We start from the raw sequence: 567,227 nt of genomic DNA on the forward strand, positions 1-567,227 counted from the left end.
CTAAGAGGTAACTGTAAATATAAAATGGTTTATTTCTGGGAAGTTTGGATGCTGCTAGAGGACAGGATGTGTTTTTTATGGCCTTTTAAAGAGGTTTTTATTTCTTTGTAAATCTGTTTCGTTGAGGTTGGGATGAAAAGCTTACCTTTGTAAAATAAAGTTTAGGATGTCAATAATGTAAGACTTGTCTTTTTAATATGGAGTTTGTGTTGGATTTCTTTAATTTTGCAATATACAGCAGGGAAAAATAAATAAATTGCAAAATAAATTTGTTATATATGCATAGTTAAGATTGCAAAATAATTTGGATCATCATATTTTGCTTTTTTTTTTTTGTAGTCCAATCAAATTGCAGTTCAAGAAAATTTTACTTGTTTAAAATAATATTATTTAATTAAAATGAATGCATTTTGATGTTTAATTTTAGGAACGCTGTCAGATTTGGGTCAATGTCCAGTGTAAAATCTGCCAGTCAAATTGCAGTTCATAATAATGTTAATTATTTAAATATTATATAAATATTAGTTAAAGTGAGCACATTTCGCTGTTTAATTTTAGGAACACTTTTATAAATTTTTTTATCACAGTGTTGGGTTGATTTCAAATGCAAAATCTGCTAATTGCAGTTCATGGTGATATTAATTGTTTAAAATATTATATGATTATTAATTTGTTAAGATGACACTTGTCAATGTTTTGGGTCGTTGTCAGTGTAAAAACTGGGTTATGAACCAGTTTAGAATCCATTGATCTAAAGGAATGAATGTTGAAGAACTTGTGAACTCTCAGCTTCTTTTTTAAAAGCCAGTGTTTGATCGATACTGGCTTTTGTTATTGATCAGACACTTTGGAAGCTGGATGCATGAGTAGTACCTCTGCATGACAGAAGTGTGACCATCCATGAACTTCTCTACAACGTTACTAGCAAGAAATATGACCTAGAACCAAGCTATTCAACCCACTTCAGAGATGTCTGTGACATATTTAACATTTTTGGCTGTAGTGTTGTTTTTGCTGGATTAAGATAAATAAAAAGCTGAGAAGGTGGAGGAACACGCACAGGGAGCTGAAATGTGCAATAGTCAGTAACCCATTTCAGGAGTCTGTGTTATTTGTGAAAACGCAGAGAAAAATCAATACATTTCTCCTTTTGCTGGTTATGATTGAGAACAGAAATGGTAGCACTGCCCTACATCCATGAAAAACCAGTGGAAAATGTCAATTTTTCTTAGGTGACCTGTGATGGATGGCATGGACCAAGGTGTCTCTGCTCCTGTGGGAACTGACAAGGTGAAACAGTGGTGTATGATTGACGGTCATTCCAAGATCCTCTGGCCAAAATTGGTCACTGTATCTTTGTTTGAGCACAAACTAGTAACTAAGGGTTAATCTGGGATTTCAGATTCAAAGAAACAGTTTTTGTTTGTTTTATTTATTTATTTTTATTATTATTAAATCAAAGGTGCTAGAAGGTCAAATTTAACCCCTGCTGAAAACAGACATGTAATGCCCCATTTATTTATTTGTTTATTTGAAAATAATAGTTAAGGTACATAAGAAAAATATGAGACATGCTTTGGTAAATTAAGTCATAAAAGTTGCAATTACAGTAAGTTAAAATTGTGAAATAAAAAGTTTAAAATATGTAATAAAAAGTCAGTTATGACAAAAAGTAACAAGCATGACAACAATTTTACAAAACATCCACTTTTATATCATAATTTTGACTTTGTAACATAATTATGACTTTTATCTGAATTGATATGTCAATTTTGACAGTTTACTTTTTATTTCTTGACTTTTTTCATAATTTCTACATTTTTAATCTAATAAGTATAACTTTTTATATCATGATTATGGCATTTTACATCATAACTGACTTTTTATTGCATAATTATAACAAAGTATGTCTTAATTTAGACTTTCATCTCATAAATATGACTTAGCTTGTCATAATCTTGCCTTTTATACCATAATTATGATTTACCAAAGCATGATTATTTTCTTATGTGGCAGAAATACGTTTCCATTTTAAGGGGCCATCAAGAGATGAGTAAAGTTACAGAGGGAAGTTATATTTTCTTTTTTTATGTATCTTTTTTTTTAAAATATTTTTCCATTGCAGTTCCGAAAAGAGGTAGACGTTTTTATTGGAGTTTGATTGGAGATAGAAGTCTGAATCTATTTTATTGCTTTTGCCTTTATGGATCTGAACTCTTTCCTTATGCATCTGAAGTCCTGTTTATTTGTGTGCAGTTGTGCATGCATGCATGTTACATTATTAACATCATTAAAAAGCAATGGTTCATGTCTTGCCGCAGGGTTCAAGTGGAGGTCAGTGAATGTCCGCTGATGCCCACCACTCATATGTGATCTTTTGTAGTTACAGTATTAACAATGAAAGGCAAACCACGATGTTCCTGTTGTGAAGATCTGGGAAACATTTGGGTTGCAATTTTTAATTAAGCCTGCAAATCATAGATAACTGCACAAATTAAAAAGATAAAAGCACAACAATTACACATTATTCTCAGACCACAAACATGTGGTTTGACTCACAATCAGTTTGTTTTACACTGATTGTTTTGTACTATGGAGCTTTATAGTCCAGTACTTCTGTGGTATATTCCACCAAGGAGGCTCAGCAAAAATGTTCAGGTCCAACCACAACTTTGAGGAAAAACTGCTGAGTGAGTCAATCTCACTGCCTCTGGGAAAGAAATCAAACGCTCCTGTGATTAGAAAGCTTCACTGCTTGGCATCAAGATAAATGATGGATATGAATTCACAGATTGCAGTTATCCACATGTACCATAAGAAATGTATGCTTTCTTAGCAATAAATCTGAGCAAATAGCAAAGCCACACCTTGTGTTACGTCATAGAACCACCACAACACTGATTAGAGACTTAAAAACCACATTAAGCTACAGAATAAGTGACAAGCCTAATCGTATGCTGAATTGAATCCTTTGTATGTTTGGTTCTGTAACCATAACTTAAGTGCCATAAATGGGTGGATGTGCCTCGTCAGCCTACTTGATGCTTGTTATTTCTCCTTTAGATCCAGCATGATGTACACAGACTGTCAAATGTAACAAGTATATGAAGATAAGCTATGCAGGCACACTTTACCTGAATCTGGAGTGCCTCTGGGCTCTGTTTTGGGTCCGCCCTGCATTTGTTGCTAACAAGTAGAAATAATGAACTCTAGGGCATCAAAGGATACTTGTAAGCCCAGCCTAATACATTCTTTTGATCTTTCTCTACTTGCTGTTCAATAATGAATACATGCTTTTTAAGGTCTTCATACACTGCCCGTCCAAAAAAAAAGTCACACACTCTAATATTTCGTTGGTCTGCCTTTAGCTTTGATTATAGCACGCATTCGCCGTGGCATTATTTTGATAAGTTTCTGCAATGTCACAACATTTATTCCCGTCAACAGTTGCATACATTTTTTTGGCAGGATCTTGTATTGATGATGGGAGAGTCAGACCGCTGCGCAAAGTCTTCTCCAGCACATCCCAAAGATTCTCACTGGGGTAAAGGTCTGACTCTGGACTCTGTGGTGGCCAATCCATGTGTGAAAATGATGTTGCATGCTCACTGAACCACTCTTTCACAATTTGAGCCTGATGAATCCTGGCATTGTCATCTTGGAATATGCCTGTGCCATCAGGAAAGAAAAAATTAATTGATGGAATAACCTGGTCATTCAGTATATTTAGGTAGTCAGCTGACCTCATACTTTGGGCACATAACATAATCATCCATGCAGTAATTATCCAATGGGAGGATCTTACCTATTTGCTTAGTTAAATCCAGGTGTTGACTTTTTTTTTTTTTTTTTTTTTGGATGGGCAGTGTGGTTGTAGGGTGAGCCAATGGGGCTAAAATTGTAAAATAGGAAATAACTTGACATATACTGCATGTCCAAAAGTGTGAACACCCTCTCCTACTTAACAGGTTTGGCTATTGATGTTACACACATTCCTAACAGGTGCATAAAATAAAGTCATGCTATCTTCTTACATAAAATTTTAATAAATGCGATCCCCGGTGTCAGAACCTGTCCTTACTGATGCCCTTGTGTCTGAATGGGAGCAAATATGCACAGTCATGTTTCAACATCTAGCAGAAAGAAGAAGAGTGAAAGCTGTTTTAGAATCAAAGGTATAGCTACATTTATAATAAAATAAGGTATCATTTAACTGAAAATGATCATCCAACCTTCATGTCATCCAAACCTGGATAACTTTCTTCTACTCTTTTATAAATATGGTTCTTTATTGGCATTTATGAATCCATGAAGCACCTATAACATCCATGGAACCTTTCCATTCCAAAAAAAATCATGGTAGTGGAAAAATTTTGTTTATTTATTAAAAGTTTTCGGACTAAGAAAAATAGTTCCTTTAAAGGGGTCACATGATGCGATTTCAATTTTTCCTTTCTCTTTGGAGTGTTACAAGCTCTTGCTGCATAAAGAAGATCCAAATCTTCTATAACGTTTATGTAATGTATTGATAAATATAAAAAAGGACAAACACTAACACTAATCTCAGCAAATCACTATCTGAATTGCCCCATGAAAAGGGGAACAGGAGCACATAGGGATAATTCAAATCTTGCCCAAGGAAGCTGAAGGAAACTTTGTTTGTCGCCTCCTGAGGGTGACCTGGTTGCCTTGCCAACAAAGCATGTAATTGGAAATGAAGCGTCCGCACTGCCAATCCGTCTTTGCTGATCAACAATTGTGTGATGCCTCACACGCACACACACACACACTTCAAAGCACGGTGACTGCTGTGCAAAAGCTGGCTGTTTGTAACGTGCCAATGCTCCTCTTGCTTCCTCCAACTTAACATCATAAATGTTTAAACTCTTCCCAAAAGTACTTTATTTTGTATGTGGCTTAAGTGCAGACCTGTCTGTTGAGTGGAGGATGAAACATGTCTGACAGGAAGTACAACACTGATTTCAGTTTTTTGGAGTACAAAAGTGTGTTAAGGGTTACTCTATGAAAGAAGCTGATTCAGTCACTTTTTCCCCATGAGGCAGCGCTTGAGAAGCACTGATGCTCACAAATTTGGTACTTCTAGAACTCCGAGATGGCACTAAAAAACCAGACCCATCAGTTCCAATCATTTTTCTACTCCTTTATAGCTCATGTTATAAATCATAAAAATCCATTCGCTACAAGAAAATCTTTTTTATACTTTTCATTCTACTTGGTTAATGCTACTCAAACTCAAAAGTCAGAATAATGTACTGTGCTTTAGTGCAGAGTCATGATACCTGCCTCATTCTTCAAGAGTTTGTTCTGCAGCATTGTTGACTCTGAACTTTATGTCAGTTTGAATATATCATCAAATCAGAGCACACAGCAGCAAAGGTCATGGATGAACTATAGATGAATCTTCCTCTAAGCTGTCTCGCCTTATGGCATCAATCTATTCCAAGTCTCCCCTGCTGAAAATGCATACTGAAAATGAATCTTTTTGAAACAGACCATAGTCTTATTGAAGCAAATATCCCCAATTGCATATCCCTGTCTTCAATGCATGCCAAAAGGCCAAAAAAGAAAGAAAGAAAAGAAAAAAAAGAAAAATAAAAGGAAAAAATAAGTATTTTTCATCTAAGGCATTGCTTTCTTTTTTCCCCCCGAGGTTCTGAATGAGTGAGTCTTTGTTTGGGGCAAGGTGATCTTCAGTATAGAGGAAAAGATTTGAATGAAAGATACATGAGCGCTTTTTTAACCAAGGTTGCTCAAGGAAAACAGCTTGTCCTACCTGGGGATATTGGATTCAGTTGTGTGTGTGAGGCTTTAGGGAATATAAGTGCAGTTATTTTTTTTTATTTTGTGGATGAGATATACAAATCCTGTAGTTGAAGAAAGCCTGATGAAATGACTGACATTGATGTCAGGATGTTGCTATCAGGACTCTTGAGTCTTGAGTGGTGCTGCATCAGAAATTGAATACGTCCCCACTATACAGTATGCAAAAAACAGCACACTAAAAAGTAGTATGTCCAAATTCATAATATTCGAAAACAGTAGGAGAAAACTACACAGATGATCTACTTCCACCAAGATTCTGAAGTGTGCATAGGCTGGACACTTTACTTTCCCATGAAGCCACAGGAAGGAGGATTAAAATGTAGCGTAGGTGATCTTGGAGAATCTAGCAATAGCAAGCTAGCTTTGTTTGAAAGCATAAGATCCCACCCTCACAGTATAATTACCTTCCAAAGCCATGCCTCCTCCAAAACACATGAACTCGCACATGCAGACCAGAGGCTAATGCAGAGTTCACACTGTACAATTTTAAAAGCATTTAGTTGCTGCTATGTTCACACTGCATGATGGTACGGCAACAGGAGGTTACACACTGCATGACTTTACAATAGGAAGAATTGCCAACAACTCTGTCTGGTCCGCAAACTGCGTTTTACAACCAAATGCACACAAGAATAACTCCTCCCTGAAGGTCCCGCTGCCTTTCATTCTCTATCTTGCTCTTTTTATTGGCTGTAGGTCATCACCGATATTTTTCAGTCAGAAGAAATCATTTCACACAGCAGAATTTAAACCGCCAACAGGTCCAGATATTTAAAATGCCAAATGTGTCTGGTACGTGTCAGTGATTCTCTCAGGGAGCATCTTTGATAATTCACACTGTGTGATTGTCACTCGCATGAACGAGCACCGATATGCCTCCGATTTTGGGCATTTGTTGGGGATTTCACAAAAACTGTCAGCAAGTGAATATCGGGGCTAAAATCATGCAGTGTGAACTATGCATAACCTTAACCAGCAACACGATGAGAGACAGTGCTGGTGGGGGGTTGAATGCAACGCTGTCACATTACCTCATGTCTTATTCCCCGGTGAGAAAACATTACAGTACAAATCGCATAATATTACAATAATAACGCCTTCCATTCTCACTCTGTCTACAATAGGAACATGCTGATGATGTATCATGTGACATATCTGGGCGAACATGGTGCGCAGGCAGAGGTATGCAAATACACAGACTTGTTCGAGATGCATCGACGCTGCAGAGACTGATCTGCGTATGACATCAAAGTACCGCGAGAGTGATAGGAGAGCAGTGATTGGTTCTCACAGTACTATGATGTCATTCGCCGATCGGTCTGCGCAGAGCCGATGCATCTCGAACAGGCCTCACATGTTGACAGGCAGGTAGGACAGTCTATCATAGTCCTTGAACCAAGGAATCTGATTGGACGAACATTTGATGGTTCTACACCTTCCACAGACAATATTCGTGATGTGAAGAGACTTTCAACATTGGAACGACTTTAACAAATATTCATACAATACTTTTTTTTAACAATCTGTAAGTAAGTTCAAATTCGAATGTAGTACCTACTCAGACAGAATGCGATTTCCGATTTTAAATTTCACTTCAAAATTACAGGGAACTATGACTAGACATATACAGTGGTTTGTTAAAGGTGGGGTATGTATTTTTTCAAAAACGCTTTAGAAAACTGAGTCGGGTGAGTACCAAAACAAACTTGTAGCCAATCAGCCTTAAGGGGCGTGTCTACTCATGATGTGGAGGAGAGAGTGCTCAGTGCACAGGACGGACATTAGCCGACCCGAGCAACGACAGAAAGATAGAGATGGTGGATATAAAACAAAAGAGGAAAACGACGTCTATGGAACAAAAGAAGGCTTACGATAAGGCAAGTAGGACCCGTGTAAATTTTGGATCAGTTTTCCAGCACTGGAGAGAACTCAAGGAGGGTGAAGGCCTGCGATCAGACGCTGAAGTTGATTTGTTGCTTCTCAATAGGTGAGTAACATTGGTTTTGCTTTGTTTTTACAGAACTAATATATGCTGGCTTTTGCGTGAATATGCTTGTGTGTCATGTTCGCTTGTTTGTTCATTTGCAATCGTATTGTCGTTCCCTTCAGCTATGATAAAGAGACATTCATTTCCAGACCCTATAAGTCTGGAGCATCTAAACCTCCTCCACTGTCTGTTTCAAGCATCAGCTCCCAAAGTGTGTCCGAAAAGTAAGATAATATATATAATACACCAGATAATAATATAACAGATTCCGCCATAATCGTTGCCTGGGTTGCGTACGTGTGTTTGGGGTGGAGCTATCAATATAGGGGCGTGTTTGTTTTGGTGATTTGAAATATCAACATTGGCTACCAGAAATCACTTACCCCACCTTTAACTTGAGACTCACTCTGACTGGATCATTGAATCATTGAGTTGCCGGCTGCTGCAACGAATCAATGGAATTCACAAATGAACAAATTAATCATTCGATGCAAACTCTAAACATGTTCACTTAAAAGAACGACTCATTCGGATCAGAAATCATCATTTCTTGCCTTCCTTAATTTCTTCACTTCAGTATAAGGAGAAACAGCCTTTTTTTTCTTAAATAGTGGAGTAAAAAGTCTGAGATTATTATTTAGAATGAAATTTAGTAAAAGTTTCCCCAAATATAAATATTTTGGTAAAGTATACGCATAAGTACAGTAATGGAGTTAAAAACTTTGTTGTTGTCAATATGGCCAGATTAGAAAATTCAAATTGAATATTTACAGATCTCAGACTGCCATCCATCCATTTGGGGAAACATTGTGTAGCGGCTGCTTGAGGTTGCCATGGCATTTACATTTAGTGGTATCTTCACTCTTCATTCCCTGTCTCTTTATTGTAAAGGGCGACTTTCCATCCACCCAGCAGGACACAGGATTTAATTGCTTCCTTCTTGGATGCTCCCGTCCTGTATTCAGTTTTGTGTGGTTGTCACAGGCCGGTTTCGCCAGTGGTGAGAACATTTATCAAGAGCATTTATTTATATTGTTTACACAAGGCGGCCCACTGTGCACATTCTGAGGCACATTTGGACTCTCCAGCTGAGACCCATGAAAAATTTGCATGTGTGGTTTGTTAATGCCTCGCAGAGAGTAATGTGAAAAGCTTTAGGCAGTTCCTCCCCCTTCAATAGGGAGCTCTCCCATGGCCAGCTTTGAGATAAGGCAAACGGCAGAATTTGCATAAATGGGAATTTACATAGGCAAACTCACTATACTGTCTGACTACCAGAACCTTAACCAACGCTGGTACAATATTACTCTTCTTCATGTGAATAGAGCAGCACACTGTAGTCTGTTCTCATCTCACAACAACAGGAAAAATAAAAGGGACGTGCCACTAAAAGAAAACCGTTAACAGCACTAGGGAGCCACTGTAGCTGAGGGGTATCCAAGCATAAATATCTCAGATAAGAGGCAAATACAACTGCGTTAAGGTGAACAGAGACATATGGAGCCGGCCTGCAGACGTTGCCGTTACTGATGTCATGTTGGCACGCAGCAGCAGTGACTAGGTTCCCACTGACTTACAGGTTGAGGCACAAACAGAAGCCACAGGTTTACATGAGAGCGAAGACACTGACAGGTGCTAACACAGACACAGGGTGGTGTTGCTGGAGGGTGAAATAAGAGTCGCTTATTATAAGGTCTCAGTATGGGAACAAAATGCAGCAGAGGAGCATTACAGATAGAGATGTTGACAGGCTCGAAGACACGTCTTATCAAAACTGGCCTGTGCGAAATCTATATCCCACAGGTACGGAAAACCCTATAGCGTTCATTCAGCATTGCTTTCCATGACCACTAGAACATTTGTCACCATCAGTACAGTGAATAAAATAGTAGAATCACAATGTTTAAAGATGGAAATTCTAAGATTATTTTAAGAAATTTAAACAAAATATTTTTAGTATAGCCTATATTATTTTCATTTATTACAAGTGAACGGTTTTAAATAATTTCAATTTGAGAATTGTTGCCATTCTAGCCACATTTCTTCACCTAACATGAAAATAAATATTTCAGGATTTTCTTATTTTTCCCCCTTTCTCTAAGAAAAATTTGTTTGATTGTTTGTTTTGTAAATTTTGTAGTTTTTCCTGTGTTCTCAATTTCACTTATCTTCTGCAAAATCCCTTTAACTAGTCCACCTAATGCACTTTTGTAAGCTGTTTCCAGTGAATGTGCGAGACTACCGAAATATTAGCCGCTATCCACCTTATTATTTTTCCCGTAAGAGTGGGCGTGGCAATTTGTAATTTTTATGGGTCAAGCGAACCTTAGAACCGCTCAAAACACCACATGCTGGTGACGCCTGCTGGTCAAATCTGTGTAAATACAACAAAAACTTAAGCCAAAACATGCATAAAACATTTGACAAATAACATTTTACAAAGCCATTGCAAATGTTTTATTAAAAGTATAATGCATTAAATAATAAAATACCATTAAATGTGAAGTGTCTGTATAATATGTGTTTTTAAAATAATTAGGCTATTATTAAATTGCAGGGCTTGTTTTGTTGGTTTTATGGAAAGCTAGTCTAAACAGGGCAATAAGAGACTATTAACTGCTACTCATCATTTTAATTACACAAATGTCTCATTAAAAATACAAATTCTACAAATTGATCAAACTAATCGGAGATCGTATAAAACCCAGAGTCGGCAACCCACTGAAATTTCAACACGAAAGCCTCGATTAATGAAATCACGTGACTTTTGCAGTTTGACACGCGCTCAGAACCATTGTTTCGAAACAAATGATTCGCAAAGCTTCACGAAGCAGTGTGCTTCAAAAGTGCCCATCACTCATTTTTAGATGTACAAAACAGCTGGTTTTTCGGTTTGATATTGCAAATTGGTGTATCTTTACCATATTATTTTAATGTAATGTAAAGTGGATAAAATATTAAAATTACCTTCAAATATCACTATAATGCTAGCTAACTCTCAGTACTTCACTGAGAGATGACTTTAGCTCTTATTTACATCCTTTACAAATTTCTTATTGGTCATTTAAAAATAAATGATTGCGCAGAGCATATTTCTTGTGATCTGGTAAAGTCCTTTACGGAAATACTTAAATCATAACATATTAAGGCATATTAAAAAAAACAACAACAAAAAAAAAAACAGCTAATGCATTACAGTATCTGTATGTAACAAAATAACGCCAAAGTTGATCTATTTTCTTGGGTCATCAGTTAGTTCACAAAGAATCTGCATACTTTTTCCATATTTTTTCACTCTGATTATGAAGGGAAATATTTAATAAACTGTGATGTGTAGTACTTTGTAGGTGATAGTATTTTGCATTCAGTTTGAAATCTGCTGAGCTTTCTGCAGGCTCTGATTTTGTGCACGCCTGCTCATCAGTCCATGGTTTCCCAGCATATAGAAATCAGGTCATGAAGTACATCTCAAGATGGCACAATGCATTTTTCTCTCCTGAATGCAGGTGCTCAGATATATAGGTATGCTGAATTCAAAGTAAAGCAACACTCCCCTAATGAAGTGAGTCAGGAGAGGCAGGTGGTGAATCTACATACTGACATTAATGTTTCATGAACAGGCCCGGGGAAAGGGCAAAGATATATTACCATAAGGTTTCCCGAACTATCATCTCAGCGTGTTGTTCCTCTGAGACTGTTTTCTTTTTTTAGAAGTCGCTATTACTCATCTGCTGAGACAAACTCTTTTGAGATTCAGTTCATTTCATTTAAGTTTCATTCAGTTCCAGTTTAATACACAAGCATAGAATTCCATCTGCAGTATCGCCTGCATGTCGTCTTATTACAGAAGAGGGGCAGACATTTTTTATTTTTTTTTTGGAGATTGATACGGGCGAACATTTGGTTACCCGAAGCGAAGTATCAAGTATTCAGAATGCAAATTGACATCCGGCAGTTTCCACAGGCACTAGCTGCTTTAAACAGCAAATTCAGAATAAAGAGAGAGAAATGGAGTAACAATTTGGCTAGTAAAGACATCTTAGAAGAGGTTATTGATAGTGTCAGAGTGACCCCTTCTGGCAGGGAGGCTATTACTTGAACATGAAATCCCGAGGGTAAACTTTCCACCTGGGGAGCTGAGCTCAGCATGAGGCTGGACATACACAAACATGCATCATATGTGCTTTTACTCCTCTAATCCATTTTACTGTACGTTACAGAATGGGAACCAAAGGTTGCTGATCATTAGCAGATGGTGCTAATTCAGCTCTCTCGGGCATGTGGGTCATACATGGAGGCACTTGGGTGTTCTTGCAACGCAGGCTTTTCCGAAAGGTATATCCATTATCCGGGACAGTTTTTTTTTATTACACTTTTTAAACAGGATACATGGGGCAACAAGAACAGATAAAAATGGTATTTATCAGATCTACAACATAATTAAAACAAGTATCTAAACATTTTATACATTTTATATTCTAGATAAAGGTTTTATATTCATATATTTTGTATAAAAAAATTTAATTTTACAATATGCTGAGATTATAGTTCTGGAAAGCTTATTTTATATACAATATAAAATGTAGTATATAAAATCTAATAATGTATAAAAAAAAAAAAAAAGTATTCAAATATACATTTTATACATACATTTTAAAGGGTGATTATTTTCTATACCACTGTATATGTGTGTGTGTGTGTGTGTGTGTGTATATATATATACATATATATATATATATATATATACAGTGGTATAGATATTATTCACCCTTTAAAATAATCACATTTTGTTGCTTTGCAAAATGAAGACAGTTTTTTTTTTAATCCAGCTATGTTTACTAGAAATCTTTTTTAACAATATACACTACCATTCAAAAGTTTGGGGGTCAGAAATTTTTTATTATTTCTTTTTTTGAAAGAAATTAAAACTTTCATTCAGCAAGGATGTGTTAAATTGATAAGAAGTGATATAAAAGATTTATATTGTTAGAAAAGATTTCTATTTTGAATAAATGCTGATGAATAACTTTTTATTCATCAAAAAATCCTGAAAAAAGTATTGCAGTTTCCAAAAAAAATATTTGGCAGTACAACTGTTGCCAACATTGATAATTCTAATAATAAATCAGCATATTGGAATGATTTGTGAAGGATCATGTGACACTTTTATACTGGAGTCATGATGCTGGAAATTCAGCTTTGCATCACAGATATAAATTATATTTTAAAGGATATTTAAATAGAAACCATTATTTTATATTCTAATAACATTTTGCAAGATTACAGTTATTTCATTTTTTTCATTTTTTTTTTTTTTTTTTTTTTTGCATTTTTGATGATCAAATAAATGCAGCCTTGATGAGCAGGAGAGACTTCTTTAAAAAACATTACAAGTCTTACTGATCCCAAACTTTTGAACGGTAGTGTGTATATATGTATGTATATTTAGATACTTTTTAATTTGTATACCACATTAGAACATTTATATACTACATTTTATATTGTATTTAAAATAAGCTTTCCAGAACTATCTCAGCATATTGTAAAATTTAAATTTTTATAAAAAATATATGAATATAAACTTTTATCAATGCATAATGTTTAGATACTTGTTTTGATTATATTGTATTATAAATATATTATATTATATACACCTTCAAATTCATACATGCATTTCATGCCCAATTAATTAAAACATTTTTTAAATAAATAAATTCTTAGCTCTTCTTCATAATCATCTTCCATATCAGTGATGCTGACCACAGATTCTCATGTAACAGTAGAAGGGAAAGAGCAGTCTCTCTGTATGTGCACACATTTCTTCCATCCTTCTCTGTAAGTAGGTCAGGAGCATTTCTACAGTTCTCAGACAGCCTCTGACACACTTTTCTTGGGCATTTGGTTCATATCTTTTCTTAAGTGCTTTTGTGTGATGATGGTCCCCGGAGATTTGCTCTCCCTGTTTCCTGCACATGCAGCCACAGACTGCTGTAGATTGCCCTCAGTCTTCTTGTTTAACGCCCACATCTGTGTCCATTAAGGCATGTTACATCACCACAATGGCACTATATTCATTGACTTTTCTTAGCAGACAGCCACTATGTAATGATATTTTCAGTTAGAGGTAATCTTATATTACCTGTAATTCGATCTATGTCGAAATCAATGTTTCATAGAGCTATGAAACCATTTGTAAGTAATTGATCATTAGTGTGACAGCAAAATCACATACATTTTATTTGTTAAGCTTTTTTTATAACAGTTAAAGCTGCTATTCATAACAAAAGGCCTGTTTGGCTAAACTAAATCACCAGTGCTCTCCAAAATAGTTTTACATGGAGTATAGTATGTCACTTTGTAGGACGTCATCTTCCCAAGAGTATTTCATGTCCCATAAACACCATATGGCAAGAGAAAATGTCATGGGATTCAGAATGCATTTATACTGTGTGAATTTGTAGGTCTTTTGGGGTTTGTATTACACTGTATTATAAATTTATGAATCTATTTGAAATAAGATCCACAGAAATCAAAACTCAGTTTTGCTGACTCCCACCTTTATTACATAATGCAGTCAGGTCAGAGAAACACGGTTTATGTTTCATATAACATATAAAATAGACAGCATAACCACAAAAAGACTCTGAAAAAACAGACTCTGAACATCCTCCGAAATTATGATTATTTGATGTATTTAAATTAACTGCACATATTTTAAATTTAGATCTATAAACAATGTGCCTAATCAACTGCCTTGTATGAGCCTGCCAGCAAAATCATCTGGTCAGACAGAAGCTTCTAATCCTGATCTGTGCTTGTAATGACTATACAATCATGAGAGCGGCACAAGCCACTGTTGCCCTTGTTGATATTCACAAAGCCTGCCATGCGTGTGACTCACTTCTATTTCTGAAAAGTGTTTTCTGAAGTGTTGGAAAACTACTCATCTTAAATTCCTCATCTCGGCGGGCCTCACAACCATCTGTGATTTCAGCCTCTTCCTCTCCTCCTTTCTTCTCCTCCCTCTCTCCCACTCATTTACTCTGTCCGTATCTCTGTCCTACGAGAGCATGAGACATCTGGAGTTGTGCTCCTGTCTTGTTGTGCTCTAATAGAACAGGCTGTTTAGGACTCTGTTCTCCTTCCTGAATTTTATTCTCATGAATGCGATTAATAGATCTCAGTGAAGAGCCATGTCTCCAGGTAACCTCTCTAGATGACCCAAACATCAACCAAAAAGCTATTTACAAGGTCCTTCTGATTTCATCTCTTCTTCATAATAACATCATAACAACATCCACAATTTTCACAAATTTCATAAATATCTGCCAACTGATGCTTGATGAAAAATTCAATGCATCGATTTTAAAAGTATCCTATGTTATGTCTGAAAACTGATAAATCGTAATTATAAAAATTCTACAATTTTGCCTAAATAAATGTAAGTAAATAAAAATAAATAAACATTAAACAATAAAAAAAAAAAATAATAGTAAATACACTCAGTAAATTAAAACATCAAAAAATAATAATAATAATAATTAATAAAATAGATTTGCTAAAAATTACATTCAACCGTTATTTTAAGTCAGCATTGTTGTGGGAAAGATACAATTAAAGATCCAACACTGACTGATATCAGTAAATTAAATTATGTCTATCAGCCATTAACAAACATAGAACCAGTAATGTGTCCCTAAATGTAATGTAATAAATCAGTACCTACATTAAAATGCATTTCCTGAGAGAACCCTTTAAATACATGAAATTTTTGTGGCAGACAAAATCATTGAATAAGCATTACTTTAGAAGACAGTATATTGTTTGTTTTATTGTTTATTGTCCATATGAATTCATTTTGTAGTGCATTATCAAGAAACAAAAATCTTCCATCTTGACTGGCTCAATCTCAAGTGCTACTTATCACATTACACATTAATGTGTTAGTATTTGACATAAATGGCCTTCAGCATTTCACAATGATGGACTTTTAACTGTCTTCTTAAATCCCTAAATCCCTCAATCTCAACTACATGCATAAACTGACATGTGAAGCTGTTTTGGATTATATTTCATCTTTGTGTTTCTCTGTATTGGCAGACTTTAAAATTTAAATATTTAAAGTGTCATTAACCATCATCTGTTAGTTTGAGCCGGGGATAAAGGCCATCTGGTAATTTCCCTCTCGGTTCAAGGGTCATCTTCAATTGTTTCCTTTGAATATTCTGTGATCTTAATGAACTCTCTTTCTCATTTTTCACCACCTCTGCTGTTTTCTTTGAGTTCGAAAAATTGGTTGTGCAGAAATCAGTGAAGTGCACTATGGTAATGATCTCCCTTTGAAAATCACATCTGCATGTGTATGTGTGCATGCTTGAGCCGAGGCTGTTCCAGATATTCATTTATCCCCATCACCATGTGAGTGCGGATAAGGTGATGGTGGCTAGTTTGAAGAAGACTCCCTTGAAAATCTTTAAGCCCCTTTTCAAAGGATTACCCACAGCGGCATTGAACACTCGACAATGCGTGTGGAGGTACTGAGGGACTAGCCGTAAGTTTAATTAGAAACATGGAGGGAGGTCGCTGGGCTATCTGCTGAAAAAATGAACACATTTTAGTCCTGGTCCTCACACAGGCACTCTACTGTCAGGATGCAAGGACTTCAAAGCGAAAAGCTGTGTGCATATCAGGATTTCAGCTCTGTTTGGTTTGCTTGGAGAGCTTTTTACAGACAGAACATGCTGGAAGCTTGGGCCGACATTTCTGTAGGTCCTGTTTCAAACTACTCAGCTGTGCACTGAATATAAATCAGAGTGAACATGTACACACTGCAAAATTTCGGATATGACAACCACACTTAAATGTTGGAGTGAATCCTCTAAATCAGGGTTTCCCTTACTGGGTGTTCCCTTACTAGGTCTGTGATGAAAAGCTAATACTGTAATTGAATTAATGAAATGTAGAATTACAATTTTAAAAGAAAACAAAACACTTACCAATATTATGAAATATTTTATATGTTTACCTGCATGTCATGTGACCATGAACTGACAGAGAACCGTCAGCATGCGAATGTGTTGTTGAATTATTGAAATATTAATTTAAAATCTCAGGGGGTATAAATAAATATTTTAGGTCTGACAAAAAAAAGTTTGGTAATCCTTGCCCTAAATCATTAATGTGTGTATGGGTATGTAGGTTTTGATGATTGACAGTGGTTACCATAGCAATGTCTGGTGTCTCATTGTTATGAACAAGAAAACGAATGCTGGTAACCCTTTTGGTGTGTACTAATTTTTGGCCACGGCCACCCCTGTATAAACTCTGGCCACCCCTGTGGCCACCCCTAGGATGATTTGCAGTAGCAAATTACTATTACCAAATCTATTTTAAATCTATTATTTTAGATCTATATAATTTATATATCATTTAATATAGTTACTATCACACGAAGAGTGACGTTTTTCTCAGAAGAAGTCTGCATAATTGCAAATGTGACATTGATTTCATTTGCAATTGCATTGAACAGTTTCAATAAACAAGAAGTTAATATCAAGAGTTTTACGTTTTAGACAACATATTCACTTTTTGCGCTCTATTTCTAAAAACAAAAATCATTTAAACACAGCCACTGTTTTGCGTCTCTGAGCAACATGATAGTGTTTCGTTCCTGAATTTCAACCGTTTAAATGATTCGGTTCAATCGCAATGACTCATTAACAGTGACTCGCTGCCAAACTGGCTGTTTTAATTTCACATTTAAGGTACCATTTACATTTTTTAAACAATTTCAAACATCAGTTTTTTTTTTTATTTTTAAATATCAAAACATTATTTATTAATTTGTAACTCCAGGTTAAAGTATTCCATGTCCCACAGAGCTCCATTCAACAGTGTGTAAAAACATCTAAATGGCACTTCAGATGCAGTTTCTGTTTTCTGCATTGCAAAGATCAATTTTGTTTACTGATTGCATTTTGCTTGTTACAGCCCAATGCAAGTGTCTGACTTAAAAGAAGGTGCACACTTTTAGAAAAAAATGGCGTAAAGGTAAAAAAAAAAAAAAAAAGCCTCAGCTGTCAGCACACTTAGAAATAAGATACAGCACAATAACACACACAAGCAAAATATTGTCTAATTTTTCTTTATCGATAAAATCCCAGAAATCACAGAGATATCATTGTTTTGTCAATATTTCAGGCTTGTTTTGTCAGACCCAATTACAGGTTTTAATAGTAAGATATGGCAACACTGTCCTTATGTAAAGGCTTATAGTGTATAAATGACCAATGATTCTTGGCTTTAGTCTAGTGTATAAATGACCAATGATTCTTGGCTTTAGTCTTATTAATCTAATTAGCAGATAATCACAGTAATGTACAAGGAACAATTTGGTGGTTTTAAATAATTTTGCTTGTGGCAAACACACAAAGTTGAAGTCCTTCTTATTTGGAATAAAGTGAGCAAGCTTTGTGGTAATAACGTTTGATCAAGTTCCTGAAATTTCTCCTTAAGGGGTTTATTCAAATTTTCTAGTCGCTGCAATCTCGCTTCTTTTATAACACAAGAAGCTTGGCTTTGGAAATGGCATCATTTACAGTGGGTTGATCTCCTGAGGTGCCAAGCAGAATGTTTAATAATTACCTATGAAATCTTGTCCCTGGTGCTCAAGGAGAAATAGACTGATTGTTTTTTGGAGGAAAAAAAAAAACCCGGGGCATCAACATCAACAGGAAGCAGAAATTGGTTATTATGTTCTAAGCTCTCATAATTTGGATGTCAGGCAGTCTTGTATAAACAAACACATACACACACAAACTACATCAACAACAACTTTTTATAAACTTGTCACTATTGATTCCTCTCCTATGAAACCATTAATGTCAGAGAGAAAATAGACCTTGCAGACTCACATCTATTCATCCCAGTGATTGCCGGTGTGAATACTATTTGGATTGCTTGGAAATTGACATTTATTATTCTTGATGACAAAATGCACAGACGGCGGACTCTATCATCATCATCTTCCATTCCCGCTGACAGTAACAGGCAATTCAGACTCTGAGGAATCTCGGCTTCATTCATCAGGGTTTATTATTGAGCGCTTTTCTGTGAATTTCAGTCCACCGTGTCTCAGGATGGATGTGCTTAAGTAAAGTGCTGGAGTAATTTGTAGATGTGCTGAATTCAAGGTCATGTTTTTGATACCAGAAACGCTGAACAATCACAGATTTTGCACTGCTAGTGAAACGGGAGCCTGGGGCCTCTGTCGCTACACTATAAGAAAAAACATTCCTCTACTAAATAATACTCAAACAACAACAACAAAACAAAGATTTAATTTATTAATGTAGGTTTTTTTACTCACTATTCTGAAGTTCTAACAACTTACAACTTTAAGGAACACACTCTAATTTTCAGCATTCTTTGCGTGGACCTGGATTTTGGGGAAAGTATGGCTACATTCACACTGTCCGTTTTTGGGATTGACAACTGAATTTACTTACAGATGTGAGTCTCAAAATGTATTGTTCACACAGCAACTTATAGTAGTGTGTCGAATACTATCTGTATGAACGTGCAACGGGAGTCAAGCCTGATTTCATTACCAGTTACCATAGTGATAGTGACCAAAGTAACACCAAAGATGACGACGTCCATAAAACAGATAGTCCTGTTCCGTTCAAACAGCGTCTGTTTTCAGAAAATGCGGTTGTGAGTCCTGAAAATTTACAGGTGTGTTTGTTACTCTTGTTGTGTTTCATGTATACACATGTGACATGTCAGGCATCATATATGCATTCAAAAAGCAAGGGTCTATTTCTATTTTTGCAGAAGACTAAGCAACTATTCAAGTGGTAACTAGATTTTAATTAAGTATATTTTAAATATGTTTTACTCAAATACATTAATCAGCTGATGAGTCAAGAAAATTCTTTAAGTAAACTTTAATGAAATGGTACAAGAGACATTTTAACAGAGTAACTCAATGAGATCATGTGAGGATAATATGCGTTTTATTTTTAAAAAAGGTTTAAAAGCAACACATTGTTTAATGTGTAAGAATTTTTAAATGTAGTTTTACATTGAAACATGTTAGTTTTCTAACAGAAAAGTATATCAACACTGACAAACAAGGTGCTTACACTGGGCCATGTGGCTCAGGGGCAATTGTAGCACATTGTTACAATTGCCCTCAATGTTGCAGCCATGATAAAATATCGTATATTGTATCGTATTACATATGTAAGTTTTATTTCACAGTTATCAAAACTTTAGACAGCAGAAGAAAAATATTCTACATCCAAAAATAACTTTCATACCTCAAAATAAGTATTTATATAAACTTCTGCTGAGGTGAAATGATTGTGCTCTTTTTTCACATGCAGAGAGAGAATCCTACTGAGCATGTGCAGATTTATGTCATCACTCAGATTGTTTTATTGGAGGAACTGTGTGTGTTACAGTTGTTTTCCCTTATATGTGTAAAACATATGTAAGTTTAAGACATCATATTAAATTCATCAAAAAAATCAACAAAATAATTAATATAAAATAAGACATCATATTAATTGCTTTAAAGTGAGCTACAAAATGAACAATATAATTATTTTTAAATCATTGAGTTTAAAACTAGTGCTGGGCAACGATTAAATGATGATCCATCGCATAATCATTAATCTCATCCAAAATAAAAGTTTTTGTTTACATAATATATGTGTGTGTATTGTGTATATTTATTATGTATATATAAATACACACATACGGTATATACAGTATTTCGAAAATATTTACATGTATTTATGTATATATTCACATAATTGATATTATATATAATTATATTTAATATATAAAAAATATTTTTCTTAAATATATACATGCATGTGTGTGTATTTATATATACATAATAAATATACACAGTACACACACATTTACTATGTAAACTAAAACTTTTATTTTGGATGCGATTAATCGCCATTAAAAACATGTTCTTGAAATTACTTAATCTGAACTGAATCTGTTGTAATGATGACAGGATATAAGTCATGACAACTACTACTGTCTGTCTCTTTCCAAGTCTAAACATTTAATTTATTGTCCTCCAGGTTAATACAGAAGTCAGTGTTGTGGAACCATGACTCAAACCAGTTTCTATCAAATCAAAAAATTTTAATTAAATATATAAATGATTTTTTTAAAAATCCCCCTCCCCTGTGTCTCACCTCTTCTCTTGTAGATTTAGCTACCTGTCACTCACATGAGATCACAGCCTTTAGCAATCTGCAACGATCCAGCGATCCAATCAATTCCTGATGGTCAAAATCAAGTCACACCTTTTTTTTTTTTTTTTTTGCATTCAAGAAACCACTTCACTTGTATAAATGTCACAGTTGGAAAGAAAATACTATTGCATGCCAACTTTACTAACCCACTCCTTCACCTCCACTCCTTTCAAAACTTTTAAACTCCAACCTGCTAAAAATACCCAACCTCTTTACCAGAAATGCTAAAAGTGTACTTTGTAAATGGCTCTCCATTGGACATCATAAATGATGCAGGCTGTGGATTTAAAGCTTGTAATCGGTATCTTCCATGGGAAATGTAAAACACAGTCATTTAAGTACTGGGTTATGAGATGGTGGGAAACCATTTTTATAAGCAATCTGCCAAGAAGAAATTTATTTTAAGTTCCTGGGAGCTTGACACAATTTTTTAACATTACATATTCAGTACACCTCAGCAACCACCCAGAACACCACAGCAGTGAGTTTTTAACAGACAAGCATATTTTGTTCAGAAAATCTAGTTCATGTTATTGCAATTAATTTACCTCGATCTCATGAGGATAGACGTGACTATGCATAAGTTTTCCCAAAATACGGACCTGCAGGTACAAATCCACATTTTCTCATGAGATCAGACAGAATTTATTATACCAATCCATGCTGTGGCAGGGCATTTTAGACTTTAAAACAAATTTACAGCAAGCGCATGTCAACGTTTTAACTTGAAACATGATGTCTTCTGCATATGTCACAAATTGTTCAGTAATATGTGTAATGGACACTAATAACTCCTCACTGACCCTGGTCCAGTCACACACTAAAGACATCAGGCACAGTTAAACAAAGTAAACAAATTCATGAGTAAATATGATTCATGCAGCCCAACTGTCAAACAGAGAAGGACACAATTCCCTCTGGGAGTTTAACTAACCTTAGCTGTTTGCCAGGTCATTCCTGCAAGGGCTTGGGAGGCCTGAGTAAAGTTAATCCAAAATACTGTGTTTTCCACAGTCTGTTCCCATGCAGCTCATTCTAGATGTGACAGAATTAGACCTTTTATCTCCAACACTTCAGATCAAGACCAGCCAGCGTTGGAAAATTAGCCATATAAAAAGGAACTAGGCTCAGAGGATGTGCGGTTAACTTTGGGGGATGTCAGGGTTGGGAGTGCAATAACAGCTCTGGGCGACTCTGTTTGGATGTCTTTGAGACATTGTTGATGATTCAGATGTTCGTCTGCCGAAAATATTCAGATCTCCCCTGCTGTGTCACAGTCCTGGCAGCAAACCAAGAGAAGCAATTCACAAGAGTGTGAACTGACCACACATGGATTGATGCATTAAATCTGTTAATCTGTTAAAGAAAGATTGAAATGAAATATGTTAGCAGCTAAAACAAATCCTAGACTATTTGTGTGAAACAAAATAATCAAATGGCACTGTAAATAAAAGATAAACACTGTCACATACTACAGAAGCAGTGCTGTAGTGTTTGTGGTCTGCATGTGTAATGATTAGAGATGATTCCCAGCACTGTACAACACTGACTAATAGATCTGACTGATCTGATAAGAGGTACTGTTATCTGTTACTGTCCCATAGACTGCCAAGCAAATAACAGTGTCAAGGTCCATAAAAGGTATGAAAGTCGTCATCAGAATACTCCATTATTAGTGTCCTCTGTGTCTCTCCATATCATCTTATGCTGTGTATGCTCTTCTGTATCATCTATGTGTTTCTATGTGTATTTAGCTTTGATTTGAAAGAAAACATCACATCCTTGTAGCGCGGATGATACAGAAGAGCATGCGCAGCATACAGTGATATGGAGAGACACAGAGGAGACTGGTGGCAAAGGAATTGTTGAATAAAGTCATTATTTTTGTTTTCTTCGCTTACAAAAAGTGTTCCCGTCGCTTCATATAACCCAGATTGCACATCTGATGGCAGATGGACTATTCATTCCGACGACTTTCAATAGGAGTAAGTGATTAAACTGTTATTTACTTGGCAGTCTATGGGACAGTCACAAGCCTCCCGGTTTTCATCCAAAATATCTTAAATTGTGTTCCGAAGATGAACAAAGCTTTTACAGGTTTGGAACAACATAGGAGTAAGTGATTAATGACAACATTTTTATTTTGGGGTGGAGTATCCCTTTAAGATTAGTGAAACTAGTGTCTAGTGGGCCAGAACTAATGGGATTGCACTTAAATATCTCAGATTAAAAATTAAAAGTTAATCTTTTGGATGTTAATCTACAAATTGACTCCAGCACTATTGCAGAGATTGAATAAAAGCTACTTTACCAGTAAATGTAAAGCGAGGTTACATTTTCAGTGCCATTGCAGTGAAAATGTCATTTATTCAGACAATGTTAGAGCGAGGATATTATGTATAATACAGTCAGAGAGAGCTTTGAAAAAGTTATTAAAGCCACAGTATGAGGTGTGGCTGTTAACATTCCTTAATTTAATGCAAAACACTCTCTGTCTCTCTGTTCATCTTTTTTATAAGCAAACTGCTAATGAAGTGGAAAAATTTGCGCAGTGCTTGCAATATCACAACCATGAAGTCATATTTCACCTCGGACAGATTTCAAAGTAAGTTATTTCATGTTTGGATTAATATGTACTCAAGGATATATCTATCCATCTAATACCATATGAAATGTAATCCTTCTCCCAGGAGTGGATGAAAAGACAATTAGTACTTTTCTCACTCACTACTGCTGTCTTTCCATCCATAGACGAATGCTCTGTGTGTTTCTCTCTCTCTTTTTTTTATTACTACACTTATTGAGAAATGAAATCTTATATCTGATTCGGTTTCCATGGCAGCTCCTGCTGGGGTGTCAATACAGCAAGAGAGTGATATGAGCGAACATCATGTTTACGTGTGAACGGAGAGTGTGTCAGTGTGTATGCGAGTGAGAGAGACAGGCAGACAGCGTGCTTGTGGGGATAGACGGATAGGTGTTAGCATGATCAAATTAGCACACTGGCACCTCCTCCAGTCCTCTAGAGAAAGAAGAGAACAGGTGTAGCTAAAAATCTAGCTTTCCCTCTTCTTACTTTTGCAGTAACAAAAGAAAGAGCGAATTAAAACAGATCTGATCAGTTAAGATTGAGAGGCTGTTCTATTTTGTGAATAGATCTAATAAAAGTGTCTGGGTGCTATTTCATTGCAAAATCAAAAGAAAATATATGTACTTATTATTTAAAAAAATGAGGCCTATTTTAGGGCTGTAAGATCTATATTGTGTCAAGTAAAGCACATTTATCCCCATAAAATCTCCTTATCCTTACTCTAATACAAAATAATAATAATAAAAATATATTTAAATAGTAAAATTGCCTCTGCAGAATAGTATTATGTGTTGTGTGTTTAGTAATTAGTGATTAGAATAATATTTTTGTACATGTGCAGCAGATGGGCGATTGGGTCAAAGAGCAACTCATGGATTTTCATTGAATTTAAAAGACTAAAGCATGAAATCTACAGTACTTTTGACTCAGGAGCTGACAAAGTGTGATGTTTCTCTTCATATTACATTAACAACCATCTCCATTAGATTTTACACTACTGAATGACTTTGCACAAAAGTCTTCATCTTAAAAGATAAAGACCATATATGATTCAAAATGCAAGTATCATATAAAAAATTCTCTGTACATGTGAGAATACTTTCAGGGAAGTAAGGTATACAGTCTGTGTGCTCAGGCCACATTGCTGGACAAATATGCACCAGAAATTGTATAAAATGAGAGGTTGAAATATGCAGAATGAGAGAGCATCATTGAATATTATGTTCAGAATCTAGTTCACTGTTTGTGCATCTGGATGGTACTGACTTGCAGTGCAGCTATGAACAATGCAGCATTTACGCCTCTTTTAAGGAAAAATCAAACAACATTCCATGAACGTACTGAAACTTTTCTCACTCCACCCTGTAGGAGATCCCTGACCCACGCCAGTCAGGCTTTAAGTATCTCTACCTCCACTCCACTAGATGGCACCATCCCATGAGTAATAGTTTGGTGTCAGCTTGCTGTCTTTTTCTCTATATATATATATATATATATATATATATATATATACAGTGGGTACGGCAAGTATTCAAACCCCCTTTAAATTTTTCACTCTTTGTTATATTGCAGCCATTTGCTAAAATCCATTTAAGTTCATTTTTTTCCTCATTAATGTACACACAGCACCCCATATTGACAGAAAAACACAGAAATGTTGACATTTTTGCAGACTTATTAAAAAAGAAAAACTGAAATATCACATGGTCCTAAGTATTAAGACCCTTTCCTGTGACACTCATATTTAACTCAGGTGCTGTCCATTTCTTTTGATCATCCTTGAGATGGTTCTAGAACCTTCATTTGACTCCAGCTGTGTTTGATTATGCTGATTGGACTTGATTAGGAAAGCCACACACCTGTCTATATAAGACCTTACAGCTCACAGTGCATGTCAGAGCAAATGAAAATCATGAGGTCAAAGGAAACTGCCTGAAGAGCTCAGAGACAGAATTGTGGCAAGGCACAAATCTGGCCAAGGTTACAAAAAAATGTCTGGTGCACTTAAGGTTCCTAAGAGCACAGTGACCTCCATAATCCTTAAATGGAAGAGGTTTGGGATGACCAAACCCTTCCTAAGAGCTGGCCGTCCATCGGGGGAGAAGAGCCTTGGTGAGAGAGGTTAAGAAGAACCCAAAGATCACTGTGGCTGAGCTCCAGAGATGCAGTCGGGAGACTGGGAGAAAGTTGTAGAAAGTCAACCATCACTGCAGCCCTCCACCAGTCGGGGCTTTATGGCAGAGTGGCCCGACGGAAGCCTCTACGCAGTGCAAGACACATGAAAGCACGGATGGAGTTTGCTAAAAAACAGAAAAATAAGATTCTCTGGTCTGATGAGACCAAGATAGAACCTTTTGGCCTTAATTCTAAGCGGTATGTGTGGAGTAAACCAGGCACTGCTCATCACCTGTCCAATACAGTCCCCAACAGTGAAGCATGGTGGTGGCAGCATCATGCTGTGGGGTGTTTTTTCAGCTGCAGGGACAGGATGACTGGTTGCAATCGAGGGAAAGATGAATGCGGCCAAGTACAGGGATATCCTGGACGCAAAACCTTCTCCAGAGTGCTCAGGACCTCAGACTGGGCTGAAGGTTGACCTTCCAACAAGACAATGACCCTAAGCACACAGCTAAAATAACGAAGGAGTGGCTTCACAACAACTCCGTGACTGTTCTTGAATGGCCCAGCCAGAGCCCTGACTTAAACCCAATCGAGCATGTCTGGAGAGACCTGAAAATGGCTGTCCACCAACGTTTACCATCCAACCTGACAGAACTGGAGAGGATCTGCAAGAAGGAATGGCAGAGGATCCCCAAATTCAGGTGTGAAAAACTTGTTGCATCTTTCCCCACAAAAGACTCATGGCTGTATTAGATCAAAAGGGTGTTTCTACTAAATATGAGCAAAGGGTCCTGAATACTTAGGACCATGTGATATTTCAGTTTTTCTTTTTTAATAAATCTGCAAAAATTTCAACAATTCTGTGTTTTTCTGTCAATATGGTGTGCTGTGTGTACATTAATGAGGAAAAAAAAATTAACTTAAATGATTTTAGCAAATGGCTGCAATATAACAAAGAGTGACAAAATTTTAGGGGGTCTGAATACTTTTTTTCCGTACCCACTGTGTATATATATTACAATTTAATGCAACATCAATGTATCAAAGACACAATTTAAATATATATATATATATATGTCTTTGTTTAATTCATATCCCAACAATCCCACTTCATTACAATTTAATGCAACCTCAGTGTATCATAGTCAGGGATTGAGGATTTCATTTAAAACCCATTATGGCAGAAAGTGAGCCAGAGTGAGTCTTTGTTCTCTTGACACCACATAATGGAGAGTTTCTGTTCAGTGATTGCCAGGTGTTTTCATTCCGCTGAAGCAAAGACTGTTTTTGATATAATATACATACACTATAGATATAATCAAGAAACGGGTCTGATTATACAACTATTCCAATAGATAAACAGGAACAATGGAGGATTTGGACCTGTGTGTGTTCTTATGATGCCATCAGCCAATCAGAGTTGTCATGATGTCACCCAAGAGCAAAAATGGCAGATTCAAACTATATACTTCCAACTAGCCAAACAAGTGCTTTTGAGATGAATAGGAATGCTAACGGATAGCGCTCTCTTCCAGGTATTATAGAACATCTTGTCTTGTCTCACAGGGATATATGATGTGTCTGTGATTTTATTTTATTCATTGTGAAGTTCAAAGATGTCTCCCTTTCTCTCTCACACCCTCACTGCTACTTTCTAATTCAGAAAGCCTAAACTGCAGCTCGAGGAAGGAAAGCTAATGACTAGCCTTAACAGAGAAGCACATGGTGGGGGAGCTGTCAGTCAAAATGTGTCATCAACCGTATGTGGCAACAATTAACGCCTACAAGATAAGGTAAACACGTCTTAGACTTCTCCTTCTGGCTCATTTAATAGACAATGGCTGTGTTTATTCCATCTGGGTGCACAAAGTGATGTGAAATGAGGAAATGTAGAAAAGGACTAAAAGTGTTGGTCTGGGGAATGAAAGTTTACTGCATTCTTTGTAGGAAGTGCTTGAATAAGAGTCTGGTGTTTGAATAAGACAAAGTACAGGGATGCCTGGTTGCTCTGTTTAAAGGGTTATGACAGTGGCATTTATACTGACAAAAATCTTGTATTCAAGGCAGAAGACCCAAATGTTGTTCAAAGCTGCCCTGCTCATATTTTAGCATTCTAGGTCATTCTAGACCATTGCATCTCCATGTAGGAAAGACCAGGGTTGGTTGGCATAATATATATAGTATTTATTTTCATAATATTTAATATATTATATATATTATATATTATATTTTATATTATATATTTGTGTAATTTATTCATAATATTATATATTTGTGTAATTTATTCATAATTTTTTTTTTTTCTCAATATTGCCTATAAATATAATGTACAAGTAGACCAACCAAACAAAATATGTATTGTTGTCACAGTGTTCAAAACAGAAGCAACAAACAGAAATGGGACAGAAACAATCAAATGCAAAAAAAATTAAAAAATAAATAATTTAGAAAAATAAAATATTTTATCTGATAAATATATTTTTATGATCAATGTAATTTATTTATACATTAGGACATTTAAGAAGTCTCTTATGTTTACCAAGGCTGCATTTATTTGATTTAAAAACAATTAAACAGTAAAATATACTAAAATAGAAAAGTTATTTGAAATTGCAATGCATTTTACAATATAATTAATTCTTGTGATGGCAAAGCTGAATTTTCAGCAGCCATTACTCCAGTCTTCAGCGTCACATGATACTTCTGAATTCATTCTAATATGCTGATTTCATTATCAAGAAACATTTATTATGATTATCAATGTTTAAAAATGTTCATATTTTTGTAGATTTTTTTTTTCAGGATTCTTGTATTATGTAAATAAATACAAGTCTTTAAATCTGCTTCAAATGATTCATTGCTCTTACATTATATCCCATGTGCCAACCAGCCTTAAAGCCAATGTGCCGATGGACCATCTACACTCTTTTCTTAAACAATATTAGCCAAGTGACATGATTTATTTTAGGCTTGTAAGTATTATTCCACTGTCTCTGCCAATTCACAGCTCCTCTGTCATACTATACACATATAGTATGCTGTCATACAAGAAGCAATGAGACCTTACGTGCGAAGGACACATGTTATATGCATTTGACCATCTGTCTGCCGAGTTACTGCATTAACAAGGCTGCATTAGCCATGCATGGCACACATGCATACACACACAAAATAATAAACATATGTCGCTTAACAAACTACCTGATGATTAAGGAACTTCTCACTGTTCCCGCAGAAGCTGGCCAACAAATTCCATGCTGACAAGCGATTCACACATGCAAGTTTGCCAAGCCAAGTTCTGACAGGTGTTAAAATGCAGACGTGGATGTAAACACTCACATAGAACCATCTAGGCTGCTGGCAGAGAAGAAGACTGATCGCATATGTGTATGCTTTGCACTTTCTAGCTGCAAGAGAATTCAGCGCCAATGCCATCTTCTGCCCAATGACTTTGTGCTTTCCATTTAAGGGATATATTTAAGACTCATGTTCACAACCGCTTTCTGTCATTCAATCAGGGGATAGAGAAATCATATATAATCTGCAATCACAGATTTTTTTTTTCAAACAGTGTAACAACCAAGTAAACACTTACTCTCTGTCATGGATCTGTCAAAGGATGTGCGAATGTCAGAGATGAGAAACATAAGGAGACGATCAATGTTTATGGGTGATCTCAACACAAAATGAAAAAATTAATTAAAGCAAAAATTTTGTACTTCATTTGCTAAAATAGATAGTGGCATATTATTTATAAATATTCAAACCTTAAAATACAAATTACTTTAAATATATATTATATAATATCTTATATATATATATATATTATATACATACATACAAACAGCTTTGTGATAACACAATGATTAACAAACCTAAAAATATTAATATTCACAATTTTTGTGTAAATCACTTATCACTTTTGTGAGAATGTCAGCTTTGTGATAACACAATGATTAGCATTTTGCTTCATCTTAAGAGGCACAAACCTAAAAATATAACCATTAAATAAATAAATAACTAATCTAGCTTGAAGATCAACTTAACCCATAAACCTTAACTCACAGATGCCTTACAGGCAGTGGAAGTGCTGGAAATGTGTCATGCTGTAAGTCCTGAGGTACAGAGTGCTTCTTTAACAGGAACAGACATGAATATTCACAACTGCCACCAAAAATCTTACCCAGCCACTTTAAGCACTCACAAAACAACACATTGTGCTAATACATTTGACTCTAGAGAGCAGAATTTCTTAGAAAAAAAACATTCATACAAATGATTACAATATAAGCCTCTTTGTCTTTGTCAGTGTGCAGTATACAGGGCAATACTTTTGTAGATAAAAATAACTTTTAAAAGCAATGTGTAGAAGTGGTGAATAAATATAAAAAGCTTTTGCCAAGAAATCTGTGCATTCAGGGCAGAGCCATCAAAAATGGGGTCAATGTGAGGGAAATTAAAATAAAATTCTGGCATTTTATTTGTCAGCGCTGTTGTGCAACAAGGACAGTTTAAATCCCAGATGACGTGAAAAGATCTCATCTAGTATAAAAACGAACTACCAAGGCCAAATGTACAAGTGCAACCAGGCAAAAAGTGATACATCATGAATCAGTTGATGGGTGATAATCTACCCAAACATTACAGGAGAGGAAAACATCCAAAAGCTATTAAAGAGGGAGGGGTGGTTCTTACAGGGCCTCGTGGCCCGGGGAGGTACAATATGTTTGGGATGGAGGGTGACATCTGATGATGACATGCTGTTCTATGTACTGAGTAGTGACAGATGTAGGCTATATTGCTGAGCCTCAGGACCAGTGCTGGCACAGTCAACAAGCAAGAGGTTAACACTTCGAATTATTAAGAGAATGGCCAGCAGGGGGCAGTACAAGTACATTCTGTCACAATTTATTCACCTTCATGTTGTTCAAAATCCATTTTCTTTCTATCATAGAACACAAAAAGAGATATTTTGGGCATTTACATACTTAAAAAAAAAGTATAATAATAAAATAAAAATCAAATAAATGCTGTTATTTGAACTTACTATTTATCAAAGAATCCTGAAAATTTGTAATTGTTTCTACAAAAATATAAAAAAATAATAAATGTTTCTTGAGCAGCAATTAGCTTAGAAAACACTTTAAACTGCAATAATATTTCTTAATATTACTGTTTTTCTTGTTATCAAATAAATGCAGCCTTGGTGAGCATATTATAAATATTTTTCAAAAGATATTCTGTTCTATTATCTGTTATTTGGGAAGCAGTCATTACTTTTGCAGTCCCATTCTGAGCTTTCTTGTAATTATATGCATCACCTTTAAGCGAAAGGTTAATGAAAAATGCTGTATATGACAATGCTGTTTCAGATCTAGTAACAAGAAAGAAAAATAAATATTGAGGATGGGGATGGATGGGGATTTTAGCACATATTCATCTCTAATGGGACTTCAGCCTGCAACATTTGCATTGCTAACCAAGCTCCACCATCAACCCTGTACTCTCTACTAAATGGAGCTGTTAGCAGCCAGGATCCATTGGTGAGCAACTGATGTAATGCTACATTTCTCCATATCTGCTCTGATGAAGAAATAAATCTATCTGCATCTTTGATGGCCTGAGAGTGAATACATTTTCAGCAAATTTTCATTTTTGGGTGAACCATTCCTTTAAAGACACATGGACATTAGTCAGGATAGATGTTTTAATTGTTCTGTGGATCCATCCCTCACAACCTCAATTTCATTCACAAAAAATTAAACATAGCGTCTAACACATAGACTGTATAAAAACTGGTCTAACATGACTAAAGTCTGCTGCTGTAAGACCGAGCAATGTGCAGAGTTCAGAATAATACTGAAAGAACATGCCACTCTTGTAGTAAAGAGACACAGACACTGCTTAGCTGAACATTTGATTTTTCTGCTTGTACTTATTTTGTTTGTCAAAGGTGCTGCTGAAAAAAAAAAAAAAAAGAAATAGTGCATACACCTGTAAAGATGATGGAAGGCTTTATGATAGTTTGGTGTGCAGTGACCTCTAGTGGAGAAAGACACAAGTCAAGTCTGTCCTGCAAGAGTCATTCATGAACGAGCTTGCTTCTCATTCCATTCAATCCAAAGGGACAAAGAATCAGTTTCTTTTACTGCTTGCCATGTGCAATAATTAAGTGTATGGTTTTGCGATATTTAATTTAGTTAATTTTAAAAATGATTTCTTGATTCCTATGCGCTGATGTCATATTAGTAATTTTATTTTACTTAAGCCAAAAAAGAAATTAGCACTTTCATTCAGCAAGGCATTAAATTAATCAAAACTGGTGTTGTTAAAATATTTTTCAATTAAATGCTGTTTTTTGAGTTTTATATTCACCAAAGAAAAAATTTATCTTTTTTTTTAATTAACAGCATAACTGTTTTCAGCTGATAATATAAATAATAATAATATAGCATATTACATTGAATTCTGAAGGATCATGTGACACTGAAGACTAGAGTAATGTATGATAAAAATTCAGTTTTACCATGACAGAAATAAATTACATTTTAAAATGTAAATTTAAATATAAAACATTTATTTTTAAATAGTAATAATATTTCACAGTATTACTGCTTTTATTGTATTTTAGATCATAAAAATGCAGTGAGCATAAGAGACTTATTTCAAAAACATTTAAAAATCGAATTAACCCGAAAATTTTAAATATAGCCACGGTTAAGGCAACAATACATCTCTCAGTGTCAGTTCTTGTGTCAAATAATAATAATAATAATAACAATAATAATAATAAAAACCTATTCAGTTTTGTGTGGTGCCTACAACAGTACACAGTACAAGTATTTTAAAAAATAATGTTTGATTTTCAAGTACATTTTTGTTCCTTTGGTATGACAAAGAATTTTTAATGCATTTGGAGATGCATTAACAGCCAAACAAATACACCAAGAAAAACAGGCCTAGTTCTCATCAAACATAATGCATCCAACTCAGGACTAACAAATAAAACTAAACACGGAAGTCAGAGAAAATTTAATAAAAAGTCTGCCACACCAAATAACCTTGGACATGCAGAACAGGAAATATAAGTGTGTGTGTGTGTGTGTGTGTGTGTGTGTGTGTGTGTGTGTGTGTGTGTGTGTGTGTGTGTGTGTGTGTGTGTGTGTGTGAATATCAACACCAACGGCACACCTGGCCTCTCCTTCCCTAAACGCATTGTTTTATGAGACAGCCAAGAATATCAACACTTTGTCTTGGGGAAGAATGACTTTGGTCCTGTTTCTCGCCAGCTGCTGATCCTTGACTAATGGAACTGGGAAGGTGGTCCAAACTTCAAAAAACAAGTCACTCTGAAGCAGAAAAACATCCCGCATTGCAGTTGAGTCAAAACTGGTAAAAGAGACAATGTGAATATAGGGGCAGGAATATATGCGGCTTGAGGAGGAAAGACACAGCCTGTGTGTGTGTGCGTGTGTGTGTGTTTCAAAGTCAGGTCAACACAACTATTGTTTTCAAGACAATAGATCAAGGGTGCTGGTGCTTCTTTTATGGGTCAAGGTGTGCAGTGGTTAACGTGTTTACTAAAGGCTAAACTGCTCCACCTCATTGAGATGTGCAGTAAAAAGCTTAAATGTGACACACAGCAAAAAAGATAATAATATAAAACAAAATATAATTAACCCACCTAAAAAAATAATTTAATCAAAAATTAAACATAAAAGTTTTTAATATTTTATAAGAGAGGCTTAATTCGCCTAATAAAATAATCATGTACACTACTATTCAATCATTTGGATAATAATGCATTTATTCACCAAGGTTGCATTAATTTAATCAAAAATTACAGATAGCACATGTATAATGTTTATAAATGACCTCAAGTCAAGTACAAAGGGCATTAAAAGTTTCTCTGTAGCAAATTAATAGCACAATTAATAGCAAATTAATTGTCTTCCATGTTTCTTGTAAGTAGCACAACCATTTGGAACTGTTATGAGAGGAAGACAATTAAATCAGCTGCTAAAAATTGTAGACTAAAAAAAAAAACATTTAACTTAAATAATAAAAATCTTGGAAGACAATTAAATCAGCTGCTAAAAATTGTAGACTGAATTATGAAACAGTTATTTTAAATAGTAATAATATTTTGTAACTTAAATCATATATTTCAAATAAAATATTCTTATGCTCACCAATGTTGCATTTATTTGATCAAAATACAGTCAAAACCTCAGATGTACAATACAGTCAAAAAAGTAATAAAAAAAAAAAATATTATATGTTTTTTATGCTCACCAATGTTGCATTTATTTGATCAAAATACAGTCAAAACAGTAATATTGTGAAATATTATTACAATTTAAAAGAACTGTTTTCTATTGTAATATATTTTAAAATTACTCCAGTCTTTGGTGTCACATGATCCTTCAGAAATCATTCTAATATATAAATGTTGAAAACAGCTGTGATGCTTAATATTTTTGTGAAAAGAAATAGAAGGTTCTTTGATGAAAAATCAAGTTATTTATCATTAATGTTTTTTTTTCCAGGGTTCTTTGATGAAAAATCAAGTTATTTATCATTTATTTGAAATATTTTATTTAATGTATATAATCTTACTAACCTCAAATTTTTGAACAGTGCTGAAAAAATAGTAGAATCAGTTGATGAGAATAAAGGCAACATATTGAAGCATAATTCATCTGATTTATAATATGCTTTTACACAGGCATTGGTGGTGGTATGTAGCTGTAAACAGGCACAGATTACTGTACATTTATGTTTAGGCACAGTTATACTATATGAAATTATGATAAAAAAAAAAAAAATCTGCTTTTTGCAAATCAACACCTAGTCAGGACTTCTTCTCTCTCTTACCCCATCCTCCTGAGGTAGAGCAAGAGAGAGGAAGGAGGGGGCAATGGCCTCAGGCTTGGGATAGCCCTCCATAGGGACAGCGATGAGGACCAGACCTGGATGTGGGCCCACCCTGAGCTCTGTATTACTGAAGTATTCAGGGTCTGAGATGCAGTCTGTGTAACTACCCAGACACAGAGAGAGATAAACACAAAACACGCACACTGAGACTGTAAATAAACACGTCCTGTGTGTGTATCAGAGCTCAGAGGGCCAGTTAGGCCAACAAAGCCCTCTGTGATCAAATATACTCCAAACGCCAGCCATGCCGAAACTAGACAGACAAAGTCATGGCCATGACTTCACCCTCGAAACCAATGAGGACAAGAGATTCTCAAACATAAAAGACTTGAGCGTCATCCAAATGCTATCATAAAATTCTGATGACACTAAAAGTGTTTTTCCGCCTGTAATTGAGGTAAGGGAACTGTCATCATCACATCCACAAGTTTCCCACTACAGCATATTGTGGCATATGCATTATGTAACTTGTAAATGCTACATAAAATCAAAAGCAAAATAGACTTTTGTGCACTAAATGAAAGAGTCTGCATAAACCAATCTAAGATCTGAAGGAAGAAAACATTTTTTAATAAAAATAATACTGTCATTTGAGTACATTAACACGGCGTCAAGGAAGCTGAGTATCATTTTGGCTTTATCTATTACAGTGGAAAGCTAAACTTTATTGCTCCCATAAGAACAAGGTTAACTGGGTAATGGAAATAGCTCTGCATACTTACATGATTGGGATGCAAACCAAGATTTAAATTGGACTTTGCTTGGCAATATGACATCAAACAGTAAAAAAACAGAGTGATATAATATTTATGGACGTATGTGTAGAGATTTTACTTAGAAGGAAACCAATCATTTTTTTTTTCTAATTATTTTTTATATGAAACTTAAGTTACTTTTCATTTATCTTGAATTTTTATGTTATTACATAAAAAGTAGACTTAGACTATATATATATATATATATATATGTATATTCATTTAAATAATTTATTTATATTTCCATAATGAATAAAATATATACTATTTGCTCGCTTGTTTGGTTATTTATTTATTTATTTGTCTGTTTTCTTGTCTTACTACTGAGCTAATTCTGCTCATAATACAATCATGATTTTATTATGTTAAGCGTTGATAGTTTATTTGTTTTCATTTACTTTTTGGCTTTTCTACTATGTATATTGGAATTTTATTCTGTTGTGTGAGTTTTTTCTAATACGTAGAGGCAATATTTCTGCCCATTATGTTTTTTGGACGATCTTTTTATTATTATTTATATCTATTTTAACTCCTCCCACACAAAGTTGTAAGAAGCACATGTGAATCATGCCCACTGTCTAGCCTGCCTCTAGTGCGCATGCGCACATGGTTGACGTGCGCTGAGCGCTGAAGAAAAGGCACGGCCGGCGCCATGCGCTGAGACTTCACAAGTGTCAAAACATAGATGTCGCGGGAATGTTGTGAGAGCAGCACGTTGCCCTCCGTCAACTGGAATGAAAACGGCAGCGGAGGCCCAGGGGCAGTGTTTCTTTCAGTTTGTCTTGTGGATACTTGTAGTGAAGTTGCAGGCTGATACATTAATATAGCGCTGAAACATGGAGGGAAAATAAAACCAAAGACACCACCTGGAGCGAGAGCGCCAGTACTGTGAGCTGTGCGGGAAAATGGAGAACCTGATGAAGTGCGGACGGTGCCGCAACTCGTTCTACTGCAGCAAAGAGCACCAGAGACAGGACTGGAAGAAGCACAAGCGGGTGTGCAAGGAGGCCGACAAGCAGCAGCAGCCGCCGGCTGAAGAGCGCAGCACTTCAGAGCAGTCCAACACTTCTCAGAGTAACTCTACCGCTACGTCACCCTGCGAAAGAATGCCAGATTTTATCAAGTCCGCCACGGGCTCGGACACCAAACCGACCGCAGACAGTTTGAAACCCAACGGACAGACGCGGTCACCTCCTCAGAAGCTGGCCACGGACTATATTGTGCCCTGCATGAACAAGCACGGCATCTGTGTGATCGACAACTTTCTAGGTGAGGAAATCGGACGCAGTATTCTGGAGGACGTGCGGGCGCTTTACCTGACCGGCGGCTTTACGGACGGGCAGCTGGTCAGTCAGAGGAGCGACTCGTCTAAGGACATTCGAGGGGATAAGATCACCTGGGTGGAGGGGAAGGAGCCCGGCTGTGAGAGGATAGCGTTTCTCATGAGTCGCATGGACGAGCTGATCCGACACTGTAATGGAAACCTGGGCGACTACAGGATCAATGGAAGGACGAAAGTAAGTAGAGCTGTCATATGATGACTGGTGCAATCGGTGATTACTGATTATGTACTGTTAAAAAAAAAAACATAAATTAAAAAACAAAAACAAAATTATGCTTGCTTAAGTGAGCAATTTTGAGAAATGGCATGAAAATGTAGAGGATTTATCAATCAGGTAACGTTAGAGTTTTCATTATAAATATTAAAGGGGTCATTTGATGCGATTTCATGTTTTCCTTTGTGTTAAAAGCTGATCTTGCAATACAGAATATCCATACAGTCTCAAACCCAAAGAGATATTCTTTATAAAAGTAAACTCTCAGCCACGCCCTCCTGAAACTCCTTGTTAAAACACGCCCCCACATATCTAAGTCACTGTGTGAGAAGAATAGCATAACACCTCCCAAATGTATAGGCAAAGAAAGAAGGCATAACTTTTAGTACTGTTGCCACCTCCACCATGATGTGGAGATGCCGAGTGTTTCATTGCGAAATCCAAACTACTTTGTTTGGTCTTCCAAAAGAGGACACAACTAGAAATCAGTGGTTAAGTTTTATTTACAGAACAGTACAACCCAAATATACGAGTGTGTGCAGTGCATTTTACGGAGGACTGTTTCCTGAACCTGGTAAGGGGGACATAACATTTCCATCACATACTCCCTAGATCGCTGGTCAATCAGAGCACACCACGCTTTTCAGAATGATGAGCTTTGTAAAAATCAACGTGTTTCACAAAGGCATGGCATTAGGGCTGGGCGATGTATCGCATGCAATTGTCACGCGCATTTCGTCAGTAAAGCCGGTTCCCTGATTATATCTAAAACTCCATCACCTGCTTTCAAATGGAGCGGCATTTAATATACAGAGCCGTAGATCACTGAAAAGATACGCAATATCGCATTCATTATCGAAGGCGATCCATCTGCGATAATGAACCCGATATTGCGTAGCTTTTCAGTGATCTACGGCTCTGTATATTAAATGCCGCTCTATTTGAAAGCAGGTGATGGCGATTTAGCGGTAATCAGGGAACCGACTTTACTGACGAAATGCGCGTGACAATTGCATGCGATACATCGCCCAGCCCTACATGGCATGTGTTTTTTATCCTTAAACCAAGTAAACACATTGCATTACACCAAATACACAAAATTATGTTCTTTTTAGCAACGTCATATGACCCCTTTAATATGACGCCTACAAACGTCCTACTGGAAATTTTGCATGTGGGTCACCCCTGCATGGGTGCCGCCATGTTGATGTCACATGACCAGTCACACAGTCACACCTGCTGCACACCAGTAACATACAAAAAAATCATTTAAAACTAAGCATCTTAAGCCCAAGACACACTGCATGATTTTCGACTGTCCCAGACGAAAGAATGGCATTGTGAATCAATTGTGCCGATTTCTGTGATCGTGGCTCCTAAATGGTGGTCCTATGTTGTTCAGTGAGAGAGGTTCAAAGCAACACGACATCACATTAAAGCTACCAAAGATATAGCCTACGATCATTTTCTGACAGTGTCAGAAATTCAGCATGATCATCGCACAGTGTGTTTGCTGCTACGACCCATGTTTACTGGCCAACCAATAAAAATGTGACATGAAATTGCACGGCACTAAAACATAGAACTGCTTACCTTAAGCTCTTATCCCTTCCTCTTTCACCACTTCCACTTTTTTTCAGCACATATAAAAACTACAACACCCAAAGCGTGATTCATCATGCTCTTTTTGTTTACCGCTAAAGCATGCTGATTTATTCTTCTATAGTAACGTGTGTTGTAGCCTACGAGTCAATAGGTTTCATCATTGTACAGTCTGCATACACGTCATACCCAAGTTGATCAGATCCATGTTGCACAGTGTGATTTGCAGTGATCTTATAGGATTGCTAAAATCATGCGATGTGTATAAGGCTTTACGAATATGTTTAGGATGAGGCAGATGAAAAGCAACAATACAAAAAGTTGTGAATTGTTGTTGTGAATTTGCAGTAGTTAGTAAACAAACATGATGTTTATAGGTGTCAGTATAGAGTCCAAAAACTACTAGTACTTGTGAAGCCAAGTTCACACTACATGACTTTGACAGATAAGGCTGGGCAAATAATCGAATGTGATTTTCATGCGCATCTCATCAGTAAAGCTGGTTCTGTGATTAGTAGTAAATCTTACAAGCTATGCAATATTGCATTCATAATCTGCAATGAATTGCTTGTGATTATGAACGCGATATTGCATAGCTTGTCAGTGAACTACGGCTCTGTGTATTAATATGGATTTCCATATTTTCCGACCTCTGAGGGACGACCCATGTCATTCGCGTGATGACTATTACCTAAATAAACTGCGAAAAGATACATCATGGACAGAATGGTCCTGAGAGTGCTGCACGAGCTCACGGCGCCAACTGCAGGACAGTTCAGATCGTTCAAATGATTCAAAGCACCAAACGCGAGCATAATCAGAGCTGAAAGGTGTTACTCTACCCGGTGACTTTTTATGAATGGCGGCGAGAATTTGAGATTGGTAGTGCTGTCATAAAATTCACAACGGTTGTGCTGTAAATATGTAATAGTATATTATATATATGTTTGGTTTCGATTCGCTGTTAGTGCTGCTCTTGGTTTGAGCCGCTTTAATTTGCATTTGGGAACACAATATTCATCATTGGAAATGTTTATAAATCTGTTGATGTTTATAAAGAAGTTTCAGTGTCACATAATCCTTCAGAAATCATTCTAATATGCTGATTTGCTGCTCAAGAAACATTTCTCAGTTTTGCTGCTTAATATTTTTGTGGAAACTGATACCACTCAAACATTTGTATAAGATTTTAAAAAAGAGAGAGAAATTAATAATTTTATTCATGCATGAAAGTGACAAAAAGTGAATGAAGACATTTAAAATTATTTCTATATTAATAAATGCATTAACAAACTTTTATTAATATATTTGATAAATGCAAATAAATGCTGTTCATTTAAACTTATATTTATCAAAAATCCTGAAAAATAAAGTGCATCATCATTTCCACACAAAATATGAAAAAGCAAAATTGTTTTCAACATTGATAATAATCAGAAATGTTTCTTGAGTCAAATAAATTGTAAAGATTTCTAAAAGATCATGTGACACTGAAAACTGGAGTAATGATGAAGAAGATTCTGCTTTGCATCGCAGGAATAACATTTTATTTTATAATGTATTAAAATTTAAAACTTTTTTTGTATTTGTAATAATATTTCACAATAATTGGTTTTTATTTATTTATTTATTTTGATCAAATAAATTCAGCCTTGATGAGCAGAAAATAGTTATATAGTTATTTCAAAATCATTAATAATTGTAATGTTTCCAAACTTTTGGCAGGTACTTTAATAATTCTATATACTTTTCTGTAATATATTATAGTACTTTATTATAATATATTTTTATATTGTTGTCATGATTATTAAATACTGCTTTTTTGTTTTTTACAGGACAGTATGTATTTTTACAATATAAGATATATCTTTTAATGTGCTAAAATATATATTTTTAATAATGAGTGCTGGGGGCATGACTTGTGGGCGTGGCTCCATCTGAAAGCACATGCTGAAGATTTACTACTAATCACAGATCCGGCTTTACTGACGAGATGTGCATGAAAATCGCATTCTATTATTTGCACAGCCCTATCGACAGATCACTGTGCTGTTCAGACATGACTTGCTGGCTGTCTTGAAGTCGTGTTCACACTACGCAAATGATCCGCAACAGGAGGGTCACACACTACACGAGCTGACAAGTCCTCTGTCACCCAACGACTCCATCCCATCCCCAAACCAAGAAGTTGAATGGGAATGACACGAAACAATTAGGGAAACAGGAGTTGTTTATTTGAAAATGGACGTCGGGAAGAAATAAGGGCTGCAAGCTGTTTGCGTGATGATCTGTTCTGAAAAATTTCACTCCATTTCTTGCGTTCAAATTAAATTAAAGCCATACTGCTGCTGCTGTTTTCTTCCGCTGACCTCAACCCATGCCTTGCTCTCTCATTGGCTGTAGCTCGTCGTGACACCTGACACCCCGTGATGTCGAGTTCGGCCGACCAGTCCAGATATTTAGCATGCTAGATATTTATTTGGTTTCAACGAGGCATCGGCGATGCATCAGTGAGCCTCTTTGATGCTTCGTTGAGTAGTTCACACATAAAGATTGCCGAGCGCTTATCACCCGCCGTTTTCCCCTCAATCACAGCCCGACTTGTCATCGAGCTCATTGACTTGCAAATCGGGCTTACAATCCTGTAGTGTGAACTTGGCTTGAGACAAATGAGGTAGCTGAATATGTACATGACCCCCCCTTGATTTATAAAAACATTATCTACGTAATTTTCTTATAGTTAAGCTCATCTCTGAAATATTTAATCTGCTAGAAACTGCTTTTTGAGAGTGCAATGGCTATGAAATTATTATTTTCTTATCCAGTAATCTTATGGAAAATCATTGGTTAACATGCATGGAAACATATGGTTGGGGAAACAAGGGTGAAAGAAACTAAACTAGATTAAAGACCTTGGAAATATGCACCATTAGGACTCTCCCTCAGTTTCAATTGTTCTTGAACATTCTACATCCACAAATAATGTCAGATTGACCATTTTTTTTAAACAGGATCTTCCTGTGGAGCCACAGACTATGTTACTGATAGTGCCTTAGTGAGTTATCCTCAACCAGCATGGCTCTCATATTTCCCCAGGTCAGGGAAACGCCTGCGACCACCAGCTGCCATCAGGCGTACCCAACGCATGCAGAATGTTTGGACAAACCTCTCACCTTTTAAGGTTTAGGAAAACCATCACTTTTTTCCTCTTAGTGTAAACAAGCATGCTTAATTTGACCTACAGGAAATTTGCAAGGATTATGCAAGAGTTGGTGGGATTACCTTGTTGAAAAAAAACAGTATATGCTGGTTAGGTTTGTTTTGAAGCATTGCTGCTGGTCATGAGCGGGTTTAAGCTGGTCATGTGCTAGTCCTAAACTGGTCCTGAGCAGGAGCTAGTTGCTCAAACCAGCAGCCATGCTTCAAAACATACCTAACCAGCATGTGTGTTTTTTTCCAACAGGATATGCAAGATTATTCGTAAATTGTAGGCCTATGTCTCGTTTTAGACCACGCACTTTTGTAGATCCTTTGGATTTTACTGTCTTTTGGCTCATTAGAGTTTAAAGCATCTCTTATTTAAAGACAAAAACCTCAGTACTTCATTGTCTGACTGTGCCTGGGGGAGTATGTGTTCCTCTTTCTTTTTTTTTTAGATTCACTCCCTGTACACCACAGCATGCCATCACAGGTCAGGCATGCTTTCCGATCAGTCACGTACACCGTGATCAGACTGTCAATAAAACATTAATGCTTAAAACATTTATTCTTTAAGCATAAATGTTTCCATGGCTAAAGATAACTACCATTAAGTGAAATAAGTTGTAAAGAGTAGTTTATACATTTGTGCTTGAATTGTCCCTATTATGCCATTTTTAAGGTTCTTAATATTGTTTTGGGAGTCTCCTACAATAGGTTTTCATGCATGCAAGGTCAAAAAAACACTATAGTTACCTCAAAATATGCATTTAATATCACCTAATTTTCCAATGATTCTCAAACAGTTCATTCAAAGCAGTTCTAAGATTCAGTCTCTCTAAACCCCTCCTTTCCGTGAGCCTACTCTACTCTAATCTGTCATAATACCCATTCTTTCTTAATAGAAAATGTACTGCTGTGATACAGTGCTTAATAGAAAATATAAACATTAATTATTAATCATACTTGCAGGTTGTGATTTAGTGGAGCCAGCTGGTCCAAATAAACTTTGACGGGAACACAAACAGAAGATTGGGGTTGTACTGCTGTGATACAGTGGGTAAAAAGTAAAAAAATTTAATTTTAACCACTGATTCTTTGCATTCTCCTTTTTCAAAAGTGAAAATGAAATTAATTTATATTCACAGCGCAGGACACATCTACATGAACAAACTACAGTGTTTGAGGGCAGGTCAAGTTATTTGTGGCCAGCCAATGTAGAATAAAGGCAGGCATTATGCAAATGTGTTAACCCCTGACGTGTAGCCATCACAGAAGTGGGATTCAAATTACTGATGACTCAATTAGGCTGTTCAAAGTCGATTCTTTCTTTTGGTAGACAATAATTTTATTTATGCACTTTCGGATTTACAACTTTGCGGATTGTTTACGTTTACGTACAGCTACATTACACACTGCATGAAAGGCAATATAACAGGGGCACTTTAAAGCATATGTTGTGCTCAGGATGTTGTAGTGTGAATAGCAGAAGGCTTGATGGGAGATGATAGCACTTCCTGTGACAGCATATTATTTTAATGTTATTGTGATGGTCGCAGATGTACAGCAGAGAAATTCAGGATGCTCAGCAGGCGTATGACATCGAATCGGCCAAAGGGGAAGAGTCTGTTACATAAAACACAATGAACGGACAATATGTTTATGTTTTGTATTGATATTAAACTATAAACAAGCTTTGTGGTTGTTAAATGTTGAAGGATCAGAGGCAGAGTGCATATATCTGGATTTCAGTGAGGCCGGAGGTGGTGGAAGGGAAGGAGATGAGTAGAGAAAGAAGTGAGAACAGGAACAAAAGAAAATGTTTCAGTAGTTTTCATAGATTTCAATGCATAATGTTTTGGTTCATTAAAATTGCATAGAATGTAATTATTCTGATTCCTCTTAGGGATAGTTGCCCAAAATTATTTTACAAAAAAACATCTTTAGAAATCCACATTCCTCTTAGGGATAGTTTTTCTGTGGAACACACACAAAAAAAGATATTTTGAGAAATGTTTCAGTGTGTTTGTTCACCATTATTTTACAAAATATCTTCTTTTGTGCTCCACAGAAGAAAGTAGGCTAAGTCATAGAGGTTTGGAACTACATGGTGGTGAGTCATTTTAAATGTTCACTTTTTTGGTGAACTATCTGATGATTACTTATTTCCGTTAAGGATTCTTATTTCTTTACAGTGAGTTCTTTCCCTTTACAATATGGTATTGGTGTCAATTAACACTTTTAGATTTTTGATCAAGAATCAATTTGTAAATGTTTTTAAATGCGTTTTGATACTGCGTTTTTGTGTTTTTTCTTCTGATAATATAGTGCTGCATCTTAGCCAGGTCACTTCTGTAAGATTTTTAATCTCATTGTTTTTAGCTGGTTAAATAAAGGACAATAATAATAATAAATAATAATTATAGTCCTTTTGAGGAATCCTCTCACAGTAATTAATCACATAGTTTAGGCTCTGTTGGTATAATAATATTTAAAAATAAATAAATGAGAACTAAAATAATTGCATAGTTAAGACCCTGTAATTTTTTTTTGATGAATATTTTCATAATGTACTATGTTAGGTGGTTCATGGTTGTCTGTGGTTCTTACACGATTTTCAGCAGCAGCGTTCTTCTCTTAACCAAAAATTTAATATCAAACCTAAGTCTTTATTGATGCAATACAAAAGACTATTTACCACAAAATAATGGCAAGAGTTGTCTTCTCACAAAAACAAACATACAATGCAACCAGTGTAGTCACGATTTGGGGGGGACAATGCAACCTGTGTAGTAAGTCAAAAACATAAAGATGTCCGTGGGGGATTCTTATGGTTCTTTTTCTAGTAAGTCAAAAAATAATGAAGCATGTCCGAACATTATTTTGTGTAGCTCGATATATTTCCTTCAAATTGGTGCCCACTGTATAATAAAATGAAAATATAAATCTAAAAATTAGCTTAAAAGAATCAAAATCATAATTGAAAGAAATGATTTTACTGAATCAAAATCGAATCAAAGAAGAGTGTTTCAAATTTTTTTTTTTTTTTTTTTTTTATTTATTCAATCTGCAGATTTTTGTCTATCATTGGTCCAGGGCCCCGCTACCACTTGCTCGGCCACCTTCTGGGTGTCAGTGTGAAGAATGTGTGGCGTAATACAACACAATGAATTGCTAAGTGCATGTTTACATTACTTGACCAGAGATCTGCTGGCACTGGATCAGAATAGGCTGTTTTGAGCGTATTCGTTACTGCAGTTCATTCCCTTTGGAAAGTCCCACCTCACTGGGAAGGATGTATAATATTTCTTTGCGTCTGCATTGACATTTAGTAATGCGCATTTTTGTTTTTGTTCCCTTATGTCAGGAAACCTTGCGTGCCACAAACAGGGATCTTATGAGGTTGTTACTTGAAGGCGGAAAGCTGATGTGTAAAACACATGTGGACTTCATAATTAACTATAATGAAGCCTGTTTTTATATTGTTGGTGCAAATGAGGGTTGGTTTATAGGGTTGGTATGCATTTGTTTGTGTGTGTGTGTGTGTGTGTGTGGTGTTAGTTGGGCCTGTTTTCATCAGCAAAATAAGCTTATGCGATTGACTTATCTTTTGGACATACAGTAAGTCTTGGTTTCTCCTTGACATGTTTGGTAATGGTGCAGTGTGGTTTCTGTCTGCCAGGGTCTCAGTGCTGGAACAACAGTGCAGCTGCACGCTCTGCACGTACTCCAGGGGTACTAGAACTGTCTACCTGGCTAAAGTCCAGCAGCTGACTTCTATATCAGCTCTGCATTGCTTTTTGGAATAGACGTCAGTGGGTCAAGACTAGGGCTGGAAATATGACTGAAAAAAAAAAAATCGTATTTCGGTATTTTTTGGCTGAATTGCATTATACGATATATATCTTGGTATTTTCAACATTTTTCAATTTGGAATAAAATATTTATTTACTTATTTATTTATTTAATCCTGCCCAGTGTTGACTAGTGAAACAATGTTTATATTAAAGACAATGAAAACAACCATGTAGTAACCATATGGGCTATTATGTGCGAAAAAGGGGCTAAAATCACATTACATTGTAACATTACAGTCTGAAAACAAAAGCAGTGCTTTTTGAAGTGGAAGTGAAATTCACTAAACTAAAAATGGAAAAAAAAAAAGAAAAATATTAATTGTATTGTATTTTGATTATCCCATTACAATAGTCACTTTACAGTTACTGCTATCATAAAATAGCACATAAAATGCACTTTCCCCACAGCAGCTCACTCTGTGTCCTCCACTATTTTTGCAGATGCGCTCGTATTAAATTACTGTATATCGATATAGGTGCTATTGCCTCATACCATATTGTTTATAAAAAATATATATATATATCGATATATCATACAAACTCGATATACTGCCCAGCCCTAGTCAAGAACATATGCAGCTCACATAAAGGAGAAAAAACATGTTTTAAATCCGAAACAGCCTCTTTCAGAAAAACAAATCACTGTTATGGAGATGTGTTTGAGTAAAATATGATCCTGGGCACGATAAACATATTGAGGGTATGTGGTTCAAGCCATCGCTAGTTCCCCCAATTAGGACGTACTCTTTTGTTTTATAGCAAAGTTTTTGTGTAGAATGATAGATTAGAAAATAATATTTACACACAGTGCCTTGTAAAGGAAATGAGCATGACTTAAGGCTTTAAAAACAGAAATATCCCCCAAGAAGATGAAAATGAAAAGAGCTGATAAAGAAAATGTTTAAGCAACTTAGTTAACACAGCATTGTTTGGATTCAGTAGTTTAGATTTATTTAGGTCGAAATAATACGTGCATATGGTTTTTCCTGGACATGGTGTAGTGTCTGTGTAGAATAATATGCAATGTCAAGGACAGACATGGAGGCTGATTGTGCAGTGATTGATTGATTGATTTTAGACCAATGTAAGGCATTTTTAATAAATTTTCCAGTTCTTATTGTCTGTATTAACCGCCTTTTGTCTATTAGACTTGATGTTAAGGGATAATTCACCCCCAAAATTAAAAAATTTAAAATGTGTTCACCCTCATTTGTTGATAACTTTCTATCTCTCATGAAAAGGAGAAGAAGAAAAATGGTGAAGTGAAAATGTGATTTTAAAGCTAATGTGAAGCGCAAGATTTTCATTGAATAACCTTCTGAAATATCTATCAAAAGGTAATATAGTGCACATTAAGTGATTCAGAGTACTTTTATTGTGCTTTTATGGTGCATTAATCTGTTCTGTCATTATATTGCTTTTTAAAAGTTTGAGGACAAAGAATCTCTTATGATCTTTGATCACCAAGGCTACATGTATTCACTCAAAAAACATTAAAGAATTGCATTACTGTAACATTATTTACAACATTACTCCAGTCTTCAGTGTCACATGATTCTTCAGAAATCATTCTAATATACTGATTTGCTGCTTAAGAAACATTTCTTATTATCACTTCTGAAAACAACCGTACTGCTTAATATTGATATTTTTTCTGGATCCTTTGATGAATAATAAAGTTAAAAAAAACTTTTTTTGCACTGTTCCCAAACTTTTGTATGTAAAGGAGCAGCATGAATATACCGCCTAACATCATTTCTACAAAAGAAAGAAAGACTTACATGTTTGGAAGTGTGTAAATGATCACAGAATGCTAATTTTTGGGTGTCTGTCATGTGATCTTTTATATGTTTTGCAAGGCAGCTTCTGCAGGCGCTGTTTTGTGTCTGATCCTGCTGGAGAGAGAGGACGTTAAATCAACCAACTCTGAATTTTTGCAAAGCACTTGCCAAATTACTGAACAAAATACCTTCTGCTTTTGCCATGAATATTGAGAATCTAATAAAAAGCTAGATAGTGGGTGCAGCTGTTTGCGCACACACAGTCACATCCAGGTGTGAAATTGGACGACACGCACATTAAAGCTTTGACTGAAATGTTCTTTGTTTTGTGAGGCATCCCCTCAATCTCCTTCACCCTCCTCCTCCTTCATGGATCTTTGCAGGTGATGATAGGACAGTGGCGGCATGGCATCCTGACGCAAAACCCGCTGTGTGATGTTGATGGGTCTCGTCTGCATCCACCCTTCTGTGCCTGGTTGTTTTGTGAGCCCAGCATGCCCCGCGCGCCGCTAACTCAATGACGCAGTTGGCTCTCACACTCACCCCCACCTGAATGATTGAAGCACTGTTGAGCGATTTCACCCTTATCTGCTCCGGCCCATTCAGGTGGGGGGCTCGCGAATTGCGTCAATGCCCTCAGCTCTCTTTTTTGTTCTGGCTTGTCTGTCTTTCCCTCTCCCCTATATCTCCCTCTCCCACTGGCTAAAGCACACGCTCGCTCTCTCCATTCGTTTTTGTTTATGTTGCCTGTCGCTTTTGCACCTGCTGCCAGGGAAAACAGTCAAGTTGAAATGTCGTCACATGTATTGTGATCTGTCGTGCGTTGCGTGCCATTGCAGGCTGCAGGATTTGACTGGAAACACGTTCATCATAAACGCCTCTTTTAAAGAAGTCGAGGTGTAAACGGGACAGTGAATTCCTGATGAACTAAACAGAAAATAAATAACATTAGTCATCTTCTTACTAACTGACCCTAGTCTGGACTTTCTGTGACTCCTGCATTCCTCATCTTCCACTTGAGATGATCGATTTACAGTCGGCCACACCTCAGCACTGATTACAGTTATGCTGCTCGGAAAAAGGTCCTCATGTGTAGTCGCTTTCAGATTTGTTCTCAGCATGTGTTTGCTTTGCTCAGCTGTCGTCTGTTCTCCTGGAATGATGATGCTGTTTAACTGGAAATCTAATATCGAGTTATAGGCCTCAGGAAGCTGTGGGAGAGATGTTAAGGGAGGATGTGTACTGTTGTGTTCAGCTCTGTGTGCTTGAGTGAAAGGGTGTGTGTGTAAAAAGGCTTTCTCATAGTTCGGTTTGTATCATGGTTCTGTAGTCACCGTTTCAGTAAATACTTCACTAAGGCAACAATCTGTATAGCAGTATTTTACAAATCAAGAACATATGCTGCAGAATAATACACTGTAAATCACTGTCAAGAAATTAGATATTTATTGATTGATTTATTATTGGCCAATATATTTGCCATTGCCATCATCAAGCACTGAGAGATGACTATCTAACCAGTATCCCAGAGGGCTCTCATCTCTTATTTTGAGAACTTATTTTTTGAATTTTAAACAGATTTAAAAAGGAATATTTATCCATGTTTTATACTGTATCATAATGTTGCGAAGCCTAAATTTACTTGTAGCATACGAATTAATAATTTAAGTAATATTGATTGATATATCAGCAATTTATCGATTACTGGGAATAATATGAAAATAATTATTGGCTTATCGTTAACGATATTCAATAATTTCAATATTAGTCTGCTGCAAATCTAATGTAATTTTTTTGTTTTTTTTTTAGAAAATATATGCTGATTAGCAGTATAACATGTTAATTAATCAGATTTTTCACTCTATTTTAGTACTTCAACAACAATATAGAAAATTGTGTTCATTTCAAAATAAAAACACTTTATAATTCTAAAACATTTTAGATTATATATAGATTTTATATTTCGCTGTTAATTTGTATTAAGTAAATGTAACTTATTTTAATAAATGTATTTATCCTGTTTATCTCTTCTCTTCTCACGCTGATGTTGTTTCCCTGGGGAAGACGTCTCCGTCCCTGTGACATTATTCTGTAGGGTTAGGGTTAGAGGGTTAAGTTAAGGTCTAAAAATTCCCTGCTGGGCTAGTGCTGCTTAAAAATAGAGTGTTAGGTCATGAACTGTCAGTGAACTGATCAGATTCAGGAGCCTACGTGCAGAAGTTGGTGAAAAAGAAGGCGAAAGGCAAGTTCCTGGAGGCGGTCGATATCAGAGAGCTGGTCTGACTGTGCCTTTTTTTTCCTTTTTGCAGAAACACGGCTCACAGTATTGGCCCAGAGGTTTCTGATAATTAAGTGTTTGTTACGTGGTAATGCTTGTTTGAAATGTTTTGTTCATGATTTAAAGGTGAACACTGGTATTAATCACAGTCTTGTTCAAAGTTTGACTTGTTTTCATGAATATTCTCCAACTGAGTTATTTTTAAACTTTTAATTATAAGGAAGTACATGTTGTTTGCTTCAGAAATGTAGTTTAACAGAGTCACATGCAGGTCACATGTCATGGGCTGATGGACTATCTCATATTTTTTTTATGAGTTTTGACTCTTTTGTAACACTGTCCTGATAACAGATGTGTCTGTGTGCAGAAATAGATTTACACTGCTATTTTTTCCTTTGTGATTAATTAACACTTTCCATGTAAACCCGGAGACCAAAATAAAAGGGGCAGAGGAAGAGCAGGAAAGGAAAAACCTCGGCAAAGGAAAGACTTCAGCAATGGCTTCATTGTTCCCTCAGCCTCATAACCCAGATTCAACAAGATTAAAAGATACAATCATCACAGGGCTGAGAATATCACAGTTATCACCTTATTTTTTTCACTTCATGTAGTTGTGCGCTGTGGTATCGTACAGAATCTGAGTGGAATTCCAATGATCTGAACTGCATTACACAAACACGGAGTAACAATGAAGCTCATTATTTCACTCTAAAATAATATTTTGCATAAGCTGTGTGGTACACAGTTCTCTTTAATGCATCTCAATGTTTCAGTTTAGTTTATAGTTCAGTAATTTTCATTATTCTCATTGTAAATGAAAAACAACCTGAGCATGAAGATTTGTATGCCAAATACTGATATGGTGAATAAATATATTTAAAGTTTTTTCTGATTTACATCTAAACAAATGTATATTATTTGGACATTTTCTTCACGAATGTAAACGTGTGTTTGTGTGTGTAATGAAAAAATGTGAACAGTACTATGAATATGCTTTAATGAAATATGATCCAATGAAGGGAAAGAATGGAAAGTTGAATTTCTTCTTCTAGAGAGCATTCTGCATCCAAACCACTGCGAATGGTCTGTCATTGTATGTTTTGGCCCATTACTAAAACAACCACCCTTTTTCCTTCCAGGCAATGGTGGCGTGTTACCCTGGCGATGGGACAGGATACGTACGGCATGTGGATAACCCAAACGGTGATGGGAGATGTGTCACATGCATATATTACCTGAATAAAAACTGGGATGCCAAGGTAGGAGTTTTTTTTTCTGTCCAGCCAGTGAACTTGTATACGTTCTGTAGCGTGTAAAGCTTCATGAGATTTGTTTAAGCTCTTCTCAGTTTGTTTAGGTTTCTTATCTGATGTAGACTGCTCAAACTCACATCTGAGCTTACATTCAATACAATGAAAGTTCAAAACCATCCTTGTGCAGGGAGTTTGCTGTTGGTACTTTACATCAATAGGCCACACGAGAGACTGTTTATGTGCTGCTGTTAGAAGGCTGCTAGAACAGTGAAACTTTGGGTTGTGTTGGATTTGTAATTAATGGGGAAATTCATTTAATTGTTTTTTTTTTTTGATTTATGTATCTGTATGTCATCTTTATACATGTAATTATAATTGTATTGTAAAATAATGTCAGTGCAATAAAACAAACACCACAACTACTGTAGTCAGACTGACAAACGACTAGTGTTGTTCCAAACCTGTATGAATTTCTTTCTTCTGCTGAGCACAAAAGAAGATATTTTGAAGAATGTAAGTAAGCAAACAGTTTCTGGTCTCCATTGGCCTCCATACAGTTTTTGCCATACTATGGACGTCATCGGAGACCAACAACTCTTTGGTTACCCACATTCTTCAAAACATCTTCTTTTGTGTTCAGCAGAAGGAGAACGAAATTCATACAGGTTTGGAACAACTTGAGGATGAGTAAATGATGACAGAATTTTCATTTTGGGGTTAACTGTTCCATTAAATGTTTAATGAGTGCTCTCACGGGAACTGTGCTCTACCACCTCTGTCACCTGCCAGCTCTACGGCCAGTTCTGCATCAGTTCTGCTCTAGAACATTCTGACAGGTCATAGAAAACCATTCCGAGTGTTGATCAGATGCTCTTTATATGAAGTAGAAAATAGAAATAGAGTTGGCCAGCAGCACAGGGTAGGGATACAGAGATAGGGTTGGTAGAAGGATGTAGTTTGGTTTGTGGTTTTTAGTCTACAGGCTGAACGTACACTTTGCTCGAGGCTCTGTGGATGTTGGTTTTTCTTTTCAGTCATGTTTATTTATCAGAGAGGTGATTTAAGGATGGATCACATCTCACATACATTCAACCCTAATATTTTCCATCTTTCTCAAGCTGCCCAGGATGCCAGTTATACATGGTATAACCTCTAGCACTCTCCCTCTCATATCACACCCCCTCCACTGAATGGAGAGGAAAAGTCACAGTGTGTCAGTCTGTGTCTTTTTATTTACCTTGAACACTACCAAACATAAAAACTTAATTTTTTTAAAAAATACAAAACATAAAAATTACATAAATTTAGCATCAGGTTGTCCTGAGGCAGGAAAGAGACATTCCCTCCCGGAGTTTTCCCATCCACAGCATTGTTTTGTATGAATGAAAGAGTTGTTTTTTGAATTTCTAATTGAATTTTAATGTTTTTGAAAGACCAAGTTGAATTTACAGTTAATTTGATAGAATTTGCAACTACAGTTTAAAGTAACTTTTCTATTGTCATGGATTTTTTTAAAAAGCTGAATTTTCAGCATCATCACTTCAGTCTTCAGTGTCACATGATCCTTCAGAAATCATTCTAATATGCTGATATGCTGCTCAAGAACCATTTCTTCTTATTAGCAATGTTTCTTCATATTTTTGTGAAAACTCACAGCATTTATTTATGTTGTCTTTACTAGTATCACCTTTGATCAAGTTAATGCACCCTTGATGAATAAGTATGAATTTCTTTCAATGATATAAACTCTTACTGACTATTTAATTACTGACTGATAATTGTTGTTTACTATTAATGTGTTACTCTTAAATATTAATTGTGTTTGTGTGTATAATTATATTTTATAATCATTTAGTATTTTGTATGCATTGTTTTTTTTATAGAAGTGAACTGATTTTGATGTAGTTCATTGATATGGCAACAGTTTTTACTGCAAGTGTACATGATTTTGATCATTTTTCAATATATATATTTCATATATATAAAAGTTTTATTTATTTATAAGTTGTATTTTTTTAATGGGGGCAGATTGCTAAAATGTTTAGATCACCTGTTTAGTCGAAAACTCTTCTCTTTTGTGTTAAACACTTGTGTATACATATTGACTTTAATTCTCTGAACTATTTCATTGTTTGTTTTTCTCATGTAATTGCCTGCTGTCTTCACACTGAGTTTAGTACATTCAGTATCAGTTATCTGTCCCAATTCTCATCATTTTAACCACTTACATACCTAAGAAGTTTTCAGATTTAGTGATATGAAGGTGCCCATCCATTCTCATCTGCTCACTCCATAGAAAGATGGTGGCCTTTTGCGGATCTTTCCAGAGGGAACTGCTCAGTTTGCAGATATTGAGCCCAAGTTTGACAGACTTTTGCTCTTCTGGTCAGACAGACGGAACCCACATGAGGTCCAGCCGGCTCATGCCACAAGGTCAGTGATAGTGACCGTTCATTTTGTAAGTCCTTTAAGCTGCTTGTGCTTTTATACAATTATGTGTGTATTTATGTGCAGGTATGCTATAACGGTGTGGTATTTTGACGCTGATGAACGAGCTCGAGCTAAAGAGAAATATCTAACAGGTGAGCTCTGCTTAAACATGACCAGGCACTTCCATTGACTGTTTCTTTCTTAATTGACAGTTGTGCTCTGTCTGTAGATTTCTGTTCTGTGTATTTTGACCCTCTTACTCTAGCACTTTCTATTCTATTTTAATTCTACTTTATCTATTTATCTTCTTTTTTTATATAAAAAACTAACACTAGCTTTCTATTTTTTCTATTCTATCTTTCTAATTGTTTTTCTTTGTGTACGTATGTGTGTGTGTATATATATATATATATATATATATAAAATACCTTGCTACGTGTACTGCATTAGGCTAACCGAGTCTTGTCATTTGCACTTACATATTGTTGCTCTTTTGTTAGTTTTGATTGCTTCTATTGTCCTCATATGAAAGTCACTTTGGATAAAAGCATCTGCTGTATGACTAAATGTAAATGTAAATGTGTCTATGGGAATATGAACAGAGTGCTTTGTTGGAACACTATTTAAAGGAACAGTGCAGCCAAAAATTTACTTTTTGTCATCATTTACTCACCTTCATGCTGTTCCAAACCTTTTATGACTTTCTCTCTCTCTCTTTTTTTTTTTTTGGTGGTGCACAAAAGGTGATGTTTATGCCACGCTTTTCAATTCGGTGGAAGTAAATGGTTTCTGGGATTGACAAGCTCCTAAAATAATAAGAGGAGCACTATAAAATAAACTATAATGTATTTTTTTAGGATGAAGGATTAATAGAAATTTCTAAAGAACAACATGTATTTGAAATAGAAAATTTACGTTTGTAACATATATAAATGTCATTACTGTCACTTTTTATGAATTTAATGCATCTTTGCTGCACAAAAGGAAGACATCAAACCTGTGAATGTGTATACACACACACACACACACACACACACACACACATATATATGTGTGTGTGTGTGTATAAGTATATATGTGTATGTATGCATGCATAAATATTTAAAAGTGTAATGTAAATGTAAATTTTACTGATAAAAAAGTGATTTTGGAGTGTTTTTATAAACATACACAACAAGCAGATTTATTTACTTTTATTTTTTTTTAAATGAGTCTCACCAAGGCTGCATTTATTTGATCAAACAGTAAATTATATATATATATTTATATATATACAACTTAAAATATTTTTTTCTGTTTTAATATATTTTAAATTGTCATTTATTTCTCTGATGGAAAAGCTGAATTTTCAGCATTCAATACTCCAATCTTTAGTGCCATATGATCTTTCATAAATCATTCTAATATGCTAATTTGGTGCACACATTTATTTTTAAATATTAAAAAGAATATTAATAATAATATATGTTTTTTAATGTTATTGTTTTTATGGAAACTGATGCTTTTTTATTTTAGAAATTATTTCATGAATAGAAAGTTCAAAAGAACAGCATTTCTTTCAAATATATATATTTTTTAACATAATAAATGTCTACAAAATTGAATTGCTAAAAAGAACATAAATTTCATTTGAAAAAAAAAAAAAAAATCTTACTGACCCCAAATGTTTGAATGTGGTAACCAGTAACCGCTCACTTTCATTCTACAAACTTGTGCGTATGTCATGAGGGTGAGTAAATGACAGCATTTTCAGTATTTTGGGATGAAGTGTCCTTCAAGTAGTTAAATATGGATTATCATAGAGCGCAAAGAGCAGCGTTTTTTGTCTTTCTCTGTCTCTTAGGTGCAGGTGAAAGGGGCGTAAAAGTGGAGCTAAACAAGCCGTCTGAGCCCAGCTAGTGAACGAGGGATGAATGAAGAGTAGTGTGCAGGGTTGGACCTCTGGAGTAATGCTGCCTGCTGCTGAGAGATGATGAGCAGAGAGGAAGTGACTACTTCTCTTGCTCACCTCTCCATCTGTCATCTATAAGGGGCTTCTCATAGGGACTCTGGATGTGATGGAGCTGTGAAGACAGATGTGCATTAACATGCTTTGTGTTTCCTTAATGAAGAATGCTGGCTTACATGAGCATAGAATGAACATCAAGCTAAACTTATGAGTGTGTGTGTGTGTGTGTGTGTGTGTGTGTGTGTGTGTGTGTGTGTGTGTGTGTTTCTGTGTGCGCACTTCTGTTCAATTTGTGTTTATTTTGAGCTATAACCCTTACATTTCCCTGCCGTCAGCTTTGTACGTGTTAATAAAGGTACAATTTTGTTTGGCAATGCTGCAAAGTGCATACACAGAAAAACCATTTTCAAGGTTATAAGCTCGGTGTGATGTGTTATTCTGCTTGTAAGCCACTGTAATTATTTGATTTGTGTTTTTGTATGGCTCGTAATACCGTTTCCCAGGAACTCCTAATTGGAGCATGCTTCTTTATCACGGCTTGCACCTGTTGCTTAGTAACCAGGTGCATTGCCGGATCGTCTTTGCCAGTAATCAGCGATATGTCTGTTGTTGCAGACCTTGCGTCTCTTATGCCAAACTTGACACCTCATGTCTGTCTAACAGCTCTGGGTTTTAAATAAAAAAGCAGGTTTCCTAAATACAGCTTGTTTGGAAGTGTGCGTGTGTGTGTTATTGGCACCATCTTATGTCTCCTAATGGTATTACCATTGTCGTCACTGAAAGTCATGTGACCTTCACAAACTGTTTCTGTCTCTTTTGAGTTCTGCAGCTCCCCCTAGACAGTTGTAGCTGCAAATGCAAATCTTGCAAGAGTTAAATCATTTTTATCCAAGTGGGAGAGAAGGGATTAGTGTTGATGACTACATGCCTTAATTAGCCACTTGGTTAACTGGCTTTGAAACAATCCACTTTAATGAGTAACAAAAAGTTAATCAGGGACATTAGATTAGACATACTGTAAACTACACATTCAGCCAAACCTGTTCTGCAAATGCAAAATGCTATTTTGAAAGCTCTATCGCCTGCATCATCCTGGGACTGAATGTGGGATGAAGGTTTTGTCGACTGTTTGAAGTGTTCACACAGCCACTCCAGCATTATTGTATAACATGGCAAAGAATGCTGTATATTTAACATCCAATCTTCAGCATATACAGCAATACAGTCTGAGCTTCACTGCCACTGAACTTTGAACTGGAATGTGACAACAAGAACAGTTCAAAAGATTTGAGCAGATTCCAGTTAACATTGATTCAGAGCATTTGAGATTCAGACTGAATTTGACTCCTCCATATTCATACACGATATATGCAAAAAAATTAATAAAAAAAAAATCTATTCCAAACTGACTTGTTTCCCCTTTTCTAAGTATCAGTGATATATGATATAATAGCTTGTACTGTCTAGCTTGTACTAATCTGAACAATGCTTAAAACTTTGTATTATGAACACTTTCTGTGTTTATTTGCCTCTTTATGATGAATTGCTTGCTGTATTCCTCATTTGTAAGTCGCTTTGTATAAAAGCGTCTGCTAAATGAATAAATGTAAATAATATAATATGATACATTTTGACAATGTTTGCCTGAAATCTTATTACATATTTTATAATACATTTTCAAGGGATTAATTTGTGCAACAAAGACAATACAAACTATTATGAATACAGAGGTTAAAGTAAACCTACCAAATATTCCTTGCTTATACACCTAAAAGTCTACACAGTATTAAAAATATAATAATTCTTTTTAGATTATTATAGTTTTTTTGTTGTTGTTGTTGGTTTACATTTAAAATTGAAATGTCGGTCTTGGACAAAAAAAATAGATCTATTTTTAAAATAGTACAAAAATAAATAAATGAATAATAAAAGTCACTTTGAGAAAAAAAAAATCAATCTTTTTCCCTAAATACTGTCAGGAGCTTTGAGTTTGAAAAATCGGGTCTTATGTCGCTGTGTTGTTTCTGGCTTCACACACACGCACACACACTCTCTCTCTCTCTCTCTCTCTCTCATTTATTGATCAGAGTTTGAGCCGCTGTTTTATGGTAAGGGAAAGAAAAGCTGCGATTTAAAGTTTTTCATAACTATTTGACAAGCTATTATAACAAACTATTATATAAATCAAGCTCATGTTTACTCGATCTTTTTTCAAATGTATTTACAACTGCAATTAGATGCTTTTAGGCATTTTAGATTAAATGATTTTAAAGTTATTTTAATGCTATACAAATTATTTTACCTGCACAATCTGCATCTTTTTACATGTCTGCAGGTTTCTATTTCGCTGAAATGCTTAAATTGTATTTTATTTCTTTCAGTTTTTGGATGATGGCGACTGTTGAATTCGTCGAGGACCTTTGTACTCCAGCGCTGATCGTTGACCTGGATAAAGTGAGAAGAAACGCAGAAGGCATGCTGGAGCGCTTCCACAAACTAGGGGTCCAGCTCCGACCTCACATGAAAACACACAAAACACTGTAAGGTTCTCACCGCAACAACTCCAACCTCTTGAAAATGCTTAGAAAATACTCTTATTATATGCCCTTATCAGTTTGGTTATGTTCATTAGTAATTTTGACTGGCGTCTCCCAAATAGTATTGGATACTTAGTGCGTTAAAAGTTTTACTATATAACAAACAAAAAAAGTAAATATCAAACCAAGTGTCATTTATTTGAATTTTTTTTTTTTTTTGTGGAAAAAAACAAACAGCACAAACACATTTAAAGCAAACCTATTAAACTATCTATCTATCTATCTATATATCTATCTATATCTATATATATATATAGATATATATATATATATATATATATATATATTGTTAAGAATCAAAACAAAGTTCCAACATAGGAGCATTTCACAACAAAATAATTATAATAAATTATGTTTTTACCTTTTTTTTTTTTTTAAGTACTAGTAATTTTAATCATTATCTGCCAAATAAATAATTTGGACTCATTTAATTGGTCACTTAAGACACTTAAAATATTTCAAGTGTTTTATTTCATAATATGTACATGTGTTTTATTACATAAAATATCAAGTGGCTTTAATTTAAAAGAAAAATATGTAAAACACCCTTTTGAAGCAAAACATTTCATAAAAAGAAGTTTTAAATGATTAAACAATAGATGCACTGTTAAAAATGAAAACAAAATATTTGGACAAAGGAGCATTTCACCCCCAAACAATTTTTTTTTAATAATCATAAACTATTAATGTTTTTACCATTGTCTACCAAGTAAAGAAGTTTTTGGACACTTAATGCATTTAAAACATTAAAATATTGTTATTATATAACAGAATATCAAACCAAGTGCCATTTATATACTGTAAAAAAGTAAAACAAAGTATTTGGATAAAGGAACATTTAATTTAACCCCAAAATAAAAATTGTGTCATCATTAACTATTAATGTTATAATGCTTGTTTCTTTCTTCATTAATGTTACTTGTATTCAGGGAATGTGCGGACATCATGACGGGAGGCTCTCGTCGGTGTATCGTTGTGTCTACTCTAGCAGAAGCGTCATTCTATGCTGATAACGGCTATGATGACATACTGTATGCATACCCTCTGCCATTTGATAAAGTGGAGCGCTGTGCTGAGCTGTCCGAGAGACTTTCTCTATTCCATGTCCTGGTGGACAACCGCCTCGCCCTACAGGAACTGAAGAAGAGACCTCTAAAGCAGGGAAAAGTCTGGAAGGTGTGGATGAAGCTGGATTGTGACAATGGGAGAGGTAACACTTGAAGATGGTTCACCAAATGTACGTCCAAATGTTTGAAGCGTGGTGCAGTAAGATAAATTGGTTTGTTTTTTGTTTTGAAAGCGGGTGTTCCTCATTATGACCCAGATGCGCTACAGCTTGCCCAGGAGATCTCAGATACTTCAGGGGTGGAGCTGACGGGAATTTACGCCCACTGCGGGAACACCTACGCCTGTCAGGGGGAGGAACAAATCAAAGCCGTTGCTCAGGAAACCACTATGATTACACTGCAGTTCATGGAGAAGTATGGTGACATCATCTAACGCTCACTTAAAGTTCATCTTTAAAAACATAACATAATTTAACAACATTAATAAATGGAATCTTTTACAAAACAAAATAAAAATAAATAATAAAAAATAAATAAATATATGTATGTGTGTGTGTATATATGTATGTGTGTGTGTGTGTGTATATATATATATATATATATATATATATAAATATATAAGTTTACTAACATTTAAAATTATTGATTTTAATTTTTAGTATTTTTCATTTCTTTAGACAACAGAACATAATTTTGAACACTGATAATTTACAATCTTTAGCAAAAATAATTGCGAATATATTTTTTTTTATTGTACATTAAAATTTTGTGCCATCATTATTCACTTATAGTCTTAAAATTAAATGATTTTATTTTTAGATGTTTAATTTTTTATTTATTTAGACAACAAAACAATAGTTTTAAACACAAATCATTTAACAATACTAATAAATGTAATCTTTAGCAAAACATACATTTTCTTTTTTAGATTGTACAATATAATATTGTGATGTCTATATTAAATTGTATTACGATGACTATATACACATTTAAAATAATTTTAAAGATAATGTTTTTATTTAGAACACAAAATATTTTAAAATCTGATAATTCAACAACACCAATAAATGAAATCTTTAAATATTATTTTTTTTATTTTGTACAACATATTCATGTGTTGCATGTAAAATAATTTAATCCCTTTTTAGTATTTTTAATATAGTCAACAAAGCATATAATTTTAAACACTGACAATTTAATAACACTAATAAATATAATCTTTAGCAAAAAATATATGTATGTTATTTTTATTGTATATTATTTGGTGATGTCTAAATTCACTTGTAGCATTTTAAATAATTGATTTTAGTGTTTTATTTGAAATTTATTTTGACAATGAAGCGTGTAACTTTAATATAGACAGTTGGGCATAATATGAATATTATCATTAGCTTATTGTAATTTTGAAAATTTTAATATCAGTGCACCCCTACTTAATATGCTTTGTATTGTTTCTACTATCCGTAGGTTGAAGGCTGCTGGAATACATGGTACCAAATCCAGCATTGGCTCCACCCCTTCCTGTAGCCACCCAGTCCCCGACATGGCCATGTTGAGTGAGGTGCATCCTGGGAACTACATATTTTATGGTCTGTGTTGCCATGTTCTGTTGTTGAATCCGTTGTAAGCAGTGATGTTATCAGTTTGTTTTGAATCATAATATTATCTGTTGCATATCCAGACGTGCAGCAGTCCCTCATTGGGTCGTGTAGACTTGAGGATGTTGCAGTACGGGTGCTGGCGCGGGTCATAGGTCACTACCCACACAGGAACCAGTTACTTGTGGACTGTGGGTGGGCAGCACTGAGTCATGATGGTGGGGGGCGCTTACCTACAGGATACGCCATCATTGAAGGGCATCCAGAACTCAAGTAAGAGGTCATGTGGATGGATATGAGGATGGTATTTTTTTCCAGGGATGCACAAGTGATACCATATCAGTTACTGGTGGATAATAGAAATTATTTATTTATTTATTTTTTAAATGAAATTTTGAAAATAGAGGACATTTTTAATAATTGCTATTATTAAATTATTATTAATTCCCATTATTTTTACATTTACACTATTGTTCAAAGGTTTGGGGTCAGTAAGATTTTTTATTTTATTTAAATTAATACTTTTTAAAAAACAAAAATGCATAAAGTTGTTTGAAAGTGACTGTAAAGAAATAAAAAAAATCAAAGAATTGTGAAAGAATGCATCACATTATTCACAAAAAGCTTTATTAAGCTGACAACTGTTTTCAACATATAATAAGAAAAAAAGTTTATTAAGCAACAACACTGATATTATTAGGCATTCCAATCATCCTCTTTATGCTGTTCTTACTCCAAGCTGTATAGAAAGCCTCAAATTAAGAATTAGGTGTGAAAGAAAGGGGTGTGGTTTAATGATTCACAAAGGTGTGCAAATTATTAGGCTTTATTAAGGTGACACACTCCGTTTGAGATATCAACATATAAATTGCCAAGCTTCTGAAAAAACAATCAAGTTTCATTCAAAATAGCCAACAGGGTCGCAAGAAGCGTGTGGAGGCATATTTGAACTGAGAAAGATCAAGCGTACAGCTGAAATGACTTGCCACCAGTTTTGCCATATTTCAGTGCAACACACTGGAGTGCCCAAAAGCACAAGGTGTGCAATACTCGCATGGCCAAGGTAATGAAGGCTGAACAAGACACACATGCTGAAACGTCAAGACTGGGCAAAGAAATATCTCAAGACTGATTTTTCTAAGGTTTTATGGACTGAAAATCTTGATGGGCCAGATGGATAGAATGGGGCCCCGTGGCTGGATCGGTAAAGGGGCAGAGAAGTTAAATGGAGGTGGTTGTACTGGTTTGGGCTGCTGCTAATCAAAGATAGCTTGTGGGGCAGGATAGAAAGCTCAACTCCCAGTCAGTTATTCTTCAAGCAGTGGTAAATTTCAAGAAAAACATGATTTTCATGCATAATAGTACTCCACAGCGTGGCTGGCAAGAAAGGGTCTAAAAGAAGAAAAACTAATGTTGGCCTTTTTCACCTGATCTGAACCCCCATAGAGAACCTGTGTATTTGTGAGATTACAAGGAGGGAAAACAGTAAAACAGTGCAGCAATTTGGGTGAACAGCATCAAAGGAGTTCAAAAAAGGGGCTATATTGGTCACTGATTTGTTTTTGTTTTGTTTTTGAAGTCAGAATGTGTTAAATGTTATATCTTTCACTGCAAAATAATAATTGAAATGGGTATATATTGTTTAAGTTGCCTAATACTGCATAATAGTCATCTGCACACACAGATATCCTCCTAAAATAGCTTTTTCTTTCAGCTTTGATATGAGTTTTGGAAAACATGATTGTTGTTCAATAATAAAATTATTCCTCAAAAATTTTAATAATTCTGCAGTGTTTTAAGCAACAAATCAGCATATTTGAAGGTATTTAGACAGTGTTAAATGTATTCTTTAGCAAAAATGAATTTAAATTTTCTATTATTAAAATAATTTATTAAAACATTAAATAATTTATAAAAACAAAAATTAATCAACAAAAACAAAAATATAACTAACAATTAAGGTATTTAGACAGTATAGCCAATGCTGTAGATTTACATTAAGCCCCCTGTTTGCATAGCTTTCAAATAATATAAACCAAGTGCATCTGTAGATTTACATTAAGCCCCCTGTTTGCATAGCTTTTGAATGATTTGAATTGACATTCAAAATGTGATTCATATGAGAAGAAATATTTAAGCATTAAATCCATTCTCAAATATTAAAAACGCCATGACATTGCAAAAACCTTTTTTGTTTTTTTTTTGTACTTGTTTAGATGTTTATTTTACATCACAACAGTGCAAGAAGGAGGTTTTTTGAGTCAGATGATATAAATAGCATGAAGGGTGTCGTCTGTTTTGCAGACTGCTGTCTATGACTCAGGAACACGGCAGGGTGGAGCCCATCTCTGGAAAACTGGACTTCAAGCAGTTCCCACTGGGGTCACTCCTCACACTCATGCCTTACCATGTGAGTTACTAACCATCACACTCAAACAAAGCACACAGAAACACACTGTATTCAACATTATGAAAGGACATTCTCCATTTGACTAAGCCATTGCTTGTACTTTAGAAGTTATTGACTGTTTTCCTTCAGCACACACATTTGGTCATCAACACTGTACCAAAATTTTTGTTTTACAAGAGTAAATAATGATATTGACTGATGTTGCCATAAAGTGCATAATTCCAATACTATACAACTTTATTAACTTGAGCTGGGCTGAATGAGAAAATATATCCAATTATCCACTGCACTAAAAAACGTATTCAGCTTTGTTTATCCTCAATGCAATGAGCCCGTATTTAACACGTCATCTATCAGTGTTGGCTTTTACATTTCCCATAGTTTTTTTTTCTCTTCTGTTTTTAATAACTTAACAAGACACATGTTAATATAATAAAGTTGTATGTTTTGTTGACAGGCTTGTGCTTCAGCTATGATGCATCCGGTTTATTTCGTCCATTCTAAAGGGAAGATTATAGACACCTGGAAACCCACTCGTGGCTGGTAGCAACCTCTATATGATGGGGGACTGGGGTTGGAAATGTTCTAGAATTGAAACAACTGTGAGTTTGCGGTTGAGGGCAGGTGTCTATTAGAAACCCACTTCAAGAGCTTCTTTATCCGGATTCAAGTGCATCATGGGTTGGTTCTTTCCTTGAGGAACACTCGTTTTGTAGTATTCCAGTGAAACAAACTAAGAACAATAATATTTTGTCAGATTAATGAAGGACTATTGAAAGACTGTGATTTTTTGTATCTGTGTGTATTATGTGCTTAAAGAATTTTGGAATTTCTGCTTATACAAAAAAACAAAGACTGTGATTTTTTGTATCTGAATGAGCTTGCATGCAGTGTGTATTATGTGCTTAAAGAATTTTGGAATTTCTGCTTTTACAAAAAGCTAAAAACATGTACCTCAGCTTGTAATAAAATCATTTACAGTGGTATTATTTAAAAATCTGAAGCTTTTTTTTTTTTTAATTAGTGGATGATTCAACTATGGACACTTTTTGCCCTCTGGATTTTATAATAATAATTTTTTTAAATGTTTTCCGACAGCAAATATACATCAGTTACAGGAAAATGTGGTCATTTCTGTCTTTATGTAGCCCAAATCCAATCTATAATATTTTCTAAATTTTTGCATAATAAAAAAAATAAAATAAAATAAAATAAAAAAAAACCACACATCTTGATTGGAAATGAAATTGGAAAAATTCACAGTTGATATTAACCACAGTTTATTATTATTATTTTTTTAAGTAACCGTTAGATTAGATTACAGCTCTACATATACAGTAATTCATTTTTTATGATGGATTTTCTTAGAGATACCTGGGATGACAGTAAAACAATAAAATATATGCATAAAATCCTTTTAATGCAAAACGAGATGTTGATATGACCTTCATAACAAAAAGTATTAAAACATAAATACAATCTGGCATATAAAACTGCCTAACGATGACGATACTAATCCCATCATTTCGTGCACAGTTAGTAAAAGATTTCCATCCATTATGGAAAATGCAGTGCAACAGCCCCAGACTATTTGCTATAGTTGCACGACCACACCACAAGAGAATTGCAAACATAGGCTCGAAGTCCAGTACACTTCCCTGAGTGCATTTTAACTGAGATCGATGACGCGTGTCATCTGTCTTAACCCAAGCACGGGTCACCTATTCACCTGACCAATTGAGTCGCTCTGATCGAGCCCACGACACGACTGGCCAATAGCAGCGCAGAGCGGTGAACACCGCTCAGCTCACCACTCACCGCACTGCGCAGCTATTGGCCAGCCGCGACTAGGGCTCGATCAGAGCGACTCAATTGGTCAGGTGAATAGCTGCAAGTTGGCAGGAAGAGCTACAGAGCGGGGATACATGATGATGTCAACACGACAGTGATCTTTTCGGTCTGGCAAACACAAGGCCCTTTTTAACCCATCGATTCCTTGTTAGAAATAGTAATGGTCCGGTGGGATTGTACAAGTAATGTTCTGCCTGATCTCAGAAGTGGTCGTTGTGTCGGGTCTGTCCTTTAAGGCGCATTGCAGCTTTGCTCAAGGACTCTAGCGATCATCTGCAGCATCCGGAGGAGTCCAGATCCTACTGGTATGTGATTCAGAACCATTCCATTAGAATCCGTGTGTATAAACGTAAACGAGCCTGTTTAAATACATTTGAACCACATCTGGCGGAAGATGACGCCGATTCTGTTAAATTTAGGCCGAGTGATTATGAAATATATTTATTAAATCACATTTATGGTCACTAAAAAGTTAACAACATTGTCATATATATTGCACGGATGATTTGAATAACACGTTCAGACTTGAATTATGTTACAAGGACACGAAAATATGAACATGCTTTATTTCTCTTCTAAATACAATCGTAAATTATTGTAAATAAAAATCCCTATATATTATTAATATTATTACAATGGACATTAGAGCTGAGCAGATAATTGTACATATGGATTGGATATAGATTATTCCTGGAGGACTTAAACTAGAAGCTACTGCAAAATGATTAGGTTGTTATTATGTAATGTGCTGTTTTTATAATATTAATTGATTAATACCAATTACAAACAATAAAAAACAAATTTTATTGTTGTTAACTAAAATATTATTACTATAAACACATGAAACACTGTTAGATCGTTAAAAAACGTAATGGCAAACAATAATAAACATCTCTTGCTAAGCATTTACATTAATTGTACTCTTACTCTCATTGACTGTGGTGTATTTTGAAGCTTTAATAGTTAAAATTATGCAAAAATTATGTTTTTCATCATTTGGTCACAGGCCATCATGCTTTTCATTTTAAATGATGATGATGATGATTATTATTATTATTGTGTGTTTGTGTGTGTGTTTGTGTGTGTGTGTTTTGACAAAAAAATAAAAAATAAATAAATAAATAAATAAGGCACACACTGTGTTCACTGAAAAACCACAGTCAAATGACACGGGAAGGACGGCAGCAATCACTGGGGCTTGATTCCCTGGAGTTACCCTGGAGTAACACTTTAATCAAACTAGACTGGGAGTTGTTTTTATCTCAGAGGAGCTGGGCTGTGACCCTTGCCAAGGACTTGTATTCTGTGCATCACAGAGATTTGCCCGGGCGAGATTAGACACCATCTGGCTAATTTGACAGGATTGAGAATGATGAGATGTATCTCGCACTGTCAAAACAAAATAATTCTTGGTATGTTTGAATGCATGCATCTAGGAATGTGTGTTTGAATGTGAGTCCATATGTTTAGTCAAATGTTTGTCCTCACTATGGTAACAGCGTGAGCTGCACGTATCTGGTGAGATTTTGAGCGTCACTGCAGGTGGATTGTGTGTCTGTGACAGTTTGGAGTGCGTTTCAAACAGAGCACTTGGAGTATGTTACACAGCCTATTTAACAATGACCTTTCTATTGTGTCCCGCTGCGGTCGACAGGCTGATCATAGTAAACTGCTTGTTGAATGCTTACTACTTTGATCTCCGTTTAGTGAAATCCCCTCTCATTTTCCCTCTTCCTGCCTCTTTGCACTAAGCTCTTTTCACAATGGCTATTTTAGGCCTCGCTGTGCGTCTCTCTTCAGGGGGACTGTATACACTTAATTATCTGGCACTGAATCTTGTAAGCTTCTTACCCGTTGGCAAAGGTTGGAGAGCAGGCGTCCTAACCGTGTTGCGTTCACGCAGCAGAGGAATGTTTTGGTCAGTCAGATTGCCCCTGTCTTGAGGTAAGGCTTTGAAACAGAAGGTCTGCGGAGGGGAATATCTCTTGAGGAGAGTGTCGACTGCTATTTTGTTGCAGTCATGCTGCATTTTTGAAATGTTTTAGTCATGGTTGAATCTGTTGCAGAGCCTCAGGATAAACTTAAATTTTTGACTTGGGAGGGACCAAACTGAATGGTTGACATAACATGTTGATGAAGTTTTGTTCCAGCATCAAGATTTTAGGTTAAATTCATATAAAAGTGTATTTATGGATTTTAGATTAATTTTTATTTTACTGTCCAGTCCAGCTCCTGCATATTTAATAAATAAATAATACAAACACAATCTATTTGTCTATTAGTTTTGTTAAGCATTTAGGCATAATAAGACTTTTGATTTAATATAGGTCTATACAGTATGTTTAAAATTACACTGCATATATGCGGTAAGTGCTTATTTTAGGAGGAACCAGACTCTTTGATGCAGGACAATATTAACTATTACTGAATTCAGCAAGGACACATTAATCACAGTAAAGACATTTATAATGTTAATAAATATTTTTGCTTTAAGACTGGACTGGAGAATGGCTGCTGAAAGTTCAGCTTTTTCATCACAGGAAAAAATAAAATAAAGCAGCTATTTTAAATGGTAATAATGTCACATTATTAGCTTGTGTCTAATAATATTAGCTGTCTTGCTGATATAGAGAAGTAAATATAGCAAATGTATGTATCAAAAGTTGATGAAATCATAAAAACTGTGGTAATAATTTTTGTTATTATTGTTAAATATTTATATATAGTGTATATAGTTGTATATATATATATATATATATATATAATATATATATATATATATATATATATATATATATATATATAAATATAATATATAATATACAGTATCAGCATGGGGGAAATTAATTCATTTAACAAAACTAAAAAAAAAACTGTAGACCTGTCTTAAAATAAATGCATTCATAATTAATTTTCTTAAGGATAAAACTAATCTTAGCTAATACTGTAAACTATGTAGGGAGCCCTATTACTTGCACATTACTATAATATTAAAACAAAATTATAAAAAAAAAAATACACATCAAACACAACTAACAGTTAAAATAAAAAAAAAAAAACATACACATTAAAAACCACTAACAGTTTAATAAAAAAAAAATAATTAAGACACAAGGTTAAGTAATATATGAATATATAGGCTAATATATATTTTGCAAAATGCTCATTAATTTAATTTCTCTAGCAAATTAACGAGCTGTGGATCCTGATTGACTTGGTAAATGACTACATGACATTGTTTACAAGCCGTTTTAGTATTGTCTTTCCGTGGTTGAAACACCGGGCTATTGCATGAGAGGTGAGATGTTCATTCATAGTTATTTTGTGTTATAACTAGTAGTAAAGAGGAAGGGATGATGGCTTTCACTAGTGCTCCGCGCTGCTGTCTGAACTTTGAACTTATTTCAACTTTGTTTCTTATTGAAAGTATAAAAACACAAAGTTTATTGCAATTATCGGATGTGAGGCACACTTTATATATATGTGTGTATATGCAGTTTTAGGTGAAGTAAAGCATGTTACACCAGAGGTCATTGCTGTCACTGCTTAAACATTCATGTCAACTACCCAACAAAAAACTATATACTGAACACACAACAAATGTGCTACGGTTAGACTAAAAATACTGAAATACATGACCAAAACCACTAGCTTGTTGCATATGTTTATGAGCTAACTCTCAGACGTCTCAGACGTGACCTATGCATGTAAATAGAAATAAAAAACAGTCTGTAACACTAGCTGTAAGTGCAGTTAGCTCTGCTTCCTCTAGGCTATATTAGGGCATGTCTCGACAGCACAAGTAGTATTTGGGATGTTGTCAGATTTTGTTTAGCATGTAAAGCACCTGTTCTGTTCACCTCAGATTCACTCCCAAACCCCAAACACACAGCACATTTCTAATCACAAAACAGAACACATCACCCTCGCCCCGCACCAGCACACTGCCATTTTAAGAGCTGCACACAAACATGCATAAACACAGACGTCTTCTGTTAGGACTGAATGGGACAACACCTGTGTGTGTTTGCAATATTAAATGCTCAGTTTGAAACACGAGCCAAGAGTCACCGTAGTAACCGTGATGCATATGTGTCAGGCAGGTGTGTGAGATTTAATGGAGTTTTTTTGAGTGGGATGTGTGTCGTCTTTTTATCTGCAGGCTGTTTGACCAGAGATCAAGAGACATGGAGAATCTGAGCCTCATCTCTCCTTATCTACACTTCTGAGCTGGGTTTGAGCCAGGTGAGCCAAAATGAGCACTAAAAACAGTTTAGGAGTTTAAATAAAATTCCTTGGGAGTTTGCACATTTTTAACAATACAAAATCGAAACACAACTGAAAGAATGAGAATTTTGGGGAGTTCGTGACTTAAAAATGTTGCAAACCAAATATTATATTTTCAGGGATTCTTTGAAGAAGTTTAACCTCGCTGAAATAATACACCTAAACCAGATGGTTTTCTGGTCTTTGATGGTTTATGCTGATCTATATGCCGATTCCATATAAATGATTTTCTTTCCAAAACTCAATAAATCAAAAACCATTCAAAAAAACAAAAACATGGTTCCCACAACAAATGAAGAGTTTGGTTCCAAAACGCAATAAATCCATTTTGATTAATTTGAGTAAAAATGTGTTTTCTTTACCAAGAATGTGGCAAGACGAAAAACACTATTTTCTGTTTTAATCCTTCACATAGCATCTTTAGGGTTATACAGTAATAACATTAAAAATTCAAATCCAGATTTTGATTTTCAAAATTTTATTATAAAATTGTATAATAATTTTTTCCCCAAACTGCAGTAAATTCATTGAGCGTTTACAAAACAAAGTAATTCAACCAACAAACGACAAACACAACATAGTAAGTTGATCCACATATGACAAGATACGCAATATCGCGTTTATAATCGAATGTGATTCATCTAATGAACGCGATATAGCGTAGCTTGTCAGTGATCTACAGCTCTGTGTATTAAATGCATCTGAATAATTTCCATCTGAAAGCAAGTGATGGAGATTTACCGATACTAATGGCTTTACTGATGAGATGCACATGACAATCACATGCGATTTATCGTGCAGCCCTTGTTTGTTGATCACAAAGTACAAAGTAGATGAGGAAAACTAGGATGCGGGGTGTATTCAAAGTGCTGCCATTACTGTCTAGCGTGTGTGGAATGGTGCGCTTTGATTGGTTGAGCAGATACATCGCATTCTGCAAAAAAAGGGAGACTGGCGTTTGTCGCAGTTTGGAAAAAAAAGGGAGAAAACATGACCAAATAACTCGCCTTTTTGCATAAAATTAAAAATTGACTTTTCAATACCGACCAGATACAATACTGATTTTGGTGGAAACTCAAATTTAAAAAAACAAAAATGGTGTTTATCGTGTTTTGGAACCAAACTCTTGTCAACTTTTAACATTGATTATTAATCAAAAAATACTTTACAGCCATTATTCCTGTCTTCAGTGTCACATGATCCTTCAACAATCATTCTAATAAATAATTTCTTTTTATTATCAGTGTTGAAAACAATTGTGCTGCATAATATTTTTGTAAAAACCATGATACAGTTTTTTCAGGATTTCTGATGAATATAAAATTGCAATAAATAACAATAATTCACAATACAAAAATAAAAGCATTGATTTCTTTAATGTGCCCCTATGCAAGGTCAATGGAAGGTCAAAAAGTGCTTCCGATTCTTCTTCAATTATGACTTCTTCAAAATCTGCATTAATAATCATCACCTCACTTTCCAACAATTCTCAAACGATTCGTTCAAAGCAGTAATTCAATTCAGTCTCTTTAAACCCCTCCTTTCCTTGAGCCTACTCTGCTCTGATTGGTCAGATGGCCCAGTCTGTTGTGATTGGTCTGTCACGTACAGCATGTGTCCGAAACAATAAGCCCATTGCCATAGTTCTATATTTTGAATGCTCTTTAGAAAATATAAACATCTGTTATTTATCATACTTACTGGTTGGTCAGCTGGTCCAAATAAACTGTACTGAGCCATCTTTCAAGAGCTAGTGTTTTGTGAATCCCGCGTTGAACTTCCCGAGATTAGAGAAGTAGTCGTCACTAAAATGATGGGAACACAAAAACGTTTTACTGCTGTGACTTTTAACTACTGATTCTATGCAGCCTTATCTTTCGGAAGTGAAAATAAAACCAATTTACTTCCACAGCGCAGGACACAGCTACAAACTACAGTGTTTGAGTGCGGGACAAAATCTTTGCGTCTGACCAAGGTAGAACGCGGGCATTATGCAAATGTGTTACCCCATGATGTGTAGCCATCACAGAACTGATGCCTTATTTAGGCTGTTCAGAGTCGATTCTTTCTTTTTGGATACTTAAGTAAATAATAGGGGTGCATGATAAATATCGGCCGATAATTAATGCGCATCAGCTTGTTAGTTAACAACGGTTCTGTGTAGTAACAGCTGCTCTATGTGAAATCACACACCTGATGGAATTTACTGCTGATTAGAGAACCGGCTTTACTGACGAGATGCGCATTAATTATCGGCCGATATTTATCGTGCACCCTAGTAAATAACTAACTTTATTTATCATGCACTGGCTTTACAAGTTTGCAGATTTTTACAGCTACATTACACACTGTATGAAAGGCATTATTGAAATGGCAGAATAGGGGCACTTTAAGATCACGAAAAATATAAATTTAGTCCAATGACTTAATTTACAAATAGTATACATAACCTGCGCCAGAGAAAATGACATGCAAACTAGCCATAAAACTGTTTTGCATCACTTAATGTAATAATACAAAATATATTCTCATGGTCAATGAGAAAAGATCTTTTTCTGGCAAATTTTCTCAATTCAGTGACATTGTGGTAAAAGAGTTAATTTTGGTCCTTGATTTTGGTGCAAGAGTGGTAATAATCTTTATTTAATACATTTCTTGTGTACATATTTTCTTACTCCCTTCACCTTCTCCATATTTTCTCTCTCAGGAGGACCATGCTCTGTTCAGAGCGTGGCGTGGTGGAGGAATGGCTCTCAGAGTTTAAGGTGCGAGGTTTGACATCCTTGCAGGATTTAATATGACGTTTTTTATATAGCTCACTCAAATTAAGCCCTCCCTTCCCAAGTGATCTGAGCGCAATGTCCCATTAACCACATTTGGTTTCGTAATCTCAGAACGTAATGGAGGAATATTTTCAGCCTCCAAGTTAATTCAATTCCAGGCCGAGGCTGCTTAGTCATGCCAACCACCATTTCTCCTTCTTAGACGTTACCTGACGATCAAATCCGCAGCTATTCTGGCAGCCTGCGTCTGAAGAAAGCTCTGGTACCTGCTCTCTACGCTGTTATTCAGGAGCAGCCCAGCAGTGAGGTATGATGAAGGGTTTTGAAATGCTTCAGGCCAGATTCATGTTTAATCTAAGAATGTTAGGGGTATTTTCTTGCCAAAAGGGTTTTTTGTTGGGTAACGGTTCATTCTGAAGACACACGTATTGATATGCACATTCAGAGGTGATTTTTAGTGGCATGATGTGAGTTAGGACTTGATTTTATTTATTCTGATTATTTAGTGTTGTTATCATTAACTAAAACTAAAACTGTGTCATTAATTGAAATAAAGCTGAAATTAAATAAACTACAAATATAAGATTTTTTTTAAAAACTAAGAAAAAATGAGAAAATTAGAAAATTGGAAATGTTGCATTGGAAACTAACTGGAATAAAATTAAGCTAAATAGAAATGTAAAAAAATACAAATAAATAACAAGCATATAACAAAATGACTAAAATTGAATCTGAAATAAAAATGGAAATTGTTAAAGTGCAAGCAAATTCAAAATATTAATAAATACTGTAATAGTATATACACAATACTAAAAAAAACTGATATTATTATTGGTTAATATATTCAATGACTGCATGAGATAAGTTATGTCAGCATGTTCAAGTTGTTTAAATTAAAATAATAATAATAATAATATTAATAATTTTTTCCCTTAAAAAGACCAATTTAACATCAATATTTGCAAGGAAATAAATTTGATTTGATTCTGATTGATTCAGTTTTAATTTCATATTTAAGATTATTTCTTATATTTTCTTATCATATTGTAATTTACAGTTTAATTTTTAGAGTTTGTCTTAAATATGCTGCTTCCTAATGCTGGTGTTTTTTTTTTTTTTATCATTTATTAATGTTGTAAAGGAGTGTTCCTCTCAGTCCTTGTGTCCCATTCTGTCTGTTTTACTTTATATCATTGTCTTCCTCTCTTCCTCTCTAGCTGCTGGCTCCGGTGTGTCATCAGTTGTTTGAGTTGTACCGGAGCTCAGAGGAGGGTTTGCGTCGGTTTACTCTGCAGTTCCTGCCTGAGCTCATCTTGGTGTACTTGTATCATTCAGCCAGCAGAGAGCGCTACCGCAATGGCTGTGTGGAAGCCCTGCTACTGGGGATCTATAACCTGGTGAGAGATTGGTGGTTGTGCATTACCTCCAATTTCCTGAAATTCAATATCTAAACTTGACATATGCTATATGTATATGTTGTTTTGCAGGAGATTGTGGACAGTAAAGGAAATGGAAACCTGCTGTCATTCACCATACCGTCTCTCTCCAAGCCTTCAATATACCATGAGGTAAGAGGGGATTTTATTGGGTGTCTAAGCTATATGAGTATCAGTGTCAGATCAGTGAAGATGATATCTCCTGTTATTACGCACACAAAACCCAAAGTGGATTCAGAACAATGAACAAAAAACAACATTATTAAAAAAACCATCTGTAAAAACATTTTTTTTTAAACAAAGGAAGTGTGGGAAAGCACTTCTTTCATGTGGTTTCCTGAGGCTCAAGCAGTGGTGCATGGCGCTAGCAACGGCAAGTTCATTGATTCAGTTTTCAGCTGAACATGCATAAACTTACAAAAATGTATTCCTTCAATGCAGTGTAAGTTTCTTCTGATTAAAAAAGCATCTGCCAAATGCATAAATGTAAATATTCTCAGAGGGTAGTTGAGAAACTGACATAACTTTTTTTTTTGGCCTGTAAGCGGAAAATATGCAGGCCAAATTGACCTGAATCATCATAATCAAAATAGAAATTTTGTACACACTTTACATGTGCGTTTATGAGAAAAATCAAAAGTAAACCAATAAAAACACCACACAAAAACCAAAATTTCCAAACACTAAAAAAAACACAAAATAAAACGAAACATAAAATAAAAGCTAATCTAAACTAATCTGGTTTAAGATTGTCTCCCAGCCTTGTCCATCTAAAAAGTACCCACAACCTTTCTAAGACTAGACAGTAGACCAGGAACTTTATTGCCAAGTGTGTTTGTTTACTCACACAAAGAATTCGTCTTAATGTCAGGAGATTCCAGTACAGAAAGTACAGACATAGTCCAGACATACATATAATTAAGCATTAATCATAATAAGAATAGACAATAAATTAAAATAATAATAATAATAATGTAATAATAAAATATAGAGAAAAAGAAAATATCAGTAGACAGGTTAAAGATCATTTAAGAAGATTTTTTTTCAGCAGGATAAACTCCATCTTATGCTTGTTTACATGCTTTGCCAATAAAAATAAGGCCCATTCCTCAAGTAATCTAATTTAAAATGGTTTCTATTGAACTTAATAAGGCTGTAAAAGCATTGAGGTTATTTTACTGACATGAATATTCAGTAACAATTATTTTTGAACATTACATGAATGAATAACTAATGCTGAATGCTTTTACGTTTAACGCAGCCGTCCAGCCTGGGCTCCATGGCGCTAACTGAGGGAGCCCTGAACCAGCACGACCTCATCCGGGTGGTGTACAGCGGTCTGCTATCTCAGAGAGAGACATTTACCTCCCAGAACAGGTGATTTTTTGTTTTTTTTTCATTTAATTTAAATTTTTTGGTCAAACTGAGGTTTTGTACTCATTCCTTCTTGTGTAGAAAGTAGGTTTGATGTGTGGAATATTTTTGGGCATTTGATTAATCACACCGTCGCCCGCTGGACTGTTTTATTGCCGTGACTCAGCGGTTACTTTTTCCTGCAGGTCGAAATGGGTTGTAATGATTTCTCAGCATTTTTATTTCATTAAACCGCTGCTGGAGCTTCATGACAGCGAAATCTGTGCAGATGTAGTGTGATTTGTTATTACCCGTTCCAGCGGATAGATACACAGCGACAGTCGCTGACTCATAATGTACTGCTGTCTGATGTATCGTTGTTAAATTATGCAGATGTCAGAGGGGGGTTGTGTAACAGCAGCGTGTGTGTGTCTCCTGCAGGTTTGAGGTGCTGTCTTTTCTAATGCTCTGCTACAACTCAGCCGTGGTCTTTATGCCTGCGTCCTCCCACCAATCGGTTTGCAGAATGAGCACACGGTAAGTCTTTTCGTTAACGATCCGGGAGCATCTCGCACTCTCGCTCTGAAATTTCTTGCTGGTACAGGCAGAGATGGAATGATTAAACTGATTAAAAGAAAGAGACAGAGAGCAATGGATTTCTGTGGTGGGTCACAGCATTAGCATAAAGACCTAATAAACATGTCATTAAATACTTTCCTCGTTTATACAGGCTGTGTGTGAGCGGTTACCCGCGGCAGCAGCAAAAGTCGTGGAAGGAGCCGTGTAACCGGGTGCGATTGGAGCCAGAGTTTATGGTGCAGATGCTGACTGCTGTTTACCACGCCATGTAAGTTTAATAACTGACCATGACACTGTTTATCTCTAATAATAGGGGAATTGTTGAATAATTACTGCTGAATGTTGAAGATGAACACCTAAATAATAACATTTAGAGTGTAATTCGAGGAGAGGTGCTATTACTTTTGCTAACATTTTTTACTCTTAATAAAGCAAAAAGATTAATAGCTTTGATTGTTTCTTAGAAATATGATGTATAAAAACTCCACTAGTTTGTGAAAAACCAAGTTTTGATATGTCATGCACAACTGTTTAAAAGCTTGGGGTCAGTAAGATTTTTTTAATATATAAATTATTCAGCAAGGATGCATTTTATTGATCATAAGTGACAATAAAGACATTTATAATGTTACAAAAGTAAATGATTTAAAATTTCTACTCATTAAAGAATCCTGAGAAAAATATATCACATTTTCCACAAAAGTTTTAGGCAGCACTTCTGAAGGATCATGTGACACTGAAGACTGGAGGAATGGTTTTTGAGCACCGAATCAGCATATTAGAATGATTTCTGAAGGATCATGTGACACTGAAGACTGGAGGAATGGCTGATGAAATTTCAGGTTTACCATCACTGGAATGCTTTACTTTTTAAAATATGTTCAAATAGAAAACACATGTAATGATATTTCACAATATTACTGTGTAAAAAAAAGTCTTATTTCAAAAATATTAAAAAAAAAATACTAATTTAATTCCTGAAAAATATTAAAAAAAAAGTCTTATCGACCCCAAATTTTAAATGGTAGTGTATTTCTGAGAGCATTCAAAGATATTTTCTTTTTACATAAGAGAAGGAAATGTATTATATATTTAATTCCTGTTAATTTTCAATTAACGGTTTAAGTGGTGTGCTAATGTTCTCATCTGCATGATGATGCTCTCTCCCATCAACAGTTATAATGGGCAGTGGGAATTGGGGAGGGAAGCTTTGGATGACATCCTCTACCGAGCACAGCTAGACCTCCATGCACAGCCATTACTGGTAAAAGGCATTTGTTACAGTACACTTGGGGAAAATACAGTGGGGTCCGAAAGCCTGAGACACTAAAAAAAAAAAAAAATATATATATATATATTGTTTTAATTTAAATATACATAAATCTATGTTTTTGAATAATTTAAAGCAAAGAAATACTACGACAAGAAATATGAAAGATTCTGCTCTATTTCTTGATCAGCAATCAAATGAGTAAATATCAGTTCCAAATCAAGCAATCCGAATCTGAACATGTGAACTACTTTAAAAAAAAATGCAAAATGGAATCATTTTCACTGGTGGTCTCAGATTTTCGGACTCAAATGAACTGTACTAGTAAAGTTGGAGTTGCTGTGTTCATATAGCAACTTCCAACATCACTAGTACTCTAGCACATACAGTATTATTACACATGTTTTCTATTTTATTATATTTTAAAATGTAATGTATTCCTGTGAATTTTTGCAGTCATTCTAAAGTTGAAATTTACTTAATTCATCGCTGATCAAGAAATTGTGCAGAATCTTTAATGTTTTTTCATCATTTTATGTTGTAGTATTTCTTTCCTTTAAATTTGTCAAAAACATTGCTTTTTGAACATTTAAATGAAAGCAAACAAACAAACAAAAAGATGAACATGTTCTCCGTGTTTCATGAAGTCTTTCAAGAACAACATTTAAATTACAATTCTTCACGGAAATGTGTTATTTCACTGCATTTCGTTGACCTCTGATCCTCAGGTGGCAAATGCAATTAGTCGCTCACTTCCGTCCCGTCCTCCAGAGGGCTCGCATAACCTTCTGGAGGTGGAAGTAACACCTGCCGGGAGATGTGTCTCACAAGCAGCGGTCACTACCGCCTCCATTCGCCGCCTCCGTTGGAAACAAGAGGGTATGCAAAATATGCACACACACACACACACACACACACACACACACACACACACACACACGCACACACACACACACACACACACACACACACACACACACACACACACACACACACACACACACACACACACACACACACACACACACACACACAGTTAGACCAAAACCTTGGTAACACTTTAGTTTAAGGACAAATTCCCTCTATTAACTAGTTGCTTATCAGCATGCACATTGGCTGTTTATTAGTAATAAATAAGCATATATTAATAGATTATTAAGCATAGATCCCTTAATCCTACAGCGCACCTAAAATTAACAATTACCTTACCTACTATTAATAAGCAGCAAAATGATCAGTTTTTTGAGGCAAAATTCATAGTTACTAGTTAGTTAATAGTGAGAATTGGTCCCAAACTAAAGTGTGACCAAAACATCTTCATTTTATATCCATTTTTTTTTTTCTTATTTTTTCCCCTTCATGATCATTAAAACCATAATGAGAACATTAACATCTTCATCAGTCCCTCCAATGCATCTATTCAAGCATCAGGAAAAGGATACCATTTTTGTGTGTGAAATGTTCCCTCTGTCAGCGTCATTTTCAGTACACTCACTGTCTTCACCTCAGATTGTTTTGATTTCTCAACCACGGCCGAATTCTACGCCTCCATCACCCCCAGCCGAAACACCCCACTGGAGAGACCAGACAATCCTGTGGCACACGGGCGGATAAAGTGCACCATTCACCTAACCTTACAAGGGGGTAGGCAGGGCTCAGGAACATCTCACCATTAGACAGTCCATGCACAAGCCCTGCCCTAATTGACCATAAAGTGTCCATTGGCCTACAGATTAAACTGACCCCAATGCATGGAAAACTCCTTCTGTCTGTTACTAGTGTCTCCACATACCTTTGTGTTGTATTATGATAATCTGTGTTTAACCCTTTTTTTGTGTTCAGTTTTGTTTTACAGTGCTTGCAAGGCAAGATATACTGATGTTCCTCTTCTTTTTCCTTCTTTACAAATTTCTGCAGTTAATTCAGCTCAAAACATTTAATGTTCACATTTCTTTAGATATTAATATTTGCATACTGAATTGTAATTGGTCTTGTTTTGGTGTCTTCAAGTCATGTTGGAATGATTACAGTATTTGCAAATTGAGTTCACATGAAGACCACCATCATGCCATAATTACCAGTTACTAACAGTAAATAACAGATTAAAGCTTTATTATTGTTTTCACTTAAAATAATGAGATGGGCTTGAACACAGCATTTCTTACATCTACAGTACTGTGCAAAATTTTGTGGTCTGTAAGATTTTTTTTAAAAAATGTTTTTTAAAGAAGTTTCTCATGTTCACAATTATGTTTTTATTATATCAAAAATACAGGAAAAGGCAGTAATATTGTGAAATGTGTTTTACAGTTTAAAAAAGAAAAGTATTATAAAAATGAAATATTTTATGAAATAGAAAAAAAAAAAAACGTTTCTATTTGAATATATTTTAAAATCAGATTTATTCCTGTAATGCAAAGCTGGATTTTCAACAGCCATTACTTCGGCCTTCAGTGTCCCATGATTCTTCAGAAATCAATCTAATATGCTGATTTGCTTAAGAAACATTTCTTGTTATTATCATTGTTGAAAACTGATGTACTGCTTTTTTTTAAAGATTCTTTAATAAATAGAATGTTCAAAATAACAGCATTTATTTGAAAAGTTTTTACTGTGATCAACTTGATCAATTTACAGCAGCATCTCAATAAATTAGAATGTTATGGAAAAGTTAATTTATTTCAGTAATTTAACTCAAATTGTGAAACTCGTATATTAAATAAATTCAGTGCACACAAACTCAAGAATCAAAATCCTCCTTTTCTATCAAAACAAATTATAATAACAAAAAACCACAAACACAGTATCTCAACAAATTAGAATATGGTGACATGCCAATCAGCTAATCAACTCGAAAAAGCCCAAGTTGCTTGAAGTCCAGTGTAAAGTTTCCACAGTCTGTGATGATTTGGAGTGCAGTGTCATCTGCTGGTGTTGGTCCATTGTGTTTTTTGAAAACCAAAGTCACTGCACCCGTTTACCAAGAAATTTTGTAGCACTTCATGCTTCCTTCTGCTGACCAGCTTTTTGAAGATGCTGATTTCATTTTCCAGCAGGATTTGGCACCTGTTCACACTACCAAAAGCACCAAAAGTTGGTTAAATGACCATGGTGTTGGTGTGCTTGAGTGGCCAGCAACCTGAACCCCATAAAGAATCTATGGAGTATTGTCAATAGGAAAATGAGAAACAAGAGACCAAAAAATGCAGATGAGCTGAAGGCCTCTGTCAAAGAAACCTGGGCTTCCATATCACCTCAGCAGTGCCCACAAACTGATCACCTCGCCACGCCGAATTGAGGCAGTAATTAAGGCAAAAGGAGCACCTAGCAAGTATTGAGTACATGTACAGTAGATGAACATACTTTCCAGAAGGCCAACAATTTGAGCTGAATTACTGAAATAAATGAACTTTTCCACGACATTCTAATTTATTGAGATGCACCTGTAATGCATCCTTACTGAATAAATGTATTAAAAAAAGAAATACAACTTTGAAACTGTAGTGTATTTACAATCTTGGATCATCTCATTGGGGTTCACTAACAAAATTTCCCCCCTGAGCTTGAGTTTCTCTCACGTTCACATGTGTATGAATAAAAGTGAATGGAGCGAATGAAGTCTAGTGTAACTGCAGCTTTACACTTCAAAGACGGTGTCATGTTGTGTTCTATCGGCTGTGCAGGAGAATCAACACAAGAGTGTCAAAGCAGCTGTGATGCAACATTTCACTGAGACACATCCAAAAGCCTGAGCTTACTTCTAAGCTCACCTAACACTATTCTTTTGCTGCCTTGCAAGCGCTGGAATTTCCTCTAGGACATGCAAATCTAGTTAATCCGGCTTTCTGTTTTCTCTGCCTCATTTTCCCCTTGCTGTGTTTCAGATGCTGACGGCATGAGCTGTGGAGAGGACTCTTTTGACCCAGATGAAGGGTTTTCCTCTGGGGCTTCCAGCAGCAGCCAGCCCAGCAGCGTGAAACGTGACTGGGTGATAACGGGCATTCGACCTTCCCGAGATCCGGGAGCCAGGCAGAGGGAAAGCACGTCGGCCGACACCAGAGCCGCCCTCCGAAGCCTTCACCAACGGCACCAGTCCCCTCCCCCTGCTGTCAGCCTCCATACCACAGGACCCAGTCCCAGTGCTCCCAGACGCTTTCTGGATCCGCATTACATTCCTCCCTTTGCTGGTGTGCCGCCTAAAACCAGCAGCACGTCTTCTAGCAAGTCTCTTGACTGTACCGGCCTAAACGGCTCATCGGGACCTACAGATAGCCTATCGCTGGGAAGCCTCAGTGCAGACAGGGCACACTATCTGTCAGCAAGCAGCTTACAAGAGGAACGTATAGGGCGAACGACTCGGAGCCAGGATCTCCTCTCCCCCGGGAGTCCGTTCTCCTCTGGAAGCCCATTGTCCAAACAGTCACGATCACCCAGTTTTAATATGCAGATTATATCACAGGTGTAGAACAATTGTGTGTGCATGAGAATACGAAAGCTTATTTCTGCCGTGGAATAATAAAATTAAAAAAGGTAATTGCGACCTTTTTATCTCACAAGTCTAAGTCTCACAATTCAGACTTTTAAAAAAACATATATATATATATATATATATATATATATGTATATATATGTATGTATGTATGTATGTATGTATGTATAAACTCATTTATAAGAGATAATTTATAACCTCACAATTCTAAGGAAATAATGTAAGAATTGCAAGATGTTAACTTTATTCTTTTTATTTCATAATGGAAACAAACCAAAAAAAATAAAAAATAAAAAAATAGAATTGCAAGATATAAACTCAGGATTTTGAAAAAAAAAAAATAAATAATAATTTTTATGATATAAAGAAGGTAAGTCAAAATTGTGAGATAAACTGCAAGAAACTGCAACTGCAAGAAAAAGGTTTCAATTGTGAGTTGCAATTAACTTTTTTTTTTAAATAAAATTGCAATTGTAAGAAAGTCTTAATTATTTTATTTTTTATTACATGGAAGAAAAAAAATCGCAAGACGTAAACTCAGAATTATTAGTAAAAGTCAGAAATGTGTGATATTTGAGATAAAAAGATGCAATTACTTTTTTTTTTAATTTGTGGCAGAAACCAACTTCCATATGAGTAAGTGAAAGTGAGAGAGAGAAGCAAAAGCTTATACACTTTTATTTGATCACTTCATTATGCACTTGGGTTCGGTGTGGAGGAAAAACTTTTTTTTGCACAATGGACACATTCAAGTGCACATGATTTGGACTGTTTTAAATGTGCCATACAATCATACAATAACAACATGGTGTTACTTAAGAGGAACATACATTACTGTAACAAAGCAATGAACTTCAAAAACTGACAATCATGGTCAATGCATCAAGAAAGGCCTGATAGTGCATGATCCAAAGAGTTTTATCCAGCCCAGCTGTACTGTAGGTCATCCTCAAGAAATCCTCTTCTACGTCTTCGTTTCGGTTTGTGCTGATTGAGCCCACTTACTGTTGCCTGTGCTCTTCACCCACTTTAGAAAGTAAATTGTGTGGACTGCCTCAATGAAACGCTATGTCGTGAAAAAAAAGAAAAAGAAAAAAAACATGTATGTTGTACTTTGGAATAAGTTTATATTTTAAATTGTGTATATTTGTGTAAATGATTATTGTACTATAGAAAGAGTATATGCTAACAGAATCTATATTGCTTGTACAGAGATAGGAAGCTATCTGCTGAATGGTGAATAAATGTGCTGTTCATGGGAGCACTGTCTTTTTTTTTTCTTTTTTTTTTCTTTCATTAGGTATCTTGACCTAAAGGGGATCAATGTAATAGACTGCATGTTACATATTATTTATCATCATTTATACTTTTTTTCTGTCATTTAAAAAATTCACAAAATTCTAACCTATCATTGAAGTAAAACAATGGAGAATCTCATTATGAAATAAATGTTTTTCTCTAGTTCACATTGGCACCCAATTATTGTAATGTCCTTTTTCCAAGTTAAAAGCTCTGAGTTTTCTCCTATAATGCCTGATGAGTTTGGAGAAGCACCTGACTAGAGATCAGAGACCCTTCCTTCATACAGTGTCTCTCCAGATCCTCCATGTTGGTGCTTCTTCTCTTCAGTTCACCACACTCATTTTCTAGGGTTCAGGTCAGGGAACTGGGACAGCCTTGGCAGAAGCTTAATTTTGTGCTCAGTGACACATTTTTGTGTTGATTTGATGTTTGTTTTGGATCATTGTCCTGATGGAAGATCCAACCACAGCCCATTATAAGATTTCTAACAGAGGCAGTCAGGTTAGATTTTTTATCTGTTAGTATATGATAGAATCCATGATGCCATGTATCTGAATAAGATGTCCAATAGGCCCACAACATTAAAGATCCAGCAGTATATTTAACTGTGGGCATGGGGTACTTTTTATCCCTCTTTGCACCAAACACATCTGGTGGGTTTCCTGCCAAAAAATCTCTTTTTTTTTTTTTTTTTAGTTTCATCTGACCATAGAAGCCAGTCCCATTTGAAGTTCAGTCATGTCTGACAGCTGAATATGCTGGAGATTGTTTTTGAATGAGCGAGAAGGATTTTTCTTGAAACCCTCCTTAACAACATTTGGTGATGTAGGGGCTGTTTGATCTTGTTTTTTTTTTAAGGGTTCCTGACCCAAGCCGTGATCCTTGGAGAGTCTTTGGCCATTTAAACTCTCCTCCTCACCGTGCAATAGGACCATAACCACTGTTTAGTTGGTTGGAACGTCTTAATTGTTGCCCTGATGGTGGAAATGGGAACTTTCAACGCTTTTTTAGCTATTTTCTTTCAGCCACTTTCTATTTCGTGAGTCTCAAAAATCTTGCTCTGCACATCATGACGATATTCTTTGGTTTTACTTCTTGTGATGGATGATTAAGGGATATTTGGCCTTTGTGTTCCTCATATTTATAATCCTGTGGAACAGGGTGTCATGGCTGGACAGGTTCAAGCTCCTGGGGTGCCCCACTTTTTTTTTCATTTTACTTCAATGAAAGGTTAGAATTTTGTTAATTTTTTGAATGAAAGATAAAAAACAATGCAGAATAGAAAAGAAAAGTTAAGATTAATTAGTAAAAACATAATAAAATAATTAATTATTAAATAAATTAATTTCTAATTATTCAAATATATCACCACTCCTAGTTTCTGGAATAAAAAAATTATTTTTTCTTTTAAAAAGTGAAAACGGTTGGTAACCACTGATGTAATGGGAACTGGAAAGGAAGTGTCTTTTTTTAATCTACTGCAGAGTTTTTAAGAGGTGTGGTTGGATACAAAGCCTTATGAATAGCATTTTTCTTCTCTCATTAGAAAGTCCTGCCAACTGCATTTCAAGAATGCAGTGAAAGCTGTTTTATATTAGCTAAAAGCTAGACAGTCCACTTTCACTGACACCTACTGCAAATTCATTGTCACACCTTGAGTGGGAAACTTGTTTACATTTTGACACATTTTTCTTATATTTTTTAAATGTTAATGCATTTTAGTGTTCATTTAGGTCTGTGGAATTTCAGGAAAAAAATATATTAAATTATAATATAAAAATCATACATACAGAAGAAACTAAATTTCTTGGGTGAAAAATTATAGATTTATTACAAATAATATTTTAAATGTAAAAGTATTTAATACTTATTTATTTATAAAGTATTTAATTTAGTAAACAACCTCGTTATAATATACATCACATAAAAAAAAATTATATATGGACAAGTAAGGACGTTAACCATGTGACCAAATGCGGAAGCTTAAACATCACGTGTTGCTCAATCCAACGCATTTCATTGGCTGTTTCCAAGGCGGGAGTTTCAGATTGTTTCACATTCGGCTCTCCTCTTTTACTAACCTGGACAAGCTATAAACATTAGGAAACTGTCTATTTCGTCGCACCGGAGTGCATTTTAAACATTTTCGTCAGTCTAGGGGTTTGAAAAGGGGTGTTAGTGAAATTTAAAGAACTGGCAATTGGATTACCGCCTTATTAGACAACTTATTTACTGTCAACTCTCAACCAGCACGTCTCGTGCGTGTTAGCTCGCGAACGTCAACTTAATCCGAGCACGTCTCTTTCAGCGGTCCCCTTTAAGGATAACATGAGCCCTTAGATCCGCGTTAAACCCGGAAACTTTGTAGAAATAGTTTTATATCTTCACCTGGACATGGATCACTACCGCCATCCTCGATATGAAACCTCGACTCAAGGGAGGGAGAATAAAATACATCGAAAGAAAGGATTTGGAGTCGGAGTGTCATCTCAGGGCAGCTCAGGCGCTGAGGACGGAGAAAAGAAACCTAAATTTGTAAGTTACACTTTTTAAAATAATCATATAAGGTGTCTCTGTTGTCATAAATGGTTATTGTTCATAAATTGTTATGTGTCCCCGCCCTGCTGTCAGGCCTCCAGCACTGAATCACTAACGTTAGTTCTTGAGTAACTTGGGAGGGAAAATGTGAAATGAGTGTGTCTTTGTATTCATCTCATCTATGTTTTGGTGCAATGTCCTGCTTTTATGTTCTCACCATATGTATTTTTCTTGCCATACTCTCTCTATATGGGCCACAGCACTGCCAGATACAAAATAATATAACGTTATATTGGTAATCAGTATCGACAAATCTAACACTGAATCAACGACTGAAGAATAAAAGCAAAAAAAGGATTACTTACGCATAAAATATGCATATGCATAAAATATAATATCATAATTTTAATGCAAAGAGAAAATAGGATGGATTAATGTCTGAGTAGAAATGTTGCTGTTGTAAAAAGTAATTTGTGGCATATTTTATGTCTTATGTTTTTAAGAAGCAGTGGAACATAGATGATTGTTTAGTGAGGCTTCATTGTGTAATTTTCTTTTAGAGGGACAAAACTGGTCTATTATTCGACAGCATAAAATGTCAATGAAATGCAAAGTATGTCCACATAGGATTGATGTGTGTAATAAGAGCTTTGTCAAGTTACTCTGTATTTGCTTTGTCGTCTTGGTTTCATCAGTTGTCAGATGTCTTATTTCATGCAAATAAGACATGACATGTTTTTAGACTTTTTAGATAGATTTTAAGCAACAGCAGCAATTATGTTTTTTGTTGCATTTAAACAGACAGCGGAGAAATCGATGTATTAAAAACTCACCCACGCCCATTGAACCCCTCTTTTTTTAAATGCCATTAACTTACAGTAGTAGTTGACTGCCAGCGCTAAATCAAAGGATAAAATTAGCTCAGGGATAAAACAGAATAATCCAGTATTGCTTTAGTGCTGGTGCAGTAACAGTGTTGTTTCTGAATGCCCACCCACCGCGATGAGTTACACTTTGTCAATATCAGATGTTGGGCTTTGGCTTCTGTAAATATCATTTTATAATAGTTTAGGGCAGGGGTTTTAAAGCCTTTAATGCCAAGGACCCCAGAATAGCTTCCTAAAATATCAAGGCAGCTATATACCATTTAAAGTTTTGGGGTCAGTAGGATTTTAAAAATATTTTAGAAAGAACTTGATGAATAGACAGCTCAGAAGTTTAATTTTGAAAGCCTATTGCCTTTATTTTATCACACTATATTTATATAGGCTATATATTTTATATAAAATGTAAAAAGTGTAGTGTAAAACGACAAAGACAACATGTTTTTGAAATAAACTAATTGGCTTTTATTGCACAGGAGGCAAAAAAAAAGAGAAAAAAAAAGAGAAATATTAAAAGATTAAGAAATGTTTGTTAAAACACATTGTAGATTAGGCTTACTTCCTGTGAAGCAGATAACACATATGTGCTTTCCAAATAAACAGCTCGAAAATAGGGGCTTTGTTTTCCTCTTAACAGATGTGAGGTATTTGCTTAACAGTTCTGAGATGTTAACATCAACACACCCTCTCTGAGTCACAGAGTGAAATGCAGTGTACTTTTATCAGAATGATGTCTAGACAGCACCTTAAAAAAAACAACAACAAATTCCTTGTGTGTTTGCGCACACCTGGCGAATAAAGCTAATTCTGATTCCGATTCTACTGGCCAAATGTGTGGAATGCAGTGACCGTTAAGAGGCCATTCTTTAGTTTTCCCCACTGTGGCTTGTTACAGCTATTAGCAGCATTACAAGCTGAACTTGTAACAAACAGTTCAGACTACAGGTGATTTGCAGGCTGACTTCAGTTGTGGATTGTCTTGAAACACAATTGGTCTTTGACTGCAGGCTGCACTTGGTCTGCTCCTGTCATCTCTTCATGTGTTCTGCATTCTAAGAAGAGACTGTACTGTCCTCCTCCTGTGGTTTCTGATCCTTCTATGTAATTAGTGGAATTTAGCCGGCTGAACTCCAGTTTTAGAATAACCAAAAACACAAATCAACATCATAAACTTCATAAACTTATATTATCATGCATAGGCTGGACTTCAAATCAAAAACATGCATATTCTTGAACTCAAATCAAACACCTGCAGAATTCCAATTACAGCTCATTTCTCTGCAGAAGGCCAATTACAGTTCATACAAGTGCTTTGTTAAAGAGCTTCATCTTTAGAGTTCTTGCAAAAGTGTTTGTAAGAGCATCAGTTTGGTTTGTCATCTTCCCCCACTGTAGCGTTGGATGAAATGACATATGTCTCCAGAAACCATGGTGAGGGCATTATTTATGCATTTATGTTGTTAAAGAGGATAATGCATGTTAAAGTAAAATAATTCAGCGTAGCATTTATTAATCAGAACCAGCTTGATTGAGATTAAGACTTAATTACAGTGTTTTTACTTGTTTAAATAAATACTTTCGTAGGGTGCATTTAAGTTATTTTTCTGTTACAAAATTACTATTCCTTTATCTTTTCTCAAGTACCTTGGTAGGTATTATATGTTTTGGAAAAAAGTGATAACTTACAATTAAGATAGTAATTTGTTTTGACTTAATTATCTACTTATGTAGGAAAAAATACTTTGTAAAGTGAAGTATCTGTATTAGCCAGTAGGTGTCACAATCACACCATCTTTAATTCAATGTTTTTTAAGATGAGCTGCATGTACCTGATAAAAAGCTGAGGTGGTAGGAAAAAATGAATGTGCAGGTTATACTTTCAAATTAACCAATGACTTTACCATTTTTTTTTCTTGTGTATACTCCACAATTTCCCTGTAGTTAAACAGAAACAATTACATGGCTTTGGGTGCTTCATTAACAGATGGAAATTAAACCGTGTTTGTTTTATTATTACTTTCTCTGAACGTGTATTGTAACCTGTTGTTAAAAATTTATGTTTTAAGTTGTTAGAAGGTTGGTGTTTAGAAACAATGTCTCTTTGCGTTTTCAATGCTCTGACAAATGGTTAGCCTTTTCCATGTCATTATGGCAAAATGGAGGTGAAAGTGTTGGCGTTAAACCTCAGTTTGGCTTTGTAGACCTCCTAGATTTTATTAATATAAAGTTTAATAAGCCAGCTCAGGAAGTGACTAGTTAACTTTGCTGGGTAAGTGATAGAATATGTTGAATAGAGTACATAGAATAGATGAGTCCATGAAAGAAACCTGCATGAAACTCCAATGAGGAATGAAAAATAGCATTTCAACCCTTTATGTTCACTCTTTAAAAAAAAAAAAAAAAAAAAAAAAAAGGTTCCAAAAGATTTTTTTTCCTTCTTGAAATGCCATAGAAAAAAGCATTTTTGAGTTCTGAAAAGAAAATTTCAGTGAGCAGTTCTTAGTATGAAGAACATTAATAATCTAAGAAATATTTTTCCACATTAAAGAAACTTATGTACAAAGGAAAGGTTCAGTGGATGTTAAAGGATCTTTATGATTCCATCAATGCCAATAAAGAACCTTAAGAGTTTTCTTATTCGTTTCTTTCGGCTGCCATAAATGTGACTTACATCTTAAAGTTTGTGTTACATTTTGCTTCTCATACCAGATTAATTTATCTTATTGAATGCTTACCAGTCCTGGAGGGACAAATGAATCATTGCATTTTTAGTATGCCATGTGTAAGTGCATGCCAAGCTCAAAATCTTTAATGTTACAAATTTATTTTATTATTATTTTTTTGTAATGCAGCTAATGCAAGTCGCTCTGGTTGAGTCATAGACTGTTCTATTTAGCAGAGTAGGTGCAGTTGCCAGAGGAGGTACTCTAATTTATCGGGTGATATTCTGGACTACCTCATAATAAACCAAAAAGGGATCATAACGTGGGGAGGGTCAACCAAACTGTTCTTATTATTACCGCCAATTATGAAGCCAGATTAATTTCTCTGTTGTAGACTTGCAAGAATTCAGTAGAGAAGACGAAAAATCGAGGAGATTTGGTCTGGGAAGAGGGAGTATAAGCCCAAACAAGTCCAAATAAATTCAGCTTTTGTAGTTGCTGTTATACATCCAGAGCCAAAACAACTATGGATTTTACAGGGAGCTTTAATTCTCATGCTGTTCTGACAGCCCCCTGCCTTCTCTCTTCCTCCTTTCATTTGGACTAGAGTAGTCTGAGCAGCTTAATGTGAAATGTTCCCACAGTGATGGGTAGACAGTACTGCAGCACTTGTTGATTGAGATTTGGAAGATTTAGTTGGAATCCTGTCACAGGATGACTTCTGCTGCTGGCAAGACATCGTCACATACAGTAAGTGTCTCTAAAATTAGTAACATTAGTAAAAGGAACAAGGACAAAAGTCAGAAACTAAGTGGTTGTATGGTGAGAGGGGCTGAAATGGAGGCTGCTCTTGCCTCACTGAAAGGCCAAATGGCAGCATTGGGTTTACTGAATAGAACAATGTGGAAGAAGCAATTACAGAAGCTGCCAGTGATGCTTTTCTTTATCGCCACATGTTCTGCTGCCTTAATGGTGCAGTTAACTTTTGACTGACCTAAATGAAAAGGATGTGACTCTTCAAATGCAGGAAACAACAATGCCAGGGAAGTAGGTGCAACTATCATGGCATGGCTGGAGGAATTATATTCAATTTTCCTCATCCTTTTTCCCCTGTTACTGATTTTTTTTCTGTTAATTTGTAATGAAAGGTAATTTTCTTTTTCAGCTTCTGTCACTCAGGTCTCAAACATACTACAGCTAGATTTTTCTAAGTAAGTCACGATAACTTGTTCCCCTTGGTGACTGCACTTATTACCTGGTGTGATGAAGCTCACTGGAAACTAAGATGTTGTTAAGGCCAGCAGGACGTTGTTTCTTCCAACTATAGCCTGAAATGTAGGCTGTATGCTTTTCCTTGCATTCTACAAAGGATATCTTGATATGTTTTTAACAATTTGTGGCTTTTTTATTTTAAACTAACAAACTTTAAAACGCTAGATATGAGTCAAACATAATCTTTCACCATGTTTTTTGAAGCCATTTGAGATTGGAGAATTTAAAAACGTTAATGGATAATTTCAAATTCTATACAGGTATGTCATTTTGACAGAGAAAGTCATTTAAAAAAACATTTAAACCATTTACACTGTAAAAATATCCCATTTTTTTGGGTAAATAAAAATGGCTGTTGTAGTTGCCAGAAACTCACTGCAAAATATACTTTGACTGTGTTTCTGATATTAAAGAGAGTGGTGAATATATTTTATATATTATAAACTTATAATTATATATTTAATTATGTGATGTAATGTTAATATACCACCTAAGCTTCTTGAAGTACCAAAATCTGTTTTTTACATTCAAATGTACGGATGAGCACCATAATAATACAGATGGCATAGTAGGAAGTCATATGATGAATCAGTTCATATTTCGAACAGTGCACTGGGGCATACACCCAAGACACAAAAATAATGAAAAAGCCAACACAGATTAGTTGTGTGAAAAAGCAAAATCAACATAACTCGCCTATCAAGAAGAAACAAAGCAACCTCGGTGTCCAATTCCAGGCCTTGCTGCTCCTTGAGTTCTCTCCACTGCTGGGAAGCTGCTCCAATATTTATGTGGGTTCTACCTCTTGCTGATCACAACCCTTCTTTTTAATGGTTTGTTCCTTCGAAATGTTTCTCTTTTTTCTTTTTCTTTTTTTCTGCCATCTCTTGCTCAAAATATCCAAAAATCTAACACAAAACAGAACTGAGTGTTGGTGATGTGTACTTTGCACACTTGGCATCATGCTTGTTTTGCTGTGTAGCATAAAAGGCAATGTTTTGAAATTAATATTTGCAAAATAGGGAGGTGAATTTAAGTCATTGTGAAAATAAGGACCCTTACTGGAGAGCAGAACACAGTTTATTCCAATAAGCAAGAAGCAGAGTATTGCAAGAACAGATTAAATTATTTTAGGCTTCTCTGTAGGACAGAAAGTCCATTAATATTGGAAGGCAAAAATGGCCCCTGTAGATCTAGACAGTGATATTCTGTAGAGGTGACAGTGCTCAGTGTCTGAGAACACTCTTAAGCCACTGCAGTAGGAGTGTCTGTATTGAACAGAGAGAGAGAGCATAGACTCTAGCAGCTACCGCATGAGCATTCATGACTGGCATGATGAAAACCGCTCTCTCTGACACACACACACTCACACTCAGAGATTGTTTCTTGCATCTATGGCAACAGTGTGTGCCATAGAAGCAGAACCAGAGTGGTACAGTTGAACCTGAATCTGCTGAGATTTTTGTGGTGATGGTAGTGGGACACTGACGCTTGTGATGTTCTTTGGTGAGGCCTTCAAGTTGGGCTAGTTGACAGTGCTCCTGTTTAAGGCGCTTTCCAAAAGTAATGTTGCATCCAAATGCCACCACGACTGCAAAATTATCATCCTGATGTCACTGATGCTGTTTGGGGATGAGGCCTGAAGAAAGTGTGATGGTTTTGGGATGGTGTCTTTCTCCCTCCTTCCTAACCTCTTGGCCCTCTGTCTGTCTCTCCCCGATGCGCTGATTGCTATGCAGCTCTGAACTTGCCTTTGGCTCTTTATCCCGACCCCAGCTGTATCCGTGGAGACCAGCTGTCAGCCCAGTCAATTCCCCTCTTCCTCCTGACAGACCGCATCGCCCTTCGGACACAAACCTGGAGATTGGAGGAAGGCCAGAGATCTGCACACAGACTGAGGCAGAGATGGATACAAATGAAGACAGATGGATAAGCAGACATGCACATGCAGATGGATGTGTACTGGCGGTGGTGATATGTTACCCAAACAGAACCGACGTAAACTCGCTTTGGCTCAGTCGACTTATTTTTGCTTGATTTTGATATCTCTGTCATGCCTGACAGAGTAATGTTCAATTTCAAGAACTTTTTGTATGGTCTTTAAAGCAAACTTTAAACTTCTCGAATATAAAAAAAAGTCAACCACTGCTGTGTAACTATGGTAATAGATCTATTTTTGGTTTTATTTTTGAATTTTATTTTTGTTCTCTTCAGTTTAGGTTTTTTGTCTTGTTTTATGCTTTTCTTTTTTTTTTCCCCTTGAGGTTTGTAATTTTGTTTTGCCAGCAAACAGTTTTCTGCATTTGTTCCAATACATATGCTTTTAATATAACAATTGGTGTATACCATAATGTTTAGCAGTATGTTTTGCTCACCATAATTCCAACATTTAAAGCCTCAAACTGTGAAAGAATGATTGAAACAGGTTATCACAACGCAATAAATTGTGACGTACAGTATCAATGTGTATCTTAGGCCTTGTTTACACTGCAGGTCTTGATGCCCAATTCTGATTTGTTGCCTATATCTGATTTTTTTTTTTGGCTGTCTGTTTACACGGTCTTTCAATTGTGACCCATATCTGATTCATGTGTTTACACTTGCCATCCCATCTGAAACAAAAAGAGGCACAATGAGCAATAAAAAAAAAAAAAAATAGCTATAAAAAATGGGGGAAAATGAAATTCTCCATTAAAAGACCTTCAAAATGATTCAAATGAGTCACACCCATTTGAAGTCGATAGTGAAGTCCTCAGTCTTTTCTTATTATTAATTACTATATTAATAATCACAATACAGCTATTTATTACTTTTATCTTTGCTATTATAAATAAGAACAGATGCAAAAAAAAAAAACAAAGCAAAACAGTACAACAAATAGCCTAGAAAGAAACAAATAATGCATTACCTTTAATTTTATAACTAAACTAAAGCATTCATGTATGAAAATCATTACAAATAAATTGATTACTAAAACTACAAAAGCAGTTCAGTGAAGTGCAGCAAGTGATTCCCTCTTTTCTTTTATTGTTAGATTAACATTATGATAATGATACAGACGTCCTATACTGTAATGCATGGATCTAATATAATGTTACACATCAGGTGTTTTCCCCCAACAGTTCCCTAAGCGTTCACTTAAGACAGAGCAGATTATGTCTGCGTGTATTCTGTAATTCTGTATATGTGTGTATTTATCAGGATCATGTCAGTAGCGCTGTATACTGTATGCACGCACTTCGGATGACAGTCAGCGCGTAAAGCGAGCGGAGAAAATGTACAAATAAAGAGAAGATATTTTTCAAAAATAGCAAAAATAGGTCAAAATAGCCTGTGCGAATTTACACTCATTTTGCCAGCACGGGTCACATATGACGGCGTTAAACCGTGGAGAAGTACCAAATTGTCTCAGTTTTGATGACGTACAGAATGCAATGCCTCAGAAAATCTGATCTGCCTGTTTACACAACAGTCGCATTGGCACATATCTGATTTATATCCAATTTATTTCCATATGTGAATGAGGCCTGAAACCGATCTCGGAATATCCGAATATTCACATTTTAGGGGCTAAATATCAAGTTATTGGTATTGGGGTCGCTTCAACCCGCGGACATGAAAAACAGCCGCAGACTTGGCAACACTGGTTCAGGTGGAGCGGCATTTACTACACAGAGCCGTAGTCCACCGACAAGCTACACAAAATCGCTTTCAAAATCGATTTTGTGTAGACTGTCAGTGAATTACGGCTCTGTGTAGTAAATGCCAACCAGTGTTGCCAAGTCTGCGGTTGTTTTTCATGTTCGCGGGTTGAAGCGACCCCAATACCAATAATGTGATATTTAGCCCCTAAAATGTGAATATTACCAGGGCAACCCTGACAAAAAAACTTATATTTTAACCCCGGGGATGCAATTTTTTATCGGGGAACCTCCTGAAAACGCGATTGGGCTAGTTTTGGACTAGTTTTGAGAAGCAACTGGGCAGGATTTGTTGTGAAAACCTGGCAACCCTGATCTGAACGCACGTGCTGGAGATATACTACTAATTACAGGAGCGTCTTTACTGAAGAGATGCGCATGAAAATCGTATTCGATTTTTTGCACAGCCCTACCGAATACATGTAGCCTGGGTGCCAGCCCGAACCCCGCCCACAACATTTTTTGGACGGGAAGTTCGGTCTGGACTCGATCCATTGAGGAGTAATTATGCTCGGCTCCCAGAAGGCAGAGCCAATCAAATTGCCAGGGCGGGCTTTAATCGATGATGGACAGGCTATCTGCGGTTATGTAAGGTAGGGCGTCTTGGAAGGGATAGGCTCACGATCTCTTTTCTCTGAAGCCTCAGATGAACACGCTTCTTCAGCCTTGTCGATTTTTTAAAAGTTAGTCAAGTCGCGTTGCAACTGTGTAATAAAGTTGAGACAGGGCCGACAAATGCGATAAGATTTATTTTCATTATTGTCGAGATCTAATCCTAAACAGAGAACTTGTTCGTATATACATGCAACCTTTTGTGTTTCTCTCAAAAATGTTTTGATGTAACGTACTCCGCGAATTCTTAAATTCTAATTACAACAGCGGCAAAGATCGTTTACACTCATTACTTTCCTACTTCTTCCAGTTCCAGCGTGCATGCGTGCAGTTGAACTCTGTTGACAACTATGCGTCGCTCAACATACGTCACTTACTGCGTTGCTCTGATTGGTTGTAGGTCTATCCAATTGAGTGCAGAAGTTTTTTTTTTTACTGGTTCGGTTAAGACGCCCCATAATTCAAGTGCAATGGAGCAGTATCAGACTCACATTCTGCCTAGTATATGAGTATGACGAAGTCAGGCTAGAATACATGCGTTTTTTTCCTGTTTACACTGTCATAGAACAGATCCGATCTGTGTCACATATGAGCAAAAAATCGGAATTGGGTCACATTTACCTGGCAGTGTAAACGAGGCCTTATTGTGAGGCAGTTGGCGAAATTCAACCCTAACTCAGGCATTGATATTTAATTAATTATAGCCCTTTTAAAGTTTGTAACCAGAACTTCTAGTAGTCCACCATGACAAAAACTTTTGCTTAAACTTAGGAGTGGAATTACAAATGAACTGAAATTTCACAGATTATTTTTTTGTATTGATCGTAGCTTGTTAACAAACATGATTTTTATGCTTATATCTGCAAGCAAAAAAACATATTTGGATTTTAACTAGAATTATGTAATCAGCTTTGAAGTCTTTCAGAAGCTTAATAAATTCAGATGGATGCCACACGTTGGATGATTTATTTTCCAAATTATGTGAAATTTTGACTGCTTGAAATACCCATGAAAAAATAAAACTTCATCTTTGCATTGAACTGTTGCATGATGATAATATTTTTCCATTTTCCTCCCTTTTTTCCCCTCCTAGACAATAGCTCTTGTCACAGTCTCTCAGCAAACCATATCCCTTTTATCCTTGAAATACAGCATATTGGCACTCATCTTAAATAACCACTTCGGTCTATCACATGCACATGCAACTTGTATTCCTGTCACTCCACTCCTGTGACATGTCGAGACTGGTGTAGTGATCTGACATTTGTCGATGGCATCTGTGTACTGAGCCCGTTTCTGCGCTGCCTCTCTAGTCTTGACGTCCAAGGTTAAGATAATCACCGGCAGGTGGGTGTGATTGAGCCAAATGGACTGCAATTGACATGATTAGCATCTCTCACCTCTACCGAGGTGCTACTGGATTGATTTTAATAGCCTCTCCTGGCAAAGTGTCGATGGAGAAATCTGTTTGGCATTCATGCATGTTCCGTTAAAGCTTCGGCTTGACCTTCGTGCTGTTAGACCCCCTGTCGTCTATTCACTCATTATTCCTTCTCGCTTTTCTTTGACATCCAGAAATATATTGGACTAGAGTATTGACTTGCTAATAAGTTAATAAAAAATAGTTTAATTCAAACATGTAAATGAATGTCTTCTATGTGCCGTTTTATTTGTTAAAGGGTGTGTTCACACTTGTAGTTTAGTTCTCTTGGTTCGTTTGGTCCAGACCAAAAAAAGAAAACCATACATTTGGTACTGGTCTGCTTAGTGTTCACACTGGCATTTTTGACATCGAACCTAAAAATACAGAACCTAAAGGACGAGACCCATCTTTTTAGCAGTCTCTGTGGTGCTGCACAATTAATCGAATTCCTAATCGTGATTACAATTATGGATGCCACAATTACATAATCATTTAAAGCGGCAATTAATCGTTCAAAGTCCACTTAGTTTATTCTGTGTGCTTAAGATGCGTTTTTTTTCTTTCTACATGTTATCTTAAGGGTTTTTCCCATTATTTTAATTTTAGTTTTAGTATAACATTATAATACCATTCATATTTACTATATTTTTTGAAGAAACCAATATAGTATTGGTGACATTTGAGGCTTAATACAATAGAAAAGCACTAAAAGTTTTCCAGTTAGAGTGTTTTCAGCTTGTTTATTTTCATATAAAAATTTGGCATGCAGTTGCATCAAACAGTGGTATAAGCATCATTCAATGTAAATTGTGATAATTGTAATTAATAATCGCAATTACAATTTCAAGGTAATAATCGACTATTATGATTTTTGTCATAATCGTGCAGTCCTAGGTCTTGGCCCACTTGTTTGGTGTGCAACAGGGTTTGAATTGGCAGCGTTCACACTTACTCAAATGAACCGCACTAACAAAGCAATTGCATTTCAGAATGCATTTTCAAAATGATTTATGTCATTAATAAGGATATTTATGCGTCCAGCTTGTTTTCCAGTCAGAAGGCTTGGCGGTTCCGTTTTGTGGAACCTGTTTTGTATTAATGGAAATTTTCTGCACCAAAGGTGATTCAGAGGCAACTCGAATGACAATCCAGTCTTAAGGTTCTCTTGCTTTCTCTGACAATTGTTGCTCTAGCCTTGTTTGGAATAGTAACAGAGGACTTTTCAATAACTTTGTTGCTCATGCAAATGATGCTATTCATTCCAAGGGGAGCATGATTACTAATGCTTAAAGAATAGGATTAGTCATGTCAAACAGTGGTTGCAAAACAGCTATATATTGCTTTTCTCTTTTATAATAATTCTCTAGACACATACAGACGGTTTCACTGTTTCTCTGCTCTGTGATAGCTATTATCTTTTATGTCTTCCCCATATGAGAACACACTCAGGGCATGTATGCATTTACTGTTATGTATGAGTAAACTAATTAACCTAGTTTCAATTAGAGCCAAGTTTTTGTAAAGTTTCTGTCTGTTTGACTGCAAATTTTATTAGGGGGCTGTGTGTTTGTGCTTGCACTTGGCTCAAAAACTCAGTCCCCTGCCAGTTCTTGAATCGGTGACATCTCTCATGCTGTTTGGCTTCATGTAGTATGGAATGTCTGCCAGCACATCTTTGTTTTTTATTTATTGGTAGAACTAGGATGGATAGATTATCTGCGTTTCAAAGATAATCTGTGAATCTGTAGGCTTGTCTCTCATATTGAATGTACTTAGAAGAAGCAAATAACAGAAATAATAGATTGAAGAAGAATTGCACTGGTTACACCAAATAGTCAGTTATTATAAAATCATTTTTGCTTATAGTCTCCCACTCTTTGGTATCTTTCTTAACCATTCACTGTTCTTCTATAAACTTAACCATTTGTAGTCCATGATTTTTGGTTAGAAGTTTGGTTCTTTGTTGGTTCACCATTTGATGTTAAATGCAAAACCAGTTGAGAACCTAAATAACGTTTTGCACATTGTTTTTGAAAGAAAATGCTCACCAAGGCTGCATTTATTTTATATAATTTCTAAATTATGAATGTATTTTCTGTCACTTTTGATCCATGGGTAAATTAATAAAAGTATTAATATCTTTTTTGAATCACGTTCCACGTTTTTAAGTTGTTCATTTCTAATGAGATGTCTGCTGAATGAAAGTGCTTTTAATAGGTTTTAATTTATTCAGGGGCCATTGCATTGAAGCACTGATGCTACATCAGATGCTGCTGCCATGGTTATTTTAATGAGCCCAGCCATTTGTGTGAGTTTGAGAGTGTGAAAGAAACCTCAGTGCCCATATCCATCTGCCAATGTACACAAAGTTATAAAGGCAATATCTCCCTCAAATAGAAGTCAAAAATGCAGAAATTCTAGACTAGGCCTGTCAAAATACTTTTTGTCGAGCGATATATTGCCCCAGGAATAATTGCGATAAACAATATTATTGTCATTTAAAGATATTATTTGATAATATTATAATATAATTGTAATTTTATGGCACTGACTATATAGTAATAATAATAATAACAGCATAATAATGTAAGTAAAACCCTTTCAAAGAACAAAGACATTTAATTCTTAATAATATTTAGTAGGGCTGTCACTAACGATTATTTTGGTAATTGAGTAGAAGCAGCAAATAACAGAAATAATAAATTAAGAAATTAAAAAAATAAATTAATACAAACAAAAAAATATAAATAATTAAATATCTCTGATCATTGAAAATTCTGATGATTAACCAATCAAATACCAAAATATATCACTAGTCAGACGTCCCTGGCCTATTTTGTTTTCCAGTCGGCTACCAAAATATCAGTGCTCTGTCCGACAGGCTGTCTTATATACAGGGTTCCTGCGGGTCCTTAAAATCTTAAGTCTTAAATTTTCATTTCATATTACCTATGATGCTTGATGAATTACCTTTCATGAGTGCAGTGCTGCTTTGTGTATTCTTTACCAAGGAAACCGCTATATTCTGCCGGTCCAGAAGCATTAATTTGCATTTTTCAATAAGTCTGTCTGCTGTTCTTTCAGCCAATGTGAAAATCAATGTTTTTATGGAGCAAACACTGGTGTATTCTTGAGTAAAAGCAGCCATACTGTCTTTCTTACAAAATAAAATTACTGCCAAGCAACCATGTTTATTTACTCAAAGACAGTTTTTATTTGCACTTTTTGGACCCTGTCTTGAGATCTTTTAATTTTTTTTTCGTATAATGTCTGGCATAAAACATTTGTTTACATTTATATACAGTCCCTCACAAACATATACAGATTGACCTCCATAGCTCATAATCATCTTTCTCCTGGTCTTCATCTTGACTGTAGGTGGGCAGCCCACCATCGGTAGGCTGGGGTTCAGCAGACCTTTGGCTGGCGTGGCTGTGGTTGGGTGTGTTGATCTCATTAGTAGTCCTGAACTCAATCCTTGCAGTTCACTTCAGCTCTAATGAGGCTCTCCCACTGCTTGCCCTTCTTGACACACAGACTCTTTTTGTTTGGGTTTGTCTAGTCTCCAGTCAGAATGGCCCTTCCCTATATCAAATCTACCAACCCAAACACATTAAAAAAATAAAACTAAATTACATTATTTTTTTTTTCATTTTTTTTTTTTTTTTTTCAGTTTACTCCAGGTTTACCACTTTACTCGAGGGTTTGAGCTGATCTGGTTGTACCACTTCCTATGAATGAGTTGTGGGAAGTTTTGCTCCACTATCTGCTTAGATAATTTAGCTCAAAGACAGACTGTTAGTAGTGAGAGAATTCGGTGTGATTTTATATTTGTCTGTGCATAACGAATCGAATGCATATGTGCTTAGAGGACATGATCATTATTTTACTGCTTGTTCTTTCAAATGGGTCTGTATTGGGGCAGGGTTACATTTGAATATGAGATTGCAGATGGTAGGATGACTGAAGGCTGTGAGAACGACGGTGGGGAGTTGAATAACGAAACGGCAGTAGTCTAGACACGCCCCGGTGGTTCTGAGAGTCTTCCTCCATTGTGTGAAGTTAATTAATTTCTGAAACATGAACCTGCTGTTTCCTCTCAGCCATTTGTGGAGGAAGATTTTGTTTCAGGGTTTTTCCTACATTGAAAATTTTTTTGGCGGCCGCCAAAGCGATTTTTTGTCCCGCCAAAGCCTTATTTGATGTGTAATTGTGTTTTGTGAGTGAAGCAGGCTACAGACGGAGTGACGGAGAGAACAAGCACAGCGCTCCTCCCCCGTGCGCGCACTCTCCGTCTTCAGTTCTGTCTTTGCTCTCTCCCTCGCATCAAAATCAACTGATCCTAAAGGTCGGGAGACCGAATCCATGTTTTACGTAGTGCATTCGGATAATATTTAAGCAAAAAAAAAAGTTGCCTTATCTTCTCTTACAACTTGTGACAATCATTCCGCACATGCAGCTGACATAACCTTAAATAAACGATAGAAAAATCTATCCAGTTATGAAGTGTTTGTGTGTGTGGGTTTGACAAATCTTTCGCGATGTCCTAACAGTCAGGATTCCCACACAAACACGTCCGCTAAAGTCCGATTCACGACCAAATGACTCCTTTGAGTCGATTCATTATAATGAATGGTTTAAAGCAGTTGGTCTGCCCGTCAGTGTCTGAATCGGTGTATAACAGATCATTACTTCTTAGAAGAACATACACATCTGAAATGAGAAAGTAAGTGTGCTTACCCCAATTTAGCGTTTAGAGTGTTTAGTAAAATTTAGCCTTAATAATCCACAGTATGTATAGGCCTATGACAATGTGTAGTAAATTATCTATAAAATCATTTAGTTTAAAGTTAGACTGGAGTGAGATGAAACTAGATCAAAGCACAAAGCAAGCTGTTGCTACCTAGCTGCTAATTTTATTAAATTTTATATGGTAAAAATTACACTATTACACCTTTTAACGCTACGTTTTTAATGCTACTTTTTAACTGATATGATTATACTAAAATAATTATCAGGTCTATCAAAAAAGGATTTTATCATTCAAAACTATGAAAGCCAGTCGTGGAAAAATCACAGCTTTTTTTGCAAAGAGGGCAAGAAAGGATGAGAGTGAGAGTGACAGGTAATATCTGTGTCTGATAATTGCATAATTTGTAAATAGATAAATTGTGATACCTTTGACATTTCAAATATACTTTTGGTATCGATGATGTCTACATGTAAAATAAGTTGTAATCGCTTTCTTTTACTATCTAGCCTGACAGTGATCATTTTTTCATGAATAAATAGGATAAGAAAAAAAATCACAAACTGTTTTTTTTTTATTTATTTTAAATGTAACATTTATTGTCAATATTGGGCTTGCGGATCATGTGGGTACTAGGATATTCTTTGCTGTGTGTGGATGACCGTGTCGGTCAGCGACCACCGAAGACCAATTTTATGAAGGAGAAGATATATACTGCTGTTTCCTCTCAGCCATTTGTGGAGGAAGATTTTGTTTTCACCCAAAGGAAGTGATTTACCATACTTTCCTGTGAGAACTGATGTTTTGTGATTACATTAACTTGTATGAAGGAGCTGATGGAGAGACAGTTTAGACTCAGGGCAGGTTCGAGCCCCACGATTCATAATTGCTGTGCCCTGGCATCCAGGTTGCTCCAGGGTTATTTTTACTCTGGCAATGTCATATGTGACCTGCTTCATAATTTCGAGTCATTTGGAAACAAATTTGGAAAAGATTTTGCTTTTTAATAATGTAATTATCTTCATGTTCCTTTTTCAAGATATATTCACTTACATAGTGTCTGTCATAACTTGTTTCTGGGGAAGAATTAGGAAATATATGCATATGCTCACCAAGGCTCAAAATACAAAAAATACAGTAAAAACTGTAATATTGTGAAATATTCTAACAATTAGTTTTAATGTAGAAATCGTATATAAAAATGAATGAAGTTGTTTTAATGACACTGACAGAGATGTAATAAATATTGCTTACCTCTGACATGCTGCGACATCTGTGTGGTACTGAGAGATCCCATATCAACTCCATTTTTGCGGTACTTGCTTGTTCCAACAAAAATGGCTCCTGACTTGTCTGCTTTTCCTGGAAACTGATGTAAATGTCTGCTTCCAAGATGTTAGAAACAAATGTTTTCTTGATTTGATGCTGCCGCCATGTTGCCATCGCTTCGCTGTACTGGTTGTTTTTCCAGGTTACGTTAAAAAACAGTGCTTGCAACATCCAATCACAATTATGCAACATCCAAAAGCAATTATGATGTTCACAACATCACAGAGAAGTTAACATTTAAAATGCTTAAAAATACAAGTCGTTTCTCGATTCTAAGGTCACATTTTAACGCTGTATCGCTGCTGTTCCATAAGCGCCACCTGCTGTCTGAAAGAGAATTTGCATCTTATTCAAAGCTTCTGCTGTTTTTTTTCATGCGGATGTTTTATGTAGCATAATTCCACAAAGCTAAAGTCAGACCATTCTGTTTTACCTTTAAATCTTGAAATTGTCTGATTCTAATCAAATTTAAATCTAACCCAAATCAAAAACAACTGCTCATGCTACATGTGTGCAGCAACTTTGGTTGGATCATGAGTAAAATGCAGTGGTTACTTATAATTTCAAATAGCTTTATATATATATTTTTATTGTTTAAGGCCAGTTTGCTTGTTATAGAGCAGATAACCAATAAATAAGTTTGCTTAATCAACAATAACAACCAAAACCGAACATGAAAAAAAAAACTCATTCCATTACCAATAATAATAATATACTAAATAAATGGCCTCAAAGTAGAAGGACAATCTTTTTCTATCGATTCTTCAATAGGTAGGCTAGATTTTCTTTTTTATAAAGTGAGAGATCAAGGATCTTGGGCTTGAAAAGGTTGGTGACCACTGCTTTAGAATTTAGTGTTTAGTGTAACATTTTAAAAGGGTCATATGACGTTGCTAAAAAGAATATTATTTTGTGTATTTGGTGTAATGCAATGTTGCACGGTTTAAAGTAAAAAAACAACAACATTATTTTCCACATAATGTACATTATTGTTGCTTCTCTATGCCTCACCTTTCTGAAACGCGTCAATCTTTACAAAGCTCATTGCTCTGAAAAGCACGGTGTGCTCTGATTTTAATTCACGGTAGTACATGAAATATTTAAAGTGTCAAATCAAAGTAAAAATAATAGATTAAAAATATAAAGTATTTATTTAACAGCATACAGTACGATTTAAGTACTGTGTTCTACAGTATCTGTTACACCATGATACAGAGTGCCATTAATCTTTTGAAATTAGTAATTAAAGTTGACATGATGATTCGAATGCAGAGACTTCTAACGTCTTTTGGTGGGAAGGTTACAAACTACATGTTTGTGGCAGGATTTAGCATAATTGTTTAGACTTCCATGCTCTTCATTAGAGGTTGACCGATGTATCGGTTTTGCCGATTTAATCAGCACCGATAGCTGATTGCTAGAACAATCGGTTATCGGCAAAAATCCATGCCGATAGTTTTCCGGGTCGCGTCCATTGCTGGAGCGGCTGAAATCACTGAGAGCATGTGCTATTTTATTTAGACACGTGATGTATGGGATCAGAATCCCGCCAAATGTATTGCAGTCATAGACACAAAAATCTGCACGCTGAACAGAGCAAGAAACTTGAGACGCGAATTTAAATGCAGCTGACAGAAAATCCTGCCACGCCATTCACATAGTTTTCCATTAAATTACATTATATTCACCCTGAATATAACCACTGTAATGTACATAATGAATTGTATATTGAGCATTTTCATCCAAGCGTTTGTCTTTCTGTGGCTCTAATAAAGTCTGTATGCTTCATTTATAGATCTATATTATAGATCGCTCTTTCCGTTTGCTCCGTTTTTTTAAACAATGAACTTCAAACTTATCTATGCCTCATTGTTCATTCTTGAAGTAAACTTGTGTCCATTTGATGAATAAATAAACTGTTTTAAACCGCTGCTCGAGCTGACCGCAACACAGCCAGAGTGTGTGTGATACCGGTGAGTTCTCCTGGACTCAGCTACTCTTTTATTTTGATAAGATAATCATTGTGTTCAAGAATAGAAGCAGTTAAAGTGTGTGAGTATACATTGTTCTGGTATAATTGTAGTGCCCTGTGATTTCCGTGATGCGGAAAACATGTTAAAAAAAAACAGAAAGTCATAAAAACAGAATTCACAGTTTAACGCAGAATGCCATGGAATTGGTCAAATTTTGAATAAATGAATCAAAAGTAGGTCATTACACTTAAATCAAATCATGATATGTACTAGTATCTGTACTAGTAATATGAATCCTGCATGTTCTGTGTGACTCTAATGAATGGCGCAGACGCAAGGTTTCATTTATACTGAAGCGCACGTGACGCTCGCGATGATTTCAGCTTCTGTTGTCTCTCTAAATGAGGATGTAAACTAGGGCTGTGCGATATGGACAAAAAAAAACCTATCACGATTTTTTTGATCAATTTTGCGATTTCGATTTTAATCACGATTTTGACACACACAGACATACTTTACAGTCATAAATGGATTCAGTATTAATTCTGAAACATATTTCCAAAAGAAAACCAATTAGAGCTTTATCAAAAAGTTGTAACATGTCTCTAGAACAGACATCAATGAAAATAGTCACTAAGTAAAGATGTCAAACAAAATGTCTAGAAATATGGCATAAAAAAAATAAAATAAAAATAAAACCCGTGTCCAGGGATTTTTTTTCTTTCTTTTTTGCCATGCATTGGTCATAGAGCTCACTGTAGCAGTGCCTCAGGTGTTGAAATACTGTAAATTTATTGCCCGAGGTTCACACGTACTCCGTCTGCAGTGCGTATACAGTATGTGTATGCGTGCAGAAGCAGCAGAGAGAGTGCATTATTGTAATGCGAAAGAACATTAAAATAAGGCACGAGCGCAAATCTCTCCGCTCGCACACAAATTTCCTTTGCTCTGTTACCAAACCAGATGCGCACGCTCAGATACACACTGCTTTCACGCGGAGAGTGTGCGTGCACTTAAAACGTGTTTTCAGTTGAACTGAAGCTAATCCTGTTGGCTGAGTTGCCTTATGCTGGTCCCCAGCAGAGATCAGGAGGCTGAGTTTGGTGTACAGTATGAACTGCAATTAGCTCCCTGCTTTCAATGTTAAATGACAACAAAATACTCTAAAAATACTTAAAAAAAAAAAAAAAAAAAAAAAAAAGTTTGGAGGCACTTCATAAACACCCTGTATTCAGGCCCTGGGATTTACCTATATTTTTAAATCAGTAGCAAGATCTTGATCTTGCAAATGAATTAACTATGAAATGTGATTACACACATTTGTTTTAAGCCAGTTTGAATCACTTCAAGAGTTTTTAAAAAATTTAGTTGCCAAACAAACTGAGTACAGGGGAGGGAGGTCTGCCTGATATTTAGGTAATTATAAAGCAAATATAATTACAGCCAAGTAGTACAAGATGCATTTGCGGTCTCCACTAAATTAAGTATGACAGCAGCAGCTTTTAATTGCATGTTTGGGGTATGTTTTAAAATAAATAATTAGTTTTTTCTCTCAGGCAGATTGAGAAAACAAACACCGTCCGTGTGACTGACAAGTAGAGGGAAGGTTCTACAATTAGCCTCATAAATATTTTTCTTTTTCATGCTCATGGTTTTATCTCATCCACTTGCTTTTTCACATTTTTAAAGTGTTTATCTTGTAAAGTCTTAATGCCTACAGGTTCATTATTTTCAAATAATTTATTAAATTTTTTTTTTTTCTGGAAAAGTGACCTTTGGGGTGTAATAAATGTCATTTTTTTTTTTTAACTTAAGAAGTGCTGAATTTAAAAGTAATTTTGATGGTTTACTGAGTGCATTGTGAAGATGAAGGTACTTCTGATGCTTTAAACTTTGACCAAATAAGGTTTTGTATACCTATATGACGATAATTTAGGTTATTTTATAAATGTAGAAAAGCAAAAATAAAAGAAACTTGCATATTGCCATTTGATCCAAACTGACATGGTTCTTCATTATTTGTTGGCATAAAGCTTCGCAAAAGTCTTTCAGAAAGTCACTTGTCTTGTTCCTGGTATTTCATGCTACTCCAGTAATTGAGAGGTTTTGTGTTTTTGGAGGTCTGTGTTTCTTTAATGAAGGTCATTTCCCATGCACAGACTTTCTGATTGATCACCAGCAAAATATGTTTACACCAAAGCATGCGAATTTGTTTTGACTCCATTAATGAAGTAAGACTGATGGCTGTGATGCTTGGCCGAGCCACCAATAACTGCACTATGTTTGTGTGTTTGGTTATTGTGTGAATGGCTTGCTGAATTAATAGCGCATGTAAATGTTTAGAGGGAGGTTGTGAAAATGTAGATTTGTATTTTGACTGATTATAATGCCTGCCATCTGGGATAGAGTCGAACCGATTGCATGAGCTGTGCTGGGTTACTGCTAAATAACCCAATTCTCCCTCCTCTAATGGATGACTGGCAAGAACCTAGAATACAGGCAAAAATGTGCGCCGTTTGTTTGTTTTGTTCCTCCTTATGAGATTTGGCAAACCATTGCTCTAAGGAATTTCCAAAATGGAATACTGCAACAGCATTAGGAAACATGCTTTTCCTGAGCACTGCAAAAGCAGTTTTTCCTCAACACGGGAGCACAATCCAAAGCAACAGATGGGTCTAATTTTGTCCTTAATCCAACATGCAGACATTCCAATTGCATATTAGCATGTTCATATGTCACAGAGGAACATTTTCTCATTTATAATCACCTATGAAACTTTTGTCTTTTACGCAGATGGCAGCATGCAATGGTGAGCTTGTAACCACAGAAAGAAGTTACAAAATTACACCACATGCAGTTCAGTGTCTTGATATTTTAGGTCTCATTCTTATGTCAGTCTTACTCTGAATTGGTCTTTAATGTGCACAGAGAACTGTGCCCAGGTCCCTTAGTAAGTAAATTAAAAGGCTTTTTCCCTCTTGCTCAATAGTTGCTTTTCTAGTTATTTCTTCATACATATATACAGGCATTTCTTCCTCACTTGGACTAATCAACAAATTTGATCTGAGAAAGATTTTACAGTTGAGAAATTCAGTAAATAGGCTTTAAACTTTAGAAATCTTAATTATGACTATACAGGATAGGTTCTTTGTAGTGTTGTCAAAATACCGGGTTCTTGGTGCGCTATCAGAAAAGTGAAATATTTGGTGTAATATAACACCTTCTGTTATGCATCTGTTATGAATACTATGAAATCTTTTAATTTGAATGTCGGATTGAAATGAACGATGTTATTAGAGTAGTTAATCGTTAGCATAAGCGCGGCTAATGCTAATATAATGAGCATTAGAATTAAGTTTCTTTATTAACTATTTAATGCTCCTATAACTTTTATTCAAAATTCAAAATACCTTTAAAATTAAATATGTACACAGTTTGGATTAAATGAAAGTATAGTCAAATTTTTTAATTAGCATGTTTTTGTGTTTTGCTTTGGTACCGAAATTGGTACTGAGAACCGTGGATTTTCACTGGTATTGGTACCGAATACTGAAATTTTGGTACCGTGACAACACTAGTTCTTTGTATAGCAGTGGTGCAATAACACCTCAACCACCCCAAAGAACTGCTGAAGAATCTATTTTTTTGTGTGGGTATTTAATATTTTAGCTTCTATGTGACGGCACACTGTCACCTGACATGAGGACTGCAATGTCATTTTCAATGCCACTGTGAATTAATTCTACTTATCTCTCTCTCTCTCACCGTTTATAGCACTTAAACATCAGAACACTTACTGATGATGTGGTAAGAGTCCTTTATTCAGGTTTTTCTTGATCGCTCTGTCAGATATTCACTCTTTTTAATTCTGTGCCTTGTTCTTCATTAACAAGTTTACATCTTCGAAATGATTCCTTCTCTCTGATATTTTACATTATTAAACCCATATCAAAGACTATTAGAAGACCCATGTCTAACACAGTGCTTTGAGTCTCATAACCACAGCATTTTATTCGCAGTCTGTATGATACAAGGCTGATTATGTGCAATATCAGTTTGCTCAGGTTTTTTGAGCAAACTGAATATACTAAGCTACTACTACAAATGTACTATGATTTTTTTCTTTTAATTTATTTAAGCTTTCCTTAGGGTGAGTGGTTTCTTTCTTACGTGCCTAACACTTGAGGACTTACCTCTATTAAGCATGTGGCATGCATCATATTTACATCACTAATAAGGCTGCATGCGTGCAACTGTAAACCTTAAACAATTGATTGTGAAGCTGTTTAGCTCATGGTAAGTAATAAGTATACATTTGTCTGCACAAATAATTTCAACATTAATTTTTTATTATTATATTTAATTGACTTATTTATTTTATTTATTTATTTATTTCGACAGGTAATACAGTAAAGTAATTCCTCTCTTTTATATAACTTGATGATTTTGACAGACCAAACAATAACAAAATCAGAAATTAGACCAGAAATTAAAGGGAAACTACAAGTCAGAAAACCTATTAATGATTGCAAAATCAGGCTAATTAATTGTTTAATTTTTGATTTCTAATTAGCAAAGCTTTGGAGTTGTTTGTTTGGTTTTCCTAATTTGTTTGTTAGAGTGATGAAACAAAGATGGTGTTGAGCTGAATATTGCATGTTAGAATTTCATGTGCTGGTCTGAATTTCATTAAACATTGGTGGTATCAAGCCTGTGCAGCTGCACCCATTTCCTCTAGCAGCAATAATGAAATAGTTTGGTTGGAGAACTTTAGGTCATGGAGTAGAGCAGTCAGTTAATTTAAACAGCACCTAGACCATCTTATCGATGGAACTCAGTGGCCGGTTTTCACCCTCATGGTGAATAGCACCAACTTTGGCATTTAGCACTGCAATACTCTCCATCCTACCTTCGATCCCATATCATCCTTCTCACGTCTGCCCTGCTTACTCACTATTCATGTCTTTACCAGGTTTCTTCTTTCTTCACTACGTTTCAATCTTCTCCTCTTTAATTATTCACCTCGTGGGTCCTCCATCTCTCTTTCTCACAGTCCTCCTTAATTGTAAGATCACTTGTGTGGTCTTAAAATGTGTTTTGTTTCTTTTGCATTATCGATTAGCATCAAAATGTGTTTTTGTTTGTGTTGGTTTGTTATCGATTGTCAGTCTCTAGTCGCCAGAGGGAAGGTAGACCTAGAAACAGGAAAATCAGGATTATGATGAGGTAGATGCTGCTGGGAAACTTTTTCTGTCTCTCTATCTATCATGCACCCCAAAGGTGTGGTCTTGAATAAACACATGAATGAATGGATTGAGAAGCAGATTTAAAGACTGGATGGATAAATGCAATGAAGAAAAACGAATTTAAAGGAACAGATCACCCAAAAATTAAAACTTGCTGAAGATGAAATCACCCTCAGGCCATCGAAGATGTAGATGCCTTTTTTTTTCTTCATTGGAACAGATTTGTGGAAATTGAGCATTACATCACTTGTCAGAATGAGAGTTCATACAATTAATAAAAATATCACAATAATTCACAAATAATCCACACGACTCTGGTCCACCAATTAACATCTTGCAAAGTGAAAAGCTGTTTTAATAAGATTACCTCAAAAAAAAAAAAAAAAAAAATCATCATATTGACCGTTTTTACAGACTCGAAGACTCATCTCCTGAACCACTGCACCAAGGAACAAAAAAGCACAAAGGAGCAAAATGTAACCAACACAATAAATCCGTGCAAACAGATTTAATAAAGTTCAAATAGTTTTCAGTTTTCACAGCTTTTAGGTTACGTTTATACTAGTGCATTTTTGTTTTAAAATGTATAGCTTAGACAGAATCATAATTTCTATTAATTTTTCACTGATTCACTGATGAGCATTAGCCGCTTCCAACACTGTCGCTTCAAAAGACGTTAATTGATAGACTCATGTTTTTGTATATTATTGTGTTGTTTTATCAACTGTTTGAACTCTCATTCTGACTGCATCTACAGGTCCTTCTCAAAAAATTTGCATATTGTGATAAGTTCATTATTTTCCATAATGTAATGATAAAAATTAAACTTTCATGTATTTTAGATTCATTGCACACCAACTGAAATATTTCAGGTCTTTTGCACATCATTGTTTTTAATACTGATGATTTTGGCCATACAGCTCATGAAAACCCAAAAAGAATCCTATCTCAAAAATTCAGCATATTTCATCCGAATTATAATAACTAATAAAACCAATAAAAGAAAAAGTGTTTAATACAATTTAAAAGTCAAATAAATAATCAGTTATGCACCCATCAATATTGGTCGGGAATACCTTTTTGCAGAAATTCACCAGGACCCGCAATAAGCAATAAGGTAGTACCTATTACCCTACTGATATTTAACTATATTATTACACACATTTTCCTGTTAGTCTGTACTGCTTTGAAACAATCTGTAAAAAAGAAGAAAAAAATAGCGCTTGGTTTCAGCTCACATTTATTTACTTTAATCAGTTCTGACGCACCTACGTAGTTACTGTTAACTACAATGCGGTTAGCCTACTGTGGTGTTAATAGCAATGCGTTAAGGGGCCTGCTAAAAAGGAAGCTATGCGTTAGAATAACGTAACATTGTTGTTTTTTTCGATCAGCTAGACGTGCCCCCCTGCCACAGTTACGCGGTCAATTATGTGGGAAACACTGCAGATATATTTAGAATAAGTTTAAACGCAACGTTATAGGTTTGACCTCTTATGACTGCTTTCAATGATAAACGGTATTCGCTTTGGGCTAAGGCAGGCTGTAAGTCAGCCTATTTAAAGGCAGTGTATGAAAACTAAATCTACAATCATGGGGGACGAACGACAGACTCAACGTCAAAAGAGTAATGGGCTTGGCGGTAGTGGATTTTGGCGCTGTTGTTCAACTAGGGAGCTGCAGAGCTCCCTCTGGTGGGCAAAAAAAACTATGCTCATTTGAAGCAGAGTGTTGGGTCTTCGCGTCTCTCAAATGCTTTCTCATATCGGCGAATAATACAATATCCCACAGATTTCTCTTCACAATATCCCACAGATTCTCTATGGGGTTCAGGTCAGGAGAGTTGGCAGGCCAATTGAGCACAGTAATACCATGGTCAGTAAACCATTTACCAGTGGTTTTGGCACTGTGAGCAGGTGCCAGGTCGTGCTGAAAAACGAAATCTTCATCTCCATAAAGCTTTTCAGCAGATGGAAGCATGAAGTGCTCCAAAATCTCCTGATAGCTAGCTGCATTGACCCTGCCCTTGATAAAACACAGTGGACCAACACCAGCAGCTGACATGGCACCCCAGACCATAACTGACTGTGGGTACTTGACACTGGACTTCAGGCATTTTGGCATTTCCTTCTCCCCAGTCTTCCTCCAGACTCTGGCACCTTGATTTCCCGAATGACATGCAAAATTTGCTTTCATCCGAAAAAAGTACTTTGGACCACTGAGCAACAGTCCAGTGCTGCTTCTCTGTAGCCCAGGTCAGGCGCTTCTGCCGCTGTTTCTGGTTCAAAAGTGGCTTGACCTGGGGAATGCGACACCTGTAGCCCATTTCCTGCACACGCCTGTGCACGGTGGCTCTGGATGTTTCTACTCCAGACTCAGTCCACTGCTTCCGCAGGTCCCCCAAGGTCTGGAATCGGTCCTTCTCCACAATCTTCCTCCTCCACTTTTTCCTTCCCACAGACTTCCCACTGAGGTGCCTTGATACAGCACTCTGGGAACAGCCTACTTCGTTCAGAAATTTCTTTCTGTGTCTTACCCTCTCGCTTGAGGGTGTCAATGATGGCCTTCTGGACAGCAGTCAGGTCGGCAGTCTTACCCATGATTGCCGTTTTGAGTAATGAACCAGGCTGGGAGTTTTTAAAAGCCTCAGGAATCTTTTGCAGGTGTTTAGAGTTAATTAGTTAATTCAGATGATTAGGTTAATAGCTCGTTTAGAGAACCTTTTCATGATATGCTAATTTTTTGAGAAGGACCTGTATTTACTGCATATGATCTATTGGTGATCAAGTAATGTAATGCAAAATTTCTCCAAATCTTTCTGATGCACAAACCAGCTCATCTACTTTAAATCCTGTGTGTCTTGAGGGCAAGTATGTTTTCACCAAATTTTTATTTTTGAGTTAACTATTCTTTTAATGACAAATGTTGTATAAGTTAAATTAACAGATGTATTCTTTGGATTTTGTGGGGTTGCATAATGGTGTAGGACATGTTTTCCATGAGTGAATCATGTCCTTAGATAATGGAAGGTTTTTTTCCAAGTGAAGGCTGATGTTTGGTCATGGTAGAAATGCATTTTGGTGTTGAGGGGCTGAATTACTGAAGAGGGGTCTGGTGGAGTGATCAGAAGAGGAATGGAGGGGAATGGAGCCATTAGTAACATCAAAGTGTCTGTTGGCGAGAAAGGGAGAGAGAGAGATTGCATGAAAGTAAGGTGTAGACTCACTCATAAACACCTAAACAGCTCTGAAAAGCACTTCATCATCTAGATCAGTTCGCGTCGGCTGCAGTATGATGCCTGTTGTTGTTGTTATCGAGGTAGCGGCTGAACACATTTATTTATCTATTCACTGCTAACGAGTGTAGAATAGCAAACCGCTTCTTCCCTCCACTGGGGATGAATCTCTGTGATTAAACTGATCAGTGCCATCACTCAATGTAGCGAAGAGACGCTTTAGGGCAGCAGCAAACCAAATTAGACAGATGATGGTGTCGTTTGGTATCAGACACCACACATTTGCTCCCTGCATTGGCTCCGTGAACTGTAGTCGCTAGCTACACTCTGATCTACTGCTTGTGTTTAATTAATTTTACATCAGTGTCATTGCTGATTATCTCAGCATGTAGCTCTCCTTCTCACTGAGATAATGTGCAATGGGTGGCGTTGGTGAAAAATATTCTCGAAGATAACTGCTGCTAATTCGCACGCCCCTCGAAAGAAAGGGGGCAAGGCCCCTAAAAATAAACCACCCACCTTTTCAGCTAACACTGACATCTCAATCGCCCGTCTTCTCCCCATTGCGCCCACAGGCTGAGGGAGAGAAAACAGCTTTCTGATAAATCTAATCTAATTAGGAGATCATTATCTGTGTGATGCGGGGGCCCACCACCTCAATATAAATCGACGGCAAGTTACACTGTCTCCCCGGACACTCTGTTCGTTAGGCATGGTGAATGTGAAGCATTCTAATGAAAGTCTGCTTACAATAAGGAATCTATAACTGATCATAAACAAAGTTAACAGGGTTAAGGTGGGTGTTTGATGAAGATCTGAAAGCTTTTGAACTTCTGTCAGTTCAGGCTGGTCTTTTGAGGCCATTAGAAGGTATGTACAAGACTGCTGTGCTTTATAGATTTGTTGCCTTGTTGCGAAGTTTGTGCAGTGCCGTCTTTTAATATAATCTTCACAACTGCAGAACTATAATGGTGATGAAAAACTTTTGGGTATGTAGTAGTAATAATAATAATAATACGATGTTCTTAATTGTAATAATTAATTAATTAATTAATAATATATAATAATATTATGAAAAAAATTAATAATGCCAATATGAGGAGGGAATGTGTGTTTTTGCCAGTTAACACAGACTGTGCTTTGTGCTTTTGTTTAATTTATAATTCAGAGATTAAAGCTTTTATTGTGTGAAACATTTATTTCTGTAATGTAATATTTATAATTTTTATATATTTTCACTTTTTATACATTTTTAGCAAAATGCAAAAAATACAAATACAGTAATATTTTTTTCTTTTTTAGTTTTAATAAATTTTAAAATGTTGAATTTCAGCAGTCATTAATGCAGTCTTTAGTGTCACATGAGCCTACAGATATCTTCATAATATGGTGGTTTAGTTCTCATGGAAACATTTATTATTATTTATTACAACTTATTATTATTATCGTTACAGTTGTGATGCTTAATGTTTTTGTGAAAACTGTGATACATTTTTCAAGATTTCAGGAGCAGCATTCTTTTGTAACATTGTAAATGACTTACCCCAGAGTTTTGAATGGTAGTGTATGTTTTGTATGTTTACTTAAATGGAGACAAAATCAACAGACTAATCATCACTTAGCAAATCTCACTCATAATCTCACAAATGTCTCATCTTTCTTTTAGCTGGACCGATTTTCCAGTATCCGGATCCCTGGCAGTAAAAAGGAACGGCCACCCCTCTCCCACATGTCAAAGCATTCCTCTTCTGGTGACTGGTCCACTTCCTCTGAATTTGAGGAGCTTTCTTCAAAGATTACTTCAGAGAAAGAAATCCTTGCCCTCTTTGAGAAAATGATGGTAAGATGTGTAATTGTAGACAAAGTACTTCAGTTCTGTTGTGAAACACAAAGGCATAAGTCGAAACTTAAAGAGTTATTGAATATTTAGGGATCTGCAGATCTGAATTCTACTTACTGTGGACATGTATAAAACCAGCTAATTATTATTCCCACTCAATGACCTTTATCAACCTTTCAGCCACAATAATCACTAGAGGTTTATTTGCAATTATGTTTTGAGGAAACGCAACCTTTTCATTGTTATGGTAGGGAACCGCAACCTTTTGACCTTTCTCAATCTTTCAGGTTTCTGAAATCAATCAGCTTGTATTCATAGTAGGACGAGGCCCTCATGCCTATAAATACACATTTTAATTTACAAACTTTTTTGACCTTTCTCAATCTTTCAGGTTTCTGAAAAAAAAAAAAACTTTTCATATATACTTTTCAATATCAAAACAATTCTGCAGCTGTTGAAAGTTAACTGAATTCCATTGCACTTTTGTCACACATTCATCTCAAGCACATCCCTTTCATCAAATTTCTCACAAGTATCGTTTTAAAACATTGCACAATCCTCCGATGCGTTAGTGCTATCGTATGGAGGTCCCCATTGATGCCCTTTCTAAGAGTGGAGGTGGTGTTGGCAGTTGAGCAGCATCTCGGAGCACAGGATTGAGTGACAGGAGCAGCCACTGCTTGTTAATCTTTCTAAACAGGAGCAGCCACTTTGCTGGGTAGAGAAGAAGAGTGTGGCATAATAATCTCACAAATGTGGGCAGATTTTCCAGTAGACGCAGTCGGCCATTAGTCACGGCAAGTACGAATTTTGAGGAGCTAGATTACTTCATGAGAATGTCAGCAGAGGTGACAGGGCCAACAGTGGTAATGGATGCCTTTCCGCTCTGCGTCTCTCATCCTCCTCTCTCTATGACATCCCTCCTCTAATCAACTAGAGGTTATTTGTGAAATCCTATTCTCTCTCTGACACACGAGGACTGCATCATGCCTACAACCCCATCAGTAAAATCAAATAAGACTGAAGGATACTAGGACTGTTGCACAAAACATCCGTTATCGTTTTAAAAATTGGGGAGTGCGTATGGAGGTCCCCATTGGATGCCCTTTCTAAGCGCAGTTGAGCAGCAATAACACTTAATGATACTATTAAATTTCAATATAAAAGACTGAAGGATACTAGGACTGTTGCACAAAACATCCGTTGTTGCTGTTATTGTCTTTCTCTCTCATTTCTCTCTCTCTTTTCTTTCCTCTCTTATCAATTTTATTGTTCTGTTTGCCTCGAGATTTCCATGCCCTTTCTATCTGTTGATGGTAGTTGTAAACCGTCCACGGATGCACCCTAGTTCTTTTCTCTGTCTCCGTCTTTGTCAGAGATAGTGAGTTTGAGAAGTGCAGAGCGCTAGTTTGTTTTGGCACAGGAAGTGTTGCTTCAGTAATCTGGGAAGTAAAATTGCCAAATATATCTGCCAATGTCTGTTTTAGCAGTACAACAGGTTCAGGTTTATGAACATGCTCATTTCTGTTTCACTGTTAATTACTAATCTTTTCAGAAATTGGCCCATTAGATTTTCTAATACATAATTCTCGACTTCATCAGTCAGGCTTGTATTAGGTAGGTAATTTCTCCCAAAACTGCATACAAAAATGTGTCCACATAGACAACACATTTATAATAGCCAATCATATAACAATTTAGCAAAAACTGCCCTTTATTCATTAACTATCAAAATTTTTAAAGTGTTTCATCGAAAACATTTAATGAATCCCAACGCAAACTAGGGGATATTTTTAGATTCAGCTTAAACCCTCAGAGACCCAGCATAGCACCAGAATTGCAACATTTGTTTAAAACAAATAAAAAAAAAAAATACCCAAACTTTGCTAAATGTATGTAAAAACTACACAACAGTAGCTGATACTGAAATATATTACAATAATTTTGGTGGTAAAAAAATTCTGTATTATCTGCCACAGCTACCTAGTCACACATAAAGGGGGTCCTTTTGGAAAACCTTTGAGACATATTAATTAATTAAAGCGTTAAAAATATTAGACGGGGTGTGTAATGATGGTAAAAGGCTTACATGCCCTTAAATTTTGAATATGACTACATTTGAGACCATTTTTAAGTGCAATAAAAATGCAATGATGAGCATTAGGTGGTCAAATTTTGCAACCCTAAAAGCCCAGCGTTTTTTTTTTTTTTTTTTTTTTTTTTTAAATTAAACCCTGATACAACATGGTTTTTATTACTAATGGCTTTCTAAAGACATGTTAAAGAATAAAAGCAAAATACATGATGCAAATCAGTGCTTCGGTCTGTAAGGGTTAAATATGCTTAAAATATGCTTTTATTTTTTCCTTTGAGATATTTAACATATATTGTTTTTGTCATTTTCATCTCCTTTCCTTTTTCTTAATGTTATAAGATGTGGGGAAGACGTATCTGCGTGATGGATTTGCAAGCAGAGGTTGACTTCCTGTGGTTTCATTTATTTGCAGTTCCAAAAAGAACAGGTGTTAGGCATGATTTGATTCATGTGAGCATTGAAATGAAAAGATGCAAAAGCGCTTTGCTCTTCTCTGCTAAGTTTACAACCAGCATCTTCATTGCTATTTTCTTTTGAGCAAATACAGTATGTTGAATCAGTATTTGATTTGTTATACCCTTGTGTTTGGGTCAAAGGTCTTGCCATTATGATGGAGATCCTCATAAAGTAGGTCACAATATTGAAGAACTTCAATCAGTCTTGTAACAAGACTTTTTCCTTCTTTTACATGTGTGTTTTCAGGAGGATATGAATCTTAATGAAGAGAAGAAAGCACCTCTCAGAGAGAAGGACCTGAGCACAAAAAGGGAGATGGTCCTTCGGTACATCATCACAGCTGCAAAAACTGTAAGTCAAAGAATGACTGCATCCACACAGACTAACATATAAACCTGAAAGGATGAGCAGTAAATACTTTGATTACTTTTCGGTCCCTTTGAGCTTTCTTTTGCTGGATTTCCATTACTAACCCTGATAATTGAATAAGAAGATGGACTCTTTTGACCTAAAGGCCATAGGAGGTCACATCTCGGACTGCTCCAATCATTTACTCGGATCCTGTGTCAGTTGTGTCAGCGTCTTTATTAAACAATAAAATAATAAGTGGAGGTGCAGAATCACCACAGAGACACTGTGCATGTGTGTCCATGTTCATTTGTTGTGTATCCTTGTGCTGACTATGTATAAGCCGGTTATCGTACTGGTGGGTTTGCCCAGATAAAAATATCTGTAACTGCAGGCCTCTTATGAAGACATTGACAGGCTAAAGCCCTCATTTTAGTTTGTCTCTTTTGTTCTCTTGTCCTGAGGTGAGAGGGAGGCGTTGAACCTCCTCATGTATACTTATGAACTCATAATGCTGTGGTAAAGGATTGCAATATGTGATTTTTACATCATCTCCCAATGTGTAGTTTGCCATTTCGCTTTTCTGCAAATGGTCTTGCAAATAGTATAGTCTGCAAATAGTTATGCTAGAATACAGGAGGCAAAAGAAATTCTGTTTGTAGAATGTAGGAACAACAAAAAAAATAGCATCAGGTCCTGTCAAAAAAAAAAAAAAAATACAGATGGGAGTCTTCGCCCCAAGCAGTCTTACTTATACATGATGGTTGGAGCTGCATTAGATTGATTTCTGAGATTTTTGAGATCCATACTCGGGGCTTAAAGTTTTCCATCGCTACAACGGATTTCATTCATTTGGAAAAAATGAGGGGAAAAGAAACATATAGCGCATTATTGTTGCTGTTCTGCCGGCTCAGCTATTAATTTCAATTAAATGCAGTCATTCCACCGAAACAGCTGGCTCTTAACCATACAATCACATCTAATTGGTCAGAAGTGCTCTTGTGTGGTGGCGGTAGAGGGGTGTATTAATTAGCCTTGTTAAAAAACAAGAGTTTACGTATTAAGTTAGCATGTCAGTTATGGACGCGCTGCTTTTGGGAGGAAGGTTTGGAATGGATGTCACTCATTGACAAGTCCGTTAAAAACAAATCAAGATGATCTTGGCTTGAAGAAATGGGGGAGGATGGCCGGTTGCTCCGATCCTGTTGTAAAAAAATAAAACTGCAAGATGTGTGTATGTGTGTAGTATGCCATAAAAAACTTAAGAATGGCAGTAATGGCAAAAAAGCGCTTCTGCGCCATCAATCAGAAGATGCACAAAAAGCTGCCGTTCGTTCTCTTAAGTATACCCCCCCCGCCTGGTGCATCTACCACAATCGAGGTACAGGCATCTATGGCTGACCTTGTATATGGCCACAAAATGCGTATATGCGCATTCTTAGCTGAAAAAGACCTGCCGCTCACTCTGTCGCAGCCAGTAGTGGAGCTAATCAAGTCATTTGCTAATGATTAGGGGTGGGAATCTTTAGTCAACTCACGATCCGATTCCGATTCTGGGAGTCATGATCCGATTCCAGAACGATTCTTGATCTACTTTTTTCCCCCTTATTAATTAATTAATTAGTTTACCGATTTGAGAATCTTAAAGGGATACTCCACCCCAAAATGAAAATTTTGTCATTAATCACTTACCCCCATGTGGTTCCAAACCCGTAAAAGCTTTGTTCGTCTTTAGAAAACAATTTAAGATATTTTGGATGAAAACCGGGAGGCCTGTGACTGTCCCATAGACTGCCAAGTAAATACCATGTCAAGGGCCATAAAAGGTATGAAAGTCATCGTCAGAATACTCCATCTGCCATCAGACGTGCAATCTGGGTTATATGAAGTGACGGGAACACTTTTTGTAATCCTTGTGGCGCGGATGATACAGAAGGGCATATGCATCATATGGTGATATGGAGAGACACAGAGGAGACTGTTGACAAAGAAATTGTTGAATAAAGTCATTATTTTTGTTTTCTTCGCTTACAAGAAGTGTTCCCGTCACTTCATATAACCCAGATTGCACGTCTGATGGCAGATGGAGTATTCTGACGATGACTTTCATACCTTTTATGTTCGCCAGCTTAAGTGAAAGTTGATGTGCCTAGCATTTTCGACTCGTACATTACATGTCACACCCTGATATCACGTGTCTTCACGGGACCTTTACGGATTGTGTGTGAACGCACGCACATATTCCGGGTAAGCACTGGCAGTGTGAAAGTGGGCAAAATCTAGCGACCCGGGAACAATTGCCGGGACACATTACCGGTGTATTTTTCGGAATCGCAGTATGAAAGGGGCTCTAAACAGCTGATGGTTGTAACTTCCATAGTAAGGTAAAAAAAAAGAGTCATTGGGGACCAGAAACTGTTTTGTTACCCACATTTTTTTAATGTTCAACAGAAGAATGAAATTATTATAGGTTTAGAACAACTTGTGGGTGTGTAAACGATGACAAAATTTTCATTTTTGGGTGAACTGTCCCTTTAAGTCACACAGTCCACCGTGAACAACTGAAATGCCTCTCTGCCAACTGCGCGTTCATCATTAGTTACTGGACAGACACACTGATAACTTTCCCATTCAACGCTACATCTGGAGAGTCTTGTGTTCAAAGGGCAGATGTGAGCTCCTAGATATTTTAAACCACGCAGGTTTGTTTACTGCATGCTACGCTCGTGTGAAAGGGCTTTAACAGCGTGCGTTCTGGAGACTTCGTCGCTATGGAAAAAAAGACGCCAAATTCACGCCCAAATGAGCTTCTCTAAAAGACTACTTATAATTTATCTTATTATAATTGCTAGTAGTATTATAAACAGTGCAAAATACTGCACAAATCATTTTAGCTTAAATGTGGGATGATTCCGTATTTTAAGGGATGGGTGGCAACCCAGGGCTCTAGACTAACTTTTTGCACTGGTGCACCCAAATTTTCGACCGCATCGCATTTAACACCGCATTTCACTTTTTTTTTTTTTTTTTTAAATCACTGTCCATATAGGCATTATATTGACTTGTAGCCTAAATGATCAACTAACAATCTGTTCAACATAAAGTTCCTTATTTGAAGCAGTTCTTCAATTCTACAAGAAAGGTAACTTACTGAAAAAGTTTTGGTGCTTAAAGTGCTTCACTGAGCTGAAATTTAAACTTAAAACATCTCCAGATAAATGAAATAAAAAGAATCTAAATTAAGTGTTTTAAGGGCTTCAAACTGAACATCTAATGGCTCAATGTCTTATGGACTATCCTCCATTGCAGTCACATGCACCATGGATGGCCAACTCCTGTAGTTAGGCCTTATTGATCTTTGGCCTTGGCTAAACCAGCTGGCCACACTCTCTCTAGCATCAAAATCTTCCAGACTTGGTCCCTCAACACTGATTCTTATCAGATCTTCCACTGTGTCTGAATGGAGGAATGCTCTAGTGTCTGATTTGACCTGCCTCAAATAAAATCTATAGATATAAAACAGCTCAAGCATTTAACAATGTTTAAACTTTAGACCCAGATAAATGTGCACTATATCCAATAGTTTGTGTGGAGACGCTTCAGGACATGGAGACGGCAGCGTGATCACTTGCATTTTTTCAGTGGATACGCAGTCATTTTTGCTCATAAAGGTAAGAGTAATACATCATTCGTAACTGTAAAGGGTCTACTTTTATTTGTGAGCACTGACAATATCAACAAAACGTTGCGCTGTGTTGCGTGTGGTCTTTAACAGGAGTACAAAAATGAACCGACACTCAGTGAAAACATGCCTAAATTATAAATATATCTATAGAAACTTTAAATGACTACTTAATGAAATAAAACAAATTGAAAACAAAAACTCTTTCATTATAATCATAATCCGTAAAGATGCGCTTCTCTCTAAAGGCGTGTCTGAGGAAATGGCGAGTCAGGCTCGGCAACTTCATCCTTGCGACACAGACTCAGAAAACACTAGTTTATTAGTAAATAATTCAAAAATCTCCTTACTATTTGCCCGTATCATTTATGGTAATTACTTTTTGCCGGCAAGCTTAAGCCTATTGCGTGTATTTGAACGCAGAACTGTTCAGCTGCGCTGACAGCACACACCATACTGCTGCACGCCATACATACACCGTCCAACCGCTCTTCTACAGTCACGGTAGCACGGTCTCGTGTTGTTTCCACCAGCGCGGCAGTTTTGTTTCATTACTAATTGATGGATGTCTTAAATATGAAAGAAAGTTGAAGTCTAAAACAGACGGGAGGCCCGGCCCGCGTCTGAACTTTGACGTGAAAATTGGCCCGAAGCCCAGCTCGAGGGGTGTAAAAAAGTTGGGGCCTGTCGGGCTTGGGCTGAAATGCAGGGCTCTAGTGTCTGTTGTTTAACCACAGGGAGACTTTCAGAGTCGCGGAGACTTTTTTTTTTTCCTCGAATGGCTGGTTGCACAGGTCACACTCTAGAGCCCTGCAACCCTAATAACTGGCTGTGTTTACATTAATTTTGCATCATAAAAAAAAAAACATTTTGAAACGCAAGTGCATTAAACCACTTACACCTGAGTCACACACAGCCGCATGCGTGAGCAGTCTTCACAAACAAAGTGCACATCAGCATTTGAAATTAAAAGCAGCCTTCTGTTAGTGAGGTTCATATTTTAAATATATACGTCCACTGCATTCTAAACCACATAAATTATGACTTCGTAGAGCATTTGTAAGGAAAATACCGACGGGCGAGACCGCACACTTCAAGTGTAAAGCACGCATCTCTCATAGCATCCTGTGCAATGAAGCCCACATATGTCCTTGTAATTCGCTTCAACCTTTCTGAACTTTATGAAAGATTATTTTACGGAAGGTTCAAGTGGTTTATGTGTGTGAGGAATTGGAAGCATGCCAGGTACGGGTGAAATTCTCAGAATCGATCCAGAATCGTTGGAGAGAGAATATCGATGCATGGATTTTTCTTCCTTTTTTTTCTTCACCCCCACTAATGATCGGAGCGCACTTTACAAATTATCAATATCTTCTGCAAACATGGCATTGCTGTGCTGTATAAAACAGAACTGTCAGTCAAGCTGCAAGGAAAGACTTTCTTAATAAATGTAGATGAATCAACAAATGCAAACATGTACAGGATCCTTAATGCTCTCATAAGCGTCAAAAGCATTCTTTATTGGCTTTTATTATTTGAGAAATGAAAACTTGTGTTGCAAAGTTACGCAAATGGTTAATTATTTGTATAACTACATCACAAAGAGTCAAGTCTTGTAAATGCATTACATAAAAAAAAAAAATTAATTTCATAAAAGTGTGTAAATAGAAAATGCAAAAATAGAAATGCAGTTCAAAATTGTCTTTCTTTAAATGCAAATGTTGTTTGAGTATTTAATTTGTGTAGGTAAAGCATGTACTCACTATACTCCTAATTACAAGAAGGAAAAAAAAACTGCTCTTAAACTGGGTATGTGACAGGTATGGCTGTGGAATGGGGTTTGGCCAATGAAAAATTTTCAGTCAAAAGATAATTTTTTTGCTTTAACCTCTGCATACTGCTTAGAGGATTTGTTGTCTGTATATAAGCCCCGTTGTGTTGGCGTACAGGCGTACACGTCTTAGAATTGCGTGTGTTCAACACATCCTCCAGTTCTTTTATTGCACTACATGGCTCCACAAGTGGAAAAACTATATGCAGGATTGAGGCAAGGTGGACAAAAACATGCAAAATGCAACCAAAATTAAATCCCCAATCTAATCCTCCTGTTGTTTAGCTTTGCGTTCATTTACAGGGCATGCGAAAGATGGAAGAGAAACAAGAGCAAGGGAGTTTAATTATAATGCTATTTCTCTTTCCACTGAGAATTTAATTATTTTGGAGTGCTTGGAGATTTCAGGATGATTCCATTTGGATTGTATTTGCTATCTGGAGTGGCTGGTCATGAGTTGTGGTTTTTCTCCAGTCAACTTTAGTCTCTTTCTGCATTTGGAGTGCTGAAACTCATAGACCTTGGACAATCATGATAAACCTCCCAATGTATTGGAATCTAGGTAATTTTCTCAGAAAACCTACCTCAAAATAGATGACCCAACATTTTTCTTCCAGCAAATAAATAAAAATCACTCTCCTCCTTGTTGATTTGAGCTATGCTAGTGGACTAAAACCTTTTGAAGGCAATAAAGGTTTTTGAAAATGAATACTATTAAACATTAATGGGAAATGCTTCTTAGCCTGCATTCCCAGACGTATAATAAATCTACTCTTCATCTACAAGGTTGAAAAATCAAATCAGTTCAACAAATAATAGTTTGTGTTTTTTTTTCTTCAATTTGTTGTGTGTGACATTTAACTTGTGAACTGTTGGATTTTAGTTGAGGTTTATTATTGTCACCAGCCTTTTCCTGGGTTTCGTTTTAGACTGCCTGTTAGAGTGGTGACCTGCGCGGGACAGGTTTTTCAGTCCCGCTCCCGCAAGATTCTGTCCCACGCTCCCGCAGAAAAATCTCTTATCTGGTCCCTCTCCCGCCTGCGACATCCAAAAATCCACCATAAAAGTAATCTACAAGCCAGCATAAAAGTAATCTAATTAGATTTTTTTTTTTTTTTTTTATCAGCACATCAAAGAAATTTACATTAAATGGTTCTGTATCATCTCCTAAGATCCACAACATCCCAGCATAAATGCTCCTGATAAAATATTTGTTATTTAGACTAAGCATCAACATTCACAAACCACTGTTATTTTTAACAGAAAAGCAAGCATGGACTGCTGGGTGCATGGTTTGGCACGGCAGAATGCGAGCAGCACTTCCTTTATTATCACTAAAAGCTGACATCTTATAATGCTCTTTTATAACACAATGAACATATGCACAATGAATCTTTCACAATGTCTACACTTCATGTGTTAAAATGAGACTATTATTGAGCACGCAATTTCAGCACTGCGGTGAGTACTTTCTTAATTACCTCTGGTTGGCCATTGCGTTCCAGAAATCAACAGCTGAGTCTGTGATTGGCTATATTGCGCAACCCTTAAAACACTTGTTATAAATAGAAACCTAGCTTGCTCCTGTTAATCATTTTTAATGTTATTAGTTGTTCTTTTTGCTTTTGTGCAACACATTAATAACAATTTATATGTTTTAGACATTTTATGTTTAGATAATTTCTATTTTGGAGAGTTGTCACATGCCGCACCCTGTTGTGTTGGGTCCCGCGGTACTCCTGCGTAAGTGCAGGTCTCTACTTTCAATTTCGTCCAACTGCTCAACTTACTCAAAATATGTAGTATTGCACATCCTTTCTTGTTAGGTTATATACAGTTTATTGCAAACCCCTTTTTTAAAAATTGAATCTGTTGGACAGAACAGACGGTGATGTATTGGTGTTTTCAAAATTTCCCTTTTCATACTCAAATAAGCTTCTTCTCATTCTACTTTGACTAGTTTGATGGATGAACATTACTTTAAATGTGGAAAACTTCCTGGAGTTTCTCTCTCTTCTGCACTCGCCTGCTCCTTCACTCCTTCATCTCTCACTCTCTCCATCTCTTGTCTTTTGACATCCTGGCCCTGTTGTTTACCCCCTGTCTGTGTTCTTGACGAATAATTGCTTCTCAGTGAATCCTTTCCTTTTGGCTCTGCTCCTTCATCTTGCCTGGTAATTGAAACTATAGATTCTGGCATAGGCTTCTCTCCATCCCTCTTTTAATAACATTCACCTTTTAAAACATTCACCTTGCCAGTGCCAGGATAGAGTCTGGGTATAATTATCATTCGCTATACCTGGAATAGATGGTCATAGTCAAAGCTTTTGGTCTTTTGGCAATTTATGTGTCATCATTAGGTCTTGTTTAGTACTTAAGTGATATTAAAAGAGCTGGAAGCAACAAATCCCTAACAATCAAATACAAGTGGCATCAGTGTAATGGCCAGAATTATATGGCATTCAGAACGGAATTGAGTGTCTTTTAAATTCTTTCTCAATTCCTGATTTTATGGTAGCAAACAGGTTGCTGAATTGAAATTTAATACAAGGAAGTAGGCTACAATGAATTCAGATTAATCATAGATTGATAGATGGATAGATACAGTAGTTGGAAAGATGGATGGATAGAACTGTGGATAGATCGACAGACAAATGGATGGTTTTTATTGCGTAACAGTATGTTTATTGCACACTTACTCTTTGCAAACACAACACAGTTCACAATAGACGTAGACACCGTGAATACAATAGAACAAAAAAAAGACACAATTCCTTGGTTTTTCAATTTACGTGTACCTTATTTAGTTCTAGGACAGCCTGATGTACAAATGAGTGTTTTAATTTCACTCGATTAAACTTTTCTCTTTGAACAAATTTTAATTTGGTTTCTCAACTTTGTTTTAAGCCTAACAGACAAACACATGTACCGAACAGAATTGCAATACTGTAAGACACTCATAATTGCTGACTTCAAGAATAATAAAATAATCTGTTTTCTTGCTCCAAATGACCTGAGATGATGAAGAAAATAAATTCTCTGTCTTTTTACACAAACTGTCAATATGCTCTTTCCATGATGCCTTATTGTCTGTCGTTACACCTAAATACTTATACTTTTCTGCCTGTCTAATGTTTTCATTATAACTACAGGCTGTTTTATATACAGTACATCAGATGTTGACCCAAATACAATTTCCTCAGTTTTTTTTAATATTAATCACAAGAGCATTGTTGTCACACCACTCCTCTAATTTATTCACCCCTGCTGGTGCATTCCAGGGCTTTCTAAGTCACTTAACACCGATGTTAACAGTGCGATCAGTAGGGTTGTAACCGTATGAAATTTTCATGGTATGATAATCGTCTGAGAAAATATCACGGTTTCACAGTATCATGGTATATATCAAACAATAATTCTTATCAGTAATAATGACTCTTAAAAGAATAAGAACAAGTTATTTGAGAGGACAAATCCTTTATTACAACAAACTTAAAACCAATTTAATGAAAGTATTGAAGTCTCCATTCTGAAAAAAAATAAAAATAAAACATTCATTTCATTTAAAAAAAAACAATAAAAAAATAAAGCTATACACCTTATGTATATCTATATCACACTTTAACATTTTAATCTTTTAAAATGTTATTAAATGAAAAGAACTTATTTTTGGCAAAGTTCTGCACAACAGAGGTAGGCTATACTAAGTTAAAACATCGACAAACATGATATTCCTTCAAAATAATGTTTAAATAAATTATTATAAAGAATATTATTATTGTTGTTATAATTTTGATGTTTATTTAAGTTTTCTTTCAGAGCAGCTCTGGTGATGTTTGTTATGTTATGTTATGTTTATTTGAATAGGGACAAGTATGTCACATAAACACGTTACATACTACAACATTTTAGCCAAAGCTAATTCTCAATGTCCGTCCCGTTATGTAACTTAGAAGCTGAAAACACGATTAGAGTCGTGCCACGATTAGACAGCTTAACATCGTGATGTCTGTCAGCCATCGCCTATGGACTATGGCATCGTCTATCACCCCAACCCTAACTCACATCCATCCTCCAACTCCCATGTGTGATTGTGGTTCGTGTCTCCAAACATAATTTGGACAGGCCAGTAGTCCACAGAACCAAAACCAGGAATAAATCTTTCCAAAGAGTCATTCTTCCACTTTACTAATACCATAGACAAACACTTAACAATAAACCAAACACACGAACGTACCATACTGAAACGCAGTGTGCAGCTGGGCAGTGCACCTAAACACATTTCTATGGTCATGGCAGGAAACTTCCCTGCCCTTATATTTACTAATTTTTATTATTCATATTTTTTTATTTTATATACATATTTATAAAATATCTAAATGTTAAAATCTTTTTATAATATAATTGGAAATGAACTCTGAAGTAGAAAAACAATTTATTTCCCAGAATCCATTGCCTGTGAATTTCTTTGAAATTCAAATTAAAACGATAAGCATACCAGCCTCTACTTATGCAGTGAGGATGGTAGGCACTGATTATAGAAATGATGGATGGTCAGGACACTGTCAGTGTGAGCTAATGGAGGATGTTGACTCATCGTGTTCTGATAGCTAATGAATAAAGACAGACTGCATATATACCCGTGACACACTCAGACCAACACTTATCCCTTAATTAGTCACAGTATACTTCCATTAGTGACACAGACCAACCGCATTTGAGATGTAAATGGGAAAGCTGTAAGACACAGCAGGAGGGTGAACTCAAAACCTGTTTTCATCACCATCATAATAATTCTTACCTCCATCATTTATGATCCCTGGTTCATGTAAGTGTCAAATATTTAGAGAAATGCTACTGAAATTAATGAATCAACAGAATCAATGCTATTCTTACGTCCTCATCTGCTTCGTGGGATAATACTTTGCTTTGTAATTACAAAGATTAGCCTATTGCTAATCATTCCATTCTACTTTTATGTCCTGTTCAAAATATCACAAAATTGTTGGTCATGAAATAATTATTGGGTTTTAAATACTTGGATGATAATGGGAATGATAAATTTATCCGGCATTCACAATGTGGGTCTTTTGTTCTGCTCTAGATATGTGCTCTGCAATTCAATCACTTCATTGTAAAAAGGAACAATAGAGTTGGCAAACATTACATGCATAAAAACAGGCCACCATCCAAACTGTAGGTCCGGATGAGCCTGATTATTAAGCATGGTATCGGGGAACCTGCTATCCATCAGTTTATAGACAAATGAATCAAAATCCTTGGTTTGTCATACAGGATCAAACGTGGAGGAGGAAGCATGAATTTGGAAAGTGGTAATTTTATTTTCTTGATGAAATTATGTAAGGCTGATGTAAGGCTGATGCTTTTGAAAAGATTGCAGACTGCATTAATTTTTTTTTTTTTAAGCAAAGATATATTTAAAAAAAAAAAATTCTAGAGATAATTTGTAAACATCTTTTATTTATCTGTTTTTTGCCATTTAAAATAGCCATAAAAGCTGGCATGGCATTAAATCACAACTGTCTCCTAGCTCCAGAAATATTTTTGTGTGTATATGTGTGTGCTTGCAAATAAGGCTTTAATGATTGACATTGCTAATAAACCACATCGAGAGCCATGTATCTATCTGTACCATTGTTTGTGTTTTCTGAAAGTCAAGAGTAATTGGGAGACATAGTTACTGAATAATAATGAAGCCAACACAGAAGTGACTTGAACTGTAATTCGTCAACTGGCCGCTAGAGGCTGGCTGCAAAATGGAGTCAATCTTTACAAACTTTACAGCAGAACAAAACATGCTTACAGCCTGGTTCAAAAAATTATTTTGGTCTATATAGTTAATTTTGCCCTTCATGACAACTGTGTCGGGGGGTTCAATACACCGATTCAGACACACTGACGGCAGACCACTCTTTACAAACCTTCTTTAATTACATGGGGTATTTTTCCTGATTTTTTATTTTTATAAGTCATCTGTTTAAATTATATTTATTCTTAGTTCTTCGGAAACCTTCGGGTGATGTCACGGACACTACGTCCATGTTTTTATACAGTCTATGGTCATTACCTGAACTCTACCACCATCTGACCCAGTGCATGCAGAATAAACTCAGATTGAACTTCTACCAACCTGTCAGTAGCAGTTCAGGCATTTTCCCCGTCCAGCACCCTAGGTCTGTAGAATGTATAGAATGTATATTAGTGTAAGTTGGGTAGTTATTGTATAGACTTCAAAAACAAAGTTTTACTGCCGCCACAGAAAATCCTGTCTCAGGAGCTAAAACCAATGATCTGTGGTATTAAAGGCACAGCTACCGAGGAAAATAGAAGTCTTCTTAAAGTACATCACTTCCTTTCAGCTGAAGATACCAAGAATAAGAGGCTGAAAACAAACCCCAAACCTTTGAGTTAACATTGTCGCAGTACTACTGAAGTAGTTTTTGTGGTTATTGCAGGATGATTCGGCAGCCGAGTATTTCAAAGACAACCATGGCTGAAGGTCAGATTTTTAATGTTTTATTTTCCGTCCATTTTGAAGATCTGAAGGTGAACATAAGACATTGGTCAGAATTTGATTTTTTTTTTTAAATGTGCCTCTAAAAAGATGGTGGTTATTGAAAAAAGACCATTGTGCTTTTGACCTTATCTCACCATCCAATGCATAACTGTGGGCAGACTTTTATAGAGAATTTTGCAAAAAAATAAAAAAAACGTTGTGTCAAACACAGTTTGTTAGTTGAAATTTTCCTGTAAAGAACGCAACTTTTCACCCTGTCGGTTTTGTAGAAGCTGTACAATGTTGTCTTTTGTATGCTGAGAGTAAGACAGACTAATCAGTCAATCAAAAGCTTTGTTTATTTACATGCACAACTCAATGACACCTTGATAGCATGAAATCTGTGTCAAAACAGACTTGAAATGCCAAAGGTACTAGGGCTGTGTATAAGAGGTCGACCGATAGTGGATTTTGCTGATACCGATAGCTAGGTTGGACCACACAGTTTTTAAAATGGATACTGAACAAAAACTAAAATAGTGCTTTATTTTTTTTTTAAAAACACAGTACTGAACCATACTAGTAGTAGTAATAATAATAAAAGTATTAATAATAGTAATAGTAAATGTTTAAATTACCACAAAATCAGTTTTATTTTTTCCTAAATTCTGTTGTTTTTTTTTTCCCCGTTATTCCAAATTCAGTTATTTCCGTTTGAATTTTTCTGGATTCTGTTTTTTTTTTTTCGTTTGAATTTTTCTCCACTCCATTTTAATAGTTAAAGTTTATTAATCAAATAGCAAGTCTAATTAATTAAAACCATGAAACTTATACATTTTCACATAAATTTAATAAAAGTTTAACAAAAATTACATGTTTAGGGCCCTATGAAATGTTTTATTTTTTCTCACCATATTTTTTTATTATTACCAAATTCTGTGTTTCGGCATGTCTAATTATTTGAATCCATAAAACAACTTAATTTATTCATTTTTTTTTCTTAAAGAAGCCTTATGATTTTTTTCCCCCCTCAAAAATTCTGTGTTGAGTATTAAAATTTTTCTGGTTAACAAATGATGGCATGAAACATTAATTTAATTTCCCTTTTAATTGCTGAAAATTAAGTAAACTTTTATTGGCAAACAAAGGGGATTTACTATTCAAATTAAAACAAATAAACAAATATTCCGTGCTGTCAGTAATTTCAACCACTAGAGGCCGCTCTCATACTGTATAATGAAAACAGACCCTTCTCAGCCGCTTCAGCGACGGATGCATCTCTGAAAACTATCGGCATGGATTTTTAGCAATCCACTATCGGTGCCGATTAATCGGCAAAACCGATACATCGGTCGACCTCTACTGTGTATCGACAAGTGACTATACGATACATATCGTAATACAAGACAGCATTAAGTTTCATCTCAGCAAAATTGACCGCAAAATTGACTTTAATAGCTGCTTATTAAACACTGCATAGGGCCATTGCTAACCACTGGCAGAGCAGGCAATTGATCTCTGTATTATGAAGGGCCTCCATAACTGTACCACTCTATAACAATATAGGTAATGGTGTAGGTTTGCATCTTGTTTTTAAGCCCATAAATTATAATGTACTCATTCTAATACATTTATATTGTAACGTGTTCATTCTGATATACTAATTAAATAATCTATATGTTGCTGGTAGGTTGTTATTATTGCACAAATTACAAATTACTCCCTACAAATAAGGAAAAAATAAAATAAAATAGAAGCGTCCTGAATTAATATGCTGTCTTCACTGTAGCTCACGCGCACATTCAGACAGTCACACAGATTGCGCTTCATGTGTATGCAGACATTCTGTGTTGGAGATCGCTAAACTTCAAGATTACTGTTGTTTTCAGAAAGCCAGTGCTTTTATCCAGAGTGGAGACAGAGCATGCGCACAGTTAACAGGTTGAGAAAAATAAGTAACACTCTTAGCAGATATTTCCATATTGCCCAAGTGTAGAGCTCTAATTGAGGGATTATTTTTCTTGATATCAGGCAACCCCAGTTATGTTCCTCTGCGGGTCAGATTAAACCTTGTTTTAGCCTATGTATTATATTCTATTCATTAATTTTAGAAACCTCTCATTTTTCTGCTTTAAACGCTGTTCTTGTTTTCAAATTAAACACAGACGGAATTGATATAGAAGCAGCTGTATCGATAAGTAGTATGTGACAAACACGGCCCTAAAATGTACTTTGAACTAAATCATGCAGTCTTTCTAACACGTTGACTGTTCTTTCTAGATGTTTATGTGATCTTGCTTTAGGTGATGTTCAGCATATATAAAGTGAAAAAATAAGAAAATAAAAAAACAATTAAGGCTTGAGGTAATGAATAGGGTTAGTTTTAAGATGCACACAGTTTGGGTATGTGTGTTATAGTCTGCATGTTTTCCCAAATTCATTAAAATACAGGGACAGGTATGCAGAGCTTATCTCTGTTCCAAGGACAACGCTACCATTAGACAGTCACAACATTCATCAGTCAAATTAGAAATGTTTTATTCAGCATAGAGAGAAAATAGAAATTCACATACTCCTCTAAAGGTTATGTAAATAGCCAACAGTGTGCTCTCAGCACTGACAGAAATGCCCAGTCATTTATTAACTGGTTAATTATTTAATTTAATTTTTCCTATTTTGCTTCTAACGGTCTGACAGCTGTGTATCCCTGGAAGATCTGTTAAAGAAAGACAGTGTACCTTTTGCTTAAGGCTGCAGCTTTTGTTTACAGATTTCAGCCAAGGAAACAAGTCGAGATGCTGTTCTAGGCCAGGCTTTTATGAAGTAAACAAAAAGGAGGGTGTTTAAAGGACGAGCTCACCAAAAAGCAAAACTTGTAAGTTTCTCATCCTTGTTTTAAAACGGTATGTATGTCTTTCTACCGGAGGACAGTTCTGGCTGTTCTTTGTCCACATAATAATGAAGGTATCACAAAATGTATGGATGCACAATACATCAGTATCATACTGGTTTTTGGCCATTTATTAGACATTTTCTGTCTTTTAAATTCATCGTCATCCAACCTTCACTTTAAGAGATAGTGTTAAAAACATAATTTAATACTGGTCAAGTATGTAACATTTTATTTCACTTCAGCACCGCATTTCACACATGAGGATTAGAGCCCGTAGCTTGTTAAGGAGTCTTCAAACACAGACGTAAATCGTCTGCTTGGATAAGGTATTTCATTGCACTTTAACAAGTAATCTGAACGGCATGTATATATAGCTGTGGCCTAATGGTTAGAGATTTGGACTTGTAACCAGAAGGTCGCAGGTTCGAGTCTCTGTGCTGGCAGGAGTTGTAGGTGGGAGGGAGTGAATGAACAGCCTTCTCTTCCACCCTCAATACCCATAGCTGAAGTGCCCTTGAGCAAGGCACTGAACCCCCAGTTGCTCCCCGGGCGCTGGATATAGCTGCCCACTGCTCCGGGTGTGTGTTCAATACCTCACTGCTGTGTGTGTGCACTTGGATGGGTTAAATGCACAGCACCAATTTCGAGTATGGGTTACCATACTTGACAAATGTCACGACTTTCACTTTCATGTGCAATATTTTAAATGAGCCCTCACTAACTGAGTTTAATGCCACAGTTATGTTAGAAAGCATCTCATTCTTGTCTCTGTGGCAGTGCATTGGGCTCGTAATGGGGCACGAGGTCCGGAGCACTGTATTACCAGGGCTCCAAACAAAAAAATCGAGTAAGGAGCCATTGGCGAGCCAAAACTTAGGAGCCAAATAATTTTTTTAGGTGCCACAGAATAAACGTGTTTTATTTATTTTACGATTATTATTATATATTTATTTATATTTTAACATTTCAATCATACTGTCATGTGTTTATGTCTCATCTTTTCTTGACTTTATCAGCATTTTAATCCATCTTGTAGATGACCTGGGAACTAAGGTTCACTTAAAGTGGGAACTAAATGTCTTTCCCCAGCTTGAAATCTACAGTCACAAAGAATTGTTCATTACACAGAGTCTGTACCAGTATCATGGAGCATAAGCATCACTTGGCCACTGAGTGTAGCTTGGGCTCCTCCTACATGAGACATTTCAGTAAGTTGTACTGTAGGCTATCTTATAAAATAGCCTACCTTTTGATGTTAATTCATGTTCACTATGTACTATATTAGTAAAGAGAAAGATTAAATGGGTTCAATTGCCCTTGAACTGAGGCGCTAAAGCGACCGCGCCTGCCTCATTAAGGAGCGCCAAAACTGTATTGTTTGAATTTCGTTATGAATTCGGAATAATTTTAAAGCTGGTACGTTTTTTTTATTAAAAAGTTACAAAGCACAGAGCTTTTTGCGATTACTGGACGGCAGTTGCACTTCAAATAATGAAGTTCACGCATTAAAAGAACACAGACCGAGATCTTGTTTAGAAGAAGCCATATTAATAATTATTATAAATGAGAATTGTTAACAATATTGCCAATATCCACACAGCTGACAGCTTTACCTGTTCTAGTTTGTTCAAGTTGTGCACGAAATAGACGCTGTATGTTCTGCACTTTCCCTTCTTACATCTGTCATTTCTCTCTCGCTGCACAGCGGAGCTGCGTTTATCAGACTGTGTGCGTCAGCACTGATGTGCGGCAGACTGTCTGGAACTCTCTTTTTCCACTAAAACTTTGATGCGCATCGTCTCAGTTTAATACGTGAACATAACAAAAGATTTGATCGCAAAACAATTAGGAAAAAAGGCATTACATTCAAAATTTTTAAGTTATAACATGTAAATATATTCCCAGATAGCAATAACACTCGGGCTGATTCTGGCTGAAATGCGTCTCTGTCGGTTCAGTCTCGGCATCGGTGAGAAGATAATGTGCCAGAGCCGCGCCGACTCTACAAAACACTTCTGGCTGACAGACGGCTTTTTCTCTATGGGCCGATCTTGGCTGAAAGCTGTTGTACACGCGGCAGGTCCACACTCGGTGTAGTTGTGTGTATTAACCTTCGGCCCGAATTCATTTGATCACAGACGGGGCGCTGCTAGAATGAAGCAAATCATCCGCCTGAGAAAACTTTTAAATCCTGAGGAGCTTTCGGCGGGTAGTCGCCAGTGGCGACCTCAGCAAAAACGTCACTCACAAATTAATATTTATGGTCGCAAATGCGACATGTTTTTAGTCGCAGTTTGGAGCCCTGATTACTGATATCTGTTCAATTTAACTTTACTCCAAATATAATGTTTAAATACTTTTTATATTTAACGTGTTTATGTCCAGTATTTAGTGATAAACTTGGTTTTTAAAAAAAAAATCTACTTTTGATTTTCACCGTTGACTGATTTTGCAGCCCTTTTATACTGATAACTTCCGTGCTTGGCTTGTCACAGTGACAGGATGCGTGGTCCTAATAGCGATGTATGACTGTTGTATCCAAATATATATGAACTAGCTTTTTAAAATATTTTTATATTTAACATGTTAGTTTATCAGTATGTTTATTTTGATTATTGGTGCTTGCAAGGGCAACTGGCAGCGCGGTTCAAAACGCAAAATAGCCTATGACAAGTACAGAGAGTCTCTTTCTTGCCACCAACCACCCATGCACAACATTATCATGTATTTTCTATCTCATGGGCTCGCAATATGAGGATTTGAAAAATGTCCATATCTCCAACACTAATTCACTGAAAATGTTCTCTGCATGCTTGTGTATAAAACCACCACTTCCAGTGAAGCAAATCTCTCTGATGCAGGGTGAGGGACCTTGCATCCTTGTTTTTTTTTCTTGTAAAATGTGGTTGAGTTGCTCCATATTTTAGATATCACATAGTATGTATGTACAATATGTTGATGATAATTAATAAAAACAACTCAAATTAGAATGGTTTAGCCTAGGGCCAATGTGTTGAGTATTTACAATGAAATTTGCTGGCAATTTTTAAAATTCTCCCACATGTGAATAACACATTCATTTTAATGGGCTTTTTTAATTTATTAATATGTATATACACTCACTGGCCACTTTATTAGGTACACCTTGCTAGTACCTGGTTGGACCCCCTTTTGCCTTCAGAACTGCCTTAATTTTTCGAGGCATAGATTCAACAAGGTGTTGGAAACATTCTTCAGAGATTTTGGTCCATATTGACATGATAGCATCACGCAGTTGCTGCAGATGGCTGCACATCCATGATGCGAATCTTTCGTTCCACCACATCCCAACGCTGCTCTATTGGATTGAGATCTGGTGACTGTGGAGGCCATTTGAGTAAAGTGAACTCATTGTCATGTTCAAGAAACCAGTCTGAAATGATTTAAGCTTTGTGACATGGTGCATTATCCTGCTGGAAGTAGCCATCAGAAGATGGGTACACTGTGGTCATAAAGGGATGGACATAGTCAGAAACAATACTCAGGTAGGCTGTGGTGTTTAAACGATGCTCAATTGGTACTAAGGGGCCCAAAGAAAATAGTCCCCACACCATTACACCATCCCCACCAGCCTGAACCGTTGAGACAAGGCAGGATGGATCCATGCTTTCATGTTCTTTACACCAAATTCTGTCCCTACCATCTGAATGTCGCAGCAGAAATCGAGAGTCCCATACATTTGCAGAAAAATGGTTGCTATGTTCAGAATACTGAATGTGTGCAGAACATATCTCTGACATGCTGATACTTATTGTGTGCGTTCATTTTCTGTTTCTATTTGTGTCCTGCTGCTAATTTAATTTAATTCCTTAATTTAATCAGAATTTTTGTCTGTGCTTTTCTTACTATTTTTCTTTCACCTTTAACCCATTTCTTCTTGAAAACACCCAATTAGCTTCCTTACTGCAAAATCCTACAAAAGCGTTCAACTCTCTAACAATGATGGGAATTAATTGGCAGTGATTTTAATGTGCTAGCTAACAAAGCACATTGCCTGCTCATCGACTCTGACCCCTTCTTCATTTGACTTTGACTCAGTTACTCTCTTTGCTCAATGTTTACTTAGCATTTCTCTTGGAAGTGTGACTGTACAAACCTGAGCCAATAGCTGTGCTTGTTTGGTTTTGGTCTCATTGTACATCTAATAACTACATGGTTCTTTTAATTTTTTTTTTTTTTTTTTTTTACCTCACCCTGTGTACTGCTGAAGAGTCAATTTTTTTCTGAAATATCCAAACCCAAAATTTTCCAGACCATCAGCTCCCTCCTTAATACTTTGAGATGCATCTAATGGCATCAGATAGTCAGCTGCATATGTTTTATATTCACATCTCTGTCAAGGTTTTTAGGCAAGTACTTTAATAGAACATCAGAAATGACTTTAAAGTCTTGTAAAAAGCAGCTCCTAAAGTAGGTGTTACAAGCCAGCCATGAATGCATTTACACAAACAGCCTTTAATGTGCATACACAAGTTCTTATTACCATGCAGCTGCCTTGTCATTGTAGACACAACACCATCCTCTCTTCTGGAGTAAATGTCACTGGAGTCTTGGGGTCTTAAGCAGTGGTCACAGCAAGTGTTTCTCATTGCTGAGGCTAGAGAAATGAAAAGCTCAGCGGTTGCCAGATTGGCAAGCTTTATTAGTCCAGTCTTGGGACTTTTTCTGTGGGTTTTTTGGGAGAAGCAGTGGCATTCTGTTCACCTCTTAATTCTCTTGACCAGCGGGATGCTGAGAGGTCACTGCTGGACGTCGCCAAGCAATCAAAACCGCATTTACTTGTCTAAACCCTGAAACACATCAACACAGGAGGGTGTCCCTAAAACTAATTTGCTTCGGGAGGAAAAGGGTAAGCTCAGGCGACTGGTGATGTGAAGTGACCAGTGAAGAACATTCTAGAGTTCAGCAGGGCTAAACTCAGCTATGTTATTGAGACTTTGTGAGCTGATCCGTCTCTGCCTTCTTGTCTGTAACTCGGTAGACTTGTTGTTCGTTTGCCCACTGGATGTGGAAATTTGTGTCCTTTGCTGGCATCTTTACTTTCAGTCTCTGAGCATTTACTATTTGATAATATTTGCCAACTGCCACCCACAATGACTTAATGAGTTTTTAAATAAAATAAATAATACTTTGAGTTATTTTATTGGTTATGTACACTCATTTCAACAGTTTAGATCTCAAAATACATATTAATTTTTCATACTGTACACTGTACTTAGATTTTTTTTAGTTTTTAATTTTTTCCTCCTTTATTTAGACAAATTATTATAAATTTAAATATTGGCCATTTACGTATTGGTTATCTGCCGTAGCATGAAAATAATAATTATCTGCTAATTGGAAAGAATTTTTGATTTATATTTTTATTTTTAGTTATATAATTAACAATTGATCAAATTGTTTTAACTAATGCCATTGTCATTTAGAAAGCCTTTTATGCTTTATCCTTTTACTCTGCACTTTATTCTTTTAGTTATTTATCTATAGCAGGTAATGAATCAAAAATCATGCAAATAGAAAATAGCTTGCTTCTGCATTGCAAAAGAAGGTGGATACAAGATAATTCATAGTTTTTATAGTCTTTATAGTCTGCTGTAGTCTGTCTTGATCAGGCTCTTTTAGGCTAAAGTAGTTCAGTATCAACTGTTTTCATGCCTTTTTATTTAATTAAATTACATGAGCAGGCCTACAGCTGAACTGATTTGAAATACTGGATTTGAATTACCTTTCATTTCATTTCATTTCATTTCAACTCATCCTAGAGGTCCGTACAATTTTAAGTTTTATTTTATTTATTTGTTTTGGTCAGCAGTGGATTTATGTATTTATATGTGCTTTTTATACCTTCAATCACATCCCAGTGAGAAGTAAATAATGCCATGTATTTTACAACCCAAAAAGCCTACTTCATTTATTTTTTCCTGCAAAATGTTTGCTGTCCCCTTGGCAACTGCTATAGAGGTACACATTCATTATTTGTGGGAAGCTGCTTTGCATTATTTTTTACTATTTCGTTTTTCTACCTCACTTGCCTTCTAGAATTTGTTTTTCTGCACAGAGAAGAATGAAAGTAATGGATGCCCGAATGGTGTTTTTATTTTTTGTACCTTCCTCGTTTTCTCCCACACAACCTTGTAATCTGCATGTTGAAACTTGCAACATGCATACATATTATTCTGTTATTAAAGGATCTTTTTTTCATACTTATAATCTTTGACTTCCTTTAAATCTTCAACCCAATATTACTCATATAGCTGAATAGTATTTTAAAATGTTTTTTTTTTTTTTCGTACATCAAAACTCTGCACAGTGCTATTTTTAATGTGGTGGCAAATGTCTGTGTTGCTGTAAAATTCTAAAAGATGAGTCAAATCCCTATTACTGCCTTTTCTCAGGCTTCGAGAGCACCTTCTTCAAGTGCATGTCTGTGCTGAAACACCTTTCCATGCCCTCGGGATAGTACATTTTTATAATGTCTTTATGCAGCTAATCATACGTAACTTTGAAAGGGTTGCAAATGGGACACGTGCAGCACTCATAGGAGCATAAGGAGAGGTTGAAGGGGAGCCATCCACTTCAAAATTCGTCCTACCTCAAGTTAATTCCTGTGCTTGACTGATCCTCACTTATGAACTTCTGGTTTATCGTATAAGGTGTTCTGGACATCTTTCCTTTTTGTGTTTCACAGAGAAATGGTCATTATTGTCAGGGAGAGGCTGATGGTAAATGTCAGCCCGATTATAGATCCTCTGCCAATAACCTGCAAATTCCACTTCTCCATTTGTCGATGGTTGACCCCAGCAGATTCCAAACAGGAATTAGGTGCTATCTGCTGTGAGCCTGCTGTAAAAGTGATGGTGAGATTTTGCTATAATCTCTTAATTCCTGCAGACAGACACGTTTGTGCCGTGGCTATATGTGACAAGATTCATATTCTTTATTTTATCTCTTTTATTTATGGCTGTTTTAAAGCACTTGACATTTACACACCTTTTAAGTGTAGCTCACACCTTGCCTCTAAAGTTATGGCTTAATCTAAATTTCTTCAAGTTCACAGAGCTTGCACAGAGCTTTTCTTAGAAAGGAGAGGAAACTGAGAGGGTATATTGAGTTAAACAGATAGGATTCTTTATTTTGGATTAAATCTCAGGCATAAGAACATTTGTAAGAGATTTGTTCCGTGTTAATTTTCCCCTTGTGTGTTATAGAAAGTACTTTGAGAGCCTCAATTACTCAGCCTGAAACAGATAAAATGAATACTACTAATGGTAAAAGTTTAACAAGTTAAATAGAACACAGATGTTTTTACAGTTATACACAAATTTTTTTGTAATACAGTGATATACTTATGGAAATCTGTGAAAGATTGAATCTAATGTTTAAAGGTTATGAAAGATGTGTGAGCTCATTTTAGACTAGCACTGATTGAAAGGCAGATAATTAGTGCAGCAACTTTAGTTTGTTGTGGTTTATAATGAATCAGGAAAAAGTGTGAAGTTGAGAGGCATTTATTTATTTTATTATTGATATTTTTAATAGAATTTTTAATATAAACATCTGACTCATGGGTCTCACTGAGGGAGTTTACATTGTTTAAAAACACAAAAACATCAGCACACCTGTTTTAATGCCTGTGTTAATGTGAACTGCATATTATGCACCCTTCTTTTCTTTCTCCCCTCTTCAGGGTTTCTTCATAGTTATTTTAATACTTCAGTAAGCACTGTTGATCTGTCTGTGAACAACAGGAAAATAAGAAAGCAATACATAATTATGACTCTAATTTTTAATCTTGAGAGGCTGCACCTGATTGTTTTACATATGAGTGTTTTACAGTTTCTTTAGTAAATAATAGCTCCTTTCACACATACTGGTAAATTACCTTAGATTAGAGATCATGTGTGAACAGGACCTTTTCAAAAATGCCAGTAATTTGTTCTGGTGACTCACCAGTATGAGAAGTTGTAACATTACCATTGAATTAGTGGTAATGCGCTCTGTGTGAACGCAGCACAAGATTACCAGTATGTGCATGTACGAGTTCAGAATGAGCTGAGTAAGATAATCTGGGCAAATCCAGGGCCACTGAAAAAAAGTTGCGACACTTTTTGATAATTTTTTTTGATAATATTTGACAATATTAAATATGTTCTCATACTTTTTGGCAGTCAAATGTGACCAAACACCTTAAGTGTTCCTTTTTATCGATTAAATAAATGTACTATATTTTAGTTCAGTAATATTTAGTTAATATTTTGAGGACATTTTTGGTACCAAGTAACGTGTGCAATATGTGCAATAATTATTATGATCCATGAGTGACCACTTGAAATATAAAATTTTCTAATGTATTTATTAATTTTATTGCAATTAGTATAGTATTTAAGTTAAAATAGAGAAACGCATTTTTAAATTCCAATACAAAGAGGCAATTTAGAGGGATTTGGTGACCGGAAAAAAAATATTCGTAATGCCATGGTTTAACCACTAGATGCCTGTATGGCTGTTTAATAAATATGCATGTATACAGCTCTAGTCTAGTTGCTGACAAGAGTATTGCCGGTCATAGATTGCTTCTACTTTTTTAAAATTTATTATTATTATTTATTTATTTTTATTTTTTTAAACCTTTTTTTAGGTTTTGCATTTGAATATACATATTTGGCCATGACAAACACTCGATTTTGCTAAGTTTAGATTTTTTAAAATGGTAAGTTTAAAAAGGTTAATTGCTCACATACTTGCTATTTTATGATTGAATACGCAACACGTGAATATAGTAATGAATGCAAGCAAATATGGAATTTAACCCAAGAAAGAAGTTTATAATAGTGTTTAAAAAAAACATTGCAACCAATAGCATTCAGCGAAACTCTTTATTATATAATACATCCATTGAGGTGCTAGGTAAGTAATTCCTAATGGGCAGGCTTCAAGAAAACTCATTTTAGCTCCTACATGGAGAGAAAGATTGCAGAAAGACTAAAAACGTAAAATATGACAACTAGAATCTGGTTATGGTTGCTATTAAAGTGTTGCTCATGTTATCTAACTGCTATTATAGTCTAACTATCTGTTATCTATAAACAATAACTATAATGCGCTTCATAAAATACCACTATTGGTTAGACTTCCGAGAGATTAACAAATGGGTTAAAATGTCAAACAATGCAGTAATTTCTTAAATTTACCAGTGAGTGTGTTTGAGAAACACTGAAATGAATGGGCTTTAATGCTGGAACTATTGGTTGTTTGGAACTATTGGCTGCTCCATGACATGCTTTACTTCCGCATTCCTCAGTTCCTGTGAAAGTCCATGCAGTGTCGCAACTCAGGAATTCAATGACTCTGGGTCAATCGTAACATTCTGATGATGCACTTACTCCATGCTGTTTATAGAAGTCAAAGAATGTCTAAAGTCATCTAATACAATATCTCTGGGCAAAGAGCAGCTGCATGAATGTAAATGTTTGGCACAAAAGCGAAAAAATCAACAAAAACACTGACCTCATACCCCTCCTTGTTTACAAACACAACACCGGGAGGCACAGCAGTTTAAAGATCATTTCCAGTTAATGTCGACACATAAACCACCATTATTAAAAAAATGATTTAATAATGCTTCACTGCAAAAAAAAAAGTAACGAACTTTTCTTTCTGTTTTTTTAAGAATTTACCAGGAAAGTCTTTCTGGTTATTTTACTGCAATTTCCTGGTATTACTATGTGAAAGGGGCTAATGTAAGCCAAGTCAGTTAATTTCACTTGTGATGGTGATGCAAAAAGTGCCGTTTTTAGCTTTGAACACTTCCAGCTATTTTGGTTCTGAAAAACAGCTAAACCAGTTTTGATTGTGCACCTGTTTACCGCATCATGCTGCTGAAAAATCATTTCCAGTCTTACTGACTAATTGCCGGATAAATGTGAATTCTATTGTCGAAAAAAGCTTTTTTAAAATTGCAGGCGCACAATGAAATAAGACATGATATTAACTCTGACCCTTTCCCCCCCATCTTCACCTTAACTCTTCTGAAATGTAGTGTGCTGCTCTTCAACTCCAACCAAAGAGAAAATAATGGCCAAGTTTTTTTTTTCAGTTGTTTAGTTTGCAGTCGTATCTTTGGCTTTCTTCCTCTCCAATCCCCTGACGCTGTAACTCCCATAAGCACAGTTCTGTAATTCCCTCCAAGGTTTTACAAGGCCATGATAGCCTTTCCACAATCTACTCTCAATAGTGTTTTTGCTGAAAGGCTGTGTTTTCAAACCAATTACTTTAATGGAGAAAGAAAGAACACCTTTTTGATTTGCATTTCAGTGCATGTGATAAATTCTTTATCTCGTAATTACACTGTAGGTTTGGTAATGGAGTGTATTTTAATGAATCAGTCTTTTGCATGACAATGAGCTGTGATGTTGACAGTGGAGGCATGGCCATCAAATCGAGAGAGAGGACATAAGCAATTAAAGGCACAATCGCAAGGCCCATTTTAACTGACCACACTTGTGTGTAGCTCTGTGACAAGATAATTTTTTTATTAATTATTTCTATTGTGTGCTGCAATGAGAATGTTCTGTCATCACCACTTTTGTTTTTGATTAGTTGTTATTTTCCTACAGTCAATACACAATGATAATCAAACAAAACCATCATAAAGGACATTATATTTAGGGTTTGGAATGAAGAACCATTTGTCATATCAATTCTCATGTTGATTGTCATTTGGTTCTATAAACGGTTTTCAAATAGTTACTAATAAGTCTGTGTAAATAAACCTTTAGTAATGTGCTCATTACCAAAATCAAAATTAGTTTCATTTAACTACCAAAACCAAAAAGTTTTCATTTAACCAAAAAACAAAATCGAAAATAAATTTTAAGTAATTCAGTTTCACAGATTCATCTCATTATGCTATTCAGGGTGTTGTGTACTAGAGTTATAAATTTTGTCTTACGATTTCATGCAAACAAAATTTTAATTATTGCCACTCTTGCATCATGTTGTTTTCATGAAATAGACAGTGACACAGTCAACATGTATCATCAGAAAAGTGATAATTAAACACTGTTTCGGTCAATAATTTTGGCCCTCCAAAACTATTTTGGGTGAAGCTGAAAATTATATATTTTTTGTTTCCTTTCATTTGGGTGCCAAATTGTGTTATTGTTTGTCAATGGACTTGAATTTCTTTTTTCCAGATATTTTTAAAATATCCTAAAACAATTGTTAATGGACCCATTAAGGACCCAGAATTGTTCAGTTCTTTAAGATGTCCATTTGTAGTTTTGCTGTGTGATTCGAAGTCTACAGGTTCTGCAGTGTGTCTCTATTTCATACCTCAAAACCAGCAGAGGCCTCTCACAATACACAGAGGGTCAGGTTTGGTTGACATGGATGTCACGTTTCCATTTCGTTGTTTCCTCCTCGTGCTTCTTTCTAGAGTGAGCATAAAGAGAGGCAGAATTATCTCTCAGTGTGTTTCAGAGATGCTCCCCATTCCCACTTGTGTGCTATAATGAGAGGTAATAGGTTGAAAAACACCGCGCTGTAGGGCATTGTGAGATGAGAGGTACATGTGGTTCTGGCACTGGGGCGTGATACAATGCCCACAATTTTCCTCTCTCGATGCCGGTGAGGTGGCCTACAGATTTATTGAGGCAGAGGGCTCTTGTCAGCACAGTGGTGGAAGATGAGCTAGGGCTTTCCACATGTCTGAGAAGATCTCAACCTGTCAGCCTTGAAAAGTGTACATCTGTGTATGTACTGGCAATCTGTCAGGCTTTTTTGAGGAGTGGGGGAGTGTTTTTTGTTAGTTAGTTTTGATGCTCTGTATGGATGTACTGCGGATTCTGAGAAGCATCAAGCCTGACTTTCCTGTGTTCACTTTCTAAATTGGATTTTGAAGGATGTAGGCGTCAATTGGAAAGTAGTGCGTTCGTCTGGTGTGCTAGTTTGGATATTCAAGCACACGTACTGCATTTTTGAGTGCTGTGTAATTATCAGCATCTGGATAAGACAAAATCAACATCTATTTTTAGTAACAGAAGGAATGTTTCTGTGGAAATGGGTGTGTGCTATATTTTGTCCTCAGTTTCAGGTTGTCAGTTTCATTGGTGGGGTTTGGTGCCGTGTCTGCAACCTTCCATCGATCAAACCTTTTTTCCAATGACGCCTCAATGGTTTTCAGGTTCCAGGCACTGCTGAAACCATAATTAAAATGATTGATTGATTGTTAAACAGATTGATTATTAGCAAAGTAAAACAAATGCCTGCCTTTAAATGATTGTGCACAGCAAACAAAGAATGCTAAATGCCTCCTAATTGCTCTCGACTGTAGACTGTGTTCTCTGTTTACAATATAGGCTATAAAACATCACGCTGGTCTCAGCATCACGTCGGTAAATAGATGGAGTTGAAACAGTTTCTTTTTGTTAAAGTAATAGTGCACCTTAAAATGAAAATTGCTATGGTTTATTCACACTCATGCCATTCCAAATGAGTTTGACTTAATTTTTTTCTGTGAAAGACAAAGAGATATTTTGAAGATTTGTACTGGGCACTCTTTTCCATGTAATTACAATGAGGCAGTTAAGGGCAAAGTAGCATCATAAAAGTAGTCCTTTGGAAGTATGACTTTCCATGTGGTCTGAAATTAGGTTAGGGTTAGTACCTATGTATAAGAAAAATCAAGTTTGAGATTTATTTGTCAATATTATTTACTTTTTCATAGAATTTCGATATATGCAATTAAACATTAAATCTTACTTTTTAAGAGTTCTTGTGATGTATCAAATGACTTTTTATCTCGCTTTGTTTGAATGACCACTGAGGGGCAGTGCAGATTATCATTTAGATAATTTACTTGCAAAACCTCTGAAAGAAACCTTAACTGGTTAATATCATTGTCTGAACTGTTTCAGACAGCAGTGAATGTGGATGTTTAGGGACAGATTCCATTTATTTGAATATTAGTCAGGCTAAATGGAAATCAGCATGACCTCTCTTGGGATGATCTTAGAAACCTGTTTCCATGAAAGTGTTGCATAAGCCAAATATCTCTTTTTTTGGGCTGCATTAAAGCTGTGAGAGCTGAAGATGACAATGCTACTTATATTCTAGTGTGCCACTTCATATATAGCATAATTTCTCAATACATTTTCCTTGAGAATTTTCAGACATTGAAGTACTCTTAAAACCACTTTTAAATCAATCTGTGATATGAATATTTTTTTTTCATTAAGCGAATGTGCCTGATGTAGTAACTTTGCTACAGTCTGCTAACCATCTCCTTTCAGTTTTAATATCCTACTCATCTCCCTCTGCCCCTTTTTTTATAACCCCTAGATGGCACTGGAGAGCTGCAAAACAAGCCCAGCCTGAGTGTTTGCCGTTTGTTCTGTCAGAAAACGGATTCACAGTCTCTACGTTGCACGTTGCAGGCTTTCTGCTGCTGTCACTGTGTTTAACTATGTTTTACCAACTTTGGATGGAGGCGAGCTTCTCTCCCATAGTGTGCTTTGAGTCAGGGCTGATGCGAGGCTCCCCCACATCCACCAACAGACCCCAGGCCATGTCATGCTTCTCCATGCATCTTCCCTCACATTCTGCATGCTGTGTCAGTTGTCTGTGAGCTAAGGAAACTCATGTTGTGGAAGAGAATCTGATAGCTGTTAGAGTTTGTTGTTGTTTTTCTTTTTGTTGGTCAAATCTGCAGACTCACTTTCTAGTTCTACACAGATTTTTGGGGGGGTAAAATTTATTGAATTCATTTATTTAATTATTATTTAAATGAATTTATGAAATTGCACTTTTATTTGTAATTGACATCATGATTATATAAAACTTTTTATAAAAAACGAATAAATCTGCACACATGCAACTGTCATATGTGGCCATTTGTGTGGCCTGGACCCTTCATATATAGCTAGGCAAGTGAAGTGCACTGCTGTAGTCTTTGTGTTTTGAAAAATTGTCTTTTGATAGAGTTGCTTGAGGACATAATGGGAGACGAGCTTTATGGGCTGTATCTTGTCAATTCGTCTCTGTTTTTGGCACCATGCAATTGCAGACTTTGACTGAAGTCTCCACTGGGCTCAGACTCTTTCTCATAATAAAACATGCTCCCTCTAGTCCGTCACCTCAGCTAGATGACAGCGCCATATTGTTTTTCAGTCAAAGAAGCTGATGCACAATTATATTTAATGTTCTTTTTGAAACTTGAAAGGTTGAAGTTTAAATTGATTCTTTAAGTTCGTGTAGTGTAGTGTTTTTTTTTTTTTTTTTTTTTTTTGGTCATTACCATGATCTTTTTTTTGGCAATGACATTAGAATTACAGGAAGATCAAAGTTGGCACACCACAGCTCCAAAAGTACAACAATATTTATTTTTGTTTTCATCACGTGACATTTTGAGCTTAAAAGCATTTCATAAAGACAGTGAACAATCACACTGCTCAGCCCTTATACACAGCACAAACCTAAACCACATGATCACCCACATGACTAAAAAAGATAAAGACTTTAGAATTGCTATCAGTTTATCTTATGAAAAACAAAGGTCTCTCAAATGTTGTTACAAATATTCATCTGTGTTCTTGTTTAGTGTCTCTTTTCTTTCTTCTTCCGCCTGAACAGATCAGCGGCATCTGATACTATTTTGGAATGGAAATTTGGAGACTAATGGGAGAGTTGTTCCGTTCACAAAGAGTCAGCGTGTCTAATTGAATATAAATCACAGATTAATTCTCTGATTTGACATGATAAAAGCTACTCTAACTCTGTTGGGGCAGACATAAGTACCTTTTCAAGATGGTTGTTTAATACAAATGTTCAGGACTGTAGAAAGTGGGATGGAGAATGATAAGGAAAGAGAACAAGGGAAGAAAAAAGTCCTCTCTCGGGCCCAAATAGTCAGTCTCCAGAGCTTTTAATTATATCAAAGCACTGAAAGGAGAGCTGAGCCAATGCTGCCATGCTCATTTGCATTATGCATTAAGGGTAGCCTTTGTGTTGATGAAGAGCTGTATCGGTGCTCCTCTCCTTCCGCTCTTTCACTTAATGCCATCTCTAAAGGCACTAAATGAAGAAGTTCCTGTGTGGTTCGTATCTCAATAATGTCAGATGCTGTTTAGACAGTATGGACCGCCCACTCACACCAGGAAATATGATGAATCATTAGGATAGAGGGAAGGCGAAAGGATGAATTGAACAGGGATTGGACAATGGGGCCGGAGTACATTGTGTCTCAGTTAAACCACACACTGAAATCCTTAGTCATTAAAGGCTCTATGCGCACATTCTCTTCCAAGCTCTGAGATCTTGTTTTCTCCCCAACCAAAGTGGCCCTCTGCGTTTGATATCAGGATGTGGACATCCATTCCCTCTGTGGAGTCTGTAATTGGGAGTCAGTGTTGAAGTGCTCCCTGGTGGCTAGTCCACTAGCAGACCATCTGATGCCCAGGGCAAACATTTTCCTTAGCAATTTATCTGGGAGACTAATACCGTGCAGAATAACCCAAGGAAGTTGAAGTTTATTTTGAAAGAGACACACATTAAACTCCACAGATGAAAGGGGTGGGGGTTGTTTTTTTAGAGTTTGGGCTGAGGTTTGTGCTTTAGCCTGGGGCTAAACATTTTATTTTAAAATCAAGGAAACCTGTGAACTGCCAGGCTTTGCAACCAGTTTGGGAAGTGGAATTGTGAAGTCAATTTGAAATTATTCCAAAATAAATGTCATCAAAATCCACATTGCAGCTTTAAAACCCTTAAAGGTCTCAAAGATGTGCAATCCCCTCGAGTCAGTAAACTACTTTGACATTTTTCATTGTAATGATTTGTAATCGCATGGCAGTAGAGAGAAATAGAGTGTCTACACCTTTAGATAAAATGTAGCCTAGACTTCTTGACTAAAGGGATAGTTGCCAAAAAAATTCTGCCATAATTTACTCAACCTAATATTAATATTGTATTTGCTTGTTGCATTTCTTTTTTCTGTGGAGCACACAGAAAATATATGTTATAAAAATGTATTTTTGTCCATGCAGTAAAAATCTGTAGGTCTAATATTTTTTTTGGACTTCATTTGCTTCCATTTTATGGACAAAAAAGTTCAAATATTCTTTAAAATATCTTTTGTTAGTCGTGGCTAATGCTTCCAGAGTTAGACTGTGTTGAGGCCAAAGTCTGCGCTCCTCTGGTGTAAGATTAGTACATAATCACTAAAAGGGGTTTTGCTGGACCCCTTTCAGTGAGTGTCCATGTGCGCTTTATGGATCTCAGGGTTCAGTGGGTAATGATGATTTGGCTCATTATGAATCATAACGCGAACCAGGGGAAAAACTTGCCTAGAAACGACACATAGGAGTAGACCTGGGCAGACATCCATGTTTCCCAGGGACTGACCGCCTTGGCACGTGCTTGCCACACGCATATACACTAGATTTAGTTTTATTATCTGCTCTTAGGAGTACTTGGGAGATATACTGAATTATTAAATTTTTGTAATTTATTAGAGATCTTGTCACTTACAGACATAATTTATCTTATTTATTTATTTTTTTGGGACATCCAGTTAAAGAATATAGCAGTAAGGAAGGGGGGCATGTCCCATATATTTGTTCCACAAAAAGCTCAACACCTGATGCATTAAATGAGCTCCCATAGGACTCAAGTAGTGGAATCAGATGTGCAGCAAAAACTCATGCACATACTGACATTCTTGAGGACTGGCCCTTTCCTTCAAGTTCTGGTTACCTGTACATTCTCTTGTTGTGGAAAAACTCAGACTTCTCACATGTAGGGATTGCTATTACATATAGTACAGGGGTCTGAGTTTGTTCTATTGTTTTTTTTCCAATAATGTATGAAACCAACATGATTACAGAGATTTTTTTTTAGAAGAAGGCACTATTTAGTTATTTTAAGTTTTCTCATTTTTATCATCTTGGATATCCTTCATCATAATGATATCTGTGGATCAATGGCAGGTAAAGCATCATAATTTCAGAGACTTTTCTTGGCTCTGAAACTCCAACATGTTGTGACATTCGGCCAGAACACAGTGTTAATTATAACAACCACAGGAAGCTGAACAGGTTGATGGAACATTTTGATGATGTTCTTCAGTTGCTCTCCACCCTGATTGGATACGAGAGGTTCTGGCATTTTAGAGGCATGTGTGACCTGTCCTTTAAATAAATGATCAATTCCCTAAGCATGTCTGATATTTGCTTAAGCGCTGCTGTTTTCTGCTTGCATGTAATTATAGACAATATTGGAGAGGACAGAGCAGACGGGAAAAGCGGAGGATGGGCTGAGCTTGCCAAAATCATTATTAGAACAAACAAATCATCTAACGGAGTTTTTAAGTTCAGTCTGATGATGCTCAAAAGGCTTTAATATAAAATTTAATATCTTCTATTTAACTGTTCTGGTTAATGATATATCTCATGCAAGCCAAGCCAGTGCACATACAGAGTTAAGTCAGAGAATAGACCCTGGGTTTTCAACCCATATTTCTTTCACTCTTTTTGTTCTTTCTTTTGTTTGTTCATTCTTTCGTTCTTTCTGTCATTTGTTCATTGGTTCTTTCTTTTGTTCTTATGTGCTTTTTTTATTCTTTCATTCTTTTGATCATTCATTAATTTGTTCACCAATTAATTTTTGTTCTGTCTTTCTTTAGTTCTTTTGCTCTCTTAGTTCCATTTCATTTGTTGCATTTATTTAAAATATTTGTTTTTCTCTTTATATAGGTATTTATTTATCTTAAATATTTATGTGATTTTGTTTATTTAAAAAAATGGAGGTTTCTGGGTTGACTGTGAGTCTGGGTGGGGTGCATCCTAGTTCTGTAATGGTTGAAAACCCCTGGTCTAGACCACTAAACTTCTTTGAGAGTTGAGAGGGTTAGTTCATTGAGAGGGTTAGTTCACCCAACAATGAAAATGAGGCTATGTTTTACTCACCCCCGAGGCACCCTAGCTGTATATGACTTTCTTCTTTCAGACGAATCCAGTCAGAGTTATATTAAAAATTGTCCTGGCTATTCCAAGCTCTGTCATTGCAGTCAGTGAGTGTTGCAGTGCTTCAGTCCAAAAGAAGTTAAATAAAAAAGTGTCTTACATGGCTCCGGGGGGCAAACAAAGGCTTCCTGTAGCGAATCGATGCGTTTTAGTAAGAAAAATATCCATATTCCAAACGTAATAATCACTTTAATCTAGCTTGTGCTCACATGTTGTAAACGGAACCAGTTCTGGGCGGATGACATATGGGTTCGGCTTTGCACATGTGCCGCTCAGAAGTGACGCACGTGGAAATGCAGCGGAGACATCAAAACAAAACAACGATCACTAATTAGAAGTACAAAATGAGGATTTGTAAAGAAGAATGTTAAAGGCATTCGATATGAGCTAAGATGAGACTGGTTTTCCTTTGCTAAAGTAAGGAAAATATGCTTCCTTTGATCCTGTAAACAAACATTGGTTTTCACGAGACTCACCGGCGCATGCGCAAAGCTGACTCCAAACGTCATCCTCCCAGAGCTGCTTCTGTGTACAACTGTTGGCAGTGCAAGCTACATTAAAGCGAATATTACGTTTTGAATATGGATATTTTCCCCCCAGTGCCGTGTGATTTTTATTATTTTTTTCACTTCTTTTGGACTGTAGCACTGTAGCACCCCCCGACTGCAATGATAGAGCTTGGAATAGCCAGGACAATTTTTAATATAACTCCGACTGGATTCGTCTGAAAGAAGAAAGTCACCTAGGATGCCTCTGGGGTGAGTAAAACACAGCCTAATTTTCATTTTTGGGTGAACTAACCCTTTAATAGTTACTGGTTTGGTCCCACTAGGGATCTAGAAGAACTTTGCTGATGTTGCATCGATTACTATTTTGCCCTTGAGCATGGCACTTAGCCCTGGTTGTTTCAGTGGGACTGTCTCGTCAATTAGTGTAAGGTAAATCACGTTGTATGAAACTGTCTGCTAAATGACACCACTAACTTATGAGAATCAGGTTTGCAGTACCTTAAGGGGATTGATAGCTACAATTACCTAAGGAAATTTAGCTTCATGGTTTATTAATGTCATAACCTGCACAGAGTTGATGTAATTGGCCTGTTGTCAGGCTCAGAGGGCTCAGCAATAAGCAGACAGGTCGATCTGTGACCCAGGGCAAGCTCCAGGATGTTTACCATCGTTCCTGTGATTCCTGACAGAAGACGCCACCAGGTGATTGGAGCTTCTGCTGTAAGATCATGACTTGGCTTCTTAATGTGAGACTCTTGTTGTTTGATGTTGCCGCTGCGAGCAATATTCATGTGTAACAATTTGTTTGGATAATGCGGGTTTCAAAGAGCAGGCTTGTTCTTAAGCAAGCATCCACCTTATCCTATACTTTTGTCTTTTGTTGTCCACAGGATTTTTAGTGCTATTTTTAATTAACATTTAACAGGAGTAATGGGATAAACTACTCAGAACACAATCCACAATCCTGTTTTTAAAGGAAACACTCATGTATGAAGTATCCCAAACAAGGTGGTTCTGTAGTGATAAACGAAAACTTGAAAAATAATGATTTTCTTCCTTTGGCTCTCATTATTTTTTAAAACAGCATCTAAACATCAGAATCTCTTCTGAAACCCCAAATATGGTTGTGGGGTTGATATTTTGCCTTGGATTTGCTGAAGGTTTAGCTATCAAGTGGAAGTAAAGCAAAAAAGCCAATGTTTGCTTCCCTCAAGTCAAAAAAAGCAGTCACCATGGTGATAAAGGGATAACTATAAAGGAAGGACAGGATAGTAAAGAGAGAGAACAAGGGATAGGCGGAGAGTCTTTCAGTAGAAGCAGCTGTATCTCTTGTATGTGATGATTAAGATCTCCGTCTCCTGTGGAGGGGACAGGCAGGGCAGCAGCCCACAGGCCCAGTACACCATGGGTAGGATAAGGAGGGCTGATCCTGTGGTGTAATGACCTGCTGCTGCTGACCATGTCAGTCTCCCGCTGGTCATGTTTGTGTCCTACCTGCAAGAATCAACAATTCCTGGTTAGAAAATAAAAAATGTATATGTAGAGAACAGAGTGTATGATATGACGCACAAGAAAAATTGACAGCTGAATGCACATAGATCACTTACTTGTCTGATTAGAGTGAGTTGTCTGACGCTGGTCAGCATGCTGCAGGTCTCAATTAAAAACAGCAAAAACAAGCCATTTTTCTCTGCCCTTCCTCTCTTTTTGACTAGTCTGAGTTCCTCTCATCCTCTCTGTGTGTATGTCTGTCGGACATCTGTTGGTTGTACATTCAAGGCGGCCAACACATTCCCTTAGGTCTTAAATATATTTTTATTCCCCCTCTGTGGAAAAACACAGCACAGATGCTGCAGTTTGTACATAATACAATCACACACAACCACAAAAACCACACTGCCCAACATGCACTAGAGGTGAAACGGTTAACACTTTTGTAATGTAAGAATTAGATTGTGAGGAGTATGAATGTATATGAATTATATGTTCCCTCAAAGGTCATTACATATATTATCTTGTATGGCTAAATGGCAGTACAGAACCTAAAGAAAGAGAAAGTTTTTCTTAAGGACTTAAAGAAAAATGCAAATGTAACTCTTGACTGTACTTGATTTACTGTAACATCACAGTTTATCCTGCACTAAGGGCTCTTTGTGATTGATCTTGATTTTGAAACTACAGTATTGTATTTGCCTTAAATTATTTTAACTGTGCACCACTACTAACCGTGACCTTGCACACATATATTCAATACCTGTATATCGCCCTGCACAGTGTGCAAGATAACTTGAAATGTGTAAAAATGTGTGGAAGCAAGCAAAAGCAATTTTTACCCTCCGCATCTTCAGAGAGAGGAAATCAGAAAGATAAATCACACATAATCAATTTCCTCATTAACATGCAGTGGCTTTGAGAACCTCGAACAATGAGAAATTGGAAGGGCGTAATTTTTTTTTTATTTTTTATTTTTTTGATTTTGGTCATATCTGTCATCTCACACACTCTCATTATAAACGGCCCACTGGCTCAAAAATAGAAGAAAAAAATATCAGTCTCCGTTAGATATTTATGTTAGAGGATATTAAATGTCATTGGGAGGTATGGAGGTTTCCTGACTTTTCTTGTTTACTGTTTTTTTGGTTGTTGCTCTTCTATCATTGTGTTCTACCTTGACGTAGAATAAGTAGAACAAATCTATTATTATAATAAGGGTGCTGACTAACTTTGTTCATTTTGTAATGTGAAATAGTTATTTTTTCATTTATTTTTTGTTTTTGTCTTATTTATTGTTTTAGTACAAGTTTTGCCAACTCATTTCTAATAATTGCAGCTTTGTTAAGTCAGTAATTAAACAGGCAGTTGTGGAGTTAGTCAATTGTAGGAGCTCTTAATCTTTAATTTTGGCAGACGGAAGCCACTCTTTTTGTCATGTTTATTTGCTGGCTTCTCCGAATCTGAAAGCCTTTCAGAGTAATAAAAGAAGTTTGAAGAAGATGATCAATATTCAGTAGTTTGAAAATGAGGGTAATAATTGCTTGTAAGTCACAAAAATATTTTCATTTCAAAGAATAATTAAAAAGGCATTTGTTGCTCATTCATTGTGAATTTTTGTAGAAGTTGTTGCTTTAAAGTTTTAAAAACAATGTCTCAATCTTGTAAATGTGTAGTTGAGTCTCTTTTAAGGCATATTTGCTCTGCAGCCATCTTAGTACTGCCCCTGCGCAGCTGCTTCTAATCATGCAGTTAAAGCTCCACTGTCCTTGAATGGGGGAAAACGAAATCTACAAAAGGATTTGACAATGTTAGTAACCATCTAATATGTTTTTCTGTTTTTCTCTGACAGGGTAGTTTGAGGAGCAGCAGTCAGATCTCTCCTCAGGAGTTTCTGAGTGAACTGAAATGTGGTGCCACCGATGAGAGACTGTTTGCCTGTTTGGACTCCCTCAGAGTTTCACTTACTAGCAACCCAGTCAGGTACTTAAAGGAACTTTTATTCATTTATTTTTTAGGTTTACAGCATTAAATTTCATATATAATGTTAGTCAAGTTTTCTTGCTTCAGAGTTTTCCTGTTTCTCTCAGACTCGTGTAATCTAGCAGGATATTTTTGCAGTTTTTTTTCTTCTGTAGAAACCTGCTCAGGTTACACAAACACACTTTTCCTCTGGAAGGCATCCTCTAACTCTTACTCTCATCTCAAACTTGATAAGTCAGCTTAATAACTCGCTGAACACTCAAACACACACTGAACTATCCAGCCTAGCCACCTGCCACATCTGACCTCTGACTCTTGCCTGTTGGTGTGTAGCTCAGCGGCATGTCCTGTGACTTCAAGCTAGAGCAGCATTGCATGCTGGCATTCATTAATATGTATTACTGATTGCCACGTCGCCCCAGGTTTTCTCTCCTACCTCTTAATTGTTTGATGCCGTTTGTGACGAGCTCTCCTGCTGTTTGTCTGCATTTGTACCGCAAACATGACAGAGAGGCCTCTCCAGGAGGGTGAAGATGATAAACAAATTTTTAATAGTTTTTTTTGAATAGGCTTTACTTTTTTCCTTTTTTTAGTGACCACTAAACTACTCTATTTTAACAGCATAGTTTTAAATGCAGATCACAGAGAGACGCAATGCTGCAGGCAATGGTAGGAAGTGTGCAATGACAGGAGAAAAAGTTGATATGAGAGGAAATGCATATTTTATTCTGATGGAGTTGCGACTGTTGATGTCATTCTGTTGTCCTTGGAAATATTTTATTTTGTTTTATTGTGGCTTTTATAGTTTTCACAGACTGAGATTTTTATTGATCTTTCAAAAAAGTGTAAGAATATATTGAAGCCTGCACATTTTAAATAAGTGACTAAACAAAGTTTTTTTTTTTTTTTTTTGCTATTCAATAGTCGGGGGTCCAAAATGATTTGCTTTGTAATCTGGGCACTAACCCTTAACAAGAAGACATTGTCTAATTCATCTGAGAATGTGACCCTAGAAGCACCATGAGTGCGTTGCTTTAGAACACTCATTTTGTCCAGTGTCCTTTTCATCTAAAACATTCTCCCAATTCCAATCACAAAAAATCCAATAGATAAGTGGGTTAGAGAGCCCAGTGTTTGCGTGCAGATAAAGTTATTACAGGTGGTTAAAGTTAATTTGACAGACCACACTAAGCAGTGTGTCCAATTTCAAAGACTGTGAACGGAAAAAAATAAGCCTCATCTGTGATGATGGATGGGAGAGAGGGAAAGACAAGAGCATGTTTGAGCAGGAGAGTCGGTGTTAAACTGTTTTTATCAGCGCTGCATTCTTTATTGCCACAACTCATGAAATGTCATGATTTCTATTAGCACCCAAACGTCGTTCTGGCACATGCAGCTGTTCGTTATGGCCGTGAATGTCACAGGCGGAATGATGCACAATCGGAGAGCAATGGCTGACCTTGTGTGGAGAGTGTAGCCTGAACATTTCTCACACCTGGCTCCTTATCATTTGTTCCTGTGCAAGGTTAAAACTTCTCCAAACAATTCAGTCTTTTTTTTAATTTGCGTTTTGGCCATTTTCTGGGTATAGTATAACACAAAGTTGTTTTATTTGTGTATGCTGATGAAAACCTGCAGTGTCGTATTTTTATAGGTCACATTGTGGGATGAATAAAGCCGAGATAAGGATAGGTAACAAAGACTTAAATGTTGATTAATTGCTAAAAAAGTTCATAGAGTGCAAATCCTCAGTCAAGTGAAAATTTAAAACAACATTTAGACACTCACAATGTTTTTTTCATTAAGGCTAGATTAGCCTGTATTTTAGGTTGTGAGGGCCTTGATGAGTGTTATACAGTGGGAAGGGAATATAGAGTAACTTCTATTTTCCATGCTTTGCAATAAGAAACAAGAGAGAAGGCCGTGACAGTTCCCTAATGAAAATGGACATATGGTATTTTATCATTACTAGGATCCCTACAGGTCTCAGTGATTCCCTGTTGGAACGTCTGGATGTTGATATTCACATGGAGTCAAGGCTGATATTGCAGGGCTCCAAACAAAAAAATTGAGTAAGGAGCCATTGGCTCCTATAAGAAAAAAACTTAGGCGCCGCAGAATAAATGTGTTCTCATATATATATATATATATATATATATATATATATATATATATATATATATATATATATATATATATATATATATATATATATATATATATATATATACACTGTCATGTGTTTGTCTCATCTTTTTTTGACTTTATCAGCATTTTAATCCATCTTGTAGATGACCTGGGAACTAAGGTACACTTAAAGTGGGAATTAAATGTCTTTTCCAACTTGAAACATACAATCACAAAGAATTGTTGATTATCTGTACCAATATCATGGACCATAAGCATCACTTGGCCACTGAGTGCAGTTTGGGCTCCTCCTCAATGCATCTTGTAAATGTTGTCATTAACTCTTAAAAATAAAGGTGCTTCACAATGCCATAGAAGAACCTTTTTTGTCTAAATGGTTTCATAAAGAACCTTAAACCTCTGAAGAACCCTTACATTTCACAAAAGTTCTTTGTGGCAAAAGAAGGTTCTTAAGATTATAAAAAGTTGAGAGAGAGATGGTTCTTTGAATAATTCTTTTTGGAACCAAAAATGGTTCTGTGAAGAACCTTTTAAGCACCTTTATTTTTAAGAGTCTGTGTCTGTTTTTCTTAACTAGTAAAATGCAATTTTATAGGAGGGGTTGAATCATGTAGACAACAGGTTAAGTAAAAATATTAAAATGCAAGCGCATAAATATAGAAAAATGCTCCTCTTTATAGTTATTTTTCTAACTGACTGATGAGCTTATGGACACCGAATGGTTATTCTGAGGTAACATTTCAGTAAGTTGTACTGTAGGCTCTGTTATAAAATGGCCTGCCTTTTGATGTTAATTCATGTTCATTATGTAATATAGTAGTAAAGAGAAAGATTAAATGGGTTACTTGCTGCTTGAAATGAGGTGCTAAAGCGACCGTGCCTGCTACATTAAAGAGTGCCAAAAAAACCCCCCAAAACAGTATTAATGTTTTTTTTTTCGTTATGAATTTTGAATAATTTTAAGGCTGATACCTTGTTTATTAAAAAGTAGGGCTAGACAAGAATATTTGATTATTCGAATATTCGTTCGGTCGGTTGGCATTCGATTTTCAATTTTGAGATTCGAATATTCAGAATTTTGAAATGGTTTTCATTCGCCCTTGAATATGAATCGCCCATGAGTGGACGTCATGATTCAGTTTATCTGAAAGAGAAGACAAAAATGCCAAGACCTCAGCTGTGTGGGAGCACTTTAAATTGAGTGAGGACAAGACAAAGGCAGTGTGCCAAATATGCGATTTGAAACTGGCCTAGCACAACAGCATATCAAGTTTGAAAAATCTGTAAGTAGTACGCCTATAGTGTATTGTTGGAGAAAAAAAAAAAGCTGCTTTTATCCGCAATGTTAATCAGTAAATTTTACATATGATAAAAACGTGCACTTAATTTGCTTGGAAAATACTTGAGTATATGGCAGTCATAAAAAAAACGTACAGTAGCCCAGCCTAATAATAATTTGTCTATATTAAAAGTATTGCTCTTAACAAACCTGTGTGTTTTGGTTCACTAGTGCATTGTCTGTTCTAGGAGCATATAAGCCCTGCCTGCATGAGGCGTGCCGCTTCTGGCTCACGCTGTTCTGTAGTTTATTAAAAGTTTATTCATTCTGAACGTGTCGCGTGTCCATATTGCACCAAAATGCGACACTGCACTCCCTTGGGTCCGCAGCAACACACCCGCCACGTGTGAAGTCGATTGGATAATAATAATAATCGACATAAAAATGCAAACAGACTAACAAACAGAGATTCCTGCCTTTATTACACCGTGTCTACATCAGACGCGCCGCAACAGCTAAAGTTGTGCCAGTGATGACCTCAGCAAAAACTTCACTCACAATTTAATATTTTTGATCGCAAATGGGACCGTTTTAGTCACAATTTGGAGCTCTGTATTTGCCCACACTGAAAGTTTTTTACTTTTTAATATATATATATATATATTTACTATATTATATATATATATATATATATATACATATATATATATATATATATATATATATATATGATATACACACACACACACACACACACATATATATACACATATATATATACACATATATATATATATATATATATATATATATATATATATATATATATATATATATATATATATATATATATATATATATATACATACATACACATATATACACACACACTATAGAGGCTAAGAAAATGGGCTCATTCTAAAATTGTTGCGTCTTATTGTTTGTTTTGGCCAAGAGATAAACAGTAAATTGACGACCATATTGGCATTAGCCAATATTATTATTGTTAAAATTGTTGGCATCAGTCTTTATAATGAGATTCATTTCCTAAATTGTAGTTAATGCATTAGTGTGTGCACACACAGATACTGTGTGTGTGTGTATATATATGTGTATGTGTGTATTCTTGTTACCTAATGGCGTAACTAATATTATCGTTATTGTAAAGAATATATCTGTTTACATACAGTATATAATATCAAACATAATAATAATGTTAAAAAAAAAATTTTAAACTTTCTTTTAGGTCCTATCAACTGCTTTACGTTTTATAAACCAAAAATTGGACTGATGTGATTGAGGGAAGGTAGCTTTTCATCCCATCAGAGTCAAATTGAGCATTTAACCTGCACCCACAAAGGTGACGATTGTACCTGCCAATGTTTGATTCTGTTAGCTGATGTATGAGGTCTCTTTATGTCAAGAGAATGAGGAGATGTACTCTGGGGAATCCACTCAGACTTCACAAAAGATTTAAAAAAAAAAACATCACACGCAGTCTTTTTAATAAATAAATTCTACTATTGTTTTATTTTTCAGAGTTCAGCTTGATATCTGGGATTCTTTGTAGTGATGGATTAAACACATCAATCATAGTGATTTAAGCTGAATGCTGATGACATTTTTATAAACGCTCTTTGTTTAATGTATCATCCTGTTTGCTGTTTTACTTGTTGAGTTGAGACGGTCTTATCCAGTTAGACAGTTCTAAGTTTAGTTTTAATTTTATATAGATATTCAGTTGTCAGTAGGTTGATATGATCACAGGTTTGTAGCAGCAGATATGTGTGTTTTCTGTCTGTGTGTGTGGTTGGTAATGATGAGCTTGATGAGTTTTGTGATCGTGTGGGTGAGGCTGCTCATCCTTTGCTTGGCTGGCATTTGATTTGTACTGTCATTCTCTCTCTTCCTCCTCACCATGGAAGAGAGATGAGGGAGCGTTTGTACGGGGCATGAACACTAAGGATATGTAGGGGGCGTAATTTATACCCATAATTCCTCTTCTGCTCAGGCGAGGTGTCTGATTGGACGAGTGAATGATGTTTCCATTACCTGTGTGAGCCATTGTGAGTGACATTGATTTTCACTCCTCCTTCACTCCTTTTTTGTGTCAGTTCAGAAGTTCATCCTCCCATCACAGCAGAATGCAAAATGATTTTGAAAAGACACCTGTTCTGATGTAGCAGGCCTACTGACTGTGACTGGTTAAATATTGAACGGGATGACCTAATCGAGGGGGAATAGTGGATGGATAGAAATCTTTTCCTTTCTTACGGCTACTCTCTTAACAGGATTATAATCTTGCCACACAGTACCTGCCGTTCTTAAGTAAAATCATGAAATAATTTAATTTTTGACACGAATGAAAACAAAGCTGTGATGGTTAGAAGTGTACGTGTTCAATGGATTGTACTGTTGTTTAACAACTTAGTGATTGTTCAGTTGATGAAACGTCTTTCTGAAAAAAAAAAGTAGACAAAAACTCTACTTATATAAGTAATGTTTAGTATTTACATTGCTCTGTTGTTCTAATTTCATGAATTTTTCAACTGCATCTGTCTTAGCATTTTGAGGCATCACAGGCACATTCCTGTGTATGTACGTTCACTAGGTTTTGAAACAGCTGTTGATATCACATAAAAATCAGTCTTTCCGTGTGTAACCATCAGCACTTTTCATCCCCCTCCCCTCTCTTTCTTGCTCTCATTCTCTCTCTGTCTCTCACCTCTTTCGCTCTTTTTCCACTCTTATTTATCCCAGTGTCAACTCTGGACAGATGTGCTCTTGTCCTGACATGTGTGGGGAGATGGAATATAAAGCATGTGATTTCCCTTGGGTCCAATAAAATGGGCTACGAGTTCTCTCCAGGAACCAGGATGAAAAAAAAGTTTCTGCACAAGTTATTTCAGAAAGAGAGAGAGAGAAGTGTTTTTGTTACTGGCCCACTATGTCACTTCTTTTTCTGTTTCCTCTTTCCCTCTGCCATGTTTCTGAAAGACCCGTTAGTTTTTCTCTCTGTGATGGCTGAAAATGTGCAAGACACTTTGATGTAATGGAATGATACAAGAGAGAAACAGACTTGAGAAGAGTGACAGTGAGCGAAATGCAAAAATTTTGGTAAACTTTTGTTGATTAATAAATCGAAAGTAATAAATAAATATGCAAGGGTCAGTAGAATTTTTAAAATGATGAGCATTTAAATACTGTAGAATTCTGCAGTTGCAAATATCCTTGCAGGTCTGCTGATGAGAAAAACCAGTTGATTCAGCTTCATAATCAGAGTTTAAAGTTTCTTCAAAACATTGGGTTTGCTGAGCAACTAATGGCCCTTCAAACTATTGTAGGCTCATGATGTCAGGAACCCTTCCAGTCCTAAATATGTACATTCACATTATTAGGTCCTGTTAGCACTGTGCATGACTGCGTCTTACTCCTCTTACTCTGCCATCCTGCATTTTATCTAGTAAAAGAAAATGTCACACACAGCCATACAGTTTAAACAAAGCTTTACATGTTTTTTGTAGTAATAATTTGTAATAATTTTTCTAATAGCCTGTTATTGAGTCTCACTTGGTTGTGTGCAGATCGCCCTCCTTTATTTTTGTTCCATTGCCGCCTCTCTCTGCATACAGCAGCTATGTTATGGATGTAGACTGTACTGGTCAGAGCACTTGCTGGAAACATTGGTTATATCTCCAATGAGCGTGTTTAGCTGTGCTGTTGCAGCAGCAGGCAGTGTGTTGGCTCAGTGACTGTCACTCTCCACAGAGCTCACCATGCCTGTGGTTTCTCCCCAGAGACACACTACCTGTGCTTTTCCCTCCAGCGTTGGCCTGTGGTTCAGCCAGTCATGCCCCATCAGACTGTCCTCTATAGAGGAGACAGCATCATTGTGTGGGCAGAACTTTTAACTATAAATCAAGACTGAAGCCTCTAGTTTATGCATTTATGTGAAATTTTCTTAATAAATGCTCTTGTTCAAAATATTATTCTGAAAGTAAAGAATACATATCAGGGCCCCAGACTAACATCTGGGAGCAGTGGCACCAACGCCACTAAGTTCTACAGATGGTGGCGCCAGAAGCAGGTTTGGTAGAGCTGGGGGGTGGTGTGTGGGGTATTAAAAAGAAAGATAATTTAATCCTAAAATTATTATTGTTTCACATTAATAAGTTCAGTTCCTAATAATATTTAGGGTTGGGGAATCGAAAAACGGTTCCATTTTAGAACCGGTTCCAATTTCCAAGAACCGGGTATTCGATAAGCCGCGTGCATTTCGATTCTGCTTAATGATTCCTGCGTTCGCATTTCAATTTGATTAAAAATGATTAAGTGCAGGAACAGAAAGAATTTGCGCCCTGTTTGTGTGCAGCGCACATGAAGCGCAATCGCCTAAACAGACACCATCAATCTGTGTCGACCAATACACAGGGTTCCCGGTTTTGTGTCCATTCTCGGACCGTATTTCAACTGTAGAAAAGTTTGTTCCGAGCCGAAACTGACTTCTTTCATATTTGTCGACCAATATACAGAAAACTGCATCAGTATATCATCATAAACAGAGCCGTTTTTGTCTTACATGAACGTAAACAGATGAGAAAGAAAACTCACATGTACAGTATTTTTGCTTAACGAGACAACAGCCTAATTAACGCGCTGCCTGTCATTAATGTTAATCAAAGAACAAAAGAAAATCATTCACTGATCTTGACTGAATATATTTAAAAACTTTAATTGATTAATCTTTATTTTATTTATAAAAAGAAAACTATGCAGTGTTTTTAAACTTAATTACAGTTTCTGTACCTGAAATTGTTTAGTTGCATTTATTTATGATATTGCTAATTGATTTGTTTGTTCCTATCTTATTATTGACTGTTTACTTGTCTTTAACACTTTAATATTTGAAATTTATATTAATCTAGTTGTTTTTGCTATGTTTTTTTTTTTTTTTTAAAGCACAGGCAAAATTCCTCTTGCAGTGTTTCGTAGGCTGCTGATTTTTGCTCATGTTATTCAGCTGCAACAGAATGCTTTGTAAAAAGACATGTTTGACATCTAAATGTTTGACTTTTTTTTTATATTGGATTTTTTATCTTATTGGAATCGAAACTAGGAATCGATAAGAATCGGAATCGATAAGCAGAATAGGAATTGATAAAATTCAAACGATACCCAGCCCTAATAATTTATGTTTATTTCTTGGTAATGCACATTTGACAGTAAAGAACTGAGCTTGAGTTGGAAAACATACAATTTTTTTTTTATTTACAACAGTAACGTGCAACATCGAAGTCGTGGCCTAGTGGTTAGAGAGTTTGACTCCTAACCCTAAGGTTGTGGGTTTGAGTCTCGGGCCGGCAATACAAGGACTGAGGTGCCCCTGAGCAAGGCACCGAACCCCCAGCTGCTCCCCGGGCGCCGCGGCATAAATGGCTGCCCACTGCTCTGAGTGTGTGTTCACAGTGTGTGTGTGTGTTCACTACTGTGTGTGTGCACTTTGGATGGGTTAAATGCAGAGCACGAATTCTGAGTATGGGTCACCATACTTGGCTGTATGTCATGTCATGATAATTTTGTGTTTTTTAATTTTAATAAGTTTCATCCAATTAAAAATAACATTTAAACTGGATAATTTTTAGAGCTTTAAAGTGCTTGAAATAGTTAGAAAATAGTTGAATAGTTTCAAATAGTTGAAATATTTAAAAGTAACTGCAAAGAGATTGAATTTCACTTTCCAAAGGTAAAACCTAAAGTCAATAATGTAATAACATTTGACTATTTCTGCCACAACACCATGCAAGGTTATAATTAGCGTTATTATTTTCTGAAGTACGTCAGAGCTGTGCTGTAACAGTGTCGCGAGATCAACACTAACTCCCAAATAAACCTGTTTTGAGCTCAGGCCAGTTTGCTGCCTTTGCAGCACGAATAGCGCAGTTTTGTTACACTTTTGTTTCATTAGATGTTTCTCATGTGCAACAGAATTTGCAGCGCTTATGAGTGGGTTGTGTGCGGTGGTTGTGCCAGTGCGAGCGCTCTCAAAATTTAGTTGCACAGGCAGAAAAATGGTCACAGTCTGGAGCCCTGCATATGAAGCAAGGATGCATTAAATTAAAAAATAAATTAAATTTAATTAAAAAAATCTTACTCGCCCAAAACTTTTCTGTGTTGGTTTCACTGAAGTTTCTTCATTTAGATGAAGTGTGTAATTTCAGAAAATGTATCTAGCTCTGTGGTTCTTTCTGTTTGTTGATGCCAACACTCACCATGCAAACGCCTTCCTCATAAAACTGATACCAAATATTAGTTCATCCATAAATTGTCCTTAAATAAACAGTTTATCCACATGAATGTTCTTTCATCATTTACTCAACATCACCTTTTTTTCCAAACATTTATACTTTTTTTTTTTAATCTTCTTTGGAATATAGCACATATTTGGAATACTTGGAATATAGCTCGCAAGTCACATGGACTTCATTTGTGATGTTTTTTTTTTGGAGCTTGAGCAGCCTCATTTTCATCTTTTTGCGATCAGCGCAAGAAAAAATTTAAAGTCATATGGGTTTGAACGTCATGAGGGTGAGCAAATGATGACAGGATTTTTCATTTTCCTTCACATTACTTTTCTTTGTATTAAATTGAGATAATGCCTAATTTAATTCTCTGAGTGACAAGCAATTATCAAGGCAGAATTTCCTTTGCTTCAAGAAAATATATTTGTCTGTGCTGTTCATTTTTCTTCAGCTTATCAGTTGTTTCTTTCCATTTTCTCAATTTTCTCGCCCCTCGCGACCCATTTCTGCTTGTGAATGCAGATCCCACACCTCCTCCTCTTAGGGGTCAGCCAATCTCTCACTCCTGATTTCAGCTAGCAGCTTTTGTTTTGACTTGTGTGCAGGTTTTTTTGCATCTATTATCAGGTTTTTCCTTTTCTATCTCTGTCTCATCCTCACCCTCACACTTTCTCTTGTTGCACGAGTTGCCTAAAGTAATTCCCACTTCTCTAGAATGAGGACTCACACCCACAACCCTCACCTGCTCCCCTCAGGAACCCAAACCCGTGGACACACGTAGTCATGCACACACCCTTGTCCTCTTTCTTTCTCTTGCTGAGCCGAGGCGTTTGTGTAGGGGACATAATTGTATTAAATGAAGGTGATAAATGGCGCTGACAAACAGGTGGAAATTGGTTTTAGATATTGTATTAAAACTGACCTTCAGGTTTAAGGCTTTAGATTTGTTATTTTGTCAGACACACAATAGCAAGTGACTTCGTGAGCCAAGTGGAGAGGTTCTGAGCCTTGGCTTTGTGACATCTTTTGGAGAGCGCAGCCAATAAAACAGCATCGGTTGAACATATCTCTGCACTCTGATAATTCTTCTCTCTGCAGATCCTTCTTCCTATTTATCATCAGTGACAAGGGCTTCATTCCATCTCTTTTGCACAGCTCCTGACACGTTTCCTTCGTCTTTGTTGCTTGAATCAAATTGTGTGCTTTCGAAGTTGAGGTCTGCATCAACGTGCGTGAATGGCTTTTACCTACCTTTTAATTGCGCCCCATAAGTTTGCTGTTTGTTGACCTGATCAGAAGCAGCAAGATGTTTAAGCTGAAATGATTAATGATTTTAATTAAACAACTGATTGACAGATAGGGATGAGCAAAGATGAAAGAAATGAGAAGAGAGGGTCTCATCCAGATAGTCCTAGACAAATTAATATAAAATTCCAGGCATAATTATCATAAAGCTGTCTAGGTTGGATTTAGATATGACTGTCTGAGCTGTGGAGATCACTCTTTAGCATCAAGACCTAAAAGAAGACTAGAGACTGGATAAAAATATAGATTTTCTGAGTAATTGCAAACTTTGTTTGGACGACTTCATAACAAAAGATTCTTATGAACTTGTTAATTTAATAAATAGTAAAAAAAAAAAAAAAAAAAAGGACAAGTTATGGGTTTGAATCAGAAACGCTGCCCTATATAATTTACATCATTAGTGTGCAGTCACATCTTTATGGTGAAATTCCGTGGGTAAAATGCAGTCATCTCAATAGTAAACTGTGCAATCTAGAGTTGTGCATGAGGTGAAATGTGACAAGAATTTTGCATCGGATTCAAGTTTGTTATACATTGAATATGCAAATGTAACACTTACCAATAAAAAGCTAAAATAAATCCTGAGTAAGCAGCGTTTCAGACCTTCTGTCTGTGTCTTAAATTTCAAAAAGATGTAATGTGCCTTTCACAAAGAGAAATTCTTCCACATGTCAGCAAAATGGTAGGGTCAAATAGAGCAAAGGTCAAGAGGAAGCACCTGCATTTCTTAGCATGCTTTAGCATCACTCAGTGTATTTATTTAAAACGATAGTGGAGAACTGACAGGAAAGTACCAGGAGACGATGAGAAGGACCCAATCCAGAGCACATCCAGAGCTGTTTTGTAAGTCAGGAGCAACACATTACCCTCTGAGGCACAGCTTCCACTACTGTATTTGTGTGAATAAAAGCATGGTGCTTTTGTGCCCGCAGGCTTTTTTTTTTTTTTTTTTTTTTACAACTTAAAAACATTTTCTGTACCCCACTACTCCAAACCACAGGCACATTTTCGTAGCCTTGGGACAGTTATGCAGGGATGAGAGTTTGTTTGTGTATGAGGGTACATACATTAACCCATAGTCTTCCTCTTCCTCTTCCTGCATCTTCTTATAATGCAGACATGAAATGGTACAGAATCTCAGTGTTTCCCACATGATTTTGTGAGATTGTGGTGGGTGGACCTCGGTGCCTCTAGTGAAGTCTGTGGACATGACCCCAACCCCACCCCCAAATTTAGTGGTTAGAGAGTTTGACTCCTAACCCTAAGGTTGTGGGTTCGAGTCTCGGGCCAGCAATACCACGACCAAGGCACCCAACACCAAACTTCTTCCCGGGCACCGCAGCATAAATGGCTGCCCACTGCTACAGCTGCCCACTCACCCACTTTTTTTATCAAGGTGTGTGTGTGTACACTGCTGTGTGTGTGCACTTTGGATGGGTTAAATGCAGAGCACGAATTCTGAGTATGGGTCACCATACTTGGCTGTATGTCACATTACTTTCAATTTCACTATGAGAGTTTAAAATTAAGAGCTCCAACCCATGTTTAGTGTGGAAACTAAAAGCAAAAAAGCTGGTAAATTGACTTGTACTTTAAATTTTAAGGGGACTTAACCGTGATATAGACCACTATACCAGTAGCCTCAACCTGACTGCATATAAATTAATATGGATCCATTCAGAATTATTAAACGGCGCAAAACTCAAGTTAAAAAAAGCAAATAAAAAAATTCTGAATCATTCAATTTTTAAATCTAAATTAAAACACCACCAACCATGTACTAAAATGTCCATTTGTGAAAAGCTATCGGTGCAAACTCAAAAATGCTAAAAACATGTTCTAATAACAATGGACTTGCATGTGTCTAATAATTAGGGCTACCATACTGAAATGTGCATGTGTGAAAAGCTATCGGAGAGCGGACATGCACGGTTTGTTTGTTTGCACACTAATAACAATGGACTTGCATGTGTCTAATAATTAGGGCTGCACAATTAATCGAAATTTAAATCACAAAGTCAATAAATCACGATTAGGCAGAAGATTCGATTGTCATGCCTATCTTTCAGTGAAGCACGGTTCTGTGATCAGCAGTAAATCTCCATCCAAAGGCCAGAGGGCGATCTTGTGCTGAAAATCCAAATATGCCCCGAAGAAGAAATCCAGGAAATGGCCATTGCTGCAGCTGAATAAACAAGATTTAACTTCTTTCATTGATTCAACGTGACTAATAAACACATGACTATGGCAATATACGGTTTATCTGAGTTCTTATTATAATTTCCATCATAATAAAGTATATCTATAATGAAATGCTAATTGACATAGCCTTTATCACTGCTTAGAATACAATAAAATATTGTGTGCCTTAATTATTCTGTTTAAGAAGCCACATCATCTCACAGAGTGATTTATTTTAAACACTCGACTGACGTTATGAAGTGAATTTGTAGTTAAAATGTTATAAAATTTTTCATAATCTTACAATTATATTGTCTATATTACGAACTCAATTTTGCATAGCTTGTCAGAGAACTATGGCTCTGCATAGTAAATGCTGCTCCACGTGAAAGCAGGTGATGGAGATTTACTGCTAATCACAGAACAGGCTTTACTGACTAAATGTGCATGACGATCACAATTAATCATGTCCGATTAATCGTGCAGCGCTTCTAATAATGTACGACTACTGCACGTCATTGTAATTGTCTTTACCTCCATTGCAATCGTCATCCATCAAAACTTTACTGGTGAGATACTGGTTTGCTTTATTCTGGCCATGCAGACTAGTCCTGACTTCAGTTTAAAGATTATTAATAGAGAGGTTTGTTCCCACCAATCATTGCACAAGTTAAGTTTACATTTGATGATGAAAGCACGTTAGTGGTACCCCTCCCGGAACACACAGAGATTGCATTGCAGTCCCTGCAATTTTTCTTTAAGTCTATGAGAACACTTGGCCAGGATGAAATTGCCCAAAAAGGGCCGGTACTCCACATAATGAGACTTGACGCTGATTGGACTATATATCCAGAGCCAGAACAAACAGTCTAGAACAGTGAGAACTAGCGTAACACTGTGGTTGAATGTGATGGAAAAAAATCCCTCCCTTTCACACTTTGGTGGTGCGTTGTAGTGGTTGACGATATTGGTTTTTTAACAGCCGATGCCGATATCTTGGAAAGCAGGGTGGCCGATATAATTTTATTTAATGTTACTGAAAAAAATTATACTAAATTTTTTAAAGGTAATTGGTTGCAAACAATTTATTTTAGCTACATTTAATACTAAACAATTTTTGTAAGTTAGTCAGCTTAATTTGTTTATTTAAATGCTGCTAAAATAAATCGATTGCAACCACTTACCTTAAAAAAATAGTAAATTCAATGAATAATTTTTATTCTTTCTATTTAAGAAATTTGAGAAAATTTGAAATGGGTAAAAAATAAACATGCTTATACTTTGTGACAAAGTATTTTTCACAAATAAACTATAAAAATATAAATAAAAAGGAAGTAAATACTGTAACCAAAAGGGCACTTAGTATTCTGAGAAGTTTCTGTGCATTGGGAATCACATTTTTTTTTTTTTTTCAAATTAAGCCAAGGTAACACTCATTTTACATACAGCACACAGTGAAAATGACATGAATATGACATTGGGCAATAATTTGAAATCACGAGTTTAAAGTTTGATGATTGCACATGTCAGTGAAGCTGAACTCTCTTCATGTAAGCATTTAATTCGTACGGACCGACCATCACACAGAGAACACGCGATCGTGCAGGGCACACATCCACACTTCATAAAATCTCACAGCTGGAATCGACTAAGTTTGCAAGGTTTTTGAAATTAGATGTTCATTAGTCATTCAAAGATTTGTTTAAATAATGTAAAAGCATATTTGCTGAATGCTGACGGCAAACGAGAAAGTATTATAATGTTTGCCTTTCTATTACGAACAATATAAAACCAATCATTATAATACTTTTTTTGTATACATTTTAATTCCTTTGTTTAAACATTCTATCTGATTATTAGACAGATGTCTATCCGTATTAGACAGAACAACGACAGCGAACAAGAGGGAGAATGTGAGCACTGTGTGTTCAGCACCGTCAAAATAAAAGTCCTGCCTCGAACACATCGACCAAACAGAAAAATGCCAAATATCGGCAGATATCGGTCGACCACTAGTGCGTTGCCCTATCACCATAATGAAGAACTCGCCCCAGGATAAAGCCATATTTCTCTGTTTTAGTTTGTTTGACAGATACTTTGCCAAAGCAATGACACAAAACTCAAAGTTATGTTATAATGAGAAGAATAAAAATATATAATAATAAATATATTTTCATTTTATTATAAAACTCTGGGGGCCCACCACAGTCTGGAATGAACTGGAAATACTGGAATCTGATATTTCGTTTTCTATTATGTACAGGTCACAAACCACATCCATCTAGTTCTAAATTAGTATAAATTTCACAAGAGCCATAAATAATTAGTGCAGTCTCATTGTCTTATAACTCTTGAGACCTTTTAGCTTACTGTAAATAATCATTTCATCATTCGGGCAAACTCTATTGCTTATCTGATATGTTGTGGGTGTGCTGGCACTTGATCGTTCTCATTAAACGTGGTGGAATTTTTAATCAGCATAATGCATTAAAATTATATTTTGATTGGCTGTCATGCCAAGGTCAGAAAATATTTCAGAGTGCCTTCGTTATTTAGATACCAGCAATTTGGTTCCTCTCAACACTGCTTGTGTTTTATTGACGAGAGGTTGGTGTTCAGAGACAGTGCTATTGATCGAGCCAAACTTAAATTACCGCCCCAAGTTTAACTGATTAAGGCAGCTTCATGTTTGTCTTCCAGCCTCAACTCACCAGGGAGTTTTTCTTTCCTCCCCTTCTCTCGCTTTGATGGAATGACCATTCATGCTGCTTAGTGCCATGCTGAATACATTTAAGAACTAATTAGTTTTCATTTTTCACCAATTAATTTTTCACAGCTAGTTTTACTTGGAAATGGCTGGTAAGATCAGACTTGTCTTTTAAAATGTGACTCTCTAAAGGTCAACAGGTTTCTTTCATGTCTTATAGTGCAGCTGCTTGAACATAGCACATACCCTTATTATATAGTCTTGTTTTTTCTCTGTGATACCTGTGATTTTGTCCTTTGCTTTCAAGTCTTGTTTCCAATCGGAAGTAGTTTCTGTGATCGATTTTATATATGCTGAGGCTCTATAAAATTTCAGACCAATATACTCTCACCCACATTCGTTTTGGTTTTTGTGCATTTGGATAGAGAGGCAGTCTGTGAATAGACTACTGAATGTGAATGCTCAAAACCAAATATGACTTTAGGTGAGCACAGGCTTACATTTCCGCTGCTCATTTGCCATGGTGATTCTTTCTCCCTCAGTGTGCTCACTCTGATGCAAATCTTTTCTCTGCTCGCTCGTGTACGGACTTTGCTAAATTGGCTCTTCTAAAAAAAAAAAAAAAATTGCCTTCCTATGGAAAGTACAGACTTCCCAGGGTGCACTGGGGGAGGCCCTCTGAACGGCTCCAGACAGGCCTATCAATCTGAATTTCTAATCCAGCCATTTCAGCCTTGTTTAGGGCCTCATTTGCCTGCAATTCAAATGTCAGCTTATTGAGTTTCTGGCCGCAGCTCTCTCTCCCTCTCTCACTTTCTCCTCTAGCCCACTGGCCTCCTGTATACTTCCATAACTCAGCGCTAAAGCATTTAGCATGACTCACACTCCGGCGTGAAATCTTAACAGAGAAGTTTGCTTGCTGCTTTGATGGAGAGCGTTCCGTTGTTTGTGCGAGTGCACGTATGGCTGAAATCAGTCACCGTCACCTGGAAAAACTGTATCACAGTTTAAACAAAATATTCAGCAGCACAACTGTTTTCAACACCAAATTAGCCCATACAAATTATTTCTGAAGGATAATTTGACACTGAAGACTGGAGTAATGGCTGCTGAAAATTCAGCTTTGCCATCTCAGGAATAAATTACATTTTACAATATATTAATATAGAAAACAGTTAATTAAAAATTTTAATATTTCACAATATTACTGTTTTTATTTTATTTCTTGTTTATTTATTTATTTTTATTTTTATTTATAAAAGTTGAGATAACCATGCCTACCTAAAATGGCTCATTCTAATACGCCCCACGTCTACGTCACAATGTGGGAAGATTTGCATATCGCCGCCCAAATGTTCACGCAAAAAGTAGGCGTAATTTTTATTCTCACTGTAGTATTGTTGTTGCTGCGCCTCTATGTTGTGGAGATGCTGTACGTTTCATTTTGAAAGTGAAGCTACTTTGTTTGGCCTTTCAAAAGAGGATGATATCCGCTTTGTTATACCTAGAACTGATCTGTACTGGTTGCTGAGGAAATACATCAAATACATTGGTTGCCGCAAGCCGGCCTCCGCTCACTCAAGCCGGCCTCCGCTCACTCAAGCCGGCCTCCGCTCGCTCACTCAAGCCAGCCTCCGCTCACTCAAGCCGGCCTCCGTTCCCTCTAGCCGGCTGCCGCTCACTATAGCCGGCCGCTGCTCACTCTAGCCTGCCGCCGCTCACTCAAGCCTCTCTAGCCAGCCGCCACTCACTCTAGCCCACCGCCGCTCACTCAAGCCGGCCTCCGCTCACTCAAGCTGGTTAAGTTGTATTTACAACACTGTTCAATAGCAGTACCATAACAGTTCAACCCAAATATGTTTATTGTTAATAAACAGCACTCTCTTCCACCCTCAATAACCAGTATTGCAGTATTGCTTTTTTCCCAACATTTTTAACTTGTATGTTCAAAAATATTTAAAACATTTATCTTATAAAATTATTTATGCATTTGAAATGTTGTGGTGTAAATCCATTCATGGTACCTTCATTAAACAGTCTGTGTAAATACATCTACTGCCACTTCAGCCCCCCAGACCCCCCCTACAAGGGTCATATTACAAACCAAAAATGTTTACCTTTTTGACCTCTTGTGAGTTTGCACACGAGAAGTAACAAGCTGTGGCATGGAGAGTCTACACAATTCACACCAGAGCTTTACATAAAATGCCAAGTTAGTTTTGATGCTTGTCTGTGTATCGTGTGTACTGAAAGGTATGTGCATGGACGTGTATTGAATTTGCTTCATTTATACACCCAGCTCTCCCCGTGCAGCCATCATATTCACATCCACTGCAGAGAACTATCATGTCACTCACTTCTTCTCTGCCTGTCTCTTGCTTTCTCTTGCTCTCTTTTTGGAATTGTTTGAAGTCTTTTTGCTCAAGTTCAGCAATCCTTAGATTATTCATCTAATGTGGATTAAGAGGATGTTTGCAAAATCCTACATAACACTGTAGCCCACATCAGATGTTGGATTTAAGATGTGCTGGGTAAGAAACAAAGAAACAATTGTCTTTCTGCCACAGGTAGCTGGCACCTGTGAATAATGGCCCATGTTTAAGATGGCAGACAGACAATAATTTCATCAAAAGTGTGCATTGCTTGGGAGACAAACAGGAAATTGAGCTGGGAGTTTGTAATATGGGTTTGGTAGTGGTGTTCTGTGGGCCTGTGCACCATGAGTTATGACTCTGTTTTTCTTTAATACTTCTGTCAGATTCCTAATGCAGCAGGAAACACAGAGACATGCACACTCACTCAAATATCCTCGACAGAAGTATAGAAGAAGAATATGAGTACGCTTCAGCTTGAGATCATTTGCTCGATAAGACTTTGATTTAATGCCATCTTGTTGAGTAATTTGTTAAATTTTTCAATGGTTTCAGGTTATTAGCACTAATTTTGCATTAGCATTAATTAGATTTTTTTCCGTTCCTTTAATCTCCCTCCGGGCTTCACAAACCAGCGATCTCTCTCTCACACACACTGGCATACACACACACCTGATCACACAAGTACCAAAATAGTCTGCTGGTGTCATTCTGGAGTGTCAAAGATACTCACACCAGATCTGTCCTCAAATGTTATTTCAGTTGTTGTTACAGTACTTTTGAGGAAAGTATATACTAGGGCTGAACGATTTTGGAAAATAATCTAATTGCATTTTTTTTTTAACCAATATTGCGATTGCAATTTAATATGCATTTTTTTAAACACTCTTTATTTATGTATTATTCAACAAAGACAAGCTAAAAAATCATTGTATAGTATGACCAACACAATATTAGATTAAACAGAAATGTTCTTTTCTGTAGGCCAGGCCTATGTTACGATGAAATTAGGTGATGCATGAACTGTTTTTAAAGACATTTTTATTAAACAACTACAATCACAGTAGTATATTGACTGATTTGTTGAACTACCAACCTTGAAAGCATGTAATAATAATGACAACATAAAGCACTGACAAATAAGCCTGGTATAAACATTAATATACAAATCACACAAACTAAAGTAGATTGCAGAAGTATAGAAGGTTTCAACGGCAACAGCATAAACAGACATTACTGTGCATGCACGCTTTTGTGGCCCTAACTTAACTTCTGGTAGACTTCCAAATAAAATCAATAACAACTGCTAAGTAGTTCCTCTAGAGTAGATTATTTTTGATAACAAGCAAAATATGTTTGCTGTGTAAATTAGACTTACTGGAAATGCAAATTCATTCTCTGCCAGCAGGAGGTGCTTTAAAGCGGGAGAAACAGAGGTTTCCCCAGTAACTGCTGTAACTTAAACAAAGCAGCGTTGAGCTCACACACGCTGCTTTATCAGGCGTATAACAAGCAAGATTAAATGAAAATGACATCGAAAATTTAATAGACTAATTAAAGATAGTCTGCCTTCAGAAATACAGTGATATATAAACACCCACGCCTTGTTTTGATTTTTAAAGGTGCAGTTCGTGCTCATGTTTATTCAACGAAGCCTTTTGGAAAATCGGTCAGTTTTGATATTGTGAGCACCATAAATAAATTAATGTATGGGAAACACATCCCACAGCACAACCACCTGAGCCCAACTTCATTTTGTAGACTGCGCCATAGCCAGACTGATAAACAAACACAGACTGGAAGTTAACTTAGGATCAGGCGCATGCGCCTGATGAAACAGTCTATAAAAACAAATCTGTTGCTTTACCACACTACTTTAGGTAATTCAAAGTCACTGTGATAAACATATGTAAACATATGGACTGTACTTTTTAAACACTGTCTGTTAAATTTAGACCAATTGTCTCTAACTTTTTTGGTCGCGCCAACTAATTTCACAAAACATTATGGAAAATGTATGCTCTTTTTAATTAAAAAAAACCTACAAGGAAAAAACACCTGCATCACTTGAAACTTGAAAATGGATGCGGCACGGAGTGATGCGACTTGTCAAACCCCAACATTTAAACTGATGCCTTGTTCTACTTATGACGTACTGACACAAATTTAAAATGATTTGTAATGGCTGCTTTGTCGTGTCCAGTGTACAGTAGAGCTGTTGCAACGCAACAACTGTAGCGTCTGGTGTAGACACAATAAGTGAAGCCGAGAGCAAGATATGCCTCATCGTATTTTCTGCATTTAGCTTTTGAATGACCAGCATTTGCCTGGTTCTGTACGACATCATCTATGGCTTTTCTCTTCACTTTCACAAACCGATCAATCTCCTATTTTAAGTTACGTCCTTTGGCAGTTTACGGTTTTATTTATTTATTTATTTTTCTGCTGATGGCCCGCGTGCCCCCTGCAATACTTGTGTGCCCCCACACTTTGAAAACCACTGCCTTAGAAAGACTTTAAATAAATATAAATATATATATATATATATATATATATATATATATATAATTTTAAGTTTGAAGTCTTCAGTAATGAAATGCACCGTAACACTGTTACTGCTTGAGTAATTTCAATGTGCTGTTTTGAAGTACGTTCATATTATATATACGCTTTCAAACATTTCCGCGTGTAGTGTGCCAGTTCCCAGGTTTTCACAACAAAACTGCCCAATCACGTTTCGAGGGGCTCCATCAGTTTTCCATTATGTAAAATACACATTTTATGGATGGGTTCCCCAAAGCGCGGACTTGGCAACACTGAAGCGTGCTAACTTGATGCTTCCTCTGAATACTGCGATTAGATGTGTTCAACTTCAAGCAGCGCTGATTAGACTGATGGGTGTGTCATCAAAGTACTGAGAGAGCTATAAGAGAGTGTCATATGACCAAGCATAATCGCAGCCTCTACAATTGAAAAATCACGGTTTTTAATATCGCGATATTATCGCAAATGCAATTAATCATTCAGCCCTAGTATATACGGTAGATGATGTCATCTAGATGTAAGATGAAAACCTTGAACTGGAAGTAACTCCCCCTCACACAATGGAACAAATTTAGGTCAGTTAGATTAATCTGTTCATGTACAGTCAAAAAAAAGGCCACAGAGAATGAGAACAGGAAAGACTAAAGTGTGGTTATCGAAAAAAGAATGATCATAATAAGATATAATGGTCTGCTTGCATCTACTCATTCAGTGGTTCCAAGAGTATGTTAATATACTTACATAATTTGCCCATTTGAATGATTTTAGTAATGTATATTTGAATGACATCCATGGTAAAGATGCATTAAGACTTGAGTTTTATGTTGTGATGGAGACATGGCTTTTGGCTAATTCAGAAGTGCTTTTTGTTCATGTTAACAAGTGTATCAGTATTTGTTCTAGTATTTGTACAAACATCAATATAAGCTGCTCTTATGATCTCTATTTTGTGCTGGGTTAGATATTTTTGTTTGAAAAAAAAAAAAAACGATTTAATTTTCTCAAAACATTTATCATCACCTCAATTTTCCAACAATTCTCAAACGGTTAATTCAAATCAGTAATTAGATTCAGTCTCTCTAAATCTTTCTTTTCCGTGTGCCTACTCTGCTCTGATTGGTCAGATGGCCCAGTCTGTTGTGATTGGTCTACTGTGTACAGCGAGTATCCAAAACGATATGCCCATTGCCATAGTTCAGTATTTTGAACACTTTATAGAAATATAATAATCTATTATTTATCATACTTACAGGTTATTATTCAGACAAAAACTAAAATTTGAAATATAGTCTACAAAAACATACAGATATATTACACACACAAACAAATATATTACACAAAATGGCATATAATAGGGGCACTTTAAAGGGTTAGTTCATTTTCATTTTTGGGTGAATTACCCAAAAATTAAAATTAACCATAAATTACTCAAAAGAAGAAAGCATTTTCATTTTATAATTAATTAACCCACAAAGAATTCAAAATTATTTTTTCATTTTTGGGTGAATTAACCCATTAAGATTGCATAATTTGTTGAGCTTCATAGGATTGTAGTTTATTTGCTCAAAAAAAAAAAAAAGATGGGAAATATTTTCTTGTGTCCTTCATCTTGGAGCTTGTTTGTTTGGTTCAAAGCTTTGATTTTTTATTTTTTTTTTATTCCTTTAATTCATCTGAAAAATACTTCCAAGTCAAGATTATTAATAAAGTGGGTGGTTAATATGGCACTTTATATCAGGGGTCTTCAACTAAAATTGCTTGAGGTCCAGTAATGGACCCTGCTCACCAGCCAAGGTCTGGACAATTATATACCTATAAACATGAAATGATAGTTTTTGCCTGACCAGGGTATCTGCAGGATACTTAAGCTCAAATGTAAGACTTTAAGACCTGCACAAATAAAATTAAAATGACTGTAAAAAGCATTTTTACTGATTTACAGTTCAGATACAGGTTTACACAAAAACAAAAAGTTTTATAAAATGACAAAAAAGGAGTCAAAAAGTATCAGATATATTAATTTAAACCATTTATATCAATCAATTATAATATGATTGAAATAACATATGTAAATATATTTTGTCTTAATTGTTTACATTTTTATAATACATTATCATCTTGTCGATCCACCAGTTCATATCTGCTTGTTTGGTGCGTAAAAAAAGGGGTTGATTTTTCACATTCGTCTGAACAAAAACAGCAGACAGGCTTATTGGAAATGCACATTCATTCTCTGCCAGCATGTGGCACTTTCAGAATGGCAGAAATATAGTGATTTCCTCTGTAGCGGCAGTACAAAGCAGTGCAGCAGCTGACTTTGAAACATGCAGTGCTCATGAATATTTAACGAAATCCTAGCCTTTTTAGTTTAATGGTCACATTAAGCCGTATCGCGATTCTTGTTTTTCAGTTCCCAAATTTAAGACCTCCTGAAATCATAATAAGACTTTCTTGTACCAATTAAGACTTTTTATTACCTTTTGAATTTAAGACAAGATTTGAACTTAAGACCATGCCGCTCTTTGCTGTCTTCACTGCACGCAGAACTGAATGGCGGCTCAAAACACCTGACTGCTGCATGAACATATGATAGCGTGAACATATGAAAACGCAAACACATGTTCCCTGTGTGCGTGCACAACTACGACCGTGCAGAAGAAATAATATGACGCGCACAAAACGCACGCAAAAATTAGTTGGAAAAATCTGCTTGATTTAATTCTCGCAAATGTGAAATAATTGCAATGCTCGGGCAAACTGCTATAGAGTTGTTGCTATAGAGTTAGAACTGGTGAATGCAGTTTACAGGTTTCATAGAAAGAGAATGTTGTGTGCCAAATTAGTCACTGTAGAAACTGAATACTTAAATGGTTGTGAATGAAATAATTGCAATTGCAATTGCGCTAGTAAAGTTTCAATGGATGACTATTGTAATCAAGGTAAAGACGATTACAGTGACATACAGTAGTCGTACGTTAGGTGCGTGTGTCTTATTATCGATGTGTAAATAAACATCATATTTCTGCATGAACACAGTTCTGTAAATTCATGTAGTTGTCAAAATTCATGTAAAATGAATGTTTTTTATTATTTTTTTTAACCTGCAAATGTCTTTAATATTTTGTTTTCCAGGAGCTCATCCGTCAATTTTTTTGTACTTCTGGGATATATTTACAATGACTAACCTTATAAACAGTGTAGTCCCAATGATTTTCTTTTTGATTGTCTGTCATAGGCTGTGCCTGAGGAGCTATTCAAAAGAGTTTGCCCAATCCTCAACCAACTTATTTATTCAGTCTCAATCCAACTAATTTCAGCTGTGCAGTGGAGCAATTGTGAATTATGCACTTTCATACATGCCTTTATACATATATTCCTGCTTATCTCTTCCACCTACTTTACAATGTAGGTTCTGGAGTCTCCTCTTTGCAGAGGAGACTCTCTCCCTTGTGGAGGGTGAGGGAAAAATAGGCCGAGACGGATGTGTAAGACCTGGGGGTGCTGCAGGACTTTGGAGTTAATGTTTTATTTTCGGCTCAGTGCGGCTCCGACCCAGTGCAGTGCTAACATGGGTAATGCAGCCTTGGGGTAGAGACTCCAGAGGGAGAAGTGAAGTCAAGCTACCTTTGCCGTGAATTTAGCCAGATAAGGAGCCTCATTTTTCTCTGTGATTTATGACTGTTTTTGTTTCCTGGGAATGGGATGATGAATTTGTTTTCCAGTGTTTTTAATGCTCAACTACGAGAGAGAGAGAGACAGCCTGCCCACTCCTCTCTTATGCTGCTTATGGCTCAAACAAGTGGGTGATCTTACATGTAGTACTCCATGTATTCCCTTCGCAAGCATAACTCTAAAACTTGTTTATATTTAACACTGGCTAACTACTGATCTTCGTTCACTCAGTGCTGTTAAATTTCTGCGATGTCTGTGTTCAGGTATTCTGCATATTGCCTTGCATTTGAAGGTCAGTTTGAATACATCAACCTTGCTTTGTGATTGCATCAGATATTTTAAAAGAAATGATTTGCGTGAAAGGCATTCTCCCTTGTAAGGAGTAGATGGTGAGTTTGTCTCTCACTTTATAGGCATAAAAAAGAGGGGGATAAAGAGGGATAAGATAAGATAGGATAAGGATAAGATAAAAAGGATATAAGAAATAAAATAGAGATATAAGAGAGAAAGTGAAGGTGTTTGAAGAGGCTGGTTGTACAGGGCGTGGGAGGATGCTAATGAAAGTGAAGGGTTGCTTATGGGGGTCAAACAGACCAAGCTCTCACATTTTCACATCAATCACATTTTCTCTCTTCCCTTCTCTATGTTGTTATGAATGCTAAGATTTGTACCAGTCTTCTGCGCTGGCTCTTCCTCAGGAGGCTTACTGGTTTCTGCTCACTGGTCCTGCCCAGGTTTAGTTATAGAAATGCAACATTAAGTGTAAGACAGGGGTTTTTAAATTTATTTCTTTATTTCTTTATTTTTTTTAATTCCAAGGACTCTCAAATTTGATCCGCTACCTAAATGATAGCATTTCTAAAAACTGTGCTAAAAATTCATGTTCACTGTGTTTCTATAAATAAATAATGGCCTTTTATATCGTTAATGTACTACTAAAATGGTTAAATAATTAATTTATTATGTACTAAAAATAGTTAAAGTATTGTTAAAATATCTTATTAATATCTCAATATCTCAGACAATTGTGACTGTTTGTTATAATTAATAACATTTTTACTTTTTGACTTTGCCACAATGTCACTGGAAATGATTCTGTCATTTTTGACTTTATCTTAACCTTGTATTCGCTTTAAATTTTACCTTTTTATTTTATTTTTACTCTGGTGCAGAAACTGCTTCCATAGAGCCTTCAAATACATTTTGTAAATTTAATTCCATTTCTTTTCACTGACCTCCCCCCTGCACCTTGTGGCCCCTTTTAAGTCACTTCTCCCCCAGTTTGAAAATGTCTGCAATTTCTTTGTCTGGAACAAACATACAAATCGCATGCAGAACGTGAAAGTATAAAGACAGATGAGTGAAAAAAAAAGAAGAGCAAACCATCTCGTGCTTATTTTCGGCATGTTTTCCGCCGGAACAAATGTGCCACTTTATGTGATTATGAGCAGTGGGGCACAGCTCTCAATGCTGCCTCTCTTGATTAGAGCCTCCTGTGGTGGTAAAGTGTTCTGCCTTTGTTTAAGACCGCCGTTTCTGCCGGCACTTGTGGGATTGATTAATATCGTTATTCTGACACGAGCGTCCATCTCCAGATGTTCCCCCTTTGTAATCGAATGCTTCTTTGAAGGAGGGGGCAGGAAAGATGGAGAACATAGGAGAAAAGAAAATGCGAGCTGCTGTTTGATGTCAGGCTTACTGATACCAAAAAGGCCTGGTAATGATTGCCTTTGCTCGGGCTGATCATACCAGCTGCATCTCTTACTTCTGAGAAGAGAGAGGGAAAGAAATGAAATGATTCTGTAGTCAGTCGGGCAGACTTGGATGCTAATTTCATACGAGGAAGTCTCAAAAGAGATTTAGCTTCTGATAACTTCACATGGTGGTAGATAACAGTTGTTTGGGAGAAATTGTTTTGCTTGATTTGCTGCCTGTGAGAATGTGTGAAATTTCAGCAGGGCGTGTAGGAGGGTGCCGCGTCTAACCTCTTTGCTTTTCCGCCTGCCTTATTCTCGTCGCGCTCACTAGCCTCTCTCCACCACATTGTGTTGACGGGAACTGGCACCCTGTTGGTTTGAAGGGAGTCACCGTTGCTTTTACAGCTGCCATGCTTTGACTGATTATTCCTGTCTTCTGCTCTGGGTTTCACCTGCTGATGATGGGAGAATATGGTTTCTCACGTTTAAGTTATGCATTTCAATGTAGCTCTTGTCAGGACCCTAGGCCCAGCCTGCTCGTTTTCATCCATTGGCTGCTTCCAGAAAGCAAGACAATAAATTGAATTTTACTGCAGCCTCATTCTTTAGCTGTCAACACCGGGCAACCCACCTTCTTTAGCACTTGTCAGAGTCAGGCACTCCTTTTAATGTCAACATATACAGTGTTACTGAATAAGAGGGATGAGATGATAAATTTATTTTTTAATGTAACCACGGGGCGTTTAAATTGTAGCTTTGTTGCTGGTGAGAAGATTCATTTATTCATTTATTGTGTTGTAGCCTAATTGGTTGTCATTTTTTTGTTTCTTCACTTTGTTGTCCTTGCCTCACTTTTAGATGTCTTTCTCCACCATATTTTAGCTATGAAGTTGCCTTAAATATTTTATAATTTCTTAATTAATTTTTAACTGGAAATGGCTTTCACAATGCATTTTACTTCCATAGTCTGTATTTCCAAGTGAAATGGGGTGATCAGTGCTAGGGCTGTGCGATTAATCGAAATCGAATCGCAATCGTGGTTTGAGGCTAATCGCAAAGCCTGCAATGTGGACACGATATTTCCCTGTTCCAGAGCATATGCATGACTGCCAGCCTTGAGTGGCAGCCTTACTAACCAATAGAGTGAGTGCACCTCCGTTCTCCCAAATCAGCACTGCTCTAGGCAACTGCATAAACGCCCTCCGTAAAAAAAAAAAAAAAAAAAAAACTAAAAAAACAGGAACCGGGAAAGAGAGAAAGTGTGTGTGATTATGGCATCTACAGGGTCAGATCGATAGTTGGTAATTTAATACTAAAGAAAAACTTATGTAATATGAGATTACTTCGGCTTCGAAATGACAGACACCAGACAAAAAAGGTAACGTTAATTTGCAAGAGCTGCGTCACAACACATATCAAGAGTTCCCTTATCGGTTCTGCTTTCAGGCCTGGAGAATAAAAAATACATTATTTTTATTAGTGCATGAACGTTGTCTTGCACATTTTATCTCCCCAACAGATTCTAATTTGAAAGAAGTTTATAATGCATGTTCGCTATGCCCAATTCAGAAGACCGCACACACAGTATGTGTCTCTGAATGCTCCTTATACTCGCTCCTCTTTGCTGCATCTCACGGAGGAGCGTTTAAACTTGCCGCACATGCAGCCTGTCTCGTAATGCTCTGTATACTCATGCGCGGCTCCAGAACGCACGTCTCCGATCGCATCTGGCAGTAAGGACGAGGTTGATGCACGCGCGCAACCTGTGGCAACTTGCACCTGGCTCTGTGTTTAAAACAAGTGTAAATTCAGTCTAACTGCTTTGCTAATTTCACTTGGATGAAATGAAACATTCAGCACACTTGTTCTTAAAATCCCAAATGCTTAAAAATGAATAAATCAGCCTATGTAACCTATGTAATACTATGTAATAATTGACTCAAGTAATACAATTCTTTATTTGCACAAAATAAACTAACCTTTTCTGTGAAATTTAGTAATTAAGTAAATTCTGTAAAAGTAGTAATACCATTATAATATTCCCTGCTGGGAAAAAAAACAAAACAAAACAATAGAACCCCTCCCAAAACATAATAGAAAATGTAATGGATTTAAGGCTTATATATACTGGGAATTATATTGGCTTTAATGTAAACTATAATGGTGTCTACTGGTATTTCATTCTATTGGTGGGATGTAATCTGGCAGATGGGAAACACAACAGTAATTCCTATTGGAATAATGCCCAAAACAAAAAAAAAAAATTAAGTAATTGTTTTAATGGAAACCATATGAATTTAATTTATGTTATCTATTCTATTTTTTTTTTTTTTATGCATTATAATCAGACCAATAAGACCAATATCTGCAAACTATTGACAAATTAAGCTGAAGCTTGACTTTGCAAAATTAATGACTTGACTTTCGCAATATCTGTCAAAAAAATCGCAATTAGATATTTTCCCCAAATCGCACAGCCCTAATCAGTGCTTATCTACCCAACCTTTCAAAAGTTTGGTGTCAGTAACTTTTTTTTTTTTTTTTTTTATGAAATAAGTTTATTCAAAAAGGACACATTACAACACAAAGTGACAGTAAAGCTATTTATAATGCTGCAATAAGATTATAAAAAAATAAATGCTGTTCTTTTAAACTTTCTCAAAGTTCTGTTTTCAACTGATTATAATAAGAAACGTTTCTTGAGCACCAAATTAGCATATTAGAATGATTTCTGATCATGGATTATGTGACAAGACTGAAAATTCAGCTTTGCCATCACAGAAATAAATTGTTTGAAAATACCTTAAAATGGTTTAAATTGTAGTAGATTTTAATAATATTTAACAATATTACTAGGCAGAAGAGACTCTTTTTAAATATAATAATCTTAAAAAAATAAAAATCTTACTGACCCTAGACTTTAGTGCAGTGGTTCTCAACCACATTCCTGGAGGACCACCAACACTGCACATTTTGCATGTCTCCTTAATCAAACACACCTGATTCAGGTCACCTTCTCATTAGTAGTCAGCTTTTGTCTTTATGGCTTTTTTCAGACAAAGGAGACATGCAAAATGTGCAGTGTTGGTGGTCCTCCAGGAATGTGGTTGAGAACCACTGCTTTAGTGTACTGTATACTTTCCTTCATTTTTCAGCTTTTGTCTTTATGGCTTTTTTCCTTTCCCTTAAGTGATTTTCTCATTTAGTCTTTTTATTTAACTTACATCAGCAGCATAGTTGTGAATGAGACATGGAGCAAAGTAAAATAACAAATACTGTAGCCCCCACAAAAAAACCCAAGTAATATTTACAAATAAAATGGAATAGCAGTAGTGCAAAATGTGAATTAGAAAGATTAAAGTGACAGTGTAGTGAAGTGCAGAATAAAGGGGTCTTTCTCTCTCCTGTTTCACTTTTATTGGCTATTGCACTCCTTCTGTTGATCCTGTTTGCATTTTATTGCACATCACTATTTCCTCATTCCTCAGAAACTACTTGATTATGCCATTTTGCATAAATTGCAGAAATTTGCTCCGGTTGACTATCCTCCCATCCTGATTTTTCAATTACTGACACTTTCCCAATCCTATTCCATCCATAAAAAATAAATAAATAAAATAAACCTACAAATGAGATGAATTTGGCATGAGGGCGTCACAGCTTCAAAATGTACGCTTTTCTTGGAAACCGACATTGTTTTTAATTTACCGCTCATTTGAGTGTCGTGACACGTCCATGCCTCTTTATTCGACTAAACTAACAGTTCATTTCATCCATAATAACCATCATCATTGTCGTCATTTTGATTTAGACATGAGCTGGAATCCCATCAGCGAATGAGTTTTGTTGATGGACTACTACACTCCCCTTCTCTGTTTTCTCCGCTCCAGTCCGATTTGACAAATTCAATTCAGGGTGAGCCCCCCTTTTGCTTCACCTTGAAAATTCATACAGGCATACATGCTAGAATTTGATTAGTGGATGCTTGGAGGCAAGCGGCTTGTTGATTAGAATTGGACGAGGACTGCATTTTGATGGGAACAGACATTACACTGACTCTTGTTCTCTCTCTCACTTCATAAACACTCTCTTACTCTGTATTGCCCTCATAGCTTCTCAGCGAACCCGCTTTGATTCTCTGCGTAACTCAACCTTCTTGCAGTCTTTCACCGTACTCTGTCACTCCTTCATCAGCTCCATCTTTCTTTCTCCTTCTCTTCTCCCTCTCTCATAATCATTGGTTTCCTTCCCCTCTCCTCCCAGTGAAAAGCCCCGTTCCTCAACATTGGCAGGTTCTCTAATCAATAGGATCAGGGAAAAAGCTGGCAAATGAAAAAAAACTGATGGCTTTTTTGTATGCAGCTACACATTACTCTGCTCTCTGCTGATTATTTTGTTACTATGGTACATTTACCTCTGTGGTGAGATGTGATTAACCAGCTCTTAGGGGGCCTGAGCCCTCAACTCCCATCTCAATCAGCCGCAATACCTAGAAGACTGGCCAAGATTTCATCTTCCCCTCACACCTCTCTACGACTACAAGTTAAATATGTTCAGAGAGCCTTATTCTGTCTACGTACACCCAAGAGACCCCATGTACTGGAAATCATTATGATCCCTTTGGAGTAGCTGAAGCAAGGGGAAGTTACTGAACGGAAAGATATAAAAGAAGGTGTGAGGGAGTGGGGAAGAAAAATAATAATATGAAATAATAATAATCAAATAATATGAAGTTGACACATTAATAGAACATCATATAGACTAAAGATCTTGATAACAAGAAGCCATTTTAGTATCGATTATAAACGAGAATTGTTAATGATATTGTTAGTCCATACAGCTGTCAGCTTTACCTGTTGTATATTGTTCAAGCTGTGTACGAAATAGACACTGTTTTTCTCCACTTTTGCTTTGTACGTCTCTGTCATTTTTGACCTCTCATACTGCAATAACTGGAGGTGCTTTTAAGGGGTTTGAAAGTGACATGATGTGGGGCCTAGAATGGTTTTCCATATTCAAAATTTGTGCTCTGCATTTATCCCATCTAATTGCACACACACAGCAGTGAGTAGTGAACACACACACACACACACACACACACACACACACTGTGAACACACACCTGGAGCAGTGGGCAGCCATTTTTTGCTGCGGCACCAGGGGAGCAGTTGGTTGTTTGGTGCCTTGCTCAAGGGTCTCACCTCAGTCGTGGTATTGTGGAATGTGAAAGAGATTGCTGGTCATTCACTCCCCCCACCTACAATCCCTGCAGGTACCAAGACTCAAACCTGCAACCTTTGGATTACAAGTCAATGCTGGTGTTCGGCAGTTTGAAAGTTTTTTTTCCCATTAAAACTTTGATGCGCATCATCTCATTTTATTACGTCAACATAAAACATGTGATTGCAAAACAAGCAGGAAAAAAGGCATTACATGCAAATTTTTAAGTCATAACTTGCATCTATATAGTCGTTAGTGACGATTTCAGTAAAAATATCCCTCGCAAATTAATATTTTTTTAGGTGCAGTCTGGAACCCTGCTTTTGCTATTTTGTAATGAAACTGGCACAAGAACTCTTTTGGTTGCAAACTTTGTGTCTGTGAAAGTGCGGTGACATCAATCCTGCCACAGCTCAGCTAGGACAGCGCTGCCTCTCAGTCTCAGTTAGCATTATCTTTCTCTCTTTTCTCCGTTCTCTTCTCCAATCCTCCTTAGTTTCCAGTTTCCGGGTTGTGGTCAATTTCGTCTGTAATTTAGCCTTGGAAGCACACCCACGCCTCTTGACACTAGCTCTCTGAAAATTGGCTATTGATGCTCACTGCTCTTCTACACTTACACTGAGGCAATTTCACACAGTTCTGTGAGACTGCACTCAACCCAGCCCACCATGACTGACATGATCAACAGTTCATAGCACTGATCTTTTTTTTTTTTTTTTCTTGTGACCATAGCGATCACAGACAAAGGCAAATGAGGTTTTCTCTTGCTCATACCTGCCTGACTTTAGTGGGCTTAACCACCAATTTACCAGTGTTTGTTTGAACATTATGGACTTGAGGACACAATGAATCACAACCTGAAAATTTAGTCAAATTGCAGTTTCTTGAGTGCAAGTTTGTTTTTTAGGTGTTTGCGGAAAAGAGAGGGAGCTTGAACTTCTTTCAATTACCTTTATATGAGTCTAGATGGGTCTTAAATGACAAATTGGTGCATAGATGCTTACATGCATGCATATATTGTTATTCGAGTAGAAATTTTATTCAAAATGGCTAGTTTTAGAAACTAGAAATTAGTTTTTAGTTTTTATATTTAAGACACAATAGATTAGAAATTTAATATTGCCCCTTTATCAATTATCAGCCATAACATGAAAACCTACTGGTATTTTCTGGAATTTTAATAGCATTGATTCTGTAAAAGATATGTCAGGTCTGAACAAGGTTTTTCACCCTAAAAATGGTTTTAATGTCATGCAAAATATTTTTATTAGAATGTATGCTTTCTCGGCCCGTTTCATTAGTTACATCCAAATAAAATCTTATTTTTGCAGAAACATCTGTTATAGGCTGCAGTTATAATTGAACGAGAACTCTAACCTGCTTCCAAGTTCCTGTACACAATGGGTTAATCGATTTGTTTATGCTTATTGAATTTCCTCATTATTAATCATTGCCTCACTCGACATGCTTCCCCTCTCGTTTCTTGGAGAGTTCAATTTCCGCCACGGCAATTCCCACAGACAATAGAGGCCGAATCAGTGGAGATGTAGAGTGCGAGATTGTGTCTGAATGGAATTAAAATAAACGTCTTTGCTCCATTAGCAATGCCTTTCACTTTTAGCTCCAGGGGAGAGCTTAATTTGTTGAAGAAGGTGGAACCTACTGATGTTATATGGGCTCAGGCAAACTTCGCTCTGATGAAGCTTATTGACTCTTATGGTTCGGTCCTGGACAGAGTATGTGAGCGGAGATGCGTGATTTTGCCTGGAGCTAGGAGCGGATTTTTTGAAAGTCGGAGCGTTGAGGTTTTTACTCGCTCCGAGAACGCTCCGCTACTGCTCCGTCAAGAGCACAAATTATGCCAACTCGCCCAGCATATTCTTTCTGTTTCTGAATTAACTACCCTCAGCTTCGCCATAGTATAGAGAGACGTTGCACAGACAAGTAAGCTAAGCAAGTTAAGCAGTCATTTAATATGGACTTATGGGCTAATTGTAGTGTTCCAATAAACCATGTTAAAACTATTCTTTTAGTATTATGCATTTATTTGTCATTTAATGTAATTTCTGAACAGAACTTTGATTTTTCAAGCATAGTGAAATAATTAAGCAGCGGAGCTGTGTTTTTGATCAGTGGAGCGAAGAGCGGGAGATGGTAAAGCTGGAGCGGAGTGATTATTAGCCGCTTTTCCACTGTCGGGCCAGTGAAAGCCAGGGCTTAAAACGGGCCGGGCGGGGCTAATAGCTTCGGACCTGTAGCACCGAATTTATTTGAAGTCACAATAGCCTATATACATCACATTTTGAAAGAATGATCATTTCTATATTTTTATAAAAGCTCCCGAACAAAAACCGTTAGGCTATTATATTTTTATGACAGGCTACGTGGAGCAAAACTCTCGAGACGAGACTTATGACATAATAAATACACGATTGTGATAGAGAATAAGAAGCTGACGTCTGAATTCTCCAGTGGTCATATTTACCATGTTTGCTATGGTAATGTTAATGCCTAGCGTGCATAGACTTTTGCATTTCTTGTATGGTGATTATAATCCACATCGGATCAAGTTATTTCAAACACTCGCTGCTGACTGAAAGTGAGTTTGAGCTCAACTTATTTTGAAAAGTTTTTAAAAAGCAATTGTAGCCCCTCCACTCTGCTCACATACTCTGGTCCTTGCATGTTATACAATGTGGTTTATTTAGATAATATAAAGTATGCACTTCTAGGGCCAATAGTGTAAACTGCTGGACCTGACTCAATGGATAGTTTACCCACAAAGGAAAGTTTTGTCCTAATTTACTCACCCTCAATTTGATCCAAGCCTGTGTGAATTACTTTCTTCTTCTGAACACAAAATATATTTTGTAGAATGTTGGTAACCAAACAGTTGATGGTAGCAGTTGACTTCCATAGTATTAAAAAATGTTTTTTTGCATGTTGTCAAAATTACTAACATGTTTTTTTTTTTTCTTGTTCTCAGCTGGGTGCAGAGTTTTGGCCATGAGGGTCTGGGCCTCCTGTTGGATACGCTGGAGAAGCTCCTCCTCAAAAAACAGTAAAACAAATTTCATTACCCACATTTCTTAAGCAAAGGCTTAGGTTTCAAACTAATTGTATGTTCTACCCTCAGCATGCATCCTGAGGTCATAAAAGTTTGTTAACTAAACTCTTTGACTCGGTTTTTGTCTTCTTGTAACCCACTGAGCTCTGCTTCACTCGTTCTTCTTTTTTCCCCCAGCCAAGAAATGGTGGATAAGAAGAGTCAACACAAAGTCATTCAGTGCCTCAAGGCCTTTATGAACAACAAGGTAATAATGCAACTGAGAAGCAGGATCACTTTATAACTACCTTCCACTTGAGATAACTCTCATCTCATATTGGACAATTATCAGTTTTCAAAGGCCACATACAAACTGCACCTAAATATGGTTGTGATAACTCTTCTAAATGTCAATTCCACGGTCTTCACTCCTGTTGGAGGTTGTTGCGTCACTGCTCATTTGCATAAAGTTAAACTATTTGCAGCTGTGAAAATGTTTCTTTTTTCACTTGCCTGTTTTCACCAACCTCTCAAAAGAATTATATATATATTTTTTAATATATAGTTATAGATTTTTGTTTGCTAAAATAATGTTACAATTATTCTCTTTATAAAAATATACAAATATTTTTTCTTTACACAAAGAAAAGATACATCATTATATGGCTACAACGTAACACAACCCCACCCAACCCAATAAATTCATTATGATGGAAAATAAATAATTTTTGCTATTTTGACAACCTCATCTGTCATCCAGCTAGATAGTATTATTTTACTGACCAGTCAGCAGAATTTTTCACAAAAATGCCGAATACATTACATATAAAAATGTATGTAAAGGATATACAAATGCAAGAATTTTAGTGACAATATAGTGCTGGAATGGAAAGCCCAAAATTCTGCTGTTTGCATGTGGCCAAAGAAAAAATCATTTGTTAAATTTTCCTGCTTATATTCTTTTTTCATAGTAGAAGAATAAATATTGTGGGCTGTCATTCGGTTTCAAACCTAAACAATCTCTTGTTCATATATTAAGCGGAGATGATTGTTGTTCATCTAATGCAATCACATTTAATCAACTCTGAATCCATTTCGGAGTTTTTATCTCTAGCTCATTTTTAAAAACCATACGATATAGGGGTTTTAATTTGATCTTTTGTACTATTTCAACTTATTACTCACCATGAAAATAGCCAAGGAAGATGGCATGGCATTAAAACAAGAACCAGCCAACCATCACATTTAATCAAATTTTTACAAGTAACATAGAATATGTAGAAGAAAGAAACAAAAATAGAAAAAAATGTGGTGTATTTATCTGCTGTGAATTTATTTCATGAGTTTCAGATGTACTTTTTTGAAATTGAAATCTCATCATTACCCTAAAGCACCACCTTCAAACAAGACTCATTCCAGTTGCTGTAGCGTCTCAGCCGACCCCTTCATTAGCTTCCGCGTTACATCTCCGCTAACTCACCATGCTCCCGCTCCTCCCTGCTGGACACACGTACCTGCGGCAGCTTTCAAATGGTCAGGAGCGATAAGAGGAGAGCTTTAGATGAGGGGGGCTGCCGAAAGCCACCACTCTGAACTCGGGAGGGGGTTACTCTGCACGGCCGAGGTGGAGAGGTCTGAAGGGGCTTTTGATGATTTGCACACTCCTGTTAGAGAGATTCTTTAGAAGTGGATCTCCAGTGGTGTCTCTGATGTTGTTGAGATAGCCCGGGGTTTGAGGAGTTACCCCCGCCTCGTGCAAACATACATACACTCGTAGTAGAGATAGAGATTAGTGGTGTTTTGATCCATGTTCATTCACTGGGTAGGTGGCAGATGTCAGGTGTCAACATATCACATGGTGTTTGAGTGAAGTTAAACTGATCTTATCTGAGAAGCTGTTAGCCGTCATCTATCAGCCTCGCTGAAAGGTCTGATTCATTGTTAGAATGGTGATCATCAATGGTATTTTTAAGTAAGCAAGCATCGGTACGGTACATTGCTCTTCGAGATTTGAAAAAGTATAAAGTAGGTATGCACAATGCGTAATTATTATTTCTGATTTTTATTTTTTATTTTTTGCATTTTATATCAGTTAATATTGAATCACTATCCTGGATATTAGATATTTAATTGTGCATCCTCATGTACTCTACATTTATATTTAGATTTTTAGATTTACATTTTTTTCTTTGACAATTTAATGCCTTTGTTACAGTGAACAACTTTTTTTAGTTTTTTATTTTTAGTTTATTTAGACAACATAGTATAGAATATCAGCTATTTATTACCAATTATTTGCTTAAAATTTAATTATTAGTATTGGCCAGAATATTAGAATTGTGGATCTCCCCTAAAAGCACCCTATGCATTAAACTTTGGCATGCAATTTAGGTCAAAAATGCAGTAGAAAGTTATATTGTAAAATATTACTAGTTTAATAAAATAACTGTTTTCTAGTTTAATGTTTTAAAATGTAATTTATTCTTGTGATGCAAAGCTGAATTTCCAGCAATCATTACTCCAGTCTTCAGTGTCACATGATCCTTCAGAAATCATTCTAATACACTGATTTGCTGCTCAAGAAATATTTCTTGTCGTTGCCACTGTTGCATATATATATTGTTGCAATGTAAAACTTTTTGCTCTCATTTTTGACAATTTTTAATGCGTCCTTGCTGGGGAAAAAACCCTAACAGGGAGCTAAAAACACTCCCTGTTATTTTTTTTGAACACTCATATTATTTTAGAACATATTTGTAGCCGCAAAGCAAAACCTTGGCAACCACCCACAATGCCCTAGCAACATGGTTAAGAGTTCAAAAAAAGTAACAAAAAAGTTAAAATCTAGTCATTATCTACAGTATGTAATGAGTTTTCTTTTCCTCAGGAGCTTCAGAAGTTGACTTCATTTTTTTTTCTGTGACTGTATTGAGTTGTCTCGTCATTGACTCATAATTGACATGCCATTTGTTTAAAATGGAAACAAAGCAATTAAGCGCATCAGTGCATTTTTTAGTTGGAAATCTGTCATGGTCATCCACAGAGGAATTATAAATGGGTTGAGACCATTGTTGTTTTTCCTGAGGCCTGTTTCTGTAGGATCAAAGAAAAAAAAAAAAAACACTCACTGGTTCTATTTCTGTGTAGTCATTGTGTGAATTAATTTGCTGGAGATCCCAGTTGTGTTTTCTGCAAGTTTCAAAATCTACTCCACACACCCCTCAGCCCTAGAGGTCTGGTGAAATCCCAAGCACCCGACAGGTGCAGAGAGCCTTATCTACCCAGAGGCCTGTCACAGCTCCAGACCTCTCACTTCAGCCCCACACCATCATGGGACGTAGTCCACCCATGTTGCCGGTCCGCCAGGTGCTCCCGTCTAGCTGTCACCAACTCTCTCGGAATGAAGACAGAAAATGACTCAAATATGTTTACATCCATTACTGCGCATAAACACTGTGATAACATGTTATCTCCCCTGTGTCTCTGAGGTGGGAAGGATGTTTTCATAATATAAGTTTGCATTAAAAAAAAAAAAACTGCAGAAACATCTGTTCTGAATGACAAGTCTGAGATATGGCAGTTGGAGCCATTAATTGGCATGAGTTATGAAGCAATTAACACAACTTTGCTGTCCTAAAGCTTTTTAGTCAGAAATTAATTCAGTCAGGATGATTCATGTCTTGAAAATTGCTAAACTTGTGTCAAGTTATTTTGTGCTGTTGCAAGATGGCAGCCGATTTGGGTCTTCCAAATTTAGTCACATGATGACCTGTATTTTGTTAATTTCTAACTAATCGGATCATGTAAATTTAGACTGAGAGTCTAATCCATTTTTCAATAATTATGCACCAAAAAAAAAAAAAACAACTTTTTGTGAATAATTTCATGCCAAGTGAATCTCTTACATGTAAAGATTGACAGAGTAGAGAGATATCATCTTTTAAGTTACATCAGAGTGTTTTGAATTAATGAGAAATTTGTCCTGTGGTGTTGGCACAGCGTCCCCTCTTTGACTCCTCGCTTCTCTCTGTGTGTCTTGATCTGCTTTTGTCGTTTCAGACCCCCAAGGATTTTCTGTCCTGTGTCTGTGTTCTTCATTCACCTTTATGCTTTCTTTCTTTCCTTTTTTTCACCCTCCCTCTCTCTTTCACACTACTATTAACATATCCCTGATTGCAGTTTTGTCATTATTTCAAGGACAGAGCAACAGGCAGCTATGTCATGTCCTTCTTTGGTTCCTCCACTTTTTGAAAGAGTCACCTCTAATTTACAACTAAAACTCCTCTCAATATTTACTACTTTGAATTTAATGTGTCTCTCAATATTTGTAATCCCTTGGAATGTATTTCCCAGTGTTAATTTCATTAACGAAAGACGGCGACGAAAAATATTCGTTAACGAAAAAATTTTCTGTGACTAAGATGAGACGTTGACAAGCTAAAAATGGTATCTGATGACGAAATTGATGAAATTTATGCCGCGTTTTCGTTAACTAGACGAGACTGGACTATAATGTTATTTGAGGACTACCGGAAATTCAAAATGCATCCTAAAGGCTATTGTCCTTCAAAATGTGTGTCCCTGTCTTTGGATTGTGATAAGGGGCGTTTGCATATCTAGTCAGTATAGCAGCCGCAGTGGATGGATAGGCTAAAAAAAAAAAAAAATATATATATATATATATATATATATATATATATATATATATATATATATATATATATATATATATATATATATATATATATATATATATATATATATATATATATATATATATATATATATATTTTTTTAGCCTATATATATATATATATATATATATATAGGGGATAGTTCACCCAAAAATTAAAATTGTCATAATTTATTCAAGTTTTCCAAATTCGGTCCTTGATTCAAATATCTCATAAGCTGATAATTGATTAGGTCTAAAGAGAGAAGAATTAATGATTATTTTAGTTTAAAGACTACATATAAAATAGCTACCAAAATAAATTTTGGTAACTACAGTTTGGCTGAAACTATTGACTAAAAGTAATGACTAAAAGTTGACAAAAATGCAATGACTTTTCGTTGACTAAAACTAGACTAAAACTATGAAAGACTTAAATGACTAAAATGTGACTAAGACTATTAAACATTTTTGTCTCAAGATAAAGACTAAGACTAAATCAAAAATGCCTGCCAAAATTAACACTGGTATTTCCAATAATGTACCCTTAGGATTATTGTTTCATTTCTATATATTTAAAAAAAAAAAATATATATATATATATATATATCAGTAATAATTATTTGATTTTTAATTTATTGTTGAATATAGCTGTATACTGTATAATTTTTTTTGTTGTTGTTGAATTTTTGTTGAATATTGTGCAATGAGTAATTTTATTAGTGTTAAATATTGTTAAAGTTTTTTTTTGTGCATTCATTCTATATACTGTAGGTCATTATGTTCAAAGCAGATACAATGAATCAATCTTTAGCTGAGATGCTGTAGTTTTAGCAGTGGTGCAGTGTCACCATGGAATGGCATCACAGGAAACACTGGGTTCTGTATTACTTAACTTTTTTTTCCTGTCTGTCTGCAGTATGGACTGGAGCGGATCATTGGAGAGGAGAAGAGTCTGGCACTGTTGGCCCAAGCCATTGACCCTGGTCAGCCGGCCATGATGACAGATGTGGTCAAACTTCTGTCTGCAATCTGCATTGTGGGAGAAGAAAATACGTAAGCCTCCCATCTCACTTTTTCCATCCTTTCAGGTGAAATCAATTTGGTTATGATGCAATTATTGTTCTTTCTTATTTCAGCCTGATTTTATTATTTAAGTCCCCTCAGTTATATACTTTCTGTTGGGAGTTTTATGCCTCTATTGTGATTTTTAACATCGACATCTTCAAATAGGGTATCAAATATGTATTTCATATATATATATGAACATGTTCAAATGCTGTTTGGGCCACAGTTTGTTGACTTTTCATATAATGGAATCATAGTTCTGGCATTTTCTCTTTGATGCAAACTTAATTTAATTTAATGTAATTTCTTTAGCTGTTGTCTCCTGCCAACAGAATTTGTATGATAGCATTGCCTTGTAACAGTCTAACTGATGCTTTTTCCTCTTACATTTTTTGTTTGGTCTTTTTTCATTCAAGTTATAAGCATATAATTTATCTCAGATGCATAAAGCATTTATGACTACTTCATCAAAACACACTCTTTTAAATATCAGCTCCATGTAAACACTGAAAAGTTGCAATTGTTTCCATGAAAAGTATGTTTGAAGCAGTAAGTGCACGCAGAGTCCTCCATACCAGAGAGAATTTCAATCCCAGCATAACCCTCTATGAAAAATTTAAAGCCAAATCAAAGCCATGACCCTTACTTTTACTTTTACTTATTTCCTGCATGAAGTTTGGAGAAGGTCCTTGAGGCCATCACCACGGCAACTGAGGGAAGAGGGGTGGCCCGCTTTAACCCTATTGTTCAAGGTCTTAGTGTTCGCTCGGTCCAATTACAGGTAAGCGTTTACTGCTCCTCATCTGCCTTCTTGTTTACTCGTCTTCTGCTGATACAGCCCTACCAATGCCCTCATGACCTCAATACACACTCAGCCACGTATACATATTTATACCTACGATAGCTGCAAAAGAAAGAAACTTATAGATAGATAGTGCCACTGGTGCCACTCTGAAGAAATTAAAAATATGAGTACTGTGATGCGGAAGGTTTTTTTTTTTTTGATAAAAAAAAATAATGGTATGCCAGAAAAACTTTATTAAATTTATTTTACTCTTGTAAAATAATGGTATGCCAGAAATACTTTGCTGAATTTCAGTCACATATGAATGCATTTATATTTTTATGTGTATTTTTGTGTTCTTGTGTATTTATTTATTTACTGAAACATTTTTACAGTATTTTTTATTTTCTTTTTTTTTTTCAGTGATTGCACAAATATCTTTTCAAAATCCCTAGTTGTCTATTAATTAGCACTTCAGTAATAAAGTAACACTACCCATTTTCACAGTGCTGTTCACACTATTGTGACAGACTGGTGTTGTGTGCATTGCTCAGATGGAGAAATACATTTCCTTTATATACTATTCCATTTTAATAGTTTCCCTCAGAGATTTGAGGGCCTGTAAATGGCCATGCTGAGATGAAGCATCAGCAATTTGCTTGATAGTGACTTCAATATAATGATGAAGTCACATGCTCTGAATCACCTCTAAAATGCAATTTACACATTAAAATCCCCCAGCGACAGTGTATAGATGCCTTCATGAAAAGAATCAGAAAACAAATGAGCATGTCTGCTTTTTAACGACCAGTCCTTTGTACAAGAATGCATTTCAAAAGCTTATATAAGTAAAGATGCTTAATGCTGCTTTAAGCCGTTCGGTGCTTATGCAGGTATGATTTTTATTTTTTTTATTTATTTTTTTATTAAACCTAAAACTAACTTTATTTCCTGTCCCTTTCTGACAGGTTAGTGCTGCCAGTTGTTTAGGGTCTCAGGACACTTGTACAGCACATAGGTTAGTGCTGCCAGTTACAGCTCTTCATTTGCATTGGAAAGCATAAACTGGTATTAGTCAAACATCGCTGATGAGATTTACCATAATCATTCCATAAATTATTAATAATTTGATTATTGGTATTTAGTCCTGTGCCCTCAAATAAGACAGAAGTGCACCATGAGTCAGGGTCTGTAAACCACAAATCTTGTAAAAGACAGTTTTCTTAAGTACTCCAGCAATAGAAAATTAACTTCAGTTTCATTTAATATTCTACATTCATAAACCATGATTGACTCTAATAACGGAACAGATCATGACTAAATCAGAGCACTAAAAGATGTATAAAATAAATAAGTTATATAAAATTTTTCATTGAATATTAAAAGGGTTTATATCTATTTATCTATCTATCTATCATTCTTTCTGTCTGTCTGTATCTCTGTTCATCCATCCTACTATCCATCCTATTCATTCATTGTTCAATTTTCTATTCATTCATTGTTCAATTTATCCATTGTTCTGTCTATCGATTAATCTCTCTTTCGTTCTGTCGTTCCATCATTCTCTGCCATTTCTTTTATCAGTTCTTTTGTTCTCTCTGTCTGTCTTTTATTCTATCTGTTGTGTTATCATATATCTGTTGGTCTATGTAACTTTCTGTCTCTCTGTAAAGTATTAATTTTGTGTAAAAAAAAAAAAAAGTTTACTCAAGACCTGCCCTGCTCCTCTGCAGAGTGCTGGCCCTACAGAATGAAATGCACTGCTTCGTCTGCCTTAGCTGCGTGGCTTCATTGTTGAGGCTGATCAAAGCAGCCATGTTTTAGTTTAATTGGTAGCAGAGGGAGGTGAAAGAGAGGAACTGAGCTTTCCCTTCGAACATGCATAGAGAGCGCATGTTCACATGCTTTCTCATATCCTGCATTCAGGATAAACCACTAACTCAGCATTTAATGTTGCATCTAAAAATATATTCTTTTGACATAATGACATAATTGAATGCTTTGCTGTCACCTGCAGAGTGCAAAATCTTTAGTAGTGCTGCGGCTCTAGAGCGCTGACTGCAAAATATTATGTTTAGCATGAATTTATGCACAGATAATTCCTCTTCCAGTCCAAAAGCTTTTAATAGTGTTTCATAGTTAATACAAAGCTACTGCATGCGCTACAATAGCAGGTCACACAGGAAACGGCCCCTTATTGGCCGGTTTTTCACCATTAGACAGGAATTGTGGAAATGAAAGGAGAAAAGTAACCAAAAAATATCCAAGGCATGCTGATTTATATTCATGAAGGCCAACTGGTGTGTTTAGAGGTCTCTAGTAATGTTTTTTTGATTGACTGGTTAGTGTTCCTGTTTGTTAATAGTCAGCTGTGATCTTTTAACCGTATGAATCATTTATCAAAGACTGTTATCGCTGGGAACAGTTTGAAGTTTCTCTTTCTCTCTCCACTCTTCTGTTCTTGCTGGAGATATTTAGGGGCTGTATCTTCAAATAGATGCTCTTAGACATACACACCCAGACTGCATAAAGTTCAGTTTGTTTATGTAGGAGTGAGAGGCAGGGAGTGCTCAGGGTCAACCGTAGACAGCACTGGAGAGGTTTATTTTGAGGAATATTTCAAGAGAGCTTGAGGATATCAAGTATTTTGGTTTTGCATGTGTCTGTGTGCTCATCCATGGGAGTTAGTAAATGATTCAGCATGTTTTTTATCACTACATAATTTGTGTTTTCATGTCTGTGTCTAGTGGATATTTCTTTTTGCACTGTATTACTCTGAGCTAATGGAGAGTGAGTGATTCTCACAGGAATAGATTTTCTCTTTCTCTCCGCATCTTACCACTCCCATCTCTCGCCAGGCATGTGAAGTAAGCAGATTAAGAAGACGGTACAGTTATAAATGGCAGATATGTTTTTCTTTTCCCTCATGAAAGCTGTCAGCAAGTGTCTCTTATAGGCTCATAGGCTTTCCTCACTGAGATTCCTCCCACAGTTCAACCGCTGAGCCACACAAATATAAATAATACAGTGTCATCGGCTCTTAAATCAAAGGGTTTTGCCTGTGAAAGACTTTTTTTAATTTGCTTTTTGCTGTAAAAATATCATAAACATACAGCCCATCATTACAGACTCATTTTTATTCAGTATCATCTTCTTTTGTGCCTTGAGTAAAAATATTGAATTTTCGATTAATCAACCGGTGATTTTTATGAACCAGTTCTTTTTAATGAATCATAATAATACAGCAGTCCAGTGAGTCTGTCCATTTAGTGCATCTTTCAAAAAACTCAGGAGTTACTGTTTAAATATCATAAAAACCCTAAAAAAAATATAAAAAAACATGTGTAGCATCCTGATTGTTATTAAAATGTATTATACTTATGAATTTAGTGAATCCAAATCATATAGCACAATGACTCTTACAACAGGCCTGTCCTTTTAATGAATTAAAAAAAAAAATACCTTGACTGTTACTGCATGAATCTATTTAACACATCCTTACCAGAATGGTAACCAGCCTTGTGCCATCACAGCCTGTTAAGTTGAGACTCACCACTATAAATAGTTTAGATTTGGTGTGGTTTGTTGTGTAATAATCAATTATTGCATCATCAGACTTGATGTGAACAGGAGGTACAGACACACAGAGCTATACAGACAGTTCACTGTCTATTCAATATGGCTCAGTTCCCTGAATGCACCAGTGCCTTTTAACTAAACCTTCCCTCACACACATGTGATTTAGAGTGTCATGAAGAAGGCTGATCAATAATTGGTGATCTTTGTTGCTTGAGGAGATGAATAGTTGTTCGTGACTGAGGTGATGGTCTCCTGTATGTTGGTTGAGAGCTCTGTGAGAGTCATAAATTACAGTGATGCTCTTCAACAGGTTCAAACTGCAGTCTCATATACATTCCCTCAAAACAAGCTTCAGTGAGACACTCAAGGCCATGAACTTTTGCTTTCGAGCTTTGTTAAAAAAAAATTGTCTAGGCTAATTAAAAATCACTGACATCAATTGCTGATCATTCCTGTGGTGGCAAAGCTGAATTTCAACAAGCCATTACTCCAGTCTTCAGTGTCAAATGATCCTTCAGAAATAATTCTAATATGCTGTTTTGGTGCTCAAGAAACATTTCTAATTATCAGTGTTCAAAACTGTTGTGTTGCTTAATATTATTTGGATTATTATGGAAGCCGTGATACATTTTTTCCCCAGGATTCTTTGAGCAGAAAGTTCAAAAGAACAGCTTTTATTTAAATTATAATTTTTCTAACAATGTAAAATATTTTCACTGTCACTTTTGATAAATTTAATGCATCCCTGCTGAAAAGAAAGTACCATTCCTAAACTTTTGATTAGTACTTTGGTAGTGTATTATGTATAAGGGACCTTGTATATTTAAAATTCTTCAACTGGTAACCATTACTTTTACATTATTTATTTAATTTTTTAATTTACCTTTTTTTTTCACTTAAAAGGTTCTTCAACAAATTCAATTTAATCAATCCTAATCCAAATAATGTATTTAGTATTTCAACACGGTTACACATAATTCAAATGCATACCCTCAGACCTGCATATGTATAAACACAACATTCTCTTACTGAATGTTATCTTCTTCCTTTAGGTGGCTTGCATGCAGCTCATCAATGCCCTTGTAACGTCTCCTGATGAGTTGGACTTCAGGCTGCACATCCGAAATGAATTTATGCGCTGCGGCCTGCGAGAGATCCTGCCGGTAAGCGGCTCGACCACTGCCTGTGTATTAATATTTAAATGAGTTGTCCACTTGAGTGAAAAATTGTAAAATGGGTCTTCGAATAATTTATGAGGCCTGAAGGAGAGGTCGCTCTGCTGAATCAATACCAACAGCCAGGATTGGATTGGTTTCTTTCTCTCGGTCTGTCTCCTCTTGGCATTCTGAATGTGGTTATGTTCTATCAGCAAACGACTGAAAACTGCCTGAACAAAACAGAAGTGTGTGAAATGAAAGCCAGAGAGTGAGCAAGTGAGATAGATTAATGCTTTACACATGTCTTATTTATTATTCAAAACAGAAGCTGCCTCAGAAACAACAAGGGAATACAGAGAGATGGAATGTTAAAAGTTAAATAATTTTTTTCTCTTTCTAAATCCACATTTTTGAAAATAGTGTTACTTAGGGCTGGGATGATAAATTGATGCAGAATCGATTCGTGGATCGATTCTTAGAATTTCAGAAACCATCGCGATTCCTCTGGAAATGATTCTGAGCTTAGATTTTAACAGCAGATGGCGCTCTAATCTAGTTTTTATCTGCACACTCAAATGCTCATGAAGAAGAGTGCTAGCGCTTGTGCGTTCAGCTGAGTCATGTAATTTCACCTCAGCTTAGAATGCTTTTATGACACGAGATTAATGTAAACACAGCCCACTGTGAACACCTTTGTAATTCGCTTCAACCTTTTCAAATTTTATTAACTATTATTTTAGGTTTAGGTTTTAGTGTGTGTAAGGATTTGGAAACAAGCAGAGTATGGCTGTTTCTAAAGCATGCAGTGTCATCTGCTGTTCAAAACTAAGCTCAGCATCGATTCAAGAAAGAATCGCGATGTATTCGGAAAATCTCAGAATCATTTCTCGATTTGCGATGCATCGATTTATTTTCCCAGCCCTAGTGTTACTATTTTCTCTCTCATAAAGTGCCTTATATTCCACATATCTGTCTTATTTTGCCCTCAAAGTCCACTTAAAATGTTAGTCATGCTTTCTTGCAACAAAAGCAGTTGTATATAATTTTTCCCTCAATTTTTTTTTCTAGCTGCTCCTTAGAATTATACCTGCTGTTTTTGCTACTATATCTGTACGACTTCTATAAGAAGTTGACCTCTATTTTAATTGGCTAAATTCTTTGCTTATGAATTAAGCAAAACTCCCACCAGTTTTCTTAATACTGACTAGTTGTTTGTGGAAATGTGTTAATGAGATTGTGATTCTGACATCAGAACAGGTTTTTTTTTTTTCTTCACTTTTTTTTTTTTTTTTGCAGCTTTGGCCAAGTGTACATAAGAAAAGTAAAACATTTGCAGTTTATTGATTTCTGTTGTGTTGGTGCATACTGTACACAGCTAATTCCAGACTGTGTCCTTCAGTTATGAAGTCTGTCGCGCCTCATTTTTGTAGTGTGCGCTTGCCTTTAGTTTCCAGCAATAGTTTAAGTGGACTAACAGGGAACTTTGAGTTGTGTGTCTACATAGTACTGTATACATCAAAGTCTTCATTTCAAAAGACCAAGGAATATCGTGTTTTCTGTGGCATGGTCCATTTAATTTGTTCTTTTCTTCTCTTTGTTTCCCCTTGCCCTTCACACTGTGTAGAGTCTGAACGCTGTAAAAAATGATGCTCTGGATATCCAGCTGAAGGTCTTCGAGGAGCACAAGGAGGAGGACATGATTGAGTTCTCCCATCGCCTGGAGGACATCAGGAGTGAACTAGAATATCCTTCTGACGCTGAGATGCATGCAATTTCATTTGATATTCTGTCCACACTTAAATGCTCCTCAGAGAACTCTCCCTCCCTTGTGTCGTCTTCTCTTTCTTTCTCCCACTCATTCTTTGATCCTTAGAGGACCTCCAACAATATGTTGGTCATATGCAGACTGTAGTAATATCTTCAAAAACCATGCACTGACTGGATTGATGCTGTTTTCTTAGATTTAATCATAATTGTAAATCATCCTGAATCATTTGCTTTCATTAGCAATGTTTTACAAATCTCCTGCTGTGACAAGGCTAGTTAATAGTTCTTTGCTGTCTTTGTGTCTACACTGCATATATAAAGAGTGTGTACGCTCTTCTTCTGTATGTTTCCAGTTGTTGCTTTTATTTTGCCAGTTTCAGTGTTTGCTCCTTAACACAGTGCGTACTGATATTGGAGATGTCTTTAATGTGTTATACTCCTCTGTGAAGGACACAAGTGCTGAGAACCATTTTCTTTCCATACTACAGCACCTGCTTCTGGTCAGGAATGACTATTTCGCACAGTAAGGGTTATTTTATTTTATTTTAAAGTTGACCAAAGAGTGAATAAAAAAAAACAAAAAAAGTGCACACAACAAGTAATCAAGAAATATAGACACATCTTCCCTAAAATAAAAAAAATTTAATTGCTACAGCATTCCCATGCTTCTGTTTCTTTCAGTTTGTTCGTTTTGCATTTATTATTATTAATGTATGCATTTTCAAATGATTTTAAAGAATGAGTTGGTGTGTTTGAACTTTTGAATGGTATTATACACAAAAGGACCTTTCATAAACCTAAGGGAAAAGAAAATGTCTTTCAAAACCTACTCAGGCCTTTACAAGTCACGTTACATTCATTTTGTATTCATGAATTTTCATGAAAATGCCGCCTCTCCTCCCTTTCAAACCTAGTCTAAGGTTTTTATTAATTTCGGACTAATTTAGTGCCAGTGATGCAATGGCATACATCTCCCGGCATTAAGGTCTCTCTAATGACTCAGTGTGTTGTGTGTTGGAGAACAGCTTTTCAGGCTCTTTAGCCAGTGAGCTGTATTGTGTTAAGAATAACAGCTTTGACAGAAGAGGGAAGTGCAAAGGGAAATAGAGGTGTAAAGATAGAGACCATCTGCTGAGTGCCGGTACAGGAGAAAAGAAGCGTCCATTCTGCTTAGAGAGATATGTCTATATCTATCTCTATATCTACCGCTATATCTTCTGTCTATCTGTCATTCTATTGATTGTTCATTCACTCTGTCGTTCCCTCTACCGATCGTTTAATTGTTCTGCCGCTATATCAATCTTTCAATTGTTTCATCTGTCTGTGTTCTTCGTAATGTCTTTTATCTGTCCTTTGTTCTTTCTATCTATTTATCTGAATGTCTGTCTGTCATATATGTATGCATATAAAATGTTAGGCAATATTTCTAAATTAAAATAGAATTTTGTTAATTTGTATAAATATACAGTTTTATGTATTTTGCAATAATTCAGGTAGAATTGTATTCATCAGCGTGAAAAAATTATTAAAATTGTAGTTTATTATATAGGCTAGAGATCTGGAGGGAAGACCTGGCTGCAGTTAATTCTGAAAATATAAGTATCCCAAAGTGTTCTTTAGTTGTTTTTAAAGTGACTAAATAAATTCTGTTCTGACTAAATAAATATAACTTGGCTATGTCTACTCCTCGAGTCCTGCTGGTAAATTGGTCAGTTTTTATTAAACGGTCCCAGTAAGCTCTTCTAACCTCATGAACATTTCTCTCTAAACTCTGTCCATGAATGCTATTTATTCTACACAGGCAGTCCAAACGCGCTGTTGGTCTGTTCCCCCCCAAACCATCCAATGACAGTGTCTGACAAAGAGAATGGACCTGCTTTCATCTTCCTCTCATCTCACATGCCCACATTACTCTTCCCGTTCCCTATATACCCTCTCTCTTCCTTGCTCTCTCTATTTATCTGTGGCGTCTGCTCAAAGAGAGTTTTCATATCTCTGAGCTCACAGCTGGGGGTGTGTTAAACCTGGTCTTGATCAAAAGGCAGGCTCCTAATATGTAGAACACAGGATCTATTACTCAGTTTTTAAAAACCACTGCAGATAGGCAGTGTACTGTATACCTACTTCATTAATATACACATTCACATGCCAGTATATATAGTGGCACACCAACTATAGTATATATAGTTGGTGTGCTATTCAAGTCAAAGAGTGATCATTTAGCTCTTTCGGAGAAGTTATGGAAAAGAGTGTACCATGACTACACACTACACACTCATTTTCTTTTTATGGTCCGGGAATGTTGATTCACGTGCCTTTTAATGCTGGCTCACTCTAAAATGGTAAATATAGTCATTTGATTTTTATAATCTTAATTTATGTAAAGCATATTTGATATTTCCCTATGGGTACTTTATTTGTGCCGTAGTCAAATATATCAATTAGTGAATATGATTATTACCACTAGAATACTGAGACTGATTTTGATTATAATTGAATTTTAGACATTATTATGGTATATTTTGGGCATCAGCTTCACAGTGCCTCGAGAAATGATGCCTGTAAAAGGTCAGAGTGATCACCTCAGCCTGATTAATTTAAATTATTTCCACTTTCCCCTCCGAAGCTCTGCTAATTTAACTCTTTTAAAGAAAAGCCTCTTAAATTTTCTCTGTATTCAGTCACAGAGGCTAGAGCTATTAAACATGTCAACCCAGTTTATAATATACAAACAAATATAACTTCTGTTTTTTAATTCAAACACATAACTATGAAAGTGATGAGCTTACAATATCATAACAGGGATAGGGACGGAAAACTCTGGGTGTGGAGTTGGGCACATCTATTGCCTGACTGCAGTTTTAATGAGCTCACTCTACCATATCTCATACGTCATCCCTTCTCACTTTTGTTATGTCTCTCTCCAAATCTCTTTCCATTTTATATCTCTCTTTCGGTTTTATGTGAGTGTCGAGCAGCATCACAGATTTAAAGGACTCAGTCATTTTCATTACACCAGTTAATAGCTTGTATAAGCCAGTATTGCTACTGTCAGAGGATTTAGAGTTAATTTAACAATTTTTCTCATTTTGTGCCTGAGTCAGTGGTACCGTATTCCCAAAAAGATAATACAATGCATTGATTTTTCTTCCCTCATCACTCTCTCGTATTCTCTCTTGTTATCTGTCCTCTAGGCCTCAGTATTTTAAGATCATAGAGGAGTGTGTGTCTCAAATTGTCCTTCATCGTAGCGGCACAGATCCTGACTTTGCCTACCGCAAACGTTTGGATGTGGACTTCAGCCACCTGTTAGGTGTGTATGCTTTCATCTTTGAATTGGTTGGTTTGTTTACTTTGAATTTAAATGGTTAATCTCTCCATGGTTTCTCCGCAGAGGTGTGTGTGGATAAAGCCAGGGCTGAGGAGTTTGAACAGAGGGCCTCAGAGTTGGCTCAAAAGGCAAGTGCCCTTTCTTTTCCTCCTCTTTATCTTCCACCCCTCCCTTGTTTTGTGTTTCTTTTTTCTCACTCTGGCTCCTCTAATGAAGTATGCAGACTTTGAAGACCATTCACGACCACACCATTTAGCTTTCTTTAATTAAGGCAAAATCATTCAAACAGCCATTTTTAATTAACAGTATTCTGAGATTAAAAAGGCCCCTGTATTGATTGTTGGGAGCGTTCCTTTATAATTGTGGGCTGAAATGTGCGTTGTTGAGGGCAACGGATCTATAGATGCCATACCACAGCTCTTTAACTACATCCTCTCCAGATGGCTTGTTAATTTTTATAACTAGCAAAAAACACTTTTTATGGTTTTACATCTAGGAAATGAACTTGATGTGCAAACAATTTTTTGCAGTGTATGTTGGGTTAGGATGGTCGATTAGTCTATACCAACGTTGACTTTTTTTTTCTTACTTTGACAAATATTCTCAGAGGGGATGTTAGCAAACAGTGCATTATGATGCAAACAATTTTTTGCAGTGTAGACATTGTGTGATTTAGTAAATTTGCGTTTCAGTCATACATTTTTAAAGAAATGCTTCTGATCATTATGCAATTAATCCGTAGAGCACTATTTTTTTGTGAAGCATAGTTTTGTGCAATACAAGTTTATGTAAAAGTATACTACTGTTCAAAGGTTCAGGGTCAGTAAGATGTGATTTAGGAAATGTGTCCTGCTTTTCAAATTCAAATTTTCTTCTGTAACTTTTTTCATAGATCCTTAATCAGGGTTCCCGCAGGCTCTTAAAAAGTCTTAAAATTTCTTAAATTTAGTTGTATCAAATTTAAGGCCATAAAAAGTCTTAAATTGTACAAGAATGTCTTAAATATGATTTCAGGAGGTCTTAAATTTGCTCTTAAATGTGATGATGTGATAAAGACTCAGATAAACCATTTATTGTCATAGTCGTGTGTTTATTAGTCACATTGAATCAATGAAAGCAGTCTGTTTCTTCTGTTTATTCAGCAACCGCTATAGGCATTTCCTGGGGTTCTACTGGGAGGTGTATTTGTAGTTTCAGCGCGAGAGAGCCCTCTGGCCTTCAGATGGAGATTTACTGCTGATCACAGAAAGATACGCATGACAATCGCAGCTTCTGCCTATATATATATATATATATATATATATATATATATATATATATATATATATATATATATATTATATATATATATATATATATATATATATATATATAAAATATGTGTGTATATGTAGTTTTTAGGTTTTTAACTCTGTTTTCTTAGAAAGACTTGTTCATTAGCCTCAGCGCAGTACTTCACCTCTGATGTGTGATCGACTTAACAAAATGCAGTAAACTGTAAAAAAAAAAAAATTGCAGTACAAATTAGTGTTTATTAGTGCATTAATATGAAAATAATTTGAATACAAATAATTGTTTACAACATCCAACAGCACACCTGTTTTGCACACCTAAATAGGCTTAATGGAGGTTGCTGACATCATAAAGTGTGACAATAAGCACATCACTGCCTCTTTTTGTTAAATGTCCATTTTAATGAAAAATAACCATAATAAAAGTATAAGTACAAAGTATAACAGGCTTATATAAGAAGAAATAAAGACAAAAGCAAACAATTCAGTCAGACGTATGCTACAAAGTCATCACTGTACTACGGTAAAGTTCAAAATAAATAAAGTTAAACACAACTTTGTGCTCAGCCAAAACGATATGACCAGGAACAAATAATAGATTGATGAGACCACGAATGCCAGTTAGATATACCTAAAACGAATTGTATCTCATATTTAATCACTCAGAGTCACAAGACATCAGAGCCAGCGGCAAATGTCGGAAGAACTAGCCGAGCTTAGGCTGCTCTAGGCGGATACATTAGCACTGAGCGCCCGGTGATTGCCTGGAGCTCTGAAATCGGCATAGCAAAGTTTCAAATAGGCTTTATCTTTATAAATAAACCACAGATTTGAGTTTTAAACAATTACATTCTCGCCTGACAAACTCTTAAAACTACATTTCATGACACAAAAACAGTAATATTTTGAAAATTATGCGGGCTTTTAGGCAATAACATTTCACAGGTCCACAAGAACAGAAAAGAACCCATATTGAGAACAGCTATTGTCTGTGTGAAAATATAAAATGCACTTTTTTTTTGTGTATGTGTGTGTTTGTGTGTTTGTACACACTGATGTAAATAAGCCCAACGCTCATGGACAGCAGAGTGAAACTGCAGCCTCCGGTATTGCAGGAACACAGTATTGGGTTTGTTTTTGTTCAGACCAATGTGAAAATCGACCCATGTTTTTACCCTGCGAACACGCAGAGCTGTAAATGTAAACTGGTGGATCGATAAGAAGATAATACATTATAAAAATCCTAAACAGTAAAATGTTTGTATATGTTGTTTAATAATATAATAATTTATTGATAATAATTGTTTAAATTAATATAATAATTAATATTTTTGACTTATTGGTTTTATTAAAAATGGTTTAAAGGCTGAAATGTGTAGTGTAATGTTTTATAAAACTTTTTGTTTTTGTGAAAACTTGTATCTGAACTGTAAATAATGCTTTTTACAGTCATTTTAGAGTTTAATATGTTACTATAGTATAGACATTGCCCTACCTCACTCATATGGTAATAATTTTATTTGTGCAGGTCTTAGAAAAGGTCTTAAAGTCATAAATTTGAGCTTAAATTTGTTTCATACTAGTGCAATTGTCTTTTTATTTCAGTAATTAGTGCTCAGCCTTAGTACATAATACTAACAGAAAAACACATTGGAGCAGTGTTGAAACATCAGTAAAAAAAAATTAGGATGCGTTTTTGTATGCATTTTTTTTGGTCATCTCTGTTGATATGGTTTTGCTCTCCAGCTTGATGAGGAGTTCCTGGGCAGACAGGAAGCTCAAGCCCAGTTGTTGAAGAAAGAAGAGAAGATCAATGAGCTGGAAGCTGAACTTCAGTCCTATAGAAACCAGGTACCTATGCTTTTTTTCTTCTTCGTTTTTGCCACTTCTGTCGCTGGTTTTGATGGAATTTCTGCTTAGATTCCTTTCTTTTTATCCTCACTGTTTTATTTCTGTCTCCCCTTCTGGATTCTCTGTGTTTAATTCTTTTTCTTTCTGATATTGCTTTGTTTCTGTGTTTGAGACTGACTGTTTCGAGACACCAAAGAAGGCTGACCAGTAGAAGTAATCAGTGCCCCATGTTTCAATGAAATTGGGAGCTTTGTCCTGCGTCCTGCTAGAAGTTATCAGTGGCCCACGTTTCGATTGTCTGTATTTTTTTTCTTCCCTGAAATTACAATACCACAATAATAATAATAATAAAAAAAAAATGATAAAAATGTGATTTAGCATTTAAAAATCCATTTGCGCCACCATCATGTTCTAGCTAGAGCCGGGAAATAACCAACCAACAAACAAGGGGTCAGTGTGGACCTCAAAAGTCATTAAATACAGCTATACCAGCCAGGATGACTTCTAGACACTTACTGGATGATAACATTCTGTTCAAACCTGACAGATCCTACAAGTCCAAGATGCATTGAATTTAGTCTAAAATGTTTTTACCTACTAGCCTGTTATTCAGTTCATTATATTTAGTAGAATGAATAGGTCCCGTAGAGTAAATGACATCACTCGAATGCCTCTGCACAGTTAAAATAAATTACTGTTGTTGTAAAGAAATTGAAAATGAAATGAAAAGTGTTGTTTGTGGCATTAAATTTAGATCTTCTCATCTTGCTTCATATTTATTTTTATGCGTTTGTGCAGCGTTGTGTTTTATAGCCAATCACACATGATTCTGTTGAGCTTATGGATGCAGTGACCAATCAGAGAAACGCTGCAGTTTTGTTCAGTGCATGCTCGCTGACTGAATTCTGCACTCTTGCAAATTCTCTCATCATAAATTGGCAACAAGAGCTTCCAGTGCAGAAGAAAGTACAAACATAGTGCAAATATACATGATAGTGCAGACATAATATTCACAGTAAAGATGAAATAACACTATTATAAGAAGAACTGAAAAATAATGCACTATATATACAGTAGAAATAGAAATAAAGAGAAAAACATATAATTGTTTAAAGGAATGTACATGTATGTTATGTACCACAGACGTGAAAGAGACAGGTCTGTAGTTAAGTCCAGTGATTTGGGTTTTTTTGGGGACCAGAATGATAGTGGAGCATTTGAAGCAGCAGGGAACTTCACACAGCTCCGGTGATCTGTTGAAGATCTGTGTAAAGATGGGGGCCAGTTGATCAGAACAGACTTTTAGACAGGCATGTGAAACTCCATCTGGTCCTGAAGCTTTCTTAGTCTTCTGTTTTCTGAAGACCCGCTTCACATCCTCTACACAGACCTTAAGCGCAGGTTGAATGGTGGGGGAGGCAGCAAGGGGGAAGTGCAGATCATAGCGTGTGTGGGGTGTGAGACTGGGCGTGAATGTGTGAAGTGCAGATCAGAGCGGGTGTGGGGTGTGAGACTGGGCTTTTCGAATCTGCAGTAAAACACATTCAGATCGCCTACCAGTTGTTGATTCTCCACAGACTGTGGGGGTGGTGTCTTGTACTTAATGATGTTCCTCACACTAGTCCATACTGATGCCCGGTCATTGGCTGAAAACAGTTTTTCAGCTTTTCAAAGTAGTTTTCTTTTTTTAGCCATTTTGATCTCCTTTTTCAGTCTGTTTCTGGCCTGCTTGTACAAGATTTTATCCCCACTTCTGTAAGTATCCTCTTTGGCATGACAAAGCTGTTTGAGTTTCCCAGGAAACCACGGTTTATCATTATTGAATGATAAGAATGACCTGGTGGGGGATGAACATATCCTCACAGAAACTGATATATGAAGTTACAGTCTCTGTGAGCTTGTCCAGATCTGTGGCTGCAGCTTCAAAAACACTCCAGTCAATGCAGTTGAAGCAGGCTTGAGAATCACATCACATGACCTCTTTAACCAGTGTGTCTGAGTGGGTGTTTGAACAACACCGCTGTACCACCGACTAGAATGTCCAACAAAACATCTGAATAATCAAAACCCAGAAAAATATTAGGGATGTGTTGATAAATTTTATTGTCTCTGGTGAAACTTATAGAAGAAGAAGGACTAAACACAGAACAAACAAACAAAAACAGCAGAAGAATTGTGGAGCTCAGCACCGTGACAGCCATTTGCGGTGCCATCTTTACTTTTTGTTCCCCCAGTCCCTAATACACAATTCTCCCTCTATACCATCATAATAATGAATGTAATTACCTCATGTCCTCACAATATTCCATTTTTAAAGAGATTACTTGTGTGCCAAGTATACTCATCACGTCCCTTCTCTACACAAAGATTTTGGATCTTTAGGAGCTGACATCAAACTTGTTTACAGCTTTTGTGCTTCTCTCTAATAGAGATTGGCACAATCTGCCTTAATGTTGTCTCTATTTCACTGTGAACAGCTGCTATAAGAGCAGTATACTGCTCTAAAGCCCTGATCATAGCTACTCCATATTTAATTAAAAATAGTTTGTTTATATATATATATATATATATAAAATATATATAATTTTACTTTTTATAGTAGGGATGCATAGTGTATTGGCACGATATTAGTAAAATATTATTATAATTATTATTTTTGCATAATGATTTTTGTTGCAAAATACAAAGTAGGGATGCATAGTGTATTGGCACGATATTAGTAAAATATCGGCTATTTGGCATATTTTAAGATTATTAGATCAGCATCTTTTTAACACTGTAGCATTGATTTATAATATCAGTTTCACACAAATGTAAAAGGATAACTTAACACTGTAGCATTGATTTATAATATCAGTCATGTACACTTAATAATTGAATAACAATATAATTAAATAATCTTTTTAACACTGTAGCATTGATTTATAATATCAGTCATGTATTGGTAATAGTTGTATACCATTGGACTTATATATACATTAAATTAACCTGCTGTATTACAATGAAAGCTGTGACACTACTGCACAATGAAGTTTCTCTTTGTTTTCCTTACTTTCTGGCTCACCTTTATTTATGTACCCACCCCCCCCAACCAATCCTCACACACAATAAACACTCTATTTATTTGTGGTTTTTTTATTTTTATTTTTTTTTTTAAGGGATCCCAAAACCCTTACACACTGACATGACAAATAGGGCATCAACTGAACAGTTTGTTTGATCAATTGCTTTTTGGCTCACCAGGCTATCGTCAATAGAGCAGATCAATTCTTAAATAATGGTGGCCAATGAGCGAAGTGAAAGTTTGGAGTGCAGGCAGTTAAGCTGATCCATCATTTTGGGGTGCGATCGTTTGCAGCAACGCAAAACGTAATCACCCAGTCAATTCTCCACAATTCTCAATCATGCTGACTCTTAGCCTGGAATTATCTAGAGGCCGGCATGCACGCAGTGTGAATTAGAGCACACCTACTTGTTCAATAAATCCTCCATGCCCCCACCCCCACACACTCTTGTAGCTGTTTGCCAGTCAGGATGAATGGTGTGAATACACCAGAGTAATGTATCGTACTTGTTTTCTCTGAATGTTTGATGGAGGTTTGAGGTGGAGGTGTTTTGAGTAAAGAAAGGGTTATGGTCTTATTAATCTTTTATATTTACTTACCTGCCTGAGTAAATCTGGAAGGACGGGTACTGTATGTCTCTGTTGTACACAAATGTAACCTTACACCTCATAGGGTCTTTTATTTTTATTTTGATATTTTGATATTGCCATGAGAGTGCCATGAGCTTTTTGCAGGGATGATTCCTTTGAAGTTACATAGGGTTTAAGGACTTTGCTCAATGATGCAACTGGTTATGGATTCTTACAGCGGTCAGACCTGGAAACTTTCTTTTTACTTACCCTGAACCTTCACCACTACATCTTGCCATCACGCAGAAGTGCACTGCTACTGGGCCAGCAGGATTCAAATTGATTTTTAGAAGCATAAATAGATTTATGCCGTATTTTATAGGTCCGTATGTTAGCACAGGGGCTAAAATATTAGCACAAATCCACTCCCAAGTCCCTTTTGTTTTCATTCGTTGTCATCTTGACATTTTTTGTCAATATATATAATATTACTTTTTATATGCTTGCCTTCTTTTTAATATGTTTAAAATATATATTTTTAATTATTATAATTATTATTTTTGCATAATGATTTTTGTTGTAAAATACAAAGTAGGGATCGTCTATTCGGTTTTTATGAGGCCAATTCTGAATATTTAATTTCTTCTGCATATTTTAAGATTATTAGATCAGCATTTCACACAAATGTAAAAGGATAACAAAATATTAGCACAAATCCACTCCCAAGTCCCTTTTGTTTTCATTTGTTGTCATCTTGACCTTTTTTTGTTAGTTTTTTTTTCTTACTGCTTTCCTTTCATTTTCTTCTTTCAATTTCTTACAGTATGGTTAATTTTTATTTTATTTTATTTTTCATTATATTTATTGCAAATGGTTAGCTGTTCGTGGTTACGGTTTCATTTATTAATTAATTTCAGGTATCATGAATTAACAATGAACAATGTTTTTTTATTGTATTTATCAGTATGTTAATGTTAATTTAAAACTAAAATGTGCATTAATTCATATGTTAATAAAATTATTGGGGAAGTCGGTCAATAAATTATTGTTAATAAAATTGCATTGTCCATTGTTAGTTTATAATACTTACTGCATTAATGTCTTAAACTGAACTGAACCTTATTGTGAAGTGTTACTTAAATACTGTTCAAAGTGTGGGGTCAGTAAAAAAAAAAAAACTTTTATTCAGCAAAGATGCATGAGGTTGATTAAAAGTGATACATATTTATAATGTTACAAAATATTTTAAATTTTATTTAACTTTCTATTTATCCTGTAAAACAGTGGTTGCCAACCCATTGATCACGATCGACTGGTAGATCTTTATCACTGTTGCAGTAGCTCCAAAAAATAACAGAAAAATAAGTACAAAAATACATTACATTTCTCCATTCTTTATTCTGTATTTTTGTACTTATTTTTCTGTTATTTTTGGGAGCTACTGAGACAGTGATAAAGAAAAATACATCATGCCTGAGTCTGTAAACAGGACGTTAACATGGGCCAAAGTCGCTGAAGAGGAGAAAATGCTGTAACCGGCATAGCAGCTCACTGTTCACGAAATACAGCAAGAAAGTGTAAATACTGAATCTGGGGTGAGGGGTTATATTATCACTGAGGGGAACTGACTGTCTTCAGAAAAGTTTTGAATAGGAATGGCATTTTCTTCTCCTCTTACCTCTATATAAAGTGGTATTTATAAGTGCAGCGCTGCTTTGTTTACAGCGGTAACCAAGGAAATGCTGAATCACTGCTGTTCTTTATTTTTATTTTTTTTAAAGGCCAGTTTGCTTGTTATAGAGCAACTAACCAATAAATAAATTTGCTAAAAAAAAAAAAAACACTGATTCGACCATGAAAAATCATGATCGGTGCATCACTAATTAAAATACTAAATGAAAGGCCTCTAATTGGAAGTAGAATCTTTTTCTATCAATTCATTAAAAGGTAAATCTTGTCTTTCATAAAGGCAGAGGTCAGGGATTTTGGGCTTGAAAAGGTTGGTGACCACTGCTGTAAAACAATCATGGTTTTCACAAAAATATTATGTGAAAATGTTTTGGATAAAGTGACACTGAAGACTGAAATAACGGGTGCCTAAAATTTAGCTTTGCCATCACAGGAATAAATTACATTTTAAAATATATAAAAATAGAAAATGGTTATTTTAAGTCGTAACAGTATTTAAAAAAAAAATAATAATAAAAAATCTTGCTAGCCCAAGTTTTCTCAACAGTTGTGTTTGTTTTAAAGTAATTTTAGGAACTTAATTAATATGGAGCATGTATCTGCTGTTTGTTTCTTTTTGTCTTGTTTTCATAGTTCGGAGCAGTTCCAGTGGTGTTAACTTCAGTGCAGTCTGTACCAGCCTTGTCTTCAACTGCCTCTTCCTTATGTCCCCATGCCCCACCTCTTCTTCCACCTGTTCCTGGAGCTCCAGCTCCGCCACCCCCTCCACCTCCACCACTTCCACCAGGCTGTGCCTCCATGCCCGGGATGCCTCCACCTCCTCCTCTGGGGCTGGATGCGCTGACATCCTCTACACTCCAACTCATATTGCCTTTCGGCCTCAAACCCAAAAAGGAATTCAAGCCAGAGACTTCCATTAAGCGCCTCAATTGGTCCAAGGTAACATTTTCTGTACCATAAATAACTTTTCTTTAGTCTTTAACTTCACTTAAACCCTTACGGGACAGAATCCTCCTTTAGTGCTCAAATGTGGTGGCGACAGCAGCATAAAAGGACAGATGTTTGTGAAGTAACCGAAGAAAACTTCCTGCCAAGCATGATTTGAGCAAATGTTGCTCTGTTGTGAAGGATCACCCTTTACTGTACGACTGCCTGCTATGATTTCTCGGCAGATGTTGCAGCACGATGTCTTTCGAGTTGTGTTTATAACATTACGATTAATATTTAATCTCTGTCCTTTTTGCCACCATCATACAGATGTTTTTAAAGAACCCACCATATGCTTCATTTCATCCAAAACCTGTTTGTAATTAGCCATTAGGAGGACACAAATAAGTTTTTTTTTTGAACAGCTGCTTGAAAAACTGACGCCATACAATATTATAGCTCTTGACCTAAGACTTTTATCACTCATTAACAAGAGCTTTGCCGCTCAAGAAGCCAAAGACAAGACAACTGGTGCACCATGGGAAACATGTCACCCTGTGCCCGTCAGAGGGGAAGAATGTAGCAGCACATGTTCGCTTAATCAGACACGTGGTTGGACACATGGGTTAATCACTTCCACTAAGAGGCTACTCTTCAGGCTTATGTTCAGTCAGTTACTGAGCGTTTGATTTCTTTGTACATGTCCTCATGGAGCAGATTTGAAGAGCTGTTATTGGCTCAGGTATTTGGCAGGAGTGTGAGGTCTGTTCATTAGCACAGCCGGTCTCATTGATTACCCTTTCAGTCTTTATCTCAACAAGAAGACTCCATTAAACTGATCATCCCACAATGCTCTGCAATCCCCCAATGTAACCATGGCTTCCTTTCTAACTTCCAGATTAGATCTTAGAACAGCACTAAGACACTGGTTGTAGTCTTTACTTTGTCTTATGAATGAAACAAAAATTTAAATAGTCATTTACTCATCTTCATGTCATGCTAAACCTGTGAGTTTCTTCTGTTGAGCATGAAAGAATATATTTTTTTGAAGAATCTGGGTAACCGACCAAACAGTTGAATGTAGCCATTGACTTCCATAGTATGGGAAAATGTACTATGGAAGTCAATGGTTATCCATGTTCTTCTTTTGTGTCAAGCAGAAGAGAGAAACAGGAACAACATGAGGGTGAGTAAATGATGACAAAATGTTCATTTTTGGATGTAGTATCAGTATAATTTTTATTTTTGTTTCCTTTAGTTTACATCTTTTGTTTCCTCTTTTATACTACACACGTGTGTGTGGTGATGTGCGACCTGAGATCTCGGCCCTGTGTTTTCATGTACTGAGACGACTGAGAATGAGCCTCTCCAGGGCTGCATTCAGATGTCACACACACTGACATGTAGGAGAACAAAATAAAGAGCAGCGATAGAACACAGTATGAATATTTGAATAGGTTTCCTCTTTACTTTTTCATAAACCACCTCACTGTTTGGATGCCTCACGTTGCCTAGCAACTCCAGCATCCTGACCTCCCATGATGTGTCATTAATATCACACCACAATAATAATATTATTTTTTTATTTTTTTGTTTTCTGTTTCTGTGCAGATCTCACCCCAGGAGATGTCTGAGAACTGTTTTTGGGTCATCGCCAAAGAGGACCGTTACGAGAATGAGGACCTGCTGACCAGGCTCGCCATCACCTTCAGCACACAGAGAGCTGGTCAGTCAATGTTAACGCTTCTGTGTAGTCACTGCATAAATACTGTACTGCAGTAGCATAATCAACATTTCTTAGAGGGTCAGCACTTTTGTTTTTTAGAACCTTGGGCTTCCTAGCCATTGTAAAGTAATAAGGAGGACAGATACTATTGCTTCTAAACATAAGAGAAGCTAACCTTGAATTTTTCCTGGCGATGTGTAGCACCTGTTGCTCTGCATATCTTTCTAAACAATTGCACTGTTAGAAACAAATTGCTGACACTTTCAACTCATATTGTTTAGTTAATGTTTCATAATATAAAACCGCTCTACAAAGAGGCTGATATTGAAGAATGGGGCAGCACAAAACTATATTAGAACCTTACTGCAGAACTCCATAGATATCATCATAAAGACCAATTCATGATGTTTTCAGTTTTAAGCTTAACTTTTTGAATGTTTTACATTGGCAGTTTTATTTTCTTGAGGTATTCAGATAGATGTATTTGAGGAAATTTCTGTGTCATTGTTTGTGTTGTATATGCATTTTTTTCTCCATCATGTGGTTTTCTGTCCTTTTTTGGGCTATTGAGGCTGTGTGGAAAGTACAGGCATATAATGAACACCCTTCGATTTAGAAAAATTCAGTTTTTGCCCAAGAATCAGCTTTCAAAATGTTCTACCTTCATCAGTCAGACTTGTAACCGTCCTTGACTGAACTATGTGGGCTTTGGACACTGACTCGCAAACTGATGTCAGAAACAATTTTATTTTTGATATTCCCTCTTCGACAGGACCGTTGCCTGCTGCTGTTACTATTGGGTTTCTGTACCGCTACCCACACACAGACACTAAATAAAGGGAACAGAGTTAGGCACACCAGAAATTAGTTTTGCACCTATAACAAGGTTTTTGGATAAGATAATGAAGATCCCTCTCTCTCTCTCTCTCTCTCTCTCTCTCTCTCTCTCTCTCTGTTCCCCTACTGATGATTTATTCACATTTAGCTTGTTTTGAACTGCTCCGGCATGTTGCTTTGCTTGTTTTTTTTTTTCTTCTTTCAATTATTCATATCAGCATTGTCTACCTGTCACTACCTAGCTCTGTATGCAGATATCTCATTCTGTCCTCCGCCTGTCTCAGAACCCACAGGGACGATGTTATGCGACCGAACCTTGAATTATGCACACAGTTTAAGACGTCTAGCTTCAATAGGGCAAATGGTGAAAGTGTGTTTTACAATGTTGTCAGATTATTTAAATTATAATGTGTGTGTGAGGCAGATATTTTAAATGCTGGCAAATGATTCTTTAATTATGCGAGCATGCATCATCCTCTACTCCATCAGGTAAACAAAGTTCCTCTTCCTCATTGTGATTTTCCACCTCCTCACTTTCTTCTAAGCTTTTTTTATATCTGTCCATTTACTTTTCTTTCTTGTGAACTTGAGTGAGAAGCTTTTTAATGAGTTTCCCTCAAACTCACTACTGGATACTTTGGAGTGTTTTTTGTTGTAAGAGAAGACTTTGAACTAAGCATGTTTCTTTTTATTCTGTGTAATGTCATTCTAGATCACTTCAACTGAGACGACCAAAGTAGAACAATGTGTCAGAGAGACTCTACAGTACACATAGATAGTAAATACGATAAATTCAGTGTGACTTTACAGTACAACAACTGGTTATTAAGGCAGCAGTGGCAGCCAGAAAACTGTATGGATAAAAACTAAAGCTTGAGATATTCAACTATTCAGCCAACATCTGACTAATTAGATAGTGACATTAAATAGTGATTTTTTTTTTTTTTATATATACTTACAAAATATATTAAGTACTTTTTCGATATTCTTATTTTTTATTTTAGTATTAGTTTAACATTTTTACATCAACAGTTGTTATAATAATAATTTTATATTCGGAAGGTGGTCCCTTGTTGGCATATCATTATATTTTAATCCTTGGTATCAAAATGCTTGAAAAAATCTGCTTTTGTAGGCATTGATTAGAGTAAGTGTTATTTATGCCAAGTGGTTAGTAGCTATGTGTTAATTGCAGTACGTATGTCCAGTGTCTGCTTTGCACAAGATTGACCTGCTTTGCTTTTACTAATAGCTCTGTCTAGGTTAGAGTTCTTGGGTGTTATAGACTGGCTCTGCCTCTTAACCTGAAGCAGGATTTGATGCTGTCAGTCATATGCTCTCCAGTCCTTGAGAAATGAAGACAACCTGTCAGATTCCACTTCACTTTATTTAAGGCCCGAGAACGCTGTGTTCCCTGATGTAGTTACAGAACTCATGACAGCCGGAATCCAGATTTCCTCTCAACAAACCAATCGCACAGCATCTCTGGTCACCCAGGGGCCCATCAGAGTTCTTTCACATCTCACTCGCAGATGGACTTCTCTCCTCTGTCTCCTTTCACTCCTCATCAAGTGTCTTTGGGAGCTGCATCGAGTACTTTTGTTTCAGTTTTATTTATTCATTGCATTTCTTTAAGGAACAGAAGCTAACGTTTTCAATCCTCATGTCAGGATAGCATCCGAAAGGACGGTGTACTGCTCGCTGCTCTTCATCCTGTCTCTCAAACTCTTAATTTCCCTTAAGTGCACCGACATCTGGAGCCCAATTAAACATTAACCAGAAGAATCAAGACTTCTACTTACTATAAAATATTTATTTTCATCACTGCTGTTCGCTGTTCTCTGCTGTTGCTGTGCTCGCCATTGTTATTTTACAGTGTGAAATCTGATAAAGTCCTGTTATTTCGCCTCATACTCTTCCCGTCAAAGCGGCGCATGCAGGAAACAATCACCAGCAGCGGCTTATTAGAGCAAGCTTGCCCTGCCTCTGACTTTCATCAGCCCTCTATCACAATGATCCAGGCCTTTGTTGGACCATTGAGTGATTGCTGGAATAGAGCCCACACACATAAACATGCCCTGCAATCTGCCGACCTGATACTACCGTATGCAGTTTCTCACAACTTGCTAAAATTATCCATCAGTCAGAAAGCTCCTTGTCTTTCTCATTGCCATAGGCAGTTTGAGTACAGGGTGTCCAAGGAACCATATTAGAGGAGTGCAGGAAGAATCTTTATAAGGAGAAGGATTGTGGAAGCTGTTTTATTTGGTCACTCACTTCACCTACTCCATTTTTTAATAGTTTATTTAATGTTATAAATCTTTTTTTTTTTTTCTCTCTCAATGTTGGACACATTTTCCCTCTTTAAAAGGATCATATAATTTGTTCTTTCTTTTTTTTTTTTTTGTTCCAGTTTTGTACTTGTGATTTATTAGTGACTAGACAATATCCAGCCCACTATCGACCAGTTTGATATTTCATTCCAACCATTCATTGAGTTCAGCTAGAACCAGAAAACAATTCCACTTTCTGAAAGAACTGTTGAAATAGGTACTCTATTTAGTGCCAGATTAAATATCCTAAAAATGCTTGAAAATGTAATTTAAGTGAACATTAATAAATTAAATTGTTATATAAGTGTATAATAGTTTACACTACTGTTCCAAAGTATGGAGTCAGTTTTTTTTAAAGCAATGAATGCATCAATCAATCCTTTAATCAATAAATTAATCAAAAAATACATTAAAAACTACAATAAAAATCACACAAAATAATCTTAAAGTGTTTCAGACAAAAAAAAATCAAAAAAAATAATAATAAAGAAAGAAATGTTTCTTAAAAACAAAATCAAAATATAAAAAATAACCAACACTATTGAACATTTCAATTTGGTCAACATAAGAGACTTCTTTAAAAACACTTTGGAAGGGTAATGTATAACCAACACTATTGAACATTTCAAGTTTTCCAAGCTATCCAATCAGCATACTAGCTTAGCACGCCATTAGCCGATTAGCTTGCTAGCTTAGCCTATGTTTAATAATGATTTCTTTCTGATTGGGCAGTTTTTTTTTTTGATCAGGCATTATAAACCACATGTAGTCGACTCAACTTGACAGGCAAATCAAATTGCTAGACACTGGTAATTTATAGAAAATGTTGTCTTTTGAAATATAAGAATTAATTATGAATACATTGTAAGCTTCAGCACAGTGGAAAAAGACAATGTGGACCAATGGGTTATTTTGAAAAATTTTGATTGCTCATTTGAATCCATGTTGGTATATACTACTGCCAACATCTGTACAATAACAGTGTCAGTTCAACTGTTCAGTGTTCAAAGATTTCTCAGTCACTGTGAGTTAACAAGTAGGATAGATACAATTATTCCCAAACACCAGAATAACTAATAATAAGAATACAATACAAGAAAGTTTGCCAGACCAAGACATTAAAAAAGCTAAAGAAATTTACAAACCCGATTCCAAAAAAGTTGGGACACTGTACAAATTGAGTAAAAAAGGAATGGAATTATTTACAAATCTCATGAACTTATATTTTATTCACAATAGAATATAGATAACATATCAAATGTTGAAAGTGAGACATTTTGAAATGTCATGCCAAATATTGGCCCATTTTGGATTTCATGAGAGCTACACATTCCAAAAAAGTTGGGACAGGTAGCAATAAGAGGCCGGAAAAGTTAAATGTACATATAAGGAACAGCTGGAGGACCAATTTGCAACTTATTAGGTCAATTGGCAACATGATTGGGTATAAAAAGAGCCTCTCAGAGTGGCAGTGTCTCTCAGAAGTCAAGATGGGCAGAGGATCACCAATTCCCCCCATGCTGTGGCGAAAAAATAGTGAAGCAATATCAGAAAGGAGTTTCTCAGAGAAAAATTGCAAAGAGTTTGAAGTTATCATCATCTTCAGTGCATAATATCATCCAGAGATTCAGAGAATCTGGAACAATCTCTGTGCGTAAGCGTCAAGGCCGAAAAACCATACTGGATGCCCGTGATCTTAATGCAAATAAAAACAACTGCAACACAAACAGGAATGCTACTGTAATGGAAATCACAACATGGGCATAGGAATACTTCCAGAAAACATTGTCGGTGAACACAATCCACCGTGCGATTCGCCATTGCCGGCTAAAACTCTATAGGTCAAAAAAGAAGCCATATCTAAACATGATCCAGAAGCGCAGCCGTTCTCATTTAAAATGGACTGTGGCAAAGTGGAAAACTGTTCTGTGGTCAGACGAATCAAAATTTGAAGTTCTTTTTGGAAAACTGGGATGCCATGTCATCGGGCTAAAGAGGACAAGGACAACCCAAGTTGTTATACAGCGCTCAGTTCAGAAGCCTGCATCTCTGATGGTATGGGGTTGCATGAGTGCGTGTGGCATGGGCAGCTTACACATCTGGAAAGGCACCATCAATGCAGAAAGGTGTATATCCAAGTTCTAGAACAAATGCTCCCGTCCAGACGTCGTCTCTTTCAGGGAAGACCTTGCATTTTCCAACATGACAATGCCAGACCACATGCTGCATCAATTACAACATCATGGCTGAGTAGAAGAAGGGTCCGGGTACTGAAATGGCCAGCCTGCAGTCCAGATCTTTCACCCATAGAAAACATTTGGCGCATCATAAAGAGGAAGATGCAACAAAGAAGACCTAAGACAGTTGAGCAACTAGAAGCCTGTATTAGACAAGAATGGGACAAAATTCCTATTCCTAAACTTGAGCAACTTGTCTCCTCAGCCCCCAGATTTTTGCAGACTGTTATAAAAAGAAGAGGGGATGCCACACAGTGGTAAACATGGCCTTGTCCCAACTTTTTTGAGATGTGTTGATGCCATGAAATTTAAAATCAACTTATTTTTCCCTTAAAATTATTAATTTTCTCAGTTTAAACATTTGATATGTCATCTATGTTGCATTCTGAATAAAATATTGAAATTTTAAACTTCCACATCACTGCATTCTGTTTTTATTCACAATTTGCACAGTGTCCCAACTTTTTTGGAATCGGGTTTGTATTATATGGTCCTCTTATAGGGCTTTTATTGGTTGAACCTCCTCTTGCTTCATTTGTATTAAATGTACACCATGCTATAACAGCTTTTCAGGATTGTAAAGTATTATATTTTAGTATTGCATTGTACCATACTGCTGTGTCATACAATAGAAAAGAACAACATTGATCCCACACACAAAAAGGAAACAAACCATTTGATGTGAAAATAAATAAATAAATGCAAGATCCAGCACTATTATGAAGCTGAAAATGCTGTTATTCAAGCAGGCAAGCAAGCGTTGTGGTGAACTTTTCCATTATAAATCTGACACTTTTCTCTATTTGTTTTTTCTTTGTGTTTGAAGTTTCAGTTCTCTTTTTTTTTTTTTTTACCTGAAATAATAGAAACAAGAAGAGAGTACAAGTGTTTTTAACAATGTGATTATCCCTCTTGTCAGATGACTCTGCTGCCTCCCAATTGACTTGAATGAGCGAGGGAGCAGGTGTGAGCGTGTTCTCTATGTGAGACTTTGTATGTATGTCATCTGTCACGCTTGCTTTGTGTGTGAGAGAGTGTGAGTGCAGGTGTTGTAGCCTCTATGAGTAGGTACCATCTGCAGGGGCCAAATCTCTCCTCCGCCTACCCCTCCAGATGTGGCCCGTCCCGTGGGAGCAGGTGCCCAGGCGGTGTTGCTGAGCTGAACGGCTGGTGGGACATCCCAGGGGAGTGCTTCTCTGGTGGTACTGTTGTCCTAATAACAACCTACGAAAACTGTCAGATTGTAACCTGAAACAAAACCTCACCAGAAGGTGGAAAATCACATTCGGTGTTGTGTAATATGACCCTTGGTTCACAAGTTGCCAAATTATAGTTGGATGAAATGGTGTGAAATAAATCTAGCTTGTGAGTTAGTAGTATTGGTCCAGTAACTTCTCCGGGTCGTATGGTATAAACATAATTGAGTTTGTTGAGACTGTAATCTAATCCCCAGTCCTTTGTCGTGTTCTTAAATGTGATTTCTTGTAGGATGGATGCATTTGATTCGGCACATATTTTGTTTTTCTTCTGGGAGGAGTTGTGTAGGTGTGTGTATCTGTGTCATCAAGGCCTTATTTTGTTGGTTATATAGGTTGTCACATATAAACTGAAAACTTATAAACCTTATTTAGTTGGTTATAAAGGTTGTCACTTGGCTCTGGTTTTTCTATAAGACAGACTGTGTAAAAAAAATACTTGCAGTTGGTCCAAACTGAATTTTCACCCATAGAAAGGTCTGTACAATTGGAGTTCCTCATTCATAAAATTCTACCCATTCCTTGTCCTTGCATTTTTGTTTAATAAATATTTTGGTATGCTTACAGCTACCAATAACAGTTCAGTGCTCAATGTTTTGCCATATTTAAATAAATTCCACAGATTTTCCTTTAAAAGGAATTAAATCAGTATCAGAATTAGCTTTATTCGCCAGGTGTGCGCAAACACACAAGTAATTTGATGTGGTTTTTTAAGGTGCTCTTGGTATATACATATATGCATACGTTTACATATGACATGCGAACAGAAAAAAAATTAAATGGTAAGACTTGGCAATAAATAATGTGTATGAATATGGAACAGTAGATTGATTTATGTACAGATTTGTGCATTTGTACTCTATATAAAACTGTGTAAATAAAAAGATATGCATATGTATTTACATAATACTTGAGAAAGGCAACAATTAAAGATGTAGAATGATTTGGAGTTGTACAAGTCCTGAAGACTGGTCAGGTGCACACCAGTGATCCTTTATGCTGTCCTAACAGTCCGTTGCAGTCTTCTTAAATCTGTTTTGCTGGCTGACCCAAACCAGACAGTTATAGAAGAGCACAGAACCGACTCAATAATAGCTGAGTAAAACTGTCATCTGTGGCAGGTTGAACTTTTTCAGCTGACAAAGAAAGTACAACCTCTGCTGGGCCTTTTTCACAATAGAGTCAAAGTGAATGTCCCACTTCAGGTCCTGAGAGATGGTGGTGCCCAGGAACCTGAATGTCTCCACTGCAGTCACAGTGCTGTCCATGATGGTGAGTGGGGGGGAGCGGGGGGTTTCTCCTGAAATCCAAGATCATCTCCACAGTTTTGAGTGTGTTCAGCTCCAGGTTATTGTGACTGCACCAGACAACTTCTTGTCTATAAGCAGACTTGTCTCCGTCCTGGATGAGGCCGATGACTGTGGTGTCATCTGCAAACTTCAAGAGCTTGACAGAGGGGTCTTTAGAGGTGCAGTCATTTGTGTAGAGGGAGAAGAGCAGTGGAGAGAGAACGCAGCCCTGAGGAGCTCCGGTGCTGATGGTGCAGGTGTTGGATGTGAGTTTTCCCAGCCTCACTAGCTGCTGCCTGTCTGTCAGGAAGCTGGTGATCCACTGACAGATGGAGGTGGGTATAGAGAGCTGTGTGAGTTATTCTTAAGGGTGTCTGAGTGCAATATAAGGCACTGGTTTGTCCAGATGTTGGAGGATGTAGTGCAATCAGATACTGACTGCATCATCCACAGACCTGTTTGCTCAGTAAGCAAACTGCAGGGGGTCCAGTAATGTCCTTCAAGTAGGCCTACACCAGTCTCCCTAATGACTTCAGGACCACAGATGTTAAAGCAACAGGTCTATAGTCATTAAGTCCTGCGATTTTTGGTTTCTTGGGTAAAGGGATGATGGTGGAGCGTTTGAAGCAGGAGAAGACTTCACACATCTCCAGGAATCTGTTGAAGACCAATGTGAAGATGGATGATAGCTGAGGCAGGGTGGAGGGAGAGACACAGTCTGGGGCCTTTGGCTTTCCATATCTTCTGACTTTTAGACTTTGCATACATCCTCTTCACAGATCTTGAGTACAGACTGAGAAACAATGGGAGGAGGGAGGGTGAGGGTGTTAATGGCTGGGCTGTGAGATGGTCGGAGTTGTCATACCAATCTCATACCAATCCAAACCTCCACAAAAACTCATTAAAACCTTCACACATCTTCAGACAGTGGCTCAGTGACTTCAGTGCTGGGGGATGGGGTCTTGTAGCTGGTGATGCCTTTTAGGGCTTTCCACACTGATGTAGACTCATTACTAGAAAGGTTTTTTTTTTTTTTTTTTTTTTTTTTTTTTTTTGCTTTTCAGAGTAGTTTAACTTTGCCACTCTTATCTCCCTATTCACTGTGTATTTGGCCTCTTTGTACAAGTCTTTGTCCCCACTCCTGTAGGCGTCCTCTTTGGCCTGGCGAAGCTGGCCTTTTGTTGGCCATTTGCAGAGGTGTGTTGAGAGTGACATCCACATTTCAAATGTTGTGAATCCCTTAAGTTATTGTTCAGACTGTACAGGATAGTGTAGAATAGTGATACATGGCAACGTTTTGGTGTAGTTGAAAAAATTATGCATGAAAGACAGCAGTCTAACCAATTTAATATTAAAACGTTGTAGTAGTTTGTGTTAAGGCCTCATTTATTTTTTTGTTTTAGTATTATTACCGTTTATCAGCAACTTGATATTAGTTTCTCCGATTACACTGATTTAATGCCATTGTCACTGCTTGAATAACTAAAACTCTGTTTTTACAAAATGGGATTAAGCAATCAGAAGAGAAGCCACAGCTGTGTTTAGCTGAAGTGTTTATGTGGCCATAGATATTGTAGGTAGATATATACACACCGCAGATATAACAGTAATAGATAAAAACCTTGATTTTATCAACCTGCTTCAGATAGAGATGAAGCCTGCAGTCATTTGTTTCGTTAACCACACACTTATCCCTTCATTTCAAATAAACATGTGCTTTAGGGTTATTCTCGTCTCCCTAATGTGTCTTAGAATCTGCCCACCATGTCATTTCCTGTTCAGATATAAAGCTTGGCATGGCAAAGCTGGCGTTCACGGCACACTTCACACTTTTGCATTCTTCCCCCGTTTGCAGAATGTGTTACTGTGTGAGGATGAGATAAACGTGGAGTTAGCACACAAAAACACACCTCCGCTTACACTGCTCACACCCTGGATTCTCAATAATCGCTAAAACCAGACCGAAATGAATGATCGTAACTGGGCGGTTAGGGTGAACAAAGAGCTCAAAGCTTGTGCTGAGTTTGCATGGCTTTTTCTGAGCTCAGGTTCCCCCGGAGATGGCCCTCTCACAACAGTCCTGATAGAGATTATGGGATGTGGAGGGGGATAAGGAGGAGAGAACCTGCAGATTTGTACGCTAAGTCATGCACATCTACACTGAAAGGATTTTTGTAGCCTATGTTCATAGAAAAGGAATATTTTCTGTTTGGTTTTATGACGTCAGGATTTATGCCAGTTTTCACATGGGAAAGCACACACAGTCAAAAAACATGAGAATTTGTGTGCGAATTGCAGGTTTGCATTAATAGAAGAGAGAAAAGTTCCTTTCAAGATCAATCAGGATCAGGAATACACATCATATAGTGCTCATGTGACACTCACTAAATGGTTCCAGATTCTAGAACGATAGTATAGGCATATTTGCTTCTTGATGTCCTAATGTGTGTATGTGTGTAGTTGCTGTTGTTGGGCACAGAGCTCGGTTCCCAAGATCAGAGAGATGACGCATGTCGTTCTCTTTCATCATCCCTTTATTCTTAGCCTATTTCAGCATCTTTTCTTTCATCTGTACTGAGCTTTTACTGTTCTTTGCCATGAAACCTTTCACTGTATGAGTGATTCTGGGTTCTTTTTGGCTTTTTTTTTCTTGCTGTAAATTCATATTGACTATAACATAATTTCAGTGTAATTAAAAATGAAATTTAAAACATTGTTTCTATACCATTTTTTATTTATTTCAGTGTTACGTTCAAAAGATTGAGGTCAGTAAGATGTTTTTAAAGAAATTAATACTTTATTCAGCAAGGATGCTTCAATTTGATCAAAAGTGATAATAAAGACATTTAAATTATTTTAAATGAATTCTGTTCTTTGAACAGAATTTAAAAACAGGTATCAGTTTAATATATAAATGGGATAGAACCATAATATATTGAATGGTAATATAAGTGTACGATAAGCTCAAAATGCTGGAAAAGCTCACTTGATATCACTGTTTTGCTAGTACTTAGTTTTCCCTCTATTTTCCTTGATTGATTTTTTTGCAAAACATTAATTATCGGTTTTGCATATTTGCTATTGCAATTACCTGCATACTAGTTAAAACATGAAAGCATAGCTTGCACTTTTCTCTTTTCTCTTCATTTTTGTCTTATTCTTTAAGTCTCTTTTTGCACACCTTTACTCATGTTGTTGATAATTTGCATTAGTATCCACATCTCTTTCTCCCTCTTCTCTTCCTTCCGCCTTTCTTTCTGAGACCTGCTGGCTGAGGGTTCAGTTCTAATGCAGTCTGAAGAGGCATATGATTGAACATCGCCTTTTTATGGGTACACTCACACACCTGCGTTTCTGTAAGCCTGTAATTACAGGCTTTTGGCCCACAAAACTGGTAGAAGACACTTACAGACTCTGTTTAGAAGCGTTTTTAAGGTGAAAGAAAGCTGACTGTCACACATTCATTTTAAATTCATTGAACTGTTGATGCATGCTGCCTACATATGTGAAAACACCTTGTTAACATGCACATGGGCACCTGTCATTAGTCCTGTAATTTAGTGTTCATTTTGCTTCTTACATATACTGTTGTGTTTCAGAGAATATGTAGTGATAATTGCATAGATCTGACACTGCTGAGTGCCATTAAATAACACTGAGTATGTGTGAGTTTGTGTGCGTGTGTGTGTATGTTATAAAATACAACATAATTGCTTTAGCTCTCTTTGTGAGCTGTCCCATCACTTAATAGTAAGTGATGACAGCACTCAAAGAGTCAATTACAGATCACAGATCACTCATACACCTGCTCCAACCTCCCAGACCATCAAACACCTGCCCAAGAACCCCTCCACCTCAGATTAACCAGCACCATCTAAAACCCATGAGAGAGAATTGTGACTATAGTGCAGACCGTGAAAGAGAGGGTAAAATAGCACAATTAACGTGTTTGATTAAGTAATGTCATTGACCCGTTAACTAAAACTGATCATGCACTCATGGTCTCAAAACCAGATGCAGAAAATGGATTATTATTATTTCTCTTTAGGTAACAGAAACTGCAGTTTAACACTGAATATTGGAGATACAGATTGTAGTGCGGGAGTTGGTATAAATTAATGTGAATTTACATATTGTTGTATGTGCATTCATGAGATGGAAGTTAAAAGAGGTTATGGCCAATGTGTGTGTTGTCCGAGATTATTTTTCTTGCCCATTTTGGCATTCTGGACGGGTATAAGTCCTGGATGTGAGGGCCAGAGTGCACTAGTTATCCTCTTAGCAGTCCTGGCTGTCCATCATGTAGCCCTCCTTTGTCCAGTTTGGTAGCTGTCATTGAGTCCTGTGCCCCACTATGATGGTCTGCTGAGTAGTTCTGAATCAGCTGCTTATAGCAGGTTGAACTTCTAGTAAAAGAAGTGCATCCTCTTGCTGGGTCTTTTTGGGCATTTCCGAGTGATTGTAGAGCCGGTGAGCTTGAAGGACTTTCATTGTATTTATGAAAATTTATTTCTGAATCAACTACAAGATGATTGTTTAGGTATTGTTTTCCATTATATTTATGAACAATATAAATGTATCTATATAAATCTATCTTTCTGTCTATCTAATAATGTTTGTTTATTGATGTAGTGGCCCTACTTAGTAATTATCTGGCTTTATAGGATTTAGTGAGGTGCCAGCTTTTGTTTTATATGAGGGTTGCTTGCGTGTCCATGACCAGTATTGTGTTATTGATAGAGGAGCATGTGATGAGGGTCTGTAATGATGGACGTAAGTGCAGAGCGTGGGCAGGCGAGTGTGGATGGATAAAGGACGGCATTAGTTCTCATTGAGTAGTTTTTGTTCTATTAGAAAAACAGAGAAAGTAAAGAGGAATGAGGTTTTAATACTGTTACGGCTGACTGCCCTCAGCCTATACAAGATTTGACCCTTACTACTCGCATAACACACACCGTCATAGCACTGTTAGCTGTGTGCTTGAGGAATAAAAGTGTGCACACGTGTGTCTACCTCTAAATTGTGTTTAACCCTTAGTTTCCTATTACACGGTTCTTTTTGTGTGCAATATAGTATTAAAGTAGCACTATGTAACTTTTGGCACTCTAGCGATTAATAAACAGAACTGCACACATCCCGCGGAAGAACCTTCTAACCGGAGCTACTTCTCTAAGTTTATGGGGGCTATACATGTCAATTATTTTTTTACTTAAAATCCAGTGGATATTGTTGTGTGAACCTGGAACATTTATGGGTGAAACAATGTATTGATAATGCTTAAGCAATGCAGCTATATAGTTTTCACAAGACTTGTGTGTTTGTTTGTGTTTTTGTGTCTGTGTTTATTGATAAGAAAACTGCTTAGTGGTTCTTGTCATGGAATAAGAGATTGTGATGTTATACAGAGTCATATTGTGACTTTTAGAAGTCAAAATTTCTTTCTCAGTCTGAAAATATTTGTTGAAAATAAGATGTAAAACCATTTTTTTTAATAAGACAGATGATTTGAACATGAGGTCCCATATTTACTCATAACAAGAATGAAACTCCAAAATAATGATTAATGAGAGTGAAAAGTGAGAAACTTTAAATAGAAGAAAGAAGCAGCAAAAAACAACACCAAACAACCAGTTTAATTCCAAGTGGGTGGAAAGTGGTTAGAAACTAAGTTGTAAAACTTAATTATGACTTTTTTTTTCTTAAACTTTAACTTAAACTATAAGTGAATCTTGAAGTAAAGAAAAATAAAATAACTGGTATAATACTGGTATAACCCCTTAAATGTTAATAGTGTGTGTACTTAGAACTTTCTTTTTCTCACTTGTAGTGTTGAAGCATGTCAGCTCTAGAATTTGTAGTTAATGATAAAAAAAAAAGGAAAATCGTTTCATAATTTTATTTTTGGGTGCTTTGAAAGAGCTGCTCTCTTAATAGCTGAGATGATGAAATATTAAGCATGTTAAAACATTATTTAAAAGTTAATCTTGGGTCATGACGCTGCTGCTGTCCAAATGCTGCAGCATTAATATTTCATAGTTCCCTGCGGAGGAGGAATATGAGAGAGCTTACCAAATCTGTAACCTCACTTCATTTGTCTGTTATTTTATTTTTTGTCAATACAGTCCATCTATCCAAAAACAAGGCTGAATAATATAAATTATATAGACCTATATTTCAAACATGTATTGTAATAAACTAACAATAGACTTACATGCTCCTTCATTTCTGTCACTTTAATTTAGCAGGATATTTATGAGTGCTGTTACTTGTATCTATCTTTTATTTTTTTTTTTTGCCACCATGGAACAATTTTGGTCATCCCACATGCTTTTGTTTCAGTTTCTGATGCTCTTTCTCTTAGTGTTTTAATTAACGTATTGTTGGAATGAGAAATGCATGTTTCTGCTGCCAAAACAAAAACGGATGAGACTGTAGTCGTAAAGTTATTATGGTGAACTAGATTTTTACATTTTCAGAAGAAAATGTGAGTGGTTTTTACACATGCAAAACTAACTGTCATGTGTGTTGTGGGTGGTAGTAGCAGACTATGTTTTCTAGCATTCAGAAAGAACTCAAAGAAGCACAATGGATTTTGAACAGCATGCAGGGGTCTTGAGAGATTTTTTTTTTTTTTAAATTTGGGCTATAATTAATGTGATGTGGCATGCATAAAAACGCAACGCTCATGGTGGGATGCTCAGATAACAACTGCCAAAGTTGTCTGTCTGAGTGTGTATGTGTGTATGGCTGTTATGGTGCTTCAATGAGAATGCATGCAAAGATGCAATTTTGCAAGAGGATGCATGTGTATAAATATATACTGGTGCTGGTCATATAATTAGAATATCATCAAAAAGTTTATTTCACTAATTCCATTCAAAAAGTGAAACTTGTATATTATATTCATTCATGGACACAGAGCTCTGTGAACAGCCAACCTCTTTTGCAATGACCTTTTGTGTCTTGCCCTCCTTGTGCAAGGTGTCAATGGTCGTCTTTTGGACAACTGACAATTCAGCAGTCTTCCCCCATGATTGTGTAGCCTACAGAACTAGACTGAGAGATCATTTAAAATGCTTTGCAGGTGTTTTGAGTTAATTAACTGATTAAAGTGTGGAACCAGGTGTCTTCATTATAGAACTTTTTCACAATATTTTAATTTTCTGAGATACTGAATTTGGGATTTTCCTTAGTTGTCAGTTATAATCATCAAAATTAAAATAAACATTTGAAATATATCAGTCTGTGTGTAATGAATGAATATAATATGCAAGTTTCACTTTTTGAATGGAATTAGTGAAATAAATCAACTTTTTGATGATATTCTAATTATATGACCAGCACCTGTATACTAGATATTTTGTGTATTATTTATATAATACACACACACACACACACACACACACACACACACACACACACACACACACACACACACACACACACACACACACCAGTAAATCAATACTACTCTCACTCAGGACTGTATGCTGCCCCAGGAAAGGCTGTTGATTTCCAATTTCCATGCTCATTAAAATGAAATGCGCCCTTTCCACTCTGTTAATTATGACGCTTTGCCAAGTTACTGTTGCGAACACGTACGCGCACTCTTACACACTCATCTCGACCTCAGATAATTATTAGAATTCGCCTCAGCATGTGTCATCTTGTGTATAAATGGAAAATATGAATAAATAATTTTCTGCTTTTCTTGTCTTTTCTCTTTTTAGGTAATTTTTCAGTCTTACATTTGCTGTAATTTCATGCTTGTCTCTTCAGATAAACATGGGACCTGTATATTCTAAGGGAGTAGAAGGCACTCACTCTTTATTCAAGTGTTTTTGTATATATTTAACTGGATGAAAACACTTTGAAAACTCATTTGAAACCTTTTTAATATCTGTCTGTAATCTGTCTGTCTAAAAGGCTTTTGGTGCATGTTATGATGCCTATTGCAGTTTAGAGAATAGAGTCTGAGCTCCAAAAGCTCCCTCACCATACCTCTGTCATCACATCTCTGTCTTTATCTGTGTCCACTCTGGACTGGGCTCAGATCTGGTGCTTGGGAGAGATCAGAAGGGATGATTTGTGGTGGCTTGTCTCTCCCAACTCTACCAAAAACCAAAACAGAAGTCCTTCTAACACTTAAAGAATCTCATTTATCTTTTCGAGTGGCTCTCAGAAATGCATCTTGGCTGCCCACTGCTCCAGGCGTGTGAATTCCGAATTCCGAGTATAGGTCACCATACTTGGGTGTATGTCACGTCACTTTTCACTTTCACTTTCACGATTTTTGAATATTCGATTAGTTGATTTAATTATAGAATATCGAATAGTTTGTGCGGAATTATTTATTTTTTTAATTTCCCCATGTTTTCCATGCTGATGCGGTGGTGAAGCGTTCATGTGGCGCTGCCAGTAACGCACCAGTAACGCCTTTGTCAAAGACAACAAAAGAGTACATTGTCTCACGCGCGCACTGTAGACTTGCGTAGCATATAATGGTTACAGTAACTTGGGACAATGTCAAATAAGGATGCTGTGCGGACCACAAACACACCCAACTGGGTTAGAGGTGTGGCTCAATCCATGTTCAGAAAGGCGTGGAAAACAAATAACGCATTCTACGGAGCCACTAGAGGGACATGGTTAGCCGCTTGCTAACGGTAGCCAGTTACATTACAGTACATAACATTTCACTTACCACATAAACAGAGTAAGGAGAGATGACTGACAGGATGATGGAGAATGATTTGCAGATCCTGAGCAGTGAGCACCACTGACAAGCATCTAATCTTGTAAAATGTGTGGCAAGAACTGCCGTGAAAAACAAGACTGCATTCATAAGTGATTTAAATGCCCCACATATTAATAACGGCTCCCTGATGCCCGCAGTTTATATACAGTGTAATTACCCAGCGATATAATTCAGAAGATATTTAAGTATATTTTTCCTCCCATCTCGTATATATATTCCCTTTTAGGGTTTCAGTTTTTTAAAATGGAAATGTCCTAGCCTTATGAGTAGTTGATTTATGCTAATCGATGTACTGTTATGTTAATAAGTGCCGTCATTCGGTTATGTTTATTATATTGATATGTTTCAGCACTTTACAATTATTATATGGCTTGAGTTAAAGTAGCCTATTTTCTGAATTAAACAGTTTATCATACAGATTGAAAGCATGAATCCCCTCTCTCTCCATCTCTCTCTGTTTATGGGTGTTCATGTGTGCTTGCGGAGGAGGGGTGCGATTTTCGAATAATCGAATAATACCCAGCGATTTTTGAATATTATTTTTGCTTGAAATGTCTATCCCTAATATATAAATGTGGCTTATAGTGGTCAGCTTAAAATCATAAAACCTATTTAAGAACAGTTTTCAACAGTGATGATAATAATAAGAAATCTTTCTTGAGAAGCTAAACAGCATATTTAAATGTTTTTTGAAGGATTGCTGCTGAAAATTCAGCTTTACAATAACAGGGATAAATTACAGAACATTTTAAAATACATTAAAATAGAAAAAAAAATATAATGTTAAATAATGCAGATCATGGTAACAATAAATATTGATTAATGAAGCATTGCCATTGAGATACATCAAGATGCATTTAACTGTCCTCGAACTTGACTTTCAGTCTTTATATGTAGAGGCTCAAACAAATATGATTGATTTCTGGGACAAAATGTTCATCTCCTCATCGCCAATTTTGCACTTTCCTGATCAAATTCCCAATGGATAAATCCAGTTCGGCACAAATCCCCCCCCACCCCCCCCCATATATATATATATATATATATATATTATATATATATATATATATATATATATAATATATTCCATTTCCTGCAAATTCGTCCCAATAAAATATGTGATATAAAATGGCTTGCAAGTGTCATTTCATGTTGATATTAAATACTTACAGTAGCAGCTGCTCTAAGTCTCCAGTCTGCTTTATCCCATCAGCCACCTAATTATCAAAAACATAACTATCAGAGCACACAAGGATGGGAAAAAGAATGGGAGATAAAGGAGGAGTGTGTTATTCTCGTCTTAGCAAATTTCTCATTGAAACTCCACACACACTTTCTATTTCTCCATACTGCGGTCCTGTGACATTATCAGTGGCTGCAACATATAACAGAAAAGCTACATTAGCTTATTTTTGCCTTCGATTAAATCTCATATCTCTCATAAAGCAATTTTCTCATAAAACACAGATAATACATGATCGGGAAAGTCTCCAGCAGAGAGGATGGTCTGTGCATTATGGATGCGTTGCCTCCGCTTGGCCTTCTCTCTCTGAGGAATAGAATTAAACTCGTGTCCCATAGCTCATAGTGGTTCAGAGGTGGAAAATGCATTGGTATGAATTGAGAGGGTGTTTGTGATCCAATCAAAGCAGTACATCACCTTGACAAGGGCGCTAGTCGGGTCCCTAAACCCACATGCACAAAGACAATGACGCACACTCAAACACACACTGAATATCTGATAAAAACTGAATAAAACGAAACCACTGATATTATGAACACAGCGCCGGCTGACTTGGGAACCAGATGTGAAGCCTATCTAGAAAGTGATCTACATTATAAACATTTCCCACCTTCAAGGTTGTACGTTTAGATTTTGAATACAGCCATTCATGTTCCTGAAGAGCATTTAAATCTCATTTTATGCTCATTTGGGAGGTTTTTCTTTGTAGTATTAAATTTATTCCAACCGATAGACCTTGACCTGGCCTAAATGAGGACTATTTCCTCTGATCTGAACTCAGTAATAGATGAAGGTAGTTGTGTTTCTGTGAATCGAGAATTGGAAACAATCCATTCCAAACAGAAGAGGAAAAACATCCCTCTTCGGAGAGGTAGAACTTTTTAACATTCTCTTCAGGGAAACCGACAGGTCTGAGATAATGCTCATTGTGGCTCGTTCCTCCAAAGCACCGGTCTCATTTTCTGCTCCCTGAGGTGTCTTTTGCTGATAGAGATCTTCAATGCTGTCTGCCTTGATATACTCAACGTGGGACAATGAGAACGCCATTTTAAACAGCCTTTGATCAGAAAAAAAACATTTAGGAGATATACCTTTGGTTTTCCTCTTGTTTTCCCTGCATTTTTGGCTCACTTCTTCTCTTCATATGGCACTTTTATTTAACGCAATCATTTTGGGTGGAAAATACGGGTTTATTTTAGTTGCAGGGGGAATTTCTGTCTTCATAGCAGGCTGATATGTGGGAGAAACGGCCTTCTGTGCAACACTGTTAATCTCACCATGGAGAGATACACAGGCAGAGATGGAGACTCTTCCATCCTCCAAAAATTTAAAGCACACCTTAGGGGATCTGAGGAGGCCATTCATCATGTAGACGCTGAACAAAGAATTCAGTATGTGAAATGTTCATCATTATTTGTATACCTGCCATGCTCATTTTTTTAGGCTTGAAGCCACCTTCAGCCCCTTTAAAGGTAACAAAATGCTTTGTAAGTGTTGAAAGCATGTATTCTAAGTGTAGCATCACTGTTACTATTACTCATACTTCAGGTGGATTTGAACAAGCCCCTTATGTATTCATGTCCTGTACAGACATGAATGACACTGAAATCTCTTGGGTTATTATACAGTTACTAAGTTTTGGTGAATGATAAAACTGGCAACAAATAAATAAATAAATAAAAATGCTATAGATTTGTACTTAAGCAGGACCTCAAGCAGTATCTAAGGACCAGAATATCATTAGGATGAGCTTTTTTTTTGCATGTCTGAATTGTGGAAGCATGTTTTGCTCGGGCAGCACAGTTCTTTTTTTTTATATCAAAGTCATAACTTTAGCATTATTTATTAATATTTTGAATAATATTTTTTTTTTCCAATTTAATTTTAGTTTTAGCAATTTTATGTGCTTTTGCATTTTTATTCATTTTATTTATTTTTAATTTCTTTTTTTGTTCAGTTATTTTAGTACTTTAACTTAAACTTGTTTTGTTTCAGTTAGTTGCCAAGGCAACATTTGTAATTTCAGTTTTTCTTTTTCATCTAATATTTAAGTTTTATTTTATTGCAGCTTTATTTCAATAAATGGAAAAAAAATTTAATAGTTTTAATTCTCAGTAACAATACCGGTCAAAGTCTGGTTATTTTTACAGGTAAATGAGAAATTTATGTGCAATATTTAAACTTTTGTATATTTCAAAATATTGTAGAGGATTTTTTGTTGTATAACTGCATGCAACATGTCGAATTGTCTCTTCTAATTTTTTGAGGTACAGACTAGGGATGTCAACTATTGATCGATTAATTGTCGATAAAAGATGCAATCGATTAAAGCTATCGATGGTCAATTAACCTATTTAATTTTGGGTTGCATGTGGCCCATGTGCGCTCAACACTTGTGAAAGGCTGTGAGTGATGGTATATACAAACCTGAAAAAGGAAAAAAAGTAAAAAAGGAATGGAATAATTTACAAATCTCATAAACTTATATTTTATTCACAATAGAATATGGATAACATATCAAATGTTGAAAGTGAAACATTTTGAAATGTCATGCCAAATATTGGCCCATTTTGGATTTCATGAGAGCTACACATTCCAAAAAAGTTGGGACAGGTAGCAATAAGAGGCCGGAAAAGTTAAATGTACATATAAGGAACAGCTGGAGGACAAATTTGCAACTTATTAGGTCAATTGGCAACATGATTGGGTATAAAAAGAGCCTCTCAGATGGGCAGTGTCTCTCAGAAGTCAAGATGGGCAGAGGATCACCAATTCCCCCAATGCTGCGGCGAAAAAAATAGTGGAGCAATATCAGAAAGGAGTTTCTCAGAGAAAAATTGCAAAGAGTTTTGAAGTTATCATCATCTACAGAGCATAATATCATCCAAAGATTCAGAGAATGTGGAACAATCTCTGTGCGTAAGGGTCAAGGCCGGAAAAACCATACTGGATGCCCGTGATCTTCAGCCCTTAGAAGGCACTGCATCACATACAGGAATGCTACTGTAATGGAAATCACAACATGGACTCAGGAATACTTCCAGAAAACATTGTCAGTGAACACAATCCATCCGTGCCATTAGCCGTTGCCGGCTAAAACTCTATAAGTCAAAAAAAAAAGCCATATCTAAACATGATGAAGCGCAGGCGTTTTTCTCTGGGCCAAGGCTCATTTAAAATGGACTGTGGCAAAGTGGAAAACTGTTCTGTGGTCAGACAAATCAAAATTTGAAGTTTTTTTTGGAAAACTGGGACGCCATGTCATCCGGACTAAAGAGGACAAGGACAACCCAAGTTGTTATCAGCGCTCAGTTCAGAAGCCTGCATCTCTGATGGTATGGGGTTGCATGAGTGCGTGTGGCATTGGCAGCTTACACATCTGGAAAGGCACCATCAATGCTGAAAGGTATATCCAAGTTCTAGAACAACATATGCTCCCGTCCAGACGTCGTCTCTTTCAGGGAAGACCTTGCATTTTCCAACATGACAATGCCAGACCACATGCTGCATCAATTACAACATCATGGCTGCGTAGAAGAAGGATCCGGGTACTGAAATGGCCAGCCTGCAGTCCAGATCTTTCACCCATAGAAAAACATTTGGCGCATCATAAAGAGGAAGATGCAACAAAGAAGACCTAAGACAGTTGAGCAACTAGAAGCCTGTATTAGACAAGAATGGGACGACATTCCTATTCCTAAACTTGATCAACTTGTCTCCTCAGTCCCCAGATGTTTGCTGTTATAAAAAGAAGAGGGGATGCCACACAGTGGTAAACATGGTGTTGATGCCATGAAATTTAAAATCAACTTATTTTTCCCTTAAAATGATACATTTTCTCAGTTTAAACATTTGATATGTCATCTATGTTGTATTCTGAATAAAATATTGAAATTTGAAACTTCCACATCACTGCATTCTGTTTTTATTCACAATTTGTACAGTGTACTAACTTTTTTGGAATCGGGTTTGTAAAAACATCATCATTCAGTCTTGCTACTAGCATTTTATTCAGACTAAAACCCCTTTAAATCAGGCGAGAAAGCATTTATTTATTTATTTATTTATTTTGAGTGGCTTTTGCACATCCTGTCATCCTAGTGACTGCGTCCCACTGCAATAGACGCATTTTGCAGCATTAAGGTTAATCGATTAATTGATCGTTAATTTAAATGACAATCGATCATGGAAATGATGAAAATGATCCCTAGTACAGACATGATATTTTAATGTGAGTTTTGTGGAGAAGTGTACTATTACTTTCTAAGCTATGTTTACTTGGCAGATGATAAAACTATAAAATTTAGTTTATACAACGACATTGAATGTCCAATGGAAATTGCTTTTGTGTTCCACTGAAGAAAGTAAGTCATAAAGGTTTATGGCAGAATTTCAGTTTTAACTGAAGCTTCTTTGAATAAAAACTTATGAAAGTGCAATAGTCAAATACTAGTATTAAAAAAAAAAAAAAAAAAAAAAAAATATATATATATATATATATATATATATATATATATATATATAGCTATTATTTTGACTCTAATCTGCCCTTTGATTGCATATTGCATGTTACACTGACTCCTATCTTTCTTTTGATTGCTTGGGCTCCCAGGTGGCAGTTTGAGTAACTGCAGGTCGGCACGAGTTAATCAGTCTGGCTTGGCCTGCAGGTTATCACTCTAATCGTGAATTAAAGAGAGGCTAATGACGCAGTACTGGCGGTTCCTGATCTTTTTTTTTAATACCATCCCCAGAGATGCTAAAGACTAATTGTAATTTTCTTAGCACAATTTTCTGGGCATTTGTTTTAGCACAGGTACAGAGGTGAAGGATTGTGTTTGTTCAAGAGGGCACACTGAAGATGCCAGAAGAAATTGCCTTACATCACCTAGGTCAAGTTGTTTCTGAGAATTCTTGCAACATTTTTACTTAGAAATTGTGTGGCACTATATATAATGTCTTTAGTGCTGTTCCGCAACCTTAGTTCGAAAAACGGCACCAGGGTGGCTTGTCTAGTCCCAGCTTTTATATATATCGGCCCTGCACTGTCTATGGGGGTAAATTAGAGCTTTTTAATAGCCTTTTAACTCAATTACTCACTGCAGACAGACAACTGGCTAACTCACTTAGCTCCCAGCTCAAAGTTTTTATTTTAGTGTAAAGCATGACAGTCCATATGGTTACCTGATTCTAACCAACCTCTCTATATCTCTCTCTCTTTTATTGCATGCCCTGCTGTCTGCTTGCTGGAATAGACGCCAAAGGTCAGTTTACTTTTTGCTTGCTCTTTCCATTTCTCTCTCTTTTCATTGTTTTTTTTCCTGCTCTGTCTTTTAACACATGACACCGGTCCAATGAGTCATTCATTGATGTTTCCTCATTTGCCATTTGAAGTGCACTCATTTCTCACATCTTACCCACAGGCCAGCCGTGTACCAGCCATTATAGAGGGGCCTCTGACTAACTTCATTAGCTTGTTTAAATGTCAAAGGCTCTTTTTTTTCCCAAGCACATCAATTTAAGAGCTCACATCATTGTCATTATGTTTACACTCACAACCTTTTTCCCAGGTCATCAGGGGTCTTGATGGATGCGCATGCGCACCCGTGTCCATCCTCATTTGTGTGAGCGTGAGAGAGATTAGAGTGGACAGATATTTCACACTTTCAGAGTCATAGTTAAATTCAACGATAGATCCATCTCGCGTTTCATGGGAGATGCTTTCCCACTGGTCATTCGGTCCACAGACCGAACATGGCTACATCTGTCCTCGTCTTTTCCTCGTACCTGCAGGTGCCTGTTTTCTCCCTCATTTCCTGTCAGTTCTGTGATGCGTGTTTATGACCAGAGCAAATCGGCATCCTCTCTGGTGTTGTGCCAGCTCTCTCCAGCTGTGGGCACACAAGTCATTTAAATGTCAAACTGGCCCCATTGTGGCACAACCACCATACCCCTTCTGTCAGCACTGGGTTTACAAGGGGCTGTGTGTGTATGGCACCTTCCATTCCTCCTGCTAAGTTCCTGTTTAGAATTTTTTTAAATAGGATTTTGCACCATACCATTTTTCTTTCTTTCTTTCCTTTTTTTAAATTTTTTTATTATGCTAGTTGGACACAATTTAGAGCAGGTTTGTGCAATAAGTGTGCTTTTGGTACTTTATATTTTTATGTTATCATTATGCTGCCACAGTGAATAATGGGATATGTTCACTACTGTTCAAAAGTTTGGTGGCCGTTTTTAGAGCCCAGTAACTCAAAGGACTTTCATTGTATTTATGAAAATGTATTTCTGGATTAAGTAATTATTATTTAAAAATTGTATTTAGATATTAAAGGCAAGGTTGGTGATTTGGATCAAAAACATTTTTGTTATGCTGGTTGAAAGTCTCTTCAAATCCCAAAAGCAATCAGTAAGTTAAGTGATCTAAATGCATTTATATGTATTTATCATCTGTGGAAGGCATAGGACCATAAAATATTCTAACAATCAGATTATTTGGTCCGAGGACTATGACAGGCTGTCCTATTGCTGCTATTGACTAGTAAATGTTTTAGTTTACTCTAGTATGTAGGTGTGTGTTTGTATATATATATATATACACACACACATATATATATAAAATGGCACAGCTTTTAAAATATATTAAAGTACTACATTCTTAACATCAGTCAGTCAAGCATTGTATATGATAATCAAGTATTGTTTAATGATAGAACTTTGGTAATTAGAATTAAAACTATGTATGAACGCATATTAGTCATCTTAACTGAACTTCAGACTGGTGGTGCTGGTGCTTTGGTCATTCAGTGGTTCTGTAAAAAGAAAATGGGGAAAAAACTAACAATAATACTGATAAGATACTATTAATAATAATACTTGGAATTCTACTAATAAGAACAATATAAAATGCACTAAGGATTAAGGAGCTGCTAGATTCATGAATATTAATCAGGTTGTGTGCGTTCGCTCGAACTGATTTGCTGAAATCAAAACAGGGACGATAATAGGTGAGCAACAGCCAATGATTCCAAAGGAACTTTGTTATTTTGACAGGAAATTTCAAAAAAGTATATCGTTTACATGTAGCGCTCCAACTCTCTATCTCACTCAATCCCCTCCCTCTCACCATCTCCCTTTCACCATCTCTCTCTCTCTCTCTCTCTCTCTCTCTCTCTGCGTGCGTGTAAGACAAAGTGATGGCGAGTCCTGTGCCTTCACACTAGAGTTTACGGTATGTCAAATACAGGTGGGTGCGTGTCCATTCAGATGAACTGAGAAATATCACAGATCGCTTGACGGAGAGTGAGACTCTGAAGCACTCAGTCAGTGTCTTTGGCAAATGAAAATATATATGTGCTTAACTTATACTTAATCTCCAACTCACACACTGGCGAGTAAAATCTGAGAATTTATTAGCCAGTGGCTAATATTAGACATCATTTAGTCGCTCAGAGTGAAGATTTAGTCTCACATGCGTGTGATTTACTCGCAGTGTAGAGGGTTGCCAAGTGAGAATGGAAGGCTTTATTAATGTAATATTATGCGCTTTGTACTGTATAATTTTTTTCACCGGTGAATGAGACATGAGGTAATCTGACAGCGTTGCATTCAACCCTCCACCAATGGCGTCTCTCATCATGTCACTGGTGAACCTCTGTCTGTCTTTGCGTGTTCATGTGTTTTGGAGGAGGCGTGGCTTTGGAGAGTGATTTGCAGGGAGGGCGGGATTTCATTATGCTTTCAAATCTAGCTTGCTATTGCTAGCCTTTCTGAAATAGCACACCCTACCTTTAATAATCCATTACATTTTTGAATGTGTTTTTATAAACTTATATATTTATTAAGTAAAATTACAAAATAAAACATATATAATATAAAATATGGAATAATTAACATTTTTCTAAATGTTTTTGAAAGAAGTCACGCTCACCAACGCTGCCTTTATTGTCTAATATACTGTACAGTAATATTAAGTATTCTTACAATTAAATTTTTTTTATATATATTTTAAAATGTTTTATTTCTGTCATTTTGATCAATTTAATGCATCTTTGCTGAATAAGTTTTCTTCAAAATAAATAAAGTCTTACTGACTCCAAACTTTTGAACAGTAATGTGCTGTAGTTTTGTCACGTTAGCCTGTTGTCTTAAAATATTAAATTAATTGTAATTTCTGGCAAGCTTTATAGCCAGTTTAGGTTATTCCTTATCAACGGTGTACAGAATGTTTACATCCTAAATTATACAATCAGCAGCCACAATTTAAACATAATTATGGCCAACACCAATTTATTTCCACCATGATTAATTGGCATGCCCCCAGTTTGAAAAGTCAGTACTCATTTATGCTTCTCTCGTAAATGATGATTCTGACAAAAATTAACCTGGTAACCACCCACAAATAACATTCCAAACCAAAATCGATACAGGTTTTGAATTTCTTTGCATTACAAGACTTTGAAATTGACATTTGTAAAAAAGACACTTGCCAATTTGTTGCCCTCCAGTCAGAATGAATTCCTGTCATAAAGAAAAATAGTTATACAGGCTTAAATGTGTTGTAAAGTTATTAGAAGTTTGTTTGCATGAACTTAATGACAAAAATATGAAATTGGCTGTGTTGTTGTTTAGAAACGCAGTAGAGCTAAAGCCACATCTTCTAAGCATTTATTCAGGCTGTTGTGTCTCATTGTCAGGCCTATTACTGATTGGTTGTTCCCTTCTAACATTCACACCTCCTCTCTGACCGGGATATGTCTCTAATTGTGATTCTTTTGTCTTTATTATATTTACTGACACCTTTCTTTTCATGCTGTTTCAGTGCTAATCTGAGAACACTTTATTGGTTTGAAGGATTGTTCTGGTTTGCAGAAACTTGATCAGAATAAGTGATCAGAATATGAATCAGAATTAAGTTTCCTGCTTTGTAAAATCAATATAGAACTTTGAGATGTCTGATAGATGGCTACATTTTCAAACAGTATTAAGACCTGTTTTTACAGATCAAAGGGTTTCACCATAGAGAATTGGACAGAAAACGGATCAAGCATGTTAATGCAAAGTATTTGAACTGCAAAATTAATTTCCATGTTTGAGGGTTCCAGTATTGTGTGCGCTTCAATACGGCTGAAGGCCTCTTGTACAAGGTCAGATTGAAGAAACAATATTGCTCTGGATCAAGGTAGACAAGGCCAGTTATTTCACAAATATTGTGTTTTTATCATTACATGAACTGGCATGAAGACCTTGAAACAAGGCTGCTCACTCAGAGGTTGGTCAATGGCATTCTACCTTTGAAGTCAGACTCTTTCTGCTTATGTAGTGATTGCTCAACACACCCCATCTCACATATTGTTCATATTCAGTTATTCACATGGCTCATTTGCTTAATTTGTAGGGATGGACAGTTCAGTTCAGTTCAAGTTTATTTGTATAGCGCTTTTTACGATACAAATCATTGCAAAACAACTTTACAGAAAATTAATTTTCTACAATATTTAGTAGTAGCAACTAAACAATAAACAATAAAACAAGTAGTACAATAAACAATATTTTTACTATCGTTTCTGCCACATGTTAGATAATGGCCTTTTCAACCACATGCATTCCAGCTATTTGTTTAAAAATAATATTCTTTTTAAGAACACAAAGTAGTTTTAAAATGTGTATGTTTTAAATAATATATTTTTTTATATTATATTTGTTTCATATTATATATACATATGATTTTATATATTATACTACTTTAATATATAATACTTTAAAATACTTTGCTTTATATTATATATTCTCTCATTTAAAATATATATTTATCTTTGGGATGGGGCTTTTTGCCATCAGTCTGTTTATTATGATTATTATTATTAAGTTATATAAAAAAGAAATTAAAAAGTATTTCTTATTTATTAATTTTATTTACTTTATTTGTATACATTTTTTCTTAATAAATTATAGTTTTAGGTATTATTTTAAATAGCATTGTTGGATATATATTTTATTTTATTTTAATCCCCCTCCTGGCACACACCAATATAAGACAAGTTAAGAGACAGACAGCATGAAAGAGGATGGTGTCTTGTTCTCCTTTATTAAATCTCAATCAAAGAAATGCATTGCTGCTTTTAGTTTTTTGATAATTAGCTTCACACGCCCTTTCAGACTGAATCTGAGTGGCAGGGTGGCCAAGAGAAGGCAACAGCATCTGCTTATATTTGTCCCATTCAGTTATTAAAAGCCATTTTTAGAGAGCCCAGCATGAGGCCAAATTGTTGGCACAGTTGGATGAAGACAGACAAATGTTAAAGCTGGCATGGACCAAACACAGACAGCCTGATCAGAGTGCCACTGTAGAGAAGGGCAGGACCACTAACAGAGAAACGTCACTCATTCACACGAACTGTGCAGTTTGTTCTACTTTGTGGAGCAGGTGTCATACCGAGTTTTTGATTAAAAATCTGACAAATGCAGATATATAACAAGATGGCTTTTCAAAGCACTACTTATTTAGTGAAAGCCCATTTTGTTTTTGCTTTATTGGGATTGTTTTCTATGGATACAATGTTCTTTTGCCGTTCTGCTAGGACTGATATTTTTCTCGTTTTTGAGTTTATTTCGAGGGAGCACAGACATCACAGAAATTCAGTGCTTAATCACACCTCTCCACTGTGACACCAATTTCGACCCATCTGTGGAAGAAGGGAGATTGATTTTAAAGGATAAGAGTAGCTTGTTGAGGTTAAGTGTTGATGCTTTTAAAAGAGAAGAAGGCGGAGGGAGAAACTAACTGAGCTCTTGGGAAGCCTACAGTCTATAGTGTCACACATCGGAAGTTTTTGGAGAATGCTGTGATCTCTTGCTGTCTCCCGGGAGCCCCTTACAGATAATTTTTTCAGTAAATAAAAACAGAATGCTCAAAGGCATCTTTTTGTGTGAAAGACAGAGGACATAACAGAAGGAGATGGCAGAGGGGAGAAAAGTTGAAAATGGTGAAAGTTCCTATGTTTTTGCCGGAGGCCTGAAATCTGTTAGCCTCAGAGGCCCATCATCAATCACTGCACTTCTGCACTGCAGTCTTTTGGAGCTCCGCTGATTTAGTCTGGACTTACAGTATCAAGCTGTCATGTAACATGACGGAACCCTACTCAAACAACAAGCTTTCAGCATGATCGAAATGGGTCGTCAGAAATAGAGAGCCCTATGAAAGCCAGCGCTTACTGCTTGTACAGGTGATTACGCACTTAAGCTTTCAGTCCACTATAGGTGATATATCAATGTGGTTTTTAAAACATCGGTCTCTGCGCAGTTTGATGTCTTAACATTTCTCAAGCAGGTACATGAAAGCATTTTAGTGAAAATATCGAGGCTGTGAAATTGTGGACGTGTAAGTGTATGGATAATTTGGATTCGGCGCACATTTCTGCAGCTCTTGAAAGAGTCTGTCAGTCATAATTCATCTGGTGAGTTACTACACACTTAGCTCACTTATTCCAGCATTTATGGTTTCTGTGCAACCCAGTTTAACAGACATACAATGACATGAACAAGCCTGCTAAAAAGCTGCGTCTTAAAGAGCATTCATGCTAATAGTGATTCACAGTAACAAAATGTCTGAAGGTTATTCATTTTCAATGAGAGTTGGCAGTGTGGGTCTGGATTCAGAAATTTCTCAAAAAGAAAAGTTTTAGACAGTTAATTTAATATCTAGCTGTCTAACTTTCCATCTACACACACACAATGAAAGTCTGTGGGGTCCAAATATATGATGTAAACAAAACCATCACTACTAATGCTCTTTTATTTCAAAGCGTGTTTATTTTTTGTTAGTGACCTGCGTCCTGATGCTGTTGGATACTGCTCTTGAGCAGGAGCACTTAATAGCAACCCACGACAGAGACTTGGCGACCTCCAGCGATTTTTATTACTGTCAGCTTGAATGCCTTTTAACAGAAAATCGGCATGATCAAGATATTCAGGACTCAACCATGAGACTTTACGGTCGCTTCTAGTCATGAAACACCATGGAAGACCTTGTTATCAATCAGAAAGAGCAAACGCCTCACCTGTGCCTCCGGGCTTTAGTGTGGACTCTCACAGATAATGACTGCTATGAAATTTCTGTGAAGTTGTGCCGATTTCCCCCCTCTCCATGTCACACTTAGCCATGACATTTAATTTCACCTGGGGAAGCCAGATAATGGAATTGTTTATTACATGGCCGAACCAAGATGGATTTCCGTGGGGGCAGGGATTTTAAGACTTGTCCCCTTCTTCTGCTCTCCTGGAAGCCTCTAAATTGGTTGCTGTTGAATAGCCTTCCTGCCTTTTATTTCCCTTTGGCTTTGTGAGATGTGGAACTGCATCCCTAATACAGCATCAGAGAGGCCTCACACTGAACTGCCTGACTCTTTCACACATCTGCTCCATGACGACTGTGCCATTCGCACTCCTTGCGCATACGACTCTCAAAGCACCTTGGAGGGAAAAGAATAGGAGGATTTAGCATTTTTTGAAAAATGAAGGGAATACTAAAATGCTGTTTCTTGTCTCTGCTCCTTCCAGACAAAAGATATACAAGATCGTCATAGGTTACCCAGATTTTCCAGACAGTGATTCACCTTTATTCTTTGAATTGACTGTTGATTTTGAGGACTGGGTGAAGAATAGACTGGCAGGTCTTTTTTGGTCTCTGATTTTTGGACTGGTGCTCACACTAAGCCCATAAAAATGAACTGTTACTTATTTCAACTCCACAATTCACCCTGGCCCTCTTTGCGTCTCATTACATTCATATTTTGATCAAGGGCGTCTTAGAACATTTTTTTTTTGCTTTGGCTTTTAGTTAAAATGAAAATTTGTCTGTAAAAATCTTCACCTCTGCCACAGCTTAGCCTGTGGAGAGCGTATTTAAATCACACTAAATGCTTTTCTCTGGTGTAGATTGTCATTACAGAGCTGTAAAACCTCCCGAGTCAAATCATTTACGCCCCCAAACTAACCACAACAGCTGAAGCCAGCAGAACACAAGACAGCGATGAAATTTGCACAACCTCTTTCTTGTTTTTTCGTGTTGTGTGCTGCATGATTGTGTGTGATAGGAAAGAAAGATGATAAATTGAAAAGTGTAATTTCACAAAACCCAGTTCTTGCATCCTCCCTCCCAGTGTGCTTGGGGTTTGGCGTAGCTACTTGTGCTTGCCTATGGGATCCCCAACCTTGATTATCGAGAGCAGCTCACCTCCTTTGTTTGCCATACACACCTGCACATATCACCAACTGTGAGTGTTGACATGTGCTGATTATAGATAGATAGATGGATTTATATATCTGAGCACTGATCCTTTGTTCCAATTTACTGCCAATTGGTGCCATCTCATTGTTAGCAGATGGTAATTTTAATCTAATCAATGGCTGCTTCTGTATTATTTGTTAATTTAGCCAAGTGTTATGACTGTAATTGCCTCATCATACATTGTTGGAGAAGTTTATCAGGGATCTGATAGCAAGCATTTGTGCAGCGGTGTGATTAGAGGGTTTCGTTCTGCCCGGTTGTTGCATTTACCTTTGGTACAGCGTATCTTATCATGTTAATTGGATCACCGAAGACTGATGAGCACTTCAGTGGACGCTGTGCTGCCGTCCCCCACACCCTCCAATTGAGAAGTGCAGGCTTAATGGAGGAGAAATGCACAGCCCATTATTAGAGGCATCCACTCAGCCTCGTTTACGCCACTCTTTCTCTCTGCCTCATCTGCCTCAGCTCTTTTCAAGCACTGCTAATTGTGTAGATGTGTGTTATTCAGGTCAGGCAACTAGGACATGATCTCTCATCCAGATGACACTGGTGTCCTTTAAAGAGAGAAGGGGAATGGAGTTCTAATTTTCATTCTCAGTGACCAAAATCATGTTTAGTCCACATTATATTGCATTCACAACGACTTGCTGTTTTATGTACATCAGCCACAGGCTATATGAGCAGTATCACACAAGTAGCCATGTGATATGGCTGGAAAACCCTCTTTTGTGTGGAACTATTTCCTTCTGCCACAGGTTCAAATCTTAAGTTGACAGTTTAAAGCTGAGCCCAAGCCTCCGCTACTAATTCGAAAACATCACTTAAGAACTAGTAAGTTGCTCCATTGAAATCTTATTGTATCACTGTATTAAAAGCTCACTGTATTATGTAGAGTATTATGAGAGAGAGATGGACAGAGAGTGTGATTACCTGCACCTGATACGACATTCATCCTTCAGCTCATTGTCACATTCAGAATAAAACATTAGTTTATATGTCCGCTGAGGAAAGTGATATCTTAGTCGTACTATCCTTTCATCTGTTAAGGGTGATTTCCAATGACAGTGCTTCTCAGTGCATTTGTTGGCTGCATCTTACAAGGTGTTGTTGACAGTAAAAATAACTTAATTGTTTACAACATTGTTTTAGTCTCTTTCAGTATAAAAGTCTTTACTGTGGACTCACTCATAAAAACAGTGTCTTGTCATCCTCTAATGGTAGAACAATGTAACTTATTACCATCACGAATACACAAACATTTCCCAACACTAAATACTATTATTAAATACCACTATTATTTATATAATGTATTATTTATTGAATAATAATATTTAATAAACAACAGCAGCCATTATAACAGTTGCTAGGCAATTCAGTCAAAAGTGCAAAGGCAGCACTCTGATATATAGCATTAAAGTGCCCCATTATGCCATTTTTAAGGTGCCTAATATTGTTTTGGGAGTCTCCTACAATAGGTTTACATGCATGCAAGGTCAAAAAACACTTGAACACTCAATAGAAAATATAAACATCAGTTATTAATCATACTTACTGAGGAATTCAGTAGAGCCAGCTGGTCCAAATAAACTGTATTGAGCTATCTTTCAAGAGCAAGCATTTTGTGAATCCCGTGTTGAACTCCCTGAGCTTAGAGAAGTAGTCGTCAGTAAAATGACAGGAACACAAGAAAGACTGGGGTTTTACTGCTGTGGTACAGTGGGGAAATTTAAAAAAAAAATGTAACCACTGATTCTTTGCAGCCTCATCATTCGGAAGTAAAATAAAACAAATTTACTTTCACAGCGTAGGACACAGCATCTTCTTCTCTTCAGTGTTTAAGTCTGGGTCAAGTATTCGGCAGTATTTGCCCTCAGCCAAAACTATGTATAAGACTGCCTGTTAGATTTACCCAAAACTAATTATATCTCATGTTAAACCACTATATAGACATCAGAGCCATGAGCAAATTCCAGAAGATCTGGCCAAGGTAAGGCTGCTCTCAGCAGGTTCATGGCAGCTGAATGGCTGCTGACGCCCTGGAGCTCAAATCTCTGAAAACTTAGAAGCAAATAGACATTATCATTATTAACAAACTGCATATTTGAAGTCAAAACAAGTACATTCTCGCCTAAAAAATTCTTGAAAATACATTCTGTGACAAAAACAGTATTGTTTATTATTTACTCATTGAGAGAAATACCACAAGCACTGACAAGTTTGGAGCGCAGTAATCACTAGAATATTGCACTCCTCTCAGCCAATCAGATTTGAGGACCAGAAAGAACTGTTGTATAAAATGAAATGAGCCACACTTGGAGCAGTTTATTCACTCCATGAATTGTTTATGTCTCTCTCTCTATCTATCCATGCTGGTGCCACAATTGCGAAAGGATTGAGCCACTGGTGTTGGCCTACACCCGTGAAATCAAGCAAGTGCTTTCATTTCAGTTGGAGTAATCAGGCGTTTAACCGCCATAATATCCAACATGTATAACAAAATACATTTCCTCTGTTTTCCAGATCACCATGGAATCAAGTATGAGGTTACTGCGCCAAACACAAATAAATTCACCCACTGAATAGAATTTTCAATATAATATAATATAATATAATATAATATAATATAATATAATATAATATAATACTTTAAATGCTTTTACACTATATATAATATTATATACTATATTATATTATAATGTTAAATACAATTTGTATATTTAATACTATTGTTTAATTTTAGTTTTTTTGGAGTATTCTCATAAGTTAATGCACAGCAGCGAAATGGCACACATGCATAAGGTGAAAACATCATACATGATTTCATGATGATCTGGATATATTTTTACATTTCATGTTATATTTTATATTGTATTTATTATATTTGTGGTTTGTAGTAAAAATATATATAAATATATATATATATATATATATATATATATATATATATATATATATATATATATATATATATATACACACTTACAGTAGGTACTTTCATCATAAAACCTTCTGCTGCATTTGTTTGCAAGCTGTTATTTCATATTTCCATAATTTTCCTGAACAAACAGTGGTTGTCACCATGATGGCTCACCACTTTTACTGTTTTCCATGTCAGGTTTTATTAAAAATCATTGTAGGAGCTACAAGTTCAGAGGGAGTCATAAGCATTTGTAATGAAAGACTGAGTTTAATGTAAGGTCAGATTTAATTTGTGCTGATGTTAAAATTTTTAAAAGAAAATATGTGTACAATAACATAAATATACATGTGGAATACACATAGAAATGGGCAACATATTAGAGATGCATGTTAGATATTTGGAGTATCTTTTGATTTTGATGTCTTAGTGTTGTGTTCAGTTGCATAAGACTGACCAAATTTGTGTTTCTCTTCTTGCAGTTGAACTATTAAAAGTTGAATGCCCAGACAGCACCGCCTCTCCAATCCTCGCCTTAATAATGCAGTTTGAAGTATTTGTGAATTTGTGTTTTATCACAGCAGGGTGTGAAACTCAGAGTAGTTGTAAGACAGTTTGGCCCCTCACATTCTTTCCTTATTAATCAGCCTGTCAGATGCTGATGCCCTGGTCGATGCAGTGACGGCCCACCAGAGTGTCCAGGGATTAAAACACTTCCACACACTCTCTCAGCACTCCGTCAACATGTGCCACAACGTTCCACAAGACCACCGCTGCTTCAGGGGCCGTCACACTGATGACTAATGGGTAATGAAGTCCTTAAGAACCCCTGGAGTGAGCACTGCTGTCATAACTCCTTCCTGAGTGATTGGACTACAACCCTTCAAGCATTTTATCTCTGCCTGTGAAGAATGGTTTGTTTCAAAGTCACTCATGCAGACATAGCTGGACATCTAAGGCTTTGACCTAATGTTGGCCATTTGCTTACAGATTATTTTAATCAACCGCAATCAAAAGGCATCTAAAATATTATATATTTATCTCATTTCAGCATTTCCTATACATGGCAAAAAGTTAATTTATTATATTTAGCTTAATTTCAGGGATGGGCAATATGCAGTGTTTTGGTTATTGTTTCTGCCACACGTAATGCATTGGCCATTCCAACCACAGATATTCCACAGATTTTCAAGATGTTCGTGTGTCTATTAAAAAAAACAAAAAACCTTCGTATACACAGCACTGGTTTGTCTAATAAGTTTACTTATATTTTTCAGTTTATGTAGGTTCTCTCTCATTCTCTCTCTCTGTATTTTTCATCACCCCTTCAGCCCTCAAGAACTTTCTCCCTGCAGCTTTCTGTAGAGGAGGGATCACAGCTAAAGACCTTTCAGTGTTTCTGTGTCTCCCAGAAGCATTAGATACACTTCGCTAAGATGGTCACCAGCAAAAGTGCAGCCAAATGACTACCTCTGGTCATAGTCCATCAGACGTTACGTAATCACTGGCATCCAATTAGGAGAGCTGCTCTCAGGTAACATAATAACAGACCAGAGTCCAACTAACAGAGACAGGGAAGAATCCCAAACAAATGACGAGAGCAACTGAGCTGCAGAGAAAGAAAACAATGCACACCTTTGAAAGGCAGGTGTTAGAGTCATAGTTATTTCTAGAGCCTTTTTTCCCACTCTCACATTAGATGTGACACTATAATTAAATTTTTTTTTTTTTTTTTTTTTTTTTTGTCAGACAATGCCGCTTGGTAGCCAGAAATAGCATATCAGGAAATAGTACAGAGAAATTTGTACAGAGAGATGCTACAAGAAGAAAAGGACAACAAATTTGACACAACAGCTCATTACACATGATGACATCATGTGTGAGCTATTCACATTATAATAGGGTATTGCAGATATAATATGTCCTTTAGTATGATCTCAGCTGTTTGTGTGTGTGTGTAAGAGAGAGATATCACTGGGATTCAGCTCATTTTCTTGATCGTTCACACAAGCTCACTTTCATGAGTTGTTATATATGAAATTTAAAATAGACTTGCTTTATCAACACGCTCACATTCATTTGCTGTGTTTGGATCTGTGTGTTGAAATTAGCAGGCAGAATTACCTCTGAAGTCTTTAATCTACTTTGGCTCTTTTGTGGCCGACCCCAGTGTGATAGCAGCAGGATGCTCCATTCTCACTGTCCATTCAGAGACAGAATAGACCCACACACATACTGTACTGATCCCACTCTTACATAAACACCCTCATACTGTCTTCCTAAATGTGGCTCTGAATGTGTTCCCACAATTAGGCCACTAATATTTCACACCGCTTGCATGTTTACTTTGGCTGCCATAACCGTACAGTTTACAGCCTGCATACTTCTTCATAAAGAGTGCAGTGCAGCTTCAGCTGGGAGTCTGTTTTTGCGGTTACAGTTTTACCCTTAAAGAAAAAAGAAATGACACTTCCGTTTGTAATTTGGGGTTGGTAAGATTTTTTTTTTATTATTAAATGTTTTAGAAAAAAGTGTCTTATGCTCACCAAGACTGCATTTAAATGATTAAAAATACAACAAATTAATGAATTTAATAATTTTTTTCAGCAAGGAAGCATTACATTGATTACAAGTGCGTGTTAAGACATTTATAATGTTAAAGAAGATTTCTACTTAAACTTTGTTCATCAAAGAATCCTGGATCGAGAGAGAGAGAGAGAAAGTTTCCACAAAAATAAACAGCACAAACGTTTCCAACATTGATCATAATAAATGTTTCTTGAGCAGCAAATCAGCATATTAGAAGGATTTCTGAAGAATAGTGTGACACTGAAGACTGGAGTAATGGCTGCTGAAAGTTCAGCTTTACCATCACATGAATAAACTGCATTTTATAATATAGTAAAATGGATAAGTTATTTTTAATTGTAATAATGTCTCACAATATTACAGTTTTAATTTTTTCAAATAAATGCAGCCCTAGAGACACTGAATAGTAGTGTATATACTTTTGACATCTTTGTTTTTCTATTTTTTGTTTCTTTAAACTTTTAACCACGTTTTTGTTTCATTAAATATTTAAGCTCTTCCCTCTTTTCTGGATAATACATTTCAGTTCAAGAACAATTGCTTTCCTTTTCACTGTGGTTCTATTGCTGCTTCATTTTTGATTTTTATTTATTTTTGATTGTTGCGTTTTCAATCATGAGTGTCCATCTTAAGTGGCAGTCACATCAAAGAGTGAGTAAATTTTAAAGGAGGCCTTTTTGCTTTAGTAATCACAGAGAAATGAACTAGTGATGAGAAGAATGATCGTTCCAGCTGAAAGCGGTTGAGGTCAGGTAAAGAAGAGATTGAAAGATCATTTGTTGCAAATATTGTACAAAGAGCTGTAGTACTACAAAACCAGTTGAAATGTGGGAAAAGAACCTAGTTTTTAATAGACATGGAGGAATAATTGTAGTGTTAGTTTTTTTTTTTTTTTTTTACGTTTTGTCAGGTCGCCAGTAATTTAGTGTGAATTTCTGTATAGACTTATTTGTGATAATTACATTTTACATTTTCTTTGGGGACAATTTCGTCAGAGATGTGTGAGGTGTTTATGTGCACCTTTGTGTTTGTGTTTGTGTGTGCAGTGTGCACAAAGCAAATGATAGAGTAGTGGTCAAAGAGGTTAGCAGGTTAGCATGATAGCAGTCTTATCCAGCTGTTGATTAGTTATAGAGGATCATGGGTAATGGAGCTTAGATGTTGATGTTGAGTGATAAATGATGAGCATGTGTGTTCTTTTGTGTGTGTGTGTGGAAGCAAACAGTGAGATTAGACAGTGAATAATCTACTTCTGATCACATGCACCATAATGAAGCTCTTTCTCTGTCTTAAAAGCTGAAGCTCAGCATCAACGTTTCTCTCCTTCCCCCTTCTTTATTTTCTACTTTTCTAATATCTTTTTCTGTTTCCCTTTCTCTTTCTCTGTTTGCAGCAATCTCGTAATAAAAGCAGCACAATTTATTTACAATTTGCTGTGTGAGGCTCTTACATCAGCAGCGTAATGTAGCGGCTCGTTTAAAATACATTTGCAGCCACGACTTTATTTTGCAAAGATGATTTTTCATCCACGCTTCGTCCTTTCCCTTTTTCCAATGAGGAATTGATAATAGACCTGTTTTCCCTCTCATCCACTTATCTTGCACCCTGATGGAGAGAATGAAATAAAGGGGGAAAAACAGGATGAAATGCTTTCTTTTCCCCACTCTGTTTGTGTGTGTTTTTTGCATGTAGAATGTGCATTAACGCTGCAGAGAGAATTTTAGTCCTTCGTGTGAACACAGGGCTCTCACAGGTGACTCTTGCTTTTATTGGACTCTGCCATGGTAAAGCTTTTACTCCAAAACCATCTTTAACTTATTCATGAGAATGTATAGAAGAACATACTGTATTTGAATTTAATTTAAATTATTTTTATTTATTTTTTTATAAATGACACACAGCTGACCCTTAGCTTTGGTTAATATTTAATTTTTGTCTTAAAATAGTTTGAGGTCAATCAATAATTTGTGGACACCTGCGGTACTACCGCAGACCCTCAGTTGAAGTGTACAGAAATTTGTAGAGATGCACTTGAAGTGCTGTTGTAGAAGCAAGAAGTGGAGGGGGGAGAGATTAGAAAACATGGAAATTTAACAAACACAAATATTTCTGAACTCTGTTTTGCATATGCATATGGTTTTTGGATGTGTGTTTGACCTGATGTTTTTTTCCCTGTTGACAGAAGTTTATTTTGACAGCTTTCAGCATTTCAGTCTTCTGTCTGGAATCCCAAGTCTCTCCTAATTTAGACCACAAACTGCACATCCTGTTTCACAGCTAAACTTTAAACTTGCCAAAAAAGAACAGGGAGAGAAGTATGCCTGGGGTGGACAGAGCAAGCAAATGAAAAGAGAGAAGACAGGATAGTGTAAGGAGAAACAGAAACCCATGGATGACAGTTGGAGATGGGTGTATTGTGCACAAAGAATTCAGACAAGATGGAGATGGATAAAAGAGGAGGAGAGTGTTTAGTTAATGTTGGGTTTTCTGTAACATTACAGGCTTTTTCTGTTGCCAGGTCCTTTGATGACGGTCTCCCTGCGGCCCCGTCTTATTACCCGTACAAATCTCTACAAATATTGCAGCATTATTGGAAACACACACAATCGGGCCTGCCAGCTCCGGCACCAAATCACCAATCATAAATATGCACTTCATCATGATAATCATTGCATGTCTCCCCATTTCATTTCCACAGATGGTTTAATCTCTTTTTAATGTGGGCTTTTGTGCGTATTCTTGAAAATGCCAGAGAGACCTGTGCTGAGCATTCATGCGATTCACAGAGCCAGCAACTGTTACTAAAGTTTCTCATTTATTTCAAAGTGCATGCTTGTTTTGTTGTTTTGCAGATGCTTTTGTCTAAAGTGACTTGCATAGCAGAGCTTGACACACTGAGGCACCTGTGCCTGCTTTTATAGTTATTTTTCTGCGTGCATCTGTATAAGTTTGTTGGTCTGATTACTAATGTTTTCCTCCGTATGCTAACTGTGGAAAGACAAAGATTGATGTTGGTAAAATGAGTGCTTTAGCTTGGCATCACAGTATTGACGCTGCGGTAACATTGCAGTAATGTTGTGGTATGATTAAGCAGCCCTTGATCAGACGGGCTGGAACACTGGAGGCTGTCTCATGGGCCCGACAGCCCATCCCTCATTCCCTTTCAATCCCTGTTTATTTCATCTCCCATTCTCTTTAACACAACTCTGAGAGACACACAGCGAGAGAGGGAGATTGGGGGGTGGAGAAGATGATAAAATGTCATTTTTCTAGATCATCATCAGTCCCATTCTCCTTCTCTTCTGGCTGAAAGCAGATTGTAATGCCTTTTTATTGAGAAGGCTATTGTGTGCCTGATTTGGTGAGGTCAATTTTCCAAACCCAACCACACCAAACGTTCAAGAGAAGCACTGCCTACTGGCCAAATGTTTTTATCCAAAGTGACTTAAAGGAATACATTTTTAATCTATGCATTCTCTAGGAATTGAACCCACAATCCTGTTGTTGCTAACACCACGCTTTGCTGTTTGAGCTACAGGAATACCTGTGCACTGCATTATGGGATAGCACAGTTATATTATTTTTACAATAACACTTTGCAAATTAATTATAAAAAGGGATGTAGTTGTCAAATCAAAATGTTTATCTTAGAAGTATTAGTTTTATATTTTATTTTAAATCTCTTTAGAAGTCTGATTATATATTTTATTTTAAATCTCTTTAGAAGTCTGATTATATCAGTCAAGAAATTAAGTACCGTGAGTTACATTCGTTTCTTCACACTGGTCATGGAAGGTTTAACACATTGCATTGTGGGATACCACTGTATACTCTGTTATACCTGGCACATCTTGTTAAGTAGTTCATACAGGTATTTTGTGCATAAAGAAACTTTGTAGTATGCACAGTAGTCATGCTCTCTACTCCGGGGTAGTATGCTAGTATGCGGTTTAGCACACAGCCTCTATTTGTATGTGAGATGCTTCAGTATTGACCCTCTCATCTGCATCACTGCCTGTCCTTCATTAGATATATTTAGTCATTGTGACATTTGGAGACACCAAGTTAGACCATTTCATGTCAGTTGCCCTTTCATTAGCGATCTAAATGTTAATTGATGAGGTTAATGACTTCCTACTACAACTGTGTGGCAGGAATCACAGAATTGGCTTAGATCTGCAACATTGGCATTCTCACTCCAACTTCGCTCACCAGGCAAACTACAAATCCAAGTGCTCTTTCAAAGAGCTTTTAAGGATGTTTAGTGACTTCTGCTTGGCCTTTAATTTGCCCTTTAATATGATGACAGTGTAGTACATGGCTTGTGAAAAATTACCTGTCTGAAAGACCTTTAAAGCACTGTTCTTTGTCTACATCAAGGTGTATTTGTCTGTTTAATATTAATCAGCTGTGCTTGTAAGTGAGGCAATATATAGTTCACTTTGGTGTAGCTGAATCTATGGATTTATGGACACACTTGATAGTGTTCCAAAAATGAAAATAGAGCAATAGTGCTGTGGGAAAGAGTCACATGATAAAATGTGTTAATTTGTGAAGATTATCTCAATGAGCAAAATGTGTAAGATTCATAAACTTTTGTTGGTTATAGAACTTATTTTCTGCAGTAATTCCAAAGCCATTGGAAAATCCATCAAACTACTCCTTTAAAAAATAAATTCTTTACAACATCCTTTCCCATTTAAGGGTAGGGGAAATACAATCCTTAGACGCTTTAAAGAGGCCATGGTATCATAAATTTATTAGCTATACACTCGAGCAGTAAAGGCCGTTACACACACTTTGGTTTTGTGTGCTTCTGAGAGACGACATCGTGAATCATGCATCATCAGACTGTGTTCAGTGTGCATGTGCTCTGTGTGTGTGTAATGAATGGAAATAGTTTTGGTGGCACGGCTGTTCATCATGATGAACAGATCAATACTGCATATCTTTATCCCACACACATTTGCTTTCTTTTCTTTCTGTAGAAGAGGGATGATATGAATGGGATGGCTATATGAAGGGGCGGTGAGAGGGCCATGTGTTTCGGATCGGTATTCCAGCTGTGTACAGAGTCTTGTGTTTTTGGAGTTCACATTCACTCAGCCCTATATGGCCTGAAACGATCAGAAAAGAGCATATTGTAATGCTTTTCATGTGCTACATCTGTCAGTGTTTGAGCTGATCTTAGAGATCTGCATATGATATATAGGATATATCAGCCAATTTGTTCCAATTAAACAGAGAACATGAATCTTTCATGATCTTCCTCCGTCTTGCCAACTTATTACAATTAGTTCTTTAGGATTTTACTTTGTCAAGTTTTAGCCATCCCACAATTCACCAAATTAAATTTGTCTGCTCCAGAGTTTTAGCATAATTAACAATTAATTGTGGAATTTAATGAGAAATCACGTCTCTACTTTCTCTTGGTCTTCAGGCTCATATTTATGTTCCTGTCTCATTTTCTTTTGTTTTCCTGGCTCTCACTGTCTTTTTCTGTTGGCTGCTGTCTCTGATTCTGTTATTTGCATTCTTATTCTGTTCTCTATCTTCTCTATTCCCTCTCTGCTCACTGAAGTGCCTGAGAGTGAACCTGTGGAAGAGCCACTCAAGTACAGTAAGAGTGTGTGTGTGGGGAGTGAGTTTTTCTGCATGTGGCCCCTCCCTCATGGTGACTCCACCCATTGGGTGTTTAAGAAAATAAGCACCCAGAGACGATCAGTAAAATCTTTGATCAGCAGTGCTCAATGGGGCTCTGAAACCTAGTAAGCTGCCTTGCTGTCTGCTTTCCTACATAGACAACTGCCTTCTAAGATGGCATCCTAACTAAAATGGGACCATCTCATATATACACATTACCGTTTGGGGTCAGTAAGTTTTTTTATTTTTTTATTTTTTTAAAGAAATTACCACTATTAGTCAGTAAAGAACTGAATAAGTGACAGTAAAGATATTCTTTCTTTTTAACTTTTTATTAACCAAAGTATCTTGAGAAAAAAAAAGATCACAATTTCCATAAAAGCAGCACAACTGTTTTTAACATTGATAATGATCATCAAATCAGCATGTTAGAATGATTCTGAATGATCATGTGACACTGAAGACTTGAGTAATTATGCTGAAAACTCATCTTTGCCATCACAGGAATAAATAACATTTTAAAATATATCAAATTTGGAAAATGGTAATAATATTTCACAATATTACTGGGTTTTTTTCTGTATTTTTGATCAAACAGCTGCAGTCTTGGTGAGCATTATATATATATATATATATATATATATATAATTTATTTAATATTTTTTTTTTTTTTATTTATTTATTTATTTATTATTTTTTTCCTCCAAAAAATATTTAAAAAAATTATACCAACCTCAAACTATCTGAACATTCTGGAATTGTCTTTTCTGATAATACACGTACTGTTTCCTTAGATTGACCAAAAGGTGTCACTTTTGCCCTGTCGTCAGTGTGCCTATGGTGCTATGCATTGCAGTCTACAGAAGGTACAGTAGGCAGCTCACTAGGTTGGAACACAACTAGTGACTGTATAACCTGTGTAGAGCTTGTAGGATATTGTGTAGTCACTGCCATCGCTATGTGTGAGTATATAAGGCAGGCTCATGCTGTTGTGGTGTAGCTATGCATCTGGGTTAGCCGTTTGTGTGCATAGGGTTTTTTCCCGTAGATTAACCCTGCTCCTGTGTTTTTCAACTCTGTATCCAGACAGCCATGTTAATTAGTGCACAAGACAATTATGCACTTCTCTCTGGAGTCCTGCATTTACTTCTCTTAATCTGGTGTTTTAAATAATTAAACTTGTATTGAAACCCCCTGCTTTCCATCTGCTCCTCTCCTCATCTCTTTTCTCTTTTTTTTTTCTCCATCTCTCACTATCTCTCTTCTGGGATCTAAAGAGGGAGCTGTTTAACCTGTTAGTCAGTGACCTCTGCATTGCCTTCATTGTTTTATGTTTTTTTAAAAGCCACACGCAAGAGAGAGAGAGATTAATATCAAATGTATTTAGCTCCCTTCCTAAAATCTCCATGCATAGCAAGCTAAATGCATACAGTTGAAATTGTGTATGTGTGCGCACAGGACATAGAGAGTGTGACCCCATTTACTACAGTCATCACAGCTGTGTGGCTCTAATCTCATTCTTCACAGCTGTCTTGCAAAAGACCAATCCCCTTACTCTCTCAGCATGACCATTACACACTCATTGGCTCTGCCTCAAAACCTAATGAGCGACCTAGACAGTATTTTTGACATGTTCAAAATGAAACTACCTACCTGGACAGGATTTTTGGACATTGTAATCAAGTTCAAGTGAATTCCACCTACCCGGCATTTTAGGTCATCATAGACAAATTTAAATTAAAACTACCTACCTAGACAATGTTTTTGGGACATCATCGACAAGTCCAAACTGAAGCTACCTACCTAGAAAGTTTTTTTTGGGTGTCATAGAGTTCAATTAAAACAACCTACAGAACCTAGAGCGCTTTTTTTCGCACCATAGACATGTTCAAGTTGAATCTACGTTCTTGGACAGCATTTTTGGGCATCGTAGACAAGTTATTATTTAAGACACACAATGTTTTTGGCAATCATAGATATGTTCAAATTGAAGCATTTCAAGGCTCCAGACTGCGACCAAATAGATGGTTTTCAAGCTAAAGTAAAAGACTGCTTCTTAAACCACAAGTGTGGCCTAATGGTTAGAGAGTTTGACTCCTAACCCTAAGGTTGTGGGTTCAAGTCTCGGGCCGGCAATACCACGACTGAGGTGCCCTTGAGCAACTGCTCCCCGGGCGCCGCAGCATAAATGGCTGCCCACTGCTCTGGGTGTGTGTTCACTGCTGTGTGTGTGTGCACTTTGGATGGGTTAAATGCAGAGCACGAATTCTGAGTATGGGTCACCATACTTGTTATGCTGTGCACTACTGGACCACCATTATTATGGGTGCTTGAAAGTCTATTTTCTACTCAGCACACATTACTTGACTCTCCTCTCTCGTCAACATACAAACATGTTTACACAATGACATCCTGCTCATCATCTGACCCCAAGAGGGCAACATATTAAAGAACCCCTCGGGCCCTCATTAAATCCATTTTCCTTAAGGCTTTGCTCTTTAATTATTCAGTACCTTCCCTTCATCAGTGCATAAACTAAAACGCCACCGTTTTTCCATATTCCACTATGTTCTTCCCTCAGTAAGACGAGTTGATGCATACCTTTCCTGTCTCAGTGCATGCACTCAATTGCTGTAGTGCGCGGCGCCACAATGCTAGTGTTTAGCTTAGCACCATTCATTCCTTAGGATCCAAACAGGGATGAATTTAGAAGCTACCAAACACTTACATGTTTTCCCTATTTAAAGGCGGTTACATGAGTAGTTACACGAATAAGTATGGTGACACACAATAAACAGTGGCAATTTCCTAAGCGGATAAAAATGATGACTATAATGTATAGCGAAGAACACTTCGCAGCACTTCGACCTCGGCGCAGTAATATCATCACTCCTGAGAGTGGGAGTTTTCAGGAGTGATGATATTACTGTGCCGAGGTCAAAGTGCTGCGACGGGAGAGGTATGTATCAACTCGTCTAAGTTAAGGGAAGAACAGTGGAATATGGAAAAACTGTGGCGTTTTCCTTTAAGATGAAATGCTAGTTTCTTTTTCACATGTGATTGACAGTGATGGTGAAAAATTAAGCGTGTTCCCACTGCTGTAGTCCAGTATAATTCTTCCTACTCTGTGTCAGTTCTGTGACTCTGTGTGTGAATTTGCTCGTTCAAACTGGTGTTTTTGGACATGGTTTCTGCATGCATGTACTTGGGTGTGATGATAAATTGTGATGATGATTTTCAGCTCGACGAGAAGATGAGGACCTGGAGAAGAAATCCATCAAAAAGAGGGTCAAAGAACTGAAAGTGCTGGACCCGAAGATAGCACAGAACCTCTGTACGTATTATGCAGTAATCTTTTTCCACATCATTTAGATTTTTGTTTTTGTTCAATGTTGTTTAATTTAATTTTGTTTTATTTGGTTTGGTAAACAAGGTTTTTTGTTTGTTTGTTTTTGGTAAAGTGGGTAAACAAGAGTTTGTTTTATTTATTTTTTATTTGTTCATTTATTTATTGCAAAGTTTTATTTTTGTTTTTGATGTTTTAGTTAGGGCTGCATGATAAATCGCCTGCGATAAGGAACTCGATATTGCGTAGCTTGTCAGTGAACTACGGCTCTGTGTAGTTAAAGCGTTAGTTCAACCAAAAATGTCATTAATGACTCATGTCGTTCCAAACCCGTAAGACCTCCGTTCATTTTCGGAACACAGTTTAAGATATTTTAGATTTAGTCCGAGAGCTTTCAGTCCCTCCATTGAAAATGTATGTACGGTATACTGTCCACGTCCAGAAAAGTAATAAAAATATCATCAAAGTAGTCCATTATACACCACACTTCCAGTAAGAATTTGTTGAAACATTGAATATACATTTTGCTCCAAAAATAAGAAAAATTACGACTTTATTCAGCATTTTCTTCTCTTCCGGGTCTGTTGTGAGTGCGTTCATGACGCTGCTGATGTACAACGCTGCTGACGTGTTTTCTGGTGTGCCCAATAACAAAGATAACACGTCAGCAGCATCAATGCAGCATCATGAACTAAATCTAAAATATCTTAAACTGTGTTCCGAAGATGAACGAAGGTCTTACGGGTTTGGAACAACATGAGGGTGAGTCATTAATGACATAATTTTCATTTTTGGCTGAACTAACCCTTTAATGCCACTCCATCTGAACGTACGTGTTGGAGATTTGCTACTAATCACAGAACCAGCTTTACTGATGAGATGCGCATGACAATTTGCAATTTATTGTGCAGCCCTAGTTTTAGTTTATTTTTTTAATTTTAAACATTAGCTAGGGTAAAGGGGGTCAACAAACTTCCGCTTCTGTCTCAAAAATGTCATAGTCCTGACATGAGATGCACACAAAATACAGCAAGGTCCAATAACACCTATGTGACCCATGCACCTAGACCAACAATGACAAACATACAGGTGCATTTATTTCGGTAATTCAACTCAAATTGTGAAACTCGTGTATTAAATGAATTCAGTTCACACAGACTGAAGTAGTTTAAGTCTTTGGTTCTTTTAATTGTGGTGATTTTGGCTCACATTTAACAAAAACCCACCAATTCACTATCTCAGCAAATTAGAATACTTCATAAGACCAATAATAAAAAAAAAAATAGTGAATTGTTGGCCTTCTGGAAAGTATGTTCATCTACTGTACATGTACTCAATACTTGCTAGGGGCTCCTTTTGCCTTAATTACTGCCTCAATTCGGCGTGGGATGGAGGTGATCAATTTGTGCCACTGCTGAGGTGATATGGAAGCCCAGGTTTCTTTGACAGAGGCCTTCAGGTCATCTGCATTTTTTGGTCTCTTGTTTCTCATTTTCCTCTTGACAATACTCCATAGATTCTCTATGGTGTTCAGGTCTGGTGAGATTGCTGGCCACTCAAGCACACCAACACCATGGTCATTTAACCAACTTTTGGTGCTTTTGGCAGTGTCCGCAGGTGCCAAATCCTGCTGGAAAATGAAATCAGCATCTTCAGAAAGCTGGTCAGCAGAAGGAAGCATGAAGTGCTCCAAAATTTCTTGGTAAACGGGTGCAGTGACTTTGGTTTTCAAAAAACACAATAGACCAACACCAGCAGATGACATTGCACCCCAAATCATCACAGACTGTGGAAACTTTACACTGGACTTCAAGCAACTTGGGCTATGAGCTTATCCACCCGTCCTCCAGACTCTAGGACCTTGGTTTCCAATGAAATACAAAACTTGCTCTCATCTGAAAAGAGGAATTTGAACCTCTGGGCAACAGTCCAGTTCTTCTTCTCCTTAGCCCAGGTAAGACACCTTTGACGTTGTCTGTGGTTCAGGAGTGGCTTAACAAGAGGAATACGACAACTGTAGCCAAATTCCTTGACATGTCTTTGTGTGGTGGTTCTTGATGCCTTGACCCCAGCCTCAGTCCATTCCTTGTGAAGTTCACTCAAATTCTTGAATCGATTTTGCTTGACAATCCTCATAAGGCTGCGGTTCTCTCGGTTGGTTGTGCATCTTTTTCTTCCACACTTTTTCCTTCCACTCAACTTTCTGTTAACATGCTTGGATACAGCACTCTGTGAATAGCCAGCTTCTTTGGCAATGAATGTTTGTGGCTTACCCTCCTTGTGAAGGGTGTCAATGATTTTCTTCTGGACAACTGTCAGATCAGCAGTCTTCCCCATGATTGTGTAGCCTTGTGAACCAAACCGAGAGACCATTTTGAAGGTTCAGGAAACCTTTGCAGGTGTTTTGAGTTGATTAGCTGATTGGCATGTCACCATATTCTAATTTATTGAGATTGGGATGAATTGGTGGGTTTTTGTTCAATGTGAGCCAAAATCATCACAATTAAAAAAAACAAAGACTTAAACTACTTAAGTCTGTGTGCATTGAATTTATTTAATACACAAGTTTCACAATTTGAGTAGAATTACTGAAATAAATGAAGTTTTCCACGACATTCTAATTTATTGAGATGCACCTGTAGTGCAGATGAGCTGAAAAAATAATGTAATGTTTTAGACTTGTCGTTTTCTTTAATTTTTGATGATTCTTTTGTTTTGAAAACAATATTAAAAAGTTATTTCCATACTATATTATGTCCTTCCTTCCTTCCTTTCTTTCTCAGAACCTTGAGGTATACAATAACACCTGTCTTGTGCTGTTATATGCAACGTCTTGTCTCTCTCTTCCTATTTCACACACACTTCTCTTTGCACCTGTTTTTTAAACTTTTAAACCACTTTTCCCTCTTCTTCCTTTTCACTTTATCTGTCTTTCATTTGCATGTATTTACACTAATTCATTTGTCTGAGTGTCTCTGTGGCAATAAGCAGAGTTCTATAATAAAAGGGAAAGGGAGAAATGTAATGTTTCTGTCCCAGCTGAACACCCCGGCAGTCAGATCACTGTCCCTCACCCTTTTTCGCTCTTCTGTCATTCACTAACTCATTCACTCACCTTCTCTTTATTGCTATTCTTCTGAAATCCGATTTTAGCTCAGGAATTGTGAGTATTTGTGACAAAAGCAGGCAGAGGTGAAAACCCTGCTGTCTTGATATATTGATGTTATCTTGATACTGCTGAAGTTCTCGTCTGGCCCTCGTCTCGACTAGTTGAAGTAAGTTTCAAATGCTGAAAGACATCAAGCTCATTCTTTTTTATCAGATATTATCACCATGCAGTGGACACACACATGCACACAAAACAAAGAGCGTGTATGGCCTGTTGATGAATTATTGCAGGGAGCTCTTGATGCAATCTCTCTCTCTCTCTCTCTCTCTCTCTCTCTCTCTCTCTCTCTCTCTCTCTCTCTCTCTCTCTCTCTCTCTCTAAAACCTTTAGCCATTTTCCTGGGGTCATTCCGTATGCCCTACGAGGAGATCAGGAGAATTATTTTAGAGGTGGACGAGGATCAGCTGACTGAGCCCATGATCCAGGTAACATCACCATTCATGACCTTTCAAGCATGCCCATGTTCAAAGAAGACTGACTCAAATGTGAGGAATTCAGAGTGCATTTTTCAGCAGCCTGGTTAACGGATTGCACAACCATGTAATGGGCTGCTTGTGTAACCGATGCTTGGTAACCAGGCCAGGTATTCTGAATACTGTTTATAGTATTATAATTTCTCGTTTGTCATCAGCATTCAGAAAATACGCATTTATATAATTTAAACAAACCTTTGAATGAATAATGAACATCTAATTTCAAAAACCTTGTAAACTTAGTCGAATCCAGCTGTGAGATCTTGAGAAGTGTGCATTTGTATCCTGCATAATTGCGTGTGCTCTGCGTTACGGTCGGTCTGTGTGAATTGAATACGGACAGGAGAAGAGTTCAGCTTCACTGAGACGCACGATCAACAAACTTTAAACTTGTGATTTCAAATTATGTTGTGGTTCATGCTTTTGCCTAACATCTATAATATTCATGTCATTTTCACTGTGTGCTATATGTAAAATGAGTGTTACCTTGGCTTTATTTGAAAAAAATGTGATTCCCAAAGCACACAAACTTCCCAGAATACTGATTGTCCTGTTGGTTACAGTGTTTACTTCCTTTTTAATTACATTTTTTATTAAATATTTGTTTATTTGTGAAAAATAACTTAAAATAAACTGTCTATACATGTCTATTTTACACTTTTTTTTAATCAATTTTCAAATGATTTCAAATTTCTTAAATATTAAATAAAATAAATAATTATATCGGCCATCGACCACCCTGCTTTCCAAGATATCGGCATCGGCTGTCAAAAAACAATATCGGTTGACCTCTAGGTAAGACTTATTAATTTATACAATGTAAGTAGCGTTTCTTATTTAGTGTAGTATTTTATTTTTTTTGTCTTATTGCTTGCAATTAGTTTCTTATCCTTATTTCATCACTGACTGTATTTATCTTCAATGAGCTTGAGTTTTTTTTTTCTTCTCTTTTTAGGCTTGTATTGGTTTGATATTGACATTGGTGAATAGGATTATGAAAATTCTATGGTATCAAGGATTTTAATATCATAAAAACCTTTTTAAAATAAAAAATAATATATAGTTATCGTGATATAAAATTAGTCATATCGTGATTTAAGATTTTGGTCATGTCGCCCACCCCTACTTCGCACCATGCAATACTTGAGTTAAAATAAGTCTCATAACAGTAATAAGTATTATACTGAATTCTATGTAAAATAGCAGATGTTTACACACCTGTGATAGCGTGACCACTGACCACACATCACATCAACAGTAATTGTGTTTGCTGCTGAGCAACCGTAAACAACTTAGTAACACAGTGCTTACACCGGACACATGCAGCGTGCACATCAGAACTAATTTGCTGCCTTTATAATCAAGGAAACTATCTATGCTAGATGCTCCTGACTGGGTCAATACACACTATTGATTTTTATAAATCACATTATAGAAATACTGCACAGCAGCATAGCAGAATATTTTGGTTAGCACATTTCTACATTTCATTATTGTGTTATAAATACATTAAACATTCTCTCTCCCTTTGATTTCCCCCTGCTTTTTATCATCCAGCACTGATGTCAGGCTTAGCTTTATGTATTCTTCAGCAGCTCAGTGTACATCAGTTTCTCATTCACTATTATAGTTTTAAAATATCCACTACTTTAGATCCATAAATGAGCTTTATTTTATACTGCTTAACGCTTAAAACAGCCTCATGTTCATCTAAATGAATGAGATGGGAGCAACGGAAATAGCCATCTGCATCTGTGCTTTATATTTCATTTTGGTGGTGACATAGATGAATGTGGCAATCTGTCTACTAGACTCATGTTCATGTGCACTAATGAAGTGGCCATTTGGAGATGAGATAGACAAGTTCATATATATATGGTATATGAAGCTTTTAAGTTTTTCCTTCTGAAGTCAGAGGCTCGAGAGCAGGTGCTTTATTTCTTAACTCTACAAATAAAGCATGTTTGAAATCCCACAGATAACCAGTTAATTAAAAATGGATTTATATTGTTGTACTTTGTCAATACCTGTGAGTTACAGATTTGACTTGGAAAAATAACAAGATTGCAGTACGTTAATAAATGAGAATTGCTGGAGATCTATATATATCTGCGATTTATTGATTTCGTGAAGAGTGACACACACTGTGGATAGACATGTTTGTTCACATGATTGCATGCATAAAACTGATTCAATTGCTGCTCAAACCATCATTTATTTTTTTTTTTTTGGTCGTTTCATTTTATAAGATAGATTTAGTGGAGATTGACAACTGTTTAGAGCAGTGGTTTTCAAATCGGTCCTGTGAGCACCCCCAGCACTGGACATTTTCTGTGTCCCCTTTATCTATCACACCTTATTCAGCTCATTAGTAGAGACTGCAAGACCTGAAATGGGTGTGTCACATATAGGGAGACATACAAAATGTGAGGTGCTAGGGGTGCTTGCAGGACCGGTTTGAAAACCACTGGATTAGAGGAAAGACACACTCAATGGGATAACGAAACATCACACTTCTATCAATGCTTTAAGATAAAACCATGAAGCTGTTTTAGCCTAATGTTGTGAATTCCTTTCAACTCTTTTCCAAGTACAATAGAACATCGGTGGACTTCCAGTGTGTAATCTTGAGTGCAGTTCTATAACTGTAGAATTTGGCCAAAATCATAAACACAACTTTAAAATTTTGAACAGATTTAAAAAAAAAAAAACAAGACATCATACATATGTAATTCTGTAAACCGAGGAAAAACTTCATACACTAAACGACTGAGGATCACACACTACCAGACTTTCAAGACATTCCGAACACAACAACCTCACTTGTTGCTAGGAGATGCATTACAAATGAAAACAATATGGTTTCTAAAATCAGCTTGAAATATTAAACATGTTTGACATCACTGACTGGATGAAATCATAGTCTGAATCTAAACAAAATCAATCCATCTGTGACCATCACACTACGTAATTTTCTATGAAATTTGTCAAATTAAAATCTGCAGACTGGCTCTGACTTTTAGCAACTAGCGTCAACTCGTCCAGACAAGAAATTAGCAGTGCTAGCAAGACAAGTGCTAGCATTATTATAATTTTTAGCTAAAATAAACTGTATGAACTGCCATCTAAATGCTAGTTAAATGCTATTTTTAATCAAAGTAAATAAAACCTGTAAATATCATTTAAAAAGAAGTAGCTAACAAATGGTAGCATTTCTATTATTTTAATAAAATTAGATAATGGTATATATTACAAAACTGCTAGTAATGTTTTTAAATGACCTGTTTTTAAATAAATAAAATGCTTATAGCTAGCATTTCTATTTATTTTTTGAAATAAAATGAATTAAAATGTATGAATCCCAATATACCTGCAAATTAATTTTTTTATTTTTTTATAAAATTAAACCGTATGAAACCCAATAGACCTGCTAATGTAAAGGTTGTAGGTTCAATTCCATCCCGGGGAGACCTGTGAACTGGAGGGTTACTGAGATCACAGGTCTGCTCAAGTGTCGTTTTGGTCTTGAGCAAGATTCTTAACCTCTGAGTTCTTCAGGATGATGCATCATCCCTTCAATTAGTCTAGTGTTTCATTAATTGCCAGAGAGTCGATTTAGATGAAGATCTCCACTAAATTGCTAGACACTAACTAAACCAGCATCAATTAGATCGCAGGTTAAAGTTGAACTGCTAATTGAATGCATGTCGCACACATTCTTTGTAACACAAGTTCTTTGTTTTGTTCTCTCCTTCAGAATCTCGTGAAGTACCTGCCTGAACAGGAGCAGCTGAACGCACTGGTCAAGTACAAGAACGAATATGCCAACCTCTCTGAACCGGAGCAGTTTGGAGTAGTGGTAATTCCACACACACACACACACACTGTCTGTGTTGTTGGCACTGTGTACACGATTAGTGACACGTCCAGTTAGAAGTCATCAGTCACTCTTTATTTAAACTTTCTAGGATCAATCTTGTGTCTTTCCCTCTACACAAGATTTAATCTTTTAAATTGAAACAGATATCATCTTCTTGTCACAAACAAAACAACTACATATTTTACGACTCAAGATGTGTACTGTGTCTCTGAACAGAGAAAGACTTACTGTTATTCTCTAATGGAAAATGCATATGGTAGACCTGGCACATATTAACACAGTTTTAAACCAGCTGTCTTTACTGTTTCCTCTGTAGTTAATAAAACAGATCTTGCTCAAGCCCTTAGTGAATAAGGTTTTAAATTATAGATTGATGCTTCACGCAATTTGTTAGTTTAATTTGTAGTACCAAGCTGTTTTCTGATTGGGCCAGAGTAATGTTTTAAAAGTGCCAGTGTTTACACTTTTTTGGGGGGAAAACTAAACTTATAGTTGTCTCAAGCACCATAGAAACTATTAATGTGTCAATTAATTGTGTGAATCTCCCCTATTTGTACATTTAAATTACATTTGTCATCATCTAACATGCACACAAATTAAATAACAGTAATAATCAGCCATAACATGAAAATAATTGTCTGAATATCAGTATATTTATGATGTCAGTGCACCCTTAATTGATTTGCCAAATTGTTACCAGTTATGATTACCAAATTGTTTCCTCAATACCAATTAAAAGCAGCTTAATAAATCCTTTACTGAATGAACTTGCTGGGTCACTGATTAGTTACTGAATCAGCATCTAACTGAGAGTTATCATTACTTTCCATGATGTTTTACCAGAAGAAAAAAACCCCCACTCATATCAGCAGTAACTTTACGGTCCTCTGTTGTGTTTTAGGTATCACTGTAGGATAGAGTTGAATTTTAATAGTCATTTTTCCAGTGTAATATGCTCAGGAGTTGTCATTTAACATTGTAATGAAGGCTTTTCTCATATTTGATTGTTTCTGACAACCCATCTCTGAATGTGTGATATCAGTTTCAGAGCTTTTCTCAGCTCTGTCAAGATGTGTGAAATTTAGGTTTAAAAGATTGTCAGACTCCAATTCACATGACATTGTGTCTTTTGCCCTGGTTTGGATTTGTCATGGTTTAAATACATGCTGCTTACTGCTGAATAATTGATCAATCAGTCAAAGTAAAAGAAAGGCACGAGGGAGTTGCTTCATGCAACAGAGCGCCTGTTGTTGTGTTTGGTGTGTTTATTATATAATGAGAGATATGAAACTGTGGTTTATGCATGCATAGGCAGCAGGAAATTATGCATTTGCAGTTCAGAGAACTATCCAATTCTTAATCTCCCATAGTGCCATTGCAAGCAGTTTTCTACTCTTTGTTCTTTTCTGGAGCCAGTACTTTGAACCTTTTGTTCGCTGCCTGCTAAGTAGACCATAAAATATAGCATGGGACTGTCAGGACCTTAAGATCATATAGAGTGATTGTGTGTAAGCGTGTGCATGTGGTGTTTTTATTCATATGTGACACTTCTATTTCAGCCATCTGCTTTGTTTCTCTGAATAAATGTTTTTAATGGCTGCATGTGGTATTTTTAGCTCCTGATAAACTGTTTCGCTTTAGTCAGGTGAAGCTGAGCATAAAGAATTACACCTCTTACCAGAAAACTCTCTGAGAAGAGAAATCTCCTGTTACCGTAGCAACAGTCTGCCCCCCCCCCCTTAACTTAGTTCAAGGTGCACAAAAATAAAAAGTTTAAATCAGGCAAACTATCTCAGCCAGACAATAGAGGCAGAAAGATGAAACAGGTGTGTGTCCCGTTCCCCATCGAGTCTTCCAGCAGGCCATATACACTAGAGACGTAGCAAGTGTGTTCAGGGTCTACTGGGACACACACACACACATACTCACACATTGAAATGCTTCTGTTGTTCAGCAGGCACTCTGGGTGGTTGTGTGAAATGATGATTTAGCTTCCTGATAAAGAATAATACTTGAAACACTTGAAAAGTTGTTCCCCTCTGAATACCGTCACATGCTGTGGCAGGCAGCACGGTGTTACTTCCACTCCTGTCTGCAGATGCATTTGAATTTAGACTTTAAAGGGTGATTTGAATGTCTTAGCTTGAGGACTCTGCACAGTAAAGTTTGGCTGGAATCATGGTGTTTTCTTATGAGTGGATGGATTTGAATTGGTTTCATGTACTTTTGTAAACAACACATGTATGCAAGGGTTAATGTACAGTCAGATGTTTAATAGTCTCAGCCTCAGACGTCTCGCCCATGGACTGTTGACTTAAACGTCTGATGAATATGGGACACAAAAGTGGTAACACTTCAGGAGTGTCGAAGTCGTCATCGGATCGGTTGAATTCTAAGGGATTTCTGGGAGACGTGTGTAGCGTTCTTTAACGTTCTGCCTGGAAACAAAGATGCAGTGATGCCAAACCCCCTCACGAAAGAAGAAAGTCGTCGTGTTTACCACTCTGACGACGAGCGCATATCAGGATCAACTAAATGCTGGAGTTTCAAAAGTATGTGAAATATTTAAAGTTTGCGGCATATAATCTTAAAATATGTCCAAGAATTTTGCACACCAGTCTGTTATTGTGGTGACATTTCCAAGCCCCAAAACGTGACGCTGAACGAAACGAACTGTGATTGGTTGTTTGACATGTCCCACAAACGTGAGGTGGATGGATTATCTCGGCAAAGGAGCTGCCATGGATTCCAGACCTTCAGCCGTCAGTGTAAAGGACTGGCTACGCAAGACTAGATGTTTAATATCACAAACCCTTAATATAAACCCTTATTCAACACATTCAGAAGTTTTTTTTTTCTTCCAGAAATTGAATATTTTCATTCAGCAATGACACTTTAAATTGATCAAAAGTGACAGTAAATATTTGTAACCAAATCTAATTCCTCTTTGTCCCTAGTGGGACATAAAATATCATCGATTTATTTCCACTTGGCTCGATCATTTGCAGTGTACTATGCCTCACCCCATGTCAGACCCATCTCCTTCTGTTCTACTATCACTGTACGTCTCCGTGTTGTTTTGGTCGCCCTTGTTTTCTTCTGCCAGGTGGTGTCCATCTCAGGTGTCCCGGTCCATTCTGAGGACATGTCCAAGCCATCGGATGTGACACCACTTGGTCTCAATGATCACGCTATGGCTCTTTGTTCTCTTGTGAAGTTCTTCATTGGTGATCTTCATAGACTAGAATATACAAACGTCCTCCTGATCCATCCGTTGTGGAAAGCGCTGATCTTGTTCATGTTGCCGTTAGTAACTCACCAGCATTCTGAGCCATACAACAGGACTTGTTTGACAAAGCTGTTGTACAGACGTAGCTTTGTGATGGTGCTGTATTGCCTAGATTTCCAGACCATGTTAAGTCTGGCAAAAGCCCCTCTAGCATTTCCAAGCCTTGCTTGTATGTTTTTTTGTGCTGTGTTATCCTTGCTAATGAGGCTTCCTAGGTATGTGAGATTGTTGACATATTCCAGTGGTTCATTATTGATAGTGATTGGTGCATTAAGGATGGAATTAAAGGACATAACTTTGTTAAATAGACTGTAGAACTTTATTAGTAGGCAAATTAAGTAACACTTTACACACTCTGAATAGTAAAACAGAGTTTATTCCTAAAGTCAACAAGGCCATATGTGGCCATAATTGAAGAAACACCCACATATGGATAGTTGCTTTGTTCAGAAAGAAAGAAAACTTTGAACTAGGTGGTGAAAAGGCTCCAAGTACAGATCAAAGAGAATATTCACTAATGAAGATGCCACTCTAATTGAAGAGTGAAATGTCTAGACAACATAATGGCAAAATTGACCCTATTTACTGTCTTTATTTCTCTGCACATGTTATACAAACAAAATCAGTAATTACTCCTCTCTTACCGCCGAACATGTCAGAATAATACTTTCTCTGCTTCTGAAACAACTTTCTACTGAGGCAACCAAGGCTGCATGGTTGGGGGAACATAATCAGTATTATCATAATTAGCATGATCCAATCAAATTCTGATGAATAAGATCAAGTCCTACCCTACATGATTTTCTTTCAGAATATTGGGAAATTGTAATTGGAAAATCTTTTCTTTTCTTTTTTTTTTTTTGTTTGAGCTTTGTTGTTGGAACATGTTTTTTTTTTTTTTTTGTTTGAGCTTTCAGTTCAGATTCTACAAGATAACATGTTTGGTAAACTTCAAGCTTTTTATCATTTATTCATTCATGAAAGCATCATTTTATGCCTTTGTTAAAATATACGGTCTGTCTTTTTTGATTGCACCACGTGTCTGGTGTCATGAAGTTCCTTAAGTGTGATTTCCAGCATCACTGAACCTCCCTGATAATTCTTACTTAGCTGTCTTTCAGAAGCTCTAATGAATAATTCCTTGTATGTGCTGAGCTGGGGATGGGAGTGGGGGGTACAAATCTCCCTCAAACATTTATGGCTAGGAGAGCTTTGAATTTGAGTCTGTTTCATTGCAGATTAGCGCTGCCTGACACACACAGAAGATGCCTGCTACAAGTTTGCTGAATGTTTACACACATAAATTAGGCATTTGGCTTTGCCCTATTTTCTTTACCTTCTCTTCTCATTTTCCCCCTTCTTTCCATCAGTCTTTTTGTCTGAATTTGGATTTGTTTTGTTTTTGGTCCATTGTCATTTGTCTTTATTCATACACACATGTAGACTTAATGCAGCGTGCGTGTATGTACAAGAGATGATATCTGATTATGGAAAACAGGTCTAGACATATTGATCATGTCTCCGTATTATCTTAATTACATCCTTAATTTGTGATAGCTAATAGGTTTTTATAGGGGAAAATTAGGTCCTGCTCAACCCTCCTCTCCCTAACCCCTGAAATGTACACTACCTGCACAAACACACATATACACACGTGTGTAGGGTTTCAATTACACTCATGCAGATATACTCATTATGAAAGATCAGTTTCAGAGGAGTGAACACCGTTTACATTTTGAACCATTACTCTGACACTATCAGTTTCCAAAATAGAAACATGACCTAAGTAATGATTGATCTTAACCAATGTGTGAGTGATTTTAGTTAAAATTTAAATTGGTATGGAATTCAATAAACTAATTTAAATTCATCCAATATATTAGCCAGGTTTGAAAGAAATGTTGACAATAAATTTGCATATTTCATTCAGGAATAAAGCTTTTGTTTCTGATTTGGAGGTTTTATTAAACTTAAATTTTTAACTTGATTTATTCAGTATGTTTCTGTTGAATTGATATTGTGTTTAACAGGAATGAATTATAAGACTCAACTGTTACCATTTTGTTTGGAAGTGCCCTTAGGTTTTATTCCATAAACATTTAGGTTCACTGATTTCTGTGTATTTTCTGTTCTTCCAGATGAGTAGTGTGAAGCGTCTGAGGCCCAGGCTCAACTCCATCTTGTTTAAGCTGCAGTTTGAAGAACAAGTGAGTAACTTGCGTCTGGACATCATGGCAGTGAATGCAGCCTGTGACGAGGCGAGGAAGAGCAAACCTTTCAGCAGGCTGCTGGAACTCATTCTGCTCATGGGGAACTTCATGAACGCTGGCTCGCGGAACGCCCAATCCTTCGGCTTTAACCTCAGCTCACTCTGCAAGGTTAGTACAGAGAGAAAGAGCCTTTTAAGTTTCATATCTAAGCCCACACAGATTCGGCACACTTTTTGTCCACATTTTGTCTATGGAAACACATAAGTCTGTAAAATGGATTGAAATATGGTCAGATGTGTTCAATGGAGCTGTTGTGGTTGAAGGCGTTGTCAGATGCAAGCCTGCTCGTTTCTAAAACAAATGCTTCCAAAATTCTGAATCAAATAAACAAAGTCTGGAGGCTGTTTTGGGCTGGTTTCCTACAATCAGATTAAGTGTATTCCATGAAAACCTCCATCAGCGGTATCAGTTCATCCAGTAAAACCAGCCCTAAAGTCATTTATGTGATCTGTTATCCATATTTACTCATTTTGTGAATTATTAGCCATTATTTATCTGTTTATCGGGTCTCTTCATATTAGAAGCATACCCGCCCACATAAACCATGGGCATTTTCCATCAAAAGCTCTCCTCCTGCTTTCTGTTTTTGGGAAGAAGCTGATAAGATTATCATTTGTGTTCCTCCGAAGTTTGTGAAGGAGCCAAAGCTGAGTCACCAGCAGGCACGAGCATCTGGCTGCAGCTTCTGTGTCCTTCACTCCCCTCCCGCACATTTCCCGTTACCTTGACCCCTATCGGCCGGCCCATCTAAAGTGCCTCTCACTAGAAACGACTGGCATTCGAGAAGATCTCATTTGATTTAACACTATCAAGCACTCAAGACCACAATAGCCATATCTACTGGCATCTATCAAAGTGCAGAGACCAAAAACCACTTTATGGCTGCTTCTTCTGTTTTCAAAGATAAGTCTCAGCGTAATGACATAATGCAGACATATATGTGCTTGCAGGTAAGAGGACAGGTTTAGTCAGGTGTGTTAATGTAACGTTAATGAATTATGTCTTTGTCCTTTTGCCATGTTACGCACAGAATACCTTAGCAGTTGTCTTAGAATTGTGGTGGCTAGTTTTGCACGGGTGTACCAGGGAATATAATTAATTACCACCGCAGCCATGCAGATTTACTTTGGTTTCCATGGCGACTTGGCTTTATTTTTATTTTTTTATCAGGCCTGATCTGCCTCCTTTCTTTCTTTCTTTCTTTCTTTCTTTCTTTCTTTCTTTCTTTCTTTCTTTCTTTCTTTCTTTCTTTCTTTCTTTCTTATTAGCCATCAATTTTATGCATTACTGTCTTCACTCCTTCCCTTCTGTGTGGTGCTAAAGCTCAGGGAACGGTCATCACTGAATTTGTGACTCTCTCCGGGATAATGAAATGCCTTCCTGCTCATCATGTTGCCTAGAAGGCCAAATAAAAGACCAAAGACTGTATGTGTACATGCTCAGAGTCAGACTTTTTATAAAGGAATAACCCAAAAATGAAATGTCAGTCATTATTTCCTCACCCTCATGTTGTTCCAAACCCAAATTGCTTCCTGGTTTCTGTGAAACACAAAAGGAGAATCCCGACACTGACATTTTTTCCATGTCATGTGAAGATGGTCAGAAAATGCCCCTAAATTTTGGTCTGGTCCTCACACAAAGCTATTATATAGCTTCAGAAGACTGAGAATAAACAGCACAAGTCATACAGACTACTCTTACCATGCTTATTTTATTTTATGATTTTTAGTGTTTATTTTAGTGCTGTTTCCTCACATTTGTCAAAGTTTCCATGCAACAAAGCAAGTCAAATGGGTTTAGAATGATATTACGGTGACTAAATTATATATGTCATGCTCAAGAAGCAATTATCAGTATTGGAAAACAATTGTGCTGCTTTATATTTTTGTGGAAAGCATGATACTTTTTTTAAAGGATTCTTCAGTGAATAGAATGTTCAAAAAGAAAGCATCTGCTTCTTTTGATCAATTTAATGTAATCTTGTTAATTAAAAAAAAAAAATACTGGCCCCAAAATTTAAAAATGGTTGCTTGTATGTGCATATGTTTATATTTATATACATAGCAACTTGTGATCTATAATATTCATTAAATAAATCTTCAGCTCATTTGTTACATATCAACACTCATTATAAACCTGTCCTTAAACCCACTTAAGGACCTCGTGCATCAGAGCTGATGGAGTTAACTGTCCTCATTGCAGAGAGATAGAGACTACATCTCTACATCTGCACATTGCAATACAGTCCCTGATGGGCAGGAGTAACAAAGAAAATGTGTCGTTTCCTGCCTTTCAAGTGCCTCGCCTGAGGGCCTCTCCTGATGTTCTCTCTATGCCTCTGTTGATCTGATAGTTTGTTTGTTTGTTTTTTTCAGAGTTTAACCTGTCAGTATCTTCTTCTTTTGCTCACAGTGGGTTTATCGAACATATTTAGTTGTCAAAGGATTTGAAAGCACTTCCCTTTGAGCAAGTGGCACACGCCAAACTGTTTGATCTCATCAGCAGAGGATGGTTCAGTATGTCATGGATGTCGGAATCTCGATGAATGTTACTGATTTTTTACTTTTTTTTCCTTCCAGGAAACCTTTTCTGATTGACAGCCAATATTTAAGATTATTTCCCAGACATCAATGACTTTAATGATATCATCAGATGAGATATTTTGGGTTTCTTTGTTCCATTGTAATTTTCATACTTTTTGGATGAAATAAGCACAAGTAATTTGTAGAATCTGGCCTCTTTGTTCTATCTTAACACGTGTGATTTTTGAGAAGCCTTTTCAGGCAGAGCAACAAAACCTAATTTCATTCTCCATCATCTGTCTTGCTCTTCACACGGCTTCCAAATGTTCTGACACTGCAATTATCCAGTTGAACCCTGTGTATATATCCAGCACAAAGCCTCTGTCAGAACACATACATTTAAAAGAAATGGCAGAGCGGAAGATAGTATTGAGTACTAAAATGGACTAGATGGAAAGTCGATTTCTCCAATTTCATCTCTCATTCCATAAGGGCCTATTTGGAACTTCATTTTTACTTCATTTCTATCACTGTTACCCCCCCCCCCCCACCCAGGTAATCAAGCATCTTAAATTGTCAGGCTACACCACCCAGAAGAGCTTAATAATGTTTGCGCTATCCACGCTAATCAAATGCTTTTTGCACTGCCTTTTACAAAGGACAGTATCCTTGTGCCACAATGATAATCATAACTGACAATGAAAATGTCTTGCTTTTCTAGTCCGGCACCAATTTCAGTGTACTATCAAATTAACTTGTCAGACGTGAAGGCAGCGGACGCTGATGGCTTGCTTCAGGATTCTTTTTTTATTTCTGAAATGTTCTGAACATCAAAATATTTGCATTCTTTTTTTTTTTTATGCATTTCTGCTTTTCTATTCTGATTTCATGTTGATATCACATAAAATAATTGAATTCCCCTTTTTCTTCTGTCTCTATCTCTCTATCTTTCTTTGGCTCCCAGCTGAAGGACACTAAATCGGCTGATCAGACGTCCACTCTACTGCACTTCCTGGTAGAGATCTGTGAGGAGAAATTCCCTGAAGTACTGAAGTTTGTGGAGGATCTACAGCACGTGGACCAGGCCAGTCGAGGTACTGGAACATTTACTCACAGAACCAGCATCTATTTAAAAGTGGACAGGTTTTGTTTTGTTTTATTTCGTTTAGTTTTGTTTTTTGTAGGATGGTTTGCTGGTCATTTAGCACTCTTAGCTCTGTGGCTGACCAACAGAAAAGTGAGAGGGGGGGGGAAGGAAAAAGAGTACTTTAACAGATCTTTAATGTCAGACTCACAATGTACAGTACATGAACTCTACCAGTTTCCGTGTGTGAGTTTGTGTTGACTTCTGCACAGCCTCATTTAGCTGCACATGCTCTGTCGGCAACACTGGGTACAGAGATAATGTCAGCCTGTGTGTGCATGTATGTGTGTGTGTGTGTTTGTGTGCTCACAATTATAAGACTAGTGATTATAAGACTAGACCAACTCACTGCATTACCTAATGCTTTCAGAAAGCAGGACTGAGAGTTTTTGGCAGAGCAAATACAAACAATCAAACTGGATTATTAGACAAAGTGATTTAAAAAAAAAAAAATGTGCTGCCTATATTGTCTGGCAGCCTTAGAGAAACTGTTTATAAAGAACATGAAACTTTTGTGTTTTTCTAAATGAAACAAATAATGATGGAGGGCAGGACTTATTAGTTGGGATTTTATTGGATTGTTAGACTTGTTAGGCTGTAATATTATTGGTTAATGTTATTTTCTGGCTGTATAGTGCTGATTGCATCAGCTGAACAGGAAAAATTCAGAGGCAGGGAACATCATTACATTTTAGTATGAAATATTATGAAAAAAGAAATAATTTTCAGAAAAATGTGTTGGAAGAATTATGTGCAGTAAGACCAGGGACATTTATTAAGACCTAAATGGGGTTAATTTTTGATTCATGTTGGCTTTATTATGAACTGTTACTCACCCTCATGTTGCTGCAAACCCATATGATGTTTTTTTTTGTTCCATTGGAGATGAAAGCATTAGTAGAATATTTGCTCTGCTCCTTTCTATGCAATGAAAACTCAGCTCTGAACATGACAAAAATAACCATAACAGTGGTCCATGCAACTTATGTTAGAGGTCTTATGAAATGTTATGATAAGCTTTATGACAAAAGGACCAAAAATACATTATTTGCTGAAAATCTCATCTGCGTTTGCATATACTGATAGGCATACAAGCCGTATGGCTAACTTTCCTGGTGCTTGATAGGTCGTGATCACAATTTGGTTTCACTGAGTGGAAATGAACAGCTCAGATGTTCTTCAAAACATCTCCTTTTGTGTTCCAAGAATGTTTGAAGGTTTTTCTATCATGTCCACTTTCTCCTCCTGGCTCTGTCTCTGCAGCTTTTTATTAATTTCACTTTTTTGCTCCCGTTCCCCATTTCATTAGTGCTGCCTGTTCTTGTGTCCTTCATCAAAGCTGAAATGGCATTATGGGTAACATATCCCCACCACGCTGAATGTCTGTCACTGCAGTTCCCTCAGTGTTTTACAGATATTACTTCCATTATTCTCTTCTTTAGAGCTTGCATATTAGAAGGTGCATGTTTTTTTTGTTTGTTTGTTTTCTTGTGGATATGAAAATACTTTCATTAAGAATTAGCTCAAGTCATTCCCTTACAGTTATGGTTTTGTCTCCCATTGTGGTATAGTTAGGTCTTGGATGATTTCCTTCAGTGGCTGCTAATGGAGGGTTTGTGCATGTGGGTTTCTTTAGTGTTTTCAAGAACACCTGCTGACTGTTTTTGAAGCTTCCTTTTATATTTATTTAATTTGGCACACACTTGGCTTCCAAAGTGACTTTTAAGAAAGGGCACCAGAACATAGGGATATGTTTAAAAATCTAGTGAGCTACCTTGCTAGACAGCCATTTTATTTTTTTCTGGAATATCTGGAAATTAATACTTTTGTTCATCAAGGACATATTAAATTGATTAAAAGTGAGAGTAAAGACATTTATAATGTCATCTAAGGATCCTGGAAATAATAAATAAAATAAAATATTAAGCAGCACAACTGTTTTCAACACTGAAAATAATAAAAAATGTTTCTTCAGTACCAAATCATGCTACAATGATTTCTGAAGTAATGGATGCTGAAGAATCAGAATTGTCACCACAGGAATAAGTTGCATTTAAATAAAATGCATTAAATTAGAAAACAGTTATTTTTAAATTATAATAATATTTCACAATATTGCTGTTTTAACTGTATTTTTAAATTAAATATGTCCTTGATGAGCATAAGAGAGAAAAATTCTTCCTGACCTTGCACTTTTGAGCAGTATTGTACAAAATGACACTTAACTCACAGAGACTGGATGAAATCCTCCACACATACAATCAAGCACATGCATTCCTGTCAAGAGCTTGCAAATCACCAAAACCAGTAAAATACACACACATTGCTCTTAATTATCCCTTTGAATGGGCATTTCGAGTGTAGGTTTACACTCACCAACCCCCTTACACCAAACACACACACACACACACACACACACACACACACACACACACACACACACACACACACACACACTCACACTCACACACACTCACACACACACACACACTCACTCACTTAGCTCACTCTCAAGAGCATGAGTGATTTAAATAGTTTTGTTGTTTGGCTTTAGTGTGCATATAATAGTGTATAATAGTGCATCTATGTATAACTGTAGACTAGATTTAGTGGCCACACACAGCTCAGATTTTGCAAATAGCTATACTAAGACAAGTAAAGCTATTTTTTTCTGTATTGCTGTGTGGTTGCACCAAAAAAGAGCACATGTAACAAGGTGCCAAATGAGTTATGCACTGAAGTTACTTAGTGCCTGAATAAATGTACCATACAGATATTCAGATTGACAAATAGGTCTGTGTGTGTAAGCACTGGACTCTTGGGTCACACTCAAAGTGGCAGGGCCAGCTGCTCCTGGCACAGTCCAATGAAACCAAATAGAGACATTTACCTCTATCTCTCTGTCTCTTTCTACATTGACTCCATGAGAGGGAGCTAACTGTTAACTAAACAGATTACCATTTAAGTAGTTTAACATTTACACAATTCCTTAGTAAAATGCAATAAATAATATCCTGCTAAGCTGAGGATATTTAAGCCAAATCTCAACACATGAAGCTCAGTCAATGTGTCCCATCATATTTAGCTAACACTGTGCATGGAACGGGATTGTCCCCTCTAAACAGCTTCTGCTTAATCAAACCTGAGCCTCTTATTAAAGTCACATAATTACCTCATCAAACTACCAGCGTGTGTGAGGAACTGGTGAAAGACACAGACCTGGTTTAGTCTTACAGGAACTACTTTTGTGTGTGTGTGTGTGTGTGTGTGTGTGTGTGTGTGTGTTGTTTTGTTATAGATGCAATTAACAACAACAACAAAAAACAGCTGTATAGCAAAAATCCCAAACAAATGGCAATAAAGTGATTTGAAATAAAAATGAATAAAATGGTTAATGCTAAATGATTAAACATCTGGACTGTTGAAGTCTAAAGGCCTTCACACTGCTTGTGAGAGTAGACATCAATTGTTTGGTGTAAAGCTATAAAAAGGATGAAAAATGCATCATAACGGGTCCACAGAACTGCAGAGACTTCTGAAGCCATACGACAGCTTTGTGTGAGGAACAGACTGAAATTTATCTTGAAAATATTCCCTTCTGTTATTGCACTGAAATCTCTCTTATTTTTCTTTCCAGTGAATGTCTCTGTCCAACAGAACTTAGTCTTTGAGGAATGTTTGTCGTCTGGAAACATGGATTTTGGATCTGGTGTAAGCAAAGCGTGTCAGTGCATTGTTTTAAATCTGTATCTATGTGTGTCTAGTATCAGCAGAAAACCTTGAGAAGAGCCTGAGACAGATGGAGAAACAGCTGCTACAGTTGGAGAAGGATCTGGACACTTTCAGCTCCACAGACGACCAGAAGGACCTGTTCCACAGCAAGATGGCAATATCCTTTCACACGTTTGCATGCACGTGCACTGTACATTATTATTATTCTTTTGTTGTTTCTTTATTTTTGGTCTAAACACTTTTGTTCGTTGTTCTGCTGTCAGTGTTGTTAGTTCTTCTGCACATGGTGGTCTAGCCCCCTTGTCAGCCTCACACACACACATTCACAAACGTTAATAAGAGTTTATGTTGGCGTGTGCAAATTAATAATTTATATAGAACTTCACCGGGCTGCATGTGAAACTGAAGACGGTTGGATAATGGAGTTGTACATTCCTGTACTTGCTTGTTAATTCTTTTCCCTGCTGTCTGTCATTGTACTCGAAACCGTTCCCTGCGGTCTGGATGCTGTCTCCTATGCAAATGGCAAACGTTTGAAAGCTAGATGTGTTGCCAGAGGAGATACCAGGAGCACGAACTAAATGCTGAACAAAACATACACTCAGATGATCCTCAGTGAACCTTTCATCTCATGCATTTTGTAGAGTTTAGTGGAGCAGGTAGTCTTGGATAGCTTTATTATTCCGGTTTTTGACTCAGGCTTACTGAGTTTATGCTTGCGGCTTCATGGGCAAAAACAGATGCTTTTTTTTTACTATATTATTTTAATGTGGTGCTCATGATCCAGCGGGTGCCTGCAGTAGATGCCTGTGTTCTGGGTTTGACCCAACTGCTCTACCCTTCACGGTGTTTTGGCTAGACTCTACCAGGGGAGATTCTTTTCTATTTATTTCATGCAGTCCATTTTCTTTCAATTGCAAACAGAGGGTTTTTGCATTGGTTTCTCACACTGGAAGTCTATGTTGCATGTGTACGCTTTGTGTAGTAATGAAAGAAAATATTAGGATGGATGTGTGATATTGTCTTATGGTACTGATATGGAATTTTTTTGTTTTGCTTCACTTTGCTTGTTTAGTTTTTTTTTTTTTTTTAAATAATGCAAATAACGTAAAATCCTGTCCATGTAGTGTGTATGTGTGTCTCAGGTAATGGGGTGTTTGTTAATAATGTGTCTTAGAGGTGTTGTGTGTGAGCGTACAGTATGAGAGTGTCTAACAGGCTCAGGTGTACAGGTGAAAATCAATGCTTTTCTATCCCTCTGCACAAAGCTTGTGTTCAAGGGTCAGCCATCAGCCTCTCTCTCTTTTTTTTAGTTTAGCTCTCTGTCATTTAGAACAAAAACCCAGAGTCCACCTTTCTCTGTCAGCGTTAGCATCGTTCAGCTCCAAGCAGCACAGGCCCTTTTCTGTCCTCTGAGCTCTTAGCACCAGCAACCAGATCAGTACTGAAGTTAATGAAGTCTTATCTCTCTATCTCATACACCGTCTGTCCTTTCATTAGCTGAGCAGGTCCCCTGTGCTCCATTCTTTCTCTAATCAAAGAGCTGAAGCAGGTGTGTTTGGACGTGAATAAACTTGGAGTATAAAAGGCAGAAGAGGAGTCGCATAAAACAGATCTGTGTGCATATGTAGCCGGAAGAACACCCCAGAGATTTCATGTGTATGCTGAAGAAACATCACTGGCCAGCCTGTCTGTCCTCCCTTATAATGTCTTCAATGTGAATTAGTCTTGGAGGACCTGTTGTGCTGTGTCCTTGAGTGAGAAGTGGGTTAGAACAAAAACCCAGTGTCCACCTTCCTCTGTCAGCGTTACACCTCCACTTGTTAGCAGAGTTGTGGCGAATAGCCACTTTTCCTTGCCTAGGTATACCTGACTTGTAGGACAGTAATCACAGTAATAAAAAACAGAAACTGTTGCTTGCCTTGTAGGACAGTATATATACAGTAATAATATAAAAAAAAATGTGTCTGTGTAATATATATATATATACACACAGGTATATATATATATATATATATATATATATATACATATATATATATATATATATATATACATATATATATATATATACATACATATATATATATATATATATATATATATATATACTACATACATATATATATATATATATATATATATATATAATATATATATATATATATATATATATATATATATATATATATATATTAATATATATATATATAATATATATATATAATATATATATATATATATATACATATATATATATATATATATATATATATATTAAATGTGACAATAAAGACATTTATTTAAAAAAAGTCAATTTCATATTATTAATCAAATAATCTTGAAAAAAAATACAAAATATTTTATATAAAAACATTGATTAAAAAAAAAAACTGGCAATAAAAAGACAATCAGGATACTTGAATGGTTTATAAAGTATCATGAAAAGACTGAAAATGCAGCTTTACCATTACAGGAATAAATTACATTTTAAAATATATTATTAAAGAAAACAGTTGGAGCCTTGGTGATGATAAAAGATTGCTAAAACAAAAATCATGTAAAAAATCATACTGTCCTTAAAATAAAAGATATTTTTTATATATAAAAAATACAATTTTTATTGTGTGGGTGGCCACTCAATGATTCATATAAATGTGAGTCGTCAAGCAAATTCAGATGAGATCTACTGAGGTCCTAATGTATGAGTTGAAGATAAATCAGATGCAGTGTTATTTATAGCGAGTGAGCAGAATACCCTTAAGCATTTTGTAGGCTTTAACTTAAGAAAGAAAGGAGAATGATAGCAGGAGAGATTGTCATCTGTTGTCACTTAACTTCAGATCTGTGTGTAGTGTGTCTGCACTTCACAGGGGCTGCCGTGGTGCTGTTCACAAGTCAATCTGAGAGCACAACCTACTAAACAGTTCACCCCGCAGCCAGCTCATACACACACCTCATAAACACAGACACACACACATACACTCCAAAGCTAATGCCGGTAAAAAAGAAAACCTTTTTTGGACATTTTTGAAAGTTTTAACACAATTTTTTTAAATTTATTTATAAGTGTGATGTGAGGCACCAGCTTAAACCTGGATTAATTACTAATTAAAACCACATCAAAGTCAATATAATGCTATGATATTTGGAGTAAAGCTTGCACTCTTTGCATAGGCATTTCTGACCTCACAGCATAGATTATACCCAGATTCTCTCATGTTAGTGTGTGCATGTGTGAAAGAGTCACAGTGTCAGTGCATGTATGTGCGTGTTTGTGTGAGAAATTTTATGGACAATAATAATGTTATATACATTTGATGTGGCTCAATGAAGATGAAGGCTGAGTGTGAAATGAAAAGTTCTTTGCCCTTGAGAGTAAATCTGTGTGGGTTTATGTTAGTTGTGCTTTTATATCTGCACATTCTAGTGAAACACTTCATTCATACAGCAGTAACTAATCAGAATATTTGAGCTTTTTTCTGAGCCCTTTGTTTATATATTGTAAAAAAAAAAAAAAAAAAAAAAAAAAATGGTTTTACTTTTTATTCCAAGAGGGAAGCTTTGATCTTCATCAAAGATTATTGCCCATCCCTCTTTTTCACACCACCTGTTTTCAAAGAATGTGATATTTCTGTGCACTCTTGCATGTTAACATATGACAGTGTGTGCATGTGATATACAAGTGATCACATGTAGGGTGTTAATTAGTGGCATTTGCAGTTATTATTATTAGTTATACTTTGTGTTAGGGGTTCATTTGAATGTAGGTGTGTAGCTCATTTTGCCTAATTTGTGCTACAAATGAGAATTATACCTCAGATTATGTGACGTGTTGAGCAGTTTTTGCATAGCTGAAGATAATTCAGGCGGAGCAAAATAATTCCATAGATTTGCACTGAAGGATCTGAGCAACATTTAGAGACCAGAATATTATTCCTGCAGCTCAAACAGTATAGCGCTAGCATGGCACTAACAACGCCAAGGTGTAAATGTAAATCATACGTGGCTTTGATTTCTAAAGAAAGCATTAACTGATGTATTGTCATTGTGATGATGAGTTTTTCACAAAGCACTACTCTCATTATCGTGTAAATGTAAATCATAGAAATGGGATGGACCTTGAGCCAGTAGGCAGTCGTGTTGTCATTGTGATGATGAGTTTTTCACAAAGCACTACTCTCATTATCTTCAGAAAGTGATGTGTAGTTTCTTCTGAATGAATTTATAGGTGTTCAGTGTGGCCATAAAGGTCACCATAAAATGTGGGTTTTGCAGAGATTTGCAGCCTACATACTGCCATTAGATCTAAATGCATTGAGTGTGGAACATAAACACTAGTTTAAATTGCTGTCTATATTCAGTGAATAAGTCTATAATTATGTTTGTTGATTAACAAAATACCTGTGTATATACATGCATTCCCAATAAATTACATGTTTTGCATTGGCTCCTACTGTACACACAGACACAGTTTTAATTGGCTAAAGAGCGGTCACAGATACAGCACTCAGATCTGTGCAACTGCAGCAGTTTTAATCATAATTAAAATGAACTTTCTGTGTGGGGCTATTTATATGTGCGTCTGGGTTTTTTTTGCATGTGCTGGTTGCACAGCTCTGTAGCAAATGTTGCATTATGGGAATGTAGTCATGTGATCAGAGATTTAAAATACATTTCCATTTTGGTTCATTCTGAGCAGAAACAATTTTTACACTTCCAGCTCTGGCATTTCACAGCATCCTTACCAAATGGTAACCTGTTAAAAGATTAACAGTTTTCCTTTTTGAAATGAGAGTGCACTGTACTAATAAACTTGAAATTTAAATAACATTTGCATAAACCACAGCTGGTGAATTTATCTACTTTTAAGTAAGAATAATTTTTCCTTAGACTAAAGTTTGAAAATACAGGAGAAAATGTATTCTGCTTTAATTTTTTAATGGACAATGTTATGAAAATTTGACACAACATATTTGCACATTCACTTTCCAATACTAGTTTCCTCTTAGATGAAGTCCTTGACAATGATTCCTCACAGGTTTTCTACGCAGGCGAGAGATCAGTACCAGAAGCTGGTGATCATGCACAGTAATATGATGACCCTTTACCTTGACATGCTGGAGTATTTTGCCATCGACCCCAAGAAGACCTCCGTGGAGGAACTCTTCACTGACCTCAGCAACTTCAGAGCCATGTTCATGGTAAGCCGCCCACTCTGATTCAGATCATAATCACCGCTGCTGTACCTTATGAAACTGAGTTGGGTGTCAATGCCAGGTTGAGACCGGCTCGTTTTTGCAGGATCTGCAGCTTTGCTGAAGCCCAAACCAGGGAATAATCTGGTTCCTTCTCTTCCAACCATGATCCCTTTTGACCTGCTCGAGCAGGAGGAACTGTTGTGTATGTTATCATAAGTAGGGAGAATACTGGGTAATGAGGAGCCAAATATTGCTCCCCCCTCGAACGATAGGTGCAGGTTACACACACATTGATTTTGAGCTCTTTCTGTCTCCACTTACTGTCATTGAGTGTGACTGTGTGTATGTGCTTACACACACTCCCTTCATTCCCATTCTGAAAGTTCTAGTGCACTAATCTGACAAAAGAGAAGCCGCCTGTCTCCTTTATGAAAAGCCATTTGAAATGCAAAGTTATTTTCCACTTGGCTGCTACAGTGATGAGAAGAATCTCGTCGCCTTTATTATTTTAAATGATTTCATGATGGAAATGCTGAATTTTGGGGAATGAGCTGACGGTGGGTCCGCCACCAGATGCATGATAATGCACTCCTGTGGCGCGTCTTTGAAACCTGTCCCCAGTGCAGCGAGGGACGTGGAACTGGTGCTCCTGATGATCAGCCTGCACTGTACTCCGTCCGACTTGCTGTGAAACAAGACGACAGAGAGCACAATAGGGATTGTGACTGACCCAAATCAGCAGTCTGAAAAATCAAGTTTTATATATATATTTACACACAGATACACAATCATGACATTAATGACATTTTAGATCATATTAGGGGAGGGTGGCGTAAGGTGAGCCCTTTTTTTTTATACTTATGTGGTCCTCAGGATAAGGGAAAATGAGGCAAAAGAACAATGGAAGTATCTAAAGTAATTTCAGGATGCTTCCTATCATTTTAACTTATCAGAATGTATCTATGACAAAGGGTTCTAAAATATGGCTTCTTATAAAAAATATTTTCCTGTGGCTCAGTTTGTACAGTAAGTTGATTTAGAGTCAGTGGGTAAGATGCACCGTCATATATATTGGTGTACTATATATATATATATATATATATATGTATATATATATATATATATATATATAGATAGATAGATATATAGATATAGATAGATAGATAGATAGATAGATATAGATATATAGATAGATATATATAGATATAAAATAATGAATTAAACCAGATGCGTATTATCACATTAAAATACCAGTTTATACTTCCCGGATTTAACTTCAGTGCCTTATGGTGGGGTAAATTAAAATGCTGGCCTAATTTATCTCACAGCATTTGGCTCACTTTGCCATTTAGGAAAATATCTAGCTAGCTTACCAATTCAAGCTAATATTTAGAAACATCATTTGCAGGATTTTATATGTTGCTAAATAACCTATATGTATCGTAAATATTTTTAGGCCTGGATAAATTTGCTTTGATGTAACAGCCATTACATCCGTTATGCTAAAATTGTACTTTAACAAGCCAAAAAAATAAAATAAATTAAATCAACTCTTCCCACTCTTCCCACCTTTTCACAATCTTAAAAAAATGACAGATACTCATAAAATATTACACAACATTACAATAAAAAACATAAATCTTACCCCAGTCTCCCCATTATATAATATACAATATTTCAATAAACTACAGTATTTTTAGAAAGAAAAAAAAAATACTTTTGACTTAAGGAAAATAATCATGCCGTCAATGTCATATTTATGTATTAATTCCAATTATTATTATTTCAAATATAAAAATATTCTGTTTTATAAAATTATATTACATTATATTTACCATAATATTAATTATTTATTTTATACAGTGTTGATGTAAATTGTTTAATTATTAATTTTATAACAAAATATTGTCTATAATATATTGGCTAGTCACACTTACTATTTTTTCACAGTACAAATGAGTCTTAAATTATATAGCTGCCTTTTTTGAGCCTTGTAGACAATTATAGTAACAATGTGAATTAACAAAGTAAACGGGTTCAATTCTGCTTTCATGCTGACTTTAAATATAGCATCTCTGACTTTAAGATTTTAAAGGTATGTAGTCAGATGTAAATGTTATTGTCCTCCTCTCTATCCCACTCTTCCTGTCCTTTGCTTCTCTTCCTCTCCTGTCCGTTCTTCACAACAGCCTCACTCTCTCCCTCTTTCAGCCCTTTTCCAGGTCAGTGAGTTTTCAGCCCTCAGAAGCAGCTTGTTTAAATCAATGCTGAGGAGTGGCAGGGGACCAGCAGTAGAGCAGGAGGCTACAGGCCTTCATACACACTTACCTTGCCGCAGCACTGTATGCACTCACACATTCCTGCACGCCAAACACTCACACACACATGCAGACCTGCAGCCACACATGCTTAGTAATCCTCTCAATAACATCTCTCTCATGCTTTGCTTTTCAGTTCTGACCACTTTGTTTTGATGGAGATTGTTTTTGGCCGCTTGCTCCACTGATTCCCAGAAGCGCGGACACATACTTGCGCACACGCACGCACGCACACACACAGACATTCCATTCTGACTTTCTCACCCTGTTTTCCTATTCTCTTTCTTAGGGTGAAAAAGTAACAAAAATGAAGAAAGAAAAAGACAGTAATAATGCTGCAGCAGCAGCAAATGACCATTCCTGCCAATCAGACTGTTATGAATAATTGAATTTGTGTAGGGAGAGATGAAGGTCCCACCTCACCTCACCTCACCTTTCACTTCTCCTCCATATAGGAACATTGACTGTGTTTCTAAACCCAGTGAGTTATGTCAGCAGGATTTTTGGGCATCATAACACATTTGAATGCTAGATAAATAATACTAGAAATATGTGCGGCCACATTGTGGTCTGTGCTTTTTGAAATTGGAAGTATTTGAGACATGACTCTTAGGTGAAATGGTAAAAGTAATTTGATTTCACACCTCGCTCTGAGCCACAGGTTGTTCTAGGAATATATCCTTACTTGTAAAATACTAAAAAAAATTGCAAAAAGGGGGTGAATTGTTTTGAGCAACAGTTAATTTTAAGGCTAAAGCTCAAGAGAGCTACACAAGCCTTGCCAAACCTCTGAATCATACCCCATAATCTTGTACCATGGGAGTTGCTGTGGCAACAACAACTCTTTCATTACTACAGTTGACTTTTGACCTTTAGCTGGCAGCTCTGTCTTATCAGCAAATAGCCTAACTGTTACATGCAGGCTCCCAAACACATCAAAACATTGAAGTGTTGTCACAACCTTCCTCATAACAGACCGACCAGGTGAGGAAGGTGACGAGGTGAACATTCTGCTGCATACGGTTCATTCTGTGTGATCCTCATCACTAACATTCAAAAGGATGCTAATGTTGGACATGCCCTTGCCTGCCCTGAGCCCCTAATGCACTGAGTGCTAGTCATTTTACATAGAACTATGTGTGTTTCAGAGTCTTTTAGTGTGCGCGTGTGTATGAGAGTTGCCCCTCTCTGCTCATCCACCCGTTTGAAATAGACCAGCAGCAGTTCGGCGGTGCTGACAGGAATCCAATTGACCGTGGCTAATGGCAGACAGACAAGGGAGAGTGGGTGAACACGGGATGACCTGCAGGCGGAAAAAGAGAGAGAGCCGGATGGAAAATGGGTATTCGCTCATCTCTCCTTGGCACAACCCATAAAGTAACAATTCAAGACTTATAATGGCTATTTATGATATATAAGTTCATTAAAATGCTTATATAGTCTGATATAAGAGCTATCAGTGCAGTAAATACAAGATTTAATATAGTTCAACAAATGATAATGACTGTTTCAAAAACTGAGTTCCCCACTTAGATTGCATTGTAAGGCGTGTGATGTGTGTGTGTTTATATACAGGTCCTTCATAAGGGTACAAGATAACAAACTACCGGGTGCCACAGCAAAAATAGCTGCCCACTGCTCTGGATGTATGTTCACCAAGGCACCGAACCCCCAACTGCTCCCCGGGTGCCACAGCAAAAATAGCTGCCCACTGCTCTGGATGTATGTTCACATTGTGTGTGTGTGCGCACTTGGATTCAGAGTATGGGTTACCATACTTGGCCTCATGTCACTTTTCACTTTCAGGACTCCTGATGTGTACAGTTCACTTGGTTTTGCAATGTAATTACTTCTTTAATCCTGTAACTGAATTCGCAGTTTTATTTACTACCTCCATTAGTTTTTTTGTTTATCGTTTTGCTAAATAAAATGTAATCCCAAATGGCTAGCACCCAGTCCAAGACTCACCTTAAAACTGAGGGAATCCCCTGAGCTTTGGCAGTCATTGTTAAAGAAAGACAGGGAGGCAGAGTGCTTCTGGGAAAAACAGTTTCTGTTGACTGCTTTGTGTTTGCTTGATGTTAAACTGTGCTAACAGAGACCTACTGGGCAGCCATAGAGCACCTCCTTTGGAGAACTGTCTATAACCCCTAAATGTCCAGTTACTGAATTGATTACTGTCATTGATGAGTCTTGCATTTTGCTTTGAAAGTTTGCCTCAGAGGTACTCTTTAACATAAACAAAATGGCACCATTTCGTCCGATGCCAAAGCAATTACTGTAGTGAAATTAGCTTTGGTCACTGTAACCCTCTATAGCGGGCCTGTATCTCCCTGAATTGTCTCCTGTCAAACTGAATTTGATTCGAGCAAGGGGGAAATAGCAAGGGCCCCAGTCCTGGCACGACTGCAGTAATTAAGTTCAAACGATGACTAGAAAATGGAGATCAGCTCTGTAATGAGAAAACAGCCGATTTCAGGGCAAGTGAGACCGCAGAGTTCCGTCCTAATTTCTGCACCCTGTGTTTATCTCTTTCCCCTCGCTTTCCACCTTAACACAGTTAAAGGCATTTTATGCATATGAGAAGTGAGGAGTTTAGTTCCCTGTTCACTGGGAGAGTGGGCGGAGTCTAATCAGGCACATCGGGCTTGGCAGGAGCCGAGCAGATTTGTAGAGAGAGTGCATTCATCAGATTAGCAGGGTTATATGAGGTAGGCAGGCAGCTGTTGTGATCTATATTAAGGCATGTCTTATGAGAGCCCCAGCTTTGACTGTAGAGTTTGCCAGGCATCAATCACTTGTAACAGCATTTTAGACTCTTTCTGACACACTTTGTTCAGCTCACATGGAGTTGTCTCTCTCAGTGTGAATGCTGATTTAAATAGACTCAAAGAGATGCAAGTGCAGAAGTTTGCAGAGATTGAGAAACTAAATGCACACATTTTGCACCCATGCTTCTTTTCAGAAGCTCGCTTGTTCATGCATTTTCCACCAAAATGGTGCCTGGGCCAAAAGCTGGTTTGATTCCATTACCACAAATCCAGCACACAAACACAAACTCTAGGAATCTTTCTTGTAATTTTGAGAGTATATTTTAACACCCAAAGTAATGTAATTCACCGTCTATGCATCACAAATTGGCTTTGTGAAGTCTGAAGGTATGTATATCTAATAACATTTGAGTAGTATTTCTAGATGTTTTGTGTAAGATTGGAATGGAAAATAGTCACTGGAGTAGCTTTGCAACACAACAAAGTAGCTTTGCTTTATATGCCCAAGCACTTTAAATTGGAGTGGATTTTGGTTGGCTGTCAACGGCAATGTTCCTTTGTGTTGTTAGTGTTATAGTTGTGGTGTGGACTTCCCTATTCTAATATAATTAGAATGATTATTTTGGACTTTATAGTTACAATTATCATTCTTGGTGGCAACGGGCCTTTGGTCTAGAACAAAACTCGGTCCTGGAAGGCCGGTGTCCTGCAGAGTTTAGCTCCAACCCTAATCAAAACAAAACTGAACAAGCTAATCAAGGTCTCACTAGGTATACTTGAAACTTCCAGACCCTAAACACATTCAAGGATACTGACAGAGAAATGGATAGTGTATTCTGAGGAGGTTCTTTCACCTCAGCTGTGTGTTGGATTCTCCCCTTCATCAGTCATTTACACACACATGCACGGATGCTGACACTATGGCTAACAGCAAAGTCTGTGTGTGTGGGTAACCCCCATCCTTTCATGTTCTTTCTCTCCCTGTACTCTCTTCACCTTTATTTTGTGTGTGTGTGTGTATATTCATGAGAATTTACAAGTCAGCACCCTGCTGTTTACTGTTTAAAAGTCCAACTCAACAATGAAAATTCTCATTTACTCACCCTCATGCTGTTCCAAACCTGTATGAATACTGTAAATTACTAAAGAAATTGTGGAGTGTACTGTATGTAGTTATCAGTACTTTCCACAATTCGTTTTAGTAATTTACAGTATTCATACAGGTTTGGAACAGCATGAGGGTGAGTAAATGAGAATTTTCATTGTTGAGTTGGACTTTTATGTGAAATACAAACCAAAATTTAAGACACTATTCAATGTCTCTGTATCTCTGATGCTCTCACAGCCAGTAGCAGCTTTATACACTGTGTGAGATCAACAGTACTGGGAGTGACTGGGGCAGTGGTTTTAACTCACTTTCGATTAAATTCATCAGTGGTGTACGTACGTTAACAGGGATTGCTATTGATTCAGACTGAAGTTACACCTTTTCAGTATTTATTCAGCATTGTGAGATTTACTTGTATCTCTAGCGGCACTGTATCCAAAAAAAATCAATATCATCACAATATAGTGCATCCTTTAAAGTGTCTCAGACAATTGAAACTATCATCTCTACTCATTAAAAACAGGTTTTGTGACCTGTGTGTTACAATTCAACCTATATGTGAATAAAGGTAATCATAATTCTTTAGAAAACCTCCATGTTTTTTATGCTTGCTTGCTTGCTTCTTTAGCAAACTGACCTTTTCTATAGCTATGATAATGAAGTGTGTAAAAGCACATAATAATGCCATTCAATGCGGAAACATACATTTCTTCTGTTGTGACGTTTCTCTAAGAGCCTGTTCTTGTCAGTAATTCTTCTATCATGATGTTCAGTCAGGGATTAGACCAGCTCTTATGTTATTATTTTCTATTATGCTGCTGAATAGGCATGATGGAACATCCTCAGCCTTCTGCACATTTTCCACAGAGCTGTTATTGAACATCTAATAACTAGTTCACTCAGCGTTCAGGGTAGGCCCATCTGCTCCTGAACGATGACTCGCGCCGGAGCTGTCGTACACCGAAGTGCTGTCTACTTAATCGCCGAGCCTGTTGACAATCTCTTGCTCTAAACTGCTATCGATGCTTTACCCGGTGGCTGCGTGAGAGGTTGCATTGACTTACCTGTCACATGCAGTCCAGATGAGGCTTCTGGTCACAAACGGAGCACGTTAGATAAGACCTCCTTCAGTTTAGTGCTTCTGAAGTGTTGAAACGACATCTGTGCAATACCGCCGCATCCCAGTGTAGGTGCCTACCGCTGACATCACATTGTGTAGAAAGCCCAACTGAGCAAGGGCTCAGAAACAAGCCTTAATGTGAATTATTTAGTTGCCTTATTTTCTTTGTCAGTGAGGACTTTTACTATATCAAATTGGATACTTGAGTAGCATAGGAAGGTCAATACCTTCAAGCAAAGTGTTTTGAAATGTGTAGAATTTGCATTTACCCAACATCAGTGATAGCTAACAAGTCGCAAACAGTGAATTAGAAGTCTGAAAGCGTTGAAGGTAGGGCAGGGTCATTATGAATCCCCCTCTTGTATTAGTGTTGATATTGATGTCCGTGCTGCCGAGCGTGAGGTCACGCTCTGCTGCTTTTCATTCTCCCGTAATTCTAATGAAAGTGTTTAAAGCGCTCTGTGTGTGTGCACAGTCACAGGGATGTGGAGAGGAAAGCTGATTTAGCCCACCTTCCATCTCACTATCCTCTTCCCCTCGTCAGGATTTACTGTGATCGCAGACTGTGGCCGTAATCCGCTGCACGCAATGGGGAATAAGCCTCGTTATCATGTGACTTATACTCTGTTCTGACCCGCCGTCAATAGCCATATTTCCTTCTCATTTGAAGGACCACTGCTGCAAGTATGGATCTGTTCGAGATCTGTGAGCTGTGCAGAAAATAGACCGCAAAGTATACTTTAGCCATTCACAAAGGTTTTTTTCTTTTTTCTCAATCCCTTAGAGCAGGTGTGAACAGAGGTTTTCCATGAAACAAATATTAGATATGATGGTGAAATGTAATTGACACACACACATACATACCCTATTTTATATTTACATTTCTTATAATTTTTTTATTTTATACATTTTACACATTACTTACAGTACTTATACCCTTATTCAAATTATTGAATCATGAATTCTAGTTATTCCTCAGCTGTCTTTATCTCTCCATTTGTGTTGAACTCCCTCTCCCCACTCTTTCTTTCTGCCTTTTCTCATTAAACCTGTTCGTCTTTTGCCTCTTACACCTTACCTTTGTGTAAGCTGTGCCACTGGCTCTTTTCTGCACACTTAGAAATACATCCATTATCTGGAAAAGGCTTTTAAGGCTGCAGAGAGAAAGAGGGCTGAAGAAAGAGGCATATGAAGTGTTAGGACAAGGTGACTGCTCTAATGATGTTACTTTCTGATAGCTTGGTCTGATTGCCCGAGTGTTCTTCTTACACCTAGAAAAGTAGCCCTCATCAAACCAAAGAGGAGTTATAGATTTCTAACAACCTTCTTCAACCACTAATGGTCCAAAAAGAAAAGAAAGGGGAAATTTTGCTCTGTTCTTGCCCCACACAGATTTTCTTGTAAGTGAGTGACGTGACATACAGCCAAGTATGGTGACACATACTCAGAATTCGTGCTCTGCATTTAACCCATCCAAAGTGCACACACACAGCAGTGAACACACAGCTGGAGCAGTGGGCAGCCATTTATCCTGCGGTGCCCGGGGACACCTCAGTCGTGGTATTGCCAGCCCGAGACTCGAACTCACAACCTTAGGGTTAGGAGTCAAACTCTCTAACCATTAGGCCACAACTTCCCCAGACATCTGAAGTGCTCAGAACATTGTGGAAACATGGGAATAAAATGCCTTAGTTTATGAGAGGTCTCTTTTTACAGTTCCAGTAGTACCAACTCAATTCTGTACCCACTTGAAGTCACCCGTTTCCAAACGCTCCAGTGTGTTTTTATGTGTGTGCTCTGGTTTTGAATTACAAAGCCAAAAGTTTCTATTTACAATGTGTTTTGCAGCGTTGAGTACTGTAGCAAATTAAAGGCATCTCTGTTGAATGCAGTGGCCAATCAGAGGTGTTTACTGTAGGTTAGTCAGAATCCCCTCTGATCTAATTTTTGTTTTTGCAAGTTTGTGTAGTTCTACACGCTCACAGATCTTATGACAAGACAAAAGGAAAGCATTCACGATGTAAGTTATTCATTGTGTAGTTAGTTATTGATTATATCAGGAGTTTCCGCGTGAGTAAACTCGGTAAGTTGCGTAATCATTGATGGTGATAACTGTAGCAATGGGAAGGAACGAACTATCTGACAAGCCGATGTCAAAACAGAGCTGTGCTTTAAGTGATGCAGAGTAAATTCAGAGTAACAAAACCACAGCAGCAACAAGTCTGTGTTGCAGGTAAAAATAACTTAAAGCTCTCCTTTGATGTGTCCTTTTTTAAGCAACGTTTGAAAATTTTAAATTTTAAATTAAATCTAAAACAAATGACACATTTATTTAATTATTATACCACTAATAATTAACTTAATTTGTAGTTAATTAGTTAAGTATTTAAATTAAAAATAATTAAATTATGAGACTTTGTGCCTTCCTGCATGTCTTTGTCACAAAGTCATTTCATATGATTTCAGCTAGCTTAAGCATCAAGTAATTTGGGATGGGTCAGTCATATTCTTGATTATCATTGGACTTCCCAGCGAGAACCATGTGACTGGCACCATGGACTATTCTTGATTACAATTATACTTCCCAGAAAGAAAATGACCCGCAGAATACTTGATTATCATTGGACTTCCCAGCGAGAAAATGATCTGGAGCATACATCCAAGTCTACCAGCACTTGTTTCAGGGATGGGTCCTGGAATGTCCTTGAGTGGCCATATCAGCCTCTAGATTCAATCCCATTGAAAATCTTTGATGGGATTTGAAACAAGTGTTAGCAGCACAGAAAGCACAAAATGTCAGTGAGCGGGAAGCTTTTCACATGAGCAGTGGGCTGAGAGTCCAACAGAGAGGTGTCAGGATCCTCTGAACATTTGCCAGAAGCATTCATTGGAGGCTATGAAGAGTAAAGAATGCTCCGCCAAATACTTTTTGACTTTTGGGATTGAATAGTTTTGCACATGGACATTTGTAGAGATTCAACTTAGTTCTCAAAATCATTCAAATCTCTATTTATGAACTGATCACAAAGTCTCTAATATCATGCCACTCAAATTTATTCATTGCAAATAAAATTCAATTTGATGGACAGAGTGTATAACTGACTCCTGTGTGTTTGTGTATATATATATATATATATATATATATACATCATGGGTAAAATATATAATATATATTAAACTGATACATTTTTGAATGAATAGAATGTTCTCTTTTATTAACTGAATGTTTATTGTTTTTTTTAACAGAAATAACACATCAAAATTACATGTGTGTGATATATATATATATATATATATACATCATTTTACTGTCCCAAAATGATTAAATGGTAATATATATATATATATATATATATATACATCATTTTACTGTCCCAAAATGATTAAATGGTAGTGTATGTTATACTAATGTTTGTTAATCAAAGTTCACTTATAATTTATATACAACTTTTATTCACTTAAAACTTTTTACTTATAACTTTTTCCTGTTTTTGAAGTCAGGCTTCTGTCAGGTTGTTGAGTTGTAAACATTTAAATGTATAACACAACACAAAACCTAAAGAACTGAAATGAACTGAAACGTTGCCACAGAACACTGAACATCTATTCGCTTCAGACTTTCCTTGTTTCCTCAGTCTGCTCTATCTCTGTCTTTTTTTCTCTCTAGCAAGCAGTGAAGGAGAATGCAAGGAGAAGAGAGGCGGAGGAGAAGCAGAGAAAAGCGAGGATAGCCAGAGAGAAGGCGGAACGAGAGAAGCAGGAGCGGCAGATGAAGAAGAAGAGACTGCTGGAGGTCAACACAGGTGAGATGTTTATCAGTTACTAACTGAAAGTTTTCACGAGAGTGAGCTTTAGAAAAATCACCTTTGAAGATGGATGAAACGAGTCCCTGCACACGTTCCTAGGAGCTTGTTTTAAACCGACAGAAGAAAGACACAAGTGAGAGCGTATGTGTGTCCTGTTGTCAATCTGTTACCATGTGAACAGCCCATCACTGTTATAATACCCCCCCCACACACACACACAGAATAGAAATTCAATGCTGTGACTTTCACGATGTTGAAGACTTTACTTTGTAGTGACTCTCAGTTCTGAATCAAGCTGATCTGCATTTACACACATTCTATAATGTTTACGCAGGCTTTCAGGCACATTTATCTGAGCGAGCATCAACATCATGATGATACGCAATGCATGATGATATTATAGATGTGATTGGATTACAAAAAGGTTCTGTGCACTCATGAGACACACACATGAAATGAGTTTGCTATAATATATGTTGCCACTCGTACTTGCCTCCTGCAGTTTGAGGAATGTGTGTGAGGATGTACACGCACGCAGCGGGCTCACAGTGTTCACTGGGATGAGTTTTGTGTCCGTATCAGGTCTCACGCTGAGTCAATACAGCAGAAGTGTGTTCTTCATGCACTTAATAGAAAAAACACAACATAAAACCACACTTACAAATGATAATATTGAGTGTGGCGTGATGAGGAGCCAGTAGTGAATGTGGTGTTTGATTATGGTAAGATGTGAGGTGATAGTTGACCGTGGGACATGAAGTATAGTGCAAGGGTGAGGGGCAAAAATGGGACTATGTGGCAAGAGTTAGGGATATATGATGTGTTGGCAGTCATAGTACTATCAGCCAATAAATGTGATTTCACTTTTATAGTGTTGACCAGATAAGTGAAATAGGCAGATATTTTTTTAAGATGACAAATTATAGCACAATAATCTTGGGCGACTATTTCTGGCTAGCCTAGCTATTGTTAAAAAAATATAAATACATTAAAAATAAATGAAAATATTTATTCAGAGCCTGTATGATTTAGTCTATAGAACACAGGAATTTAAATAATAATACATTTTATTATATATATATATATATATATATATATATATATAATATATATATATTATATATATATATATATATATATATATATATATATATATATATATATATATATATGTTTAAAGAGAGTTGCACATAAGCATGGATGATTTCTGTAATGGATCATAACAGGGCTTACATTTGAGCCTGTGTTTGTTAAACAGCGTAAGAAAATAGTTTTCTGCAGTTGTGGCTATTTCTAAATTAAAAGTAGTTTTCCAGTGTTCTGGAGACTTTTAATGTGAAAATTTTAAAAGTGCCACTCACAAAATGTTGACTGACATCTAAGATCGGCCATTGACTGTTGGCTTTAAAAATGAATCATAATCCCCCCAAATAAAACGATCAAATCTCACCGATCAGTAAGTAAGGCCTGTGCCTCGAAAGGTCAGTGACTCAAAGTTGGTATTGTTTTAACTTTAAACAGCACTTTAATGCTGTTGCTTGACACTTCAATCCATATAATTCAGTCCATTGAGGAACGTTGATGTGAGTCCTGTGAAAGTGTTTTCAGAGGTAAGCTATGAACTGGAGAATTAATATAATTTTTAAAAGACAGCCGCTGAAGCACACAAAACCATGCTTAATTTATTTCAAAAAAAAAAGCATAATCCTCGGTAGAATTGAATAAATCTGGATTTTTAAAAGACAGCCGCTGAAGCACATCTGATTCTGCTTGGTTTAGTTTCATTCATTTTTTTTCTCTCTTTCTCTTTTCTTTCTCTCTTTTTTTAAACTCTCTTGAAGGACTGCTGTCCTTCACTTTCATTTAAAACAAATCTCAGTGTTTAAGTCCCTAGAGCAGGTCTCTAATAAACCTTTTCAAGTTAATGTAGATTTCATTAGGTGTCTCATGAGTCATGACACAGTCATTCAGAACCAAAGTGCTTCTGTTTCAACTTAATGAGACTCTTCTGTAAGGGTTTACTGACATGTCACTGCTGTCTTTGCTCAACAGGGGGCACTACACATTACACACTATCCAGGCAGTCTGTGTCAGACTTATTTGTACATTGGATGAATTCAAGTCACAGACAGAGTTTCAGCCCTTTGCTTAACTCACTCGCCTCTCTGATTATATCCTGAAGACTTAAGACATAAGACTTTCTTCTTTGTTTTAGTCTTACTCTGTCTTATCTGGATTATATAGTTTCTCCGTTCTAATGTTATGCATCTCTGAGTGTAACTGAAGAAGGTTTCTTCTCTGTTTGGGTCCAAGTACACCAGTGCATCAACGGTCTGCATTGTATTTCTTTATTTTGCTTTGTTTGAGATTCTTCTTCTCACTTTAATTGTAAACTTCACTAAAGTTTTAATGAAAAATATGGTTTGTTCTAGCCTGTGGTCTAGTTTGTGTATATTATTTGCTCCAACTTTCTTACTGTTTGTCAGATCATTTATGTTTCATTCTAGAGTTGTTTATTCCAATAACAGTTAGGAAGACCAGCACTGACCCAAGTACATCAGCATTATTAGGAGGCCAATAATAGACAGTAATAATGGAGTAATGGCTTCTAAAAATTCAACTTTGTCACCACGGGAATAAATAACACTACTTTTTTTTTTTAATAAAAATAAAGTAAAATCTGCCTTGGTGATTATAAAAGACTTTTCAAAAACACACACACACACACACAAATCGTACTGACTCCGAACTTTGTTGTTGTATTTTAATACATTATTATTTGCCATTCTTCTGTTTAGTTGAAAACCTTGCATATTTGTAAATGAATTTTCTGTACATTTTAAGTCCGTTTTGGACAATGGTTATTTTGTTGTCATAATGGTAAATGAAAAATCACAATTTGAAGCCATTTCAAAGCTATATAGTGTTTTTTTTTCTTAAGCTTTATTATCCAGCTTCATTTCTAAAGTGTCCTGTGGGTGCTACTCTCTTTATCTCTCTTTTCTCATTCTTTCATCATCAATCAAACACCAGCAGTGTCCTCCTACAAGGACTGACTCCTCCACACCAGAGCATGCAGGCTCTTATAGTGAAGGACCAATCTCTCTCTCTCTCTCTCTCACTCTCTGTCTTTCTGCTTGCACTCCAGGATGACAAAGGTGAAGGAGTGTGTTCTAAATCAGATAGAAAGAGAGAGAGGTTCATGAGGTAGAGAGCATGTAAAGGAGTGAGTTAGTGTATGTGTGTTGAGCAGGCTTTGGCAGTCTCCCAACTGGTCTGAGTGTGTATAAACGTGGCTCTTTCAGGAGGCCTCAGGTGTCTCTTCAGCTAATACCGCTTCCTGTCCAGTCAACCAGTGTGATTGCTCTCTCTTGTCCACAGATGCTGAGCCTCAGAGCAGTCGTTCTTGCCCTGCAGCTCCCCAGCGCATGCTAATCAGTGTTATCGTAAAAATTAGCACAGGATAGACCAGAGCCAAAGAAGACTTTCTTACTTGAAGCATGAAAGCTCTGCTTGCTGCAATAGTCAGTGTTTTTGATCAGGCAGCCACTCAGGCAGCTAACTGCTACCTGTCACATGTAATTGCATCAGTGTTCCTGCTATTTTGCTGCAGTGTTTTGTTATTGCGGCCCTGTTGTCGTAAACTCAATCACTTACTCTGAGACCTCTGAGTCTGGACTTTCGTGTCTGTGCAACATGTGGAGGAAACAAAAAACTCACACACCTAGGAGTCCTGTCATTTCCCATCATACTCATTTTATAAGCACACATTATTTCAATCTCATTTGCCCTTCAGTCTAGTTAGCATGTGTGTTTTCATGAAGTCACCGTTTAGTGCCTGGGTGGTTAAGTTGCAGTTCAGTGCAAGCTCCCATTATAAACAGCTCTTTACACCGTACAGTACCTGGATGTTTTCTTTAACTTTTAGCACTTTTACACTATCATTCAAGTTTGTTTTGTCAACAAGTTTATTGTTGGTGAGATTTTTTTTTTTTAAAGAATACTTTATGCTTACCAAAGCTGCATTTAAAACAGGAATTTTATAAAATATTATTACAATTTAAAATAATGTTTAGGATTCTTTGATGATTAGAAGTTCAAACGATCAACATTTATTTGAAAATAAACCTTTTTAATAATGTAGAAGTCTTTTGATCAGTTCAATGCATCCTTACTGAATAAAATTCTTACAAAAAAAGAAAAAACTTACTGAACCCAAACTTCTGAACAGTATTGGTTTATTTTTTTTCGGCTTTAATTGTTGCATTTTATAATAAATAAATTTTTATTGTTAATGTAATATTCATTATTTTTGTGTATATAAGATAAGTGGCATGCTAGCTATTAAATGAGTCAGCGTTTAATTTTTTTTTTTGTTTGTTTGTTTGTTTTCAAGAACGTAATTTTCACCACAGAATGCTACTTAGCACGTGATTTTGACTTGTGATGGAAATTACGGAAGGAAAAAAAAAACAACATTTTTAAAAGTCTATAGGGCCAAAAGTATACATAGTGCAATAAACACTCAAATACATAATTTAAAACTTGGCTATTCATGCTTCGAGTAGACATGTCTGTGAGTGGTTGCAACCATTGCAAAAAGAAAACATGTTGCAAATAGAGTATTTAACTGTAACGAGTAAAAAAAAAAAAAAAAAATTAATGAACACTGTTCCCAATTATTTAATTGCTGCAATTATTTTTCGATTAATTGTGCAGCCTTAAGTGGCAAGGAAATAGTTTTTTTTTTTTTTTTAAGCACTCATCCTGGCTCAGGTGCAGCAGCAGACACAGACAGAGGGGCGACATCAAAGAGCTTCTCAGAGAATGTCGCCTTCAAAGAGAGACCATCTCTGCTTCCTTTTCCCCCTTCTGCTTTCTATCACAAATCTCTTTCACACCAATTAGTTTCTAATCATGTTCCTCTTTATCTCTCTTTTCTTTCCTGCATTCAGAGCTCTGATGTGACACGCATGTGCCAGCAGTGAGTGTGTGTGTGTGTGTGTGCGCGCGTGCAGCTCTTTAACACATGGGGCTGCACTAAGCGCAGTGTGTGCACTGCTTTAGAAAAGAGAACAAACGGCTGTTTTTTTTTTGTTTTGTTTTTTTTTTCAAAAATAATAACAATTCTCCCTCTCTCTCTCTTTATCTCTCACTCACAATTTTTGATGATGTCTGTCTCCCGTCAGAAGTCAGACAGCACAAATAGGCTCTTTTGTGTTTCCAGGTTACCGTTGCCACTTCTCCTGTTCGTCTCCACAGAGACTGTCAATTAAAGCGCCATGGTAATCTGAACAGCCCCAGTGAGAGAGGCGAAGCTCTGTATGCGTTAGGGTTAGCGTAAGCGGGCCGCTCTTTGGAGGGTGTAATAAATTGGTTTGGCACTGTTAGCAGGAGAGGAAGCTGAGCACTAGTTTCCTCTGAAATGTTTTGGAGCCACACACACACTGAGAGAGTGATGATTCAAGACCAGACCGGAAGAGTAGAGGGAACTACATGAACATGTTTTCAGAGAGAGGGGAGGGTCTCTGTGCTTGTTGAAAGCAACATACCAGACATCTAACAGAATTAGGCCACATATACATAGACACGGAGCAAACACAGTCTCCCGTGCTCTTCCTAATTCCAGCAAGTGCTGTAAAAGCCCAGCATTCAGGCTACTCTGTGCCAAATATCGGCTTTCCTCCAGGAAGAAGCCACAGTGGGGCTCCCAGCTCCCTGGAGCTCAGAAACGAGTTGATGAAACTGACTCTGAACCCTACAGCCTATAAGGAGTATATACTTAGACAAATGCAGTGAAAGCTTAGTGAAATATTTCAAAAGAAATCAAGCCACACAAAGAGACTGGAATTTAACAGGAAGAATTTCACTCAGCATGTGTGTCGCTACAAGTAATTTGTTACTACACACACACACACAAGAAAAAAAAACTGCTCGATGGCCACTTTCACAGCCTGTAGGAACTTTAATATACAGCTACATGAGCAGGATTTTGGACCAATGAGATTTCTCAGTGGGTGGAGTTACCTAGCACAATGCTAAAGCTGAGACAAACTCAGATTTACATTAAAGAGCTGTTATTGCTTGCTGATTATGTTGTTTGTGCACTCTATACATAATATAATGTCTATGATTTTTTTATTATATTTTATATTCTAATGTTTGTATATTAAAAATATTTGTATATTATATAAAAAACAGAGGGAATGCATCCAACTTAATTTATTGTATGCAATTAGTTAATCCCCACATGTTTTTATATATTATAAAAAATATATTATGATATATACTTTATATGTGAACTGTGTAACAGCATCCCTTTGGGTTTCCTCTCAGGTCCAATATTGCTATGGCTGCCCAGTCCATCAATAGCAACTTGTTTGCAAAATCTGCATCACATTAGTGATCCAAAGTGATCTGAATGTTTGTATGTTATCAGCTTCTGTGTTCTCTGGGTATCAAACCCATGATTTTGGCATCATTACCGCTCTGCTAGGTTCACAAATCATGAGTTTCTATAAGATTTTTGTAATACATTGAACCTTCTAGCTCTCAGATTAACTCCTGCTGAGCTTATGCATGAGATCCAACAATATTCTCTTCATCTTTCACTGACGTTTCCTTCTTTCTTTAAGAATATTGAAAATATTTGACCTTTACGCTCCAGAAAAGGTTTAAAATCAGAATATGCACCTGACAAATCAGATTAGCAGGTGGCATTTTGTCAAAGCCATAGCAGACAGGCAGCTGAGCAAATGTGCTCTTTGTATCTGTTCAGGAAAATATGATGTGAAAGATGAGAACAAGAAAAGAGGGTTGATGAAAGATTATAGGGGAGGTAATTGCTGTCTTTATTATTTGTCATCTGTTTCACCCTCTTCAGATAAACATGAGAGAGAATGGATGTGAACTATGAGCACCTCTGTGTATGTCAGAAATGATTGTGCTGTTCTGTCATTTTAGCTCATCCCATGCAGACACCCGTCCAGCTTCTCGACACATTTGTTTGATCTCAGATCAGCGAATATCATGTGTTTCTGTGATGTGTATTGAACAGCTCATAAATCTGAGCAGGACTGAAGTGTAGCTTCTCCTTTAAGGCCAATTCACACCTCTCCGACAGAACACGTCTGATGCTGTTTGCATGGTTCTGTTTTTGTGCTGTAAATTGGCCTTTAAAATATCTTCTACTCCCATTATAGCATGTGTTCCTAAATTGTGATTGTGTAGCTATTAAGAGCAAATGCATCTAAAGGACTTTCACTTTGCTAGCAGCAGGGCTTCAACAGAAGTGTACCGCTTTGACCTCTAGAAGAAAAGCATCACAGATGGTGTCGCGGAAGGGCAGTTTCATAGGTTGCTAGTAGGGCTGCACGATATCGGAAAAAACTCTGGAATTTTTTTTTTTGTTTGTTTTTCTGTGATACATTGCGATATGAAAAAATAAATAAATCACCAGATGACTTGAATAGCTCTATTTTTTTTGGAGGGGGGGGATCAACGATTGGGGTGATTATGTAGGCAAGCAAATCAGCATAGGAAATAAACAAATTACAAGCATAGATTAATATAACAGAACAAAAATACAAATGAAATAAACAGTGCTTTGTATTTTTAAGGCAAGTCTAACAGTATTCAGGTGCAGAAATTGAATAATTGAATAATCAAATGTAAAATAACACTGTGTAGTCTTCACTGTATAAATTAAATCTTCTTAATCTGTGCTAAAGCTACAAAAGTGATTTTTCCTCTGTGTTTTGTTGTTTGATTAACATGACACAGAAAGCAACAGGTACATTAAACTGCTGTGAATATATTGTTATCCTCTTTCTTTCTTAATTGTTTACCTTCACCTAAGCCATGAGCAACTGTTTTTACAAGGATACTTGAGGTATGCATTTTGACACAGTTTCACACGTTTGTGTCATTTTAGGCACAAATAGTAGCGGAAGTGAACTGAATTCAGAGTTCACATGCATCTGTGTGGCTCTCACCGTGTCTACAACGGACACAAGCAGCAAGGTGCGACTGACTACACTGGATGCGGCATGACACGACAAATCCCCGACAGTAAATTGATGCACCCTATTGCACTTTCGTGGTTTCTGCCATTGCTAAGCAACCGTGACCTGCGCTCTCATCAACGATGTGGAAGTTTCAACAAAGGATAAATGGATTTTCCAGCACTGAAAATCGCTTGCAGTAGCTCTGCTACTAAATATGTTTAAAAATGGGTATCTCTGTACTGCTGTCATGTTCGGTGTAGACACAGTGTTTGTGTGTGAGCAAAGAAAACGATCAGTATAAATATGACGATCAGTATACTAAACATTTCACATCCTTTGATGTGACTATCATGGATGCGCACATTGCGATATCGATGCTGAAACGATATATCGTGCAGCCCTAGTTGCTAGGTTGAACAAAATCTGAAAGTAATTGAAATACATCACACACAAAAACGCTGGAAAAAAGATCACCCTTCTTGTGTCAGTATTTTGTTAAACTACCATTTGCTTTAATTACAGCCTTTAGTCTGTTGGGATTTTCTCTACTAACTTCGCACATCTAGACTGTGCAATATTTGCCCACTCTTCTTTGCAGAACTGCTTAAGTTCAGTTTAATTTGATGGTGACCGTTTGTGGACTGCAATCTTCAAGTCATTCCACAGATTTTCAAAGTGGGTATAAGTTTGGGCTCTGATGAGGCCACACAAGGACATTCACCTTATCTCTCCTCCAACCACTGTGTGCTCAGTTTTGCTGTGTGCTTTGGGTCATTGTCATGTTGGAAGGTAAACCTTTTTTTCCATTGACAGCTTTCTGGCAGAGGGCAGCAGATTTTCCTCAAGAATTTGATGGTGTTTTGCCCCATCCATTTTTCCTTCTTTCCTGACAAGTGCTTCAGTGACTGCTGCAGAGAAACACCCCCATAAAAGGATATTACCAACTCCATGCTTTACTGTAGGAATGCTGTTATCTGGATGGTGTGCTCTTTTTCGTTTTGGCAAAGCTCAGTCGTGACTACATGTGGCCTTGCTTGAGAACTCCCTTTTTTTCTTGCAATCCTCCCATAAAAGCCACATTTGTGGAGAATTTGTGATGTTGTCACATGCACACAATGACCACTCTGTGTCATAAATTCCTGCAACTGCTTCAGAGTTGCTGTAGGCCTCTTTGTAGCCTCCCTGATCAGTTTCCTCCTGGCTCTTTTATCCAGATCCAGGGAGGGTCTGTGTTGTACCAAATACCTTTCGCTTCTTAATAATAGAGTTCACTGTGTTTCTAGGGATTGATAAAGCCTTTGAAGGGAGGGATTATTTTCTATACCCACTGTAGATGTATAGGTTTTATTTGAGGAGCGGCTGCTCTCTCTTTCTCTGCCTTTCTCTCCAGTTTGAGTGCTTTTATTCACTCTCTCTTGTATTTATGAAAGGGGGAGAGTGAGAAGAGAGACAACAGCAATCAAGACAAACGTCTTTTCCATTCCTGGCTAAATCACACCATATCCTACCCTCTCACACTTTCCTCTCTCTTCTACACTCAGCTCTTTATTAAAGCCACCCTCCATCCCTCTCTCCTCCATCAAAGACCCAGCAGGCCAGCTCCTGTCACTTATCACTCTCTCGGGTTTGCTCTCTCTTTCTCCATTTCCCTTAAATCACACCCTCACTGTCTGTCTGTCCGTCCATCCTTCCTGCAACCTTACTACCTGGTCCTATCTTTTGAAAAAAAGAAGAAACATGCCAACTGGAAAACTGTGTGCCTGCTAATGTCATTCAGCCCAGTCCATATTCACTCTCGTTTCCTTTGACTCACGCTCTCTCTCCGCTCTTGCTCTAGAAAGAAGTAAATATTCTAAGCATGACCCTTACTTGTAAATTGTGTTGGTTCAAGGCTGCATGTAATGAGGGAGGTCTGATTGAACGGTAGGTGTGCATGTGGGTGTAGCAAACAGTCTCTTACACACACACACACACACACACACGTACAGATGTGTCGGACATTCATCTGCTTTTTCATGATTACATCTCTTTCCTCAAGCCCCCACTCTGTAGCATGTTAGTAGTCATTATTTCTCCCCTTTGCCCAAGTATTCTTCTCTTGTTTTCTTTCTGCTCTCTTATCGACTGGATTTTCTGTAGTACCGATTTACCTGCTTAGTCGTGCACCTTTGTCTTTTCACACCTGTCCTTTAATGCCTTTTGGTCTGTCTGTCTATCTGAGAGCTCTGGTTTCCGAAGTGTTGCCGTGACAGCTGCAGCAGTCCAGGGTCCTGTGGGTGAAGAGTATGGTGTTGGAACACTGAGATAAGTGATTGACATTCACGCCTCATTTTCTCGTGGTCAGGTTCAGTGCCAGCCACTCGCTCTTGGCCTGGTGCTCGGCAGTAAAAAAAAAATAAAAAATTAAAAATAACCCATTCACTCAACACTCACTCACACAATGCCCTTGGTCAGTGGATAGAAGGGGAATGACCGAGTCTTGTTTTCATGTGATTTTTGACTCTTAACTCCCTCCAAAAACAAATTATGATGCCTATCATGCAGCTTGTTGAGGAGAGGTGTGCAAGTACTAGCTTGTTTATCAGATAATAAAACGTGCAAAAACAGATTTAAAAATTACAGATTTTCAATTATTGGTATTGTTGATATAGCCAGTGATATGTTTAATTTGTTTTTATTCTCCATTTAAATTCCCTTTGCCATCATTTAAGACTCACATAAAGTTAATCTTAAAAAAAAAAAAGCTTAATAACATCAATATATTAAATCTCAAATATTATATTTTTCATACTGTAAATTATTTTGATGCATAAATTCACTTCTAGCATTTAAAAAGATTGATTTTATTTTTACTCTTTAATTTTTTTATTTACTTTACTAGAAGAAAATAGTGTATCATTTTATTATCAGCCATTTATAACAGATAAATTGTTGATGTTAATGTTTTCTGTATTGTTGTGTTATGTTGTATTTTTATTTAATAAATGCATTAACAAATTAAATTAATATGTTTGATAAATGCAAATAAATTCTGTTCATTAAACTTTATATTTATCAAAAATCCTGAAAAATAAAGTGCTTCATCATTTCCACACAACATATGAAGCAGCAAAATTATTTTCAACATTGATAATAATCAGAAATGTTTCTTGACAATTGTAATGATTTCTAAATATCATGTGACACTGAAAACTGGAGTAATGATGAAGAAAATTCTGCTTTGCATTACAGGAATAACATTACATTTTATAATGTATTAAAATTGAAAACTTTTGTATTTGTAATAATATTTCACAATATTACTTTGTTTTTTCTTTTTTTTTTTTCTTTTTTTTTTTTTTTTACTTTATTTTGATCAAATAAATTCAGCTTTGATGAGCAGAAGATAGTTATTTCCAAATCATTAATAATTATAATGTTTCCAAACTTTTGGCAGGTACATTAATAATAATAATAATTCTGTATACTTTACTATAATATATTATAGTACTTTATTAAAATATATTATATTGTTGTCATGATTATTAAATGCTGTTTTTTTTTTTTTTTTACATGGCAGTTTGTATTGATACAATATAAGATATATCTTTTAATGTGCTAAAATATATATTTTTAATAATGAGTGCTGGGGGCGTGGTCAGATTTTCCTCCTTTTTTGTCTCTAGCTGATCACATGACTGATTGCTCTAATGAGGACACGATTGCTTTGTAATTGGTCTCTACATGTGAATCATTAAAATCACTTGCACATATTCTTGATCAAAAACTCCCACAGTTATGGGAGCATTATTTAGTCTGTGAAATATAATTTCTGTAAAATAATGCAAGTGTTTGGATGTCCCAGTGGGCATTGTTGATTCAGGAAGTGGAAGCTATTTCAAACCACCCAAGCACTGTCTAGACTGGGTTGTTCCACAACATTTTCTGCACAAACAAGCAGGAGTCTTGTGATGGAAGTTACAGAGAGGCAAACAGACACTTTGAAGGGGCTACAGTGTTATGGAGCTGAGGGTGCACCAGACACAACATATCAAGAACCCTGGACAACTATGGCCGGTACAGACACAGTGTGACACAAAAGAGGACAATGTTCAAAAAGAACCATGTTGCAGCACTTTTGGAGGTTGCCAAAAGGCTTGACACACGGCACAGTTGCTCAGGGGGGAAATGTGGAAAAGATTTTGTAGTCAGATGAGACCAACATAGAACCATTTTTAGCTTCAGAGTGACATGTATCTCTGTGTCAAAATGTAGCATTGGCCCACAATATGCTGTTAAAATCGAAGAAAAAAGTGGATGATGCAAAATACTGGAAAATTGAACAAAATTACGTTTGAAAAGCGAATCTTTTTTATTTAATTTTTTATACCAAATCAAAAGTTCTAGTTGCAAGGCCAGAGGAACGCTCATTAGCATAAAGTGTGCTATAATGACCTTGGCCATTGAGAACAGGTGGCAGTGTTTGACAGGATCAGGTTGTTCTGGCGTCATCTGACTAACTTTAAAAACCTGGAGCAAATCTGCCTTGGAAGAATGGATAAAATGATGACAGAACCACAGCAAAGCCAGTATGTACTCAAGGGAAAAGCCAGTATGTGTTGTAATTTCTGCTTTTCAAAATATTCTTATTAATGTATTTTGTGCAGAAATACATTTACTGGAAGCAGATTTGCTAGCAAATCATTTCATATGTAAACAGTTTCAGTCCTTGAAAAATTTCATAATGTCAAAAAAAAAAGTATTCATCATAAAATACAATGGCTAAAATTTAGCAAGGCACTGTATTTCCGTGGGAGAGAGAGGTGATATGTGGTTGGTCTTTCATACACACACTTTATCACAGACTCGCACTCTTTATGTCTAATTGAAGCTTTGCTAGTAAAGGTCAACAGTTCTGTGCTTTCTCTTCGCTGAGAGTTTTCATTGTTGGTCGGCTGCCCCTTCTGAACTACTGACAGAACTCTGTACAAAGGAGCTATACCTTCTCCTCAGTTACCCACAATTCACTTTCTTTCTCTCACTTTCACGCTCACTCTCTCTTTCTCCATCCCTCTCTTACTCAGACAATAGTTGCTGATTGAAAATGGCCTCACTATATTATCGAGTGGCTTTTTGCAGAGAGCAAGCACCCGTGACAATGGCACAGTCCCAAAGTCGCTTCAGACAGTCCCTTTTATAAAGCCCCTATACTTGTGTGTTTGCTTTTATGTTTTATATGTTAGCTAAACGCTGAATGACAGATACAATAGAGGAAGATTTGGTCTATTGACTGAAAATAGTAAAAAAAGGGAAAACTCCTCTTACATTCAGATGCTTTTATTTCAAATATACTGTATTCTTCATAATGTCAATAGAAAGATTTTGTTTTGTTATGCAAATCAGTAAATGTTTAAATTGTAAACTGTAAATTATTAATAATTAATCATATAATTGAAATATGGTTTACTGTAATTGTTTTATTTTGTATAATATTTAGATCATTTATGTGTTATATATATATATATATATATATATATATATATATATATATATATATATTTGTTTGGTTTGGTTTTTATTGTGATTATATTTTCTTTTCTATTTCTCATGAAATAATGTCATGACAGTCAGGTTATTCAGTAAACAGTTCTGGTTTAATTCTGAATCAGCCCAGATGATAGGCGTTGCAACATGTCAGTGGAAAAGTGGGCACTTCTGAAGCGTTAGCATACACGCTCACATGCTTTTTGATTTGTTTTTAGTTGTGCGTGTATGTGCCAGTGTAAAGATTAATATTTGGAGGTTACAGTGTCAAGGCCTGTAATGCTTACCCACACTCACCCATCCACAGGTTCAGCACACAACTGACATTCTCTCATACAAGCCGTTTTCTCCAAACCTGCTGAAATGCACACTTTCCTGCTAACCTGATTTATTTTCTGTCACTGGATGTGTAAGTGTGTGTAAAGTTTTGTGTAAGCAGCAGTGCAAGCACGTACAGTATGTGATGTGTTTGTGACCGTGAGAGGTGTGATGTTGCTCCTGCCTGTCCCACAGGCCTCCTTGTGTTTCTGGAGTCCCTCTGTGTGAAAGCCGCTGGCCTGAGGGTTAACTGCCTGCACCGCTCAGCTGTTTTTACGATCGGCGCTCTGAACACTACAAAACACCCGTGGATTTGTGTAGAGGTGCAGAGGAGATGTATAGAGGTGTTTAAGAGCCTGTCTGCCTCTCAAATTGTCCGAATCATCGCTGTGATATACTGACCACAGAAGGCCACTTCTTCTTTTTTCCAGCATTCCTGCAGAGTCCCTTAAGGACAGTTTAAGTGATGCTATGGAATGATCCTCCACATCCTAATGTTTTTCTCTTCTTTCTTCCTCTCTCCTGTAGAGAACGATGAGACCGGTGTGATGGATTGTCTGCTGGAGGCACTGCAGTCTGGAGCTGCTTTCAGAGACCGCAGGAAAAGAGCACCCCGACCCCGAGGTGAGTCTCCTCACACTCCTCCAATCGCATCCTTCATCTTCTGTTGAGTCTTTTCTTTTTCTGTTATTTTTCTTTCTTTCTTTCTAGGGCTGTCAAAATGACTGAAAAATTATATTCGAATTTAAAAGGCATAATTTCATATAGGGGAAGAAAAGTTTTAGGCCACAAGAGGGCACATCAAGCTAAATATTATGCACGTTTCTTCAAAGCGTAATAAAATAACACAACTATCTTTGAAAAAAAAAGTGCATAATGTTTAAAATAATGTTTATAAACCATATATAATTAATAAAGTTGCTTAAAAAATTTGAAAAAAATCAGCACCATGCATGTATGTATAGTTTAATACAAAGGACCGAAAAGCAATCACAAAGAGTAATCTACTTTCTTCATTTAAAAACATGAGATACAGTTGGATGGGGAAAAACCACCATAAAGTCTTGATAGATGTTTTTTAAAAGTTGAACTTGCATAAATTTTACAATAGGCTTTCTAAACATGCAGCTGTCTTGTGCTAGACGCGAGTGCAATACTGATAGATGTCCCTCTAGAAAATGTGATAAATATGCTTGGTTTCAGTTTTGACGTAAACAACAACATCCCCACACTGATGCTCTTGTTTTCCGCAATATATTAACTGAACAACGTAGCAGCGCCGCATCTAGTGGGCTCAACTGGATATGCTAACAAAAGCATTGAAATGCAATGACTCTTACATCGTCATGGCATTTCGTGCGCCACTGATAAGGAGCTTTCACACGGTGCGTGGCAGTCGCGAGTCTCTAGTTCATTTTTAATGGGAGACATGTGGAAAGTGGCAAAATGTGGGCAGTTTCGCTGGCGGCGCAGAGGCGGAGCGCAAGCAATGCTCGTGCAACCAAAATCCTGCCGCTTCCACGGGCACGGTGCAGTGGTAGCAGCGTCGGTTTCAACCAATCAGTGAACATTTAACTGATCTGCCTATTGGAAAAATAGAGGAGAAGATCATTTTAAGTGTAATAGATTTCCCAGAACTGTATAACCCATCTAAAATCTCATACAGAGACATAAATAAAATCATATTTCATTCAATCATAACCTCACAGGTATGCTCTTTAGGCAGATCATTAAAAACACTTGTGCCAAATGAAAAAAAAAAAAGGTAAATAATGACAACAATTAATGGCAGAATGAGACAAACACAAACTTACGTTATGTTTTATTTAGTTTTTAGTAAATACAAAGGTGATGTTGACATTTGTAACTATGGCAATGTCCGCTCCCAGACCGCAAGGCAACCACCGCCTCAACTGCACAAAACGCTTCCACTACAAGAGAAAGCAGCCACGCCGCGATTCAACCGCTTGCGTGTCCCGTGTGAAAGGGCCTATAGGCTGCCTGACGGCTGACGCAGACCTAAAATTTGAATGCAAAGGTTTTGTATTTGAATGTGGATTTTTTTTTTTTTTTATTCGACGAATATTTGAAATTCTATTTTTTTTTTTTTTTGACAGCCCTATTTCTTTTTCTTTTTATTTATTTCATCATTCAAATATAACCTTCTAATTGACTATTGTTCCAGACAGCTTATTTCTTTCATATCTGTACTAGTTCTATGTCTGTTTGTTTGTTTGTTGTTTAAGTAGCTGCGTTATAAGCACAGTAATGTACAGCCAGTCGGCCATCATCACAGAATACACCCTTTTAATGGTGACCAGTATCCCGACAGAGAGTGGAGGGGTGACTGTGTATTTTCCCTTAAAGTAACACCCTAAAGCACCCAGAGGTTGAGAGTCTTTTTCTCCAGCGCAGTGTGGGGTGAGAAAAGCTAGAGTGTGTTTTCTGTGCTCTTCATGTTTTGTGTCCTACCCAGCCGAGAGGCTCAGGTTTGTTGACTGCAGATGGCTACAGACAGATAATGGGTGGCATAGACAGTAACAGCCTGACCATAAACTCTCAGCATTTTCCATTATATGTATATTTTTATATGTTTTGAAAGATCTGTTATGCTCACTAAGGCTGCATATATATATGGTCAAAATACATTAAAAACAGTAATATTATATATATTATTACATTTAAAGGCCCGTACACCAAGGACGATATACTATATATATAACGATAAAGTGTTCTAAAAATCGTTTTTATTAAAGAAAGAAGTCTATAACGATAAAGTAAAGACAAAGAAAAACGATATCGTTGGAATCACTTTCAAAATGGCTGCGATTTGACAGCCAATCAGAATCCATCCTGTTGTCAAAATACGCCATTAAATAAACAGAAGATATCGTTCGCTGGTGTGGACGCTAATCTTATAGTTATCTTTATAGTTAAGGTTAGTATTTTAATATATTTTAAAAAAAAAAAAAAAAAAAGGTTAGTATTTTAATATATTTTAAAGTGTATTTCATTCCTGAGATGGTGAAGCTGAATTTTCAGCAGCTGATTTTTTCAGTGTCACATGATCCTTCAGAAAGATCCTTCATTTTAATGTTTTGATTTGGTGCTGAAGTAATATTTATTATTATTATCAATGTTGAAAATGATTGTGCTGCCTAATATTTTTGTGGAAACCATATGTATCTTACTGACCCCACACTTTTGAACAGAATTATGTATATGCTGTATATCTTATGTCTTCAAGCAACAGATTCTTTAGGATTAAACCATTATATATAGTCTGTTGTTCTGTAAGTGCACAATATACAGTCTGTAGCTCCTGTTAAAAACCTTTTTCTATAGAAATCAGCACAGAATCAGCCCCCCACTATCACCTTCTCAGGCATTACAGGAAAAAAATGGAGTATAATGCAGCCAACCACCTTCATTAGAAATCCAGAGAGGCCAACAAAAGAACCGGTCAAATCAGAAGGACCTGTTAAATGCTTCAAGAAATCAAAACATTTGTTAAAGCATATCATTGCTTTCCTTACACTAGAAAGTAAAAACCTAATGTATGGAGACCAAAGGTGTGTTTATGTGTGAGAGTGACTCTCACTTTGTCTTTTGCCATGTCCTGATTTCTACAGATCAACCAACACAAGTGCTCAGTCCGAGTCCACAAAGACCTGTTCTGAAAGACTGCAACCACGGTAAAATCAAGATTTAAAAAAGAGAGAGAAATGGCATTTCTCTCCACTATTTGCTTTCCTTTTTTTCTCTTCGCTATTAACTGCATCGTTATTGCTCACTAACCCTGATCTACCAGCCTTATGTCCTGAATGTCTTTTCTGTTTGGGTTAATGTCTGCGCTGCCCTGTCTCAATCATGTGTCACTCTTTTTATTGATTTTTTTCACTTTCGTATACACACTAATGGTCAATAGAGGTCCAGATCAAGCCAATAACTTATTTGAATGGCTCATAACAGTCCCTCAAGGCCTCTCCTATCAAAAGGGAACCGCTTCTTAAGCTGCTGGTCATGAACACGACAGGTGTTATAATGTGATACAGTTCCAGTAAAAGCTTCAGACTGCTTCTGACCGCAGATTTTCCTTTCCATTTTCAGTGTTGGTTCTCGGCTAACAGATACTGTGTGTTTGTGTTTCTCCACTGCATTGAGAGCTATTCAAAGATTCAGCTGCCTGTTACTTTGTAAGCTTCCCATAAACAAACATAGTGCATCATGTGAAATGGTGCATCAGTGAAAATTTTTATGATGTAACTGTTTGACAAAAATAGAAACAGTGTTAATCAGAATTAACTTCTGATTCTTATAGGTTATTTTCATAGTCTAGATTTGGATTAACTCATAGATATCTGGCTACTGATGTTAACAGTTCATGGTTCAAGACCTGAAATTCTGATCAGTGTGGAGCCAATGTTTTGACTTGAATGTAAATTCATGGAATCCTGTGGCCACTGGATGCTGCGGCACCATCACCTCCACCTTGTCAGTTGGAAAGATGATTCTTACAGTGTCTAATTTCCTCTTGTGTCCTTTTTATTGCATGAATCAGTATTTTCTGTCTGCTTGCACGTACATTGTGTTGTCTTATTTCAGTCAAGCGTGCTGCTTACAGCACACAGCTCATATCTGGTAGTGATTGGACAGTTGATGTGAGTGTCAGAGTCAGCAGGGTTATAATCAATGTCATGCGCTCGCTTTAGCTGCTGTTACCGCCAGGTGTTAATGTGTCATCCAGAAACTCGCTGTGAGCCGAGAATGCCGCATTTCCAGCCAACCTGAATGGCCAGAAATAATGGGAAAATTTTTTGCTGAAAAAGGTTTTCCACTGTTGTCTGTTAACATAGCCAGTTTTAGGGGGTTTTCTGCTTGCTCAAAAAGTCACAAAATTGCAACATGTTGCGCTCTGTTGAGCCGTCCCTCTTGACATGACAAGCATTAATGTAACAATACAGTTTTTCTGTAATGAACAGGATCAGCGTTCACCAGCTGATGTGTAGTGGGAATCAGAAAAGCTGTCTGGAGCAAGATCATGTACAGTAGCAAACTTCCATCTGTACACGTTTTCATGTACCTATACTCTTAAAAATAAAGGTTCCAAAAGGGGGTTTTCACAGCAATGCCAATAAAGAACCATTTTGGGTTCTGAAAAAGAAAAACAAAACTTTCAGCCAACAGTTTTTAAAATAACCATTTCTTTTCTTAATGTGAAGAACCTTTTAATAATTTAAAGAACCTTTTTCCACAAGAAAGAACCTTTTGTGCAATGGAAAGTTTTCATGGATGGTAAAGGTTCTCCATGGAACCACAGATGTAATAAAGAATCTTTATCCCCGTTCTACCTCTCAGACTTCTCAAGATCTTCGTTTGCCAATGTACAGTAGTGATCATTCTAATATGCTTCAGCAACATAAAAGAAACAGATGTGGCTGTCTTCATAATCGTTATCGAGGCACTTAAAAAATTAAGCTGCAACCCCATTAGCAGTTATTGGTTTTAATAGGAGTCCCTGCAAGCATACAGGAATACAATTACTCCTAGATCTCCTCCCACACCCACCCAGAGCACTGATAAAGTCTGCTCTCGCTCCCACTAGTGTTCTCTTACGACTTATCTCAAATTAGATTGTGCGTAGAAAAGAGAGAGTGAATAGACAGAGAGAAAGATGTGTGCGTTTGCACAATCCATCATAAGAATGACTGCTGCAGCTCACATTAACTCCCCTCGTATGTCTCTCAGCAAAAAGTAATGAAGGACAGAGGGCATTGTGGGATATCGAGTGTGGTGCCCTCCCTTCCCGTGTTCCTCTGAGGCATTGGAAGGCATGTGAGAGTCTGGCTACGGGGCAGGGCACTGTTGCCCTTGTCCCTGTGTTTTATTTCAGGCTAGTCTTACTAATGGAGCCCCTGGCTTGTGTATGTTTAAGCAGGCCTCTGCAGTTCAGCAAGCCCTTCTGTTGGCCAGACTAATTAGTTCTCATCTCACACCAGGCTTCAGTCCCATTCATCTTCATTTCGGCTGTGCCATCTGCTTTTTAAATAAAACTCTAAAGTGGCTTGTGTTGCACATACTTTGTCCTCTTGGTGCCTCCCAGCCTAAATGTAACACTTTATTTGCACTGAGGTGGTTGATGAGCTTGTCTGTCTCGGGAGAGTTCTGTCATGTTGGAGATATTATGTTTGTGTGGTAGGGCCTTTTATTTATTCATAAATTCAAACTTACAGTGATCACGAAATGGCATTTGCAAGCTATTTAAAAAAAGAAAATAGTTAGTATAATTTTCCACAAAGCCTTGGTGACCTCAGCCGAAAGTCATTTCAGAGTCAGAGCAAGTTATATCTATTATTTAATAGTTTACAAAAACACATCTTTATTATAATATACAGTACACTGATGAATTATTCACGATAAGAAAGTGTATTTAAGTTAGTAAACGGGGTCCATTTTGACTTAATGTTGACTTTAAGGCATGTTATTTACAAAGAGTTTGTCTGTCTCTGAAGACTTTTGTCAGTTTTGGAGACATTGTGTTCATAACCTCATTTATTTATATAGGATATGCAACCATAATATCTGTATGTTATTGAGTTGGTTCCCTTCTTTCATATCAAGTGGATATAAATCTGAATGAGATATTCTGTCTCTCTGCAGTATGTTTTTGACTGATTGACAGTGAAATGAGTGCAGTGGGAACAGACTGGTGGCTGAGCGACTGAACACATGCTGGAGTCTGTTAGCCCCGTCCCGGTCCCCTCTGCCACTGTGTAGTGTAAATACCCCTCAGTAATTGATCTCCAGGGCTTTAGTGTTTCACACTCCAGCGGAGCAGCAAAGTGAATTAAAATCAGACACATCTGCAACAGGATACACCGTAATTAACCACAAAAAATGAGCTGGTCAGGCTGGTGTGTGTAGCCATTAGAGCAGTGGGAAGAACATGGATGTGTGTGTCTGAGTGTAAGCCAGTCGGAACTGTCAGGCGCAGGTCGGTGCGATGAGACTTAAGATTGCATTTTCCTGCAAGGCTTTTGATTCCTTTTACCCAGGCGGACAGCCGCTTTAAGAGTCCTGCTTTCTCAAATCGAGTAATCTATGGAGATTCAAGTCCCATAGCCTTTGGCCATCTATTACTCTGCTGGACTCAGAGGTGTAAATGCTGAGGTCCGAACACACACTCATGGATTCTTACATTGGCTTTTATTACGCGCTACACACATGCAGAATTTGGTCAAGACTAAGGGGTAAAGACTCTCATTTTAGGAGCCTCTAAGGAGTCTTTTGTCCTACTCTCCCTATTTCTCTCTGTTCATCTGAGCCTGAGGCAACACTTAAAGCCTTTAAGTGTGACCACAACCCCACATCTACCTGCTTTTTTTGTCTTTTCTTCTTCTCAGGATGAAGATAAAAAGATGCTTTATGACTTGAGTGACCAAAGTTAGGATAAGACTTTTGACAGAGAGAGGACGAGTGGATGGATTGAGGAAGCGGTCTGGCTCTTAAGGGGGCTTAGGCTTCAGAAATGATGGATTGATTGTATTTGACCACATGGAGTGCTTTGAATTCACATTGAAATTGATTCAAGAAACCCAGTTGTAGCTTTTACAGGTAACTCTTGCCTGGACTACTCAGTTCAAGTATACCTTTAATATACTGGTGAGAAGGGAAGAGTAGGGAAAGATGTGCCACAGATGTTTGCCAGCTATTGAAAAAATAATTATCAGTGTTATATTTAACCATGTTACATTAGTAGAATGTACTTTAAAGAATATGGGGATGACTTTAATAACATTTTGTTAAGCAACTGGCGCAGCTTACCCCAAAACATTTGACTCATATTGGAAGTGCATCACAATCACAATTTTTAAAAAGGTTAATTATGTGATGTTCATCTCTCAATTGCAGGTAGCTTTATAAGAAGGGCCCTTTCTAAATGTATGGTTATAATACTTTTGTTGCCCTGCTGCCTTAGATGCTGTAAGAAAATCCTGCTTTTTACCGAACTATTAGGTCCATGCTCTGCCTGTTGATTAATATTCCACCCAACAATGATCATGTAACATATTTCTGAATTAGAGCCTGAAATTGATTTTATAGCTGGCTGGGAAAGGTCACTCCACACTTGGTAAATGAAACCAATGGCAGGTTTGCTATCAGAGGGATATGCGCTACTGCTAAAGGTTTTATGACCACGTCTGATAGACAAGATTGATCTTATCCTTAATTTTGGACCTGATCTGTTAATTAGGAAACAATGACATTCGACCTATGAGTTACTGAAAAATAATGCATATCCGTAGTGGTAATGTAGATATGACGCAAAGCACATATTAGGGCTTGGCGATGTCTACCAAATGATGGAATTAGCAACATCAGCTTAACATCATGATATCAGCCTAATGTACTATATAACCGGAGGGAAAAAATCTACTATTTCTACCAAATTCCACCATTTAATAATTTATGTTGTTTAATATAAAATAAAAAGCAAATGGTGAAATATGGAACTAGTTTCATGTTGATTTGAATTCACCAGTGTTTAAATAAAATGTAGTGTATTGATTTGCACAGTCAAACACTTATAAACGGTTTTTTAGTAAAAAGATTGTAAATTACAGTACACCCCTTAAAATCCAATTATACCCCCCATTATGAATCTTTCAGTACACACACACAAAATAAATGTCTCAAATGAATTTATTTTAGGTAATATGTCTATTATGAAATCCTTTTTATAGCATCAAATGGCTTATGCTCTCAAGTCAGGCTCTTCTGGAGAGCCACACTGCTGATGTGGAGAAAATTTGCTTCAGGCTGGAGGTTTAGTGATATATTCTCTGTCTCGCTTGCTCTTATTTCTGCCTCATCCCATCTCTCAGGCCTGAGAGCCTACAGGGGAGGAGAGAAATAAAGTATATGGATGAAAATGGAGATAATATACAAACTTATCCCAGTCTGTTCTGGATTTAAGGCATTAATCACCGCCCAATACAATACGCTCATACTTGTTCAGAGAACCTGCAAGCTGTTGCAGCACTTCCAAAATAGATTATGTGATATATAGTCTCAAGGCAGTTACTAAACAGTACATACATTAAGAAATTTATGCCCTATGAGCTCTTTTAATCATCCGCTCGCTACCAGCCCATTTAATATCCAGCATTCCAAAAAGTCCCATTACTTTGCTATTGAACACAAGTATTGTTGCAAAAATACATAAATACGAAGCTCTTTTTTCACACCTCCTGATCTCTTAAATGGATTTATCAAGATGAATCAGGCCCGCGCAGTGAGTACAAATGCAGGATTTTATTTAAAACCCCATCAAAGCAGTGAAGTACACCATAGCGCACTCATTTTTCCTTCTCTTTCGTACTGAACTTACATAACCAAATAACAAATAAAAAAAATCAATATCTAATGAGCACGTCTGAGAGCAACTTGCGTTCTTCTCTTTCAACTCTAATTGATGCCTCGTGTCATTGTTCTAAAAGTTGGACTGTCAGAACTCTTGATTTATCTGTGTTTTAGAGGCATACATCATCTGCACCTCACAGACAGGGCCTCTGCGTTTCATTAGAGAGAGAGATTAATTCCAAAAAGACCGTTCAGGAACATTGACTGAACACACGCGCCGCTCCTCCTCTGCTACTGTTCATTTGGTAAAATATACAGAGTTTTGGCATCTTGCAAATTGCAAAAATGCCACACGGAGTTCGATCAAATTTCATCCCATTTAACTCCTCAGGGCTGGACAAACACAGTGTGTCCTCTGTTATCTCTCTCTCTCTCTCTCTTTCTCTCAACCCTCATCCATCTCTCCAGGGCTGTTGTGCTGCTTTCTGTACTCTAGCAGCTTCTCTCAGCACTTCCTGTAAATCAAAGCCGTTCTCTCTTCACCAGACTCATACACAGCACGTCTCTGTAAGTAAGTTTGTACGCATCTCGCCGGTTGAAGATTTGTGTGTGTTTGTGAAGGAGAGTTTGCGAAGTTTCGCAAACAAAAGAGGAGGCTATGGAAACTATAAATGTGACGGAGTAGGTTTAAGAATAATAGTGTTTGAATTCAATCATGACCAACATATTTTGAATATTAACAGTACTATGTGCGCTCTGGTATATTTTTTCTCAAGAGTTGCATTTCAGAAAATTCATAAATAAAAAAAAAACACATAGCACGAAAAAGGGCATGAAAAGCCATGCTTTTATGAGTATTTATGACTAATTTCATTTGGAAGCATATCAGAAAATGCCTGTTTTCAAGCACGTGTAAAACAGCTCGGTTACATCTTTCACGAGAGTGAGATTAGTGACAGTTCCATCTATTTTTAAAATAAGTGAAGCATATGGCAGGGTCTTTGTAGAAAGCCGTCTGTATATGCATGGAAAATGCCTTTTCTGTAGAGAGTCAGATTCACTCTTTGTAGCAGATGTGCTAGCTTGTTCCATTTTAGCTGGTTGTGATCATTTACTCGCCATCATTTTATTCCAAACCCATATGACTTTGCTTTTTTTGTCATTGCTCTTTTGAAAGTGTGGGGGCGAGGGATCTGAAGCACTTCTAAAAGCACCTTCAAAGTAGTCTAAACTACATGTGTGTTGTATTCTGTAGTGTGATAAGTCTTCTGAATCTATATGAAGATTGTGAGTGAATGGTGATTAAGGTTATGCTCCATTAACGCAGTGCTATTATATGACTTAATATATTTTTAATTTTGTTTAGCTTTTTTGTGTGTCCTTTTTGACTACTTACATAGTGCTTTTTCTTGTACCTCACAGACACGCCTCTGAGTTTGAGCTTTTCAAGATGATCTGCTACTTTATTATTGAACTGTAGAATATACAACCCTATACACAAACCACAACCCTGATTATTGTATGCAGCTTGGACATTCTGCAGACTCTCTCTTTTTGTGTTATGGGTTTGGAACCATATGAGGTTGAGTAACTGATAATCATTTTGGATGAACTTTTCTTTAAACTCGTGTTTGACCATTGGAGCTCGCTGTCTCTTTCCCTCAGATTATTCCTCATGACAAACAGCCGAAAGTAATGGAAGCAGGTGGTGCTGGAGTGCAAAGAGAGAGGGGGGATAGGTCCCTAATCAGCCCACTGACAGAGGGCAGACTGAGCTGTGGGTGGCTGACTAATCTCTGATTACTCTCCTTTCCTCCATACAAACCTCACAATGACTCAGCGTGTAACGCTGTAATGCAGGATGCACTGATAGGCCCTCCGCTGAAGCCTCACGCTCCGACAGGGAGAGAGTGAGAGATAGAGAGGACCGTACAGACGTGGATAAGAAGGAGATGGACTTGGAGAATACTTCTTGAGGAAGGGGTGGTGACTGGAGCAGTTAGAGGGGGAACATTCTCAGACTGGTCAGTGGAGGAAAATGACTCAGAGAATGGAGTGAATAGATTAAAGACTAAGGAAAGGTGCATGTAGTATAAGTACTAAACCAAGGATGGAGTGGTGGTGTTATTGTTAGCAAGAAGCTATTTAGGTCAAAAAAAAAAACCTATATAGACAAAAACATTGTTTTTTTTTTTTTCATGCACTGGTCAGTTTTGAGATTTTGTGATATTTGGCTTTCCATAGCGTGTTTCGTTTTTTTTTTTGTGGAAAGAAAGCAAAATAGGTGTTATTTTATTTCACATATTCTATGGCTTCTGCAGATTACAATACATTATATAAGAGATTTTTTCTTCTATTGAACCTGGCTTTATCCAGTGTTCAGATTTCTGTTCTGGAAATGTATGCAAATTGGTGCATATTTAATTATTTCATTTAAATGTAATAATTTATTTAAACGTAACATTTTAGAAAACGTTCCATTCTTAATGTAATTAATCAATTCAGGAAGTATAGTGTTAGCTATGTTACTTTTTTATATAAAATAAAAGTATTAAAAAATATAAAACTTAAGCTAGTTAGAAGGCTTTTCAATCCACAAATTACCAGCCTTTCCATGGATTTGCTATAGTAGCACTAACTAAAACCATTGTGGCAAAAATGTGGAATTCATATTGAATTTTATTATATTATTAATTTGGACATGGATTAAATGTGTTAAAGAAGTAACAATATGCTACAGTATTTTTTGTTATTAAGCTGTTGCAATTTTAGTGCATTTGCATTTATATGCATTTGTATTTGTTTTAGGCCATTGTTTTATATAACAAATACCATAGAAACTAAATGGTTTCTTTTTACCATGCTACTATCAACTCAAGGTACTAAATACTATCACCTTGGTTGAGGTTCCAAGCGAGCCGTACTGATACTAAAATTAAAGTGAAAGTCATGTGACATACAGCCAAGTATGGTGACCCATACTCAGAATTCGTGCTCTGCATTTAACCCATCCAAAGTGCACACACACACCATGAACACAGACCCGGAGCAGTGGGCAGCCATTTATGCTGCGGCGCCCGGGGAGCATTTTGGGGTTCGGTGCTCAAGGACACCTCAGTCGTGGTATTGCCAGCCCGAGACTCGAACCCACAACCTTAGGGTTAGGAGTCATAACTCTCTAACCACTAGGCCACGACTTCCCCCTAAAATGTGATGTGTTAACACTGCAGATCACTAATTGGTTAGAGAGAATCATCACTACCTGCGTCATTGGATTTGTGACACAAGACACCAAACCCTCTAGCAGCAACAGTCACCGCAGTGTCATTGAACGACTTAAACGACTTTGCTTGAGAAAAAGGAATGGCTAGACAGGGCTCCAGACAAAAAATATTTATAAAAATAATTGGCTCCTATAAGAAACAAAATTATTTTTTAGGTGCCACAGAATAAACATGTTTGTTGTTGTTGTTGTTTTCATACTGTCGTGTGTTTGTCTCATCTTTTCTTGTCTTTATCAGCTTTTTAATTAGGGGTGGAATGGTTCAACTTGCAGTTTGTATCACGGTTATAGAGTCACGGTTTCTGTATGGTTCGGTATGTGCTATGTTTAGGGAAAAACTACACTGTCAAATAGAAAATAAGAATAATCTAGTATCTAACTACAAGCAACAGCACAAATAAATACAAAAGAGTAAAGATACAAATAAAATAAACAGAGATTTTCAGTTTTTTTTTTTTAGGCAAGTCTAACATTAGATTTTAGGTACAGAAATTGCATATAGATTTCTATAGTCGCCAGTGGCAACCTCAGCAAAAACTTAACTCACAAATGAATATATTTAGTCGCAAATGTGACCGTTTTTGTCGCAGTCTGGAGCCCTGCTGAATCTTGGTCAGTAGATGAGGTGCAGACGTTCCTCTCGTTAGTAGCCGAGGAGTGGATCCAGCAAGAGCTAGATGGGGCGACCTGGAATGAAAAAGATTTCCAAAGATTTCACGGCAGTAGAGGCAGCGCAACTAGTCTATAATCCCACCCACTTTGAAGCGGTACTAACAGCAGTGGAAAAGCAAGCGAGCCAAGCCATACCGTGCAGTGGAAAAGTGAAGCGAAGCTAGGCAAAGCAGTGCCGTGCCGAGTCGTACCACACAGTGGAAAAGCACCATTAGTCTGGAGGCCTGAATGGAGAAGGCATAGACAGGGTTGGAGAGGTCCATTGTATAACAGAGGATGTACTGTAGATGTAAGAGCTCCATTGGGTGATACATGGTGGGTACAACAACTGTGTCAGAGCTCTTTCAGACAGGGTGGCATCACTGTTATTACTTTATTTGGTGTGCAATCAAATGGAATTTGGTGTGCAATCAAAACACATAGACAAAAAGGGATAGAAGAAATAAAGGACCAAGAGGGGATGAATGCAGGGTTTTTTTCCCCCAGTTAATTGAATTTTACACTCCCCTTATCTCAGAACAGCATGCAGACCAACCCCTCCCAGAACCACTCAACACAAGACATCTCTCTCCCTGCAATGGCGTGAGGACGAGATGACTGGCTTGCACATCCATATTAAACACACCACATGTCCCCCATGCTTTCCAGTTCTCTGATATCACCCACGTAGATCATCCAAAGGACAGATAAGATTAAACAGTTAGGAATTATGTGCAATATTGAGGATAGCAGGCGCTAAAATAAGTCAAAATGGTTTCGAAGCGCAGGGTGTAGGGAAAAACATTCAGATTTGTTTAGGCAAATTAAACACTGATTTGATTTGCTGAAGCGGTTGGGAAGGTACTAATCATGGCCCTTGTTTAATTTTCCCCTCTCTCTTTCTCCCTCTCTCACTCACTATTTTTCTCATTCTTCTCCAGTAACAGAAGAGATTGATCTGTGGTGGGCTATGCAGAGCGGGCGCTCTGTCTGGCGCACGTCCCACCGTAATGCCACGGAGGTTGCCATGGCAACAGAGTGGCTGACTGAGTAGATTGGTTGTGTGAAGAGACACATGTTGAATGCTGAACAAGGCTGTTTGTGCCATAGATTTGTGCCAGAGAGAGGGAGAAAATAGGGTGTGGATCTTTGTGGATGTGGATGGTTGTTGCAGTATGACCAGCGTTGGAGTGTGCCTGTTGAGTTTAAGCTCTGATAAAGCTGTTAGGTGGTAAGCGTAGTAAAAATCCCTGAGACATTTTTATGACATAATGAAAGTGTCCTTCAGCCTGACTGGCATATCATCCTCAAGCTCTACACCAAATCCAGACCATTACATTCCGGATAGGAGGCTTTCAGAGGATTGGTGGCTCGCACGTAGTCCACACCCTGACTACTACTTCCTCCCTTTCTATTGATTCAGTAACACGGTGATGTTCCACTTCAGTGAAATTATTCTCAGGGCGTCTGATGGGTGGTTTACCCCTCGGCGCTTGGCCGTGGGGCAGATACCCTCCCCTTCAGTGGATTCTTAATCCCATCGCCAACCCCTCGTCATCGCCCTGGGGCTTAGTCCTAGTCATACTCCCCAAGGCAGGTTGGGATCATTAGGGCAGTGCATGCTGTGATCACCTCCCTCTAAGGTATAAATTAAGCAGCCCTGCCTCTCTGATCAGATGCAGAATGATCCCCGTCGGGACCGCTCAGCTGCTAGGCTTTATTAACAACTTCTCATCCTACATCATGTATAGAACCTTTAAAGAGATAGTTTACCCAAAAATGAAAATTCTGTCATCATTTACTCACCCTCATGTCATTACAAACCTGTATGAGTTGCTTTCTTATGTTGAACATATATTTTGAAGATTGCTGATAATCAAACAGTTGGTGGTTGCCATTGACTTCCATAGTATTTGTTTCCTACTATGGAAGTCAATTGCAACCACCTACTGTTTGATTACCAGCAATCTTCAAAATATATATATATTTTTTTATGTTCAACATACGAAAGCAACTCATACAGGTTTGGAACGACATGAGGGCAATTAAATGACAACAATAAAAATTGATAAATTAGAAATACATCACTAAAAAAAAAATGTAGTGTGTCCGTAATACGACTACTACCAGTGGAGTCACAGATGTTTTTCACAGGTTTTATGTCTCTGTTGCAGCTCTTTCTTGTGCCAAATTCCAATTTCCTATGTAGTACACCATGTGCCATGAGTTTTCTGTAACTTCATTTGAAAAACCATGCTATAACAAGGACCAATAGCAATGAGTAATTGTAATAGCAATTAACATGTCTGTCACTTAGTTTCTATTAAATTAAGAAATCAACAATTAACTTAGAAATTGATAAATCAATCACACAGATTAAAATGTAAAATTGTATTTAAATATAAAAACAAAATAGCAATGATTAAAACAATAACAATTATTTCTATAGTTATAAACTTAATACTATTTTACTATTTTATTAATGTAACTATTCTATTTTTTGTAATTCATCAAGTTATGAATTTTGTCTGTTATATATCGATCTTTCAAATAATTAAAATCAAAAACATTCAAAACTGAAAATTTTTTTCTATTGATTTATCGATTTTGCAAATGATTTTAATCAAATGTATTTTAATCTGAAAGGACTGTTGATTATTGAAGTTGAGAAACATTCAGCACTGAGTACAGAATAATTTCTGGTTAATTTCTTGGTTAAGACACACTAGGAGCTGCATATTCACCCGCACATGTTCAAAAAGTGACAGGTGACTCAACCCCTCGTGGGAACATCAGGTTATAATTACAGAGCTTGACATTCCACTGTGCTGGTCTTCAGAAATTAATAAATCCATTTGATTTCTTGCATTTGCTGAGAATAAGGCCTCTTCACCTTGTAAGGTGTATCCTTCACCTTGCCTCAGAAATGTACCTGATTATTACCTTAAATGCTGTCTAAGTAGGCATCTCACTGAGCTTTGGAACAAAGCATTTCTTTTTCTCTTATTTTCCTCTGTTTTAAAATCCCAGCTCTTAATGCAATCATGTGCTAGATTCAGGAAAACAGCAGTTTTTACCCTTAACACGCAGTTAGTTTTCCATTCATCTAATGAAGACAAAAGGCAATTATGTTGGTGTTCATTAACTCCTATTTTCGAATTAAATTAGCCTTTTGTGAGGTAATGTGTGTGCTCGTGCATGTGTCTTTGCCATTTGCATTTTTGCATTTTAGTGTTTGTTTGGCCGGGCTAATGAATGAGAAATTGCAGAAGTGAGACAGAGTAAATCTGCCCCAGCCATGAGATGCCCTGAGGAAATCACACACGTTCTGTTTAAACAGTAATATTAGAGTTGCATTTCTCATATGCCAGCTGTATCACTACTCTTTTAGAAAAGCACTCATGAATGCACTGTTGCCAGTGACAGTTTCCTACACCACTTCTATTGAAGTATGCACTCGTGAGTGCGCATTTGCCATAGTTTTTTTTTTTAATTTTATACACACAGATGCATGTCTATCCAACTGTAACCATGTGTAAAGCTGTTGGGTTGCTATACCTCCCTTTATATGTATTGGCTAATTACTGTCAGAATTTTGTTACTGTTCTTGTTACAGTGCACACTTAAAGACTTGTAGTCTATTTGATGCGCACACTACAGATTGAGATGTACTAAAGAAATCACACACATTCTTAATGTAAACAGTCTTAGCATAAACACTGATATAAAGGTTTTAGGATTATATATATATTCTGTGTAATTGCTATGTATATAACAGCATTTTTTTTTTTGTATTATATTTACTTATTTATTTATTAAATAGTATTTATTTGATATGCTTAGCATAATGAACATTGAACTTCAATTATATAATTAACTGAATGTTTTCTGAATTGCACTTGCATTTCTTGTCATATTCCTTACTAATTAATTTAACTTAATATAATCTCCATTCAATATTCATAGATTATTTAGATGCAAGTTTATGTGTGGGCCTGGTGATTGGTTTGCCTTCGCTGTAGTTTGAATTCTAAAGAGTTAATCAGGCCCCTCACGTGTGATTTCAGAACCTCTACACAGCTGGAATCACACTCTCTCTCTCTTTCTCTTTCTCTGTGCTTCTCTCATCCATTTCTACCTCATCCCATCTTCTCAGGATTATCACACCTTTAATGGCTTAAATCCGCTTTTGTTCAGGGAAGATGAGAGGATAGAGAATGAGGCGGGGGTTGGGGGGGTGAGGAGAACAGGCGTCTAATCCTCCGAATCCCGCAGCTACTGGAGCTGTAACAAGGGAGGAATAATAGTGAGAGTAGGGGGAGAGATGGAGGAATAGCATTAGAGGAAGAGAAGGACACGTGTAACCTATCCATCCTTGTCCAGACAGGAGATGAAAACATGATTTATCAGAGCATCGTGCAATTAGGCCTGTTCCTACAGTGTGCCGACATTTGCATGCATTCAAGCGTGTTTGTGCGCACGTTTATACTGATTAAGAGCCATTGTTTGGCGTTGAATATGTATTGATATCTTGGAAAGAATTTGCTTAGGTAGTTATGTTTTCATTAAATCGAATTGATTGATCGTCTGTTCACAGTCTGATGGTTCCATAGGTATGCTTTTTTACATGTTAATATTCTTCGCTGTTAATAAAGCCCAGTTTTAATTCCTCATAAGATCTGGACATCTTTCAGAAGCACTTTTATTACTGATGTGCGGCTTCACACTGAAATCTTCACGTGCACAGCAATGCAAACCAGGACAAAAGCATTCCAACCCAGAGTCTCATTTTTAAAAGATAATTACCCATCTTGAGCAGGAAAGATGAGGAGCATATAAAATAGTTTAGGAAGACGGCAGCATCTCTGATCACTCCTTTCGTAGACCTGCAAGTCGAAATTATCAAAGGCACGGATACAACACCACCGTTTTCAAGTGCAAATTCTACTTTACATGTTGACAGTTCGGATGAGTTTCACCCCTCTTGTCTTTCACTCTCTCTATTTCCTGCAACCTATCTCCTTTACTTTTATTAGCGGTAAATGAAGTACCTCTAATCCTCTTAATTCCCATGAAAGAAACCACACAGGAGGAAAAACAACTGACATCTGTTTTTGTGAGTGTAACATTTCTTTTAAAGATGCGAGGAGAGATTAGTAAACAACAACAACAAAACAGCTGTCGTAAACTGGCTTTGAACAGAAAGGAGCTCACGCTGTGTGGCGGTCAACGACAAACTGGTTTAAAGATGTCAAGACAAGCAACGCAATTACAGTGCCGTTTCTTTTCGTAACAAACACAGTGTTTAAAGATGCTTATTTTAGGTCATGAGGATCCTGTAGTCTTTTATCTCATTAAGTGAAATTCAATGTAACAAATTGCAAACACACCTCCTATTGTTCTTGTCTACAGCCTGTCTGTTCATATCAGATCTAATCTGAACCCCAGCTTGCTTTTTAAAACCGATAGTTCCATCCCTGGATGCTGATTGGTCACTACAGTGTTCCAGCTAAAATATGCAATGTAGTGTAATCAATGACTATATATTTGATTAGAATTATTATTATTATTAGTAGTAGTAGTAGTAGTCTAATAGAAATAGCTATATTATATGCACATACATATATACATACCTAGTATTATTTATACTCCATTATAATTATTTTTTTCCCTCGTTATTTTTTTTTTTTTTTTTTTTCATTTTTATAAAAATTTTTTCATTTTAAATGTTACTTAATAGGTATGAATTATTTTGATTTCAGACTTAACTTTAGTTAGAAATAAGAAAAGTTGTGGCAACTAGCTGAAACAAGATTGTGTTTCAAGTAATATTTGTGTTTTATTTAAATTTCATAAAATGTTTTCTCTCTCTCTCTCTCTCTCTCTCTCTCTATATACAGTGGGTACGGAAAGTATTCAGACACCCTTAAATTTTTCACTCTTTGTTATATTGCAGACATTTGCTAAAATCATTTGTTCATTTTTTTTTCCTAATTAATGTACACACAGCACCCCATATTGACAGAAAAACATAGAATTGTTGACATATTTGCAGATTTATTAAAAAAAAGAACAACTGAAATATCACATGGTCCTAAGTATTCAGACCCTTTGCTCAGTATTTAGTAGAAGCACCCTTTTGATCTAATACAGCCATGAGTCTTTTTGGGAAAGATGCAACAAGTTTTTCACACCTGGATTTGGGGTACTCTGCCATTCCTCCTTGCAGATCCTCTCCAGTTCTGTCAGGTTTGGATGGTAAACGTTGGTGGACAGCCATTTTCAGGTCTCTCCAGAGATGCTCAATTGGGTTTAAGTCAGGGCTCTGTCTGGGCCATTCAAGAACAGTCACGGAGTTGTTGTGAAGCCACTCCTTCGTTTTTTTAGCTGTGTGCTTAGGGTCATTGTCTTGTAGGAAGGTGAACCTTCGGCCCAGTCTGAGGTCCTGAGCACTCTGGAGAAGGTTTTCGTCCAGGATGTCCCTGTACTTGGCCACATTCATCTTTCCCTCGATTGCAACCAGTCGTCCTGTCCCTGCAGCTGAAAAAAACACCCCCACAGCATGATGCTGCCACCACCATGCTTCACTGTTGGGACTGTATTGGACAGGTGATGAGCAGTGCCTGGTTTTCTCCACTCATACCGCTTAGAATTAAGGCCAAAAAGTTCTATCTTGGTCTCATCAGACCAGAGAATCTTATTTCTCACCATCTTGGAGTCCTTCAGGTGTTTTTTCATGTGTCTTGCACTGAGGAGAGGCTTCCGTCGGGCCACTCTGCCATAAAGCGACTGGTGGAGGGCCGCAGTGATGGTTGACTTTCTACAACTTTCTCCCATCTCCCGACTGCATCTCTGGAGCTCAGCCACAGTGATCTTTGGGTTCTTCTTAACCTCTCTCACCAAGGCTCTTCTCCCCCGATAGCTCAGTTTGGCTGGACTGCCAGCTCTAGGAAGGGTTCTGGTCGTCCCAAATGTCTTCCAACATCCTTTGACCTCATGATTCTCATTTGCTCTGACATGCACTGTGAGCTGTAAGGTCTTATATAGACAGGTGTGTGGCTTTCCTAATCAAGTCCACTCAGTATAATCAAACACAGCTGGACTCAAATGAAGGTGTAGAACCATCTCAAGGATGGTCAGAAGAAATGGACAGCACCTGTTAAACATATGAGTGCCACAGCAAAGGGTCTGAATACTTAGGACCATGTGATATTTCAGTTTTTCTTTTTTAATAAATCTGCAAAAATGTCAACAATTGTTTTTCTGTCAATATGGGGTGCTGTGTGTACATTAATGAGGGGAAAAAAAATTAACTTAAATGATTTTAGCAAATGGCTGCAATATAACAAAGAGTGAAAATTTTAAGGGGGTCTGAATACTTTCCGTACCCACTGTATATAATACATTTTATTAATATACTGTATATATTTTTTTTACTATTTTTGTTAGAAAACCACAATAATAATAATACCTCCCCATAAATACGTATTATAGTCAAAGCTAAAGGGCTTGCATGCAGTGCCATGACTATAGTCACAATATTTCACAGCATTTTGTGCAAGTATGACTAACCCATCTGTGCAAGCTCTGATACAGATACAGGCTCAGGAAGAAAGCGTTCCTGGTAGCAGCAGATGTGTTTATGCAGATGTTGCTTAGCCAGGTGTGTGTGTGGCTGAGGGGAACAGACAGACAGGAGTGATGGATGTTACTTGGTTTTCGGCCTCACCCTCTAAACACCTACACAAAGCTACTAAGCCTTAATATTCAATTTTTTTGACCCTTATATCTGTCCTTCTCTCTCTCTCCACTCCATTGCGTTTTGTGCCTGCTGCTGCTGTTTGACACTCTTTCATGGAGCAGCTGATTAGTTCTGCATATCTGTAGAGAGGGATCTGGCCTTTACACTACAGGCTGCTCTCTTCATAGCCACTCAGCCTGTGACAGCAGAGTCAGGTTGCCTAAAAGGTCACGCACAGGAGTGGGATCTTCACCTAAGTGCCTTAGAAAATAGCTTACTAGATGAGTTGCAGGTTTCCTGAAAAAGCGTAATGTAATTTGTCAGGCTGTCAGAGATGCTTAGGCCGTAGCGGCCTGTGAGATCTCTGCATTAGTGGGACAATGCCAACAGGACACAAGTTTGAGATTTGTTCTGGTGTTTGTCAAGTCAAAGTTAAACTTATTTTTCTAATGTGAGGTAAACAGAAAAATGTTGTCCTTTACTCAACCTCATGTTGTTCCAAACCTGTACAAAATCTGTAAAAAAAAAATGGACAAAATGGACAAAAAACACTTCTCAATATTGCCCAAAATATATTTGTATATGTACACTTGTTCAAACATTTGGAGCCAGTTAGATTTTTATTAATTTTCACCAAGACTGCATTTCATTTGATTAAAAATACAGGAAAAAAAAGTAATATTATGAAATATAATGATTTAAAATAATTTTTAATGTATTATTTTTAGGGCTGTCAAATCAATCAATCACGTGAATAAAAAAAACTTAAAAGGGGAAATAATAAATATTAATAATTAATTATAAATATATAAATAACATCTCAAAATTAACTGTAGCAGAATCAATTTTACAATTATTTAAACTGTTCATTTAAATATTTAAGATTAATTATAACTAGTTATAGGAAGATGATTATCTTCCTGGCCAAGAAAGAACAGCTTTCCTACTCTAAACAGTACTAGCAGTAACTTAGCATGTAACAAGATCAACCTTCAGGGACTTTGAATTGTGAGCAGCACACACAGTCAATCGTTTGTAAATATAAGGAATTTAATAAATGAAACTACTGCTAACATACAACTAAACTAAGCAAACAGCAAGAAGGGAAGTAAGGAAAGAGAAAGAGAGAGAGAAAAGAATGGCAGTATTCAACATCAATTAACCACAACCTAATGAGGATCATCAGAGAATCAAAATCACCTTAAAAAGGGGCCCAAACTTAGATACGCATTTAAATAGTTGGAAACAGTTACTTGCATCGGTTTTGCTGAACAGATGTGGTAGAGACAGAGGTTCTTGATGAGTTCATTAGGAGTGAGCTGGAGGCTTTCGTCGGGTTCCTCTGAAGAACAGAGAGTCCACAGCGAATCGACAAAGTTACTTGAAGATAAAACTGCCGGAAGGTCAGACTCGAAAGTTGAGAGTCTTGTTGAGGGTCTGTCTCAAGAGATTTGAGTGATGATTGGTTTGGGTAGGTGAATTTTAATGGATTCCCAGTCACACCCATCTTTGGTGGAATGACCAATGTAGAGGTGTGAATTTTGAGCGGGAAGAGGATCCTTTGTCTCATGTGACACCTTATTTGCATGGTTTATGGTGGTCTGGAGGATCTGTCCAATATTAAGTCAAAGTATGGTTAAAAAGAGACAAAAAAAAAATCTTAATCTAGGAATCAGAAGACCTTAATTTTGATACCTAACATGCCAGGGTTTGGAAAACATTATGGTAGTGATACATTCATAGCCAATGTCCTTTCCTATGTGTATTGTGACTTTTGAGTATATACATAGAAATATACACAGTACAAACACACATATTATGTAAACACACTTTTATTTTGGATGTGATTAATCGCAATTGATTGTTTTGACAGCCCTAGTTATTTTACATTTTTATTTTATTTGAAATGGCAAATCTTCATTTTTTTTTCAATATAGTTTAATGAACAAAGTTTTAACAACAGCATTTGTTGAATAAAAATCTTTTGTAAAATTGTCTGTCTTTACTGTAATTTTTGATCAATTTAATTTATCCTTGTGGAATAAAGGGTTTTATAAACATATATCACATTTTGTGAAGATTTCAAAAGACAAACATTTATGGTCTTTGGAAAAACTGATAAAATGTGGACAATGAAAGTCTATTCATAAATTGGGTCAATTTGGACTACTTGTTCACTTTAGAGGAGGAAACAACAGAATCATGACCCATGCAACATCTGCCAGTGAACACATCAGTGCATTTGCCTCATACGCGTGTTTTTGAGTCAAGGAAGGGGAGCAGGATGGAGAGAGACATGTGAAGCGTAGAGTGATAACAGTTGGTTCGGATGACAGGCCCCTTTATCTCTCGTTTTCTTTCTCTCTGATGAAATTGTAGCTGATTTATGACAAATGTCAGTAAAAGCCTCTCCTGCTCTGTCGCTGTCAGTCAGCTACCCAAGGTAAGCAGGTTCAGCCATCAATCACCTCGCGTTTCCGTGGAGATATGTTATGCCTCTGATGGCTCCTGCCCACTTCCCCGCCAGGAGCCCCAGCGGTCGGTATGGAGATGCTGAGACAAACAGGAAGTGACACGGATTCTCAGAGGCAATGGGCTGTTGACAGTAGCTAAGAGAATGGGAGGGAGTGGGCGGACCATCTGGGAATTAGGTGGAATTGTTTTTTTGTTTGATAAGTGTGTGGCGCAAGGTGAGTGTTTGTATGTACATTAGAAACGGAGACCGCAAAAGTGTTTGGTCCCTCTGTAGGGACTCGGCCATGCAGGTGTTTTGTGGATCAGTAATGTCATTCTAATATATTTGGCTAAACGTGGTGACAGCTCCTCAGGGAGAAACCTGGTTTGTTCCTGCCAGCTACATCAACAGCCCTGTCAGTTACACCGTCTCACAGGTTACACTGTCATTCCGGCTCTCCTCAGATATTATTATACTGTCGGCTTGTTTCCCATTCCGTCTGAAGCATCGCAAACACCTGTTCTCAGGTCGAGGGTGAGGGTTCAGTGTCCACGGTGACCCCACTGACACCGACATGATCAAAGGAGCCACAGGCTGAATGTTTGTCCCACGCTGCCATGCCAAAGGGCAAATCACTGTCCTAACCATGCCGAAGGTTAGCTGTCACTGCCAGTGGTGTTGCAGTGGGAAGCAGGATTCATCAGCATGCAGACACATGAACAGGTTTTTCTGCCGCTCTCTACTCTCTCCTTTCTTTCCTGTAATAGAAATAGCGCAGAAGAGTGTTTCATCCACAGTAATGTCCTGCCTTTTTATCAGTAAGATATTGATATGACAGTATTGTGTGTGACAGGGTGTTAGTGCGAAACAAGAATGGACCACATTGAGTGTCACTGTATGAGCAAAATTAGTTTTCCTAATATTTTTCCTCAGAACCTTTTTCAAAATATCTTTTTAAGTGTCCTGCAGAAAAATGAGGGTGAACACAAGATTTTTGCATGATCTATCCCTTTGATCATGTGGTGTTCAGATTCTCAGTGCTCGTTGTTTTCTCAGTTTTCTGCTCTTTCTCAGTTCTTACGGTGTTAAAGAATGTGAGGATCACGTTCGTTTTAAGTTTTAAGTGTTGTACAATCTATATAAGTACAATACTGGGCTGATATTAGAGATAGTTTTGATTTTGTTGGTATTTGGCGATATTTAACCAATACCATCATGTCTCTTATTTTTACAATTAGATTAGCATTACCACAATCTCCAGCTCACTTCAAGTTAGACTTTAAAAAGAACTAATTATTTAGTAACTCTGTTAAATGTAATCTTTAGTAAATCTCAAAATGAATATACACATCCATCTACTTTATACTGAGCATAATAAAGTTGTGATGCTTAAATTCACTTGTAGAATATAAAACGATTGTAGCCTGTATTTAGTCTGTGTTTAATTTTTAATTTACATAACCAAAATAATATAGATTTTTAATATGGGCTATTTATGGATTATTGGCTATAACAAGAAAGGGATTGTTGGTATTTTAGGATAGTCAAATCCAAAGTTTTCAGCCCACACTGTTCAAAATTTAGGCTCAGTACTTTTTTTTTTTAAACAAGGATGCATTCTATTGATCAGAAGTGACAGTGAAGATGTTTTTCTTCAAATACATGTTGTTCTTTTGAAACTTCTAGTCATCAAAGAATCCTGAAAAAAATATAAGCCTTGTTTTGCAATAAGAGACGTTTTTCAAAACCATTAAGAAATCTTACCATCCCCAAACTTTTGAGCAGTAGTAGACATTCTCAGTTCCCAAGGTTCCCGACTCGCACAGTGTATCTTTGTGTCCACTTGTATATTTGTTATTGCAGTTACAGTCGAGTGATATCGTGAGTGAACAATTACAACTTCTAATTGGGAAAGTTTGTATTTTTCATAGACCTGAAAGGAGACAGTTTCCCTAGCTACTAATTTGCGATCAGGCCACCAAAGCAAGCAAGTGACCCAGACTAGAGATGGTAGTGAACTCTCATTATAACCTAATCAAAGGCAGATTAATTGGCTGGCCTTGTTGTGTTTCCGTCAGTAAATGCCTTAGTGAAGAATGAACTGCATCCCATAACAGTGTAAACACTCGCTTCAGTCCATGAATGCCACACCTGCTCTTTCATTGTTTCTTTCAGTTTTAAAACACATTTAATCTGCCATGCATTTGTTTCTTAATAGTTTTCAGTTTGATTATTCTGCCGTGTGTGTTTGTGTGACAGAGGCCCCACTGTGGTTGGTTAATGAGGGGCTTACCGTGTTTAGTGAATGGAGCATGTAGTGGGGTCAGGCCCTCGTGCTTAAGACTCTGTGTGCAGCGAGGGAGCTGAAATCACTCCCTTGACTCTCAGCACACATTTTTTTAATTGTACGGGCTAATTTAGTGCTACCGGAAACCTCCCAGAGGAACAACACTCCTAACACACTAATACTTGCATGAAACCAAATTAATATAAAAATTATATTAATGGAAACCAGCCACATTGTCTTTTTGTTTGCAATGAACAAAACTCGTTTTGTGTGCATCATTATCCTACGCAATGCACTTTCCCTTTCTTTTATTGATCTTTCTATTCATATACCTATCTACTCAGGCATTCATCCATCCACCTGAAAAAATCTGTTTGTGATGATCTGAACCCTTTATACCTTTTATCTGTCCATCTCTTTTTCCATTCCTCCATTTTTACTGTAATCATATTGGGATGGAGTGTACTGTAAGGGCCTGAGTGCTCCTCTCTTAGTCTGAGGTTTACCTCGGTGAAAAGCAAATATCCACACCCATCATCTCTCTTTCTCCTCTGAGAAAAAAGGTCTCATCTTCCCTTTGCTCATGATAGACTTTGACAAGAGACCTGTTATCCTTCTCCAACAGTCCCTCACCTCCAGTTAACTACCGTACAAGAGAAAGGAAGCGTTTTCTGGCTAGCAAACAAATTTGTTGTTTTTGATGGCTGGACTACATTCATTCTACCAATTCAGTATGATTGATAGACAAATGACTCTTATGAATGGTTCTTTTGAATCAGTTAAACGGACTCTCAAATCTCTGAGCCTTTGGTTTAAATCATTGTAAAAAATTAATTATATATTTGTCAGATGACTTACTGTGAACTATCCCTTTCACCCAAAACAGAAAATTGTCATCATTGGCTTACTCTTTAAACCCATTATCTGTTCATCATATAAAGCGATCCTATCTCTTCACAAGACTTGGATTACACAGCTTAATTCATGCAAACTAAATATGGATTTATTTAACAATGCCTTTATGACATTTTCGGATCTTCTAAAAGTATCTTATTTTGTGTTTCAAAGATTAACCAAAGTCTTATAGGTTTGTAATGATATAAGGGCGAGTAAATGATGACAGATTTTTCATTCTTAGATGAACTATCCCTTTAATGAGTCTTGTGTACTTGGAGTAACTCACTAGTGACAATGTTATGAGACTTCTCAATTTAATGAGCTCAAATAGGGTTTCTCTGATTTTATTCCAGTACCAGAAGTATCTTTGTCTTTGTTTTCCATATAATGTATCGTGTTACAATGAACTACATGAAGTCAGGGATGTGAGAAAAGACCCTCCTCACTGTTTAGAGGATGTGTAAATGTCTCCAGCTGTGTGTATGTGTATATACCCTGCTTCACTGACTACTGCAGATTTGATTGCCTCTGCAGTATGTTTTTCCTCTTTCCTATGTTGGTGTTACTCTTGTAAATACATCAACATGATTATGATGGTGGTGTGTGTGTGTGTGAGTGTGTCGGTGCTTGCTTGTATGTTTGCCTTCCACCATTGTACATGGTTCTATTTTGTGCGCTTCTGACACTCTCTGTGTGCTGGTTGTGTGTGTGGGATGGTAGTGTGTTCATAACTCTCTCTCTGTCACACTAGTAAGTGTTGTGCAGTCTCCTGGCAAACTATTACAAAAAAAAAAATAAATATATCATCAACCCAGCCTTAAGTGTGGCTATAAAGGTCTATCACAATCACACTCAAACTCACACTAGCTAACTCTAACAAAATTACAGGCCTTTGTTGGGCACATGATTAAGTAAACGTGTTTGTTTTATGGATATACATAATATACTCAAAAAATTGAGGTTGATAAGAATCAGGGATGTGTTTTTCCATATTTATAAGGATTTTTGTATTTTCTAATCTAAAAGTATGACCTAAGTTTAGTGACTTTTTCATCTTTAGCTAATCACACATCTGACGATTGTGAAGTATTTTATGTCTTTGATAAATGGAAAGTTCAAAATAACAGCATTTATTTGTAACATCATAAATATCTCTACGGTCACTTTTGATAGATAACTTTTTATATATCATTTAGTTTTATTGTATGTTTTATGTATTCTAGTCTGTACTTCTCTTAACAGTCTTGTAACTTTGTATTGCAGCATGTCTCACGTTACCACCTCCTTATAATGAATCACTTAGTCTTCATTTGGATAAAAGCTTGGCTAAATGGATAAATGTAAATGAAATCACTAAGCATCCAAGTTTAAAACCAAAGTACCTTGACTCAAGTTCGCTTCACCTTTCACAGATACTTTGAAGATTAGACTTGGCTTGGATAAGCATAATGTACCTTCATCATAGGTATTAAGGTCTTCCATTAAAATGCTTAAAACTGTAAGGGGAAGAGGAGATAGAGCAATGGAAGGAGGTTTGGACCCAGTGTGACTCATGCTGGCAATGCTAATGTGCTTAGCACTAATTGAAAGCAGTTATGCAGTAATCAGAAACCTGCCGAGCGACAGCTATGTTCATTAGAAACACACTGCTACCCTCACACAGAGAGCGAGAGAGAGAGGGCAGAGAAAAAAAAAAAAGATGGACAAGGTATGGCCCAAAGATGTTAAACACTTTAAAAAAAAATGCACATCTGTGATCTTAAGTCATTAACTCAACCTTGGTTCAACTCTAGCTTCATGTAAATGCATTCAAATGAATTCTGCACATGCATCATGTTCCGCAGTCTTTTAAAGTACTGTGCTTTGTCTCACCAAACGCACCGCGGACTTGCAATGAGAAACTGAACGCTTGCTTGACCCAGATGATTTGAATATCAAAGAGCTTTTGATCAGTGCAATCACTTCTTTGTCAAGAAATATTCCCTTTGTACAAATTTGGCTGTGTTATAGGTTAAGGATTTTCAGCAGCCATAGACACCCAGTGGAACATAACCTTAAGATATGTATTCAAGGAGGTAATTTGTAATAGCCAGGAGGGTGGATGCAGGCCTAGAGTAAGAAAGTTAACCTCAGTTTGCTGCAGGGAGATCAGTTCAGTGTGATGTAGTTAATGTAAGTTGATTCAGGGTGAAAAGTGTCTGCTAAATAACAGGCAGGCCTAAAACTAGTACTTTTGTCTTGTATTTTATTTTCCATCAACTTCTTTGATTAACATTTTGAACAATACATAATTTGTTTTATTATGTATTTATATTTGAATTAAGAAATGCACTATTAAAATTACTTTTATTTTTAAAAAAAATCAGTATTTCTGTTCAATATAATGAAACATTTTAAATAAAAGTATTAATTTCTTTCAAAAATTTAAATAGAAGTGTACTTAATATGCATTATTGCAGCATTAACAAATAATTTCTCAAGGTGGCGATAGTTACTTTCAAATGCCTGTGCCATAAAAATTAACAGTTTAAAAAGATTCTCCTTTAGTGTCCATTGAAACATTTCTGAAAATAGAGCACATACTTATGTTGTGTTATGAATTTCAGAATGCAACAAAGTGTGAAAAGCTTGAGTAGCTTGAAGTATTTGCATTCACACATACAGAGTATTTTGTGGCCATTTTGGTAGCCACTAAACCAAAATAGTTAATAAATAAACAAGAAAAGTAGAATTTTGTGCATGGCAGTTTTTCTACAGTAGAAAGATTATTTGCTGTTCTTTATGAGCATTCACAGTTAAGTGTACCTACTAGTGATGTCATGATACAATAACTGACTAAAAAATCTCGATACTACTACTGAACCAATACCACAACAAAAACATAAAACAACAGGAAAAGTAATTGAATAATAGCTTTTTAACATCAAACACATCCCGCACTTTATTTTCTTATACGTGCATGTTTCTTACTCACTCTTAGGGTGCTTTCACACCTGCCTCATTTAGTTTGGTTGAATCGTACCAGAGTTCGTTTACCCCTTTGGTGCGATTCGTTTGGGCAGGTGTGAAAGCAGCGATCGTACTCAGGTGCGCACCAAAGGCGGACCAAACAAGCGTACAGAGACCGGCTTGAAGAGGTGGTCTCGGTATGCTTTCAAACGAACTCTGGAGCGGTTCGTTTGTGGTGAGAACGTGAGCCGACCTCGAACAGACCCAACTGCAAAAAGTACTGATCATTTTTGGACTAAACCAGCTGCCGTAGTCAGCTGCGCTGTGCATTATGGGAAAATGAATTTTTAGATTTTGCACTTTAGCATGGCAGCTTGTGGATTAATGCACGCCTCCGCTTGAAGTTACGAGCGATGCCCACTCGCCGTTTGCAGTGCATTAGAACATTGTTTTCAAGCCACATCCGCGCTTCACCATTATAGACGCATGTATGTTTGCATATTGTGGTGTTACAAACAATGTAATCGATTATGGCCAGGGACAAAACCAGCCCGCGCAGTCTCTCCATAGTTGTGTTGTCTGTGTTGTTTTGCTGGCTTTTCCTCTTATGTTGGAATTTTCCCGCACGTAAATTCTGACCAATTGAAAAGCAGTTTAGGAAATACGTCATGGCCAATGAGAGATGTGGATGTTGTCATGTGACTGCATTTTGGTTCGTTTCAACTGGTTCGGACCAAAGCAATCAGTGTGGTGTGAAAAGGAACGTATAAAAGCTGAAAAATGCTACAATGTATAATTGTCTGCCCTTGGTTTGGACCAAATAAACCGAACTAGAGATGTGAAAGCACCCTTAAATGGTCACTAACTTTAAGCAGTCCTGTGCTGCAAGGATATATAAAGTTCGGCACAGCCAGTGTGCAGAGAGTGGAAGCAGAGTGCTGCACTGCTGTCGCACGTCTACACAACTCAGGAAATACGGCTCTTATTAAAATGCTGTCATTCTTAAAGTACCGGTACTAGTAAAGTGAGGAATCATACCGTTTTTAAAACCTCTTGAGTGGCGGTATATCGTGCAACACTGGTACCTACAATCCTTTTCTGCAGGTCCTGTGGGATAGTGGCTTAGTAGAAATATGGCTGGCTGCTTTCATTATGGTACTGCAATGGTGACCACATTGTGTGTTCTTTGCATGCCTGCACTGCTGAATGGTTGCCTTGACAAGATCGCTCATGGCAACTGCACAGGTCTGTCTCCCTCACGATTCAGGGAAAAACATGGCCAAGCCACCCTCTGGGGAATCTACACCCACATGCATTTGTTGTGTAGCCCTCGATCTGTACCTCAAAGGAGACCACCTGCTATTCTTTTTACTACAGTGAGATGAGAGGGCGGTCTCGTCCTCATTACTTTTTTCTTTCCCTTTTCCCTGCTTCTCTGTCTTCCCCAGTGTGCCATATCCATAAGAGCTTCAGTCTGTTTTGTGTGCAGAAAACCCAGAGATTCTGACCTGGTTTTGCTGAGTTGAGTCTTTAGAGTGGAGCTGAAAGTGTTCTGTAATTTTCAATTTATACTGCTGGAATAATGGAGCGATTGCCCTGATTCTTCTTTTTCTGGTGTGAATTTTATTTATTTTCTGATGAGGTTTATTCTTTTATTTAGTTGCTTTTAAATTAATTTCATTAATTGTATTTAACAAGAGTTTTATTTTAATTATTTTACTTTTATTAGCTTCTATTAAATATTTCTCTCATTTCCATAATTTTTTGATGTTTTATCTTTTTTCTTTCTTTTTTTTCCAGAATAAAACTGGCCATTTTTGCATAAGATTTCTGCATAAACACCCTTTTTGCATATGAAACACATAACAGAACTTACCAACAAGCCTTTTTTTTTTGGCTGAAATTAGCTTAAATTTTAAAAGCTAATGCCCATATTCATAAAGCACTGAACGTGTATAAAGATCATTTGAATGCTTCACAACAGTTTATTTCTATAGGACTTTTAGAAAAGATTTCCATTGCTGTGGATATTATAAAAAGAGCCTGTATAATACACACCTTCCCGCTGGTGATGACGGACAGATCGAAGTGTCTTGGCTGCAGCCTGAAAGAAGGAATACGGCAGAATTTTCAGTGTCATTATATTCCAGGTATATTCCATATTCCAAGTGATTTTTAATGGGTTTGCACCATCTTTCTGACAAGGTGTCTACCTTCCTAGTGACATCTGTGTTGTGTCACGTCTCTTGCTGGTGTTCTCACGGTGATGGGGACAACATTCCCATAGCTCACCCTGCCATGTACAGCGTCACCTCTCGTGTTACACATGTCAGTCACATCGAAGCCCTGTAGTCCGGGGTACAGTCTGTATCTGTCTTGTATAGATATATGCAAAATGCTAAAATGTGGATAATTTAGTAAAACATTTGCAAGTTTGTGTTTATATTTGACTGATTAAGTCAATGTTACAATTAGCATAATACACGTACGGCTTACATCTAAACCTTGTTAAGAGGCTCGTTCAGCAGAATAAAAGTTGAATCTCCATTTGAAAGCAACTCCTAAACTCTCCAAACCGATCTGGACTTTCACCCAGTGTAATTTCAGCCTATTGGGATTTCAAATCAGGACTGGGAAACTGCATTCATCGGCACTGCCCAAAACATTTCTCCTCTTAACAGCCATAAATAGTGTTATGAGTGTGAAAGAAAACATAGGGAACAAACAACAGAAATGTGTCATGTGTTTTTCTCTTCACTCTCAGCCTCTCTCACCGCAGTTCTCTAGGTTTTAAAGTGCCCTATTATGCCATTTTTAAGGTTCCTTATATTTTTTTATGAGTCTCCTACAATAGGTTTACATGCATGCAAGGTCAAAAAACACTTTCATTTTCTCAAAATATGCATTTAATATCACCTCATTTTCCAACAATTCTCAAACGATTCGTTCAAAGCAGTACTAAGATTGTCTCTCTAAATCCCTCCTTTCTGTGAGCCTACTCTGCTCTGATTGGTCAGATGGCCCAGTCTGTTGTGATTGGTCTGTCGCGTACAGCGTTTGTCAGAAATGATACTCCCATTACCATACATCTGTATTTTGAATGCTTGATAGAAAATATAAACATCTATCACTTACAGGTTTACTTACAGGTATTGATTCAGCAGAGCCAGCTGGTCCAAATAAACTGTGTACTGAGCCATCTTTCAAGAGCAAGCGTTTTGAGAATCCCGTGTTGAACTTCCTGAGATTAGAGAAGTAGTCGTCAGTAAAATGACAGGAACACAAGAAAGACTGGGGTTGTACTACTGTGGTACAGTGGGGGAAAAAAAATAATCATTTAACCACAGATTCTTTTCAGCCTCATCTTTCGGAAGTTAAAATAGATCGAATTTACTTTCACAGCGTAGGAACGCAGCGTCTTCTCGACATGATGTTAACCACATGAACAAACTACAGTGTTTGAGGGTGGGACAAGTTGTTCGTGACCGGACAATGTAGAACGCAGGTAGACAGTTTTCTGAAGGATCATGTGACACTGAAGAATAGAGTAATAACTGTTGAAAATTCAGCTTTGACACCACAGAAATGAATTACATTTTAAAATATATTAAATTAGAAAACAGTTTAAATTGTTGTAATGTTTTACAATTCTACTGTATTTTTATAATCAAATAAATGTAGCCTTGGTGAACAAAAAGACTGGTGACCAAAAGAGGCTTTCAAAAACATTAAAAAAAAAAAATCTTTCTGACTACAAACTTTTGAACTGCACATTCACTCTGTGGCACTGCTCAACTCTCTGTCATTGTCTCTTTTCCTGCCACTTGCTCTTTTTCTCCTATTTCTACATTATCTTCTTAGACTAAATACTATCTGTCTGGCACTGTGTAAGGATGTTTGGCCTGCTGCTGTTGTGTGTGTGTGTTTTATTTGATTGATTTGGAAGGGAATGATGTGAGTTCATCTGCTGTGGAGTGACTGAATTCAAGGTCAAGTGTTCTGAGACGGATGCTTCTCCTCAGACGTGACCTCATCAGACAGTCATCAGTCTCAGAGACTTGACTTAATTATTAATAAAAGGATGCACTCATCGACTAGTGTAAACGTTTATGCATCTGAACCTACTGTGTGAAAAGTCAAGTTGTTATTTTCTACAGTTAAACACTCATGTGTTTATGCTAGAAGTGAACTTGAAGGAATGGTTCACCCCAATATTTAAATTGTCATAATGCATACACCCTCATGTCATTCCAAATCTTTCTTTCTTCTATGGAAAACAAAATATATTTTGTTCAATCAACTTTGGACCCCAAAGACAAACTGACATTTTTCAAAAATATTTAATGAATTCTGATTTCTGCACAATATTCCGCAATGAGGACAGATCGCAAAATGACATTTGAAACCTGTCTTTCTTTGGTAGGTTTTGGTATTAGGCAGTATAATATCCTGAAACGGGAAAAAAATAAAATAAAATGTTGGTGCAAAAGTCATTGTGAATTGATTTCAGGATAGTATCTGCAGAGAATGAGTGAACAAGAAAGTTTCAAGTCAGGTCAGAAATGCAGATCAATGCATCAGTGACTTAAAGTTTGAAGAAGTAGTAGTTTGTGGAAAATTTAGGATGCAAGTCCACTTTGTGTCTCTGCTTTACCGTTTCTTTCCTTTCCAGTGTGTGCGTGTGTGTGTTCGAGCCTGTGGAGTTTGAATCTTTTACCAGAGTAGCGGTCCCCTAACTCATACTAAGTACTTTTTGATGAGCCTGTGTGGTTCTGTGTGTTCAAGAGTAGGAGTTTAAAAGAGAAGAGAGCATTTGTGGTCATACCAACATTTCTGTTATTCTGCAGTACCTCCTCTCTTTCTCCAGCTAAACTTTCCTTCCCTCTAATGAAGAGTGTTCAGAACCCATTGTGTAAGTTTCAGTAATGGATTGAGAGGCTCTACATGTCTTTATTGGACTGATTGCAGATTTGCTGAAAAGAGATAGATTGTTACTTGAGACAAGTTCTCTGATGTCTGATTTCAGAATGCCTCATGTCTCATTTTAACATGGATAAGACATTTTTATTGACAAGACTGTTGCTTTTTTGCCAGTGATTTGCTTTAGTGTGAAATGCTTCGATCACTCCGGGAGGTCTGAAATATGTCTTCTCACATCTTTTCTTCATTGGCACTGCTCTGTTTTTCATCATCATTTTTTTTTTTTTTTTTTTTTTTTTTTTTTTAACCAAACGGGCCATCATGATCTGGTTAATGCCAAAGAGATGCTTTAGCTTTGGAGGGTTTTTTTTTTATTATTATTATTTTTTATTTTTTTACTTGCATGTGGACTTTCGTCTCGTAGTGACCAGCAAGACATCTTGCATTCTACTGCAATTCTAATATTAGCACACTAGCCAAAAGTAATAAAAACTACTATTAGCTGCAGGGGTTTAATTTTCAGCTTCTGTTCCACATCTGTCCTCAATACCTGTCTCTTCTTTACTGGGCTTCTGCAGTGTACCCATCACCTTAGACTCTGACAAACCTACAGAAATTCTCTACAAATGCTGGGTGTTATATTTCCATTATACTAAAGCCAAATGAATCAAAGAATTTCTTAAAATATTAGCTGGAATTTTTTATTACTCTGTATTAAGTAGACCGTGCAACTCTTATTGTTGGATGTAAAAATCTAAAGAGAAACGTTTTTTAATTTAATTCAGATTTATTTGTAAAGCACTTTTCACAACAAAGGCAGTGTTCCAAAGTAGCTTTGCAGAAGATATTGCCTTACAAACCCCCATTGAGCAAGATTAAGGATAACTGTGGTGAGGAAAAACTCTGGGGAAAAAAATAAATACAATACAATAAATATAAAATAAAATACATACACTATTCTGATATTTGAATGTCTGTATTTCAAAAAAAAAAAAATTGTTTTCTTCAAAAGAAGAAAATAATTGTGATTAGTCTCTAAAATATAAATATTATTAAATAAAAGATACATTTAGTTGTGTTGAAGCCTGTGAGTCACAAAAAGATTTTTAGATTTTGGAGCCATGGTCTAATGTTTAGAGCAGGAGACTCAGTTTTGATTATGGCTTATGTTTCTGTCTGTTTTGTTCTATCGATCAAAAGTTGCAAAAAGCTGTTTTTTCCTTCATCCAGTCAATTTTAATCAGAGGCCAAGTATTCAGTACTCATGTGAAGTCAGAGATGTGCTGACACACTGAAGAAAATTAGCAAGAGGACAGATCTAAATCAGATTTTGAACTCTCCTCAGCTCTCACTGGCTTACTGTCTCTCTCTCTCTCTCTCTCTCTCTCTCTCTCTCTCTCTCTCTCTCTCTCTCTCTCTCTCTCTCTCTCAAGCATGTTTGCTGGGATATTCTGTGTGGCCCGTTTTCTGGTTTCTGATGGTGTGTGAGTCCTTTTCGTTTGTCAGTCCTGACAGCTAACAGTCTCTTTCCCCCTTGACTACGCCACTTTACAGACAGACATAGAACCTTTGGGGCATCGTTCTAAATACCCTTCTTGGAGGAGAAGAAAAATGAGGGAGGAAGGGGAGACTGGGAGGTGTCACTGTCAGACTGTTGGAGCACCTCTGGACTCTCCTAAAGATGTTTTAGCCTGGAGCACCTGCACGCTGAATCTACAGATAATTTTAGTCTCAGTTAGCCTGGTTTGAGTTGCAAAAAATAAAAAATAAATCGAACTTAAGCAATATGATCATATATAGTTTTGCGAAACCGATTCAACGCGGCAAACAATGCGTAAAAAGAACAGTGTGCAGATCTACTGTGCATGAAATGCTGCAATCAATGCGTTTCATTCATTTTTACATAAACTGGTGATTTCAACATGCACTTGCCATTTTTCTTTGTGATATGTATGAAGCAGTGCGTTCTTCACTGTGGCTTAAGTGGACTCTCACGCACAGACCAGCGACAGCTATCAGAGAGCAAAGAAAAAGCGTATTCTATCACATTAATGTAAAGCTCTCTCTGACTCCCTCCATCTCTCTGTGCTGTGGATGACAGAGGTGGTCCTAACAGCAGAGGATTCACACACCGTGGTGACAGACAGAAACCCAAATCTCAGGCTAAACCTCATGGGGAGAGTTTTCATGGCTCGTTATTGCGCTTGTGCTCCAAACCGAAGCTGTGTGGCTCCAAAACAGAAATCACAGTGCCATTCATAGCTTGGTGGCCTCAGGAATATTCCTTTTGTCAACACTCTGACCATTCAGACACTTGAGCAGAACATTATCAGTGTCAGCCCATCGCAAGGACCTCGACATCTGTGACTCATTCTCCTTCTCCGCTCCTTTCCATCTCTCTTCTCAACCAGTTTCTCTCTCTTTTGAGTAATTCTTTGTTTGCGATCTATGATGCTGCTTGACCACTGACAGAATGCTGATGCGCTTTTCCCTAAGTAAAAGATTTTCCAACTCAGTTCCTGAAGGTTTCAATGAAGTAAGAAATAGGATACTAAATTGCAGATTGAATGTAAGTAGACTTAAAATGAATTTAAAATAAAAGAAGTTTATGTGATTGTAAGGTTTAGGCCTGACATTTTTTTTTTTTTTTTTTGATCTTTGAATTATTGATCAACTTTATAGATCAGCTTTTGGGGAAATAAAACATATCGGTTGAGAACCATAAGGCCTTCATACCTGCTTCTCTAGAGCTCATCTGTATTGGAGCATGTGAAATCCTCCGTCAAAGGCTGTTCAGTCCAGACAAACAACAGCTCTGTGCTCTAGTGGATCTTCTGTCTACTCAAGGTCTTGAAACACACCTGTCTTTGTCTGATCTCTCACTCCCTCTCTCTCATTAAAGAGCATGTTTAAATGTGGCTGTGGGTTCGATCAGTATTCCACCCCACATAGGATTTTAATTTGACATGGCTGGCATTCATGGGAACACTCTGTAATGACCATACAAACTTAATTACGCTAATAATCATGAGGCCCTCTCAGACTTCAGTCCCCCCGTGGGTTGTGTTTGGTCTGCTCCATGCTGCATCTCCTCATCGCCTGATGAAGGCACTGAGGCCAGTTGACCTCTGTGAACATTCAGATTAATTGGCTCCTCTCTTTGTCACTTTATTCTCCTCCTCTTCTTGTACTTGCAGCCATATTTGGAAGCCTTTCCATAGCTGTACACTCACAGAAGTGTGTACAGTATGTGTGTGTCATACTTTCTGTTCCTGTTCAAATTCTATTGCTGAGATTTTTATGAATAAGAGAGGTTGTTTAGGAGGTTGTTTGTGGTCGGATAGTAGGGGTTTGCGGCGTAAACAACACTGGCAGAGTTTGGAACAGAAGCTTGAAACCTCAATGTTATTTTGTGAATTTTAAACCCAGTTCTTACTTCAGCACCTCGTAAGTGCTGAGCAAATCTTTCATGCTTCTAAAACATACACTTACACAGTCACACATTTACCCTGCAGCATAAAACACCAGCACTGTAATTCATACTTATACTCTGTGTACTTTTACATAATATCTAACATTACTTCTAATATTGTGAAATATTACAATTTAAAATAACAGTTTTCTTTATATCAATTAAAAAAATGTAATTGGTGCCTGTTGATTGTGAATTTCTTCAGTCTTCAGTGCCACATGATCTTTCAGAAATTATTCTAATGTGTTGATTTGCTGCTCAAGAAACGACAAGTGTTGAAAACTTGATATTTTTTGTGGAATAAGTTTTTATTTGCAAATATGTATCTTGCAAATCTGTCTGTTCCTGATATAGAGGAAAAGTGAGAAATGATTGCCACAGACTGCTCCGAGGGCACATCTGTTTACTTGCTAGTGTTGTCTGTGTTCGTGCAAGTCTTTCAGAATGTGTTAGTGGGCTGGTAATTGCAGGTAGGGCTCTGCAGGGAGCCGTGCAGCTCGCTGTGATGCTGTGAGGCACGAAAACCCTGTTGCTCTGCAGCAAATTGTGTACAAAGCGACCTCTGGACGTGTAAATGAACACACTTTTACTTTACACCAGTAGTTTCATGAATCAACCTTCCTTACCATTTTCCTTCTTCCTTTAGAAATGGATTATGGTGCTAAAATCTCATAGAGGTATCTCTGTAGACATGCACACAGAGAGCTTTTGTCTTCTTAGCCCTGGTCATTGGATCAGCTCTAAGTCGATAGTCTTTCAGGGCCACCAGGCGAGTCTCCAAATGACTGTACCTGAACACACCCAATATACACTGGTACAATTCAATTACTTCTGTTTCACTCTTCTATGAGGTCAAGGGAAATGTTCACTCTCTCAATTGATTCAAATCAATAATTTCAATCTAATTTGTAGCTTGTCCTTGCCACCACAAGCCATGTACTATGTCTTTATGGATTTTAGGTCCATCAGGTACAAGCTTGGCTTTGTGTCCAGTACATCATTAGCCTCCAGAGGACTTCTGAATATTTCTGCCATACCTTCGGGTGGGATTTTAGAGAGCTGTGGGAACAAATATCTTTTTGGTCTGTGGTGCTTATTGTTGTTCGACCTGTTTTGATCAGTCTTCGTTTTATTGATGAAAATCTGCACAGAGGTCAGCTGCATTAATCTAAGGTCACTGATCTGTGTTCATGCATTTCTCTGATGATGCTTTATCCATTAGAAGAGAGAAGGGCATTTTTCTGCTTAAAAAAAATCTTATTCTGTGTCACAGTTCTCATCTTAATTGCATTGATTTAAATATGCCTCTAGAAGATGCATCGTGCTAGGTGTGATGACAGCGATAGTGAGCGTTGATCAGTGCATGTCCTGTGACAAGTTGCAACACAGCAAGTTTGAATATGTGAAAGTATAAAGGCTACTGCACAGTTAAAGTTTTTTTATTTATTTATTTTATATCACTTTACAATAAGGTCCTGTTTGTTATGCATTAGCTAATATCAACTAACAATGAGCAAAATATATTTTTAAAGCATTCTTACTGTGAAAATATTAATTGTTTTTCATGTTCATTCACAGTGCATTGATTAATGTTAACAAATAGCAAAATGTATTGGTAAATGTTGAAATTAAGATTGACTAAAATGAATGCCATAGAAGCATTGGTCGTTGTTGATGTTTATTTGTTTTCTTTTTTTCTATAGTGAAATTTTTTTTGTCTAAACCAATGGACACTTAAGATGACCCAAGTTCAAACCAAACAAACAAAATCGCATGGCATCAGAACAGAATGGCATCAAATATAATGTTATTTTTATATATTGATTTTTTTCCCTCTCTTGTTTATTTTTATTATTGTATAGAAGGGGGCAGTGATATTTTTGTTTTCTTTTTTATTTATTTATTTTGTGAACTATCCCTTTAAATGAGTGGTTTATGATCAGCTCTCCTCAGCTCTGATATAAGAATATACTGTAGTCCATCTCTCTCTGTTTTAATGGAGGTTACCGTGACGTTCTACAGAGAAGGGGCTTATTGGTGCATGTCTTTTTAATTGCTCCATCTTTGGCCGGGGGGAAGTGTAAAAATACACATTCTCTCACACCCACTCAGTGCACATGTACACAAAAAAAAACATTCACATCTCACCGGACAGTCATGCTTCAGTTAATTTGCGTCTTTTTTTTCCCCTCGTAACGGATCATCTGTGACCTTCAGCAAGGTCTTGCATTAAGTCTAATTGTGATCCAGGACCTAAATTAACCATTAGTATTGCCCAGAAGACTCCAATGCTAAACTGTTGTCTAGTATAATGATGTGTTGTTCACTACACCACTGTTGCACATGAAAATGTGTGGCATGCAACTTTATCACTCACTCGTTACCCTCTCTTGATATGAGGTCTTGAAAGTGTTAACAAATGCATTAAAATGTTTTTCTTTTTGTGTGTGTGTGTGTGTGTGTGTGTGTGTGTGCATGCGTGCGGTGAAAATGTGACTCAAACTGCTGTAAATCGGTCCCTCTGTTTCAAATGTCAGGCTGCTTCATTATTAATCTCAGCATGAGGCAGACAGAAACGCAGCAGTAGGTAGTTTTTTGTTTGTTTATGAAAAATGAGTCTGTTTTTACAGACAGTCCAGTTGAGAATTCACCAAACGTAACGTCTAGAAAATCGCATTTTTATCAGAAGCATCATTGCGATCTAATTAAATAAGGAGGGATGTTTTCTGTGTGCTGTTTACAGTGTCATGCATGGGCAGAACCATCAAGAGGGTTCTATCGTTAAAAGGGCAAGCGTGCTGATTTTTCTCCTCCTGTTTGAGAGGCTAACGGTAGTGTGCCAGGCGAGGGAAAAGGTGAGAGAGGCTATGTCAGAATGGCAATGAGAGTTGACCTTTCACGAATGCATGAAGCATCTGCCTTTATCGCCTACGCCAAAAGTCTCATTAGAAATTATGAGCTGAAACAATTCGCCTTCTTTTGCCTCCGTAGCCATTAGTTTGTTTAATTAAAAACATGTGACCTTCAACCTGCTTTTATACTGTCTGAATCGAGCTTCATTTGTTTCTATTCGAGTTCTATTGACCGGAGCAGGATTAGGCAGGCTGATTTGATTAAATGTACCACAGCTGTTGACATTAGTGGCATTATTAATGTTGTTTAAGAGATACAAAAGGCAGCGCCGCAGTTGTTCCGAAATCAAAGGAGAATATTTAGTGCCCAAGGGTTAACGCACCGGTCAGAAAGAAGAAAAATAAACCTTTGCATTATGTAAATGTCAATCTCAGAAGAAATTCAAGCCCATATCCTGTTAAATAAGCAGCAGAAGTGTTCCTTGTCTTAACTCTTTATGATTGGCAGATGGGTCTTATGAGACAAGGGACTGAGGTTAGTTATCATATTGATTCTCTCTGGAAAGGTGCCAGTTTGAAATTACAAATTTGAAATATAATTATATATAATTAAAATTACTTGGTCACTTAGCAGGAGTGCAGTATCAGTAAAGTATATAAACAGCAAAATCACATACAGGAAAATGGGGACTGCAGTGCAGTGGCTAAATAGCTTCCCAAATAGTGAAATCTTAAAAAAAAAACAAAATGGGTTTGATTCATACAGAATGCTAAATAGCTTCCCAAATAGTGGAGTGTAATGCTAGTAATGTCAGGTCATGGGTTTGATTCATACAGAATGCATAAACTGAAAAAAGTAACTTAGTTTTAATGCAAGTCCCTTTGGATGAAAGTGATTAAGTGTAAATATGTAAAACTTAAATAATCAATTGTTTGTGGCCTGATTTTTTCATTTCATAGTCCGATGGAACATGAGGCCTCAGTGGAGGGCAGGCTAAGGAAGTGTGTTCGACTAGAGAGGAGACCGGGAGAGGAACATACGTTTTGTAGACGCAGACAGCCTGTTTACCAGAATGGCCCTGTCTGCTTGTTAAAGAAAGCTCAAGAGCCTGATGGAGCCGCCTGTAATATGATACGGCATATGAGATTTTATTTTTAGGACAGAGAAGCCTCCGTAAGAAAGGTTTATGGGGTTTTGAGTGGGTTGATCTTTTTAAATATTCAACTTCAATGAAATATGGAGCATGACTTGAGGCTGTTTTGAATTCATAAGTACGTTTCACGAGGCTGGATGTGCATATTGAGAGCTGTCGAAGGCATCCGAGAGAAAAGCCCTGCGACTTGGGGAGAAGCGCCCAGGGTGGAGCGGAGCGAACTTCAAAAAGTCATTAAAAACAATAGTTCTGTTTGATCTGGTGATGTAACATCTCACCTGATCAGAATCCAAGGTTTTGCCACAATGGATCTGCATATTGAATTCTAAAGCACAATTAAGATGTGAATGACCCTTGATTGAAATAGTTTTTCCACATTAATAACCAACTGCCTAAGACTTATGGAAAACTAGTCTATAGTCTGTAATGAGAAGGGAAGTTAATGGCAAACATCAGCTATCAATGAAGTGCTGGTCGTTGCCAACAGTCATTAGCCAGAGTTAGCCATTATCCGTGCGTGGAGGTGGTAATACATTACAGCAAAATCCGATCAATTACGACCACCCCTCCCTTAAGTCCCATCTTGGGTAACTGACAGTTCACACCCACCCACAACCCCCCCCCCCCCCACCCTCCTTCGCTCCATCTGCAGCTCATCAGTCACTCTACTCATTAACCTAAAGGACTTTGATGGGAGAAAAAGGGAGACATGGAGAGAAGCAGAGTCTAGGGAGAGAGAATGCACAGATGGACTAGACCTGAATCGATGGCACTTCATGACAACGGACAGGGGAAAAGGAAGCCATTGAGAAATTGCTAGAGGAAGAGAATATGGGAAACACAAATTTTTGAATGAAATTACTGATAACCTTTTCTGGTGATAATTTTTTAATTTTAGTAATATTTTATTTTGTTGTGGGTACAACTAATGAATTTCCCATACTTATATTGGATTATTTTATCTATAATTTGACTTTATTCAAAAAACAGCAGGTTTATATTTATGCCAGCAATTAAATAAGTAATTAATAGGAATAATTATTTGACTAAAATAACACTACTTTTATGTCAGTTTTATTAACCAATTGTATATTTTGTTTTATAGTTCTGTGTGTTTCAATAAATAAAGGTTTATACATTTTTCAAAATGTTTTAAATTTGTTTAAACTTTGGTCTAGTCAACTAAAATTAAATGCCTTTCATTGCGAGTTAAGTTTACTAAAATGAATGAATATGGCATGACAAAATATTGACTAAATTTAAAACATTTTCTTTTGAGGACAAAATATTGACTAAATTTAAAACATTTTCTTTTGAGGACAAAAGCTATGACTAAAAAAAAAGAGAGAGAAAAAAAACCGTAGGAATCACTGAAAGGGAGTTTGGGAATAGTGGAAAGATGGAGTGAGCCAGTGGTAGACAGCGATATAAATGAGAGTGGGCTGGATTGAAAAATTACTCATCCCTGCAGCACCATGCAGACAGATGTCCTGTAGCAAAAAATATTCTGGAAACTCATCAGGTTTGGCATTCAAATGAAGATTCCTTCTCTCTAATTACTTTAAACCCCAGCCCAACTTCCTGTTCTGTGGAGCTTCACAGAAACTGCCAGTGTGACGACTTATTTCGTTTGAATCTTTGCTAATTGTGCAGCTCTTCAACCGTTCGCCCTAGTTGCAGTGAGCAGATTCACAATGACAGATATACGTTACTTCCAATTAGAGGTACGTTTTCTCCCACATGCATCTATCCACACAAAAATGTTCATGAACTTGCATCGCAGTAGAGCAGCTTGTGAAGAGAGCCCAGTCGACCCAATCTTAACAAACTGTCTGTCTCACTTAGCAACTGTCAGGAGACATTCTGCTTTGTCTCATATCTGTCACTAAATCGTTTTCACACTGTCTTTCTGGCCCCTTCCCAAAGCTTCTGTCTGATAGTTTGTATCTGTGATGCCAACCGAACGTATTCTATCAGGTTGACCAGAAAACGCTGGGCCATCAATTTGAGCTTTTGTTTTTGAAGATGAAGATGAATTTAATCAACCTATAATCCTGATGGACAGGAATCTTTTGTAGAAAACAAAACATAACATTGGTTAATGGAAATGCCGTCATTTCGCAATACTTTTTATTGACATTTATAAAATATCATCAAAGTTTTGCGCAAATCTGTAATGGAAACGCGCCTATTGAGTGATCAAAATGCTGTCGGTGGTCTCAGGTCATGAGCTACCATGTAGCAGTTATTAGTGCAGGAAGGTGAGAGAGTGGCCTATATAGAGAGACCATATGTGTTCTTACAGTGGGGTTTAGATCACATATACACCAACCACTCGATTGATTGTCACTTCTCTGGGGTCTGATTACCCCCAAACGCTCATGTGCTTATCAAGGAGGATCTAGTGTTGTAGTTGCATCAGGCCAGGTGCCGTCCAACCAATTTCTGTTTGCTTGTAAACCTATTGTTTTGGTGAGAGACAGCAATGTTCAATTGGTCATATGACTCTCACTGTAGGACATAAGTTACCCAATCACATCTCTCTTTTTGCTGAAAGGTATGCTCTCAGATTGAATAACTTGTTAATTTGTCCTCCTGCTTTTGTCTGTGTATTATTGGTCTTGTGCTGGTTTGTTTGGGCAGACGACGGCTAGTTAGTGCATGTATGTCAAAGTAAATTACTTAAAAGCGTATGCACCCAAGCTTAAGTGTGTGAATCACACATTTTGACCTTCTGTGACCTGAAATAGATGAATCACTCTCATGTACATAAATACTGTATAACGTGTAGTGTTTAGCTCTTTTAACAGCTAATGTTGTTCAAAATGGCATACTGAACATCAAAGTTCAATGAAATGGCATCAAAGATCTCTTCTTGACATTCTTTTCTCTCCCCGAGGGTCAAGTCTGACATTCTTTTCTCTCCCCGGATCCATCTCTCACTCAAAATCAATAAACCCTCACAACACTAAACAAACAACACATCTCTAAATCCCTCTATCCCCCCGGGAGACCCATATCTAATCCCCTAAACAAATATGTAGATTTAATGTGACAGCAATCACTTTGATTAAAATGCTTTTATATATCTCCCCGGGTTTAGCAAGTAAGCATTAAACCGTAATGATTTTCATTTTTAGTAATTAATCTTTTGTGAGGGCACTGAAAAACCAAAATTCTGTGGGTTAATTTTACAACTTCCCCACTAATGAAACTTTTTCACAATATGCTAATTTTTTGTTATAATACTCATTCAGCCATTATTCAAGACAAATTCAGACAGATTGCTGCTGCACAAAGAGAGAGAAAGAGAGCATTTATAGAGGTATACACACCAGAGTTGGATATATATATATATATATATATATACTTTAACATTCAGGGACCCAATATCAGACAAATTCAGACAGATTGCTGGAGACTGAACAAACCACACTGTATTAAAGGCCTAGTTCACCCCAGAATGCCACCCTCTCATTTGTCATTTCAAAACTTTATGACTTTCTTTTTTCTAAGGAATCTAAAAGATTATATTTTAAAAAATGAATGGTTTTTGTCCATACAATGGAGAAAAGGGTCACCAACAGTTTGGTTACCAACATTCTTCAAAATGTCATCTTGTGTGTCCATCCATACATAGAGAGTCAGTAGGGTCCAGAACCTTCAAACCTGTTTGAGGTTTGTGTCACTCGCTGATGTTCATTTTATGGGCAAAATAGCAGAAACATTCTTCAAAATATTCTGTGTTCTATTAAAGAAAAAAAGCCAAACAAGTTAGGAATTGCATAAGTTTGAATAAATTATATCAGATGTTTAATTTTTGGTTGCTTTATTCCTCCAAAAGTGGTTGAGGTGATTGCTACTTTTTATCTTTCAGACCAAATCCTGAAAATCCAGTTTCAGATCCAAGCCACATTTGTGTGTTCTCAATACCACAAGATCTCTGATACACAAATGCATGAAAATGTACCCACACAAAGGCACATAAAACACAAAGAGATGCACACGCAACATAGACAATGTCTTTGGAGAAGACAAGGGAACCTCTGAATTATGCTGTTTAACCGTGAAGCATAACTTATTCTCTTTTTACTTTTTTTTTTTTTTTTTTTTTTTCACACTCGCTGATCCCAGACCAACACATGTACAAGCTTTGATATGCATGACTCTTGCTTGGGTTCAGGGGTTATGCTACTACTTCAGCCTGGCAATTAGAGAGTTACAGCCTTTTTGGAACCTCCTCTCCTCCTCTTTTTTTATCTTTTTTAATATTAATTGCCTTCCCACTGTCATAAATGTCAGATGAAGACCATTGAAACCCATAAATTACCCATGCTTTACCTGTGGCACCAGTGGGTGGCTGTTGGGTGCCCGGTGGATGAGGCATGTCTCTGCTGATATGTTTAATTACTGCTTAACTCATGTAAGCATAAGGGATAATGTGCAGGTCATCCGTCTCAGAGTCCTTCAGTCAGACAAAAAGGGACATTAGAGTATCATAGAGGCTCTGAATTACAGCCCCCTTTATGAGTCAGGGCTCCCCTCTCGCACTGGTCTCATCATCTGAGAGCCGCTGCATCAAATACACACACACAGTCTCTCGTAGTCTGACATTGTTTGCCATTCGTGCATAACCAAACCCATATTCTGTCGCCCAGGGTATTCTGTTATTCATATGGCAGCCCATAATCACGTCCCTGTGGGCTATAAGGCATTATTATTATCAGTAGTTCTGGTCCGTTTCACCTGCTCAGAATTAGCTCTGATTTCCCTTGACCTTGTCTACATGTGCCATCTCCCCCTTTTCCGCCTAAATGTAGATAAACAAGTATCCACAGAGTCCAAACGAGAGAGGGCTGGTAGGACAAGCCTGGTCATTAAGATAAATTTAGGCATCAAACTGTAGTGTTACATCAGCTCACTTTCCCTTACATTGCTGCTATAATTCACAGCAGGCAAACTTAATTTCCCATGTGTTGTCCATAAAAAACTACATGCACTGTACTTTAGTGCTTCGCTGTTTTTGATTGAACTCAGATTATGCTTTGGGCATCAAGTGCTGAACCAAACTGTAACCATTCTGATTTGATTTCCTTTTTTTTTTTTTTTTTTTTTTTTTTTGGATGCACTGATGTTGTGCTAATTAAATAAGTAATTAGTGTTATGATGTAATGGTTGATAACTGATAAATGGTCAATATCAATATTCTGCTCTTTTTTTTGTTGTTGTTGATAAAAGTTTTAAATAAAACACTAAAAACATTTTACAAATTAAAAGTGGGTACTTATTTATTTATTTAAAGAGATATTTAAAAGTTTATTTTTGTCATCATTTACACACAGTCATGTTGTTCCTAACCTGTGTTTCTTTCTTCTGTTGAATGCAAAAGAAGAATCATTACTCTTCAGTGTCACATGATCATTCAGAAATCACCATTGGCTTCCATAGTATTTTTTCCATACGTCAACTATTTGGTTTACGCACATACTTCAAAATATCTTGAAATGAATGAATTGAATTGAATGAATAAATGACGACAAAATTTAAATTTTGGGGGTGTTGTTATGCTCACCACGGCCTCATTTATTAAATAAAAAACAGTAAAAATGGTAGTATTGTGAAATAATCTTTACAGTTTTCTGTGTTGTATAATTTTTAAAATGTAATGTATTATCATTATCAATGTTGAAAAAAGTTGTGCTACTTACTCTTCAGTGTCACATTATAATTAATAAATCATTCTAAAAAAAAAAACAGGTATTTCAAAAAAAAAAAAAATAAAAAAATCATTACCAATTAATATTAAAAAAGAAACGCTACTTTTTTTCCAGGATGTTTTGCCATTTTTGATGGAAAAAAAAAGTTTATTCGCCCATTTATTCGAAATATGACTTTTTTTTCTGTAAAAATGTGAAAGTCCCTACTATCACTTTTGATCAATTTAATCCATCCCAAAGAGATCTCATTAGCCAATTCTGTATTGTACACCCTATTGTATTGTTTATCACATTAAAGTATTCACGATATGTGTAACCCATGTGTTTAGCATGCATAACCCTGACAACAAAGGAGTATCATTGACATGACTGGCTACCCTGTTTCTCCAACCGAGCAAAGTCATGTTAATTTGCATGTGATTTCAGCCATTCATCAGCCTTACTAACACTTCTATAGATTACATAGCAAACCTTACACCGTGCAGAGGGGGAAATTACGTGTCACAGATTGCATTGTGGTGAGCCCCTAAAGTCCCGATTGGTGCGAGACAGGCTCCATTGCAACTCGAGCTCGTTAGGTTCATCAAGTGCCCTCATCTGCTGTCACGTTCCATCGAGTCTCCTGCCAAAACTTCAGGTGAAGAGTGAGGGACAGAAAGGAAGAGGGAAAAGAGATGAAAAGAAAGTAAGCTTCTCTGCGGCCCCCAGTGAAAATGCAAATTGAGCAAATGATCTCTAAAGTCAGAAACCGGTATTTCAGCCCTGTTCTATTTGAAGAGAGGAATGAGAGTGTCTCTCTCAGATGACACAGTCTGGACGTGAGCGAGTTTTTATGAGCCTAACTGAGGTGGTACTTACTGATGAAAGGAACGTGGCATTCAGATTTCTACCGCAGTGTGTGTTTGCTTCATAGATGCTTGAGGGAAGCTAAAAAGTTGGACAGTTTAAATGTTTTTAGAATATTAATATAATTTTTTTGAGTTATTGGCCAGTGGGATAAAAGATTAAATTGTCATTTTTTTTTTTTTTTAATTGAAAGAAGTTCTTAAGTTCTGTGTAGTCTATCCATTCTTAAGTTTAAATGATATTGAGTTTTATATGTTTAATATTACATATAATATTTAATGCATTTTGTATTTTTACGTGAAATTGTAATAGAGCATGACTGTCATAGCTGCTAACTGCTTCTTCTTCTTCCTCTGTCTCTCACTCCTTGTAAAAAGGTTAAAAAAAATCTTGGCATCTGCTGCTTTTCAGTGGATGGTTAAAAAAAAAAAAAAGTCGTCATACACTGTTGCTTGTTTTAACACTCATTAAGACACACACAGACCTCATCCTCACACTAATGAGAGGCAAGCAGCCTCTCCACATCAGCAGGGTCAGTCTGAGCGAGAAAAGAAGAAGAGGATGAAGAAATTTAGTACTAAGGAGCCAAACAAAGTCATGTAGAGAAAAAGAAAGATTATTTTAAGAACGGGAAACAGCAAATGGGACGAGCAGGAAATGAAGGCAAAAGAGGAAGAGCCAAAGAGACTAATGAAAGTGGCCTGAAGCATAGGGCAGAGAGCGGCACACAGAGACAAACGAGTGCACATTCTCTCAAAGCAGTAATGAGAGCACAGAGAACTCACTACCACACACACACCGAGCATGGCTCACCACTCACTCCTGTACTGTACATTACAGTCACCATCCATCTCAAACCTCTCATTTGCTCTGGATGGCACAGTAGACTGCATTCTGTCCTGTCCACTGAGAGCATATACACAATCATAGAGCTTCACACATTGCTTAGATAAGATATGAGATTGTTTACTATGTACTATCTTTAAAAAGGTCAGCACACATGATAGCATTCACACATCCTTACAAGTCTTGAATTATACGTAATCATGCATAAACTATAGAGTCTAAATACAAGGAATGTAAGCGTTGATTGTTAAGGCTAATAGTACTATTACTACATACACTACAGTTCAAAAGTTTTGGTCAGTAGGATTTTTTAAAAATAAATCCTTGCATTCAGGATTGGTTTTCAGCATTGATCCTATTAGGAAATATTTCTTGATATTTCATAATCATAGGAGTCATTTCTCAAGGTTGATGTTACACTGAAGACTGGAGAAATTCTGTGACGGAAATACATTTAAAAATAAATTATTTTAAAATCTTACTGTTTTTACTGTCTATTTGTTCATATAAATGCAGCCTGGATGAGCATAAGTGACTTCTTTCAAAACTTTAGGAACTAGAAACTCTAGGTAAAACTAAAATGTTCCTTAGACCTGCATAGAACAATGCACTAATTTATCTAGAGACCTGAATATCATATTTGTGAGTAGACTTTTTTTTTTTTTTTTTTTTTGTCTTGGGCAAGACATTCCTTTGCAATCTCAAAGAAACATCCTGGCAACCACTCAGCAACACCCTACAAGTAGCATCATGGACAAGCTGGCACTACTCTTCTTTCTTTTGTTTTCTTTCATGGTCTTACAGCTTGATGAAGATAATTTGATGTGTTGAATGTCTGCACCTGTGCCTAAATTTGCAGCTTAGACCTTTAGAAACTATTATGAGAAGATACAAAACCAGCTGAGCATTTTCAGTGGGACATTTGTTTGAGGATGAAGAAACCATCATGTCTGTAGGCTCTATTATTGCAGTATTTTGCTTGGCTCTTCTCTCTCTCCTTGTTTGTAGTGATTGTCCTTGTTTAAAGCATTCATACATCACTCTGTCCCTCACTCCTGTGCTGAAGTGAAAGAGTGTGCTTTGCACACTAAGGCTTTGTTTGTAATGCTTTTATACTTCAAGATCAAACTTTAAAGGTTTTTATGGTATAACTGTGAAATAATAACTGAATAAGATTCTGCATTTTCTGTGCATCTAATCTAATGCTACTGCCATTAGTCTGATTTTTTTATGAATATTTTATTTGTATTTCAGTCAAATTGTTATGCTGATATTTTATCATAAAAAAATGTATTAAACATCTAAATCAAAGAATTTTCACTCCTGATTTCAGACATTTGAAATCCTCTGCATGTATCTGTCACAGTATGGTTGGCTGTAAGAGTGAGTAAGAAGGACGCTCAGAGGTTGCATCAGTCTGATGGGTTTAAGTTGTTCAGGTAGATGTGCTGAGGTAGTACAGCAGTGCAGAGCATTAAGTCAGTGTAACGTCTTCCCAAAAGCCCCTGCGCCACGTCACAGATCAGAGATTTAGTGCTGGAAATGCTAGAAAAACAGGTGAGAGGTGAGCGAACTTCTACATGTGTGCCTCACAATAATTCTCGTGTTGTCATGCTGTCGACTGCATCGCTCTCTGTCTTCCTCTCTCATTTATTTGATGACATTAATATCGGCATGACCCGTCCTCAAAGAGCTGCTAACTTTTATAAGCGTTTTCATGAGAACCTGTTTTTTTTTCTTCCTATCTCTATCTCTCCCTCCCATCTCTCCCACAGAAAACATGAAGGCACCTCTGCAAAGGTCACGGTCGCGGCAGAATATCAATTTCAACTCGACACGAGCACCCACTGCCAAGGAGCCTCATTATAAGAGTGAACCCCATCCTTCTGCAGCCCACAGGCTGACCCACCGGCCCGAGGGGGAGATAGAAAAAGCCAGAGCGCGAGAGAAGGAAAAAGAGCAAACTCCGACGCTTTGCTCATCCAGTGGTGACACAGACGTGGAGGCCTTGCTCGCCCGCCTGCGTGCCCTGTGATGACATCACCGCTTCCCCAGACCTCTCAGGTTTGACCTCTGTAGTCAGTACGGTGACACGGACACAAAAAAAAAAAAAACCAAAGCGCATAGTCACTTTTTGCTAATAAATGCCATCGGGTTGCGCTCATACACGCAAAAGAAAAGTCTTAACAATTAACCTTTCCCACCCGTCTCCTCTGCCCTTTTACCTCTAACAGCAGACTTGTTGTCCACAGAAGTGCGAGTCTTTGTGCTGGTCGAGTCCAGGATGAAAACTCATTGTTATATTTTACTAAGCATCTAATTACCAGACTGTTTAGAGTGACCTTTGGGCCAAGCACTTGTCTTTTTTTATGTCATAAACAGACCAATTATTACTCTTTAAAAGGCTTCAAACTGCTCTTTAAGGCACTTTCACATACATAGACTTTTGACCTATAACAGTTCAAATTTATCAAATCAAATTTTCCCTTTCCGCATTCAGACATATTTTACCCTTTTCATACAACCCAAAAATATTTTAACGTCTTTAAAAACAGCTATATCTTAACATGTTTATTATAAATATAAATCACTTTTTTTTCAGTATGAATCTTTTTGACCTATGTTTGTATTCCTGTATATGTATTCAAATTAATAAAAAAATTTATTATGCATGGAAATCTTTATACTTAAATACTTGTGTACTTATTTTTACTGTTTTTGAGATTAAAAGGAATGTATTAGTTGGGTTTTGGCCCACTCAAGAGAGACGGCACTATGCAAGAGCAGCGGTTCTGTATTAGGAGAGCCACTGACAGCAGATCCCTGAGTGCCAGGAGTATTTGTACTACTTAGCAAACCTCACTGATGTAATGCACACTCCTCTTCTGCACATTTGTTCTTGGATCTGTGGCTTTTCCAAATAAAGTTTTTGTTTCTTTTTTTTTTTTTTTTTTTTTTTTTTTTTTAATAGACATTTGATTTCTTTGGTTTCTTTTTGTCCTTTGTCTTGTTGTGTATGCACGTGTTTTCTCATTGTATAATTGACAAGTTTTCATGTTCTACTTCATGTTATCTGTATTATTCCTGATGTGATTTTCCCTCTGTCCTGCTGTCAATCAGGTAGGAAATCTCTCCCCTCTCTCTCATTCTCCCTGGACTTACTGCACTCCCATCACCTTTTATGATTCTTTGAAACAACATTCCTGTTATTGGATAGACATTATTGCGGTGACATCCTTTGGTGAAATGTTTCAAATAAAATAAAGAAAAGAAAAACAATACAGAGAACTCAGTCTTTTGTTTGGCTTCAAAACAGATGAATGTCAGTTCTTTTTCTTTTTTTTTTTTCTTTTTTCGTTCCACTTACTCAGTCAGTTTCCCTCATTAAAAGGGTGCATATGTTCTGGCACATCCTCTCATTCGTTCAGAAATCTCATTTTATGCACTGTTACCTGAGAGCCGGGTTGAGGTTAAAGAGGGAGGCTGGCACCTCCTGGAGAGATGAAAGCCTCTGCGACCCACAATCACATTGTTTTTTTGTATTGTAAATAATAATTAATGCTGTTTCCAAAGGTGTCTGTTCCAGTTTAATTAATCCAGTGGAAATGGGGGAGGTCGGTTTGCCCCTTCACAGCATTAGGGCACTGGAGTTATTTAGATTTTGGGAATGCTGGTTGCTTAAAATAAAGGATTGATAGCAGAAAACTTGCTGTCTATCACGTTCTTAGCCAGCATTATGTGATTGACTGACATTGGCAGCAACTGCTTGTGACATTCAAGTACTGCTTATATTGCTTATAATCTATCAAATTAAAGGAAGATAGATGGCCCTGACAAATATTGGATAAAATAGTCATTTTTAGTTAGATACTACTTTTAAATAGAAGTCTTTTTTCTAAACTTATAGTAAATTTATTTTAAAAAGTATCAAAAATTGATACTTACATCTCTTATTAAAGTAAAATTGAAGTGATGGGTGGCCAAGTATGGTGACCCATACTCAGAATTTGTGCTCTGCATTTAACCAATCCTAGTGCACACTCACAGTAGTGAAAACACACACACACACACACCCCGTGAACACACTCAGTAAATGCAGCCTTGGTGAGCATAAAAGCATACATTATCTTACCATCCCCAAACTATAGTGTACATAAATGCATCCTAAAATATTGATCCTGAAATGGAGGGGGAAAAAACCTTAGAACAAGTTCCCTTAGCATGTTGCATATTGTTACCTACATTTGGTCTTACATGCCTATAATGCATTAAAATGCTTTCATGGTAGTTTGCTCACTACTTTTTGCAACTAAGCTCAAGTATTTGTAAACTGCCCTAAGCCACAGATTGGATTTACAAAACAGATCACATAAAAGACAACATTGGTCAGCAGTCAAATTGAATGAGTCTGAAAAGAGAGAGACCATATTGGTATTCTTTTAAACAAATAACCCAGAAAACAACATAATTGACAATAATCCCCTCACCCAGTCTCCATTTAAATACCACGTGTACATGCAGCGCACTTCCTGCGGCGTAAACGGACCTACGGTTACCAGAGAATATAAACCCATCACAGCAGCAGGCCATCAGTGCAGTCGAATAGCTCTTTGTGCCGAAATGAAATCATAACCATTTGCATCCAAATCTCATCCAAAGCTGCAATGTCACACATCCACTTTCCAAAGAACGCAGATTCCTCTCCTCCATGCTTTTTATTTGCGTTTAGTCATCCGAAACATCAGGCTCTCTGCAGGCGGTGTGTGTAGTGCTGCCCTTCGCAGGATCACAGCTCCGATCAGCACCACGGACAGCTCCAGCAAAAGCAATGCTAATGAAGCACGGCCTTTCTCGTTCCCCTCTGTAGTAGCATCAGACAGGCGCTCACTCTCACCATCTCCCCTCTAAATGATCCACTACCGCTGCAAGCGTAACCCCAAGAGAGGATGTTCTGTGTTTCTGTGTCCCATGTTCTTTGCTGTCTGCTTCTTTATTTTTTTATGAACTGCCTCTTTCTTTCTCGCTCATCTGCTCTTGACCTACTCCAAAAAGACAGGAACACAAGAAATCACCCAGTCCCGTTGCCTTTTTCCCAGCTTAATAGGACAAACCAGAGAGGCAGAGGATAAGTAATTCTGCTGAATGAAGTTCTGCCCGAGTAGTGGCTAAAACTAGTCTGTGAAGCAAACCAGATCATTCCCTTCCTATTGAATGCCTGCTGTCAGCTGGCTTTCCACATTACGAGAGGGAGATCAGAAGAGGTTAAATGTCACAGCCAAAACATTGGTTCTTCTCAAGACATGCTGTGTCCCTATGTCAGGTCGACTGAGAATGAAGGTCAGGTAAAAGAGGTAAAGGCTTGTTTGTGTAGATACATGTGTGTTGCTTCATATTACTTTTGTTAATTATGCTTCAAATTACTTTTTGTTGTTATTACAGTGTGTACTTTTTTTCCCCACTGTGTGCTTTTTACAATGACTGTTTCTACTATTCTCTCCGCTGTCTCTGCTGTTGGATGGGAATCTACTTGACAGACGGTCTGCAATAACAATGTGTAGGTCTGGCTGTTCTCTAACTGTTGCAACCAAGACGAACACAGACTGTCCAACTAGAGAAAGAGAAACAGACATCTGTTGGTTTTTGAACATGCATTGATGCATCTCAAGCTGCCATCGCAAAGCCTTTTCTCCAGGCAACAACAAAAATGAGATCAGGGAAGGGGGGCAAAGATGCATTTTCTTTATTGAACAGTTGTGAGGTTGTGTGTATAATTTAAAGGGAGACAAAGCATATTGTGTGGCAGATTGCAGTCTGCTCGGGTTTAATTGGAGATGGGGAGAGCGAGGCAGATGTGAGTTAAGACTGTTAAACTCTGATTACTAGGATGAATCCTCACCCCACACCTCTTTTAGCATGCGGAGGCGGGTCGAAAAGACTGATCAAAGCCAATATTGGTCAAAGCAACAGTTTTATCTACCTACCTAGGAATCAGAAAATGGTACAACCTAGACACAAACTTAGCCGTACCTTCGGCGTAAAATCATTCGAGTTGAATGTAAATCCAAAGAAGTCTTTTCACACCCATGATCTGGTAAGATCTAGTCTGATTGGCTGGTTTCATACAATTTTCGAGAGTGAGGACACACAGATGTTTTATCAGTACAAAGTTCTGTTTACAAAATGCCATTTTGACACAGCAATCACTTCTGAGAATGAAATAACTTCTGGATTTGGCAAAGTGTGCAAGGTAAGTGACATCAAACCTTTGAAATATATTCAGTTTCTTTTAGATTTTTTAATATATGCATAATTGAAATGAGAAATTATATTATACTTATTGGCAAGTTGCTTTTTATCTGTCTTTTCTTTCTTCACCAGATAACGAAGTGTGTGTATGTTTTAATTACAGCGGGGTGGAGTATGCTTGTCTTTTCATCCGCTGCACTGAAAATCCAGGAAAAATGTGGAAATTACTCCTGACAAAACTAAGTGGCTCACCTCTCTCAATTCACCAGATTAAGTGAGACTGCCCTCCAAAGTGGACTCCTCCTGGAATCTCTCCCTCTTTCACTGTTTCTCTCTCTTAATCACACACTCCCACTTCTCATCCTAATCGTGAAGCGTCCATCAAGTACATGTCCCTAGAAACAAAATTCCGTTTCTAATAATACTCAGTCCTTCTTGGTTTGGAAGAGGTCTTTTGTCGGGTATTGTAACAAGTCTGCAGGGAGTTTTGCTCTTGTGGGAGCCAAAAGCAGACAGAAGGCTTGGCACTTTTTGCCATATCTCTATCTCCACGTTCTGCCAGACTTCCTGAGCTTAAGTGTGCTGCACTGATCTTCTTCCTCTCACAGCGAGTGTCCTTTTTCTCTATTTGCATCTGTTGTCCCAAATCCTTTCTCACAAATAATTTTCCACCCTAGGATTGATCAGCACTTTGACCTTCTCTCTTCCTGGGGTTTTCGTCTCACTTGTCTCTTTCACATCATGCCTTGTGGATCCTTTTCACCAAAAATGGAAAGAGCTTGCGCCTTCTCTTCTTTCTTCTCACCCTTTTTCTCCTTTCTTGACTCCAGAATGGTTTTTCACCTTGAAATGGCACTTCTGTCCATTCCTAGCAGCCTTATTTTAAGGGGCAACAGAATCCATCAGAGACTTTAGCCAAGCAGAGCAGCTGAGTCAACCTGCTCCAACGTAATTCCGTTGGATTCGGAATAATCCAGCACCTGCTTCTCTTTCCTCAACTGTTCCTGGTCTATTTCTATCTCAAGGACAGGCCCTTTGAGAGAAGATGGCCTCAATCACTGATAGAGACCGTGGTGTTCTTTAATAAAAAGCTTCTTTTTTTTTTCTTTTTTTTGGTGGGGGGTTGGGGGGTTAAGCAATGAACAAAGTTAAAAGAAGTCTCAGGTAAGGAAACAAACTCTAAGCTCCTTTTTAACCTGAATGCCCATTATTGATTCATGCAAATGCAGAGCGATTTAGTCCAAATCCCTAGCCTTGGCTCTGGTCAAATCTCTCCAGTTGTTGCTTTGCATGAAAACAAGGGTAAATTAGACTTTACAAAGTGTCCTCAAAAGACAAGGCTTCCTCAGATTTGGTCAAAAGCAGCTCAGAAGTGAGAATGAGTGTGAATAGAGTAAGCTCTATAGATAGTGTCTCACCATCGTCTGCGAACTGTTAAGACCTCCTCAGAAACTGCAGCCTATAAATAGACTCGACTATGTCCGCTGTGTGAGTCAGTGTCTGTCAGCAAAGCTTAAGTCCGAGGGCGGATGTTAGGGGAGGAGGGTGGTTGTCCTTTTCTATGCTTTTCCAGACAGAAAGATAATCATTTTCCCCCGGGGTATAGACTGTGAGAAGGGGTTTCTGTCCAGTTAGGGGAGCTGGCGGCGGGGATGGATTTCAGGGTGTTTTTGGCCTGGTCAAGGTTTACAAGGTCACATCACCATGAGTGAGTCTGTGGTGATGTGCAGGAAGGACAATGCCCAGAGCGCGTATGATGGAACCAGGCCAGCGTGCCACCATGTGCTGCCAGTTTGACTACCAGGCCACAACATCACCCTCCAATGAGGTCCTGGAACAAACTGACAGCCTTACATGCTAACACTCTTGGTCTTTTTATATAATTCATGTGCTTTTTTGCCCTTATTTATAGGATGCAGAGAAACAGGAATGTGTAAAGAGAGATACAACAGGAGGAATTTGTTCACTAGGCGACCCAGGCTGGACTCTATATCCCGGAGCACTATGCATTGGCATTCCATAATATTATATTATTTTTTAGTATATTTTATATAAAATATATAATATATATTTTGTATAGTATATTTTATATAAGATATATATTTTACTCATGCAATTGCATATAAAATTGTCTTGTCGTTTATTTATTTTTTATTATATAATATATTAAGGTTTAAGGACAGTAAGCAGCCATGACTCCAGTCTTCAGTTTCACATGATCCTTCAGAGATCATTCTAATATACTGATCTCCTGCTTATTATTAATGTTGAAAACAGATTTTGCTGCTTAATATTTTTGTGAAAATGGTGATCTCTTTTTTTTGATGAAAAGAAATTTCAAAAGAACAACATTTTTATTTAACATTATTTAACACAACATTATAGATGTCTTTACTGATGCTTTTCTCCAATTTAACGCCTTAAATTTGTTTTAGTTTTTTATAAAGCCTTACATTTGTTGGATTGTTGGTGCAAATCTGCTGGGCTATCTGCATTCCTCCTGAAAAATAAGGTGAATACTTGTAAAAAGGAAATGCAAAAAGCTAAAAGGTTTTCCTTCTAAGGGTGAAAAGAAATTTTTGTGTGTATATGCATTTAAAGTACTTCATAATCACTTGGTGTCATTATACTTGGGTAATGGAAGAACCGCAAGGACTGAATCTGGAATTACAGACCGGGTCCATTTACGTTTAATCTACCTCTGCAATAAGCTCTTTATGAAAATGATGGTTTAGAAAGCTCAGACTGAGAGAGAATAACTCAAAGATTGTGTTTGGAGCAGAGTGCAAGTACAAAGTGGCAGACTTTGATCTCCATGGCAGCAGTGACAGCGACTGGGCGGGCGGAACCATGCGGAGGGTCTTCCGGGATTCGTTATCCTGTTTGTGAGTCTTTTTAATGAACGGGGAGGTCCCTGCCCTCACAGAGAGTCACAACAGAAAGCCGTTTATGCACACGTCTGAACAGATGAGCTGTGAGCATTCTCTAATTACTGTTTAAGATCCATTAAATTTATTTCCTTCATTCAAACTTTTCATGGCAATTATGTTTGACTATGAAGGGTAATATGCAAACAATCAGCACTCATAAAATAACAACAACAACAAAAAAATGCTTGGTAAACTCCATAGACAACAACAATTGACTGTTCAGCTTGCTGTTATCGTATTCTTCAATTTGTGCTGTAAAGCTACAGTTCCACATTATTATATAGTATTTTATTTAAACTGTCCAGAGATCACATTCCAGGCCAAAGAATGAATGTTGCAGATCATCTACCAATAATAAATACTTCACATCAGTAAAGTGATTAATCAGCCTGTTGCTAAATGCCTTGTTTAATACCAGAGCTATAGAATTAGGATCTTCCCAGTTGGCTTGTTCTTTTAAATGTTACACAATGGAAAAAATGTAATTATCTTATAAGCCGAGGGGCCTTTTTCCCCCTCAGGAACAAATTTCAGTAATAAGATTTTTTCGTAATAGTGTAAAACCATCAGTCTTGTTCAGGGGTTTTCCCCCCTTTTTTTTTGTCAGCCAAAACCTTTGACCTAAAATATTTACTTGAAGACAGCCCCCCCCCCCCACCCCCGAGATTTAAAGGATAATATTTCAGTAATTAATAACACCTTTGCATGTTCATTGTTCTCTGATGAGAGTTCATGTTCACGTGACATGCAACATTTTTAGCATAGGTTTTATTTTAATGTATTAATATTATTTAATATTTGTTTATTTATTGTAATATTAATTTGATTTAATATTAAATTTTTATGATTTCTTTATTATTAGCTTTTCAGCTAATTGCTCAAGGCTTACTTAAGGCTCACTTTAGTTAGTTTAATTCCATTTTAAGCACGATTGTCAATGAGGATGTCAGAATGACACATTTGATTATGTAAAATTATCCCCAGCCATGTATATGGTACAGACTGACATAAAGGAGCTGGTTTTCCCCACGATCACACTGGTCATATCGCACATCTGGCTTCAGCCAATCAGGATATTTCTGCTGATGATTTTGCACCATGATAAGCAAGCCTGGACATGTTTGAGAACATGATGTCAAATATAGGTATGTATCTCACTTTCAGTCGCACTTTCTCACTCTCTTCTCCCTCATTTCCTTCAGCTCTCTCTCTCTCCTCGTGTCCTCTGTGTGATGTAATGTAAAACAGAAATGGTGTCGACTCTTTGACCTTGCCTTAAATCTTCAGACTGAGAACGAGAGAGGTTGTAAAAAATGTTGTATTACCTCACTCTCTTCTATTGCTCTCTTTCTCTCTGTAATTGTAGGAGGGGTTGAAAAGTGTGCAGTGTAAATCTTATCGTGTTCAACCAGGCCTGTTTGTTCTGACTGACATCATGTCTTAACCCCACATGGCTCCACTTCAACCAAGTTCCTCCTCACGCACCTCCTGAGGTTTGCTCATCTTGCCATATTCTGTTTTATTTAATTTTATAATGAAAACAATGTATTGCTTTTGATTACATTTTGATCTATCCCTCACACAAAGTAATTGTACAACTCCAGAAGAGGTGCAAGGGTTATATTTCCTACTTTTATGGTGCTTTTCTTGTGCTTTTTGTTATTTTTGCCACCGAGTCTGGTCACTATGGGCTGTCATTGTATGGAAAAGAACTGCACATTCTTTAAAATTTATGAGTTTGTGTTCCATGTAACAAGACGGGATAAATTTGACAGAATTTTTATTTTGGTCTAAATATAGGCTGTGTATGTTTTTAATCAGGAATGATTAAGTCTCAAAGATTCATTTCCATGCAGCATTCTATCACGGTGCATTGGGATGTTTACACCCTGTTCAAAAAAATTTAAAAAAAAAAACGTCACTCCTATTAGCTTTGCACAGACCTGAAGACTTTTCTTGGTACTTGTGTACCCGCACTGTATTTTTTTTGTTTTTATTAAATGGCTAAAAACTCAGCAAACTGACATATAAAAAAACAGTGAGGAGGAAGTTCTCATTAGTTGAGTGTGGAGAAGAAAGACGCGCTGTATTTTTTCCAGCAAGTGGGCGTAAAGAAACATACCAACAGATCAGAGAATGTAACAAAAAGTCTTCTGTTGCTGTTATTCACTGGGGTGTCAACCCCAAAACCTGACTAACAGTCACTTTGACAAACTGCAAATCAAATCACAGCACCACCTACTCCACTTGCCCCCAAAGTTTAAAGATACTTTTAATATTTAACAGAAATAATTTGCCAAGAGCTCTGGATTAGTGAAAACCGCACAGAGAGAGATTGGCGGCATAAAATCAAAACACACATTGCAGACGTGTGGATGAGCGTTTTTCTTTACATGCACAGAGAAACAGTTGCTATGGAAGGAGCTTAATGAGGAGGAATTAAGATGGAGAGGAAGGAGCAGGCCACAGGGCTAGTTTTAGAAAAACAAGTCGAAGAGATGTCTGATCTAATTTACAAACCCTGAGTGTCATTTCAAAATCCTCTCTCTCTCTCTCTCTCTTAGCTGCTAGGTAAAACAAGAGATGAATAAACAAATCTGCCTCATTAATATGTATAACCATACATATCTACGGCAGTACCAGGATGTCAACGGTACTTTGTAATGGGAGAATATTTTCAGCTGTCGCTGTTAAATGCACTATCAGCACTACAGCATATTTGATGCATTTGAAATATTACCTGCCGCAACAAGGTTATTACAAGGCTTTTGTTCAGCATTATAACATGCAAAACATATCGCATTTACTACAGCACATAATCGCTTTGTTCGAGGCTATAGTATTCACATTTCTCAGGTTAAGTAGATGATATATTACAGCCTGGAATTCTCATTTCGTTTTTGTTTAACAGGTTGTATACATCTGACACACGCATGCACGTTCACGCTCCAGTAGAGGATAGCTGGTGACGAATTAATGGTACAGGGAGCTTCTAATTACCCCTGGATCACAATGCTAAGGTGAGGTAGAAAAAACAAGAGAAAGAAACGTGTATGCTAATTATATCCCAAATAATGCAAAGCAGTTGCATTGACAGTGAATCAAAGATTGGTTTGCTGCTCAGGCCTTAATAGGCGGCTAATTGCTCCTCTCTCGTTAGTCATAGACTATTCATGTGCAATTAGCCTGTGATTCATTCTCTGTACAAGCACCAGGGCACAGCTTAGATGTGCTACCTGTGTCCTGTGGCACGTCTCCCACCAAAACAACACTTCCACATGTTGTTTCTGCGAACGTGACTGAATTAATCATTATGAAACTAAAAACTGAAAGTATTTTTTTCTTTGTTTTTATGTTTTTGAAAGAAGTCTCTTATGCTCACCAAAACTGCATTCAAACATTAATATTGTGAAATAATATTACAATTTAAAATAAATTGTGTTCTATTTTAAAACAGTGCAGTTTATTTCTGTGATGGCTGAATTTTCAGCACCATTATTCCGGTCTTCATTGCACGATCTATCAGAAATCATTCTGATATACTGATTTGCTGCTCAAGGAAAATTTCAAATTATTTTCAGTGTGGAAAACAATTGTGCTAGTTAATATTATTGTGGAAACTGTGATACACAACCATTCTAAGTTTGGAGTAAGTAAGATTTTTTTATTTTATTTTTTTGAAAAAAAAAAAAAAACTTTTTATTCAACAAACATGCATTAAATTAATCAAAAGTGACAGTATAGTCATTTATAATGTTGCGAAAGGTTTATTTTTCAAATAACTGTTGTTCATTTGAACGTTCTATTCATCAAAGAATCCTGGAAGAAAATGCATCAGTTTCCACAAAAACATTTAGCAGCAACTGTTTCCAACATTATTAATATTTGTAATAAATTATAAATTGCATATAAATAGTCATTTATAACAGTATATTTTGCTGCAGCATGACAGAGATGCAGCTGTTTTAAAATAATGTATCTGTGTAGTGTGTGCTATTTTTCATCAAGAATATTGCAAAAACATCATCCAATGTTCATCTTCCTCTCACTCTCTCTGCATCGTAAGTCTGATTAATTTTTGTAAACTAGTTAGTTCAGATGGTCTATTTTAGCAAGTCATTTCAATGAACTGGTTCAAAAATAGATTTGGAGATGAATATAAGTCATGTGTTCACAAACATCCCTGAGCACAATTTGCTTGTTCTTTTTGTTGCAAAATGTTAAAAGTTAAATAATGCTGTTTTCAAATTGTTTATAGTTTTATTAGTTCTCCTCATTGTTAAAGTTTGATATACTCTACAGCCCGTCACTAGTGCAGTCCCCTTCAAAAGTACTGATATGGAAGTCTAGGTTCTTACTGTATATGTTGCCATACAGAGAAGGTTTCTCATAGAGAACTCAACGGTGCTGGTTTCAGTCTATAAGCATCAAGTAATAATGTCGGAAGCAAGATGTTGCCTACTTGAAGTAAATTATTGAGCTTATAGGGGTTCAGCTGACAAAAACAGTTGGGAAGCCCAGCATTCCCTAAATGGTTCTCCAACACCATTAATAATGATTAAAAAACTCTGTACTGATCCACTTGACAGGCAGATTTAAGAAACAAATCATATTTTTAAAGTGGTAGAAACCTGTAAACCAATAAACATAAAGAACAAGGTCCAGATTCAAACAGAATCAAATTCGAAATAAGACCACTTAATGCTTAAGAACCTTTTTAACATTTCTACCTAATGTTACTTTTATTGCTTAAATATGATAGAATTCTGATTCAAATGATGGTGGATTTAATCAATTTGATTGTTCTGATCATAATGTGATGCTGGTCCATTTGTGTTGCGAGAAGATTCATCAATTTTTTTTTTTTTTTTTGTTAAGCATGATCTTCACTGAATATCAGTCACCTAAGAAAGAAGAAAAATCACATTACCCTTAAGACCACTGAACAGCCAGTCGTTTGAAATAAAAGAAATGATAAGGGCTGGTTACTTTCATTTCCATGAGATTCCCATTTTGAGAGAATCCTTTGTTTCAGAGAGGTTAATAAAAAGCCACTAATTTTCTGCGACAAGGATGAAATGTGGAACAAGTGATTGGTACGAATAGAAAAGGAAGTCAAAACAAACTTAATATAGTAGGCGTTAATGAGGGGTGGAATTCTGCACAGACTAATGAACGATTCATTTCAACAGCACTAAGAAAAAGAACAAAGCTGCTCCAGTTTGGGAGGAAGTGTCTTTCATGAGCCGTTGACAATTTTACGTCGTTTTGTATTACGAGTGCTCTTTTATTTTGAGCAGTGCAGCAATGGTGACTAATTGTCATTCTGTCACTCACTAAGTTTCTTTTTGTCCCTATAAAAATGGTTTTACGGTCCTTTTACAACTTCACAATTGCAATGAACACAGTGTGCGGCCACAGGGAACTTCATACTTAGTTGCAATACCAAACTGATTTTCATTAGTATCTCTTCATTATTATAGAACATCTCACATTTGTATTTTTGAAGGGAGCACCAGTGGCAGTCCTCTTTACAAAGAATTTCTTTGTGAAATGTTTGTTTGTGTGAGTATACAGTATAAAGATACTAGACAGACAGACCGATAGATAGATAGATAGATAGATAGATAGATAGATAGATAGATAGATAGATAGATAGATATCAAAATAAGAGATATCAAGTCAGATTACATATAGATAGATAGATAGATAGATAGATAGATAGATAGATAGATAGATAGATAGATATCAAAATAAGAGATATCAAGTCAGATTACATTACCTAAAATATGCATTCTAATAGATTATTTTATTAATTATATTTTTGTTTTAATTTTGATATTTTATTCTATATATTGTTATATTGTATTGTAATTTGTAGTACTATCAAATGAGTCCAAAAATTCAGCATATATTACTTTATTTTATCACAAATGGAAATGGAAGATCATTGCTGTAGGTCATCCAGATAATCCATGAATGCAGAACATTTGCATAATGCACAAAGTATACATACTGAAGAGTAGACTGAGAATGCAGAATGCTGTTCAAACTAGCATCTTTCTTTCTTGATTATAATCGGTATTCGGATGGCCATTTTAATGATATACTTGTTTTTCTACTTCTGATGTTACTTGAGCTCACTGCATGTGTCCACACGGAACCCCAAGCATGTGAATGTGCACTCCCAGGAAAGAAGAGGAGACAACTCTCTCAAGTCTCAGCCCAAATGAGCAGGGCTGAGCGGCCTTATCTGCCCACTAACAGATCTTGTCGAGCGACATTACTGTACATATGGTCAGCCTGTCCTGAGGCTAGGCATGCTTTGCGTGTGTGGAGGCAGACAAGCATATCTAGAGCTGTCATCTTACTGTGGAAGTCAAGCTGGAGACTCACACACACACACACAAACATGTATTCACATACAACACACAAAGCTCATATAAGATGATTTCTACTGACAGGAACAGACATCCCAGCTGGCCTTGAAATTTGTCTTGAGTAAATGCTCAGACATGCCAGGCAGCCTGCATGCATCTCTCTCACTAAAAGCTGCAGGAACGCCCAAACGCTGGCAACCTCAGCTTCAGTGAGCAAGCACACGTAGCACATACTTACCATTCAGATTGAAGTCTGGAAAGGAAGTTGATGTTGTTTACTATTGCTATCTAACTTAACTGGCTGAAAAGAGAGACTTGCAGACATCAGAGATTTGAGTAACTGGGTCATTTGGTAAATGGTATTTTGCGTTTATTGCGATGAACTGCAGGGAGTGTAGAGCATTATTATCCTGCTATGAATGTATCATATCACTTTTATAAGGTGGCATTAATATTTATATGGTAGCTATGCATGTAAGCTGAATGTCCTCACCATTATTTATGACTCATAGATTATTGTTATTATTATTATTCAGTATGGTTTTGCTTAAAGGGGAATGAACAGTTCTTTATGTGAAATAATCTATTATCAAATGACAGATATATATTATTCATGTCTGTTTTATTCCTGTTCTGTGATTCAACTGTAGTCTGACACTGTATACTGTCCTGGCACCCAGAATATATATTAATATATATTACTTTTTTTTTTTTTTTTTTGTTTAAGTATAAAACAATAAAGCACTAATGAAACAATTCAAGACCCTTGGCCAGTAGTGAGATTTTACATTCATGAATCGGTTTTTAATTATTATTATTAAACATGTCTTTTGTAACATTGACATAAAATTTTTAAAAGATGTATATTTACACTAGTATTCTTGACGATTAGCAATTCTTTTATCACATAATGCACAAAATATTAGTTCTTTTTTAGTTTTTCTCTATTAGTTTTATTTTTTATTAACTTTTACAAACAACTTGTAATACAAAAGTGTTCAAAAGTTTGGAATCTCTGTTTCTTTATTTAAAAAAAAAAAAAAAAAAAAAAGTATCTTTGAAAAGCATCAGAATCATCTTTAAAATTCATGTGCATAGAGATTTCAGATAAAACAGATGTTTTGTACACAAGGACAAAAGTGAACCGCCGAGCCCCCGAGTATCTGTTGTTCCAGAGAAGTCCGTCTCCAAACACCTTTTGGAATCCGCTGAACTTGTCCCAACTTCTTTCAGGATTTGACTTACTTTCTGTCTGTTGCTTGCACAAAAATAGACCAAAAACTCTCACTCAGACAGACTTGTGATGGTATGCTTGGGTCTTGTGGGGATAAAGTGAATCATGATTTGTATTTTATTTATTTATTTTTTGCTTGAAGTTGGAGGGTTTCTATCTCAGACAAATCTTTAAACTTAAAGATAGGAGAGAGTGGAGAGAATCAGATCCCATTGGAGAACTATAACCCCCCACCCCCGACTGACACTTCCAGATAATATAAGGTGCAATAACAGAAAAAGTATCAGAAATATGTACACTTCCGTGTGTGCGCGTGTGTGTGTATGTGCATGCATGCTTTATCTTAACTGAAATCAGTGCTATAGCCAGGATCCATCCTCTTGCTGTAGAGGTTGTTTTTGGTGGTGGGGTGGACGGCTCTACAATGTGTATGTAATTGTGTGTCTCTATCTCAGAGAAGCAGAGGAGAGAACAAATAGCACAGATGTATCAGTCTGTCTGGACATACACCGCAGGTCAACAGCGGATGAATTTCACTAGACCTCAGATTGTCTGATTTATACCGCAAGAGGAGCTTGGGTCTTGATTAGTTTCAGACGGCACACTTACAATCTGTCTGCTTTTTAATGTAGCTGTTCACACAATATTTTTGTCTTAGATTTTACACTGGACATAAGTGCCAACAATGTAATTATACTGTACTTTTTTTTTTTTCTTCAGTTAATTTCATCTTCCTTGTTGGTTTTGTTTTCGGCAGCCACATAAAACATAGTGTGGTCAACACAAACCAAGTTGGTCCTCATTGCAAATGATATTCGCTATGTAACTATATTTAAGTATCTATTTTAAGTTTTAATGTTTAATAATGATAAAAACTATTTAGTAATAATAAGAATTATTATTATATATTAATTAGATGTTGAATAATAATAGTTAAATAATATATAAAATAATATTTATATGAACAACACATAAATAAATATAATTATTATATGAAATATATTAACAATAAACAATAGTCAATTTAATAAAATACATATAATCTTTTTTTAATTATTATTTGAGTATGTTTTGAAAAAGAAACTACTATTCTAAGAGAAAATTTAGCTTTTTCTTTCTATGCATAAGCAAAGGTCATGAGATTACAAGCACACATCAATTTTCCATTTTGATCAGTTCACCAAAAAAACAAAGTTGTGTGTATAATGGTAATGGTATAATGAAAACTTCAGAGGAAGAACAAGCCGCTGGATTTGCTGTAATTTGCACGTCTCGCATCTCTGAAAGATATCGAGTGTTTTAAAGCCTGATTGGTGAAGTCAAATGGTTTTATGCTGTCGTCTTTCTTCATAGAGACAAAAGAGATATATAAAGTAATATGCTCAGTAGTCTTTTTGTGGGGTGGCCGTTGGGAGGGGTTGTGGTTTTTTCTTTCTGTCATTTACTTGCCATCTCTTTTTCTTGCCTTTCTTCTGTTTTTCTTTGTTCTCCACTGTTTATGTGCTTTGAGCTGCCAACCATTGTGTTTCCCTCGCTCTCTCTCTGTTACACGACGTCAGTGTGTTTATCAGTGTTTGTACAGACCTATGGCCTCTTGCTTCTCAAACCCAGGAGCAACACACACACAGTGCCGCAGTCTTTGTCTGACTGCTGTGAAAGTCCGATGGCTCAGGAATACTAATCCCACTCACATGTCATTTGGACGGACCAGAGGAGCAGCTAATGGGGCAGGCGAGATGAGGAGGAGACACTGTCGATGGCTGTGTGGCAGTGTGTGTGAGTGGCAGAGTCCTCCCAGCCACAGAGATAAAGATTAGCAAAGGCCGAGCTGAACACAGAGGTAAGTGTCTGCCGCAATAGCCCCAATCACATTGTGAAAGGCTCTTCACTCAAAAGCACTGTGTCCTCCACAGGTCCATTTACTGCACATGGCACTGCACATCATCCCGCTACTGCTGCCAGTGAAAAACAGGTAATTCTTCACTACTCTTTATTAATATTTATGCATTCATATCCCTCCAAAATTGTTAGACCTCAATTTGGAATGCTTTTCTCTGTTTCGTTCTCCCAATTTCAGCCACATGACCTCCAAAACTCTGACTTTTGGTTTAGCCTTTTTCTGGCGCTGTCACAGAGACATGAATTTACGTGATATCTGACAGTTTGCAGTATAATTGATAAAAAATAATTGTTAATAATAAAGTGTTTTAAATAATTGTTTAATGTCAAGTCACCTTTATTTATATAGCGCTTTATACGATGTCAAAGCAGCTTTACAGTGTCAAACAGGAAAATAGTTTGTCAATAATGCAAGAGGACAATAACAAAGTCAATTTTTGAGTTAAGGTCATTGATGATTCAGGGATGTCATCATCCAGTTCAGTTAAAGCACATTTACATCAAAGCTCAACAAGCCTGGAATATCCAAGAGCAAAACATGCATCAGATCACTGCAGTGACAAAACCTTCTTTGTTGCATTAAGACCATAAAATGTGCCAAAATTAATTGTATTATTACAAATTCTGTTTTATATATTAAATCATATATATATTTTATTAATCACTAAGAATGAAACCAGTAAGATAAAGACATATAACTTCAATAACTTTTGATGAATTGTACTGTGTAGTATAGATTTTTTCCCCTTAAGAGCAAACTGAATGTTTTGATTGTGATTAAATATTTGAATCAGTTGACAGGCCTTAAATATGCACAGTGTCATAACAAATGCATCATAGGCCTCAAAGCAGGCTGAGAATTTGGCAAACATGTTACATTCTTTGTGTGCTGCATGCATACACATATATCGATGCGTTTTCTGTGCAGCAGCTGATTTTGCCTGGATTTGGATGTGTGCTGGCCATCTGTTTACTGGTAATTAAGCATTTAACTTTTGGCAGGAAAAGCATGAATATCATCACTGTGTTGTCTTTTCTGGGGTTGAATAGGTAGATTTGTTTGGAGGTAATGATACTTCCCAATTTGTGGTGTGCTGGTAAGTTTAATCATTTGTCTCTGGGTTTCTTTCTTTCTGGTCTTTTTTTGTGCCTGTGTTCATTCCTCTATAATCGTTTTCTGGCCAAGTGGAACCATTCCCCATTGGGAGGGCTTCCAGAGAAGGTAGAATCCAACCCCTTAATCTGCCACATTATTGAATTAAAGGCTTACCAGCGCAGTGTAACCATGTCAATTATTCTTTTCTTTTTTTCCAATGGTGTGTTCATTCCCATTTTCAATTAAGGTAGATCGGTTGCATAAAACAAATAACGAAGGAAGCTGATAGAAGTGTACAGGCACTCAGGGGACAAAAGCGGAAAAAAGATGCGGAAAAGAGGCAGCAGCCGCACATGTGTGAATGGAAGGATTACACAGATCACAGGTCTTTTGTCTTTATTTTTCTGAGTGGTTCCTCTGGTGGAGAGCAGAATGAGTTCGTTTGCTTCAGCTTAAAGGAGTCTGGAGATGGAAGTCTGTGAGCGGAGAGCTTTGATGTTGGTCTTTTGCTGGCGTTTAACAGTTGCTGTTCATTTAGGCAAGAATGCAACACTATCTTGTAGGTTCTTTACTTTTTATTTTCTGAGCTAAACGGCAGTGTCCGATTACTATGATAAGTTTGTGAAAAGTGAGTTCTCAACAGTTTCCTACAATCCCCCTTGTAGCAATGTCAGTGCTTTGATTATTTCACATGCAAAGACCTTTATGTACATCTTATGAAGCTAAAACAGCCATCACATCAAAGCCCTGAGTATTAAGATTGACATGCATGCAGCGCAACAGCATCTGGCAGCTATTTACAGCTCTTAAGCATCACTGACATGAGATGAGGTTTTCATCCATCAAAGTTGTTCTAGAGAAAATCAGTGTAAACATCCAGAGGTGCTTGATGAGAGAATGAGAAAGTATATATTTGTGCATGGCTTCTTGCAAACATTTCAGCTTGTATTAATTATCCATATCTCATACATCGTAATGTATAATTTTCAATGGTCCTCATTAGCTTGGAGCCCGTGGCTGCAGGCCTTGATAAATTCACAACTCTCTGCATTTGTTATTTCAACATTTGCTTAGATCCAATACTGAAAATGCATGGTCATGAATATTTGTGGTCACTGACTGCTCAAAGTGTCTCTTGGGGAAGATAATGGTGCCTAACTTGTTTTTGTTTTACAGGACAGACTGTTGTCTATGTATATTCAGCATATATTTTGCATGAGCTGCAAATCTGCACATTTCAAGATTTACTCATGCCATGATATACTGCAACTGTTCAAAAGTTTGTTGTCGGTAAGATCTTGTTCTTGAAAAAAGTCTCTTGTTCACCACGGCTGCATTTATTGGAGCACAAATACAGTAAAACAGTAATATAACTGTGTTCTTCTAATGTATATGTATGTAAAATGTAATTTATTCCTGTGATGCAAAGCTCAGCATCATTACTCCAGTATTCAGATGATCGTTCAGAAATCATTCTAATATGCTGATTTGCTGCTCAAGTAACATGTCTTATTATCAATGTTGTTGTAAATCGGTGTTGCACAGAGGTACGTATTTTTATGAGACCAGGTTGCAATGTTGAAATCAGTTGTGCTGCTTAATATTTTTCATGGAAACCATGATACATTTTTGCAGAATTCTTTTGAATAGAAATGTAAAAAACTAAAAAAAAAAACTAAAAAAAAAAAAAAAAATTGTCAATACTGTTACTTTTGATCAATTTAACGCATCACTGCGGAATAAAAATAAAAAATTTCTTGAATAAAAAAAAATCCTAGCTGCACACTTTTGAATATTCGCATTGTATTAACCTAGCAGTAACCCCACAATAGTAAAAAAAAAAAAAAAAACCTACTCAATACTATGAAAACACATCTTTTAAATCAATGCGCACAATGGTTGAATTTCTACATTGTGAGGAAAACCCCTTATTCCACTGGCGTTTTATTCAGCTGACTACAGTAACCAAGCAATTTAGCGAGACTGAGGAGTCTATTATTTCACACCTTGCGCTGCTGTTTTTCAGACTCTGAGATTTTCTTTGGTAATATCCAAGATTTTTCTAACTTTTCTGGTCTTATTTGCAAGTATTTAATGGGCCGTAATGAATTATGATCACAGGAGGTTCTCAGAGTCAAAGTTTTTGTGCTCTCCCCCTTGGTTTTTCTAATCACACTTCCTTAAATGTCATCTAGACCTTAATATCAGACTTCATCCCTGCCAGCATCCGCTGCTGCCCTAGCAAGTTTACAGCAGACAGTGTATGCTGAATCAACTTTCTGCTTTTCTTTTTCTTCCCTCCTTTCACTTGAAGGCCTCATTAAAGAAAAGAAAAGAAAGAAAGAAAGAAAGAAAGAAAAATCTGAAAGCGATGTTAATAGAAAGCCATGGTTTGGGGAGAGAGAGAGGGTGATTTGAGTTGATTCATGTCTCGCTGGAAGACTGAGGTCTTTTGCTGGGCTGCTCTTTCTGTGGCAGTGACTGATTTAGATTACTTCTGCTCTCCTCAGGCCTTCCACTTTGGGCAGAGTGAGACCTCAATGGCACGATCAGGGGATGGAGAGTGGAAGTGTGATGAGAGAGGAGGAGTAAGAGAGAAAGATAAATGGGCTTAATGGACTATCATGAATGCAGTGGGCGGAGTCATGCCAGGTATTTTTTATTTCCACATTCTTTCTCTTGTGTTTTCTTATCATTTTCCCCCTACTACTTATGATTCTTTCTCTCTATCCCATCTCCCTTCTCTTTATTTCCTGTTTTTGCTTGTACATTCCATTGGGTACTATTCACAAATGCTTTTTGCATTTTAGAGACATTAATATGCCAAGCATGTGTGACTAATATTGGTACCTGAGATCTTGAGAAAATGCTTAAAAAATCCCTTAATCACAAATGCCTGACACACACACACACACACAAACAATCATTTAGGCCTCTACATGTTAAGTGTAGTTCTATTGATCTTTCTTTTCCTACAATGGTATTATCCCACTTTTTTCTCTCAGTGTCACTCATTCCACCCCCTCTGAATGATCTCTGACCTGTCCTTGACTGGAATTGAATCCCTGCTCTGGTAGGTGATGATTCTTGCACCAACCACAAATTACTGAAGCATCTGACTCTATGTCCCCTACACAAATAAAAACCTGCATTAAAGGCTCATTTCTCAGCCGTGGACACACTCACCCTGACCCTCAGTTCCACTCAGCTGTCATTCACCCGTTTCCTCTGAGCTCCCCTATAGCCTTCAGCTACGATGACAAGAGATCACTCCATCAAAGAGAAGGACCTGAAAGGACACACTTGGGGCACACAGAAAAAATGTTTGGGATATTGAAGAACTGAAGAAGGCTTTATGTGTTGTCACATAGGCCATAGAACACAGAAGACCTGACATTGCACACTTATTATGCATATTGATATTGTAAAGCATAACCAACGTAACAGTGCTCAAAAGATTATTATTTATCCAGTGAAAGTCATACACAGACAGTTCACAGGCAAATCCTTTTGAATAATAACTGTTTCTTATAATTTCCAGTAGTGAATTTACAATAAGTCTATAGGGTGGTACTTAGGCATTGCATTGGGATAAAATACACTTGTTTCGAAAGCTGTACTGACTGTGAAGCATTAACAATAAACATTTTAACTTGAACATGGTAAAGTCATTTACTAAGCATGTCTGTGCAAATAAATGTTCAATATTTTACCTCAAACAGTTTAAACAAAAGGAAAAAATTAGGACAGTGTGACCATATTAAACTTTCGCATTCTAGATGTGCAAACTAATAATTACCTAAAGTTTATCTGCCTGCTTAAATGAGAATTTTACATGTCAACACTTTTTGTACAGGGGAAAAAAAATAATACATAAATACACCATCTTTTCAGTTTGGGTTTGGTAATATATATATATATATTTTTAAAAACTTTACTTTTGAAGAAGTCTCTTATGCTCACCAAGGCTTCATTTGTTTGATTAACAATTTATAAATGTCTCTACTGTCTTTTTACATTAATTTAATGCATCCTTGCTGTATAAATGTATTTATTAAAGACAATTCTTACCACCCCTAAACCTTTAGAGTAAATTAAAAAAATAATGCTTTTCTGCTTTTGAAACCTTAAAATAGCTTGCCCCGAGACTTCCACTGAAAGTGCTTTACTGTAAAAGAGTAAATTGTGTTAAAAAAAAAAAAAAAAAAAAGGTGGATCAAATTATTATCTGTGGTAACGACAGCATGTAACAGAGCTCAATTTATTGACCTTAAACAGCATTTTTCTGGTGCTATAAATACCAAGGTCTTGGCTTTGACTCCCAGGGAACATGCTTATAGGCAAAATGTAGCGTTTACCTGGAATACAGTAAGTCTCTTTGGATAACACAACTCCCTAATGCCTAAATGTAATGCAAGTTGTAGTAGAGTTATGTAGTATTGGCCACCGAAAACAATCTCTCACCTTGAGGAGAGGATCTTCAGACTTTAAAGCACACTATTCTGAACATTCATAACAGGCCAATGGGCCGTTGATTTCACTGAGTGCCAGTGTTATTGCATTACAGTGACACCTGGAGCTGCCGCATGCCTCCCACTCTATCTCCACCTCACCAGTGCTCCATCCTGGCATGTTCCATTAAGTTGCCATGGTGATTAATGAGGTACCGCAGGGGCCGGTGTTGCTTCTATAACCATAGTGGTGCTGTCCACAGGACCGAGTGCTATAATTCTGCCTTCTCTATAGCAGCTGGCAGAGCTTCTCCCCACCCTCTCCTTCCCAACAGATCATCTGCTGACCATTAAACCAGCCTGAGCCATGCCAAATACCACCGCTGATTCTTCAGGGCAGTGACGGACATTGAGTGAAAACAATTACACAGATCTGCACCCTGGGGGAGTGTGGGTAATATCCAGGCAGTGTTGAGCGAAGAGGTGGAAGTGATTGGTTGAGTTTGATATGATGAAGTCATCATGGCTTTCTGTCGGGGTCAGCACTCTTTTGTAGAGTGATAACACCCATGAAAAAATAATAATAATAATAATAACATAAAACAAGTTTATAGCTCACTGAATGAAATTTATTATATTATATTATATTATATTATATTATATTATATTATATTATAGTACGGAAAAATAAATAGATAATATAATAAATGCTACAGTTCAAAAGTTTGGGATTAGTATGAAATTTTCCCCCCTCTTATTCTCATTAAGGGTGCATAAACATTGTCTTTACTGTAAAAAAGAGACAAAAACTTACTGACCGTGGATAAATTATTTATACAATATTATTTTATTTAATGCAATTCTATTATTGTTGTTGTTGTTTTCTCTAATTTCAGTGTTTCAACGATTACCTTTATGTATGTGTGAGCTATTTTTGTCTTGAGATTGTTTCATAACCTTTTTGTGTGTGTGTGTGTGTATGTGTGTGTGTGTGATCAGTTGTAGGTACTCATCAGCGAGTGATAATTCAACAGTAAAGGCTGCCACAGAAAATGACCGTTTATGAGTCCAAAACAGGGGGAGTCACTGTTTAATATTTCATATTCATTAACATTTGGAAGAAACTGTGATTTAAAAGGGGGAAAATCAAGTATGAGATTCTTTGGCAAATGTTAAAATGGTCCAGGATTAAGCTGCTGTTAATTATTTATGAACATGAATTTCACGATTATGGGTCTGACTGACGCACTGCATTGAGCAGCTCCAATTGAACACACAATCAGTGGATTTGAAATATGTCTCTGTTTCTCCAAGCTAAGTGTTAAGGCATGAATCATTAAATATTTGCTGCATTAATTATTCAGATACGCCAATTCTTATTAGAAAATAGGGTGAAGAAACTAAAAGTGTGTTAAAATAAGACAGAAACATCATCTTGTCTAAGGGTCTGGATGAAGTTATTTGCTCTGGAGATGTGTGTGTTCAGACTGTTTTGCTCCATGTGCTGAATCAGAGTCTTATGGAAAGTGTGACCTGCTGCAGGGTGGGATGGCTTCCTTGTTTTATCTTTCATTTTCTCAGCATCCTTCCGTTAAAAGCCTCTAAAGAATGAACTTTATGAACTTCTTACATTTTAGTTTGCAGCAGTAATGCTCTTAACAAAACAGAATCACCATGAGGTACTGTAATATGTTTGTTCAGCAAGGATTTTTTTTTTTTAAATTAGTATTGTAATGTATTTTGTTCATTAATTAGTTGATTGTACATTGATTTTTAATTTTATAATTTAACTTCCAAGCAAGGTTTTGTTAAGCCAACCAGTTTAAATTGATAAAAATTTATTTTCCTGTTACTGTGTCTAAACCCTCCTCTGACCAATGCACAATTATTCACTGAAACTCAATAGTTTTGGATCCTGCAGCTTAAATGTTGTGCACATTTCTTACAGTCTTTTTGCATAAGCATGATATTAGTCAGAGGTGAACTGAGCTGATCTTACCTTATGAAATCCCCTTCATTACCATTATATTAAGCACTGGGCCATTCACCAAAGTTTAGAGAGGCCATAATGTTCTGTCCTCGTGTTTGCCACTGATTAAGGTTTTGATTGAGTGATTAAAAGCTTTCCTGTGGTTCTCCCTCCTGCTGACCTCTTGCTGTGGCGCTCTTGCTCAGAAATCATTTAAATTTTCTCTAACTGTCAAGAGAGGCCCACTCGTTGCATCAAGCCTCTTTCCTGAATGGCTGCACACATTAGCATAGCGCACATAACGAGCACTCTGACCCGAGATGCACCCAAAAGGGGCTTTTAACGGTTAAGGCTTCACCTTTTATCCATAGAGAAGCTTGTAGTGCTAAACTAAACCACCCTGACCACTTTAACAGTTAAGTCACTCTGAAGTGGCGATAAGGGCCGAGCATTACATAAATTGTTAAAAGTGCTCTGGGTGAAGCACGGATATTTGTGTGCATGTGGAAAAAATGGGTGGATCAGGTGGTGTAATTGATAAAAAATAAAAATAAAAAATTACAGAGGTGAAATTGCATTTTATGGCAAACAGCGTTGCTACGCTGGTTCTCATTACACTGTCACAGATGTGTAACACAGGGGCAGCTTTTGTGAGTTTCGGATGCATTGTGGTGTAAACAAAGACATCTGTTCAGTGTTTAGATTTGTATGCTGAAAAAAAGCCTGAAAAAGCAGGCTGGTAATACAGGAACAACAGTATATTGATTAATCCATGACACTTGGTGAATGTGTCACTAGATGTGCTTCTGTTGTGTTATGTAAACTGTTATATTTTAGGGTGCTATAGTTGAATTCAATAAGATTTTAAAGTGAAATTAGGACCGTGTCCTAACTAGGTTTGAACCAGTTTCCACACAATCACAGCCAAACAGAGCAAATCTGATGTTTAATGCAGCAAATGGATATGCGCTTTTGTTCTTACAAGAATAGTTCACCTGAAAATGAAAATTAGCTGAAACGGTTGAATTCTGATGACTGGTGAGCAAGTAATGTAATCCTAAATTTCTACAAATCTGTCCCTATTAAGAAACAAACTCATCTACATCTTGGATGGCCTTAGGGTACATTTTCAGTTTTGGGTGAATTATTCCTTTAAAATGCAGAGAAACACATTTCGAGTAAGTTGTTAGTATCAAGTAACTTACATTTTAGACACAATATGGCAGGTGCTTACGTTATCTTACTTTTTCCCTCTGCCAAACCAAATTAATTCTAAAGATCTGGTCACATTAGTGAAATTTTGTTGGGGGTAAAAAAAAGTCCATTGTCTGTTGTCAGTCGTGTAGTGATGTACGAAGCACTTTCGAACCAAGCAGCTTTTGGTCATCATGGCAAATTCACATGCCCAATGTGAAATCTGTGTTGGGAAGACTTTAGCACTCACACGAAACTGGATTTTGCCCATGAGAAAAATAGCTGAACAATGTCAATTCCAAACAAAGCTACAGCATAAGAAAATGTGCCGTCACATTGTTGTTTTGCAGCTGAAAACAGTCATTTCAATAGGAATCCACTATACACAACTCATTTATTGCTTGTGCTACTGACAGTTATTTGCTTTTGCATGTAAGTCATGGACATAAATGCATGTAAAATATCACATAGTTGTACCTCTCACTAATTTGCCCTGCAGTGAACCCAGAGGCAGTGGATAACATGCCTCTTTCTCTGCGCTCTTGTCTTGTGAATGAATTTTAATGGAATGTGTGACTAGGAAGCAGTGTGGCGATGGTCTGTGGATATGAATTACAAACATTTGACATTGTATTACACGCAATGTCTGTGACCTTCCGTGCATATTAAAATACACCTGCAGTGCTTAACCATGTGAATAATAATTATGACAGTTATGTAAGCTGAAATAAGGAGATAATTACTTTAGTGTTTTTTATTTAGACAGAGCAATATGTTTAGATGCATTTTTTTCTGATTGGTGTAAGGTTACATAGATCCTTGTTATCAAGTCATGATCTAACAACTGTGTAGCAGATTCATATGTATTGCTTTATGTGATCTGGAATGCATAGGCTAACCTTACTTGATATATTTACACCTCTCATTCTTTCTTTATTTCTCTGCATGTGGATTTACTGAGGGCATGTGAGAGGTCAGAGTAAGACACCATAATAAAGGAGATGAATAATAGAACTGATGGCTGCCGGTCAGGAGGGCAGGCCGGGCTATTTTCTTGCCTCTCATCGTCAGTCTCTCGAGCCAACACATGACCAGGGTGGTGCCAAAGTTATATACTAGATGATTTATTAATTTCATGAATAATTGACTAACCTTTTCTCATCTGTCTTTCTTTTGAGAGGCACCAGAGGTTATGCGAACAACCTTTAAGTGCAGATCCTCTGACTCCAGAGAAGCGGTCGCCCCTGCAGACATCAGATGTGAGGAAACAGTCAGATAACAGCGATTCAGCCTGTTAGGAACCTCCCGAATGCGTTCCAGCAGATTGTGGTCAGATAAACAGTTCTCAGGGCAAAACTTCAAGCAGGTAAACCAGATAAAAACTAAATGAAAGAATCAGTGCTGATAACCACTCACAAGCATTTAAAAAGCAACTTAAAAGAGCAGTTCACTCAAATTCTGCCATTGTTGTTGGCTTTACACAACATAATTGAATGTATGCGAATGAGATTTCATTTTGCAGAAACTGCATTTTGTCTTATTACACAGTGTTCTGTCTTTTTCAACGTTGTAAAGCTGTTTGAGTATTTTTAAGTTGCGTATCGAAGGCCTGTATCAGCACCTCAGCCTCCATCACCCTGTTACAGAGCACGCTCCTCGACGACCTCCTGAGGAGAGAAAAGAGGCGAGGAGATGGGTTACTGCTTACACCTCCCAGTATGGAGGCTGTTCTCTCAGTCTCTCCATCCCGGCATTGTTTTCAATTTAGTTGTCTCCGTTCCTCAACGCGGCAGGCAGACATGCTCTCCAGGGCAAGTAAGCTCACATTACGTCTTGCTTTTCAAGATCTTCCCCTGGTTTCATGTTCTGTTAAGCCACAGGTAAATGCTCGACACACCGCCGGGGTCCTCGGCAGAACGGCTGACCAGAGGAACAGCGCCCTAGCAGTTAAACATAGGGATTCACACTTGTCTGGTTCTGAGCTCGCTTCCAATCTGGGTTTTGGATACAAGTCAAAGATAACAGCTGTACACGTTGAGGGATCAGTGAACCCAGCTGACTCCCTGGCAGCCGGAACAACGGCAGGAACCAGCTCATAATTAGACACGTTTTGGGTCATCTTGAGGAGAAACGGAGAGAAGAGAGACATGCAGGGAGAATAAGAGGCAAGTATGTATATAAGAATAGATGCACACTACTGCTCAGTTTCATAGCATGAAGAGCCCAAGCTGTCCTATTTGTGAAATTGGTGCCAATGTCAAGAAAAATCAGCTTTAAGGAAACATACTCATATGCAGGTGTGCATAATATTTTTTTTTATTTTTTTTTTTTACTTTTTTATACCACAATAGGAAAGAAAAGATCTGTCACTGCTCCCGTAACATCATGACTTCAGTGTAATTGTTTAACTACCTACAGTAATAAAGATTACCTTCAAGCTTTCACTTGCCATGACAAGTTGTCCTGAAAGAAAAAAATGACTGAATAAAATGACTCCTTATGCTAATATTTACTAAAGCGGTCCTATGCAATGATGAGAATGCAGCATTAAAGGGGACATCAGATGCCCATTTTCCACAAGTTGATATGATTCTTTAGGGTCTTCATGAAGGGTGTGTAACTTACTTTGGTTAAAATTGGTCATTTAAAACAACACCTTTTTACCCAAAAATAGCTCCGTTCACAATGACCCATTTGGGTGCATGTCTCTGTAAATGATTATGAGCTACTGTTCACCAGCCCATAACAAACTGGCCATGTGTTTTCTTTTCAGCTTTTCTGAGCTGGCAGACACACCAGAAACCTAACTAAATGCAAGGAGAAAAAAAAAAAAAAAAAGAGCAAAAAAACCAACGCATGTCCTCTTTAAGGTCGAATTTATTTGTATTTCAGTTTTAGTTGTATTTATTTCAGTATTTCAGCTTGTTTGGTTGAATTTTGATACCAAGGCAACTTTTTTTTTACTATATGTAAAAATGTGTGTGTATAAAGTTTTGATTTTCATGTTATATTTGTATTTTTTTTTATTTATTATTATTTACTTCATTTTAATTAACAAAAATATATTTGTTAGAAGTTTTATTATTGGTAACCAATTAATTATGAACATATGCATTAACATATGAAATATTGTAAAATCTGTCTAAAATCTGTCTTCATACACTATAGCATACTGCACATACTGCATATAGCCTTATGGTCAGGACTTCTCTCTTCATGTGCGTGCACACACACACACACACACACAGCTGTCCACTAAAAAGCCACACAATACCTTGACATTTCAGGCCTTAGGCAGAACAGCACCAAGACAACAGTGTATATTTTTTACTTTTGCTTTACATTCTCTCCCTCTCTGTCTTGTCCTCTCTCTTTCTCTTGTTATCTGCATGGCCTCAGGTAGAACAGATGCTCTAGTGACCTGTTTGAACAGTTCACCACAGCACTGTCTGTGCACTAAGTCACCAAACCCCTGAAGCTAAAAGAACAACATAAGAACAACGGCAGAACAAGAACAGGGGGATTGATGGAATATGAGGCTACGGGTCTTTGTAAATTCAGAAGTGTGTGTCAGAGAGAATGCTGCTTTTTACCATAACATACACAGGCAAGAGACTTTACTGTAATGGCTTTACATTTCATTATACATGCAAATGTAGTGAATGAAATTAGTTGGAGACTATAAATAGAATTATTGCATAATTGTTTTGATTGCTCACACGCAGTAATTAGTTAGGGCAACCTTAACTTTTGTGGTTGGTTGCCAGGGCATTTCTATGCAGTTGTTAAAGTGTTTTTAGCATGTTATGTGGTTGTTAAGGTGTACTGGATGGTTGAAGCCTTTTCTGAGATGTAGATGAGTTCTTATTTGGAAAAGATTTGGAGAAATTTACATTACATCACTTGCTCACCAATGGAGCGAGCAATTGAGAGGCCAAACAGCTGATAAAAACATCACAATAATGCATGCAACAGTAATCAATGCAACTCCAGTCCACCAATTAATGGCTTGTGAAGTGAAAAGGTGCATGTTTGTAAGAAACAAATCCATCAAGGTATTTTAGCTTTAAACTCGGGCCAAATTACGAGTCAATAATTCATAAAAATGCTTCCTCCAGTGAAAAAGTCCATCCCCTGTTGTCCTCTTAAATCAAAACCCACCAAAATATATTTAAGAACTATTTTTGATTGTTTTTACCAGCTGTTTGGACTCTCATTCTGACGGCACACATTCACTGCAGAGCATCCAATGGTGAGCAAGTGATGTAATGCTAATTTTCTGTAAATCTGTTCAGATGAAGAAAAAAAACATCTTGGAAGGTCTGAGAGTGATTACATTTTAAGAAAAAATATTTTTTATGGGGGTGAGCTATTCTTTTAATCACAAAAGTCAAAAGAGTTCATATAATATTCTGATCACTAGAAATGTCTTGAGGCCCTTTCTTAAATATAAGTCTTGAAGATTTCTTTCCTCCTCTATTTTGTCATCCACCAGGTGAATTTGTATGCTTTGAGGGAATTATTTACATCCATACCACAGCTAGTTATATGCTGAAGTTTAATACTTTGTATAATTATACTAATGCTTTGTGTTTTATATTATTTGGGTTTGCAAATTAGTGTCAGAATGAATGCTAGTCAAAAGAGCCACATTAATGGCTTTGCAGTGTGTTACACATGCAAATGTAGTGAATCTTTTTACTCTGGGGCTATGGAAAGAATTATGTACTTCATTGTTTTGATTGCTCAGGCACAATTAGCAATCACCTCTGATCAGTGGAAGAAACCTTAACTGTATAAGTACCAATTGACATTGCATTATTTATTGTAATGTTGCATAAGAAGATATAACATGTTGCATTTAATCAAATATTTTTAGCAGGGAGAGGAAAGACAGTCCTGCTAATTTGCAAGTTCATGCTTAATTAGTTTTTTTTTTCTTCTTCTTCTTCTTCTGTGTGTGGATGCATCAGCAGTGACCTCCTCCTCCTCCTCTTCTTCTTCAAAGCAACACTTTTTAAATTATGCAGGCAGACTGGTGTGGGCTTACCTGCCCTGAGGAGCAGCAATATTTCATACAAGAGGAAGCTTGTCAACAGCAGCAGGTTACAAGAAAGCCGAGGCGCTCTTGATGGGGAAAAAAATAAATAGAAAGAGCAAATGTTAATGAAAGAAGGCGACATTTGCTCCTTTGCTCATTCCATGTGAATACATGATTTATAGGGCTTTATTGGTTTTAATATGGGAACCTTGAAGAACTACTTCATTCATTTAGACATTTATGCTCTGGATGTATGAACTCACTCTGTCACAATTACATATGACAGTTCACTTGTTTGCTCTTTTTTTACATCTTGTATGCAATGATTGTTACGGTATACCTTAAACACACTTAATCATACATTATTTGTGGTGGTTTTTTATGGCAAGCATCAATATTACTATTGTTAATACTTGGTTTAGGGTTATTACAAAACACAGTCTAAGCATTTTTTCAAAGCATAGTTTGTGGTAATGGCATAACCGACTACAGAGGGACGGTAAAACTCCAATAGGTCTGACATTGAAGGAGGAACCATAGAGATCATATATCTTAGGGGTCTGGGCTCTTTTAGGCAAGTAAGCAACCATTCAGAACAACCATATAGCAGGGTTATTATAGTTTTGAATTTTTCATTTACATGTTTTATTTTATCACTCTATTATTGTTAGTGTTTTTTTTATTTTATAGATTTATTTTTTTTATTTTAGATTTAATATTTTAGGGCTTCCAAACTTAATGCTGGTTTTGTTTAAAAGATGTTTATATATATATATATATATATATATATATATATATATATATAATTATATATATATATATATATATATATATATGACATATGACAGAAAATTACAAAATGTTTAAACGCTTACTGATACACCGGAAGGAAACACGATGCATTAAGAGTCAGGAAGATGTGTAAATTTTTCTTAATTTGCCTAAATATCATATATTTTTTTAAATAAATGGACACAATTGGTTCAAATACGCAAATTATGCTGAAAAACCAAAGAATTTGTGGGAGTTGAAGGATTTTTCTGATGAACAGCAGGCAGTTTAACTCTTCAGGACAAACAAGGGACTCATGAACAACTATCACAAAACAATGCAAACAACAACAACAACAAAAAAAAAAACTGTTGTAGATCATCCAACTAACAGCATAGTATTAAGAATCAAGTGCATGTAAACTTTTGAATGGGGTAATTTTTATTAATTCAAGTATTATTTTCTTTTGTGTACTATATGTAAATGTCTTTCATGTGAAATATCTTATTCACATCAGTACTTAATAAAAAATAACATGCATTTTGTATGATCCCTCTTATGGTAAAATAATTAACCTTTTTCAGATGCTGCAAAGTGTATGTAAAATTTTGACCACAACTGTGTGTGTGCATATAGATATAAATGTATAGATATATATGGACCACAAAATCAGTCTTAAGTGTTAATTTTCCGAAATTGAGATTTATGCATCATCTGAAAGCTAAACAAATAAGCTTCCCATTGATTATATGGTTTGTTAGGATAGGACAATATTTGGCCGAGATACAACTATTTGAATATTCGGAATCTGAGGGTGCAAAATACAATGTATTTTTGGCTATTGCTACAAATATACTCCAGTGACTTAAGACTGGTTTTGTGGTCCAGGGTCACATATTGATATCAGCAACCAAAAAGCAATGCTCTGGCAACCACCCACAATACCCTTGTTTTGTGGTGAGAGAGCAAGCACCTTTTTTTCTTTTTATAGTTAAATATATCCTGTGTTCCACACAAACTGTTATCCTCTGGAATAACATCTAATGTCCCTTTGAGTCCTGCCATGTCACCCTGACAACCTGCATCACTCCATTCTACACTCCATTTGAATCTAACCCACAGGACTGAATCTTTCTCTCTGCGTCTGTCTCTATCTGAAACCCTCATACCTTCCTTCTCTCTCTACCCCAATTTTTTTTTTTTTTTTTTTTTTTTTTTTTTTTGCATATTGTGTTGCTTCTTTTGAATTCATGTGTGTTTAGGACAGATGTTTCTGAGCCATGCGCAGACTGATGTTGACTAAAGTGTCAACTGTAACATCTGGACATGTGTGAAGACACCTGTTTGTGCACGTGGGACTGGGAGATACTTATATAGATTCTCTTTGTTGAATCACACACAATCTCTCTATTCATAAGTGAATGAGTGGACGGAGAAGAACAAGCTCTGCATGTATATGGCCACACACTTTCCGGGATTCATTCCACTCTTAATGAAACACTTGGCGACAGCTCTAGCGTACAGCTATCTCTCAGGAGGATCTAGCTGTAAAGTCACTTCCTGATCTAAATGTATTATTGATTTGACAATCGTACCATTTCCAAACACCTTATCTACTCTGAAGATATTTCTCTGGGAAATGTGATCAGTTGCGGTTTGTTTACCTTTTTATGCTTTTTCTGTCATTTTTCCAAATCACTAACCCTAAATTCAACAAAAGAAGTGAAAGGTTGGTTAAATACAGTATTTATTTGTAGGTACCATCCTGGCCTGAAGCTACATCCCATTTCATACCTGCTGCTGGCCTCATACTAAAGAGAGGCAGTGTTCAAATAATCCATCAGGGATTAAATAGGATCACCAGTGGGTACGGTAATCACATCCTACCCGGCTAAATAGTAATCAATACCTCCGACCTCTCTGCTCGATCAGTGTGGAGCAAAGACCTAGCGGAAAGCTCTTCTCTAATTCAGCCCTTTATTGTTTTCGATGTGAGACAATGGATTCGTTGTGGCAGGTGGAGGACAGTATGCCTTTTCAAGTGGTGCTAGAGAAGGAGAGGCAAAGGGATAGGAATATAAAAAGGAAGTGGCAAGTTCGGATGGAAATTACCAGGCAGACACTAATGGAGAAGTTGTTGCTTTTGGTGTAAGATAGATTTAAAATGCATTTTTCATGCTGGCACTGCATGAGTTCCTTCCGTGAATTACTGTCCTCTGTGCATCTGATGTGAATTGCTCCCGGTGGTGTTTCAAAGGTCAGATAAGTGTGAAAGCATATGCAGATTCAGGGGAGATTACTGTGAAAGAGGTTTTGTTGTGCTGTTGTATGTTACACCTCTTTGTAGCTCTTTAAATGTACAGTGGCTCTGATGTAGGCCAGTGCCCTTGTTAAGTACATGCTAACTAGAACTTGTTTGTACTCACAAATATTCATTATTCCGGCACAAAAGAATAACTTGATAGAATCTTGTGCATTAGCATATATATATTCACTGCTTCACAGCTTGAGTTTGTTGTACTGAATAATAGCTTTGTGCTCACGTATATTCATTATCTTTCATGATATTTAAACATATATTGAGAGGTAGTCTGTGTGAATCAGATTTGTGCTGTATGTTATGACATTGGTTTGAGTACGTTTATTTGTATTTATTTAAATTTCATTTTGTTTCCTTTTTTTTGTGTGTACTCACAGGTACAGTAGAAAAATGACATTAACTGATGGTGGAAAAGAAAATGATGTGAACCAGACATTGCTGCACTTGGATAATTTAATTTAATTTATCTAGTTTAATATTAACAATTAAAAAAGGACTAGAATCGTTATTCATAGATACAGTAGAGAGAAAGCATAAAATTAAGTGAGGCAGACCTTAATGTAGGTGATTAAATTACCTTAATTCATATTAATAAACTAATAAACATCATATTAATAATAACTAAAAACAGTTTCTATTTAAATTGTATTACTTATTCATCATTCCATTAAAATTACTATATTAATTAATAATTTTATTTTAACATATTTATTTAATATTTAGTTATAATATTTTCTGTATTTTATAATTAATTAAACTATAAAACTATCAATTAATATTTATATCATACCAAGACCAAAACCAAACCCCAAGACCCATACCCATACCTATACATACAAAACCAACACCCACAATTTACATTCATTTGCAAAAAAAAAAAAAATATTTCAGTTATACGTGAACCAGAATTTATTTTGTTTAATAATATTTAAGTATTTTATAAATAGATTGAATTTATTTAAATAGTGATATAATTTTTATTTGTAATTTTCTTTTGTTGATTTATGGCTACAGTAGAAACCAAATCATGAAACGATGGCATCATAAATATTCTCTTTTATTTTAATATTCATAACATTATTTTGATCCAACAGCCAGACTGTCCATTTATAAAAAAAAAAAAAAAAAAAACCAAACCTCAAGGCTCAGACCCATACCTTGACCTATTGATCCAACAGCCAGACTGTCCATTTATAAAAAAAAAAAAAAAAAAAAAAAAAAAATAGAAAAGAAGAGAATGCTGTATCTATTGCAGCTACTTTCCATTCAGATCCAATGAAGTCTTGGATTGGATTCTTCTGTAAGATAATTGTCACCTTATGTTGGAAATAGACTGCCATTTGGTCTGAGACCATAAAACCATTCAGATCTTCTGGACTGAGACTCACAAGGTCAAGATCCTGATACTGACCCGCTATCAAAACAGAAAAGTAAATCTGATCACCTTTGGTTGCATATTTACTTGTTTTACCCTTCAGTCTAGGTCAAGGTGTCCAGGCAGGCCTTTCTCAAAAGCATCCAACAGAGAGACAGATGAATGTTCAATGCAATATGAGCACGTTATACATTTGCCAGTATACCCCAGGGTGTCTGTCTCTCCTAGCTGAGTATTTTTGGATGTCCTCTGCATTTCATATATCTTTGGCTGGAAGTCCAAAAGACGTTGCTGAAAGGGGTTCATTTGGCCGTAACCGTTATCCCCCATCAAAAATCAATAGGTTATTTTGAGGCCAACTCAGATCTGAAATGAACTGGGAAGTTGCAGCACTCCTCAAAGTGAATTGTCTCAGATCGATAGCGTCATGAATTATGCAAGTACATTTCATACAGTACAACCCAACAGCTTCCTCAAAGATTTCACCAAAACCAGGCTTTCCTTTCTTCAGGGTTGGCACACATAATGGCTGGTGTATAAATAGATTGAACGTCAAAGAATGATCTCAAAGGATGCATCAGTCCTCTTGCAAAGTGACCTGTGACCTTGTTTGCAACCAGATTAGACCTTACAATAGGAGTTTATTGATGGGGAAGGATGTTGACAGCATCCACTTCCTGTTGTCTGCTTGCTGTTCTATTGTCAGTCCTCCTTGACTTTATGTGGTCTTCCGTTGAGGAAATGGTAATTTCAGATATCCTTTGCAGTGCATCTTATGATTGGCTAGAAAGAAGTCTTTAATGCTCACCAAAAATACAAGAAAAACAGTAATATTGCAAAATATTATTACCATTTGAAATAATGGATTTCTATTTGAATATATTTTCATATTTAATTTTTTCCTGTGATTTTCAGCGGCCATTACTCCAGTTTTCAGTGTAACATGATCCTTCAGAAATCATTCTAATATGCTGATTTGGTGCTCAGGGAGCATTCCTCTTATAAAAGTCAAAAAAAGTTAAGCCCTAATAATTAAAGTTTATTTTTTATTAACCTTTTTTATTTTCAGGATTTGTTGAAAGTTCAAAAGAACAACATTTATTTGAATTATATTTTTTGGTAACAGTGTAAAGGTCTTTACTCTTTGAAAAAAATTTACGCATTCATGCTAAATAAAAGTATTAGTTAAAAACCTGACTCTTGAACTGAGTGTGAATGGTCTTTTTGACTTATTTTTAATTAATTTACACATGTATTTCACTTAATTATTTTATATTTTTAATTTTACTTTATTATTTAATTTTAGTATATTATTTAGGTTGTAATTTTTTAAAACGTAATTTAATGCATTTTTATGTAATATAAACTCTTAGGAACAATATATGAATAGCTTTTATTGAGCACAGTCATGCCTAATGTTTAATGCTTTATGTCTGCTTAAAACTCTGCTTTTAACCTCTGCTATAGACATTCTTCTGCTTTGCAGTTCAAATTTAATATTGTGCAGCCAGATCATTTTGATGAAAGCTAGGTATCGTTATCAATGCTCTCCAGTCTGAAAAGTCTTTTGATAGAGTACATAGGCCTTTTTAAGATGCAGGACCCACAAGCCATCTTTTTAACATGCAAGACACAGCTGTATATCTTTTAAACATGCACGGCACATGCATCTCTTTTAACGATTCAAGGCACATGGGTGTCTTTTGAAATATTTTCTGGAATCACAGATGGGCCGGTCAGCTGTGTCTCCTTCATTCGTCTGCCTTTGCTCCATGACTTCATCGGACCATGCAAAGGCTGTTCAGTCTACTTCCTCGCCTCATTTTAGGGCATACACTCAACAGCGAGCAATGCTACGCCGCACTGCGTCTGAAATGATGTCTCAAGTATCTGATTGCTTCATCCCCCTGCTTCCATCACAACTTTCAAGCTTACTCAAAGTGATTGAACTTCCAAATGTGTCACTGTGAAATAGATTAGCAAGCAGAATCACAGAAGTGCTAATTAAAGATAGGATGCAAATATATTCATAATTGTGTTGCTTTCTTATCTAGTTTGCACTTGACGTTCCTTTACAGCAAATGTGGAAAATGACATGGAGCTTCAGAGAGGGAGGAGAAGAATAAAGGAAAGTAGAATAGAGCAGTTCTGCTGTGCATTAATTAGCTGTCTGCTGTAGACGACAGTGCAATCTAGAAGCTTTTCTACACACATGCTCTGTTCCAAGAGGCACAATTTTAAGAGCATCATGTGTGCACCGCAGCCCAAAAGCTGTTCCAAAAGGTAGGCAACTTAATTATACCTTGTTTTAGCCAAGAATACAGGTAGCATTGAATGGATCCTTCACAGAGTAGGCAATCCGAGAATGCACTGCAATGAATTTGGTGAAAAAAAAGACCAAGTTTGAGAAATGGTGGTTATAAATACTTGACTGTTATTTTAGTAATCTGTTATATACTATTATAATTTTTGTTTTGTATTCATTTTTATTTTTATATTTTCCATTTTAGTTTTTTTAATATAATTTTTTATTAGTTTTTGCTTTTTATTATTATCATTTTTTTTTATTTCAGTGTTATTTTTAGTAACTTTTTTTTATTTCACGTTTCTTTTTTTTTCTCTTGATATCTTTAAGTTTTTCATTTAGGTTTTATATTTTATTTCAGCTTTAATTTTTTTTTTTTTTCACTTAGCTGCCAAGGCAGCATTTCCATTATCATTTATTTTTATTTACTTTATTTAGCATTTATTCTTTTTCAACTTTTAATAGACAGATTTTCAATAGACTGTTGGGCCCAAATTCACATTCTCCTCCTTATGTTACCTTTATTGAAACTATGAGTCTCTGAATGAGAAACATATTTGTATGCCCCACAACATTCCATGCCTAAGAAGGTTTCCTTTTTGGTTTTGTCCTTCCACACCCATTGTTTCAGAGACTCTCTCTAAATGTATAAATGTATCTTCTACAGCCTGTTTCTCTCTGGTCTCCTGTGCTGGTTTAAATTCTGAACACACACGCACAAACAAGCACAAACGTTCAGAGATTCTCAATTTCCTGATAAAGGCGATAAATGCTAAACATTGTTGCCCTAGAAACCTCTTTTACTGCTCCCCCCCCCCATCCCTTCATCTGTCGCCCCCCTTTTCTCACATCACTGTGCATTAATAAACTAACACACTTATCTAATCAACAGGAGTGTATGTATGTGCATGCATCCGGAGAGAGAGAGAGTGAGCAAACAAGTGTGTGCGTGTGTGTGCGAGCCTGTCCACTACAGATAATCCTGCAAATGAGTCCAGCGCTAGTGTCACACTGCGCGGAGCTCTGTTTGCAGGCAGCTTGGACAGCAGTGTGGATAGAGAGATGGAGAGTGAGATAGAGAGAAGGAATGAAAGTGGGGGGCTGTGTTGTGAACACAGCTGGGGTGAGGTACAGGGATGTTCATGTTAATCCATTTTCGAGGCAGACGTCAAACAGAGTCTAACTGAGCTAAGCTCTCCCTCTCCCAAAACGTACAGACGGACTCACACACAGCAATTGATCTGCTGGATTCTGGTTGTTTTTAAAAGGAATGTTTTCCTGAGGTGCTTTAGTGTGCTGTATGAAGAATGAATACATATTTGCCCCAGTCCAGCTTCCAGCTCTCTGTCATCCTCTATAGATGACATCAGTATTGCACCAGAAATTAAAGGTACAAAACTAGTAGGAATGCTAACATTTACAGGATATATAATATATATATATATATATATAATATATATACATTGTTGTCAAATGACCAACTTGTGAGTCTCTGACCACAATAAAACACAACAATAAACAGTCGAAGAATGGTATGATACATTGTTGTCAAATGACCAACTTGTGAGTCTCTGACCACAATATGTTTTTCTTATTATTATTATTATAATTATATTTTTGACTTATTTGGAAAGTCGTGACTCAAAATGCTCACAACACACTTCAGAAAAATACCATTGTAAGATAATTTTGCATAAAAATATAAAATATTATAAAAATATAAAAGATAAAAAAAATATATAGAGAGAGAGAGTTTTTTTTAAATGCCTGGATATTATTATTATTATTATTTTTTATTTTTTTGCACCTACACTACCATTCAACAGTTTGGGGTCAGTAAGATTTTTTAAAATACTTTTATTCTGAAAGAATGCATTAAATTGGTGATTAACAGTAATGACAAAATGTTACAAAATTTCTTTTTTTTAAATAAATATGATTCTTTTGAATTCAAAGTATCTCACAAAAAAATTGGTATGATAACAGTGATAAGAAGAAGAAATGGTTTTTGAGTGCCAAATCAATATTGCATGAATGTTAATTTTAAAATATACTAAGATAAAAATAAAATAAGTTTAATAATATTTCACAATATTACAGTTTTAACTGTATTTCTGATCAAACAAATGCAGCCTTCAAATAATGCTCTTTCAAAAGCACTAAAAAATCCTCCAGACCCCAAACGTTTGAATGGTACTGTAAATATTACAAATCATTATTGCTGCATTGATTCTGCACTGGAAAATAAATGGTATTCCATGACATGTACAGTATGTGGAAAATGCACATACTGTACTACATACCGTGGAAATAGTGTGAGCAATGTACTATGCTGTATCTGAACAAGTACTTGAGTGTTATACAGTACGTACCAAAAACTAGATATTTGACAAATGGAACAGAATATTTTTCCCCCTAATTCTGGTCGTTGATTCAGCAAAAAAAAAAAAAAAAAAAAAAAAAAAAAACCTATTCCTTGAAATGTAACATCCTAATAACTTAGTGACAGTTTTCAACTGTGTTTTAACCTGACAAGACTGTGAGAACTAGGTGAAAGAATGTCATCCCACACACTGCTCCAGGCAGATTTCCAGCGAGAAATGTGTGTGACTCGGTATCAAATGTTCAGGGTGCAGGTGTGTTAGGGGCACAGGTGTGTGTCTTCGCTTAAAGACACAGCTGCAACTGCAAAGGAATCAGCCTTTGGTGTGTTTGTGGGAGAGTTTGTGTTCCACAGAGCATAACCAAGCGTTGTTAATTAATTAATGACACAGACACACACAGGGGGGTTTGATTAGATAATAATACCGTGACTTCTGGCTTCATAGGAGGGAGTTGAGAGACAGGCGGTGAGACGCTCTAGGGAAGTGGAGTTTGCTCAAGATGTTTATTAGGCCGGACTGCTGGAACTGCCTGGTAAAGCATTCATATAATAGAATTTGTAATTATGATTGTAATTGTAATACAAATGCTAAAAATTATGCACCTAAGTATACACACACACACACACACACACACACATATATATATATACAGTATTGTTCAAAATAATAGCAGTACAATGTGACTAACCAGAATAATCCAGGTTTTTAGTATATTTTTTTATTGCTACGTGGCAAACAAGTTACCAGTTGGTGCAGTAGATTCTCAGAAAACAAACAAGACCCAGCATTCATGATATGCACGCTCTTAAGGCTGTGCAATTGGGCAATTAGTTGAAAGGGGTGTGTTCAAAAAAATAGCAGTGTGGCATTCAATCACTGAGGTCATCAATTTTGTGAAAAAAAAAGGTTTGAATCAGGTGGCCCCTATTAAGGATGAAGCCAGCACTTGTTGAACATGCATTTGAAAGCCTGAGGAAAATGGTTCGTTCAAGACATTGTTCAAAAGAACAGCATACTTTGATTAAAAGTTGATTGGAGAGGGGGAAAACCTATAAAGAGGGTGCAAAAAATTTATAGGCTGTTCAGCTAAAATGATCTCCAATGCCTTACAAAATGGAGAGCAAAACCAGAGAGACGTGGAAGAAAACGGAAGATAACCATCAAAATGGATCGAAGAATAACCAGAATGGCAAAGGCTCAGCCAATGATCAGCTCCAGGATGATCAAAGACAGTCTGGAGTTACCTTGTAAGTACTGTGAACAGTTAGAAGACGGATCTGTGTGAAGCTAATCTATTTTTCAAGAATCCCCCGCAAAGTCCCTCTGTTAGGCATGTGCAGAAGAGGTTACAATTTCAACTGCCCTAAAGAGAAAATGGAGGAACATTTTGTGGACTGATGAGAGTAAAATTGTTCTTTTGGGGTCCAGGGCCACAGACAGTTTGTGAGACGACCCCCAAACTCTAAATTCAAGCCACAGTACACAGTGAAGACAGTGAAGCATTGTGGTGCAAGCATCATGATATGGGCCATGTTTCTCCTACTATGGTGTTGGGGCCTATTTATCGCATACCAAGGATCATGGATCAGTTTGCATATGTCAAAATACTTGAGAGAGGTCATGTTGCCTTATGCTGAAGAGGACATGCCCTTGAATGGTTGTTTTCAACAAGACAATGACCCCAAAATACACTAGTAAACAAGCAAAGTCTTGGTTCCAAACCAACAAAATTAAATGTTATGGAGTGGCCAGCCCAATCCCCAGACCTTAATCCAATCGAGAACTTGTGGGGAGATATCAAAAATGCTGTTTCTGAAGCAAAACCAAGAAATGTAAATGAATTGTGGAATGTTGTTAAAGAATCATGGAGTGGAATAACAGCTGAGAGGTGCCACACAGATGTGAAGCAGTTTTAAAAAACTGTGGTCATACAACTAAATATTATTTTAGTGATTCATAGGATTGCTAAATCCTAGAAACAAAAATGTTTGTACAAAATAGTTTTGAGTTTGTACAATACACTGCTATTTTTTTGAACACACCCCTTTCAACTAATTGCCCAATTGCACAGCCCTTAAGAGCGTGCATATCATAAATGCTGGGTCTTGTTTGTTTTCTGAGAATCTACTGCACCAACTGGTAACTTGTTTGCCACGTAGCAATAAAAAAATATACTAAAAACCTGGATTATTCTGGTTAGTCACATTGTACTGCTATTATTTTGAACCAATACTGTATATATATATATATAATATATATTATATATATATATATATATATATATAAATTGGAGTAAAATAAATATAGTAAAACCAAAACATTACAACAAAATACAAAACAGTTGTCCAAGTAGGATGAAGCATAAGTTTTAACAAAAGCAAAATGTTTCTGTGAGTCAGTAGTAAGTAAATTTCAAGTTTAGGAAATGGTTTAGATGAGATGCTTTATGACTTTCAGTCTATACTCATAATCACTTCTGTCTGACTTTGTGTAAACTTAATACACATTTTCTCTCACACTCTGTTCAGACAGAACTAGTTTTCCATGAGGAGATCAAGTACATTTGTGGGTCCTACTTTATATTAGGTGTCTCTGTGAGTCCATTCTGAATTAAGCATGTCTGTGTTTTTCTCACACAACCTCAGTAAAAAATGAAGGAGCTAATTACCTACTGTGTTTTGGTTAGACAGGGGTCCTCTGAGAAATCTAATCCTGGTATAATATTTTTCCACAAACCTTTCTACTTGTTAATTCTGACCTTTATCAGATGGCAACACTGAAGCAAAATTTCTTGTTGCTTTCCAGAAATTCAGAACTTTCCAGGTAATATAGGATGGTGGCTAAAGTACTGTGAAAACATTTTGGGGTAATTAGTTTTCCTCAAACAAAATAAAAAAACTATTAATAAACAAATCAAAAAAACTACAACAAACAACAAAAAAGATAGTTAATGTTAAAAAAAAAAAAAAAATCTTTAAAGATCTTGAAAATAGTTCTTTGATCTATTCATCAAATAATCCTGAATTACAGGTTCCACAAAAATATTAAGCAGCAAAACTGTTTATATTAAATTTGATAATTAGAAATGGTCCTTTACCATCAAATCAGCATATTATAATGATTTCTGAAGGATCATGTGACACTGAAGACTGGAATAATGATGCTGAAAATTCAGAGTGTACATTTCTTTATTTCAGTAGGTATTATACATCCAAACACGTATGCCCGCTTCAGTAACTACAGCGATACTGTTAAATACAACTGAAGTGAGAAAAAATCCCATCTAAATAGTGTTTTACAGTGTTATTTACATGTCCTGATGATATACATGCTCACCAATCATCCTCACATCTGTTACACTACCTTCCAACAGTTCTCTGTGGGATCACAAACTCCTGTGTGTATGTGTGCGTGAAAAACATCCCCAAGGTTGGTGTGTGTGTGCCTGAAATGGGAGCAGGAACCTCTCGGTGGCCTTCGTGCAGTAAACACGGCTCCTGTGGGACTCTGTTCAGCTGTTGTCCATAGCCCCTGGAGAGCTTACTTCACACATCTCATCTGTAATCATGTAAAGCAAGGTTTAGTAGGGGTCAGACTGAATGACCCCTCACAGTACGCAACAACATCAGCAAATCCCACTGCAGAGAAGAGAAAGGTGGGTAAACCGGAGAGTGTTATGCAGAGTTCTGCACTTTCATTTAATCAGTAATGGTTCTGAACTACTATCTAACACTCCAGTTAGCAATTGTTTGATTTTATTTGGGTCACAGAAATTGAGCATGGGTTAAAAATTCAAAAGATGTGCAATGATATTTGATTCCCTTTGACTGCTTTTTCCTCCAGGTCTTTCTAGCTGAGAAAAGGGTGCTAATCAGCTTATTTAACATAGATCCACACTCCATATTGACACGGTGAATGGGAAATGGAAAAAGAGCAACCATGTTAGTTCTGCAGAATAGGGTAAGATAAAGATCAACTTTAGGCTTGAACCAAATGACACAGTTAATATGCAATCAATTTACAAACTTGATTAGACCTGAAGAAAATTCAGTCATTGTATATTCAACCTTATGTTGCTCTAAATCCGTATGACTGATTTACTTCAGTGTTTTCAGTGTTTGTTTTCATGCAGTTACAATGAACTGGTTCAAAATGGTTCAAAACACTCATTCTTTTTTTTTTATCACAAGTCATGTGAAGCCATTCAATATCTTTGTGCGCAAAAACAGACCAAAATTAAGATATTAAATTCATTAAAATAAGTCTTTTGACATCTCATTTTAGTGAATTCATGAGAGAAATAGCAATGTCCCTTTTGTGAATGAATCATAATTTTGAAATGGATCTTTTTAATGAATCAGTTGGTCTGGGTCCCAAAACTGGTCTGAAAGATTTATTCATAAATTGGTGCTTCGGTTCTTGCAAATGTTAACAGCTGAGGCGAAAATGAACGTTAACATAAGCTATCATAATACTTATGGCCTGGTGCTTTTACATCATTTTTAAAGGCTTGAAAGCTTTCATTTCTGTTAATCGTCGCTGTATAGACCAGCAGAGTCTTCAAATGTTTTTTATTTGTGTTCAACAGAAGAAAGGTTTGTCATGAAGGTTTAGAACGATATGAGGGTGAGTAAATGACAGAATTTTCAACTATCCATTTAAACTTTGTCTAGGAAACTAACTAGGGTGAAAGTAGCTGTTTTTTTCCTTTAAATGTGTGTATATTTAGTTCCACAGCTCAAAATTTCCTGCACAAAGGGTGATTTCATCAGCAAATAAGTTGTATGCTGGCTGGTGGTTGTGCTACAGTTCAGATCTTTGCTAGCGGAGGGATTTTGGCTGATTAAGATGTGTACGGTCTTTTGGACCATTGGTTTTAGAAAGCAAGAAAGTGATCATAAATATAATGCGAGCACATAGATCTCTTTTACAGGCCAGCTGAAGGGAAGTTTATTAAATGCAGGATCAGGACTGCTTTAGTCAACATTTGTAATTTATTATACATGCTTTGGGAACAGGCCTGCTTGCTTATGTATCTGTGTCTGTGTGGATATTTTAGTGTGATTACTTTTGTAGCGGTTTGCACTGAGTTTATTCATAGTTGTGTTAAATTATTTGTTTGTCGCTCTGGTTATTGGACTAACAAAGTGTTTGTGTGAGTTTGCATGCATGTCAGTCTTAAGTTTCGGCATCCACCTGGGTTTACTTTACAGACCTGGGTCTGTTTTATAACTGATATGTCTCTTTGTTTAATATACACTCATGTTAGCATTACCAAAGCTGTGTGAAATGGCTCACACTCTGATACCACCTTACCATTGGTAAGTCAAACTTTTAAATACATTTTAGTATTTGTATAGCTAACTTACAAATTCACACATTTGAGGTTATTTTCCCTTCAGTCCAGGGGCTGAATTGGAGTCACACATTTATTTAATTAAAAAGAATTTGTTCAAGCCTGACAGTGCAATTATGTGGTTACATCTAAGCAATCTTTCACACACATAAAAGCTTCTAGCGGTTATTAACCAAATATCACTGTACAAACAGCCAGCCACTGGGGTGCATTTTAAAAGATAAAAAGGGAATAAAGTGTCATTATACGGTGGTCTGAGCATAGTGAGACATATCATCTGGAAAATAAGTATGCAACAAAACTTTATAAAATAAAAAAGGGGAAAATGTTTTGGATTCTATCCAGTGAGCCCCAAAGCCTAAGAAAACCTTTGGGGACAACTGCTGTCTGATGATTAATTATACTTTCATAGCTTCATAATTAATCATATTCTACAGATTCAACTAATTCCTTCATCAGTTTTGTCAGCTTTTTTGTTATTTGCACTTTTTAAATAGAATGTGTTTCTTTTAAAAGACCAAATCCATTTTTATTACACATTATATATGATACTGCAATTATTATTCAATCTGTAATAATATACAATGTACACTGAAGCTTATCTAAAGTGATCTTCACCTCCACCAATGCACCAAACAAAAATAATAATGGTTTTAACTTTTTAAATAATAATATGAATTAATATTTTTTTTCTTTGTTATCTGACATAATTGATTACTGATTGCCTTAGAGCATGTTGAGAATTAATTTATATATATATATATATATATATATATATATATATATATATATATATAATAAAACATTTATATGTTTGTGTGATATTTTTGTTATATTATTTATTCTATGTGAGTACAATTATGAGTAAAAATTTAATACTTTTATTAGGAAAGTATTAAATTTTTTCTGCTATATTAGTCATACAACTTATTTAATTTATATATGTCTTTATTTATTATTATTATTATTATTATTATTATTTTTTTTTTTTTTTTATATGGTATTTCTTGAAGTATAATGTGAATACCATGGTACATGAATATGATAATCCCTTAAAGTATTATCATATTCATGTACCATGGTATTCACAAAGCCAGCCTTCTAGATAATATGTGGTTTTCTCATACAGGAATGAAAATGTTTGAAAATGCGATGCAGTCTATGATTTAAAAGCATAGGGAGACGACACCTGCTCCGCCTCCTCAGATGATGGCTGGCTCTGCTGATGGGTCTTGGACAGAGAGTGGTTGTGGTCATCATTACCATATCACACACACAGACGCATATACACTCACGTACAGGTCTCTGGCTACAATCCAATCAGCTGAAGAGGCTGTGGGTAGAGGCAATCTTGAGATGTTTTAGGGGAAGCGGCGGGACTATAATCATGGCTCTCCATACATACAAATTCTATCTCTCGCTCATTCTTTTGCACATGCATGCACTCTCATTCTCAATCCTTTAAAGTGGGTCTGAGATCACAGGAATACAAATGTGACAGAGATTTGAAAAAAGCATTTCCTGGTAATAGTCATGCTTACATGAATTGTGCATGACAAGCAAAGAGCGATGAGAAGAAATAGGAGGAAAAAATGAAATGAATGCTTTGTTGGATTGGGATGGATGTTTACAGTGCAAACGTTGATAACCTTGCACTTTCAAATACTTGCAGTGAATTCTGAGAGATTTGGGGTACTAGGCAGCTGGGCATGTAGGACAACTTTTTGTGGTCCTCTCATGACTTCATCAGCTGAGAAAGTTCAACCTGCCACAGGAGCTGCTCACACAGTTCTACTCACCCATCATTGAGTTGGTCCAGTTCATCTATAACTGTTTGGTTTGGCTCAGCTACCAAATCAGACATCAAGAGACTACAACGGACAGTCAGGACTGCTGAGAGGATTATAGGTGACCCCTGTCTAACCTCCAAGAACTTTACACCTCCAGAGTGAGGAAAAGTGCTGGTAAAATAACTCTGGACCCCTCAAACCCAGCATATTATATTTTTTGATTTATTGTATATTCCCTTTATTATTAGTGTTCACTTTATTACCTTAAATTATATATGTGCACTATGTCTGTACTTTCTTTACTGGAAGTTCCTGACACCAAGATGAATTCCTTGTGTGTGTGTTTAAACACACATGGCAATAAAGCTCATTCTGATTCTGAATTAGAAATATGGAAGTAAAAATAATACACATAATTAGCTATATTTCAGGGAGTCTACTAAAATAAGGTGAAAGCATCTGGGGCCAAGGAAGTTTGACATTCGGAATCTTGTCAATGGGTAAGTTGAATCATTGTGTGGAAGATGTGAACGTTTTATATTTCAAATAAGAATATGAACATAAATTATAAGTCTTATTGTGCACATTTTCTTACATTGGTCAAAAGAAGGTTTAATATTCAGAAAATTTAAAGGTAGTAAAAAAAATTTTCAGCATTTTATTTTTTCATGCATATGTTTTCTTATGTTATTTTTACATCATTTTATTTGTGTTATTAATATTATTTTAAATAGTATTTCCTACATTTGTAAGCAAAGCTTACTGGAACATTTTACCCCACAGCTACCATCTATCTATCCATGTCTTTTAAATAAAATAGTCTGTAATAGTCTTTTACAGCATTTTAAAGGTTGTTTCCATGTGAAATTAAACAGCTGATAGAAGATAGAGAACCTGCTTGCATTCCTATTTGTTCATGCAGAAATGACCGACTTCCTCTATAATGTCATCTAGTAGATGATTGATTGACATGTCCATCATAAACAGGAAATTAAGCTGCACTGGGTCATGTGACAGAGGTGGTTCAGGAGTACAAGCTTTGCTATCATTTTGACTTGTCTCATCTCTCTCTCCTCCTCACTGGCCCTCACAGGCAATTCTCCCGATTGCATGTTGATTTATTAATTTATTTATTTTGCCTACCTTTGTTTCTAGTGCTCTCTATGAGATTAGATGAGTTCGGCTGGCACTGCTTCCGCCATCCTTCTAATCTGTGCGCTGTCATGCTGATGGAGTGAGAGGAGGTCAATGCTGATACAAGGTTAATCAAGCATTTTCACAGAGCTGTTGTTTCTTCCCTGGAAACTCTAGGGGAGATAGGTCTATGTCTAAACTGTCACGTTAACTGTTTAAGACTGAGCCTATAGTGGCAGCGCTTCTCTTTATGGAAACAGACATACAAATCAGGGCTGTCTAACCTATTCCTTGACAGAAAATACATAAATGATGTATGCATGCAGACAATAAATCAAATGACCAATTGGGCTTGACAATTTGTAAAGTAGTTCTCAGATCAAGGAAAGTTTATTTTAAGATAGAGGATCAAAAGACTGAAAGATGGAGCAATGGTTTAGGGCAGCCTTTGAAATGAGAGGTCAGATTACACATACCTATTTTCTCAATGCGATGTTATTCTGGGAAAAGAAAAGGATAGAGGCCAAGAGTGAACTAAATAAGTCTTTATATGGCATGACATATTTTGATTTAGCCTAACAGCCTTTTCAGCATGACAGGCTCATTCTTTCTCTTTGACTTCTCTTTATCTTGAACACCCCGTAATGAAGTTTGTTATTATCTGTAATGCGTTTGTCACTAATACATTGGGATATTTAATTCAAGCATTGCAAAAATTTCAGTGCCCCTAAGATCTAAAAACAAATTGGTTTCTTAATGGAATGTACCACCAGCACATCCAAATGAAGTGTAATTAATGTAATGTTTGTGGCACTTGACTTAATAGGAAGACACTGGTGGAGAGAGAGAGCAACTAGGAGTCTGAGAGTGGAGTTATGGTACACGGAGCATTTCCACTTACTATGGTAACCATGGGGTAATTTCTAAATGCCATTTTTTGTGTTCCTAAATGATACTTCTGGAAAGAGGCACTATTCATAGTGTCGTTTCAAGTGAAAGTGAGCAACTGAATTGTTTCATGAAAGGCTTTTAAAGGAAATATTTCACACCAAAATTAATCTTTGCTGAAAATATAGTCACCTACAGGCCATTCAATATGTAGAGTTTGTTTCTTCATTGTAACAGATTTGGAGAAATTTGCCATTGCATCACTTGCTCACTAATGGATGAGTCCAAACAGCTGATAAAACATGACAATAATCCACAAAGTAATCCACAAGACTCAAGTCCATCAATTAATGAAGAAACAAACTCATCTACATCTTGGATGGCCTGAAAGCAGTGGCGTAGCCACGGGTGTGCCAGGGTGTGCCGGTGCCACCCACAGGGGCAGCTGGCACACCTAAAAATAGATGCAGAATTATTTTTTATTGTCTCAATAAAAAATGTTTACTAAACTTGGGCTATTGTTGTTTACTTAGAAAATATATTTTTAAAAATCAACCCTTTCACGCATAAGTTACAAATATTTTAACTGACCCCTTGTTTCCAAGGCGACGCGTCATGGTTGTCACGTGACACACCGCGGCCACAATAACTAACAGATGTAGGCTATCGCTATTCGTTTTATTTCGTTTTTCATTTTTTATTATTAAAAAATATTCACAAACATTGACACGCTTACCATGTCAACTATTTGATATTCCGATTCTTCGTTTTAAAACCTTTATAAAAGATCTTGATCTAACGAGATGAGCGCTGCAGTTCAGAGTCCTGTCAGCCGGATTTAACCTACAGCCAAACTGTCTCTGGTACAGCACTTGAATTCCCCAGTTTCTCCCGAAATACATGAAAGTAAGTGGCTGTTGAACTGTGAGAACAGAGTAAACTTTATTGTTCTGCTATGTGTGTCTGATATATGAATAAAACACATAGGCAAATTGCATTTGAATATATATATCGTTTTTACTGCTTCCATAGACATCAGTGTGTATTTTACAAAACTACCAATGTATTGTTTTACTAGTGATTATGTATATTTAAATGTATGAAACCTAAAATAAACATTATGTGGTTGAAAACACTGCATATTAGTTATATGGTAATTGTTGATATACAGAGGTGGAAAGTAACGAATTACATTTACTCGCGTTACTGTAACTGAGTAGCTTTTTTGAGTACTTCTACCTTTTAAAGTAATTTTTAAAATCTGTAATTTTACTTAAGTATATTCAGTTTGAAGTATTGTACTTCGCTACATTTTAAAACATATTAATTACTGAGTAAAAAAAAATAATAAAAAAATCCCTCCCTGTAAACTAGCTACTGCAGTAAATAATGGGCAGAAGGGCAAACTGGTGCTAAAATCACAAGAAAGAAGCAGACGGACAAAACAGGCGTTAGTGGTGCAGACACCGCTGAAAACAAAACCCCGTCATATTCTGAAGTTGAACTCGAAGGAAATGAAGTGAACCCCTGGCCATATTTATGCTTCATTATGCAGTGTAAGCTGTGTTTGCCTAGGGAGACCAAACTAGCAGCTTATAAAATCTCAACAAGACATCAACCCTTCGCAAGCATGCAGAGGTAAGATAAATAACTGCATCGTTGCATTGGTTGTTAAAATTAAGCTTTGATATTTTAGCAAGAGGTTTTGCACAAATTAGCCAAAAAGACAGTGGTGCGGAGTGTGCGATATATATCGTCTGCGACTGCGATAATATCAAAATTGTTGATGTGTGCGCGCATTTATAGTGCGTTCTTTCACTGTGTGATTCAGACTTGCAAAATGCATTTAGAATGATCACAAAATTGAAGATATAGGGGCAGAAAATGTACATATTTATATCATTTCATATAGTAAATCAAAATCACACAAAGAATGCCGTCTTTTCCTCCAAAAATCATAATGATTACATTTTATATATATATATATATATATATATATATATATATATATATATATATATATATATATTATTGCCTGTTTTTGCTCTATTTCTTATTTTTTACAACAGTTCAGTAAACATGTTAATTAAGAGACTTGCCTTTTAGACACCATATTGCCTGTTTTTGCTCTATTTCTACAAAAAAAAAATAATTCCAAACACAGCCACCAAAGCACAGTTTTGCGTCTCTGAGCAACATGACAGTCTTTCGTTCCTGAATGAATCAACCGTTTAAATGATTCGGTTCAATCACAATGACTCACTTATTAACAGTGACTTGCTGACACATACTGGCCATTTTAATTTCACATTTAAAGTATCTTTTGATTTTTTTTAAAATAATTAATTTCTTATAATTTCAAATGAGTATTCAACATTTTATGTCTTGTATATCAAAACATTATTCATGCATTTGTAACTGCAGGTTAAATCGTTCTTGTCCTGCACTAAACAGTGTGTAAATACATCTAAATACCACTTCCGATGAATCTTCTGCATTTCCTCTGCATTGAAAAGATGAGTTTGTTGATACTGATTTGCCTGGTAACAGCCCAAATGTCTTATTATTCTAAATAACTGATTCCTTTAATAAAAAACAACTAATTTGACATTAATAGGCCTATCCCAGGGGCCGTAGCCCTGCAGAGTTTAGTTCTAACCCTGCTCCAGCACACATATCATGTAGGTTTCAAATAAGCCTAAATGATTAGATTAGCTGGATCAGGTGTTTAATTAGGGTTATATCTAAACTGTGCAGGACTGTGGCCCTCCAGGAACTGAGTTTGACACCCTTGGCCTGTCCCATTTCTGCCTCCCTCCCACTGTTAAAATGTAACTAAGTAATTTTTACTCTGAGTAAATTTTAAACATGCTACTTTTTACTTTTACTTGAGTAGATTTTTAGACTGGTACTTTTACTTGTACTTAAGTAAAATTTCATTAATGTAATGGTACTTTTACTTGTGTAGAATATTTTTGTACTCTTTCAACCTCTGTTGAAATATGACAAGCGCTGAGCGCGTCCGTCTCTGGCTCAGCGCCAGCCAACGCACGAAAGCAGTTTGAATCTGGCAGTTCTGTGACGCCAATGAACATTCTAAATCATACTCTCAGGGGCACAGAAATAAAAATTCAATATATGGTGTCATAATGCTCAAAATGTTAAAATGTAATTTTCATTTTAAATTATTTTCGTTAAAAAAAAATCTGCCGATATTCGGACTACCAACCAATCAGCAAACAGCAGCTGACTGTGACCCCAGCAGCTCCCCAGAGATCTTTGCCGCGCATACAAACAGATAATTTTTGATTGCACATTGCTAGCTAGCAATATGTCGCAGAGCTCCCTTCTTAATTTTTTTGGAAAAAAACCTCGGCTTAATGGACAGCCGGACACAAGGCCTAACGTTGCATCTGATGAGGATGTTTCTCTGTCCCTGGCAGCCCTATGAGACAATGAGACATAGTACACCTGATTGCACCTGATTGCTCTCATCATGCTGATCACAAACAATATCATACATTAAGACTCCTCCCATTACAGTAGTAGCCATTTTGAAAAGTACAGTGTTCCGTTTTTTTCGCTCAAATGATCTTCGGGGCGAGCCGCATAAAAGTACTGTCCCGATTTTCTGATGTTTTGTTCTTCAGGCTCTGCACTGCTCTTGGTGCTTAAATGCTTGCTGCGCTGCTGTACTTGATGTGCGCCATACTTGGTCTGCTTGATGTGCCTTGCAGAGCTTGGCCCCGTATTGCTGCTTGCAGCTATATTATTTTATACAGTTTTATGGTTATGTGGGGCATGGTTATGGTTAGGGTTAATAATTTTGCACAGTAATCTGACAATAAATGTGGCACACCCAGATTTTCATATGCACACCCAGAGTCTCTTTTCTGGCTACACTACTGCCTGAAAGTAAGCACATATTCAGCAAATTTTATTTTTTGGGTGAACTATTCCTTTTATACCTATAATGAGGCCTATACTATAAGATAATTTTCCTGTTTTTACCCTCATGATCCTACATGATGTGTCCTCATGATTTAATTTGAAAACACAATTTTTTCCACCTCATATGTAATAGCCTACTAAGTAAAATAGTTTTGTTATTTACGTTGCTCAGACAGTGGAGCATTGCCATAGCAACAGCAGGTTCATGAGTTCAATTTCCAGGAAATGTATGATAAAAATGTATGCCTTTTAATGTCACTTTGGATAAAAATGTCTGCCAAATGCACAAATATGAATGTAATGTAAATGTAAATAATGTAGCTGATGCTTTTTTTCATGTTGAGTGCTCTATATCCTACACACATGACAGAATAATACTCTGAACCCTTCACAGCTGCTTTTCCCTTGAAACGTCACCCCAAAATCAAACAAAAGAAATAAGAAAATATATTTTTCTTAAAGAAAATAAATGCCATTTTATGCATTCTATTATTTTTATTGCATTGTGTATTTTGTGCATAACAGTTATGCAGAAAATATCTATATTTTAATAAAATTGTTTTTATCGTTGTAGTGTTTGTTTTACTAGCCTTCATTTTATGAAAAATGCTATTTATTTAAATAAAGGTTATTTTATTTATTTGTCTATTTGTTTAAATGTATTTTATTTAAATACATTATTAAATAATTTTTTTTGCCACCAGTAAATAAAATGAGTAAGCAGTTTTGATGGGAACTATTGTGGTTTCCCTTTATGGCAAAAGAGTCTATAACAGCAATAAGAGTATGAGAGTTCTAGCCTCTCTTTTAGTTGATATCTGCTCCATCATTCTTTCATTGCTCTCTTCTTCGCTCACTTCTTGTTGTTTTTGTCACTTTTTTCTTTCTCATCCCATGCTGTGCAGGTGTGCTGTGTTTTGAATATGGGGCTGGAGAAAGCAGAACTGGATCCGTCTCTTGGGTGAACGAGGTTGTGTTAATTAAAAAATCACTATCAGAATCTCTGCTGGGTTTCCTGCCTCTTTCATTCCCACATTCGATTTCCAGCATTACTGCGTCTGCTTTCATCTTTCCCGGTGCCATCTCTATCCTCTGCTCTTCCTTTGCTCCTTTGTATTTTGTTATTCTCTTCTCTCCTTTTTTTTAGCCCCTTCCCTCCTGTGTGTATAACAAAAGGCAAAAGGGCAACAAAAAGTTAAAGTGAGGGAAAAAAACAAAAGTCTTTAATATAACTCTCTCTCTCTGAATCGTATTTCTTAGGGACTGATGATCTGACAGTCTCAATTACATTTCCTCCGTTCTTTTGAGAGAGTGAGTCATGGCAAAATCGGAGAAGCGGCACATTGTTCCTCATCCTGCTTTTGCTTCAGCTCTCAAAGGGCTCCTCGCCGAGGCTATTTTACAAAAACATTTTGTATTTAGCAGTAATGGTCAGATGTATCGAATACATGCGCTTGGACCAAGGATAAAAGAGCACCCTCGGTTTTTTCTACACCGTTGATGTGAGTCGCCTCAGATCTTTACCTGAGCAACAGAGGCGACAAGGACAAAAACAACATTATCTCCTGTGAAAGCCCTGGTCTTAAATGAGCCATTGACCATTTCATTGTATAACTCATTCAGGTGGTCTCTCTTGAGGACACTGAGGTTCATAAATGCTCTGTTTGCCAGAAACGCCTCCCACCCTTTTGCTCGCCCCGGAGCCCGCAGCCACTTATTGGCCATTTTTCCCCCACTGCTCACTCAATCTTTTTCTCGTTTGGCTGTTGAGGGGGTCAGTGCAAAATTGAACAAAAATGACCACTTCGTCTGTGCTACGGCGAGTACACAGCTGTCCATGTTAGAATGTCACGGCAGAAGTGTTCTTGTAGTTCGATGAGTCATACTCACTAATCCAGTTCTGAGTGCCGCCTCATTTTACGTGTGCGACTTGGCCTGTGCATCATGCAGAAAATGGGCCTAAAAATGCCTAGGAATTGGCATGGTTTAGGTCATTAAAACAATAAGATATCTGGGCTCAAGAGTGTCCACTCATACCTCAGAGCGCAAAAATTCGCTGCACGTTTCCTGAGGCATGCGAGTGAAGGTTGAACTAGTCTTCATTTAGATGAAAAATCCTTTTTCCTCATCTTCATCATATTAGCCATAGCTAAAGTCCTCATTTACCACGCTGATGTAGATTAGTCCCATCTGAGCGCCTAGCATGGCATCGACTCCACATGAGCTTTTAAAATCTTAAGTTACTGAGAGTGAATATTAGAGGTGTCCTTATCTGTCAGATTAATCCAGTAGAATCAGATCTGATGTGCCATAATGGTGTATTTATACCACAGTGTTCCTTGACCTATTGATGTAAGGATCTTTCTCTGGTTGGATTTTCTTCTGCTCGAAGGGTTTTTTGTGGCTTGTCTGTTTGAGAGTCCAGTTATTGCACTCAGGCAAAGATCTATCAGTTTAAATTCCATGAAGAGTGTTTATATTAGACTGGAGTTAATACAACAGTCTACTGAAATTTAGGCCAGCGGTGGTTCAATGATCCTATGACTAGATGGGGGCCGTTTTGTTTATGAAGTAATTATTCAGCTAATATGACGTTTCCATTAGTTTCTGCATGCATCTATTTATGTGCCTGCTAACTCTTGCTAGCGGCTAAGGCAATTAAGCGCACATCTCCATATATAAATACAAGCCAAAAATGTAGAGGGGCTTGCAAACAGAATCCATTAGCGTACAGACCAATAATTCATGCACTTATCATGTCTGATTGTTATTTTTTTAATCTGCATTTTATTTACATAATTCCAGGCTCATTTTCCCGGCACACAGTCACATATGATAAAAATAATTGCCTCAGTTTTTGGCTATAAACTTCTTAAGATTTCATGTTGAAACTGTAAACGGCTCATCTTTGTTTTTTCTCATCAGCCACTTTTTCGTGTTTGTTGCATGTCGTGTCTGTCTGACACGTCGCTGTTGGGGTTTGTTCAGATAACCATATCACTCACTTGTCACAAATGAGAAAGCAGCAGACTTGTAAAAGACAGAGAAAAAGGGTCTCTGTGAGGGGCAAAATGTTCATTCTCGCTAAATAAGCAACAGGAAAAACTAGACACTTGGCACTATAAAAGATAACCCAATTGGTAATCACCACAACTAAACATCAAGACAGAGGGTGTCTTATTACACTCCCAGTGGCCTATGATGTCAGTCAGTATATTGTGGACAAACATTTGTGCACAAGCAAGGACCTTGATACACTAAACATAGGAACACTAATGATTCAATTACCTATGCCACAATTCTGAGGTCACAGATTTAAATCTAGCTGCATAAGACACAATGACTGATATCCATATGTTTTTTTTAATTTTTTTATTTATTTTTTACTTTGTCTATCTTCTTTGTTGCTGTTAAAGACCCTGGCTGAATTCAGAATCACATACTTCTGCCATACTGTATGAATATACACAGCAGAAAATAGGGTGACCATCTGTCCTTATTTTCCCGAACGTATATATTGACCAGGATTTCTATATTGGTTAAAATGTCAAGGTTTGTTTTCCTGTTTTTATACTTGCTGAAGGTAAAGACTGAAAGGTATTTTGATCAATAGCATGCAGGAATTATACATAATCAACCAATCATGGCATTTGAGAAGGTGGGATCTACAGAGAATGGTTAAAGCAATACATATATAATGCATACATATAATGTACAGGTATGAGGACTGTAGAGAGCATGTCAATAGAAAAACAAAGCCAAAACCTGGACATTTTAGGCAATTTAGAAATCCCGGCCAGGACATGTCTAGGAAAACAAATACATTTGGTCACCCTAGCAGAAAAGTAGTATGATATGCTATTCCAAATTCAGCCCATGTGCTGGATGAACATAGCTTTCTTTGCCTGTGTTAAAAAAAAAAAAAAAAAAAATCCATGCACCAAAAAATTTAAGTTCAAGGACCTTTGAAAATTAATTTAAAGATTCACATTGAAAGTGATAAACAAAGCAACAAAGTGTACAAAAAAATTTAAATAAATAAAAAAATAAATTAAAAATGTGACTGTGCACAAATAAATCAAAACAAAAAGCAAATGTTTCAATCCATCTTGGACTAAAACTTGAAAATTAGTCAACAACATTTAAGTCTAGGCACTAATTGGAAATGCAAGATGATTACCTACATCAGCTGAATAATTAATTGATAGTTTGATCTTATAGAGATCAATATTTTAGATCTTCACATACATCAAACAATCCTTTCATCAAGGACAATTTTCTCAAAAAAAGAAGGAAAAAAAGAAAGAAACGGTGCAGATTTCTTGTTGTGCAACTTTGAAGTGTGATGCTGTGTGTGTGAAATGGATGCTGTATCCTGCTTAAATGTGTGTTGTGTGGTAGTGGATGCTTTAATCTGGTGGCTCCTGAGAGCCTGGTCTCCAATCTCCACAGCATCTGAGAGAGTGTGAATCATGCACACCCTCACACACATCACCATTACCATTAGAGAGCTCACACACATACACAGACAGAGAATGAGCCGGCTGTGTGTGCCTGTTGAAGATGGATGGAGTTAGAGGGAATGAGCCCTGTAGTACCTGTTACCACGGTGACTGCTGATGCTTCTAGTTCTTTTTCTCTCTGTGTTTTCCAATTGAAACACCATTTTCTCTGGCAGCATTATTACATATGGGTCTGTGCAACATTTGCACTATTATTAGACACGTGTATTGCGTAAGTAAAAAAGCAATGTGGGGGAAATGGGGGAGCATATGTTTAAAAGAGAAAAGGGGGGCATGTTGGATGAAGAAAAAAAGTTTATTTATGAGAGAGAGCAAAAGAATAATTTGAGATTCAGATGTTAAAGTTAGCATAAAATTAGAAAAAACATATTTTGCTTATGCATGTTCCTTGTTTTGTAAGCTATTGGCATCACTGCTAAAAGTTGTGAAGGTATTTGCTATAGTGTCTCTATTTGCTAAATTGTATAAATTAATCTAAATTTTTACTCAGAAGTAGTGTTGTGAAACTTGAAGACGTTACAACTTTCTTGACAATATTACAAAACTTGTGTAAACAACATTGCTATTGATTTTGACTTTCTCAATATCGTCCAATTTGACTTCTTTGAATTCTTCAAATTATTTTTCTTCTTCTTATTTGACTTCAACTTCTTCGACTTTGCGCTCTCCCTCTTCAACTTTGGCTTCTTCTTCTTGGACTTTGACTACTTTAACTTCTTTTTGTTGTTGTTGTTCTTCATTTTCATCATCTTCTTTGTCTCTCGGAATGTTTAGAATCAGCAGAACAAGTGATGTCCAATTATGGCATAAATGACTCTTTTGAATAGGTTCTTTTCATCTGGTCAGAATTGTGGTTCAGTTGATTTTGAATCGATCGAAGCAATTCATCAAGCTGGGTCTGTCTGTGACAATTGCAATACATGTATATGATTTATTGTTGTTATTATTATTATTTGCAGTTTCCAATTTAAATGTTCACCAACATTTTCAATGTAATATATATTTGTCTTTAATCAAAATTAAAAAATCTTTTCATCTGGAAGATGTATTTTTAAGAGTGAAATACATCTCTCAGACGTTTCCAGGAGGTTAAAAACATTTAAAATGTCTTCAATGTGTTGTTGACGCGATTTAGAATGTATATACAAATACTTTTTTATGGATGTTTAGCAGATGTTTGAACATCATCCATCATCATCATCCATCTATCCATCATAAAAATCGTTAAATCAAAACAAACATACCCTGTATGTAGGACATATGAAGATAAAAGGAACACCATGAGATGGAGATTCGTAGAACTATAATTCTCTGAAAGTGCACTGCAGTGAGATGGAGAGAGATGAGAACAAGCAGTGCATTTGTGAATACCCATCATGCAAAGATCACAGCATGCGTTTATAAACATATGGCTTCCTCCTGCTGATGTGCGCAATGCTGCCGTTCATTCAGCATGCCTCACAAAACCACGCTGTTAACACAGAACAGGAAAATACATACCATTTTTTCATAATGAACACTTAAATGAGACACATTTGTCAAATGAGATCAAAGACAGTATAGTTTTACAGTAATGAATTATACACTATTTACTGTATCCCATTAGATGGTCGTTACTGCACATCCATAATCTCCAAACATTACATTGTGCTTGATCAACACAGTATCAACAGCATACAAATATGCTGTATAGATTCCAGCATTAGTGCAATTTAACAATGCCGCCGCCGAGCTTTTTAATTCAAGTCACCTTTATTTAAATATCGCTTTATACAATGTAAATTGTGTCAAAGCAGCTTTAGAGTGACAAACAGGAAAATATTTTGTCAATAACGCAATAGGACAATAATGAAAAGTTAATTTTTCAGTTAAAGTCAGTTCTATGATGATTCAGTGATGTCATCATCCAGTTCAGCTCTCTTCCAATAGTGTCTGTGCAATCAAACCGACAATACTGCCAGAAATTCAGCGTTCCCAATTAAGCAAGCCAAAGGTGACAGTGGCGACACAGACCAAAACTCCATATGTGACAGAAATTGAGGAAAAAACCTTGGGAGAAACCAGGCTCAGTCGGGGAGCCAGTTCTACGAAGTATAGTTTGACGAAACCAGCATGGTGTGGTTTAATTCCAGGCTGCAACACAGGTCAGATTGTGCAGAGGACTTGTCTGGTTCCCGTGGTCTTGTCCCAATGGCCATCTAGTTGACAAGGTTTTGTAGGAGATCTTTCTCTGGGGCTCATCTAGTTGACATGGTCTCCGCTGACATTCCTGAACAAGTTCCTGAACAATTTAAGCTAGCAATATAGTGAATTAAATAAAACAACCCAGCATGTTGGGTAAAAACATTTAACCCAACCAGCTGGGTTAAAAAAAAAAAAAAAGTCATGTGTTCTGTCAAATATTTATCCAGTGCTGGGCTTACCAAATAACCCAGAAAAGGTTGTTTTTTAACACAGCATTTATAGCGTATTAATGAAGTGAAAAAGTCAAGCAAATGTGTTATTTTTTTATTTTAATTTTACTAAGAAGTTGAAATGGGCATCTATATTTACAATACAGATTTCTCCAATATGGAATTTCTATGTACCAGCCAGTAGACTGACATTGTTCCACAACAACACATCAGAGATTCGACAATTAAAAAGCAAGCAAACAAACAAAACGTGTTCAGAATTCTTGAAATTCCATGACTAAGTAACACCAGCTTTATCACCATTAAGTTCCAAATGTGTAAACGTAATTTTGTCACAGCAGAGCACAAACACAATATGTTGGTGTGAACCCACCTGCTCAGATGACAGCGTATAAGTCACCTTTCTAACTCTGACTTTAATGCATCTCTGGCTTTATGACGCTACTTTCCAACCACGTTTGTCTCAATTTCAGAATCTTCTGGAATTGTTTGTTGGTGACAAAACCTGCTGAACTAGCCATTGGAAGATCATCAGTGAAGGATCATAAACAGTTTAGGCAAAAATGATTTTTTTTCTTCTTTTCCTTTTACTCAGATTTTTCTCTGGATTGTGTTCTGGTAGCTTATTCAGTGTACTCATATTGTGTGTATATCTGATTACATGCAGTATTGTTTAATAATATGTGATTGCCCACTAGCACTAATTTTAGCAGCATTACATTTAGTAGGATTAAGTGACAAATGCGAACTCTCTCTCAAGTATTTCATCCTGTCTCTGGCTCTGAATATGAGCAATTTTTTTTTGTTAGCATAAAATGTCCTACTGAGTCAATGATCAGACCCAAAATATATCCAGTAAAAGACTCCATCTTGACTGAAATACAGACTACCACACCATATGTTGTCTGATTACTACTGCGTCCCGTCTCACCAAGTGTATTTATTTTTATTTTGTTTTTTGTATTTTCTAATTTATATCACTCCTTTGATGTATAGCTTTATTCAGCATTCAGAGAAGAATGGATGTTGTGGGCTTTCATGGGTAGAACTTTCAATTATTCATGCATTTTGCATAACATGCACTTTACTGTCATTGGCTGAACTTGACACTTTTTTGATTGCTGTTTTTGTACAGGCTTTCACAGTGAATGACAATATGCTAGCAGGCAGACTTTGCTCATCGTTGTGTGCCTTGCTGTCATGAGGCAGTGTGAAACATACAGATATTATATGCTACATTGCTTTGAATGCAGGATGGTTTTTATCTAATTTTCCCTCCTGTAATGGCTTCTGTAGCCACGGATTTTGCAAACCTAGTACTTATTAGTGTAATTTAAAGTTTTAAAGTTGAAAGGTACACAAAGACTAATGTGTGTTCGTGTGTGTGTTTAAATTTAAATGCTAACACTGTCGCTTATTGTCTTTTGCACATAATTACAGTCTAATATTTGCCTGACTTGCCCAGAGAATCAGCAGACAGTGTCGGAATTGCAATGTGCCTGAATAGCAACACTTTACATTTCAGGGGAATCACATTATGAGAGGAGCCAATGTCCTCAGGTGGGCATCAGCGGTTTAAATTCAACCATCAATCATGTGTGAAAGGCAAACCCACACAGCACACCTGAAAGACAAGATAAATATATATATATATATATATATATATATATATATATATATATATATATATATATATATAGTCTCAGGAAAGTTAAATAAAATCCCAGGCTTAAACAAAAAGGCATATTTAATTGTTGAGCATCTGTTATTTGAGGTCAATAAAGATATGTATCACTGTGCAATTAATGCGAGTCTTGCAGTGGGTGTAACTACACTTGGGTTGCTTTGATAAATCTGTGCACTCTTGTGGAACCTTTAACACGTGCCTCCTTCTCGTTACGCATTTTTTGTCCTTTATCTCTATGTTTGTATGAACCATGACTTACAAATAAGGTTTACTGAAAAAACGCAATGAGATGTCCCTATAAGATATCTCTTTTTAATTAATAGGGTATAATAAGACAGTTAATTGCCAGCTGCTCTCTGGGATTGTTTCTAGATAAAAAAAAGGTCTAATGAGTTTGATCTTATTACATGATGAAATCTTCCCCCTCTACGCTCTTACTCATCTGTTTTAGGTGTCCTTGCTGCTGTCTGCTGCTTTTCTATAATCTTCACTTTCCCTCTTTTAAAGGGATTTTTTTTAACTTCTCTAGTCCAAAAAACATGCTAAGCAGGATAAAAACTATATATATAAAAAAATAAAGCTAAAATAACATAAAAAAATTAGAAAAAAACTAAAACATAAACAAACATTAAAATATAAAATGAAAGCTAATTCAAAGTATTAATAAATACAATAAATAATACTAAATTAACACTGCTCCAGTCTTATTCATAAATGTCTTATTCATACACAGTATATACATCTGATTGGTTCTAAGACATAAGAACCAATGACGTTTAGCATTGTCATCACACCTGACATGACACATCATGATGTGCCATATCTGAATATGTGAAAGAACAACTTTAATTTTAGTCTTGTATAAATTTAGAAAACTTGCAATATAGTTGAAGAATCAAGTGTGGACCATTTCTTTGTTGCTTTTTGTCATTTTCGAACATTTGCAGACAATCTTAAACCCATTCATTTTCTTTGTATAAAACAACAGTGTGAATATTGTGTTAAATGTCTCTTTTTGTATTCATACAGGTTTGAAACAATATAAGGAACAATATAATATGTATAACCTTTCCTCACCTCCTAGCTTTGTCACTTCTTTGTGTGTTATATTTTTGTCTGTTATGTTTATGTTTTTTACCTCTCTCTCTCTCTCTCTCTCTCTCTCTCTCTCTCTCTCTCTCTCTCTCTCTCTCTTTATTTTTTATCCATGATTTAATTTATCTAGTCCTTCACTTTCTCTCTTTCTCTTCATTGTTTGACCATGCTCAGAAAAAGGTCCATGTCAGAGACTGTGCGGTTCTGCTGTAATTCCACTGGTGGCTTTGCAGAGGGCCATTTTAATGAGAGCTCTGGAAACTGTGGGAATGAGGAAGTGCCTGTCACCATCTTTTTGTGTCGCTTGCTTTTGCAAGAGAGATACAAAAAAAAAAAGAGCAAGTGTGAGAATGTAAGGAAGTCTTACATTTAAAGTCCAGAATAGGTTTTTTTTTTTTTTTTTTTAACGTTTCTGTTCGATAACTAGCAAAAAGTAGACCACACAAGTGGCCCTTTCCCGCTGTTGTTAATGAATGCATGTGTCTTCAAAGGCATAACTGGAAAGAACTGAAAATCAGACTGCTCCAAACCAGTCAAGCTGATCTTGCAGTTTAAGGGGAAAGAAAAAGAGACACATCTATGGTTCAAAATCTAAGGTAAATGATTAATTAATGCATATTGTCAGAATATGTGGAACAGTGCTGGCCATCAAGACCTCTCAGCTGTACAAGATGTGGATCGTTTAAGTCACCTCAGGGGAAGATCAAAGACTGAATTTATGTCGGTCATGATGTGGTATCACCAGGCCCACACGGGATCTGTGCATGCAATGTTCCACAGAAAATTCTGCAGGATTCCCAAAGTTCTGCTAATCATCAATCTCATGCATGCATGTATATTAAATGTTTAAGCTTATTTGATCAACTGTAAATAAGAATGTAATACTCTTGCCTCCATTTAACCCATTTAAATCCATTCTGCAGAATTCCACAGTTTTTCTCCGCCGCTTCAGCTGTGTCTGGTTATCACAAATCACAGATTTAACTGATTGCTAAAATCTTTTTGCATAACATTAATGTAGAATTTGTGGCACAAGATGTCACTTATATGAAAGTGAGGGAGAGAAATAAAGTTAGAGATTGTAGAAGAATAGAATGATAGACAAAGGAAGGGACAAGCTGACAGCATGAGAAATGGCAGAGAATCAGCCTGGGCCACAGGTACCGGTTAATAATTCACACTGGCTTTGTGTTTCACTGATGTGAAGCAGAAGACTTCAAAGAGCCACTATATGCTACTTAGAAAGAAACACTCTGTTCATATGCTTTGCAAAAAAGGATGTGAACTCACTGTGCTCAGATATACTGAAGCCAAGCTATTTAAATGTTATATTTAATAACTGTATTTAATATTTATTTTTTTGTATAATATTGAATTAATTATATTTGACATTTTTATAGTTCCATTATATATATATACCCACCATTTGATATTTGCTCTCTCTCTCTCTCTCTCTCTCTCTCTCTCTCTCTCTCTCTCTCTGGACCCCAGTGGAAAAATTCCAGGTTTTAACAATTTTTATTTATTTATTTATTTATTTTTCATTCCACCTTTCTTTTCCTAATTTGCACTATGGAAGATTTAAAAAACTTTTTGTAAAATAAAACTAAACTTCATACCTAGCTGTGCATTGGCTTTCAGAAAAAGGCTTTGATTTGATAGAATCAGCATCACAGTTTCTCTATCGATGGTGATGACCTGTGTATGCAAAAGAAAACTGATCCCAGACCAGGATTTATTGTTCTTTTGAGGTTTGAAAGCTGTACCCACCCACTCTATACCGTGCTGTCATTTAACCTTCCATAAAGCATTTTGCCTCATATATATAATTACATTTATTTTTGGATGTTATTGACAATCTGATCTATAAGTACTGCCTCGTTCAGCGCAGTGTGTAGTAGCGTATGTTATATTTGAGTGTGTGTGTGGATGCTTTACTACGCTTGAAATAATTCAAACCGCAACTCCCTCTTAATGTCAGAGCAGTGAGTCTAAATCAATGGCGTCCATTTCTGTTACAGACCTCATCTGCAACAGCATGAAAATCGATTGATCTGAACCTTTCTCTACAAAGGGCTGCCATCTTTTCCTGTTACGAATATCTCTGTTTAAAAAAAAACCCTATAAATAATCTTAAGAATCAAAAAAAATTCCTCACCAACAGCAGCAAAAGCATCAAATGCTCTCTCTCTTGCCAGCCCTGCTGATAACCTTCACTCTCCGATGCTGATCCTGAATAAATGTCACTTGTTATCTGCTGTTTGTCTTTTGAAACTGGGTCCGTTCCCTTAACCCACCTCTTCAGGTCACGAATCTTTGAGTACAGACAAATCTGCATAAATATATGTGACCTCGCTCCATCATTTTGAGTTGTGTGCATAAAATGAAAAGGTTAAGTCTTTGCTTTTAAATGATAGGAATGTAATTAATGTTTATCTATTCCAAACCATTGTTGATATATAATCATTTAAATAATTACTGTCATAACTTGTTATTGAGAAAACAACCTCTAAAGATCTCAAAAATAGTTCAGATTTTTTTTGTCAATATAAACAAATAAATAAATAAAACTTACACACTACTCAAGTTTATACCACTGCAAATTTCCAGTAATATGAAATTTTGGCATCAGTAACAAAACAACAATGAAATGTATTTAGAATATATTTAAATATATATTTACAAGCGTTTTTTTTTGTGGTCTTGGTTGGCCTTTTTATGTCCTTTTTATCTGTCATAACTAACATGCTGTTGACACTGAATGACTGAAGTTAATGCAATGTCAGGTGATGTCACATAAAATATATAAAATAGACATAATTTGAAGACTGAAACTTTGTTTTAGCAAAATTAAAATAGTACAAATAATCAAACTTAATTTTATGTCAAAGCGTCATTGCGAGATATTTCTCAAACTGAGTGCTCATTTGCCCAACCTGGCAACCCAGGTCAAATATGTAGGCCTGTCTATATGATGGCTAAATATGGAAATATACGGAATATTAAAGAATAATGTGCTGAGAGGTTAATTTGGACTGGGTGAGGTCAAAATCTAAGTAGTGTAATTTGGCCGCCAGTGTATGCATGAGTGTGTGTGAGAAAAAATAAGGTACAGAGGATGTGTGTGTGTTTGCGGGTAAGGTAGTGATTATGAAAACGAAAAGTGGCTAGTATAGCTGTCAAATTAGTGCTGGTTCTGTAGACGTGGGCACACTGCCTTATATTAAACTGTCACAACCAGAAAGAATGTCTGGCCGTCTGGGTCATAGTGAGAACAGACGTCTGGCCCAAGGACATGTGCTGACATCAACTTCCCTGAGTATTCTATACTCTGAAATGAAACCTATAATTGTATGGTGGCTTGTGTGTGTCAAGCAAATGTAAGTTAAATAAATTTTCCTTCTCTTATACTCTCCAATAATGCATAACATAATATATTTGGACTCACAAGTATAATCAAATAAGTAGATACAATCCAATATATAACTTGACAAACATGACTTATAGTGAGTATAAGTTTATCTGGCAGTTTATCTCAGTGTGCATATTTGTGCTGCTTATTCAATTTTAATGTACTACATGGTAAAGTTTTAATAAACAACACGCTCAGTGTAGCATAAATGTCAATCATTTGAACTGAAATGCACATTTTATTTGTCTTTTCAGATTGTGAAAACCTCTAGATGTTTTAACCCTGAACTTTTGAAAGTTTATTTTTCTTTCCCCAACTGTCCTGCCCACTTTAGAGTTCCAGGTGCTCTGATTGGACGACAGAGATGGCGATGATCAGGAGGTGTGCTGGCGCTCTCTCTCTCTCTCTCTCTCTCTCTCTCTCTTTCTGAGCTACATCTGCTACAGCTGTAATACATTACCATGTCAGATTTGCTTTTATTAAATACAAATTAGATTCCTGGAGCTTTACAGCTGCTGCATCTGTACTAAAAGAATATTGAGCTTCCTGATACTCTGTATGCATTGTTCATTTGACAATAGCTTTAAACTCTTGCTGTGTAGAGGAATGTAAACACTTGGTGAGCATACGAGACTTCTTTCAAAAACTTTGATCGACCCCAAACTTTTGGATGGTAGTTCTGTAAACTCAAAATCTCATCTGTTATCATACTGTATATCATAAGTTCATGATCTAAGTGGCTTTGGTTAGTGAGAGATCTGTAATGTTCTGATTTGTTGTTCTTTGTGTTTCTGTCAAGCTCTATTAGTACTCTTAACCTTAATGATTGAAAATGTTAGGTTACTCGCGTAACCCCAGTTCTCTGAGAACAGAGCGAGGTATGTTTGGAAGACAACTAAAAAATGTAGAACTTGGTTCAGTTTTTGATTGGATGGAGGCAGATCTACAGTAATTGTGAGCTTGCAGTCAGTTGTAAGGAAAGGGTGTTTAGTCAGATTTAATGGTTGGAGAAGTCTAGCGTCCGTCACCAGAGAGATATTGTTTCACCAGAAGATCTTGATTTTGATTTTGACTTGAACTTGAATTTGCAGGTCAAAAATCCCATTGCTGAATTCATATGCAAAATAAACATATTCAAAGTCCAAATACATTAAAGTAGGTTTAATTCCTCTTTCATGATTATGAAAACTGACATGCTGTTGTGGCAGGGTTTCAGTCAAATCCCCTACACCTCTTTATGTAATTTAATTTGCATCACTCTTTTTTTCCCTTACAATAGACATTGCACAAAGCAGCTCATGAGAAATTAACAGCTTGACAGAAATTAAGTGTGAAATTGCTTCAGCAACAGGTACATGATAAGGTTATAATTGTTTGCCAATGAATACCAAAGCCGTTTTCCTCCCAAAGAGGATTGTTTTTTTTTTTTTTTTTTTTTTTATGAAAGGCAGTCTGAGAGTTTAGCACAAAAGTACAGGCAAAACCAAAGCCTGCAGTGATCAATGTGCCCACTGTCATCCCTGTGGCCAACTGGTACAGTGCCAGCCTAAGCACATTCAGATTGCTGTCACCCTTGTGTGTGTCCTCTGATCTCTGGAGTGCAGTGAGGCTAACTGCTTTTAAAGTCAGGGTCAGGGTTCAGTCTGCTCAGCAGATGTCTCCGAGAGTTTAGGCAGGAGTGAGGGATAATTTGCATGTTTTCCACAATGCAACAGGACATGGGTGACATTCTTCCTGGATTTTACAGTTTGGCCTTGAGAAAGCTTGTCCACTTGAGTCTTTTTCAAATGTACACAACACAATTACTGTTATAGATGCAGAAAAAAAACCCCTATGTGGAATCTAGAAGTTTGGAGAGGCAATATTCAGAGTGCAGCTGAACTGGAGAGTCATGGTGGGTTCATTTAGCTTCCTGCTGATGGGAGACCCCCCTGCCCTGTCAGAGATCGAGGGAGAGCTATTTAGGATTCTGGAGGGCAGTTAAATGATGGCCTGGCTGTGCTAAGTGTGTAAATTTGTACCATTTCCATCAATTATTAAAGCTCCCTGTGGACTGCTAACACCAAGTGGATTTATCATGCTTTGAAATATCCATGACTCTGCTTCTCATTTGACCTAATAGCCCCTACTTTCTTAAAGAGAGAGTTCATGATGTCATCATTTATTCACCCTAAGTTGTTTCAATCCTGTTTGACTTTCTTTCTGCTGTAGAACTCAAGATGTTCAGGGGATGTTTTGAATACAGTGCTGGTAACTATTTTCCATGCATTTACAATGAGGACAGAACATTTCAAGTTACAAAAAGGACATAAAAGCAAAGTATTAAAAAACACTAGGGGTCAGTAGAAAATCTGACAGACAAAATATAATGTATTTTATTATTTATTAATTTTAATTGTATTTATTATTAATTGTCTAATATTATTTTTATTTACTAAAAAAAACAAACAAAACATAAACCATATACCTAAAAAAAAAAAAAAAAAACAAAAATCTTTTCAATTTTTCAATTGTGTGAAAGAACAATTTAGTACATACATATTTTCCAGATAATATTTCTATTTATTTTGTCTTTAGTACAATGACAAATAAAAGCTAGACATTTTTTTTTTTTTGTGACCAACCTTTTGTCTGTAATATCATGATCACTATTCTCACAGTACAAATACAGTACATCTAATATACATGCTTAGCTGCCTTTATGTTTTAGTAAAGGAAATTATCATATTTTGGTTTGAAAAACCTTTGTCCACACACTATATTCCAATTATGAGAAACAAAATGCAGCTAATTTCATTATTCTCGAGATATGCCATCATTGCATAAGCTCAGTTTTTTTTATGAAAATGTGTCAAAAAAAATCACATGTTGTATGTTTGATACCAGTTCATACATGTTTCAAAAAGTTTGAGAATTTGGAAAGTTTGGTTCGTACATTTTCATAATTTTTGCCGCTAAAATGTTTTTGTTGACTGAAATTATAAGTCAGTTTATTCAGGCTCAATTATAACATGACATAAATATTGACTAAATCTGAAGGACATTTTCACCAGAAGACAAAAAAGTGTGAGGAAAAATTAACACCTTTCCTGTTCCAGCAAACCAGCTATATTAAATCCCCCGTCATTTGACTAACAAGATGAATCCATTGACAGGACACTAATGAAGTAACAGCGATTCAGAAATCTGAAGACAGCTTAATTATCCAACAGTCCTTACTTTTTACCCCTGTATTAGGCTTAGCGCTAACCCTCTCTCTCTTGAAAAAAAGCCTTTGTTTCAGGCAATTGATCCAGAGTAAGAGTCCATGCAGCTTCTTGAGATGCCATAGTGCAAGATTAATGCGCAAGGAGTTCTCACTTTACTCACACTCCGAACAGGAAGTGTCCTGCAGATGGGCTCCACGCGGCTTTGACGGCTTAGTTGCTCCACCTCCCCGCTGTGCAACATGATGCTATCAGCGACTGGCTCTCCGAGGACTTTGGGGGGTTGTTGGATGTGTCAGCCCCCGCTGAGCCGACAGGTGCAGGTGCGTTCCATCTTGGTGATAATGACGAGGGCGGCGATTTTGACAGCTGGACCCTCGGACATCTTCCAGACGGGCATCTCTGAGCACCTGTGGAGTCCAAAAGCACTCTGGAAAGATGTGTGTGTGCTTGTCCACACAGCCCTTCTCCTCTATCCATTTTCCGTTGAGGACTTTCACCCAAAACATACTAATTAATTTCTTTGTTTTACTAATTAAAGCCTTCTTGGCCCACGTTAGCATGTATGCTAATCTGTGGCTCAGAGCAACTTGATGACTCGAGACGCGATTAATGGCTGCCTGTCAGGTCTGTCCCTAGCAGGGACTTTAGCAGTGCTCTGTGTAATATTAATAAATTACGTTAGGCGGATATTCATCTATTCTTACAGGGATTGTACCTCTGAATTATAGAAGAGCATCACGAGGGGAAATAGCTAGCCTGTGCTGTAAAAACGACCATAATAAAGAACAAAGGGCTAGTAAGCACTCCTTCAAACTGACATTAGATCTTAATTTGGATCGCAATATAAAATGATGTAGGCAAATCTACAGGGTCCAAATACACAGTTTCATGGCCCCATTAATGATAAGTGCTCATGTTCTGCTCATAGGCGATTGTGTATTAGACTCCACTCCGGCTCTCATGGGAAGTATGAATGATTCACAGCAAACAGTTGCTTTTGTATGTAAAAGTAGACCCTGGATGAAAAGACACACTCTTGCTGTGCTGACATAGATTCCTTTAAACACGCTTAATATTTTAAGAGACAGATAATACCCGGAATATGGGTTATGTTCCTGTTTTAAGGTATTACCTGAAATCATTGCAGTTTGTACAAACCATTGGTTTAAAACAAAAAACAAAAAACAGCTGTGATACAGCACAGAAAGTGAAAAATGACTGTGAATAGCATGTATACTGATATTGTTTTTTCTGATGTCAAGTCAATAATTCACCCATGCAGATCCTGAAAGCTGTATGTGTTAGGAGATATTACTGAGACCGCAATATGTTGTTCATTCCATATGTTTGACATGGCTTGGTGAGCAATACGGCTGACAGTGTAGATAAAAAGCAAAGCAGAGTATTGCTTTACCCTGGAACAATACCATATACTGTAACATGTCGGCTTCCTCAGTTTTTGTCCTGCAGTTTTACCTTTGAGGGACCAGGGAGCTTTTTCTGTAATGTGATAACAATCAAACTGATGAAATAGAAAACCTGTTTGTGTCATTTGGGGGAAACACACACAAATTGTTTTCTTTTCCCTCCCCCTTCTTTCGATTTCAGACAAATCTGCTGTGGATTAAGTGATACATCGGATGATGGCGCGCTTAACCAAGCATCTGTCCCGCGAAGAATGTGTGAAAGAAATAAGGTGTGTCATTATTTATTTGGATCAGTCACAGTTGTGTTGGTGGAATTGAACTCTACCTGAAATCACTGATACACGAACACACTTTCACATCTCCTGAAATGTTCTCTATTAATCTGATTCACCGTTTCTGGCACATTTCCCTATTTTAACATTATTGGACGGCTGTTGGGTATAACAGCTCTTGAGAGGCCAGTAGCTATTGGAATCATTCCAGTTATTTATTTTTTTTATTTTTTTAAGGATACAACTGTCTTTAGATGCTTCTCTGAGCCTCTTATTAGTATTGATGTACAGTATGTGTGCAATTTGAAAAAAGTGCACAAGATGACTATGATTTTGCCAAGTAGGCCGTGTGCCTGGATCAACATCCTTGTTGGACCCAAAGAGGAACAAAATACCTATACACCAATCAGATTTTAATACTTTAATACTTTACAATAAATATATGATGAACAAACAACAAACAAGACTTAACGAATGTATTAATTTTGATTAATGTTAATTTAATATTAAACACTACATGACTCATGATTAAACACATTAATCATACAATAATAATAATAATAATAACACAACAACAACATCAATAATAATAATAATAATAAATAAACAACACTTCATTTTAACATTTACTCTCCTGATTCAGTGCCATGCAGATTATGGGAACTAGAAATCCACTGCACAGCAAAAAATAGCTTATAATAACCATCATATAATATTCAAATAACATATAATCATATAACAAAAAATGATTAGATAAACTTTCATTCAACACATTAAAGTGGGTTGAACCCAAGAAAATCCCAGGGAACACATGCACTGTAAGTCGCTTTGGATAAAAGCGTCTGCTAAATGCATTAATGTAAATGTAAATTTAAAATATACATGCAGTTGAGACATAAATAAAAAGTAGTTGTATTAGATAATTTTAAGTAAGTAAATTAAATTCTTCTATTCTATTTCCATCTGATTTTACTGTTACTTACTGATTCTGGGACTTTAATTTTCCTTGAATTTTGGGACAAGAATATTGACATAATTTTGTTCCAGAACCAGAACTGTCAGTGCTCTCTATAACCTCCATAAACATTCAGTGCTCACCCGCTTAAGGTGATATATATGCATATGTTCCATAAAATACCATTTGAGGCAAACCACGTTGCCAAGGACAGAGTGAAAGATGTGCAGATATTCCAGAAGCCTCTGGAGCTTTCAGACCCCAGGTTAATTCCGACTCTGTTTAGAGACTTCAGCTGCATGAGTTCTGATGGGTCACCTTGGTACTTTCCGGTCCAGTGTGTCCACATACCATCTCATACTGTCCCATGGGAAGAGGCATGGATCAGCTGACAGATGATATTGTTTTTCCTCCATAAAAGCACCTCCCTATGGTAATTGCTCGTTGTGGATTTGAATTTCATCAGGAAAATATGCCTTAAAGGGCCTTTTCTATTAAAAAATGGGGCTATAATGATGTAATGTGAGCATTCTAATTATTTTGCATTGCTGTCTTGTGGTGTATATTGGAGATGACGCTGTCTACATTGCAAGCAAGTGATGCAATATAGCAAATCCAAAATAACAGTGCAGTGCTTTTTTGCTTTGTAAAGTTTTTTTATCATAATTATTACTGATTTGAAAATGTTAAAAACTCAATAAAAACAAAACAACCTAACATAAAGACTAAATTAAATGGATCATGCACATTACAGAATTGTCAGTGATTAGGATTGGTTACAAACTCAAGAACTGTAAACCATTCTAAATTAAAAAAAATATCTTATGCATTTATATTTATTTTAAAAAGTTAAAGCAACTTTCAGATTAGTTTAATTTGTTAATGTACAGTATTACAGTATGTATAACGGGCTTGTATTTTAGCTGAAAGCAATGGGTTGAACTGAAAAATGGTGGATTTCAAGATTCAAGATTCAAAAGTTTTGTTTGTCACATACTCGATTATATAGAGCATATATAACCAGCAGTGAAATGTGAGTAAAAATGATCAGTGCAGACGGTTATGTGTGTTAAAAGAGAAAGCAAAAGTAAGTAAAAAAGTAAATAAAAACACAATCTAAGTGGAGTGACCTGGACAGCGTCTGAACACGGCGGCACCATCTTGGCTTCAATAATAAACTGGATTTTTTTAATATAAACATGCAGCTTTTCACTTCATAAGATGTTCATTAATGGATCGGAGTTGTGTGGATTACTTGTGGATTATTGTGATTTTTTTTATCAGCTGTTTGGACTCTCATTATGACGGCACCTATTCACTGCAGAGGATCTATTGGTGAGGAGGTGATGTAATGCTAAATTTCTCCAAATCTGTATCAATGAAGAATCAAACTCACCTAGATCCTGGATGGCTTGAGGGTGAGTAAATTTTCATCCAATTTTAATTTTTGGGTGAACTGTTCCTTTAATTCAGTTTTTCAATTATGCATTGTATTTTGTATACATATATACAAAAGCTTGCAATAGCTTGACTATTCTGTGCATGTAAAGATACTTCTAATGTCCAAATATATATATATATATATATATATAAAAAAACTGTTTTATTCCCCACAGTTAGTTGACCACAACATGTGCAATAATGCAGTGCTAAATGTCTCTTTCTGACCAGCAGTAAAACACAACCAGCTGGGGTTACAAGGTGAAAACACATGAATACAAACATCAATCTTCTCCTTTTCTTTCAGCTAGAATTGCATTTCAAGTCACTCTGTCTATTCCTGGTTCTCTATCTCACACATTTTTTCACTTGCTCTTCTAAAAAAACTGGTCAAGTAAACATAATGGACTTTGGCAGGGTTGTGTTGTCAGATCCCAGAGCTCTAAACAGTAGAAAGGGCATCCAGAGGGGACATGACCAGTGGGAGAGAGACCTGGCTGGGTTAGCTGAACTATGCTTTGGCCTCCATCAGCTGATGGAGTGGTTTCTTCCAGGTGCCACCAGTGGAGACTCGAGCCCCTCAGATATCTCCAACAAGGATTTTTCTAGAATGTTGTAGGAGAAAAAATGGCCAGGTGTGAGCAGAGAGAGGAAGCAGTCTTAGTAAACCAAGACCACTCCTCTGAATTCATCAAATGCTGCTGGGCCCAGAGAACTGCTCCGAATCACAACAAGGTATTGATCTATATTTCTCTCCGATTTATTTTGCTAGGCACTTGTGGAGGTGAGAGGTGTTTCCGCCAGCTTCAGCCAACATCAAAATTCTTTCTCTTGATGTGCAAGGAAACATTTATAACATTTATAATATTATTTATAACAAAATATAAAGGCTAGCATTAGCTTTGCATGTGTTCAGTTGACAACAAAGAATTCCTTACCGAACCAGAATAGAATTAAACCCACAGATTTAAACACACATCTCCAAAATGAAACACTGTAGCAGTAGGTCTGGAGCGTGTGTGCTAAACACTTGGCGAACATTAACCATTCTCCCTGTCTCACTGGAGTGGCACTGTTGTATATGTGTGAATCTCAGTTTTGTCACACAGTATACAGTATTTGCACACTTTGCTTCAGATTTTGCATGGAGTTTGTGTGTGTTCATGTGTGCTACAGGCATGGCTGAGTGGTAAATCTGAATGTGTTGCGTTGGCGCTGGCACTGGCATGGCATGGCGTTCTGTGCATTTACTCGTCTGTGATTGAGAAGTATGTCAGAAGGCCCTGTATATGTCAGGCTGATCCATTCAACAGAAAGATTTACACGCCTGTCAGATGCTCCAGAGCCAGACACTGTCTGAACAACCAGTCAGTCCCTTTGCCAGCCTTCACTCTCTGATTTTCTGGATGCTTTCCTCTGTTTTCAAGTGTTTTATTTAAATCAATCAATAGAAAAAAAACAAATAAATAGCCTACTATACAGAAATTGAATTTAATAATAACCAAATGCAAAAATAAAACACTGCACTGAATTTTTAATTAAATATACACTGATTCTTATTAAAGTTACTAAAGTTATTCAGTGAAGAGCAGTGAATTATTCTCTCATTTGCCATAGTTTTATGGAAGGCAAGATAATTTTATCCCCAAAACATTTTCTCACTTTCTAGTATGGCAAAAAGAACCCCACTCTCACTCTCTTTTTGTGCGTGAATTTGAGTGTTTAGCTTAGCGTTTCTTGATCCCATTCCCCTGCCATCTTCTCCTGGTGTGTCCTGAGTGTGTCTCGATTGTAATCTCAATAAGATGGCAAAAAAGGTCAAATGTTATGCTCTGAGGTCAGCTGCAAACATACAGAAAGTTAAAACAAAACCTTATGGTTGATAACGGCTAATCAGATGTTCATGTGTTTGTGCTATCACATCAATGGCACGTGGGAGCTAATAAATCAGTTTTCATCTCGTTATGATGTGATCACATAACTGTGAAGCACACACACAACTCTCACACTGCAGCAAGTGAGGGCTTTATCTGTCACAGAACTCCGGCTCAGCGTAATCAATGAAGCACATTTTAATTAGTTTGAACAAGCCTGCGTGACTTAGCTGCTGCTCCGCACACAAATACACACTCACTCTCATGCACCTGATGGTGTGTACCAGAACTCACCATGATACTCCGGATAAGAGTGTGATCTTTGTAAACTCATTCTCTTATATAATTGCAGGTTGATAAAGAAACAAGACACTGATTTCTCGACATAGAATGAGGATAATTGTGGTAGACTTGATGTGCAGCCATTTGAGGGTGTTTATTATATAAGCACTTCATACAGATTGGGTGAACATTGTATTTGTTTCACTGTAATTGTGAGGTGTTGTCCTGGGCATTGTTGCTAAAATTAAATTTTCCAAATAATCAAATTCAAGCAAACAACTATTTCTATATCCTATAAAAATAGTAGCAGCTGTTATACAATGTAGCAAAATAAATAAATAAATAAATAAATAAATAAATAAATAAATAAATAAAGGACAGTTGTGCTTATCCCTGTGTTTATAAATAATCAGATATATAATAATAAAAACATAGAACATGAGTTTGTGAACAGGATAGAAACGCAGATATGGCCTGCTTGGGTGTCATTGTTTTAAAAAGTGGTTCAGGACAGTTGGTGGATTTACAAACATGCATTTTGTGGCTCATGAATATTAATCAGATGATGTAGTCGATTAGTAGATGATTAGTCTAACTGTTACTATTTAGTTATTTTTAGCGCTTAATCTGTTTTACATACAACCTTGTTGTGAGCATGCAGTGGTGGTAAAATCGGTCATTATGAAAAGTGGTGCTTACAATGGCAACCTAGGCTTATTGGAAAAACGTGCCTGAGGTGACATTGCAAAAATATATTACTGTCACGGTTATGTTCCATTTAGTTCAGTCTCTGTCATGTCTGTATTATTTCATGTTTTTTCTTATGGTAACTCATTTGTACTCATTACGTTCAGGTGTTCATGGTTTAGTTCCTCATTTACTCTGTGTATGAATATTTTCTGTTATGTTCATTCTGTTGTCGGTTCACGTTACGTTTACATGTTTAAGGTATTGTTGGTATTTCTGAGTTTGCTATTAAAGTCTGTCCCTGTTCAGTCATGTTCGTTGTGGGAGTTACTTCTACAAAGCCCTTACGGATGTGAAAGATGAACTGACCATCAAAATGAGTAAAAAGGAGAAAACATGGACTCACCTGCTTTGCATTTCTTCTTCTTCCCCAAGAATTGAAGGTTGTTGGGGTATTTGGGCAGGATGTTCCTGGAAGGAGGTCTCACCCTCACAGCCCGCGAGCCTAAGGTACCCACTAAGCTCATCCTGGAACCAGAGCCAAAACCCCAGAGACTTAGCATGCTGATCAGTCCACCTTGGAGCCAGGAGTGGAACTGGACCTGATCGATCTGTGGACCACGGATCCTATTCCCACCCAGAAAACCCTCCCCTGGGTCATCGCTTTGTTTGCCGGTCCCATCTGGATATTTGGATGCTCCTGTTCCATCTGGAGATCTTCTTCTGCCTATGTTCCTACCTGACTCCCTGGTCCCATCTCTCACGCTGGTTATGGCCAGTCCTCTGGATCTGTCAGTACCACTGGTGTCATCTAGCTCCTTAGCTCTGCCCCCATTGCTAGTTCTGTGTGGTACATCACCCGGCTGCTCCTCGGGCCTCCCAGCGCCATGTCTCCATCTCGGCATGTCAGCCCTTTAGTTCTGCTTTCCCTCATCTCCACCATTGCCCGTCTGTCCCGGGACTCCTCCAGACTCCCTTATCCCTCCGGATCAACCTTGATCAACCATCATACAGCCGAATTCCATGTCTCTGCCTTGGTCACACAAGCAAGTAGCTCCACCTTGGGCTTCCAGATGTTCAATGACCGCCTGGCCCATTGGCCACTCTGCTCCACTGGTTCCTGTACTCACCCTGGTTTCGCCTCCGATGAGCCCTTTAGCCAAAGCTTCACCCTGGTTCCTCCCACCATCGGCTCCATCCATGGTGTTGGTCTCCTTCGACTCCTCACATTACGTTTACATGTTTAAGGTATTGTTGGTATTTCTGGGTTTACTCTTTAAGCCTGTCCTTGTTCAGTCATGTTCGTTGTGCAAGTTTCTATTACAAAGCCCTTACGGTTGTGACAGTTACGTTGCTTCTTGAGAATTTTGCGCATGTTCAAAGTGAAATGTCCAGTGAGTGGCATTAAATGCATGTTTAGTTTTATCTGAAACAGATGAATGTCAATCTGGGTAAGTTTGGTATGTTGGTTATTCTACATATTGCGGCAGTTTGAAAATAAAATGTCCAGTGAGTGACATTAATATGTTAATGCTTTATAGAGTTCAAAATAATTTCGAGGCCTCATGAAAATAATGTTCCCCCTACATTAAACCCTACCCTGAACCCTAAAAAAGTTAAATAAAAACAAGTCATAATTTATTTGAAAAGAAATCAAAGTGAAAGCGTAGAAATAAAATAAATAAAAAGTGTTTTGCCACTAGTGGTAATCTTTACTGGAAATTACAGTGAATTGCATGTATGTTTTTTGCAAAAATGTGAAGCCCCCAAAGAGCCTGAGTTGTATAACAGTCTGTTTAGCATCATTTCCTTTCTCAAACCTGATATCTTCCCATTTTCCTCATTCTCTAGTACTTTGCCTTTCATTAGGATCTCTGGTGATGTTGCTATTGCTTTGAAAAAGACCCTTCCACTAACAACAGAGGTGGTGGTCCATTTACGGTAAGTCAATTCGTTATGGTGCCCTTGTGATGAAACTGCTTGTTTACAGAAAAAAAAAAAGTTTTTAAGAGGAGCATTAATGTGCCAGAGAGCGGACGACTTGATGGAAGTCTGTTCTGTTTGGAAAAAAAGAAAGAAAGCAGGAAGTGAGACGCTGTTAACATTCTCCCATGATGCCCCTGTCACATCAAGCCCACATTAACTGACAATGTTGCTGTTTTAGAAAAGAGCTGTTTCGAACAAGAGCATCTCTCCAGAGGAGCCCCTTCTTTAAACTGCTGAACAAGTACAAACAGCACAGTTACAGACTTTTGAAAGCAAGTGGAGAGAGAGAGAGAGAGAGAGAGAGAGAGAGAGAGAGAGAGAGAGAGAGAGAGAGAGAGAGAGAGAGAGAGAGAGAGAGAGAGAGAGAGAGAGAGAGAGAGAGAGCGAGAGAGAGCGAGCACTAGTTGTAGAGATAGAGCCTAGTGATTGTCTATTTTTGTTCTGTGTGGACTGGCACTTTCTGTATGATATTAAGCAGACAGTGCTAATGTTATATCGTGGTACTTAGCACAACAAAGATTTCAATTGCTGGCCAGAAATCAAAACACTGAAAGTGGGAAAAATTCAGATTGAATTTTGATAGATTTGATATCAGTTTTCCCACTCTGAATGTGAGTATGATTGAGTCAAACCTGTTTGTCACGGGGCAGATCATTATTCTAAGGCAACGTTCACATAGCAGCAGGATACGATGCTAAATATGGTTACATTTAAACAAGTTTGGGTTTTAACAAAAACACCAATCACATTACAGAATAACCAAACAGACTTTCATACAGTATATTATTCAGAGCACAGGATCGGCACATTCACTTGCAGCCCATCATTTTTATTTTATTTATTTATTTTTTGTCAATATGTATTTTAAATTTAATTTTGTTTTAATCAGTTTTCACATTGTTTTAGTGTTTTAGGGCTGACAAAGTGAATGTGCTACTGGTATTATTTAAAGGTGTCATAGCAAGCATAATTTAGTGTTGAAAACACTTATGGTATTTTAATGTTTAATAAAAGTTGTTTTTAAAAGTTTAAGGTTTTATATGCATCCAAAACTACAACTGAAATGTATTGGTTGTCATTAAAAAAAAAAAAAAAAAAAAAATGGAGTCATAAAATTTATTTTAATTTAGTTTCAATGTCTGCTAGTTCTATTTATTTTTATTTCAGTAAACTATATGTCTATTATAAACCTTTTAATGGTAATGTACTTCAGTGATGCAAGCCATGAATTGACTAAGAGCAGCTTTTTTTAAAGGCTGTCTTTAACTTGTATGAGGTGATATTGAAGGATCATTTGCACATACAGTGAAGAACTTTATGAATGACAGGGGTTCCAGTTCTGCAGGGTTTTGTGGGCAGATTCAGTGTGGACCTGGGCACATCTAACACTCTTCAGATAGTTAGAATGGTTAGTGTGTTCACTACATGGACAGATCAATACTTGTTTGCATCTTTGATGCACCTGCTGTAACAGACTTGCTAGTTGGCTACTGGCTAATATACTGTGCTGCTCAACTCCTCTGGTAGATGATGGGTGAAAACACTGGTCCAGCGCTGGCAGCTTTGAGTAATAATGTGTTTACAAGTCAGTGCATGTTCACCATACTCCCCCAAACACTCTTTCATTCATTATTAACAAGTACAATGACTCATAAGTAATTAACTCCTATTCTTAGTGTTGGTTTATTGTTTAGCCTGGTGTTTCAGTTTGCTATATTATTACGTTGATAGTCTTGAAATTTTTTTAGTTGATTTGACCAAAGATGGGGGAAGACTGGGATGGTATTTATGTAATTAAGAAACAAAGTTGTAATTAATCCAAAAATTAAACCCAGGAAGGGGAACTGGCACCTTTGAGACATGAGACATTTCATGTTTACCTGCTGCTGGTTTCATAGTACAATACTCTTAAATCCTTTCTTGGAATTGAGCCACATGGAGAGCATTTAAGGGATTAGTTCACCCAAAAATGAAAATTTGGTCATTTACTCTCCCTTATGTCAGTCCAAACCCGTATGACTTTCTTTCTTTGGTGGAAAATCAAAGGAAATCTGAAGACTTTGCTGGTTTTTATTTTCTGTGCAGTTACAAAGAATATGGACTAAGGCTTTTAAGTTTTAAAAAGTGGCATAAAAAATATATGTAAAAATAGTCTGCATGACTTCATTAGCTTTGTGTGGAAAACAGACCGAAATATCTGTGTAAAGCTTATGATCATTTTCAGCTTCAGCTGTGCCCAGACTGAATCAGTGAATTTAACATGACATCTGGATCAGTCTGATTTGTGAACAAATAATCAGGTTGGTTTTGTGAATCAGTCGATTCATTAAAAAGATCCAACTTAGAATAATTTATTCACAATGATTCATTCTTTGTTAACATGCCAAGGAAAGTTGAGTTTAATAATGTCTTAATTTTCAGTCTATTCCTCACAGAAGACTTGAAATGTAGTTTAATAGTCACGAAGTGACTAGAATAGAATAGAATAGAAGTTTTGCTTCCTTTATTTATTGTAATTGCATAGAAAATTATCTTCAGAATGTCTCCTTTTGTATTCCATGAAAGAAAAAAACATGGGTTTGAACGACATGCAGGTGAATAAATGATGACAGAATTGTCATTTTTTGGGTGAACTGTCCCTTTAAGTTCTTATATAGGGTAATAATATGTTCTCAAATCTAAAGTAAAATATAAAAATGCATTTCTAGCCCAATTTGGCTTGTCTTTGTTCCTGAAACAGCAGAACACCATCATGACATCTTACACTATCTATTTCAGTCATCATAAACCCGAACAGTAATTGCATATTCAAATCTTGTTAAGAGGTTTATCTGATTTCATGTCTTTTTCTGTTGTTTTGTTTCAAACCCCTCCCATACTAAGATGAAGCCCTAAGATACAAGGGATTATCACTTGCTATCAGATGAAGAAATATGGCAACACACACACACACACACACACACACACACACACACACACACACACACACACACACACACACACACACACACACACACACACACACGCACACACACACACACACAGACTAACTCTTCCAATAACACTGCCAGCCATGCACACACGTAAATACACACGCAATATTGTAAATTCAAGCGATCAAAAAGGAACATCCTAATCTTCTTGGCATCTTTGGCAATCTGTCGCTCTCCTGTAAACACAGACCTCTCATCACTTTAATTTTGAATTTATGTTTTCAGGCCAGTTGCGAACAGACCCTTGATTTGATCTCAGTCGGTTGACGGAGACCTTTGCTTCTTGTGTGAGGGTGGATGAAGGTGGCTCATCAGAGACGATCTCCTGTGACCCTGTTTTGAAATCAGGCTAAATCAACAGACCCGATTCGTCTGCGTAATCTCCTCACTAGCCTTAGTGCTTTGTAAAATTGGAGCATAACAAGCTTTTCTTTTAATACCCTGTGAGAACGTCTTCTCTTTCTTGGAAGCAGCAGCAAAGTTCTAATAAGATATCAGTGATGTTATTCATTCTGTTTGGGGTGTTTGGATTCATTTTGCTCTTTTTTTTTGGACTCATTCCAGGTAAATAAATGCAGACAAGAAAGCAAATAAGCATTTAATTTATCTCTATCCCCTAAAGAGAATTCCACTCACACGCTCATCTCTCTCACTCTCTTTCTCTCTCATATGCATATGATGACACTCTCCACAATTTCTTTTTGTCATCCGGAATGACCCCAATGCATGAATGTGGCAAGAGTTTTCACATTTGACATTGTTGCTGTTATTATTATGATTTTTTTTTAATGTTTCACTTTTACCTCTTGCCGTCTGGGTGTCTTCTGGGACTCAGCCACATATGCTCCCAAATAGATTTTAATTACGATTGCACCGTATGCTTTGCCTGGGCACTGTGATTAATAAGGAAGAAATCAGGGCCTAATTGTTTATGCGGGCGGATGAGCTTGCCAGAGATAGAGAAGAGGGGTAGAGGGAGGTTGTTGTCCACAGTGACCAGTGTCCCATGGGGCTCCACTTGGCATCATGTTCCCGTGGAAATTGGATTTGTTAGTCAACAGCGGCTGTCCGCCATAGAACAGTGTGGCTGCCTCCCGCCCTAGAGTTGGCAAATCAAGTTTTCATCAGCAGGAAAGGATGTAGTCACACCATCCTCTCATAAATCCTTCCATGTATTTACTGAGAAGAGCAGAGGGGGCAGGGAAACTTTGTTTCTGGGACAATTAGCGCTCATGTTGAGTAATTACTGGAGTGTTTCTGTATGTAATTGGGAAACTGGAATGTTGGTTCAGAAGCTTCTTCATGGTTTCTACATGACCTTAACTCTTAATACTTCCATTTAGGTAGGCCTATGCCAATTAAGGACTGTTAGAGAATTCACCTACAATGAAGCCTGGCCACAGACAGAGCCATTAATTTGCAAACGTTTGAGTTAGCACCCGATGCCCTAAAAATGCAATCCCTGATCTTGAAGTGCTAAAATGAGCACAAACATTTTTAGTGACATTAATAATTGGCTGGCATGATGTTTTTGAATTAAGCACATTCTGTAATGATTATAATTCTAGTTTTGATTCTAAACAGTTTTTTAGGTTTAACAGGTTTTCATTGACTTCTTTTGTATGGCCCCCAAAACAGTGAAACATTTATCAAAATACCTTCTTTTATGATTCATAGAAGAACGAAGGTCATACAGGTTTGTAATGAAATGAGGGTGGGCAAATATGTTAATACTAACAGTACAGAGCTATTTCATGGCAAAAACTTGTCTTAGGGTTCATTCACACACACTCAGAAAAAAAAAAGGTGTAAAAACAATTTTCACTCAAAAATAAGAACCTGCAAGTTACACTTTGAATTAAACATAATTTATTTATTTTTTTAGTAGAAAAGTTTTCTTGTAAAATCTACTCCAATAATCTTTTGTTTAATTTCAAACTTTTCTTCTTTTTAACTTAGAATGCTGCAAAAGATCAACTGTCTGCAACAGTCAAACACATCTGTCTAACACGTTTAGATGATTGAAAAATGATTGAAACCTAGCGCAGTGTAATGCAAAATAATAATTATAATAATAAATAAATAAATAAATAAAAAAAGCATTCTGTTCGAATGGCCCCTTATTCACCAACTACCTGCAATATATTTTAACCAGGCACTTAAAGCGCTTCTGAAATTAATTTCCTTTTTGGCGGATATCTTTTTACATCACTTTTACATCAGTGTTTTTTCCTCATGCTTACTGAACTGAGTTGTGTTCTGATTTCTTTTGAAAAGCCTGCCGAGAAAATTTCTCAGGAGCTTATGTCTAGTCATTCTCCTAAAGAATCAAAAGAAGAGTCCAATAGTAATGCTATCAATGCATTCATCTACATCAGGTGCTTCTCTGAATGGCCATTAATTCTCCTTCTACCCACTGGCTAAACAAAAATACTTATTTAAAAAAAAAAAAATTTATCTAAAATAATTTAACAGCATCACACTCAATATATTCATAAAAAAGACCTTGAAGGCTGCCTTTTTTGCACTCCTGAAGGCAATTCTTGAAAATCTCTTAAGTTCTCAAATATGCTCATTTTTATTAAGAAGAAAATGACAGTCTTTGGTGGTAACTGATTGAATTAATAGCAGTTCTTGCTGAACTCTCACTGATCAACTCAATGAAAGACACTTCAGATTCTGTCTTTTTGCTCTGCCTGCAGATTACCGTAATAATCATTATAAGCACGCATACTATTTTCGTCACAACCATTGATGGATATTCAGAACTCTGCATTGCAGTTTAAAAGTGCCATGTATTTTGAATAATTACTTTTAATTGTTTCAAAATTCAAAGTGGAGAGATCTGTTTCATTCATTTGTACGCTGTCTTTTTGTGTGCTCCATCTACAGTGAATGCTTCCTGTGTATGGGTGCTCTCATATGAGCTGAATGCTGCCAAAGATTGTCATAATTATGGGCCGAGGTTAAAAAAACAAGTTGGAGGCTACAAGGAGTTGAGGCTACTGAATTTCGAATTCAGCAAAAAGGTTGTATGTGCATTATGATGTCATTGATGTCACATCATAAAATTTGTGCACATCCATAGTAGTAGTAATATGTGTTATAATGCCTAAGCACTGCATATTGTAATATAACAATTTTAAATAACCCAATAAATTCATATAACATCTTACATTTGGGGATTTAAGACAAGTTGTAGGTTATCCTTGCTTTAAGGCATTATTTTTTTTAAAGTAATTTTTTTAAGTATATTTATAAATATAAATAGCAGAAGAATTTTATTCTTAAGAATGTTTTATGAATCTGGCCCCAGGGTCTGAAAAAAATAATAATGTGAATATCTAGATTACTCATGGCAATACATAAAAAGCTATGCAATTGGGGGAAAAAACCCTCTAAAATCTATAACAGATGGCTTGCTACTCAAGCTCTGTTTTGGACCCGACTCTCAGTACACACACTGTGAAACAGAGCAAGATGATAATTAGATAAGGGAGATAAATAAAGCTCATCTTTTGTGAGATGACAATGTTGCTCACCGCTGCTGTCCCAGAATTCTGTGATCTCCTGCCATGCCTCTCAAAGAGAATAAAGGACAATAATGGACACACACAGCAGAGGAACTCAGATGGCAGACAAGCAGAGGCTAATGCATGGTTCACATGCTCCTCTGTTCTGCTGATGTATAAGCTCATTGTAAAGTCATACCTTCATTACTGAAGTTCTGAAGCAGAGAGTGTGATGGCTCCAAACAGTGCTGCTCTTATATGTGTGTGCATTTGTACATAAGTTTAGAAATCTTCAGTGAGACACCATCAGTGTGAGAAGTAGAAGAATGAAACTTCTGATGTAATTTACTCACTCCATGTTGTTCCAGACTCATATGACTTTATTAAGGAACCCTGTTTTCACCTGCATAGTAATTAAAACAGGTTATTGTGACATAAAGCTTAAAAAGTAAAGCATAAAAGATGCATTGTGAGATTTAAAGTTGCACCTGTGTTAAAAGTCACATTCTGAGATATAAAGTTGCAGTTGTGAGATATAAGGTCACATTGCATATTAGAAATGAAAATGAAGAGTTATAGACCCATTATGACTTCTGACATGGTGGCATTCCAACTTCACAGTCCTGGGACAGTAGCAATAAGCAACACAATGTATTCATGGCATCCCTTATTGAAGGAAGTATTTCATATGAATGAGTATTTCTCATGTTTTATTCAACCTTCAAGAGCTGTTGCAAGAGCTTCACTATGCATCACCACCATTAGTATGAGAAAACGTAAGCAAAGCCAAAACCTCTCGATCAATCAGAAATGAAGAGGCTATAAACAGACAATATTTTGGCTGTTTGTAAAGGCTAAACATTTTCATACTGGGTATAACCATAAGATATAAACCATATGATGAAGAGGATATAGCAAAAAATATTACATTTAAAGACAATTTTTTTATTATATTATGTTATATTTATTATATTATTTTATATTAAAAACATAATATTTTATTAATTTTCTCATTTTTATTCAAGTTCAATGATACAGTTAAAAAAAGGATCCTTAAAAGGATCAGAGAAGCTATAAAACGATAAGATTTAGCTGTATGTGAAGGCTAAACATTTTCATATTGGGTATAATACAGTAAAACCCTGTGATGAACAGAATAGAACAGAAATATGTTAAAGGCTAACATTCAAAAACAGAATTTTACAATTTTATGTTCAATTAACAAACTTAAAAAACATTTATTTATTTATTTATTTATTTGTTTTCAATAATAAAAATAAAAAGATTGGCATCTTTTAAAGAATGCTCATTATGTTCAGTATTAGTGTTCCACAACATCAGCTCTTTGTTTTTTCTTTTTCTTTTGGAGTTTATATTATGATTTCAGTATGTGAAATTCTGTGAAAATGGCGTCTCATGAGACACATTTCTGTTCTAAAAAAACTTGGCATGTCTGTGCATGTCTTTGCACATCTGTGTTAAGATTTAATGAAGGCTTGACATTGGAAGGGTTGCAATATTCCAGAAACATCTCACTTTATTGCAGAGCTGTCTAGATGAACCTGTTTACTTGATGTTGACCATCAGCCTACATATTGATTCTGATGGTATGTGTATGTACAATTTCAGGGTCTGTTAGTTAAACGATAGTGATGGATGAATGCAGCATGACATACATAAAACTTGAGTGTTTTAAAGTTGAAAGCTCTTGTTTTATATGGGGGCAAATACAAAAGTTGTTGTACATTTCAAGACTATTAAATCATAAATTGCTATATATGGCTTTAAGTTGTATGTTTACTAACCATGAGATCATCTATATGGTAGTGTACTCATAGTTCATAATCGAAGTTGAGAAAATAAGTTTGATGCGCACATTTAAAAAAAAAAAAATCTATCTATCTATCTATCTATCTATCTATCTATCTATCTATCTATCTATCTATCTATCTATCTATCTATCTATCTATCTATCTATCTATCTATCTATCTATCTATCTATTTTTTGTGATAAATGCAGTCAGTGGCTTCTTTTTGTAGCATCAATGCTGGTGCCATTTTCCTCACCCTGTGCATAGAATGGTCTCTATAGTTCTCATAATAACTAATTAAACCATCCTTTGACCTTCCAAATACTACAGCATACAGTGAAATTTGATCATAAGTCTGACGCCAACCCCCTTTGTCCAAAAGTCCATTAATTACCCCATAGCTTTTCTCCTCAGCCCAGAGGAAGGTGACATAGTTTAGCTCTCCTGCTAGGCCCTGCTTTGAATTAAGTCTTTGGGAAGACCTTGCAGATCCCTCTCGCCATATTGCAATTAATCAAACAGCGTTAATTATCTCATTATGAACCAAAGATGGATGCCTACGCCATGTTAGAGGGTGAGCGGAAAGAGCGAGAGACACAGTGGGCACAAGTGTGTACACAAGTGAGAGAGAATGAGAACACCATGGAGACATGAGAGTAAGTCCCATTTGAAGCATTGTGGATACACATGTTATTCTTTATTGCATTTGGCCGGGGACATGGTGCCGTGTCCAGAGTGGAAGTGATGTCATCAGCACAGGCAGACTGATCCCCTTCTCTAGTTTCATTGCCACAAGCCACAAGAGATCCCTCATCATCATCCTCACAGCATGCTCTCATTCTTCTCTCCCGTGCTCCTCCAGCACAGCTGGCCCACACCACATGCTCGCTCATTCACAGGGAGGATTAGATTCCGTGCAAATCCATCTCTACTGGCCTGGACTTTCACTAGGATCCTCCTTTAACACACTCTGGCCCTAGGAAAGACAAATCACAAATGAGATCTCTCACAATATCTCAGTTGTTTCCTTAAGATTGCAATGAGATTAATGGAACTGTTCACCCAAAAATTTAATTCTGTCAATATTTACTCACACCATCCTCTTGTTTCAGACCCATATAGTGTTATTTTTATTAAACAGAAATATAATTTTGAAGCTCTTTTCTTTACAAAATACTTCAAGTTTCAAAAATGATAAGGCCATATGAATATTGCGTAAAGAAATTTATGTCAAAATTCACTGGTAATATTCTAAGCTGCTGCAGGTCTCCAACCTGATGATTTTTGATTAAATATTGACAATTTATACTTTTGGTTCAACTGTTCCTTTAAGTCTCCATTTTTAAATTATTTATTTATTTTGTTACAAACTGCTCAGATTAGATACCAAAATCTAGACTTCAATATGAATACTTCAATATTTCTCATCAGATTCTACCAAGGCCAAATTATATGGACTATTCCATCCACATTAATTGTATAGCGCTATACTCTTACTGTAGGAGAAACATCTGAGACAAATGATGTTACTTAAAGGAAATTATCAGCTTGCAAGGTAGCAAAAGAATAGTGATTATAGTAGATGGTTAGGCAGGTGCAAGAAGTAAGAGACCAGTTACAAATTAGTGATTAAAAAGGCTATGATTGCATCATAGCATAGTCTGATTTTTAATGTTTCTACAAAGTTTTTTTTTTTATTATTAATATTATTTTGTTCACACACACACACACACACACAAAAAAGAAAGAAAAAAAAGAAAAAGCCATTACATCACAACATTACATGACTCACCAATGGACCCTCTGCAAACAGCTAATAAAATCATCACAATAATCCACAAGTAATGTCTCATTAAGTGAAAGCTTTTGTTTTATTTATATATATATATAGCACATTTAATGCAACCACTGTTGCCCAAAGTGCTTCACAATCACTAACACAAACGCAAAAATAACATAAAACCACAAAATATAAAAGATATGCAGAGAGTGACAAAGAGAGCCAAAGTAAACAATAAAAAACACCCCATCATGTAGATGCCCAAGAAGTCTCTAAAAGATGTACTTTTAACAAGGCCTTAAATTTCAGTAATGACATTACTGACATTATAGAAAGAGGGAGATCATTCCAAAGTGTGGGTCCAACACAAGAAAAGGCTCTGTCGCCCTTTTGTTTCTTACAACACAAGAATATTTTTCTTTCTCCACTCAATAGTAATATTACAGGTTGTTGGTACAAATACAGCCGCCGAGAGTTGCTGTATATTGGAGCATGCAGCAACTATCTTCCCATAAAAGAAAAAAAAAGAAAATAAAATCTTTGCAACTTAAAATAGAGGGATGTAGGTACAGGCTTTGAGTAGGGTTGATAACTATATATAGTAGTAAATAGAATTTAAGGCTTATTTGCATTGCTTGAGATTACATCAGAATAAAATTTATGTTTTGCATCTTTCAAGGCCTTTTGAAATGCAAGCAGAGATTCTCTAAAGATGTCATAATGCACTTGTAATTTGTATTTTTCCCATCTTCTCTCAGCTTCCTGAGTGTGTTTCCAGAGAGTACAGACAGATTCATTTTAACCATGGAAGATCATTTGGTTTACAGTTCTTACTTTAAGAGGAGAAATATTGTCCAAAATTTCAGAACAGGTGGAAACAAATTGTTTCAAATGTTCATTAACTTTAATTTCTGGCCAAAATACCAGTCTATAATCAATATTAATGCTTCTCTGGTGAAAAAGTCAACCCCCTGTTGTCCTCTCTCTTCAAAATCCACCAAAATATTTGTTTAGAACTATTTTGGACTGTTTTTGCATGTAAATGGATGTTGATCTGTGTATATTTCTCTCCCGATTCAGATGATAATTTTTTTTTTTTTTTTTTTTTTTTTTTTTTTTTAACTAATAAAAGCAGAATTATGGATAGAGGACTTTTTTGTTTAAAATGTCTTGATGGATATGTTTTTTTACAAACACAAAGCTTTTCACTTTTGACAGAACCTCTCATTCTGACAGCACCCATTCACTTCAAAGGACCCATTGGTGAGCAAGTGATGTATTGCTAAATTTCTCCAAATCTGATCCGATTAAGAAACAAACTCGTCTTGGATGGCCTGAAGGTATGTACATTTTTTTGAGGCAATTGTCCTTTTTTTTTTTTGGTGTGTGAATGATTCCTTTAAGGTTAAAACTGTTCCACACACAATTTTAATCTTTGAGTCTTTACAATAAGTTGATGGACTGAATTAACTACACAAACTAAAGTAAAAATCAATCAATAAATAAAATAATTGAAATAGAGCATTTATAAATATATTTGGCTTGCAAACAGCCTTGAAACAAAAGGAGCGATAACGTTTCCTCAGGGTGTCTGATCTCTTGTGGAATGATCTCTTGAAAAATGCAGGAGGAGACACAAATTAAAGCTTCGAATCGCAGTGTCCTATGGTACATTCAACTGCATACATACCAACAGCGGTCTCACTATTCGGGCACTGGAATTTTTTAATGCTGTCTGTTGGTAAGAGAAATACAAAGGCGATGATGATCAAACAGAATCCGATAGTGAACTTTGTAACCTAAAAATCTTTGAGCAAATTAGATGTCCCTTTTCATAAATTACATATGGAACACATAATTGCATTCACAAAATCATGCCATGATCAAAGTTTCAGAAGTTGAAGAAATGAGTGTGGGTGAAGCACTACAGGAATGTGTCCTATTATTTCAAGATGGAGTTAATTCGTTCCACATTAGAATATGAAAGATTCTAGTGGCAGAATATCTGTATAATTTCATTGTGAAATGGTGGAGAAGCTAATTACTCTGACTAGGTTATTTTACCGATGTCTTTTAAGGCGTCAGTGCTCTACCCTTTACTGATCCGCCCTCTATAATCTGTACCGAAACCTGAAGAAAAGGTTTTAAAGAGCAGTTGGTAGAGGAGGCTTAATCCCTCTTAAACATCCTTAATGTCTTCTCAAGTGGGACTTCCTCAGGAGGAAAAGAAGAGTACTTTTCAGTTAATCTGTAAATCAGCTTTGCTGTGAAGGACTGCAGCTTGTGGTTTTGGCTGCAGGAAATAACTTCTCTCACCTCTTGAGTGGTGTTTTTTTCAACTTTCCTGTGAAATCTCTTACCTTGCATTTGCATTAAATGCACAAACGTAATTATAAAATCTTAATAGATACACATAAAGCAAAAAAGCAAAATTATTAAAAAACTAATAATCTATTTCTCTTTAAATACAATTAAGAAATAAATAAGCAAAAAATTATATATTGACATTTATAGAACAGTTCAATAACAAAAAAGTCATATTAAATAGATTAGATTTTAGGCATAATATTGCTAGTTACTTTGTCTTTTTCATGCTCTGCCAACAAAAATATTTCTAAACAAAGTTCAGTGACTTACTTGTTTCATTCCTGAATGAATTAATGTTTTGAATTAACTGAATGAGTGGATGATTCAGTGACTCACTCATAAAGATAGTGGCTGCATTTGAAATTGCACATGTCCCTGGTATATATTAAGCAAAAAAAAAAAAAAAAAAAAAACTTTTAAGTACTAATATGTACCTTTTACCAGTACAGACCCATTAGGTACAAAGGTGTACCTTTTAAAAAGGTACTGCCCCAGTGACAACTTTTGTAAAAAAAAAAAAAAAATTCTGAGCATGTAGGTCACATGACAATGAAAACATGATGATGCAAATTACTTTACTTAGAAATATTTTATTCAGAATAAGTACCTACATAGAGAGTATGCGATTTTGGACGCAGCCAGTCACTTGTTTCAATATGAATCAGTGTTTTGTACAAATTAGTTGAATTAATGATTCATTGACTTACTCGTGAAGACAGTTACTTGTTGCCACCTGTTAGTGTAACAGTGTAGCCTTTAGATTTCTTGGTCCACTGAGTGCTGTGTTGTTCCTGGCTATCTGTATATAATTTTCTGAAGGATCACAACTTTAGAGATAAGTGGATGAAGTTTGTTTTTTATCAACATTTATTATGATTATGGTCTGATCTTAGTTCTTTGAACCTTTCTCAGGTCCAATTGTTTTGCAAAGATACTGTTGATTTGATTGTAGCAAATACTTGTCTTGTGTGTGAGCATTGTTCCACACATGCAGAAGATGTTTACACCGCCTATAAAAGTTTCACAGAAGCAAACACATTTTATTTAATTATAAAGGTCTGAGAGAGCATGAATTGGGCAAGAAAAACTAAATTATTACTGTTTTGGTGCAATAAACAAATAAATAAATAAATACACAATAAGTGGACCTCACAGGAAAAATAAGTAGCCTAATAAATAAAAAATCGTATGATATGACCCCTTTAAACCTGTGCTACTAATAATGATATAGGCCTAAAGCGTAAACTGTAAGAAGTGAATATTTCATAATTTTGTGTGTGCACGTTTTTGTTTTAATGGAGTGTGTCTTGATTTGGGTGACCTTTGGTAGTACACAGGGTTTTTGAATAACTTCAGGGAATTGTGCAATAGCAGAACTTAATCTTTCTATCTCAAGCTATGAACAGAGCATGAGCACTAACCGTGAATAACAGAACAGCTGTTACCCTAAATCATCCGGTACCGTAAATGAACAAACTTGTTTTCTCCATATCTCTTTAATCTCCTTTGTATCAAAAACATTTGTTCAGCTAAATGTTGCACTTTAAAATGTATCTTACATATCACCTACACTCTGTAGTATAATGAATGTTTAATAGATAAGGATGCTGGGAAACGTCTGGCATTTAAGAAGCTTAATTGTGAGATGATAAAGTTTTAAAAGGTGCAATGTGTCATATTTTCTCTTTCTCTGGCAGTACAATAGTACAGTGATAGTATCAGATGCTAATACTTTTATAGTACTAAATGGTAGCCATAAAGTACTGTACCATGATTTCACTTTGTAACATCCAAAAAACATGGTATTACCAGGATGCCACATCCAAAAAGCCATGGTAATAAAATTATAGAACATGAGAACATAATAATACCACAGCACTTTCTGGTGTGTAATTCCTGTTAGATCTACTAGAGCTTTTGTGCTTTTGGAACCTCCACAGCAGTCTCTTCTGAATGATGTACAGTACTGGTTGATGTGGGTAGAAAGTGCATGTGTCTGTTTGCTGTCAGGCAGAAAGAGTAAGCGAGAGAAAGCAAACGAATGTGTTTCATGCTTGTTACATCAGTTCTGACTGACAACTTGTGGTGGCATACTCCATGATGAGACCCAGAGCATGGGTTCTCCATCCTCACCTGTCAAAATGCATCTTTTCTGTCAGAAATCTGATTTACCTCAACCCAGATTGTGTAGAACCAACTTGTCCTCTAGCACTAAACATGACAAAGCATAGTACTAAAAACAGACATTATCCTTCTAACATTTTGCATTCTAAAATATAGTCTGTTTAGTTTGCATCCATACTTAGGTAAAAGGTCCAAAATCATTTTTTTTTTTTAATTTTATACATATTATTACTTTTATTTAGCAAAGATTCATTAAATTGATCAAGTAGAGACATTTATAATGTCACTGTCACATGTCATTCAGTTTTCCTCATGCACCGTTCCCCTTCACTGAGTTCACTGTCTCATTCTGTGTGTAGTTAATTATCCTTGTTTGGTCTGTGTATTTAAGTTCCTTGGTTTGGTCTCATCAACATCAGCATCTGTGCTTATTCTACCCAGTGTGTTGGATTACTTGTATGTTGGTTTAAAGACTTTATAAATCGTCTTTATTTTTAGCTGCATAGCTGTGACAGTCACAAAATCTTTCAGTTTAAACTAAATGCTGTTCTTTTGAACTTTCTATTTCAGATTTTTTTTTTTTTTGCCCGTATCTTAGTTTCCACAAAAATATTAAGCATCACAAATAAGAAACTTTTCAATGGTAGTGTAAAAAAAAAAAAAAAAAATTGTCCCCTATGACAGCAGGGTTATTTTGCTGTTTTCTTGTTTATTAATCACAAACACAAGTTGTATTGTTTGCATCATTAAATTCAAGGTGAGTCTGTCTCTAAAACTGCACAATGCATGCGATTCATTAATTTTTGGACTCATTGTTAGATCACTTCTCAGATGTGACAGTTCACCAGTTAAGAGATTTCAAATGAACTGTTGGCTTGGTCAATTAACACCCTGCCATGCAGACTGATCATCAGCACATTGGAGAGCTCCATAACTCACAGCGGTTATAAATTCCTTCTCGTCTCATCTCAGCTCCCTGTTCTGTGGCCCCTGCCTTGTCCCTGGAGGACTAGAGAGAGACTGAAAGACAAGAGTGGCTTTGAAACGTGCTTCCATTTATGCATTCACTCTCTGTGGTGAGGACAGAGCGAGAAAAGAAAGACGAAAAAGCGAAAAGAAAAGACAACTGACAAAACGCCACAACAAAGCCTAAGAGTGAAGGCATTTAAATGGCTTTGACCCTGTCAGACTGTTCCTTGCACATGTCTGAAAAGTTTTCATGCACATTTTATGAGCCCGTAGTGACGGCAGGATTCATGTGCGCTGAAACTTTTAAACCTGGTGTACACTGTACAGTTTTCTGTCCCTTACGTTTGTTGCTTATCAGATTGTACAATATAACCCCGGGGAAATCATGGGCAAAAGCCAAGGTAGATGGTTCAACATCAATGCTCTTTAATGCTAGCCTGTTTGATATATTTTAAGATTTCAGTCACGAATGACAGCATTGATTGTGCATTTAACACCATCAGTCACGTCTTTCTGACGTCCTCTCTAGCTGTGTTTACATCCAAGTTTTTAATGTGAATTTTGGGATATTGCATAAAAAATGCTAGATGGAAACCAAAAGATGAACACTACCTGTCTAAACGTTAGTTTATATAAATAAATACTTTTTTTAAAATCTTTTTTTTTCTTCTGGAGTAAGTTTCTTATGCTCACTAAGGCTGTATTTATTTGATGAAAATACAGTAAAACAGTAATATTGTGAAATATTACAATTTAAATAACTGAATTCTATTTTAATATATTTAAAAAATAATATATACTTATTTTTAATATTTTAAAATATTTAATATAAATGTGACACTGAGGACTGTAATTAGGTGCTGGAAATTCAGCGTTGCAATCACATGAATAAACATTTTAAAATATTTTAAAATTGCAAAAGCTTATTGTAAATTGTACTGTAAATTCATTTTATAATATATACTAAACTAGAAAAGATTTATATAAGAGACTTTTTAAAAACATTTGAAAAATTATTCAAAATATTTGACCATCATAAATGCAGACAAACAAACAAACAAAAACAAACAAACAAACAAACAAACAAACAAACAAACAAACAGGTTCATACTTTAAATATTGTGTATTATGTGTGTCATGTAGGTAAACCAGCATGATGCAGAATATTTCTAAAGCACTGACTTTGCATATAAAGAGCTTAATTTTAAAAGCTTTAATGCTAAGATGGTTTCAAGAATTTGTACCTTCCTTTGCAGATACTGGCTGACATCCAGGTGGGTTCTGTGAATCCTTTTCTAAGCTGAGAGAAGCCTGCATTCATTTCTGTCCTTTCTGAATTATGCCTTGGCCACCTGTCCTCCCTACTGAATTGCTGCTCGTCAGGTATACCATGCATGGTGGATGAGGTAATTGAGCTTGAAGGTGGCTAACCAAAAGGGTACAAGCCCTTGCCATATACATTGTCCATTTTCACCTGTCCATACACAGCTGCTTATTCTTGTTCAATCCCACCTGCTCATACTTAATTGTCAATTGTCCTATCTACACTCAACTTGCCCATATTCACTTCAGCTGTTCATGCTCACTTTTCCGTTTGACCCTTCACATTGCTCCGTTCCACTTGGTTGCTTTTGCTAACTTTGACAAGCTTCACAGAATGTCCCATTGGAATGCTGTTTTTCCGTAAAAGTAATGTTGTAAAATTTAGTATGAAATCACTATTTTTCCTCTCTTTCAAAACAGTTTATACTTCAGATTCTAGATTTTCTTCTCAAAAAAAGTTTGAATTATAGACTCACAATTCTGAGTTCAAATCTCAGAATTGAGTTTTCTGTTATTTTCTGTAGTTTTCTGTAATTAAATACCATTATTTGAATATAAAACCATCACATTAATTAAAAAAAATTATATATATATATATATATATATATATATATATATATTTATATATATATATATATATATATATATATATATATATATATATATTGGAAATGCAGTTGTCAGGAAGACAGACTTTATCCATCTGTTAATACACTGAAGGGATATATATACTCAGGAAGTATACATCAAACTCTTCTAAACCAGGGTTTCATAAATATCTACTGAGTGTGTGACAAAACAGAAAGTGGTCATTGGATTGTCAGTACTCAGGTGAGACATGGATGTGAGGGAAAGATCATTTCGGTTTTATCCGGTGGAGACCAAGAAACAACGCAAAATATACATTAAAATACACATCAGTGCAAAAACACATTAAAAATTCTAATAATATGAAATAATACAATTTAAAAAAAGAACTGTTTTTGATTTTAATATATTTTCAAATGTATTTCTGTGATGGGAAAGTTAAATCTTCAGTATCATTACTCCAGTCTTCAGTGTCTCATGATCCTTCAGAAATCATTCTAATGTGGTGATTTGGTGCTGTAGAAACATTACTTCACATTTTAATGCTGAAAACCATTTTTTGTTAGAACATTTTTGTGGAAATCGTGATACTTTTTTTATTTGAAGAAGAAATCTTCTGTAGCATCAAAATGTCTTTGCTATCAGTTTTTCAATGTGTTAATAATTTGTCCTTGCTGAATAAAAGTGTTAATTTCTATAAATTTCTAAAGTGTACACTCCATTCACCATACTGACAAAGCAAAAACAGATTGTCAAAACTTCGTAAAAAAAAATAAAAAACTGAAATAAGTACATTACATAAGTATTCATACCCGGTCGCCATGAGTTTGCCAAGTAAGACATGTTCCTGGATCAACATTATTGTCCAAAAATATAGACCCAATCCCAACCCCTACCCCTAAACCTAACCCTACCCATAATTTATTCCTAAAATCAGTGTGAAATGATAGCTGATTAACAAGGATGTAGAAGCACCTAACCCTGATTGTAAGCCTAAAACAAATATTTCCTGAAAAGTTATATCTCAATTCTGATTGGTTGATGGGAATGTTGTTACAGGATCAACAAGGATGTTGATCCAGGAACATGTACTTGTTGAAATCACGCTCACCATTCATACCCTTAACTAAATATTTAGCTGAAGCACCTTTACAGTCTCAAGTTTTTTTGTTTGATGCGACAAGCTTTGCTCATCAGCATTTGGCAATTATCTGCCATTCTTCTCCTCATCTCTTCACCTCTCAAGCTCTGTCAGGTTGGATGGGGACAGATGCACATGTTCAGGTTTCTCCAGAAATATTTGATAAGGTTCAATCCCAGGCTCTGGCTGGGCCACTCAAGGACATTCCCAGAGTTGTCTATAAGCCACTCTTGCTGTGTGCTTAGGGTCACTGTCCTGTTGGAAGATGAACCTTCTGCACAGTCTGAGGTTCTGAATGCTCTGGACTGGGTTTTCATTAAGGCTATCTCAATATTTTGCTGCACTGAGCATTCCTTCTACTCTGATGAGTCCCCCACTCCCTGCCCCACAGCATGAGGCTGCTACCAGTACAGTTTACTTTGGGGATGGTACTGTGCAGGTGATGAGCAGAGCTGGTTTCCTTCAAACATGATACTTAGAATTGAGGTCCATCAGACCAGAGAATCTTGTTTCTCAGAGTCTGAGGGTCCTTTTTTTAGGTGCTTTTTTTTTTTTTTGTAAATTCCAAGCATGTTTTAATGTGTCTTAACTGAAGACAGGATTGAGTTAGGCCACACCGCCATAAAGACTGGATCAGTGGAGTGTTGCAGTGATGTTTGTCCTTCTGTAGATTTCTCCAATCTCCACATATGATCATAGAGCTCAACTAGAGTGACTATCAGGTTCTTTGTCACCACACTAACCAAAGCCCTTCTCCATCAGTTGCTCAGTTTGGCCTGGAGGCCAGCCGAAACAGAAGAATGAGTCCTGTTTGTTTCAAACTTCTTCCATTAAGGGTAACAAAGACTACATGCTTCTGTGACCCTTCAATAAAGCAGGATTTTTTTCTGAACTCTTCCCCCAATGTGTGGCTTGACACAAAACTGTTTCTGAGCTGTACAGGCAGTTCTTTTGACCTCAGTGCTTGGTTTTTGCTCTGATATGCATTATCAGCTGTTAGACCTTTTATTAAGATGTGTGTGCCGTCCCTAGTCATACCCATTCAATTGAATTTGCCACAGGTTAACTTCACTTGAAGTGTAGTAACATCTACAAGCAAAATAAATAAATGCTCCTGAGCTAAATTTCAATTGTCCCAGATAAGGGTATGAATACTTATGCAATGGAATCATTTTATTAATTTTTATTTTTTATAAATGTGCAAAGATGTTAAAAACAGCAGACATGAAATACTGACTTGAATTTATTATCTTGTAGATTCATTTAAAAGTTCTGCAAAGAAAAATAGTCCATTTTCTGTGGTCGCTGTTAAATATGGTCTTTGGTGTTCCGTATATAATATCAACCAGAAACTGGCTTTAAATCTGGGGTCAGATTTACTTTGGATTTCTGTCCACATAGAGAAGCTAACAATCTGCCAAAAGAAGTCTATATGGTGAGTGGTTTTTAAGCACACAGAAGCAGTTGGAGTGCTTCGTTCGCAAGAGGCGACAGAGTCTCAGAAGGTCTATATTAGTGCTGTGAGCCATGACGTCCTAGCGTGGCCTCTGATACCGCTGAGGCTCCATAGAGAGCTTATGTAGATCCTCTCCTGTAGCACTAAAGGATGATGCGAATCTCCCTCCAATCATCTCTCGGAGAAACAACCCTTCTGGCTTCTTTTTGTGGGATGATGCCGAGACTAATAAAGGCCTACCCAGATGTCCTGAGCTCAGTGCTTCACTAATCCTCTTTTCCCTTACTTTCTTCTCTTTCATTCTCTCTTTCCATCAGCAGGCCTTGTATGGAGTGTGTTCTGGTCAAAACTCATCCTACATACTGGGGGGATCGCGACCCGAGTTGAAGGGGGACACATAAAAGGAGATTAGCTCTCTGATAATGCAAAGAGTCACACCTGGCTGTCTGGTCTGCAGCTGATTGCAAGTCATTGGATTATCTTTAGAAAGCTGCATTAATCAACAAAACCAGTGGAGATTCACATTTTTTTAATGGAGCAGGTGTGATTTAGTCATGAAGGAGCACAGATCAATAAGACAAAACTTAGAAATTAATTTATTTTGAATGTAGGGAGGCCTCACATGCATTTTACACTGTTACACAAGCTGTACTTGTACATATGTGCAATTTGGATTTTTATTTTTATTACTGTAAGTGACATCAGGTTAATAAAACGTATGAAATTAACAATATCTTCATAGAAGTCTTATAAAATCACAACAGCCAGTATAATGTTGTTCTTTTACCACATAAAAGCTAAATACTTTTTTGTTTGTGAATAAAACTAATATTTACACAATAACATTTTATTGAAACATCCTATCTCCCATTGAAAATGGCCTGGGAATTGGGAAAAACCTGTAAAATGTTCTTTATTCCTTTAAGATTAACACAGTTTAAGAGCAGTGATATACATTATAGTTAAAATATAGGCTTGACTCATACAGTATGTAAACATTACTTTCACTGTCTTTGTTTTCTGTTGTAGGAAAGTAGCTTCCACAACCTGAAAGCTTTCCTCCTTGAAGGTGAGCTATGAGTGCAGTTCCAGAATAGGATGAATACTGCAGTCATATGTTTTCATACCCAGGGCTGTCAAATGGCTGCTTTGAGAGGAGACGGCAGGATGTGAGGATGTGTGGATGTGCGTCAGATGAATTGCAGTGGCCAAACAAAAACCAGAATCACCTGCGTCAGGTGCAAAAAAACACCCTGTCAGTTACTTCTGAATTAAAACATATTTGGTGAGTTTGTAGCAACAAAGGAAGAAATGTAATTATGCTTGACAGGTCGATTGATGAAACATCAGCCATTTTTAGATGTAAAATTCCCTGGATGTTTATTTTTATTTTATTTTTTTTAACAATCTGCTTCAGGTGAATAATTTATCATGAAAATTCTTCACATTTGTCAGATGTGAAAAACTGCACACAGTGCATTCTTATTTAAAAGAAATAACATAGAGAAATATTTAATTCACGCATAGGAGTAGAGAAAGGAATGTTCGTGTGTGAAATTACTGTGGTCCTTAACCTTTTCATTTAAGTGCTTCAGGACAATACTGAACACCACACACACACACACACACACACACACACACACACACACACACACACACACACACACACACACACACACACACACACACACACACTCACATATATATCAAGCTTGCTCAAACTCTATGAAATTAACATGTGAATTACAATGACAACGCTATGTATTGATTTGCCTTCATTTATTAACCAGATTATTTTAAGATATTTGCAGACATCTTGCATGAGCAAGTATTAATTTACATGCTAGCCTCTCCCAAAAATTGAGGCCTCTGATCCTGATATTGTTGCTTTTAACCATGAACTTTAAAATAATAGTTACTTTACGGAACTAGTTTTATATAATATATTCAATAAGGTAATATTGAGTAACTTGCATTTAAAACAAAATAATGCCAGTTACTTTTCCATTTTTGCTCCGTCAGCGAAAGTAGTTCCAAATGAAGGCAAAACATAATGAAAACAGGAGTTTTGAACAAATAAGTTGAGAGTTTGAGTCTATGACTTATAACTTGTTTTGGCCCATGAATCTGTTCAGTAAATGATTCAATTACTTACTTATAACAAAAGTAATTTCCATATTACTCAATGAATCACCATAATTTAACTAATCATTTAAATTAATTATTAAAATGACAGAAAAGCTTTGCCGCATTAACACTTGGAGTTTGCAAAATTTGTCTGTGTGTAACTGTATGTACACACACACACACACACACACACACATATAGTTAGAGGTATTTTTATTCTGAAATTATAAGACTAAATGCAATTCAGTGTTGTAGATCTATAAATATTACATTGGTTCCACAGTTATTAGCATCCTTCTCGCCATAACAAGTACTAATTCATATTCCTTTGAATTCCCCAGAAATTTCTAGGCTTCAGACATGGCCCATTTTAGTGAGGATGAGCCCATTATTCAGGCTGACCTCTGAGGTTTCAAACTCAAATTATGAGGCCCAAGGGGTGGAGCCAAAATCCCCCATGCAGCACCCCCTGGCCCGGGTTACCCTCTCGCTTCCTAAAGAAAAATGAAGTGCCTTAAGACTTGGCTGTAGCTTGGGAATAACGTGAACACAACTCATGGGAAGGAGCAGAGATGCTATTAAATGGGACATGTTGTGCACCTTGAGACAGACAAACGAAAAGCAAAACAAATCTATAATTGGCTTGCATTGCATGTTCTGAATTAATTACATACATCTAATGGCTAATGTTTGTTATGTTTAAGCACTAAAATCCCCAAAGAGAAAAATGATGTCTTGGCATTTCAAATTACTGTTTCTCTGTCTCCATTTTTGAGAAAACGTTTGAGCTTAAGAGTATGTTTCACATCTAACACTATGTAGCAATTTGCACTAATCTGAAGGCACATTTATTCTGTGAGCCACAAATGGAAAAAGGAAATGACCTAATTTCACTTACTGTAAATCATCTATTGTTTTCATTGCCACAAGAGTTAACATTTACTGTATGCACTCGGGTGGAAGCTTCAAAAGTTATAAAGAAATTAATTTAATCCTTATAAGACTTCCGTAATAGAACAGGTAAAGACTTTTTTTTTTCTTTCCAAACTGTATTCTCAATGAAATATCTTGTTTAGGATATATTTCTCGCTGAGGTAGTCTGACAAGCCACTTTGTCAAACTCGACTACCTATAATGGCGAAGGCAAACTTCTTTGTTCCAAGAGGATCCGGACATATCGCTGTTGAATTGATGAAACTTAGAGGCTTGTTTCATTTCTTTCTTTGAGTGCTACTTTTGAAAAGGAAAAATTGAAATGACTAAGATGATGGATTGCTGCTTTCAAATATTTGTCATATTAAATTGAATTCCTCTCATAGTTAGCAGTATTGCTCTTTGTAAGCGGCAGACTTGAGTCAGTCTATTGTTAGGTTCTTTTCATTGTGTTGCCTAACACAACGTAAAAGCAAAGTCTCTTTTTGATCACTTCTATGTGTGACAAATCAACACCACAACACCAGCATAACGTCGCTTACAATCACAGATCTGAAATTGTGATTCTCACTGATGTTGTTAGATGCATGCTTAAAAAAAAAAAAATCTATTTGCAGATGGAGTAAGAAAATAAACTTAATTAAATATAACCAGCACCCCCTCCCCCCAAAACGTATTATATTTCAGTTAAGTAAATTAATATTGTTTTTAGTAATATTTAGATTATATTAGTCTTTAGCCTTTAGTGGTCCTTCAGTGATCATCCTAATTTATATTTTTCAAGACAGAAATACTGATGAACAAGATTTTTATTTATTGATTTATTTTTGAAGTGTACATGTAATTTACATATATGGTTAGTGTCTGCTCTGGGTCAGTAATTTCTTGCCCTCTCTATGCCTTGTATCTGCACAGTGTTAACGTAGCGGCTAACATGCTTATATCGGAGCCTAATGAACAGATTAGAAAGGACACTGTGGGCCAATTAAAAGCAATGAGGGTGTTTTGCTGACGTTGCAGTGCGGTGAGATAATTAACACCACTGCCCTCTGACGTGTCCCGTGAGAAAAACCCTGACACACACACACACCTCTAGAATGCTGTTTAAGGGGAAATGTATTGGACATAATGTACACTTTCACCTTTGTATGCTATTACTCTAACAGGCTATGGACATTTTTTAAACACACTAATGTACACAAATACGATTTAAAACCTCTCCCTTCCCATTGTTTGGAAGTATTGGGATTCAAGAGAGTCCGTGTCATGCTTATCAGTAACATATAGAATGCAAGAAAAGGTTTCTTCCACTTTACATCAACATTTAAAGGTTAAAATAGTGCTGATAAACAATAATAAATCAAAGTACTTCAGCAAAATCCAGTCAAACTCATTATTTGTAGCTGACAAAGAGGCAGAATTTTTGTGTTGCCTCAGAACAACCGTACACTGTCAGGAAATGCACCTTTTTTGTGGTGTAGCCTATATGTTGTCATTGCCTGCAACGTCAGAAGGGTAAGAAAAAAAAATAATCCAATAGCATATACAATATATACACACTACTGTTATAAAAAGGCATTGTTTATACCCAACAAGGCTGCATTTATTAGATTAAATATACAGAAAAAATGGTAATATTGTGAAATATTATTTAAAAACTGCTTTTTATTTAAATATATTTTAAAATGTTATTTATTCCTGTGATGGAAAGCTGAATTTTCAGCAGCCATTCCTCTAGTCTTCAGTGATGCTTCAGAAATCATTCTAATATGCTGATTTGCCGCTCAAGAAACTATTATTATTATTATTATTATTCTTTGATGACTAGAAAGTTCTATAGAACAGCATTAATTTGAAATACATATTTTGTAACAATGTAAAACTCTTTACTGTCAATTAATTTACTGCATCCTTGCTTAATAAAAGTATTAATTTCTTTCAAATAAATAAATAAACTAAAAACGCTCACCCCAAACTTTTGAGTGATGGTGCAACTTGATCCATATTTTCAATACAAAGTAACAGTTTAACATTATAGCTTTTTTATAATGAGTAATGTAATATTGTAACACCCATAAAGTGAAATGTGATGCAAGCAAATAAAACTAAAAATCATGTCTCTCACATAGGTAATTTGACATCAGTTTGTGGTTATGATATGCCCCCATCCTACTGAAACATGCAGGTAAGTAAACACATGACTCCCACACCAAAGACACTCTATTAAGTGCATGATAAGAGAACAGGACTACATATTACTTCTCAACCACCTAATCAAGGCCTGGGGGCAACATAAACGCACTCTAAGTCTCTTTGTCTGCAATTCTGTTCGGAGAGTATCCGTACCCTAAAATAATTTACCCTTAGAGTACTACTTAAGATCTCCATGGGGCTGCTGACATGTCTTAGAGTTAAATTGCTTATGTACGTACTGTACACTAATTCCATTCTGAACTCTTTATTGGGTGAGGAGTTTTAACAATGCCACTGCAAGGAGGTGTTGCTTTCTTTGAACTCCTCTGGGTTCTGCTCACCATGGAGACCGACCACTTATTTCAGCTCACGGGTGTCAAATCACACGTTAATCCCTGAATCTGCACGCTGCAAATTGCAGGGTACCTCAGGAGAAACAATTCGGCCCTCTGATTGTCTTCAGAAAGAAGAACAGAGCGCGTTTATTGCCAGTGCTGGATGGAATCTGATCATTCCTCACTTGTTCTCCCACTTTTAGAGCCCAGCACAAAGGTCCAGGTCTCTATTTCCCCCACATTTATTTGGTTCCAGAATCCGCGGAAAGCTAAGCCCGGTAATTTGTTTCATCCCAGCACCGCCCAGCTGCGATATTGACTTGCAGTTTTTCATTCGCGTGGTCATAGATCACAATCACACCAAATCATGTGAAGCCACCCTCAGCTATCAGAGTTCACTGCGTGGGATCTGGTTAAGAGACCACGTATCTTGTTCTGACTCGTAGGCCTGTTGCCGGCCCTTTCGTCATATGCCTTCACACAGAGAAAGGAGGAGTAAAAGGGTTTTTGACTGTTTTATTAGCACTGGAAAACTCAGTGTGCATGAACGTGTCGAAAGTCGATGACTTGTCAAACAGGGGAAGTCAAGCTTGCCTGAAATGCACCAGTAGCTCCCCATTCCCCTCTCCGCAGGAGCCCCATGCTTCTTTGTCAATTTAGCCCATTATATTTCCATTATTTTGCTTTTCATTCCCATTAATAAAATTGGCTAAGATTAATGAAGAAAATACCCACAGTGTAAATTATCCATGACGAGCACAGCTTTTTAGGGACTTGCACAAACCTAGTTTGGATAATTGTATTTCGTTGAGGGAAATACCTACGGCGTGCATTTCAGAGAGGTAGATAAAGATATGTATGAGAAGAGCAGGTGAAGTCAGTATAAGAATGCAGGGAGAGATAGATAGCATTTTATAAGAATATCAATGTGATCTTGCTGTGTTGCGAGCAAGAGGTTAGAGAGTCTGATCAGTGATTCGGCACGTATTACCTATGGAGGGAAAGACAAAAACACATTTCTTTTCACCTTCTCTGTAACCTCTGCACATAATAAAATGTTTAGCTGACTCGCTTCTTGACTAAATTGAGGTGTATGGAGCTGATGAGACCAGATTGCTGTGGTCAGTTTTGAGTTGTGCTTCATAAACACCAATTTTTATTTTGAACAATTTCTGATGCAATCATCCTGAGAAATGTAATGGATAGAGGACAGTTTTTATTTTATACTTGTATTTATTTATTTATTTTCTTTGGAATAGCACACATAAAATGTCCCTACATGACAGATATCATTGAAATAGGTATCTTGAGAAATTGCACCAGTCTTTATGACAGCCCTAGGGTCTGTTAACCGCAAAAAAGGGTATATTTATACTTAGTGAATTTTTGTGTATTGATTGGTCGGATCGCTATCATTCCATTTACACTTGGCCACATGTCTCTGCAGAACGGATGTAAATTCATGAGCTATACTATTTATGTGTGGACTGTGGGTCTCTCAAACATGCGTATGATGATGGGAAGAAGTATCTCTTGGGATTGCTATCCATCTCAAATGCATATTGGATGAATTTACACTATATATTCAAAAGTTGGGTATAAAAATGTATATACAAAAATAATAAGCAGTACAAATTGTTTAAAACATTGTTAATAATAATAAATGTTTCTTAAGCACCAAATCAGCATTTTAGAATGATTTCTGAAGTATCATGTGACACTGAAGACTGGAGTAATTATGCTGAAACTAAAGCTTTGCCATCACAGGAATAAATTAAATATTAAATTGTATTAAAATTGAAAACAGGTATTTTAAATTGTTGTAATATTTCGCAATATTACTGTATTTTGATCAAGTAAAACCAGCCTGTGTGTGCAGAAGAGACTTCTTTCAAAAACGTAAAAAAAAAAAACCTTACTGACGCCAAACTTTTGGACGGTATACTGGATACTTGGTCTTGTCATTGAATACTTATTCATTCTGTAAAAATGCATTAAGTGACCGAACGTAAGCACCCCCAAAGAGTCAACAGCCATATGTTTCATTAATGTGAATAATTTTTGCACTTTCAGGTTAGCTGACATGCTTTTGGATGGCAAAGGACAGAAAAAAATAGTTTGAAAATGGTGGAAATTACTGCCAATTGGCTGAAATTGAACCTTTAACTTTAAAAGGAAAGACAAAATCTTTTTTCCCCTCTACTTTCTCTGTAACCTCTGCATGTTTAGAGTGAGGTTTATGAAACTGATGAGACCGGATTGGTGTGGTCAGTTTGTGTTGGGCTCCAATTTAAATTTTCAGCTATTTCTGATGCAGTCATTCTCTGAAATGTACTCTCACAGCAGAGGGTGGAAAGCAGTTTAATCAATAATTTACATAGTTGATAGATTGAAAGCAACCTGGATGAACATGAGACGTGCTTCCCCTTGAGTCTTGGAAATTTCAGAAGACATCATTTATTTTTATAAGCAATAACCATTGACTCCCAGTTGAAAATTGCTACCCGTCTGAGGGTTAGAGTTAATGAGGACCACCTTCCTCTGAGTTTCTGTGAGATAGTGTTGTACAGTGAGGGATGTGTGTGAATGTATGTTTGCTGATGTGTTAATGAGGTGTTGCCAAAGCGATACTGTAGGCACCGTTCCAACACCCATACTGCAAATTCTGGATAAAGGAGCTCGAACTCTGTTGAACCGAGCCTGTGTCATGTTTTGTTTACCATTTTTCTACCAAGGTCAGTGTGCATTCTCAATGTTTTCAGCAGACTTGAGTTTTCGTTCTCCTTCTGAAACGGTTAGGTCAGATATCCAAACTTTCCAGCAGTCTTAAAATTTTCCAGTCACAGATTTTAATTTCCCTACCCAATAAAACAATGCAGCGCAGTTCAACACAGAGCTCAAAACACTCTCTCCACCTGTTCCTGCAGATGCTACATAAATCCATGTGTACACAGCCCACGATGCTGATTTCTCTCATTTTCTGCCTTTTCTCATTCTCTCTCCCTCGTTCTCTTGCTGTAAATCGAAATGATACCTGGATCATTTCTAATTATTCCAGCAGATTGAATTGACGAGCAGACGCTCATAGTAAAAGAACTGCTGTAATAGACATATTTCTAGTGCAAAAATTGTTCATATGTAATTATGTGTAATGTGTTATGTGTAATGGAGCTTGAACATGAATGTAATTAGCTAATATATGAAGACATTTATCGTCAGGAGAGCTGTGTGTATCAGAAACATAAGCAGGATTCATTTTCCAAATGACATTTGATTTGCAGTTATTAAGAGAGGATGTCTAAGATTTTATGCATTCATTTAGAAGTGATTTAGTTTTTTGTAAGATTAAAGTTGTTGCTGTTCAGATGTTGGCATTTGAGAAGGCCTTGTGCTCTGGATTCACACATCACAAAACCCATTGAAATAAATTCTAAACAGTATGTGTCATAATTGTAACATAAGTCTCTTCCACACCAATTCTCACTGCATTTATTTAATCTAAAATACTGTATATATATATATATATATATATATATATATATATATGTATGCCAAATGATTGATTGACTGGGACATATATATGTATGTATATATATTTGATGATTTTATTTGCCGCCTGAATCAGAATTATTTTTCTCCCAGCACCCAGCTGAAAATTCCTGGCCGAACTACCTAATGTTTTTGAAACAACAGCAGTGTTGAGTGGTAATTTAATTCCTGTCCGAATCATTCATCTCTTAATTACATGGAGCAGTTGGCCCAAAAGTCATGTTGAAAATATTTTTTGACTACTGCTGTAGGGCTGCTGCTTGACTCTTTTAAAGGTAATGGCCTTTTGGGTATTTGGCACAGAGGATGCTTGTTTCAGAGAACTGAAATGAACTATGGTCACTTAGTAAAGCTTTTGGAGTGACAACTGCAGTAAAATATAGGTGTAATTTCCTTTATTTATTGTTTAGGAGCAGTTTTATTGAGCAGTAGTTCTTGATGTTGTAGCCTGAATAAAGATATGTCACAACTCTATTTTAAACTAATTGCTACTTAAAAGGCCATGATTTTTTTTTAATATGTGGCACAAATGGTGCTTGTGAAATACAGATTTACCTGGGCTCCTATACCGTCAAAACGGGGCTAGACCAGGATCTCCTCTGATTTTCGATATAACTAAAGCAGATATTTCAGTTGGTAACATTTTCATATTAAAACAGAAGGAAAAAGCAAAGAAGTACTGTGACGACTCGGTATGATAAAAGATCAACAGCCACAGACGGCTGAAGCTTGAAATAAAAATAACGAAATCACATCCATCTGTGAACTTGGGTTCTTCATCTCTGATTTTTCAGCTTCACTTTGTCTTGTTTTTCTGTTCAGTCTGTGTAATCTCTCATTTTCTCTGTGTCTCTCTTTGTGAACTTTGCAGCTCAAAGAACTTTGATGTTGTTAAAATCACAGATGCTCAGTGTCACTGTACGCCACCCGGATTCAAACCCTTCAAACTCTTTATCTCGCTATCTTGCTTAAATTCATAAAAAAATTAATAAATCAAAACAAACACCTGAGGCTGTGGAGAACTCCCAGATCTCTGGGCCACTGTAATATTTAAAGTCATAACAAAGTTAGAGGGTGACATTTGGTGTCAAGAGACAGTGGGATAAAGAGGCTGATATTTTGGGGCCCTATATCCACCAGTAATTCTGTCAGTGTGTGGTTTGCCAATAAGAAACAGAAATTTGATATTTGATGATAAACAAAATGAGATCAGGGCTCATAACTGAAGACTGTCAGAGAGAGATGGAGTGAGTGATTGCTCTCTTTTTATGCATGAATGCTGTTATTCCATCAGAGCTTTTCCTCTGGAAGGTCCCAACTGTTGGCTCTGTTACACAGAGGTCGTTTATTGCCTGATGTGCAAAATGTCACCAAACAAGATTTATGCTACCAAATCATTATTGCTGGGATATTTTTGGAGCGAGATGGAGTGAAACAGCCATTTTTTAATGGTTGTTTTTTGTTAACCTGCAGACACTTATTTACAAGGGATGATTTTTATTAAAACTAGCAGATTTAAACTTTGTTACATTTTATTTATTTTTTTCTACTTTTTAAACGCTTTTGTGTAGTTTTTGTTTTTGTCCTAGACACACACTTTAAGTCTTATGAAAACCCATCATAAAAAACTGAAACTGAAAAAAAGGAGTAAAATAAGAGTATAACAATATTTTGTTACATTTATTTATTTATTTATTCACACACACACACACACACACGTGCGCACACACACACACACACACACACACACACACACACACATACACACGCAGTTTACTAAGGAGAAAACTTTTCAGTGAAGGGCTTGATGTGAAATATTAAGTGACTGAAGAAAACAAAGAAAAATTGATTAGAAAAATATATACAGAATAATTTTATTGTTCGTAGTTCTCAGTCAAGCTGTAATTTTGTCAAATTATGCAAGTACAGTAAAAGTATGTACAGTATTAATAATTATACTGTTTAATGGTGTTAGTAGTATATGTAAATGCTAGCCACCTCTGAAATTAGCCTTAGCAAGGATTCGGTTTATTCTAAAAAACATTGTAAAAAAAAAAAAATAATAATAATCAAATGTTTTCGATTGACTGATCACATCTAATTTTTTCAATTGGTCTAACTGATTTTGTTTTAATTAGTGATCACATCTAAATATTTCAATTGGCCAAATTGAATTAGTGTGAATTTAGTGTGAAATTCAATTAGGCCATTTGAAAAATTTAGATGTGTCACTAGAACATTTTGAGTTGGAGAGGTTTTTATTTCTTTATTTCTTTATTTCTTTCTTTATTTTTTTTTTTACAGTGAATGGTTTAAATGTCTTAAAAAATAATAATAAAAAAACACACAATGCTATTAAGACATAATTTGCTATCTTATGGAAATGTCGTTAAGAAGAAAAAAAAAGTTGATTTTCTAAAAGTCAACAAGGCCAAAAGTGCAAATAGAAACTTCTATTCTAAATATGCCAGCCACAGAAGGATGTTCATTTTTAATATGTGTATATGTGTGTATTTCCCTGTGTTGTAAGTCTTTCACTCATTGACTAAACCCCACTAAAAACAGATCAATACAAATGTTGTGTCGGTAGCAGAATGTCAAATATTTTGGGTACTGTGAAACAAATATATCTGTCTTCCACAAAAACAATATAGCTCATTTGAAACTGAAGTAAAATTGAAGCTAGTTGTCACATGCGATTAACATGCCATCACAACCGCTTCATTTTCTAACAGCACCTTCCTTGTTTTACTGAAACCGCTAAGATTGCGTGTTCTAAACATATTTGGATTTCATCTTGTTCATCCACCACCTATGGCTAGACTGACATCTATTTTACACCCAGGTAATATCGGCAGGAAACTCATCAACTGTCACAACTGTACACACAAATATACACCAAATAGATTGCTCCCTGCCATGGGGAGAGCTCGCTATGCCGTTATGACCAATTTTTTATGGCTGCTGTGCTCGGCCTGTGTGGCCTTCTTCACTGTGCTCATAATTCACACTTACACACACACACACCGACATCCAGGTCACTCCAATCTGAAGCAGTAAATGTTACTGTCTAACATATGAGCGACATTGTGATGAAAACACGCTCTTTCTTTTATGCCCTCTCATACAATTGCTCTTTTCTCTCCCCCACCGTCTGTGTAGGATTGTGTTTTTTTCACAGTTTTTATTTGAAATGTGCTATTTACGTACCTCGGTTTTGGGTCACGGTTTGATACAAGTTCGGTAAAACAGGAAATGTATTTTTTTCATTTATTTTGAACAGACAGTAGTGTTACATAGGCATATTTGTCTGAGCTCGATCTGCCTGGTACAGTATTTTTTCCTCTTTTACAGACTTCATAAAATTTCCACACAAATTACATTTTGCGAAATGATTGCAATGCAGTTTTTGTGCGATTCTAGAAAAGAGATCAGCCAAAATAAAACTAAAAAACGGTTCTGATTTATAGCTGGTTGACCAGTGCATCTCTAGAACCCGAATCTTCACTCATTGCCGATTTTATATGATGTGATGCAATGCATATAATTAAGTGTCTCTGTTATAAATTTCAAAAACTTTCCTCTTGTGCACTTATTATATTATAATTTTTATGATTCATTAATTTAAATTTATTTTTATTTATTTTTTTAAACTGAACAAAATACACACATGACAGCATGGAAAGAAACATAGACAAAAAAGGGGAGCAAAGTATATGAATAGTAGGCCTATATAGATATAATAATGCGTATAGATAATTTTTTTTCTGACAATATTGTGATACAAAAAAGCATCTAGGGCATTGTTATATATTATATATTTTATTATATATTAATTTGAGTAATTTACTTTTATATTAATCTCCCTCCCCCTTCCTTTCTTTCGTTCCCCTCCCCGCCTTTTTCCTTTCCCCCCTTTTTCACTTTGATTTTTTTTTTTTGAATTACCATTTTAATATGTGCTTCACATGTATTTTTTATGTACCTTAGGGCATATAACTATAATACCTTATGGTTATGAAAGGCATGTTTTCTGAAACATACATTTGCATGTTTGCTTGTGTTTAAATTAAATTAAATTAAATTAAATTAACTTTATGCATTTAGCAGACGCTTTTATCCAAAGCGACTTACAGTGCATTCAGGCTATCAATTTTTACCTATCATGTGTTCCCGGGGAATCGAACCCCCAACCTTGCGCTCGTTAATGCAATGCTCTATCACTTGAGCTACAGGAGCACCTGTAAATGTTTAAACATTTAAATCAAGGCTCATGCATTTATATGTTAATATAATTATAATGGCCAGTAAATTATTTGTTTTTAAAAGAGTATTTTTTTGTTTACTTTTAAATGAATGGATACTTTGGCAATATGGTGTGCGATGCTTAATAGAGGGGTGGTGATTGAGTGCTTTATATCTTGCTTTCACTCAGACAATAGGCCGCTCGTGCCTACCATTGTTTTCACACACAATACACACCAACAGATCAGTCAGGCAGTGTTTCCTTACACGTACCCACCCCCAGGGCCCTCAGTCTAACGTTATGTCAACAGATGAGCCCTGCCCACAAAGTGTGTGTGTGTGTGTGTGTGTGTGTGTGTGTGTGTGTGTGTGTGTGTGTTTAAGGGGCCTCATGCATTCATTCACCTCAGTGCGTGCCAGCTGGTTTATTCAAACAAAAACACATAGCAGAGCCTCCAGCAGTTGGCCAATCATGGGCCTTCACTGTTGAATCATAACAGGTCAGTCACCAGGCGATGGCATTTTTTGAATGTTTGAAATCAAACAGCTGTGTGGATGCTGTTTACATTTGACCCTAAGCCACGGGTTCACGGACAAGTGTTATTTCACACTTAGAGGAAAGGGGGAGAAGAGAGCTGTGATTATTAAGAGATTTTTTTCTCTCAAGAGTGCCTGTTGATTTTGTTTCTAATATATTGAAGTGGATACATAAATAAAAATAAATCACTATTTAAAGACATTAAACCTAAATCTTCAAAAGTAATACTTTACACAAAAAAATTTAAAACACGAAAAAGTAATTTACTCATAAGTCTTTCTGAATACCAGTACTATTTTACTTTAAAAAAAACGATTACCAGTAAAAGACTGTAAAATGCCACAGTAAAAAAAAGTCCCCTTATGGAACATTTCATGTAAATTTACATGTAAATACTGTTGCATGTATAGTTGTGGTGAAAGTAGTTGTCAGAATATATAAGTAATTTGGTATATTAATATTATTACAGTTATGCTTTTTTTAGATTATAAATCTAAGTTAAATCTGTAAAACGTAAAATGTTGTTACCATATTTTTAATGTAAAGTTCTGACAACCACAGCTGTTGGTTGTTTACTGTAAATTTCACTATAAAGTAGACATTTTCAATCCTTGAGCAGCTTGTTTCCATAAAAAGCTCTAAATAAAGAAAGAAAAATTAAATAAATAAAACCCGAACTATATGAATCATGGCTGCATTTAAAGTTAAAGAATAGTTATGTGAGAAAGCTCTGAAATCTCATTCATTATCACATTTTCCAAAAAAAAAAAAAAAAAAAAAAAGAAAAAAAAAAAAGTGAGAGAGATGTATTTTTGTAGTCACATCTCTAGTTATTAGCCTCCTGCACCAATAAATTAACTAAGCAGAAAGAGTGGGTGGGTCTGATCTGATCGAGTTCAAATGCAGCTTTGGCTCAAATAGCACGAAAATGCAGGTGGCTTTTCTGACTCATTAATAAAAGCCCGTGTGACATTTTCAAATCAAATATTGGATTTAGAATAAAAACCAAATTGAGTTTTCACTGCCAAACTTTAAGAGTTAAGGCTAAGAAAGAAAATACAGATAAAGGGTGGAGGATAACCGCTGGTATGAAATCACAGAACATATAGAGTGATTTGTGCAACTAATAGTACGGAGGATTTTACACACACACACACACACACACACACTTTTAAATAAAAAAGGAAATAAATAAATAAATAAATAAACAAACAAATACATACATCTTAAATATTTGAAAAGTCTTTAATAAGTGAATTGCATGCAAAAATAAGCAGCAATTCATTGCAGTCATTATTTTAGGGTCTTTTTGCTTTTTAGGTTCTTTTTTAATATTATATTTCAAAATATTGTGATATTTACTGTAACCACTATAGAAAATGATTCATACCATGATATTAATGCCTAGATTTTGGTCATACCGCCCACCCCTACCACTAGAGGAATATTGAGATAGGAAAGAGCTAGTCATATGTATTTGCTGACATGTTGTGTTTACATAGCCAGCCTCTACCAATGGTAGCTTTGTTCACAAGCGTTCAAATTCAACTGGCTGAATAGGATGCATGTTTTCTTTCAAAATCCTGTTCCTGCCTCTGCCTCTCTCTACAGAGCACTTCAACAGACTGGAGAATCTTTGAATAGGCCAACAGCAGGAGAAGAGAGACCATGAACAGCTTGATAATGAGGAAGCTGATTAAGAAAATCTGTTTCTTTGCAAATTTGTAGACAAGATGGACTGTGTGGCCTCCGCACCCATTGTTGGCCATCTGTAGATATGAGGCTCCATTAGAAAGTCTTTCTTGGTGGTTAGAGGGTGTAGCATTGCCTTAGGGCATTAGTGTGTGCACTGTGTTCGAGGACCTGGGGGATTACAACGGCTCGTACACTATCAGCTGAAATTCATTAACCCCAGAGGATAACCTCAGGAGGGAGGCAGTGAAAGCAACTGCCACTATTGCAGAGCTGAAACCTATAATTATGCAGCCACAGGTGAGACCCTGTAGTCAATTAGACTGAAAGAGGCCCCCGCAGCAGGCTGCTACCCCAACGGCTTTAGGCCAGGGAAATGGAGGCTCCCTCATGGAAAATTCCACAGTTGTACACTTCCATACTGCATGCTGATGGATTTATGCTGTTGCGAAACAATTCAGGAAAGGTCTAGCTTGTTAGAATGTATTTCACGTTCCTGGTTTGGGGGGCAGCTTGTAACAAAGGGCCCTTAGGAATGTTCCACACATTGGGCCTAGAGAAGAGGAGGGGGGTTCTGTCCCCATGTGTTTTTTTTTTATTTTATTTTTTTATTGTTTTTATTCCATTATTTTCAGCAGACTCAGAAACAACACAAACATGCACCATCCATCAAAAACATAAAAAGAACATTATTGTTTTATTAGATATTTTGTTGTTGTAATATAAAATAACAATGATATAGTTATTATTATTTAATTAATTATATTGTTGTGACAATACTAATTAAAAATAATAGTTGCTGTTGTTTTAATAAATGTACTTTGCTTTAATAATAATAATAATAATAATAATAATTATTATTATTATTTATCTTACTTTTATGTTAATATAATAATAATAATAATAATAATAATTATTATTATTATTATTATTAGCCTGTCTGATGTATTAAAATATCTCTGTAGGTTGAATTTGCAGGTAATGTACAGTATTCAAATAAAGTAAGCATCCCATCTTCTTCACAACTTTATTTAACCAATTAATTTCAAAGACTGATGAGAAACTAGTCAGTTAACTAATCAACTTTTTTCATTTAAAATTAATTTTTAAAGGTGAGTGGGAAATTAAAAAACTAAACTAAAATGTATGTTATGAATTTTATTATGCATTTTGCAGCTTTGCAATTTGACAAAATTGAGGAAGGCTGAGAAACATCTGACAGACGGAAATCTGACAGAAGGCCACTCTTGCAAGGTTACTGACAGAGTTTTGTCATGGGAATTTACATTTTCCCGGAGTTCCTTTTGTTTCATATCCACACACCTGAGTGCTGATAATAAACAGCTGACAGGCGAACAGATGACAAGGGCTTTCCAACAACCTGCATGCTTTGCAATTTAACACTGTTTGTTTTTGGTTCCCTAAGGCTGGGCGAGTGTGTGCTTCTGTGTACGTACATGTACGTGTGAAAGAAAGAGATCTAAGGGATGCTCAGACTCTGAAGATGGTGACTTGATGACTCCGCAAAATTATCACAAACCATTCCTGACAACTAAGGGAGACCAGGGCTGGACGTCACACAATTTCTACTCCAAATAAATTCCTCAAGGTGGGTTTATTTTCAAAGGTAAATTTCATTGCCCTGCAAACTGATAAAATGCAGTAACTAAGCCAACAATAAAGCAGAATTTTTTTTTTTTTTTTTTTTTTTTTTTTTTTTAGGTTTTTGATGGATTGACATCAAATTTTACATGAATCAAGTATTCGAGACAGGAGTGTAATAAAAATGAAGATTGTATATGTCTGTAGGTACGAATGGTTTGCTGGTGCATTGCCATAGTGAGTCAGGCCCAGCTAATCCTGAGCCTGTCTTTAAGCACCGTGTAGATAAGCTTACTGTGCAAGATTGACTTGGCTGCCTAAATACAGAAGACTGAGAGAAACAACCACGCACTGTTCAGCTTGAGGGGACGTAATGGAAATTAATGGGTTTTAAATGTGTATGTGTGTGTGTGTTTGCCTCGTTTAGCACTGAAGCAGAAGTTTACACAGTGCCAGGATAAACTGAAACTCTTCTTCAGGTCAACATTCCCTTAGATATGGAGAAGAAATGTGATTATGATACAAATCAACGTAGTTATCTGCAACCCGACACTCACAGAAACCCTCCGTGAGTGTTACCCAAGCCTTCCATAAACTCATAAATCAGTCAGACTCAAAACAACAAGCGCAGGAAACTGAGTGAGTCATTTCCCTTCAAACAGGAGGTGCGTCCTCACTGCTCTGAGGGGGAATTACAGGCTGGATCCGTGATGATGTGCAGCGAGTCTGTATATAGCTACTGGGAATTCTGCCACACCGTCTGGATAAAAGACAAAAAAAAAAAAAAAAAAAAAAAAAAAAAAAAAATGGAAACAGTCTGCCCATTTGTTATTGTTCAGACAACAAAACAGGTAAACTCAGACCATTGGTTGAGCCAGAAGTTGTTTATTTTGCTTTGACAGCACTACAGATGCACAGTTTTAAGATTCTGCAAGAAATCAACCCACAAATGACTTATTATATCTGATTTATACTGGGATATGAAGTAATTTAAAATAACCAAAATTATATATATTTAACCACTTTATTTTTAGGAATTGTTCATCCAGAAATGAACATTTTTGTCGTTAATTCACCCTCTAGTCATTTGAAACCTCATGATTACTTTCTATTGGTGAACACAAAACAAGATGTTTATAGATGCTAATTTCCATCCAATGATATATTTCCAAGTGATTATATATTTTATTTATATACATTGCTGTTCAAAGGTTTAGAGTTTGTAATGCTTTTGAAATCTCATATTCTTACCTAGGCTGCATTTATTTAAAATACAGTAAAAACTGAAATATTTGAAATAGTATTACAATTTTAATTTTTTATTTTTTTCTGTGATGGCAGAGTTGAATTTTCAGCAGCCATTACTCCAGTCTTCAGTGTCACATGATCCTGCAGAAATTATTCTAATATGTTTACATTCCGATGAACGGAAAGTTCAAAAGAACAGCATTTATTTGAAATAGAAATCTTCTGTTTGATTAAACTTGTTTTTACTCTCACAATTTTCTATTGGCACGATTTTCTCATGTTTTTCTATTGTCTTTTTGAGCTTAGTCTATAGTCTAACATCCTGAACCTGTTCACCTGATCATTTAGAATTTTTCTTAGTTTGTTTTATAAAAGAAGGAAGGGCATGAGAATGTGAAACTATTTTTTTTTTTAAGTGAACTATTCCTTGATAGAGAACACTCCATGTGATGGTTATTACATTTACTGTACCAATGTCTACCCAAGTCTACTTTTTTCTTACTTCCTCACTTTCCTAACTTTTGATTAATTTGCCAAATCCCACACCCTTTTTACAGGCAAACTTGTTATTTTTGAACAATTCCTTCTTGCACGAGTCCTAAGTTTTATTTGTGACTGACTTAATACTATTCGGAGGCAACAGGTGGGCAGCTTTCGAGACTGCGTGGAACACACACACACACACACACACACACACACACACACACACACACACACACACACACACAATAAGTCTACATATGCTGACATTTATTTAAATATGACAAAATAACCTGGTTTCAATAAAAGCATTATGCTAACACCCATGTCAGGGATACCTCTGACATGGGTGAAAAATGGGGGGAGGTAATATTAGCCAAATCAGCAAGGCAGCGCCTGCTTCAGAGAGGAGATATTAAGAGGCGGCGGAGGCTAAATAGGGTTGTATTTCTGGAGTACAGAGTAATGACTGTTGTGTGTGGGGAGCAAACATAATCACCTGAATGCATGCTGAAACAAATGCACCAAATTATTGTGTTGAGAGAAAACTATACGTAATGACATCATTACATCAGGCTGTATTTTTTGTTTTCATCCCATTTTGCGCTCACTCTCTGTCTATTTTCAGATCTCCCAAATATTTCATGTTGGAGAGTTTATTTTATCGAAACAAAAACATATTTTATGATGAATAAGAACCAGTAATACATTGATGGGGAGAAAAAAAAAGTTCTGGATGCAGCAATTAATCAGAAAATTTCAACACTCTGTGACTGCTGTTGAATTCATTTTGATGTAATTTAACACACAACGTTGTTCTCCTGAAAACACGAATCCTAATTGTGTTTGGAATGCTTTTGCAGATACATCATAAACACATATAAACCATTTTTGCACATTAAATTTAGTTATGTATCATCATGCGATAAAATTCTGCTTATCTGCTTTTAACAGCACAAGAGTACGCAGCACAGTAATAGCAACTAAAATGGATTTGTTCATGATTGTTTTTAGAAAAGTGAGAGCAGACCACAGGTTAGCGCTCAACAGCGAAAAATAAACGGATGTATTTAGTACCTGATGAATCTGAGGGAATTATCACGACAGGCAGAGATTGTTTGATGCAGGAAATGTTCCTTCGCTATCACGATAACAACATTAATTAATTGTGCATCACGTCGGCATTTGAAGTAGTCACAACAGTGGCGTGTATTTCTGTTATATCTCCTTCTGCTATTCCACAGGGTAAACAAATGCACAAACCTCTGTTTTTGTTTGCTATTAGCTATTATTAAAAGTTCTGTAGCCAAAGCACAGATTTCATCCGCTGCTATCAGCTGATTATGATTTCAGTCACGTAGGGAAGCAGATTTTATATACCGTCTAATTCAAAAACACAGTGATGAGCCTTTCCTGCAAGAGATTCAAATGGAGGAAATTATAGGCCAGCTTGGCATATAAGCACGTTGTTGTCAATGCTGGTAAATTGAAGAGTGATTCGGTGTAATGGATTTGTCAGGTGTTGTCCCCGCTTTGATCCGAGCCCCAGGACGAAAGATGATAATGCCCTGGAAACCCCATGGTGACAAGTTGACAATCAGCTACACTGATGTGTACTACAGAATTAAACCATAGTAAAGACTGAAGAATCTAAGATTGTTTTTTTCCCCCCTTTGTGAGAGATTAGAGATGAATTTGATTAGACTAGATAGTGAATTACACTCACATCCGCACACAGTCGACACACTCGTTTGGTCTGTGCAGAAATAGTTCTCTTGAGCCAAGCATATGGAGAGCTGTCTCTGTTATTGGCCTGATTACTTTAGCTGTCTAGAAATCAAGCTCCGGCTTACTTACCCTCCTTCATGGGTGGGATGGAAGACTGTTTTCTTGTAAACAATCAATGCCGGATAAACATGGCATTCATGGCCTGCTTTCCAGCGTTTAAATTAGTATTCTAGCTCAGTTGCTAACAATTAACGTGTTTAAGTACACATGACTGCATATTCCATCTGTTTCCTTGTCAGTCTGTCAACTTTTTAAACCATCTTTTTTAGCGGTTGAATCACTACTACATCTCACTGTTTTCGCCAAGTCTTCCATCCACTTCCGTCAAAGTGACAGCTCAGGGAAAGACTTGAAATGCATTCAGACAAACACATACATATGTTTTTTTTTTTTCTTCTTCTTCATACAAGTACTGACAAGTTCTGGCAAATTGGGGACCACAACTGCAATCTCTGGGGTGACTTCAAATTGTAGTGTGGTAAAAAGTTTCGAAAGTAGAGTGCTCTAGCTCAGGTCAACTTGAAAGTTGTATTCAAGCAGACTTTCCGCAGTCAGCTAAGAGCTTGACAACAAAACAAAGTTATTTGTAGCTTTAAAGCCAAACTACCCTAGGGAATTGTGTTCTTTTGTTGTGTTCCAGAAGCTGGACCCCTCTAAAACTGAGTTCTCTATCAAAACAAGTTGGTCCGAAGAGCAAATTGGTGACCTTTAATCGAATACAGCAATATAGCAAAGTGCTGAGATCTTAACCTTTATTTCTCAAAGCCGACTTTGAGGAGCCACAGCACTGGAGGTGATTTCGTTAGTGCTATGGGAGGGCACGAGGGTGGCGTGACCAAGCAATGTCGTCAGTCTGGATTCACATGGGTGGAGCTGGAAACACAAACTGCCCCACAGACCTGAAAGTCGTTACCGTATCCGCTAATTAGCATAATTTGCTAAGAAAACAAACTGGGGCCAGATGGTGAGGCTAGTGAGTATTCATCGATCTCGAATCCCACACGAGTGCACGCATGAGTTGGAAAGTGGGTTGTCCGCACAAAAGACATTAAAAAGCTTCCTCTTCTTGAGCAGATTGGTGGTTGATGGTTGAGAGAAGACAAATTAGAAACAAAAGAGACAGATTTAAGTGAAAAGTACAATTACGGGTAAATGGATTTTTGGCGAGCTAGGATGAAGGATTTCAGGTCTAAACATTTAACCACCAGCTCACTCTGGAAAGACTGATTACTCTGAGTGAAAAATGCCAAATCAAATATTTCATATTGAAACGTGCTGTGCTGCACCAATAATGGAACTGATTGGATGCAGTTTTCAATTCTGTGAATATTTATGACTGATGCTTAAAATGTAGCTATTATATAAATAGCATATAATTATTTGCTTTTATTTTTTATATTTTAGTTTTATATTTACATTTATAATGTGCATATACATTAGGGGATCTGTGCATTCTAATCGTCATCTATTTACACGCATTTCAAAGTTTTGGTACATTATGAAATTCACTATTTTATTAATTTGAAATGAAACAGGACATTTAAAGAAAAAAAAAATGTTGGACAGGACTAAAATTAGCTAAAATTTGGGTATTTTTAAGAAAAGCAATTTCAGAAGAAGAGCAAGAGTTGAAGATTACAGGCTTTGATTCATCAGTGCATGATGAATCATTCACAATAAGTCCAGAGAAGTGCATTAAGAAATAAATTAAATCAGTTTTGATGTCATGTTGCATGTGGTGGGCAAATAGTGCTGAATTCTGTGAAGAAGAGACTATATGTTGCCCTATTGCAGTGCATTTAGTGCCTGGTTTCATTGAATTATGTGTAATTATGCACAGAAATACATTGAATTAGCCACTGAAGAACAACACATGAATAACTCTGATTTTCGAAATCACCTTGGATTATATATGATGTTTATATATCTACAGCTGTATTACTGTGTGCATCCTGCATTCTGCGTCCAACATCTGTAACCTTGAGCATTTATCTCAGAGAACATAGTTCACTATTTATGACCAGGTAGATGGGAAAGACTCCTTTCTTTTTGTGATAATCTAACTAAAGCACTGAAAAGAACACAAAATTCAATAAATAAAGAGGGTGCATGGCTTTTCTTAATTCAGTTCCTGATTTTTGGGTGGCCAACAGCCATAAGAGGACTGGTAGCAATATCCCTTTCATGTACTACACTCATTATAGCTAAATAACATGATTTAGGAATGTCTGCTCGTAGTCTAATCTTGTAATGCTTCTCTACTGAGACTGCTGTCGTAGCTCTTAGGTGTTTTAGTGTTTGCTAAAGAGAGTATCACTATTATTATTGCTCATACTTACATGATTTTCACTACTAACCCAGGTATTAATGTTAGTGTGTAACTTGCCCTGCATTCGTGCTACTGACAGGAATGATACTTCAATTTAGTGGACAAAATAAAAATACAGTAGCAACACAAGCAACCACTCAACAACCATATAGGAATGTACTTTTTTTTTTCAGAAACAGAAAAATCTTTTTTTTTCTTATAGTCACGTTCAAACACACATACGGAAGTCTATGCATATTTTGGTCATATGAAGTGTTTAAAGCAGATAGGAATTCACTGTAGCAGTAGCACTGCACAAGAAGAATCAGTCTGGTGATTAAAGCAATTTTTCTGAGCATCTGGTGACAGGAAGGAAAACTTTAAATGAGAACCTCACAAAGACATGGAAAAAACAGTGAGTGTCATATAAAATGACAGCAGTTTGTTTTTTAAGAGTGAATGTTTATTTGTTTTCAGTGTTTGTCTCTCTGTTACAACCTCTTTCTAAAAAAAAAAAGAAAAAAGTTAAATTGTTGTATGAATTCTGTTTAAATTATCTTAATGCAATATTTCACATTAAATACAAGTTAATCTCATCAGCACTGATGTGTAGTGCTTAAATAACTTTTGCATGACTAGTCATCTAGAATTAAAATGTATTTTATTTCAGTTCGTTTCCAAAGAAACATTTCAAATTTTCATTTAGTGAAATATATGAAAAACATAATATGTAATATATTTAATATATAAAAATATTTATTATATGAACTATTAATTCTATTAGCTATTTATTAGCTAATAATAGCTTTTAATAAAAATAATAATATCTCAATACTAAAATTACAATAGATGGGTTTTTATGCAGATTTTCATATTCATGTACCTCAAAAAAATATTTGTCCGTTAATGAGTATTAAACACAACTTGTTGACTGGTGGCAGAACTAATATGACTAGTTCACTACTACCGCATCTAGTAGCATACTGTGTCATTTACTTGCAATAAAAGCCCATACGGCAACCAAAACCTTCTGTCCTGATTGCATTTCTACTGAAGTTTTTTTCTCTCTCAAAGTTTAAATCATTTTCTGTGGTATTCAACAGCATACCACAGACGCTGTCAAAAAAGGTTAACTTGTACTTAACCTCAAAATACTGCTTTAAATTCAGTCATAAACTGAGGAGTTTCACTTTTTTCACTTCTAGCTTGTATTTTGTTTTTTTGCCTTGAGAAATAAAAAAATAAATAAATACATAAAAAACCCCACCAGTATATAAGGTTCAAGTGAGTTTCAGATCATTTGTAATTTCCAAGGAGACCATCTACATTCCTGGCAAGGAGTGCAATAATAAGTAGAGCAAGGTCATTTGCGTAATTTCCCTTAAAAATGTCCTCTCTGCCTCTGCTCCATCTCTCGCAATGTCCTACCATCCAATCTCTGCCAAGATCTGAGGAGCCCATTAGCTTGCTGTCGGAGGGGTCTGTAAGTAATCGTTTGCCATAGAGGAATGAAACTGACAAGTGCTTAAGCCTTGAGCACATACAGAACACAATTCCCCAGCACATTTCCGATAGCTCTCAAGTCAAGTCAAGTCTGCTTTATTGTCAATTCTTCCACATGTACAGTACATGCATACAGAGAATTGAAATTGCGTTACTCTTAGACCCTTGGTGCATACAGATAACACTAACAGTAGAACATTAAATACAAATAATAAAATATAAAGTACAAATATACAAATAGGTCATGTAAAAGGAAAGATAAGTAAAGCAGTTCGGGAGGGAGTTCAGCTTCCTGACAGCCTGATGAATGAAGCTGTCCTTCAGTCTGCTGGTCCTGGCCTGGAGACTCTGCAGTCTCCTCCCTGATGGCAGCAGACTGAAGAAGCTGTGTGACGGGTGGGTGGGATCACCTGCGATGCAGAGGGCTTTATGGGTGAGACGGGTTCCATAAATTTCCTGGAGGGAGGGGAGGGACACCAACGATCTTCTCAGCTGCTCTCACTATGCGTTGAAGAGTATTCCGGCAGGACGCATTGCAGGTGCCATTCCACACAGTGATGCAGCTCGTTAGGATGCTCTTGATGGTGCCTCTGTAGAAGGTGTTAATGATGGGTGCCGGGGCTCTGGCTCTTCTCAGTTTACGGAGGAAGTAGAGACACTGCTGTGCATTCTTGGCCAGTGCTGCAGTGTTGTTGGTCCAGGAGAGGTCCTCTGAGATGTGCACACCTAGGAAAAGATTCCTCACTGGAAGTAATGATAATTAGATGTTAATTCAGTAAGCGCTCTGATTCAGTGAGTTAAGTCAGTGTGTGATTCATCAGACTGATTCAAGTTTGTGAGTTGTTTGTTTGTGAATCGGCTACACTGGTTTTTGATTCACTAAATACAACTGAATCGGACTTCACCGATTGTGCTGTATGTTGTATGTTGTCACTAAAGGAACCAACTAAAAATGGCATTTATTTTTGAACTGCACTTCATTGATTGCACTATATGTTGTTGATTCATTAAAAGAACTGGTTTTTAAGAGTTATGTTTTCATTAATTGGAACTAATTGGTCACGCTGTACAGTATGTTGTTTCATACTTTTTATTTAAATAATAATCTTTTCAAAATGCATTTATTAAAATCGCTTAGAATCAGCATAAATCTGTCCATTGTGAAAACAAATAAATTTATTCAGTTAAAATATAATCAGCTATCTGTGGAACAAGCAATATTCATTTAGTTAAAATGTGAAACAAAACAATTATTGTGTATTTAAAACGCATTCAGTTTATTTACCTACATTCAGTTTATTTGTACTACTGCATAACTCTTATTTAATTTATGCATTATTGACAAATATGTTTTTTAGTTTTTTTTTTTTTAAACTGCCTAAACCAAGTTGATGAAAATTTTGCAATTCAGCTACAAAAATCTTAAATTTAGGCATTATTTGAGCAGTAAATAGTCAAACAGTATCTGTTATACATGATGGAAAATAAGAGTAGTTTGTGCTGTTCCAAACATAGCCATTCGCATTAGATTGCCATCCTCCCTTCTTTGCATTCCCTCTCTTTTCCTCCTGTTTTACTCTCTCCTTCCTTCTCATTTACTCTCTCTTTCTATTACCAGTGACTTCAGTGTACTGCCGATTAAAACACACATCAGTCACTCAAATCATCAAGCCCTGGAGCTAAAGCCCAAGACCTTCAGATGTCATTGTGTGCTGTCTCGGCTTGTGTGGCGCTCTGTGAGTTTCTGTGTGAGTTATGAAGATATTGAGGTGTAAATCTAAACCCCTGGACAGATGATAGAAGCATAAGAGCACCCACAGATGCGCTCTTCATTTTCATTCAGGGACAGCGTGGAAAAAATGGTTGGATAGGAGATAGACTGAGTGAGAAATGGTTAGAAACGTGAGTGGAAAATAACAAAACATGTGAGGCAGTGGTTCAAAGATATTATTGTTTAGAACACTATTACTAACAGTGCCATAATGACAATGACAATGTAAAAAATGTGCTATTGTTTTTTAAAGGTGAGGCGTGTAATATTTATTTATTTATTTATTTATTTAATTAGCTAGTTAGTTAATATTCAGATTTGTAGGTTTATCCCCCCCCCCAAGTATGCAACATTTTGCCTCTTGAAATAAAATAAAAAAAAAAATTCATTTTTCTCCATAGAGAAATTGATTTTGAACAACTTTATAACTTATAAACCTTTAAACACAGGCCTACTATGAATTACGTTATTCAGTTTATTTTTTTAAATAATCACTTTTAACAGCACATAAATCATGGATTAACATGTATAAATCTTCCTTAATCAGACAATCATGACAAGTTCTTGTACCTTTGAGTCAGTTGTAGTTCTTGTAAGAGTCTTGTACCTTTGTCTTTTTGTCCCAATTTTCAAAAACGTTTTTGCTACAAATTAAAGTTTTTAATGTTGTGATTCACCTTGTTGCTGGTTGGTTAAGTTACTGGCTTAAGACTCTTAAAGCAAGAGTATTTTTATTTATTTTTTCTCCCAATGGGAAAAATACTTCTGGAACCAAAGCCACTGAAAAAGTGCAGGCGGGGCAGGCATTGTTGCACTATGGCACTTGTTGTAGGAGTGGCTATTTGTTTGGTCAGCCAGTGACAGATAAGGGTGTGTTCAAATTAATCTTTTTTTTTTTTTTTTTTTTTTTTTTTTGTAATTTAAAAAATGACACCACCTTTAAAGTGCAATTTCTACCTGACCTGACACTTGAAAAATACTCAGTGATTTTTAATCTAATGTATTCAGGTTTATTCAGTCATTTTAATCAATTTTGACAGCCACTTATTTTAGAATTTTTTTTTTTTTTTTTTTTTTTGTGCACTGAATCTCTTTAGAAACTGAGCTCTTTCAGCAAATATTGGATCAAATATGAGACTACAGATTAGATATTGACATGTTTAACAGTGTGTAACAGAGAAAGACAAATAAAAGCGGAAAGCAGATAAGCTCAAATAGATGTTCTAAGCTATTAGTTTACTATTAGCTCACAACTGTTAGAACTCAGCTCTCATTCTCATTTCCACTTTTTACAAAGAGAGAGAGCGGTGGAAAAATACCCCCCCCCCCCCCCACCCCCAGCAAGTGTGAAACATTGACATGGTTGTGTTTAGCCTGTAACATTCAGGTTTATTTTTGTCTGAGGTGAAGCTAACATATTCGGTCCCTCAGCCTCCTCCATTAGCTGCCACTCAGATATACGCCCAGTGAAGCCCTACAAACGCAGATGCTCAACAGAACAAAAGCCCGGAGAGAAGGAGGGGGGCTTGGATGGGTGCAGGAGCCGATGTCAGGGGCTGTGACAGTATATATTTGGCTCTCAATGATACTCACGTCCTGACTCTGCTGTCTTCCTGTCTCTCTGACAGATTGAATTGTGACAACATTTCCAACAGTATTCCCATGATTTCAGACATGGCTCTGGAGGTTTGAGTTCTGTTTTTTTTGTTTCATTTAAGGCCTGTGCAACTTAAAACAGCGTAGGCATACTGAATGGCTACTGACTGTTTGTTTATATAAATGTAAAAAAAAAAAGTACTGCACTGTTTTTACATGTTTTCTCCATTCGCATGTAAGTCAATTCATGACACTGAGCATGTGATGTTCTTGCTTCCACCAAAGCTCAAGATATTCTTTGGGATTTTCTCAAATTGATTATAAAGAGGCAAGTGACTTTAACATAGTGAAATTTCTGGAAGTCACTGTAATTGCATCTGAAAAGCCAGGAATGGACAAATAATGGTCCTTTACAGAGCCCTAGGTAAATTACCTCCAGTACCAGTAACAGTGATACAAATTAATGCATTGGTGCATTCACATGAAACTCCTTTAATTTCTCTTAAGAATTTTTTATCTTCGTCTGAGCTGCTTTGCTATTTCAGAAAATAGATGAAAACCCACCCCATTTACTCTCAATCTCTCTCGCTCACTTCAAAAGATAATATACGAATTTAGAATTAAACCTGAGCAGCAATTTCATTCAAAATTGACCTGGGCGACCCACACTGTGGAGATGTGATATTAGCAGATAAAGCGGCTTTCTTTATGAGAGACAATGGTCTGAATAAAGCTTAATAAAGAAGCACACATTCATTACCATGAGACATTATATGACACTTAGCTTTTTAATCTTATGGGACAATGTGATGTGTATCTACCCTGATAAGGGGCAGCAGACTTAATAAACCAAAAATAAAATAAAATAAATAAATAAACACCACTAAGGTGTCCGGTTAAATGCATGGGCCTTTTTTTCTATGTGTGAGACACAGTGACGGTAAAAAGACAGAGTGAAAGAGCTAGCATAGCATTATTATGATGTCCAGGTTTATTACTTAAATAGGTCAGCCCTTTTATTTTCTTGTGTTCTGACAAGCAAGTAGGAAAAATACATGCTTGTGTTCAGAAAAAAAATTGATTATTGTCTGCCCTAGATCTGATCTGTTGGGGAGCAAGAAAGGTAAGAGCTTATCTCATTCTTAGATTGAGGATTCCTTGATTAAATTCATCAGAAATGGACCAGATATTAGTGAATCTCACCAAAACATGTCTGGTTCACATTGCACAACCCCACCCACTCACCCACCAAACAAACAAACAAACAAACAAATAAAACATACAGAATTTTAGGATCATTAGTATTAGTATCGACATTTTTTGCATTGTATAATTATCCAATAAAAACAGAGTTTAAAAATACTATTATACTAATAGTATAAAAAATTAGAATGAAAAAAAAAAATGTTATGCAAATAAAAATGTAAGTTAATGATTTTAATATTTTAATTTAAATAAAATTAAATATTAAATATAAATTAAATTTATAATCCATATTATTTTCTCTAAAGTACCATAATGTAAAAAACAACAAAAACAAACAAACAAAATAAAACAAACAAACAAGCACATTTTATTAATGAAAATATTGTGGGAAAACATAATTAAGTCAGGATTGTGAAATAAAAAGTCACAATTAGCTTTTGTTATTTAAAAAAACAAACCAATACATTTGCTAGATGTACACTTAGTATTCAGAGGAAAATTAATTGTGAACTGTGTGATAAGATTCCAATTACCATTTTTATTTTTCATTTTATTTTATTTTTATTCCAAATGGGATTCCACAACAAACAGATAATTATAAAAATAAAGTACAATATAATAATAATAATAATAATAATAATAATAATAATAATAATAATAATAATAATAATAATAATAATAATAATAATAATATAAAATAAATAAATTGTGGATGGATGCAGAGTGCAAGAGAACCATCATACTGACAGACACTATTCTTATATTTGTTATAAACAATGTTATTGTATAAACGACGATAACACACTGAATATGAACGGGAGGCTGAGGAGATGAGTTTTTTATGAGAGACTGAGCTATTTTGTGGGTATAAGAGGAAGATGTTTACAAGTGCCTCTGATGGAAAAATCTCAACTTGGAGACGAAGGGGGAAAAAAAAAGAAAAAAAAAAAGCATATTTTCATATTTTGTAGACACATCATTTTCTCTCAGTAGAGATTTTCGCTGTTGCACTGTTCAGAAAGTATGCTGTTTATATAATTATGCACAACAAATAACTGGTTTGCTACAACTATAGATAACATTGAACTTTTTTTTTTTTTCAAATTCCTAAAAAAGGTGATTATGCTTGCAATTATGATCTATATGCCAAAAGATCATCAGCAGAGGCAACCAGACACTAGCTTTGACTCTCGGCTCAGAGAATGCATGAATAACTGACATAATAAAATGGTTCATTGCGCAGCCTGTGAAATATACAGTACGATCAGCCAATATCCCTTCAGCCTTTCCAAGACTCACGCTTGATTGGTCGGTTTGACTTCTTCCCCTGATCCTGCCGTAGGGGGTCAGTGGTGAGATGGAACATGTGAGGGGTGAGGTTGGGGGCTTCGCTGACGGTAGATTGATATTCTGGTCACCATGCAAGGAAAAGTGGATTGGGCCACCTATCACCTGTGCCAAACAGGATTAAAATCCTGGAGATATCGCCACACAGCCAAACAGCATTTGCTCTAGAGAGTGCCCGGCTAACATGGCAGATGGGCAACTATAAAGATGAACTCAGAAAACAAGGAAGTATTTTCTCAGTTTTTTCTTCCTCCCTTGTTAGAGAAAAAAATACAAAATACATAAACACCTGCTGTACCGTCAAGAGGCCCTGATGGGTTTAACAGAGGAGGAGAGAAAAGCTTGTTAAGTGCTCAAAACTCCATGTTTCAATGAATAAATATGAAGTTTGGATGCCAGATCTCCTTAAACGCATGCAGTCTCATGGAAATTAAGCTTTACGATCTCATCTGCTGTGGTAGCCCGCGAGGCACTGTCTGTCTTGTATGTAATGTGATTCAATTTAGCCTCCAGAATGCTTTGCATACGGATGGGCCATATCCAAGAATGCTTAGTTACAAGCCATAGTTACAAATCCCCAACATTCATCAATTAGCATTGATAATGTCAATCGCCTAACATGCTATTTCCATCATAATGATCCAGAAGTAATGTAAGTAATCCACAAGCTGCGTTTATAAGAAACAAATCCATCAAAAAGTTTTTAACTTCTGACTTAAATACGAGTCCTCTTTCCATAATATTGTTTCTCTATTGATTAAGTCATCTTGAATGAAATTAATCAGGAGAGAAATATGTACAGATCAAGCACCGTTTACAAGTGAATACAGTCCAAAGCAGCTCTAAACAAGTATGTTGTTGGATTTGTTTTTTACAAACACATTCTTCATAAAACATTAATTGATGGACTGGAGTTATTATCGTTATTTTTGTTTTCTTTTTGCACAAAAAGTATTCTTATAACTTGATAACATTACAGCTGAACAAATTTTATCGATGTACTCACTACCTTTCTGGGCCTTGAACATGATGGTTCCCTTGCTGTCTATGCAGGGTCAGAAAGCTCTCGGATTTCATCAAAAATATCTTAATTTGTGTTCTGAAGAATTTTCATTTTTTGGTGAACTATCCGTTTAAATGGAAAGAGCACAGGCAAAGACAGTTTGTTTATATGAAGAGATTTCTGTCGTGTGTTATTTATTTATTTACTTTGGGATTTGTTTTTAAAATTCAATTTAGTTTCCTTATTTGACATATTTCAATTTCACAAAGAAATGTGCAGCATTTTGTCTGAGAATTAATAAAATGACACCTTTTCGTTTAAAATTTGTCTTAAAAAAAACATTGAGAAAATCATATCGTGAAATCAGTAGGCTATTGTGAATTGTATTGCATCTTGAGTTGAGTGAATCGTTACATCCCTAGTTTGTATTGCAATCACATCCACTTCTCTCTCTTCTTTAGGTTCTCATGTTCGGCATTCTCACTTCATCCAGACCACAGATTGCCTAACTCACAGCTTTTAAATGGAAGTCTGCCTCTGATAGAAAGTCTTTTCTCCACCCCTCATCCCTCTCTCTCCCTCTCTCTGAGAAAAAAGCTGAATGGAAGATGCTCCTGTGGCTTCTCTCCTCGTTTTTATCATTACAGCTTCCTATTACCTGCCTCAAGCCCCCGAGATAGGCTGCCTGTGGTGCACCATGGGAGCTGCTCTGTTGCCGTGCATTGGGATGACTTCTCCACTGATGTTTTCCTGCTAGGGCTTCTTCATTCTGTCAGTTCTGCTTTTCTCCACTGCTGAGCTTCGTTCCCCGACTCCCACTCCGAGTCTGTGTGAACATAGATGAGGTATTGTCAGCCCAGTGTTTGGTGTGGCACTTGCGTGTAAGCACGTACGTGTGTGCGAAAGTGTTTCAGGTCCAGCGCTAAACGACTGGTTACCACGATAACATTGCTTGCTTTCTAAATAACCATGACAGGTGGCAAGCATGCACTCTAATGCCACATTAAAACTGATATTTTGTTGCTCTCTCTCTCTGCTTATTTACTGCATTCTAGCATGTACTAGAAATGCGCGGCTGTTTGTGTGTGCGTGCGGAAGCTGGCTGCTGACTCAACCTGTGTGAAGCTCTGTGCGGCTCAGTAGCATGATTTCATTTCTCCCTGGGTTAATTGCGTCCTGGTGGCCTGGTGCACACCTCTAAGAATGATGGGCCTCACACACACACACACACACACACACACACACACACACACACACACACACACACACACACACACACACAAAGCATACACCTTCTAAATCTCACTTAATCTTTGCTGCACTTCAAGCTTGATGAATCAGACAATTGAAATGCTCTACTGTCCTAATCTAGGACAGCACTTTCTCTCTTTCTGCTCTCTCCATCTTTTAATCCAGTCATCTGGCTGTCACATCCTACAGTCAATTGGAATTCCAGAGCTGTGGTGAAGGTCTATTCCTAAAATCACTGCAGGGGGGATATTTTGGATTAAATATCCAAGAGTTCACACTCTGCAGATACTTTGGCTATTAAAAGAAATGTTGATATGTTTTAACTTTTTATGTGTGTGTGTGTGTGTGTGTGTGTGTGTGTGTGTGTTTGTGTGTCTCTATGTACATATAAAACCCTAAAATATATGTAGCATAAATGTAAAAGGAATACCAGGTTTAATAGACAGCTAGATTACGAAGCAAGCTACAACAGAGGAGTAAGAACAGTTAACCTAGTTCATAAGACAAGAATTATATATATATATATATATATATATATATATATATATATATATATATATATATATATATATATATATATATATATATAAAATTATAATTATATATAAACCCTCTGGAATAATGCACTTTCATTTTATAAACTGATGTTTTGATTATGTGTCTGTGGCAATCAACAGTATGCTGCAGATGCTGCCTATACAGTTTTGGTTGTATAGATTGTTATACATTCCTGTATAAAATTTGTGAATATCTGATCCATACATGCAGGAGATCTGAAGAAACACATTTTCTGTACTAAAATGCTTCACAGGCTGTATTCTCTGCCTGGATCACTGTCTCTTATCACACAACAATCAATTTAGTGGATCTACATCTGTAGTGGTACAACAAGGCCATGCCTCCGGAAAGCAGGGAATAGCAGCCCTTCTCAATATTCAATGAGGCACTTCTCTCTTTTTCTTTTTTTCTTCTCACATAACCTTTGTGACCCCGGCCTTCTCTCTCTCTCTCTCTCTCTCTCTCTCTCTCTCTCGTGTAGATTGTCCCTGCAGTACTGCTTCTCCTGTTTGGTGTGTGTGTTCCTCAGCGTTTAACACAGGCCCCTCTCACCCTACTCTCTCTCTCTCTGTAATCTCACCATCTGTGCCTAATTGACTGAGCGCCTGACGTCTTTCTGTGGGGATGGAAAAGCACCCGAGTGCCAGGGAGGAAAAAATGGAAAAGAGACAAGATAGGGAAAGAGATCAGCGGAGAAGTTGATGCCTCAATGCACTTGTCACTGATGTGAACTCTAACCTTTGTAAAGAGGGTGGGATGTGTGGAAGGCTGCAGATTTCTCTTTCTATGTGTTTTCATTGTTAATGTGATGGAATCTTTCCATCTGCAGGAATGTGGGTAGGATGGTTTTTGTTAGATTTGTGAATAAACGATTCGTTTAAAGGCTAATTCACACCGCATTGACAGACACAGACCGATGCCGACAGCTGACAGAGTACAGTATGTCACTTCTCAGATGTTCCAAGACTGACAAATGGCAATTCAACATGTTCAGATGGCAAAAACAAGCACCAATCAACACCAAAAGATGTCGACACGGGTAACACACTGATCCGACAGAACCCCACGAATGTGTCTGTTACCGTTTGTCGCCGTCTGTCGGTCCGCTGTGAATTGGACTTAAAATTTAAGAATTGAGTCATTCAGTTTGAATTTGAATTGGCCACGCACTATAAGATTTTGATTTTAAAAAATAAGAAAAGAAAAATAATTTGAATTGAAGTGTAATTTACAAAGAAATAAATTCAGTAGTTAATGCATCCTGGGAAATTAGGTGTCCTTCCACCTTGGTCTAAAAAGAGTTTTTTGGTTTTTTTTTTATATAAAAAACAAAAATGTATATAAACCAAGTATCTTTTTATGTGACATTACAAACAGATCTATTTCTCTGTAAGGCACATCGTTTTTTTTTTTTTTTACTTTCAGATTTTTGCAAGCCAACAGAAGTCTCTTGAAAAATTACATAAAAATTTTTATTAATCAGTTTATGTATATTAACAAGATTTTAAAATGCAGGGCACAAATCATATAAACCACTTTTGTAATACATTTATGGAGGTAGAAAGCTCCCCATCCATTCACAGAAAAAATAAATAAATAAATAAAAATAAATAATTATTCTTTTTGTGTTCCATAGAAGAAAGTCAGCCATACTGGTTTGGAATGACATGAGGGTGAGTAAACGATGACAGAATATTCGTTTTGTGTGAAGTATCCCTTTAAAACTTTCTCTTCAACATTTACATTTGTCACATCATTTACGTCCTTCTGTCCTATTCTTTTCTTCACATTTGTTCATCCCGGATCTCCTCTACACCTCTCCCCTGCTCTGTCTGCCCTCTTGAGGATCAGACTGGCTCGTCGGACTTTGAAGCTAGCTGGTTGATAGTCTTCCTATCTCCCCATCAGGGCCTTTCAGATAGGGCGGCACATCACATAAGCAGGCTGACAGAACATCCATCCAGCCTGGGCGACCAGCTTCAACCATCCCCCTCTTGCTGTAAAGCTCCCAGAATGCCGCTTCTCTCTACTGCTCTTCAAACAAATGCTGGGCCTAAATTCCTGGGGAGCTCGGATGCAGCCTCCGAGACGAAGAAGATATTGAGGGATGAAAAGAAAGATAGAGAGAGAGAAAAAAGAAAAGGAGAGAGCGGGGAGATCTTATATTTAATAAGTAAACCGATGCTGGCACGGGGCAGACCGGTCTCTTGGGCCAGGCTCAGCCAGCCATTTCTCAAGCAAAGTGAAGGATTTAGGTTAGATACAGAAAGCCCATGAGATGCTCCCTTGCATTTTCCGCATGTGGAGGATATCAGGGCAGAAGGTGAGCAAGAGAGGGAGGGTGAGAGAAGGATATGCCCCTAGTATCCATTCATTTTCACTCTGTCTCTATGCCATTTGTGCAAATGATGATGGCAAATGCAGGTGTAACAACTTCTTCTTCTTCCAAAAAAGATGAAGAAAACAACAACAACTAAGTAATTAAAAAAAATGGATCTTAATGGGGAAAGGGAAAAAAAAAATTCCTTGGCGGCACTTCAATTAAGACGTATCGTGGGTATAACAATTCATTTTAATCACCTAGACCTACATAGCAATGGAAACACCCTCCTCTCCATATTCCCTCATGGTTGAGGAGAGGGGCAGTGATGTTCGATAACCTCCTTCTACAAAATGGAGGTCCTGGTACCAGTAGCGTCTGGAAGATGAATAAAAGAAATAGGGCAAATCAGGCCTTTAGGCTCAACAGAATGAGTCTCAATTATCAATTTGTGACCTTTCCGGAATGATTTTAACTCTGATATATATTTATAGCCGTACCTTTTAACACGTCGATTCTCGAACAATGAGTTTTGAGAAACAAAAAACGTTGAACTGTTGAGGTAATGCCAGCCAAAAAAGACAAGGACTGTCCAAGGCCTTCCCTTACTATTCGTTTTCCTCCCAGCTGGAAGAGGAAGCAGTTCGTTTGGAGGTTTGGAGCCTCAGGTGGGACACCGACTGACTAGCTGTCCTTGCTCTCGCCTAACACCGGGAATCCCAATGGGGTTTTAAGGTATGGCGATTGTGCTCCGTGGCAGCGAATGAAATCCTGTCATATAAATAATGGACAGAAATGAAGGAGAATAGCTCACAGTACTCCTCTTAGATATTTGCCCAGAAACCGCAGATGCTCTGGAACAGGCATCATAATAGCCCAACCACAAAGGAGTCCACTTCTGCTGGCTCACAAACCCTCTCCAGAACATTTAATATGGGGAAGCAGTTTTGTGATAGATGTGTTTCAGATCTGTTGATTACGATACTTCTTATTTACTGAGCATTTAACATATATAATTTGCCATTTTGGCTGAATAATTCTTTAAAGTGAAATAAAAACATTATATAGAAAAGAATAGTTAAATTGAATAAAAAATAAATAAATATGAAAATTCTGGAAATCATTTAACTATACCTGTTGTATTTCTTTTATTTTCTTTCTTTCTTTTTTCAATGTGGAAAAATCCTACCAATCATATATTTAAAAAAAGCACCATAAAATGATAATAATAAAAAATATATATTTCAAACCATTCAATAGCTTTGTATGAGAAGCAGACCAAAATTCACTCAAAATCTTGCTCTCCACATATATTTAAATATGCCAATGTAACAGATTTCTCAGATCAGGAAGAAGGAGGCGGGAACCAGTGAACATTTAAACAATTATAATAAACAAATAAACATACAGAAAACTGAAAATAGCACGACAGCCCCTCACGGATGACTGCCGTGCTTAAACAGAACCAAAACAACATAAAATAGTCACGCCTGGTCCTCTCTCGTCCTTCACTGTCGTTACTCCTCCTTTTATCCTTCCGGAGCTCCTCCGTGGGACTCGAGACCGGTGAGTAGCGCAGGTGTCGCTCATTATCAATTACTCCACCGGCCTCAGTCCGTTCCCACGGCTCTCGGCCCCGCCCCACTCATCACAGCCAACTTTCTTTTTAATTGCTGTTTTTCCATTGTTTTCTATGTAAACATGCTCTTGACAGATGTGTTTGATGCTATGCTTGCGTCTTTTGTCTTTTGCAGTGCATGACACAGCATTTAGTGCTCAAATTCAATTTTTTTAAATTACACTACCCTGCACCTTTTTATTTTAGAACAGCTGATGAGAGAAGGATTATTAGCGAGCAATTTTCACTATATAGAAAAAACCTATGATACATTAATTAAAATTTTGTGTTCCGCAGAAAAAAGAAAGTCATATGTGTTACGAATTACATGAGGGTTAGTGAATGATGACAGAATTTTCATTTTTGGCCGAACTTTCACTTTAAAAGAGACAGAGGATATTAACTCTGATAAAAGAAATCACTCCTCTGCCAGGTTTAATCCATCTTTCCTTTCAGTGAACAGTGACCTTTGCTTTTACTGATGGTGCTTAAACCCAGGCATAGACCTATTAACCAAAGGTGAACAGCGATAGAACATTGGCTCTTACTTTAAAAAAACCTTTTTTCTTGCTTCAAAGTCCAGTTAATAGTTCAGCGTTTGAGCTAAAAGTGTGATATATTTAAACATTCTGGGCAGTTCTCCAAATGTCACCTGTCATTTCCAGCTAGCCAATTCACTTACTGCTTTGTGGAAAGGCTTAATATAGTGGTGGACACTTATGTAAACCCAAACATGAAAATCACTTGGGATCTGGTAATATTTATTTTAATGAACTTCTGTAGATGGAAAATGAAGTTCTTACAGCAACTAATTGAGATATAAGCATAGCAGACAGTAAGTACTGCTAATCACCCGTGTTATCCCATATATTATCTCTTTTACTCTGTAGTTCTCTTTTTTTTCGTCCTATTATATGTATTATATTCAAAGAGAGATGAATTGTGGCTGTGCAGGCCTAACTATTACGGCAATGAAAAGTACAATATGGTCCAGTCTTCTCCAATCACCAAATGTGCCAAGTGAGGTGATTCTCTCCAACACTGTTACTGTTTTTTTGACCCGTGACTTTTGACAATAGGCTTTCTTGCACTCTTGACCCCTAGCTAACCCTACAGAATTTGCAGGTGCTGCCCCAAGGTCTCTCTTCTGTAGCTGGTGAGGTCCCGAGAGACCCGGGACGACAATCACCATCGATCCAGGGTGAAATGTCATCCTAGCAGGAGCCAGCAGGGATAAGAAGGCCATTTTTCAGGAAGCCAGGTCCAAGGATGAGGAGAAAAACTGTACAATGGACTGAGAAAAACACAATAAACCAATAGGATGGAAACTGGATGATGAGCTACCAAAAATGCTTGGCATCATGTTACTACAAAAAGTCCAAGGTGTTCAAACAAAAAACAAAATGACAAAAAAGCAAAACAAAATAGTAATGTTATTAAATGTGTAAAACACATAAATAACCTTCAATGCTCCATTTAACGGATAAATGCAAAAAAAAAGAGAACACTTCAACATAATGTGCTTGAAGAGGGGAATGCAAACTATTCATTAAGCATATTACAAGGCAAAGAAAATGCATTAACGCCCGCGTTGAGCTCTTTGAGCATGTAATTCCTCTTTGTTCTGACTTCTTAAGCATGTTATTAAAAGCATGTTAGAGAGGAGGCATTTAGCTTCTTCGCATCGACATGCATGTTAAATAAAGGAGAGGCCACGGACACATTTGACAGGTCAGGACTGACTGTGGATCAGTGGTTTTACTAAATCAGGAAGGTAGAATGTAGAACAAGCTACGGATGACCCGCTGTCTGCGATCTCACTGAATTGAAAATATGGAATGGGATTAGAACGATGACCCCGGGCCTGAGGATTCCCAGGAGATGGAGGTGAAGAGGGAGAGATGATGACTGGCTGAGATAACAAAGAGCACCATCAAGACCCGGAGCACAACACCGTAATGAAAGCACTTCCAGGCAATGTGAAAACAGGGAACTGAGCATATAAACTCAAACTTATTCACTGTGCTGGAAGATGGATGGTCAGCAAAAGTTGCCTCTGAGAAGTGCATGCGTGTGATATGAGAGGAAATGAGAGGAGGAGGAGGAACAGATACAAGAGGACTGGTACAGCTACAGTAGAAGTAGCAGATGGGGTGAAGGAATGGGGTTTGTTAAAGAACAATCACCTACAGCTCAGACTGCAGAGACTTTCTTTTCCCCAGGTGATTCCTTAAACACAATAACAAGCCTTCTAAAGAGGAAAACACAGTCCACTGTGAGGCAAGACAAAGGCATGAAAAATAGACTTGTCATTCTAAAAGTAGTAAAAAATTAAATCTCTTTGAAACACTCTGTGTAGTGTGGGGGGTGAATTATTTTATGGTATCAAGGGAAGTCTCCAGGGTAGGGTAATAGCTGTCTGCTGTTTTCTTTTTTATCCAGTTTATCCAGAGGTTTTTAGTTTGTTTTTAAATAGATGCAGAGGCTTATTATTCAAAGTGATATTATAAATCAGGCAAAGAGTTTTTAACTAATTGGGTGGGTGAACAGGGAATTATTGTCACTTTAAAGTCAACATGAATGTACTATTTACTTTAAAGGGTCATTCAGCAGCCAAGTTTTCATCAGATTATATAGTCCTGTTCTCTTTGAATATTCTGTTTCATCTGGAAATGCATCATATTATGGAAGTAATTCCATAATAAGTAAGTGATATGTAATTATATACTGGTGTTTGGTGAGGAGAGAGGAAAACAAAATCTATGCAAGAACCATGAGCTGGGATTCAAACTCGAAGCGCTACCTACAAGGCTCAGACACAAAATTACTTGTTTCTAAGGTCACTGAGAGTATGGGATTGTCATGGTTTAAGTAAGTTCTAAACATTATTATACATATAAAACAAATTTTAATGCAAATTTATTGATGAACCATGTAATATGCATGTGATATACTATAACCGAACATATACAGTATGACATATTAAACCAAGCTAATAAAAATAGAAAGCATCACATTAAAATACATGCTTAGCATAGTCACTTTTATGTCTAGTTCATTCTGAGCAGTTGAGCAGTTTCCAGTTATTTCAGAGCAATAAACATCACAGTCATTGAGTAGATTCTTCAAATGAACAGGAGCAGATGAAAGAGAGAGTGCTTGAATGTTAAAGGTTAATTACAGTTCATAAAATGGAGAAAGTATAGGGTTGACCATTTAAGACTTAATTAGGTGGTGCGGTGTACTTAGTCAATACCCAGAGAAAGAGGCTGAGAGACAGCATTAACCTGTTTACAGATCCAAATTAAAGCTGACACAACAACAAAACACCATGAAAGAGTTAGGCAAATGAAGGAATCTGTTTTTCTGCACAAATAGGCCAATCATTTAGGACACACACTTCCACTTTCCTCCTCAGGGACTGCGACAGCAAAGGATTTAACTCATCAAAGGATGAGTGTGTGTGCGAGTGTGACAGAGAGGGAGGGATGGAGACTGTGTGTTCACTTGTGCACATCCTTTGCCAGTATATCTGCATGTAATGGAATTGCATGTGTCCTCCAGTGCATGAGATGATGTGTTTTTGAACTTGTGTCCATGACTATGAATGTGTGCCACCCAGACTGTGAAATGTAGGAATTTACTAATAACGATTTGTGGCCGCTGATAGCGCCGTTTATTTGCACTCGCTGTTTGCTGTTTCGTAGGAAACTACACTACATAGGAATTATGCAAATCAGCCGGAAAACTGTGACACATTCTATCATTTTGAGCAATGCGATTTTTTATCAAAAAATCATTCAGGCAAACAAAGGGACACAAGACAAAAATGAAACACATGAAGAAGCTTAAGTTGTTATACAAATTAACTCCGCGATGTAATTAAAGGGGTCCTATGATGTTGCTAAAAACATTATTTTGTGTATTTGGTGTAATGAAATGTGTTTATGCAGTTTAAGGTAAAAAAAAAACACATTATTTTCCACATACTGTACATTATTGCTTCTCCTCTATGCCCGCCTTTCTGAAACGCAATGATTTTTACAAAGCTCATCGGTCTGAAAAGCGAGGTGTGCTCTGATTGGCCAGCTATTTAGTGCATTGTGATTGGCCGAATACCTCAAGCGTGTGACGGAAATGTTACGCCCTTCACCATGCTGTCATGCCATGTCCCTGTGCGACGAGACAAAACCAATAAAACCCTTTACAAACGAGGCATTTGTAGTATCCGCCGGGGACATAATTAAGGATTATAAAGACTTATACCGTCTTTTTACATGTTGCGTTGCATCGGGCCGCGTAAAATAAAACCATGTCTGCATTTGTGAACGGAGAAATTACAAACAACAACCTACTCTACACTGTTCAAAACTCACATTTGAATCAATGGCAAATTCTTTAAATATGAAAACGTACTTACAGACTGTGAGTGAGAACAGGTGGCATTGTAGTCTACTCTCCCAGGATCAGGAAACAGTCCTCCATAAAATGCGCTGCACACATCTGAATATTTGTGTTGAACTGGAAGCGATGATCTAGGCACTACCACAATCTGTTAAGACACATTAAAGAGCCACAAAACAAATTAATAAAAAAATAAAATAAAATAAAATAAATAAAGGTGAGACTTTGTTTCATACCAAAAGTAACCTTCTCTGTCTTGTCTGTCAGTGCGTTGTCAGCGTCCTCGTTGCTTCGCAATGTATTTTTCACTGCGTGAGAGCTCATGACTTGTCGGACACAAGTTAGCAGCAATACGAAGGTCCTCAGTTCAAAAGGCAGCTCAGAGTGCTAGTGAACCGATCATCTCTTCCGCTTTACTGATTACAGCATGACCTAAGCATGAATGAACATCAGATAGTGTTAAAAGATACACCTGAACTTATGGACATGTATTTTTTGTTATGTAATCGCCCAATCAAAGATTTTACTGTGAAAAGACGTTACATTTATTTACGTCTTTCAATGTCAATAGTTTGCAATTTAGAGGAAAAAAAGAAAAAGAAAAAAAAAAACTAGGCTAGAGAAGAGCATATCGCTAAAATTGTAAATATGATAAATAATATTTATCATATACTGTATTATGCTTATTTACATGTAAAGAGATCCTAAATGAAATCCAACAGGCCTGCTTGTTGCTTACCAACTGGAGTGCTGATTCCAAAAAAAGTGCCTGCTAAGTTCTAGTCTAGCAAGCCAAGTAATAGTTTCCCACGCAGCATTTTTGCTTTGCACAGCCATTTGTAAGGGTGAAGAAGTCTTGTGTTATCCCTTAATCACCAGAAAAAAATGCCACAAATACATGATTCCTATCTTCCTCTGAGCCACAACTATTTGTTCAGTTCTCATCCGACGTGACACAGATGTTTTCTTCTACATTTGTGGTTGTTTTACTGTACATCCAAACAGCGAACAAAAAAGAGAGTTTTTGCGAAAGTGCTAATTCATTCATTCATTTGAACTTATTTTCGATTTTTTTTGTTCAACTCATTTGCAGATTGTAAGTTAATACATTTTTGAATACCTTTTGAAAATATTTAGTCATTAAAACATGTTTTAGTAAAACATTAATTATATTATTAGAATGTGAGCCTGTATATTAAATAGAAAGGATCATTCAGGACAGGTGGTTTGTGACTTATATGCAGGTTATTGAATTACTTTGAGCTAAGGCGGTGCAACTGTTTAGTAAACTTTTGTTGTTGTTGCAGGTGGACAAACTGCTGTACATTAGGAAAATGTGCACTGTCCAATTTACCTTTGTGAGTGAGTATGGTCACACACGCACAGTTTCCCATCAGATCCTGCTGTGCCAACACAATGGGGCTGGCAGGTCTCCAGGACAGCACATCTGGCACTTGAGAAAGCAGCTACAGAAGGTGATGGGTATGACTCAGGAACACAGCCAACAGCACAGACTCACTACACCACTGAGAGAGAAGGGGGAGTAAAACTCATAACATACTTGAGGATAAGGATACACAGGCTGTGATCTCTGCTGTATAAGGAGGTAATCAGAAATGTAGTGCTGTATTTTTGAAATCATATACACACAATGGCCTGTTTCACCTGCATTCATAGTCTGGCATGCACTCCACTCCATGAATATACATAATACATGTGTGCTTGTGGATATACTTTGGGTACACAGTAATTTGCTACACTTATAATACTATATATGCAGAAACATCTTTCTGTGCATTTGAGACAGAAAAAGTCACCCTAATTTCATCCCAAAATACAGCTACATATCATCAAAATAAAAGTTATTCCCCCCAAAAAGATGCATATACTCATCCATATCAAGTCAATCAAAATCAGAATATGTATAGTTCATGCTTTGAAACCATAATATTCATATAATTTTACTGGATGAAGATAGAAGACAATAGGTTGTCTGTGCAGAAATACCGGGGTACTTCAAGATGATTATCATCATTTATCATCATAAATACCATAATATACACTACTGTTCAAAGGTTTTGGTAAAAATATGAGGCATCCAAAAAATAACATCCACAAATACTCCTTCATATCAAGTCAATCAAAATAATTTTGTAGTTCCTAATTAAAACCATAATGTTCATATTTGAACAACAGCATAAAAAGTACAACAGCATTTTTAACTTGTACTTTTAAATGTACTTTTCTTTTATTGTTTTATTTAATCTAATTTTATTTGACCAACATATTAAGTCTAGTGGGTCAGCATTTCTTTTCCCGTCATTTGAATCTTTATGCCTTCTAAATAGTTCTAAATCACAAATATTCCATGTAATCTTTTAGTTTATTAAAGCTGCATGTATACTGTAGTATCATAATCATAATCAGCTTCCCAAATGTGTTTGATGTCATCTACTCTTAAACTTCCAAAGCATAATACCAGCTTTGAGACCAATACTCCTCAGATGACTTTAACATTATATCAGAAGATTGTGTTGTCTTAAACATGATTAGGACACTTTCCCTAGCTTCTTCCAGACTTACCTAGGCTCATCAAAGTATTGGTGTGCAACTTTACTCATGTTGACAAAGCTTTTTTCGCAATATAATCCTCTATCCCCTCGCTATTTCAATTTCAAGGCTTCCCCTTTATATCAAAAGCTCTGCCAGTCTTCTGGGGTTTGGACTTGCTTTTAAACTGTAAAGCGGGTGTTGGTGAGAAGTAATGCAGTAGTCACTGAGCTTTAGCTCGCGTGTGGTGGGTGTATTATTGAGGGCAGATGGCTTAAATCCACGAGTGTCTGTTGAGATATCACGGTGCTGAAGGGCTATGCCACCAAACCCATTTTGATTAGACTGAGTCTCTGGAGCCAGAACTGCACTGGCAGACTCCGCTTTGCCTGTAGATCATAAAACCCTCAATCGCAAAACGAAAGTACATTCAATTAGTTTGCCAAACCCACATAAATGCACTAGTGTAAGCCTGAGTTTATTTTCCTCTCTTTCAGCCCTTCTCTGTCGATATCCTCCCACCTTTGAGTTCTCAAACTCCCATTCTGCAAAGAGACAGAGAATGTTTCTTCATCAAAGTGTTCCTGTTAGTGTAAAGTAAAGCCCCACCCTGCCACAAAAATGGCATGGAACACAATTATGCAATGCGACGCAAATGAGGTATGGCCGCATTGACAGAAAATGGCTAATAGTTTATTTCAGTCACTGTCTGCGTGTGAGCGCGTCGAGCATTTTGCTCCATTACCTCCAAAACAGTATGTAAATTCGCTCTTTTGGAGACAAAATATTTAGCTGTGTTTTGCTCAGAGGAAATGAGTGCTGCGGCTGATGAGAAGAGAGAGAGAAACAGTCGAGATGTTGGTTTGAAGTTTCCACTACCACGCTTAAAATATAAGCTTTAAAGACATGTAGGTCACAAGCAGATATTTACATAAACTGTTTGACATGTGATAAAGCAACTCTCATTATTCTTGCTGGTTCTTGTGCTTTTCTAGCAGTTTGCTACCACTTTAGAAGAACGGAAACACAAAGTATTTTCTGTGAACAGTTCTGATAATTACCTTTCTATATTTAATCTACTGTATACAATTAAAACATGTAGATTTCTGTGAGTTGTGTAAAAATCCTTGTTAAACGATTGTTTTGAAAACACTGAACATAATGAGTACAGACAGCAACAAAATATTCAAACAAACAAGACAATTTATGAAATGCATGATAGATCACCTTGGAAACCACCGGCGGAGGTGAATCATGAGAGTACATGGCATCATAACAAAAGCGGCAGTAATTTGACTGAATGAAGATGGAAGACATTAAGCTAGCAGATGGAAAACCAAAGTACTTTGTAATGGTTTACCATCATAAATACCGTAATATACACTCACTGGCCACTTTATTAGGTGCACCTTGCTGATACCGGTTTGGATCCCTTTTTGCCTTCAGAACTGCCTTAATTCTTTGTTGCATAGATCCAACAAGCTGCTGGAAACATTCCAGAGAGATTTTGGTCAATATTGACATGATAGCATCATGCAGTTGCTGCAGATTTGTCATGATGTGAATCTCCTGTTCCACCACATCCCAAAGGTGCTCTACTGGATTGAGATCAAATTCTGACCCTACCAACTAAATGTTGCTACAGAAATCGAGACTTGTCAGACCAGGCATCCTTGTTGTCCAATGTTAGTGAATCTGTGTGAATTGTAGCCTCGGCTTCCTGTTTTTGGCTCACAGGTATGGCACCCAGTGTGGTCTTCTGCTGCCGTAGCCCATTTGCTTCAAGGTTCAACATTTTGTGCATTTTAGAGATGCTTCATCTGCATGTATTTGTTATAACAAGGATTTATTTGAATTACTGTTGCCTTTCTGTCAACTTGAACCAATTTGACCAATCTCCTCTGACCGCATCAACAAGGCATTTTCACCTACAGAACTGCCACTCACTGGATATTTTCTCTTTTTTGCAGACCATTCTCTGTAAACCTTAGAGATGGCTGTGTGTGAAAATCTTAGTAGATTAACAGTTTCTGAAATACTCTGACTTAAAAATACTCTTACTCTGCTTAAAATTTTTGTGGAAACTGATAGACATTTTTTTTTCAGAATTATTTGATGAATAGAAAGTTCAAAAGAATGCTAGTGTATGAATATAATAGTCATGATACCACAAATATGATTACCATAGTACCATCAAACGAGAATAATTAAGTGTATATTATAGTATTTATAATAGTGACCATTAATTGGTTGTACAAGGATACTTAGACACATATATTCCGGTATACTTGAATTCTGTCTGGTATTTATTCTATTTCTATCACATGGAATTACCAGGGTATTTTGATATATACTGTGGTACTGAATGATCATCATCTTCATGTGTTGTAGGTGATGAACATCTCATTAGCATTCCTAACTTTTCAGATATGAATTAAATGTATACATTAATACGTTTGAATAGACAGACACATACAGTGTCAATGAAGCTAAATAAATCCAATAAAATCTATAGATTACAATAGTTAATTTTTGTATGTTGTACATTTGTATAACTGTTTACATTTCAGAAGTTGTCCTTACTTGCATTATTTTATGCTAGAGCTCCTTTTTTATTATGACTACTAATGAGATCATGTTTGACATCATGTTTGTGCTTTCTTAAAGCTGTATGAGAGGTAAAGCAAGGCTCGACAGCTTTGAAAGTCCTCCAAAAAGTTGATTGACGCACACCGGCACTCGATCTGGAAAACAGTGTCTTTCGGTTGCAGTGAGTGAACAAATCCCCAGAGCAAATCTGAACACTAGTTCACAAATAATGAGACCTGCCTTACAGACAGAGTTTTCTGTGCTCAAGCCCTCCCAGACATTTCGGATTTGAGACTGAGCTCTTTGCGAAATCTTCCCTAAAAGCCACCTAGTCATGGTGGCCGAGATCTCTGGCAGAAGATCAATGCGAAACTCTGCACCCCTTTCACAGCTTTTTTGGCCATGTGACAGAATGAATTGAATGTGTGGAAGCATTTCAGCACAATTGATTTATTACTTTATGACTAAGGACTGGTCTGAGATCTGTGATCACCAGTGCTGCAGCAAGGCTGAGTCATTGATCTGACATTGTGCTGACCTTAGAACAGAGATCACAGTGATCCTGAGACATTAATGAATCTATGTGGATGCTGGAGCTGTGTGGTTATTAGACTGAGGGGAGAGCAGAGAATGTTTTCTTGCATATTTTGTCTCAGTTTTTCATAAATACTCCCAAATGTATCTGCTACAAATGAAAGTTGTTCAAAAATATACAGTTTATGCATAAATGGTGGAAGTAAGTTTAGAGTACAAAGACTTTACCCAATTACCGGATAGGCTGTAACACATGGATGTTTTATGCATTGTTTATACATTTGTGGTGTATATCATCAAAATTATAGATCATCATATTATAGATCAAATTATAAACCAGACATGAAATTGTACTTTTATGTTTCAAGATATATATTCAATATTTTTTCTCTTTTGTCACCTCTTTCTGATGGTGTTACAACACTCTCTGGTCTCCCCAATTCACAAGCGTACTAAAATATTGATAGTTTAGGTATTGGTATTTTTCATAGCAGAGAGTAAAATCATTTTTTATAGCAGTGTATAATGATATATATATTTATCAAATAAAATATATATATATATTTTTTTTTTGAAATGCTACTTTTTTGTCCTGTAAATCTTTAACATCTATAATAATTTTTTTTATGTACTGTTACCTCTTTCTGCTACTACAGTCTCCCAAGTTCACTAGAATGCTAAAAATGAATAGTTTTTATATTAATATTTTGCATTCCAGAGTGTATACACTTTTCTATGTGACAATGTAATTATGTCAGTGCTATATTTTGACATATACTGATATATTATTGTGGTATAATGGTTCAATTCCTCCGTGCATTATAGAAAATATTCTAAAACACACATAAAAGAGTGTCCAGCTAGGCATCATGAAAGCAAACGGTGACTAATCTGTTGGGAGCTAGCCGTTCAAAGTGAATCCGTCAGTTACAGCTCGAACATAATGAATGTCCACTAGAGAAACGCATGTCCTCTTCTGAATGAACGGTAATGCAAACACCCTTCTACTGAAAGCATGAAGACAACCTTAAAACAAATGACACTTATTCCTAAAGCTAATAAGCGAATTGACAGCGTATAAACACAGTGGATGTTGATCATATGGCACAGTGATAAATGATTCTCTTTTCGTTTAGAAATCTGAGCTGATGGCCTTGTTTTCAAGTGCTCTCCCTTGATAACATTATAATTCAAAGTGACTGAAAACAAACATGCTCACACAAACTCCTACACACATGCACAAACATTTCTTAACACTGTCTCCGTTTCAGCAAGACACAATTAAATGCATTGACTCTTAAACAGCTCAGAAAAAAGGAAGTACAGAGAGAATATAGACTTGCTAAGGGTGATTGTTTATAAGAACACACACACACACACACACACACACACACACACACACACACACACACACACACACACACACACACACACACACACACACACACACACACTCCATGTTGGGGAGATAAAAGATGAGAAAATGTGGGATTGTTTAAAATGCGATTCCACACATTTTTCCAGCAGTTATCTGTGGTCTTTATGGTGTAATCTGTAAAGCTGGTTCTCAGATATGGCAATACACCACCATGCTGTGTACCTAGACACTTGAACAGGAATCTAGAGCTTCAAATAGGACACTAGAATTTAAGATAACTGCAAAAGGCTCAGAAGGAGATAGTTGGCTGACTTGACACCTGAACCACAGTTGTAAGCAATGTATATTTCCATCTGTTAAAACTTAGCACTACATTTAGCACTTTACAGTTAGCACTAAAACTAGCATACTATCATGCTCTTACTATTTGTATGTACTGTATGTATATTACTTTGTATTATATGTATACTAGAGGTGTAACGGTACATGTACTTGTCCTGAAACATCACCGTACGGACTGTTCATGCAGTCAGACGACAAATACAGTCAGTCATATGTAATCAGTCGAAAAGGGGGCGTGCACAGTAATGCAACGCTAACCGTCCCAACAGGGAAGAGCAGAAGCAAGGCACGCAAGGGCTTGAAGAACTGCCAGCTTGTTTTAAATTAGCAGTGTGGGAAAGTTTCAGGTTCTAGTGATGCACTGGTCGACAGGCTATAAATCAGTACTGGTTTCTAGTTTTATTTTGCCCAATCCCTTTTCCAAAATTGCAAACAAACTGCATTGCAGTCATTTACCAAAATGTAATTTGTGTGGAATTTTTATGAAGTCTGTAAGAGAGAAAATACTGTACCAGGCAGATCAAGCTCACTGTTCATGATGCTCGAAATATAGGAAGTGTCTGTCTTCAGAAATGTTTCAATGGCATTTTCTTTTTCTCTAGTGTAGTTTTTATGAGTGCAGCTACTTTGTTTACAGCAGTAACCAAGGAAACTCCATATCACTGCTGTTCCATAAGCGCCATCTGCTGTCAGAAAATAACTTTACATTTTCATTCAGCTCGTCTGCTGTTTTTGTTTTGAGCAGATGTCTTATGTAGCATAATTTCTCAAATCTAAAGTCAGAACATTCAATTTTTGCTTTAAATCTTGAAATTATACAATCTAATTCAAATAAAAAATAACTGTTCATGCTACATGTATAAAGCACTACTGTCTGTTCAAAATAAATGAAAAAATACATTTCCTGATGTACTGATCTTGTATCGAACCGAGGTACACGGTACGAACCGTGACTTCTGTGTACCATTATGCCCCTAATATATACTGTGCACAGAATTTTCTGTATGCATGGAGTTTCCGGATGATTTAGGCTACTACTTTTGGCAAAATGTGGTGGCACATGACAGAGCACACTACATGCAATGCTGTATCCCATAATGCAAAGCACTTTGTCAATTATTTAATCCCATGTATATATACAGTATATAACAAAGGAACAATTTCCATGGAGAGTTTAGTATGAGCCGAGTGCTTATGTTGGGCTCTATGGAGACTCCTCATAACAAGAGAGAGCTAATTATGAGAAGATGAGCGGTTAACCCATGCTGTGGGGGCCCAGGCAAAGATGCTAATTGATGCTAAATGTATGCAACCTTATTGTACAGGATCACTGAAGCACTAATCAAATACTGATCTACGAGGGCAATCTGTAAAGCAAGGACAATTATTCCTCATTCACGCAGGATTCCATATTATACAATCCACATAGATCAACAGCAGGCAGGACTAGGGTTCATATATGTGTTCATATCATATTTTGTAGTAACATGACAGTAGTGCAACTATTTTCTTGTTCCAACATGTTGTAAAGGCGACAAAATGCTGGGTTTTATGGACTCATTTATAAAATGTTGCGTAGAAATGGTCATACATTTGATCTATAAGATTATTTTTCAAACATGTGTATGTGTGATTCAGAGAAATGAGTGTGAAAAACAAACAAAAACAAACCATTTTTATGAATCTGAATGTTGGCTTGGATTTTAGCATACACACACTCTAAGATCAAATCTGTGCTTGCACATGTTTTATAAATGAAGCCCCATATGTCTCACTCATATGTAGTGTTAGAAGTCGTTCAGTTGGTTCACGATTCGACTCCCTGTGCATTTCTGGTCTTTTTTTTTCAGGCTAAATATTTAGTACAAGTCTTGCTAATATTTTCACGTTTTGCTGAAGTTATAGAAATTTGAGTGTATTGTAGTGTTTTAATGTACATGTAAATTTGTTCACGTTAATACAACTATAATATTATTAATTACGTATTTGTGTAGTTACATGTTAAAAATATATTTCTCTAACTACCTTGCCATAGGACATATCTATAAAAAAAAAACAAAAAAAACAAAAACAAAAAACAAACATGGTATTACCATGGTACTTTGTCCAAATAAAAAACGTGGTAATATCCTATGCTTGTTGTTTATGCTTATTCTTCTTCTTGCTATAAAATCTATTTATATTGTATTGATGTAGCACAGCAGAACAATATTTGTATCCAGTGCCCTCCTTAAACAACTTCATAGTAGAATATGAAACGAGAAAGGAAATCAAAAAGCTTATAAAACTTGTGTATTCATCAGCATGAATAAGCTAGGCTGAGACTTACGGGTTTATAAAAAGCACTCTTTAAGATTGCTCATGCCCACTATTAGATATGCAGCTCCAATCTCACCATGAGGAGGAGTGGGTAGAGGAGAGAGAGAGAGAGAGAGACAGACAAACAGTGGTGTCCTCCATTGCCATTTTATGGTCCCTGGTGACATTGAACGTTCGTTCTTTATAACATCACCTGGAGAATTAGTAAACATAAACGGCGGACCCGCTCCACTCATTGACTGAGCCCTGATTTATGGCGCAACCTGCCGCCTTTTTCTATAATCGTCCATCAAAATGGGAAAGAAATAAAATCCCAACAACCTGAGAAAAACTTTCTCACTCCGCCAACGATATATCTCACTGACATTACACACTCAACACTTATGAGGAAGAGCTTTGCTATAAATCACAAAGTACAGAATCATAAAAATGGGCTCAAATAGCATCACTTTTACACCGCCTGCTCTGCTCCCCTCTGTCTTTTGGCTTTATATGCATGCAATGTTGCTGAAAGCCATGTTTCATGTCTTTGAAAACTTGACATATATTAAAGTTTAGCTGATCATTTTTTAAGAACTTCCAAACTTTAAGAGGAGCTATGCTAACTGTTGTAAAACTTGCTTTTATTGGAGGCATTTGTCTTAAGTGTGTTTAGACAGGGAAGAGATGGCATGAAGTCTTCCAGTGGGAGGCGTAGAATATTAAGGCACATATTTGAGGTGTTTTTCATTGTGAATTTAAAGTGTCACCATGAGAGAGTAAAAGCACTGCAGCTGATTTACAGCTATGCTATGCCCAGATATACAGCTAATGTTGTTAGCGTAATAAACTGTTCATCTCTTTGTTCACTTCGCTATTAGATACGGCCATTAGATGCACCTGAGAAGTCTCACTGTCAAACTCTAACACAACGACACAGATGCCTATTCTATAAGTCTAGTAGGAACTGGGCGAGATGAAAAGAGAAAACTGTTGTGTTCTCAGGAACCTGGGCGATGAAGAAAAGAGCACACAAATTAAATGAATAATGAAAAAATTTTTCTGTTGACAACATTTTCAACATTTTCATTTTCTATCTATCTAATCATCTGTTATTTCCACCTCCGTAAGAAAAGAGCACACAAATTAAATGTAATAATGAATACAACATTTTCAACATTTTCATTTTCTATCTATCTAATCATCTGTTATTTCCAAAATGCTTTGCATATGTATTAAAAAAATTACAATTTGTATTCATAATTGTATTTCTATACGAGGAAACATGATTGCATTATCTATCATACTACTATTGCTACTACTATTATTTTTTGTAGTTGGAGTAGTATTTTGTTCTCTTTGTGCATAGATGAGTCTTGTGACTGCTTCATCTTTTTTACACTGTTACAGATTTGGATGCATGAAAATTGGGAAAACTTTACGACCTTATTTCTTACATGCCCAGTTTGCCAGGTTCCCGAGTTTTAAACACCATCATGACTGTGTGCTTTTTTCTTTTTGGTATATGTAGCCATGTGTTATGTGTTATACCCAACAATGTCCCATTTACCCTGTACCAAGGTGTCTCTGGCTGTGTGTGCCCGTATCAGGAATTGGGTGGCTGCTTGGGTTAATGCATTACAGCTAAACTTATACCCACGTAACGACCAGCTGCTCTAGTTGGACCCGCTCTCTCGGATCCCCACAGCCCATTCGTCCTGACGTCCTGCACCTTCAACCCCCTACCCGGCTTCCCCTCATCCCCTTCATTCTCTCCTCTAATCCCTTCAGTGTGTCACATCTGGACAGGAGCCACTGCCACTTTCTAGCCACACACAGATGGCTCAGAGATTGCGCCAGCCGGTGCATTGTGGGTAATCACTTTGACCAGGCTAGAGGGCACTCACAGGGTCAGTATATTTCCTCATCTGCCTGCGTCAGGTCTTATCAAGGGTGTATACAGGAATTAACCCCAAAAGAGTAAAGGGTAATTATAGTGTGCAACCCTATACTGTAATTACCTTCATTGACAAGAAGACGTTTCATTGTACATATTCAGATTAGACTGGCAGCTTTTCTTGCAATTTTCATGAAAAAAACTCTTGCATTAATTACACGTTGAGTCATGAGGATGATATTAGAACAAACAACTTTTGAGTCAAGCAGTTTAATTCACCAGAAATATATCTTGCATAGCCGACTTCTCCTTTAGCGTGATGCTTTACTGCATTTTAATGCATTGATATTCAGAAGTGGCCTCTGTTGAATTTGTGTACAGCGTGTCGAGGACAGGTGGCAGATGCCTGCTGAAGTAAGCGAAATACTGTAGCACAGACGCCGAAATCATAGAGATGCAGAACTTCTAAATCATTCCAGCAAGTGATGACAGCCAAGTCTTTATTGTTAAGTTTTAAGCACACAAGAAAAAAAAAAAAAAATAAACAAAATAAGAGTGTTTCTTTATTGTTTTGCCATTACAAGAACACAAGCCAGCTTTGACATGGGTCAGAGACACTTGCAAACTTCACAACACAGCTTTGCTTTTGTTAAAAAAAAAAAGCTAATATGGCACTAGGGTCAAGAAACGACTGTATACAAATTTGATGAAGGAACACTTGCCAAAACACAAACCTCACATCTTCATACATCAAACCAACTCTACGCTTGGCCTTTTTCTCTTCTGTTAGTGTTGTTGGTGACCTAAGCAAACACTACTGGATTTTCAATACATTATTAATTTCTTTTTTGTATTCTTTCAGAGTCATAATTATTTTTACATTTATTGGCACAAAAAAAAAAAAACTATTCCATTTTATACCCAAAATCAGACAAATGCATACAAATCCAGTTCCTGAAAGAATAACACTGTGGAACATCCCAAAATATGACTTTTTGGTAATATTAACTCTCAAAAGAGGAGTTTCAGACTCAAATTAATCTCAGTGCATCTGATTTCCCTCTAGAAAATTTTAGCCACTAATTATTTCGCGCACACTACGTATGCATGTCTGGCCAATAAATACATCTGTAGAAATAGCTTTTAATTTTAATTATATTATCATAAAGCTTTTTTTGTTTTGTTTCTCATTGTTTTTCTATATTAACGTTCTTAACCAACATGTTTGAACATCATGTTAACGTCTTTTGCAGCATCCTATGCATCAAAAGAAATTCAACTTTCAAAATACATGTCTATTTTTCATCCCACTGCCAGGTGTTTTGTGTCTTTACCACACAAAAACATGTGAATGGCCCCTTTCAATATACAAAACAATTGACCTACCAATAAAACGAACACTGCAACATTACAATAATAATAAAAGTTTTTGGCTGACCAATCAGAATGAAGTATTCCAGAGAGTATAGAGCATATTACAGTTCAGTTACTACAGAGCCAGTCTCCTTTCGCTCAAGGTCACAGTGGTCAGAGGGAAACAGAGCATTTGTCCGGTTCTTGGATCACTCCTCCTGTGGTTTGAACTCTAAAGCCTCTTGGTTTCCAGCCTGGAATCCTTGGTGCTGTAATGTGCTGTATATTGTGGTAAGTGTTTGTCCACCGGGTCTGAATGCAGAGGTCAAGGCTTACAGGTGCGGGCCAGCTGCCATATGCTGCTCAACCAAGGACGAGCCAAAACGTTTCTCTCTCAAACACCTCCAGCTGTTCCAGCTAACACTGCTGGCAGGCACACAAAAGCCTTTCACTCTCGCACAGTTCCGCCACATGGAGAGATGCCCTCGGACAGAAAGATGACACGGGGTTAAAAAGGGGTCAAGAAATTGCTTCGTTTTTAACCATGGCCAATCAGCTAGAAAGTAATAAATACTATGCAGTGTGAAACGGTGTTGTGAAAAAGGGAAGCTTAAAAATAGATTATATATTTTTTTCATTTGTTTGTTTTAGGGACGGTGCAATGTTGGCATGTCCTGGCCCTGAAGGTGTTTTCAGCATTCTGGGCATTAAAACAGGTGAGACAATCCCATTATTTTTACTGTCACACATCATAATGGAGAAACCACAGCAATTCACACACTTATAAATGCACATTGGTAAAGCAATTTGCAGGATAAAGGTGGCTCACCACCTTCATATCTGCATTTGTCTGCACAGCTAAATTAGAGAGTAAAAATTTGGAGAGTTTGAATGCTTGGCAGACTTGAAGAGGATGAACCATACATGGGGGCCAATGGAACGATTGGCACAGGCCCGAGACGTCTGGGGAAAACTTGTTGGTGGCCTATGCCCCAGTCTGTTTATCATAACAAATAAGAACTTTCGGCATGGTTGTATTCTTTAAGTTCCAAAATGGAGAAATGGAGTGACACACTACAACCTTTGTTTGAGGATGCTTGATGTCTGGCTTGCTTTTTTTGCAAGTTTGATCTGGAGTAAGGTTCACGTGGATTCTGGTATGATAAGTTTTGGCATGAATGCAGTCCATTCAAAAATGCAGAATTTTTGAATGATTTATAATGCACATTTTTCCATGTATTTTCCAGAGGTGCTTGTCACTTGTATTTGCAATCAAAATATAGTGTTTACTATATTTTAAAGATTTTTTGTTCTTTACTATCATTGGAAAACAGAAAGGATGTTTTTGTTCTTATTCTCGGTTATACTGTACTTTTTGTATTTTAATGTAAAATTTTGTTGGAAAACTGAAAAAAATGATATATATATATATTTTATAATATATATTATATTATATATGTATATTATATATTGTTTGTTTATTGATGAAAATACCAAAATATACATTTATTAATATTTTTATTAAAATATAAATGTATTAAATATAAGTATACATAATGCTTGACAGATTCAGCAGATCACACTTGAATTCAGGTTTGGACTAAGCAATTCAGCCAAATTAGTGTTCACAATATTTTTGATATATATTTTTATTCTTTAATATCAGTGAAAAATTAAAGGGATGCAGTGTAAAGATTATTTTTTTTGAAGTTATAAATAAAGATTAATGTAGTATGTTTTACTGTTTCATTATTTCAACTTATGTATTTTATTTTTATTTGCAATTATTTGAAGTTAGCAATGTCTGAGTGATTGTTCCAAAGTAAATCCTACTCCAGGTGTATTACTGGTCTTATACTTGGTTATATTTGTTGTATTTTAATGTAAAATTCAAGTATTAATGTAGTATAAATTTAGTTACCCATCTGTCAGATCTCAAATCTTAGCCTCTGACCATGCCAAGTACACAACAATAACACATACAAAAACTATCACAACATATCCCAGTTGTATTCTGTGTTTATCATTATGCAAACATGTGATGAAATTCTCAGCATCATTTAAACACCTGCAGACATCCAAAGATAACCAAGGTGTACCAGAAACATCAAAACTTGACCGATGCAGTGCAGATACATTTAGCAGTGAAAGTGTTATCTTAGCAGGAGGCCACAGCTGGCTTGAGTGACCATCTGATACTGCACCGTGGATTTTAGGCCTATGAAAGAAAGACATTGCTTGTTAAATTGTGGGTCATTCTGTTCACAGAATCACAAAGGCCCTGCTCCTGTCATGCCCTGTCCCTCCCCTGCGTTTAGCGGCGAGTGTTCCAGACATAAAATAACAAAAGCCTCTTCCAACAAGTCCGGCTGAAATGAAGCACTCTCCACCAAGCCATGTCGAGCTACCCCAGCACAGCAGTCTTATTCATTTGACCTTCATCCACACTGGAGAAAGAGTGAAAATGCCAACCAGGTGTACAAAAAGTTTATTTTTTCCACCCACTATGGGGCAGAGAGCTGAAGGTGGAGGTGATTGAACAATCTGGTGCAAACCTTTTTTTTTCCCTTTTCTTTTTTAAACAACATAAAGGACAAAAAGGAGGGGTTCTCTCTCCATTTGTGCTCTCTATTCGACAAACAGCCCACTGCAAAACATGTGCTGTCTTTGGAGTCTGTAATAAGGGCATTCTAGATTTGTCTGAACCTGGAACATTAAACACGTTTGTCTTCCATCCGTCAATGTCAGAGCAATCATCTGTTCAAACGTCTGCCGTTCTGCAGGACGCCAGTGTTGTGTGTTTGTTCATTAATCATTTTAATCAGAACACACACACACACATGCACACATACTGACCATGCAACAGACGGAAAAATCATGTAGTGGTTTTTGGTTAAACAAAGTGTGTTTATTAGGAGGATTTAGTAATCCAAAATAGTGTATGTGTAGGGTTGCTTATATATTTAGGGGACAAAATTGCTCACATAATTTGCACATAATAATGCAATTATAATTAGTGTTATGTAAATCAACAGATATTGTATAATGAATAATATTAATGCTAATAAAAATAATAGGGTTAGGCTAATATTGTTCTTTTAATTACTTTTAATGTTAATAAAATGATAAATAATATGATTAATTATTGTAATAGGTTTCAGCGTTGCTATTATTCTCGTAATATTAATATTGTTGCTAGTAAAATGTATACATTTTTAATAAATGTATTAATAAGTTTATTAGAGTTTAGTGTAAAAACAATAGAAGTCAGTGGAAATTCCCCACCAGTATAGAAAAACGTGTTTAGATATGATATATTACTCTTTTATTCAACCCCATCAGACCACAAAACAGGGTTTTTTTTTTTTTACTTTTTCCATCCACATAAGTCAGGCTCCATTTAAATTTGTTTTTCTCTTTAGCTACCATTAAGCATCCTCATTTATTAATTCCTGAAATCCCTCCTAATACTGTTACATTTAATTGTTCCAGGTTCAGATGTATTCATTTGTTTGTTTTTGGTTTACTCATTTATTCTTTTATTTGTTCGCTCGTGCTGCTACTGTATTGCATTCAAATACTGTTCGTTCTCTGTCGTTTCTTTCTTTCACCCTATATTCTCTCTTTCCTTCTGCTTAGTGACACAAACACACGTAATTCTTCTTAATGTGACAAATGAACTGCTCTAATCTCCAGCAAGCTCTGCGTTCGCCTCCTGCGTTCATCTGTGCTAAATGAAAGCTTTTATGCAAATGAAATATTTTAGGGAGGCACAAGTTATTTTTCATTCAAATATGCACGGTAGCTCATCGCAAGGCGGATTTGAACTTGTCACGTAAACAAGTGTCAGCGAATGCTGAGTCTTGGCACCCATATCATGGCTTTGAAACTCTACATTCAGATTCACACTATGTGACATGTTGCGGTAAAGCTTGTTAGCTTTAGCCCAGGTTCTTTAACGGTGACTCACCTATTTGTACGGTAAACAGTTGACTTCAAATGGTCGTGGAAACTTGGCACTCAGATAACGTCCATCTCCTGTGCGATGTGCTCGGTTGAAAGCTTACTCTATCAACAGAGCAAACAGGCTAAATTATGCACAGTAATACACAGGGCCCCGCTCACAAACATCAATCACCAGTAAGCGGAATACAATCGATCACATTCTCGAAAACGTCACCGCACACTCACACCAGAACTATTTCCTCCATATAGCTTGTAAGGAATTACATTACAGCGCAATTCTGCCAGCTTAGACGCGAATGCATTTAAACATTTACAACAATACATCACAATATATGGTGCTGTCATCGTGGAGCCAAGAGGCATATTGCCAAGTCTCCAGCAATGTGACTCTGGCACTCCGGAATGACAAACCCTCTGTCTGTAGTATTTACGACAGCACCGTGTTTTGGAGCTCACAGCAGAGTGCTCTTCTTTATACTTGCAAGGAATAACCAGACCTACATATGACAAACATCCTTCTCTCCTCTTATGTTAGATCTGTGGTGTTCATAATGCATTGGCCATCCCGTAGCAGAAAGCAGACAGGCTTTCTAATCTAACACGGCGTGCTGCAGACCGGCAGAGAGAGGAAGAGAGAGAGCTGTCAGAGAGACATGCAGCCTCACAGCCACGGACACATCCGTAATGTGGAGCTCAGTGGGCCGAGCACATCCCAGCATTCCCCTCTTCATCACAAATTCCAACACAAGCCCTTCTGCCACCAGCACGCAGAGTGCACAGAGTTCTGCCGAGCTTCTGAATTCAATATCAAACCCAGGATGCAGAAAGTGGATGGTGAATCTCCTTGCAAGTAAGTTCTAAAACAAGGTAAGTGGTTTACATGGCAGATATATATTACTACTTGAAGATATACTTATTATTAAGTAAGCAAATCAAAGCTCAATCTAACCATTGAAGCTCATTGAAATTTTGTAATTCAGACATGAGCCTACTTTATTAAATATTCATGTGCAAATCAAAATCGCCACACCCCAATAACTATCACAACTTCATATCTCACAGTGACTTTATCTCAAAATTTTCTTTTTTCTTTAACTGCAACTTTATTTTTTAGATTAAAACCGAAAAGTCAGCTGAATTAATAAATAATCATTTATATAAATAAAATAAAAAAATCTCACAGTTTACAACTTTATCTCGCAATTATGTTTTATTTATATTTTTTCAAAGAGACTTGCAGAGCTGCATGAATGAATGAATAAACTAATGAATGAATAAAAAGGTAATTAATTTTTTTTTGCTTGTAATTTTATTTGACTTTATTACAATTGCAGCTTCATATACGACAATATGACTTTCTTCTTATTATTCATCTCATCTGTTTTATTTATTTAATAACTTTGTATTTTACACTTTATTCCACAATTGTTTTATTTTTTTACTCTGTGGTTAAACAAAAAATAAAATAACAACAATATAATAGTAATAACAATAATAATAATAATAATAATAATTATTATTATTATTATTAATCTTTATTATTATTATTTTTAATTAACCAAAAGAACAAAATGTGATTACGAATTCCTTTTTCCCCCCTTTGTATTTTCTGTTTCATTGTAAATTCTTTGAGAATATGTTTTAAATATTAAAAACAAGATGGGCAGGTGGAGTCCTTTATCATCAAATGTTGAATCTTTAATTTTGGACTGTCTTTGGTATTGTTTTTGTCTTTCAAAGGAAAAGAACAGACCTTCATGGTAGCAATGCGGCCTAACACATGAGATAATTTTCTGCTCCGGTATCGCTGCATAGGGCCATCAGGCTCTGATGTGGTCTAGAAATCCCCCACACACACGCATCAACATTCCTTCTCTTCCTTTTGATGCTCTCTGTCTGTTACGCACACATATGCACTTTCTCTCTTCCTCAACCCCACACCAGCTGCAGCCCTCCTACCCATGTCATGGGCAAAAACCCTGCAAATTGAACTGTTCAAAGGCAACATGGTCTACCATCTGGGTTGGGAGGTATTTATGTATTTCAACTCTGAATTAACGACACCCCGGGACTCCAAAATTGATGAAATCATTATCAAAAATCTTATCTTGATGATCAGACTTAGGCCCATCTCCCGTGCGCCGGGGGAGGGTGTTTGATAACCACATGGATGGTAATGAAGAAGAGAGCTCTTTTATGCTTGGAGGGTTGAAGTTCTGGAACTAATGAGGGGGTTCCAGATCATACAATCATGCCACATCCACCTCCTCGAAGATCACTCAAGTTAATTTGCTCTCCTGAATGACTTTCTTTTGGCAAGATGCATTATGCATTTCTCTGTGATGAATGAAAGAGCACTAAAATAGTTCCAGCAGCATTGAGGTGATCGCATGAATGCCACTCCGAGTTACAGTATCAGATGGCTGATGATTGAGTTTCATATCAGATTTATTCGCCAAACAACAGTGCTGCCTGTCTGAGGAGATAGAGCTTGCGGATTAAATGGCCCGAGTTTTGTGTTGTCATGCAGTATCAACATGAGAAGGGGGGGGGGGGGGGTTAGTAAGATGTACCACGAGTAACCCGATCAGCACAAACCGCTTAGACACATTGTGTTTTGCGGGCAATCACACAGGTTCCACTGTTCAGCTGTCAGTCAAATCCTGATCAGTGTTGGCCACAAACATAGCTTTACACCAACAGGAACATGATCCAAGATCTCAACCTTCAAAGCCATTTTTTTCTTCCTGTACACTTCCAGAACTTGTCTGTTTGCACCAATTCGGGCTTGTTGGACATACATGCCTCTGCCTTCATTTTTGAAAATCTCCAATAATGTACATACATTATACACACAGTACATTTCACTGCAGTTTCCAGCTGATATGAACACAAGAGGGTGTGAAACACCTCTAATATTCATTTTAACACATAATATGATTACAGTGGTGGATTATCAATTTGTAAAGAGTTTTTTTTTTTTTTTTTTTTTTCCATTATTTCTTGCACAATACAATGTTAAGACCTAAAAACACTTTTACCACAGTGCATGATTTTAGCTCCATGCTTATGATTTTTTCTGATATAGTAAACTTGCTATAGGGTGCTTGGATATAAGTCCCATGAAACACTGGTCACAATAAAAGAGCTCAAAGATTTGTATCAGCAAGATAAAATGGCATGGATGATTCAGAAAATGTTTTTTTTTTTTTTTTTTTATCTCAGGTTTGCTTCTGTTAACATTGTCAATTAGCTTTAGGGTAGAGATCAGTGTAGGTAGAATATTATTTTCGAAAGCGATAGAGCATTAACTTTTTAGCAACACTCACCAGACATTTAGTTTCTGAAATGCTGCAATACATACAACAACCAACGCAATAAAACGTTGCCAGATTCAAGTCCATCTGTTTCGAAAAAAAAAAAGACTGAAACCACTTTTAACGCAATTTAGTGGACATTTCGCTTCATGAAAAGGAACATATCATTTTGCAGAAAGAGTTACATGATGACATAATTTTGATTACTAGGTGAACTGTCCCTTTAATATTTTGGTGTTGGAATGCATTTAGCATTTGCAGAGCCAGTTATCGTCCTATTTTTACTCATGTATTGACTGGAAAAGGAAAGTCAGCTGTGGATGGTTATTAGGAGCTAACGGTTACACGATTACAATGTATAATTTATACAAGAAACGTCCGTTTCAAACTGCTGTTTTCAATGACAGTTCAATCTGCGTTCCTGAAAAGTAAGCTTAGCATTACTTTGTCTCTGTATTTGTCTCCTGCTGATTTGCTTTGATAGTAGGTCCACCCGGGCTCAGGCTGACCTGTCTCATCAATTCGTTTTGCCTTTCATTGTCATCGGGAGCTTTCAAAGTGCAGCAGCCCATCAGACCAGAGACACTGTGCCAAGCTTAATCAGCTTTGTTAGCATTTCTGTGTTTTGGTCACAGGCATCAGATACGCAGAAACTTCATTAGTAGTATGTTATGTGGAGAGAGGGAAAATCACAGATATAACCCATGTGCCGAGACGGTGACTCAGACACTTTAATACCACCGTGAGGGATGAATAACTTTCCATTGTAAAAGTAGCTCTAAAGAACTATGTCAAACTAATAATTTGCACTTCATCCAATGCATTATTCTTCTAGGGCCATTAACTTTGCAATTTTCACTCTACCTACATTTCATACTTCTCAGAGCTGACGCTGCAAGAGATACATCTTAGGCCAAATGCTAGGAATGTGCAGTATGTTTCTAGAATGGCTATTTGATTTCAGTCTTAATTAGAAGTCCTATATAAATAAGTTTATATTTTATATAATATTGTGGGGGTATGAATAGTCTCACCATAATATGGTTTTAGGTGATAGTATGCTGTATAAAATACAATATGCTTTATATTATTTGCTAGCTTTTTATTTAAATGTTTTATTTTATATCATGAATCTAGATAAATTAGCTGACCTCACCTATCCCTATCTAATACTCTACATAACAGGCCACACTAAGGTCAAACTAACAAGGAAAACAGTTTTCCTTAATTGTGTAATTATGGATTAACCTCTTTTTTAAAAGTGTGAAAAAAGGTCCTGGTGCAACACACGCTGTCTCTGTCAAGTACTTTACCTTGAGTGGATCATTTCGGGCATTGCGTGTCCCGTATGTCTGACACGTAGTGGATGCTGCATGCTGATGCGTGCAATGCACAGCCCTATCTTCCTAATTACCAGAGACATCGCGCTGTCAGCAGTGTCGTGCCAGGCTAGAATCTTCTCCGAGGGGTGACAGCTACCATGTCAGCCCGTTTGCAGAGATGTGAACACTGGCACCCTGAGATAAAGAGAATTAAAATCCCGTCAAGGCCTCATAGCGGGTCACTTGGGCCAAAACAAAAGAGTGGTGATGGGGGGCTTTAATTACCTTGTGTTGTTGTTTGTTTTAGCATTCCATAACAAAGCAAACTTAATTAGTTGTCTCAGGATGTGGTCTCATCGAGAGCAGCGTAAGTGTCAACACAAAGTTTAAATGGAAAAAAAGGGGGGCAGAATGCAGTAAGTATTAATTTAAATGTGATTATGCGTCTTCAATTTGCATTCCAGATATTGGTGCCTGAAGGGAAATTAGAAAGAGTGTGTATGTGTGTGCAAGGTGCGTGAATTACTGGAAGGTTACCCTACTCGTTTAATTTGATGGAGAAACAACTACTTGATTGGTTCATGTTTTACCAATGACAGCTAGCCTGATAGATTCAACAGTGTCAGTCACCTCACTGTTTAAATATATCAAATTTCAATCTCAAGTGCATTTTCAAACGGTTTGCCTATGGTATACAAAGCCAATAGCATTTAGCATGAATGATGTAAAAGCTGGTGCAGAATTTCTGGAATATGAAAATGTATATATATATATTATTCAAAAATAACTTTTGGTTTGTTCCTCACATAAAGTTATTGTATTGCCTCAAAAGACTTGAAGTAAAGTGCATGGGTCATATGGCCTGCTTCTATTTGGCTTTTATTTTTATTTTTATTTTAAGTTACCTTCCTCATTTATCTCACCACCGTCTTCTTTTTCTTACATTTTTTCAGTTCGGTCTTCTTATTAATTCCAGTGACAAAATGTCCTCATGTTGGCCTGTGCTCAGAACAAAAGCTCTCCAATGCAGTATGAAAAATGACACCTCCACTTGTTCTACCTCCACTTCCACAACTATGAATTATGGGTAAGTTGCTGTGCCAATGTATATGAATATAACCACCAAAAACAACATGTACCAGATGTAGTTTCAAAAGATATCAGTGTTCCTTGCATTAACACAGATCATCAACCTTTTTTAATAATTCATCCTCAGCTGATATGATAACTAACAATTTGATGAGCATATGTTTGCAGCCGTTCTGTATCTTGCTGCATGCTGATGCAAGGCCAAGGTGGAGGTTCCCCTGAGATTTAAACTTTATCTTGGATTGTCGTGTATGTACTGTATGAGAAATAATAATAATAATAATAAAAAAAAATCATAAGAGTTTTGAGCTAAAAAGTAAAAAAAAATGTTCCATTCAAAATAGTCAAAGCACTTATTTTAATGCTTTTGTGCATTTGTTAAATAAGTTTGGGGTCTTTCAATTTTATTGAAAGAAATTAATACTTTTAACCAGCAATTATGCATTAAATTTATTTAAAATGTATTTGTGCTGTATTATAGATCAAATAAATGCAGCCTTGGAGAGAATAAGATACTTCTTTCAAGAACATAAAAAAAGAAAATCTTATCAACTCCAAAACATTTTATATTTGACCATAAATAACGTTTATATCTGATAAAATATCATTATTATATTTATATGTGTGTATGTGTGTGTGTATGTATATATATATATATATATATATATATATATATAAAATATATTTTGCCTCTATAATATTTGGTTTGTTTGTATTTGTAGATTTTGTTTTTATTTACTGTGAATTATAATTTTTTTCTTAAATATAAGCAATGTTCTATAGTATTTGGTTTTGAAATGTCTGAATAAATATTTGAATCTCTGACATTTTTAAGCTCAAATTAAACCAGCTATAAGAACAACCTGTATAGTTTATTCGATTATCGAACAGGTGTGTTTACTGCCACACTCAAGAGTGTAACAAACTGTTCTTCTGTTCAGAATTAGTTCTAGAATCTCACAGCCTCTAATTTGTTGCCCAACAATTCTTTAATCAATATACTGTGTCCTAATAGAGCTGCACTCAAAGGTACAGGTCACATTCAGCAAAGCCCTTCAAGCTGCATTAGGGAGAGTGTAATCTCTGCATGTATTTTGGAATTGATTTGGCGGTGTCAGGCATTACTTGTCTTTGCTAATGGCAATAATTCTTTGGATAGGATTCATATGTCTACTTCATATTAAGTTTCCTCACTGCTTACTGACCTTTTCATTTTCTCTGGCATATGCGATTCTTCACAATCTATGGACTTGTCAGGACTCATTATCTTCTGACTGCTGCTTTGTTAGGAGAGAGAGCATCTTTTACTGAGCAGGATGTGGTGTGTACTGGCTGTCGTTTATAGTCTGTAAAACAAAGACATAAAAAATAGAAGCCTGGGGTGGCATGGGAGCACACCCTGTTTGTCACGGATCACTGCTGTGTTTGTTGAGTGACTGGATGGAGACAGCAGTCATAGCAGTCCTCTCAGGTTCAGCAGCTTTGCCTCCCCATCATAAGAAGCACAAATCATTTAGCTGATAAATCGATGAGAAAAATAAGAAAAGGAAAGATGTCCATTTGCTGAAACAGAAAGAAGCTTTGTGTCTAAATTCATATGCAAATTGTACAGGTGCTGGTCATATAATTAGAATATCATCAAAAAGTTGATTTATTTCATTAATTCCATTCAAAAAGTGAAACTTTTATATTATATTCATTCATTACACACAGACTGATATATTTCAAATGTTTATTTCTTTTAATTTTGATGATTATAACTGACAACTAAGGAAAATCCCAAATTCAGTATCTCAGAAAATTAGAATATAACTTAAGACCAATACAAAGAAAGGACTTTTAGAAATCTTGGCCAGCTAAAAAGTATAAAAATGAAAAGTATGAGCATGTACAGCACTCAATACTTAGATGGGGCTCCTTTTGCCTGAATTACTGCAGCAATGCGGCGTGGCATGGAGTCGATCAGTCTGTGGCACTGCTCAGGTGTTATGATTGCCTAGGTTGCTCTGATAGTGCCCTTCAGCTCTTCTGCATTGTTGGGTCTGGCATATCTTCCTCTTCCCAATACCTCATAGATTTTCTATGGGGTTAAGGACAGGCGAGTTTGCTGGCCAATTAAGATCAGGGATACCATGGTCCTTAAACCAGGTACTGGAAGCTTTGGCACCAGGTGTGTGCAGGTGCCAAGTCCTGTTGGAAAATGAAATCTGCATCTCCATAAAGTTGGTCAGCAGCGGGAAGCATGAAGTGCTCTAAAACTTCCTGGTATACGGCTCTGTTGACCTTGGACCTCAGAAAACACAGTGGAACCAACACCTGCATATGACATGGCACCAAAAAACCATCAGTGACTGTGGAAACTTTACACTGGACATCAAGAAATGTGGATTGTGTGTCTCTCCTCTCTTCCTCCAGACTCTGGGACCCTGATATCCAAAAGAAATGCAAAATGTACTTTCATCAGAGCACATAACTTTGGACTACTCAGCAGCAGTCCAGTCCTTTTTGAAGCGAGATGCTTCTGACGCTGTCTGTTGTTCAAGAGTGGCTTGACACAAGGAATGCGACAGCTTGTGTAGTGGTTCTTGAAGCACTGACTCCAGCTGCAGTCCACTCTTTGTGAATTTCCCCCACATTTTTGAATGGGTTTTGTTTCACAATCCTCTCCAGGGTGCGGTTATCCCTATTGCTTGTACATTTTTTTTCTATCACATCTTTTCCTTCCCTTCGCCTCTCTATTAATGTGCTTGGACACAGAGCTCTGTGAACAGCCAGCCTCTTTTGCAATGACCTTTTGTGTCTTGCCCTCCTTGTGCAAGGTGTCAATGGTCGTCTTTTGGACAACTGTCAATTCAGCAGTCTTCCCCATGATTGTGTAGCCTACAGAACTAGACTGAGAGACCATTTAAAGGCCTTTGCAGGTGTTTTGAGTTAATTAACTGATTAGAGTGCGGCACCAGGTGTCTTCAATATTGAACCTTTTCACAATATTCACATTTTCTGAGATACTGAATTTGGGATTTTCCTTAGTTGTCAGTAAACATTTGAAATATATCAGTCTGTGTGTAATGAATAAATATAATATACAAGTTTCACTTTTTGAATGGAATTAGTGAAATAAATCAACTTTTTGATGATATTCTAATTATATGACCAGCACCTGTATGTGACTTTTGAATTAGAATCATAGTGATTTTTTTTGAATACTGAAAATGCCTTACTGAAATTGTACAGCACTTTTAAATGTTATACTAATTATTCCCCCTAAAGTGGTTCTCAAAACATGGGTCTCATTGTTTGAGGATCCTGACCGGCTCAACATTTGCTCAACCAATGGCATGATTTTCAGGTGTGGTTATCTATTTGTTCAACCAATGGGAAACCTCTTTGAAAACAGTCATTATTCTTCTGTTTGATAATTCTAGTGGCACAGAAATTACATTCCTAATCTATAAAGTCACAATGAAACTGTGTGTAACGAAAAAAAGTATTGTGGAACTTAATTCTATGCATCGTTATTGATTGGATTTTGCGCTGTGGGTGTTGCATTAAAAAGTGCCGGCAGATGAATGTGAGCCTGCAGGGATGGGGTTGAACCGGACTAAATGATTAGAAAAGTCTGGCTTACGTTACCAGAGTGAAGTCTATCATTTCACTGGAAGATCCAGTTAGTTTTGATTAACCATTACGAGTTCTTTTTTTTTCTTTCTTTCTTTTTTTTTTTTTTAAATGAAACATACATGCAAGATCTATAATAAGATCTATAACATGCATTTAGAAAATATATAGGGTTAATTTTTCACTTCATGCTAACTTTAAGGTTATTAATTTAGCTAATTAATAATGTGAAAACAGTAAAGGAAAAATTAGTCTGTGGAATCCATACAACACTGCATTACTCATGCTAAATGCATGGAATTTCCCATTAGAAGTGAAGCACATGCTGTTCTTGCACAGCAGAACGAGAGCTCGAAATCATCAGGTATGTTTTTAATGGAAGTCTTTTTCTAAATAAAGACAGCGAGACAGGCAGACAGAGTGATAATGCACTTTACACTCAGACTACAATATTTTCGAAGTGTTTAGAGATTAACCTTTTGAATGTAATGTTGGGAAAATGACGCCCCACCTCCACCCGGGCAGAGCGAGTTCGACTTCTCTAATTAGCTGCCTGACATTTCACTTAATCCAATAAAAAACAACATGGCCGCTGTGTGCGATGATCTGATATTTGTAATTTGAACTTTTTTTTTTTGCTGCTGTTGTCCATCTCTGTTCTGCTGTTGGTTAATTCTGATGCCTGTAGCGATATCATTAAAAATTTCTGCAGCAAAACAAGGCACAGTGATTCTCAAAGGACACGCAGACGGAATTTTCCTCATCTGGTTTTAATCAAGGTCTCACCCAATCACGCACCAAAAGGCCATGAATGCAGATTCTCATTCCTTCACACTTGAGGCGTATCAGCTTTCTGCTGCTTCTGTAACGGCTGTTTGATGACATGGGTTTTTCAGCACAAGGCTACAATTACTTCCTGTGTTAGCATCTTCGTGGTGTGTCACCTTGGTGCTCAAAACAAATGTCATTCTGGTTGCCCTTTATGAAGCTGACGACATCCTGTTAGTCATTGCTGTGCGATGCCATTTTTGACTGTAAGCATTTAGTATACTACACATTAGCAAATATAAAACTGACTCATGCACATCTTACCTCTTTTATATGCCCTCAATGTACTCTTTTTCGAAACTTGCACCATGGACTTCACAGTGGATTACTAATAAGACTTTATCTTATTTAAATAAATTAGGCAAATCTGCTAGGTTGTTAATGACTTGTAAAGTTAAGCAGTTCTTGCACAGTTCAGATAGTGATGCTTGTTAGTCGTCCCAGTGTTTAAGGCTTAGCTAGAGGTCTGTCTATAGAGCTTACGGCGGACAGGCACCCAGAGAAAAAGCTCCGAGCTAAATGAGCTTGGCACAGGATAGCGCTGTGAAAAAGACCAGACTTTATTTCTCCCCGAATCCTCCTTCTCATTAATTAATATGTGCCCCCAAGCTACTGATATATACAAACAAAAAGGAATGCACATGAAATGCGCCTGCAAATTGAAGCAAATACAAGATAAGAAATGGAAATAAATTTCCATTCAACATTATTTTGAAAAATAAATATTGTTCCATGCATTATGCATTTTCATGAAATTCTTAATTGGCTTAGAAATGGAAAAGTGAGTTACTTTTGTTTTAAATTTCAAGGGGCTACTGGTATCAGTGTCCAATTGAATTTATTCAGCTGCAAATATTTTTACCCCAGGCAAATATGCCTGAACTGGCTAAAATTGTCTAATGGGTCCTAAATAAACAATTTTTAAAATTCTGAAATCTGACTGAATGATCCACAAAGGCATTTAAAAAAAATAAAAAAAACAATTTAGCATACCTTCAGTTTAATTCAATATTAATGCAGTGATTATTACTATAATATAATATAATATAATATAATATAATATAATATAATATAATATAATACTCCATTATATGCATTACACACACAAACAAACACACAATAATAATTATAATGTGTTTAATATTGGTATTCTTATATATTATGTTATGAAATATAGCAAAATAATTTGTTAAGAGGGGATTTCTATGGAAGAGCCATTTTGGACTGTGTGTGTGTGAAGAATATTTAAATAATCCGAAGTAACTTTTTAGCATTGGAAATGTTTCATGGATGTTAAAGGTTCTTCATGGAACCATAGATGACAAAAAAAAGTATGTTTTTTTAAGAGTATGTAATATATATATATATATATATATATATATATATATATATATATATATATATATATATATATATATATATATATATATATATATATACAGTATATATATATATATTATTTGTGATTCATTTTTATTAATATAAATAAGTATTTATTGAACACAAGTGTTTCCATATTGCCATTTTATAAAAGCAATAGGCTATCAAGAGTGTTGGTTACAGTGATTTCACAAAATATTTAAAATGTGTTAATTGTAAATTAGTAAAAAAAAAGCATTGTGGATTTTCTGAAGCATAACATCTAATTGTGTATAAATGTTACACAGATTGGCTCAGGTTTGTTTTGCTCCTTAGCTAATTAGAAAAATAAATAAATAAATAAAAAAAACTTTGCTGAGCTTTGTTTCAGGCCACCTGGAACCAGAACAATCAAGATCTACTGTTGTTAATGTGCTGAAAAAGAAGAAGAAGAAGAAGAAGAAGAAGAAGAAGAAGAAGAAGAAGAAGAAGAAGAAGAAGAAGAAGAAGAAGAAAAAAAAAAAAAGAAGAAGAAGAAGAAGAAGAAGAAGAAGAAGAAGAAGAAGAAAAATGCATTATGCAAAGAGAGATGATGTTTACATTACAAGCCGTGTCTGTCATTTTAGTAAAGCTGCTCTCATGTATAAACCTGCCTGTATGTTCCTCTGGCCAGGCGCCTGGAGCAGCTGAACTGTGCTGAAGTGCCATCACTGTGATTCAGAGCATCCGCACTCACTGCCTGCCCCATGCCTGACGGCTACCTCTGTGCTTTAATCTCTCTGAGTGGTGGGTATGTGAACTAATGAGATAAATTAAGAATCATTAGCCCGAAGCTAAACTTTAAAGATATCCTCCATGTTCAGCAAAAAATAAAATACAGATCTCTTCAACCCAAAGCAGCCGTGTACAAGAGAAGGGTAAGAATGAAAGGCGATAACCAATACTATGCAAATACACTGCAGATCCGTTATATACATATATTTCCTTGCTTTAGTGTTTGATCAACGGAGCAGCTGTTTGAACGTGTACCATACATTTTTACTCCCATAGCATAGCGATGACAAGAAGCATGGGGACATATCTATAAATACGAGAATTTTGTTTTAATGTCATAGATCATGGAATACAGCCATAGACGATAGCAGCTTATCATACAGCGTATGCTTTGTTTCTTGTGTGTGTGTTGCGAGCGCATATATAAAGTCTCATTCAATTACGGATTTAAGCATTAGACTTTGATGGCCAAAAATACCCCTGTTCACTAATACTGCAATCAATCTCTCTCCATGCCTATTGAGTGTAATTAGACAATAATGAGGAAACTGCTTTATGCTGCACCTCAAACTATGTGTTGACCTCAGCAACTTATAGTCCATTAGACAGCAAACAGCTCACAAGGCAGGCATAATAAACCATGCCTTTCACTTCCACTTCGGCTGAGGACTGAAGCATTGCACACACAGGCATTGCTAGAGACTGTCCTGAATTGGAGGCCTCATGTGACCCCGGAGATTAAACGTGACTATGTTAAGAATATAATACTAGCTTACTAATTACCAAATTCTGCATAGTGTATACTTTATACTGTCAGTATATAGTATGTATGCAAATTTTAATTATGCCAGTTTGTTGTGAGCCAATCGGTTGAGATGCATTTGACGTGACGTGTTTGCAACCATATAGTATGCAGTATGCTCTGTTACATTCAGCATGGGCTCATTTTCCACTGATTGCCTCAAAAGTATGTGTGTGTCTCTACTGCAAGCAGTGGAAAATAAATCACAAATTATAATTTATAATAAATATTTCAAAAAGTATGTGAAATGTGAAACTTGAAATGTTGCCAAAAATTATGCTGCATGACTCATATAGCAAGTTTAATGCAGTGAATAACATCCAATACCCTGAAAATAAAATTTATTTTGATTATTTTAAATATTTTTGCATTTTAATCCAATTTTGTGTAAAACTGTCATAACATTTAGCATTATGTTAAAGTCATTTCATTCATTATATGGAAAAATTGCATATTTGTCCATAAGATTGGAAAAAAAAAATGCATTGTGGGATTCAGTATGTATTCAGTTTTTTTGCTGTTTAGCATGAGCTATTTTTTGAGTGTAATTAGTTTTTTTTTTTTAATTATCTGTTATTGCAAGCAGCAGAAAATGAATAACAAATATTTATTTAATAATAGTAGATATTTAACTAGTGCCTGGTTATTTATTTATTTACTTATTTGTTGTCAGTTCTGGAGAGTTGCTAGTGAAAGATTTGTCATAATGTCATTTTTCTGTTATTAGTCACATGGCACTTGAAGCTCAGTTGAATGGCTCACAACAACCTGACTTAATTAAAATCGGCATACCTACTATATTTTGCAGAAATATAGTATGGTAGTTTACTATTCTTAGCCAGTGTTGACAAGCAGAGACTGTTTTGGGTAACTATGAGGTCTATAAGGTTTAGTCAAACACAAAAACTAGCTCTCTCAAGCACACACGTTGACATGAAGCATCCACCAGTGCTTGGCTCTCACATTCAGGAGCAATAAAAAATTAACTTTACCTAAAGGTATAAAGGAATAAAAAAAGAAACAAACTGAGATGAGTGACAAGCAGGGAAGTTATTTCTATCTGTGTGGCTTCGGTTTAAAACCTTCATAACAACCTAAATCTCTCTTCAAGTAAATGAAACAGACTGAACCGTGGCAGTGCGCTGATCACGGAGAATCAGCTCAGTAGAAAATAAAAAGTGCTTGTGTCACACACCAAAGCGAGATCGAGACTGAGAATCCTGTGGCTGTGTAGTGTTATATACACGCACCCCCCTGATCACGGGGAAGAATTAGAGAGTCGGACTCAGTAGAAGGGTTGTGAGTTTCGAGTAAAAATTGTGGGGTGGGGGGAGTGAATGTACAGCGCTCTCTCCACCCTCACCACGACTTAGGTGCCCTTGAGCAGGCACTGAACTGAGATAATGGCTGCCCACTGCTGTGCACAGTGTGTATGTGTTCACTGCTCTGTGGTGCGGATGGGTTAATTCAGAGCACAAATTCTGAGTATGGGTCACCATACTTGGCTGAATGTCACGTCACTCACGGTTGTGTCATGTGCCATGTCAAACTCATCACTATGTTAAAAAAAAAAAAAAAGTCCTCATTTAGATATGAACACAGTGCTTCACTTTCACTTTCTCACAACAAACTGCTTTTTTGCCATCTCTTTTTCCAGGGTACTGATAAACCCACTGTGTAGAAAATAAAGAATGAAACAAGGAAAAAAATAAATAAAAGGAGAAAGTCTAGGAGTGCATCCTTTGATACAGGAAACAGATGCACAGGTAGAACAATGAACAAATAAATATATAAATAAACCAACAAATAAATAAATAATGGAGCAAACACGTTTGTGTCTTTACAGAAGATGAGAGAAGTTTTTTTCCCACTCCCTGTGGTAGCTGTGCAGTTCGACCTGTGTTTAACGCACACCGCGGGCAACGCTTTCTGATGACATAAATAGCCGATCTTGAAAATGGTTTTCTTCCCATGTGTTTTTTTTTTTTTTTTTTTTTTCTGTGTCTTTTGTGATTGTGGCAGCTCATTTTAGTCACAATGTGGCAAAACTTTGGAAACATAACATATAACTGGAGTTCATTTATGAGGAGTGCTTTTTCATTAAATTGCTGTGCCTGGGAATAGTTCAAATCCCAAAGTACACTGTGTGGGCAGGGTACCATTCTAATAACATAAATATATAGACATATATATATTCATATATTCATTGTTTATATTCTCATATTCCATGATGTGAACAGAGTGCACAAGGTCATTATGAGCATTATAAGCTGAACTGGATGGATAGATTCCAATACCAAAACTGCTAAAACTGAGCTCCATTTGACATAGAAAATACATAAACGTTCCAAAAAATCTGGTGAGCTCCCTCAACGGGAACATTTATGCTGCTGATGCATAGGTTGTTGCAAAAGCTATGTTTAATTATGTTCCCCTTCGTTTTTGGTTATATTTAAAGGCAGCAAATATAAAACATTGAAGAAAGCATTGAAACAAGATATCAGATGACATAAGAGAAATGTTGATTCTATAATTCTGTAATTAACTTTTAAGTATTGATATGCATATTGATATGTGAAATTGGGTTTGTTCCTCTTGTATCAAACTTGTATTAAACTAAATTGAGAACAGAGGCAGTGAGGCAACTCACTAGTTTTTGGAACAGCACAAAAGTCATAGTGAAAGTTTTTTTTTTTTTTTTTTTTTTGTGTGTGGCAGGTTTTATGCATTGAGAGAAAGAATAGATAATATGACAAACTAGATTCATGACTTCTGATTTGTTTCATGAAAAGCATGTTCTTTTTCCGAATCCTTCCGACCCTCTGAAGTACAAATGACCAGACTAGACAGCATCACTAAACGTTCACAAAGGATTTGCTGCTGCTGCTCATCAAAATTGAAATAGAGTGAGAAGGAAAAAAAAAACACTTCAATGAACCCAAACAATGACCATTTTTGTAAAATTAGCTGCCCATAAAAAAGTCTTTGTATTGCAAAAAACTACACAAACTGTAGTCATGTGTGGCTGTTTTTTAGTTATGTTTCTTGTAGACAAAAACAAGTTGCTTAGCAAGTAGTGAACATGTCATGTAAGCAGTCTTTTCCAACACGTGTTTAAAACAACAAAACCTGTCTAAACGCACAGCAGCGAGGCGAAGCAGAAAGCGAGAGCACAAGAGTGAACCAAGAATGAAGCAGAATGGAAATTAAACTCATAGAGTTTGACGACTACTAAGGCATCAGTTGCCAAGTACAATATAAGCCCATGTATATTACAACACAACCATATATTAATTTAATAAAATACACAATATAGCTCTTGTACACGTAACAATTTGGCTCAAATGCACAGAAACGGCAGAAAAATCAATAAAAATATGTTGTTTTGATGTAAACACATTAATTTGGATACATTTTGCACATTAAAATGATATTGTGTATAAGTGACAAAGTGAAGGGACATTTCCTTTTTTTTTTAAACTCATTTTTTGTCGTCAATGTATTGTTTTTCTGAAATCGAAACAGTGTCCTTTGCAGTTTAATAAATATTTTCAACTGCATTTTCATCCTGTGCACACCCTCTTTTTTAAGATTGTTTTTTCCCACCTTTTTTTTCTTTTTTTTTTTACAAAATGTATAAATATTTTCATTGTTATCTGGACAATATACATAAGTTCATATATTTATATATATATATTTATCTATATGTATATATAGATATATCTTTTCACAGTTGAAGAAAAATGTCCCTAATATACAAGAGAGTGACTGTTATAACTTAACGTCAGACACGTGGAGAGTCACTTTAAAAGTAGTGAAAAGCTGAAGACAGATGATCACAGAGGACCAATAAGTGAGAGTAACAGGTTCACCTTTCTGGAATGTTCCATATGTACGTATACATGGGGGAGGACACAGTTTACACGTGACTAAAAATGACAGGTGAAGAATGGTTACGTTTCATAATCAACCCTCCCCACCCGCCCTAAAGATTCATGGCCCCACACAACCCCTCAGAGTTTGCTGATATCATTTGCACTTCTTATGCTGATATTACAAAGCCAATAAAAGTTAAAGAGAGTGTCTTTGTCTTGGTGTGGTCCAACCATTCTGGGGCGTCCAATGCACCCCGAACCCTTTTGACTTACGATTGTCAAAACAAACCATTTTCGTCCACCCCTTCTCCTCCAAAAGTCCCTGTAGGAGAAGGGTGGGATGCTCCATCTGTGGTTCAGTGACATAAAGATGTCACTGTAAGAAAGAGTTTGAAGCTGGTGGGCACTTGAAGAAGAAGAAAAAGCTCACAAGAAGCTAGAAGCAGCAACTTCTGCTACTCCAAAGAAATTCCCTTGCCACAAACAAACACAACACAGCGTCCAAATGAATGAAAGCAAACTGTTCTTTTGCTCCCTATGTTTACTTGTCAAGATCTTCACATAGTACACATGTTTTTTGTCCTCGCAAAACGTCCTCATCTGCGCCACACTCTCTCGGAGAGCGCCCCGACTTGGTCAATGTTTCCTCCAGTGTAGTTTCTTATGCTAGCAAAGTCCATTTTACTTTCTGACGGGGGTGTTTTCATTTCCCCGACAATCCTGCAGCAGTTTGTCGATATCTCTGACCACATGGTCTGGGTCCATGGGGCCACGGCCCATCTCTCCTCTGCCCTGCTCCAAAACGCTGTCCATTTCCACCGCCGTCTCCTGGCTGATTCTTGAACGTGCTGCAGCCAGGACTTTAGCTACGGGGTCGGAGTGAGGCAGCGTGGAGTAGCCCTGCTCTTTGTTCTGCTTGTTCGGGGAGATGTACTGTCCATCTGGGGGTCCGTAGTGGCTGGTGCTGGGCTTGCTTTCAGCTCCGTCACCCATACCTTTGGCTGAAGAGCATGGGGAACCTGTACTGCAGCCTTTGGTGGGGCTACATGAGGCAGATGGGACCTCCTGCAAGAGAGGGCTGAGGGCACGTTTGGTCTTTAGGTAGGGTTTAACATTCGCCACGAGGATGGTGTGGTCCCGACGCTCCTTCCCGAATGTGCAGAAAGTTTTTTTGCCATTGGGGTTGCAAACTGTCTCATAAGTTTCGGTCTCCACTGCGACCGCCTCCATGCCTGCCGGTACGAAGAGATTGGTGCGGTAGTCCGAGCCCTCGGCTTGGGGAGTTCCTGTTCCTCCAGCCCCTGTGGTAAACTGAGGCATCCAACAACGGTCAGAGTGACCCAGCACTCTACACTCCTCCGTGCAGTTGACACAATCCTCCTCTGGAGAGAGAAAGAGAGAAAAAAAGGTCAATTTGGCTGGAAATTTAATTAATAAATAACCATGTAAAAAAGTCTGGTTAATTTTAAATAATCAAATTAAGTAAAATTTAATTTAATCTCAAACAAACTCAAAGATTATTCATCACAAATGAATAAATCTGTCATCAGTGCAAAAACAGCTTGTCATAATGTAACACTTCAGTCAGTGTTTCGTGTACCATTTTTAAGCAAAGCTGAATCACTAGAACAATGTCAAAAAAAAAAAACAAATGACATTTTACTGTAGTTGTGAATGTGAGTTTGCAGTCTTAACAGTCTTGCAGTTTCCACAAAATTATCAAGCATATTAAAAATATTAATATTTCTGAAGGATCTTGTGACACTGAAGACTGGACTAATGATGCTGAAAATTCAGCTTTGCATCACAAAATAAATAACTTAAAATATATATATAATTTTTTTTTATAATAGAAAACGGTTGTTTTGAATTCAAATCACATTACATTCAAATCACATAAATACATCACATTACTTTTTTTTTTTTTTTGTTTAAATAAATGCAGCCTTGGTGAGCATAAGTGACCTCTTTTAAAAGATCTTACCAACCCAAAACTTTAGTGATAAATATATACACACACACCACAACCAAGCTAAACAAAGTCAATAGTTATTTTATAGACGACTTCAGACTTTCAAAGAGAAGAATGGGAACTATCTGGTTAAATAACTGAGTTTTCCATAAACATGATCAAAAAGATGGCAAAGAATCACTCTCTTCTCCCCCCATCATGCTCACGCATTCTACAGTACATCCTCCCTCTCTCCTCACCCCGCCTCTCAGTACAACAACAGCTCAGTTTTGGCAAAAAGTGTGGCACTGCTATCATAAATTTATGTTACTGGGCTTTGAAGCTATCCCAAGGCAGCCCTTCCATATCACAAAGCCAAGTGTCTAGTTTAGCACTGTATGTGTATGTGTGTGTGCATCTTCCCTCCTTTCATCTCAGCTCAGAAGAAACCACATTTTGGATTATTGGGGGCTGTTCTGATGGTGTGTCAAATTGGTCCAGGATTGTGAAATGGATAAAAAATAATGCATTTTAAAATGGAAAATGCTGGGGCTGGGGGGTTAATAAGGGAACAAAAAAAAAAAAAACAAAAAAAAAAAAAAAAAAAAAAAAGTGAAAAGTGAAAAGGAAAGTGCGGCTGTTGTCCTGTGAATATAAATGCTCAAAGAGCTCAGGTAAAGCTGAGACCCGGGTCGTGAACACATAATGACCTCACACACAGGAACCGTGTCATTAGTTCAATGTGCATTTGACAAGAGAACTTCAGTGATTTAAGCAGAACAAACAAAAGTCTTCCATCCATATTTAATAGTTTAATGACGTCTGTCTTTTGGGAGACAAAAACATGGGAATACAAACAACCTCATGAATTTATGAGAAGAAACATTTTCAATAGTCTAGCAGTCATCACTCACCCATTTAAGACCTCAAAAAGTGTCTCGGAATAACAGATGATAGCGGAAAAATGACTATAGCGTAAATGCTGGAAGATTCTTCATTTGTGGTATTGATTTCCCGAACTGTAATTCCCAACAATATTAATCTATCCTTCACATTAAACAGTGCATGAACAGATTAGAAACTTTTCTTATGAAAATGTAATTTTGTATTTCACTTTCCTCAATCGTTTCTTGCTCTATTTCATGTAACTTCTGTTTTCATTTTCCTTGAAACAAACAATGGGACTCGGTAATTCATGAAGCCAGTTAAAGTTTGAGTGCACTGTGATTTAGAAACCGATCAAACAGATGTACTAATTTTCCTTGGATGACATTTACAATGCATATTCAGCTTGAAGAAACAACAGTTTCTTTTCCTTATTCAGGGAAAGTGCATCAATTCTCTGTGCTAAGGTGTTCATAGCTAAATTGATATCTGTGTTTACTTTCGTAGAAGTGAAGCCGATTGGTTTTCTTTCTTCACACGTTTGCACAAGGCATGGCACATATAAATGCTGACCACTTGACCGTATTATTATCATTAATCATATTTTAAATTGCTCTTTCAGATGTTTCTCTGCTAAAGGCCAAGCCATGTCATGAAAAATGATCCTCTGCAACTTGGCTCCTGAATCCCTATTGTTCCAGATTTCACTGTGTGTGTCTGGCCAACAAAAGCCTATCCCTGGGGTTCCCTTCAGTTTGTTTCTGGTCTGTGGGGTTTTTGCTAACCTTGAAAAAGTTTTCAAACTCCCCTACCCATTCTCAATGGTAATGGTACACTGCACCTGCCTCTCCTGAGGTCAAAATATATATTTTCAACACACACACGGACATCTGCAGTGCATCTGTGGACAGAGCATAGGGAAAGCCATGAAAGAAAGTTCTGTATCGGGCCTAAGACCAAACCTAGGGGGCCACCTAGGGTTTTGTGCCATGTATGAAGTCTGTTTGCCTATTTGGAGGGTCAGCAGGCTGGTACGTCCTCATGGACACTATCTACAAGAGTGTGAAAGGACAGGGGTAAGTACCATATAAGAGGGGAGAGAGAGAGCTTGACATTTGGCATGTGGTGCTCTTGTGTTGTGCGAGAGAAAGACAAGGGCTAGTCCTGAGTGGCACAAACTAGCATGCGTGACAAGGTGAGCAAGAACATGCTGTCCACTTTAAATAATGAGATCCCCCCCCCACACAAACACACACACATAAACACACACAGTGTCCTCTTTAGATCCACGTAGGCTTTGAACCTGAGCTGCTTTGCTAGATTTTACAGCTGTTTATCTTCCCTAAACATAAATTAGCATGGGTATGCATGCTAAACAGGGTCCGTGTGCATGTGGGAATATCTTTGTGTTTCACACTTTCATATCACCTTTAGATGCAAAACTAGCAAAATAAACATTTACACTACTGTTCAAAAGAAAACAACAGAAATGCATTGCTACGCTAAGAAAGCAAATCAGACTTGCCTTCTCCAACATGTTCAGAACTGACTGCTCGTTCAATGGAAGCACAATAAAGCATAAATAATCCACACTGACACATCTCCATGCAGCCAGTGAGGAGGAACCAATCCTTCAATAGATTATTCATGCCTGGGTGGAACAGGTGACCTTGAGACTTGGCAGGGTCGCCATGACTAACAATAAGACATGTGACACTGGCTGAGGCCACTAATTCGTCGCCAGATCCAAAGCAGGAGGCACAGTGTGAATTATTGCCACCCCTAAACCCCCTCACGTACAGTCGGCACACAAGGTAACAAGCTGTTTTGGGGACACTTCATTATAATTGTATTTTCTGACATCCCTGTGTTTTCTTGACAGTCCACACACAGATCTATATATTGAATGGCTCATCGTGAGCTATGGGCTGCTCATCGGCCGCTCTGCAGGAATGTCAAATCAACTGCCCAATTATTATCACAAGGAGCACACACTCAACTCCGTGCACCATTTACTGGTATTCGCAGACTTCAGTTTCAGAGTGCGAGGCTTCTGCTAGCACAGCACTTGTCCCACTCATCAAGCTAATGATGTGTGTACGACAAATCTCATTTTACTTTGCACACAACGTCCAAAAGGCAGAGCAGGAACTCGAAACAACGCCATATTTATATGACAGTCCTAACAGAAGGTCACATCAGAACATAATCACTACATCGTGATGTGTTCTCTGCTGCATTTGGAAAAATAAGAGTTGAGATGTCTTATATTGTGAATGTTGTCACATCTGAAAGGGTTGTAGGTACTGCATGGCTTGCTTAATGGACTTAAAGTCTAACTGTATTTATAATATTAGCACAAACTCTAACATTCTAATTATGTTGTAATTATAATTTTAAAACGAACGTCACGCTGTTACAGTGATTGTAGAGATTAATTTGTGAAATAACAATACATATAAAAATTAGAAAATATTGCAATTGCAAAAAATATAGCAAAAATATAGTAGGCACACACACACATATAAATATAATATAATATATTATAGATATATATATATACAGTATTGTTCCAAATAATAGCAGTACAATGTTAATCCAGGTTTTAAATATTTTTTTATTGCTACAAAACCATGTTTAAGTAGGTGCAAGAAAACAAACAAGACCCAGCATGTGTATATATTAAGGCTGTGCAATAATTAGTATTAAAATAGCTATATTCATGATATGTTGTGAAAATCAGTATATATATATATAACATATTTGAAAGCCTAGGAAAATATTGTTCAGAAGATATTTGATTAAAAAGTTGATATATAAAGAGGTATATTATAGCTGTTCAGCTAAAATGATCTCCAATTTGGAATCAAAACAAGAGATGTGGAAGAAAACGGAAGAACAACCATCAAAATGGATATTGGCAAATGATCAAATGTAGAAAAAGACTGGGTTTACCTCTGTATGATCTGATCTATGCCATATGTGTGTATAAGAACACATCAACTGCTTACTGCTGTCTTTATTTTTTTGGAAGGGCCACAGACAGTCAAGTCTTACCATACACAGTGTGAAACATGATTAAACATGGTGTTGGGCCTATTTATCAAAATCATGCTTGCCATGTCAAAATACTTGAGGTGTTTCCTTATGCTGACATGACCTTGAAATTGTTAAGCCAACAGCATGAGCTGACATAATGAACACAGTCCTCATCGGCACTGTCTCGACTGTCTAATAAGCCAACAGGACATAATCAAAAAAAACCAAAACATCACCCCTCATTTGATTTTTACCCAGAGAAACTTCCCCCTGAGCCTCGTGGGTGAGAGAAAGAGTGAAAAAGACAGGAAGGAGAATCCAGGCCACTTAAGAGCTTGAAGACATTTAACAAACACCTTGCACTCTCAGTTAAGGAGGAAGCTTTCAAATGCCAGGGTTTCTTTCGTTCCTCACTCTATCTCTCAGAAGAATTCGGGTGGCTGGGTGCTTTATTTGATTCTCCAGCTGGGATGCAGAATGAGGGAGACAGAAAGAGAGACAGATAGTATATTCTGACTCAGTGCATTAAGGCCTCCTGCCAAATCTTTTATTAGCATCTCGTTTTTCAGTCCCGTCGTTCCGTTTCTCTGTGCTCATTCGCCAGTGACCCCTCCCGATCTCAGCACCGCACTACCAGCTTCCTGCTTCCTGCTTTCCTTGATCCACACTGTCTCTCAGCCAACATCAATTTCCTCTCCTCCCTCCTTCTCTCCCTCTCTCAATCTGCTGTACACCACCAGCGGGCGCAAACAGGAGGTGATAGTCCAAGACATCAGTTATAAATCTGCCCTTATGTCATAATAATAATAATAATAATATTAATAAAAAAAAATAAAAAATAAAAAGAAAAGCCGTAAAACTGACAGTAAATTAAAATAACAGAAAATTAAATAAATAAATGATTTGAACTAAAAAAAAATTTAATATGAATTTTAAATTATAAATAAATTAATTAAAAAATGTTTCTTAAGTGGTGTTGTAAGGAAGTAGTTCTACATGCAAGAGTGTTATATGAATGAAACCTGGGAAAAAAAAAAAATCAAAGATATTTACATGTGGTGAAAATTATATAAGTGGAATAATTTAATTTTAATCCTTATCTGTGACAACACAAATTACATAATAATAGTAATAATAATAATAATAATAATAATAAACAGATTTCTTATGATGTTGTCATACATATGTGTGTACATTTTGACTATATTGTAGGCTTTCTAACGGCTAGGTCTTATATTTAGACAACGTGATACATTTACAATTTATTATTAAGTTAAATTAAACGTAAAAAAAGAAACACTTAAAAAATAGTCTAATACAAAATTAGTAAATATAATTAATATTATATAATTCATAATATATAAAATATTTATTACTAATATAATTATTTAACAAATTATTTTGAATGAAAAGATAAAATGGGGGAAAAAAATAGAAATGCGATTGATATTTGGTTGAATGTTACATCAAATATCAAATATGATGTTAGCATTCATGTGCACTGGCCTTACATCTGAAAAGGTGTGACACTGGGGGTGATGTGGCGTGAGGGTACATGAGAGGGCACAATCACAGTGGGGTGGGGATCGTGAACACAGGCTTTGTGTAGAAAGTGTGATACTGCTGCTCAGTGTGAGCAGGGGAGCATCAGAGCACTCGCACCTGTGCCCTGGCAGACTGGGGCGCAGTTGGTAGGGGGATGTATGCATGTGTGAGTGTGTGTGTAGTCAGCCTTGTACCTTAAAGGCTTACAGGGCAGCTGGAACAGGCCTCAAGGCCTTTGTGACAGGCTGCTGCTGCACCTGTGTGTATGTTTGCGCAGTTGGACATATCACTGCAGATCTCTCACTTCTTTTTGGGTCTAAAAAAATCACAGCTAAATATGTCTATATACACTCTTAAAAATGAAGGTTATTTATTAGCATCTATGGTTCCATAAAAAAACAAAAACACACAAAAACATGTGCCTTATTGCTAGCAGACACATAACAAATGAAGACAATATGTATTCTAAAATTGGCTCAAAATATCCAAACTTTTTGATATCCTCCAACTTTGAAATTAAAAGCTAAAAAAAAAGTCTATGACCATCATATACTATAGGATTTTCTGTGAAATCAGTCATCAAATCTGCAGACTGGTTTTGACTTTCCACAATAGCGTCAACTTGTCCAGACTGTAAATCGGGGATTTGGGCAAAATTCGGGAAAGTCTGCAAAAAGCTTTCTGAGGTCAGATCAGTGAAAGTTGCATCCAAATTGAACATGAGCTAAATCTGTATGACAGTTTTTTCAGCATCACAAAACACCAGATCCTGTGGATTTCAATTGGAATGACTAGAAATTTTTTTTTTAAATGTTTTAAGAACTGTATGTAAGATTTTGACTCTAATAGTTACAGAAACTGTCCAATAAAAGATACTTAACATAATAGATAGACAACAAAATTGAATAACAAATACCATAATATGTTTGCAGATATTTAATAAAACATGCCAAGTTTTATACTTGTTTGTCTGGAGAAACAATGCTAAAGTCAGTTATTCTTCTTTGAAAATGTGTGTTCCGGGCCGGAATGTTGGTCTTTGTTTTGGTTTGTGAAACCTGCCCACTGCCAGTTTACCTAATTGTATTTCGCCAGTTGGCGGAAAACACAGTGTTTTTAATTTAATTCATCGTCAAGTGCACTTGTTCCTGTTTGATGTCATCAATCTGGCAACCTGCCTGTATGTCAAGTCCGAGGAGGACGGGCCAGGTGAAAAAAATATTTTCCCTCTCCAATATTTTGAATTTGGACTGCAATACCTAGTTCAACCACTCGGTGTCAATCCTACATACAGCACCTTTAAAGTTTAAAAAAAGGTTCTTTTATGGCATCCCTTTTGGTACTTTTATTAAGATTGTACTGAGATGCTGTTTTACCAAAGTTTTTAACTTTGATCCAAGATAAGTTGGGAGGGATGGTATGGCAGCAAATACCCATGGACTCCGGGGAGGCTTATCGACAAGCCTCCTGAAAATGGCAAGGGAACGCGGAGATGCTTTAACTAAGCCAAGGACAAATGTCTTTCGATCAAACGCTCCTTTTCATTAGGCATTCTCAGCTAAGCAGCAGGCAGCTAATGCCCGGTTAAGTTGCTCTAAGCCAAGGCCTCAGGGTAGCCCGCCTCCAGAGTAGACACCGAAGGAGACGCCTCCAAACAAACACACAAAGCCGAATCAATGACCATTCACTCCCAGGACCTCCTTGAAGACGGAAGTTGGCGGAATGAGACAAAAGTGCAAGGAAGAGAATGGGAGCTGAAGGGAGGAGAGAGGTTAGCAAGAGATGTTTTTCTCCTGGCACAGTAGGGGCTCAGCGCAGGGCTTGCAGGCCTTAGCGCTCACCTGTGGGGGAAAGATCTGTTGGCCTTTCAAAGTGAATGTGCTAACCTTCACAACATACATGAAACATACAAAATGTTAAAATGATAAATGAAATATTTAATATATATATGTAAATAATACCTGTATAAGCGTACTCTTTTGGGCAAGTGTGTACTCTCCTGTGTGGGCTCGAATGGGGTGAAATTAACTCAAACTTATGTGCTGTATAGTTCTGTGTGCTTTTGTGCCTCCCCATGAGTGTGTTTACATGTTTGTCTGGCCAGCAACTAGTTTATTAAAAAAATGTATTATGTGTACATTAAAAAAGAAAAAATGATGCTGTAAATATAATTTTCTAAAATATTTAATTATATAGACAGACAGATAGATATAATTATATAAAATGTTAAAATGATAAATGAAATATTTAATATATATATGTAAATAATACCTGTATATAATAATGTTCCATTTAGTTTTTTTTTTATTTTTAGTACTATAGTACTGTACTATATATAATTAAAATATTATTTATTTTATTATTTTAATTAATTATTTAAAAATTTGTAATACATTATTTGTAGAATGTTTTAAATCATGTATATAAATAAAATAAAAAATATGAAAATTTATTGCACCACAAGAGCAGAAAATTATTTCTGATGACATGTACCTGTAAAAGACTGAATAAAACAGGAAAAGATTTCTACCCATTCACGTGCACACTCTGTGGTATGCCTTTTATGTGTGCTGTAAATATTTAAGAGCTGCGGTGACTGGGGCGAGACACAGGTGCAGCTCCTCACCTGTTTGTGCATTCAGAAAGAGAAAATGGTGGAAAAGTCAAAATGAAGCTCTCTGTGTCGTTTACGCCTTTGTAATTAGGAACGGAGGAAGTCACGCTCATTCTGGGTGAAGTTTTTGTAATATCTTTCTAGCGAGCAGTTCGCATTCAAGTTCTCCTTTGGTCTTTGTGCCATGAACGCCCGCTGTGGCAGCCAAAGTTCATTCTTGGAAAAGATTGAAAATCCACTGCGGGATTCCACAGGCGGGAAAGAACTGGATAGCAGGTGCGTGCGCACACACACACACACACACACACGCACGCACGCACGCACGCACGCACGCACACACACACACACACACACACACACACACACACACACACACACACACACACACACACACACACACGCACACACGCACACACCTACCTACTGTGAATCAAGTCCAACTTGCTTCTATATATGGCTAATTACACTAATAAACACACAAAACACCTTTTTCATTAATTGTATTAATCTGTTTTAATTTTCCCAAATGGAATTTATACAGTATTGCTTTTTTTCTCTCCCCTTCTCTATATTTCATCTCTATTTACCTTCATATTTAATTTTCGACAATAATGAACTAATGTTAAGCCTGGAAAACAATGATTCATCCAATTACAAAATCAACCCACCAGTTTTTCAGTAATGAAAGATAAAACGGTCGGAAAAAGGGGACGGTTCCTTACTTGACCATTATTAAAGAATCTTGAAAAGTCTATAATACATGGATATATAATATAATTATAGCTGTTAACATTCCCAGTTATATCTCAGAAGTATCAGTCTTATTTCCCCACAGCAACCAAGAACCACCTAAATGCCAGACCTGAATACACTATGTCAGGGAATGTTTTGTATTATTAACTGTATATAATTTATATTTTGAGTTTTATATATATATATATATATATATATATATATATATATATATATATTTTTTATTTTTTAAAAAAATTTTTATTTTATTTTATTTTTTTACATTTTGCTTTATATTTATTTCAGTTTAAGTAGTAATTAAAAACAAATGAAAATGCCTCTTCAAGCAACTGAAATAAAATAAGTTTTAGTAGAAGCTTTTAATTTAATATTTTATTTCAGCTTTATTTGAATGAACAAAATACTTAGTTTTAGTCTACAATACAACACTGGTACAACACTAATAACTAAAACCCAAGAAAATTACATTACGACCAAAAAGAAAGCTAATCAGCCCATGCTAACCAGCCAAACTTGAAAAAAAAAAAAAAAAAAAAAAAAAAAAAAAAAGCATGTCAACAAGTATTTCCATCATTTAAAGGCTAACAAAACCAAACCAAACCGCTGCCCTGTATGGGTATAAATCAGTGTGATCTGACTGGAATGGTAACTGGCAGTAAGCAACTCTCTTTCTAAATCACTTCCTGTAATGTAAATGTCACTCTCTGTCTACGCTCCTTCCTTCCCCTGCTGTTTTCCCACAATTGGATTTAATACTTTTCCACGTGTCATCACTTTGTCACCGCGATGGTTCCCCGGAGTCCCATACGGAGGAAGAGGATTATACATCTGTCAATTATCTCCTTTTCTCCAAGATGCAGGCGGATTGCTGTGGCACGGCGAGCTAACTAAACACACGCGCTCGATGATGTCCAATCACTCATTACTAGACACAGCAGGTGTTATCTGTACTCATGTGTACAACTTCACAGTAATGGAAATGGCTTTCACCCCGTTAAGTGGTGGAATGGGAGGGAAGGATGCAGGGAAGACAAAAAAAGAGACAGAGAGGGGAAAAACAAGAATAAACTCAGAGAGATAAGGTGTGACCTTTTAATGAAGATGAGCGAACAATAGACAGGAAGATGGAGGAGGAAGATAAAGAAACGGAGTAAGTGAAAAGAATACAGACAAAGGGCCAATGACAGACCGAAAGTGTCTTTAATCAATCCTTATCTGAACGAGTGTGTGCGCAAGAAAAACATTTAATTCTATAGCGTGATTGGAGTTTCAATCAAGGATTTGATGAATGTAATCATAGCAGTAATTGATCCGTTGAAGCCGGCCCTCTCAGTGTGAACATTGAGGGTCATGGGGAGAAAGCTGTTGAAGCTCATGAGTGGCTTTCAGTGGGACAGGAAGAGAGTGCAGCCAGATCCCTCTCTATTCACACAGCTTTACACACAGCTGTTCCAGTCCTTTAATTCTGCATTGGCTTCCTTGCACCCCTCTTAATCTGGCTCTCTATTGCACCATCCACTCGTTTCGTCCTCTTTCTAATTCACAAATTGAGACAATTTAGTGTGAATAGTTAATAAAAAAAAAATCTGCAATAAAATTCTAATGCTATTAATAATGCCTCCTGACCCTGTAAATGCTGCAATAAGGGATTTCCTACCATCAAAGCAATAAAAAATAAATAAATAAATAAATAATATTAAGTGACACATGAAGTCTTAAAAAGTGATAAGCTTATGTTCAGTACAGAAATCATATATACTGACTTCTAAAGCCACTATTTCTGATGTCAGTGTAACACAACATTGGCCTTTTCCAGAAAACAGTAATATATGTAAAACAAATTGCTGTTAATTTGATGAATTAACTGGCATGGGATACAATTAGTTTGATTACAGTTTTGCTAAATCATTGGCAGCCCTAATTTAAACATACAAAATAAATTGATATTTATTTATTGATATTTTGTCATTGTGTTTCTGAGATCAAAGCAATTGGGGCCAGTGTTGCAATGCTCCCATCTCCTTAGCAACAGCTGCAGGGTCCCCACCATAAGCAAGCCAGCCTTTGATGGAAGGGCCTATCTTTACAGCTGACACCAGGGGTCCACACACACACACACACACACGCACACACATACGCATACACACACACTCATGCACGCACACACATACACACACACACACACACACACACACACACACACACACACACACGCACACACACACACACACACACACACACACACACACACACACACACACACACACACACAAACACACACACGCACACACAGACGCGCACACACACACACACACACACACACACACACACACACACACACACACAGATATGCAGCTCAAGGAAGAGTTACAAACTGTGACATATTAAGAAAGCACATTTCCAGGAACCAAGTGTCATGGAAGTCTACAGAATGCACAACAGCTCAGGTTCAACAGAAGACCTGACCACTTATAATGCTTTCAAGAATGTACTTTTAAAGAGTTACCATGGTAACCATTGGGTTCTGCCAAAACACCCTAGTTATTCTAATTATTGCTATTATTAATACAAATAAATATATTCTGTGCTTAATTCTGTTACAATCTTTCACTCATTTTCGCTCAGTGCATTAGTTACAAAAAAAAATTAGAAATGTTTTATTAGAGTAACTAAAACTGGATCCATCATAGTATTGTGGTGGAGAGTATGGTTACCATGGTTTTCTTGAAGCAAAGTGCATCACATTTATATTTATGGGACTTAATTATATACACTTCTGTTGAAAAGTTTGGTGTCAGTGAGATTTTTTTTGAAAAGACATCAAATTACAGTCAAAACAGGAAAATTGTGAAATATTATTACATTTTAAAATAACGGTTTTCTATTTCAATATATTTTACAAAGCTATATATATATATATATATATAAAATGAAGGGCAACAACCTCAAAACAGAACAAATGAGAAAAGCATGACTAAAGTAAGAGATAAGACAATGGTCTCTCTGTTCAAAGTATCAAATGTCTGAATCCTGGTACTAACCTGGTTACAGAGCAAACGAACACACTCTGACCGCATGTCTGTCCAGCTCTTATCCTGTATCTCCTGCTTCCGCAGCCTGCTGTGCTACCTAGCTTAGCATGTTAGCAGATTTCCGTTTCACTTTATTAAATTAGCATTGACCTTTCCTTCTCTGACAGGCACAGCACTGCGCCGTCTAGAGCCCCACCGCTTCTGAAGCCTTCGTATAAAAACATATTTACTCTCTGCTTCATAAATTTGATCAAATTACAAAGAGATGTTTGACTGAAATGTAATAAGAGAAGCTTAGCCTTCGTGTAGTTGAGGGACACCCATTTGGAGATCTCACTTCAATATCAGATTTCAGCTTTTTTTAAGCTGCTAATTTATTTATTTTTCCACTTTTTGCAGGTTGGTAATTTATATTGCAGTTTATGAAAAATACACGTTTAAGCATTATAAACTCCAGTGACTGATTTACTGCCTCCCCCAATGAAAGTAATTCAATTCAATTCAAGTTTATTTGTCTAGCGCTTTTCACAATGCATATTGTCGCAAAGCAGCTTTACGGAACATTAAAGTTTCTACATTATGTTTAGTAAAAGGATATCAACAAATTATTATTTTTTCTTTCAGTGTTTAAAAGGGTGGAAAAGAAAGAAAGAAAAAAATCCCATCTCTGAATCAATGTGGCACTTTAAGATTAAGGTCAAAGATTAGTGGGTTTACACAGGATAAGAAAAGGATTATATACACTCAACAATGTTAAATCTCAGATCTGAGATTTCATCAAAGCACCTGGCATGTAAACAACCTCAAAATACATGTACATCTCACACCGACAACCAAACAACACATTACTGGAGCCGCTAACTATGCTTTTTGTATTTAAGAGCATAGTTGCTGTAGTAACAGAAGAGGAAGTGACATGTTCCTGAAAGGATGTTCATAGCTGATGCCAGACTGTGGTCATTGTAAAGCCGGTTCACTGGGATTAGATATGCTCCACGGGCTTCTCTGTCCTTAATTAAATACAAAATATATTAATGACCTCACTCATTCTCTCTAATCAAACAAAAAATAATCTAACTTACCTTCCAAAAAAAAACAAAAAAAGAAAAAAAAAAAAAAGATGCAACGACCCGAAAAAAAAAAAAAAAGTTGATTAATTAAAAATCCATGCCCAGTGATAGTCATGCTATTCACATTTAAAAGCATTAACAAAAACAGGTTTAAAACGACATTAGCGGGAGAAAAAGACAAAAATAAAAAAATTAAAAAAAAAAAAGAAAAATCTTTCAGTCATACAGGTTTAAAACGACATTAGCGGGAGTAAAAGACAAATATTAGACACTTATATTAAACATCAATATTGAGAAATGTGATGTTATTGAGGAATACTGAAAACACTCAGTGTTTTAAGATTGGTAGATTACAACCAGGCTAAAAGCAGTGCTTAATTGTGCATGGATGTCTCACTTTCTGCTTTAAGCAATAAAATCTTGGTCACAGTCTGAGAGAGGTCATAAACGTATTTGCACTTGCTGAGCGGAAGCTAATTTAAACGAATGTGTCCCTCTCCTCCACTGGACTGTGAGGTTTACAGTGAATTCAAATGAACGAGCAAACACTACTGATTTGGAGCGGGCTGTGAGTTCTTTCAGAACGACAAAGCCTGAGGTGAAAGCACAATGAGACGGCCTGTTTGAGCATGACTATCTCTCTCCCCTCAGTGCAGGCCCAGGTGCTTGCTCTTCAGAGCCCAACAGCAGAAAATATCCCCCGACGGCTGCCATTGCACTTCGATTACTGGTCAGTGAACAATGAAGAATGTTCTAGAAACACTTGTCATGTTGATGTAGCAGCTGCATGGCCAACGTGCCTACGAGAGGCGATGGGGTGAGGCGATTGTGAACGGCTGGTGGGAAACCGAAGCTCGGAGGCAAATACTCAGACGAGCAGCTCACGATCTGTGCAACTGATTTTCAGAGGCAGGGCTGTAATTGGCAGAAGTGATAACGAAGCATGAACTGAAAGTTTGCTGCATTCTGCATTAACTGGTTGAAACTGGTTTACGGAACATGTGATTTCAAAAACACAGTTGGTCAATAAAGCAGTACGCCATGAGAGGCAAGTTTTGCTTCTGTATCTATATGCATATATGCACAATATATAAGCTATAATAAGTTTATTGTCTTATTTGAAAAGTACAAATCTGTGTTTTTTTATTACACATATATACGACATATTCAATGAAAACAAATCTTACACAATTATGCTTATATAATCATAAACCAGAAAAAAATATAGATTTTTTGCACTGCATGGTTGCCAAGACATAATAATGGCTTCAAATCTGGCTCATCCAGTCAGAGTTTAAAATTGGAACAATCCATTTTATAAGTCTAAGTATAACAAATGAACATTGGTTTTACCTGTTAAGATCTCATTCAAATGCCATTAGCTGTTGCTTAGCTACAACAGCAGTGTTTTCTCTGTGTCTCGTGCCCTCCCTTCCTCTTGAACAACATCCTCATCTAAAGAAGCATCATCATAATCTCCAGACGAGATTACTGAAGGGGTCACTCCTGTGTCCAGTCTGGACTCAGCATGTGAGGGTGAAGGAGAAGCTCAGCAGGCCTGTGATCTCCAGATTTGCACTTTTTAATCAAGGCAGATTTTGAACACCTTCAACCCAGATGGCCGGACAGATTTTTACAGACTATGACCACAAGCCTGCGTGTGACTGTGGATCTACAGCTCCAAAATAACCGTCTTGCGAAACACACACACACAAACAAACACACACACACCCCAATATAGCCACGGATGTAATGAGCACCATGGGATGTAAATTTCAGAGATAGAGAATCTCAATAATTGATCCTCCATGCAGGACTCTGATGCTTAATTGCTCTTGCTCTCTCTTTCTGATGTTAATTGCTGATTATATTTACAGTTGAACCCACGGCCAAGGCAGTTCACCACTTAAAAGAACTGATCCACTAAACACACTCCCTAGATAATAAGAGAAAAGGGGTGCTTGATGGTGCAAACTTCACCACCAAATGAGCCCACCTTAATGGCTACTGAGAGAGAAAAAAATCAAAGTTATAATAAATAAAACAAAGATTACTGGAATATGTTTTACAAGAAAATTTCAGGTTTTTTTTTTTTATTATTTCAAAATGACGTTTATTTCAAAATTTCACACACTGTTTCTCTGTGAAATTTACTAGTAATTTCCCAATGAGAATTGTTTCTAGACCACATTGTTGACAAGGTAACAAATTTGAACATCATATATCAGGAACAACATCTCTCTGCTCCATGACTCCCTGTTGTCTTGGGCGATACTTCCTCCCTGCTCTCTGTTATGATAGTCAATGGATAAGACGAGTGCGTGTAGTTCGACAATAGCCTCCCAATTAAAGCAGCTCTTTCACTGCAATTCCTCAAGGTGCTGCCATGTGACAGTTTAATTAACAAACCCTCTTATCTTAATTCAGCAGAAGAAGAAAAAAACATGCAACAAGCTGAGGTTATTGAGGAAAACACTCCCAACATTTACACAAATGATCACAGACACATTCAAACACTATACTCTGTATATCTTGTAGTATGAGAAAGGCATGTGTTGCAGTTTGCGCGTTTGAGTAACTGTCACTCTGCTAAAGAAAAAAGCTTATGTTAATAAGAATAATGGTGAAATGTCAAATAATGTAGTAATTATGCACATCGGGGTGAGACATAATGTCAGTACAGTCAATAATGTTTCATTTAGCACTGGCGACACTTTTTATCAGTAATGTGACTCATTTTCAAGTGAAATGAATATTCAGTAGTGGACAAACATAAAAATTATTATAAAAAGAATAAACATTTTTACACTGTGTATATATATATATATATATATATATATATATATATATATATATATATATATATATATATATATATATATATATATATATATATTCAAAATGTATTTTATTTTAAGTGTATTTTAAATTTATTTATTTATAATTTGTTTTGTGTGTATATTTCATAAAACATGCATTATAACATTACAATAAAACATATAATGAATAAATTGCCAGCTATTCAAAAAGTATAGGAAATTTTAACATCACTGTATAGGTACCATAAAGCAGAACGATTAACATCACAGTAAGTATCATGGTAGGAGATACTGAAACGATTCGTCAAATTACCATAAAACACACAGAGTCATTCGCTCAGCAGCTGGTCTTTTGATTATTATTTGAACTGTAGGTGGCTTATAGCCCTCAGGAAACAACAGATCTGTACTTAAGCTCACCTCCTGAGGGGAGACAGCACGCCTCCCATTCCTCTCTCGGCCCGTTTATCTCTGTCTATCCTCCAACTAGAAATAGTCTGAGAGTAGACAGGAGGATGAAGTGGGATGGGGACACGACCCGAGTCAAACCCATGGTCGCCCACACATAAAAGTGCATCTATGCAATTCACTAGAGTATGTGCACAATTATTAGTATAATCTGCTATTACCTCTTTTATTTATACAGGAAATTATTGTGAGAAGTGGGGGAACTGGATCAGAAAACTCCCAGCCAGATTCAAATAACATCAGTGTTATTTTAATTAGAGGAATTATGTATTATACTATTATAGTATTTATTAATATTTTTAATTCATATTTATAATTTTAGGTTTACTAATTTTGTTAAATGCTTTCATTAGTTTGTGTTTTTAGTATTTTTTTTCTTCTTTTTTTTTCTTCCAGTTTTAGTCATATTAGTACTTTAATTTAAATGTTATTTAATTTTTGGAGAATTTAAGTTTGAGAATATTTTTATACCATGGCATATCGTGACTAAATCCTAACTGCTAGTCCATGGCTCCAACCTCATTTTTATTAATGCTATTCCTCTCTTCCTTTTCTTATCACAACAAAACCTATAAATCAATAAAAAAGCCACAAAAACAAAAAAATAAATAAAAATAAATAAATAAATAAATAAATAAAAAACCTTAGAAATTAAAAACAGCAGATAAAGGCAGAAAGCACTGTGGTTTTGAACATTTCAAACCCACTAAACTGAGACAAAATATTTCCCATCGGGGAGAAAAACCTATACATACAAGAACACAGCGAAAAAGCCCAACGGGTGCAAACAGCTGTCATGTGCATCTCTCTCTAACCCCTTTCGCGAGTATGAATGTAAGGAGGCCTCCCATGGAGAGGTCGCACTCAGCTCACTTAAACACAGCTTGAAGATGAAGTGCAGAATATGTCACTTAGAGAGTAGAACCATGAGAAATCTTCCATAGCTGTCAGAACAGGAAGTCATCATTTATAAAACAGGTTAGACAGACAAAAGCGAGAGCAATGGTGTTGAGCACCGTGCTTTATATAACAATAAATACATAAGATGACAGTGTTGAATTATACAAATCTCAAATTTTCGGAGTGTCTAGTTTATTGTAGAACAGTTCGCCCCAATAAAATAAAATAAAATAAAATCATCATGTACTCATCCTCATGTCATTCCAAACCTGTTTCTGAATGATTTCATTAATAATTATAAAAATATTGCTACTAAGAAAATATATTTTTATTTTATTTTATAGAAAACACCACATTATGTTTTCTTTTGTACTTGCTTTTAACAATGCCACTTCTACACAAGTGCACTCAAAACACTCACTGAAGACAGAGCACAGATGGGAAGGAGTGGCAGAGAGCCAGGAAGTGTGGACGCATCATCATAATCTCCTCCTGGGGCATCATCGCTATGACGATGCTGGACAACATGTTTCCCCAACTGAGTTTGAGAGGCGGAGGCTGACACATGCAAGTTTAAACTTACACAGAGGTACTGATTTATTCAAGCACATACACATAGTACTGTATACATGCTAAAGTAGAGTAGTATGCCAAAGACGGGTCAGGAGGACTTCTGTAGGCCTGAAGGCTGTCTTGCTCCTTTGCCCGGCCGTGCTCACACAACTAAACGCTCACTAAAGCACTCCTATATGAGACAAGGGTCACATTAAACTTCCACTAATGGCAAAACAATGGCCAACAAATGGTTTAATGCCAACCAGTTCCCCCTTAAAATTGGCAAAGAACAGGAAATCTTAAAACAGGCTGTATTTTTTACGCACCAGTGCTATGTGTAACTAATCTGTTTTGGGAATCTACTTTGGGAATGGTGCAAAATCCTGTTAGCCTCATATTTAGCCGAAAATGAACTTTCTGTTATCATTTACTCTGACTTTCTTTCATCTGTATGATAGTATCATAGTCAATATGACCCCCAGTCAATTTTTCAAGTCTTACACTTCTGGGCGAAGAACAGATGGAATTTTAAGTTGTTAATAATCTTGATATCCGCCCAAACTCTTGTGGTGTGTTTATAAGAGTCGCCTGCTTTAGGTACAAATCATTATTTTGAGTTGGATCTTTTCAACACTGTCAACTCAAATAAGTTGGCAAAACTCAAAACATTTGAGTTAGTCAATCATATTGACATTTTTAACTTAAGAAATTCAAAGTTAATATTTAAGTAAGCAGAGCTGGCAGATTTTTATTTTGTACTCATGCATGTTAATTGCTCCTTAAAATGTGTCCGTTTTGTGAACTCAAAAGAAAAAGAAAGTTCTTCATACTCATAAAAGATAATTTGTTAGAGCTAATTTAATTTTGCCCTACACAAACCAAGTTATTATTTTGAGCATTAGAGTTTACAGTGAATTAATTAGTTGATCTAATTCACAAAATTTGTCTAAATGATTTATTAATGAACCAGTTCTCAAAAAAAGTGACACAAGTCAAACAATGCCAACCAATACTCAAAAAAAACGGAATTTGTGCTCTGCATTTAACTCACCCATGTACACACACACCGTGAACACACACCCACTGCGGTGCCCAGGGAGTAGTTGGGGGATCGGTGCCTTGCTCAAGGGTCTCACCTCAGTCGTGGTATTGAGGGTGGAAGAGAGCACTGGTTATTAACTCCCCCCACCGACAATTCCTGCCGGACCTGAGACTCGAACCCGCAACCTTCACGTTACAAGTCCAACTCTCTAACCATTAGGCCAAGACTGCCCTCTGTTTAAACTGCCCTCAAGTTGCACTCATTGACTCAAACACTATCAGTAAATCTTTTATCACACAATGCTATCGTGTGGGTTCAAAAGATACTGTAATAATACTTTAATGGTGCTTTTGGATTTCTTTCTTTTTTTGAAGCATGAAAGCTTCCCATTCATTGTAAGTGCATAGAAGAAAAAAATGGCCAGAAATGTATCCTAAGAATAAAATAAAAAAAATATACAGGCTTTGAAAGACATGAGATTGAGTAAGTTATGCAATTTTTGTGGACAGTTGAACTATTTATTTAACTATTAAATATCTGATGTTCAGCTTTAGTTCTAAAAGGCCTTAAAGTGGTTAAGATTGCCTTGACGAAAGAGTTAAAATAAGTTCAAAGTCATTAGCATAAACCTTCTTCAGTTCTTAATGATTCATAAAAGATTCCCTAGATCGCTGGAAAAAGACACTGCAATCTGAAACAGAGCCATCCCTGAGGACAGAGGACATGACCATGAATTATTTCTAACCTGCTTCCAATCTGACAGAGACATGGAATATATATAAATATATATATATATATATATATATACATACAGTACTGTATGGGTTTCCAGACAGAGGACGTCACAGAGAACAGGGTCCTCATGATCCCAAGCATGCGGTCACATTTAGCACAAGCTGTTTATCACAGAAGAGGCCAGTGTGGATAAAAGGGAAATAATGGATAATTCATTATCGCAGAGAGACTGATAGAAAGGACTGAGAGAGAGAGAGAGAGACAGTGGGAAAGGACAGATAAACTGAAATTGTGATTTTGATAGACTTGATGAGGAAGGGTGGCTGTGTAGATGATTGGACACTTAAACCAAGGTCTCCGATTTGTGTTCACGCAAAAGCCCAGCTTAAGAATGAAAACCTCAGGAAACAAACAATAAGGCCTGATTATTATTTGACAGATCCAATCAATTTCCCTCCATCAGAAATGAAGTTTGCACACGTGTTGAGAGTATGCTTTATGCTTTGCCTGTGAAAACAGACTACACAGTCTAAGCAGCAGCTAGTCGTGTTGCTATTTAATACCAGTCAATTTCAAGTTAATCAAGTTGTTTGAATAAACCACATGGCAGTTCAAGTAAGTTTCAACAACTTTTAAAATCCTCCAGTCAGACAGTTTTTTTTTCCTTGAGTCCAGAAGATCCTGTCATATCTCATCACAGGTCTTAATAACTCACTAATTAAGCCAAGCGTAATTATACACCCAACAATGCCTTAAACTAAAAGGTTAGAACTAAAATGTGTGCCCAATCACCCTGGGACTAGACTCAACGCATTAATTAATCCAACATATGTGTGTTATCAAAGTTAATAATCAGTTTAAGTGACATCAACCATGAGTGGAAAGAAAAAGGGAGGGGAGGAAAGAAAAAAAAATGTGAAGAAAATGATCTACAGCTAGTCTGAATGTCAAAAATAGATCAGGCTAATAGGCAAAATTGCTCTGATATAACATTTAAAACCCATTTTACTTTCCCAAAGTGACATACTTTGTAAGTTGAGACTTAATTTTATCCATCAGGAATTTACTGGATTGTGAACAGGAGTAACGTGTACCAAAAAATAGTGCACGATAGCACCAGAAATGTGTACTGAATGGTTCATTCCTCTAAAAATGTTGTCATTTATGCACCCACATGTTGCTCCAAACCTGTATGACTTTCTTTCTTCTAAAAATAATTTTTCAAAACACCTTATTTTGTGTTCCCCGCAGAAGTAAGCAAGTCAAACTTTTGGGTGAACTACTGCTTTAAGAATGTACACGGGGTTCATTTCGATTCTTTGTGGTTTTTAAAGTCAAACTGAAAGTGCTGTTCTTGACACTTGACACTAGTTGGTGGCTGGTGACACCATTATAAATCCAACCTGTAAGTCTAATCTTCCTCTTAATTCTGTTTGCAACAGGAAACTACATTTGTTTTGACCTACACACAAACAGGCTGTGTGAAATCACAAATAAATGTAATCCAATCAGTGACCATGAGCACATATTTGTCAGAAATTGCAGTGACATAAACAGAAAACAATAGACTCTACATACTCCCTGACTGTTTGGTAAGAAAGAACACAAAAGTGGGGTTTAGCATACATCATCAGACACCGTTTGGGCATTCCCATCTGTCTGTGATCGTGCATGAAATCTGCAAAAAAGTACCACGGGTCATGTATGACAGAAAACAAAGAGGCAAACAATTTTTGCATTAATACTGCAGCCTACATCTGGAGCTGTCAGGTTTGTTTTATGAACTCATATGTGTAAATCTCTCAAGCTCCGTTAAAGTTTATTAATCTACTGCTGATGTTCTTGGGATATTGCATGCAATGGTTTACAGCCACTGAGCCCAGTTTAAATGCTGTCTCTACTCAAATTTGATTGCTTTCATAAAGCATTTTTCTATTCTTAGACAGTTAAAAAAAATAAAATAAAAGATTCAAGTCAAAGAAACGGCACTTTTCTAAAGGCTGCATTTTTTTCCCCCAAAACATTTTTTCCAACCTTTATGTCAAAGCATTTGAACAAATGATAAGGTCAGATGCAAAAGATCATAAAGAACAAGTGTGTGAGTTGCACTTGAGCTGCTCTGCGCTGCGATTAGCCTCCAAATACCACCGCTAAAGTTCTCCTCGGAAATGAGTCCTTGTCCACTTCACTTGTGAGGTATAAATTAGCTCCTTAAGGATTAATACCTCCTAATTTCTTTATTCCAGCACCGGCTAGTGGGGAAAAACATCCCGAATAGCATTTAGCACACGTCAAATAACGAGTTTTCATTTAAGAAGAGAGGGAGATGATAAGCGAGTGGCCAATGAGAGCAAAGGAAAATGAGTCTACGGCTCTGGCGGGTCCCTTCTTAATCATGATCACACTGTACCGTGTGAAGAATAAGCCATTACTTATACAAACAGAGCATAATTAGTCACTACGGCGACAGGGGCGGCATACTAATGTCACAGATTTATGGTTTGTTCCCTCAGAAGGCAGAGGACACAGTGTCGTTATGACTCTCAGATATCATAACCATGATACTCAGGTTCTAATGATGTTCCATCTTAATTACATGAAAAAGACGTATGTGGGTATTTGTGCATACAGGCTAAGGATTGGGAAACAGAGTAAAATTAGAAAGAATCTCTACATTTATGAGCCTTTTCATGATATTCAATATTTTTATTGAAAACGAAAATGTTTAAATGTAAGAACTAAAACCTAGTTAAAAGTAATCAGTGTTTTTACTAAATGAACATATGGAACATAATAATCATTATTATAGAATGTTCATTTTTATGTACCAATTTAACCAATGATAAGCATTTACCTACAAATATTTTTACATTGAACATTGAAATATGTGAAGACTTCCAGGAAACATTTTATTTTATTTATTTTTAGGCTTTATAAATTTGCATATCAAATATGATACAGTGGGCTTTTGATGGCTGAAAGATCCTGATGCTCTCATCAATCACTACAGTGCAGCAGACACAGGACATCTTTTCTTAACCTCAGGGAGGACTTAAGGACCACAATGCATCCGTTACCACACAAATACACTCACACAACAAAACAAAATGAAACTTTGTGTATTAAGAGTGAAGCTAATCCCTTAAATCTCCAATAATAAAGGAAACTAAAACTCCTAAACTCCACATATTGCCCTTAAAAAGATTTGCAGTCTTTCCGTGGGATTGCACTATAGCTTAGTGGACTAAATTGCTTTAAGCGTGCACGTTGGGGCTCAAGAGTGTGAACAAGTGAGGTGAGGACACAAAACAACAACAAGAGTGATCGTGAATGATAAGACTCACGCTACTCCAGATTGCTCAGGCTTCTAATTTCCCTCTCCAAATGTTTCTTCTGACATATGCATGCATCAATTGGGTTGTGCTTATTCAGTTAGAGAACAAAGGCTGTTGCAGTAGAGGCACTATTAATGAGGGCGAAAAAAAACGAAAAAACAAAAACAAAAAAACATTGATTTCAGGGTGATGAAATGATTATCTGAAATATCAACAAAAGGCTGCCATCTGACAGCCAAAGTTCCCATGCAAAAGTGCAGATTTCACAGAAATAAATCTCCTTTCTTGAATCACTACAGGAATAGTTCACTTCTTCACTCCATTTGATTGACGCCACTGAATGAAGACATCTTTTTTGGTCAGTAGAATTGAGATGCAAACCATTAAACATCAATTAATCATATTTACCAGACAGATGTGATATAGAAATATGAACCAACGATCTCCCATGTGGTGCCTGTTTAGGTCCTATGCGTACAAACTCGTTAATTAGCGTTCTCAGCTGAGGCTAGCGGCACCAGCTGTCGTCCTTAACAGCAATACAACATTAATGTGAGTTTTACAAACAAACAGGGGCGTCACCTATATATCACGTAGTCTGGAAACAGCCTAAATAAAACTAAAACTAAACAACAAGAACTAAAACTAAAACCATAAAAAAAAAACCTTTTCATTGCTTGAAATAAAATAAGCATAAGAAATAAATTAAAATATAAAAGAGTACAACTTATTTTATTTCAGCTACATTTCTAATGATCGTTTAGTTTAAGTTGAAGTATTAAAATAACTTTACAAACCTAATAAAACTTTAAAAACTATAAAGACATACAAAAAACAATCATTTTATCATAGGTGTTTTACTTATATTTATATTACGAATTGTGTTGTGTTTCAGACTTTGAGGAAATTTCCACAAACTCAGTGGGTAATGTGCTGGCGTAACGTATATATATATATATATATATATTAATTATTTATTTATATATATATATATATATATATATATATATATATATATATATATATATATATATATATATATTATATATATTTATTTTTTATAGAAAAATTATTTAAATTCTTTTGCTACAAACAAAAAAACAACTTTTTTTTTTTTTTTATTAAATGAATGAACTGTTCACTGAAAGGTACTTTTGTAACCAAAAATGGTTCTTCTATGGCATCACTGTGAAAAATCCCTTTTAGAAGCTTTATTTATTAAGAGTGTACAGTGTAGAGATCGCCAAATACCTAAAAATCTAACCTGACATGTATCTTCATTGGAAACTGCTGGGAGCCTGAGGTAGCATTCAGTATGCTAAATGTTTAGATAGGTATCTTAATAGCATGAATATTACTTTGATGGTCCCTGAAAGCAGCCTTCAGTGCTCCCAGAAGCTCTGTAGAAATGAATGGACGTGGTGTCTTATTGCGTTTGAAAGTGCAACAAATCTCCAGCTTTATTCTGCTATTGAACAATGCTGTCCGAGACCGGCTATCATTGTTTAAGTCGCGAGAGTCATTCCTTAGCCCCTGGTAATTGCATTGCTTGCGATTTGTAATCGTTATGAGGAAATAGCCGCTATTTCCCACGGGACTCGGCAGGTCAGCTGCTTTCATGCTCAAGCAGTCACAGGCTATATATCTGCTATGGCCGAGCCTGAGCTCACATGACTGTGCCATATCTCTCACTCCAATGTTTCTAGGAACATGACTCATTAAAATGGATGATCAGTTTTGATGTATGTTCTGATCACAATCTCATTTGCACAAAGTTCATTTAGAAAGTGCGAAAAAATACAGAAAAGAAAGTGATTAACTATTCAGTGATTTTGACTGATGAATCATCGCACCACTGCCGAGAGGTATAAAAAAAAATGAACAAAATAAATCAGAAGAGATTTGCTGACCCTTCAGTTTGTCTACGTTGTTAGTTGTATTTTTCTCCCGACTGCAAATCAATTACATTATTGCGACATGTCAGTTATTGTCGGAATTGATAGAGAACAAATTCGAGAGCTTATATGGCTAAATCTGATGCGTGGTGACAGCTCTACCTAGAAATAAAAAAACGGGAGATTGATACGAAAAGCTTGTCAAAAAAGCCCTGCTTCCATGAATAAAATACTACTGCCATCGAAAATACGACGGTAAGATACTTATGTGATATTAATGTTTTTACATATTTGCGTTTCGTGTAAGTCACTTTATACCCTTTGAATTCAATCATGCTAAGACAATGACAGTGTATTACTCTCATACTGACATGTCGGCTTTTACGGAAGCATTGATGACAGAGCTGAGTCTATTCCTGTGAAACTTATCGTCATTTCATGACGACAAACGCGAAGCCTGCTTCCAGAGTATTTGCAATATAAACCTCAGTAAGATAAATTTTGGAGATTACAGAGTGCAAGTGTGAAATCCATATAGAACTGCTTTACAGAAAAGAAAAAAAATCAATGCACTTTGATCATTAAACTAACATAACATATCAATATATTTACCAGAGAGAATTTTTTCAATTTATTTTCTAATTGATTTTGTTTAAAAATTCAGCATATGATGTGGCAAATATGATTAACCCTAATGAGTCAAGGTTAGCAAGTGTAATATTAATAGAACATTTGAAAATTGCACATTTCCTCCACAAGCCTATGCTTTAACTGAGTAGACATTTGAGTCACAAAGTGTGTGTGTGTGTGTGTGTGTGTACTGCGGCTCTACGGTCTTAGAAAACAGGCTGATGTCACACACGGCATTCATTCACACACATCTTTCTTTATCTGTATTACACAGACTCGCTTTTCTTTGTAGAAAAGAGAGAATAAAACAGATGTGGAACTTAAGGAAAAGAGGTGAATGAAGCATTGTGGAAAGAACTGACAAGAAAGCCAAGAGTGCTTATACATTCAATTGAGAGCGTGTTTGAATAGCCTTGTAGAAGTGTTGAGCCATTTCAAAACACAGCACCGCCATCTAAACACGTCTGCATTATATGCTCATAAAATATGAATGACATGAAACGACCTTTTTTTTGAGGGGAAAAAAGAGCAAAAAAACATTCAAAACTGTCAATATGGATTCCGCAAATGCCTGAGTGCCAGGAAGAGGAGGTTACCTAGGCAACAAGTGGGAAAAGGGCATCAGTCGGAATGTCATTAATTAACTGATTTTGCTCCTTTGAAGTGAACGTGTTTAAGGATCACAAAGTGGGATATGCACAGAAAAATACATCAATCCTTTTAGGTATATTTTCAGTGCTTTTTCAGTTTCTACCTGAAGAAATATGATCTCAGACCCTTTATTACACAACAGACAAACTTGTCAGTTATTAAATGGCATTGCATGTATGCATACCCATCTTTAGTGCTTTCTGTTAAAGCGCTTGATGCCATGTACAAAACAGGTGCAAGAAAATTAATGCACAGTTCTTTGCATCGAGACAATGAAATAAACGTCCTTGATCTTAATGAATGAATCTTCAGTGCATGCTATTCTGAAGGAAAATGTAATGACGTTCTCTGCTTTTGAAAACGATGTTTCTGCTAATGCATCCACCACAACTAGCGTAGGTGGGGGAAAATAATGTAAATTAATAATATCATAGCTTAACGAGTCTGATCCAACCAAATCCCACTGGATAACATTATGCTCACTGGATATTTTCACCCTAAAATTAAAACATTAGACACACCAAGTTTAATGTCAATGATACGTGCTAAAAGTAATGGCGTTATTAACAACAAACTGGACAGATGCATTCCGGAAAAAGGGTCTTTATTATTTAAAAATCTGAGCGTATAACTATTTCAAGTTATACGTGTTATGAATGCCGTTTTTCATGTAGTCTTTAAACACATTGGTCTTCCAGCACCAATTTCATTTACGAAGGCCCTACTGAATGAATCATGTATTGATGAATGAATCATGTTGCTGGAAGAGAAGTTAAACAAGGCTTGTAGAATCAGGATAATAATCGATATGTCTGATCAGAACTTTCTTCTGAGTGTGGTGTTCTGACACGTTTTGGAGTCTTGATGTAGCGTCTGTTGTTTCCCAGAGCTCTGCCTCCACCTGACTATTCAATTTAAAGCATTGCATCGGCCACGGAGAATCAATCAGGCGTCGCTCTCAGGTAGTTTCAAAACTATAATGCGTGTGTGACCAAGCATCACAGCGCTTTGTTCCAATAGATAAAGTGGGTAAAAGAGATCTTGATTACTCTGCCAAAAAAAGTGAGGGAAACGGGTGAATGGGTTTGTGTCTGGAGAAAGCTATCCTTTAGCATTCTCATTCATTTCAATGGCAGTTGCTTGGCTTGCTGACATTCTTATTTGAGCAAATGTTATATAACTAATCACTCAGGAGCTGCACGAAAATGACATCAGGATGATACTGATTGGCTGATGGCACCACATCAGATCCTTTATTAGTGATTATCTTGTGACGTCAAATCAAGAAAAAAGGGGGGAAATATAAACCCATTTCACACTTTTAAAAACAAGAAATTTTGAAATAAAATAATTAAAATAAATTATACAGTTGAAATAATATAAAATATTGCTATATTTTTATTTGCCACCATAATGGTGTAGTTATAGTTAATTGGACCATAATTAATTTTGTTAACTAAAACTAAACTAAACTAAAATAATAATAATAATAATAATAAAATCATTACTTAAAATACAGTAAATGCAAATGAAAATAAAATATATAAAAAACTTCAGCTTTTTTACTTCAGCCAAGGCAACATTTCTCATTTTCTTTTAGTTTAACCTGAAATTCTACAAAAACTAAAACTGAATTTAAAAATACTATATACACATATATAAAACAATCAAAAACTAATAAAAACTAAACAAAATGACTAAAATAATATATTTATAAAAACTATAATATTATATCAATGATACAAAATAATATCATAATACAAATAAAATATGATACCTAATATAATAGTATATCAGTGATACTAAAATAACTCTGAACTAGACCAAGTAAACCAGGCAAACCTAGGTAGTCAGTGTTTCAGTTATTACAATTATTTCAGTTTCTCCCATTTTGCTCCCTCAGATGAATAATCTGAAGCATTACAGTGGAAAAGAGGTGAGACAATTTGATTATCGCGCTCCAATCAAACACAGTAAAGGGATGTCATCTAGAACACTTATACCTCAATCTAATGGGACCTTTTCATGCACACATTATCGCAGGTACACATCTTGGCACTTGCATATAATGGGTCGGTTTTCGTAATTTGAATACGTGCGTGTCGGACCACGTGATGGTCGCTGATGAATTCCAGGATTAGTCATTGCTGCAGGCAAAACTTTACATCAATTAATCAACAATTGATACAAAAAAATACTTTTCTGCTTAATTAATACACAGCT

The 567,227-nt window shown here is 36.6% G+C and overlaps 5 protein-coding genes and 3 long non-coding RNA genes across 15 annotated transcripts in view; 7 read left to right on the forward strand and 1 right to left on the reverse strand.

The window, feature by feature from the left end:
- Positions 1-36,103: 36,103 nt before the first annotated feature.
- On the forward strand, positions 36,104-56,122 carry LOC109069443 (egl nine homolog 1-like). The gene is made up of 5 exons (XM_042766595.1): positions 36,104-37,034; positions 50,929-51,048; positions 53,339-53,475; positions 53,557-53,624; positions 55,316-56,122. Exons 1-5 carry the CDS (start codon positions 36,423-36,425, stop codon positions 55,369-55,371), a joined length of 993 nt encoding a protein of 330 aa, XP_042622529.1. The 5' UTR covers positions 36,104-36,422; the 3' UTR covers positions 55,372-56,122.
- Positions 56,123-57,419: 1,297 nt separating this feature from the next.
- On the forward strand, positions 57,420-63,821 carry LOC109069444 (D-threo-3-hydroxyaspartate dehydratase-like). The gene is made up of 8 exons (XM_019086082.2): positions 57,420-57,528; positions 57,802-57,960; positions 58,947-59,227; positions 59,318-59,498; positions 60,552-60,673; positions 60,766-60,955; positions 62,987-63,092; positions 63,550-63,821. The coding sequence occupies exons 2-8, from the start codon at positions 57,809-57,811 to the stop codon at positions 63,637-63,639; spliced, it is 1,122 nt and encodes a 373-aa protein (XP_018941627.1). The 5' UTR covers positions 57,420-57,528; positions 57,802-57,808; the 3' UTR covers positions 63,640-63,821.
- Positions 63,822-64,964: 1,143 nt separating this feature from the next.
- LOC109065554 (protein FAM126B-like) lies at positions 64,965-82,401 on the forward strand. Of its 2 annotated transcripts, XM_042766597.1 has the most exons (13): positions 64,965-65,248; positions 69,106-69,188; positions 71,938-71,995; positions 72,216-72,320; positions 73,231-73,410; positions 73,501-73,581; positions 74,711-74,826; positions 75,244-75,339; positions 75,533-75,649; positions 76,558-76,645; positions 77,380-77,530; positions 78,161-78,295; positions 80,536-82,401. In XM_042766597.1, the coding sequence occupies exons 3-13, from the start codon at positions 71,945-71,947 to the stop codon at positions 81,114-81,116; spliced, it is 1,701 nt and encodes a 566-aa protein (XP_042622531.1). In that variant the 5' UTR covers positions 64,965-65,248; positions 69,106-69,188; positions 71,938-71,944; the 3' UTR covers positions 81,117-82,401. The 2 variants fall into 2 exon arrangements, with proteins under 2 accessions (XP_042622531.1, XP_042622532.1); XM_042766598.1 differs by lacking the exon at positions 78,161-78,295 and having other exon boundaries at positions 64,968-65,248.
- A 2,042-nt stretch (positions 82,402-84,443) lies between these two features.
- Positions 84,444-364,821, forward strand: LOC109107504 (protein diaphanous homolog 3-like). Of its 4 annotated transcripts, XM_042766599.1 has the most exons (29): positions 84,444-84,977; positions 107,362-107,394; positions 113,735-113,908; positions 116,706-116,810; positions 153,639-153,769; positions 188,180-188,254; positions 188,438-188,507; positions 193,831-193,967; positions 194,655-194,760; positions 199,395-199,505; positions 201,124-201,242; positions 201,673-201,789; positions 204,461-204,579; positions 204,661-204,725; positions 207,636-207,740; positions 213,697-214,002; positions 215,602-215,716; positions 238,925-238,933; positions 261,351-261,443; positions 264,955-265,049; positions 268,855-268,956; positions 274,405-274,644; positions 278,023-278,152; positions 281,967-282,091; positions 286,974-287,138; positions 298,120-298,255; positions 312,634-312,729; positions 315,738-315,800; positions 363,314-364,821. In XM_042766599.1, exons 1-29 carry the CDS (start codon positions 84,837-84,839, stop codon positions 363,571-363,573), a joined length of 3,543 nt encoding a protein of 1,180 aa, XP_042622533.1. In that variant the 5' UTR covers positions 84,444-84,836; the 3' UTR covers positions 363,574-364,821. The 4 variants fall into 4 exon arrangements, with proteins under 4 accessions (XP_042622533.1, XP_042622536.1, XP_042622534.1 ...); XM_042766602.1 differs by lacking the exon at positions 315,738-315,800; XM_042766600.1 differs by lacking the exon at positions 238,925-238,933.
- A 14,756-nt stretch (positions 364,822-379,577) lies between these two features.
- LOC109101354 lies at positions 379,578-385,185 on the forward strand. 2 transcript variants are annotated; one of them, XR_006161141.1, is made up of 5 exons: positions 379,578-380,168; positions 380,242-380,300; positions 382,500-382,613; positions 383,834-383,975; positions 384,329-385,185. It is a non-coding gene; the product is annotated as an uncharacterized LOC109101354 (long non-coding RNA). The 2 variants fall into 2 exon arrangements; XR_002019722.2 differs by lacking the exon at positions 382,500-382,613.
- A 1,306-nt stretch (positions 385,186-386,491) lies between these two features.
- Positions 386,492-391,780, forward strand: LOC122146616. 2 transcript variants are annotated; one of them, XR_006161143.1, is made up of 3 exons: positions 386,492-390,303; positions 390,584-390,752; positions 390,818-391,780. It is a non-coding gene; the product is annotated as an uncharacterized LOC122146616 (long non-coding RNA). The 2 variants fall into 2 exon arrangements; XR_006161142.1 differs by having other exon boundaries at positions 386,492-390,033; positions 390,118-390,303; positions 390,584-391,780.
- Positions 391,781-478,618: 86,838 nt separating this feature from the next.
- Positions 478,619-504,915, forward strand: LOC122146617. Its single transcript, XR_006161144.1, has 4 exons — positions 478,619-478,800; positions 479,221-479,361; positions 479,456-479,644; positions 504,502-504,915. It is a non-coding gene; the product is annotated as an uncharacterized LOC122146617 (long non-coding RNA).
- A 31,563-nt stretch (positions 504,916-536,478) lies between these two features.
- Positions 536,479-567,227, reverse strand: part of LOC109058182 (protocadherin-17-like) — a 70,363-nt gene continuing 39,614 nt past the window's right edge. For both annotated transcript variants that reach the window (XM_042766605.1, XM_042766604.1), the window contains exon 5: positions 536,479-538,467. In XM_042766605.1, the coding sequence (XP_042622539.1) occupies positions 537,767-538,467 (701 nt within the window). In that variant the 3' untranslated portion in view covers positions 536,479-537,766. The remainder of the gene's footprint in view (positions 538,468-567,227) is intronic.

The sequence above is a fragment of the Cyprinus carpio genome, chromosome A11, assembly GCF_018340385.1.
Source record: "Cyprinus carpio isolate SPL01 chromosome A11, ASM1834038v1, whole genome shotgun sequence".
Taxonomy (NCBI): Eukaryota; Metazoa; Chordata; class Actinopteri; order Cypriniformes; family Cyprinidae; genus Cyprinus; species Cyprinus carpio.

Coding starts and splice junctions, on each gene's coding strand:
- LOC109069444 (XM_019086082.2), top strand. CDS start 57,809: ATGATGGCGACTGTTGAATTCGTCGAGGACCTTTGTACTCCAGCGCTG. Junction 60,674..60,765: donor TGGGAACTACATATTTTATG/GTCTGTGTTGCC, acceptor TTGCATATCCAG/ACGTGCAGCAGTCCCTCATT. Junction 63,093..63,549: donor TCACACTCATGCCTTACCAT/GTGAGTTACTAA, acceptor TTTTGTTGACAG/GCTTGTGCTTCAGCTATGAT.
- LOC109069443 (XM_042766595.1), top strand. CDS start 36,423: ATGGAGAACCTGATGAAGTGCGGACGGTGCCGCAACTCGTTCTACTGC. Junction 37,035..50,928: donor GGATCAATGGAAGGACGAAA/GTAAGTAGAGCT, acceptor TTTTCCTTCCAG/GCAATGGTGGCGTGTTACCC. Junction 51,049..53,338: donor ATAAAAACTGGGATGCCAAG/GTAGGAGTTTTT, acceptor CTCACTCCATAG/AAAGATGGTGGCCTTTTGCG.
- LOC109065554 (XM_042766597.1), top strand. CDS start 71,945: ATGCTCTGTTCAGAGCGTGGCGTGGTGGAGGAATGGCTCTCAGAGTTT. Junction 72,321..73,230: donor AGGAGCAGCCCAGCAGTGAG/GTATGATGAAGG, acceptor CTTCCTCTCTAG/CTGCTGGCTCCGGTGTGTCA. Junction 74,827..75,243: donor ACATTTACCTCCCAGAACAG/GTGATTTTTTGT, acceptor TGTCTCCTGCAG/GTTTGAGGTGCTGTCTTTTC.
- LOC109107504 (XM_042766599.1), top strand. CDS start 84,837: ATGGATCACTACCGCCATCCTCGATATGAAACCTCGACTCAAGGGAGG. Junction 261,444..264,954: donor GAAGATAGCACAGAACCTCT/GTACGTATTATG, acceptor TAAAACCTTTAG/CCATTTTCCTGGGGTCATTC. Junction 278,153..281,966: donor CGTGGACCAGGCCAGTCGAG/GTACTGGAACAT, acceptor ATGTGTGTCTAG/TATCAGCAGAAAACCTTGAG.